General features: G+C 52.3%; 127 protein-coding genes across 127 annotated transcripts; 57 read left to right on the top strand and 70 right to left on the bottom strand.

The window, feature by feature from the left end:
* Positions 1–9,473: 9,473 nt before the first annotated feature.
* On the bottom strand, positions 9,474–12,387 carry TRIREDRAFT_81570 (homoaconitase-like protein). Its single transcript, XM_006968697.1, has 10 exons — positions 12,357–12,387; positions 11,994–12,296; positions 11,837–11,939; positions 11,645–11,782; positions 11,235–11,582; positions 10,658–11,169; positions 10,212–10,606; positions 10,119–10,156; positions 9,919–10,050; positions 9,474–9,848 (listed from the first exon to the last, which is right to left on the bottom strand). The coding sequence occupies exons 1-10, from the start codon at positions 12,366–12,368 to the stop codon at positions 9,475–9,477; spliced, it is 2,355 nt and encodes a 784-aa protein (XP_006968759.1). The 5' UTR covers positions 12,369–12,387; the 3' UTR covers position 9,474.
* A 1,068-nt stretch (positions 12,388–13,455) lies between these two features.
* TRIREDRAFT_68618 (uncharacterized protein) lies at positions 13,456–17,838 on the top strand (the record flags this gene model as incomplete). Its single annotated transcript, XM_006968749.1, has 3 exons — positions 13,456–13,827; positions 13,969–16,093; positions 17,465–17,838. Coding segments are annotated over 3 exons (2,871 nt in total), but the record flags the coding sequence as incomplete, so codon positions are not given.
* Positions 17,839–19,066: 1,228 nt separating this feature from the next.
* TRIREDRAFT_68444 (uncharacterized protein) lies at positions 19,067–19,744 on the bottom strand (the record flags this gene model as incomplete). Its single annotated transcript, XM_006968696.1, has 1 exon — positions 19,067–19,744. One exon carries the CDS (start codon positions 19,742–19,744, stop codon positions 19,067–19,069), a length of 678 nt encoding a protein of 225 aa, XP_006968758.1.
* A 1,395-nt stretch (positions 19,745–21,139) lies between these two features.
* Positions 21,140–23,513, bottom strand: TRIREDRAFT_123733 (uncharacterized protein; the record flags this gene model as incomplete). The annotated part of the gene is made up of 2 exons (XM_006968695.1): positions 21,140–23,126; positions 23,189–23,513. 2 exons carry the CDS (start codon positions 23,511–23,513, stop codon positions 21,217–21,219), a joined length of 2,235 nt encoding a protein of 744 aa, XP_006968757.1. The 3' UTR covers positions 21,140–21,216.
* A 669-nt stretch (positions 23,514–24,182) lies between these two features.
* On the top strand, positions 24,183–29,016 carry TRIREDRAFT_111307 (uncharacterized protein; the record flags this gene model as incomplete). Its single annotated transcript, XM_006968748.1, has 3 exons — positions 24,183–24,649; positions 24,833–27,296; positions 27,370–29,016. 3 exons carry the CDS (start codon positions 24,183–24,185, stop codon positions 29,014–29,016), a joined length of 4,578 nt encoding a protein of 1,525 aa, XP_006968810.1.
* A 1,361-nt stretch (positions 29,017–30,377) lies between these two features.
* TRIREDRAFT_111306 (uncharacterized protein) lies at positions 30,378–33,245 on the bottom strand (the record flags this gene model as incomplete). Its single annotated transcript, XM_006968694.1, has 3 exons — positions 30,378–30,626; positions 31,205–31,343; positions 31,723–33,245. The coding sequence occupies 3 exons, from the start codon at positions 33,243–33,245 to the stop codon at positions 30,378–30,380; spliced, it is 1,911 nt and encodes a 636-aa protein (XP_006968756.1).
* Positions 33,246–35,577: 2,332 nt separating this feature from the next.
* TRIREDRAFT_123732 (uncharacterized protein) lies at positions 35,578–43,890 on the bottom strand (the record flags this gene model as incomplete). The annotated part of the gene is made up of 1 exon (XM_006968693.1): positions 35,578–43,890. One exon carries the CDS (start codon positions 43,888–43,890, stop codon positions 35,578–35,580), a length of 8,313 nt encoding a protein of 2,770 aa, XP_006968755.1.
* A 1,945-nt stretch (positions 43,891–45,835) lies between these two features.
* On the bottom strand, positions 45,836–46,594 carry TRIREDRAFT_111304 (uncharacterized protein; the record flags this gene model as incomplete). Its single annotated transcript, XM_006968692.1, has 1 exon — positions 45,836–46,594. The coding sequence occupies one exon, from the start codon at positions 46,592–46,594 to the stop codon at positions 45,836–45,838; it is 759 nt and encodes a 252-aa protein (XP_006968754.1).
* A 1,820-nt stretch (positions 46,595–48,414) lies between these two features.
* TRIREDRAFT_68624 (uncharacterized protein) lies at positions 48,415–49,958 on the bottom strand (the record flags this gene model as incomplete). The annotated part of the gene is made up of 2 exons (XM_006968691.1): positions 48,415–49,422; positions 49,494–49,958. The coding sequence occupies 2 exons, from the start codon at positions 49,956–49,958 to the stop codon at positions 48,415–48,417; spliced, it is 1,473 nt and encodes a 490-aa protein (XP_006968753.1).
* A 2,454-nt stretch (positions 49,959–52,412) lies between these two features.
* On the bottom strand, positions 52,413–54,119 carry TRIREDRAFT_81565 (uncharacterized protein; the record flags this gene model as incomplete). Its single annotated transcript, XM_006968690.1, has 2 exons — positions 52,413–53,787; positions 53,839–54,119. 2 exons carry the CDS (start codon positions 54,117–54,119, stop codon positions 52,413–52,415), a joined length of 1,656 nt encoding a protein of 551 aa, XP_006968752.1.
* Positions 54,120–55,086: 967 nt separating this feature from the next.
* On the top strand, positions 55,087–56,718 carry TRIREDRAFT_123729 (malate dehydrogenase). Its single transcript, XM_006968747.1, has 3 exons — positions 55,087–55,186; positions 55,323–55,440; positions 55,577–56,718. Exons 1-3 carry the CDS (start codon positions 55,136–55,138, stop codon positions 56,413–56,415), a joined length of 1,008 nt encoding a protein of 335 aa, XP_006968809.1. The 5' UTR covers positions 55,087–55,135; the 3' UTR covers positions 56,416–56,718.
* Positions 56,719–57,025: 307 nt separating this feature from the next.
* On the bottom strand, positions 57,026–61,130 carry TRIREDRAFT_23221 (cation pump, Ca2+ pump; the record flags this gene model as incomplete). Its single annotated transcript, XM_006968630.1, has 3 exons — positions 57,026–57,581; positions 57,639–60,682; positions 60,774–61,130. The coding sequence occupies 3 exons, from the start codon at positions 61,128–61,130 to the stop codon at positions 57,026–57,028; spliced, it is 3,957 nt and encodes a 1,318-aa protein (XP_006968692.1).
* A 727-nt stretch (positions 61,131–61,857) lies between these two features.
* TRIREDRAFT_68455 (uncharacterized protein) lies at positions 61,858–63,694 on the bottom strand (the record flags this gene model as incomplete). Its single annotated transcript, XM_006968689.1, has 3 exons — positions 61,858–62,313; positions 62,376–62,835; positions 62,901–63,694. Coding segments are annotated over 3 exons (1,710 nt in total), but the record flags the coding sequence as incomplete, so codon positions are not given.
* A 1,036-nt stretch (positions 63,695–64,730) lies between these two features.
* Positions 64,731–66,035, top strand: TRIREDRAFT_68590 (alcohol dehydrogenase; the record flags this gene model as incomplete). Its single annotated transcript, XM_006968746.1, has 4 exons — positions 64,731–64,875; positions 64,974–65,341; positions 65,409–65,487; positions 65,542–66,035. 4 exons carry the CDS (start codon positions 64,731–64,733, stop codon positions 66,033–66,035), a joined length of 1,086 nt encoding a protein of 361 aa, XP_006968808.1.
* A 606-nt stretch (positions 66,036–66,641) lies between these two features.
* Positions 66,642–67,346, top strand: TRIREDRAFT_68427 (uncharacterized protein; the record flags this gene model as incomplete). The annotated part of the gene is made up of 1 exon (XM_006968745.1): positions 66,642–67,346. One exon carries the CDS (start codon positions 66,642–66,644, stop codon positions 67,344–67,346), a length of 705 nt encoding a protein of 234 aa, XP_006968807.1.
* A 225-nt stretch (positions 67,347–67,571) lies between these two features.
* TRIREDRAFT_68508 (uncharacterized protein) lies at positions 67,572–68,659 on the bottom strand (the record flags this gene model as incomplete). The annotated part of the gene is made up of 4 exons (XM_006968688.1): positions 67,572–67,883; positions 67,943–68,112; positions 68,223–68,235; positions 68,321–68,659. 4 exons carry the CDS (start codon positions 68,657–68,659, stop codon positions 67,572–67,574), a joined length of 834 nt encoding a protein of 277 aa, XP_006968750.1.
* Positions 68,660–69,041: 382 nt separating this feature from the next.
* TRIREDRAFT_123726 (glycoside hydrolase family 16) lies at positions 69,042–70,342 on the bottom strand. Its single transcript, XM_006968687.1, has 2 exons — positions 69,397–70,342; positions 69,042–69,320 (listed from the first exon to the last, which is right to left on the bottom strand). The coding sequence occupies exons 1-2, from the start codon at positions 70,177–70,179 to the stop codon at positions 69,240–69,242; spliced, it is 864 nt and encodes a 287-aa protein (XP_006968749.1). The 5' UTR covers positions 70,180–70,342; the 3' UTR covers positions 69,042–69,239.
* A 3,507-nt stretch (positions 70,343–73,849) lies between these two features.
* TRIREDRAFT_81553 (uncharacterized protein) lies at positions 73,850–75,183 on the top strand (the record flags this gene model as incomplete). Its single annotated transcript, XM_006968744.1, has 3 exons — positions 73,850–74,188; positions 74,299–74,556; positions 74,667–75,183. 3 exons carry the CDS (start codon positions 73,850–73,852, stop codon positions 74,919–74,921), a joined length of 852 nt encoding a protein of 283 aa, XP_006968806.1. The 3' UTR covers positions 74,922–75,183.
* A 1,155-nt stretch (positions 75,184–76,338) lies between these two features.
* TRIREDRAFT_68574 (uncharacterized protein) lies at positions 76,339–77,637 on the bottom strand (the record flags this gene model as incomplete). Its single annotated transcript, XM_006968686.1, has 1 exon — positions 76,339–77,637. A coding segment is annotated over one exon (1,299 nt), but the record flags the coding sequence as incomplete, so codon positions are not given.
* A 1,820-nt stretch (positions 77,638–79,457) lies between these two features.
* Positions 79,458–80,429, top strand: TRIREDRAFT_111289 (uncharacterized protein; the record flags this gene model as incomplete). The annotated part of the gene is made up of 1 exon (XM_006968743.1): positions 79,458–80,429. The coding sequence occupies one exon, from the start codon at positions 79,458–79,460 to the stop codon at positions 80,427–80,429; it is 972 nt and encodes a 323-aa protein (XP_006968805.1).
* Positions 80,430–81,051: 622 nt separating this feature from the next.
* Positions 81,052–83,424, bottom strand: TRIREDRAFT_68527 (uncharacterized protein; the record flags this gene model as incomplete). The annotated part of the gene is made up of 2 exons (XM_006968685.1): positions 81,052–82,305; positions 82,378–83,424. The coding sequence occupies 2 exons, from the start codon at positions 83,422–83,424 to the stop codon at positions 81,052–81,054; spliced, it is 2,301 nt and encodes a 766-aa protein (XP_006968747.1).
* A 1,364-nt stretch (positions 83,425–84,788) lies between these two features.
* On the top strand, positions 84,789–86,775 carry TRIREDRAFT_51806 (uncharacterized protein; the record flags this gene model as incomplete). Its single annotated transcript, XM_006968742.1, has 5 exons — positions 84,789–84,950; positions 85,039–85,417; positions 85,483–85,829; positions 85,912–86,370; positions 86,437–86,775. 5 exons carry the CDS (start codon positions 84,789–84,791, stop codon positions 86,467–86,469), a joined length of 1,380 nt encoding a protein of 459 aa, XP_006968804.1. The 3' UTR covers positions 86,470–86,775.
* A 414-nt stretch (positions 86,776–87,189) lies between these two features.
* Positions 87,190–88,699, bottom strand: TRIREDRAFT_68615 (amidase-like protein; the record flags this gene model as incomplete). The annotated part of the gene is made up of 3 exons (XM_006968684.1): positions 87,190–88,187; positions 88,235–88,336; positions 88,441–88,699. 3 exons carry the CDS (start codon positions 88,697–88,699, stop codon positions 87,190–87,192), a joined length of 1,359 nt encoding a protein of 452 aa, XP_006968746.1.
* A 4,679-nt stretch (positions 88,700–93,378) lies between these two features.
* TRIREDRAFT_123723 (uncharacterized protein) lies at positions 93,379–94,634 on the top strand (the record flags this gene model as incomplete). Its single annotated transcript, XM_006968741.1, has 3 exons — positions 93,379–93,549; positions 93,643–93,814; positions 93,916–94,634. 3 exons carry the CDS (start codon positions 93,382–93,384, stop codon positions 94,554–94,556), a joined length of 981 nt encoding a protein of 326 aa, XP_006968803.1. The 3' UTR covers positions 94,557–94,634.
* A 98-nt stretch (positions 94,635–94,732) lies between these two features.
* Positions 94,733–97,407, bottom strand: TRIREDRAFT_81546 (uncharacterized protein; the record flags this gene model as incomplete). The annotated part of the gene is made up of 4 exons (XM_006968683.1): positions 94,733–95,627; positions 95,683–96,193; positions 96,271–96,903; positions 96,977–97,407. 4 exons carry the CDS (start codon positions 97,405–97,407, stop codon positions 94,926–94,928), a joined length of 2,277 nt encoding a protein of 758 aa, XP_006968745.1. The 3' UTR covers positions 94,733–94,925.
* Positions 97,408–98,655: 1,248 nt separating this feature from the next.
* Positions 98,656–100,197, bottom strand: TRIREDRAFT_123720 (3-ketoacyl-CoA thiolase-like protein). The gene is made up of 3 exons (XM_006968682.1): positions 100,064–100,197; positions 99,797–99,977; positions 98,656–99,725 (listed from the first exon to the last, which is right to left on the bottom strand). The coding sequence occupies exons 1-3, from the start codon at positions 100,126–100,128 to the stop codon at positions 98,727–98,729; spliced, it is 1,245 nt and encodes a 414-aa protein (XP_006968744.1). The 5' UTR covers positions 100,129–100,197; the 3' UTR covers positions 98,656–98,726.
* Positions 100,198–108,056: 7,859 nt separating this feature from the next.
* Positions 108,057–110,127, top strand: TRIREDRAFT_123718 (transmembrane amino acid transporter; the record flags this gene model as incomplete). Its single annotated transcript, XM_006968740.1, has 3 exons — positions 108,057–109,174; positions 109,244–109,544; positions 109,622–110,127. The coding sequence occupies exons 1-3, from the start codon at positions 108,203–108,205 to the stop codon at positions 110,125–110,127; spliced, it is 1,779 nt and encodes a 592-aa protein (XP_006968802.1). The 5' UTR covers positions 108,057–108,202.
* Positions 110,128–110,828: 701 nt separating this feature from the next.
* On the bottom strand, positions 110,829–113,354 carry TRIREDRAFT_123717 (N-terminal binuclear Zn cluster-containing/DNA binding domain-containing protein; the record flags this gene model as incomplete). The annotated part of the gene is made up of 1 exon (XM_006968681.2): positions 110,829–113,354. One exon carries the CDS (start codon positions 113,352–113,354, stop codon positions 110,829–110,831), a length of 2,526 nt encoding a protein of 841 aa, XP_006968743.1.
* Positions 113,355–115,038: 1,684 nt separating this feature from the next.
* TRIREDRAFT_81541 (uncharacterized protein) lies at positions 115,039–116,167 on the top strand. The gene is made up of 2 exons (XM_006968739.1): positions 115,039–115,667; positions 115,729–116,167. The coding sequence occupies exons 1-2, from the start codon at positions 115,048–115,050 to the stop codon at positions 116,066–116,068; spliced, it is 960 nt and encodes a 319-aa protein (XP_006968801.1). The 5' UTR covers positions 115,039–115,047; the 3' UTR covers positions 116,069–116,167.
* Positions 116,168–117,728: 1,561 nt separating this feature from the next.
* TRIREDRAFT_81536 (cation transporting ATPase) lies at positions 117,729–121,837 on the top strand. Its single transcript, XM_006968738.1, has 5 exons — positions 117,729–118,105; positions 118,174–118,373; positions 118,469–119,113; positions 119,184–119,415; positions 119,533–121,837. The coding sequence occupies exons 1-5, from the start codon at positions 117,905–117,907 to the stop codon at positions 121,558–121,560; spliced, it is 3,306 nt and encodes a 1,101-aa protein (XP_006968800.1). The 5' UTR covers positions 117,729–117,904; the 3' UTR covers positions 121,561–121,837.
* Positions 121,838–122,432: 595 nt separating this feature from the next.
* TRIREDRAFT_123714 (uncharacterized protein) lies at positions 122,433–123,141 on the bottom strand (the record flags this gene model as incomplete). Its single annotated transcript, XM_006968680.1, has 1 exon — positions 122,433–123,141. The coding sequence occupies exon 1, from the start codon at positions 123,105–123,107 to the stop codon at positions 122,433–122,435; it is 675 nt and encodes a 224-aa protein (XP_006968742.1). The 5' UTR covers positions 123,108–123,141.
* A 1,208-nt stretch (positions 123,142–124,349) lies between these two features.
* Positions 124,350–125,984, bottom strand: TRIREDRAFT_111272 (uncharacterized protein; the record flags this gene model as incomplete). Its single annotated transcript, XM_006968679.1, has 5 exons — positions 124,350–124,568; positions 124,849–124,896; positions 124,941–125,082; positions 125,212–125,334; positions 125,761–125,984. The coding sequence occupies 5 exons, from the start codon at positions 125,982–125,984 to the stop codon at positions 124,350–124,352; spliced, it is 756 nt and encodes a 251-aa protein (XP_006968741.1).
* Positions 125,985–127,953: 1,969 nt separating this feature from the next.
* TRIREDRAFT_123713 (uncharacterized protein) lies at positions 127,954–130,461 on the bottom strand (the record flags this gene model as incomplete). Its single annotated transcript, XM_006968678.1, has 3 exons — positions 127,954–129,908; positions 130,015–130,201; positions 130,417–130,461. The coding sequence occupies 3 exons, from the start codon at positions 130,459–130,461 to the stop codon at positions 127,954–127,956; spliced, it is 2,187 nt and encodes a 728-aa protein (XP_006968740.1).
* A 16,524-nt stretch (positions 130,462–146,985) lies between these two features.
* Positions 146,986–148,758, bottom strand: TRIREDRAFT_68466 (glycerone kinase; the record flags this gene model as incomplete). Its single annotated transcript, XM_006968677.1, has 1 exon — positions 146,986–148,758. The coding sequence occupies one exon, from the start codon at positions 148,756–148,758 to the stop codon at positions 146,986–146,988; it is 1,773 nt and encodes a 590-aa protein (XP_006968739.1).
* Positions 148,759–149,589: 831 nt separating this feature from the next.
* TRIREDRAFT_68585 (galactose-6-phosphate isomerase) lies at positions 149,590–150,229 on the top strand (the record flags this gene model as incomplete). The annotated part of the gene is made up of 2 exons (XM_006968737.1): positions 149,590–149,634; positions 149,804–150,229. Coding segments are annotated over 2 exons (471 nt in total), but the record flags the coding sequence as incomplete, so codon positions are not given.
* Positions 150,230–151,016: 787 nt separating this feature from the next.
* Positions 151,017–151,742, top strand: TRIREDRAFT_68606 (triose-phosphate isomerase; the record flags this gene model as incomplete). The annotated part of the gene is made up of 1 exon (XM_006968736.1): positions 151,017–151,742. The coding sequence occupies one exon, from the start codon at positions 151,017–151,019 to the stop codon at positions 151,740–151,742; it is 726 nt and encodes a 241-aa protein (XP_006968798.1).
* Positions 151,743–152,838: 1,096 nt separating this feature from the next.
* Positions 152,839–153,875, top strand: thi4 (thiazole biosynthetic enzyme; the record flags this gene model as incomplete). Its single annotated transcript, XM_006968735.1, has 2 exons — positions 152,839–153,718; positions 153,781–153,875. 2 exons carry the CDS (start codon positions 152,839–152,841, stop codon positions 153,873–153,875), a joined length of 975 nt encoding a protein of 324 aa, XP_006968797.1.
* Positions 153,876–155,662: 1,787 nt separating this feature from the next.
* Positions 155,663–167,096, top strand: TRIREDRAFT_68425 (uncharacterized protein; the record flags this gene model as incomplete). Its single annotated transcript, XM_006968734.1, has 12 exons — positions 155,663–155,719; positions 155,864–155,930; positions 156,035–156,121; positions 156,195–156,266; positions 156,342–156,425; positions 156,547–157,538; positions 157,638–157,874; positions 158,667–158,827; positions 164,907–166,256; positions 166,325–166,467; positions 166,527–166,762; positions 166,893–167,096. The coding sequence occupies 12 exons, from the start codon at positions 155,663–155,665 to the stop codon at positions 167,094–167,096; spliced, it is 3,690 nt and encodes a 1,229-aa protein (XP_006968796.1).
* A 148-nt stretch (positions 167,097–167,244) lies between these two features.
* Positions 167,245–169,328, bottom strand: TRIREDRAFT_123710 (uncharacterized protein; the record flags this gene model as incomplete). Its single annotated transcript, XM_006968676.1, has 4 exons — positions 167,245–168,479; positions 168,549–168,691; positions 168,771–168,860; positions 168,927–169,328. The coding sequence occupies 4 exons, from the start codon at positions 169,326–169,328 to the stop codon at positions 167,348–167,350; spliced, it is 1,767 nt and encodes a 588-aa protein (XP_006968738.1). The 3' UTR covers positions 167,245–167,347.
* Positions 169,329–171,635: 2,307 nt separating this feature from the next.
* Positions 171,636–172,614, top strand: TRIREDRAFT_81525 (uncharacterized protein; the record flags this gene model as incomplete). Its single annotated transcript, XM_006968733.1, has 1 exon — positions 171,636–172,614. Exon 1 carries the CDS (start codon positions 171,703–171,705, stop codon positions 172,612–172,614), a length of 912 nt encoding a protein of 303 aa, XP_006968795.1. The 5' UTR covers positions 171,636–171,702.
* A 1,503-nt stretch (positions 172,615–174,117) lies between these two features.
* On the bottom strand, positions 174,118–174,399 carry TRIREDRAFT_43129 (uncharacterized protein; the record flags this gene model as incomplete). Its single annotated transcript, XM_006968632.1, has 1 exon — positions 174,118–174,399. A coding segment is annotated over one exon (282 nt), but the record flags the coding sequence as incomplete, so codon positions are not given.
* A 1,016-nt stretch (positions 174,400–175,415) lies between these two features.
* On the bottom strand, positions 175,416–175,757 carry TRIREDRAFT_68640 (uncharacterized protein; the record flags this gene model as incomplete). Its single annotated transcript, XM_006968675.1, has 1 exon — positions 175,416–175,757. A coding segment is annotated over one exon (342 nt), but the record flags the coding sequence as incomplete, so codon positions are not given.
* A 695-nt stretch (positions 175,758–176,452) lies between these two features.
* Positions 176,453–178,023, bottom strand: TRIREDRAFT_68662 (uncharacterized protein; the record flags this gene model as incomplete). Its single annotated transcript, XM_006968674.1, has 3 exons — positions 176,453–176,580; positions 176,646–177,555; positions 177,769–178,023. 3 exons carry the CDS (start codon positions 178,021–178,023, stop codon positions 176,453–176,455), a joined length of 1,293 nt encoding a protein of 430 aa, XP_006968736.1.
* Positions 178,024–180,518: 2,495 nt separating this feature from the next.
* Positions 180,519–182,246, bottom strand: TRIREDRAFT_81522 (selenocysteine lyase-like protein; the record flags this gene model as incomplete). The annotated part of the gene is made up of 3 exons (XM_006968673.1): positions 182,150–182,246; positions 181,873–182,087; positions 180,519–181,801 (listed from the first exon to the last, which is right to left on the bottom strand). The coding sequence occupies exons 2-3, from the start codon at positions 182,000–182,002 to the stop codon at positions 180,519–180,521; spliced, it is 1,413 nt and encodes a 470-aa protein (XP_006968735.1). The 5' UTR covers positions 182,003–182,087; positions 182,150–182,246.
* Positions 182,247–183,564: 1,318 nt separating this feature from the next.
* On the bottom strand, positions 183,565–189,103 carry TRIREDRAFT_81517 (uncharacterized protein; the record flags this gene model as incomplete). The annotated part of the gene is made up of 4 exons (XM_006968672.1): positions 183,565–184,039; positions 184,139–186,003; positions 186,064–186,228; positions 187,352–189,103. Coding segments are annotated over 4 exons (4,257 nt in total), but the record flags the coding sequence as incomplete, so codon positions are not given.
* A 1,908-nt stretch (positions 189,104–191,011) lies between these two features.
* TRIREDRAFT_111253 (uncharacterized protein) lies at positions 191,012–191,794 on the bottom strand (the record flags this gene model as incomplete). Its single annotated transcript, XM_006968671.1, has 1 exon — positions 191,012–191,794. One exon carries the CDS (start codon positions 191,792–191,794, stop codon positions 191,012–191,014), a length of 783 nt encoding a protein of 260 aa, XP_006968733.1.
* A 2,716-nt stretch (positions 191,795–194,510) lies between these two features.
* Positions 194,511–194,786, bottom strand: TRIREDRAFT_111252 (uncharacterized protein; the record flags this gene model as incomplete). Its single annotated transcript, XM_006968670.1, has 1 exon — positions 194,511–194,786. One exon carries the CDS (start codon positions 194,784–194,786, stop codon positions 194,511–194,513), a length of 276 nt encoding a protein of 91 aa, XP_006968732.1.
* A 1,672-nt stretch (positions 194,787–196,458) lies between these two features.
* On the top strand, positions 196,459–197,498 carry TRIREDRAFT_111251 (uncharacterized protein; the record flags this gene model as incomplete). The annotated part of the gene is made up of 3 exons (XM_006968732.1): positions 196,459–196,643; positions 196,711–197,071; positions 197,139–197,498. The coding sequence occupies 3 exons, from the start codon at positions 196,459–196,461 to the stop codon at positions 197,496–197,498; spliced, it is 906 nt and encodes a 301-aa protein (XP_006968794.1).
* Positions 197,499–198,658: 1,160 nt separating this feature from the next.
* Positions 198,659–199,739, top strand: TRIREDRAFT_111250 (uncharacterized protein; the record flags this gene model as incomplete). The annotated part of the gene is made up of 3 exons (XM_006968731.1): positions 198,659–198,749; positions 198,911–199,073; positions 199,175–199,739. 3 exons carry the CDS (start codon positions 198,659–198,661, stop codon positions 199,737–199,739), a joined length of 819 nt encoding a protein of 272 aa, XP_006968793.1.
* Positions 199,740–199,989: 250 nt separating this feature from the next.
* On the bottom strand, positions 199,990–202,432 carry TRIREDRAFT_123705 (uncharacterized protein). The gene is made up of 3 exons (XM_006968669.1): positions 202,195–202,432; positions 201,487–201,953; positions 199,990–201,392 (listed from the first exon to the last, which is right to left on the bottom strand). The coding sequence occupies exons 1-3, from the start codon at positions 202,319–202,321 to the stop codon at positions 200,121–200,123; spliced, it is 1,866 nt and encodes a 621-aa protein (XP_006968731.1). The 5' UTR covers positions 202,322–202,432; the 3' UTR covers positions 199,990–200,120.
* Positions 202,433–205,901: 3,469 nt separating this feature from the next.
* TRIREDRAFT_68470 (glycosyltransferase family 4) lies at positions 205,902–207,467 on the top strand (the record flags this gene model as incomplete). Its single annotated transcript, XM_006968730.1, has 1 exon — positions 205,902–207,467. One exon carries the CDS (start codon positions 205,902–205,904, stop codon positions 207,465–207,467), a length of 1,566 nt encoding a protein of 521 aa, XP_006968792.1.
* Positions 207,468–208,223: 756 nt separating this feature from the next.
* Positions 208,224–209,141, bottom strand: TRIREDRAFT_68587 (uncharacterized protein; the record flags this gene model as incomplete). Its single annotated transcript, XM_006968668.1, has 2 exons — positions 208,224–208,608; positions 208,735–209,141. Coding segments are annotated over 2 exons (792 nt in total), but the record flags the coding sequence as incomplete, so codon positions are not given.
* A 2,432-nt stretch (positions 209,142–211,573) lies between these two features.
* On the top strand, positions 211,574–213,039 carry TRIREDRAFT_81511 (uncharacterized protein; the record flags this gene model as incomplete). Its single annotated transcript, XM_006968729.1, has 4 exons — positions 211,574–211,667; positions 211,747–212,343; positions 212,400–212,762; positions 212,849–213,039. 4 exons carry the CDS (start codon positions 211,577–211,579, stop codon positions 213,037–213,039), a joined length of 1,242 nt encoding a protein of 413 aa, XP_006968791.1.
* Positions 213,040–213,842: 803 nt separating this feature from the next.
* Positions 213,843–216,776, top strand: TRIREDRAFT_111245 (polysaccharide lyase family 8; the record flags this gene model as incomplete). The annotated part of the gene is made up of 9 exons (XM_006968728.2): positions 213,843–214,065; positions 214,160–214,355; positions 214,423–214,465; positions 214,532–214,705; positions 214,764–214,862; positions 214,921–215,016; positions 215,069–215,218; positions 215,278–216,621; positions 216,753–216,776. 9 exons carry the CDS (start codon positions 213,843–213,845, stop codon positions 216,774–216,776), a joined length of 2,349 nt encoding a protein of 782 aa, XP_006968790.1.
* Positions 216,777–219,543: 2,767 nt separating this feature from the next.
* TRIREDRAFT_123702 (transporter) lies at positions 219,544–221,542 on the top strand. The gene is made up of 3 exons (XM_006968727.1): positions 219,544–219,879; positions 219,961–221,244; positions 221,321–221,542. The coding sequence occupies exons 1-3, from the start codon at positions 219,727–219,729 to the stop codon at positions 221,447–221,449; spliced, it is 1,566 nt and encodes a 521-aa protein (XP_006968789.1). The 5' UTR covers positions 219,544–219,726; the 3' UTR covers positions 221,450–221,542.
* A 1,238-nt stretch (positions 221,543–222,780) lies between these two features.
* On the top strand, positions 222,781–225,285 carry TRIREDRAFT_23209 (uncharacterized protein; the record flags this gene model as incomplete). The annotated part of the gene is made up of 4 exons (XM_006968629.1): positions 222,781–223,066; positions 223,157–223,212; positions 223,289–224,348; positions 224,521–225,285. 4 exons carry the CDS (start codon positions 222,781–222,783, stop codon positions 225,129–225,131), a joined length of 2,013 nt encoding a protein of 670 aa, XP_006968691.1. The 3' UTR covers positions 225,132–225,285.
* A 565-nt stretch (positions 225,286–225,850) lies between these two features.
* Positions 225,851–226,663, bottom strand: TRIREDRAFT_68588 (uncharacterized protein; the record flags this gene model as incomplete). Its single annotated transcript, XM_006968667.1, has 2 exons — positions 225,851–226,304; positions 226,443–226,663. The coding sequence occupies 2 exons, from the start codon at positions 226,661–226,663 to the stop codon at positions 225,851–225,853; spliced, it is 675 nt and encodes a 224-aa protein (XP_006968729.1).
* Positions 226,664–229,761: 3,098 nt separating this feature from the next.
* Positions 229,762–231,063, bottom strand: TRIREDRAFT_68660 (uncharacterized protein; the record flags this gene model as incomplete). Its single annotated transcript, XM_006968666.1, has 2 exons — positions 229,762–230,521; positions 230,573–231,063. 2 exons carry the CDS (start codon positions 231,061–231,063, stop codon positions 229,762–229,764), a joined length of 1,251 nt encoding a protein of 416 aa, XP_006968728.1.
* Positions 231,064–231,935: 872 nt separating this feature from the next.
* TRIREDRAFT_111239 (uncharacterized protein) lies at positions 231,936–235,430 on the top strand (the record flags this gene model as incomplete). Its single annotated transcript, XM_006968726.1, has 2 exons — positions 231,936–232,047; positions 232,162–235,430. The coding sequence occupies 2 exons, from the start codon at positions 231,936–231,938 to the stop codon at positions 235,428–235,430; spliced, it is 3,381 nt and encodes a 1,126-aa protein (XP_006968788.1).
* A 168-nt stretch (positions 235,431–235,598) lies between these two features.
* Positions 235,599–238,497, bottom strand: TRIREDRAFT_123699 (N-terminal binuclear Zn cluster-containing/DNA binding domain-containing protein). Its single transcript, XM_006968665.1, has 5 exons — positions 237,210–238,497; positions 236,619–237,042; positions 236,259–236,550; positions 235,820–236,146; positions 235,599–235,623 (listed from the first exon to the last, which is right to left on the bottom strand). Exons 1-5 carry the CDS (start codon positions 238,417–238,419, stop codon positions 235,618–235,620), a joined length of 2,259 nt encoding a protein of 752 aa, XP_006968727.1. The 5' UTR covers positions 238,420–238,497; the 3' UTR covers positions 235,599–235,617.
* Positions 238,498–239,368: 871 nt separating this feature from the next.
* On the top strand, positions 239,369–239,727 carry TRIREDRAFT_111237 (uncharacterized protein; the record flags this gene model as incomplete). The annotated part of the gene is made up of 3 exons (XM_006968725.1): positions 239,369–239,489; positions 239,562–239,638; positions 239,704–239,727. 3 exons carry the CDS (start codon positions 239,369–239,371, stop codon positions 239,725–239,727), a joined length of 222 nt encoding a protein of 73 aa, XP_006968787.1.
* A 314-nt stretch (positions 239,728–240,041) lies between these two features.
* Positions 240,042–240,575, bottom strand: TRIREDRAFT_111236 (uncharacterized protein; the record flags this gene model as incomplete). The annotated part of the gene is made up of 1 exon (XM_006968664.1): positions 240,042–240,575. The coding sequence occupies one exon, from the start codon at positions 240,573–240,575 to the stop codon at positions 240,042–240,044; it is 534 nt and encodes a 177-aa protein (XP_006968726.1).
* Positions 240,576–241,526: 951 nt separating this feature from the next.
* Positions 241,527–244,109, top strand: TRIREDRAFT_23208 (uncharacterized protein). Its single transcript, XM_006968628.1, has 3 exons — positions 241,527–241,729; positions 241,895–242,284; positions 242,412–244,109. Exons 1-3 carry the CDS (start codon positions 241,607–241,609, stop codon positions 244,059–244,061), a joined length of 2,163 nt encoding a protein of 720 aa, XP_006968690.1. The 5' UTR covers positions 241,527–241,606; the 3' UTR covers positions 244,062–244,109.
* A 493-nt stretch (positions 244,110–244,602) lies between these two features.
* TRIREDRAFT_123697 (uncharacterized protein) lies at positions 244,603–246,588 on the bottom strand (the record flags this gene model as incomplete). Its single annotated transcript, XM_006968663.1, has 3 exons — positions 246,327–246,588; positions 245,879–246,241; positions 244,603–245,813 (listed from the first exon to the last, which is right to left on the bottom strand). Exons 1-3 carry the CDS (start codon positions 246,409–246,411, stop codon positions 244,603–244,605), a joined length of 1,659 nt encoding a protein of 552 aa, XP_006968725.1. The 5' UTR covers positions 246,412–246,588.
* Positions 246,589–247,582: 994 nt separating this feature from the next.
* TRIREDRAFT_23206 (uncharacterized protein) lies at positions 247,583–249,324 on the bottom strand (the record flags this gene model as incomplete). Its single annotated transcript, XM_006968627.1, has 4 exons — positions 248,903–249,324; positions 248,377–248,792; positions 247,678–248,312; positions 247,583–247,603 (listed from the first exon to the last, which is right to left on the bottom strand). Exons 1-4 carry the CDS (start codon positions 249,199–249,201, stop codon positions 247,583–247,585), a joined length of 1,371 nt encoding a protein of 456 aa, XP_006968689.1. The 5' UTR covers positions 249,202–249,324.
* A 433-nt stretch (positions 249,325–249,757) lies between these two features.
* Positions 249,758–250,789, top strand: TRIREDRAFT_123695 (uncharacterized protein; the record flags this gene model as incomplete). The annotated part of the gene is made up of 1 exon (XM_006968724.1): positions 249,758–250,789. The coding sequence occupies one exon, from the start codon at positions 249,758–249,760 to the stop codon at positions 250,787–250,789; it is 1,032 nt and encodes a 343-aa protein (XP_006968786.1).
* Positions 250,790–251,587: 798 nt separating this feature from the next.
* On the top strand, positions 251,588–252,442 carry TRIREDRAFT_68436 (uncharacterized protein; the record flags this gene model as incomplete). The annotated part of the gene is made up of 3 exons (XM_006968723.1): positions 251,588–252,042; positions 252,145–252,306; positions 252,388–252,442. 3 exons carry the CDS (start codon positions 251,588–251,590, stop codon positions 252,440–252,442), a joined length of 672 nt encoding a protein of 223 aa, XP_006968785.1.
* Positions 252,443–252,884: 442 nt separating this feature from the next.
* On the bottom strand, positions 252,885–255,337 carry TRIREDRAFT_68582 (uncharacterized protein; the record flags this gene model as incomplete). Its single annotated transcript, XM_006968662.1, has 2 exons — positions 252,885–253,139; positions 253,196–255,337. The coding sequence occupies 2 exons, from the start codon at positions 255,335–255,337 to the stop codon at positions 252,885–252,887; spliced, it is 2,397 nt and encodes a 798-aa protein (XP_006968724.1).
* A 909-nt stretch (positions 255,338–256,246) lies between these two features.
* Positions 256,247–256,888, top strand: TRIREDRAFT_5536 (uncharacterized protein; the record flags this gene model as incomplete). The annotated part of the gene is made up of 1 exon (XM_006968624.1): positions 256,247–256,888. The coding sequence occupies one exon, from the start codon at positions 256,247–256,249 to the stop codon at positions 256,886–256,888; it is 642 nt and encodes a 213-aa protein (XP_006968686.1).
* A 13-nt stretch (positions 256,889–256,901) lies between these two features.
* TRIREDRAFT_111226 (uncharacterized protein) lies at positions 256,902–258,248 on the bottom strand (the record flags this gene model as incomplete). Its single annotated transcript, XM_006968661.1, has 5 exons — positions 256,902–257,386; positions 257,471–257,599; positions 257,657–257,758; positions 257,894–258,035; positions 258,108–258,248. 5 exons carry the CDS (start codon positions 258,246–258,248, stop codon positions 256,902–256,904), a joined length of 999 nt encoding a protein of 332 aa, XP_006968723.1.
* A 557-nt stretch (positions 258,249–258,805) lies between these two features.
* Positions 258,806–260,443, top strand: TRIREDRAFT_68605 (uncharacterized protein; the record flags this gene model as incomplete). Its single annotated transcript, XM_006968722.1, has 4 exons — positions 258,806–258,919; positions 259,017–259,867; positions 259,971–260,176; positions 260,265–260,443. 4 exons carry the CDS (start codon positions 258,806–258,808, stop codon positions 260,441–260,443), a joined length of 1,350 nt encoding a protein of 449 aa, XP_006968784.1.
* Positions 260,444–260,979: 536 nt separating this feature from the next.
* On the bottom strand, positions 260,980–261,721 carry TRIREDRAFT_68438 (vacuolar import and degradation protein; the record flags this gene model as incomplete). Its single annotated transcript, XM_006968660.1, has 3 exons — positions 260,980–261,046; positions 261,123–261,480; positions 261,565–261,721. Coding segments are annotated over 3 exons (582 nt in total), but the record flags the coding sequence as incomplete, so codon positions are not given.
* Positions 261,722–262,916: 1,195 nt separating this feature from the next.
* On the bottom strand, positions 262,917–263,436 carry TRIREDRAFT_111222 (uncharacterized protein; the record flags this gene model as incomplete). Its single annotated transcript, XM_006968659.1, has 3 exons — positions 262,917–263,080; positions 263,167–263,345; positions 263,396–263,436. The coding sequence occupies 3 exons, from the start codon at positions 263,434–263,436 to the stop codon at positions 262,917–262,919; spliced, it is 384 nt and encodes a 127-aa protein (XP_006968721.1).
* Positions 263,437–264,129: 693 nt separating this feature from the next.
* Positions 264,130–264,999, bottom strand: TRIREDRAFT_123690 (uncharacterized protein). Its single transcript, XM_006968658.1, has 5 exons — positions 264,935–264,999; positions 264,831–264,868; positions 264,651–264,746; positions 264,427–264,578; positions 264,130–264,372 (listed from the first exon to the last, which is right to left on the bottom strand). The coding sequence occupies exons 1-5, from the start codon at positions 264,970–264,972 to the stop codon at positions 264,232–264,234; spliced, it is 465 nt and encodes a 154-aa protein (XP_006968720.1). The 5' UTR covers positions 264,973–264,999; the 3' UTR covers positions 264,130–264,231.
* A 287-nt stretch (positions 265,000–265,286) lies between these two features.
* On the top strand, positions 265,287–268,966 carry TRIREDRAFT_51734 (coatamer complex, beta subunit). Its single transcript, XM_006968721.1, has 4 exons — positions 265,287–265,858; positions 265,938–266,358; positions 266,406–268,404; positions 268,464–268,966. Exons 1-4 carry the CDS (start codon positions 265,554–265,556, stop codon positions 268,610–268,612), a joined length of 2,874 nt encoding a protein of 957 aa, XP_006968783.1. The 5' UTR covers positions 265,287–265,553; the 3' UTR covers positions 268,613–268,966.
* A 711-nt stretch (positions 268,967–269,677) lies between these two features.
* TRIREDRAFT_5530 (uncharacterized protein) lies at positions 269,678–270,694 on the bottom strand (the record flags this gene model as incomplete). Its single annotated transcript, XM_006968623.1, has 3 exons — positions 269,678–269,800; positions 269,867–270,631; positions 270,692–270,694. 3 exons carry the CDS (start codon positions 270,692–270,694, stop codon positions 269,678–269,680), a joined length of 891 nt encoding a protein of 296 aa, XP_006968685.1.
* Positions 270,695–272,601: 1,907 nt separating this feature from the next.
* On the top strand, positions 272,602–273,899 carry TRIREDRAFT_111216 (histone H3 methyltransferase; the record flags this gene model as incomplete). The annotated part of the gene is made up of 4 exons (XM_006968720.1): positions 272,602–272,646; positions 272,787–272,977; positions 273,137–273,333; positions 273,424–273,899. The coding sequence occupies 4 exons, from the start codon at positions 272,602–272,604 to the stop codon at positions 273,897–273,899; spliced, it is 909 nt and encodes a 302-aa protein (XP_006968782.1).
* A 678-nt stretch (positions 273,900–274,577) lies between these two features.
* On the top strand, positions 274,578–275,819 carry TRIREDRAFT_123687 (uncharacterized protein; the record flags this gene model as incomplete). The annotated part of the gene is made up of 1 exon (XM_006968719.1): positions 274,578–275,819. One exon carries the CDS (start codon positions 274,578–274,580, stop codon positions 275,817–275,819), a length of 1,242 nt encoding a protein of 413 aa, XP_006968781.1.
* Positions 275,820–277,145: 1,326 nt separating this feature from the next.
* On the top strand, positions 277,146–278,107 carry TRIREDRAFT_123686 (uncharacterized protein). Its single transcript, XM_006968718.1, has 2 exons — positions 277,146–277,472; positions 277,622–278,107. The coding sequence occupies exons 1-2, from the start codon at positions 277,372–277,374 to the stop codon at positions 277,887–277,889; spliced, it is 369 nt and encodes a 122-aa protein (XP_006968780.1). The 5' UTR covers positions 277,146–277,371; the 3' UTR covers positions 277,890–278,107.
* A 470-nt stretch (positions 278,108–278,577) lies between these two features.
* On the bottom strand, positions 278,578–279,490 carry TRIREDRAFT_68497 (uncharacterized protein; the record flags this gene model as incomplete). Its single annotated transcript, XM_006968657.1, has 2 exons — positions 278,578–279,238; positions 279,396–279,490. The coding sequence occupies 2 exons, from the start codon at positions 279,488–279,490 to the stop codon at positions 278,578–278,580; spliced, it is 756 nt and encodes a 251-aa protein (XP_006968719.1).
* Positions 279,491–279,996: 506 nt separating this feature from the next.
* Positions 279,997–280,986, bottom strand: TRIREDRAFT_68548 (uncharacterized protein; the record flags this gene model as incomplete). The annotated part of the gene is made up of 2 exons (XM_006968656.1): positions 279,997–280,807; positions 280,880–280,986. 2 exons carry the CDS (start codon positions 280,984–280,986, stop codon positions 279,997–279,999), a joined length of 918 nt encoding a protein of 305 aa, XP_006968718.1.
* A 1,439-nt stretch (positions 280,987–282,425) lies between these two features.
* TRIREDRAFT_23200 (fructose bisphosphate aldolase) lies at positions 282,426–284,463 on the top strand (the record flags this gene model as incomplete). The annotated part of the gene is made up of 5 exons (XM_006968626.1): positions 282,426–282,499; positions 283,145–283,308; positions 283,366–283,476; positions 283,538–284,311; positions 284,374–284,463. The coding sequence occupies exons 2-5, from the start codon at positions 283,201–283,203 to the stop codon at positions 284,461–284,463; spliced, it is 1,083 nt and encodes a 360-aa protein (XP_006968688.1). The 5' UTR covers positions 282,426–282,499; positions 283,145–283,200.
* Positions 284,464–285,141: 678 nt separating this feature from the next.
* Positions 285,142–286,457, bottom strand: TRIREDRAFT_68492 (uncharacterized protein; the record flags this gene model as incomplete). Its single annotated transcript, XM_006968655.1, has 2 exons — positions 285,142–286,332; positions 286,410–286,457. The coding sequence occupies 2 exons, from the start codon at positions 286,455–286,457 to the stop codon at positions 285,142–285,144; spliced, it is 1,239 nt and encodes a 412-aa protein (XP_006968717.1).
* A 1,960-nt stretch (positions 286,458–288,417) lies between these two features.
* TRIREDRAFT_81473 (uncharacterized protein) lies at positions 288,418–289,212 on the top strand (the record flags this gene model as incomplete). The annotated part of the gene is made up of 2 exons (XM_006968717.1): positions 288,418–288,484; positions 288,543–289,212. The coding sequence occupies 2 exons, from the start codon at positions 288,418–288,420 to the stop codon at positions 289,049–289,051; spliced, it is 576 nt and encodes a 191-aa protein (XP_006968779.1). The 3' UTR covers positions 289,052–289,212.
* An 827-nt stretch (positions 289,213–290,039) lies between these two features.
* TRIREDRAFT_68479 (uncharacterized protein) lies at positions 290,040–292,619 on the top strand (the record flags this gene model as incomplete). The annotated part of the gene is made up of 3 exons (XM_006968716.1): positions 290,040–290,943; positions 291,016–292,116; positions 292,171–292,619. The coding sequence occupies 3 exons, from the start codon at positions 290,040–290,042 to the stop codon at positions 292,617–292,619; spliced, it is 2,454 nt and encodes an 817-aa protein (XP_006968778.1).
* Positions 292,620–294,299: 1,680 nt separating this feature from the next.
* Positions 294,300–295,807, top strand: TRIREDRAFT_68412 (sphingosine kinase; the record flags this gene model as incomplete). The annotated part of the gene is made up of 2 exons (XM_006968715.1): positions 294,300–295,406; positions 295,463–295,807. 2 exons carry the CDS (start codon positions 294,300–294,302, stop codon positions 295,805–295,807), a joined length of 1,452 nt encoding a protein of 483 aa, XP_006968777.1.
* An 855-nt stretch (positions 295,808–296,662) lies between these two features.
* TRIREDRAFT_111205 (uncharacterized protein) lies at positions 296,663–297,189 on the top strand (the record flags this gene model as incomplete). Its single annotated transcript, XM_006968714.1, has 2 exons — positions 296,663–297,044; positions 297,116–297,189. The coding sequence occupies 2 exons, from the start codon at positions 296,663–296,665 to the stop codon at positions 297,187–297,189; spliced, it is 456 nt and encodes a 151-aa protein (XP_006968776.1).
* Positions 297,190–298,697: 1,508 nt separating this feature from the next.
* TRIREDRAFT_111204 (uncharacterized protein) lies at positions 298,698–299,616 on the top strand (the record flags this gene model as incomplete). The annotated part of the gene is made up of 2 exons (XM_006968713.1): positions 298,698–299,209; positions 299,583–299,616. The coding sequence occupies 2 exons, from the start codon at positions 298,698–298,700 to the stop codon at positions 299,614–299,616; spliced, it is 546 nt and encodes a 181-aa protein (XP_006968775.1).
* A 466-nt stretch (positions 299,617–300,082) lies between these two features.
* TRIREDRAFT_32639 (uncharacterized protein) lies at positions 300,083–300,701 on the bottom strand (the record flags this gene model as incomplete). Its single annotated transcript, XM_006968631.1, has 2 exons — positions 300,083–300,612; positions 300,677–300,701. Coding segments are annotated over 2 exons (555 nt in total), but the record flags the coding sequence as incomplete, so codon positions are not given.
* A 1,332-nt stretch (positions 300,702–302,033) lies between these two features.
* On the top strand, positions 302,034–307,700 carry TRIREDRAFT_111202 (uncharacterized protein; the record flags this gene model as incomplete). Its single annotated transcript, XM_006968712.1, has 9 exons — positions 302,034–302,051; positions 302,199–302,254; positions 302,334–302,358; positions 302,415–302,464; positions 302,590–302,911; positions 302,987–304,597; positions 304,644–305,459; positions 305,523–307,062; positions 307,654–307,700. The coding sequence occupies 9 exons, from the start codon at positions 302,034–302,036 to the stop codon at positions 307,698–307,700; spliced, it is 4,485 nt and encodes a 1,494-aa protein (XP_006968774.1).
* Positions 307,701–307,809: 109 nt separating this feature from the next.
* On the bottom strand, positions 307,810–309,129 carry TRIREDRAFT_123681 (uncharacterized protein). The gene is made up of 4 exons (XM_006968654.1): positions 309,064–309,129; positions 308,941–308,993; positions 308,687–308,855; positions 307,810–308,544 (listed from the first exon to the last, which is right to left on the bottom strand). The coding sequence occupies exons 1-4, from the start codon at positions 309,096–309,098 to the stop codon at positions 307,911–307,913; spliced, it is 891 nt and encodes a 296-aa protein (XP_006968716.1). The 5' UTR covers positions 309,099–309,129; the 3' UTR covers positions 307,810–307,910.
* A 756-nt stretch (positions 309,130–309,885) lies between these two features.
* Positions 309,886–311,440, bottom strand: TRIREDRAFT_123680 (uncharacterized protein; the record flags this gene model as incomplete). The annotated part of the gene is made up of 1 exon (XM_006968653.1): positions 309,886–311,440. The coding sequence occupies exon 1, from the start codon at positions 310,936–310,938 to the stop codon at positions 309,886–309,888; it is 1,053 nt and encodes a 350-aa protein (XP_006968715.1). The 5' UTR covers positions 310,939–311,440.
* A 3,738-nt stretch (positions 311,441–315,178) lies between these two features.
* Positions 315,179–316,969, bottom strand: TRIREDRAFT_51722 (uncharacterized protein). The gene is made up of 2 exons (XM_006968652.1): positions 316,816–316,969; positions 315,179–316,730 (listed from the first exon to the last, which is right to left on the bottom strand). The coding sequence occupies exons 1-2, from the start codon at positions 316,941–316,943 to the stop codon at positions 315,227–315,229; spliced, it is 1,632 nt and encodes a 543-aa protein (XP_006968714.1). The 5' UTR covers positions 316,944–316,969; the 3' UTR covers positions 315,179–315,226.
* A 1,098-nt stretch (positions 316,970–318,067) lies between these two features.
* Positions 318,068–322,422, top strand: TRIREDRAFT_81465 (uncharacterized protein; the record flags this gene model as incomplete). Its single annotated transcript, XM_006968711.1, has 3 exons — positions 318,068–318,330; positions 318,441–320,668; positions 320,724–322,422. 3 exons carry the CDS (start codon positions 318,068–318,070, stop codon positions 322,199–322,201), a joined length of 3,969 nt encoding a protein of 1,322 aa, XP_006968773.1. The 3' UTR covers positions 322,202–322,422.
* A 160-nt stretch (positions 322,423–322,582) lies between these two features.
* Positions 322,583–323,810, bottom strand: TRIREDRAFT_68499 (uncharacterized protein; the record flags this gene model as incomplete). Its single annotated transcript, XM_006968651.1, has 3 exons — positions 322,583–322,821; positions 322,915–323,445; positions 323,534–323,810. The coding sequence occupies 3 exons, from the start codon at positions 323,808–323,810 to the stop codon at positions 322,583–322,585; spliced, it is 1,047 nt and encodes a 348-aa protein (XP_006968713.1).
* A 551-nt stretch (positions 323,811–324,361) lies between these two features.
* On the top strand, positions 324,362–325,636 carry TRIREDRAFT_111194 (uncharacterized protein; the record flags this gene model as incomplete). The annotated part of the gene is made up of 1 exon (XM_006968710.1): positions 324,362–325,636. One exon carries the CDS (start codon positions 324,362–324,364, stop codon positions 325,634–325,636), a length of 1,275 nt encoding a protein of 424 aa, XP_006968772.1.
* Positions 325,637–325,932: 296 nt separating this feature from the next.
* Positions 325,933–327,496, bottom strand: TRIREDRAFT_68622 (uncharacterized protein; the record flags this gene model as incomplete). Its single annotated transcript, XM_006968650.1, has 3 exons — positions 325,933–326,774; positions 326,828–326,911; positions 326,971–327,496. The coding sequence occupies 3 exons, from the start codon at positions 327,494–327,496 to the stop codon at positions 325,933–325,935; spliced, it is 1,452 nt and encodes a 483-aa protein (XP_006968712.1).
* A 1,135-nt stretch (positions 327,497–328,631) lies between these two features.
* TRIREDRAFT_111192 (uncharacterized protein) lies at positions 328,632–329,927 on the top strand (the record flags this gene model as incomplete). Its single annotated transcript, XM_006968709.1, has 2 exons — positions 328,632–328,912; positions 329,042–329,927. 2 exons carry the CDS (start codon positions 328,632–328,634, stop codon positions 329,925–329,927), a joined length of 1,167 nt encoding a protein of 388 aa, XP_006968771.1.
* Positions 329,928–330,497: 570 nt separating this feature from the next.
* Positions 330,498–332,190, bottom strand: TRIREDRAFT_81460 (uncharacterized protein; the record flags this gene model as incomplete). Its single annotated transcript, XM_006968649.1, has 2 exons — positions 331,734–332,190; positions 330,498–331,418 (listed from the first exon to the last, which is right to left on the bottom strand). Exons 1-2 carry the CDS (start codon positions 332,079–332,081, stop codon positions 330,498–330,500), a joined length of 1,269 nt encoding a protein of 422 aa, XP_006968711.1. The 5' UTR covers positions 332,082–332,190.
* A 1,483-nt stretch (positions 332,191–333,673) lies between these two features.
* TRIREDRAFT_68522 (uncharacterized protein) lies at positions 333,674–335,512 on the bottom strand (the record flags this gene model as incomplete). Its single annotated transcript, XM_006968648.1, has 4 exons — positions 333,674–333,890; positions 333,946–334,336; positions 334,390–334,769; positions 334,860–335,512. Coding segments are annotated over 4 exons (1,641 nt in total), but the record flags the coding sequence as incomplete, so codon positions are not given.
* A 3,140-nt stretch (positions 335,513–338,652) lies between these two features.
* TRIREDRAFT_81457 (uncharacterized protein) lies at positions 338,653–345,084 on the bottom strand (the record flags this gene model as incomplete). The annotated part of the gene is made up of 3 exons (XM_006968647.1): positions 338,653–339,147; positions 339,209–344,549; positions 344,621–345,084. 3 exons carry the CDS (start codon positions 345,082–345,084, stop codon positions 339,085–339,087), a joined length of 5,868 nt encoding a protein of 1,955 aa, XP_006968709.1. The 3' UTR covers positions 338,653–339,084.
* Positions 345,085–346,786: 1,702 nt separating this feature from the next.
* On the bottom strand, positions 346,787–348,418 carry TRIREDRAFT_123675 (uncharacterized protein; the record flags this gene model as incomplete). The annotated part of the gene is made up of 1 exon (XM_006968646.1): positions 346,787–348,418. The coding sequence occupies one exon, from the start codon at positions 348,416–348,418 to the stop codon at positions 346,787–346,789; it is 1,632 nt and encodes a 543-aa protein (XP_006968708.1).
* A 227-nt stretch (positions 348,419–348,645) lies between these two features.
* Positions 348,646–351,834, top strand: TRIREDRAFT_123674 (uncharacterized protein; the record flags this gene model as incomplete). The annotated part of the gene is made up of 8 exons (XM_006968708.1): positions 348,646–349,481; positions 349,819–349,946; positions 349,978–350,047; positions 350,157–350,486; positions 351,118–351,255; positions 351,374–351,457; positions 351,517–351,585; positions 351,643–351,834. The coding sequence occupies exons 1-8, from the start codon at positions 349,326–349,328 to the stop codon at positions 351,832–351,834; spliced, it is 1,167 nt and encodes a 388-aa protein (XP_006968770.1). The 5' UTR covers positions 348,646–349,325.
* A 2,772-nt stretch (positions 351,835–354,606) lies between these two features.
* TRIREDRAFT_111186 (uncharacterized protein) lies at positions 354,607–355,818 on the top strand (the record flags this gene model as incomplete). Its single annotated transcript, XM_006968707.1, has 2 exons — positions 354,607–354,822; positions 354,880–355,818. The coding sequence occupies 2 exons, from the start codon at positions 354,607–354,609 to the stop codon at positions 355,816–355,818; spliced, it is 1,155 nt and encodes a 384-aa protein (XP_006968769.1).
* A 1,670-nt stretch (positions 355,819–357,488) lies between these two features.
* On the top strand, positions 357,489–361,237 carry TRIREDRAFT_123673 (uncharacterized protein; the record flags this gene model as incomplete). The annotated part of the gene is made up of 4 exons (XM_006968706.1): positions 357,489–358,076; positions 358,128–358,725; positions 358,812–359,427; positions 359,509–361,237. The coding sequence occupies 4 exons, from the start codon at positions 357,489–357,491 to the stop codon at positions 361,235–361,237; spliced, it is 3,531 nt and encodes a 1,176-aa protein (XP_006968768.1).
* An 845-nt stretch (positions 361,238–362,082) lies between these two features.
* Positions 362,083–364,749, top strand: TRIREDRAFT_123672 (uncharacterized protein). Its single transcript, XM_006968705.1, has 2 exons — positions 362,083–362,346; positions 362,471–364,749. The coding sequence occupies exons 1-2, from the start codon at positions 362,207–362,209 to the stop codon at positions 364,593–364,595; spliced, it is 2,265 nt and encodes a 754-aa protein (XP_006968767.1). The 5' UTR covers positions 362,083–362,206; the 3' UTR covers positions 364,596–364,749.
* A 7,214-nt stretch (positions 364,750–371,963) lies between these two features.
* On the top strand, positions 371,964–373,596 carry TRIREDRAFT_81454 (uncharacterized protein; the record flags this gene model as incomplete). The annotated part of the gene is made up of 3 exons (XM_006968704.1): positions 371,964–372,130; positions 372,235–372,560; positions 372,675–373,596. Exons 1-3 carry the CDS (start codon positions 371,987–371,989, stop codon positions 373,594–373,596), a joined length of 1,392 nt encoding a protein of 463 aa, XP_006968766.1. The 5' UTR covers positions 371,964–371,986.
* Positions 373,597–374,213: 617 nt separating this feature from the next.
* TRIREDRAFT_51707 (uncharacterized protein) lies at positions 374,214–374,935 on the bottom strand. The gene is made up of 3 exons (XM_006968645.1): positions 374,850–374,935; positions 374,514–374,716; positions 374,214–374,423 (listed from the first exon to the last, which is right to left on the bottom strand). The coding sequence occupies exons 1-3, from the start codon at positions 374,916–374,918 to the stop codon at positions 374,231–374,233; spliced, it is 465 nt and encodes a 154-aa protein (XP_006968707.1). The 5' UTR covers positions 374,919–374,935; the 3' UTR covers positions 374,214–374,230.
* A 7,839-nt stretch (positions 374,936–382,774) lies between these two features.
* Positions 382,775–383,543, top strand: TRIREDRAFT_123668 (uncharacterized protein; the record flags this gene model as incomplete). The annotated part of the gene is made up of 2 exons (XM_006968703.1): positions 382,775–383,222; positions 383,293–383,543. Exons 1-2 carry the CDS (start codon positions 382,838–382,840, stop codon positions 383,541–383,543), a joined length of 636 nt encoding a protein of 211 aa, XP_006968765.1. The 5' UTR covers positions 382,775–382,837.
* Positions 383,544–384,163: 620 nt separating this feature from the next.
* Positions 384,164–384,850, top strand: TRIREDRAFT_111179 (uncharacterized protein; the record flags this gene model as incomplete). The annotated part of the gene is made up of 2 exons (XM_006968702.1): positions 384,164–384,303; positions 384,391–384,850. The coding sequence occupies 2 exons, from the start codon at positions 384,164–384,166 to the stop codon at positions 384,848–384,850; spliced, it is 600 nt and encodes a 199-aa protein (XP_006968764.1).
* A 504-nt stretch (positions 384,851–385,354) lies between these two features.
* TRIREDRAFT_81450 (uncharacterized protein) lies at positions 385,355–387,117 on the bottom strand (the record flags this gene model as incomplete). The annotated part of the gene is made up of 2 exons (XM_006968644.1): positions 386,093–387,117; positions 385,355–386,030 (listed from the first exon to the last, which is right to left on the bottom strand). The coding sequence occupies exons 1-2, from the start codon at positions 387,022–387,024 to the stop codon at positions 385,355–385,357; spliced, it is 1,608 nt and encodes a 535-aa protein (XP_006968706.1). The 5' UTR covers positions 387,025–387,117.
* A 312-nt stretch (positions 387,118–387,429) lies between these two features.
* On the top strand, positions 387,430–388,161 carry TRIREDRAFT_68636 (uncharacterized protein; the record flags this gene model as incomplete). Its single annotated transcript, XM_006968701.1, has 1 exon — positions 387,430–388,161. The coding sequence occupies one exon, from the start codon at positions 387,430–387,432 to the stop codon at positions 388,159–388,161; it is 732 nt and encodes a 243-aa protein (XP_006968763.1).
* Positions 388,162–388,514: 353 nt separating this feature from the next.
* TRIREDRAFT_111176 (uncharacterized protein) lies at positions 388,515–389,384 on the bottom strand (the record flags this gene model as incomplete). The annotated part of the gene is made up of 2 exons (XM_006968643.1): positions 388,515–389,150; positions 389,271–389,384. The coding sequence occupies 2 exons, from the start codon at positions 389,382–389,384 to the stop codon at positions 388,515–388,517; spliced, it is 750 nt and encodes a 249-aa protein (XP_006968705.1).
* A 690-nt stretch (positions 389,385–390,074) lies between these two features.
* On the top strand, positions 390,075–391,883 carry TRIREDRAFT_81447 (uncharacterized protein; the record flags this gene model as incomplete). Its single annotated transcript, XM_006968700.1, has 4 exons — positions 390,075–390,417; positions 390,507–390,578; positions 390,632–391,117; positions 391,332–391,883. The coding sequence occupies exons 1-4, from the start codon at positions 390,343–390,345 to the stop codon at positions 391,881–391,883; spliced, it is 1,185 nt and encodes a 394-aa protein (XP_006968762.1). The 5' UTR covers positions 390,075–390,342.
* Positions 391,884–392,424: 541 nt separating this feature from the next.
* Positions 392,425–394,173, bottom strand: TRIREDRAFT_68566 (uncharacterized protein; the record flags this gene model as incomplete). The annotated part of the gene is made up of 1 exon (XM_006968642.1): positions 392,425–394,173. The coding sequence occupies one exon, from the start codon at positions 394,171–394,173 to the stop codon at positions 392,425–392,427; it is 1,749 nt and encodes a 582-aa protein (XP_006968704.1).
* A 4,415-nt stretch (positions 394,174–398,588) lies between these two features.
* TRIREDRAFT_51697 (uncharacterized protein) lies at positions 398,589–402,744 on the bottom strand (the record flags this gene model as incomplete). The annotated part of the gene is made up of 3 exons (XM_006968641.1): positions 398,589–399,340; positions 399,412–402,357; positions 402,414–402,744. The coding sequence occupies 3 exons, from the start codon at positions 402,742–402,744 to the stop codon at positions 398,682–398,684; spliced, it is 3,936 nt and encodes a 1,311-aa protein (XP_006968703.1). The 3' UTR covers positions 398,589–398,681.
* A 1,006-nt stretch (positions 402,745–403,750) lies between these two features.
* TRIREDRAFT_81442 (uncharacterized protein) lies at positions 403,751–405,536 on the bottom strand (the record flags this gene model as incomplete). The annotated part of the gene is made up of 3 exons (XM_006968640.1): positions 403,751–404,421; positions 404,485–405,198; positions 405,251–405,536. 3 exons carry the CDS (start codon positions 405,534–405,536, stop codon positions 403,751–403,753), a joined length of 1,671 nt encoding a protein of 556 aa, XP_006968702.1.
* A 502-nt stretch (positions 405,537–406,038) lies between these two features.
* Positions 406,039–406,426, bottom strand: TRIREDRAFT_111171 (uncharacterized protein; the record flags this gene model as incomplete). The annotated part of the gene is made up of 2 exons (XM_006968639.1): positions 406,039–406,127; positions 406,267–406,426. Coding segments are annotated over 2 exons (249 nt in total), but the record flags the coding sequence as incomplete, so codon positions are not given.
* Positions 406,427–406,801: 375 nt separating this feature from the next.
* TRIREDRAFT_111170 (uncharacterized protein) lies at positions 406,802–407,674 on the bottom strand (the record flags this gene model as incomplete). The annotated part of the gene is made up of 1 exon (XM_006968638.1): positions 406,802–407,674. One exon carries the CDS (start codon positions 407,672–407,674, stop codon positions 406,802–406,804), a length of 873 nt encoding a protein of 290 aa, XP_006968700.1.
* A 316-nt stretch (positions 407,675–407,990) lies between these two features.
* Positions 407,991–409,415, bottom strand: TRIREDRAFT_68571 (uncharacterized protein; the record flags this gene model as incomplete). The annotated part of the gene is made up of 2 exons (XM_006968637.1): positions 407,991–408,636; positions 408,697–409,415. 2 exons carry the CDS (start codon positions 409,413–409,415, stop codon positions 407,991–407,993), a joined length of 1,365 nt encoding a protein of 454 aa, XP_006968699.1.
* A 1,672-nt stretch (positions 409,416–411,087) lies between these two features.
* On the top strand, positions 411,088–412,188 carry TRIREDRAFT_111168 (uncharacterized protein; the record flags this gene model as incomplete). Its single annotated transcript, XM_006968699.1, has 2 exons — positions 411,088–411,406; positions 411,470–412,188. The coding sequence occupies 2 exons, from the start codon at positions 411,088–411,090 to the stop codon at positions 412,186–412,188; spliced, it is 1,038 nt and encodes a 345-aa protein (XP_006968761.1).
* Positions 412,189–420,430: 8,242 nt separating this feature from the next.
* Positions 420,431–421,383, top strand: TRIREDRAFT_123663 (uncharacterized protein). The gene has a single exon (XM_006968698.1). It carries the CDS (start codon positions 420,630–420,632, stop codon positions 421,134–421,136), a length of 507 nt encoding a protein of 168 aa, XP_006968760.1. The 5' UTR covers positions 420,431–420,629; the 3' UTR covers positions 421,137–421,383.
* A 407-nt stretch (positions 421,384–421,790) lies between these two features.
* On the top strand, positions 421,791–425,888 carry TRIREDRAFT_23193 (uncharacterized protein; the record flags this gene model as incomplete). Its single annotated transcript, XM_006968625.1, has 4 exons — positions 421,791–421,848; positions 422,063–424,364; positions 424,567–425,309; positions 425,369–425,888. The coding sequence occupies 4 exons, from the start codon at positions 421,791–421,793 to the stop codon at positions 425,569–425,571; spliced, it is 3,306 nt and encodes a 1,101-aa protein (XP_006968687.1). The 3' UTR covers positions 425,572–425,888.
* Positions 425,889–426,050: 162 nt separating this feature from the next.
* On the bottom strand, positions 426,051–428,702 carry TRIREDRAFT_68430 (uncharacterized protein; the record flags this gene model as incomplete). The annotated part of the gene is made up of 2 exons (XM_006968636.1): positions 426,051–426,713; positions 426,783–428,702. Coding segments are annotated over 2 exons (2,583 nt in total), but the record flags the coding sequence as incomplete, so codon positions are not given.
* A 950-nt stretch (positions 428,703–429,652) lies between these two features.
* Positions 429,653–430,804, bottom strand: TRIREDRAFT_51686 (uncharacterized protein). The gene is made up of 3 exons (XM_006968635.1): positions 430,709–430,804; positions 430,086–430,470; positions 429,653–430,026 (listed from the first exon to the last, which is right to left on the bottom strand). The coding sequence occupies exons 1-3, from the start codon at positions 430,756–430,758 to the stop codon at positions 429,709–429,711; spliced, it is 753 nt and encodes a 250-aa protein (XP_006968697.1). The 5' UTR covers positions 430,759–430,804; the 3' UTR covers positions 429,653–429,708.
* A 757-nt stretch (positions 430,805–431,561) lies between these two features.
* On the bottom strand, positions 431,562–432,413 carry TRIREDRAFT_68647 (uncharacterized protein; the record flags this gene model as incomplete). The annotated part of the gene is made up of 1 exon (XM_006968634.1): positions 431,562–432,413. The coding sequence occupies one exon, from the start codon at positions 432,411–432,413 to the stop codon at positions 431,562–431,564; it is 852 nt and encodes a 283-aa protein (XP_006968696.1).
* A 742-nt stretch (positions 432,414–433,155) lies between these two features.
* On the bottom strand, positions 433,156–434,325 carry TRIREDRAFT_123659 (cell wall protein; the record flags this gene model as incomplete). Its single annotated transcript, XM_006968633.1, has 3 exons — positions 434,259–434,325; positions 434,045–434,193; positions 433,156–433,977 (listed from the first exon to the last, which is right to left on the bottom strand). The coding sequence occupies exons 2-3, from the start codon at positions 434,186–434,188 to the stop codon at positions 433,156–433,158; spliced, it is 966 nt and encodes a 321-aa protein (XP_006968695.1). The 5' UTR covers positions 434,189–434,193; positions 434,259–434,325.
* Between the last annotated feature and the right edge of the window lie 5,352 nt (positions 434,326–439,677).

Raw genomic sequence — 439,677 nt, 5'->3', positions numbered from 1 at the left:
GAGCGTTAGGGACGCACAAACTGACCTGGCCCGGNTCATGGTAAAATTAGGCTAAATTATATTAATAATGCTTAATATATATATAAATATATTATATTATATAAAAAAAGGAGAAACTATTTAGCTTATAATATATTTTTTAAATTTTAAAATATTATAAATTATATATTAATTAAATAACTATTTAAATTATATTATTTAAGATATATAAACGCTAGCTGCTATTTAAGGCTATATATAAAAACATGCCCTATAGATCTTATAAAAATATAAGGCTAGGTTAAGTTATTATTTTATTTAGTTAAGTAATAGCTCTTAGCCCTTTTAGTTACTTAAGGATATAGCAGTATTTAAAGTCTTTATAGTAGCTATTTAAAAATATTTACTAAATTTCCTTAATAGCTATAAGCTTTATTATAAGAAAGGCTAGCCTTAGCTTTAAAGTAATAGGAATCTTATTTAGTATATTATTATCCTTTATTAATTACTGCTAAAGGTTATTATTATTATATAAGAGATAAGATAGTATATTAAGCAGTATATTAAGTTTTCTAGGTATATATAGGATAGTAAGATTAAATTAAGATAAGTAGTTACTAGCATTAATAAAACAGGAGTTTATTTTAATTATACTTAATATTAATAATATCTTTTAGTAAATAATATTTTTTATAGCTAAGTGGTTAATAAGAATATAAGCTAGTTAGGTAATATTATAAAATATATTATAGTTTTATACTACTACTTATATTAAATAGGTAATCTTAACCTTAGTAATATAGTATTAACTTTTTAAAAAGCTTAGTATTTTACTTTAAAACTTAATATAATTAATTTTTATATAGTCTAGTATACTTATAAGGTTTACTAGGTTAAATTTACTATAGTAATAAAAAAGTATTATACTAAAACCCTATTACTTTACTATATTAATTTTAATAAAAAGACATCTTTTATTATTATAATACACTAGCTAAAGCTTAAAACACTTAACTAGGTTATTTTATAAAAGGGTAAATATATAGCAGTATATATTATTATTTAGCGCTAAGGTTTTAATAGTATAATAGTAATATTTTATCTTTTTTAATTAATTACCTTAGTTTATAGCTATTATAAATAAGGCTATTTTATATTTTAGTAAAAGGGCAACCTTTTATATATATATAAGGATAAAAAACCTAATTTAGTTTATAGCACTATAATAAATGTTTAGTTATTTTAATATATTTAAGTATAACTACTTATATAGCATAGCCACCTACTTCTTTATTAAGGAGACCCTATTTTTATTAACCTTATAGCCTAGCAGCTTAATAGCTATATAGCTAATAAATAATTTTTTAAAAAAGAGGCTAAGGCTAGTGTTTTAAAATAGGTTAAAGATTACTATAAGATACTATAAGTAGTCTTTAAAGTTATTAAAATATATTATAATATTATTAATATACACTTATATATAGTACTTAAAAAAGAATAGCTTATAATTAATTTATTACTAGGCATATATTAAAAAGTTTATAAAACCTATAAGCATTATATTTAAGTATTCTAGCCTTTAGTATATTACTAATATAAATTTATTATAATAAGCTAAATAAACTAGAAATTAATAAAAAAATAACCTAGTGTTAATATAAGTAATATACTTCTTGCCTTTAAAAGCAGTAATTATATCTTCTTATTATAATAAAGGGTATATATTTAAGACTATAATATTATTTAAACTGCAGAGGTTAATAATAACCTATCCTTTATCTACCCCTTTTATATATTACTATATTATAAAAACAGAGGCAGTAAAAAGTATTAGTTAAGTAGTAAAGGATATATAACTTATTTAATATAGCTTATTAAAAGTCTCCTTAATATATTTTTAGTTTTTTTTACTTATTAAGTATAGTTTTATTATAAGCTTAGCTAATTCCTAAAAGTCTTTTAGTAAAATTATTATTTATTATTTTAAAGGAATAGATAATAATTTATAATTATACTAAATATTAAAAGATAGCATAAGCTATTATAAGCGCTAGGCTATTTTATTACTATTAGCAGCTATATAAATACTATTAAGGGTTATAATCTTTTTTATTATATATTATATAATACTTAAAGAGGGGTATTTTAAGGGATAGTATAATAGTAAAAGGCTAAGGTTATATTTACTTAAAGATATATAGTTTATAAGCAGTATCTGCTATACTAAAGCAGCTGTATTTAGCTTTATATATTTTATAATAGTAAAGTATATATACTTTACTACTATTATAAGAAATTCTATAATAAAGATATTATCTTAAGTAAGCTTCTTAATATTAACTATATAAGTATAAGCTATATTATATTTATATTCTTTTATAGTCTTAAGCTATATATTATAACTAATATAAAAAGGGGTATTACTAAAGTTAGCTATAATAATATAAAAGGTATTAAAGTTTATTATAGTATATATAACTTTTAAGTAGTTTAAAGTTATAAAAAAAGCCTTATTATAAAAAAGGTTTATATTTACTATTAGTACCTTACTAATTTACTTAAGTAAAATTATAACTATAGCTGCTAAAATAACTTTATAATATATTTATATAGCAGCTTACTAATAAATTTAAACTAGTAATTTTATATTTTAGTATAAGGCTATTATTATTAACTTTAAGCAGAAGTTTAGTATAATACTATAAAAATATAGCTAATATATTTTTAATAGTAAAGCAGGTTTAAGGTCTTTTATAACCTAAGCCTTAATTTAAATTAAAGCCTATTTATATATACCTTTAGTTTTTTTATATATAAAGATATTAAAAGTTGCCTTATAATATAAGTTAACTATTTTATTAAGCCTTTTAACTAGTAATAGTATTATATTCTAGTATTTAATATTAAGCTAAGATTATAGCTATTAGGCATTTATAATTAAAGTAAAATAGCTAGTATTTATAATAGCTTATATAGCAGTAACCTGCAGTAATAGTTTTATAAATATATTAAAAAAAGTATATATATATATAGTAAAGTTATATAAGCTATTGCCTTTTAAAGCAGGTTATGCTATAATAATATTACTATTATACTTATTATTACACTTAAATAAACACTGCTTTATTAATCTTAAATAGTTAAATAAGGCTTAATATATAGTAAATTATATACTATAATATTAATATTTAAATTTATTAAGATTAAGAATAATACTGCTATATTTATTAAGGTAATATAAGTAATACTAAAGGGCGTTTTTACTATTAAAGACTAGGTAGTATAGCTAATACTATAGCTTATTAAAATACTTTAAGATAATATTTACTATAATATATTTAATATCTTTATTTATAAAGGGTAAATCCTTAGGTTTTACTAAAAAGCCTATATCCTGCTTTTTAAATAACTAGTCCTATTTTATAACCTTTATAGCTATATTATTATCTTTAAGAATATAAACTTCCTTAATATTTTTTATAATAAATATAGCTTTAAGCTTATATTAAAAATAGTAAAAATAAATATACTTATTAAGTGGCTTTTAGTCCTTAAATATAATATAGCCTAAGGCTTTTTATTTATTACTAGCCTAATAGCAGTTTAATTTATTAGTAAATTATATATTTTATAAAAAGGGCCTAAGTATTACTACTTACTATTATAATTACCTATCCTAGTAAGTAATAGCTTTTAATAAGGCTTAGTAGAACTTAGTATTAATATTATATAAGCGCTAAGTAAAAAGCTAATCTTTTTATACTACTGCTTTTTTATTTAATTCCTATAGCTAATAATGCATTTAGGTATAAGGGTAAGGCTAGGAGATTATATATTAAAGATTAAGATTAATATAATTATATACCTATAATATAATAGCCTTATTTAATATAAATTAGTATATCTTAGCTTATTAAATAATATATATAGTAAAGCTATATATATTATTACTTTAATAATATATAGTAATATTATATTTTTTAGCATTTAAGAGCCTTTAGGCCTAGCTTATATTTATATAAAATTAGTTAATAAAGGCATTAATTTAAAGTTTAATAAATAGTCTTTAATAATATTTTTTAAGGATATATAATAGCAGTTATATATAATACTATTTTAAAGCCTACTTTTAAAGCAGTATAACTATATAGTAATATATATTATAATAATGCCTAATAGCAGTATACTTTTTAATAATATTAATAAATAAGATTATATTTTTATAATATAATTAAAAGCCTTAATAAAAGATATTATCTTATTCCTTTATATCTAGATAAAAGTAATTAATAACCTTTAATTTAAACTTCTACTTATAAGTCTTATTTTTAAAGGAAGAAGAGTTATTAAAGTTACTAAATATTTTATAGTATTTATAATAAGACTTGCCCTTTTTTTTATTTCCTTAGCTATAATAATAATAGCATCTCCTATTATTATTTAACTTAAATAAAAATAAAAATAAGTTAAAGGGGTTTAGGTTATATTAGCTATATTTATATTTTAAGGCATTAGCTAGTATTACTTATCTTTTATTAATAACTAGCATTACTTATTTTTTATTAATAGTTAAAGGCTAACTAGGTTTAATTAGTAATATATTTAAGGTTAAAAGTAAATTAAATAGTTATTATTCTTATAAAAAATATATAAGTTTATCTTTAATTAGTTTAAAGTTATAAATTATATTTATAAAAAAGTTATTAAAGTAAGCAGCTTTATTATCTTTTATACTATTTTATTTAAGAATATACTATTTTAAAATATAGTAGTTTATAGCCTTAAGTGCTTATTAGGTATATTATTTAGTAAAAAAGGATTTTATAATACAGTTTAAGGCACTAAATAGTATAAAGCTAAAAGCTAATATTAATAACTAGGCTAAAGCTAATACTTATTACTAAATTTATTTAAATATATTATACTATACTAAAGCAGAGGTAGTTAAAGTATATAAAGTAAATAGACTTTTATTAAGCTAAGCAGTTTAATCTTATTTTAATATATTAAAATAAATATTATATTTTACTAAAGCAGTAAAGTAAGCTTTTTTAATAAAAGTTTATAACTTTATATAAGTATAATATAATATTAAAGTTAAACTACTGCTAATAAGATATATATTTAGTTCTTACTTTATTAAAGTAATAGCAGGAGCTAGTTAAGTGTTTAAGAAGGTGCTATTTAAGGGGGCAGCTACTAATACTATTATAAAGGAAGTTAGATTTAAGGCCAGTTCTATTAAAGAAAGTGCCTTAAAGGAGGGTGCTATAAAGGCTATATTAACTAAATTGCCCTTATTAATAATCTTTATAATATTAAAGGCGCTTATAAGCATATTAATAAAGCTAAGGAGGTTATTAATAAGCTTTTTTATTATAATTATAATAGTAGTAATATCCTTAGCCTAAAATAGTAAATAAAGTATAAATACAGCTCTTTTTAACTAGGTATAATATAATTAGCTAGGTAGGCTATTATTATAGTAATAGGAGATAATATATTACTTATTATTATAAAATACTAGCTTAAAAATGCTATACTTAAATAATTATTTTTTAAAGTAGGTTATAAGCTGCCTTATTATAGTAATATTATTTATATATTTTTAATTAGTTTAGTTAATATTAAATAGACTAGGTAGTTAGTAATAAGGAAACTTAGTAATATTAAGCTAGTTATATAAAATTACTACTAACTATTATAGTAAGGTAAAAAAAAAGAGATGCTTTATTTTTATAGCTAGCTAGTAACCTAAGGCTATAACTATACTTTATGCTATTATAATATTATATAGCGTTATATAGCGCTATATAGCACTTTATATAATAAATAATATAGCTAATAGTAATACTTTAAGGCCTTATAAGTATTTAAATAAGTATTATAAAAAGTAATTAAGCTTAAAAGCTGCTAATTACTTAACTCCTTCTTAAAGCTGCTTTAGCTTAATAAGTACCTTTTAATCTTTACTTTAAAAATTAATGCCTTTTTATTTTACTTACTATAATAATTAACTATATAAACTTAATTTACTTTACTTTAAAAGGTATTACTATTAATAAGTTAAGTATTTTCTATTATAAAGAAACTATTTCTTATTAATAATATACTAACTATTAATAAAACTTAGCTTTTTTTATATAAGCAGTAAGAAATAAATATAAATAATTTAAAAACCTTAAAATATAAAATAACTATATTTAATTAAAAAGATAGTTACTATTTAAATATAAACTTAAAGTAAAAAAAGCTTACTTATTTAATAAAAAAGTTTTTAACTATTTAAAGACTTAATTAATTTTAAAACTGCTTTATATTTTATTTAAAATACTTAAGTTTTTATACCTTTTTTACTTACTTTTAAAAGTGCCTTTAGCTTAATTTTTAAAGGCTTTTTTTTATAAGCCTTTTAACTAGTTATTTTTAATAGTAATATAAATACTACTTTTTAAAATCCTAGCTTTAGTATTAGCTTTTAAAATATTATTTACTAAACTTAATAATTAAATAATATAGTTAGTCCTTTATTTAAAATCTTTAGCTAATTTTTAAATAAAAAATAAAAAAGACTTTATATTTAAATTTTATAATACCTTTAAAAATCTTTAAAATTAACTAAGTACTGCCTTAAACTTAGCTACTTTAACTAAAGCTATTAAAATAATAAAAACTTAATTAAATCTATTAATACTTAATATTAAGAAAAAAGCTAAACTTATTAAATTTATAGCTATAAATATACCTGCTTAATAATTAATATATTTTAAAACCCCTTAACTTAAGCTTATAAAAATAAAAATAACTTTATATAAAGTTAAATTTAAAAAGTAAGTAAAGGCTACTTTAAAAACCCTAGCTTATTAATAAGTAAAAGCTATTAGCTATATTTACTTATTATATATACTAATAAAATTAAAAACTATTTAATTAATAAAACCTACTTTTAGTTATATAATAATAATAAAAGAGAATAAAAAAAAAAAATAAAAAAAAGAAAAATAATTAAAAAAGTTTTTAATAATTAATATTAAGTAAACTATTAAAAAAGGTTAATTAAGATATATAATTAGCTAAATAAAATCTTACTTAAGTTTATTAAGTAATAAATATATTTAATTAATTAATTAATTAAGGGAAACTAAAAGCTATAAAAAAAGCAGAATATAAAATAATAATTAAAGTAGTTTTACTATTTTAAAATACTACTTTAAAAAGTATATTATATATAAAATACTTAAATTCCTTCTGCTCTTTTATATTAAAAAGATTAATAAATTTAAAGGCCTAGAACTATATTAATATAAAAGTATAAAAATCTTTATATTTAATATAGCTAGTAGAATTTTATAATAAATATATAATATAAAGAAATATATAATAAAAATAAGGTTAAGGATAAGGATATAAATAAAAAGTATATTAATAAAGCTTTAAAAAAAAGACCTTTAAATTAAATAAATAAGTAAATAAAAAAAATATAAAATAAAGAAAAAGATAAAAAGTTTTAATTTACTTAGTTTATAATTTTTATTATAATTTAATATACTATTTTATAATTAGTTAAAGGTATTTATTTAATTATTATATATAAAAAGGAGTTATAAAAAAAGGCTAGTAAAGTATAAAATAATAAATAAAATAAAAAAAAAATATATTAATTTAAAAAAATTAAGGCTTTTTTTAATAATAAGCCTTAATAAAAAGGATTTTATAGCTTAAGAAATATAGGCTAAGAAGGTAATAATTAATAAAAAATAATAAGGCTAATTAAGCTAAGAATAGTAATAATAATATATAAAAAAAAAATACTTTTTAACTTAAATAATAAATTAAGTAAGTTAGTTTTTAAAATATAAGCCTTTAAAGTGCTTAATTAAGCTAAAATAGCTTAGTCTTTATATAATTAAATAGTATTTTAACTTATTTATATATAGCAGTTTTAATAGTTTATTAAAAAGTGGATTTTTTATAAAATAGTTTAGCTAAAGTAAGGTAGTGTTTAAAAGTATATAATCTAACTGTTAATAAACTAATATATTAATAGTTTTATAAAAACTGCTTATAAAAATATAAAGTTATATCTCCTTTTTAATATAAGTAACTTTTTTTACTTTTATATAGTAATTATTTTTATAATTAAGTAAAAGGAGATAAACTATATTTAAAATACAGCTAGATAATAAATATAATAGCAGTAGCGCTTTATTAATTAAAGCTGGCTTAGTAATATTCTTTTAATTATTAGCTATATTACTATTATTTTTTTATAAAGCAGTATTATCTTACTATAGCTATAATGCCTTTATACTTAAATTTATTATTAAAAGGCTTAAAGCCTTATATTAATAACCTTTATATATAATATAAACTTTTTTATAATTATATAATCTTTAAGAAGTTAAAAAATAGTAAGTTTTTTAAAAAAAAAGATATTTATTTATAATAATAGCTAGAAAAGCTATTAGTATAATCTTTAGCTAATTACTATAAGAATATTACTAACTTTACCTTTTTTTAAAATTTAAAAAAGCCTCTCCTTTACTTATATAATTTAAATACTATTTAAAACCTTTATAATTAATTAAGAATTTTAAAAAATAGTAAGTTATTAATATTAATAAGCCTTTAGGCTAATAATAAAAAGAAAAAGTAAAAAACACTAGCTTTATTATAAGCTAGGCCTTAAGTATTTTAATAACCTTATTAATATACTTTAGTATATTATTTAAATCTATTTATATAGTAAGTCTTATTATAATATAAAATATAAAATAATAATACTTTACTTTTAGCTTTATTTTATAATTAAGAATATAATTAAGGATATAGCTAAAAATATATTAATAATAGTAATAGTAATAGTAATAATAAGGCCTTTTTTTAATTATTTATAAATTTTAAATTATAGCTAGCTATATAAAGATTATAAATAAACTAATAATAGTTAAAAGCTTTTACTACTATTATTATTAATAATAATAATAATAATAATAATATTATTAAAAAGGTTATTATTATTTTAGCTATTTAGCTAGTATTAGTAGTTTAAGATAATTAAAATAACCTAGCCTAGCTATAATTATATATATATTTAATAAGAAATTAAAGAAAATACTATTTTTAAATAAATTAGCCTGCCTTAATTACCTAGTCTTAACCCCTTATACTCTTCTTTTAGTAATATCTCCTTAATAGTAATAACTGCTAGTATATTATACTATATTTTAGTATAGGTGTATAGATAATTATACTTAGGGGGTTAGCCTAGTTAGTGGCATAGACCACTACGGTTTAAATAGAGATATGCTATAGTGCAAATAGGAGGACTCCTTCTATAAGCGGGCTACCTATTGGCCCTGACGTGAACAAGAGCATGTGTCCGTAACCATAGCACACCTGCCAGGGGTCCTGAATGGCCGCCGTATCTGATTTCTATGCCCTTTCTTTATTTCACATTTTTATCTAGCTGACTATAAACATTTTCATCCCACATCATGATTCGGATTCCAAAGCCTGAAGCTTGGACTTGACCCAGTTCTCGAGACCCTTGACGGCGATAATCTCCTGCACGCTAGGAGGCAGCTCGCTGACCTTTTGCTCCCAGACGCTGCCGTCCTTCTCCGTAATCACGACCTTGGAGCGCCTGACATCCCACAGGATCTTCCAGCCGGTGCGGCGAGTCAGAGGCTTCTTGTCTCCGTCCTCCTTGAACGCCTCGCGGAGGCGCTCCACCAAGCGAGGGATTTCGAGGGAGACCAGTGCGTTGTTGATGCTGTTGCGGCTGAAGATGTTGCCAAGACTTCCGGCGATGACGAGGGGAATGTCTCTCGCCAGAATGGAGGTGGCGGCTTGCTCACGAGAACTTCCTGTAGGTGTGAAGGATGAATCAGCCATCTTTATCTTGGACGTAACTCACATAATGAGCAAAGAACCTACCGCAACCAAAGTTGAACCCCGTCACCAAAATATCACCCGGCTTGGTGAGTTTGCCGAATTCAGGGTCATAGTTCTCCATGCACACCTCGGCCATCTTTTCCTTGGGGAGATTGTCCTGATAAGTATACTTGCCTGGTTTTGGAATTAGTTACTGTCATGACATTGGCAAAAAGAGAGGGCCTCATCATTGCATCGCTTACCAGGGTAGATTCCGTCGGTGTTGATGTTGTCGTTATCCCTAGCCTATGTTAGCATATCTTACCGACAGCACTCTGTAACTGAGTAATACTCACAAGAAAACGATTTCTCCCTCAATCTTCTCGGGAAAGCCGGGGAGAATGTCGGCCAATGCCTCGTCTTTGGCAGCAGTTGTAGTCGACTCCGCTTGACCACCCTCGGCAGACGCAATCATGCTATCCACCTCATTGATGATCTTGTCAAAAGCAGACTCGATTGAGCGAGCCTTATCAGCCGCGTAGTCACCGCTTCCCTCACCGATAATGACCTTTTCGACGCCCTCCGGCTTTTGGTACCAGCCAGGACCAGCTATCGCGCCCTTGATAGCACTGGCGGCAACAATCTCGGGGCTGGCAAGGTATGCCTTGCTGCTCCGGGATCCCATTCGGCCGGGGTAGTTACGGTTCGACGCTGAGATGCCCGTCTCACCATCCTCGAGTAGGCCCGTCCCCTAACAAATGGTTAGCCGCTAAATACCTACTACTTCATCTCGATAACATACCAGGCCGATACAAGGACCGCATGATGCTGGCAGCTCGATTGCGCCGGCATCAAGCAGGACCTTCCAATCGCCGGCCTCTTCGGCGATGCGCTGCTCGGCGAGGGAGGCCGCAGCAAGATAGAAACGAACACCGTCGGCAACCTTCGCAGGCTTGCCGTCCTTGGAAGCCTCCCGGAAGACACGAGCCGCCGCAGCGATGTCGCTGGCTCGAGAATTGGTGCAAGATACCAGATAGGCCTTGTCGATCTTGATGTTTTGAGGCTCCAGCTTACTCAAAGGGTTGGCAACCTTGACAGTGTTGGGCCCAGTGACGAATGGTGATAATGTGGACAAGTTGAGGTAGAATTCCTTGGCATAGGTAGCGCCTGGGTCAGCGGCGAGTCGGTTCTCTGATAGTTCGTCGATTCGCTCGTGGTTGATGCGCTCCTTGGCAGGGCTGTCGGTCACAGCTGCGGCGGAGGCCTTGCCGCGATACCAGGAGATGAGCGCGTCATCGACGGGGAACAATCCACCTGCAAGGCCAATGATCAGTTTGTTGCCACTTCGTATCAACATAGGGATAAAGGTGTAGAATTACTCAAGGCGCCCCATTCTGTGGTCATGTTGCTGATGGTGAGGCGGTCATCGATGGGGATGCTGGCCAAGGTCTGTTCTGATCCGGCAAACTCCACGCAGTGGTTGAGGACCTCGTCGTTGTTGAACAAGGAGCAGAGACTCAGAATCACGTCCTTGCCGGTAACGCCAACGGGAAGGAGGCCCGTGAAGGTAATCTTGGCAACAGGTGGCTGCTGAAGCCAGGTGCTTCCAACGCTCCAGATGCCGGCTGCGTCTGATCTTACCACGGGTGTACCGAGGCATCCAATACCGCCGTAGATGGTCGAATGCGAATCACTGGCGACACAAAGCGTCCCTGGCCAAGCGTGGCCTTGAACCCTGCCGTTAGCGTGTTCCATTTAGCACTTTTTGGTTCGGGTAATGTTGCTCTACCTTCGTCGATCATGATCTGGTGGGCGATTCCGTGGCCGGCTGGGTAGAAGTATGTTCCGTGCTTGCGGGCAAACTCCTCGATCAGCCTGTATTTGCGCAGGTTGGACTCGGACTGGTTCGAGACATCGTGGTCGAGAGCTGTTGACGTCAATAGAATGGTCTCGGTGACAGTAAGAGGAGAGAGAGCCGTACCCATGACGATCTGGCCGCTATTGTAGATCTTCTTGAGGCCGAGGTTCATGGCCTTGGTGGCCACAGGATAGCTGTTGTCGTGTGTCATACAGCGGTGCGGCATCTATCAGTCGTTTAGCCATGGACTGCACGGGGTAGGAGATATCGCCAAACGTACAATTGAGATGAAGTCGCCGGCCTTGACCGTCTTCCCAGGGGGGAGGCCAATGGCATATCGCTGGAAGATCTTCTCGGTGAGGTTTTGCGGGTTGGCCGGTGCGGTGGCCTGGTAGAAGGAGGAGGCATTGGGAGAGCCGCCGAGTTGCGACTGAAAAGCTTCCACCTGTTGTCTTCGGGGAGCGGAGGCCGTGTATAGACGCAGCTGGGAGGCAGCTATCGCGGGAGTTCGCAGGCGGGCAACGGCTGCTTGTGACCGGAGAGACGCGAGGCCGAGAGCCCTCGTGCTCAGAGCAACTGCTCTCTATAGGAGGAATCGTCAAGTCAGTGGCATTCTGGCGAGGCTGAAGAGGGTGTAACGCACAAAGCGGGCCATGATGAGTTCCTGGAGCCAGTCAAATGGCCGAGATCATGCCACAAAGAAGAACTTCAAGACCTCGAAGTGGTGATGACTTCTTTCTCGGTTCCTGTACGCCGGCCTCGGAGCTGGGAAAAAAAATTGGATTGACGTAATTGGTCGATATATAATCGCTGGCAGCTGATTGGTTGATAGCTTATAGGCGGCAAACTAAAGCCGATTCGCGATAGCTTCAGGACAAACCGTCAAGGGGAAACGAGAGGCTCTGATGATTGGCCCATTCCATCTTACAGAGTACATACTATCCTCAAGCCTGATGGACAAGATGGGTAAATGCATACTGCTACGCTGTATATCAGCTCAATGTCAGGTCTCTTCTTTGGGCGCACATGTCCAGCGTGATGCCATCAGAGCATCAACTGCAGCACTATGAGGAAGAGACATGTTCATGTTTTCTTCGGCTGTTGCCCCTCCTCTCTTCCTGTCGAGGATTCTGCAACCAACGCCTTCGACTCAACGAATCATGCCCTATGATTGGCCCTGAATTACGCGCCGATGCGACTGGGACTGGGCATCATGCCGCGCGCGACTCGATCCCAGCCTGTGAGGCTGACGGCTGCAGCATGCGCCTTGTCGATTCCGCCTGATGCCCCATCAACGTGCCTCACTGCGGCAAGGCATCACTTCATCTCTTGTTAACCCCGCTCTACCCTTCTCAGCCATATTCATCTTTCTCCTCTGAAGCAGTGTATCTTCAACGGATACCTATCTTCTTGCGTCACAGTATGGTTGATCAAGAGTACAAACGCTTACTACCTAGGTCAACATCTCCGGTAAGGGTCCAGCTCCAAGAGTGATTGGATGCACGATGAAGCGAGGCTTCACTTCTGGGAACCACCTCGAGGCGGCAGAGGGCGCGGGAAAGAGGTTGAAAACGCGGTCGACTGGGCGAAACTGGTCTGAAGAAGATCTACCGCGCAAAAGAAACGACGAATACACGGTTGGGTGGATCTGCGCCGTCGTCACCGAGTACGTTGCCGCTCAAGCGGTTCTGGATGAACTACATGGCAGGCCCGAAGGAGTATCTCCGGCCAGCCAAAGCGACTTTACCCTTGGACGGATCGGAGAGCACAATGTTGTCATTGCTTCTTTGCCGTTTGGAGAGTACGGGACAGCTTCAGCAGCAACGGTCGCCAACGATATGTCACACAACTTCCCCAACATCAGGTTTCGTCTGATGGTCGGTATTGGAGGCGGCGCGCCCAACAACAAGCACGATATCCGCTTAGGAGATGTTGTGGTCAGCGCTCCTTGCAATGGACATAGCGGTGTCATGCAATATGACTTCGGCAAGACGGTTCAAGGCCAGCCGTTTCAACCGACGAGGTATCTGGACCAGCCACCGATGGTCCTCAGAACCGCCATGAGTGGCCTGGCAGCGCAATACGAACACAGAGGCCATCGCATTGAAGACGATGTGGCTGAAATTCTACAAGACTCCCCGCGATTGCAGGAAAAATACAGTCGGCCTCATGAAAGCAGCGACAGGCTCTACAGCAGCACCTGCGTTCACCCCTTCAACGGTAGTGCCGATTGTGAGATCACCTGTGGTGGAAAGTCGTTGATTGTGCGGCCACCTCGACCTCCAAGCCAGAGACTCGTTATCCACTATGGACTCGTTGCGTCTTCCAACCAGTTGATGAAAGACGCGATAGTCCGCGACCACCTGTCTTCACAGTATAACATACTGTGCTTCGAGATGGAAGCGGGCGGCCTCATGAATCAATTTCCCTGCCTGGTCATCCGAGGGATATGCGACTATTCCGACTCACACAAGAACAAAGCATGGCAGGGCTATGCTGCAATGACGGCGGCGGCATATGCAAAAGATCTCATCAAGAGGGTCTCCCCGCCCAACTCCAGCGCTGGGCAGGGCACAAACAACACGAGCTTGTCCACCCAACTCCAGGCCACCCAGGACAGATCGTACACATTCAGCAGCGAAGAAAGATGCCAATTGCTGAAGTCGCTGCGCTTTGATCAAATCGACGCTCGCCAGATGACCATCAAGAAAGCTCATGTTAAGACATGCCAATGGCTGCTGCAAAGGCCCGAATATCTTGATTGGCTGGATCCAGCAAAGTTCCAAGAGCACCACGGATTCCTATGGATCAAAGGCAAACCAGGAACTGGAAAATCGACGCTGATGAAGTTCGCTCTTCGAAATGCTCAGAGGAAAAGGGGAGGGAAGATCATCATTCACTTCTTCTTCAATGCGCGGGGAGAGGACTTGGAAAAGTCTACGGTGGGAATGTATCGATCACTTCTCTCACAGCTCCTCGAGAGAATTCCATCTCTCCTAGATACTCTCGAAGTACCAGGATCCATAGCGCGATCTGGCGAGGATCACCACTGGAACACGGAGATATTGACTGATTTGCTCGAACAAGCCGTCCAGAATCTTGAAGGGTTCAACGTTTTGTGCTTCATCGATGCCTTGGATGAATGTGAAGAAGACCATGTTCGCGACATGATCAGGTTTTTCGAAACTGTGGGCGAGTCCATTACAGCTGGGACTTTCCGCGTTTGCTTTTCAAGCCGCCATTATCCGCATATCACAATCTCGAAAGGCTTGGGTCTTGTTCTCGAAAGCCAAGAAGGGCATACCCAAGACATCACCAGTTATATTGACAGCGAGCTCATGATTGGAAGAGAAGCTCTTGCGACACAGCTTCGCACCGAACTCCGAGAAAAAGCAGGGGGGATTTTCATGTGGGTTGTCCTTGTCGTCGGTATTCTAAACAAGGAATACGACAGCGGGAGAGTCAAGGACTTACGGAAAAGGTTGCAAGAGATTCCAGGAGATCTCCATGAGCTCTTTCGCAACATTTTGACGCGCGATAGTCAAAACACCAATCAGCTCCTTCTTTGCGTTCAATGGGTACTTTTCGCGAAACAGCCTTTGGAGCCACAAGAGCTGTACTTTGCCCTGCTTTCCAACGAGATGTATCGATGGAACACCGAAGAAATCACGCTGGCTGATATGGGGAGATTCATACTGGATTCATCGAAAGGACTTGCCGAAACGACCAACTCCAAAACTCCAACGGTGCAGTTCATCCATGAATCAGTCAAGGACTACCTACTCAAAGAAGATGGTCTGAAGCAGATTTGGTCCGATCTCGGGGCAAATTATGTCGGGGAAAGTCACAACAAACTCAAACGATGTTGTCTGGACTATATCACCCTCGGCAAACGGGCTTATGGCGACGCCATGGATCTCACACTCAAGGCTTCATCCTCGGAAGCAAAAGCACAACGCAAAGCTGCGAATGGTTCCTTTCCATTTCTGCAATATGCTGTGAAGAACATTTGGCACCATGCAAATGAAGCACAAGCGGGCAATGTTGATCAAGCCGAATTTCTCAGGACCTTCCAGCTCTCTGACTGGGTGAGACTTGACAACTTCTTTGCAAAACACGACACCAGACGACACAGAGAGACTGTCAGCATTGTCTATATCTTGGCTGAAAATGACGCGGCACATCTGACCAAACTTTATCCAGCCCGCTCGTTCGTCGCCGAGGAAAGTGACCAATATGGGCTACCGATATTTGCGGCGTTCGCCACCGATAGCAGGGAAGCTGTCCGAGCAATGCTCGATGCTTACGTGGAGACGGAGCCTTCATTTCGTGGCGTTGCCCAGTATTTTCACCGTAATGAGGCCGAGCAAAGTGGTATCGGTATTGGACGCGAATTCAAATTCCGTTCAAGCCTGGCGCTCGAGCACATATCACGAAGAGGGGCCACGTTGGCTGCTGTATTCTATCTCACATTGAAGCATCGTGGCTTGGGGCTAAACACACACTCGATAGAGGCTCTGCTCTATGCTGTCAAGGGAGGTCAAACGTCCATGGTGGAGTACTTCTTCGAAAACGGCGTACAGCCTGAACCTGGATCTAAGTTTATCCAGGAACTTCTTACCTTTGCGATCGCGGAGCGTCGTGAGCAGGTGGTCGCGTTTCTGCTCAACAATGGGGCAACGTTTGATCCTCTGACCAAGGAGGGACGATCATTCTTCCGTGTGGCTGCCGAAGGAGGCCTGCAATCGATACTCGAGATCTTCCTTCGGAGAGGTGCAGAAGTTGACTTTCGATATTTCAATGACAGAACCTCGTTATCGTACGCAGTATCACGAAAGGACAACGAAGCTTGTATCGCATTACTACTCGGCCATGGCGCGGAGGTTGATGCGATAGACGCTGATGGTAGAACACCATTGACATATGCGTCGAAGGAGGCAGCAATAATACTACTCGAAAACGGTGCGAATGTCAACGCGAAAGACAACCAAGGGAGGACAGTGTTATCCCACGCAGGATCCGGAGATTCGGGCCTGGTCGAGCTGTTGCTCAATAAGGGTGCAGAGATTGACGCGAAAGACAACGATGGCAGGACGCCGCTATCACACGCTGTATCTCGATACAAGAATGAAGATTCCGTCGCATTATTACTTGACCGAGGCGCGGAAGTTGATGCGAAAGACAGCCGTGGTAAAACACCATTGATGTATGCGTCTGAGGGGGCAGCAAGAATCCTACTTGGAAAGGGAGCGAAGGTCAATGCAAAAGACAACCGAGGAAGGACAGCATTATCGTATGCGGGAGAAGGACCTTTTGAGCTGGCCAAGCTATTGCTTGGCGAGGGTGCAGAGGTTGATGCAAAAGGCAATAACGGTAGGACGCCACTATCATATGCCTCCCAGTTTTGTGAAAAGAGGATAGCTCAAATGCTCCTTGAGCAAGGGGCAGAAGTTGATGCAAAAGACAGAAACGGCAGGGCGCCACTATCATACGCATCAACCCGCTCGAACGCGGAGACAGTTCAAGTACTACTCAAGCAAGGTGCAGAAGTTGATGCAAAGGATAACAACGGCAGGTCGGCATTGTCATACGCAGCGTCCACCCCTTTCACCAGAGATGTAATTGCACTACTGCTTGATAATGGTGCAGCGATTGATGCAAAGGACCATCAAGGCAGAACGCCATTGTCATACGGGGCATCGACTGGGGGGACTGGAAGTAGAGCTGCTCTGTTGCTCCGAAGGGGTGCAGTGGCTGATGTAAAAGACAAGAATGGCAGGACACCCTTATCTCACGCAGCAGAGCAGAACATGGACTGCGAAGTCCAACTGCTGCTCGGCAAAGGCGCAAAGGTTGACACAGAAGATCAACAAGGCAGAACGCCATTATCATATGCATCGCAGAAGGGAGGCGAGAAGACAGTCAAACGTCTTCTGAAGAGCCATGCATCTGTCGATGCACGCGATCGTCACGGCAGAACGCCGCTGTCATATGCCTCGAAATATGGTCATGCGGGCGTCGTCGGCTTGTTACTTGACACATGTGCAGAAGTTGATGCGAAAAATGAGCACGGCAAGACACCCTTATCATACGCATCAATTGCTGGGCACACGGCAATAGCCAAACAATTGCTTGATAAAGGTGCAGACATTAATGCCAAAGATGATAAGGGCAACACGCCGTTGATCTATGCGACGTCGTACAGACGCCTGGAGACAATCAAACTACTGATCAAGCGAGGGGCCGATATCAGGGCGAAGAACAATCAGGGCAGCACGCCGTTGAGATATGCAAAGGCGCGGGGGTTGGACAGCAGCATTCAAAAGATGCTGAAGGGCTCACCCAAAGTTGACCATGGCGGAGGAGGCAAATCGGCACCGAGATGAAGCAGAATTGGAATATAGTACCTTAGGCAGTGAAACTGTACCCAGGCTTGTCAGGCCAGGAACTGTTTGACGTGTGAGCCAAGAGGCAATGCCAGATAATTCGGCGAGTGAACTCCATATAATATTGCCATCAAGCATTCATGTGATTCATGGCATGCCGACCTTAACTGCATCACTCTTTGTGCTGGCTCCTAGTGCTGGTTGCTGTGCCAGTACCCTATGTTTTGAAATATTTCTGAATCGGTTTGTTCAGAAGATACCTACCTGACTAGTACTACAAGCTGTATTAGGTCTCCAGAAATGGATGCGGTTTCCGATCAGGATTTCACAGTCCGTAAAGCAGCCCCTATATTGTAGAAACATGACTTGTAGAGCATAAGGCATGAGACACACTGAACATCCCATATGAAACGAGAACTAGCCTTGACTCTCTGCAGACATTAATAATGTGCTCTCTCTGAAACCCTACAAGGTCTGTTGCTGCGAGAATACGTGACGCAAGAGCAGTTGCGAAAAGCAGTGTATCATGGTGCACAGTCAGGGAAGACAGTTTGACTCTAGTCAGTGCGAGAGATTCGCGGTGAGGAAGTTGGATGAAGAGAACAGTGAAATGATAACAACAATTGTTTCTAAAGGTGTATAAACTGCAAAAAAAGAAACATACAACAGCCGGTGTTCGCCAGTGGTCACCCACCTGACTACTAATCTGCCTCTCATTGGCTTGACTCTGGGAGAGCAGACGGGATCCCGTATTCTCCAATGGATATGGTCGTATGTGCTTGGAGGTCTGGTGGAAGGGCCTATCAAGATGGCGTGACCGAAGCTCTCTCTGCGTTGAGGCAATTTCGTGATATGCGGCCAACGCCATGCTGAGAGAAGTGAGATCTTACCCAGTCCTGCACGATATGTACCTTGGGATGACAAGAACAGGTCTGGATGATCCAGAAAGCTGCAACTCATGGGCATGTTAGAGCGGCACCTCAATGCCATATTTACCGTAGTCAAAGTGCTCCAAGCTCGGGATACACTCAGCCCAACCGTCATCGATCTCTCCAAGCTGCCACTCGTCTCCAATCTCGATCAGCCCCGTCCTCCCGGCAAGCACAAGCTTTACTCTGTCTTGGTACTCAGCCGCCAGATCTGGATGGGGGACCCAGATAACCCTCATACCTGCCCTTCTTCCAGCCTCGACCCCAATGATGCTGTCCTCAAAGACCAAACACTCGCTGGGCAGAATAGGTGATTCGTCAGGACCAATGGCTGAGTTGAGAGTCTCTAGAGCAAGCAAGTAGATGTCGGGTGCTGGCTTCACTCGCCCCTTGGGAACGCGCGGATTGTCGCCCAGTATGCGTTTATGTGGCTGGAAGAAGTCGAGAAGTCGTTTCGTTTCCGGCCGTGATGTCTTCAGCTGGTAGCTGTGAGTCCTAGTACTCGACGCTAATGCCAGCTCAATCGGCTTCCCCAAAGAAGCACTTCGTGCCCGGCTGAGATTCGATAAGAGCTTCTCTGCGCCGGGCAACGGCTCACAGTTCGGAAAAAGCTTGTGCATTTGCTCCCTTGATTCGCGCGCGAATTGCTCGCGAGAGATGGGCAGCTGTGCCCAGTCATGGAAGACGTCGCTGTTGGTGGAGTCGGGTATGCCCATGAGCTGAGCTCGGATGGACCGAACAAAGGGAGGTCTGGAATACTTTTCCAGGAGCTGGTTTATGGACTGAGTGATGATGTCTTCTGAGTTGATGAGAAGGCCATCCATGTCGAAGATGCAGGCACGGATTGGTGGGAAGCTGCTGACGGGTTGATTAGCCTCGGACGACTCCTGCAGGTGACGCACGCTGACACCCTTGCTAACCTCGCCTTTGGATGCCATGTGAGAGATTACTCACGTTGTCTCAAGTGGCGCCATGATGGCTTCCTTAGCTGTTAGTCTGAACTTGTTAACGTAGACTCTGATGGCTGGATATAGTTATGCCTGGGTTATCAAGAGTCAAGTTGAACACGAGATGCTGATAGGTTCAATGATGCCTGTCAACCACGACAGCTTCATGGAAGCAACTAGCAACGAACCGAATTGTAAAGCACTCCCCACTTGCCCACCTAGATACAACACCAGTAGTAGAAGCTTCTCACACAGTGTTCACGAACAAAGCCGTCACAATCCCTTCACAAACGAACGCTTTTAGTCCCTTACGCCATTGCGCCACAGCCGACGTCAAAATCGACGCTTCAACGGCCAGGATCAAATATAGTGAGAAATAGAATGGTTGTGAGCCTGACAAGGCAGACATCATGGAGGGTCGCTAACAACAAGCCTTCGTCGGGACAGGGGCAATAGCGTCAGGCCAGTTCTGCTTCCGCCCCGCCACACAGCTTATCCGCGTCCTTTTCCGTAGACACGGGTATGGACACAAGCAAACACACACTTGCAAGGTTCGTGATCCACTCGTCGTTGAAGTCTGTAGTCAGCTATATCTGGCAGTCTTACAGGTGATTTATGCCGAACCCCTCTGGCGGTAATTCGCATCGGCAAGAGGTTGTGTTGTACCGGAGTCTGTAGAGGAATGGAGCCTTGGAGGACACAGCTACTTTGCATTTCGCTGGCTGTTTAGCTACAATGGTTCATCTGCTGTGTTGAGCTACTATCTCGAGTATGTATGTGTCGGATATTTGCCTACAAAAAGGATCTTCAGTCATATCGGTTGGAGCAGACTGCTGAACTTTCGACGTACCAGAACTAGCAGCTGGAGTCTACGCTGGTGTGTTGCAGAGACTCCATTAGTGACGAAGTATTTGACTGTGTCATCCTCGTTTTTGGTGATTTAGCAATGGCCTCCGCCTTCCGTTACGAAGACGGAGAGTGACCGGGCTAAAGGAAAAAGACTCAAAGGATGAAAGGGAAAAGTAAAGTATACAGAGGTATGTATAACAGTAAGTTCTGTGGTGGATCATGGTAGACCGTTAGGAAATTCTTCTCTTCAGCTGTAGACAATTTATATCAAGGCCGAAGGCACGCCGTACCTATAACAGAGCCCAATTCTGGTTTGCTATCAATCTTCCAGGTCCGCTCTCCATCTAAAGCTCCTCCGAGGGGCCTTCGGCATCAGTATACAAATTGTGAGTCTATACTATCTTGACCGTAGCAGTCTTGCCGTCTTCAAAGAGCTCACATCGCTCACCAGTTCCGCTCGAATGCGACCCAATGCCGATCCTCTCATACGCCCCCGGAACCGACGTGGACGGCTTCAGTACCAAGAACCACGTGTTTGGGCCCATCTTGCGCATCTTGCCGTCGGCATCATACTTCCAAGTAAAGGCAAGCCAAGAGAAGAGTGCAAGACAAAGTAGCCCCTCGTCTTGAAACTCATAACCGCTCTCATGTCGACGGTTTTCCTCCTCGCAGCTGGGCATTCGACAATTGCTGGACAGACTGGCAAGCGTCCCTGGCTGATCTAGGGTTACCTCGGCAGAGAACGAGTTTGCGGACTGCACAATTGCGTTCCCTTCTCTGTGTGATCCATGAGCCGCTTTCAACTGCACAGACGTTGTAAGGCCTGTCAGGACGACTTCGCCGCTTGTGACGGCGCTTGTTTCATCGTGCTCGAGCTCCCTCTTGCATAAAGCACTCTCTAACTTGACGAGATCTATCAGGTTGGGCGTGTACTTCCAGGTTTCCAGCGGCCGATCGAACTCGAACTTGACCGGTGATTCAACAGAAGCCCACGACCAGCTTGGAACTCGTAAGTTGTCGTCTTCCTCCGCTTTTCCTTCAACCTTGGCGTCAACCTTGCCGCTGCTGCTGTCCCCCGGCTGTGCATTTGGATGCTGAACTGTCCAGGTGAGGTCGAAATGGAACTCGCGCTTCCACAGACCCGCCAGATACTCTTCAGCATGCTCGCCATCTTCATCCTTCTGCGCCCCTGGAAGTCCTTCACGAACGAGCTTTGCCAGCCCAGACACCGCGCTCAGTCTATCCTTTCGACGGGAGAGAAAGCGCTGCGAGTACTCGGAGACAATATCCCTCCATCTTCTATAGGGCGTCTCGGGAAATCCATCACCGCTGCGGTAGTAATTGTAGCCGTGGTATTCTTCGTACCAAGGCCGTGCCGGCTGCGGATGCGATATCGCCACCTTAGCCTTGAGGCGTTTGGTCTTGAGGTGTGCTCCAAGACGTCCGAAGCCGAATGGCTGGGGCTGCCACAGGATGTGGCCACATTCGCAGACTGTTCGACAGAGACACTCCCAGATCATCTCATCTCCGGTGAAGCATAGGCGGCGACTCGGTAACAGACTTTCCTGAAGACACCAGCCTCGCTTATCCAGGGATCGCTTCGTGTCTTCTTCTTTCTCTTCGTTGAAGTCGTCGGCAACGGGTCGCACGAAGATCTCCAGAGGTGGTTCATCTGGGTCAGATGCGACATCATTTGCTGTGAACTGCTGCTGCCAACCAGGTTGTCCAAAGGTCTGCGCACCGAGGACCCGTGATTTGCAGCTTGATGGCTCGATCGCCGCAATTGTAAGACGTGAATGAAGATAAATGCGATCCATCTGCGACGCATCCTCGAGCCAAGCGATCGGATCATCTTGAATAATGCAGAGAGAGTCTACCCACAAGTAGGGAATCTTGAGTCCACGGCATACAGCAACAGCATCTTGTACAGCATTAGGCATCTTGGCGAGAGGAATAGCATCGTGGTGAGACTCCACGTTTTCTGTCGTCGTCTGTAGAATGCCTTCCGTATCAGGTCCCCAGCAATAGCTCAAACAAGCATAAGGCGCCACTGAAGTCGGCTTGAACAAGAATGGCTCCCGAGAGCTTTGCTGAGAAGTGACGTCTATGAGCATCCGAGGCATGAAATCTGCGTTGGGCACTTCACACGCGTCGTCATGCTCCAGACAGTGAGAGAGCCATTGAGCCGCCCGATCCATTGCCGCTTGAGATGATGAGTCTGGGATGACTCGGAGGCCTTGGGCACGGGGTCGCCGTAGTATGTTGCTGGACTTCTTGTCTTCTATTTCGTACAGTGGTTCATCTAGACGGTGTAAGTCATGGCTTGCTATTGACTAGAAATGGAAGCAACTTCGTGAAACCAACCTTTGGATCTGTGAACAATTTGGAATGTACCGACAGGCTCGCTGTCATATGATCCATGAAGAAGTTGGACGGTGTATGTCTTCCTCTTGGTGAGATGTATCAAGCGTTTGTCGTCCTTGTCGTCTTCTAGCCACCCAGGTTTGTAGTTTGACACGGCCTGCAACAGAAGTTTGCATTCGATGCATTCGGCAGAGGCATCGATGATGACTTGTCTGGACGCTCCAGCCCCGAACAAACTGCCGTCGCCATTGAATCGCTCGTGGGGGCATCTTTTACTAGACTCCTCATCGTCTGAACTGCTGTAGTCCGTCTCCCAGTCCGACATATTGAAACTCAGCAACACGCAACTTCTGACGCTCTCAAGCCTTTCGTACGAGTGGGGATGCAGTTAAAAAATTGTGTTGCGTGATATGGCCCCAACAAGTCACATCCCTCATCATGATCGCACGAGCTTTTCCCAGGCCAGAGTTGCAGACAATGGCAGCCTAAGGTACCTTTATACGTGCAAAACCCCTCAGCAGATATTATCCTGATGCATCCCATCCCCACCGATCAGGCTGACAGGCGGCAGTGCAGCTCTGCATGCAGCCTATGCTAGTCTGATCCATCCGTCAAAACATGCCTTGTTGAGCGAGCAAGAGGCCGGCCAATGAGTGGCCAGGGTGGAGAGACGTCTCGCTCATGATCCTTGTCCGCTGAAATCCAGCCATTCCGAGACTCAGCTCTCGCTGTTCACAAAGGATCAAATGTAGCGTCCACCAGACCTGTCTTTCCGGCAGTGCTACCAAGAAGAACTCAGTAGCTTCTATAGTCCATGGATACTTTTCCTTCTGCCATTCCATCGCGGGTTGGCCACCAATCGTCACCCCGTCCGTCGTACTTCTCTTCGAGGAACCGTTCCAATGAGTCACTTGGAACTCCGAGCACCAGTCCACCAAAACGAACACAAGGCTTTCATCAATCTCCCACCAGACACAATGAAAGTGAAGATGACATGGAAATACAGTATGGGGAGGGGCCGATTCCAGCGCCTCGAAACCAGCGCGGTCCTCCTCGAGTCAGACAAGCCTCCCGCAATTCGAATGCTTCATCACGGAAACGATCACCGTTTGAGGAGCAGTCAACATCAGAAGATCCCGCAAAAGGCGGAATTGAGCTAAATGAGGGACTTGAAACTGACGGCAAAAGGGCTGCGGAGATTGAGGAGGCTGGTCTATCTTGCACGGTGGCTCTACCAAGTGACAATGAACAAGCCCGGCCCTACACAACTCCCACAGAGGCAAATTCAGTGTGGACAGCAGAGAAGACCTACGACAAGAGGATTGGCACAACAACTCTCCATTCGATTCATTCCCTACAGTATTCCATAGGCGAGAGGGGACTGCCGAAAGTCACACTCTTTTGTCCGCAAGGTCCTGCACGGCACGAGGAAGACGTCTCTCCAGTGCAAGCTAGATGGCTGTAAGTGACTCTCACAACATCTCCAGGAGTTATTCAGTCTCACCGACACCCCATTCAGCCACGTTGAGCGCCGTTCAATAAACATCAAAATCCTTGAAGTACGGAACTCAGCCACCTAAAATTCCCACGATGCATTCTAATGTGCCGATAGAAGATTGTCATGGACTGCCCATTGATCAACAGGGATATCCAAAGAGTTGCCATCCTCCTGCTGGAAACTGTCAAGGAAACATTTCTCCGACAGGCGGAACATGGTGCATACGTCGAGCCTGGTTCAGCTCTGCGGTTCGTTGGCCAGCGTCCACAGGTGCACGACTCGCACAGCATCATTGTCACGGACCCCGTCCTTTTCGTTGCGTTTCCGTTTGTGGAACTGGAGTCGTCAAGACATCACCCTGGGCTCAGCGAAAGAGACGAATACCACCCTCGCACTCTGCTCCAGAATCTCTACGGATTTGATGTCCTTACCAGCCGTGGCAAGCAGCAAGTTATCCACAAGATGTCAGTTTGCAGTCAATCGAGCGACACCTTGTATGTGAAGCAGCTGTGGTGTCTACTGATAGGCTCCGACATTCTGATCACCATGTCAAGCCAGCCGTCGGAGAAGCTTCTTGGTGAGACGATCATGAAACGGACCGACTCCCCCAGGCAACCATTGAGGATCGAGGTCATCGACACATACGGCTCTCAGTGCAGCATGAGTGTATCGTTGAAGACAACATGGGTCGACTTTTTCCGGCATGTCATGTTGACCATCTACGGTAACCTCACCAAGATCATGGACTTTGAGCTCGTGGATGAGACAACCGAGATTGTGACGGCAGATAGATGGGTTGAGATTGCAAAGTCAACGAAGTCGGACCTGCTTAGATTCCAGCTCGTTGAACGAAAGATTCCAACATCGCGCGCATCGAGCATCTCTAGTCGAAAGAGCAGTCGTACAGGCATCAGAAAGTTGCTAATGGATCATGCATATCATGACAGAAGTCGCGATTCATCACGCCGTCATAGACGCAGAGAAAGCTATGACGAGGCCTCATCGTCCAGCGAGGGCTCGATAGTCTTGAAGAAGTCATCAAGTCCAGCTTGGCCTCGCTCACAACGACATCAAACATCTTTCTTTGATACTGCCGCGCTCAAAGAATTGGCCAAAAAGAAGGAACGAGACGGCGATAGGAAGAGCGAGGAGTATCTAAATGTAATCATTCGTGGCCGTGGCTCGCAATCTACTCCTACTGTCTTCACCTTGGACAGCAGCGATGAAAAAGCTTCAACAGAAGACGAAGCTTCACGACACAGTGCAATTACTGCAGTGCCGCAGCTATTGTCGCCGTCGACCACCAAGGATGGCGATGAACATCACAAGCAGTTACCCAGTTCGGATGTCCCATCTTCAGATCACCACAAACAGCTTCCAGAAGACAAAGCAGAAGAAGGAAAGACAACCAACGACAGAGCAGCCGCCGTGCAGCTCGAAGAGGCTCCATCCCAGTCACAAGGCGAAGATGAACAAGTAACTTCTAAAGAAACACCCAAAGAAACCATTCCTCCTTCGCCAAACAAAGAGAGAAGCAATCAGAGCCCTAGTGCTCAAGTTGTTGTCAATGCTTCAATCGAACCCATCAATCGCCCAACAAGCTATCGAAAAGTCACGATAGAGGACGAAGCCGAGACGGAACTTCACGACGCCAATAGTCGCATGAACAATGATTGGGATCATAATCCCTGGATATATGAGTTTATTGAGGCAGAACCTGAGGATGATGAAGTGCTGGAAGACAAGGAAGACACTTCAGATCAGTCATGGCCCCAAACCCGCCCGGCTCGAGCAAACACGCCGCAGAGACGCTATCCATATGATATACGCCGGAGTTATTCCTACAGAAAGTTTCATTCACAGCTACGCTCTCCCTCAAGTTCAAGTGACGATTTGTTCCCTCGACGGGGGAGAAGTCGTACACAGAGAAGACGACTTCGGAGGGACGATACACACTCATCACGGAATTCCTCTTCTTGGCGCGGGGTACGTTTTGAGTCAAATAGCCAGCACTCCAGTGGGCGTGAGACTCTCGAGATGTCACCCTACGGCAGTTCGAATGCCACCAAAGTCGAGGTCTCATCAGTGAGAGCATTTGCAGTGCCGTTCTTCTACTGGAGACAAAGCGGCATGCTGGGCGAGGAGTCGAATCCAGAACTAATAGATCAGAGTGTGATCAGACTCCTTGACCATATTGACGAACTCATCTGTGACGATCCAGTTGGCAAGTACTATTCGAATGTTGCAGAGTTTACCATGGACGACGTTTTATTGAGACAGGAGTGCCTCGACGAAGCCGCCCCCATAAGTATCGGAATGAATTCCCCTCCTTCGACTAAAACTGAAGGGATTGGAGAGCAAGCCAGTCCCAACCAAAATAATGATAATGCCGGCGATTTAACAGATGCGTCGCCATGTCGAGGCTTCCAAGAAAATACGCAGTTCATCCAGACGAAGGCAATTGGCCTCATAAGCCACGACAAGACACTCGTAAAGCAACTGGTCGGAATGAGCCAGCAAATTGTTTGGTCATTTGTACCGCACACTGGCGGAGCGGTAATACATACTCTGATGAAGCGGTTCTGGGGATGTGTGGATCGAATTTGTCTGGTAAGCAGTGCCTTCGCCTCCAGTCTATCCTGTTGGGCCTTGGTCAAAGCTGATGTCTCATGCTCGAGGACAGCAACTCCTCTGGGATGAAAACGAGAGAGGACAGGACGCTGAACACACATACATTATCCGAAATTTCTCAAGCCAGGTCAAAGAATACAACTCTAGGAGACGGAAGCCATCCGTAGGCAAGATTCACTACTTGGATTGCGAGGATTGCAAGGCTGCCAAGCCGTATTCTTCCGCTGAGAGTGCTCTGGAGCATATACACGCAAAGCATATGGAATGCCCGCACAGCGAGTCGGGGAGGCCATACGACGATCCTTGCTATGCGTGGCTGCATCGCATTTGGCATGACAGCTACCCCATGAGAAGTTCACAAGATGGACTCCTTGGCATTGTCGAGGACTTTATCGAGGAGCTTTCCGACATCAGCATGTATGTGAGAGAGCTGCTCAATATGACTGCACGGGACTCTTCAACGGCGGATACGCCTCCTCTTACGATCAACACCATCCACATCTTTCAGCAAATTGTCAAGATCTTTGTCTTTCGCTCAAAGCAGCTGTCTCTTATCAACCGGCGCCGCACCATTTCTGCAGAAGATTCCTCAGGGAACATTCGGCTCATCCAACGCATTGATCGCAAAATAGAAGAGCTATCCTCACTAGAGATCGACGCCAATGACCGCATCATAGACCTTTCCGAAAGCGCCAAAAAAGACATTTTCATGTCTGGAATTGGGTCTGCTTCTGAGACTCCTCAGGCGGAAACTGTTCGAGTACAGTTTCTTGCCCTAGCATTGATGTCATGTTACCAGAGGCCCCTACTGCAGTCGTCGTACGCAGGGTCTTCTTATGCCAAAGACACGCTTTTGCAGCTGTACAGAGATTACACATCTCGCCTTCACTTTCAGGCAAACAACCGTCCGAGGAAGCGCGTCTTCTTGGACATTCATGGCCTTGACGAAGAGCTTCAAGCACTGGATAAACTGTTAGGCAGCCAGGAGATCTGTCTCTACAACACGCTTACACTCATCGACCCTCTTACCTCTCGCTACACGACCAAAACTCGGCTGAGGGAGTTCCGAGTTGAGCTGCCATATGGAAACAATATGCTGCGTGGCATCATCAACAGAAGGCGAGAGATTGAGAATCTAGCGACAAGACTCCGAATTCTCAAGGATCAAGTCAAACAAACGATTGAGATCTTGGAAGAAGATCACGGCAAAGCCATCAGAGTCTTCACGGTGGTGACCTTATTCTTCTTGCCGCTCTCATTCGTTTCAAGCTTCCTGGGAATGAACACGGTAGACGTAAGGGATACAGAGTATAGCCAGCGCATCTTTTGGTTAACCGGAGTGCCGGTTACGGTAGCGGTCTTGTCGGTGGCATTCGCCTACGGCTACAAAGGAGAAGAGATCATTGACTGGATAAGTCACGTACTACAAGACAAAAGACGCCGGACGCCCACATGGGGCGAGAATAGAGATGCCGGCGACCGGACGTCGCTTGAGGCAGGATGGAGAGACTTGGTTCCAATGACGGAGCCGAAGCAACACACGGCCCGTCGCCGACGCTTGACGACTCTCATGAGAGGTAGATCAAGCGAATCCCGTGGCGATATTGAGAATTTGCAGATGGAAGATCCTGGTGGAAAAGTCTGGATCGAGAGACGGAACACGGATGATAGCTTGGCGCCTATACGACGGAGAGGATAGTTGATCCGGTTTCAAGGATGCATGTCGTGTTGGTGACGGTTTTTCGGGTCCGTAGGGTTACAACCGGAGAATATATCGCTGAAGCTTGGGATTGTGCGCCAATAATAGCCCCGGCATGGGGCAACTGGTGCTCCAGGTGGATTCTGTGGGTGGGCAAGTCTTCATCAACGACGTGCAAGCAAATTTGCTGTGAGGTGTAGCTTGTCTTGAGAAACTTTCCATGTCTCGGTGTTATCACGAAACCGTAAAGCATTCTATGCTTTAAGTTGCTTCAAATGAGTCCAGACCGAAGCTTTAGTTGTGGCCTTGCCTATCGCCGGTGCAGCAAATCTTGGCAGTATCCATATGAACATTGATCGCTCGCCGAGGTTATTCTTAGCAGTGAAAACTTCTATGAGATTACCTAGTGCAGAGACTCAGAACCCCTTACTTGTAGTAGGCTCACCGTTCCGCTTCCAAGAGTCGGTCAAAGCGACTCCTTGTCAGTCTTCTGAGCGCTTATTTCATGGTTTCCTCCAATCCGCAACCCTCTTCGGCCACAAGCAACTGGCACCATTCGAATGATATCATCATGAGATCCGTGATAGTTACACAAGGGCAAGGACATTCTGGAGCCGCCATATACTCATTGCCGCCTACATAGATACCAAAAGTTGGGGAAACGCGACTCCGCAAATCGAACTACTAGCCGCCGCTATATAGGGGCAATAGTCTCTAAGCCTCACTTCAGGCTCTTAATCTCCACAAACCGAGAGTTGGCTCTGTAAATCTCACTTAGCGTTCAGGCCGGGTGTCTTCATTAGCAGTCAGACGAGGCTCAGTAATGGGTCTCGTGCTCAGCGGCTCTTCGGAAAGGAGCTATTCCTTCAACGCGCATCCCTCACGGCGTCTAAAGCTATCACTTCCAGTAGGACCGCCCATATTTACGTACTGTATCACCAGCTGAACGGTTTCGGGCTGACGAACTAGTCGCTCTGCGTACTAGCTAAGCGGCTGAAGTCTCACAACACCCCTGCTCATCGAAGGATGCATGTTGGTGATGTCCACGACCTGTCCTTTGTTCCGCAGTGGACGAAGTCTTATGAACTTGCTCAACTGGACTAATACTCACCCAAACTGCTGTGAAATTGCAGAAAATGACGCAGAATGCGATTAACCCCTCTTCCTTACTCCTGAATTGTGGCTTAGAAAGTCGTCTTATGCACAAGTATATAATCCTACTGGGTAGCTTGGAACTGAAAGGGAGTCACCTTCATCCTTCCATCCTGCTCGTTCCAGCCTCGTCTCAGCATCAGGCTACAATTTCAAGTGTTTTTTGGCCATTGAACTTGTCATTCATCCTTTATTCTCTTCTACAGCAATCATGGGTTGTTCGCGTTGTCGCACCGAAAGCCTGCCTTGTGAGGGTGGCGTACCATGCATAGAGTGTGATCGCGAGGGCCTTCCGTGCTCTCCATAAAGTGCTGGATATGTGAGCTAAATATTGCATTCTCTGAATTTGATACTCCTCTGAAAATAGCCCCGAACTGACATTGATATTTCATCTGTCCAGTGCCCATCCGACCGCAGTCATCGCTCGGAGGCTTGACAGCGCACTCCTTTTCGAAAACCTACTGGAATAAGTGTAAACACATCGGTCAATGTTCTTCTTGGATGAGCCACACGAGGGTCAGTCTTGGAAGGTGTAGAAGTTGATTTCAGGATAAATGTACTGGTCAAGCTGGAAGGTTCGAGACAAGACTATAACAACCGCTTCAGGTGTTGGGAAACAGATTTCGACTATTGTATAGAGAAACCTTCATTGTAGGAGAAGAACTGGAAGCTGCAAGTATTGATGATAGCTCCCTCCAATTCAAGTGTTATGTGGGGAAGTAAGTTGATGGTGTGAGAGATGAGAGATGATACAAGTTCCCATCTGATAAGGCGATTTGTAGTCCTTCCCAGGTTAGTGTAGACCTACCACGATCAAGAGCCCCAATAACATAGCTAATTAACGTTCCATCAGGTTTGAACAGGATAATATATTCGCATGAAGTATTGACAACGTTATGCACATTGGAATTGTATCTCGGGACAGCGATATAGTAGTTTCGTTGGGCAGTCATACTGCTTCATGCGAAGAAAGAGCATGATAACAACGAAGTAAGATGAGGACAGCTCTATCGACATATTATTGCAAACTTGGTACTCGTATAGTAGTCATGACAGAAACGTCCTCTTCGTGTTCCATGAAGATTTCAGGGATCATTCTGGATGCTGCAAAGACTTCACGTTCGTTGATAGGAATTTGGGCACCCGAACTATTGGCGAACCCGTGGAATAAAGTTCTGATTGGTTTGTAGTTGAGCCGATAGTGCCGGTTGTTGATGGAGTGTCTGGAGTGTCTGGTTCAACTTAGGGATCGTCTAGAACCCGATTGCCTAATTATATAGATGAACAACACTCGGCCTTCTCTACAACCAAAGTCATTTCTAGCCAATATAATTTGTCTTGTCTCATTATTTGAACATAGTCTCTCATATATTGGGAATAGTTCCCTCCCCCAACAGCAGCATTGCTTGCTGGCCAGCGTCTTGTACCATGATGGATCGTCTTCAATTTCACCAGATCGGGATCATGTTCAACTACATTAATTATTGGCTGAAGGCCCTATAATAGTTGGAGCAATTCTATCTCCCTAACAAATGACCTTGTCTATGAACTCACTCTATGCTACCTCCTCTGCTAAAACCGCCAATGAGTGCTCTAAATCCTCTCCCCAAGATCCCTCCTCCGGCTTCCTCTGGCTTGGGCCTCCTGGGGAGTATCAAAACCTCTGCTTCGTCTGCATTTGCAGGAGCTTCCCCCCTGCGAACCCGAAAGTTCACCTCAAGATCATCCGGCACAGAGGCCCTTGCCTCAAACCGAATCTCGAAAGGCATTGGATCTGTCCCTTGGGCCTCGGCCGCTATCGCTATCGCTGTTCGCCCTTGAGAACTGGGTTCCTGTCGCGTCGCCTCTCGACTCTCATTCTGAGCTCTGCCGTATCCCGTGTTCGCCCCCATGACTTCGCGCCAGTGTCTTGCCCTGGGTCCGTAGATGTCATGAAGCAATAGTTTTGCTTCTTGAGACAGCTTCCATTTCCCCTCTTGTTGAATGTATGCCGGTAGCTGGACCACGCGTTCGATTTTCTCAATAGTTTCGCGTATCTTGTCCTCGGGAGCGTTAAACACTTCAGTATGACCGCCACCACAACCTTCGCATTGTTTGACTAGGATCTGGTGATTATGAAGCTCCTTGTGTATAATCTTCTCCGCTTTCTGTGCCCCTCGAAATTTGACTCTGGATTCGTAAATCATTTTCGAGCTGTTCTTGAAACACTGCTCGTCGACCCTGACACCCGCGCCTCTGATCGTGGTTCCAATCTTGAAGTAACCGGGGGCAAGGAGATGCTTGAGGACGTATATTGTTCCTTCCTTCATGGCTGTTTTGCTCGGATGTTCATAGAATACTCTCAACACCGGTGTATGATCAGTCAAGGATAGGGCGCGCTTAGGTTTGCCGATACCAAGACCATGGATCTTGAGTCCCTCGCACTCTTTGCTCTTTCGACGGACCGTAACGTCCATCCGGCCTGGGCTGTCGATCTTGGTGGCCGCCATTTTGGAAATGATGTCAGTCATCAGAGGGTCCTCGCCATCTTCTGATGCGCTGTATGAATCTGGCTCATCGCAGACAAGAGCATCTGAGGATGCAAAATGGAACATTTCGTTGCTGCTTTGAGAGAGAGCTGGTGAAAAAATGGCATCTGATGATGCAGCTAGAGATTCTGCCGGAGAATCTGCTGGAGATGGCGGTCGAGAATCATCTGGGTATGCCCCGGGGATCATAAATCGTGGAGTATAGGCGGCCGCCGATCTCAGATTCTTCCATCTCTCAAATGCTGTACACACATCTTTGCGATGCTTGGAGCAATGCGTGTAGGTGACAAAGAACTGCATGTCTTCGTAGAAACCGTCTGAGTCGGGGCACTCGGCCATGCGTTTGAAGTCGGAGAATAGGCTCTTAACCTTTTCCCTTTCACTTTTCTTGCAGCTCTTGTTTTCACACTGATTTGTGCTTTTATTCACCAATCCACGACATTGGGTAAAGTCAAGGTTATCGCTTGGATTGGGAAATTTGTCGAGGCCTGCTTGTATGATAGCGAGGACTTCAAAGACTGGGTTGTGCTGCATGGTTGTGGTAGCCATATTGTGAAGAGGAACTCTGAATTCGGAGGGTATTTACTAATGAAGTATGATGTTGATGAGTAAGGTTAAGATGAAGTAAACCAGCGCAACTCAGCTCACACACATATATATACCCAGAAGCAAGATGTCTTTGAGTCGGCAAGACGCTGCAAGAATGTTACACTCTGCCATGGAATCTCCACGAGCTCTGCAGAGGTCGGTCACCAATTGCCTGGCCTCAGTATGCGGCGATGTTACGCAGCTAGGCCAAACAGGAAGCTCAATAATAGGCCTCTTGATCCCGCAAACAAGATGCCCTCCCAAACACTCACTCCCACATGTTATCGTTCTTCGGCTTCGCCGCATATGCAGTATGACGATTCCCGGCTTCACGGCTGCGCCGCCGGTCCGCTACAAAGAGGTCAAAGCTCCCGCATCCAGAGTGCTAGCCGATGCCCAAGCCACATCCGCAGATTTGGGTCTCTGAAACGGGGGCCCCGTGCCGAACCTCAGGCCACATGGCAATGTTACCCTACTATACCTTCCTCGTCTTCATTGGCTGGTTGGCAAACTCATGGACCTTCGAGCAGGGTTCTAGCGTTGTACTATCTCTAATATGGGGATGCTGTCGATATACCCAGAACCAACAACATCTTCAGAGAGGTCATATGCTAAAGATTGTGGTTCGGTCCTGGGGGCTGAAAGCAGGGCTCAAGGCTCTAATGTATCATACATAATACATTTGCAAGTTGGGGACTACACATATCTGTAGGGGGCTCGGAGTTTCCGGGATACAATTGCCTCACACTTATATGAAGAGACCAATGCTCACACGAGGCAGCGAACATATTGCGGCGATTAGATAAGTAGATCTCAAAATATCATTATGTCTCGAGTGCATGGGGAACCAATGATTAGACTCAAAAGTCTCAGTTTGACACATAAAAGCACAGCCATCCCAGCCTATATGCTCAAAACTACTGTAGTGGCACACGTAGTATCTCACAAGGAAGAATCCGCCTGGGGTTCGGAGCCTTGAGAATCTCGTCATATCTTAACGCCGTGCGGCATTACCCCAGAGCAGTCCATCCTCAGGAAATGCGGACCGAAATATGATCTGTATTTTATCTAATATCTTCCTCTCCTCTTTCCCTGCAGCTTCTGCCCAGCTCTATACCGCATATGGCCAGGCGACTCCGTGAATGCAACGCACCATGTTGGGCCACTCCGGGAATATCATTGGACTGTTGGCTCAATGCTGTTGGTTCACCTCTTCTCTTTTATAACTGAATGTAACTCTGTACAAATGAAAGAATCCTGCACAGCTTCAGCCTCGGAGACATGGAGGAATTATGTTCCAGGATGATGAAATCTGCCTTGATATCTCCCCCACTTCTTCCTCCCAAGGCAGAGGTGAAGCTCGCTCATGTGATCAAAGAATGATCGTCCTTCTTATTTGCGATCCTTGAAGAAGCGGCTGAAGGGAAAGGCTGAGATACGGAGGAATTCTTCCGTCCACAATCGCATCTCCTTGCTCACCTTCGTCTCCTCCCACATTGACATAATCTGCTTTGCCCCCATGTTCCCCCTTTTCATGCTCTAGCTAGAAATCCAGACCCAAGATGACAAGAAGGGCCATGATAAAAAGTAGAAGTGTGAGGCTATCATCTTCTGTTATTTCAGGCATCTTTTGCATCCACATATCTACAGGGTGTCCTCAAGGTGTCGCTTGTTTACTTGTCAGGGTTCAGATTGGAGACGAAGTCGAGATGTCAAGATGAGATTTCTAGCATCGTGTTTAGCTATAGAGCAAATTTGCTTGTCTTCGGTCAACCTGCCCTCCTATTGTCGGCACTACAGCGTTCAAAGCTTTGTCAATATGTTTGTTCCCTAAGAACATGTTCTGTTTGACCAATTCTATGGATCAAGTACTTTACTCCCGGAATCTATCCCGCCACTCTGGGGTGTATTCCGTCTGACACAGAGGATACCCCCCGAGGTCCTTACATAAAAAAAGAGATTCACTTCACTACCCTTTAGACAGCTTCATTCATTGAGACTTGAGACTTAGTGAATCATCTAATATTGCATCTATGCAATCTTACTATATAGAAAACCACAGATAAGAGAACATCGTAAGGAAAAAACCAAACAGAACAAAGATGCCATCCCTTCTTCCAACGCTATACCATCAAACCAATGTCGAATCGTTATGCCTGTTCCATCTCCGTCTTGTTCCCTTCTGAAGATCATGCTATTTTTCTTTTCATATCCCTGTCCGTCATAAACCAGTTCTCTGTTTCGCTTTTATTTTTTATTTTTTCCCCAATATCCCCCAATTGCATCAACGAGTTCAGAACCAAGGCAGATTTACCTTGATCCTCTTGCCCAAAAGTCCTCCCAAGAGCCCTCCCGTCGTGTTAGTCGTGCCACCTGTTCCCCCCAAAAGCCCACCCAGGAGTGAGGTAGAATTGGTTGTCGTGTTGGTCACGCCAGTCGGGGTGGTAGTATTCAATCCTCCCAAAAGGCTCCCCAGGAGACCTGTACCGGTCGAATTTGTGGTGGTCGTTGTGGTATTAGTCCGACCAGTCGTGGCGGTAACATTCGCTCCTCCTAAGAGGCCACCCAGAAGACCTGAGCCAGTCGAGCCAGTTGTTCCAGTGGTCCCTGTGGTATTGTTGTTTCCAAGACCAAGCGAGGCGGTCACATTGAGGCCAAGTCCGCCTGTTGTATTTGTGGTGCCACCACCCCCTAGCAGTCCACCCAGCAGTGAGGTAGAGTTGGTTGTCGTGTTGGTCAAGCCAGTCGTGCCAGTCGTTCCAGTGATTCCTGTGGTATTGTTGTTTCCAAGTCCAAGCGAGGCCGTCACATTCAAGCCAAGTCCGCCTGTGGTATTCGTGGTGCCACCACCACCTAGCAGTCCACCCAGGAGACTACCACTGGAGTTTGTGGGGTTGGTGCTTCCTCCAAGCAAACCTCCCAGAAGACTCGTGCCGTTCTGAGTGCCATTCTGGGTGCCAGAACCTCCCAGCAATCCGCCAAGAAGACCCGTGCCGGTTTGCGTACCAGTTCCTGCAGTTCCATTTCCGAGGACAACCCTGATATCAGGGATACCATCCCCGTTGGTATCAATGCCCCCGTCTGCCCTAATAGTCACATCTGCTGTTCCATCGCCGTTCAGGTCAACACCTCCGCCAGGCTTGATAAAGATATCGGATCTTCCATCTCCGTTCAAGTCGATTCCGCCATCGAGGCCAATGATGGTATCACCTTTGCCGTCGCCGTTGAGATCAACTGGGGAGCCAATCTGAATATTGAGGCCGAGACCGAGGTTGCCTCCGGCGCCAGTAGTGTTTCCAGTGCCCCCGCCAAGCAAACCACCCAAAAGGCCACCGGTGCTGTTGCCTGTAGTTCCATTCCCACTGAGCAGGCCACCTAGACCACCAGTCGTGCTGTTGATGAGGCTGCCGAGGCCATTTGTGGTGTTGCTGAGAAGACCTCCAAGGAGATCTCCATTTCCGTTCACAGCGGTTCCGTTACCGAGAAGACCACCGAGGCCACTGGTGGTGTTGCTTAGAAGACCGCCGAGCCCAGTGGTTGTGTTGCTAAGGACGCCGCCTAAGCCGGTGGTCGCATTGCCGAGAAGACCTCCGAGATTTCCAGTGCCTGTAGTGGTGTTGCTGAGAAGATCGCCTAGGCCATTGGTCGTATTGGCGAGAACACCACCCAGGCCACCGGTGGTGTTGTTGAGAAGATTGCCCAACCCAGTGGTTATATTCGTGAGAAGATCCCCCAGGTTGCCCAGGCTTCCAGTGCCGTTGCCCACAGTTCCATTGCCGAGAAGACCTCCCAATGGATTTCCTGCAGTACCATTGCCGTTGAGAAGGCCGCCTGTGGTGTTGTTTAGAAGACCACCCAGTCCACCTGTGGTATTGTTGAGGAGACCACCAAGAGGGTTCCCACTTCCATCGCCAAGTGTTCCATTAGCATTCAAGAGGGGGTCGAGAAGCCCTCCGGTATTGTTGCCAGTCTGTCCTCCGGCGGGGTTTGTCAAGTTGCCCAATAGGCCTCCTAGGCCGCCAGTAGTGTTGTTCAATAGATTGCCGAGAAGATCACCGAGGGCGCCAGGGTCGACAGTTCCATTGGCGTTCACAAGGCCCGTGTTATTGCCTGATCCTGTCAAGTTGCCGAGAAGGCCACCCAGGTCTCCTGTACCTCCTGTTGTGCCATTGAGAAGGCCACCCAGGAGATCGCCGACAGCAGTCCCGTTGCCAAGCAGGCCACCAGGATTGGTGCTGTTGGTTCCGTTTCCAAGGAGGCCACCGAGAAGATCACCGATAGTCGTTCCATTGCCGTTGTCTCCCGTACCCCCTGTTGTGCCGTTGAGGAGGCCGCCTAAAAGATCACCAAGAGTCGTTCCGTTGCCTCCGTTGTTCCCTGTGCCTCCAGTTGTGCCATTGAGGAGGCCACCGAGGAGGTCACCGATGGTGGTTCCGTTACCGAGCACGCCACCAGGATTGGTGCTGTTGGTCCCGTTCCCGAGAAGGCCGCCGAGGAGATCGCCAATGGTAGTTCCATTGCCTCCATTATCTCCTGTGCCGCCTGTTGTCCCATTGAGAAGACCGCCGAGAAGGTCACCAATGGTAGTTCCATTGCCATTGCCTCCTACGCCTCCCGTCGTACCATTGAGAAGGCCACCGAGCAGATCACCAATGGTAGTTCCATTGCCGTTGTCTCCCACACCTCCGGTTGTACCGTTGAGAAGGCCACCTAGAAGATCACCGATCGTCGTTCCATTGCCGGTGTTGCCAACACCTCCTGTGGTGCCATTAAGGAGACCGCCGAGCAGGTCACCAATAGTCGTTCCATTACCGTTGCTTCCTGTATCACCTGTGGTGCCATTAAGGAGACCACCGAGCAGGTCACCAATAGTCGTTCCATTACCAGTCTGGCCACCAGGGATAGTGCCATTAAGAAGACCACCAAGAAGATCACCAATGGTAGTTCCATTACCAGTCTGACCACCAGGGATAGTGCCATTCGTTGTTCCGTTCCCTCCAATGACGCCGCCAGGGTTAGTGGTGTTGGTCGTCGTGCCGTTGCCAAGAAGTCCAGTCAGGTCAGGAACAGTCCCATTGCTTCCAAGCAAGCTTCCAATGGCAAGCCCATTCAGAGTCGCAGGAGCAATATTCGAAAGCCCACTGACAAGGCCGCTCAAGAGGGTAGGATCAACAGCCTTGTCCGTGGCGTTCAGGCCGCTCAATGAGGCACCGACCAGAACACCGCCCAAGAGGTTGGGATCGACCTGTGCGCCACCTCCGGCAAGTCCTCCAAGGACAAGTCCAGCCAGGACATGAGGACTGATCACCTTGCTGCCGCCGAGGAGGTTGTCCAATAGACCGCTTACAAAGGTCCCATTGCCAGTGGCGGTTGTGTTGCCGATGAGGCTACCCACGAGGATACCGCCCAGGAAATCAGGGTCAATGCTCCCGTCGCTTCCGAAGATGCTATTCAGGTAATCGGGGACAGCCGTTGCGTTGCCGCCTCCGAAAAGACCGCCCAGCCCTCCGGAGCCAAGCAAGCCTGCGCCGATAACGCTGGGCAAGATTGTAATGTCAGGATTACCGTCACCATTCAGGTCAACGCCTCCCGTGATACCAATGATGGTATCGGGCTTTCCATCTTTGTTCAAGTCGACGCCTCCACCACGCAGGAGGAAGACGTCCGGGATTCCGTCGAAATCGAGGTCGATGCCACCGTTAGCCCCGACACTGGTGTCTGCTACTCCGTCTCCATTGAGGTCGACACGAGATCCGATGCCGACTTGAAGGCCGAGACCCAGGCCAATGCCGGCGCCGCTACTCGAATTGGTAGAGCCGTTACCCGTGAGCATACCCTCTAAGAAACCCGGCAAGACAAAGATGTCGGGTATTCCATCGCGATTGATGTCAATGCCTCCGTTCGGGGCAATTGTGGTATCAGAAATGCCGTCGCCGTTAAGGTCCACCTTGCCATCAGGGCGAATGATGATGTCCGGAATATCGTCGAAGTTTAGGTCGATGCCACCTCCGAGGCCAATCGTAGTGTCTGGCTTTCCGTCTTTGTCGAGGTCAACGGGAGTACCAACAGTCAAGCCTTGGAGTAGGGAGTTCAGTCCAGCACCGAGAGAACCCAACAAACCGCCAGGCGTACCCGTAAGGTCGTTGAAAATAATCCTGAGATCAGCAATGCCGTCTCCATTAGTGTCAATGCCGCCGTTCGGGAGCACGCTGGTATCAGCAATTCCATCCCCATTGATGTCGACGCCACCGCCAGGCAAGATCCTGATATCAGGCTTTCCGTCTCCGTTGATGTCGATGGTTCCACCAGCGCTGACAGTCACGTCAGGTTGTCCATCGCCATTGAGGTCCACGCCAGCGCCATTGACAAGGCGTCCCCCGACTGTGATCAAGGGGCTGGTGCCGGTATTGGTACCATTGGTACCATTGCCTCCGGCCTGGTTACCGAGCAAGTTGCCGATAGCATTGACAATGGCATTGGTAAGGCCGAGGACAGTCAGATCTGGCGTTCCGTCGCCGTTCAAATCAATAGCACCACTAGATGTGATGGCGGCGTCAGGCCTTCCATCGCCGTTGAGGTCGATGGTTCCATTGGCTGTGATGTAGATGTCGGGCCTGCCGTCACCATTGGTGTCAATGCCGCCGTCAGCGCCGATAGCGGTGTCTGCCTTGCCGTCGCCGTTCAGGTCGACTCCGAGGCCAGGGAAGATCAAACCAGCAGGGCTTCCGCCATTGTTGGTTCCTGTGAGGGCAGATCCGACAAGTTCTCTCAGGATAGTAATATCTGGTCTACCATCCCCGTTGAGATCGATACCACCGCCGGGGAGGACATGGCTATCCACAATGCCATCAAGGTTCAGATCGACGCCGCCATCAAGACGAACAATCAGATCTGGCTGTCCGTCTCCGTTCAGGTCGATGCCTCCACCGAGACCAATGCTCGTATCGGCCTTGCCGTCGCCGTTGATGTCAACGCCGAGCCCAGGGATAGGAACAAAGGTGCCAGTGGTCCCGTTCCCTGTGCCGCCTGGGATAATAGGTCCGCCGGGGTTCAGGATGGTGATATCCGGTCTACCATCTCCGTTGAGGTCGATGCCGCCACCCGGTAGCACACGACCATCGGGGATGCCATCAAGGTTCAGGTCGACGCTGCCATCAAGACCAACTGTGAGATCTGCTCTGCCGTCTCCGTTGATGTCGATGCCGCCGTTGAGGCCGATCGTAGTATCCGGTCTTCCATCGCCATTGAGATCGACTCCAAGGCCAGGGCGGGGAATGAGACCGCCAGTGGTACCATTTCCTGTTCCACCAGGGATGATCGGCCCGCCGGGATTTGGCAGGATCCGAATGTCTGGTCTACCGTCTCCATTGGTGTCGATACCGCCATCGGCGCTGATATACACGTCAGGATTGCCGTCAAGGTCCAAGTCAACACCACCGTCAAGGCGAACCATGAGATCTGCGATGCCGTCTCTGTTGGTGTCAATGCCGCCGTTGAGGCCAATGGTGGTATCTGCTTTGCCGTCGAGGTTGAGATCGACCCCAAGGCCGGGGAGAGGCCTAAAGGCACCCGGGTGGCCGATGCCCGACCCCGGGATAATGGTTCCATTTCCTGTGCCCCCCGGGATGATGGCTCCGATCCCCCCAATAATAGTGATGTCGGGAATACCATCACCGTTCGTGTCGATGGCGCCACCTGGGCCAACCCTGGTGTCCGGAATTCCGTCGAGATTCAGATCAACGGAGCCATCAGGGTTGACAATGATGTCGGGCCTGCCATCCCCATTGGTGTCAATGCCTCCACCAGGACTAATAGTAACGTCAGGCTTGCCGTCGCCATTGAGGTCTACACCAACGCCAGGAATGACAAAAGGCCGGCCGCCGATGATCCTGATGTCTGGAATCCCATCGCCATTGATGTCAATAGCACCGCCTGGCCCAACTCTGGTATCTGGGATTCCATCAAGGTTCAGATCAACAGAGCCGTCAGGGTTGATGATAAGGTCAGGCCGCCCGTCCCCATCAATATCAACAGCTCCACCAGGGCCAATTACAACATCAGGCGTGCCGTCACCATTGAGATCAACTCCAGCGCCCGGGATGGGAAGGGGCTGGCTGACGATGAGGTAAATGTCCGGAATGCCATCGCCGTTCGTGTCGATGGCACCGCCTAGGCCAATCGTAGTATCCGGGATGCCGTCGAGGTTTGTATCAACCGTGCCGTCAGGATTGATGATCAGGTCGATTCTTCCATCACCGTTGATGTCGACACCTCCACCTCTCTGGATGGTCACGTCAGGCCTGCCGTCACCATCCAGGTCAATGCCAACGCCCGGGATGGCGAGTGGCCGGCCGTTGCCAGCGATAGGACCGGCGCCAATCGTGATAAGTGACCTCCCACCACCGAGATTGATGGTGCCGTCCAGGCCAAGCGCCAAATCAGGAATGCCGTCGTCGTTTATATCCACGTTGCCCAGGGAGTCGATGTAGATGTCTGGTATACCATCCCCGTCGATATCAATGCCGCCACTCAGACCAATGGTGCCATCTGGCTGTCCATCGCCATTGATGTCCACAGGAAGGCCAGGGTGGATGAATGACGACTGGTCAGTAGACCGCATGCGAGGCTGAACAAAGATGTCGGCTGTGCCATCGCCATTGATGTCGATGCCGCCCCTGGAGAGGATGCGCGTATCTGGCCTGCCATCTCCATTCAGGTCCACAAGGCCGTTTAGGCCGATGACAGGGCCCAACCTCCTACCGTCGTTGAGAACGATGGCTCCAGACACGCTGATTACAGCATCAGGTGTACCGTTGCCATCTGTATCAACCGGCGAGCCAGCGAGAGAGTGGAACCCAAGGACTCCAAGGCCTTGAGGATCAAGGACATACATAATCTTGAAGTTAGGCCTGCCATCGCCATCCGTGTCAACGCCACCGTCGAGGTCAACCATGGCATCTGGCGAGCCATCTCCATTGAGATCAACAGCGCCATCGAATCTGATGAAGATCTCTGGTATCCCATCTCCATTCAGGTCAACGCCGCCGAGGGGTCCGATGACGAGATCGGGTACGCCATCACCGTTTGTGTCGATCGGAGTGCCGGCGACCAACCTCACAAAGTCAAAGTTGAAACCAGGATTGACCCCGATATTATTATCGCCGGGGATGAGAATGGTGATATCAGGACGGCCATCACCGTCAACATCAACTGAACCGCTCTCGCTGACGAAGGTGTCGACTATGCCATCGCCGTCGGTGTCAACGCCTCCATCAACATTAATGATGATATCAGGCAGGCCATCGCCGTTCAGATCGACGCCGCCGTCGATGCCAATGACGGTATCAGCTCTTCCATCCCCGTTGAGATCGATCTGCGTTCCAGGCAAGAACTCGCCCGTTGCACCTGATTCGTGATGTCCGTCCCCTTGACTTCCGTGGCCCTTGTGCCCATGATCCTTGTGCCCATGACCCTTGTCGCCATGGCTATCGTGTCCATGGCCCTCGTGTCCGTAGTCATCGCTTCCATAGGCGTCATCTTTAGGCTCATCGTATCCATAGCCATCGTGACCAGAGTCCTTATTGTCATGATCCTTGCCTTCATGGCCCTTGTATCCATGATCCTTGTGTTCATGATTCTTTGCCTCATGGTCTTTGTGGTCATAGCCGTTGTGGTCATAGCCGTTGTGGTCATAGCCGTTGTGGTCATAGCCGTTGTGTTCATGGCCTTTGTGCTCAAAGTCCTTGTGCTCATAGCCATCTTTTCCATAGCCCTCATCTCCGTAACCACCGTGTTCATGGCCCGTTGATGGCTCAATGACGACGATAGGAGGCTCACCAGGCCTGATCGGTGGCAAAGTAACTCGTGGACCGTTAGGTCCCGCGCCAGGAGCAGTAAGCACCGCTGGCCAATGACCAGGATCGCCACAAACCACGATGGGCTCTGCTCCAGGCAGAGGTCTTCCATCGCGGCCAGTCGGGAGAAGCGTGTGGGTTTCGGCTCTTTCACCTTGGTGGTATCCATCAGCCGTCACCGTGACGAGATGGTTGGTAAATCCAGGAGTGCCAATAACAACTGTGGGGGGTGATTCCGGGCCGCTGCCTGGGATAGTAAATCGAGGATCGTCGGGGCCAGCCCCTTCGCAAGTATATGTGGTAGGTTGCGGCTCCCAAGGGCCCTTGGTCTGGGGTTCGCAGATAATGACAGTGCCCTCACAGCCATGGCAAGCAGGATGAATAGTCGAGACGTATGGGCGAAGGCCAGTGGCAGTCGAGGTGATGGTAACAAAAGGATCTTGAGTAGGTTCGTAATGAAAGACGGTGCCTTCACAGACTGGGCACTGAGGATGTTTGGTTGAGGTGACAGGATCCGACTGGCAGGTCGGCAGAGTGAGCGTCACATACGGTGGCTTCTCTTCAGCCGTTGTAAAGAATTGCTGGGGAGCACAGGCGTTGGCGCAAGCACCAAACGCGAGGTAGGTCGTAACAAGGACTTCAACAGTAATGATGTCGTCTTCGTTGGCGCTCACGGGAGTAGAAAAGAGAGAGCCCAGGACGGCCGCTTTGGCCGCCCAGGACAAGACACCGTTTGCACGACGGCTGGCCATCTTGAAGACCAGTCGAGGGACAATCACGGCTGAGAAAATTGCGTCCGAGCGCAGAAGAGAGGGAAAGGAGTGTAAGTTGTCACCGTCTCACTAACAGATTAGAGACGGCCATGAGAGAGTATATTATACCTTTGCCCAGATATAGAAAGGGCAAGGAGTTTGCTCTTAACATTGCAAGGCGAGACTGAGAAGATCCAAGGAATGCTTTGATCAGTAACTTTTGCAGTGGGCAGAATGACGAAGAGTGGCCATTCATTCAGGGGCACATTCGTGGCTATGAGGCCATCGCCTAACCGCCAACTGACTCAGACAAGTCGTGTTGCATTCCGAAAGCTCCAGTATGATAGGATTGGTTCTCCCCAGAGTTCGGCCCCAGCCGTAGCGACAAAGGCTGGGTACGTTCTTGTGTGCTTTACGCGTGATGGCCATTCCACTGGGAAAGCATGTCGCGTCTCCTCCCCATGAGACGGTCATTGACGCGATAGGTGTTGGCATTGGAGCTTCTGGATCAATCTTCTCCGCACAAGGAGCTTCCCAGATCTGAGTGGCAAGGAACAACGTGCCTGCAACCAACCGGTCTTCTAATGTCCCTTGTTTGTGACATGGTAGCGAATGCTGCTTAATATTGACTGATTGCACCATTTCGAGCTCAAATCACCATGAGCCAAGCTGATATGCGGTTGCCCTCGATTTAGACGGGCCGCTCGGCAGCCTCAGGTCCGGAAAGGAGCATGAAGACAGCCCCTCGCACCAATGGCTAGGCAACACGACATTGTGCTGGGAATGCCATTCAAGTCCCCGTGGCGATAAATTGAATGCAGCTCCTCTGAGACACTGTTGCCGGGTGTGTTGGATCAGCGACGTGCTCGACAGGGGCAGCAACTGAGACATGCGATGGGTCGAGGAGGTGCTCTGGAGGGGCCCGAGGGAGTGGCACAGAAGTTGGTTGTGACGTTGTTATAGGCGACATTGATTTCAGAATGAAGATTGGTGTATTGGAAATCATTTCTGGTGGCTTTCCGAGGTGATGAAAGGACGATGTTGGCCAGTTGAGGTGAGGGAAAGAGAGTGAGGTTGAGCTGCAGGTTGGCCACGTGATTCCGACTCTCACTCGTCATCCTTAGGCGGGACATCGTCAACATACCTACACAACCTCATGAAATACGCCCATGAACCTCAATATTCGCAATATCAGAAGTCCAAGCCGTTTGATACCATTCTTTGCTAACATCACGTCTTTCGATAGCTCTATCGCACACAATCATCAATGTACTCACCTCCACCATCACCAACAGAACCAACACCATCTAAGACTGTCTCCTCACGACACCGTCATGCCAAAAGAAACCGCGACCTAACTGCAGAATCTGGCCTCGATGTAAGACACCAGCCCAATACAAAGGACACCATTTGGGATTCCTGCCGGGCCGCACCGGAGCATATGCTCAAGTCTGAGACAAGGATTGCTAGTAGTACTACTACTATCTTCAACACCACTTTAATACATGACAATGTTCCGCGGAGACTTGCTGCATGTCTCAGGAACGGCTGCTAAAGTGGCTCGCGTCTCGAATGCAATGTTCGCGATTAGACGCGGTTAGACCTCGTGCTGCGCCTCTTTTAGACTTGCTGCAAGGTCCTTTGACAGCAGCTGAGCGCTCTATCTGGAGACACGGGTAAGAGAACCGGACGGCTCGTCCCGCCGCGGCCTTAGGAGGGCTCTGGTCGACTTATGGAATCGTCTTCATAGGGGTATAGTTGTAGATGTCAGATATACATCATGATATTATCGTGAAGTGAACGGACCTAGATTTACGTCTTGTTCATTGAACACGAACGATTATACCAGAGCCATCTCTGCCTTCTCAAGACAGCAACACACAACGAACAACCAGCCATTATCCTCCTATGTAACCCCCCTCCCTTCCCAAACATCACCTTCACATCACAACCCCATAATCCTCCTAAACCCAACATTCTCAACAACCCACGAGCCCCCGAGCCGAAACGCCCCCGGCCCCTCCAGCTGCCCATCAACCTTGCCCATCGCCATCCTCACCAGGAAATCCCCCAAGTGCTCCGTCGGCGAATGCATCCCCCTCATCAACCCCACCACCGGCGACAGCGCCGCAACGCCCACCTTGTACAGCATCCCCGGGTCCGGGATATACGGCAAAATCTCCTTGTGCCTCCGCGCATCCACAAACGCCGGCCGCACCGAATCCGCCCTCAGCGCGCCCGGATTCGCAGCCGTCATCTCTCCCAGCTCCGCCTCCGTCTCGCCCTTTACCCTTGCGAAAATCGCCGAGAACCGTCCCGGCTTCTGCGTCGCCCCTTCTCCCGAAACATAGATGAACCGAAACGGCTCCGAGGGCGTCGTCGTCAGCGTGGAGAATGACTTGGCCGCCGCCAGAGTGTAGTCCTTTGTGATCTTGACGTACTCCTGCGCGCTGACCTTTGTCTGGCTGATGCCCAGGGCCCAGACGCAGGCTTTCGCGCCCTGGAGCTGCTCCAGCACTTTGGCGTCGTACTTTTCAAAGTCCTGGTGCAGGATGACGTGGATCCGGGGGTCCTTGGCGTCTTCGGCCATGCGCACCGGCTTGCGGCTGAGGATGGAGATTTTGGTAATGTCTTTGGCTTTGATCATGGCGTCGAGGACGGAGCTGCCGACGAGGCCGGTGGCGCCTGTGAGGATGATGTGCATTTTGGTGAAGTTTGAGTTGCGTCGACGAGTATTGTGTATGTTCTTTGCGGCTCCCACTTATACCGAAGTAAAGGTTTGTATCAAGAGATGGAGTGAGTAGGTAAGGTAGGTATGGGTTGGCACGGTCGACGGTCGTCACAGATGTATAGGTATGTATTCACTTATAGATGGTATGACCGTAAGAATTTACTCCAGGAGGAAACAGGCCATTATATATACCTACATAAGGTATGTCCAAATCCTCTAAAAGGAAGCCTTAAATACGACAAACTTACACCATGCCCGGGCTTATTATCTCCATGTCAAGCCCACCAAGGCCCGGACATAAACCCATTGCTACGCGTATGCTGACAGGCCGATTACCGCATTAAGCAAAAGCTTAGGATCCTCGAGGGATCCGCCGGCGGGAAACTCCATCTCCGCATCTCCGCCTGACATATTGTACTGTACTACTATTATTACCTATTCACATGCGCCAGCGCTTGTATGTAAATGTCTCGACTGGGAACTACCTAGTAGATGAGAAAGGCGAGCGTCATGGGTGTAACACCAGATCTCTACTAATCTCCGTCTCGGTATTTGCGGGTGGAGTTGAATGGCAACTCTGTCGACACTACATGTACCTACCAAGCCTTAAAAGATGACGCTGATAAGCTCATACCTACCTACCTAGCCACCACATGCTTGAGAGCTGACCCGAAAATACCCTAAAGGGGCCAGCTCAAATTTCAGCTGTCAACGCGGATTCGGCTTCGAAGGAGGGCATTATGGCCATGCTGAATGTTATGTTGACACATTTTCTAATTGCATGTTGTTTCTTACCTACCAAGGCTCTCGTGAGTTACGCTTCTGACCGATGAGATGGGCCAGAGCAAGGCTTGAATGTTTCGTAGTCAGTCACCCTAGTCTCAATCTTCAACCATTCACCGCGAGAGACAGAGCAATGGCGCTCAAGGAGCATCAGGCAGAAGTGTTTGATTCTAAACACCCCTCAGAAAAAAGTGACATTCGTAGGTAGGTAGAATTAAGGCCCAGCAGCCTTGCGCAGCCCCTACATACTTCGTTCTACCTAGTCCCCAATAGACATGCAACGCCGCATATCCTTTTCAAATCACTTCCTTTGCAGATTCCATCGTATCTCGCCACATTGCTATCGATGTGGAGTAACCGTTTTGATTTTTCCATCCTATAGATGCAAGCTCATTGCACGTCGTGTTCGTTTCATCATCATCGTTGTGCGCATCGCCAAAGGATGCATGCCAGAATAGCATTTCCCGCCCATTATCCACAAGAAAAACACCAAGGAGCTGACAATCATCCCACGAGTCATATGGAAGCGGGCAGCATCTTGTTGGCAACACGTTTCCCCGAGCCGGCGGGACGGAGCACAGCGCTATAACATCCCATATTGAGTCCAGGGCACCCAGCCGACGATGCGGCAAGATATGCCGTCAAGGCAATGCATTGAGCGCTGCGAGATTCCTTATTCAGCATGTTCAAAAGAACTCTGCAGAGGCTGATCCTACTTGCATCGCTCGCCGTAAGCTATACCGCTGTAGGCCGTTACACTCGCGGAGTCACTGGGGCAGCGACGCTGAATTCGGCCAGTGGGCTCATGACGCTGCTACTGCTATGGCAGCCTTGGCCTTGGTTGTAGACCTGCGATTTACCAACTTGTGTAGGTAAGTCGCGCATGGCCTGCTCCTCACAAGCCTGTAACTCCGCTCGTAGCTGTGGTTGGTCATTGTGTGCCGCACCATGTCTGCAAGGGAGGACTAGGGAAAGGCATAGATGATCCCAAAAGGGCTTCGTCATGCAGCTCATCCCCGGACCCCCATCATGCCGGTCGAATCGTTCCTCAGACGAGGAATCTGAATCTCTTCATCGTCCGAAGAATCAGCCGCTTCGGCACCTGCCCGGTCGAGCATCCTCTCGATATCCTCATCACGCAAGACTCTTCGCGCACCGCTATGCCCAGCACCCAGCCCACTGGGAAGCGAAAGAGAACCTCTCAGGTGGCTAGCGGGTCCCTTGACGCGTCTCTTGGGCGTCGTACCGTTGGGGCTGTAGTATGAGTGCTGTGGCGAATCTACATCCATTGGCGACCCCGGGGGACGCATCATTCCAGGGGATTTGTCAAACTCAGGCCTCCTGTGGACATTCGCTGGCCGATGTCCGGGAAGGACTTTTCGAGGAGCGCTGGGCAGCGCGTGTCTTGTCGTGGGGTTTCTGAAAGCACCCGTCTGGGGGTGAGGGGAAGCTGACGGCGAGAATGTATGCTTCAGGTTGGCCGAATTGTTCGGACTGCTCATGAAGAGCAGCGCCTCCATAGCATCCTGCTCCCTGACGTTCTGATGAGAAGGGTACAAGATGGGGTCGGTCGTTCGCGCGGGCTGAGACAAGGACTGATGGGAATCGACGAGCATTGGCTGGCCAGGAGTGTGAGGAGATGCCGAGTGGGAGTGGGAGAGCATCGTCGGCGTGTATCGAGGGCTAGAATTGCGGCGCGGGTTGGAGCGCGAGACAGGGATGGACGGCTGGATGGTGGCCGGAGGGGCGAGAGAGGGCTTGTCAGAGGTCAGGTAAGGAGAATCGGACTTGCGGCGGGCGGCGGCCTGTTGGGCGAGATGTACCTGAGCAGATGCGGTGGTGACATCCAAACGCGGACTCGCCGAGGAGCTGTGCCGCCTGATGGTGGAGGAGCCCGAGGCGGGAGAGACGGCCTGGGAGGCGGCCATTGATTCGACCTCCTCGATGGAGTGGCCTTGCCAGCCAAAGTTGACCTTCATCATGGCGTAAGAGAGGCGTGTCTTGAGCTCGGCAGACAGCTGCGAGAGAGGAACAGTCAGTACAAGCTGATATCATCTTTCGAGGTCTTCCAATTCCTGGCTCAACGTACCTCTCCTATGGTGCTGCCGGTGGACGTGGCGCTGACGGTGCTGAGGTTCCTGGCATGCCCCTGGCCGTGCCCCCTGGCAGGGCTCATGCCGGCCTTGACCTCGCCGTCCGCCATGCGCTTCTTGGAGGCGCCCGCCGTCGATATCCTGTCCTGGGCCGCGGCAATGGTGGAAAGCTGCAGCAGATGGTCGTTCCTGTCTCGGGCAGCGGCAGACGAGGCATCGTGAGCCACATATCCCGCGGCGCCGTCCGTGACGCTGCTGATATCGCTGGCCGGGGGCGTCATGGCCGGTGCCGAGGAGCTTGTAATGTGGGATTCCTGGGAGTTGGTGACGGTCAGAGGGATGCTGAGGGCAGCGCCGGGGCCACTGGCATCGAGAGCATCGGATTGCTGCGATTGCTTCGGCGACGGGTCCCGGGGAGTTTCTGCAACCTCGCTCTGGGACGACGCGGCATCGCCGTCCATGGTGGACGCGGACAGGTCGGGGGCTGAGGCTGGGATGGAAGCGGGAGCGGGAGCAAGAGCAGGGGAGGAGGCAGACGAGGGCGCGGAAGCAAATTGGGATTCAGAAGCAGCGGCGGCGATGGCGACGGCGGCCGAAGGCGAGGCTGGCACAGCTGGAGCAACGGCCGGAACAGATGCTTCGACACCCGCGGCCGGAGCCAGAGCAAGAGGCGCTGAGTGCGACATGTCGCGCAGAGCGTCGAGAGCGCGACAAACGCAAACCCCCAGTGCGATGCGATGCGGTGCGTTGCGTTATTACGCCGGGAGCGATCTGGCGGGATTCAGACAGAGTCAGAGTCCGAGTCAGTCAGAGTCTGAGGCGCGTTGGCGCGTCTCGACACGGCAGAGCTGGGACGAGGCGGGCAGCCAGGCGGCAGAGCAAATGAAGCAGAGACGGGACAGCCAGAGATTGAAGCAAGCGGCTCGACAGCCCAGCACGGCATCCAAGCGAGCAAAAAGGTGCGTGTGTTGAAGCAGAAGTTCGGTCTGGTTTGTGTGTGTGGGTTACGCGCGGTCCAGTCGCGACGGATGCGGGAGGGACGGGCAAGGACGGGATCCCCCCCCCAAAGGTGCCCCCCCAAGGACCCCCAGAGCAGCCCGGAAGGCTAGGCGGGTGAGCGCTGAAGAAGCACCGCTGACAGGGCGCTGCGGTCGCTGGAGAGAGCGCTGGAGGCGCCCCGGTTCGGTCGCCGGTCAGCGCCCAGTGGCTTCCAAGGTTCGAAACCCAATCCGCCGTTGCTCGCAGTGGAGCTTGGCTGCTGAGGCTAGAAGGCCTAGGCGCGAAGCCGTCAAATCAGTCGCATCGACACAGAGCAGTTCAATGGCTGCCAGCGCTGCTTGAGAGACCTATTGATTGAGGCTTGGAGGTGCCCGAGCATCGCATCACGCATCACGCGCACGCAAACATGGAAAGTCACCAGCGCTAAGCCGGTGGGTTCTTCCTGGTGGACCCGGCGCCTCCAGTTGTCGTGGAAATAGTACTATGGTAGTATGGAGCGGCATGGAGCGACTGGAGGAGGTTGCTGTTTGTTGTGATGGCAAGTTGTCCGACTTGAGGCCTCGAGCCGTGTGTCGTACAAGAAACAGAGAGAGGGAGAGAGAAGAGGGCGTGGAAACAAGACAGCGTTGAAGCGTGTTGAGAAAAGCTCAAGTGCTATAGTATAAGGTAGCTTGCTTTATTGTGTAACCACTGCGATACCAAGACAACGTTTGGAACTCAACTCTTTCTCTTTTTGGTCGACATTCCGCCTCTTTGGATTCCCATGTCATTCTCTTCTTCTGCTCCCAGGTTTCTTTCTTGCAGAAAATCTTCAGCGGCTCAGCTCGCTAACACCAGCCAGGGCAGCCTGCACCTGTCTCGCATCATCCTCCCTGCATCGAGGGTACACGTAGAACAGGGTGCTGTCTGGTCTTTTTTTTTTTTTTTTTCTCTCTTTTTCTTCCTCTTCCTTCATCTTCTCTGCCTCGCGTGGCCGTACGATGCAACCTCATGGCCGCACCTTGTGGGCGGCTGCTGCGCTTCTGCAGCATCCTGGGAAAAGCCTCACTTTGACATGATACTATGGCATGCATATTCGCTCTCCGTTCTACAAGGGTTCACGGTTAGTCTGGGCTCGCGGTGGGACGTCCTGCACAACCTGCGTCTTGGCCTGTCCTCTTGTTTCCCCGCTCGTAGAAGAGAAGAAGAAAAAAACCCCGCGGGTTGTTATCTGATCAGACACGAAAGAGAGAATGGCTGGGTGTGTTTTTTCCGTTCATGGCTGGAGTCAATCGCCATGTTGCCATGCGGATTCTAGCTAGAGAAGCCGAAAATGGCTCTAGCGAAAAATTACTGCGTCCATGGTTGAATCTTTTATTTTTTTTTTTTTCTTTTTTGGTCTTTTGCTACCGCTGTGGCGAATCATCAGGCCCAAGGAACCGAAGCTTCGCGTGTGAGACGGCCTAAAGAGAATTCTGCAGTTGGCTGTTTGTTGTAGGCGCTGCGAGACGCTACAGGCAGACCATCGGAATCTCCCTTTTCTGCTTCTTCTGCTTCTTTTGCTTCTTTTCCTTCTCTGCCGTCTGAGACCAGGCGGATCGTGAAAACTTGCACTGACACGAAGTCACGTGCTTGACGCGACACGATTTCCCGCCTTAGTCAGCAGATGGAAGATTAAGTCCAGCCAATGGTAGCCTTGCATGATGCCTCGCATGTTAGGACGCAATTTCGATGCGAACTTGAAGATAGGTATGTATAATGAGGATAGATGGGCAGGATCAGAGTGATGTGTTGCAGAGTGAAAGATGGGACGTCATCAGCATATGGGTACTGTTGCCTCCGCTCTCAACGGCTCTGGCCTTATGTGCATCTATAGGCCCTCGTTGCTACAGACGAGCCATGACTGAGATTACCTGCATACTATACTCATCTTACCTCTACCCACGCTCGGGCTCGTCTCCGCCAACGGCTTGCAGTCCTTGCGCTCCCCCGTCTAGAATGACACCCTCGTTGTTGTCCAAGTCATCCTGAACTCTTCTCCATCCCTTGGCACGGCTGGCTCGACCCTCTGCATCAGCCCCTTTCCCCTTGGCATCATAGACAGGCCGCATCGCGGCGCCCAGTAAGGGGTTCGCGCTGAAAGCGCCGCCGGCATTCTTATTGCCAGACGTCTCTTGCAGAGCTCTCGAGTTGAGCTCTTCAGCTTCGTCCTCCTCCTCTGGTGTGACTGGACGCTGGATAGGCGCAACCGTCTTCACCACGCGGCGCCCAGCAAGGTCAATGCTGATGACCTGCTGCCGCTTCTCGTACTCTGGTCGGGCGTTCCACTCCATCTCCCGTAGAATCTTCTGCTGCCTTTTCAGCTCCTTTGCCCGCTCCTCGGGGGTTGCCCACATGTTCCCCGTCCCGCTCATGGCGATGGATACGTCAAAGTCTGACGCTTCATCTCTTACCGTCGTACGCCGTGCGTTTTGCGCCTGGAAGTTGAGCAGCTTGTCTCGATGCTCCCGTGCTTTGGCAGCCGCTTCTGCTAATGACGGAGCGTCGTTGTCCAGCCCTCGCGGCGGTGTGAATGGTGCCGGGGTCTTGACCACGTCTGCCTTGCGGTGCGCTGCCGCATTGGCCGCCATCTTTTCCTTGCCGCGCTCGTCCTTGAGCTCCCTGACCATGGCCTGGATCTCGTCCGAGCTGAGTAGTGGTGTTCCGCAAAACGTACACGGGCCCAAGCCCTCCTTCAAGCAGATTACCTTGCCACAAGAGAGACAGTTGGGTGCGGCAGCTTGGAGAGGATGTCTGGTCGCTACGCAGTTGCATTTTCTTGACTTGGCGTCCTTGTCTAGTGTTGGGTTTGTCGTAATCTCCAGAGACCGAATGGCCGCATCCAGATCGGCCAACGCCGTTGATTGGCCCGCCATTGGCACTCCTCCAGATATTGAAATCTTGGTGACATTCCCGCTGCTGGCTGGCTTTGGCGTCGATGTCCGTGAGACTGGCGTAGACTTGGCCTTTGACTTGCTTGGGCCGTCGGATATGAGGTAGCCACCTGCTGTAGTGTTTGTTTTCTTCGGCGTTGGCTCTTCGACCTTGGCGGCAGGCTGCGCTTTTGCTGTAACGGTGGGCTCCTTGATAGAGGCTGGTCTTGTCGGGGAAGCGGGTCTTGATGGGCGGTTGCTGCTCGGAGCGCTAGATCGCTGAGAGATGTATTCCAGGTCAGAGTCCTTTTTGTTGTATGCCTTTCCCGACGGGCCAGCGTAGTCGTCAACCCTCCGAGCTTCTGGGGTATGCAGCGCTGATTTCTTCTTCTTGGAACCCCTGTTCCATTTTGGCACAGGCTCTATTGTTTCGGCGGCCGTAGGTTTTGACGATGTCGGTGTCTCCTTTGATTGTGCTTTTGACGGCGCCTTTGCGGGAGGTTTGGAGCTTGAGGCTGTTGAGGAAGTTGGAGCAGCAGCGGCAGAAGAAGCCGGATCTTTTCGGCGGGCGTTGAATGTAGAGATGAACTCGATGACGGCGGGCGAGTCGCCGAGAAGGTTGTTGAAGTGCGTCACTGCTTCGGGTTTGGACAGGGTCGAGGCATAGTCGAGGACCTGCTGGAGCTCGTCCTCGGGGAGCGGCAGCAGCCGAGCGAGCTGGTAGATGGACATTGCAGTGCCGATTGCAGCGGTTCGTTGGGTGTCGGATAGCGAGGGAGAGAGGGAGAGGCGGATGTCGGAGATGGAAAATGTGAAGCTCCAAGTTGGAGCTGCCGCTTTGGCTTAGGTATTGGGTTGCAGGTACTTTATCTGGCTGCCCGGCAGATGAGTCATGCCGAAGGGGAGATGACGAATGTCTAGATAGGTAGATGAAGTTGGAACTGTCGTTCACTCCAACAGTTTCAATGCTAATTAAAGGGACTGTTATGTATTACTTGATGAATGGGAGCAATTCACAGCACCAATGTCTCAAAGTGCGCTGGTCATTGCGCCGAGTGACACTTTGCATCATGGTGGGGCTGCAATTCGAGAGACCGAGGGAGTGAGGCAGCGTCACATCTCGAGCTCCTCGGTGCACTCATGCGTTTCCCGCCCAATGGAGCACCAATTGTATGTTTTGTAATCATATCGTCCAACATTACAGCCACAAGTTCATTGCTAGTCCTAGTCTCAGCAATAAGGAAGGTATCATGACATGCCAGGCTGTGAGACCATCCAATGTCATGGAACGTCTCTTCTTCTCATCTCAGCCCTACTACCTACCTAGGTATGTAGACACTCCCAAGCCTCAGCAAGGTCTATCTTTGTCAGCTGCCCCTGCACGGCAATTATGTGCCAATTCGTCCGGCAATCTCACCTCAACGGCGGCCCCACGAGACAAATGCCACAAACCATTGACCTGCTTCCATCCGGCCGGTCCGTCTGTTTTTTGTCGCTGCTTGTGCCTGGCAATCCTCGTTACCCGATGGCTTGGACTGGACCCGGCGGCATTAAGGCGGGCTTGAGGCTTGCACCAAAAGCGGTTGAGCCGGGAAATCCCGGACTATAGCCGGGGTGGTGCCTCAGCCGTGCGCACTTTGTCCTCTCCATACAAGAACCGGCAACCCAAACCTTTTCCTTGCTCTGCACCATCGTCTCCAATCCGTCTGTCGTTGGATCAATTGCTCTGCTCCTCTCTCTAGACCATCATGTTCGCCGCTCGAATCCAGCGCAGGGCCTTCTCTGCCTCTGCCCGCAACGTAAGACCTTCCCCTTCTACTTCCCCTCCCCCGCCTGTCGTCGATTCTCTCCCTTCGTCGTCATTGCCCAGCACTTCTAGCTGTAAGCCTCATCGTGTGCTTGTGCTAACCAGCTTCGCCATTTCCTTCACTATAGCTCTCCAAGGTTGCTGTCCTCGGCGCTGCCGGTGGCATTGGCCAGCCTCTCTCTCTCCTGCTCAAGCTCAACACCCGTGTCACCGAGCTTGCTCTGTACGACATCCGTGGCGGACCCGGTAAGTTGCTCTCCATGATGTCCCCTTCATGCGCCAATTTTCCTCTGCGCACTTTTCCACACCCGCCCATTGCTCCAACATGACGGCATGACACAATGGCTAATATGCTCTCTGTCTTCTCTCTCTCCTCCTCCAGGTGTCGCCGCCGACATCTCCCACGTCAACACCAAGTCCCTCGTCAAGGGCTATGAGGCCACTCCCAGCGGCCTCGCCGCCGCCCTCAAGGGCTCCGACATCGTCCTGATCCCCGCCGGCGTCCCCCGCAAGCCCGGCATGACCCGTGACGACCTCTTCAACACCAACGCCTCCATCGTCCGCGACCTGGCCAAGGCTGTTGCCGAGTCCGCCCCCAAGGCCAAGCTGCTCATCATCTCCAACCCCGTCAACTCCACCGTCCCCATCTGCGCCGAGGTCTTCAAGGCCCGCGGCGTCTACGACCCCAAGAAGCTCTTCGGCGTCACCACCCTCGACGTCGTCCGCGCCAGCCGCTTCGTCTCCGAGATCAAGGGCACCGACCCCAAGGACGAGAACATCACCGTCGTCGGCGGCCACTCCGGCGTCACCATCGTCCCCCTCTTCAGCCAGAGCAACCACCCCGAGCTCTCCTCCAACGCCGAGCTCGTCAACCGCGTCCAGTTCGGCGGTGACGAGGTCGTCAAGGCCAAGGACGGCGCCGGCTCCGCCACCCTCTCCATGGCCTTTGCCGGTGCCCGCATGGCCGACTCCCTCCTCCGCGCCGCCGACGGCGAGAAGGGCGTCATCGAGCCCACCTTTGTCGACTCTCCCCTCTACAAGGACCAGGGCATCGACTTCTTCAGCAGCAACGTCGAGCTCGGCCCCAACGGCGTCGAGAAGATCCACCCCATTGGCAAGATCGACGCCAACGAGGAGAAGCTCATCCAGGCCTGCCTGGGCGACCTCAAGAAGAACATTGCCAAGGGCGTCGCTTTCGTCAACGAGAACCCCGGCAAATAAGCGATTGCGAATTGCGTTTGCAACGTCATGAAAGCGTTCTCTTGTCTTTCTGAGCAATTGTTCCCTTGGTATTGTTTTCTTCGCGAGACATGCGGAGGAGTAGGGATTAAAGAGGCGGCGCTTTGTGAATAAGGTGCACGGAAAATTATGGGGGGACGTTTGGATGAAAAATGAAACACTTGAAAAAAAGAGGAGACAATCATCTCGGCCTCAAACGAGGCTCCGTTCCTGTTTTTTTCTTTCTTCCCTCTGCTGTTCTGCAGCTGCCATAGACTTCCATTGGGGTCTCTGTAACATTAGCACAAAATAAATAAAACAAAAATTCTTAATCTCCAAAGACCTCTGCTTCCTTAGAAGATCACTTGCTTGTATGAGAGGCTTACTTGGATGAAAGTGTGAGCAAACTCAGCCGGATTGAGGAAAGACATCTCTCTATTAATCTTGGGCGTTACATCTTCTATGTTACCCAGCCTCTTTTCTCACGGAGAAAACAAGGGCATTGTACAGCCTCCCAACTCTATACACAGGTAGTTAAATCTTTCATGTTTTATCTTCCCTTCTCCGTTTTGCCTCTCCATACACGACGCATCACCGCTGAAAGACAGAGTCATCATGACCCAGACGCGGCCGCCGGCTGCTGACGACCCGTAGCCCACGCCTCAATCTTCCTCTTGCGCTCCTCAACCCTCCTCTCAAACTCGGCCACCTTCTCCAGCCTCTCCTTCTCCTCCTGCTCGGCCTTCTTCTTCTCAATCTCCTTCTTGCGCTCCATCTCGCGCTTGAGCTGCTCGGGGCGGCGCTCGGCAATGTCGCGCGGGCGGTAGTCGCTGAAGAATCTCTTCAGGACAACCTCAATGACCCAGCAGAGCACGTAGTCGAGGACCATGACGGTGGTCATCTTGGTCTTGAACTCGTCGGTGAAGGGCACCAGCTTCATCTGCTCGTTGATCTCGGGCATGAGCTCGAGAGCGCAGATAAAGGCGAGGCCGGAGACGCCGACGATGCCGTAGAACATGGCCCGGTTCTCGGTGATGGACTCGCGGAAGGGTCGGCCCTGGTAGTTGATGGCAAATGTGGAGATTTGTTGGATCAGCTGCAGCAGGTAAATAGCCGAGTTGAGCAACGACGGCGCAAATTCGGCCTCCAAGTCAATGTCACCGGAGCGTCTATAGCAGTGTTAGTGATGAAATCGATCAGACCGGGTGCGTCGGCAAGGTACTCACGGTTCGATTCTGTCGCACAGACGAGCAATATAGATCAGGGTGACAATATGAACGGCAAACTGTCCCAGAATGGATCCGATGATGTAAATGTTGAAAATGTTGGGCTGGGGTCGCTCCTTGCTCAGGCCTTCCACGACACGAGCTCGGGAGATGCTCAAGAAGCAGACCGACATGAGCATACCGCTAATGGTGTACTGCGTGTCGCCGAACTTGATGCCCTCGAGGTATAGGACAGACAGGGAGTAGGCGCTGATAAGGCAATTTAGGGCGAGGATCTTGTACATCTGAATGGTAGCGACGAGAGTGCATCGGCCTTGGCGGATAATGTTGGGGATAGCCATGACATCGCGGAGCTTCGAGGTAAAGGGCGCGGCGACGGACGCATCGCCCAGCTTCAGCGTGGGGGGCTCATCATCACCCATCTCAGCCTCCATCATGCTAGAAGCCAGTGTATCAGCCAGACTGGCCGCCTTCTTGTTAACGGCCTGCTGACGACTGTCAATGAGGTTCTGAGCACCGGGCGACGTAATGGTTTCCGTAGGGTGGCCATGCTGTTTGATGTATTCCTCGGGCGTAATCTTCTTCCTGGCAGCTTCGCGTTCGACAGCCTTTTGATACTGGGGGTTGCTAGGTCCAGGAGGGTAGAGGTGGGCAATCAAGACGGGAACCGGGGGCGCAGGCTGGTTGAAGCGCTTCATGAGCTCGCATTGCTTCTGGTACATTTCCTTGAGCCTGGTGTTGCGGGCATGTTCAGCGATGCGGGTCAGGTCCTCCTTGGTACCGTTGAGTAACGCAATACCAATGTGAGCCTGTTTCAGGGCTCCGACATCGTTGGTACCGTCACCAGCCATCAAAGTGTAGTAGCCCATATCCTTGAGACCCAAGAGAATGTCCTCCTTTTGCTTTGGCGACACGCGAGCATAGACCCAGGTATGGCGGAGCAGGTCTTTCCATCCAGACTGATCCTTGAACTTGGCCAGAGCGTATCCGGTCACGCAGATATCCTTGTTCTTGAGAATCTCGGCATCGATGGGCTTCGAAGGATCAACATGGATGCTGACTTTGTCGTCCACGCTCTTCCAAACGAGGCCGTCGCCGCCAGCGTTATCCTCGGGGGCATCCAGAATGAGAACATCGCGATCGACGATTTCTACTTCGCGGGCAACGTGGACAGCAGTCAGGGGGTTGTCACCAGTGATCATGACCACGCGGTGGCTACTCTCGTTGAGCATCTGGACGGCCTCCTTGGCGTCTTCCTTGAGAGGGCAGTGGAGGACCAAGAAGCCGGCGAATGTGAGATCGGCCTCAACCTTTTCTCGCTTCAGATCGTTGATCCTGCTAGCGCCCAGTTCAGAGTCGACCGTGAGTTGCTTGTATGCCAAAGCCAGAACTCGGGATCCCTTGCGGGTGAAGTATTTGTACGTCTCCTCGTAATCGGCAGGCACCTCGACGAGCATCTTCTGAATGGTCTCGGGAGCGCCCTTGACACCGGCGAATGTGCCCTTGATCTTCTGGCCGGTACCGGTGTGAATACCATTGACAAACGCGACGGAGCTCTGACGCTTGAGGGCCGAGGAGAACTGGAAGCGGCGCTTGATGTGAACGTTGCCCTGAGTAGTGCCAGCCTTGGGGGTGCTCGAGAGGATGTCGTTGCGGCCGAGGCCCCAGCCAAGGGAGCTGAGAGTAGCCTTCTCCATGGGGTCTCCCACAATGTCGCCCTCGTCCAGTCGAACCAAGGCATGAGCGGTGGCGAGGACCAGCTGCGTCTCCAGACTAGCTTCTTTGACTGCAATAATGGTAGAATGCGCACCGTCGCCTTCTCGCTTGTCCTCAACGTCGGTATGGTTCAGGCCCAGCCCAGCAATACCCTCGACGACCAGGTCCTCGCCGGTCAGCGTTCCAGTCTTGTCGAAACACGCAATGTCAACGCGTCCGGCGAACGGAATACGGAAAGGCTCCGTGCAAAAGATGGCCAACTTGGAGAGGGCTGCCAAACTAGTGTTGACCGCGAGACTCAGCTCCATAGGCAGTTCAGGGGGCACAACGCTGGTGACGATCAAAACGCAGTCCAGCAGGAGCTTGGAGCGCTTGCGATCCCTCTTAACACCTTCATCCCAGACATACCACGAGGCAGCCACCGCGAAGATGAGGAGAAAGAGGATGAACAGAAGGGCCTCGAAGTTGTTTGCGGAAACACGTTCGGTGGAGTAGATCATGGTTCGGACCAGGCTACCCTGAGAAGTCTCGAAGCCGGTCTTGATGACAATGGCCAGAGCTCCGTCATCAGGAGCAGCAGGGACACCCGAGGCCAGTTTGGGCCTCTCCTGGTCGGCGTTTCCATGGGTGATTTGCAGAACCTTGGTACCACCCCAGAGGAAGGCGTTCTTGTCAAGGCCCTCTGGCTCAAGGAGAGCATCGGCCGGGCGCAGCTGGATCGAGTCCTTGAGCAACGGGGTGCTCTCTCCGGAAAGCATGGCCTCGTTGACAATGGCAGTGCCTTCAACCAGGAGCATATCACACGCGACACCGCTGTCTTCCTTGGTTCGGCCAACGGACACGAGGTCACCAGGCAGGAGAGCATCACTCTGAATCTCGGTCCACTTGCCCAGGCGGTAGACCCAAACATCGTAGGGCTTGATGCTCATTCCGCGGAACTCGTTGAGGGTACGCTGGCGCTGCCAAACCACGGTGCTCTCGAATGCGACGAGCATGAAGAGGGTGAAGAGCGAGTAGTACCAGTATTCATCGAGCATCCACAGGCCAACACAGAAGATCTGGAAGACGAAGAAGGGCGCAACAGCGTGCTCCTTGAAGAGCTCTGTGAATGTCGGGACGGGGATGTCGAAAGTGTTTGTGCCATAGTGCTGCTCGATGCGAGTCAACTCGGATTGCTTGTCGATGCCCTTGGACATCTGGAACTGGCCAATGGTGGGCTTGGGCTCGGCATCGATGGGATACGCGAGAGTGCTGAAGGACTTGGTATCGGGGTTGTAGAGGAAACGACGCTTCTGGAAGAGGAACGAAATGTTGGTCTTGCCACCAACCTGTTGAATGGGGGAGCAAATGTCGTTAGCTGGCTGGACATACTGTTGACGCTTCACGAAGCATGTTTAAGAGAGATGCGGGTAGACATACCTTGTCGCGCACCAGCTTGCAGATCTCGCCGGAGCCGGCGTTGGCAATGGGCAGAACCTTGATGAGCTCGGCATCCTGAATGTCCTTGACCTTGCTCGCCGTGAAGCGCGCATCCAGAGTCACGCTCCAGTGGGTGCTCAGCCAGACGAGGGACTGCAGGGTGATGATGGTGCCGCACCAGACAAACGTCCACTCCGGAGCGCCAATGTGCTTCTCGTACAGGTCCGGAGTCAGGTAGTATCGCAGGAAGATGGGCCACAGAATGGCAAAGGGCCAGACGTAGGCATGCAAGTAGAACGGCAGCGGACGGAGAAGCTCCGCATGCTTGATCTGCGGATTGTCCACGAGGGCTGCCATGACAGGCAGACGGAGGCTGATGGAGGCCCCAAGCGGCAGCGGTTGTCTAGAGGCAACGGAGGAGAGTCAAGGGCTGTCAGGGGCTGTCAAGGCGCCGCTGCTGCTGACATTGAAGGGAAGCAGAGGCAGAAGCAGAGGCAACGAGCAGACAAAGCCTCGGCTGGCGGAGTTGTGGGAATCCAGAGGTCGGCCGGTTTGAAAGCCGCGATCTGTACTTTTCGTTGCCTTGCCTCTAGCGAACATTCTGGTGGCAAGTTGCGGGCTTAGTCAGCTATCGGAGGGGAACGCAATGCCGCTGATAAGAGACGGAGAGCCGCACGTCATTTCCTCCCCACAGCTCGAGCCTGATTGATGAATGAAGCTGAATACAGTATGAAACGATATTATGAGCAATTGAGAGACAGCTGCATGCCAATTGAGAGGGACTATGCGAGCAAGGCTCTGGAGGAGACGGAGGAATCGATTGGTCCATGTGCTGGGGTTGGGTCTTGGTCATGCCCCTCTATACAGCCTGATCTCGACATTATCACGAAAAATACCTAGGAAGAAACAGTATTATATGTACATACATCTACCAACAAATGTCAAATCAGAGTTCAAGTAGCATATCTAGGTATGACAATGCCATGCGTCTACTTACCTACTACTCAATGCTAATCATCTACATATGTATGTTTCCAGCTTACAGCAGGACAAGACGCGCAATTGGAGGCCCCCAAAAGAGCGCTTACAGGGTATCCGGTAACTGCTGAGCAGCGCAGACTTCGCCCACCTCAGCGTCATTCAACAAGTCCATGTCCAAGCCCAACCCATCCAGATCAGTACTCCAGGTATCTTGTACCAGCATTCCATGACTCTCATCTTCACTTACCCTTACTGCCACCTCCTGCGAAACCCCGTCGACGCCCCGTGGGATAATCCTGCTTGGTGAGCGCAGCAGTGCATCTGCTGCCTTGAGCCGTATCATGTCATACAATCTTTTGTCGTATGTGAGAAACGGGGAGATTGTTTGATACATTGCGTGTAGAAAGTCTGCCGGACCGCATTCAAGATACTCTCGTGTGGCAAAATAGGAACCACGACGAGAATTATAGGAATCGTGTATATGGGGGCTATCGTAGGCATTGGTGGTGCACAATATCACATCCGCCAGTGTGTTGGTGATTTCGAACGATTTGATCAGCTATTCGATGCCGTGTTAGATCCAATCAAAGGTCGAGTCGTCGAATGAATCATTTCGCGTACCTGGTCTCTTCCCAAAGAAACCAAGTGTTCCTTGGAGTTCATGGTAATGGAGGTGAGAAAGTCTTGTGCTATCCGAGACGGAAAGAGAAAAGTCATGGAATCGTCGTTCGCGCAGGACGAGAGCAGGCTCCGGGACATGGCTTGCTGCCATATCAAAATTCGCATCCAGTGCTTGGTGATGTTATAGTCTGCTCTCTGCACAAGATCGTAATCCGGAGCTTTCGGAGCAATGGCTTCCAGGGATCTCTGGACTGCGATGAGGCGATCTTGTTCCGCGTGGGCTTGATAGGATTCGTACATGTAACGGGCTGTGCGATAGAAGAAGGCGTCAAAAGCCGCAAAAAGCGTGGCGAGTTCAATAAGCCCTCTCCCATACTTGTCGAAGTCGCTCAAGTTGGCCGTAGGGATTTGAACTGTTTCGAGTATAGAGATTGGCAGATCATGTTGAATGGCATATCCTCTTCGCGTTATCAAACAGTGTCAGCTGTTGCACTTCCTTCACAGTGAACACGAAGCTGTCGTTACCTTTCGCTAACCCAGAGGAGAATGTATACCAGTCGCTTATGGGAAGTGACTGCACCTTGTGCATTGATCCCATCATGTGAAGATTGGCAAGTCTCGACTTCTATCCTGTCCAAATGGAGGAGTCGAGCGATCGAGATGCCCTCCTGGAGGTAGAGCATAGAAGCGTTCCTATTGTCGGCCTTGGCATGGTATACATGAAGAAAGAAGGATGTGAGAGCTCCTTCAATCGATGGATGCTCCCGGTAGTTTGTCAGGTTGCGACACCGGTTACACTCCCTTTCCAGGTATTCGCTGGTGACGCGTGGTTGAGCATCTCCGATCGCAGTGAGATTCAACTGGGCCATTGTCGCCGCACAGAGTGCCAATGCCATAGTATAAGCATCGGATACTGGTGATTCATTGGTTTCCGATTCTTCAAGTCGTTTGAGTAAACCTTGCACATCAATGACTGGCCAGACGGGATACATCCGGGATCTGTAAGCCTCAATGATCTGCCGTAGTGAAGACAGCGGCACCCTTGCTGGCTCAAACGCGGTGGAAGCATCGTGGACGTCGACCCCCGCCAAGTTTGGGTTGACCTGATCAGAAGCCAGCTTCTGGGCATCGACTCTCCATTTCCAGTTGCATCGTTGCGTAAGCTTCGAAGTCTTGGGGCCGCGCTTCAGCACGGGCTTCAAGTAGGTGCACTCGAGCGGAGGTTGTGCGTCGAGGCACTTGCGACAAGGCCGGCCATTGTCGCACCGGGTCTTGCGTTGAACACAGAAGTCGCAGGATCTCTTGGCCATGGACAGTCGATGGGCAAATGGATCGAAAGCTGCCTGACTCCGGAGTAATTAAAGGAGATTACTGACGAGACTGGGCGGACAATTGATGAGTCCTGAATCAAGTCAAGTCACAGGTGGAGAAGATGGGGGACACATGGCGATAGCTTCCAGGCAACTATCCCCGGACCCGTTGATGGAGTCACGCATGGCCCCGTGTACCGCCTTTATGTATGTGCTATGAGGGCGGATGCATGTATTTTGTGTTGTCGTCGATGCAACTGGCCCCCCACGAGGGGCTCTTGAGCGGGGGTGGAGGCTTGAAGGTGTAGTGCTTGTATGTAAGTGGGAGGAGATGCAAAAAGCTCCGACTGCGCTGCGGGTATCGGATGAGCTAAAACGTCTGGGTTAAAGTGCTCGATGAGAGATGGCCTACAGACGTGGAGTGATAGCTTTACTTTGAACATTCATGTGCGATTCCAGACTTCGTTTTCCTGTGACGGGCAGTAGAGGTTGTACCTGGGGTATATTTGCAGAGAATACCATCTGTTCTCAAGTGAATGAAGTTAGAGGCATCGTATTGATAGCAGGAGGCCATCTTGGAGGCGGACCCTGACCCAATATCTTCAAACGGCAGGACATGAAAGTTGCCCAACAACCCTACTAGTATCCTACTATCGAACTGGAAAATAGCCATATCATGCGCAGTTAGGAGACTTGGTCAATGTAACACTGTAGTTGTTCACGATCAACTCTGCCGATCTCGAGTAGCCACCCGGAAAAATGCTGGACAATTCACACAGCAATTCGCGGGGAAAGTTGGAGAACCTGCACCCCAAGCTACCTCCCGCGTGATCCATGATCTCATCCGAGCGAATCGAAGCATTTGGCGATGCCAATGTCTTGATTGATGCTTCTGTAAATTCTGTCAAGAATACAATATCCAGGTATATAAGCCCATGGGATCAATACATCCTCAGCTCTATCCATCTTCATACAGTCTTCTATAAGCAATCTATCCCGAAGCACTCCATTATTTCACCATCTCGAATCTTGATCCTCTATCACAATGGTCAATATCCCTCGAACACAGACGGCTGCTACCGTCCCGAAGCTTGGTGGCGGCGTTGTCTTTGATCACAACTACCCGGTGCCGCAACCTAAGCACAACGAGGTCTTGGCCAAGGTGCTCTATTCCGGCGTCTGTCAGAGCGGTAAGCACAAGCCCGGCTTATACCATTATACACACTCTGGCAACCAGTACAACGTAAATAAACGTTGAATCACAGTTCTTACCCATGCTTCTCTGCAGACCTCCACACACAAGCCGGCGTAGCCGCTTCAGCCAACGGAACGCCAATCACCAACGTCAAACTCCCTCACGTAGGAGGCCATGAGGGCATTGGCCGTATCATCGCCTTGGGCCCCGGGGTGGACGAAGACATCAAGGTCGGCACATATGTCGGCATCAGGTTTGCCAGTCGCATCTGCCGGCGCTGCAGCTTCTGTCTGGCTGGCAAGGAACAGCATTGCATCAAGAGCACGAATCATCTGCACCACGAAGATGGAAGCTTCCAAGAGTACATTGCTTTGGATGCTGGGTATCTCACTATCCTCCCTGATGACATCGATCCTGTCGTCACTGGACCGGTTCTTTGTGCTGGATTGACGACTTACAAGGTAAGTGGGGGAATCCTCTCCAGTCCCAGTCAGAGTCCAAGGTAGCAGCTGACAATCATATGTCTAGGCTGTCATGAACTGCAACGTCAAAGCAGGAGACTCTGTTGTAGTTGTCGGGGCCGGCGGCGGATTGGGCCATCTCGCAGGTATTCACCCTCATAAGTTCGCATCGATTTTCCCTACTAACAGCAGATGTTCAGTCCAGTATGCACAAGCACAAGGCGCCATTGTCTACGCCGTAGATGGCGGTGCCGAAAAAGGAGAGTTCCTAAAGTCACTTGGCGTAACCGGCTACGTCGACTTCACCACCACCCCCAATCTCATCGAGAAGGTCAAGGAAATCACCGACGGCGGAGCGGATGCAGTCATCGTCACAGCGGCAAACGTGAAAGCCTTCTCCCAAGCTGCCGACATGCTCGCCGTTGGCGGAACCCTCAGCTGCGTGGGCATCCCTGCCGAGAGAGGCTACCTCGAGACTCCCATCAGCACCATCGTCATCAAGGGCCTTCACATCACCGGCAACTTGGTGGGATCGCTCAAGGAATGCTTGGAGGCGGTGGATCTTGTGCGGAGAGGTATCGTGAAGCCAAAGGTTACGGTTCGTCCGTTTGAGGATCTGCCAAAGATTTACGAGGAGCTGGAGAGGGGGGATGTTTTGGGCCGGATCGTGCTGAAGATTGCAAAGGACGAGTGAGTCTGAACTGCGGCGATGTAACGCTTTGACGAATTCAAATAGTGAGTTAAGTGAAGAGGTGCCTACATGAGAAGGCTTCAACTGTAGCGAAGACTATGGATAGAATGTAAATGTGATGTAACTGAATATGTGTATTGAAGTTCTCTCGATATCAAATCCAACCCCGAAGTAACCTGACAATCTACCGAGACGCCGTATTAGTTTCACCTCCCATAGTACAAATCGGCTAACTAACCCCAAAGTAAGGCCCGATCATTCTAACCAAGTTCCCCAAATAAGAGTTTTAGGTTGTAGACCGGTAGATTGTAGCCGGAATTACGGAGTATATGTAGCGTAATACTGGACATTCTATGGGTCGTAGGGCGCGCCAAGGGAGATGTGGCTCTACACCTGGACAACCTCAGCATGTAATTACGCAACAACTGGTGGTGGACAGATATTGAATGGGAGAAATACCGTAACACTATATAAACCAACCCTATGGCCTCTTTAGACTATACTTTTTCCAACACTCGGTCAGCCATCTTAAGCTGAAAGATCAAAACTCAGCGTCACAACTGACTATAGGCCTGGTTCCCCTCTTATACATACATTATACGCTCAACCATGTGTCAAACAACAGACAACTCATCATCCCCAGAGCGGGCAACACTGAGTGCCGCCGCCAGAGCCCAGGTGCCAAATCACCCTGCCGCCCAGGAAGCCCTCCGAATCGCTCTCAACTCCCTCTCGCCGTCCCTCTTCAACCACAGCCTCCGTCTGTACATCTATGCCCAAGCAATCCTCAACTCATCATCCGCTGGCCTACCGGGCTCCTACGAGGCCTTCAAGGGAGTTTCGCTCGAACCGCACGTGCTCTTCGTAGCCTGCATCTACCACGACCTGAGCACCATCGAAAAGTACGACAACAACCCAAAGCGCTTCGAAATTGTCGCCGCCGATGAAGCAGTAGCTCTCCTCCTTCGCCACGGTGAGTCCGAAGCCGTCGCACGAGAAGCATGGCTGGCCATGTCTCTGCACACGACTCCAGGGATCCCAGAGAATCTTGGAGGAGCCGTGCAAGCCCTGCGGCTGGGCATCAAGACAGAGTTTCGCGGTTACAATCTGGAGGAGAGGGTACTCTCGGGGGAGCAGTGGAGGATTGTGAGGGAAGATTTGCCGCGTCTTGATATTGAAAAGGACTTGTCGGATGCGGTTGTTCGACAGGCGCTCGCTACGGAGGAGAAGGCGCCGAGGATGAGTTGGGCGGGAGAGCTTCTGAAGTGGAAGAAGGCGAATCCGGACTATCAGGGCGCAAATCAAGCCTTTTGACCAGGTTGGCGATTTCGATGATGCCGAGATATGGGCCCTATCTAGTCTGCGTGCTGAATATCCGCAGACCTGAGTGTCAAGTTCAAAAGAGCTCTCGCTCTCTCTTATTCAAGCAAAGTAATGAAGAAAAAATCGAGCTCTTAGGACTATGAATATTCACTTGCGCTTGGCAAACCCGGTCTAATTCTAGGACAATGCCTCATAACCTTGATCTCATAGCAACGTCTATGCAGCACCAGCACTGTCCTCCACCTCCTTCACAAATGCATGCAGTTCAGACACCTTCTTTTCAGCCTCCTGCTTTCTCTGCTCCTGCAGATCAAACGTTGCCCGCATCACATCAACCATATAAGGCTTCAAGGGCGCCTTCTTGGCAGCCCTATAGTCATACACCACAATGTCCTCAAAGCACTTCGCCGCTGGTCGTTTGTGCTGCTCCGAGTACATGACGGCTTCCAGGTAGAACCGGTCGGAGCTGTAATCCGGCTTTGTGACCAGTTTGTGCAGCACCGTGACGCGATCTGGGAATGTCATGGGCTGTTGACGTGGTCAGTTAGTTGTGATCTGACAGGAAGCAGTGACTGCTGGGCGCTTACGAATTTGTAGTCGGTTCTGATGCTTGCGAGAATGAGGCCAACGCCTTTGGGAGTCATCAGATCGTACCATTCCTGCTCGTACTTGGGGTCTGAAAACTGCGCGAGGTTTCGAGTCCAATTGACGCGGCCGGACTCGGCATATCGGTTATATATAACATTGTTGACGTGTCCTGGATAGAGTCAGTGGACTTATACCAAGTCGGGGACGAGTTTGCGTTGGAATTACCCTGTGATCAATACAAGTTAGAATGATGCGTTAATCTGATTGTAGTTTGAAGACTCACCATCATGTCCTGCATTGACCAAAAACACACAGCTATGAGTCAACATTGTCTCATCCCCTCTTGTCTCTCATCCAAACGATTATGAAGGTCTCACCATGTCTCCCCATTGCACAGCATGTCGATCAACCCCCCTCCTCTCCTCGTCAGCCAAATATCCCTCTCGTCCCGCTGAGAGCTGCAGCCAATTCTCATCCAGATAGGCGAGTCGTTGCCTCACTTCCTCAGCCTTTGAGGGTGAGATCTTGAGAGCCAGAGACTTCTTCAGCTTACTCTGCAACTCAGAGAGCCATCTTGAATTGATTGATCCATTTTGCGATGATGGTGGCGGCGTTGATGCACTTAATTTGGCTGTCGTTGATAGGGGGCGAACTGACGACGGTCGCGTTGCATGAGTAGCCGCAAGGCTGCTGAATCTGGAGAGTACGCTTTTCATTTTCTGTATATATGCGATGAAGCGTCAGTACGCATATACAAGTCAAGGCGTAGTATGGTAAAGACACATCAAGGAGAGGAATACTCGGCTTAATGGAACACAAAGTGGAATCGGCTATTCTCGGTATCTCCGTTGTTGCCGCTCTCCTCCCATTGTTTAAGCCGTCTTCAGTGGGCCACGAACGGCAACATAGATTCAGCTTGCTCTCAATTGAGCAAGCTGGAATCCTGATTATTGATACTCTTCCTGCAGACCGGATATGATTGAGAGCAGGAATATTGAACTCTGGCGGCATAAAAGCATGTCACTTATACGTAAGCTGAGATACAGGTAACGAGCACGTGTATAAGCATAAGCATCGTCAATTCGTACTTATCCACTCATCTCCGCGCGCAAGGCGCAATATATACATGGAAGAAAAAGGATATATACATCGTAAAAGGGCATATATGTGCATAGTGGCGAGCGGGAGTGGTCAACCTCCCAAACCCGTCACTGAACCCGAGGGGGGGACTCGAGCATATGTACTGCGTTGTTCTCGCATATCCGTCACCAGATGTCTACCTGAGAAACAATCTCTTTAGGTAGAGTACTGGGCAACGTAGCCAACCTCCATCATGGCGCCATAGCCATCGAGGGTAGCGCTGTTGGGGTTGCCGGGCTATACAGATGTTAGCGTCTTGTAAGTGAAGGACAGGGGGGGAGTCTATATATGAAGAAAGAAAGACAAAACTTACCCAGCTGCCACCAACAGCAACGTTGAGGATGAAGAACAGGGGGCTGTGGGCAATGTTGTTCCAGACGTTCTGGTTGCCGATGCGGGAACCAGTGATCTGGAAGAAGTTGGTGCCGTCGAGGGACCAAGTCAGGGTCTCGGTCTGCCAGTTGTTGGACGTGCGGTCAATCTCGACGCGCCAGGTGTGGAAGTCGTTGGGGTTGTTGAAGTTGACGGGGCCGCCAATGCCGTTGCCCTCGTTGCAGATGCCGCCGGGGTAGACGTCGCAGTGGAGGGTGCCGTGGCCCGTGGGCTGGCCGTTGACCTGCTCGAGGATGTCGATCTCGCCGCAGCTGGGCCAGCTGCCGCCGTGACGCAGCACGTCGCCCAGCATCCAGAAGGCGGGCCAGATGCCCTGCTTGTTGGCCTGGGCGTTGCTGCCCATGCGGATGGAGGCCTCGGCGCGGGTCACCTTGCCGGCCTGGGGGGTGAAGGTGTACTTGGACTCGAGGCGGCCAGAGGTCCAGCCGCCAAAGGTGCTGCTGTCCTTCCAGGGCACCAGCTGCAGGGTGTTGCCACCGCTCAGCTGCACGTTCTTGGTGCTGGACGAGTACGTCTCGAGCTCGTTGTTGACGTTGAGGTTGCCGGTGATGATGTTCCAGTTGCCTGTGTTGGGAGACGTGCCGCCGTTGCCCGCGAAGGCGTCGTTCCAGACCAGGTTGAAGCCGCCATAGGACGGAGGTGCCCAGGCGTTGGAGAGGCCAACAAAGGCGAGGATGGCGGCGGCAACCTTGGGAGACCACATTTTGGATATGTTTTCAAGAAGAAAAAAAGGAGGGTATGGGATGGTAGATATGTACCGGGGTGTTGTGTATATACAACTTTGGGGATATGTACAGAGGCGTGAGAAAGGAGAGACAATTCAAGGCTCCTGAGCCAGATGAAGTTGCTAGTAGTATATCGTCAAGATATTCTTGGTGATACAAAGAGCAAGATGAGATCGACGAGGAAGAGGCATGCTCCTTTATGTACATCGGCGTCAAGCATGAAGCAGAGCAAGAGGGCTTGACTCTGGTCCGAAGACTATGCCCAGTGACCCCAGGTCATTCCAATGCCGTTTTGGAAGGTGAGAACTCTCAAAGGAGACTTGATGCATACATGTCACCAATAGAAACATACACACGCAATCGCCATCAGGGATGAACCTAAGCCGGACCGATGATTGGGCCATCGTCAGGGGCTGGTTGCCGAATAGTCAAGATTTCCCTCGAGCCAGGGCCATATGAGCTCCTACCAGTGAGCGTGTGCCTGCATCCTCAGGGTTGCGAAAGAGAGACAGACGAGAAAACAAGCTTCCCCAATGACCTTGGCCCGCCAGTCCAGAAGGGGGAACCGTGAGCCGGGAGAGGACTATAATCGGTGGGGAATAGGACGACGTCCAAGAAGTTCGATTGGGGAGCGATATTGGATCAAGGGCTGTCGAGGAGGAAATGCTACCTCGAACAGGAATCTGAGCGCGTCTTCTGACGGACGGGCCGATAGGCTGGATGGTACACGTGGGATGGAGCAACAGACTCGTCAATAAGGTCGCTGGATCTTTCTCATGCGGCCAGGATAGAGGCATGACTGGCTGAGAGAAGGGGGGGGGGGGCTCTTGCGGGTTCGATCAAGAAGAGCATGATCGGGTCAATCTGCCGCTCGGCATCGAAGATGCAAAAGGAGTCTATCGCCCATCTTGAGTCTGTGTATACGAGCACCTCAACATAGTCATACATGGAATAGGCTCAGCCCCGAGGAGAGAAACGGGAGATTCTTCTGCCCATCATCCTTCTTTCGGACCCTGTCACCATTCGGTGTCAAGAGCCGCAGGTCCCTCCTATTAAGGAGACGCGGGACCGAAAGAAGATAGACGAATGGCCACAAAGATCCACGGCCGCCAAGAGAAGCTTGGCCCGGGTGGCTTCCGCCTTTCTAACTACCATTCCGGTAGGTATGTATCGGAGACGGCCTGGTGCGTTCCTGAACTGACTGACTGGCGGTCATGGATGCCCCCCCTGTTCGACCAGGAAGTTTGAAGTGCATGGAGTCGTCTGGGGTACAGAAAGCCACCATGCAGCAGAGCGTATCGGACAAGGGGGAGGGACTTGGAGGAGCCAAGGCCGGCGTTTGAGGCGGCATTAACATGATTCGATGGTGCATTGAGCTTGTGATGAAAGGACTGTTCATCACATTGCGCCCAAGTGCCGCGAATGCCATCGCCAGATGATGGCCGATCATGGCAGTCAGCCAACACTCCTTGCCCTCGCGTGAGCCGTTGGAAGGCCATCGTGGAAGCGTCACGTTCCCGGTTGGGTATCGCCCCCAAAAAGCAAATCCGGGGGGGTTCATCAAGAACGTGACAGTTGGATAGAGAGCAGGGCCGCCCGCCTCCACACCATCTCCTATACTGGCTGGCGAATTGCCGCTGGGGGCCACAGGTTGGTTGGGCGCCTCCCGCATTAAGATTAGCGGAGGAGCGTAGAAACAACATGTTTGGGCAATCAAAGGAAGAAGAGGCAGGATGAGGATAAGGTAGGATACTACATACTAGACAGTAGTATTAACAGGCGGTATAGCAGGAGGGTTACTGATGCGACGGAGATAGGGACCCAGCTCGAACCGCCTTCTAGGGCTCTTTCTCGCGCGCGAGTCATTGGCATGCCCAGTTGAAACCGCAGGGCCTGCAACATGTAGGAACAGTCACAAAATACCATACTATACAGAGGCGAGCAACGCTATGCATTAGCATTGCCTGCTAGGAAATATTGGCACTGCACGCAGCTTCCCTGAGCGGAAACGGGCCTCCCCATAGCTGCAGATGATATGGGGCACCCATGGCCGGCACTTTGGCCGTGTGTCCGACATATGGCCGTCAGGGCTAGGCAGCATTCCGACAAGTTTGGCGTTTCTGGACCTGGCGGAAGGATTGCGATGCTGGGGGGGACCGATGCGACTCGAGGATGGAGAGGCAATGATAGTAGTAGTGCTTGTAGATGTGGACGGGGACGGAGACCTCCGTGAGAATCCGTGGATGGCAGGCAAGCAGGGTACATATCCGCCAGAGAAGAAGGGGTTTTTTTTTCTGTGAGAATGCCACATGATAATAACACATCGAGATCATGTTGCCTCCTTCTGCTCCAGCTTCCTCGGTACTCGAGGGCCCTGGGTTGTCGGCTAAAATACCGACTATAAGCGCCCATGTCACCACAGAAACGCTCGCGTCCAGACCTCCTCGACTCAGACAACACCAGCCACTCACCAGCCTCTCCAACAGCTGCATGTATGTATGTAAGTGTGTCCCAGGATGCACCTACTACTGTAGGTACCTAAGATAGATGCCTGTATGCGTTCTCGGGTCATGTAAGCTGGCCAGGGACACTGCAGCTTATCCTCAACGCACCTCGACCCGAAGAAGAATCTCGATACTAGCCAGCGTCCCATCGAAGAAGCTCTTCGCAATAAGCCTCACCCGCGTGGCGACGCACTTCAGCCGGAATGCATACATACATATGCTGTGCGACGTGGGCTTGCAGAGATTCCTTCATCGTGCTGCCTCATCGGGAGCCCTTGTAGACACAATTGTCCGGGGACCCAGGACTGTGCTTACCTTCCTACCTTATGTACCCTCTCCCATGCGGGTATTCCTGAGGGCGTATGGGCTTTTAGCTCGTGGCTAACAATTGTGATGTTTTTTTCGAGATGCCTTTTTGGGACGGAACAGCACGGCCTCAGCTTCGGGAGAGCTTCGTCGAGGAAGCCGGCTTACGTCGTGTATACCTAATGTCTGATAGGCTATCATCCGAACCCGGCAACTCTTTTTTTCAAAGATGATTCTTCGCATATGGAGGATCTGAGCTTCGGATCCTAGTTCCATGAGCAGCATGGCCAGTTTGCCCCATGATAGACCGGGTCAAAGCTCCCGACCACTGCCAATCGCTTACATGGAGGGCACGATCTCCGTCTGCGCCGTCGATGCTGATTCTATCCAGGTCTGAATAGCTTCAATAGCAGGTTCGGTATATATACATAGCATCTCTTGTTGCTCAACGTGTCTTGTTTGCAACCTGCGTTTGTTGCCCGCCTTTAGGTCTTAGAAGACGCCTTATCGCCGAAAAGCACCTCGGACTTTTGCTCCCCCTCAGCGGTAATCTCATGAACCCCGCGTTCTTGTTTGTCTTGACGTCTCCATCGTTACGCGGAATGAAATCATATGTAAGATGTAGGAGAAGACTCCAATACTATTCGACACTGGCTGTCGAAATCGAATCTCGAAGAAGAGAACCCTCTTCATCTCACCCCGCTGTAATTCCTCCCTTGGTTCATACAGATATTCCAAGGCTTCACTTGTCGACACATTAAACCAGTCATTTGCATAATTTCATCATCGTACCAGCTTCTTAGTCCCCGACGCTTGCTCATCTTATTCATCTCTAAAAATGTCCTCCGCAGCCGCCGTCTTCGCCCCCGGAGCAACCGCCCTCATCACCGGCGGCGCTTCCGGAATCGGCCTCGCGATAGCGAAGCTCTGCCGCAGCAAGGGCATGAAGCTGCTGCTCGTGGACCGAAACGCCGAGACCCTGGAAAAGGCCAAGGCTGAAGTCGGGTCATCGTCATCTTCAGAGGTGGCCACTTCGGTCGTCGATGTCAGCAACCCTGACGGCTGGGCCTCGCTCAAGGACCAGGCTGCCAAGACGTTTGGCTCGATTGAGCTGCTCGTTTTGAATGCTGCCATCAGTGGCAAGGGGACCTGGGGTGATGGTGACTACTTTCGAAATGTAGGTGCCAACGCGTCAGATATGAGCCTGTGGAGAGGAATGTGACAGTGCATGTACATGACAATTTTTCACAACTGACTGTCGTCGCCAATAATGTTGCTATGGTACAGGTCCTCGAGACGAACCTTTTTGGGGTCATCAATGGCATCAACGCTTTTCTTCCGGTTGTCCAAGAGGCCGCGAAAAGCCGACCCACGTCGATTGTCATCACCGGCAGCAAGCAGGGCATCACGAACCCCCCTGGCAATCCCGCCTACAACGCCTCTAAAGCTGCCGTCAAGACTCTCGCCGAGCATCTCAGCTATGACCTCCGAGACACCAAGACCAGCGTCCACCTTCTTGTCCCGGGCTGGACATTTACAGGCATGGTGAGTATCGGCAATTATGCTTCATTCTTCTGCCTTTATCTCTGGGAAGCTCATATGAGCGGAACTACCCTTGATGTTCTGTATCTGACATGTTCAACCTGCTATTATAGGCATTGGCGCACGGCATCAAGGAGAAGCCGCCAGGCGCGTGGGCGCCAGAACAGGTAGCCGACTACTTGTACAAGAAGATGGAGCAGGACAAGTTCTATGTCATCTGCCCCGACAATGAGACCACCGAGGAGACGGACAAGAAGAGGATGCTGTGGAGCGTGGGCGACATCGTCAAGGAACGGCCTCCGCTTACGCGCTGGCGACCAGAGTGGAAGGAGGAAGCAGCAGAGACTATTGCAAAGACTCAGGTCTGAGCTATTTTGTCAACTACTATGGGGGTCCTTTGTGGTAAGAGTGAGGATGATGATTCGACTCCAAGACGGAATGGAGTGATGGCTCTATCGCCTGCTTCTTTGGGATGCCATAGTTGTGGTGCCATCTAAGCCAAACTGGTGGAATGTCGAGTCGCTTCAACTGTCTTGACGCTGAGATGCTCTTGAGAGCTGCTGCCTCAAACTCGACCCGAGTTGTCAACTATAGTACATCACCACCATTCGAGTGTAACGTGTTATTACCAACTTCGCTACCGATCAATCGGCAACAACATCTCTAGTCTTCAGTGCCATAGAGTGCCTCTCAAGTTCCGGCGCCAACTCGGCGAAAGTGCAGCTTCCCACAAACAGGCTAACCCCAGTCAGTCGACTCGAGACGAGCTTCTTGGTGTGGTTGCAATCTAACTAGATGGACATACATCATCTGTCAGATTCGAGTGCTTAATTTCCGTCTTGCATGCCCGTAGGCGCTTATCCCTCCTAGTCACGGACGGCGGGCAGTTCAGGCACGAGACCTCGTCCTCATGTTGGTTGCAACCGTAAGCTATTTATGCAAGAGGACAAGTTCGGGTATAAAAGGGTGAGATGGATCATCGCCTGGTGCTCGTACATGCCAGTCGAAATCGGCTCCAAACCCCCGGCTTCCATTGTAGAGCGTTGTGTATGTATGGAAACAACCGAGCAATTCCATTGGGGTAGAAATCGGCGAAACTGTCATCGGTTCAGCCTTTTGTTACCAACTGTGTCACTGAAGCACGCGCAAATGTTGCTCTTGTGTTTCTCTAGGGTACCACAAGCAAGCCTTCATTGGCAATTAATTTGATCATCGGAACCACACGTCTTGGCTTTTCTGAAAAACCATCACGCTGAGGATTCTCGACGATTCGTTGAAAGCTCTCGCTGAAGCTTGCTATGTACATGATGTGCTGATAAGGAGCACCTTGGAGGCGGCCATGAGCTACATTCCCTAGCGTTACCATGACAGTATAGTCTACCTGTTATCGGCTATGTAACGATGCAGTTGATGATAATAGGATATTTTCTTCTACTGCTACCACTCCTCTCATATGAGACACGTAAACAAATCACCCAAGTAACAAGCTGCGAAGCCCAGCAGCAAAAATAACTACTCTTCTCTGGAACCAATAAGACAGAATGCTGGACCAATGTTGGACGCCCGAGATGCCCTGGTCCCCATCCTCTCAATCTCATTGTCAAGCTGTTGAAGACCAGTCTCGACTTGTCTGCGCTGTTCTCTGCTTGCCTGATCAAGCTGACCAAGCATATCAGCAGTAGTCGCACGTGAAGGCCCTCCAGGACTGACCTCCCCCGAGCTGGTCTCGCTCTTTTCTCGTTGCGCAAGGATATCATGCTCTCGCTCAAGCTTGAGCACCGCCTCCACACGCAGGCGCATGGCCTCCTTTGTCGTCTCCTCCAGTATGACCGCATAATGACACCGTTTGTACACACCTATGCCTGTCAAGATGAGGCCAACCACCTCATAGGAGAACAAGACTGGCAGTGCATAAGACAAGTGCGGGTTGCAGCCATGCGACCAGTTGTCTGTGAGCAACTCATATGCTGCGTGCGCCGGCAAGGCGTATCCCCAGCGGTAAAAGGGAGAGACCACGCTGAACGGAAGTATGATGGAACTGACGTTGATGACCACCCAGGTGACGAGAGCCATCGAGACGTACTGCGGCGGCAACCAGATGGTGAAGACGTCAAAGGCGAGAAAGTTGACGTGAGCAAACAGCCATAGGATAAGCCAGGTGATGGCATACTGGCCGGCTGAAACATGCCAGTTGGCTTTGAACGCCCAGATGGCAGCGGAGTTTAGCAGGGAGCCTAGCATGGTGAACGTGATGGAGATGGCGTCGCGCACGAGAACGATGCGCAAGGGTGATATCCGCGTGTAGACCTTGAAGGAGGCGTACAGTCCGTTGATGGTGGCGAGATAGAAGAAGTCTTCAATCAGAGCCAGCACAATGGTGATTGTGTTGTAGACGGTCCGGGTGCCCTGGGTCGTGGGCATGATGTTGATGGATGTCAGCGTCCATGGATTGGTAAAGGCGGAGATGGCTGCCGCATTGTTGCTGGACGGGATCGTGGGAAACGCAGATGTGCCGTTGAGGGCTATGTACGATGCCTTGGCAGTGTCTGATAGTGTGTGGAGGTTGCTCGCGACGAGGCTGTCCATGACGGCTGAGTACTTGGCTTCATTCCAGATGAAGGAGAGGACATCCGACGGATTGTACTGCGTCGTATTGAGTCCGGCAATGGCAAGGCCTAATCTCGTGGAAGCTCCCGGAGACGTGAACAGGGCAGCCCAGTAGTGAGCATGGCACACGGCTTCTCTGAGGTCGGCCTGGGTCGGAAACTGGGAAACCGATCGCTCAATCATACTCGGAAACTCGTGTGACTGCAGCGAACTGTATGCATTCCGAACGGCATCTCCAATGACGCCGCCATCGTAGTCGACGAAGAGTATATGAAGATTATGCGTCCGCGGTCCTTGCTGGAAAAGAGACCCATACAGATAGCAGAAGAGGCAGAAGAACAGCAGGATGTACAGGCACAAGTTGAGTATCGCCGCCTTGAAGAACTTGGGCCTAATTGCTTTGAGTTCCGGATGGTTGATTGGGAGTCTACCCTCGTGCGCGCGAGGATATAATCTCCTGATCAGCGGTGGTGACATTTTGCATGGATCTTCAGCTTGACGGAATGCGGAGGAGGGTGAGGCTGATCCACACCCCGTCAATCGGCCGCGAAGTCTTGTACCCAACTTCCGGAAGCTCCGGCTGACCACCGGCGTCTCATTGTTAGCTTTCTACATGTAGGGCAAGGAAGGATACTAAGATGACATATTCTTTTAGAGTAAAACTTATCAGACTGGGCTGATACTGTACCTGACTTGACGTTGATGGCACCCGGAAGGAGGTCAAAAAACGCTTTATATAGGTATGACAATAGCTGCAGGCGAGGTATAGGTCAAACATTGGTTCTAACTTTCGAAGACATAGGCTGTGAGAAAGCGAATATGATAAAAGACATTGTCATGACTAACTGGGACATCTCTATGCAAGCGTTCTTACGCTCTCTATGGACAACCCACTACAACTATTGTCGGTGGTTCTCTCGTGAAACCAAACGCATAATTTCGATTACTCTTTTGTTCGCGGATTCACAACGAATAGAAGACGTTAACCTACCTTATGTATCCGCATAACTTTTCGATAGACGTCTCTACCATACGAATTGATAGACAAGCCTGTACGGGCATACTTCATGGTCATCGCTGTAGACCAATCAACAGTGTGAAAGAAACTACCGCCGGTCAGCTACTGTGAATCCAGAAAGTACCTTAGTTATCCGGCACCTCACGTTCAAGCATACAAGGTCTTAAAGCGGCTTAATGTTCAAGCTTCTCTATATGTCCTATCTAAAAGATGAAGATAGCAGCTTATGCTGGCACTAGAACGATATAGCAATAGTAGCGGAGAGTAGAATCTTTGGCCAGACAGCACTATAGGATGAAAGGTGCTGATGCTGCTGAAGAGCTCGAGAGCAGACAGAGCTTACACGTGCTAAACCACCACGGTGGCATACGGGTCACCTTCTGCGTGGAGCTTCTATTGCGGTACGCCTTGGCCATGGCCTTGAGGCCGTCATTGCTGGTGAAGTGCCATTTTCTGCGTGGAGCTTCTGCAATGCAAAGAACTCTTTTACTCTTCATCTCCTTTCGCCGATTCCGTCCACGCCATTATGGCGGCTCCTCCTCATATGACGCCAGCGTGGTAGGAGGAGTAGAGACTGACAGGTCAGGCGATGCCATTGTGTGCGAGAGAAAGCTTTGTTGTTGAGGACTTTATATGGCCCAGGCGCTGAAACTTGGAGTCTGTGCTGAATGCTTCCACATTTAGAAGGCTCAGCATCGATACAAGGAAATTGGTTGCAAACTCCAAAGGCATGCGAGTAGTATTTTCACTGACGATACTTGCATGAAGTCGGTGAATGATTACCTAGGTAAGTTTTGCTGTCCGCCGCGTCCTATCGCATGTCCCTTCGACGGATCGAACAAGGCAGACAAAGCCCTGCTGACAGCCGTTATTCCTTTGAGACTGTCAAGTTTGAAGATGTTCCCGAAGGGCTAAATGAACTGGATCGACAAGTATTGGGAGTTGTTACTCTCCAGCCTATCATTTATTTGAATGGCCTAGGTATTATGAAATATGGATGTTTGTACATCCCTGTCCTGTAACGCAAACACTCAAAGACGCAAACAATGGCATAGGTACCTATACTTATATCAGGATGGCTACCTGGATCTATTTGCTTTGTTACCGTATGCATCGTGTTTGCTACATTTCTATTCATGGCTCGTATTTGTTGCGTTTGCTCTCCTTCTTCTCTATAAAACCACATCATCTCTGCAGTCCCCGTCAATGTCCCCTTCCTCTCAGTTCTATCCTTCTTTCAATTCAATTACTACAACACTTCTCGTCTTGATCTCCCACAATGTCCATCTCATTCACGACGGAATCGAACGAAGTGGCAACGCCCATTGAGGCTGATTCCGGACCCAACGCAATGGACTCAACTGAACAAGAATGGGAACTTATTCAACAAAAGGTTGAAGACGGCCAAGCCATCACCTTCTCCGAACTTGTCGCCCTCAGCAATATTCCCCCCTTTGACATGAGGACCATGTTAGCACCCAAGGCGCGGATTCTCTTTGTGCAAACCTTGATGCGAAATCTCGAAGATTTAGAAGCGAGGAACTACATCACGATCAACACTCCCTTGAAGATTGGTGAAGACGGCATGTGGGACGCAGAAAGCCCTCCATCCCCGCCGGAGGAATACCAAGCAATGATGATGTACGTGCGCATGGATAGAGTCCCAACTCCGCAATGGGCTATGGAATATGAAGTCAGAGAACTGAAAGCAGAGCTTTCCAATATCCTCAAGTCCCGAGGCCCCGTGAGTCACTCAGCATGGGCCGCTTTGGAGAGGAAGCTGGCTTCACCGGATACAGGGACCTGCTTTGACGTCGATTCAGTGGTGGAAAGTGCCATGGACAGAGAAAATGACGATTGGAACTTGATCCTCAGAACAAAGCCATATACCATTCTGCCCCCCTCGGCGCTTGCCCTTGACGACCGGTACTTGAGAGGTGTGGTCGCCGCCATGTTGCGTCTGTGCGGCGTTCCAGACGAGCTCGCTACACGATATGCGTCTCCGGAGCAGGTTGATGCTACCATTCGTCGATACTTGGAGCCTCACGTGCAGAATAGCAACTATACCATCAACATCCGCCTCTTTTCATGCTACTTGCATCAGAGGATGGACGCTGAGTTCAAACAGCACCGGGACTTCCAGCGATGCCATATGCGAGCTATTCGCGCTCTTGAGACGTTCCAGGCAAGGAAGTTGTTCAATCGTCTATATAGAGTTGATTATCCGTGTTCAGATTGGAGCGATGAATGAATGCGTGCTCACGTATGAGGGTCGAAGCGCTTTCTCTCATGCTTCTCATAATTCAAAGGGTTATGCTTGGTAGCATTTGAGGGGATCAGGTTCCTGTAGAGCATCTACCTCTACAGTCGTTGTACAAGCACTCGAAGCCAGACCATGGTGCTTCTTTAGTGGCTTCATCACCTGGTAGCTTCAACACCATGCTTGGTAGGGAGGACGAAACGTTGAGGGATTGCTCCTCAATAAGGTAGCCAGACATGCCTTTTCAATAGCCTACTCATAGTACACTATCTGTGTTTGTGTATCAGCTTGCTGCGGTAGAAAAATATGCAAACCAAGACTGGAATATTGTTGCTGCATTCTTTTCATTGCATCCTTTGTTGCTCCGATGTAGCTGCATTTCTTTCGGAAGCCCATTGTTTGCTACCCTTTCTCTGACCCCCAAGTACTAAAACAAACTCTTTAAAACCTTTTATTCAACGTCATTGGCCTCATCTAATCCAATATAATGTTGCCTCTTCCGTGGTTTCGTCAACTGTGTCTATATAACTCCAGCATCCGTTGCTGGTGATACTCTTTGTAGCCAAGTTTCAATGTCGTTCGACTGACTCTCAAACAAAGGTGCCAACGGCGTTTACGCACCAAAAGCTTCACTAACAATCTCTCCCTCATCCGGCGTCACAGCCATTTCCAAGAGCTCATGCGCCGCTTCGACCACTTCGCCCTCAATCCCCGCCTCCATGACCAGGTCTTCCTCGGCAAAGCTTAACCTTCCAAGTGCAATGAGATAGCGCTGACTTCCGCCATGCGACAATGACAGTTTTCGAGTAATATCGGCCAAGTTGGCCGTTGATGGGTCGGTGGCGAGGGTGTGGATGAGAGTCACGCACTGGGAGATGATGCGGTATAACTCTGCAGAAGTCGTAGACTCGACAAACTTCAGCGACGAAGACGTCATGGCATCCGGTAAAGGAGGAAGAATGCCAGGCGGGATAGGCTGGTCATACAGCTCGTCGATGGATGTACTCAAGCATGCCACCAGGCGGGGGATGGCGTTATCGTGGGATGCCAGCTGCTGAGCGCCAAACTCGTGCCTCGCAAAGGTCACCAGCGTGCGAAGGGCGGCAAGTCGTACGCTTCTTTTCTGAGCGGGTGTAGTTGTGGCACGGGGATGCTCCATCAGCTTGGCAGATACCCGCTCAATGACGGCCCGCGCCACGGATGCCGCGTCCTTCTCGTCAGAGATTGGGCCGATGGAGTCGGGCAGCGAAGAGGTGGCCAGCAAATCGAGCATGCCAATGATATCGGCAATCTTCTGCTTGGGCATCAAAAGAAGAAGAGTAAAGTCAAGAGAGATGAGTTTCCAAAATGCAGGAGAGGTGTATCTAGCGCCGTCTTCAACCTCGGTCGGTACGGTTGCGCAGGCCAAGGACGCAGTCTGGAGTAGCGAGAGCATATGGGTGGTGTCAATGTGCTGTTCCAAGAGAGCCTGATCGTCGTTGTTGGCCGTCGTTGCATCGGAGAGCCGCGAGAGCCCTTCTGCCACGGTGAATATCGTGGTCTGGGCGACGGGCACAAGGCGGGGGATGATGAGGGGCGCAACAGACGAGGTGTTGAGCTGAAAGGTGAAAGAGATGAGCGCCACGAGGTATTTGATAGGTTCCCAAAACCGCTCCTCAAAGCATCGGGTCCAGAGGATGATGATTTGCTCTGCAAAATCAACAAGCAGCTGCATTGGCTGGTAGGGGTTGCCCATAAGGGGGAGTCTCTCGAAAATGAGGGTGGAAAAGGAGACTGCTGGGTCGGAAGGAAAAGAGATGCGCGAGAGAATGTCAAAGGTCGGGGGTTGTCCTTGGGCGAAGCCATGGTCAAGAACAAGTTGCAGGAACTACAAGGCCCACCAAGTCAGTTATCCTGAGCAGACACAAACAAACAAACAACATGGCGAGGCTATAAATACATCAAAGGGGGCGGTGGGAGCGGCTACTATGACAGGCTGCTGCAACGCCGGTTGGGATATGGGCTTGGTGTCCATCATCTCGACATCGCCCATGTGTATGTCGAGAGCCTTCATGGGCGACTCGGACACGGGGCGCTTTCGCTTCCCCTTGCTCGGGGTTCTCTCTCCGATATTGGCAGCGACAGAGCCAGCAGACTTGTTTCTGCCCTGGCCCTTGCTCGGGCTGGCAGCGATATCCATGTCATCGAAGCCATCCGCGAAGCCAAACGTTTTGGAGGCCTTCTTCGGTGTCGCCAGGCCAGCGGCGACGGTATCTTTTTTACGAGCTCGGTCATTAGCCTCCCTCATGTCACGCTGCAAGAACTGAAGCTCGACATTGGCGTGCTTCTCAGCCGCCAGAGCCGCTTCCATCGCCCGTTCCTGCTTCTGCAATTGCTCGGCATTCAGCTTGCGGAGGCGCGAGATCTGCTCGTCGTAGCTTTGTTGCGCCTTTGTCGAGTTTGAGCGCAGGATGGAGGCTTCACCGCGAGCAGCGTTGAGCTCAGCCTCCAGGGCTCGGATCCGTTTCTGCAGTGCCGTCACCATGGCTCCAGACTGCCCTTGGGAAGGCAACGGCAAAGCGGTCATTTGTGCTGTCTGAGGGCGGACGGCGCCCTGCGAAGGATCCGGGAACCGCTGTGAACTCATAAAGGGCTGGTTCAACGGTCGGACATTGGCCATGGAGGCAGCATCAACCGCGGGGTTCCATCGAGGGTTGGGCACCGGAGGGCGCTGCGGTTGTTTCTGCTGCTGCTGCTGCTGCTGCTGCTGCTGTTGTCGCAGCGTCTTGTCGACAATCGGACGGCCAACTGCGACTCCGCCATCGTTGATGACCTCGGTCGTGTCCAGGTCGTCGTCCTCCTGCTCCCAGGCATAGCCAAGCTGCTGCGTCACGGCATGTCGGGCATGCTGGGCCTGGGTGGACTGCAGCGCCCTGTTCTCGAGCTCCTGGAGCACATTGTCGGTGAGATCGTCGAAGCCGTCGTCGGAGAATTCGTCGAGATCCATCGCTATGGATCGTGCAAGAACCGCTTCATGGCTCCGGGCGGCTGTGAGCGGCGGCGTTCTGGCGCTGGCAGGGCTATCGCTTGCTGACAAGGCTGCTGTTCAAGGCGGGACAAGCAGAAACAGAGGTGGTGGTTCGCGGTCCAGTTGTTGGCGGAGAGGAAACGCGACGCGCAATCACGTGCAGCAATCTATGTATGTGTGGCTGAGCCATTGTAGATGTGGCTGTCCTTAGTCATCAGGTACATCGGGATTGCATCAAGTTGCATTTTGACGAAGAGCAGCAGAGTATCAGAATATACGTCATAGATTCTTCTCTGTGGAAGGGTAACCAATTGCAGCGAATTGTGCGTAACGTGGCTTTTCATTGGCATGGCGATTGCAAGGCTCGTCCAAGGCACGGCTTAGCAGATTCGGCAGAAGAGGCGGTGCAAATCCGCAGCTCTGGAAAGCTGCGCATCATGTCGCATGACGTCGTTGGCCAGCTTCACTGGAGCACGATCCAACAGCTTTTTGTTGAGCTGCGAAAAGTTGAGAAGCATGGCAACAACTTGACGCAGCAACAGGGCAATACCATACCAGAAACCCACGATTAGCATAGAAGAAGAAAAGAAAGAAAATTGAAGAAGGGCCCTCTCCATAATAACAGCTCAGATATACCGATGCCTCCCAATTGCGTCCTCTTGTTGATTACATTTACCTCTGGGAAACAGAAGCATGGGTATCAATCTCGTCACATGCTGCGGATTTGCATGCTGGCTTTGCGGGGAGGCCACCAGCAAGGAACCTCGCGCGAGCAAATGCGGACTATTGCAGGACCCCGAATTGCTGGGCTTGTGCTTTGATTGAGGCGACGGGAATCTCAACCTATGGAATCATTGATCTCCAGCACCTTGGAACTTGCAAATTACAGCTGGCCAAGCGCTAAGCCCCAGGCATCCTCCAGCACCCGCAGCCCTCTGTAAAGTGCCTCCAGCTCCCCAGCCGCCCAGATCCTCGGCCCAGCGCAGGGAATAACGGGGCATTTCCACTGCATCCAATCTGCCCCAAAACTTCGTCAGCTCCACGTAGCATTTGATGCTAGCTTTGATCTCCCACATCTCTCTCTGATCGCCTCCATCTTGAAATACTGAGGTACCCACGCCCGCCGTCTGAGTGCCGAGCAGTGCAAAGGTGCGCCTCGATCCCTAGAAGCTGATTCAGCATTCAGCCTTGCGCTGGCCGGACCGCAAGCTGACACTTGACGCCAATCGCAGCCTCGCCGTCGGAATCCCCTACATATACCGTCGACAAGCATCGCTCCGAACACTCCGTCGAATCGCAACCTCCTCCTCAGACTCAGACTCGACTCAGACCCAGACACCGCCATGGCACGGCCAAAGAGAGGGGGAAAGTCCCCGATGAAGAACCCAAATGGCCAGTATAGCGGCTCCGAGGGCCGGCGATCGAGCTTCAGCGATAAGAGCGAGGACGGATCCCCGTCAAGGACCAGGCCGCAGGCTCAGGCCAAGCTGGCGTCTGTCGAAGAGGTAAAGCGGTCGTTCTTCGGTGCCATCTGGACACATGATTCGGGGCATGAACGAGAATAGCTGGAAACTGACAACTCCGCGACCGCAGAAACCCGCGTCTGCCGCCGAGAAGCAGGCCGAGTACGAGAAGAAAAAGGCAAACTTCTGGACACGCACCTTCTGGACGCTCGTCATGATCTCGGGCTTCTTCGGCGCGTTGTTCATGGGCCACATCTACATAATCGCCATTGTCACCGCTGTCCAAATCATCTCCTTCAAGGAGGTCATCGCCATTGCCAACGTCCCCAGCCGCGCCAGATCGCTGCGATCCACCAAGAGCCTGAACTGGTATTTCCTGGCCACCACCATGTACTTCCTCTATGGAGAGAGCGTCATCTACTACTTCAAGCACATTGTGCTCGTCGACAAGGTGCTTCTGCCGCTCGCCACCCACCACCGATTCATCAGCTTTATTCTCTACGTCTTTGGTATGAAGCCCCCCCTCTTTTGGCTCCGACATCTCGTGTGACTAGACTAACCAACGTCACTCCAGGATTTGTCTACTTTGTCGCTTCCCTTCAGGCAGGGCACTACAAGTTCCAGTTTACCAACTTTGCATGGACTCACATGGCCTTGTACCTCATTGTTGTCCAGGCTCACTTTGTCATGAACAACATCTTTGAGGGCATGATTTGGTTCTTCCTGCCCGCGGCGCTGGTCATTACCAATGACATCTTTGCCTACATCTGCGGCATTGCCTTTGGCCGCACGCAGCTCATCAAGCTTTCGCCAAAGAAGACTGTTGAGGGATTCGTCGGCGCATGGGTCATGACCGTGCTCTTCTCCATCCTGCTCGTCAACATCATGACGCGCTCCAAGTATTTCATCTGCCCAGTCAACGTTCGTTTCACCCCTTAACCCTTCAACCCCCTTTTGCCCCGGACAAGTGGAATGTTCATACTGACCTATACCCAACCTGCAGGACCTCGGCGCAAACATCTTTACCGGACTCAAGTGCGACGTGAACCCCGTCTTCCTCCCGCACACCTACAGGATCCCCCAATTCTTCTTCCTGCCGCCAAACTTCAACTTCTCCCTCACCTTTGCACCGATGCAGCTGCACGCCCTCGTGCTCGCCACTTTTGCCTCGCTCATCGCTCCCTTTGGCGGCTTCTTTGCCTCTGGCCTCAAGCGCACCTTCAAGATCAAGGACTTTGGCGACTCCATTCCGGGCCACGGCGGCATGACGGACCGCATGGACTGCCAGTTCATCATGGGCTTCTTTGCCTACATGTACTTCCACACCTTCATCGAGGTGCACAAGGTCACGCTGGGCAGCGTCCTGGAGACGGCCATCACAAGCCTGGATCCCGAGGAGCAGGTCGAGTTGGTCAAGAGCATGTGCCGGTATTTGAGCAATCAGGGCATCATGCCCGAAGAGGTACGTAAACTAACACGACGTGCTTCATTTCGATCGGCCCAGCTAATCAAGTCTTCCGCAACACAGCTCCAAGCTTGCCTCGAGAGAGCTACTTCTTGATATACTTGTAATCAGCATATGCAATCCCAGGATCAAGTCAGCCGGGTTTCGATTCTTCTCATGTAAACCCACACCTCTTCAACTAAACACCTATTTTCATATAATGAATGACCAGGCACTGAACCTTTTTTTCACAACCTCAATGGCTATGAGAGGAAGAAAGGAAGAAGAATCTGTATGAATCGATTGATAGGGGTAGGAAGACGGAGAAGGTGAGAGAGCACAAGGGGCGGAAAGTAGGCATCGAGTGAAAACGGGGGGGAAGGACATAATGGATGTGGAACTTGAGAACAGAGCATGCGACATTGCGTGCTTTGTATGTCCGAAAAAAAGCTTTATGATAAGGGATCGCGATATAAAGGATCTTTTTACTCATGTCTGTCTTCTTTAACTATTTGTATGTATGTTTTGTCGTTATTGTAGGTAGTCTAGGTCGTCGTCGTCCACGGCACTGGAAGCGGGTACAGATATGTCCTCGTGGGAGAGGCCATTCTCAAAGGTACTGACTAGAATTGACGAATATTACCCCATACCTTATGAAGTAGTCTTACACTTCATACAATGGGGTTCATACATGATCATCCGAGTCACTCATCCACTTGCTATCGCACCTTGTGCTTGATTGATTTCTGAAAAGTTACGAGATTTGTATGTTACATATATACCTCCTCATGCCTCCTTGTAGCGTGTATTGGAGCACCGTCACAAACCAAAACATATTTACAACCTCCTCTTCCACCCACCCTCTGCCTCAAATAGCTTACCCACCTCCTTGGCTACCTTGAGAAGATGCCGGTCGCGATATCTCCCCGCCACAAGCGAAACACCAATGGGCATCCCCGTGAGCCCCTGAAAGCCCGGGATATTCACCACCGGCGTGTGCAGCGCCGACCAGCCCGAGCAGAACGCCGCATCGCCCGTCCACTCGATCCCCTCAGGGGCCTCGTCGACGGCGCTGGGGGTCAGGATGGCCGTGTATCGCCCCGCAATCTCGTCAATCTTGGGCCGGAGGGCGGCGATGCCGTCCATGGCCTTGAGCTGCTCGCGGTGGTCGTAGCCGGCCTTTCGCTCGACGTAGCCCACCAGCTGCGGCGAGAGCTGGTCCTTGGCCGTGCGGTGCTCGGGGAGGAAGCATGTCTCTCCCTCGGTCTGCAGGACGACATTGTGCCAGCGAGGCAGGTTGTCAAACTCCGCCGGCAGGTCAATCTCGTCTACCTCTGCGCCTTGGGCGCGGAGGATGTCGACGGCGCGGGCGATCGCATTGCGCGTGCCCTCTCCTGCAATTGGCCAGACAACTGTCTTGCATAGGGCGAAGCGCGCACCCTTGATGCCATTGAAATGGCTCGGCTCATCATCACGCAGCGCGAATGCGTCGGATACGAGCTCCAGATCGTCAACGCCACGTGCAAAGATGCCAATGGTATCCAGCATCAATGAGGAAACCTTCAGCCCTTCACGGGAAACAGCGTTCCAGGTGGGCTTGAAGGCATAGACGCCGTTGAAAGAACCCGGGCGGATGGTGGATCCGCCGGTCTGTGTGCCGAGTGCGACCGGAGCCTGCAGGTCTCCAACGGCCGCTCCGGAGCCGGAAGAGGAGCCGCCCGGGGTGCGGGACGGGTTGTGCGGGTTGCGAGTCGAGGCTGGCCCCGTATAGGAGGCTGCAAACTCGGCCGTCGTTGTCTTCCCTGAAGAAGGGAGAAGCAAAGGGGCGTCAGCGACTTGTGCGCCGTATTAGATGATCGCAATAATAATTGGGCGAACTTACCAAGAAACAGGACGCCGGCATGGCGGAGGAGTATAATTGATGCTGCGTCAAGCTTTGGAAAGTCATTCTTATAGATTGGCGAGTTATGAGCCGTGGGCATATCTGGAGGCGCCCAACATTAGCTTATCCCCCCCCTTGTGCCATTGCTGCAACGAGCAGTAGCGGCAGCAGCAGCAGCAGCAGCAGCAGCAGCAGAGACGTCTTACCCTTTGTGTATATGACATCCTTGACGGCAATGGGCATGCCATGCAATGGCCCCCTATCCTTCATAGGCACCTTGTCCAAGGCCTTTGCTTGCTGCAGGATGTAGTCCTTATTGAGATAGGCCCATGCCCCGACGTCGGCGTCACGCACATCGATGCGCCGCAGCAATGAGCGCGCATAGGCTTCGATTGTCAACTCACCAGACCGGATCTTGGCCAAGGCCTCGGCCGCCGTGAGCGTGTATGCGTCGTCACTGCCCATTTTGCCTCGTATAGCCCTCCGAACCCTCCTGGGAAGAAGTGCAAGTAGGCACTCCAGCTTGGCGGTTTGTAAGCGCACCGGGGGTTGTTCTTTTATAACGACGTCTGAACGTCCGGGACGTCCTGGTCGACCAGGGCGCGGTCTGCTAGTCGGCTATACAAGGATGCCTGTCAGCTGTACCTGAACCAGTGCCTGCCACACCCTGATTGCGTCTCAACCACGGTTGTTATTGGCTGGTCCGAGCTGGGGTTCGCCTGATGAGGCAATCCAAAGGACTACCAGGCGAGATCAGCGACGAGCAAAGAGTCGCCTGGGTAATTCACAGATGAGCCCTGAATTTCAGAAACTGGAGAATCAGGATGCAGAGCACGCGAGACTTTACTCCTCTTTCTGAAGCAGTCGAGGTGATGCGCCTTTAGTATGATCCACACGAACTAGAGCGTGGAGTGAGCAAAAGCCTGTGCAGGGTTAGCAGAGGGGGTTTAGACTGGGCATGGAGCAAAGTTGGAACATGTTGGATTCGCCGAGTAGAACGGATGGACCTACCGAGGTTGAGGCTAAAGTGCTTTTGCACAAGCTCTTAGTTTCCTTTGCAAGATGATCTCTTGAAAGCTGCAGGACATGAAAGCCCGTGATCATCAGGGGGGCGCATCTTGTATATATACCCAAGGGTCAAGGGTCCGGGATATCTGGCGTATACCTGGGTAGGCTCATTAGGCATAGAACGCCCTCAATGGGCGAAAGCTGGACGAGAAAACTGTGTAACCGGCATGGGCGCCTCGGATCCGACACGCCACGCAACAGCCGCAAAAAAGCAAGCAAATTCTCGATGCCCCCTTCTTCACTCTACGTGCCTAGATGCCTCGCCCAAGGTTCGGCCTTTGGGAGCTGTTCGTTTGTGTGACAGGGCCGAACCCGGCCCCTCCTCATCACGCCTGCGATATTTCAGTCCGCCCATGCCATCTCATCAGCATGTTACCCACTCTGCCAGGTCAGGTTCGCAGTTGTCGGGATCGAGACGTGGACGAAGGTGCTCGGTAGGGCCTGCAGGATATCTGCTAACCCTGCTGCTCGTGACCCCAACCATGCAGCGAATTCGCAGCGTGTAAGCGAGCAGGCCCCAGCGGCGGCAGTTGCAAGCGTGGTGGTACGCCGGAGAGCCGGTGAACAGCTGACAAGAGTCACAGTCGACAGCTGCAAGTAGCGGGCAGGCTGAGAAGCGGCGGCTGGGCGAACACGGCAGGATCCAAGGCTAATACCGGGAGCTACCTTTGGGCATACTCTGTAAAGAGTTCTGTACCTAGGTAGGTATCGTACCTAGGGAAGCTGGGTGCTCTCGCAGGCCTGCCTGTCAGCGGCGTCTCGGGCTGCATGGCGTGCTAGCGTGCAGCCGGTCAAGAAAGCAGGCAGGGGAGGCAGTTGACATTGGGCTGAAATCCCGGCTTCAGATAGAGCTGCAAATTGGTGGGGGAACGGCGTCGGACCGTGCCCAGGGGCTGCCAGGCCTCGACACGTGGACCGGTAGCTCTCTGGCCTCGTAACGATGCAGTGCAGTGATACATTTGCGTTGCTGTACGAAATCAGCATGCATGCATGTTCCTGTACGTGTGATGGCGTTGGTGTACTATCATGTATCATCGAGGGCAGCGGGTGGGCGGCATGGGTCTGATCGGCCTCGATTCCAGGTCCATGATTATGGATGGTATTTCCAGCCCAGCGCAGGTGGAGATGGAGCCGTCGCAGCGACGAGCCCCGCTAGTATCGCTGGCGAGCGCCGGTCTGTGGTTGAACTTGATCCGACAGAGATGGTTGTTGGTGCCGGGGCCATGCAGCGTCTTTGGGCGCAGCTCAGAGGATGAAGAGGATGACGACTGACTGTATGACAAGAGACCAGATGAAGTCGAGATGAAGTTGGCAAAGGTGGTGAGCTGTCCGCACGGGGCACCGACAGCTTTGGGAAGGCGGAGAGCGATAGGACGGCAGAACTGCTGGCTGGCAGAGACTCAACTCCAAACTTCTCTCCTTCACCACGCTCTCGACCTCACTTCAAAGTACAAACGTGGCCCGGAAAGGATCCATCCGGGCTTCTTGTCGCTGTGCCGGGCGTCTCCGAATTGGCCTCTGTGGCCGTTCAGTCATTTGCGATATCCCAGCTCCCAGGTCTGGGGTTCTCTATGCAAGGATCGATCTGCCCAAAATGTGGTCACGTTTCAGCCCCACGACCTCACAACAGGTTCTACAGACACGAGCTGACGGGCGATTGCGGCATTACACGCAGCTGTTGTGACTCTGCCTGAGTTTCACGCATGTCACCTTTCAAGTGCAGCAAGTGTCACTAATGGTACGTTGAGCAGACGGATGTACGAGACATTACACATGTAGCACTTGATGCGAACTCGGCAGTTTGCTGTGTAAAGAGACTGCGTACAAGACAATACGCAGGGCGAAATGCATTATACGCATGTCACGGGATGCTAGAAGGTAGGGAGAATGAACTGCAGAAACCAGAGCAAGAAGACGTTGACCGGTCGAATAGTCGGTACAGCCATGTTGCATGACACATGCGGGCCCTAGACGAGCATCAGCGAGCATCAGTCAACATGCATTGCAGACAGGATGATGCTGTGGCTTGCACAACTCAACTACCTAGTTCGACATGTTGCAGCCAGACGATGGCCAGGGCTATGTTTGAAGGATTACATGTACCGGTATGCTCCGCGACCATGACCTCAATGGCTGCCCAAGACAAGGACTACGGTTCTAGATGAGCCTCTCAGATCGACGGCCATGCACGAATGGGCCCAGAAGCACCTCATCAAAGTCCACGTGAGGCTGTTGGTGCCCTGGTTTCGGGCATGCAAACACTTCCATTTCGGCCTCATATAGTTGGGGATGCGAATCGGAACTGACATGACTGGCTTGCACTCCCGAGAGGCGCCGCCCCTCCCTGCGGACGCCAAGGGGTCAACTTGGAGCTTTTGCAAATCACATCGAAGTATTCATTAATCGTTTGCAGATTGCCGCTTGCTGGCTCTTCCCCAACAGACTTCTGCCCAGGGCTTGAGACGGGAAAAGCATGCGCAAGCTGGGTACGATGGTCTGTACCATGCCTTGTCGCTCGTTTGTCTGATGAAGTTGCCAGGATTACCGGCGACCCAAGCACCCGGATTTGCCCTTCTTTTCTTTTTTCTTGACAAATACGACATAAACGACCCCAATCCCAACTTGACTCTGGTTCCTACATGGATTTGGGTTTCCCCAAATTGGCTTGTTGTTTCTTTTTCCTCTCCTTGCTAATCTGTCTACTACCTCTAGCGATGATGTCTCGATATGAGATGAACAACCCGGACACGTCCAATGATGCCACCATGCAGCTTGCGCCCTCCCGGTCTTCAGTAGTTGCTTATTGTGATTCGCCTGCATGTACTTTAAAGAGCCCATGCCCGATAATAAAAAAAGGGGTCAGATGAGCTCTCCCTTGCCTACGCACGACGTTGCGGCTATCGGAGGACGAGCCAACTCTTGGGCCCAATCAATTTACATCAGCTGCCCATGCAAGGGAGTTTTCTGCCCAAGGACCAGTCGACGGGAAACAGACAAGGGCTGTTATTGGTTCAAAACATCGTTGGGAGGCGCGGTAGGATTTGTACATACATCACAGGGGGAGAATCATTACCACAAGTTGCGTTGCTTTTCCCGCGCGTGGCTTGCAGGATGGATTGTCTCGGTGAGCAACGTGCATAATATCGTGGGGGCTAGAAAAGACGGGACTTTCAGCTATACGCTACATAGACAAACCTCCTTCTTCCACTCTCTCGATAAGGTAACATGGGAAGATGGTCGAAACAAGTCGAATCAAGGAGTCATTACTACACACATGAAAACCAAGTTTCACAAGACGCAGAGGAAACAATGAACAAATTGATCCTCCAGGAGGGGAGACACCCTTGCAGATCTGAAATCAGCCGCAGCCCAACTTGAACAAAGCGAGTCCAGGATCATCAGTCACATGTCTGCCTCTTTTTTTTCTTTTCTTCTGCGTCGAACATGACAAGGGGTTGAGAAAAAAAGCAATGAGGTCGTCGAGTGTGTTAGTCGACAAGGAAGCGTGCCGGGCTCTTCCGTTTCTTTTTGTCTCGCCTCAGCTGCTATATGATGAGAATCTCCAGGGAGCTGGGAGATGATGGGATCAGCCGCACCTCAAGAAAAAAGGAACGTTCAGTAATCTGCAAGACCCCCTCCCCCCACGATTCAGAGCAGAATCTCCATCTGGAATTTATTCATTGCTTTTGTGCTATTGTGCTTGAATGACCACAAGTGTCGGACTTCAGCAACAACAAATTCGAGCCCTTCTTCCTTCGGACTATAGGCCCCCGATACCTTCAGGCACTCGGATCAACTTCAGAAAATGCTTACGCCCACGAGCATGTGCTTGCGCGTCTCTTCTACACGTAGAGAAGCTCACGGCTATCCAAAAAGGCGTTAACATGCATAGAAAGGGCGTGTCTGGTTGTTGGATAGTAATAGTAATCGTCTAAAACCCCGCGCGGGCGCCTATTATAGTCCATATAACGACCGTCTCTGGTAGAAATTCACGATGAATTCCGTTCTCTCACCTAGACAAATACACGTCTTGACTGAAATAATAATTTAAAGGAAAGATTTGGCTCTGAATCATCACAATGGTTATCCGCAAAATCACCCAAAGATACGCCACCCACGGCATCCCCCTAGAATGCGACATCTACACCCCAGACGACGCCCCCAAAGCCTCTCCCGTGTTCCTGTACTTTCACCCCGGAGGCCTCGTCGGTGGAAGCCGTGATCTCATTGCGCCCTGGCTCGTACAAGTGCGAAAAACCCCCTTCCAAACAACTGTTCACGAACATTCTTTCTTTATATCTGTCTGTCTGTATAATAATTAACGAGGAGGAACTCTGCAGGTCTGCTATCAGCGGAAATGGCCTCTCATCTCCCCAAGTTATCGCCTCCTCCCACAGGCCCGCGGCAAGGGCCTCCTGGAAGACGCCTCGGCAGCATACGCCTTTGCGCAGAACTGGGACACGCAGCACGGCGATGCCAAGAGAAGAGTCATTGTCGGAGGTGCCAGCGGCGGTGCGTTCTTGCAACCAAGCCAAGAAAAACTCCCATTCTCAATTTCCCACATATAAATCCAAAGCTGACCTCAATATTGCATGATACCTTTCACGAAACAGGCTTCTTCATGGCCGCTCTCATCGCCCACCACTACCACCCCAAACCCCTCGCCCTCTTCTCCATCGAAGGCATAAACACCTTCCGCCACCGCTTCTTCAACTCCTCCGTCCTCATCCCCGATGAAGAAATCTCTCACGCCGCCATGGAAAAACACATTGCCGGGCCCATGCAAGTCGGCCACATGAAGCCCGACGAATCGACCTTTGTTCTCGATAAACTCACCCCCGAGGGCGCGAAGAATCCAGACTTTGCCCCTCCAAAGGCTCCTGAGCAGACGTCTTCTGATGAGAGCCACCGGGGTATGCTCTATGACTACTACACGTTCAACAACTCCTTCGTTGATCTCGTTGGAGATGTCGACCCGGGGTATCAATGGGCAAAGCAGCCAGACGCAAAAGACAGAGTCGCAGAGTGGCCCAAGACGGTCGTCTTCCACGGCAACAATGATCCTGATGTGGAGCTCAATGTGAGCGAGGAGATGCGCGACTGCCTGGGCCAGGACAAGGTCACGCTGTTTGTCGCCAAAGGTCAGCCGCACTTGTTTGAGCTGGAAAAGTTCATCGAGGATGAAGCTCCAGGGATGGACGCCGTGAGGCAGGCAGTGGCCAAGTTGGACGAGATCGTGGTCTCATCAACATGACGCTGATTGGTAGCATACCACTCCTACAGACTGATTCATCACGCTGTGCGTGTAACTTGAAAACAATGGTATAATAAGCAAACACCTGGATATCTTGTTAAACCTGCCATAGCTGCTATCGTATCAAATACATCTTGGTCACGTCCCACACTGTAAGTCTAGGTTTATACATTCATGCTCTCGCCCCCTTGCAATGCATGACCGCTATGTAAAAGCAATAGCAAGAGGAAACGAAAGTAAAGAAGGGGAAAAAAAGATAATGGATGCAGGAGGGAAGTCGAAAAATGATATCGCTGTTGTGCATAACCTCGTTGTAGCTCATCCAAGAAAAAAAAATCGTTCGACTGACCTCGCGGTAGCCGTTCATCCTCACTGCGTCATGATGCTGTCCTCATACTCGGTTAACCGCAGAGCCTCCCCGACGTCATTGACAAAATGTCTCTCGCCGCACAGCTCGACGATACCGCTCCTGTCCATGAGCTGCCACACAAGGTGGTCTCGGTGAGCTGGCGCGCGGGAGAAGAAGACTCGGACGCCTCGTTCTCGGTAGTCGCGTACAATCTCCTCGAGCACCTGCGTGCCGGAGCCGTCCATGGATGTCACGCCATGAATGTCAAAGATGATGTTGCGATTCGAATCCTGACTGCGAATGCGCGGCAGGGCGGGATGCGCTCGCGACGTGCCGTAAAACTCGAGCCGCCGAAGCCGTTGCTTCAGCTCACCCGTGTTGGCAAACGTCAGCGGTTCCGGGATCTTGACGATAAGACATCCCTCGATGAACTCAATCCTAGAGTTGAGTGATTCCGGGTTTTCAAAACGGTTGGTGCCGGGCACACGGCCGAGAATCTGGATGCGGGGACGAGTGCTGTGCTTGATGACCATGAGCAGGGAGATGCCCACGCCCAAAGCCATCCCCAAAGTGAGGGAGTAGAAGATGGTGGAGAGGAAGATGATGGCCATGAGACCCAGCTCGGTCCATCCGCGGACACGGAGAAAGAATGAGATGTCGTGGGGTGCCTCTTCTATCAGCGACCATGCCACGACCGAAATCATTGCGCATAGAACAGGTTTCTACATGCATCTGATTAGTCCTGTCGTCGCCAGTGGAGCAGTACGGGTGACTTACCGGCAGGTAATAGAAATAGGGAAGCAGAAACAAGACGGACAGCAGCGACAGCAGACTCAGAAAGATGGAGCTCATTGGGGTCTTTGCGCCAGTCGTCTTGTTCACCTTGCTTCGCCCGTAGCCGCCAAAGGCAGGCAGGGCCATGAACATGCCACCCACGAGGTTGGCGGCGCCGAGCGCAATCATCTCTCGGTTCGCGCTGAGTTCGATGCCGGGAATCGAGCTTCCACCCAGACTCTTGGCCGCAACCGACGACTCGAAAAAGCCGAGGAGCGCAATGAGGAAGGACGTTGACATGGCCGTGCGGATGTGCTGCATGTGGGCAAGCTTAAAAGGCCAGCGGAACTCAAAGACGCCTCCAGAAGCGGCTTTGACGGTGCCCAGAACCTCGACGCCCTTATTCTCCCAGTCGAGCTGCCAGCACAGAATGGCCGAAACGACAACGACAATGAATCGATCGGGGAAGTAGGCCACTCCGGGAAACCGCTTTTCTAAACGACGCTTGAGCTCGCTAAGAGGAGGTCAACCACCGCTCCACTCAGCAACGACAGTGTTTGGGGCTCATATCCCCAGTCAGGGCCAACTTACCGAAATAGCATGATGACAACGAAGCTAACGCCTGCGACAGCAAACGTCAGCTTGTGAGTCGCACCGACATTGTTGAAGATGAAGCCAATCTTGTCGACGCTGCTTCCGTGGTTCACGCCCTGTTCCTCTGCCAGATCAGCAAGCCCCAGCTCGGGAATCAGCTGGTCGACAGCAATGACGAAGCCAATGGCTGAGATGAAGCCTCTCAAAAAGGGCCTGCTCAAGACGCTGTCCAAGAAGCCCAGCCTGGCCAGGCCAGCAATCAAAACAATGGCGCCAGCCATACCGCTGACCACGCCGCAGACCTGGGCATGCAGAATGTCGTTGTCCTCCGAGCCCTCGCCTCCGTTGTCGACGCTGGTTTTCACCACGGTGCCGACGAGAAGCGATCCAGCTGCCTCGGGGCCAATAACCATTTGCGGAGCGGATCCTAGCAAGGCGTAAACGAAAGGATTGAAGATGAAGCCGTAGAGACCGTTGATGGGCGGGACATGCGCCAGATTGGACGCCAGCGAGAGCGCCATTGGGAGGTAAAAGGAAGCCATGGTGACGGCCGCGATGAAGTCGCCCTTGAGATACGACAGCTTGTACTGCTGGATCCAGTTCAGACACGGAATGTAGTAGGCCAGATACCTGTTCACGAAGTCAGTTTTCTCGGGCCGCACTACCCGTCGATTCGACCATATACGCAAGAGGGCAGGCTCACATGAAGGGAGTATCTCGAAAGCCCGCCTGCTCGGCAAGCTCGCTGCTGTGGCCCATCTTGGTGGTGCGCATCCTCCTCGAGAGCCACCTCTTCCACTCATCGCTCCCCAAGAGCGACGCAAAGAAGCCGCCCTGCCCTGCCTGCTCCCTCTCGATGTCGTCGTCGCCGTCGTCGGTGCTTCCGCTGAAGAGGCCATTGGTGGGCGAATAGCCTCGGGGGCTGAACGTGCCGTGCTGCCCCGACTCGCTATCGCGTATCAAGGGCGTCGACTCGCCCACGGCCGTGATGGACGGGTAGACATCGCTGCTGGTGCTGTCGCCGCTGCCTGGACGGCTGGGCGGCGTATGGCTCTGTCGAAGAGTGCTCGGCTGCAGAGGGCGGTGGTCTTTGGACGAGTCCGCGCGGGTCAGCGGCGGCGGAGGGCCCGACATGTTCACGCAGCAGACGTCCTTCGGCGCATGCGGGATCGATCGACGATTGTCTGCTGCGACCGGACGCGATGATTGGAATGCGTTCGAGGCTTGCTGTCTGTAGGTATGGAGGTTGAGTCGTCCGGTTTGAAGCACCAGTGCCAAAACCCGAGCTTCCACCGCTTCCAGGAACTAAGAGACGAGCCAGCCGGCGCCAACCGATTGCATAAACGCCGAGCCTTGCAGCGCTTGGAGTCTCGTCTGCCTTTCGATTGTCTCTTACCAGCCAAAAGACGGCCAGTAGTCGCAAAGGTTCCAGAGGGTGAGCGAGGGATAAGAAGCGACAGCAGAATGATCGGAATGTGAAGAGTGGAAAGAGGACAAGAGAAAAAGTTGATTCAGGCTTTTAGTGGCCACAGCAGCGCTCAGGTACCTACAGACTAAGGTCCCCCAGTTGAGGGCACTTGACGGGTGCAGATGCCGAAGCCGCGGGTGACATCAGCGGGGATACGGCGGCCACAGCAGTGCGACACAGCGCTGAAGATGGGAAGCTTGAGCCCCAGACCCGCGCTCCACAGGGCACCGCTCCACTGGAAAGTTGGGGGGGGCGGATTCAATAGTACATGTATGGACCTAAGGTATTGGATGGATGCGGTGAGGGATTGATGAAGCGCATCAACAGGCGCCAATGGGAGGCGGACAGGATGAGCAGTTGATGCAATTAACGGTAACGTTGGAAGCTGGATTGGTCTCATTGCTCTTCAAGATTGTCTCTGCTGCAGGTCTCGGTGAGGTGCGTTCAAGGTTGCTGTGCTGGTCAAGTGCAGAGTGTCCAGGTGCATGTCTCTCGTCTATTGTGCCGAGATGGGTCAGGTACATATATATGTAAGACGGGAATTGACATCGGACCTCGGACTGAATATCAGCATCTGTATAGCCTTGATTCACAGACAGCGATCCAGGCAAGTAACAATGGAACAAAGATTGAGACTGGATGCCCACGAGCATCTGGAACTGTGGCAATGCAACTCACAGCTGACGTTGGACCTCCAGCACTTACTCGACTCTAGGGTAACACAGCACACGTATCCAGTTACACGTGCAAGCTCAACGGCCGAGGCACCGCGTTGCCGAGATCCGTGTTGGAGTCACACACAATTGAAGATAACCCCAGGGGCAATTGCAAGGAGAAACATTACTTCAGGGACAGCCTCCTACATCTCCAAGGGAAGAAACAATCATCGCTAGTATTGCATAAGGTAGGTATGTACAGCCGTAAAAACATCGAGTGACCTAGGTAGTATACATGACAACATGAAAGTACACTCTCCCATCCCCCCTTACACCTGCTCGTTGACAAACAGACCAGCCATGCCCTGGCCGGTGCCAATGCACATGCTCGTCAGCAGCATCTTCTTCTTGGTCCTCCGCAGCTCGCTCAGGCCCGTCACCACCTGCCGGGCGCCCGTCGCTCCCAGCGGGTGGCCCAGCGCAATGGCGCCTCCCTTGGGGTTCATCTTGGCCCAGTCCAGGCCCAGCTTGTCGCGGCAGTACACGGCCATGGAGGCAAAGGCCTCGTTGACCTCGACCACGTCAATGTCGTTGAGGCTGATGTTGTAGATGGACAGCAGCTTGGGGATGGCGACGCTGGGGCCAATGCCCATGATGCGCGGGGCCACGCCGGCCACCGTCGAGCCGACGTACTTGGCCATGATGGGCAGCCCCAGCTTGATGGCCGTCGACCGCTTCATCAGCACCACGGCCGCGGCGCCATCCGTCACCTGCGAGGCGTTGCCGCCCGTCGTGGTCGGTCCCCATTGCGGGAAGGCGGCCCGGATCTTGCCCAGGCCCTCGGCCGTGGTGCCGGGGCGGATGCCGTCGTCCTTGGTCAGCGTCACCTCCTGGACTTGGCCGTCCTTGTCCTTGACCTGCGTGGTGATGGGCACGATCTCGTCGTCAAAGAGGCCGGCCTTTTGCGCCCTCTCGGCTCGCTGGAAGCTCTCGGCGGCGTACTTGTCCATGGTGGCCCGGTCGATGCCAAAGTCCTTGCTGACGTTCTCGCTGGTCCAGCCCATGGGCTGCACGGCGTCGTGGGCCTCCTGGCTCTTCTTCAGAACGGCCTCGTCAAGCTCCTCGGTGGGGCGGCCGTTTGTCATGCTCTCGGCGCCCACGGCAATGCCGATCGAGATGGAGTCGTTGGAGATTGAGTGCGCAATGTCCGCAATCGCCTTGAGGCCGGACGAGCAGAAGCGGTTGACGGAGTTGGCGCCGGCGGTGTTGGGGAAGCCGGCAGCCAGGGCGGCGGTGCGGATCTTGTAGGCGGCCTGGGCATCGGTGACCTGTATTCGAAAGCCTTCTGTTAGCTGATGAAAATGCGTTTTCGAAATCGACAGCGTCTTATGGAACGTACGTTGCCGAGGCAAATGTCCTCGACGAGAGCAGGGTCAAGACCGCTCCTCTCGCGGACCTTCTCCAGCAGCGCATAGACCATGTACTCCAGGCTCGTGTCCTTGAAGCCGCCCTTGCCGGCCTTGGTCAGCGGCGTCCGAGCGGCATATGTGATGACGATGTCGTCGGGGTTCTTGGACTGGCTACACGAAAGATAGGGCCTGTCAGCATGTGAAGCATAGCATGTGAAAGGGCCTTGAGCGGCCTCGACCATTGAAGGATTCCTCACATGTTGCTCAGCGATGACCCGGGGGCCAGGTGCTTGATGATGGATCCGATTCGCTCGACCGCCATGATGGGTAGTGGGGGTATGATTATATTATCTGCGTGAGGTCAAGAGGATTGAAATGGACAAAGTCGGCGGTATCGCTTTGCAGCAATCAGAGATGGCCCCTTGCACAGAATCTGGGGATCCACGAGCTTTATGGACGGAGTGCCGGCCGGGGTTTGTGGGGTTGAGCCGAGGCAAACGGCAGCTTACATAACATGTGCCGAGCTCTGGGCAGGACATGCAGACCGAGCAATCAAGTGACGCCCGCATTGACTCGGGATGTCTCGCCTTCACAAGGGATTTATTTGCCAGCTGATTAAGTCAACTCTGCGGGGGAAGCTTATTTCTTACTTGGAATGGAAAGCCTCGGAACGGTTATGTTGGCAGCACAGAGGCGAACAGCTTATGTTGGGCTTACTGTACATGCCGTGCTGAGATCCCGATGATGCTTAGTCATCGTAGCATTGCTTGCATCGTGGTTACATGAATGAGGTTGTGCAGTTTCGAACGGTGCCACGAGAGGCTGAATCGGGGTATTATGAGAGCTCGATGCTCTCTAGAGTTTTGATGGCGTATAATTCACACCAGAAAGTTGGGGAGACTTGTACATGCATCATTGAGGCTCGACGAGGAGCTATAACAACGACTTATGGACTTCCAAGCTCCTCGAATCATCACCTCCGAATCCATCATCTTGATGATCCATCTACTGGAATTGCTCAGATGGTATACAGTCATAGAGCTGACGCACTATGCGTATCAATCCCGTTGATTTGCTCAACGACCGGCATCATCCCCTCTTAGGTGCCGTCGTTTCAGCACTTACCGTAACCTATCCTTGAATTGCGATGTCGAATGGATGCTTTACGAGAGCGAACAGACTGGTGTCCTACGTGCAAGGAGATATAGGGATGTGTTTTCGTCTGAGCTTGAGTCCGCCACCGACTCAATTCCTCGCTAACTCTTCCCAGAATTTTGTGGTGACCGTGGTGACCACGACGTGACTGGTGTATACGATGAATGACAGATAGGTAGTAAGTCCGCTTGATCGAGGCTACAGGTTTCCATACAGAGGAAACAATTTTTTGTGGAAGAGTTGGGAAGATAGATGTTCTCTGAGTCGATGGCCTAGCAGAGAAAGTAGCCGGCTGTATGCATACCCATAGATAGCAACTCCCTTTCTTCTCAATTCACGGCATCTCACAGGTTTCTCTATGACGGCCTGCCCATTTGTCGGGTCAAGCACTCATGGTTGCCATTACCAGACGCATTAAATGCTAGTATCAAAAATCTTGATAGGTATTTTGAAGAAGGCAGCCAAGTACAGCATCAACTGTTTGGCAAATCTGCATCTTCGAACATATGTGCTAACCAGCAGCTGGGAATTTCTCGGCAATGCTGTCGAGCCTCAGGAGCGAGGGGCTTTCTTTCAAGGAATTCTGTCGATAAAACACCGGCACGCCTAGCCACCAGCGAGATTCGCGGTTACTCAATATCCAAGTGCAAGAGCGAGGTTTGAGCCCACAAGGTTCCAGTCTATAGGACACGAAAGGCAGCCGCAGTCCCCAAGTTCGAACGCCAGTCCTTTGCATGAGCCTTTACAACATCAATCATCGCGCTGAAGTAACCACAAGGTACAATACAGCGTACATCACCATATTCTTACGTCGAAACCTATAACGGCTACTAGTCAGACCTTCGGTATCCGCCAGAATGGGCATCGGGATTTTTCTATTCGACTCCAACCAGCTGATCCCCCAACGCTACAACAGCCAGCGGATATATGTCTACGAAGACGACATGGAGGTCGTTCTTGAAGGGTTGGCAAAGACCATGCGGTTTTTCGCAGATCCAGCCAGAAGGCGAGACATTGCGTACGACCTGGAATTTGGGCTCTGGTTGGTCACACATCAGCCGCTGCTACGTCCGTGATGGCCCCCCTCGACCCCGAAATGCACCGCTCTCGGAGCTGTCGTTGATTTTTGACTCGTGTCTCTGTGCAGATCCTTTCTTGAACACTGGTAGGATGATCTAGCGGTTCCCCTACATAACTGCGTGCCTTCACGATGGGATGTGCGGTAAGTGCTCAGCTCCCATCCTCGCCCCTTTTAAACGGTTGATATTGATCGTGACTCTCGCTAGGCTGCGAACGAGAGCCCGAAGAATGCCCAAAAATCCGCTTGTCGCCCGATAAGATCGCGGTCGGAGGACTCGGCATCGCATATATCGACATCGCAAACCCCGATTGCGTCGTGTGCTGGGTAAGGCGAGACCCATTCGTGGCCCCCGAATCCAGTGAGCCGCCAACGGGGGACGTCCTGGAGTTTACCATCTGCGTGGAGAATACCTATAGCCCTGACGAGGGGCGGGAAGTCCATACCGTCTATCGCGGCCCTGGAGTGCAGGTTTCCGAGTACTTGAATACCCAAGCCGCTGCGAGGGCCGCTGCCAGAGCCGCTGGGAGAGGCAGGAGAAGGAGAGGCAGGGGAAGGAGAGGCAGGGGAAGGGAAGCCAGGCTTTGATTTTCGACTGCCGTCAGTTTTCTCAATGCTGCCGATGTGGCATATTTCTGTGTATGGCTAGTATACATGTTCCTGCGCAGACATGCGGAATGTGGGCTACAGCGAGATTGGCATCCTTTTTGGTTGGAGGAATTCATTGCAGGATAGGTACAAGATGAGTGAAGCGGGATCGCGAAACATTTGCTATTTGTAAAACCACTTGTAACCAATCTCTACGTGACCATATGCAAGTGAGGCATGAGTCAAACATCTGGGGAAGGGGAAGGATTAGGGCCGTGAGGAAACGCAGCGGAAGAGTTCCCAAGCAGGCATCTAACGAGAAAAAGCTGTCTGGTGACAATGGCGTACAAACCATTTCTGCAATTGTTACCACCTCGCGAGCCAGGAGATGGAAAAGATGAGACGAATTGTACCACCTGAGGCTGACGGCAATGGTCCCCCTTCATATGACTGACACAAAGTCGGATTGCCGCTGCTGTTGGGCTACGTGACCCTGCCATCGTCACTAGTCTTCAGCTCCTTGGCATCGAAGGTGTGGAAATACTTTGAAGGAAGTGAATATTATATGTCTCTTCCTGAGTGAGGATGTTTGAAAAAGCATTTCTGGCTATTCGGACGTGAACACGCTGTCGGCGAGAAGAACCTTTACAGAGCACTATCAATGTCGAAGCAGTTAATATGCATTCTCGACACTTAAAAATGTTTCAATTTTGAACGTTCCTGTAATTTGCTTTAGATAAGAAGACTCCTAAACTGACTGCGAGATGTAGTTGTCTGTCACCCAAGCCCAGTGTAAGCATGGTCCTGTTGTAGCCATCTTCTGTCTCGCAGAGTGGAAGGTCTTCGTAGTCCCACCCTGACGCCTAACAGAAGATAGTGCGAGCCTGGATGGCTGTCTGGTCCCTCTCGGAGCCTGCATGAGTGGAGAGTGCCTATCAGTCTTGGAACTCGATACATATTCTCCGGGGACATTGGTAGCCCATCATTCGTTTAGTAGGCATACGCCACGTGGTGAGGGACAAGTCTGCATGCCATGGTTCCTACATTTAGCCCTTGGGTGGACAATGAGTTTACGCGGCTGCCACTAGAATCAATAGTTACATACAGGCGTCCTCTATCAAGAGTGTCACTTTGTATATGATTTGGTTAGGGAACCTGGACTACGGATAGCAACGGCAGCCCTTGCTGCAATCTCAGGCAAGACGGCATGATAGCTCGTCGTTTACTATCAAAGGCAGCATAAAACGGGGTCGATCCTCAAATTAGGAGATAGGCGAGCAAGTGGCTTCCCAATTACTTGCCTCCGTCTTAGCACAAAACATGGCGATACTGAGTTACGAAGTAGAGACAAGCACCGTCTGCCACTTCAAGTATGTTATTGCAGAGAATCAGTGGAGAAGCTCACTGGTGTCAAGCATCAGCCGCAACACGTGGCTCCGAGGAGGATAACGGAGCAACGGCATGAAGCGGGAAAAGGAACGACCGTCCTATCAGTAGCCTGGCACGTTTGACCCGAGTAGCGGCCTACTATGTCGGTCTTGATTCCCAACCACCAATGAGCTTGACACAGTGACACCAATCTAATGTTCTCGAAGGCAGACATGTTTGCTCTCCAATTCTCGGTCGTATTATTACGCTGGCTGCCTTCGGATCCGGACGACCCGTTCCCTTTGGGGGCGAGGACTCAGGGGGGCTCTTGGGGAAGGTGGCGAATTCAGAGCGGGCGTTTTAGACAACTCGATGGAATCCTTTGGACGTTCCATATCACTTCTGGTGGCTGAAGGAGGGAGGCGGTTGCAACCGCGGTTGCGCCTCTAGCTAGAAGATTACGTGCATCCGGGTACTCGGGCTGAGTGGACAAGGTCAGAAGTCTGTCTCTGAGCTTGATCAAGCGAGCGGCTCAGGATGTCCTTTGCAACGATGATGGAATTGAAGTGGTCTTGTATTCTCTTGTTGTTCCTGTGCCAAACGACGCGATACTGCTCTCAACGTGTGCTGTGATCTGCAGGTACTGGGATGTATTTGGTGGTTGCTTCCGCTGCGGACCATCTCCCTGATAACGGTAGGTGGTACGGAGATATACGAGATGTACGGGCGGTACGATCCATACGAACCCCGTGGATTAAACAGAGCAATCCTGGCTTTACATGCAATGGCTGCGCTAGTCTAGACAAGAGGGGGGGCCAACCCCTGGCCCGAGTCTCCAGAAACAAACGTTCCCGGTCGCCGTCCTCACACAAAGATAGAAAGAGCGTCAAGGTGTGTTAGATAAGACAACCAAAGGAACAATCTCATTGGATCAGTGACATGAACCGGCGGCTTTTAGGGCGGCATTATGATATCCGGGGAAGTTCTGGAGACGGTATTGACAAGGGGGGCGTGCAACTAATCGGCTAAGACGGGAATTTTTGTGTGTTACTCCGTAGGGCCATTCTCGGAAAACCCACACAGCATCAGAAAAGTACCGCTTGTCGAAGTCATGGGAGCAGTCGTCCCTGGGTCTTGACGATGCTGCAGCTACGCAGCTACCAAACAGGGCTGCAGATGTTGCGAACAGACTGGACAATCTACTGCCGTATCTGGTTGGAAGACAACCTCAACACACAAAAAGACCCGAGATCGATGCTGTGCCACCCCCTTGAAGCAAATGGAAAGATTGTAGAAGCATTGCGTTCTTCTCTCCGTTCTTGACGTTTCATCCGATCACGGTAGATGGCGGTTGGAGGCATCGACAAGTCTCTTGGCAGCGCCATCATCGCAGATTCCCGAGAGACACGAGGACGAACAAGTCCATGGCGTCCAGACGCCGCCCCCCGCCGCCACCGGGAACGGTCACCACACGTTCCTGGATTGGGCATCAGCGCCGCCGGCTCAGCACCCAGTTTATTAGTTTGTCTGATAAGTCCCTCAAAGGTCCAGCTACTCAGAGGCAGTACATACAGTATGTAGGTAGGTAGACAAGTCTGCTGTTTAGTAGTACTTTGTAATACGTACAAACAACTCAACAGCTGTTGCCAATAGCGCAGCCGCGGAGGATTTCGCGAGCAGCGGCAGCAGGTTGCGAGCGAAACTGGAAATGCAAAGCCGGAGCCAAGGCGGGACGGGCGCCAAGACGGCTGATGGAAGATCGAGGTACGATACGGCGTGCAGGAACTTCTGTCTCCTTGAGCGTCGGATGGCGTGCTTGCGCGGCAATATCGGTAGAGGGAATCGTGACATCACTGGCTGCCTCTGAGCAGGTTGGACCTGTTTGCTTGCCTTTGTTCCTTTGTGACACGTTCTCTTGCTTGCAACACTCTCGTAGATGGCTGGTTCACCTCTTGTTGTGTGTGGTGAGGCTGTTTGGTTAATACTCGTACTGTGTTATATGAGTTGCCATAAGGTAGTTGAGCCCGAGTCCAATGTGGCCGGAGAGCAGTGCCGGTATGCTGAGCGAATGAATGTCTATTGGGTCTTCGGGGAGATGACTTGGATGGAGCAGCAGCAGCGTTCTGTCACGAGAATGGATAATGGCCATATGCTCGACAGGGTCCTTTTGCAACTGAGGTCGTTTCCGGAGAGATAGGACCCCTGGAGGGGTGTTGCCGGAGACTAGGACCGCCAGGATGGTATGGACACACGCCGGTCAGCTTGAAAGATTGTACGAAGCAATATTACATACAGTAACGAGGCATCTGTGAGAAGGGTGCATCCCGGTGAGGCACCAGGTCAGTCGAATTCCTCCTAGGCCAGCTTCCTCGCGTGCAACTGCGGCAGGCACAGGTCAGGGAGAGTGTAGAGTAGTATCGGGCTTACACTCGCTGATGACCTATGTGTCCTGTGTGCTTATCTGCATGTTTCTTTTTGAGCTGCTGTGTTCATATTGGTGTTTATCTATATGATGCGCAGTCAGCCTCTGATGATGCTACTCTTGTGCTACTTAAGACAAAGAGTATCGAACATCCACCCTGTACGAGTATTGGGAGAGTAGTAACGATGTGCTTGAGTGTCTCAACGTCTGCTGGCTGTTGTCGCGTGTTCAACTCCAACTCCAAGCTGTCAAGGCGATGCTCCTCCACAGTCTAGGCGGAGCGGCGAGTCAGGCCATCTCGCCGCCTCCTCCACTCACATACCAGAACCTGCCCAGTCTGGCAACTGCGAGCAATACTTTGCTCAGGTACTTTCTCGGTGATATTCTTGCCTCAAGTTGGCGATGGCTTCATAAGCACACACTTGCAGGGAAGCCCCGTCTTCTCCGCAAAAAGCAGCCGGGAATAACGACTACTATCAGCCTCACGTTATTGGCTTGTGCCTCTGCTGAACCTGTGTGTCCCTCCACTGCAATAACGTCCGCTAAGCCCACTGAAGCTCAACCATGCTGCTAATCTCTGCTATCAATCTTATGTGCACTCCCTCGCCTCTCCTCCACTCACAACCACACGCCATGTATGTAACTCCGTACCCATTCTGCTCTCTCCCTCTCTCGTAGTCTCTAGTCTCCCAGAACACCTCGACCTTCAGATCCCGGACCGTCGCTTCTTTCAATCCTCTCGCTTTTCCATGTCGAATCAAGGGCTCGCCCTGGCTGATTGCGATGCCGCCACCCGCCTCACCTACGCCGCGCTCGCACGCCCCCCCTTGATGCGCTTCGGCACCAATTGCAGAAGCAGGATCCAACAGTCTGTCTGAAGCTGCTGTGTTATCAGGCCCGACATGCGCAAAAGGACCCGACTTATCCGTCCTCGAGCTGCTGCTGGGCCGGGCTAAAGATGCTGCGAGTCTGCCAGCCTGGGGGGGCTCCAGGATCGGCACTCATGTCCTAAAGAGAGATACCTCGATCTCCACACTCGCCCGCCAGACCGAACGAGCATGGCGGGTTAGAGAACTTTTGGTTGTGTCTCCGCGTGTTACAGTACCTTGTCTCATCTCGTCGTGATGAGGCGGCGCTGGTACCCATTGTCCACTGCTCGTGATAGCCTCTCTTTCACCCCCCTTTTCGGCAGGGCTCTCCGTTGGTCGCGGGGGCGGAGCCTCTTCGTGGTGCTAACACTGCTAGGCGGTGATGCTACTACTGGCAACATGAGCGGAGGAGGCATCGCCGGATTGCCTCGACATGTCGTCTCATGGCCACCGTCGAGATAGCAAAGTCTTCCCCCGAGGCAGGCGATGGGACTAATCACTGCGTTCCCCGGATGGCTGAAGGATGAACAGAAGTTCGCCAACCGCCTCAACTGAGGCTAGTATATCTCTCTGGGTCCAGTAAAGGCATCGCATACCATCGTATCTGGGCTCTGGTGGTGGAGAACCCCGGCCCTTGATCCCTTGCTCCGTGAGAGACGCTTCATGTAGGAGGGTTGCATTATCATGCCCGTACCCCAGTCTCGTCGATAAAGACCTGCCTCTCCCACGTGTAACCATCGAGGCCCTCACTCGTGTGAAACCATACCACTGAGCCCTCTTTTGCCTCTTATATCCTCCCCCTCCTCCGTCCCACCACCACCGACCTGGGCTGTCGTTGTTGCGTGTGTGCTGTCTGGTCTCCCTTTTTTCCCCCTTCTCCTCTTCTCCCCAAGGCCAAGTCGGGTCCTCGTCCACCATGGCCAACATCATGCCCACTGGGGGCCTTCAGCCAGTTGCCATCCCCGATGACTTGATCAACACCGCTGTTGAAAAGGAGTCTGAGGCGCTGGAGAAGCCCCAGGCCATCACCGAGCGCGTCTGGGGCTTCGCGGCCCGTATCGATCCCACCGTCACCTTCGAGGAGTACCAGTACTGGGCCAAGATCGAACGTGAGGAGGAGTACCAGGCCAACCTCGAGTTCAAGGCTGAGCACGGCCCCCGAACCGTCAAGAGCGTCCTGCTTGGCCGCTTCTCCAAGGGCATCCACCACGAGAATAAGAAGAAGGCCGAGGCTGCTGCCGCTGCTGCTGCTGCCGCTGCCGATGCTGGCGATGCCTCTCCAACAGATGAGAAGAGCGGCATCGTTGGCGCGCCGCAGAAGAGCGTGAGCCTCCCGACTGAGGCAGAATGGAAGCAGGCTTCTCGTGCCATGCGAACTGCCAGCTGGGGCACCATGTTCTACCTCATCACGACTGACATCCTGGGTTGGTCGTCAACCCCGTTCGTCTTTGCCAGTGTCGGCTTCGGCCCTGGCGTTGCCCTGTACATTGTCTTTGGTGCCGCCGCTGCCTTCTCCGGTTACATCTTGTGGAAAGTCTTCCTTGGCCTCGACTCGTCTCGCTACCCCATGGTTTCGTTTGGTGACACGTACTTTCGCGTGTACGGACCGTTTGCCCGCCACTTCATCAACGTTGCCCAGGCCATCCAGCAGTTCATGACCGTCGCCGTGCTGATTCTCGGCAGCGGCACGACCATTGCTCAGCTGGCCAGCGAGAAGATCTGCTTCATCGCCTGTCTCATCATCTTCATGGTGGTGGGCATGGTCTTTGGCAGCATCCGATCTCTGCAGCGCATCGGCTGGCTCGCCAACCTGTCCGTCTGGATCAACATTGTCTCCTTCATCATCATCATGGTTGCGTGCGCCAACTACCCCATCGACTACTCCGCCGTGACCAGCTCGACGTTGATCAAGACCATCGAGCCCATCAAGCTGTTTGCCGGCCCTCCCCCGGACCAGTACCAGCAGCAGGCCACGGGCTTCGCCGGCCAGTTCAACGGCATCAACCAGATGGTGTACAGCTACGGCGGTGCCCTGCTGTTCATTGCCTTCCTCGCCGAGATGCGCCACCCTTGGGACTTTTGGAAGGGCATGCTCTGCGCCCAGACCTTTATCTGCATCGTCTACATCTTCTTCGGCGCCTTTGTCTATGGCCACTACGGACAGTACTCTGCCTCCAACATCAACAACGTCATCCAGCCTGTGAGCCTGCAGACTGCGAACAACGTTCTCGGTTTGATTACCGGAGCCATTGCTTGTCGTAAGTATTCTTCTAATCTACCTCGTGTGATACTTGATTGGTTGGCAGTACAGTACCTAATCTAACGCCATCTCTAGTCATGTACATGAACGTCGGCATGAAGACAGTCTACGTCGAAGTCTTCCAGGAGATCCTCGGCCTGCCCCCGATCACGACCCGCAGCGGCCGCTGGCTGTGGTACGCCCTGGGACCCCTCTACTGGGCCCTCGCCTTCGTCGTCGGCGCCGCCGTCCCCAACCTGAACGGCATCTCCGGCATCGTCGGCGCCCTCCTCATCCTCAACTTCACCTACACCTTCCCGGCGTTCCTGTACATTGGATACCGCATCAAGGCGGACGCCGCCCTGCCCGGCGAGGGCTTTGATCCCGTGACCCGCGTGACGACCCGACACGATTCTGGCTTCAAGCGCTGGAGGCGCGGCTTCATGGTCAACTGGCACGTCAACACCATGAACATCATCTACTTCCTCGGCGGCCTTGTCTGCTCGGGCATGGGTTCTTGGGCTGCCATTGAGGGCCTGATAGAGGTCTTTGGACCGGGAGGCACTGTCGCCACGTCTTTTGGCTGCGCCGCGCCTGTGTAGATAACTTTAATACGCTCGTACATATTCGAGAGCTAGATACCATTTTACATATTTCAACCAAAGGTTCACTTTATAAAGGCTGATGCCTCTGAAGCTCTTATGTCGTATCTTGTGCTACGTCGACTATACGATGGCTTCGACGTGATTACCTCATGTTTCTGGAAAAGCGTGCTGATCGTCTTTGCTTTGGCGTCAGTTGCGAGATTATTGGCTGACCTGAGTCCCCGGGACTGCATATACGAGCAATACGAAGAGTTTATTTCAACGTGATTTTCTAGATAAATATGCTGACTTATCTTTTCAGACAGAGACAGTAAAAAGCCCTTGTTTGGTTCTAGGACAAATAGGTCTGAACTCGGTGACATTGCAAATGCAATCTCGAAGTGTGTAAATGTAAGTGTTGGTTGAATTCTTTTGAATATCAAGACCGTCATTTGGCCCCCCTATGGCATATATAGCACCCAGACTATACAGCCTATTCTCGATACGTAAAACAAAGAACCTCCAACTCACGCCAGCATAATGATAAGAAAACCCAAAACTCCATCCAGGTTATACCAAGTACTGAGGGCATAATAACCCCCCCCCTTTGACTCAAACTAAAGAGACCGACCCTAACCAGGCAATCAACTCCTCGAATTCCATTCCCTGCATTTTTAAACTATTTTTTCCTCCTTTTGATCCCGTCATCCGCCCTCCCCTCAACACTCAAAGTTCATAGGACACGTGTTGACCATGTAATCCCAGTCATAGCCCCCCGGATCCACAATCGAGCACCAGTCCTGACTGAGATCCATCTGGAAATCAAAGTCGCTGAACGTGCTGTTGAGAAAGTCGTTTGAGCTGAATTCAATTGTGTTCCCTGGCCGAGACGCGTAGTAAGGATCACCGGCCATGGATTTGGGTTGAAGGGAAGATAGTGAGATGGAGGAGAAAGCGTCGTTGGAGTCGAACAGAGAAGTCTGGATGGCGTCGTTGGTGATGCTGTTTGTGTTGATGGCGGAGGTATCGAGAAGAGGGTTCGGGTTGAGAGTGGTGTCTCTTGCGTCTAGTCCTCGTCCCCTTATACGCAAGCGTCCAAAGTACGGCACCACGACAGCAAAGTCCTCGAGCGCGGAATACGTCCCCTTGCCAGCAGCCACCAGCCTCTCGAGCACCTCGGCGGCTTGCTTGGCCACGGTGCATTCCAGCAGGGCGTTTGTCTTGCGCAGCTCGCCCATCAGCCTGTCGATGATTGCCCACTCCTCAGCATGCTGTGTAAGCAATGCCGGCGAAGACGTCGTCGATGAAGCCGACGACGCCTCTATAGCTGAACTTGCGGGTGTCAGGATACCCAGAATCAGGGTAATGGCAGAGGTGAAGATGATGAAATCCATAATCTCGCACTGAATGACCTCCGTCTTGGACGACCCTCTGAGACGGAGATAGCTCTTGATGAGCCCCCGGCAGGCTTCCATCGAGGACAGCCGGCTGTGCTCGTAGCGGCGGTCGGACCGGGCCTTGAGCATATAAGGGAGATGGATATGCTTCAGCGTCGAGTAGTAGAAGACCTTGACCGCCTCTTGGTGATAGATGGAGTCGGTGGTCGCCTGAGGGCCGTAATAGCCGGACCACTCGGGCGGGAAAGTCTTCTTCAGGTCCTCCATGTCCTGGTCGAGCTGCACCGTGACGGCATACGAAGCCGGCGGCGAGCTCTGGTTGCGCTCGATGACGCGGCCCATGATGATGCAGAGGCGACGGTGGATATTCTGCGCGGGAGTGAGCACCTCCAGGAGGGAGGCCTCGTCTCTGGTGCCCCGGGCTGTGACGGCTGAAGGGAAGCCCAGCAGGATGCAGAGCTGCCGTTCCACCATCCAGGTGTGTGTCCAGAGGATCTTGCGCTGGAGGCTGGCGCCGGGATCGAGCCTGTCGAGGCCGATGAGCGTGGCGGCGCTGATGGCGTGGCGGATGGCGACCCAGGATCGCTGCGGCCGGCCCATGTTGATGAGGATCTTGTGCAGCAGCAGGTAACACTGCACGGCGAGGACGCTCTCATCCGACTCAACGGCCAGCAGGACGCATGCAAAGCGGATGTAGGCGTCGATGAGCGTCTGGCGCGGGATGTTGGGCGACACGATGACGCGCTTCCAGTGCCGCGGCAGCTGCTGGATGCACAGCGTGAGGAAGAGCATCGCGGAGCAAAACTCGATGCCGCGGCCCACGCTGAGGATGCGCGCAAAGTAGGCCTCGGCGGCGTCGGTGCTGGTGGCCTCCATGGTGGTGGGCTGGTCCGGAGCGAAGAAATAGGGGGGCCAGATGGACCAGAACTTGCGCGAGTCCTCGAGCACGAGGCGGAGGGTTTCCGGGTCGGGAATGGGAGGCCTGAAGGTGCGCAGGGACTCCTTCATGAGGTGCAGGACGGACGGGTCCTCGGGGTCGTCGTAGAGCTCGCCTTCGGAGTCGCGAATCATGAGGGCGTCGCGGAAGAGGTGGATCAGGGGGGCGTCGACGGAGGAGATGGCGGATTCGGGAGGGCTGGAGGAGGCGACATCTCGGTCGAGGGACGAGGGAGAGCGAAAGGATGAGGAGCGGATGCTGTCGGAGATGCTTGTGTTGCTGGGCTTGCTCTGGCTGTTGGAGGCGTTGGGGATGTTGGCAGCGCTGTCCAGGAAGCTGTTGAAGTTGGTGTAGTTGTTGACAGAGCCGAGGTCGAAGCCATTGAGGGAGCTGTAGTCGAGACCCTGGGCCGGGCCCGGCTGTAAGAGGCCGTGGCTGCGGAGCTTGTTGATGACCTTGATCGCCCTACTATTGATGTCGTTGGAAGCGGTGTTATGCGGCGACGAAGCCGAAGCCGTAGACGCCGCAACCCCCGACGACCCCGGAGAAGACTCGCCGTCGCCGTCGCCGCCGGCCGGCTCGATGGCGTCGCAGATGCTCCCGACCAGGCCCTCGAGCTCGGCCAGGCGCCGGCGCAGGGCCGCGTTGTCCGCCGCCAGCTGGGCGTGGCTCTGCGACTGCGCCTGCAGCTGCGCCATGCTCACGGGCTGCTGCTGCATCTGCGACTGGCGCAGCAGCAGCGAGTCGCCGTCGCGCGCCCGGGGCTGCTGCGCGCGGCACGGCGTCTGGTGCAGCTCGCAGCCGCGGCAGATGGAGCTGTTGGGCTCGAAGACGCATCGGACCTTGCGGCGGCGGCACTCGGCGCACGACCGGGTCCCCAGCCGCATCCGCCTCGCCGGCCGGTCGTCCATCGGTTTTGTGCGGGTATTTATAGTGCTTGTATAGGTTTGTATCAAGCAGGGTCTCGGGGGGGGATCAGTTGTCTCCTCCTATTCGGCGAGGTGGGCTCCTCCTATCGGCGGACGGACGACGGAGGAGGTTGCGTGCTTGGCGGACCACGTTGCGGATGGGTTCTAACAGGGCGTTTCTGCAGCTTCGTGACGCATCTTCTTGGTCCGGGGGGCTCGGCTGGCGAGTCTGGAGGCGTGTCATTGGGTCGTGGTGGGAGGCGGCTTGGAGTTTTGCCGCTTTGATTTTATGTTTAGTCGAGCTCAGAGATGGCGGTTGCTCTTAGTAAGGGGATGAGTTGGGGACGTGATTGGTTAGGGTCGGAGTTTGACGTCTGGATCCGGAGGCGGACCAGTTCGGACGAAGAGGAGGAGCTGGAGCTATAGCTGGAGCTGGAGCTGGAAGCTGGAGGCTATTGTCTATATAAGAGGCATCAGCCCTACGGCCGCAACGCGATACATGAGGTAACAAGCGTATCGCCGCCATTGAGCTCCTGCAGAGCTTGTATCATACTCCCCGTGCCATTGTCTGATCCAAGTAGCTGACCTGCAGATGAGGCTGCCGAGCTGAGTGCAACAAGTCTGACACGGGATCTTGAGACAGGCAGCCGTTCCGATCATGGCTCATCTAGACAAGCATTTTTCCTCTCATGAACTAAATTACTCCCAGATGCATTACTTGATTCAGGCACTTTGATTGAGTACCTTGAACTAGGGTGATACACGTAAGTGATGGCTGAGCGACCGCTTGTCAACGAGGCTGCATATCCCAGCCGTGTCACCGCAACGGTCGCAACGAGCATTCGTTCTCGCCGCTCCATTGGCAGACGCCAAACCATATCTCAAATCGCCATGCAGGATTATCGATTCTTGTGCCATCACCTGGCAGGGAATACGAACCTTGTGCCCCAACCCAAGACTCAGCACTAACACGAACAACACCAACCCTCTCCGTCGACACATCGTCTCTGCCCAATCTCGTCCGCCAAACGTATGCTCCGGTCCTTGTACCGCCTGTTAGCGGGCGGTAGATGCATGCCAAGCGGCTCTAGATTAACCAGCGTTGCATTATTGGACAATCGCCCTCTCTTCTGTTCTTTCGTTCTCTGGGTTGCTGACCCCCCCCTGGTCAATTTGGAAGAGATTGGTTAGCTCGCAGGATTCAAGGCCTTTTTTTATCCTTTGCCGCGTCTTTCGGATCGGGCGATCCGGCGGCAAGCAAAAGGTTGGAATCGCTACTGCATGGCTGGATGGAGTTCAGCTGCGCCCTGAAGGCTGGCTGAGAGGGGGACGTGTTCGTGTTCTTCTCAGCCTGAGCGTGTTTTCTTTCGCATCTTTCTCTTCACATTCCGAATCTTCAATCCTTCCTCCTCGTTTGCGTCTCTTCTGCCAGTCTCTCGTTTCTCTCTTACCGCCTACTTCAAGCGTTGTCGCTGCACTCCCGTTCTTGCTCTTTGATTGTGCGTTTCTTTCTTGCTTAGAGAGAATAGACGACCTGTATACTATTGGACCTTGCGAAATTTCGATGTATATACGAGAATGAAACTGCCCTGATCGCCTCATCTGCCGGATCCGATTGATGCGTTAGCGACGACTAGAATTCGCTTCATAACCCTTGCTCTTTTCAACACCACGATACGCGATATATATATATATAATGGCGACGCTCACACTTTCTTCCCTCCTTCTACTCATCGGCCTCTCCAATGCCTCACCGTCCGACAAGCGCGGCTTGGTCTTCACCCCCAACAATGACTTTCCTCAGGACAACCAGATCTGGGTCCAATCCGGCAGCGACCTGACATGGTACTACAACTACCAATCCCAGCCCTCTCCAGCCTACACCTCTCTCTCACAGGAGCAGTTCGAATTCGTGCCCATGATGTGGGGAGTCACGGACAACCTCAACGACACGACGTTCCTAGACCAAGTCACAACCCTCATCAAGCAGGGCACCAACATCACGCACGTCCTAGGCTTCAACGAGCCCGACGGCTCAACCGGCACCGGCGGAAGCGCCATCGAGCCCCGAGATGCCGCGCAAGCATGGGTTGCCAACTTCGAGCCGTTGGGGAAGCAGGGCGTGAAGCTGGGGCTGCCGGCGTGCACGGGCGGACCGGGCGGACTGCCGTGGTTGAAGCAGTTTCTGGCGAATTGCTCGGATATCGTGAGTGAGGGGAGTAAGACGAGGAGGAACTGCACGTGGGATTTCCTGCCTGTGCATTGGTATGATAACTTTGCTGGACTGGCGTCTCATATCGGAGAGAGGAGGGCGACGTGAGTCTTGCCCTGATCTCGAGAGATTTGTGTTGTGAGGTGTGCTGACTTGGGGAAACAGATGGCCTGATGCTGATATCTGGGTGACGGAGTACGCCTTTGCAAACCAGGACCTCCAGACGACGCAGCAGTTCTTTAACCAGACGCTCGACTACTTTGGAAAGCTGGATTACATTGCTCGGTACACTTACTTTGGCGCCTTTCGCTCCAAGGCGTCCAACGTGGGACCGAATGCCTCGTTTCTGAATAATGCCGGCAAGTTGACGGATATTGGATCGTGGTATCTTGGGTTTGGCGCAACAAACGTCAAGCCTACTAGCGCAGCATCAAGAGAGATGGCGTCTGCTTTGATCATTGGGGGGGTTGTATCGATGGTTGCTTTGATGAATGCAATGTTGTAGAGGGTTTGATTTTGATGCAGATGAGTTGTTGTTGGAATCATGAGGGCATATAATGAATACTGGAAATGAAGCGTCAGCACATACACGCACACGATGGAATATTGTATTGTATCTTGGTCTGGCATTAGAATAAGGTAGAACCACCTACATTTTGGAATCCCTTCGTACCAGTCTCTCCAACGTCTGTCTGTATGCAAACAAACCCCTTCGTCATCTTCACCACCACAAAAGACAAGACGCCCAACCTCCCCATCCAATCCTCTAACCACATCCTCGTCCAAACAACCCCGGAGTGGCGCAGCAGCAACTCACCGAGGCCCCGCGCCCGAAGTCATCTCCAATTCCCCCCGGATCCGCCTCCTCACGTCCCCCCCTCCGATTCGACCCAGAAAGGCGCCGCCGCTCCGCCACCGAAACGCCTCCGGCACGCCGTTTGTGTCCGCCACAAGCCAGGTAGCCTCGGCTCTATTCTTGCTAGTTACTTACTGTACGCCAAGTCAGGCCAAATTAAAAGAAAAACTCCCATGTCAATCAATGAAGGAACCAAGAGTCATCACCCGAGATATGCAAAGATTCCGTTCCGTGCGAGTATCTTATCATGACCGCTCTCCCTCTAGAGCCTTGGCGATATTATCCAGGCATCACCTCCAACCAACCAGGACAAGATCCCATCTTCTCTGCCCTTCGCTCTTCCACACGCTCTTCGAGAAGATCAAACCCCCAACGACAAAAAATCGCCACTTTTGACACACATCTCCCGAAAAAAAAGCCACCAAAAAGCGCCAAGATCCAGCCATAGAGTCTACACAGTAGAGCCAATACCTCTTGGCAGAACAGTTTCCCCTCCCTCCTCTATCTTCGAAGTGGCACCCCATTGGCTGGGTTGTCGGAACTGCATCGTAGACGAGCATAACCTTAAACGACCGCTTGGGTCATGTCATCCTTGGCGAATAAAGGCCAAGAACTGACAGGCGACTTCTCGTCCCCCTTTTGCTCTGCGATTGTGAGCTTTTGCTCAGATAATGGGGAGAATTGGCGCCAAGATGAGCTGGGGTTTGGGGGTTTCTTGGCTTTTCTTGGGGGTGGAATGATGTGATTGACTGAGTTTTGACCTGTCATGACCACGTTCCAAGGGAGTCGACAATGATTCCACGAGGGTTAGCACTCCAGTTCCATCGGGCCTGTCTCATATCGTCAGACCAGACTTGGAGCAAGCCAAAGAGACAACGCAGCGTAACAACACACAACATACTACCAAATCCAGAAGTCGTGAATACTACCCAGCCATCAATCCAAACACACACGTCTTCCCCAGACGAAAACATCCAAAGAAAAAACCGCCTCAACTCCATGGCCCCCCAGCCATCCCTCCCCCAAGCCTCGTCTTCATCACGCCCCCCCGCCAAGGCAACCTAGACCCGCTATGCCCAAGCCATCTTCACCACAACCAGCAAACCAGCGTCCTCCTCCTCGTCATGGCAACAACAGAGTACATCCAATCTTCCCACAAGTCTTCTTCCTTCATAATGGTCGTTCCTCGATCGATGCAAAGTACTTAATACCCCATGTGTCCCCGCGTTTCCGTCCGTTGCACATGCTCAACCTAAACTTTCTTTCAACGTTGCATCCCAATATACCGGGAAAGAAAGTCCTTCTTTTGTCACGAACCAAGTCTTTTTCTGGTACACAAGAAAGGGAAACTCTGTTGATAGTATACAATAGTGTTCCTTTACACACCTTTTTGCTCTTCCACAGGCACCAATCCATGTGCAGCCTTATCTTGGCCACAACAGCTCCTCTCAGCCTCGTCATTCGTAGCCTTACCGCCCTCGTGTGATGGCTGAGTTCCCCAAGCACCCCTTCTTGCTCACCGTCGAAGAGACAGCGCAGGCTCTCGGAACAAATGTCGACACAGGGCTCACTTCGGAGCAAGTCTCCGCCTTGCAGGCCAAGTACCCCAAGAATGAGCTCGACGTCGGTGGGACGATTCCTTGGTACAGCATTCTGGCCAAGCAGATGCTCAACGCCATGATTATTGTAAGTGGCTTACACCATCCACTGTTCCCCTTGCGTGTTAAGCTTGTTGCTGAACGGGTTCGTGTTAGGTCCTCGTCTTTGCCATGGCCCTCAGCTTCGGCATCAAAGACTACATCGAAGGAGGAGTCCTCGCCTTTGTCATCTTCCTCAATGTCACCATCGGCTTCTGGCAGGAATACCGCGCGGAGAAGCGCATGGATGCTCTCCGCGCCTTGTCCTCGCCCAGCGCCATGGTCCTCCGTAATGGTAAAACTGAGGTCATTCCCAAGTGAGTCTCCTCTTCCATATCTGACCCCCTTGGCCCTAGAAGAACATATAAGTTGCTTCCCTATCAGAAGGATCGTGCTTACGCTCTCTTGACAGCTCGGAAGTCGTCCCGGGAGACATCGTCCTCCTCAAAATGGGCGACACCGTCCCCGCCGACCTCCGCCTCTTCGAAGCCATGAACCTCGCCTGCGAGGAAGCCCAGCTCACAGGCGAATCCATTCCCGTCGAGAAGATCACCTCCATCCCCACCACCCACGGATCCGACAACAACATCAGCAGTGACAACAATAGCGGCAACGCAAACATAGCCACCTCAGAAGCTGACCTCGGCATCGCCGACCGCACAAACATGGCCTACGCGACAACCACCGTCCAAAAGGGCCGCGGAAGGGGCATCGTCGTCGCGACGGGCATGGCCACCGAGGTCGGCAAGATCGCCGCCTCCTCCGCCAAGAAGCACCACCGCAAGGCCGGCCGGTCCATGAATTGGCGCAAGTATGGCAAGGCTCAGCCCGTCGTCGGCCTGTCGAAGCGCATCTACGACTTCGTCGGCAAGTTCCTGGGCTTGACTGTCGGCACGCCGCTGCAGAGGAAGCTGTCCGCCCTGGCATACGTGCTGTTTTGCTGTGCTGTTGGCCTGGCAATCGTTGTGTTTGGGGTGAATCGTTTCAATATGAGAAATGAGGTCATCATCTATGCGACGTCGCTGGGCATTGCGATTATTCCAGAGTCCCTTGTTGCGTACGTCTCTCCTACTATCCTCCTCTCACTTTGCCCCTTTCTCACAATATACTGACCGATGCGTATATAGTGTCCTGACAATCACAATGGTCGTCGCTGTGACCGTCATGCGCAAAGCCAACGTCGTCGTCCGCGACTTGTCCGCCCTCGAAGCCCTCGGCGGCGTCACAAACATCTGCTCCGATAAGACCGGCACCCTGACTGAAGGCGCCATGATTGTCCGCCAGGCCTGGATCCCTTCCTCCCACATCTACACCGTGCACGACTCGCAGAACCCGAGCGATCCCACAAGGGGCCGCGTCGTGTACTCGCGGATCCAGGAAGACAAGGAGAAGCAACAGCAACCAGCAGACGAAGCAAACAAGGAGAAGCAGCCGCAGCGTGATTTCGACAAGGAACGCAGCTCCGCAGTCCTCAAGTTTGACGTTCCGGACGAAAAGCTCAACATGTCGCCTCCTCATCAGCCACCCAGTCCCGAGCCAGCGACAAAGATGACAGACCAGCTCCGTGCTTTCCTCGTCTCCTCTGCACTCTGCAACCTCGCCACCGTGCGCTTCGATCAAGATGAAGAGAAGTGGCAGACGACGGGTGAACCCACAGAAATTGCGCTCCAAGTCTTTGCCCATCGCTTTGGCCATGGCAAGAAGAGCCTCGAGGGACAAGGTTGGGAACAAGTCGCCGAGTTCCCCTTTGATAGCTCCATCAAGCGCATGTCGGTCATCTATAACGCCCCTGAAGATGATAGCAGCATTGGCTTTGCTGCTGGCGATCCTCAAAACAGCCTTGTATTCACAAAGGGCGCCGTCGAGCGTATCCTCGACCTATGCGCCTTTGCAGGCGTCGGCAAGGATCAGCAGCCCATGACAGACGAGCTCAAGGAGACTGTCCTCAGCCAAATGAATGCCCTCGCTTCACAGGGCCAGCGCGTACTTGCCGTCGCATACCGTCCGTGGGAAGGAAAGTTCACTTCCAAGCAGACAAGCTCCAGCTCCGCCGAGGAAGATAACAAGCTGCGCTCAACCGTCGAACAGAACCTCATCCTTGTCGGTCTCGCCGGCATTTACGACCCTCCCCGCAGGGAGACCAAGGCTTCCATCGGCGAGTGCTCGCAGGCCGGCATCAAGGTCCACATGCTTACGGGCGACCACCCGGAGACGGCCAAGGCCATCGCCAAGGAAGTCGGCATCATCCCTCGAAACCTCAACATCCTGCCCGAAAACGTGGCCGCGTCCATCGTCGTCAAGGCGACAGAGTTCGACAAGATGACAGACGCCGAGATTGACGCCCTGGAGGAACTGCCACTGGTCATCGCCCGCTGCGCCCCAGACACCAAGACGCGCATGATCGAGGCGCTCCGTCGCCGTGGCGCCTTCATGGCCATGACGGGCGACGGCGTCAACGACGCGCCCTCGCTGTCGCGCGCAGACGTCGGCATCGCCATGGGCTCGGGCTCCGACGTTGCCAAGTCGGCCGCCAAGATCGTCCTCACCGACGACAAGTTCAACTCCATCGTCGCCGCCATCCGCGAGGGCCGCCGCATGTTCGACAACATTCAAAAGTTCGTCCTGCACCTGCTCGCCTCCAACGTCGGCGAGGTGATCCTGCTCGTCGCCGGCCTCGCCTTTGTCGACAGCTCCGGCTTCTCCGTCTTCCCCGTCTCCCCGCTGCAAATCATCTGGATCAACATGGCCACGTCGTCGTTTCCCGCATTTGGCCTCGGCCGCGAGGCTGCCGCGCGCGAGGTGATGCGCAAGCCGCCCCAGGACAAGAAGCGAGGCGTCTTCACCAACCAGATCATCGTTGACATGATTGTGTACGGCCTCCTCATGGGCGTATGTACCCTGTGCACGTTCTGCATCGTCATCTACGGTGCCAACGACGGGAATCTCGGGACGGACTGCAACACGCACTTCTCCGAATCGTGCCGTCCCGTGTTCCGCGCTCGAGCAGCAACCTTTGCGCTCCTGACGTGGCTCATCCTCATTTCCGCGTGGGAGTTCAAGAGCCTCCGCAGGTCCATGTTCCGGCTCAACCCCGACGACGACAGCTTTTTCCCCTTCTTCAAGGACGTGTACAGCAATCGCTTCCTCTTCTGGTCCGTCGTCATCGGCAGCCTGTCCGTCTTTCCTGTCGTCTACATCCCGTTCCTCAACACGCGCTTTTTCAAGCATACAGGCATCTCCTGGGAATGGTCGCTCTCCATTGGATTCACGCTGGTCTATGTCACAGGCGTCGAGCTGTGGAAGCTGACCAAGCGGCACTTCCGGCTATTGGAAGACGCCCCCGTGCAGAGGGGCGCTTGGGGTCAGGGAGGGCCGGAGGACGACGGGCCCAGATTCAAGAAGACGTTTTCCATGTCGAGCTTCAAGACATGGGTGTCCTTTTCGAGGAGGGAGACGGGGGACAGTGCGATGCGGGCAAACACACAAGCTCGCTCACCTGTGTGAGACAGAGTCATTGCCAAAGTGTTTCGATCTGTCTGTTATTATGTCTGCATATGACCTGTCCATTTTCCTGCTTTTCGTTCATCTACCAGCATCTATAAATGCGTCATTTAGAGGTTTTGTCGTAGCATAGAAGACAGGGGAGCATTCTTCCACCTACCTTTGAAGAGGCATTATTCTTCATCATGTATGTAGTTCTGAAGTGCTGAAGGCGAGATACCCAACAAGAGGCTCAGATTGGAGGTACCTGTATTGTTTGTATGAAGCAACGATCGTTACCATTCAGAATGATAACATATGGAGGAACATGTAGTATTGCTATAACACCTGCAAATTGAATGCTTGTCAGCACATAAAGACGCAAGGCCCACGAAGCTTTTTCAGCCCAAAAGTGTCATGTTTCTGCCCTTTACCAGTCATCCTGACCGAAAGGCACGTGTGGCTCAAACCCGGCAATCCGTGAAGAGTCCCAAAAAGCGGCAATTAATTCTGTGGGACATAGGCATGCCCTGGTCGCTGTGGGAGGAGACACGGGGGCATGTCCAACAAATGGCACAGTCACACTCAGCCATTGGCTGGCGGGAGCTGGAAGAGACAAGGTTCAATCGACTGGGACAAGGGCAGGGACAAGACAGGGTAACGACTCCATTTGCATCACCACCCCGTGGTTGTCACGACTGACACCCGCAGGCGAATGCTATGCCAGAATAAAATAACAAAAACAATGTGTCCAACAACCACCTGCTTTCACTCGCTCACACACGCCATGATCCCAAAACACCCCATGCTGCTTCCATATCCATAACCACAATGACTCGTAATGAAAAAGAAAAGTAAAAATGAAAAAGGATATTCAGAAGGCCCAATGAGTCGTATTACTCATCAGTGAGGTTGTAAATCTTCTGGATATCTGCAAGAATCTTCCTCATGTCAATGTTGAGGTCCTTGATGAGGCCGTCCTCGAAGCCAAAGACCCAGCCGTGGACAATGGGATAACGGTTGTGCTCAAACGAGTACTGCACATCGGCCGTCTTGATGACGTTGCGGCACTGCTCAAAGACGTTGAGCTCGACCAGGCGGTCGTAGCGCTTCTTCTCGTCGGGGATGGCATCCAGCTCCTTCTCGTGGAGGCGGTAGACGTCGCGAATGTTGCGCAGCCACGGGTTGAGCAGGCCCATGTCCTTGGGGGTCATGGCGGCCTTGACACCGCCGCAGCCGTAGTGGCCGCAGACGACAATGTGCTTGACCTTGAGGTGGCGCACGGCGTAGTTGATGACGCTCATGACGTTGAGGTCGGTGCTGATGACCATGTTGGCGATGTTGCGGTGCACAAAGGCCTCGCCGGCCCCGAGCCCCGTGATGGCCTCGGCGGGGATGCGCGAATCACTGCAGCCGATCCAGAGGTACTCGGGCGACTGGCCGGCGGACAGGCGAGTGAAGAACTCGGGGTCCTGCTTGAGCCTCTCGGCAGCCCATTTCCTGTTGTTCTCGAAGAGGCGCTGGTGGTTTTCGCGCAGGTAGCGCTCAACGTCGTGGTCGTGTTCAGGCATGCCGGGCAGACGAGCGGGTGTCTTTGCGTTTGTTCCAGAGACGGTACCAGGGACTGAGCCAGAAGTGGTGGTGGTGGTGTTGTTGTTGTTGCTGGAGGAGGAGGAGGAGGAGGATGAAGCGCAGTATCGGTTCCCAGCAGCAGCAGGGCGGTGGGCGGGAGAAAAGGTCAGCGACGAGGACCGGGCAGAACTGGAACGGAAAGCGGCCAGACGCAAGGATTGACCTCCAATTCGCGACGGGAGCATATCGAGTCGTTCGGAAGGAGTCTGGTCTGGCTTCCGAGGAGGAAGAGAGACAAACGGCGAGCAGGGGTGGGTTGGCTTGGGGATGGCTGATTGGTGAGGAGCGCTATCGACCGGGACTTTGTTTGGGGGCCTTGGGGGCCTTGGTCGGAACCGCGGGCTTGGGAGATAAAGAGGGTCAGCCGGAAAAAGCCTCCAGCTTGCTTGGGAGTCCCGTCGAGTCGAGTCGTGTCGGCTTTGCTGAACTCGTACTGGGTGGCTGGCTGGTGCTTGTATGTACCTACCGTGAAGAACTGTTGAACGGGCTGCAGCTGTACCCGTACTACCTAGTAGGTAGTATCCGTCAAATCTGTAGCCTGTCTCAGCGCCAGCAGCAGCTGGAGTTCTGCGCTCGTTTCCGTACCTACCAATGTACCTCTACTGGGGTGCGGCCGTAATGACGGTAACGGCGCCTGTGATCTGATCTGCAGGTAATCTGTAAGCTGTCAGATGCGATGCAAGTGCCATCTCTGAAAAAGCGCAAGTCTATCGCCGGGCCGGAACTGGAGTCCAGCAGGATCCCATCCGTCCGTCTTGTTGGGGGCTGGTGACCACACACTTGACACTCACACACACACACACACAATTGAGGTGGGAGGGGTAACTGACTGACTGACTGACTGGCTGCAACCAGCTTTCGCAACAAAAAGCTCGTGTCGGTGCTTTATCTGATAGCCGATTCGATCGCGGCCGCTGGAGATTGCGAGATTTCGAGATTTTGGGGGGAGCCCCTCCCCGCGGGTCTGATTTTAGGCTTCTTATTTTATGTTGAGCAAAGAGGGTCAGCCAGTGAGCAAGTTGACAGGCCTTGTGCCTTGTTCCTTGTTCCTTGTTCCCGGTTTTTTAGAGGTAGATTTCGCCTTGGTTGCCGTCCTCTCGGCTATCCAGCAGACGCCAGATTTGCCAGATCCGCGAATAAGCGGCATTGAGATCTGGGCCGGTTTCGGTCAGCGGCGCCGATCAGATGGAGACACTCCATCTTGACGTCGATTTTGTTGGATTCCGGCGGGGGGAGCAAGTCGAACTAGTAGCAGCAGAGACTGCGTGGATGGAGAGAAAGCGAATGTCATGGATATTGCTAATAGCAAAGAGATTGTCCAGGTCAACAGCTTCAATCTTGAAGCAAGCACGAAGCAAGGCGGTGGTTGACGGCATTATCCCGTGGGCGGTCAGCCTTCTCTGCCTCGGGTGTAGGTACCTCATGACACAATCAATTTACTCGGTGATACTATGTACCTAGTAGGAAAGTACCTAGTAATCAACTGCTGGTGAAGAAGCAGCTTCAGCCATCGACACACACACACAATCAAAACAACGGCATCTCCAGCATAATCAACGCCGCTCAGCTCCGGCTCCAGCATCACGCCAACTCGCTGCACACGGCACTCCTCAAACCGAAACTCGACGTGTACAGCCGGCCCAAAGCCCCCCCGTCACGTACTGCTTATGGGCAACGTACGTCGTCTGCCCGGCGACGTGATGCAGCAACAATATGAAGCCCTTGAACCTGTTTGAGCAGTCAATGACCAGCTGGCCCTTCTCTACACCCACAGTCACGTTGATGCCTCGCCATCCCGAATTCCAAAACTCGCCCAAGTAATTACGTAGCGGTATCTTTTGGGCAAGGCTGCCCTGGGCGGGACTTTGCTCGCTCGCCTCTGCCCCGGGGGACGCTGCTCCAGCTTCACTTTGTCTGTTGAATTCGAAGTTAAAGCCATCATTATAAAGACAGAGGCCACTCCAGGGCACCTGCTGTATTGTCTGGTCCCGCGTGAGCCGTTGCTGCTGCGGTACGTCGAGCAGTTCGTCAAGAAAGTCCTACATCAGTAGCTCGCCCGCAGCGTCTGCGCTCTCCATGTGGCCAAAGATGAACGGCCCCAAATCTGATGTAGTCGTCAACGTTGGTGACGATGGAGCTCGCAACCTGGACTGCCGGACTCTCAGCCTTGTTACAGCCATAGTATTTTGTCACGGGATCCCATGAGTATTCAGGGCATATGGAGCCCCCGATCCCCTTTCTCCACGCGCGATCCAGCCACATGTTGGTCCTCGTCATGCCCAGTGACTAGAAGATGCGTTGGTCAAGGAACTCCAGCAAAGGCCATGCCCGACTTGCGTTCAACGAGGTACGACGCCGCAGTGTACATGAGGTTGCAGGGCAAGTGCCGGGACCGCAGGGGAGCCGCCGTCGACAGGTTGCGCACATTCAATGTGATATTTTACGCATTTTCACGATAAGTATCATCGAAGCCGATCTGCGCATCATCGTTACTAGTGAAATACAAGGCATGGGCAGCCTCATCAAGCAACAGGCACGAAGCCCCAGCCATCGAGCCAGGCAATCCATGGTAACAGGGAGGCATCAACTCACGGCGCCATCCCGGTCTTGTAGCTCAAGATATCCTTCACGGTCACCCCATCGTGCTTATTGCCAGGCATCACAAACTGCTTCGGCAACAACTCGGCCATCTCCGCATCATACCTGACCTCCGGGCACCGGCTGTCGGTAATGAGCAGCGCTACAGCCGCGGCCGTCAGTGATATGGACGCTGAGCCAATCTTAAAGAGCTTTTGCGGCGTTATCGGTCTGGCCATTGTCGTCAGGATCTGGGACGAGAAGGCAAACGCGCTAAAAAGCCGCGGAGGTGGTCGCCTTGTTGTGGACAATGGCGACGGTCAGGCCGGGGATATTGGTTTTTTTGAGCATTTTCATTATGCTAATAGTAAAGCTATCAGAGTTGAAGTAGTCCATCATTTTCGACATTGGCTCTCTGCTGTGAGCCATGATGGTTCTGTACAAGATGGGTTGATGGTGAAAATGCTTGGTATGACTCTGCGTGGATGTTTACCATAATGGAAGCAGTAGATGAAAACCCTCTCCTTGTCCCTTGAGGAACTAAACCACCACATCCAAGTAAGCTGCAAAAAAGCTTCGCAAGGTGTGAAGGTCTAGACAAAGTGAAGAGCTGCTTCCAGCATTCCTTGTCTTTCGGCTCTTCCTGTCAGATTGACACCTTCCAACAACAGCCACTCAAGTCAAAGGAGAACATGAGCGGGCAATAGGCTGTTCATGCTCTTACGACCTCTGTCCTATATACGCAAAATTCCAGCTGTGATGTTTGCTCAAAGCAAAAGTTGATTTCACGATATTGCCTTCGTGGCGTGGTGAGACTCCGTAGCATATGCATGCTGCATCTAACGACACACGTTGTAAAAATGCGCGTCTCTAGCCTGGAGAGGTGCGATGGATGGGGTAGGACGGTATATATCCAGGCTATAAGCTTTGTATATGACCAGGCTATAGAAGGCAAATCTGGATTTTAGCTGAAGTACTTGTTTGTCCTCCAGGTATAGTCAATCAAGAAGTGCACGACTCACCCCAAAATCTTATGCTCCAATTGTATAAGAAATGATTCATTATCCACGCTATGAAACAACGCATAATGCCATGAAGCTTCCATAAATCACATCGCTAAAGCAAATACCTAAAACAGGGTACATATATATCTCTATATACGCTCATGCCATACGTACTCCGAACAAATGAAGACTACCTATAGAGAGGACGAAATAAACAAAGGAGAGAAGCACGGCAGTAGTAAGTAGTGTAAAGCATCCAGATTCCGTCCCATATCCACGCCCGATATTCCTTCGGATATCCAAGTCCTCCCATATCATCGAAGCCGTTGACGTTCGTTCGTTGCAAAGCCCAGATCCCGCATTTCCATCCGTCTAACCCATCCATTACCATATAATACCATGTCGCTATTCCCCCAACTTTGTTGATTCCCAATACATCTATCACCGGCTCATGGGAAGCCTTATCCATCTCTTCCTCGACCCCGGGTATAAACATGCCTACCTAGTGAAACAAAAGAAATAAGTAAAGGCGCGTGGCCATCGTAAGGAGAGTGCTTTGGTTTCCAAGAGACGTCCGATCGTGACTATGATAAAACATAGGGAATTTGACATGGTGAAGCTGCCCTGCCATGGCATGCGTGCTCCTCAAAGTAAGGGACAAGCCAGACAGCCCGGTCATCCATTCGATACAAAGGACAAGCCCCGGAGGACTTGCTGCTGTGCGGCTCCTCATACAATAGCGCGGGTTGCTTATTGGATCAGCGCATCCAACACATGCCATCAGAGAAATCAAAAGACGATGACGGCAATGAGTGAAACACGACTCGGCACTTGGATAATCTGACCAGTCGCTGACCTCGACGACGATACGCAGCATCAGACGCCACGACTCCATATTTGCGCTCGCTGGTGGCCATTACCCGATTGGGTAGGCGAAGATGGTGGTAGGGGGGTGGGAGGGATGGATGCTGATTGGGTCTGATGCGGCCACCTGACTTACACCCAAGACCTCCACAATCTGTTCATGGGATTCCGTGACTCCCTGCACAACAGAAGAATAAAAGGCCATGTGGTGACGATAGCTTCTGACAGGAATAAATGGGGAACCGGTGCTGCCTGCATCATGCCTGAATGACAACATGAAGTGCTGGGCTGCGAGGATCATCAAGATGATACCTAAGCACAGGGGTCCCAGTGTAAGCCCTTACGCTCGCGACGGCCCGTCGCCATATGCAGAAGTGCCATAGACAGACGGCCCTCCCGTGGGCTGCTGAGAAGTGAGGCCCGGGTAGCCACTGTCGGCGTAAGTCGAGGGCGCGGTGTCCCAACGAGGAGGCGTTGCCGTTGCAGGGTGGTGGCCCATGCCCGTATGCAGACCAGCGGTGCCGTAGGGGCTGGCGGCCACTCCCCTCGTGTCATATGCCGAGACGGCTGGCAGCTGCGACGTGCTGGTGTTGATGCGCATGGACGACGGCTGCTGGGGGCTGTGATGGGTGCGAAGCGTGGGACTGAGACCCCGAGCCGCGCTCGTCGTGTATGCCGAAGCAGGCCCCCAGGCCGCCTGTGACCGGGGCGAAGGGATGGCTTCGTGATGCGCCGAGGTGTAGGCAGAGTGCATCGGGTACTGGCCGTGGGCATCTGCATGCTGGGAGGACAGGCCGTGCTGTGATGCCCCAAGGCCATGGTGGCTGGGGGGCGCGAATGACGACGTGCTCACGGGGGTCAGGATGCTGCTGGGGCTGGCGCTGTATTTGCCAATAATCTTCTTGAGCGCGGGCTCGAGGGCTGTCCAGGGAAATACCTTGACATCCTTCTCAATGTTGCGGGGCTTGGGGTGAGGAAAGGCCATGATGATCTTGAAGAACTCCTCGCTCTCCGGCTTGGCCTTGGAGACGGTGGACGGGTGGAATCCCTCCAGGTTGCGGCGAATGCGGTTCTTCTCCTCGACGCTGAACCGGTTCGGCGCGGCCACGAGCTGCTCGAGGAGGTGGATGGTGTCGACCGAGGTAACGTAGCACTCGGACTTTTCCGCCCACCAGATGCACGAGATGCAGATGCTGTTGGTGGGCCTCTCGTTGACGGCCACGGGCTTGAAGCTGACGCTCAGCACGGCACCGTTCTGGGCCTTCTTGAACATGACGATGCGGCGGCGGTTGTCCCACTCTTCCTGGGTCCAGTCTCTGGCCATCTCGCTGAGCTTGCCGTGAATCTTCAGCACCGCCTTGCTGGTGTACAGAGACATGGGATGGTAGGAGCCATTGCCGCTGGCGTTGGTGATGGTGCTGGTGCGCACAAGCTGAGGCGTCCCGCTGTTCCCCGAAGACGGGATGGGCAGCTGGTGTCCGGCCGACCGGCCCGGGATGCCGATGGGATCAAAGGCCGTTGACGTCCGCGTCAGTGTGCTGCCATAGCCGCTGCCGCCCCATCCCCCGTGGGAGCGCCGGTGATGCTGGTGGTAGTGCGGGTCGGTAAAGCTGCTGCTTGCTCGATACGTGGTGGTGATCATGTCGCTATTGTTGGCTTGAGGGAATGCGTTGCCGTACTGACTCTGCTGTTGCGGATACTCATACGTATTTGTAGCCGCTGAAGACGCCGCCTCTGTCTTCGGTGAGGGACTCACCTGATCCAGCTCGGCAGCAGGTGTCGTAGTGTCATCTTTGGGCAGCTTGTCTGTCCGCGTGATGTCGTCCTCGGGCCCTTCCAGGTACTGGAAGGTCCCTACGAACGTCGTCCGCGACATGTCGCCTCCAGCAAGGGACTCGATAACAAATGACAGCGGCACGCTGTGGTTGCTGCCTGTGACCACTGGCTGCGGCGCGTCGACACTGCACGAGTATACAAACCCACTGCTGTCCAGCGGATCGCGGACAAGGCTAGCAGGGCACTTCATCGTTCCGAACAGCATGAACGGCTGCGTGGAGGACAGGCTGAAGAGATCCTCAGACGATGAGATCTTCAAGTGGACCTTGGTCCCGGGGATGCCTGCCAAGGGCTCGCAGGAGATGACGCTGAGCCCGGATGGCATGTACTGAGCTACTCCGTTGTTGCCGGCATACGCCTGCTGGTTCATCTGGGCAAACTTTTCGGTCTGCTGGGCTGAGAAGGACTGGGTAGAGTACGGTCCATAGCTGGCGTCTTGATACCGCGTAGTATCGTAGCCTATCCAGAAGCCATCGCGACGGCCTTGTCAGCTCATGCTCACCAAACGTTTCTAGCATCCCTTTCGCATTGACCTTGGGAAAGAGGGTTATCAATACACACTCACCATTCATGGAAGGTAGCTGAGCTTTGCTATAGGCAGCCATGCTGAACTCGTTTGGTGGGGAGTCTCGGTCTAGGTCCCCCCTTTGTGCTGCCTGGACAGCTTCCTCGTATCTAAGAGTCAGGGTTTCTGGCGACCCAAACTCGTCGTCAACGTCGACAATGATGGGTTTGTTGGTTACGAAGCCCGGCTTTGGATTTGTTTGCTGTTAGCGTTGTTGTTCTTCTCCTCTTGTGTCAAGAATAGTCTCATCAAGTTCGACTTTGCCTGTTTCTTGGTGCGTACAATCCAACACAGACAAGAATAGCGGGATCGAGTTGAGTCGAGAGACAATCAATTGTTTGTCTTCTTTGTTCTCTGGCGAGAATGGGTTGATATTGGAACAAAGTCTAGGACGCGACTCACCTCGAAGAGTCTGTAGGATGGAGACTGGAACTTGGCAGTAGACATGAAGTTGAAAGAGGGAGCAAAAAGGCGGCTGAGGAGGGATTGATTAAAGAAAGAAGTAGAAACCGCAGGCCCTCTTGTCTTAGCTAAGGGACGCGTGGGCGTGTAGTGATGTTTTAAACCAGGCCTTGACGAGGAGATAGCCGACGACGACCACGGAGCCAGGATGCGGCCCCTTCCTTCGCGTAGCTTGGGCTCGGAGATTTGATATGCGACAACCCCCAGAGGTAAGGATGAAGACACAGCCTTGACTGAACGTGACTTGTACGTTAGAGCTGCCTCGTGAGTGACTTGTTATTTTTTCTTTCTGGCGGTCGAAGGGGGGGGTGTGGTGTAAGTGAGACAATCGCTGGGTCTGAAGGAATCTTGCTGGAATATCAGGCGGTGCTAGCAACGGCGGAGAGGTCTTCCGATCCTACACAGCACCAGTTGCATTCCAAAAAAGAAAAGAAGAAGACGGATCAGGTATGCTGCGAGGGAGAAGGTTGCCTTCCCTTTTCCGCGGTATGCCTGCAAGGCCCAAGGGCTAGTGGTCGAGAGGCAGGGCAGCGGTGACCAGGGTGGTGCCAATTGCCGAGAAGGACGATGGCCAGACCTGAAAAGGCGACAAGAGAGATTCCTCCTCGATACGAAGAGCGAATGGTAGCTTCCGTACGTTCCTGCTGGAGGCTGTTGACGTACAGGCTGTCGAACAAATGGCAGATGACGAACGGGATCTCGTCATGAGTTTCACTATAGTCCGGTTAAACGAGGTCAGCATTCTTCGCACCCAGTGGTCAGGCAGTTTCTGGTATCCGTGATCAACCAGAGCTGGGACATGCATAGCGATGCGCCAACGCAAGGGAGAGTGACGCCGAGATTGGCCATCGGAGCGATCAAACATACAGGCGGCAGCGTGTGCTCTGAAAAGAGTATGAATGGCAGGCACCGAAGCGTGTTTCCAGCAACGGTGGAACCACTGTAGCCAAGCTATCGGAGCTGTATTGCGGCCAAGGGGATGAAGACTGTCAGTAGGTTTCAATAGCGAGACTCAGATTTGCCGAGCAAGTCGCAGCGATGACTGACAGCCAGTCTGGAACAGAGGGAGGTGTGGGCATAAACGTAATGGAGCCGGCAGAGATCAAGGCGGGTGAGAGTGGCATGCAAAGAAGGGCGAGCCGCACATGCAGGTAAGATTCGAGAGAGTCAAGGTCTCAGGCTTCCACATAAATACTGCCTTCAAGTGGGAGAGAGGGGGATGGCCGACGCGAGAGGAGTGTCTTTTGAAGACCAGATGGTGTCTGCAGGTCGTCTTTCCCACGGCACTCGATCGGCGCACCAGACAGGGCATGATGACTAGGGCAACATGAAGGTGAACAGGGGACAAGGGAAGGGCAGATGGGTGATTTGCGAGGTAGATGGGCCAATCAAGGACGAGTTGCAGGGTTTGATTTGATCCCACAGAGGACAGTATCCCTTGGGCGGGAACGTCAGAGCGAGGTACCGCTCCAGGGAGAGGGGAGAAGACTGACGGGGCTGCAATCTCTTCTTCCTGATCCCTTTAGGACGCCCGTTATCGCCAAGCCCATCATCAGAGCGGCCTGACAGCAGCAGCGGCAAGGGCAGGCCACATTGAGCGGAGATGGCACTGACGCCAGCAAGACAGGCCTGTCCAAAGAGGGACAGAGCAGCTCGGATCGGATCTAACAAACATCTCATCTGGGCAGGGCGTCATGAACGGCGGCCGACCGCGGCCTCTGTGGGCCCAAACGAGAGAAAGAAGAAGCACGCGCATCCGGGGATGACGGGGATGGAGGAGACCCATGGCCGAAAAGGAGCATAGCCGCGCCTCTCAGTCCTGGTCCCTTGGTATGCCAGATTCGCACGTCCAAAAGGGTGGAGTCGGCAAGGATGAACGAGCAATATGCAGAAGCGGGCGGGAGAGAGAGGGGGGTGTAGTGCAAAGATGCCAGATGGGAGAAGCGGAGCTCGGCGATGATGTGAAGGAGACCGCCAAGTGCCTCTGGCTTCTAAAGGTGCAATTGTAGGCTTCGGACACTGCAGCATTCAATTGGCTTGCTTCATTATCCCCGACAAGGCATTGCAGTATCCGGACATATGCCAAGGCTATGATGTAGGATGTCGGAAGAGTTATACCAAGCAGAGACTCAGAGAGCCCGGGTCAAGGCCGCGGCATTGCCATCCCTTGCCAAATGGCAGCAGCAAAATCCAAAAAGAAAAAGGATAGCAGCAGGAGAGAAAGTAGCCGGCTCACCTCGGGATGTGCGGGTGCCACAAGTACGCTCCAGCACTCTCTCGCTCTCGCTCTCTCTCACTTCCCCTTTAGCTCTGTCCGGGAGAGTGACCCGTCGACTGAGTTGAGCTGCGTGTAAGTGCCCGTCAGCCAATGCCAATCCCAGTGCGGTGAAGTTCAGTTTAGCTACCACCGGTACGGGTATACACTGCGGGCTCGCCCTCTGGCGTCGTCTGGTCTGGTCTGGTCTCGTCTCGTCTCGTCTTGTTCCTTCCGGGGGTGGCTGTATCCGTAAATCCTAGCCTCGACACAATCAACATGAGCCAGTGATTGGATGATCCTCGTGCAACTCCATGAGAGCAACACGACCGCTTGGTCGGGCTTTGGCGGCGGCGGGCCACCATGGTGTGGTAACCCTCTGCTGCACCGCAGGGGGCCTTGCATCGCAGCATTGCAGCACCGGCTGGCATTGAAGGGGATCAGCAGTCGGGAGATCCACTGAGATCAGAGCCAGGGGTGTGTGAGGCCAGGCCAAGCTTAGCGCCCAAATGCCACCTGAAGACCGGCGCAGCGGGTGACAAGAACAGGGGTCTTGAGAGGTTCAAGCACCCCAGCTGGCCAGGGAAGACCCCTGACGGCTCATGCTGGGCGACGGGACCCGTAGGCACCGTACCTGTACCTTCTTGCACACGGCAGCCACCGGGAGGCTGAATTGGACTCTACCCGTCGAGAGCGTGCTGCTTGTGCGCTCGACAAGGGAGGTATGGGGGGGGCAAAAGGGGAGAGCGGACGCGGTTCCGGGTCTCTTGGAAGATACTAAACGGGAAAGGAAAAGAAATCAAAGCAGCACCAACACAACCACTTACTGTTCGTAAGATGCTATTGCACCAGACTCCCTTGCAGGCTCGAGTCACCGTTCGTAAGAACGAAGTAAACAACACCCTGGCCGAACCTCACCGGAATCGAGGCAATCTAGACGTCGGCCTGAGCGGTCGGCAGCGTGCAAGGAGCTTGCAATATTTCGACAAGGAATCGAGCAAATGTTGACGTGGCGTGTAATTGCTGCGATGGGAGACTGTCTAGGGCAGATCAAAGCCAGCTCAGGGCTTGAGGATATTTCGTATGCCAAGGTCGGCGATTCCTTGCGGCAACAGGATTCAGCCGTCTGCTTTCTGGTATCGCCGTCGTCGGCTGCCGGTATTGTTTCTTTCCCTGGTCGTATCCATTCCTGTCAGCGGCTCATCACGACGTGCGGACGTGCGGACGTGCGGGTGAGATCTGTCATCGTGAAATCTCCATCGCCTCAACGGCAACAGCAGGGGTAAGTGGACAGTGACAGGCATGGGTGCATGCCACCCCCACCGCCAGCATGACATCTGTCCAGAAAACTGCTGCCTGCTTCCACTGCATTTTCTACAACTTGTTTCAAACAGCACAGACCAAATCAGACGACAGAGGCGGGGGAGGGCGGCCGGTCAGCAGCAGGTAGATGTTGCCCCATCAGACACCCCGGACAGAGAGAAGGGCAATAGATTACTAGTAGATAGAGAATGTGAGGGGCAGCCAAGAAGGCAAGGCTAATTGATCGTCCCTGTCATGAGGCTTTGGTCATCTCCTCATGATACCTCAGACGCATGGGTTGAGCCAATTCGTCGTCCAAGGGCAGCTCGCCCGCTCTCATGGTTGGTCTCTCCCGCGCTTATCACCGACGCAGCGGCGGAAGGTTCATCAGCGGGCCAACGCATCATCGCGGTAGTGAAGGTGGTAGAAAGGCTTGAGAGGAAGTGCTGAGAAGAAGCCGTTCTTGTGATTCGCTTGAGGCAATGCAGGAGGAAAGAAGCACATACACTGCCTCTATAGGATAATAGCCAAGGGAGAAAGAGAAAAGAGATTACCTTTCTGACTTGACGAATAGCTGAGAACACTATCTCCTCTGTGGCTTCGACGACAGTGCGTTCACGAGGTGGCATTTACTCCAGCGGCGTCGACCAATGCTAGGCGTATGCGATTCGTCTGCACTATCCAGTGAGTTATTATTGTTCTTCTATCATTATATCAAGGTTATTAGTATATTGCGTCGTATGGTCAGTCATGTAAACCAATACCCTGTCTCACCTCTCTCTCTCATTGAAGCCGTCCCTTTGCTGTAGCCCTTGGATGTTTGGTCGCCTGATCGAACAACTTATGAGGACATCAAAATTCGATACAATTGGAGATTTGTAAAGTCGTGATCAACATCAGAGCGAGAAGCACTTCCAGAGGCAACATGGAGAATGGCCGGCAACGAACCTCTTATACTTGCAACTCTCTTGACCTTGCGGCACCATCTCCAACCGCGAACACAGCAAAACGGGCGTGTGGTATAAGCTAGACGGTTCCCCACAGGTTGATTCAGGTACGCCTGAGCCATCAATACTAGCATCGACCACTGACGATGCTGAGTATAAGATACACCGCACATACTCATTCTATACATGATTTGCAGCGCCGGGGCCCGTCAGATCCGGCAGGAGACACGATGGGTGCAACACGGTGGCAGAATTGGCCCATCGTGTACCGGCCGCGTGCGATGTACAAAGCAAAAGGACGACCTTTTCGCAAAAGGCCAGGCATTCTTGAGCTGCGAACCCGAGATCGCAGTCCAACGAGAGCAATGGTAGCGGACTCTAAACCACCGTTGTGAGAGTGTGTGTGCAGAGCGTAGTCGGCTTTGACTACTGGTGCTGCAACCCATGGTGGAGGGGTGGCAAGCGGATTGGCATCCGAGCAGGTGAGGCCGTGGCAGGGATCAGATAAGGTTCGGTCCCGCGCAACATGACGGTCTCGCGCTTCCGCGGAGAGCAGTCGGTGAGGCATCTCTCGACGATGGCATCGTACAATATGGTAACGGTGAATGAGAGGCGCCCAGGCACAGCGCATGTATTGCTGAGCACAAGTATGCGCCACCTCGGCTCTTGCGGACGGGCTGGCAGGCGGCATCTTGGGGTCATTCCGGACGAATGGCCGACGAATCTGGGGGAGAGCAGAGCTGGGCATTCTCGGTGCTGCATTGCCCGGGGAGCTGGCATCAGGCTTCAACGTCGTCGAATTTCGGTCAGCCACTAGAGCGTGATCCCAGGCCAGAATCCGAGGACACTCGCCCTATCTGTCCGTCAGCTTGGTCCGGTCATCCTAGAAGTCAAGCCATCAGCCAGTGGTTCAGGGCGGCAGTTGGAGCTCGAGCCGTCGTCTCTCCACCCAGTGACCTTAGGGGGAGTGCGTTAGAAGCAGCAGTGCATCAAGGGGGGGCGTCTGCGCAGCACAGGGATCGACACAGGGGGGCGCGGGGGACTCGGGCACCTCCAGTTACAGGGGTTTCCTCTGCCTGTACCAGTGCTGTAAGTGGTCGTCGTTCCCTAGCCGAATGGCCGGCGCAAGGCTTGCATGGCTTGTCCATGGTCGCGACTCTGTGGTTGAACAGCCCTGGCGGAGAGAAGAAAGTGGTTGAACCAGACTGGTGGTGAATGGAAGAAGAGAGGAGAGACCAGAGATGGGGGAAGGAGTCGCAGAGTTTTTCCGTTTCGGAAGATGATAGGCGAGGGTAGCTTGTAGCAGGCACGCGACGCTTACAGCGAGGAGACTCTAGGTTAGCAGTGTGGCATTGCCGCATGGCGGGTACCGTGCTGGTACCGCACTACTTGCAGCTTCGGAATTTCTGTGAGGATGATGCCATGAGAAAGCAGCTCTTTCTACCTACCTCCCTACCGGTAGTATATTTTCTACATGGGAACTGAGATGACAGACAGGAATATATATCATCATCAGTATCATCATCATGTATTGAAGATTCTCTGCAGTCATGGCATCGTGTGTACATACGAGTCCTGTCCCAGTGCAGAGGCATGCCACACGTCTATGTAAGTCGATGCTCCATCCTTCCCGCAACACGCAGCTTCACAAGGATCCTCATCATGCCACCGCTTCCCCCCCTTATGCCATGCCAGTTCCCATTATAAGCGACCTGTACAGGCATGAGCGTGCTGGGAATGTGAGCCCAAAGTGGCGGCTTTGCATCCGCGTCAACAACTCGACCCAGACATGGCCACAATTCCGAGTACGACACCCCCCCCCCCCCCCCCCTTTCTTCTTCCCCTCCCAAGCAGACGGCCGCGACGATGAAGCAGATACCCGAAAGAGGCGGGGGCTACAGGCCTCTCGGAGTCTGGCGTCTGGCTTCCACCCCATCGTCTGGCCTCTCAACCATGCCTCAATCTGGTAAAACCGTCGCTGTCTGACACTCTCTGCTTCTGGTTGCGCCTTGTGTATCCCCAGAGGGTGCGCCAAACCCCCTCCCAGGGCCGCTCCCTGATGCTACAATGACGGTTCTTTCACTATCTTGCTGGTATGCTCCGACTAGTACCCTGGTTCCAGTTCCAAGACGTCTTGCTTGGAGCAGATGTAATTACTAGTATGTGGCACCTGGATGCTCCCGAGGCCCATCCACACGGCTTCTCCACTCCTCCCGAAAACCTCCCGCGACAGAAGAAAAGACACACATTTGCTGCCAATCAAGGCCGCCCCGTTGCCATCTCACAACGTTTTATTTGTCTCACCCTCCACGAGGCAGTGCGAGCAGTTACAGCGGCTTCCACCCTGCGCTCTCGCTCTCGCCATGGCACAGAAGGCGGCGTCTGGGTGGGCGGCCTCAGCTGGGAACTGCTCGCTCGCCATGAGGAAATGGGGGCGCCACGCTCGAGGCTGCAACACGCTGTTGCACGGCCATGTTTGGTTTCTCCTGCAAACTCTGAAACTTTGGCATCAGGCATATACAGAGACTTTGGTACCTCAACATTCACCCATATCCGCTGCATCGTGGATGCGACTATTCCAGTATTTGATGGTGAGCAATCGAGCGCTCATAAGCCACGTAGAAGAATGCAACAGATCAGCAAGCCTAAGGAGCCCATGCCCACATGATCAACGCATGACTCTTTGGTTGGTCGGTTCTAAAAGGGTGCCGAAGACGGGGTTGCTCAGCTGGGAGCGTGCCTTAGCATCAGCTCTATTGCTTGGTCACCTCATGCCTGTTGCCACCGCGCATGAGGCATTGAGCCTGAATTACAGATGTTCTGGCCAATTCATCGTGAGCAACGGCATAATACCGTATATGTGCTGCCTCAAACTTGCAGCTATGCTATTTAAGAAGCTCTTAAGGCTGTGTTAAGTGGCCCATCTCACTGCTGAACCTCTTCGTCTGCTAGGACATGCTGAAGAGCACTATCATCCAGTCGTGAAGGTGCGTAATAACTCATTTACGAGACGAAGTCCAATCATATTGACGTTGTAGTCACATGTCGTAGGCACTTCATATCACACAGTTGCTTGTTGTGGCTTACATGGATGCAGAGGTCGCCTATGCGGCATTGAGAGTAGAATCTGCCCATACGATGTTAATTGACTTTGCATTTTTCAGGCTTCATGTCTATATTATTCGTGTTTCCTCCCTTTACTTTGATTCCATTTCTTCCCGTGACAAAGCAAGCCACTCAGGAAGAAGGGGTTACTGTAGGACCGTTCCTACGCCCTGGTGCTGTGACGGGACGACTCCCAGCTCCATCGTATGACCACCCTCCCCCTTCAGCGACCACAACATGGGCCCCCAGAACAGGCTTCTACTCATCCACGACAGCAGAACCCAAACTCCTCGAGGCGAAGGCATGGATGAGGAAATCTCAACATGGATGGGGCTCTTCCGCCTTCTACCGATCATGCACATTGAAGTCGTACGCACATCTTTGTACGCAGATCTCGCGCGTTCCCTAGCGCTTCACTGTCTTATTGGCACGCTGGCCGTCCTGCTGTGGCACCTTGGCCATGGGCTCCATCGTCCTCCAGCCTTCGCTCCCAATGGGATGGGCGAGCTGATGTCGTACCGGCGCGCTGGGTCGGACAGTGCCTGTTGTTGTTTGGCGCTTGAGGGGGGAGGCGGATCGCTAGGGAGCTGAAAGAGGTGTTGCTGGTATTTTCAAAGAGGGACGATGGGTGGTAGCACTGGATCGCGAGAGGCGGGCCAGACTGAATCAGCGCGAGTGAACCGTCACACCCGAGAGAACGATTTACAATGTCGCCTCCACGCCATGCTGGAGGGTGTCGTCATGACCCTAGAGGCGATTTAACTAGCTGGCTGGGGGCATAATGTTCTCGTCGGCATTAGGTGTCTCTTCTCGCTGTGCGTAACTTACCGTACTCTTCCTGAGAATAGCATGTGCTTTGTTTCTAAGCTTCAGCTGCGATTGAGAAGCAAAACATGGGGATTGCTTGCGCTACTAGCCACGTCTAAGACGAATCGAGATTTCCGGTAGGATTCGCCAGATCCCTGCTGCTGCAATTCCAATTTTCAGAACCCTTGCATCGATAATATGATGGGGATTTTTTGCTGTGGGTGGTCTTCCAGGGTACATTAGTCGATGGTTTAGGGGGTGGGTACCTTACCTGTCCATATCCCGAACAAGCTGAATTCAAGGGAGCTGAACAGAAAGACTTGGGGAGAGCAAGCATGGACAAGTGAGCATTCGTTATCAACGAGGCAGCGGTTGATGGCAAGATGCAGCCCCTGTCGGTCATACCTGACTCGATGACCCCCAAGGCTCTAGCTGAAGAGGAAGAAGAGTTCCGAAACGCGGAATGATGGGGGCAATGAATGTGTCCCACCGTTTGAAAGCACACGACTTGATGGGGATGACGCTCCAGGATCGCATGTGCTCATGCAGTCATGGACACCTTACTCAAGCTTAATGACAAATTCTGGCATTCGTCATTTTATATTAGTATTGTAGTCAAATCACATCTTTTTACTGGATACTAGGAGCTTACCTAGTTTTGTTCTGTCAAGGGTATGGACTGGCCTCTCTTCACTTCCTCTCCGCAACTCTTAATTATTTGGGTATCTCCGTACTAGGAAGCTCTTCACGGGCGTGCTTGTATCATTGAAATCCTCCGTGTTTGAAATCACAGACGAGAACGACCTAACTAGTTGATTCAAACTGTCGCAGCCCCAACCGAATAGCCGGGAGGGTATGCTTCTCGAGGAGGGGACGCGCAGCCTCCACACATGCAACTCAAGGCTATTCTCCAAATAAAGTGACCATATAGAGTGTGTGCGCGGCATAGGATGAAGAGGAGGAGAAGAAGCAGACAAGCAAGGAGAGTCACAGTAACAACAACAGCCACCGTGATACGGCATCAAGTCTTGCCTTTGGAGATGAGCAAGCCGGTGGTGGGGACCTCGATGCTTTGACTCGCTCTTTTAACCGGAAGACCCGTTCGGCGACCAAAGGATGCAGATAGACGGAGCATCCATGAGCCATGCCCTGGCTGTCAGCTCTCCCGGTCGCAGCGACTTGTCGCGATTCGGTCTTCCCACGTGCCGGCTGAAAGAAAGATTGCGCTTAGATCCAAGGTGCTAGTCAGGATCCTGGTACCCTTAACCGGGGAGAAGAGGGAGTGTGTCGTCTACTGGACACGAGGTTACTTGTAACATGACTTACCTTGTACACAGCAACTCGTTCGTTTCTACTACTAGCTCTGTATCGCACTCTCTCTCTCTCTTCTTTCGTCCGGGTGTTCAGTCGCATGCAGGCCCAAGTTCCTGCGGCCTCACGAAGTCTTGCCCAACCCACATTTCGCTTTCATACATCATCTCCTGCATCCGTGGCTTTTTGTCTCGATCCTGCAGCATCGCTCCCGTAGCCAAAACAAGTTGATGACCTCTGCCATCTCACAACCTTACATTGCATCCCGCTTCCCACCCCCCGCTCCCTTTCACTCTTTCTGGCGAAATTCCATTGATACAAGGATGAAATACTCGTGGGCCCTCGCTTGCGATACTTGGTCAGGGTTCGAGTGTGCGTTGTGGCTGGAGGCTGTGTGACGGCAACCCTGGCTGTAGTTGAGAGGATTATTGGTTGAGCAGCAGATCACACAGCTCCCGTCAAATTGCATCAACCGCATCTCACAGGAATTTGCTGCTTGGAGCTCATGAGAGTTTCGACGCTTGAATAGGAAACAGGAAGTGTGTTCAATCGTATATGTCTGCGGAGTTTGGGCTTTTCCTATCTACAACTATGTTGCCGCTCTATGTTGCCGACTCCGTCACTTAGAAGGTAGATAGCGCCTTGGTACCTATCTCGACATTACAAATAAGAGGAAGAAAAGTTCTTCTTTCCATTTTACGCACGCTCTACAGTATTCAACTACCGTAATGCTGTCCAACATCCTGCTCGCTTCATATGTCGCATCGTGACAAGAGGCTTGCAGGCTTAACCGATGGCGCATAGGGTGAGAGGAGGGCGCAAACCACACCAGACCAAGGCACACACACCAGCCCTTCGGCTACGCGTCCACTACTCACGAACCCGGCTATGTGTACCTACATGAAAGATGGGTGATATGGAAACGATCCTGCTGCGTCCCGCCTGGAGGTCCAGACGGCCGCCACGATTGCTTCCCTCGCTCCATGGATCGTTCCTATTGGTGACGCCCGGCTGGCTAACGCAGCCTAGGCCGGGCCTCCTGCGGCCGTAGACGAAGGATGTGTGCGCAGCCGGACGCTTGGTAAGGCTCATAGCCGGTAGAGGTTGATGGTGTCAACGTACGAAGCACAAAGGGAATCAACGCATTGGGCGGAGTGCTGGTGGTTGCAAGCCATGGGGGCGAGATATACGAAGGAGCAGACGGAAGAGTTCTACCCACAGTACCTACCTTATGTGGAGAATGGTAAGACTTCTACCAGGTAATCGGGCAAACTTCAAGACCCATGATGTCTCTGAATACCAGCATTTCAGGTAGGTTTTGCTGATGGCCAACTATTGACTATACGTATGCATATACTATGTGGGTGAAAAACATATACTGATGCAATTGTGATCAGAAGCTGGGGGTGGCGGGAACTACATGTAGGTACGAGCAGGCCACGAGAGCCACGCAGCCTGTTCTATGGCTTGTATTTGTACTTTATTTGACTCAACAGTTACTAGGTACTCCTTGAAGGTGTCTCCAGAAAACTTCCTTCTCCTAGAGACAGAACCCCTTGAATCACGAAATTGTCAATCGCGGCTCCAACAGGCGTTTGAACATGCAATTAGTTCAACCCCCATCTTTGCATATCCACGAGGCCTCGTCATAAAGTCGCATTCTTCACTTCTTCATAAATCAGCATGGCCTTTTGATGAAACCAGAATTCCCAGTTTCGATAATCTGCTGCTACTTCAGGGTAGTCTGGGGGGCACCTTGTAGCCCGATTCCCTATCACCTTGGTCATAATGAGCTTCTTACCGGTCAATACTTGTCCAAGCGAGAGAGAGGCAGTTGCTCTGATACTGAGTAGTTTCATTCATTTTGTTGACATCAAAATCAAGTTTCCCACGACGTCAAATGAGGGGGAGAATTGATATAAGCCAGTACATGGAAGGACATAAGCTAATGCCAACACAAAGGTCGTATGGTCATGACAGGACTCATATGAGCAATAGAATGCCATTTCTTTACGTCTATTCTGTCGAATGGTATATTCTATCTGGCAACAGATTGCTGCAAGATGGCAAGTAACGCCACACGCTCTGCTCTGGCGAGTCACTCACTTTGAACAGGGTAGGCATTCTGAATGTCGCCCACGATTGCTTGCCACACGCGAAGACACTACGCTTGTCGGCATATTTAGAATGGTTCTTCTCCTGGCTATTCTATTCATCACCCTGTTGGAGTAGCGGTCATCCAATACCCCGGAGCTCTACACAACACCCGCCGTAACCGGTCAACACTGCGACGAAGGATTCCTTAGCACCAAGCACTGTCAAGGCATCGCTTTGATCGTCCATGAATAACCTACCTGTGTCATCTAACATTGAACCCCACGAACTATATTGGAGTCCAGCAGGCATGTGGAAGGCCGCAGCAAATGGCTACAAATGAAGTGCTCTGCAGCTGACATTCGTCATATATCATATTGAAGAAGAAGAGAAGTGATAGATTGCCTTCGTGCAAGAACAGGGTACCTTACGGAAGATCCTGATTCGTGCCGTTGTTTGCGCCCTCCCGCTCCAGTGTCGGCCGCAGCCGCACTGCCTGCTCGCTCGGGCATCTCAAGGCAATCTCGCCCGCCGACCAAGATCGACATTGCAACAGTGACGGTCGGCACCTGCAATATGCCAGCTCTTGGAGGTATTCCCGGATCAGATGAGGGGATCGGATCGTGATTGACGGGACATGGGTTGTCAAGCCTGACTATGTACAATCTGCAGGGCATGGTACTCTACGTACGCGTACGGATACATGGGGGGCACAGTCATTCTAACCCATGATGTTCTGCACTCCATCTTGTCAATTATTATGGGAACCCCAATATTACTACATATTACGAAATAGGTCACGATTGGCGTTGCTGTGATAAGTATTCATTGCCGTTGAGAACAGCAGAGGTTGGCCCAACACCTATGCAGGGAGAGAGAAGAGGGAGCGGCTGTGCCCATTCGACCATGCAGGGGGGGAACAGATAGTCCAGAGTACCATTGGAGCAGCTGGGGCACGGATCTGCTGTAGGGTTTCGGTCACACACACATGCAGACAACAAGATGTCCGCGGAGGCCAATCCGCGAGAGCCGAGATGCCACTTGCTGTAGTATTAACTCTTGAGTAGGACAGAGTGGGCATTTTCATGCACATGTAGGGAGCAAACAATGAGATGCGGGTATGGAGACTATGAAGATAGATGCGAAGATGTTCGGAAGGTTCAACTAGGTTTACTTGCGGCAAGAATAGGAAGGGGATATACATAGCAACCCAAGGTGTCATCCGGATATCGGCGAGAACCCAGGCTGTCCCCCATGCAGTCCTAATGACGGGACGGATGTCATCTCCTTGCCAGTCACTCCCCTCCGGATGTACAGTTCAGACGCCCTCGTGATAGTTTGAGCTCCATCATGCAATCGCTCCCCGTTTTCGCCAACCAAGCATCTCGGGGTCTATTCCGGAGGAGACTGATTGGACACCGTACAGGGGGGGCGGCGGCGGAGGAGAAGGAAAGGAACCGGGTAGAATTTGTCATGCCTGTTCTCCCATACTCGTATGCCTTGGTCCTATACATCTACAGCAGGACCAACACCGCCAGATGCACTTGGACGAGAAGGGTGCTCTGCAGGGACGAGGGTATGTACATGGGATTCTACGTCATTGACACGGACTGAGCCGGTACATGAAAGCACTCGACGGGCCAGTTGAGGAGCAAAGATGAGCACCAAGCAGTGCTCGGACACGTCCGGTATAGGTATGCCCTGGAGCGCCTATCGCCCCCAAATATCGGCGATAGGCAAGGGAAGGGGGGCTTGGGGGTGCAGAGCTGTCGGCCGCCGCTCATCGGCCGTGAGAGGAAGCAGAGGTAAAGCATGTCCAGCAGCACCATGAACTGCGCGTTTTGCGGGCTTGTGGTGTGTTAACGCCGATGCAGGAGGATAGGGCTTTCGCTGTCCCGGGCCTCAATTTCTTTTTCCACGATCGGACCATTGGATCGCTGGCTCTGGAGAGGGAATCGCGGAGAAAGACGTACGATTGCCAAGGGTCCGCGTACGAAAGGGAACCTTTGCAGGAGGCGGCACAGAGCATGATCGCCTGTACTGGTACATCCTACCGTGTCGGGTCTGCCTCCGTCAAGATTGTATCGCTACACACGGATCCCGTTCGAGTGCACTGAGCAGGGGCCTCTCCGGTGAGGCGCGGGCACGCGCACGATCTTTGTCGTCGTGATCTGTGGGAAAGCTGGGCCGGGTGACGCTCGTGGCGGCAGAGAGGCCTGCGCGATCCCTGCCGAGCTGCGGATGACGACCGGGGGGGAGACAGCCGGCTATAGCGCGAGTTGCTCTTCGATGTTGGGACCAGGCCATTGGTATCCGGGCTGGATACGATGACTTTTCCGCATGTCTGCCCGGGTCTGTTGACATTGGACTAGCAGGGGGTGGCCAAGGCTCGATGGATGAATTGGCAAGGGGGGAGAGGGGTGTGTCATTTGGTCCACTTCAGCGGCTGGGGACCAAAGGAGGGTGTGTGTGACAACTGGCATCCTCAATTTCTCTGCTGTTCATCTCAAGTCCCCTTCAGTTGAAGGGAGGAATAGTGACAGAACATTAGACTACTAGTACCTACTAGTAGTATGAAGAGATGAAGATGGGTCTCGAGGCATCCAGGGCAGAGCCTCAAGGGGAAAAGCGATAGTAGCTCGTGCTAGTTCGAGTAGCAATGTCTTGCCCTACGGCGGCAGAGGCCGCGCCTGAGTGAGACACGGAACTGTCAAACAAGGCAGCCAGACGAAGCGAAGGGACTTTGTCTCAGAGCTACCGGCGTATACGGCTCTTACAGACGGCGCCTAAGGGGGGAGATGACGAGATTGGAAGTGCTGAGACTGACTCGAGTAGAGGGGCATCCCAAATTGAGCTCTGCAGTATCCATCTCTGCAACTCCAGATGGACACTATGCCCGAGGTAGGCTGTTGAGAGCCCTTCTTTTGGCCTTTTGGATGGCCTTTCTATGCCTGTTTCGTCTGCAGCGGTTTGAACAGAGACAGGAGAACAGAGACAGAGGACAATAGAGACAGAAACAGAAAGAAGACGGAATCCCACATACCGTGAAGAATAATCTGGCGGTGAATGGATGCATGAACAGCGTGTGGAAACCCTGGACAAGGTACCAATAAAGTCCAACTTGCGTGCCACTTGATCGGAAGAAGCGGTGCGGCCCGGGGGATCTTGGAATCAACTGGCTAGGACGCGGTCGAGGTGATATCTCGCATAATGATCAAACCATGACCATGTGACTCCATTACCTTACTCGATGATAACAGAGCAGGTCTGATGCTGTCATCATAACATACAAGACACCCCTCATGGCTTGGCTGCAGCCAACCACATGGGATTGAAGGCGTCAATTTCTTGCCTCGGGAGCGCAGAGCGATGACGGGATAAGCGAACAGAAGCGGCTTCAGCCCTGTCAGCTGTTCATCTTAAGGACCTTAAGCATCGATAAAACCAAGGCGGTCTGTAGGAACTACATGATGCACTCTATTGCTTGAGAAATAGAATATGAACCCCTTCATATTGGTTGGTGCCAGATGTATCTATCTTTTCCATTGCTGGCAAAAACAACTGAACGATCGTAGAAGCACAACCTCCATTTGTAGGAAATACGGGAACATAAAGCATCTTCTTCCAATGGGACATCTGGAGTTGTAAACATCACTGCTCATTATTCGAACTTACAAGCCCTCGAGTAAGCAAAGGGTCTGCTCTGCCAAGGGAGACACTCCCGGTAACTTCCGACTCAGCAAGGCCGAGCATGACGAGGGAGTGCTCCGACAGACTGCATGCCATGTAAACAAAGAACCTCCAAGACGACGAACAAGCACCGCTCTCAGCTATGCCACGTCAGGCAAGGCAGGGCGAGGCATGTAGGGCGCTTGGCTAGCGGGCATGCTTTCATCGGCCGTAAAGCGCAGGATTGGGATTCGTACATGTTACATGATGACAAAACTTCTGAATTGTGGCCTCGGCTACAGCGAGCGCGGAGTGTTCTGTATCACCGGCTTCGGGTGATGAGGAATTCAAGTTGAGTCGAGATTCGGCTGGGGATCGGTGGCACTGTCTATGCTGCTCGCTGTGCTACGAGGCTTGGTTTGGCCATTCAATAGCCAGCGGAGCCAAGGGTTCGGGCATGCGCAGTTGCATGTAAGCCACCACTCTTTGTAAGACTTGAGCAAGCAAACTTGAAGGGGCCAATGGCAAGACTTAGATACGAGTTACAGACAATCGTGAAGTGAGCCATCGTACCTCGAGCTTTGCGCATGATGAAACCGATTCGCAAGTTGTAAACAAAACGATGGATTTACTTCTTAACTCTCACATAATTACAAGGGGCGAGTAGATTCATCATAGTTGGCTCAGGACTCGTTTGGCTGCGATCGAGTGAGTGATGGTAAATGGAGAGAAAAGGCTACTTCTAGTGTGTCTCGTTGCATGCCATTGAGTTGGCGAACTTGCAGGCGGTGCTACAAGGTGACAAAGGGCTCCTATGAAATGATATACTCAGTTCATCTATTCTTATATGACAAGAAACTGGGTAGTCTTCTTGTCCGTGATGTAGAGCACGAGCACCAGAACAATCACCCTCATCAAACCCAATGCAACACTTGGGATCAGTGAGAATTTCCATATCATTTAGTACCAAGTTTCCATTGCAGAGCACAAATACATCCTGAGTATATTTCGAGTCCCCAACTAGATCGCTTCAACCAGACCTTGTCGCAAACCGCGAATGGCCACCATGGCCCCCCAAGCACCGGGATCAGGAGGCAACTCCTTGTTCTCACTCGACACGCCAACATACGTTGCTCTTCCCAGTCTCGGCTTCATCGTCTTGGTCGCATCCGCTCCATCCTGTGCCGCCTTGACGCCGTTATCAAAGCCCGACTCACACATGACGGTAGCAAACGGGATGAGTGTGTCCATGACAGTACGATCTCCGACCTTGGCAGGCGTATACCTCCTGAGACTCTCCAGAGCTGTTGCAAGAGCTGTTCCCCAGAGCAAGACCGGGCTTTGGGCCAGTCCAATATTCTTCTCGACAGCTGCACGCAAGGAGACAAAAAAGATGCCCAATATGCCGCCCAGAGTACCGCCCATCTTGCTCTCCACGATGTCTTCGAGTTCCAATAGTACTCTCACAACTGACCCAGATTTCGCCAATCCCGAATCAAGGGCCGTGAGCAAAGATGTGGCTCCAGTCCTGAGCGTCTCTCCGCAATCTCCATCACCCATGACGGTATCCCACTTGGTGAGATCTGGCTCAGCCTTGACGAGCGCTTCACAAGCGTTCCTCAACATCTTCTCTAAGAGCGTGGGATCAATAGTCAGATCTTTTGACTCATCAACTGCCTTGACCTCTTCCTCCGGGGGCTGAACAATCTGCTGCTGTCTCGTCCTCCGCCGTGTCTGCGACCCAGTCATGGACTCCCAAAACGTCGTCGTCCTGGCATCAAAGAAGGACTTGATCTCTTCGACAGAGTAACTGCAATTCTTTGCGGCAGCAGTCACATTGATGACGGAGACAGAAAAGGCTGGAGCATTGAGTGACGTCTCGATGAAGCCGGCGCATACCCTCACCGGCTCAATCTTCCAGTCTCTTGCAAGCTGCTCGAGAATTTCGTCAACCAGAGCGCCCATCTCCAGGTGCGATATGCCGCCGTAGTTGCTGAGAAGTAGTATGACTTCATCACTAGGGGCGAAGTGAACGTAGCCTCTTTCCGGATCCTTTTCATTCAGACAGTATTGTAGAATCTGGGAGACGAGATCAGACGCAGATGGCGCAGGGGATAGTTTCTTGTATCCGGGTTCGTTATGAGGGCCGGTGCCGAGTTCAACAACGCCTTCTTGAAGCATGCCATGTTCAGCACGTCCTGGAACATGGCAATGATCCAAGGTTGCCGCAATAGACACAATCTGCTGCGAGAATGCGACACCAAGATTGTAAACTTCGTCCAGCGAGCCTCCAGCACCAGCAGCTCCGCCCATGACTTTGAGGACACCCATCTGTCCAGCCAAACCTCTGCGACCAACCATGCTCCCGTTCTTGCCGACAGAGACATCGTCGCCGCAGATGATGGTCCGGCAGTTGTGGCCTTTGGCATTGGCTTTCTCGTTGGCCAGCCCAAAGTGCAGACAGTCACCAGTGTAGTTTGTGATGACCAGAATGGTGCCCTTGTCACTCGGAACAGCGTCCACTGCTGCAAGGATTTGCTTTGTGCTGGGGCTGGCAAAGATGTCTCCTTGAACCGAAGCTGCGAGCATGTTTTGACCGACATAGCCTGTCCACGCAGGCTCATGTCCGGAGCCGCCTCCGCTTATGATGACGACTTTGGACTTGTCGTATGTGGTGTCATAGACGACCCGGTTGCTTTCGTCTAGGCTGAGAGAAGGGTTGTAGGTAATGATGCCTCGGATGGCCTTGTTGACGAGGCCGTCACATGACGTAAAAATGTGTCTGGTTGACATTGTTCTATTCTGTAGAATGTGTTGAGGGATAGAATAAAAGTGCCGTCTGAATTCTACTGTAATAACCAAGGGCAAAAAGCAGGGCATATAAGCAGCATTCAGGCCTACACAATCAACATCTTCCCACATCGGGGCTCTCCGACCACGGAAAGACAAAACAAGGCTTCCATATCATCGTGATCTCATCCAAGAGCCTGTGCCACCATCCAAGTTCATCATTTCGTGGTCGAGAACAATGGATTTGATGATACCCCCTTAGCTGCCTCCGCCTCGGCCTCCGCAACTCGTGAGCTGAGCTCCGGATTTACTGTAAATCGATAAATGCAAGTGATTGTATGATGAAGCAGTTACTCCGCATTTTTGCCTTGTCTCTTTTCTTGGACAGATCCCGAGATTCCAGAGCATTCGCTTTGGGCTGGCGTGTTCAAAGTCTCGTCAACCGTTGTCTGATGCTGGCCGGATTTCCTAATCGGGAAATGCCGAACGTATAAGCCATTGGCGATGTTTGCTTCCTGTCCAACTTGAACGGTCACTCACCCCGCAAACAAATTAATTTCTATGATGCCGGATGTGATTTCGTGGAACAGGAGAATTCCGATTCGTGATTCCATATGGAAGTGCGGGGGATGTGGTGATGGGCTGTAATGAAGTCGGGGAGAAGATGGTGCCTTGAAACAAGCCCGGATCTGGCTTGAAGACATAAGATTCGACCAAAGGTTCTCGTACTATAATAAGTTGCTCCTCAGTAGTAGGCCGTCAATACGAAGTCTAATATTGGAATCAAAAGTTCAATTCTATCTCTTTGTGACTTAAGAGCTGCATCACTGATAGACATATACGATGGCACCGAAATGGAGAATCGCCATGGGCTGCGATGTAAGTGCTTCTGTTTCGGCTGCCAGAACCAGCACATCTCATATCACAACGAGATCAAGTGTCAACTTCATAAGTCTTCATGACTATCGGTCTCTTCATCGTCAAGATTGCATAATCTAGGTCATCAGAACGGGCAGTCACTGACACGAGCTCACTCACGCTTCCGCAGGACGCCGGCGTCAGCTACAAAAACACCATCAAAAAAGACTTTGAAAGCGACGCCCGCGTAGACCAAGTCATCGACGTAGGATCCGACGAGCCCTCCGACAAGACACCCTATCCCCAGCGCGCCGCCGCCGCCGCCCGCCTCGTCGCCGAGGGCAAAGCGGACCGCGCTCTGCTCATCTGCGGCACAGGTCTAGGCGTCGCCATTTCTGCCAACAAGGTCAAGGGCATACGAGCGGTTACGGCACATGATAGCTTTAGCGTTGAGCGCAGTGTAAAGAGCAATAATGCGCAGGTGTTGTGTATGGGGGAGAGGGTTGTTGGGCTGGAAGTTGCGAGGAGGTTGGCTACTGAGTGGCTGGGGTATGAGTTTGATCCATCGAGTGCGAGTGCGAAGAAGGTGGAAGAGATTGGGCATCTTGAGGCATGATGGATGACACGGTAGACAAGCGAATCGAAACTTTATTGTTTTGTTCTTGCGTTCTCCCTAAGTGATGACGAAGGAGGTGTAGCACTGAAAGTGGCAGAGCCACGTACAGGAGAGAACAGCTCGTACCTGATGAACTGCTGTCTCAGATTGAATATCATACAGCTCGTGGCATTGAAGCTCCATAGATATGCTAGCGATAAGCAGGTACAGTGAGGACACGGCTTGATCGTGGCTTGAGAATCACCAAGGACAGTGGAACGGAGTGGCTGCTTTGGTGATTCCGACCAACTGTTCACGAGACCAGCTCGGATGCCCGGGCCAACGAATCAACCCTCCGTAAGATGGAGCCACGATCGTATAACCCTCGCTCTCAAACAGATGTTAATATTTAGGCGGAATTGTAAACTCGGGGGCCCTGGAGAGGCCGCAACTGGGCTTCATGGGCAGAACAGCGGCGCCATGCCGGCATCCCAGAAGTGGAATGGGCGGATCGGAGCTGGTGCGCGGGGGGAAGTAAGCTGGGTGGCAGGCCCTTCGGATAGCTGGGAGCTGTCTCAACTACTAGAGGAGCTTAGCTTTGGCAGCTCTTGATAACTGTGACAGCTATTCGCCGTTTCTCGTAGTGTTCCTGGACTGTGTCTGAGAGCTGTCATCCCCTCATCACCACTTACATGGACGAACAGTTGTGTGAATGAGCGCAATCATCCACCTCCGTTCTCCATCTTCATCATCAGCCAACATGTCCAGCTCAACGCCCACGCGGCGCCTCATCGGCCTCTCGACCAAAATGTACTTTTCTCTCCAGCAAACAAGAGACTTCACAAACAGCTTCTTATCCAAGCTGGCAGACGTCCCGATAGAGCTCCTCTCCCACATTGACATCTTCATCATCCCCGACTTCGTCTCCCTGACCACCACAATCGCCCAGCTTAAGTCCAGCTCCGTTGCCATTTGGACCGGCGCTCAAGACTGCCACTGGGAAGACCAAGGCGCATTCACCGGCGAAGTCAGCCCCTCCGTGTTGCGCAGCGCAGGCGTCAAGCTCGTGGAAGTCGGACATGCAGAGCGCAGGAGCATCTTTGGCGAGGACGACACCATGGTTGCGAATAAGGCTGCCGCTGTAAGTCGCAATGGCATGATACCGCTTGTGTGCATTGGAGAAAAGACTCAAGGCGACGTGCATATCGCGGTTGAGGAGTGTCGGGTGCAGGTTGATGCTGTCATGAATGCTGTGCCCGCCGAGGCAGAGGTCATTTTGGCGTATGAGCCTGTATGGGCGATTGGTGCCAGTCAACCTGCTGGAGAGAAGCACATCCTCGATGTTGTTGCTGGGATCAGAGGGTTGGAGTCCGTTGGGAGGAGGGCGGGGACGACGAGGGTTTTGTATGGGGGGAGTGCCGGGCCGGGGCTCTACGAGAAGTTGAAGAGCGGACTGGACGGATTGTTCCTGGGGCGGTTCGGACACGATCCGGAGCAGTTTGTCAAGACGATACAGGAAGTAGCTGAAGCGTGAGGGAGAGCAATGAACTATCTCTTGGGATGGCTGTGATGACAGGCTGCTCCGTATGATAGGTACAGTATGTACGAAGAAGTACTACTATTACAATTCTTCATCAAGGCTGATTGTTGCTAGGTACACAAAGGCCATTACTCAGAGCGAAGCCCAATTGCCCATCCCCCATAGATCCTCTCTTGAGAAGAATGAAATGGATCAGCATTGACCTCAACTCCCATGATCCAGTCAACGGCTCCAAACAAGTGGCACAATGGCCCAATCCGTCCAAGTTTTTAGGGTCCTCTTCAACTATCCCCGAGTCCACCACAACTTTCTTAGCAAATAATATCTTCACGATAACACACACACACAGCCCTAAATTCTCTCATGGCTAAAATCACACGCCCGGATACCACCGGATCATTTCCCGCCCGGCTTTTGGCCGTTGAATGTTTGCTTCCAACTGCCGACATCGCCGTCACTATGATTGTATCGAGAGCCGATCAATTGGCCCTTACCCCTCCTTTTTTAAATGTGACGGTTGGTGAGAATCCGGTCGACTATAAATTGGGATGAAAATCACGCAGAAGTCAATGCTCGTTTCTCTTCCTTTTCACATCTCGTTCATCGTTCTTCCACCAAGAAAGAATCAAAAGTCAACTCAATCGTAACCTATCCAAATAAAAGTATTCAGTGATATACTTCACACCCCCCCTCCAACCCCCTCTCTCCAATGCATCTGACACACAGCAGGCCAAATACCACACTCTCCTGTCGGTACAACCTCGTCCGTCGCCATGGCGTCCTTCGGTGGTAGTCCGTCCAGACGGGGTTCTGTCTCCTCATCTTCAGGTAATGTGTATCGCATGAGCCGGTGCCCGGGCTCCCCCCCTTCCTTTGTCCCACTTCACTCCTCTCCCCTCGTCTCTGCTTGTCTTTACAAACAAGGAAACACACCCAATGAGATGGAGAAGGTGATTGTGTGGAAATAAGGAAGAGGGGGCTCGGGCTGAGAATATACGGCCCTGAACTTGATCTGGATAATACCAGCGAAAGGATCATGCTCCTCCCCCTTTTCAATCCCGTCCAAATCCCTAACCCTTGTAGGCCCATCATGAGCCCTCCCGCCGCCGTCTCGCCCCCCCAGCGAACCGCTGAACTCGTCACCCCGTCCAAGATGGCCGTTGCCCAGCCGCAGCAGCACCTCGAGGCCCAGGCCAAGTCCGTCTCGGACATGTTCGGCCAGTGGGACTCGTTCACCTTCTCGCCCATCCGCGAGTCCCAGGTGTCGCGCGCCATGACCCGCCGCTACTTCGAGGACCTCGACCGCTACGCCGAGTCCGACATTGTCATCATCGGCGCCGGCTCCTGCGGCCTCAGCACCGCCTACGTCCTCGGCACCCAGCGCCCGGACCTCAAGATTGCCATCATCGAGGCCTCCGTCTCCCCCGGCGGCGGTGCCTGGCTGGGCGGCCAGCTCTTCTCCGCCATGGTCATGCGCAAGCCTGCCGATGCCTTCCTCCGCGAGATTGGCGTCCCGTACGAGGACGAGGGCAACTACGTCGTCGTCAAGCACGCCGCCCTCTTCACCTCCACCATCATGGCCAAGGTGCTGCAGCTACCCAACGTCAAGCTCTTCAACGCCACCTGCGTCGAAGACCTCATCACCCGCCCCTCTGCCGAGGGCGTGCGCATCGCCGGTGTCGTCACCAACTGGACCCTCGTCTCCATGCACCACGACGACCAGTCCTGCATGGACCCCAACACCATCAACGCGCCCCTCGTCATCTCCACCACCGGCCACGACGGCCCCATGGGTGCCTTCTGCGTCAAGCGCCTTGTCAGCATGGGCCGCATCGAGAAGCTTGGCGGCATGCGCGGCCTCGACATGAGCAGGGCTGAGGATGCCATTGTCAAGAACACCCGTGAGGTTGTTCCCGGCCTGATTGTCGGAGGAATGGAGCTGTCTGAGATTGACGGAGCCAACCGCATGGGTATGTTCCCTCTTTGAATCTCCCTCTCGCAAGAACATGTATTAACCTGTGTGTGTGTACAGGTCCTACCTTTGGTGCCATGGCCCTCAGCGGTGTCAAGGCTGCCGAGGAGGCTCTCAAGGTCTTTGAGGCCCGCCGCAAGGAGAATGCTCAGTAAATGAGCTCTGTGACCTTGTTCCGTCATTCATTTGATAGTGTACTTGCATGACTGGTCACTCATTTGATGTAAAGCAGTAAAAGTACAAAAGACCAAAAAAAAGCATGATCACGCTGCGAACCAGATTGAATAAACTGCAGCATATTACTCAAGATAATCGTTCTCATTCCATCCGTGATCTTCTGATTTGGTTCCTGTACCCTGGTCAGGTAGGTATAGGAAACGTATTCCACAGTAAAACAAGCACAGCACTTGCCTCTGTTGGATCGGCACCTCAGAAGAGATTGCCATGAAGACGCACTAGAAGAAACAAGTCGACGTCGTGGCAAGCTCATGCTTGAGCACGAAGTGCGTATTTCGAGCGTGGCGAACTTAATCTGCGCCCTCTCTCTCACAGGGTACGGCAAATTCTATGCGCTGTGTGGGATAACGTCTATACAAAGTAAGTCGCCCACGGACATGGCATCAGTTGCAGATGAATACGCGGCCGGAAAAGCCAACCATCCATGCCACACCACCTGGAAGCAGAGGGTGCAGTTCTATACATGTAGCATTGGAAACTTTCCATATAAGCCAACCATGCTGCAAAAGGGGGCCACTATGCAGTGTGCCGATCACTTAGTCGCCAGAACAACTCGAGATGCGGCGTTAGAACGGCGAGAACCAGGGCGGTATTAGAAATCGAAGATCCAGAGCAAGAGTCGGCTCCAATTGATGCGGTCTGACCAGGGAAGCATTGGCCATAAGTTCAGGCCCCAAGGCAGCTCGAGAGCGACGGGGCGTGTGCCGACATAGGACGAAATAAGCATACAGCTGGAGCCAACATTGAACTCCCTCAAACACCCGGAGCCCAACATCTTGAAGCCCTCTAGCGTACCAAGTCATCGGGTCAGCGGGCTGTCAGCAAGACGATGGACACGCATGAAGCTCACGGGCCAGGGCTATATCAACTCAAAAAAGCACGGAAAGTTGCCGCTTGTTGATTTTGCTCAGTTCCTCGTCCAAAATGTCCGCTGACCAAGCCCTGTTGCGGCGAGCCGCGCTGACTAAAAGCGGGAGCGAGAGATGCTCCCTGTCGATGGTTTGAAAGCCGAGACTTGACTGGTAGTACATGTACATATTGTCCTCGTCCTTCGTTATAGGTACGTTACACCAGCCAAAGGTGCGGTTACCTTTGCACATGCTTTCTGTAAAATCTCTCCTTATCTCAGCTGGGCTTATCTCGTGGACTAGCAAGACTACCTAGTACTACCTACGTACTGTAACTGAGTTGTTTGACGCGGGGTCGGGAAGCCAAAGGTCTGCTGGGCGACTCTTAGTCCCCCCCTTTTCTCCATCTCAACCTCCACGAGAACCGCGCCGCCGAGCTGTCTTACGGACCCATTCACCTAGCCAAACTGGGTTCAACGGCGACATCATTTCAACGGCCGACGGCTCCTCCCGATCGTGCCGCTTCTGCTGCCTGTCAGACCGAGCTATTGGAGTCGCACCGTGTTGGTCGATATTCTCTGTTGTTCGGATCTCACCCCACTGTTGGATCCTTGAAGCCTGTGATGGTCCAGGCGCCGGTTCTCATCGCTGGCACAAGGGTCTTCGGTGAGCATTGCGTATGTGTATGCTGATCCACTGGGGTCAGATTTGAGCAGCAGCGCCGGCTGTACCATCGCGTCTCAAGCTGCGAACCGAGCATACAATAGTCTGAGTCTGCCTGGGGCTTCGAATCTTGAGGGTGGAAGTCTTCGCCAGGTCTGTGCGAGCAAACGCGCGCGCTCTGATGATCTGCGACAATGGGATTAGGCAAACTCATTGAGCGCGCAAGGCTGCCTTGTGTCTCGCAATGGATCGTAAGTTGTGTGTGCGAATGCTGCTTGGCTGAAAATGCCACCGCCTACCATCATGTTGCGTTGCCCACTCATGTTGTCGACAAGTCCACCCGCGTGAGGCTCTCTGCAGCTGGCTAACCAACACCACCCTCCCGCGTGTCATAGAATGAGGACATCCGACCCATAGAGTCGGCCAGGCGAACATGGACGTTCTGGACTTTTCACAATTTCTGTGAGTGGCCCGTGGATGGAGCTTGACGTCGAGGCTGGATCATAGGCGAAGTAGCGAGCCAGGTTGCTGACGAGGGGCGAATCCTCCCTTTGCCCGGCTTCCAGGGTTGCTGATCAACTGCAACATCGCGACCTTCCTAACTGGAAGTGCGCTGATACCGCTGGGCCTTAACTGGTGGCAAGCCATCATTGGTATGGACGCCCATTATCCCTATTTGATAGAAGCTCTTGAGTCGATTGGCTGACGGTCTGCTGCTCATGATAGCAATCGTGGTGGGAAACATCATAGCCGCCACGGCGATTGTGATTAGCTCGTTTGCGGGTGCCTACTATCACAGTGAGTCCCCTCCTCTCTTACACGTCGACCAAGAGCAATAGATGGGCATACATACTAAAGACGATCCTTCTCCAGTTGGCTTTCCCGTCTATAGTCGTGCTGTATGGGGCATGTGGGGATCCCAGTTTGCCGTCTGGAACCGCATATTTTTGTCTCTTGGTATGATGCCTTTCCGATTGCATACCGTTGTAGTATGGTGTTCTGGCTAATTCTTGAATGCGCAGTTTGGTTCGTTGGAGGTTCACATTCCGCTTTACAGCCGGCTTCTTTGTGCTGATAGTCGTCGTTCATAGGTACGGTTTCCAGACATGGGTTGGCGGCCAGTGTTTCGAGCTCATCCTGCTGTCGTGGGATCCCAAGTATGCATCCCGGATTCCCAACCACATGCCCGAAAGCACGGGCATGACAACAGCAGAGTTCGTATCGTACATCATCTTCTTCGTCATCAGTCTGCCGTTCCTGTGGATCCAGCCTCATCGTCTGCAGAAGCTGTTCCTATTCTCCAGCGTCGTGACCATCGTCTTCTTCGTGGTCGTCCTCATCTGGGCACTGGCAACCATGGGCGAGGGAGGCTTTGGTAGCACCATGGACTCGTCTACCTCCATCCCGAAGACGGGCGGGCCAGCAAGTGTTGCCTGGCTGATGGTGTATGGGGTCGTTTGCACCATTGGGGCGATTGCGGCCGGCATCTTGAACCAGAACGACTTTGCGCGTCTGGCACGGAAGCCAATGGACGCCGTTTGGGGCCAGCTTATCCCGTATGGCGTATACAGCATCCTCACGTCCGTCATCGGGATCCTGGTCGTCTCCGCGACCCAGAAGCGGTTTGGTGGCGAGGCCGTCTGGAACCCGCCAACCATCTTTGTTCGCCTGCTGGAACAGGACGACAGCCCCGGGACGCGGGCGGCCGTCTTCTTTGCCGGCGTCGCCCTGTGCATCTCTCAGATTGGCAGTAATGTGCCCGGCAATGCGCTGGCGGGCGGCATAGACCTGTCGTCCGTGTTCCCGCGGTACATCAACATCCGCAGAGGAGCCTACATCACGGCCCTGCTCAGCCCGATTGTCAACCCCTGGCAGCTGGTGGGCACGGCGACGACGTTTCTGTCCGTCTTGTCGAGCTACAGCGTCTTTCTCGCGCCGATGACGGGCATGATGTTTGCCAGCTATGTCGTGGTGAACAGACGCAAGATTAAGGTCGACGACTTGTACCAGGGCCACGGCGGCAGCATATACTGGTACACACATGGCGTCAACTTCCGCGCGCCGGTTGCGGTGAGTCATTGAGAAGCCTCCAGACGGTGTATTTTCGATCAAGATGGGAGTGAGAGAAAGTTGAAACTGACTACTAACATGTACATTCTCTTTTGCCAGTGGGCGGTGGGAGTTGCGCCGTGTTTGCCCGGCTTTATCGGGGCGGTGAATGGATCCGTGATGCTTCCCGAGGGCATGACGAAGCTCTTTTACCTCAATTACCTGTACGGATTTCTGTCGAGCGCCGGCGTCTACATTCTTCTTCACTGGATCTTTCCGGCCAGAAACGTCGACAGGTTCGTCAGGACGTCGCCGAGCGCAGCGGAAGTGCAGCAGTTCTACTCGGACCGCTGGGAGGTGGCCTTGGATCAGGCGGTCCAGGTGCTGTCAGACGACGATGGCTTGGACGTCATTCAAATAACAGACATGAGCACCAAGCCTGAACCTGCCGTGATGCTGTGATGACGCAGGGCAAAATGTGTCGATTATTTCTTCTTTTTATGGTGTTTCCAGTCTTTTCTAGGTCCTGTGTTGGCCCAGGCGATCAGATGCCGACGTGGGTTGGAGGATTTCACAACGGACTGTTTGTTCGGCATACCAGGTATAGGTAGGGTTGACTTGGAAGCGCCATGCGAGCGAGCAGTTGCATGGGTACAAAATCAATTCCAACCTTGATATCCATCATATATACAAAGGGTACTGGGTGTAGAATAGGTAGACGAGCCCTGATATCACGAGGTTGCGAAGTCTTCCTCGCCGAACTCCCTTCCCTTGCTCCAACAAACATGACTATATATCCACCTGCTCGCCGTCAACCGCCCGGGCTCAGTCACTTACCATCTCAGTCCGGATCTCGTAGTCTGTAGGGAAGGCTTCCAGGTTGCTGACCGTGCTCATTGCGATAGTGAAGTCGAGTTGATTCCTACATGTACATAAGGTATGCATCAACTTCCATCCAATTGGTCCATCTCCAGTGCTACAGCACTTGTACATACATCAGAATTGCATAGGGCTCGCTCTCCACTATAACAGCCTCTAAACGCTAGCCGACGGCCCCTGAAAGCCTCCCGGTTGTCGGCCCCTGAGCCTAATACTCGCGCTCCAGGGCTATGTTAGGTACTGGATTTGATATCTGGTACCAGACCTTAGCTGCCGGACCCTATCGGCGAACCGGGCAGCCCCAAGCCCCGTGCCGGTCACGTTACTGGCGCGCAGGGCTGCTATTGGCGGCATCTGGCGATGGCCTCCCACACGCACCGTCGCTCGTTCCCCGCCGTCGGCCAACTTGGATCAATGACGAGCTGCCCTTCGTTGGCCAGTGCTGGGGCTGCTTCGCCGCAGCGTTGGCCGACAGACGAGGGTTTACCTTAACTGAGGGTGTAACGCGTTTCTCACCTGTGGGTGGACCCCTTTTTATAAGGCCGGCCCCCTGCTTATCTAAGGGACCCCTATAAGGCGCTGATTAGTTGTATATGCTATAAAAGCGGGGCTACCCTTAGGTTAACTATAGGACTAATAATAGTCTTATATAACTTAAATCTTTTCTTTTATAATATATTTCTCTCTTACTAATATATTAGCAATTTATTAATAATTTATTATATTATTTATTATCTCCCCCCCCCCTTAAGCTTATAGCCCTTTAGTATATATAAAGGAGTTTATTAATTAGGATATAAATAACTTTATTATTAGTTATTTACTTAAAATAGTGTATATAGTAGAAGAGATAGATAAGGTATTTATTATTTACTATTTTACTAATATATTATTAATGCATAACTAATGCATTACTTTTATAAATTAATTATGCTTTAGTTTAGTAACCTATTCTCTTCTTATTAGCCCTAACTATATTATAATTACTTAGTGTATAAGAATCTGCTATTTTTATTATAAAGATTTATTATACTAATGCTATTTTAAATTAGCTAAAAATATTACTTAATAGTATAGGCTATATAATGCATATAGACTAGCTATATATTAAGCAGTAAAAGAAGCTATAAGACTTAGTAAGATGCTAATTAATTACTAATATATTATAAATATATTATTAATAAATTGCAGATTTAGTATTATAAAGCCTATATATAGCTATATAGCTATACTACCTTTACATTCTTAAACTTAATGCCTGTATTATTTATAAAATATAACTATATAAGTATTTAAGCTTATAAATACTTTTATTTATAGCTAAAAGCTATTATATATATAGAGGTTATAAAGGATTACTGGATTTAATAAAGCTAACTTAGTAAGGAGCTCTTCTAAGTGTTTAAAAGGTGTAAAGCATATAGGTATGTAAAATCTATTACTAATGCATTAATAATATATTATACTAACCTTTTAATAATTAAGGCATTATACTTTTAGACTAGTTTAAGAAGGGGCTTGCTTATAAGCTAGTAAGGACTAGCTAGCTACTAACTTATTACTTAAAGCTTATGCAGGCTAATAATATATATACTCTTTTTATTACTAACCCTTAATATATTAATAATATATTACTAATATATTATAGCCTTATTTCTAGTAATATTATATTTACTGTATTAATAAGGTAAAGGCCTTAGAATATTATATAAGTGTAATTTTATAAGAATTACACTCTTATACTAGTGTTTTAAAGTCTTTTTTTAAAAATAAAGAAGCTGTAGTAGTAATATTTTATAACAGCTGTATTATAATTAATTAAATATTAAGGAGGTGTAAATTTTACAGTATATATTAATATATAGTGAATATATTAGTAATATATTACTAATAAATTATAGACTTTACTTATATCTTTACTAGCTATAGTAAAATATAAATAATAAATAAATGCCTAGTTATTTTCTACTTCTTTCTACTAAAGGAAAACCATATACTATTTCTTTTAATTATATTATATAGTATTTATAACTATCTACTAGCGCTACTTATATATCTTCCTAATTATATTTAGTTAAAGTTATATATAATAATTATTAAAAGTAGTAATATTTTATAAAATATATATAAGTTATTTATAATTTATTACTAATGTATTACTAATAAGTTATAGATATATAGCTTAAATTATTAAAGATTAAAAGTCTAGTTTATAAGTATAAGAAATCTAGCTATTTTAAAATCTATTTAAGCCTTACTAATAATAGCATTTTATAAAGGATCTTATAGGCTTATAAAGCTATATATTATCCTATAAGCTCTGCATAACTTAGTGCTTATTTTAAGTGGTATTTAAAGCACTGCATATATATTATATATATAAGTTATTATTAATTTATTATTAATCTATTACTAATGCATTTACTAATATATCTAGAATTACTATAATAATAGTATTAACTTTATAATTATCTTATTTTACTATAAGCAGGTTAAAGTCTTTTAGGACCCTAACTTTTATAGCTTTTAAATTAATATAAATTTTAAGCATATTTAAAGGTTTAGCAAGTATAAGGTTATTTAGGGGTATTTTAACTAGCAGTGTAATATAGGTAAGTTATTATTAATTTATTAATAACCTATTGCTAATGCATTTAGCTATACTTATTTTATATATTATTATAAGCGGTTAGTTTATAAAGGCATATAAGGCTATATTTATAATAGTCTTTAACTGCCTTACTTAAGTATATAATATTTATATTTAGTAGTATTACTTATATAAAAAGGGAATTTAAGGCATAATAGTTAATTAAGACTAGAGCTAATTTAAAGGTAATATATTACTAATAGATTATTAATGCATTATAGTTACTAACTATATTTCTTTAGCTTTTAGTAAATATTTATAAAAAAGGGATAAGTCTATTATTTATACTTAGAGATAGCATGCTATATACTATATATATTTATATTATATTTACTTTATATAAGGAATTAGTATATAATCTAACCTTAATATATTAGTAATATATTAATAACTTTTTAAACTACCTTATTAAATACTATTATATTTAGTCTTTTTATAGCTAAGACCTTATTAATAGAATATAAGGTCTTTTACTTACTAAAACCCCCTAGGCCTATCTTGCCTTAAGCGCCTTAATTAAATAAGGTATATCTTTCCTATTAATTAATTACTAATCTATTACTAATATATTTATAAAGGCCCCCTTTTTAATTAATTAGGTTAACTATAAGCTATGCCTTATTATAGCAGCTAGCCTTTATTATATAATAAGTAATATAGATTAAAAGCAGTAAGATAGTTACTTTAATTTAACTAATTATATTAAAGTACTGTATAAGGCTTTATACCTTACTAGTAGCTGTTATATATTATTTATAAAGGCAATTTAGTAATAAGTTATTATTAATTTATTAATAATCTATTATTAATAAATTATGCTAGTAATAAGGTGTTTAATAAGTAATAGATTTAATACTTCTTTTAGGCTACCTTAACTAGTGTTAGGCTAATATATATAAATACTACTTTATAAGGGCGTTTTTTATAAGGCTATGCATATTAAGGTAAGGAGGTCCTTAAACTTAATATATTATAAATGTATTACTAATATATTATAGCTAATACCTAGGTAAAAAAGAGAAAGCAGTAGTCTTTTATTAGCTGTATTTTAAAGCTTGCACCTATCTTAAAAAGCATTTTATTATTACCTACTGCCTCTAGCATTATAAAAGGGTTGCCTACTATAGCCTAGCACGCTATATTAGTAATATTATCTAGTATACTAAGGTATATACTTAATATATTACTAATGCATTATTAATGCATTAATGCTTTTTAAAGGAAGTTCTATTACTTTTTAAGCTACTGGTTCTGGCCTTAAGATTATAAGGTTATAAGTTAAGTTAGCTTATATTAAGGCTAATACTGCTTAGGCTAAAGCAGAAGCTCTTAAATTTAAGGAGCAGATAAAGGTAATAAAGTTATAGCAGCTTAAATTATAATATAGCATTAAGTAGGATAAGGACTAATATATTAGTAATTTATTAATAATTAATTCTAATACTTAATAAAAAACTTAACTAGTAAAGGAAAAAAATATAAAACACTATTAATAATCTATTTATAACTTATTAATAATCTATTACTTTTACTTAATGCCTTAGTTAACCTAATACTTTTAAATAGTATAGTTAGTTCTTATTATATTAGGTAGGTATTTATTTATAATATATTAGTAATATATTATTATTAAATATATTATAAGTTCTTACCTTAGTTACCTTCTTTATATTTTAAGTATAGCTAGCTAGTAGTAAGATTTAAAGGCTTTATTACTTAATTCTAATTAACTTATAATGCATTAGTAATAAATTATAAATAACTTAGTATAATACTTATATTACCTTTTTTATATAAGCCCTTTTTTATAGACTTATACTTAGGCAGGTTTAGGCTTTTAAAAGTAAGATCCTCTTTATTAACCTTATTAACTAGAGAGCCTGGCTTAAGTTTATCTTCCTCCTTATTATTATCTTTATTTTAAGTAGTAGCCTGCTAACTATATAATATACACTTATATAAAAATTAGCCTTTAGCTATCTTAGCATAATTATTAAGCCACTTAGTTAATATGCCTTTTAAGTAAGTAACTTATTTCTGCTAAATATTTATTAATAATTTATTAGTAAGTTATTTATAATAGATTTTTACTTAAAAGCTAATATACTAATTGCAGCTTATTACTTATTTTAAGAGGAAGAGCCCTTATATATAGTTATAAGAGGAGTGCTATGCGTTTTAATATAAGCCTTAAGATTGCTAATGCTTAAGAACTTAGTGTTTTATAATAATATATTAGTAATATATTATAAATTAATTATAAATAGGTAGCTCCTTATATTATTATAAAGTTTACTATTTACCTTTTAGAATTAATAAAAAATCTTACTAATTATAATTATAATCTCTTTAATTTATAATGCATTAGTAATAGATTATTAATAAATTAGCTAAAATACTTTACTTTATTTTTACTAAATTTTAGCATATTTAGCTAGCGCTTTTATAAAGGCTTACTATTTACTAAAGGCCTATTTTAATACTTAATAAGAGCAGGGTGATTTATAAGGTTAACTAAGACTATAGGTATAGTTATAATAGATTAGTAATTAATTAGTAATAGATTAGTGGTTTTTAGTTAAAACTGGCGTTTTTTAGCAGAAAAAAAAAGCATAGGTAATAGAGAATATATTAGTAATTAATTAATAATAATTTTAAAGGCAGAGAGGATAGTAAGATAATAAATAATAATAATAAAAGGAAGTTAGAAAAAAAGATAAAGGAGGGAGAATGTATTATTAATAAATAGGCAGAAAAAACTTATCTAATATACTATTTAAAAGCGGTATGTTGCAGAATTAAATAGACTAATAAATGCGTTAGGTTACACACTTAGCTAAATAGGGATTTACGCGCGTTTAAAGTGGGGCACCTACAGGTGAGTTTATTTATCTACCCTTAGTTGAGGTATAGCCACCCGACAGACTCGACCTACGCCGAACCGACTGGACGAGACACCGTTTCACTGCACTGCCTCTCGACTGCGCAACCACATACTTACGAGTACATGTACCCACCAGCCACGGTGAGGCGGCGGCGAACAACTGACCGACCAACCCAGCCAACCAGCCAGCCAGCCAGCCAGCCCCTTGTCTGGCAAAGGCCCGTCACGGCGACCCGACGCAAAAAGGCACCTCGCCAGACCGAGCTGCTCCGTGCCCCCGAGACACCGACGCTGCCCGAGACCATGCTCAGCGGCGCTGACTCGGCCCAGGGCCGCCCCCGCAAGTTCACCATCCAGAGCCAGTTTGGCCGGCCTCGACAGCCCCGGAGCCGCAAGAATCGGCCCTGCGACGCCTGCCGGAAGCGGAAGACGGCCTGTGTCATCACCTCGGAGCCTCCTTGTAAGTCCCATCGCCCTCCGACTGCTCGGGCTTCCCCTCTTCTCCTTGCTGTGTGTGCCCCTTTGTCTATCGACCTGTTGCCAGTGGACGTCGAGTCAAGCCGAGCCGCTGAGCCTCACGCGTAGAACCACCGGCATGTACCTTATGCTGCGCGTGTCTGCTGCGCGTCAGGGTGGGTTGATGTCGGGAACCAGCCTCGGCACTTCCCGTACTCCTCAGCAGCTGGGTCGCACGTGTCCAGCCGTCGCTGACCTCGGATGATTGGCACCGTTGTTGCTGGCTGGCACCATCAAGGACTCCATCGTCTGGCTTTGGGCAGCTATGGAGCTCGAGCAGCGTCACTGGCACCACGGAGGCGTGCGCTGCTTTTCCAAGTGGGAGCTCGCGGAGCGTTCCATCCCGCCTGATGGTCGATAATCCGCCCACATGCTGTCGTCTCTGGCCCCCTACGGCTCCTGCTCCGTCCCACCGCGCTGCACATACTATAGTCAGCTCCCGTCTTGCAGCGCCGCCGAGTGCTAAAACTGTGGTTGCAGGTCTCTTCTGTAAGAACAGGGGTCTGGTCTGCAAATCTACATCGACTCCTGATGAGGTACCCCCTCAGCACGAGAGTGCCGGCGAAAGTGTCGCTGGCAATGCCGCCTCCGACGCCGAGCTTGTCAATTCCCCGGCCATGGGCTCTTCGCCGAGCGTTACACGCCGCAGTGTCTCGCATTCCAGCCCTGCAGACACGATTCAGTCGTCTGCGGGCCTCAGTGCTGCTGGAGATGCAAGTGTAAGCCAGCAGCCATCTGTGCCCTCGGCCATGGTACACCAGGGGTTGGTTCGCCAGTCAGGGCCGCCTGCGGATGGCCTGGTCCAATCCCCATATGACGCCTCTCCCCCGGTCCCTGTGGCAGCAAACCTCCCTCTACATACGCTCGAGGACAACTTCAACAGGACTGCGCACTCTATGGGCCCGTCGGCCGAGCAGGACACGTATCTCTTAGATGCCTTTAGGTGTCTCATAATCAGCGAAAAGGACGAGATCGATGCCAACATCATCCAGGTGTATCATGGTGGCCAGTCGGCGGACGATCGTCCAGTTCACTTCTTGCTCCTGGAAAATGAGAATCCCGAGTTTACCAATGAGGCAAAGCAAGCTGCCTCAGACGGAACAGAGAGGCTTGTATGGCCTTATGGTGAACGCTTGATACGGTTATACTTCAAGCACGTCCATCCCATATACCCCGTCGTCACCAAGGCGCGATTCCTTCGCCAATACAAGGCCAACAGGATGAGGATCCCCGCCTCGTTACGCGGCGCCATCTACGGCCTGGCATGCGTTTTCTGGGACCGTGACTCAACCGTTACAGAGCCATGCCCCTTCCAGCAGCATCAATGCATCGACCACGCCCACGAGGCTTTGAGGCGCGAGCATGAGAATCCCAATCTCTTCAGCCTTCAGGCGGGTCTTCTGCTCCATCACATCACGCCTCCTGAAATCGACAGCGTTGAGACACCAAGCATGTGGACCATGACGGCGCAAACCACTGCCTGTGCCCAGACGATGGGCCTCCATCAAGATCCCACCCGCTGGAGTATTGAGCCATGGGAAAAGAGGGTTAGGAAGAAGCTGTGGTGGGCAGTATACGCTTCGGATTGCTGGTCTGCAATCTGCCACGGGAACCCTACCCATATCAGCCCAGATTCGTTCAGCACCATCCCACCAGACATGGACGACATTCGGGATGATGAGACTGTGCCTGAAGACTTGCGATACCTGGTCGAGCCCGAGGATGCCATCTTTCAGGCTTCGGTGGGAGCTCGATTCCTGCACTACATCAATCTGACCATTGTCTTGAGAGAGGTGTTAGATTGCACCTTGTAAGTCCGAGCAATCCCTGCATAAGATGTTGTTGCTGGCAGTTGCTCACACGACTTTCTTGATACAGTCAGGTTCGACCTAACCCGTCAACCCTCATCAATAGGGCAACCCAGCTAGTGATTCTGAGAGAGAAGTTCATAGACTGGCATGGCCTTCTTCCGCAATGCCTTACCGTCGATTCCGAAAGAGGCCAAGACGGGATCAGCAACTGTGAGATTATCGGCAACCTGATACCGAAGTTCGGACACAAGCACTAACTTGTCGCCAAGGCCCCCTGCATCTCACCTATTACGCGAGCCAGGCACTCCTGTACAGAGGATTGATGTATCCTGCTACCAGAGAGGCCAAAGCCGATCCCGAGTCAAGCCTTCGCAAGTGGTTTGTTCCAGCTCTTGGCGAGTTTCAAAGCTTTGTGTGCTTCTTTGATTCCATTACTGAGGAAGATCTGCGTGGCTTTTGGTGTCGTCGTAGGTCTTGCTCCTCTTCTTCTTCCTTTTGTCTCGATGTGGTCTTCTGGCCCTGGGATTTGACTGTACATGACAACTTTGACTAACGGGGAACCAGATGCTCGATCCCAACTGATCTTGTGTGGCAACTTTCTCATCTACCTCTTCCTTCTGGCCGCTCACCAGCAGCACATTGAGGCTGCATATCAACTCTTGCAAGAGTTCCACCACTCTCTGAAGCGACTTGGGGAAACCACTTATACCCCTGGACGGCTTCTTCTCCGGCCTGTCAGGCTCAGGTTGGATTCCTTCTTTCGACAGGCGGCCACGATTTTGCGAGGGAGCGAGGCGCCCGTTCTATCGCATATAAACGGAACAGGCCAGACGCTGTGAACCCAGAGCGAGTTCATGGACATCTTTTCTGGCTTGGATCTGTCATACACCAGTCGAGTTTGTTCTATGGATAAGTTGTACAGTAAGCATATTTATGTTCAGCTCCCTCTCAGCATTTACACGGCGCATTGGAGAGCTTGGTAGATTTACAAAGAAACATAATAGACGCATAGATTTGGCAAGGGGGGGTTATCTCACGCCTCCCGAGTTACGCTTCCTGAACGCCCAAAAAGAAACACTGACACCAAGGATCAAACCGACCTCTGTAGCCCCAGCTGTGACCACAGCTTCTCCGCAAACACGTTCCCAGCCTCCCACATCTTGGCCCCGTGGGAGAGAATCGCCGCAAAAGGCGACAGCCACACGTCCACGTTGCACTTGCACAGATGCACCCCGTGCAGCCAGACGTTGCCGCCCGTCAAGATCCAATGGTCCACCTCGGGGCTCTGTCCCGCCCCCAGCGGCACGAACCCGAAGTCGAGCTCGCCCGGGAGCGGCATGGTGCTCATGCACGTGCACGCGGACGTTGAATTCTGAATCCACGTCCAGAGGATGGCGGCGCCGGCAGCGATAGTCATGTGCGCTATGGGGTCGATGACTTCGGCTTTGAGGTCCGATGGGGAGGAAGTGGTCGAGCCGTAGACGCGGTAGGCGAAGAGCGCGTGGGAGATGGCGACGCGGGCGTCTGGCGAGGAGGCCCATTCTTGGACCTGGGCGTTGTTGACGGCTGCTGTCAATGAGGAGAGGTTGGCGGTGGAGGTGCCCGCAGGGGAGAGGACGGGAAGGTTCTGCATGTAGCTGTGGACGTCGGCGTATATGTGCATGTTGAGCAGGTGGTACAACATGGTGGTGCTGAAGACGAAGGAGGAGAAGCGGTTTCGGGCGGCCACTTCCCAGCCTTGGTGGAAGGGCTCCTCCTTGGCTGAGTATGCCCTCAGGAGGAACTCAATGTGCATCTTGTGCTGCTCCGGTTCCTTCCATAGGGACGTCATGCTGTCGAGCTGCAGCTTGCAGCGCTTCAAACGAGCCGATATCAGCTCATTTTGGTCCGCAGAGATGCAGAGCACCGGATTGTGGCTGCCTCGCATCTTGTTGAGGATCCAGACGTAGTTTGTCACGCCCATCATGCGCATCTGGAGGTCCTCGATGAGGATGACTGGCGGGATTGGCTGTTGCGAGCCCAGCGCCAGATCGCATATCCGATACTGTGTGCGCTCGAGGGGTTCGGAGGGCCATCTCCGGAAGAAGACGTCCAGGCCGTGGGCGTTCCATTGGCCAAATGTGGATGTCAAGCTGAGGCTCAATTCCTCGCGCTGTAAAAGGGGGGGTTGTTTGGTGAGGAGGGAAATGTATGAATCGAGCTTGAACATGCTTGTGCAGAGTCTGAGAGGTGAGTAACTGACTAACTCTATAAACTGGCTTAGAGAAGAGTAAAGGGGTTGAATGAGTTACCTTTTCCATTTCTCTTTCATGGAGAATTTCCAAGGGGGGAAATCGCCGCTGAAATGGATCCCTATTTGATGGTCGATGGCTTCGGTGGTGAAGATCCCGAGGTGTCGGAAGACGGTGACGAGGAGGCTGAATAGAAGACGGGCCTTTTTCATGTGTTTATCACGCTGCAGATGCATTAGCCGGCGAGGTCGAATACACTTCGCTACGGGAAGTGGAACGTACTCCGCTTTCAAAGGCGAAAATGATGTTCAGAAGGGAGCTTTGCAGCGTCCGGGTTGGCCAGACGCCGGCTGGATCGTAAACATTATCCGTCTACGAGCAAATGTAAGCAAAGCACATGTATGTAAAATTCTCCCATCCATGAGCACAAGCACTAACCAACTCGTCGAGGAGGCGTTTGACCAGGATACTATGAATGTCGAAGATGAGATGATTGTTGCCCTCATTCTCGTGCCGCAGCCAGGATCCTATCAAGAGGACGGTACTCCGCAGTCTGGCGGATACAACCTCCTTCTCAAAGGTGGGAGCATGCAGCACCGGCCAGCGTTCGTGGAAGCGGCCAAAGTACGCATCGATGCATGCCGCAGACCACTTCTTCACTTCAGGGGATGGCTGCCGCTGGGGTCGTGATGATGATGTTGATGATGATGGTCTCGAGACGGCTTCGAGAACGAGTTGCAGGCCCTCGTGGGAGGCAGAGGACGGATCTAATTGCTGAAGCAGTTCCTGGCTCACGGATGCACTATTCAGATCATCAGGCACCGGTACGGCTTGGTTCATATCGGGCTGTGAAACTCCGGAAGAGAGCGAAGTCCCCGTGGAGGACCGTGGACCCTCTGGTGAGCGCGATCCATGGCTCGAGCGCAGGGAAGATGCTGCTGGTCCTTGCCGGATATCGGATGCGAGACTAGGTCTGGGCCCTCTGGTGAAGGCGCAGTTGATGCCTCTCTTTTTGCAGAGGCTGCATCGAGCACCACCGTCGCAACGGATTTTGCTTGCGTGACAGGCATCACAGGCGCGGATTCGTTTCGAGTCTGAAGGGGCAGGGCCATCGTGAAGTGTCAGATGGCGACGGAGGAGATCACTGTGACGACGGAGATTTCGAGCATTTAGCGTGTGTCTTTTTGAGTGTCCCATGAGGAGCTTGTGGTTACTTCTTCTGACTTTTTCTTCTTCTTCTTCTTCTTCTTCATTTCCTCGCTTTTCCATTTTGTCTACTCATATGGATGGGGAAAGGGGGGGAAAGAGTCTCAGGGATAGGGAAGGGTTATAGGAAAAAGGATCCTCATTCCACTTACCTGCGGCTAAAGGATCGAGAGCACACATGGCACGTGAAGGATGGGCTGCCATGGACTGCCTGATGCCGCCGGAGATGCTCCTTTCTGAGAAAGCCTCTCCCGCAATGGCACAGATGGCGCTCGCCCGAGGGGGGCCCCATCTTCTACCTGAGTCCGGCTCGATAGAGAGAAGTAGAGAGATCTGATTCTCCCACTTCCCGTCCGAGGGTGGACTCGTTTGGATTCCGCGTTACCTAAGAGCGAGAGAGAAATTGGCCAGGGATTTGTGCAGATGGTGATGCGGTTCGGGAGATGCGGTGATGATTGGAGAGAAGCCGTAATAGGCAAAAGCGGGTATCTTTGCGTGTTGTGTGTGTGTGTGTGTGTGATATGTTGGCGATGTGCCGATGCGGTCGTTGGTGTACTTCTCCCACCGGCGCCGAGATCAATGATTTAAACCCGGAAAGCGGAATTGACCGTGGGATGCCCAAGGTATCTCGGGTTGAGAAATAGATTGACGGGATACGATGGGTGGCTTGATATGGCTTGGGGAGCAATGCAACCTACAGCCACAAGTCTACTGTTGGCGATGCAGACGTGCAGTTGGCTGATGCGAGATGCACTACAATCGGGATCGTGGTGGTGGTGGTGAGGCGGGATCGGAGCCGCGGTGGGATGCGGACGATGGGATTGGAGGCGACTGACTGGTTCGGTCCAAGCCGGTGATACACATGCCAACGGAGTTAAGAGACGAGGGCTATACAACTGGAGAACCGAACAAGAGCACAGACTTAGATGTCGATCAGGACACGAAAGGTCTCGAATTGCGAGTAATACGAAGTACAAACAACAAGGAAATGAAGAGAAAGGGAGAAAAGACAGAGAGAGAGAGAGAGACACCGGACTGCCAAGTGGGATGCCGGCCCAGGATCCTCGGGAGGCAGATGGGGGATGATAAATCTGCCACCCCGGCACTCGCTGACGGCTTACACACTGTTTCAGCGACTTTCCACGCAGTAGTATGTATGTATCAAAGAGAGAACGGAAGCCTCGGCCATCCCACTTGGGGATCTGGCTGCAAAGCTGTCTTCGGTGAGGGCTGGCATTCTCGGCGTCTCCCACTCCCGATCGAGGCTAGTCAGGGCCAGTTCTCTCAGCTTGCTACTTTTCCTAGTACTACATCATGTCTATCTGATACTATTGTCAGCTTCCAGGTTGGCTAAGCAGCTCAACCGACGGACACTATAGAGAGGCTTGAGGTTGGTTCAGGTGCTCGAATAGATCCTCTACAAACAACAGATGGACGCTCTCGGGAAGGGATCCGAAGCGTCCACATTCGAACGACTAGGGGGCAGGGTTACGACGGAAGACGGTGGAGATGGCAGATGAGGTGGGTTGATACGAGTGGGAGGAAGACAATGGAACTGGAGCTGCATATGGATATGGATGCTCCATTGAAAGCGCATAACTGTGGTGTAATAAGAGGCCTCGATCAGATAATCGAGGTAGAGTGGCGAGATCATTGGGAGGATCTTGATCAGGCGATTGTGTCGATTGCGTTGGTTATTGCATAATGGCGGGGAACGTCAAGCAGATCGGAGCATCGATGCAGCGCAATGCAAGGCTGCTTGGAAATCAGTGTGGGAGAGATCATGGCTATTTTGTCGTGAGGTTGGCAGACGAATGTGTAATATAATATGATTCGAGAATGGGGGCAGATGAAGATATAAAGACGGCTGCCATGCCTTGATCCAGCTGCTTCGAGTCCAGTCAACAACATACCCTCAAGCATCTGTACCAACCATCCACAGCATACACTTACACAGCATCTACTTGAACAGCTTCAGCACGCCTCTATCTTTCAACTGCAACAAACAATGGCCACCGTCTTGAAAAACGTTGCCCTCGTCGGCGCCAGCGGCAACGTCGGCAAGGTCGTCCTCCCCGCCCTCCTCGCCGCCAACAAATTCACCGTCACCGTCCTCCGCCGCGCCTCCTCCTCCCCATCCACGTTCCCGGACGGCGTCCGCGTCGTCGACGTCGACTTCAGCTCCGTCGAGTCCCTGACGGCCGCCCTTGCCGGCCAAGACGCCGTCGTGTCCACCGTCGGCAGCGCCGCCCTCAAGGACGAGCAAAAGAGGCTCATTGACGCCGCCGTCGCCGCCGGCGTCAAGCGCTTCCTGCCCTCCGAGTTCGGCTGCGACCTGACCAAGGAGCTTCCCGCCAAGCTGCCCGTCTTCGCAGCCAAGGTCGAGATCACGCGGTACCTCGAGGACAAGGCCAAGACGACGCCTCTCACGTACACGCTCGTCTACAGCGGGCCCTTCTTCGACTGGGGACTACAGTACAACTTCATCTTCAAGAGTGCTGGATCTAAGCCCGTGCTGTACGACGGCGGCAACACCGTCTTCAGCAGCTCGACGCTCGACGCCGTTGCCCAGGCCGTCGTCGGCGTCCTTCTCAAGCCGGAGGAGACCAAGAACCGGGCGGTGCGGTTCCAGAGCGTGGCCATTTCGCAGAGGCAGCTGCTGGACATTGCCAAGGAGGTTGCGCCCGAGAGGGACTGGCAGCCGGAGGTCGTCAAGCTGGATGATCTCACCAAGGCGGCTGATGAGAGGCTGGCAAAGGGGCTCTTTGACCAGGAGACGTTTACGCCGTATATCCTGCGTGCTATCAATGACGAGCGGTACGAACCCAAGTTTGAGAAGCTGGACAATGAGTTGTTGGGCATCAAGCAGTTGACCCAGGAGGAGGTCAAGGCAATTGTCAAGAAGACACTCAGCGACTAGATGACCGCGGGTGGTTCTCTTTCAATGTATTGAAGCGTAACGCGATAGCTTAAGATTTGAGTACAATTTATTTGATTCATTCTGGGTGTAAGTCATTGGTGACGTGCCTATCTCCTACGAAGCCCTAGTCACTGCCCTACATGAGCACATATAACACGATGGGCCAGAGACAGATATTCCGCCCAATGAAAGAGGTGACTGCAATCGCCCGCGAAATCATGGACAGCATAGAAGCATGATCATCAATGCATTGAATGACAGGCGTCAAGCAACTAGACGTCCCAGACATTGATAACTGACCTCTCCAACCTCCATCTCAGCTTTAGCATATCCAAGCAACGCTCAAGCCTCAAGCGTGGACACAGTTCATCACACCCATAGTCCTCCCAACATCAGACACCTCAGACATGGAAGACTCCTTGTACGGCTTCAGGTTCAAATCCCAGACTTCGCTTCTCGTCTCCGGCCCACACGAGGTCGACGAGGTCCTAATAGAGTCCATGCAATGGCAAGATTGTCTGCAGCATGAGGTATGGCTTTGCAAGCACATCACCAACAGCCAACTGTCCCGCTAATAGCTCAAGGCACGCAATCTGCAGCCGCATCACCACTATTGCGACGAAGCTACCCAGACGCCAAACTGGGAGCATCACGATCAGCGTATCGATTATCCGTCTACTCTGGCACCTCAAACAACAGACGAAGCATTCGGACGTCAAAGCGAACACACAGCTTGGAACAGCGGAGATGTGGTAGATTTCCAAGTCGGCGATGACTTGGACAAATGGAGACGCCAGTCCATATGGTATGAGGCCGGACTTCAAGGTGATTGTCAGAGCTCTCCCGCACTACAGCCCATGGTAATGAAACAAGAAGGCTCTGATGAGGGCATGCAAATGTTCCCAGAGACCGCACTCTTTGACGCAGAAGATGCCTCTTATTACGAAATCAAGAACTCGATTGCGTGTCAGAATGTTCAAGGCGAGTGTGGCTCTGACGTCTCATCGATCACAATGGAGGACGCGTGCGAAGCTGATGAGGACACGGCATGGGAGATGGCTATCGATGCTGAGGATGAGGACCTGTCTGACACCGGAGACGGAGGTGTCATCGAATTTGGAGACGAATTTCTCTCTGAAAAGCCTGCTGTGGATGAATTCATTGAAGGAATTCCTCAGCGACTGTACTGGGCAATCACCGAAGCCCAACACCTGTGGGAATAGATTGATTTGACCGGTGACGAGGAAGTCGGACTTTGACTCGGGACAGGGTTGACGGGGGAGGAAAGGAGATAGTTTGTCAATCAGATGTGTCATTATCAGAGCTGTGAATGATTCAAGGACATGCTTGCTCGCTGCTCCCCCTTCCGCAACCTACCACAATCTCAATCACAGCTAACCAAATCCTCAAAGAGCGTAGAGACCCCAGACACACAAGACATTAAGCATCAACATCATCTCATCATTCCCTACCCTATTCATCATCCGACCCATCGACGCTCTTCACAGCCGCCTGCTCTGGCGGAAACTTCATCTTCCTCGTCCCCTCCGCCCCCCATCCGCCCAGCCCCTGGGCCGCGCCCGCGCCCGCGAAGCCCGACGCCGGGCCGACGCTGATCTTGCCCGCGGCCTGGTTCTTGCCCACGCCGGGCTGCGTCTCGGCCCAGGCGTTGAGCTGGTCGCGCGTCTTGCCGGTGTACTTGAGGATGTCTTCGTCCGTGGGGCCCGGGCCGCGCTTCTTGTCTTCGTAGCGGCGGTAGAGGCTCTTTTTCTTGTCTGTGTTGTTGTCGTTGTTGTCGTTGTTGCTGTTGTTGTTGTTATCTGTGTTGGCGGACGAGTCTGGGGAGGAGTTTGAGTTGCCCATTGCTGTTGCTGTCTACTCTTGTGATGTAAGTATTGGGTAGTTGGTGCGAGTTGTATGACGATTATAGTCGTTGATGCTAAACCGGCATCGTTGGGTAAGGTATGTATAATGACGACCAAAAGCACCCGCGAAAAAAAGGGTAGATCCATGGCCGACTTATGTAGGTGTCTGCATGTCCCACAGCCTCACGCTAGATGCTGTCAACCATCCAGCTCAGCCCCAGATCGTCCCTCCAATCCTCTTTATTATAGCATGTTCCGGAATTTGCTTCCCAAAGCAGTTGGATCAGCTGCCATCCAACACGGTTTCGCCTCGCCCAGCTCCTTCAAGGCTGATCATGTAAATGCGGGGTCAAGGGCCAGACGGGCCGAAGAACAAGGCAAAAGGTGCCTGTGACACCAAGTCGTTCAGCCTCACGTATTATTATCGAGAAGGATCCGCCAAGGGTTGGCGCGTCTTCTCGAGGACTATTCGTTGACGCGAGCATCAGATAGTACTGCCATTGGCCAGCATGAGGCGGAACATTGAACTGCTCAACGCGTCAGCACCTCGGATCACGAGTCGCCTCATGCTTGTTCAGCTTCAGCCTCATCTCCGGGCCCGGATCCAGGTGCCGGCCCAGGCACCGGAGCAGCTGGTGGTGAAGGAGCCAATGAAGCGGCTGGCGAAGGAGTCGGCGACGCAGCCGAAGCCGCCGAGGCAGAAGCAGCAACAGCAACAGCAGCCAATGCAGATGCAGACGGCGACACGGGCACAGACTCTGAAGCCGCCGACGCAGAAGCAGATGCAGGCGGCGATGCAGAAGCAGACACAGCCGCAGCCTGAGCCTCAGCAGCCTCACCCGCCGCCGCCGCCGTCGTCGTCGTCGTCTTCTTCCTCTTCTTCGTCGTCACGCTCTGCACGCCCGACCTCCGCCTCCCTGCCCCGGCCGTCCGCTTATGCCCCAGCTTGCGCAGCGCATGCCGGATGCAGTACTCGCCCACGTCCCAGCCCAGCGCCTGCGGGATCTTGGCAAAGGGCATGCGCTCGTTGGCCGGGGACGCGGCCATGAAGGCCTTGAGCTCCTCGACCTGGGCCTCGCTCAGCTTGCTCGGCCGGCCGGGGCGCGTGATGGGCGTCTCGGCGTGCGAGAGGGCGTACTGCACCTGGCCCAGCGACAGGCCCAGCTCGCGGCTGATGGCCGACTGCGTGTAGCCCAGGCGGCGCATGAGCTGGCAGTCGCGTCGCTGGTCGCGCGTTGTGTCGGGGCGTCTGGATGCCTCTGCCTCTGCCTCTGACATGCTGGTGATGATGATGATGATGATGAGCTTGAGAAGAGAGTGTGACAGATGTCAATGTACATCAACGGTAACAGCGCGAGACTGTGATGCAGTGTCAATGTCCGTTGTCAATTTCAAGAGGACAAGTAATAGCAGAGGTAAGTGGTTGATTATAACCCTGCCGGTTTGTGTGTGGGGAAACCATTTACTTATACCGTGGCAATACTAAGCCTCCTCCTCCTCCTCCTCCTCTAATAAGTCCCTGTAAGTGGAATTCCGATGGCTTATCACATCAACCAATTCCGCTCGTCTCAACCACTCGATTAGGCGTACTACCTATCGCTCTAACCCACTGAGTTTCATCCGCAACGCAATACCCATGTCTTGCCCATTACGGCATAACGTAAGGTAGAGTCAGGGGGGGAATTACGAAGGAAGACGGCGAATGTTTCCATCGGTTACGCAGTCAAAGAGTTCCACAACAAGCAAGCAAAGCCTCACTCTTAGCAAACTCATTTTTTTCCCAACAATATACAGAATCAATGCAATCACGGAAGCCTTTTCACTTGGCTAACCGCCAAATCACGAGAGTGTTGAAAATAGTCCGGTTCTGCTGATTTTTTGGACAAAGTCTTTTTTCATCATTCCTTTTCTATGCTTGTTTCTATCCTTCTCTTCTACTCTCAGCCTTCTCTTGCTGATCCCGCCCTTCTCGTCTAAGCATGAGGAGCCAGGCCCAGCGTGTTGTTGCCAATGTTGAACGCCACAAACTGCGACTTGAAGAAGATGTCGCCATAGACACCCAGGCCGCCCTGCGTCGTTGCCTGAAGACCACCAAAGCAAGCTGTCGAAAAATGTCAGTCCTGTGAAGTCGTCTCTCAGTAAAAAGATGATACGGTAGCAACTTACTGTTTCCCTGAACCGGCGCAAAGTTGAGGTCCGAACCGCTGATGCGGGCCACATACTTTCCGCCAACATCCAGGTCCAAGTCGGGCAGCTGGGCATCGCACGGCACGGTAAAGCCACCGGCCTGGGCATCGTTCTGGGCGCCCTGGACCTTTGCGTAGTAGCCCTGGACGATGATGGGGTCGGCCAGCAGCAGGGTGGTGCCGGTGTCGGCAATGGCCTGGCCGCCGGCCGTGGCCTGCTGGGTCGCGCCGCCGTCGACGGCAAAGGACTCGCTGCTGAACTGCCAGAAGCCCTGCGAGTTGTCGACGTCGACCCAGGTCAGGTCGCCCTGGAAGGCGGAGGCGTCGACGGCGCCAAAGGTGTACGTGCCGGGCTGGCCCTTCTTGAGGTCGGCGGTGAAGACGGGCTCGGCGAGGGAGCTCTGGACGTTGTCGAGGAACGTCTTTTGCTGCTGCGGCTGGACCGTGTTGAGCTTGGAAAAGGCGAGGCCCATGAGCCCGTCGTTCTGCTGGTCGTCGACAAACTGCTGCGTGACGGCGGTGGCAATCTCGACGGCCTGGGCGTCGAAGACGGCGCCGCCAACGTCGACAACGTCCGTGCCGACGACGCCCTCGGCGCCTGAGCCGTCGCCGTACTGGACGAGGAACTGCGCGCCCTGGATCTGCTTGAAGGTCTTGCTCTTGGTGGGATCGTACAGGGTGTGGCCGGCCGTCAGCGAGGGATCCATGGCCGTGTTGAAGACCCAGAGGTCAGAGGAGCCGGTGTCGAAGTCGAGGTTGAGCGTCTGGCCGCCGATCTTGACGGGGGACAGGAACTCGACGTCGTTGCCCTCGGGCGTGTTTGTGACGCTTCCGACCTGGCCAGAGGCGGGCTGGGCTGCCGGGGCAGGCTGAGTCTGGTTTCCTCCAGCCTGGCCTTGGCCTTGTCCTTGACCATTTCCGTTGCCGTTGCCGTTGCCATTTCCATTGCCGTGGTGATGTCTTCCGCTGCCACCGTTAGGATTGGCATTGGCATCATCGTTTGATCCATTGCCTCCGTTTCCCCCGAGCAGGCCAAGCTCACCCAGGAGATCCAACAGCGATCGTCTGCTCTTCTTCTTGGCAGCAGCCTCCTGCGCAGCCACAGCCGCCGCAGCCCGGCGGGCCTTGACGGCCGCCTCCCGCACCGCCAGCGCGTCCTTGAGGTCCTGGGGCATGGTCCAGCCGAACTTGCGGTACGCCTTGGCCATGGCCTTGAGGCCGTCATTGCCGGTGAAGTTGGGGTTGGCCCTCCGCTCGACCTTGAAGGAGCCGCGCTTCTGGTGGATGGGGATGGCCGAGGCCGAGACCAGGGCGATGAGGCCCAGGAAGAGGGCCGTGATGAGGAGTCGTGAGTGCATCGTGAGTGGCCTTTTTTTTTTTTTTTTTTGACTTGAGAGTAGGATATACAATCAATGGGTTTCGTGGCAATAAGGTAAGAAAATGGAGAGACTTGATTTGACGTGTTTATACAAGAAAAGGGGGGATAAAAGAAACCACACCAGGTGGTTGTTGAAGAGAACTGAAGAAGAAGGGAAGAATGGGGAAGAAAGAAACGAAGAAAAAAGACTTTGTTGTTTTGGTCCCTCACAGAGGTCTGGCCAAGAAAAAAGAAGAAAGAAGAGATAGAAAAGAACAGAGGAGTTGACATATATATATATATATATCTACATGTTTACTTGGCGATACTTGGCGATGGGCGATCGGAACCAGGGGATGCACCACAGCAGGAGGAGACGCGGACAGTCTCAGCATCTACCAGCATCCTCTCTCCCCTGTCCACCACTAACAAGCCTCGATCTGCCCATTCTTGCCAGCTTACGCCCCGTAGCCTCTCGTCGCCTCATTTCCTCGCATGAACAAAGCCATACATACAAATGGCCGTATCGCCGTGTAAGTCGTCCCTTGTCGTCGTCAACGGCCACAGTGGAGAAAGAAGCCCTGAGAGAGCCAAGCTTCAGACAAAGGACGCCTCACAATGGGTGGGGCCGCGAGGGCCTTGGGCTGGCAACTGGCTGGCCTTGGAGAATCCTGGTTCCATTAGCCTGGGACGGAGTCATGGGCCCGGTTGCTGTCTGTGCCGTGGATCCGGACGAGGTGGTTGATTGAGGCTGGAGATGGGTTGTGTGGTGAGTGTGGCTACGAGCATGGCCTGTTGACGATGCAGTTCAACCGCGAGATGACGAGGCAGTATGTGATTGTCGTCGATGATGATGATGATGATGATGATGATGATGATGATGATGATGATGCTACTGCTGCTACTGAAGTCTGCGTGTAAGCCCAGTATAAGCACACAGTAGCAGAGTTGCGAATACTATCGGAAAAGCAGCCGGCTCATCATACCAATTTCCGGCTGTTCATGCTCAAATTTCGGGCCAATCTGGCATACAGTGTAAACCAGAGCAGCAAGCATAACCACATTTGAACTCCTCGCATCTCATAACCCTACATCCAGCAACTAATACGAGAACCAAACTTCAATCTTCATACGCATTCACGAGACGCCTCATCACCCTCAGCCAAATTCCCTTCTCTCTCCAAAGGGACGTTTCAAAGCCAAGCGATGGAAAACCCCCCCAGCTACGGAATATCCCCGAAATGCCTCCCCAGCCAACCAACCCGCTTCCACGGAGCCCAACGTTCCTATTAAATGCTGTCCCGGATTGTTTCAGAGAGGCTGAAACAGCGCCTAAAATCTGCGAATCCCGGCGCTTCGCGGTTCGACAAAAACCTTGTCCTTCTGAAACGGGCAACGTAGCGCCCACTTGGGATATTACACACGAGGACATGGTAATAAACCACCATCACCAAGAGCCTCTCTCGCCTCACCTTTGTGTAGTACTCCCGGCACGACTCCGTAGAATTGCCTAGTAATGTGATCATCTTGTCTTAGCTAGTAAACGGTTCTATCGAAATAGGCAGCTTAGGAGACATGGTCGTTTTGAGTTGGATACAACCTTCTTAGAAGGGGCCCTGAAGCCGGTGATCATTGTCATGCATCGTGGGTTACAAGGTATTGAGTTGTCCAGTCTGTCACTTCGGAAGAGGGAGACAAGTAAGCTTGTTCATGCAGCGGCTCGATTGATTGCTGCTTAATTATATTGTTTCTTTCATTTCGGACGAATTGATGATGCCGAGGGGACAAAGAAATATGAACCCCCCTAGAACGGTGGTGATGCTATGTATACCTAGATCAGCCTCGGCTGGTTACACTATACCGCTGGAGCAAGACGTCGGAACACCAGTTCGATGCAGTATATTGCAGATATCAATCATGATCCCGCATATCTTGATTGTAGTCTCACATGACCCTGCATTTCACCTCGCTATTGTTTCCTTCTATCGTGTCCACGGGGGGTTGACAAAGAATGCAGGGTATGTCTGGCGAGCCTCAACAGGACCGTGTGCATGTATGAGCTGAGCCAGTAATGGGTTATATACTCGTACGTGATATGTATACTTTGCGCATCATTCTTTTGCCAAGACAAGTCGTCTAACGTGGGTCAAAGTCCATAAACCGTGCTAGAATATTCCGGTTTGCCTCATAGTTCCCTTCCAAGCTCAAGCGTGCTTCATCCCAGCCTGGCCAGCCTGAGAGAAGCATGCACAACTATGAGCACGACACTGTTGAGCTATCTCATTACAAGTACTTCATATGTGGTTTCTCTTATACGAACCAGGTAAAGACTTGTTTCTCAGTCAGGAAACTTTGCCGCCATATCCCAGCTTGCCTCATATTTCTTCTCACGAGTCCAGCATGCTTCCTCACGACTCCCAGCATCAGACTAACACGAGCAACGAAACTCAACCCTATTAACACTCCCTATATACCTCTTTCTATGGATTTCTTCTCTCAAATCTTCTGGCCACCCTTATACTCCCCCTTGCCAACCCTCTCAATCAACTTCTTCAACGTCTCCGCGCCATACTCATAATCTCCCAAATCCAAATACACCTGCGCACTGATCCTCACCCAGAACCTCTTCCCGAGCCAAAACATGGGCACAATCGTATTGTAATCCTTCGCCATCGTGCTCATCATCCACACAACCACCCGATCCCCATCCTCCTCAGGCACAACAACATCCCCCTCCTTGCCTGCCTCGCCCTTCCACAGAGGCATGGCAATGTTCGCCATCGCGCAGTTCGTCAACGTCCCCTCTTTATTCTCCAACACCTCCGTGCCCAGCCTCTCCGCAACAAGCCTACTCCCCTTCTTATTCAAATCCCACAGATACTCCAAAATCCTCTCCTCCCCACCCAGCACATCCCTCCGATACGCAACCGCATCCTTGACACAGAAATTCGGCGTATAGTCCCTCGTCCCCGTAAACTCAAAGTTGCTCACAAACGCGCTCTTCTTCAAAGAACCGTCATCATTATCATCATCTTCATGCTTCCCCGCCGGCGCCCTCCTCTTCCCCGTCAACGAAGCATACCCATGACTCGTCGCCAGCGTCGACGGCAACAACGGCTGATTCCGCACAGGCACGTAAAACACCGCGCAACCCCTCGGCGTAAACAACCACTTGTGACAATTCGACACGAAGAAATCCGGATCCGCGGCCCCGAGATCCAGCCTCACCATGCCGATCCCCTGCGCGCCGTCCACGAGGCTCAGCACGCCCAGCTCGCGACACGCAGCCACCATGCGCTCCCAGGGAAACACCACGCCCGGCCGCGACGACACCACGTCAAAGATGCAAATCTTGGCGCGCTTCCCCTCGCTCCGGACCTGCTCCACCGCGCTCCGGAAGCGCCGCAGGATCTCGTCGTCCTCGATCGGATACGCAATCTCAATCTCCCGGCTCGACAGCCGTCCGTCCCCGTGGTAGTCGTACAGGAAATCAATCGCCTTGCCGCACGCCTCGTACACGGTCGAGAACCAGAGCGCCACGTCCTTGCCGTCGGCGTCCCACTTGATGTTGCGGAAGACGGTGTTGACGCCCTCGGTCGCGTTGTTGACGAAGACGACTGTCTCGACGGGGACGTTGAGCACGCCCGCGACGGCGGCGCGGGATTCGTCCGTCAGGCGGGCGTGCTCGAAGCGGATAAAGGGGTCGGGACGAGCCTCAATGTCGTCTTGGTAGCTGCGCAGTTTTGCTTGGATGGCCCTGGGGATGGTGCCGTACGAGCCTGGAAAGGGGCGTCAGCATGGGTGATTCAACAGCTAGGCCATGTGTATGCGAGAGAGGAATGGTACGGACCGTGGTTGAGGTTCGTCCACCCGGGAGCAAACAAAAAGTCCTTCTTCATCTCGCCGCCAAACACCTTGAAGCCATCCTCGCCAACCCTCGCCTCTCCTTCCTCTCGCTGACGAACCGGCAGAGACGCCATATCTTGATCAAAAAGATAAGTCTTTTCTAAACGCAGTTTCTCAAAGAATGCCTGCTGTGTCGTCTGACCCCAGACTGGTAAATGCCTGCGGCAGCAGTCAGTATTTATCCACAATCCACAGTCTCAACTCCTCCATGCGTCACTCACCCTCTTCAAACTTGCTCGGCGAATAGACTCACTCCCCTTCCGGCACCGGTGTCTCAATCAATAGTAGATGAATCCTTCTCTGAACAAGCGAACCAGGTCTCACGCCAGAAAACAATGACAAGTCAGCCTTTCACACCTCACTCAATTGCTTGCTTGCATTGACAAATCTGACTCTTGTTGCATCTCACGCATCTTCAATCCTCTCTGCCCCGCCTCCTCGGGAGCGGCTTCGGCCTTACATCCCACCTCCCCACCAGAGCTTAAAGGCACAGCGAACGGGAACGGGTCGGTAGTACATGTAGATTACGCAGATTCACGCCCGCTCGTGTCTTCTGGCACTTTGTCATTGAATGACAGACACGGGTAAACCAGTTCATCCCGCATATGACCGTCCTCGCTAACATCAAGGCTAAGGCCCAAAGAGACAAGCATCTGCGCCCTTTGGTGAGGGGAAACGACTTTTTGTCTCTTGGCCAGAGTCATAGCCCGTCACTAACCGATTGTATGCTACCAGCACGCGTAAAAGGCACATCAGACATGTGAAAACGTGAGACCAGATGGGGTCCAGTCGGGATTCTGTCGAGTCTATGCCATCTGTAAACACCTATGAGAAGGTGAAAGGACAATTGGAGAAAAAAAAAAGGGTGCAAATATATGCACCACGCTCAGAACCTTGTCTAATACCTCTGCTATACCTCATGACTTCCTGCCTGTGTGCCCCATGAACACGAGAAAGACGAAGAAAAAGGTACGACCTCCTGTATCCCTAGCCCTGGTCCTGTCAAACATCGTGATAACCGCCAACACCGGTGTAAATGCTCATCATATGTCGGCTGCCTATGGTACCGCTCTCCGCTGTCGGTGTCTATCGAAACAACAACAATCCCTATCGAAAGAAACAAGGCCAATAAGTGAAGAAAGAAAGAAGTTGGGCGTAAAGTGAGGAAGAGAAATGAAGGAAAAAGAGGCCAAAGTCATCCGCAGTAGAAACACCAACACGACCTGCAATCCTATTTCTTGCAGCTCCAAGTGGCCGCCCAGCTGGCCAGCTCCGGAAGGCCGCCGCCAGACACTGAATGAGCAACCTCGGCCATCATGGGGCTGTTGGTCTTCAGGCCCGCCAGTGCCAGTGCCGCGTTTGCCTCAGCCTGCGCCTTGGTCTCCATCTGCATCGGGAGGAATCTCTTAGATACGCGCCGCTTGCCGCGCTTCGACTCGCCCTGCTTCGCTTCCAGCGTCTTCCACTGCGGTGCCTTTTCCAGTAGTGTCACGAGCGGATCCTGGATGTAAAAGGCCTCCGGCCGCGCAAACGTCGTTGCTGCTCGTACATTGACCGAAATTGATGCCAGGGGCTCGTCCACGGAGCCCTCTGCTTCCGTAGGCAGGGCTGCCACCGGGGATGCTGATATAGGTTCCGGCATAGGGCGCAGAGGTGGTAGCTCCTTTGTGTCGTCCCCCGGCCCCTTGTATAGGCTATCCACCGCGCCGCGCTTCTTCCCAACCGCGGGAAATACAAATTCTTCTCCGTCAATCATCTTCCGCTTCCGTATGCGTGGGTTAGACTTGACAGAGTGGAGGATCGAGCTGAATTCCTCCACCGTGCTAGCTGGCGGCTGGCTAGGCGTCTCAGGCACTTCCTCCTCCTCCTGCTGTTTCTTCTTGGCCTCTGCCGTGGGTTTCTTGGACCGGCCATGGTTCGGATTCAGTGTCGATGGCGTCCGCTTAGGCCTGTCTATGGCTCCTGTCGCAGACCTACGCGATCGTTTGGACTTGCCCCTGGGCGTGCTTGTGCGCGAAGAATCCATGGCCACAGCTCGAGAAATCGCCTCGGTGGTAGTCGGGGGCTCGGGCGCGGTGATGATGGGGTTCCCGATGGCGGCCGAGTCACGACTCAACGGCGGCTGAGTGACTGGTCGGGATGAAGAGGGAGGCGCACCTGCAAGGGCGACAGCAAGGGAAAGGGAAGAAGGAGGCGGCGGCGGAGGGCACGTGTATGTGATTCTGCGCAGCTCTTTGAGAATTTTCAGCGTGCAGTACGCGCCATTCACCTTTGTGTCGCGCAAGGCAACCGGGTTCTGTGCAGGCGGTCTCTTCTTCTCCTCGCGATTGTCGTCGGCGGCTCCTCCCGAGTCGCGCTTCTTCTTGGGCTTTGGCGGCTCCGGATCTTGCCAGAGCTTGGGGATGCGCACCTGGAGATCGCTCACCCACGCGTCACAGTCCCACTGGATCCAGTAGTCAATGATGTCGCCCCAGGAGCTCTCTGGCGGCTTGGTGAAGTTGACAAAGACTACCTTGCCGCCACGGCTGTGCACCGTCTTTGCAAACTCCCTGACGAGGACCTTGAGCCCGTGGACTCGCAGGCTGGTCCCCAGGATCAGGAGCATGTCCGGATACAGGGCAAGATCGTGCGTCACGATGGGGCTGATGAGGTGGGCGCTGGGGTGCTCCTCGCCATAGAGCACAATGTCGGGACGCAGCTTGCCCACGCCCAGCGCTCGCTTGCCCCTTTCCTGACGCGCTTCCGTGGCGCCAACGCAGTGAGGACATTCAGGCTGCAGGCCGGACAGCGTCTCCACCTCGCGGTCGTCGTCGTCCCAAGAGCACACCTGCCCGCAGAGGAAGCATCGTAGAAGCTGCAGCGAGCCATGCAGGAAGACGCACTCCACACCCGATTGCGGCGGCTCCTTTCTCGGGGCCGGCTTGGGTCGATCTGGCGGTGTGGTGGTGGTGGTGGTGGTGGCGGCGGTGGTGCTGCTGCTGCCAGCACTGTCTTCCTCTTCCGTCCTATCATTGGCCTGTGATGACTCTGCTGATGATTGCTCACTCGACCCATTCGATGATTGGCTGGACGCATTGACATGGCTGGATGCGCCGCCCTCACCGCTGGATACTTCTTGCACCATTTTGTTGAGCTGCGAAGCGTTTGCCGTCGCTTTGCGCGAGAAGCGTCCTCGACTGCCCGGCCCATCCTCCAAAGACGTCGACAGGCCGACCTTCTCCTCAATTTGGTCAATGTTTTGCGTATAGCATCGTACCAGCTTGCCGCGGTCCCTCAGGTGGCTGATGAACTTGTGGGAGCTTGTAGGCTCGGCGTCGCGGACCTTTTGCCGTAGAGACGTTGCAAACTGGTAGAAGACGGAGGTCCTCGTAGGATCCGACCATATCGAAGCGTCGAAGAGGTCCTTGCCCTTCATGTTGGGCAGGTTTGCCTTTCCGAAGCTGGATGTCTGGGAAGCGGGCATCGCGTTGGGCGGGTTCTCTCCCGCTTCCGACGGCGTGGTGCTACTACGGCGACTCCTGTCTTCGTCGGAAGGAGAGGAAGGGTGAAAGGGATCGAAGAGGACCGGCGGCGGCGAGGAGAGAGGAGACGAAACGACATTGTGAGAGGCGTCGGTGATGCGCTTACGATCTTCGGTTCGCAGGATCGATGACGAAGACCATGACGGCAAAGGAATCAGAAAGTCTTCTCGGGGAGGAGAAGAGAGGGGAGACGTCGTCGGCAGGGGGGTGGAGGGAAGCGCGGGCTTGCGACGCGGAGTGCTCAAACAAACGCCCTCTGCCGACGCGTTTGCATCCGAGGCGGCCACGGCTGGCTGCGTGCCGGCGGCTCGACTGGACGCAGCGGGCCTCTGGGACTCGGCGCGGGCTTCAATGTCGTCTCTCAGCTGTCGGGTAACCTCGTCCAGGTCTGGGGAAGCCTCCCGCGACGTCATTCCGCGTTTCGTCGGGCGAGGCTCCTCTCCGCTGTCGGCGGTGCCGTCAGCCTTGCTTCGTTCGGCCGGTCGCGTAGGCTGGTTCGCAGCGTCGAACTGAGCCTGGATGAGCGAGTAGAGGCCATTTTCGGAGCGGAAGTCCTGATGAGCAGTCAGCATGCGCCAGATCCCAAGCACCTCTTGCCTGGTTCAAGGACGAACCGGTATGCCCGAGTTGGTGCTGATGCCCGCGCCGGTAACCACGACCACCTTTCGCGCCTTGAGCAGAGAGTTTGCGACATCTTGGAGCAGAGCGTGAGACTCGGGCTCGACGTGCTGCGTGGGCATCTTGAAGCGGGCGAAGCCAGTCGCCAGGCGTGGAAGATGCTTATCAGGAGAAGAGAAGGAGGGAGAAACGAGATGGGAGGCAGAAGCGGGAGCTTCAGCCAAGGTAGTAGTACTATCAAAGCGCCACAGATTTTCAAGGCTGTCCGAGCACTAGAGCCCGGAGCCGCGCCCTGTGGCTGTATCTCTCGAGGCTTTAGACTTGAACCGAGTTGATCGAGCGCACAGCAGGAATCGGCATCGTGGTGACGGGTGATGGCGGTTGCGAAAGTGCGGAGAGGAGGCGGCTGGCGGTTGTGCGAGACCCTTGCAGCTGCGCCCGGCCAGAGTGTTCGGGTAAGGCGTTAATCCGAGGGAGACTTGGGATTCTGGAAAAGGATCCCCAGCTTCGGCTGTGGAACTTGTTGAGGACGAATCGAGGATCTGATATGCAGACAGGGAAAATTGGCCAAAGGTGATAGTAATATTTGTGTTTGAGGCGCGCGAACCGAGAGGCGTGGATGTCGTAGGCGAGAGCTAGCCCGTATCTTTAGTGCAGAGTCGTTTGTAACGGAAAAAAGAGAAGAATAGGAAGCGATGCAGAAACGATGCAGAAGCTATGCAGAAACGATGCCGAAGCTATGCAGAAACGAGATTGGAGTCACTGTCGACACGGAATGCCAGAGAAACGCGCGAATCTGCACGAGGTCGAGCTGAGCCCCCGGTCGATGTCGGTGAGAACACTGGAGGCCATCAGACGCGCCAGCGATTTCGAGGTTCACAGGTCGCGGGTGTTGTCCATTGCCGAGGCGGGCTTAGCGGCGCCGGCGGTTAGTGGCCCGCAGGCGCCGTCAGTGGCCGTCCGGCGCCCTGCAGCGCGTGGTTAGCGGCCCTCAGCGGGCCTGGACTGCTAAGGCGCGGCGGGTTTGGTCGGGGAAGGCCCTGTGGGCACCGCTGGAGCTGGGCTCAGTAGCGGTTGACAGCGCTAGAGCAGTTGGGGCATGGCTGATGTGGAACTGCCCGTTGATCTGATAACCTGACCTGGAACCTGAACTCGATGCCTCACATCAATCACTTGTGACACACATGGACATCATGTAATACGAGCCATTGATCTTTATGATGGAGCCCATTGTACAGAGGCATATCTTGCCACTTCAATTCACTAGAAACTATTAACTCATACATTCACCAGCACCTCCATCAGCTTGTCGAACCGCTTGGGCACGCCCAGCCCCGTAATGGCATCCCAGCCCTCGGCCGCCGGCCAGCCTCCCGGTATGTCTGCGTCGTTCCAGATGCAAGAGGCGCTCTGTCCCGCCGTGATGTCCTGCAGCACGGCTCTGACCTCGCTCGAGTACAGGTGCTGGTTCAGGAAGCCCAGCGACTTCTTGCCGGCGCGCAGGCGGGCGTCGTTGATCAGGGCAATCATGGCGGCGAAGACGGGGGCGCTGGCGCTGGTGCCCTGAACAGAGCGCGGGTAGCCGCCCGAGATGATGCTGAAGGCGGTGCCGACTGCTGAAACGTCGGGGATGGCTCGCATGGACTCGTTGTAGTAGCCGTCCAGGTGCCCCCCGAGCGCCTTGACGTAGCCCTCGACTGCCTCGTTCTGCCATCGAGGTTGGGCAAAGTACTGGGAGAAGCCGCCGGTGCTGAATCTGGCGCCGTTGGGAGGCTCTGCGATGTTGGTGACGGCGCCAATCGACGTCACCCAGGGACAGGTGGGCGGGAAGGTCGCCATGGTGACTTGACGCTTCGTGCCGTCGTTGGTCAGGCAGCTCGATGCTCGGCCGCCGCGAGCGCCGCCATCGCCGGACGAGAAGATGATGGACGTTCCGCGGGCCGTCAGCAGGCCAAACAGGCTGCAGACGCGCTTCGCATAGTCGCGGGGCACGGACAACTCGTCGTCCGAGTACGACAGCGACAGGACGTGCGGCACCTGGCCGTCGGGCTTGGCCAGCAGGTACTGGAAGAACTCGAGGTACGGCTCGTTGTCGTCGTCCTCGCCCTCGATGGGCTGTCCGTCGTCGTTGAGCTTGACGCCGCGGCCTCCGGTAGAGTAAAAGGTGACGTTTGTGGGGAAGCCCAGCGACACGGCATAGTCAACGTCCAGGGCCGCTTCGATGCCAGACTCGCTCAGCTCCTGCGAGTTGACGCCGCCGTTGACCAGCTCGACATTGATGGTGCGTCCCGTCTTGGCCACCTCGGGCGCCGACTGGTTGAGGAACTGTCGGAGATCCTGGAGGTTGGCGTTTTCCTCGAGGAAGCCAGCCACGCCAAAGATGACGGGCGAGCTGGTGTTGGCGGGCGAGTAGTTGATGTTGTAGAGCTTGGAAAGACACGACGGGGTCACGCTGCCGGCGCAATAGGCCGTCGTGTTCCCTGGCAGGACGGCGCCCTTTGACGGAGGAAGTAGGAAAGTCAGGCCCCGTTCACGATGGCGCGCCGACATGAAGTTGTTGATGGGGTTGATGAAGCTGATGGAGTCGGCCACGGAGTCGGGGATGGTGTACTTGGTCGTTCGCAGCACCGCCGGCTTGCCTTCGTACGAGAAGCGGCTGAGCTTCATCTTGAGCAGCGGCTCGGCTTTGGCGACGGTCGTCCAGACTCGAATAAAGTCCTTTTCGACGACGCCGTAGAGGTTGTTCTGCGAGAGCCAGTGCAGCACATTGTCAATGTCCTTTTTGGCTGGAGTCTGCAGCTCCCGGACCTCTTGCATCGACAGACGGTTGCCTTTCTCTGCCATCCTGGCCTCCAGGCTGTCGATATATGGCTGCTTCACGGCAATCGACAGCCGTATGTGCTGCGAGGGATTGACGGCATCGTTGAGCTGCGTCCATCCTTCCGGGACCTCGAGAAGCTCGTCAAAGTTCTTCCCGCAGGCACCGAGGCCCGCCAGCAGCGAGAGGGGAGCCGCCCAGAGCAATGCCGACTTCATGTTTGCTTTGCTTCACGAAGCAGTGCTGAGGGAGCAGGACAAAGATGCGGTAGGAGGGACAGGTAATATATTAACGACGACGTCCAGAGACCAGACCACATGGTGTCATTGCTCAGTTCGAAACTGGCTCCCCTCCCCCTTCCCCCTTCCTGCCTCTGCTAGGGAATGCGAGCTTGGCAGCCCGTGTTCCGCGCAATGACTAGCAGGTCGGCCTAGCAGCATGTACCTACATCATGACCTGTGTGCCCGCGTTATGTGAGACATCCACAAGGGCAGGTCGTGATGAGGGCCATGTTTGCCAAGGAAGACGGGCAGCGCGGTAGCAAATGTTGGCATTGCCGGGCTTGGCCAGTCACAGGCATGGCAGTCTTGGGGGGGCACGAAGGAGCAGATGTCGAGATGCAAGCCGATGCCACCCTACCCTGCATCACCCTTGCCCTTGGTGAGATGCGGCTGGACGGCGCGGACAAGCCAATGGAGGAGGAGCAACCTTGTGTGCGTCCGATGGTGCATCTCACGGGACGATGCAAACATGCTCGGCTGCGACCCTGGAAGGGCGCCATGTCACCCTGATTTGTGCAATAGACGGCCTGCAAGTCTTAAGGAACGGAACGGAGTACGGATAATACTAGTATTGCTTCTTGGGGACGTTTGAAGGCATGCTAATACTAGTAATAGTCGTAGGACCAAAAGTGCATTTGATATCTTTCAAGGTCGTCTCGCGATTGGTTCGTTCCCAGGCGAGAAAGGCCATTTTCGAGCTGCCCAGCTGGGTTACGCCGGATCTTTTTCTCATTTTACCCCAGGAAGCACGTCTCCGCGATAGTACTAGATGATGGACTATATCATACCTACCTAGGTAGGTTGGATAGGTAGCTACATACTACTGTATTTACCTAGACAAATAGACAACCATCATCAGACGGAGAGAGATCGGCAGGGCCCGATACTAGTATCACATGTAGGAAGCTGCCTATCTTGGGAGATTTTTATTGCTTCCTTAAATGGCGTCTATGCGAAATGAAATGTGGGCTCGCCGCGTTTGAACGATTTCTGTCAACAGGCAGGAGGAGAAGAATAAGAAACGATGCATTTGTTATTGAGAAATATTCAAAGTCATAGTGTCTATACTCTAGCATCACGTCCATATCCCAAACCCATTGTTCTGCTCGTCATTCCAAGCATTCCATCAATGACACCTCAGCCAGACGGAGTCGCCCGGCCATGGAACAAGTTGACAAGGTAGGTGAGTAAGGAGAGACAAAGATTGTTGGTAGCCGCTGCTCCACGCCATCCCGGGCAAATTGTCTCTCGTATGTGTGTACAAGATCCACGACTTTTCTGAGACAGGCAGGCCGCGCGGGTTCAAGGGGTTGAGCTACTAGTTAGTAGTAGTAGTAGTAGTCGGAGATGCAGGCCAGGAAAAGGAGGTCGAAAGAAGGGGAGGGGGAGGGACTTTTTAAGCCCTCGTTTCTTGGCTTTTAAGCTTCAATTTGACACTGCCGCCGCTACTACAGCATATCTCTTGGCTTTTGATTGCGGATCGGCAGGGGTTGTGGCGCGTGCGTGTGATTGATTGATGGGCAGAAATGACGGAGATGAACAAGGGCTCCATGGATGTACAGTAAGTGGCTGGTTTGCAGAAAGTCTTTGTATGTAGAGTCTTTGACAGGAATTATCAAATCAAGAAAAGTGTCATTAATATGTCAAATAAATCAATATGCAAATCCATCCATCCATCCAAACGCCTAATGCTGTGTACAGTATCTGACGCTGTATTACCCATGTGTCCCGAGGCAAGACATCTCGGCGTCTTCCATCGCCAAGTACCACATGCCCTCTCAATGATATTACTGAACCTTTAACATTACATCCGCATACTACTATCCCCGTCTCCCCCCCCCCCCATCACCGCCGCATCGCCGCCACAGCTTCATCCCTCGGCGGCTTGATATACTCTGCAATGCGCTGCCCAAACGACCTCCCCGACTGCTGCTGCCCCTTGGCCCTCGCCACCCCGGCCGACGACGGCAAAGAGGGCGAATAAGGCCTGCGCTCGAGATCCGAATCGTGGCGTCCTCCTCCCCCGCCGTTGGACGACGAATAGTACCCGCTGTCGCGATATTGGCTGCTGCGCGCAGCTCCTCCCTGCGTCTGGGACGCCGCACGGCGCACGCGCTCCTCGCTCTGCGCGGCGGCGATAAAGGCGGCAAAGTCGGTGGTAGTAGTACTACTAGTAGTATCCCGTCCAGTCTGGGAGGACGACGACGCAGCCTCGTGCTCGTGCTCGGGCTCGGGCTCGTCGGATCCGGTCTCAGTGTGGACGTAGAGATGGCCTGGCGCGAGGTGGTCCCGGAACGGCGATGGAGCGTAGGGGTTGAAGCTGGTGTCATGCTTGCTGGACGGCGATGGCTTGTCCGGCCGAAGAGTTCGCCTGCTCTGCTCGCGTAGCGATGATGATGTTCTCGAGAAGCCAGAGGCCGCGTTTTGCGGGACGTAGGGGCTCTTCTTGACGGGGTTGGGCTGGCTCTCGTGGATGACATCGTCTTCGCCGTCGTAGTTTGCGCTGGTCCTTGTCCAGAAGCGATCCCGGAAGGACAGTCGATGGCGGAGCTGTGATGGCTGTGTTGCAGATGTAGTAGGAGCTTGTGGTACGGCGAGTTGCCGGTTGTTTGATCGACTGTGTTCCATGATGTGCCGACAATGACGTGCGACAACGTTTGGGGTCTAGGTAAGGTAGGTAGGTATGTATGTAGTATGAGGATCTTGGTCTTGGTGCAGATGGGAACAAGTCTATGTGGTGAGATTGGCTATAGGGGGATGGAGATGATGGAAGAGAGCAACGGCAACTAAAGGTAACAATTATATATGTCGAACGGAACGAGACGACAAAGATGATAGTACTATGGCAAAAGAAGGGAGAAGAGCAGAGATTGATGCCTCTGCAAGCTGCCGTCACTTCCCGCCAAGGAAGAGATATGTGCCGTCCGACTCAGTCACCAACAACAGAGACACTCGTTTGATTGCGGACAGGCGTCGGCCGATCAGTCGCAGCCTCTCATAGAATTAGGCAGCCTCGTCGGCCGCCGAGCTGCGGACAGCGGTCTTCATCCGCCTTCGTCAGGTGATGACCAGCGAGTTGCGGTGCAGCCTCCTCAAGGCTGGCTAATGAGGAGCTGCAGAGCAAGAATCAAGCTGGAGGCCTTGGAATAGCTCCGCGTGGTCGTGATAGGTGGCGAGATGGCCCGCGATGGTTGGCTTGGTTGGGTATCTAAAAGGCAATAATCGGAGGGGGCCTAATACGTTGAGCCACGCTAGGACAGACGCTCGATAGTCGAGGGAGAGGCTATCGCAGAGAATGAAATGTCTCTGATTGTTGGTCCGATTATGCAGTTCCGTCCACTCTCGCCTGTTTGGGCGCAATTTCAGCGTCTCAGACCGAGTCAAGCCACTGCATGTCCAAGCCCAGCTTTCAAGACAAGGTCAACGGTCTGGAACTGGGCATCAACGGGGTTAATAGCTGCGGATGGAGGTGCGGACAGGCAGAGTCACGGGCACAACCATCATGTTCTGACGAGTAGTAGCCGCATTGCTTTAATACGAACGAAAAGATGGTGTGCAAACCCCCATACATGTACTATATCTCGTAGCGCTCAGCAACTGCGATTACATGTACCATTTGATGTCAGCTTCATATGACAGGTCAACCTCTGGAAAGATGGCCACCTGCGCGTCAGCCGGAGACGCTCATACTAGGCCTTTGATACGCGCATGAGGCGAAAATGATCATAAGGATGCCAGGTGACAGACTTGAGCCCTTCACGGTTGTGGTGTCAATTTACATGTATTACATGTACACGCACAAGCAGTTTCCTCTTTCTTTGCTACTCGACCAGAACTGCGCCGCGGGATCATGAACCATGAGTACATGTAAGGAGTGAGCCGATGCTTGCGAGAGCTTCTCCACGGTAATACTGTATGCGTTGGACTCTGATGACCTGGAGCAGATTCTTCACCAACTTTTCAGTAGTGCGGCCCCTTAGGTCGAAGAAGCGCTGTAAGATGCGAGACTATCGCCACGATCCGCCAATAACCTCACCTGGATTCCCATTGAGCAATCACTAGCCCGTTCTTCGCGGCCTCGTCGACTTCAGCCGGCTAAGCCGTTGCCGGACGCCAGCAGTTTGTTCCCTGCAAGGGGGGGTTCAAGCGATGCATGGGCTGTTTGGGTTGCTGATACTATCGCAACTTAGTTGGGCCATGAGCTATTACTCGATGATATTTGAATCCATGGGGGCTTCGCGTGGTGTTGTGCAGAAGACAATTGTATTACATTGCTGATCAACCCGATTCTGTCGTTTGGATGAATCTTTAGCTGGCGCTTTCACCTACTTGGCTGTGAATGATATTACCTATGTCTACCTTTGCAAGCATGGCTTTTCGGAGCATGAGGCCCGAAAGTCTTACCCACATGAACTCAATTCATGGTCATCGTCAAGTGTGTCTGTAGGCTAAGATCTAGTAAACTTGGTCTCGGCTATGCGTGCGAACACGCAATGTGCAGTAGCTCGTCCCAGCAATCACTGAGCAGTCTGCGTATAACCTACATGGACCAGATATGGTACCTCATCCGTTGCTATCTTACCGCCGTCTTTGTAGGCCATGTCCATCCGAATATTATCGGATTGAGTCATCAGATACTGCAGCAGGACTTTGGTCCGGCATGAATGCAGAAGTGTCCAGCCCAAAGACATCGGCAGTCAAGCCACGGGCGCTTTCGTGATGTAGACGACCTGAAGTTGAGGTGCTGACATCCGGTTATTCCACCGTCCAACGACTTCCAGGCGTGCCCAGATAATCATTCTCTCTCTGTATATACCTACTCTGATAAGAGACACCCTATATACTCGCCTCGATCTGTATATGAGCTATATATGTACAAAGTTCAAAAAAAATGGAAAGAAGAAGAGAAGCTCATCAGAAGTAAAAGTCACATCATAGCATCATCAAGGCCCCAGTTGTGAAGCCCACTCCTACTATTACCCCTATGCTTGCAAGCCGAGTCGACCGAGAAGCCCCGTTTGTCTTGACCCCAGCCGTCGGCCTCGTTGCCTTGACCCAGATGTTGCTCGCCAGCTTGTCCTTGTCCGGGCTATATTGCTGCGACGGGAAGCCACATACAGACATGATGACTTGCATATCTGCATTACTTGGTCAGCTTCGGCCGGGCATAACAACCGTAAACTTCGTCTTGTACTTACTGTTCTGCGTATCTGCAACCATCCCGATGCAGCTGGCACATAGCCCGGCAATCTCTGCCACGTTGAAGCTCGTGTTCAAGCATACACATCTCTCCTCTGCGTTTTCTATCTCCTCCTGTCCATCGGTCATTCCACCTCCACTTCCATCAGAAACTGTCTCGGCTGGCATGCCTGATGTGCGATGCCTGGAGGTAGTAGCGGGTAAAGCAGCCGATTCCTTCTTTGTCACCATGGATGCGGTCGGTTGCTGTACGCTCCGTGACGTGGTAGATGATGATGCTACGGAAGCTGGTGACGGGGACCAGTTGCTGGGTGTCGTTGTTGGAGTCGGGGCCGGAGCCGGAGCCGGAGTAGATTGAGGCTGAGTCGGGGGAGCGTAGTTCTGTGCCGGCGGTTGGGCCGGCGCTGGTGTTGTTTCCCATGATGCTGGAGACGATGCCGGGACATACGATTCTCCTACTAGATTGGGGGGAAACGTCGTCGGAGCTGGGACAATGACTGAGAAGCGCTTCTCCCTCCTCTCATCCTCAATATGTCTCCCATTGTGTCTCTTCGCATGACCGGCGTGTGCTCTCACTTCCAGTTTGTGGCTGTCCAAGTCCCATAACGATCTCTTTGGGCTGCACATCGAACTCAGCTCAACAATTGGCCCGCAGATGGCGGCACACATGACGGGAACTGCATCAGGAGGAAGCGCCTCGCCGGCGGCTACAGCAAGGAGGACGAATAAGATTGGCCTCATGGCAACCCTCTGCTTCTCATCAGTCTCCAAATCGCCAACCGCGAGATGTCAAATATCGTGGGGTTAGTATTGATCGTAGCAAGATACGTTTCATGCATGTAATGTAAAGCCAGAGAGGAGGGACAAGCCGTCGCTCTGGTGAAAGTTCACGAACATCCTGAGGGAAGACGAGACTTTCTCTTCTCTAGCTTGCTATCCAGGTGACGCTGTCTTTAGATAGCAAGGGACGTGATGACAGCTCCATTACTCGTTAGGTTCACAGGGAGAGTGTTTTACTGAAACGTGGCCAGCATCGCTCGATATGGATAATTAATTTGATACAGCCATCTTTTCCGGCATGTACCGGGACTGAATACCCCAGTGATTTGAGATACTACTCTGTAGAAGCTTGCCTCATTGACAACCCAAATATGACTTTGTTATCAGATGCAATAGCCTACTACACGAGTCATTTCCCACCACGTGGAATTGATCGAGCTGAGCGAGACTGATGGCTCGTCTGACGGCTGCGGCATCGACAGTTGAGCAGCATGCAATGATGCAGGTATTCAGAGGTGGCAACACGATGGCTAAGGCCCCCTTGACCGGGCTTTGAAACAATCTAGCTGCCAGTGGTGAGAGCGGGACAGAGCCGTGACAGGGCGAAACGCCATGCGAAACAAGATCGCGCCGGCCGTTTGCCCCTTTGGGGAGGAGTCGTACAAGGTTCATTGCATCTTGTAAAAAGGGAAAAGAAGAAGAAGAATAGGATGGCCTTGGAGTAATACCGTATCTACTGATAAGTAATTACTAGGTACCTTAGTATGCATTTGTACCATTGGAGCTTGATCTGGTGTTGTCGAGTGAACCGTACGAAGCTGAACTAATACAACAAAAACCGGCCTACACAGACACAGCCCACAACACCACGAACACCACGAACGCCGGCAAACTGATATGAAACCTGAGGCCTCGATGTGAAAGAGCATAATTTACAGCATAACGCTTATTCGTATGCTTACTTCACGCCATGACGCTTGAATAACTGTGGCAGTCGAATCAGCGGTCGCTGGGGATCAACTTGACTCTCAACTGCATGTGGTGAGGCTGAGAAGTGGCTTCATGCAAGAACAACAAGGCAGACGCTCAATGGCTGTGCAATGGCAAATCGCCAGCTGGCTGCTTACCCCGCACTTTAAAAGAACTCAGCTGCTCATCATCTCGTCTACGTCCCCCTTCTTCGCCTGTCTTGCTACGTTTGGTTGCCTGCAAGTCGTGTTGCTATAGAGCGACTCTTCTTCGTCTATCCCGAGCAGAGCACGAGTTGGGTCCAGGCATCAAGACAAATCATCCACCTGCGTGGAAATCGCGTCATGGCGCTGCCCTTTATTGCACCGATAGTCATCGGCGCCGGCGTCAAGCTGGTCGACGACTTACTCGGCCGAGAGAGAGAGAAGAGGAAGAGACGTGAAGCCGAGCAACGAGAGGAAGAGGCGCGGCGGGAACTGGCCAAGTCGCAGGAGCGCGAAAACAATCTCCGAGCACTTCTGGAAGAACTGTGAGACCTATATCCCCTCTTCACATCTGTGCAGTCTGAGCGGACTTGCTGACTTTCCAATCGCTAGAGGTTGTAATGCGGACGAGCCAGAGATCACGGATGAGGTCACCCTCAGAGCGCAAGAGTCGGTGGGCTACGTCCACAAGCGCAAGAACATTGTCTTTGCTGGCAACGTAAACGTCGGCAAGTCGTCGCTCGTCAACGCCCTCTGCGGCATGCGCCCCGCGGATTCTGGTGCTGCTCCCGTGGGCTCGAGCCAAGTGACGATGAACCTGGGGCGTTACGAGACCCCCGACCATCCGCGTGTGGTGCTGTTCGACACTCCTGGTGCAGGCACTCAAGATGTGCCAGCCTTTCGATACTATTATGACCAGAAGCTGTATGCTTTTGACCTGGTCGTACTCGTTCACGATACAACTTTGACCATGGTGCGTGATGCTACTAATGGGTTCCGTCTGTATAAGTAGCCTGCTGAGGCGGCTGACAATTCTTTAGTCCGACATTCGATTGTTGCAGTTGTGTAGCTACCGCAAACAACCATTCTTGGCCGTCCGTACCAAAGCCGATGGTCACATATTGAACTGTGCCAGAGACTTGGAATGCGGCTTGGAAGTCGCACGGCAGGTCTACCTTGAGCAGGTCCGCAAAGATGTCCAGGACAGCCAGGGCAAGATCACCCAGAAATGGCCAGAACTGGCAATCAAGATCCAGGACCACGTCGTATCTGCCACGGGGATCCGGAACTTCCTCAGTGATAAACCGTTATCCACGGGCCCGGCTATTGCCTGCATCGACGAGCAGGAGTTCGTAACCAAGCTGTTTCATGTCGAGGCCCCAGTGGCTGCTGTAGACTAAGCACATGAGAATACTCTCGCAAGCACGCAGAATGGGATTGGTCTTAAGTCTTTGGGAAGGATATCTACTTGCTATCACTTCAATACAATTTGTGCAAGTTCAAGTCCTTAGCTATCTTTGAACTCTGACTGGTGCATATATATACCCTCAGCTATTATGCTATACCTCATGGCGACAATAGAGGCTGCCAGAGGCCGGCGTTTGGTCTAGCAGTCAACGAGCTTTTGGTCCATTTCCTCCCCGCACTATATATCGCTTACAGAAATCAAGCACTCCTGCAAGACTTGACGTCTTGAGGAAGAGCATCATCTCGCACACCATTAGCCCCCCTTGAGGCTCAGGTGTCACCAAACTAGACCACCTCCCAATCCGCCAATATAACTCTGATATTTTCGCACTAGAAGAAAAGCCTCCAGGCACTAGAAGAAACAAAGTGCCCAAGGTTAAGCCCAAACCGGCTTTATGCCACGAAATCGCCCGCCAGGAACACCAATCAACATCAACCTCAAGAGGAAGTGTGAATCATGTTGGATCTCCCCTATTCTGTTCCAGATGAACTAGTAACGGCTTGAGAGTTCTAACAGGGGAATCTATTCCCTTTAGAGCATTATACCACGAGCTGATCGCCGCCGTCACGCATCTCAACTACATCTCCCGTCCAGCCCTCCCGAAATCCCAACTCTAAGGCACTCAGCTCAACTTCAACAACATTATTCAACGTATGTGATTCGTCCGCCCGGGAGCCCGGCAGTGCAGAATTCTCCTATGAAGATCCAAAGGAAGAATGTTCCGTAGTCTTGGGGGGGCTGTTGGCCCCTCCTCTCGGACGCAGCCACGAGGCGTTCCCTAGATGGAAGTAGATGATCTGCCTTGAATGATGCTGTTCGATGACTATGTCGGCGGTGGGCTCATCGTCAGTGTTATGGCTTGAGCTTTGGGTTTTCAACTATAATGGATAGTTAGTACGTAGTTGGCTGTCTACTTTAAGAAGGGGGTTGATGCCCTTTCTCTCTGGTCCATGCGTTCAAGTTCTTGCAGATGCTATCCGAGCGTTTCCATACTTGCGAGCTTTTCATCCGAAGCAGCAGCACTTCTACAACTACCATCCTGTCTTCACCAAGGACCCCTTACAGAATCCTCATCAAAGCAATAAGGCAAAGATGCTCAGCCCCCACGAATCCCTGGGCATAGCCCTCATCGCCTTCTACGTCCCCATCGTCCCGGCCGCCATACGGCTCATGTACCGCAACGGTCAAATCCGTCCTCGACTCGCCTGGTGGCCTCTCATCCCCTTCAGCCTCAGTTACGACCTCCTCTTTCCCCTCTGTTCAAGTCTCCCCCAGCAACAAAACACCAAAGAAAGAGAAAGGCATACGTTGATCAAAACACTGACCCGTGATGAATGAAAACAGTTCGCATCGCAGGCGGCCCGGTAACAATCGCCCTCGAACAATATTCCTCCCCCGACCACGATTACCTCCTCTCCGGCATGGGCCTTTACTCTGCCGCCATCCTCCTCCTCAACGTGGGCGCCGTGCCTCTCATCATCGCAACACTAGGCTTCGTCCGCATCATGTAAGTCCCCTACCCTCCTCCTCCCTTCTATCCCTTATCCTCCTCCTTCCCCAAAGAACATAGAGTCGAGTATTAATCCCTGTGATAAAAAAAAAAAAAAGCCTGCTAGACAACTACACCTCTCCCTCCCGCGCCAGAATTCTCACAGGCCTCATGCGCGGCGCCCTCGCAATAGCAATCTGCCTCCTCGTCGCCGGCGGCGCAATCTCTTCCTTCGACACCCCCTTTGAGATATATCTCAGCCGCACGCTCACCTTCGTCGGATACGTTGTCTTCGCGGCCATGCACGTCGTGCTCATTGCCTTTATGGGCTTCTACTGGCGGAGGAAGAAGGACACTCTTCTTCCCAGCAGTCGAATCGTACTCCGCGGCGGCCTCCTCGCAGCCCCCTTCCTCATCATCCGCACCGTCTTCGGCCTCCTTGAAGTCGCCCTCCAAGACTCCGCCTCATCGCCCTTCAACCCCGTCACTGGCAACGCCGTGGCATTCGCCCTCATGGCGTTGCTGCCAGAGTACGTCGTTGTGCTCGCTCACTTGTACACCGGCTTCTCGATCGCGCCTGATAGGGGAGTTGTTGCCCGGGAGGGTGTGGAAGAAGAGGAATTGGAGACGGTTACGCAGGAGGCTGCTAAAAATGTTCTTCATTTCATCACCCTGTCCACATAGGTAGCTTGATGACTGCTCGCTAGTCTACATCCATACAGAAATCAAAACTCGTATAACAGGTATTCTTGTCTAGATTGTTGAATCTATCTCTAAAGGTTATGACCAAGTCACAACCGTGTCTGGTGGCCGTATCAATAATTCCTTTTCTCTTCCCAAATTGGCCACCAAAGCCAGCAACGCATATCCCTTCCCATGTCATGCAGTGTGTCTCACATCTGCCGCCGTACAATGTCATCCCAATGTTTATTAAAAAACAAATACAAGGTAGTTTTGTTCTAGGCCCGCTGCACAGCCTCAGTAAAGAAAAAAGGAGTAGCCAAAGAGTCGCAGCGCCACCCTTTAACAAAAAGAAAAACCCGTCACCGTGCTATCACAACACCCTTAGAATCGGTGCTGGCGGCCGACGCTCTCGACGCGAACTCCCAGCTTCACCATTTCGCGGGAGTCAATGACACCACGGCCGTCAAACACCCATCGGGGCTTGGCCATGGTATCGGCAATGCGCACCCAGTCCAGGCGCTCCTTGGGCTTGTACTCCTCGGCGCTGCCCATGCCGGTGGCAAAGCCGTTGTCCTTGCTCTCGCGAGCCTGGATGCAGTCGGGGCAGTCCTCGGGGCAGTCGGGCTCGACGTTGAATCGATCCAGAGGATCGTCAGAGGTCTGGCCGTCGCGCTGCACCAGGTGCTTGTGCAGCGCCAACAGGTCGTTCTCGGTGGGGGTCGCCTCCTTGAACGGTCTGGGGTCGGACTTGGGGTTGGGCTTGCGGCCCAGCATCTTGGGCACGACCTGGTCCACAGGGGCGGGAACGGGAACGGCGACAGGCTGGTTGCGGAACTCGTCAAACTCGGTGGCGATGACGACCGCCGTGCTGTCCTTGCAGGCGTCGTAGGCATTGCCGTACACGTGGACGCTGGCTGCGACTTCGGGGCCGAGGAGGGCCTTGATCTCGTTCTTGACGACGAATGGGTTGCAGCAGGGGTCGAAGACGGCAATCTCGCGGGGACGCTCCTCCAGCAGCGTCTTTATCATCTCCAGAGCAGGAGCCTCGCGGGTATCGGAGGTGTTCTTCTTGAAGGCATAGCCCAGGATGGTGACCTTCTTGCCGACAAGGGTGTTGTTGAGGCACTTGATGACACGGTTGGTGAAGCGATCACGAGCGTACTCGTTCATCTTGACGACCTGTCTCCAGTACTCGCCGACTTCTGGCAGGCCCATGGTATCGGCCAGGTAGACGAGGTTGAGGACATCCTTCTTGAAGCAGCTTCCGCCGAAGCCAATGCCGGCCATGAGGAACTTGTTGCCGATACGGGGGTCGACACCGATGGCGCGGGCGACCTCGTCGACATCAGCGCCAGTCTGCTCGCAGACGGCGGAGATGGAGTTGATGCTGGAGATTCGCTGGGCCAGCATGGAGTTGGCGACCAGCTTGGCGAGCTCAGAGGACCACACGTTGGTGGTCAGGATACGGTCACGAGGAACCCAAGCGGCATAGACCTCGAGCAGGGCCTCGGCGGCTCGCTTGCCAGAGGGGGTGGGGGCAGAGCCGATGAGGATTCGGTCGGGGTAGAGGAGGTCGTTGACGGCGGTACCTGCGGCCAAGAACTCGGGGTTGGACAGGATTTCGAAATGGACGCCAGGACGGTGCATGGCGAGCTATAAACGAACAACGGACATCAGCATCATATCATGACAAAGCCTCTAGGCCACTGAGCCGTGAGAGACGGATTTTGCTGCTGCTGCTGCTTACCGTGTCGGCTACCAGCTGTGCGGTTCGGCAAGGAACAGTGCTCTTCTCGACGATGATAGCACCCTCGCGCGCATACTGGGCCACAAAGCCAGTGACGGCCTCAAAGGCAGTCATGTCAGTTGCGCTGCCGGCACCAACACCGCGCTCCTTGGTAGGGGTGTTGACAGCCACGAGGACCATGTCGGCCTCGGCGATGTGGCCAGCGACGTCGGTGCTGAAGAAGAGGTTGCCCTCGCGGCGAGCCACCTTGACGTCGCCCTTCTCGGAGGCGGTTCCCTCGCTGGGCTCACCCGAGATGCTCGTCTCGCGGCCGCCATCACGGGCAATGCGGACGATGTCGTGCAGGCCGGGCTCGTAGATGGGGGGATGGCGCGAGTTCCATCGGCGGATACGGGTCACGTCTCGGTCGACAACGGTGACCTTGATGTGCGGGTTCTGGAAGGCAATGACCGCGGCAGTCGGGCCACCTGTTGAGCGCGGCCTGTTAGTACAGAGGGCAGTTCAGGGGACATGACCGTGCAATAAATGAACAGATGAATGAACTGGCATCTCGGCAGAGTTGTGCAGAGCCGGCCGGCCACGACGTGTCCTCTGCTCGCCCGGCGGAGTGACCAAGGCGGTCGACATACAAGACTCGCAAGGCTCCGTCCACCTAGACAGCCGAAGGCACATGGACAAGAGGCGAGGCAAGGCGCAGGGGTGACTCACCGACATAGCCAGCGCCGACGCAGCAGATGTTGCGAATGGCAATCTTGTCGCCGTTGACTTCCTTTGCGGAGCCATTGAGGCTCAGGGACTTGACCGAGTCGACGACCGCATCGGTAAGGGAGGCCATGGTGTATGCTTGGTGGATCAAAGGGCCAAAGGAAGGGAAGAGACGAAAGAAACGCAGGCAATGGCTTCAACGAGGGGAATGGGGATCCTTGAATGAGGGTATATGGATCGAGCCCGGGAACCGTCTGGCTTTGGTTGTGCGAGATATAAACGAAGACACAATGCTGGCACTAATAAAAAGCAGAAGAAAAGGAGTTGGGGATCGCAAAGTCGCGGCTTGGCGGGAAAGGCAATAGTCGGGCCATGTTGGGTGCGAATTAATCAGCAGAGCAGGACTCGCACGCACCGCTAGGTCCGATCTGGTAGCAGGCCGTTATCGATGGGCGTGGACCCCCTGAGGAGGGTCCCGTAAGTGCCCTATAAGTGCCCTGTATGAGCCCTGTACGAGCCCCTGTAGAGTCTTAGTACATACTGTAGAAGGACTGGTTACCTAGCGTCGTTAGACTTTTTATCTCTTTGGAGGGGTCGATGTGATGATCAGATGGTGGTGATGAACTCGAGCCCAAGACCCCTGATGCTAACGCAATCGGACCATCCGTGACATGTGAATGCAATTGGAACCGTACTCCGTATCAACTCAAGTCACTTAGATATAGTAGTCGCCAAAGCATCAAATGCCAGCACAGAGCGATGCCAAGATCATCCACCACTCAGCGCATCGTCACTGCGGGTTTTGCAAATCAGGCGCTCACACGTAACCACTTCCGGGTGCGTCAAGCATGTGCAAATTCGTCCCCGCCGTGTCCGGATCCTTCAGGGACGCCGTCGCGCTAGGCAATACGGAGGGGCAAGCCACTCAACCCCGAACTGGGCGACGCAATAGGCTGAAGGCGTCGAGCTGGATTACGAGAACAAGGTGGCCAAGCTGGTACCCGGTTCCGCGGTATGTAGTACTAAGGTAGTAGTAGAGCATTACGAGTACGAACTGCTGGTGGCTGTTGGCTGCTGCGTTGCGTGGTGGCTGTCTGTCATTCCAGGTACAAGTACGAGGTACGAGGTGCGCATCAGGAACCGGCGTCCAAAAATATCCGTGATGCCACACAAAAGCGGTGAGTATACTGCCAAGCCCCGGATCAAGCAGCCTCAACCAACGATTCTGCTTTCAACGTGTTATCCGTACATGTACGTGTATGCATCTCTCCATCACGCCAAACCACCTCTTCCTCCTCCAGCTTCATCCTTCTTGACTTTGCCAGCGATTTCATCACCAGTCAACATCCTGTCGCCTCGCGACCGATGACCAGCTGCCAAAGCCTCATCCGAACCAATCTGCCTGCCCGCCAATAAACCCGGCCCACGCACCGCGGATACACACGTGGTTCCTGCGTTGCCGCTTTCAGGCTTGCGCGCTTTCGGATGATTGTGGCTCAGGGAGCTCATTATGGAGGGTCGCTCGGCATGACAAGGCTGCACAGGTGCGACGACGACAAGGGCACATGCTTCTTTTAAGCAAGACTGCCACTCCATCTCGCGACGAGGCCTGGCAGCCTACCAGCGCCAGACAGAGGAGAGCATCAAGATGGTTTCTGTGAGAACTCGCACGAGTAATCACCTGTACGAAGCACACGCACCGGGAGTAATAGCTGCGTACCCGCATCCCGTCCGATATTACATACCCACACCATCGTGTAGGACCCCTGTTGCCTCCCCGTACCGGTTACGCCTATCAAGCGCAACGACCGTGCGCGCCTTGAAGATTGCATGTCCATACCCATGCCATGATATGGAGGAGCGCGAACGCGCCCATTACCGCTACCTTAGTAGCACCGCAGCTACAGGGCTCACGCGACACGACTCTGTCAAGCTGAGATGCGAGAAATTCCGGCCTTTTCTCGTTTCCAGCAGCCTGTTGGGCTGTCGCAAGTCAGTGTCTCACACAAGCTACAAGGCGTGAAGCTTGTAAAACACGTTGTCTTACCAAAAGCTGCTCCGCCATACACTATCTCCCAAGACAATTGAATCATACGGAGTTGTCAAATGAAGCAGAACTCTCGCCATCTCCAAGACGAATATCGAGCATCAAGAGCCTTTTCTTTTGTTATTCTATGATTGCCGTCTACACCTTGATGCCAGGTACATAGAGGTGCTTGCCTACCTAATAATCCATCAAACGCTACACCCTCCTCGTTCTAGGTTAGCAGGTAGCAATCTGCCTCGACGAAGCCGTTATCAGCAAAGGTCAGAGCTCATCAGCAATCACATGCTAGGCCAGAAATGAAGACCAGAACCCCCAGAGAATCTCAGGCTCTACTAGTCCATCAATCAATGCACCCCATGCGCGGCACGAGAATCGTACTGTACATGCTGCACTCCATCCCGCGTCCAAACCCTCTCGTGGCTCGCCTCACCAGTTTTCGCTGATTCAGAGACGCCAGTCACTTGTACATACAAGGCATCACACGTGATACATCTTTGAACGCCTCTATCTCCAAGACTCTCAAAAGCCCTCGATTTCCCACAACCTGTTCTGTTGCATCAGACTCGCCCATGGCCAACCAGACAAGACACGAGGGCCGTCCCCAAGGCTGTCATTCGTAGTTCCATCATGTTTAAGCCCGCCACAGCAGTTGGAAATCGCACCGTCCTTCAGCCGCCCTTCCATTGGTCAGCGCTAGCAATGTGGCTGCTCTGCCGTCGCTGATTCGTCCATCTGGACGCTGCGGGAGATCTCGCGAATATCCCGCTTGTTGATGCTTGTCTCTGACTTGCAGAAGTGGGAAGAGTGCTATTACACATGTACGATGATCCTTCACAGGAGATGCCGGTTATGGTATGGGCCACAAGAACGGAACATGGGGCAGACTGCCTGTGTTCGAGTACACCTGAGAGTTGCAAAAAGATGCAACCTACTATACACAGCTGACGATGAGGATGAGGATGTAGTTCGCCTCTGCACAACTACTGGGCCGCTGCCTCACCAATAGGCATCTACTGCGGCATCAGGATCAGCCTTACCCAGTAGACAACGAATAGGTAGGTAGGTATATACTAAGATTGTATATAGAAAAGGGGAGACCAAAGGCTGCCAAAGCGCCCCAAGGCATGAGGAACTGGCAGCGCGCTTACCTCGCCACATGATGGCTGGCCCATGCCATATCAAGATCTAAGGTAGGTAGGGCAAGAATCACACAAGGATCTGCCTCTCTGACTCTGACTCTGGCTCTGGCTCTCTCTCTCCTCTCCTCTCCCCACGCTTTCACTAGTCGTCCCTCCGTCTCGACAAACTGCGTCCACAGCCCGTTCCTCGTGCCCACTCCCGCGCCGTCCTATTGCAGCTTCCCTTGACCCCGAAGCCACTCCCGTCATGCGCAACATATCAGGCCGATCCACGTGGGACTGGAACTTGCCCTGTCCAGACCTCGCCGGCCGTCCTACTTGAGGCCTCTGGGGGGGCAAGACAAAAAGCAAGCTCACTCGCCCTGTGACCGTTGTGTGTATATTTCATTCGTGGTATCCCTCGTAGGCATCCATCTGCTTCCACCTCATCACCTATAATCCTCTCCCTAGAAGCAGAGCCGTCACTACCTATTCACCTCCCTATTGCTCTCCCTACGTCTCCTCTTCTCTTACACAGAGCCATCATGGCGTCAACGTCGCTCGCTGCGTCCGAACAGGCACAGTATCCAGAGCATGATCTATCAGAGTTCCCAGTCGCCCTCAAGGGGAAGCGCATCCTCCTCTGCACCGAGTCCTTTGGCCCCGTCAACGGAGTGAGCCGGACAACCCTCATGCTGGTCAACCACCTGCGCGACCACGGCGTCCAGGTTGCAGTGGTCGCTCCTCACAACCACACCAACCACAACACCTTTTCGCCTCCTCCGTCTCCCAGCCTCTCTCCTGTGGATAAGCAGCCCGAGGTCCGCCTCACGGGCTACCCCTTACCGTTCAACCCGGAGCTGTCGATTGTCTATCCCGTCCGCAACTCGACGCTCTACGCTCGCACCTTTGGCAGCGATGCGCCGCCGGACCTCATCTACCTCGCTTCCCCGGCTAGTCTGGGCTTCCAAGTCATGCTGCAGCTGAGACAGCAGCCCAAAGAGAAGCAGATTCCCATCATATGCAATTTTCAGACTGATCTGGCGGGCTACTGCTCGATTCTATTCCCTGCGCCTCTCAGCTACGCGGCCGTCTTTGCCTTTGACGCCGTGCAGAGCTACCTGTTCAGACACTCATCCATCAAGACCATCTTCTACCCGTCCCGATTCGTCAGGCGGTATTTGGAAGGCCAAAGAGTTCAGCCTAGCAAGCTCGAGATCCTAACGAGAGGCGTCAACACAACCATGTTCAACCCGAGCCGCCGGAGCGAGGCCCTCCGAAAGGAGATTGCGCCCAATGGAGAAATCATCTTTGTCACAGTCTCGCGAATTGCAGGGGAAAAGGGCTTCGACTTCCTGGCCAAGGTGGCGAAAGAGCTAGACGCCAGGGGCCTTGCCTTCAAGATGGTAATTGTCGGAGGGAATCGAAACCCGGATGTCGAAAAGGAGGTCCAAGAGCTTTTCGACCCTCTCAGGGAAAAAGCCACCGTCAGCTTTGCCGGCTTCAAGGTCGGCGAGGACCTCGCGACGTACTACGCCAGCGGCGATGTCTTCTTGCACTGCTCCGTCACGGAAACATTCGGCCTGGTTGTGCTCGAGTCCATGGCCAGCGGTGTCCCCGTGGTTGCTCGCGACGAAGGCGGTCCTTCGGATATCGTGGCCGATGGCAAGACGGGCTACTTGATCCCCCCTGATGACCTGGACGGATTCGTCGCCAAGGCCGTCCGGCTTGCCGAGGATCACCAGCTGCGCTTCAAGATGGCCAAGGATGCCCGTCTCGCTGCTTGCGAAGCCACCTGGGACAAGATCAACAACAAGGTTGCCTGGCGCATGGCCGACACCATTGCCCAGCGCGAGAGGGAGCAAGGCTTCAAGCCGCAACCTGCCAAGGCCGTGACAACGACCGCCCAGCAGCTGGTGCCTGTGTACGGCTGGCTCATGATGAACAATGCTCTCCGGGAGACTGTCACGCGCGGCGTCGTTGATGCCAGGCTGATGGGCGGCCTGGGCGTCATTCTGAGCTTCTGGGTCGTTACTGGTGCGTATGTTGTTTTCTCTGAAGGCTTGCTATGGGCCAAAGGCCGGATTCGCAAGTCTGCGCCTGCGAATTGAGTTGTCAGTCATGGTAGGATGTGTGATAATTTCGCTTTGGGATTTGGTAGGTTTTGAGGTTTATGGACTTGGGTGGACTGGCGCCGGTGTTTAGGGCGCGTTGCATGCGAGACTACTGCGATATCTCATCTTTCATATGTCTTTTCTTCTTCTTCATTCTCCCCTGCTTGTCCCTCCCTTTTCCTTTATCGTAACACACGATTTGTGTTAGATATAGACTTTCATTTGTTATGGAGTGATTTTCCAGATATGCGACGGATACATGACTTGTGGCGAGGATGGATCCATGGCTTTCCTCTTACTACCTTTTCTCGCCCTCTTTGCATCTCTTGTTTCTTTTTGTTCGAGTATTGGGCGAGCGATGAACGCCTGCTGGATATACCCTATGAGGTTGACTTTCACTTTCCTTAGACTATATAGCTAGATCTTCATTAGATATCATGTATACATATACAGTTCTCACTGAGTACTAATGAGTTGTGCCCTTGCTTAACGCCGTTATTCGACTCCTGAATCTTTTGATTGTGAAGCTTTTTTCTTTTGAAAAAAATGCCATGTTATATGGAGCGCATATGTGAGGTAATAGTAAAAAGATATATAGTGTAAAATTGCCAAGTACGCCTGGGGAATCATTACCATTCTCACCCGTAAATCCCAATCTTTTTATCCCAAAGAAATAACGCTCAGACTAACCAAAAAACCTCACCAGGAATCTCATCCTTCATCGCCATCCTTCCAAGCGGGTGCGCAAACTTTTTAAAAAGTCCGGTAAGCAGCCGGATCCCTCGAAGCATGCATAGCTCTACGCTTATAAGCCGCAACATGCTGGATGCGCTCATACGTCCCGAAGCCGTACGCCGCGAGCCCAATGGCCAGCCAGACGGAGGTGATGATGAGGCCGACGGGGAAGATGAGGATGTTGACGCCGGGCAGGATGAAGGCGACGGTGCCGTTCTTGAGGGCGTCGTGCTGCTGCGTGACGGCGAGCTGGGCGGCGGCAAAGTCGGAGAGGACGACGTCCGTGGAGAAGACGCCGACGAGGAAGACGGCTTCGTTGAGGGAGACGTTGGAGCTGATGCGGCCGTTGGGGGTTTCGGCGGAGAGGGTGAGGGTTGGGAGGACGAGGGCCTCGAGGTCGGCGCTACTGAGTGTTAGTACCATGATTTACTTGATGAGTTTGATGATGTGTGGATTGCATGTCGAGTTGTGCAGACACGTATGACACAATGTGTAGGCATATATATTGAGAGGGGAGTTCAAGACTTACATTGACAAGTTGGTTTTCATGCGGTCCTTGTCAATTTGGCCAACCAGCATGTACGACTGCAGCAGAGTCGGGGAGCTGGATTGGACATCGGCTCTCTTGGTGACGTTGACAGACGGGCTTGACCCAGAATTTGCGTCCGCCGGCTTCATGGGCGTCACGCTGGCGCCCTTATATACCACGCCGACCTGGATCTCACTCGGCGGCACCCCGACAAAGTCGTCTCTGGGGGCCGAGATGCGATACAGCCGCAGATCGGCCTCGAACATGCCGGTGGTGACGTCCAGCATGGGTAGGTTGTAGCAAATGCAGTCTCCCGAGGGGTTCGATGTGCGGGTGATGGTTGACAGGCGTTGCTTACACGCCACATCTGTGAGGTTGTTCCAAGCGGAGAAATCCAGCGATCCGTTGGGCAGCAGTTTGACGTCGGATGGTATGCTGGAGTTTGCTGCAGCTCTTGCGTCCAAGTCACGGGCTACAGCTGCGCTTTCTTCTGAGAAGCTGAGGAGTGAAGCGTAGGGCTTTGAAAGGACATCGTCGGTGCGGAGAACAGAGCCGGCGTGGAGTGCGTTCTGAGCGAGCGCGGTGGTGGCGAGAAGAGTTGCCGCCAGCGTGAGTCTCGAGAACATCTTGAAAGGGGGGGTTCTGGAGGTTTATGATGGATTTTGAAGACGAGATCGATGGCCTGTGAGTGGTTGCTTCCAGAGCAAGCTGTGCGAGGCAAACAAGCGAAACTGAAACGACAGAAAGAACAGCAAAAAGAAAAAATGCTGTATTATTAGAAGGTGGTCCCGTCCAGCGGCGAATAGAAGAGAAAGTGACTCGTTTGTCGCTTCGTTTGAGCTCGTCCAAGCAAGTTGACAAACAGCAAAAGAAACTAAACAAACGGAACAGGATATATGAGCAAAGGAAGAAGAAAGAGAGAGGAGACGGCCGAGATGCACGGTTGAGGCGTGAAACGAAAGGCCTCGCTTAAGATACTTCTCAGATCCGACTCGACACAGATCCATCAGAGGATTAGCTTCACAGCTCCCTTCTTTCCCCTTGTCGACGGCCTTGATCAGGCCATCGCAACAGGCGCAACAGCTTTTCACAGCTCTTGACGGTAAGTCACGAAGCCAAGGCGACGTCCACTCGCCCCGGTCGTCGCAGGTGGGTTTCTAGGCGGCGTTAGAGAACGTTCAGGGGCCTGACCACCAGGGATGTTGCCTCTGTTAAGAGCAGCACTACTGCTCCAGCTTCGTACAGACAGGAGACGCGCGGGACTCGCGGGAGGCGTCGAGCGGTGTCTTGTGTGGTGTTCCATCTCGAGCTCCATATCCCGGTGCCCTGTCGGCCGAGCCAATACGACGGTTCATGCATTCCTTTCGGTTGCCCAGCTTGAGCAGTCGCCTGGTTTCGCTAGCGCTGCTAATGTTACGCTGGCTGTTTGGGAGGAGTGGCACCGCCTCGGGCTGGTGGGGGTTTCGGGCTGCGCAGCCAGTCGGACGGCTTCATCTTGCCTGTTAGGCGCTCGAGTCCCTGGGCAAGGGAACAATTGGCTTTCGATTGCTGGGTCGGAGAAGGACCCAAGAGATTTCCCTCCCTCGTCAGCGTGAGATTCGTAGCCATTCGCTGTACGGTATCATGCGCGACACTGATGATCTGCTGCTCGATGTGCTCGACTGCTGCGGTAGGACGAGATGCAGGCGATGCGATCGATGATGGTGATATCTCTTGCGGACATTTTGTGTCTGTGGCAGCCTCGCCGACCTGGAGTGACCTCGACTTCGTAGTTTCGCAACTGTCGTGTTTTTCTCTTCATCTTCAGTTTCACATCAGATTTCTGCTGCTCACATCGCATCATGTCTGGCGTTGCCATGTAACGTCTCAGGCCAGGAGCTCAAACCAAATCTCCGACGCGATGCCCTGTAAATTCGCGGCTTGGCGCCTCCGCCCCCCCCCGCGACGGCCTCGGATTGGTGGTGTCAGGCAGTCGGACTTTTCGCAGCTGCTGCAGTATCTCGTGTGAAGCCGAAAGAGTTGCCAGTTGCTGGTGATGTTTCCGCGAGATTCAGGTCATAGAACGAACTAAGCAGCTGCTCGTCAGCTTGTCCTTATCTGCTATCAGCGACTCGTACAGTTGCGGCAGCTGCGGCCATGGCGGCTTCCCTTTCACCCGCGATAGCATCACTTCCCAATCTAGCAGCTGTTATCTGCATACTGTAAACACACTGTGTCTATCTCATGCTCTCACCAATTCCAACCTAGCGATAATCCCTCCCCACAGTATCGATCCTCTTTGCCATACTCACATTAACCACCACCAACAGCCTTCTCACCATCTGTCATTCATCCTTCCCCGCGATTGTGATGCGGAGAAGCGACTCTTGATTGGCATACAATCAGCGCCAAGTTTGTCGACGGAGACGGGAGATCCGAAAACAGGCTGCTATGACACCCTCCATCCCACGTCTATCTCACGAGCCCGATACGAGCGGATGAGCAGCAACGGAATCCCTCGGCACGACAATCATTCCGATGGACGTCCGAGGAGGATTGAATCCGAAGGTGAAGACGATGTGATAACGGCTGGAAACGCGGGGACGATCGCTTATCATGGCGGGGGATGCGCATCTGGATGATGCCTGTTGATACGGATATACCTGGTGACGGCGATAGTCACCATGCAAATACATACAGCCAAACAGCACCCGGCTACCAGCGACCAGTCATCAGCCTCTGCACGAGCGTTGCATTGCAGAATCCCACAAGTTCTACACATATATCTGCCACAAGTAGCATCCAGATCGACTCAAACCATTGAGACCATTTCAAGTCGTATCACCAACCAGATCAGGACATCATGCCGGGCAAGATTCGAATCGCGCAGACCGTCTCTCTAGAGACTCCAGCTGCAGAGCAACCAGCTTTGCATAACCGATGGCACCCAGACAGTCAGTTCCCAACCACGTCCATTGGCTGGTATGGAGCCAGAGGATGGCTTACCATTAAGGCATGCTAACTCGTCGATAGTCCCTACAATTGGGACGATCAAGCCTGGAGAGACTGTCAAGATTGAATGCGTCGACTGGACCGGCGGTCAAATTGGCAACAACGATAGCGCCGAGGATGTACGCACGGTAGACTTGAGCAAGATTCATTACTTGACCGGTCCATTCGAGATTCAGGGCGCCGAACCAGGGGATCTGTTGGTGGTCAACATCACGGATGTCCAACCGTTTGAAGACGCACCATGGGGTTTCACGGGAATCTTTGATCGCCACAACGGTGGAGGGTTCCTTGAGGATCACTATCCCAAGGCTGCCAAGGCCATCTGGGATTTTGACGGCATCTATTGCACAAGCCGACACATCCCTGGAGTGCGATTTGCCGGCCTGATTCACCCCGGAATCCTTGGCTGCGCACCATCTCATGAAGTTTTGTCTGAGTGGAATCGTCGCGAGGCTGACCTCATCTCCTCGTGTGTCCACAGCCATCCTAATAAGGTGGTCGCACAACCGCCGTTTGTGACGAATGCACATGCTGGACAGGCTACCGGGGATCTCAGAGCAAAGATTGCCCGTGAGGGGGCCAGGACTATTCCTGGGCGGCCGGAGCACGGAGGAAACGGTATGTAGCTGAGAGAAACAGCAGAATATGTGTGATGCTCTCTAACAGCCATCAAGTGGACATCAACAACATCTCGAGAGGATCGACGACATATCTTCCAGTGCACGTCGAGGGGGCCAAATTCTCAGTCGGTGACCTCCACTTCAGCCAAGGCGACGGAGAGATTAGCTTTTGCGGTGCGATTGAGATAGCAGGGACCATCACGATCAGATTTGATCTCATCAAGAACGGCGTCAAGTCGCGAGCCATCAAGAGCCCCGTCTTTCGACCGGGCGATGTAGCCCCCAATTTTGGCCCCGGACGGTATCTGACATTTGAAGGATTCTCGGTAGATGAGCATGGCAAGCAGCACTTTATGGATGCAACGGTGGCTTACCGGCAGGCATGTCTTCGCGCCATTGAGTATCTCAAACAGTTCGGTACGTCATTGGGAACCTTGCCTTTACACAACATCGGTCTCCATATATGATATAGCTACTGACAACATCATCATAATATGGCACAGGATATTCTGGAGAGCAACTGTACCTCCTCTTATCGTGCGCCCCCATCAAGGGGTCAATTGCGGGGATCGTGGACATTCCGAACGTCTGCACAACACTGGGGATTCCCATGGACATTTTCGACTTTGACATTTCTCTCGAGGCCGAACCAAAGAAGCGAGACCTCGGATCGTGTCCGGTTTCCAGCGTGTAACGGCACCAAGATGAAGCGGTGCTAAGCTCGATATGCTGCTTTGACAGCGATTGACAATGCCAATGACATGTTGGAGCAAGTCGAATGCCAAGCTCTATCCTTCAGCTCAGCTGCAATTATTTCCGGTGACGTGACAGAGCCTGGTCTTTACCGTGATGACGGCAACAAGGCTGTCGTGTAACCTGGTTCATGAGATGTTGCTTCCACAGCGAACCGGCATTTTCATTGGTGTAGAATTTTCCTTGCGGGCTGATGGTCAGAAGCCAAATGCTCCCGATCCCCTCAACTTGGCGATGCTCTGTGACCCTCCTCCATCCTGCTCGGCAAGCTGTTCCATTCGATTTCGAAGCATCTTAGACCGCAGATAGTGTCTCTACAGTCTGCTAGCTGGAATACTGTATATTGCATTCAAACATGCGGGGGAAATGTCGCTTTCAGCCGCCAGGCACAAGCCTTTCAGGGCGTCCCCATATTTACCCCGGACTCTGAGGAGATTCGGTATGGACGAAATATCCGCCAATCAGGCCGACGAAGCATTTGTCCGCCAATGGGACGAGTCATGCTCCTGTCAGCATGGACGAGTTGGGAAGGAGATCTCCTTTTTGGCAATGGATATAATGAGGAAATCTCCTTTTGTGAGCATAGATCTATTATTCGTGATCTAGCAACAGCTCCAAAACCGGCCTTGCTTGCGTCTCAATCGTCAAGAGGCTGCTGCTGCTGCTAGTCTGGCCCCCCCTGACAAGCGACAAGTGCCTTCGACTTGGACATTTGGGACAATTCGACTGACAAGGGCACAAACCATGAAGGTCAATTCCTTGGTGAGCCTTGCGGCTGCAGCTGCGGGAGTTGCGCGAGCGGCGTCGTCGTCGGATGATGATCTCGCGCTCTTTGCGAAGCGGAGGACTGCGGATCTCGCGCAGTTTCCCGATCCTACGTGGTTCGCCAAGATTGATACGTGGTTGTCTTCGCAAAAGGATGATGGCACCTGGTCTGATGTAAACTATCTGTCTGGATGTCCTGCCCGTAAGTTGGCCCTGGGAAAGCCACACCTTGTTGAGCCTATGGAGGGGAGATGATGGGTGTTTTGTGAAGGAGTGCTGACGGATGCGGGTGAAAGAACGTGCCAATTGGCCGATCCAGGAGCATTGGAACAGGTTGATTACCTTTGGGGCTGCGTGGAGCGGTGTCAATCCTGTGGTTTCGAGCAGCTGGGCCAAAGACCCGAAGCTTTTGGCTGCTGTGCAGAAGGGTCTGGATTACTGGTTCAGCAATGATTATACTCCAGCTGACTGCATGGGTGACGGAGGAGACGCGTAAGTTTGCGAGGTGCATGCAGCATTGTGCTTTGGTAAAGGGGAGTCAATGCTAATGTGGGCTTAGATCCAAGGGGTGTCCCTGTGGCACGCCTGGTTTGTGGAATACGGTATGTTTCAATCTACTATTATCAAGATTGGCAGCTTCATGGAATATCCGCTGACACATGCAATAGAACTGGTACGATCAGGCTATTCTGATCCCTCAGCTGTGTTCAACTGCATGCCTCCTCGTCAAGGACGCAAATCTTACCGAGACCCAGCGAGCCGGCTGTGAGCGTATCCCGTATCGAGCGTATGCTCTTAGGGACGGCACCTATGGTACTGGTGGCCGCATGACAGGAGCCAATGTGAGTCTAGACGGCCCTTTTGTTGGTTGAACGTGATACTTATGTACGTGTTGTGTAGATGGTCCTGGTTATGCAAAACTCAGTCACCTTGGCCCTGTTTACGGATAACAGCACGATCTTGGCGGATTCCATGACTCGAGCCATGTCTGTGATGACTGTGAGTGCAGTTTCGTGAATTATATCTGGCTGGACGCGGTCAACTGACCGTGCGCTAGTTTGAGGATACTGCTGGTGCAGATGGCATCCATCGAGACGGCACGTTTCTGCAGCATGACGGCCTCTTGTACAACGGCAACTACGGCAAGGACTTGGTAAGATGAACCTCGGCCTTGAGTTCTAGACTCATACTGACTTTATATCCAGTTGAATGCCTTCATTCAGCTGGAAGGAGAGGCGATTGGCACCTCGTTTGCTGCGGACGACGACACCCGAGAGGCCATGTCTACTTACATCAAGGGCGACGAGTGGATGATCTACACAGACTCTGAGACCAAAACCGAGCACTGGGACTTTGTAAGCACCCTTACTCCTCTGAACAAGAGTCAGAAATAGTCTGGTACTGACCGTGGTAGAACGCCATTGGCCGCTTCGTGTCCTTCCCTACCGTCGACTTGCAGGCCAGCGCAGACATCAACTTCAACGTCTCCAAGCTCGCCGCCGCCGTGGCCGACTTCACGGGCTCGTACGCCGTCAACGACACCATCCGGCGCCTCCTCTCCAACGGCACCGAGAAGCTCACGGGCAACAAGGGCTTCTGGGCAAGCGACTACATGGTCCATCGCAGGCCCAACTTTGTCCTCACGAACAAGATGCTGTCCACCCGGTCTGCCAACTCGGAGAGCGTCAACGGGGCCAACCCGTACGCCTATCACATGGGCCAGGGCACTCTCTATTCGTACGTCACGGGCACCGAGTACAAGGACATCATGGGGGCGTGGGACTGGAACCTCGTTCCGGGAACGACGACCTTGCTTGACCAGCCTAAACTTCAGGCGTCTCAAGTAAAGTATGACGGGTTGAAGGACTTTGTGGGCGTTGTCAGCGACGGCAAATTCGGCGCCGCTGTAGAAGACTACGTCGATCCGTTGACGCAGAATCTGGCGTATCGCAAGTCGTGGTTCTTTGTCGACGAGGGCGTCATTGTCATCACCACCGACATCAAGAAGAACGCGACCGCCGGAAACGCCCCCGTCATCACGGTGCTCGACAATCGCGCTGCGGAGTCTTCCAAGACCAAGGCGTTCGTGAAGAACGGCCCCCTTGCAAAGTCGGGGGCCGTACAGCACGTTGCCACGGACACGCTCTATTACGCAAACAACGGCTACCTTGCCTACGACACACCTTTCGAGCTGACGCTGTCCGTGGGCAAGCGCAGCGGCAACTGGTCCGAGATTTCCACGTCGACTCAGGGCGTCGAGACCGTCGACATCTTTTCCGCTTACACGACGATCAAGGGCGACAAGTTCACCTACGGCTTCTTCCCGTCCATTTCCTCCCAGAAGCTGAACAAGGAGCTCTTGGAGCCGACCTGGACGCCTATCACCAAGAAGGGCATCTCCGGCATCTACGGCAAGGACAGGGCCAGTCTCGCCTTTTGGCCCGGCGGCGCCAAGTCCGTCGAGCTGGATCTGAAGGACCTGGGCTGGGCGAGCGCCGGCACGCTGACGTTTACCTCTGATCAGCCGGCGGTGTATCTGCTCAGCGCGAAGTGCAAGGACAAGGGCAGCCTGCGGCTGTCTGTGACGCTGGCGGATCCTACGCAGAAGCTCGGCGCGGCTTCGTACTCGATCAAGATTTCGGGACAGAAGCACAAGGTGAGGGAGATGGGCAAGTTGAGTGAGGGGATTGAGAGGAGGGGCGATGGGGCGATTGGATTTGGGGTGAGGTTGCCGACGGGGGGGTTGGCTGGGTCGTCGGTGAGTCGGGAGGTGGTTTTGGAGCTGAATTAGGGGGATGGGGTGATTTTTAAAGAGTGGTCTCTTGGTTATTCGGTAACAGCTAATATGTTTAATGTGAGAAGATGGTAATGTACCTAGTCAACCTTCAGAGAGCGGAATATTCAGGTACCTGAAAGAGTAAAGATGATGTGACATGGGCTGGGCACCCGCCTTCAGGACGAAGTCAGGGCAAGGCAGGCTATAAAGACGCCCACACATGGGCATGTACATATGCATCGCAGGGCTAGAATTCTAGAAGCATTCTTGTCTCGCACGCAGAAAAGTTCCTCGTGTGCTCACGTCTCGGTCTGTTGGCCGATTGGCTTGTTGCATGCAAGCCCATGCAGTCACGCCATCCTTTTTTTTTCTCCTTTTGAATCCATGTTTTGCTTTCCACCACATATTATTACTAGTTAGGTATGTATTGATAGTGCATATGCCGTATGGGAACCTACCTTGGCGTGGCCCTTGAAGGATAGGTAATACAAGTAGTGGCCCAACGTTCATCGAGACGCCAAACGACTGTCCTGTTATGGCATGAAAGTCGCAATTGCGTGATGCGCTAGGCTGTCGAGGCGACGGTGGACATGGATCGACAATACATGCGTAGTGGAGTTGTGTTGATGCAGCGGCTCAGACGGGCCGTGAGAGCACTGCATTGATACTCGTATGGATGGAGTAGTAATAATAATATCAGAGGCATCAGTCATTCTCTCCGGATCTACTTACTATCTTGAAGCGTAGTTGATATTATCCCGAGACGCTGTTAGGCAATGTCAAGGTAGCCAGACTGAACTAATAGCCTACCTACATTCGATGGCTCTTGGGATAGGTAGTACAGATGTATAAGCACTCAAATGGTACCTCCAAACGCATTCTGTATCCATGTCATCATCGTAAGTATTCACAACTAACGCGAAGCAAGCCCGTGTCCTCGTCGTCACAACGAATAGGTCGTTATCCCCCCCGCCACTCCATACCACACACAACACATCACTTCGATTATAGAGCAAGACACGCCCTAGAAGGCCTAGAAGGGATGCAACAACAATTTCTCGGTCAGATCGGAGTCCTTCTTCCAATCAGAAAAGTCAATTGAAAACTCGGCTTCCAAATCGCGGCCGAATCCGGTCACCAGGAGGCGGCCGAGAGCACACCGGCTCAAGAGCCACAACGCCACAACTTTCCGCTTTCTACCTACCTACCTACCTACACTATTTGGTTGGCCTTTTTTCTCTTGGCCACTTTCGGTGACATTTTAAATGGGTTTTCACGTCGCCTACTGTTCATTTCATGCTACGTCAATTGCGGGCGTAAAAGGGAAGCTTTGAGAATTTTTGGAAGAGCTGCTTCGTGCAGAATACATGTATGTAGGTAGTTGTGCCCCCCATTCTTCTCATTCCTTGGCGCGGCAACTCCGGTGATGATGGTCAAGGCCTCGTCTGGTCGCCTTGTGTATCATCACAAGAGTACATCAAAAATTGACCTGAGAGGCGGATACCTTGGTCCGTAGAGGAAGGTGAATGATGTCCAGACGTAACGACATGAGAAATCAGAAAAGCAGGGTCCGCGTTTGATATTGGGTAGTGCTTTTTGAGTGCAGGCATCTAGGGTATGGGGCTCACTTCTGCACGCACGCACGTACTACTATGGTCCATGTTGTACCTGTAAGATTCTCGACTTCCGGGGCCCTGGCGATCTGCGACGGGGCGGCATCAGCGCTCACGGCAAGGTCCCGCGCCTGCTGGAGGAGCACAGAAGGTACAAGTACTGCCGGCGACTTGTGATGATGATGATGATGATGATGATGATGATGATGATGATGAATTGTTACGTTGGGCGAGTAGCAGCCATGGAGAGTGTAGGTACATACGTGCAAAGAGGTACCTATAGGTAGGTGTCCTGTCCAGTGGTAATCTAAGAGTACAACAATCAAAGTCCTTATTCGTACGCTGCTCTCCTCGTACCTTTCGGGACAATCACATGCATCCCGTCCTCCTCCCCAGCTTCCAACAGCTTTGCTAGACTTGTGTTGTCTCCTCTGCTTGCACAAACCCCACGAGCTGAGCCTTCTCCCCCTCCTCATCAAGCATACCTTACCTTGCCTTGCCTTGCCTTACTCTGACTTGTTGAACTATTACTTGCAAATACATACGAGTCCGTCCCCTGCTGAAAGCACGGCCTGGCCGACGCCTCGCCTGCTTCCTCCCCCCCCAACTCTCCCGCAAGCCACCGAAGCTGCCCCCCCAAGAAGCTGCCGATCCCATCCACCAACAGACAGACAGCCCTGGGACGCCTTTCCCTCCTCGGTGGTCCCTGCACGGGCATCTGTATCGTGATTCGTGCCCGGGGCAATCACCAAGAGCTGCACGATATTGCGCCATCGTCATCAGCCAGTGACAATCCCAGCTCAGCTGCCTTTTTCGAAGTTGGGAGGACTGACATTCTGTAATAAAATCCAGACCATCACTTTGTCTTTGGTATTGTCAACAGCAGCCGGTGAGACCCTTGACCTTGACCTTGGAGACACGAGAAAAGAGAACAAACAGGTGCATGTGCAGAGACTTTTCCGGCTGGAGGAGCCCGCCGTATTGTCACCGGGATCCATTCTCGGCCGCGTCTTTTATTTAGCGTCTGCGAGATCAAGGCATCCAAGGGAGGGTGATAGAAGCCTAGCGTCATGTACGACAGACAGGATAGTAGGTAGCATCAGCTGTGTCCGGGCTGCTGAAGTTGCTGAAGCAGCACCACCATCTTGCTTTGATCGTGTGCTGAGGTTACATTGCGCGGATCCTCTGCCCGCGTACATAATCTTCGCTCCGTCGCGTTTTTATTTTTGCTTCTTGATCGATATTAGCAGAGCGACACTCCGTGCTGCGACTCTTGTTGTTGTTATTGTTGTTGCTGTTGGTGTTATCCTTCTTTATCACCAGCTTCCTGTCTCCCCCGTTCTTTAGAGTTGAGGCTTGTCTTTGTGCGGACTGCACTGCAGGCCCGTCCTTATTTATACGGCAGGTATTCCCTGCTTGAGTTGATCTACACTCTCATCTTTACCAAGTATATTCTGGTGCCACGACCGCTGCCATGGCTGCTTCGACGGACGACAGCAAAAAGGCGTCGGCCCCGGATCCCGTCGAGACGAATAGTATCTCGGCCAGCAGCAGCGACGACGATGTCATTCCCAAGGGCGCCCTCGATCCCGTGTACGAGGCAAAGGCCAGGGTGCTGAATCGTGCTGTAAGTCCCATCTCTCCTTAGGCATGCCGCACTACTACTTGTTTGTCAACCAAACTGACACGGCGATGGCAATGGATCCAGATCCAAGACATCGGCATGGGATGGTACCAATGGCAGCTCTTTGCCGTCGTCGGCTTTGGCTGGGCCTCGGATAACCTGTGGCCCATTGTGACGTCGCTCATCTTCACGCCCGTCAACAACGAGTTCTCCCCCAACCGCCCGCCGCTCTTGACGCTCGCCCAGAACATTGGCCTCCTGGCCGGTGCCGTCTTCTGGGGCTTCGGATGCGACATCTTTGGCCGCAAGATTGCCTTCAACTTCACGCTGGGCCTGACTGCTCTCTGGGGCTTGGTGGCTGCCGGGGCGCCCAACTTTGCGGCCATTGGCATCTTCGACTGCTTCTGGTCCTTTGGCGTGGGCGGCAACCTGCCCGTCGACTCGGCCATCTTCCTCGAGTTCCTGCCCCAGACGCACCAGTATCTGCTGACGATCCTGTCCGTTGACTGGGCCGTCGCCCAGGTCGTCGCCAACCTGGTGGCTTGGCCTCTGCTGGGCAACCTGACGTGTGCGCAAGACGAGAAGCCCTGCCTCAAGCACAACAACATGGGCTGGCGCTACTTCCTGATCGCCATGGGCGGACTGACGCTGCTCATGTTCCTGGCTCGATTCCTGCTCTTCTCTCTGTACGAATCGCCAAAGTACCTGATGGGCAAAGGCCTGGATGAGGACGCCGTGCGCGTTGTGCACGAGGTTGCCAGGCGCAACGGCAAGACGAGCTCCCTGACCATTGAAGACCTCAAGGCTTGCGAACCCGAGGGCTACGTCGCCCAGACGGACCTTTCCACTGCTGTCAAGAGACACTTGGTCGAGCAGATTGACACGACGCACGTCAAGGCTCTGTTTTCCACCTTCAAGCTCGGACTGTCCACCGGCCTCATCGCCGCCATTTGGGCTCTCATCGGCCTCGGGTTCCCGCTGTACAATGCCTTTTTGCCCTTTATCCAGGCCAACAAGGGTGTCGATTTCGGCGATGGAAGCACGTACCTCACATACCGCAACAGCCTGATCATTGCCGTGCTTGGTGTTCCCGGAGCTCTTATTGGAGGCCTGCTCGTCGAGCTGCCCAGGATTGGGCGCAAGGGAACGCTCGCTCTGTCTGCGGCTTTGACGGGTGTCTTTTTGTACTGCTCCACGACTGCGAAGAGCAGCGAATCGCTCCTCGGATGGAACTGCGCGTACAACTTTTGCAGCAACGTCATGTACGCTGTGCTCTATGGATATACCCCTGAGATCTTCCCGACGCCTCAGCGAGGTACCGGCAATGCCATTGCTGCTACTGCCAACCGCATCTTTGGTATCATGGCTGTAAGTGTTCCCCGATCTTGACTTTTGACTCCTCTTTGAACAGGATGAAGCATGAGTTTCTAACTGGTTGTGACAGCCGATTATCGCCATGTTTGCCAACCTCGAGACGTCTGCGCCAGTGTACACGAGCGGTGCGCTGTTCATCGCAGCCGGCATTCTCACCCTTTTCCTGCCGTTTGAATCAAGAGGCAAGGCGGCTCTGTAGAAGCTTACATGAAAAGTCAAGGGGGGCAAAATGTTGGATAGAGTGCTTGTATATAGATACCAAAACAAGTGTGGGTGTTAGTTGTAAGCCTTGTGTGTGAAGGAGGAGCGAGGAGAGAAGTGATACCCTGGGCGAGGCAGTTTCTATGATGCATGGTTATGTTGCGTTTGGCACAACTGAAAGCCCACTTGGAGTATTACCTTGGTGTTGAAAGGATCCCAGAAGGTCTCGTGAAAAGCGCCATCATTCTCTCTACAAGAGTTCAGAGTTGAGATATCTCGTCGATGGCAATGCATGATGCCCTCATGTACCATTTGCCAGGGTCTCATCGTCAACAAGATCCAATATCCGATATGGTGTAGTGGCTAACATCGCTCGCTCTCATTACTGAACCGAGCAGCCCTGGGTTCGATTCCCAGTATCGGAGTTTTATTTTTCTGACTCTCTCTTTTTTGCTCCTTCTCTCGAAGTGTGTTTTTTTGGGGCCTCTTCGCCCCTGAGAGGCTCTATGATAGAGCTTGACACCTTAGTCAGCATCTCAACATCCGATATGGTGTAGTGGCTAACATCGCTCGCTCTCATCCAACGAGTGCCGAGCAGCCCTGGGTTCGATTCCCAGTATCGGAGTGATTGTTCTTTTTGCCGTTTCTCACAGATGTTGGTTACAGAGACATTTGCCGTTGTTCCGTGAAAGTACTGCTATGTATGTGCAGTCAAATCTTGATCGTTTGGTTTGCTGTCATTCATACATTGTAGTATGTACTGAGTGATGAGGCTTGTCAATATGAGGCTGCCGATTGGCTACTCTAAACGGTGGCCCTGGTTGGAGATCTTTGATTCATCAGGGGACCAAAAAAAAGACAATTGGAGCCGAGTTGAGGCGGCTAGGAAAGGGGAAACGCGGATACTACATACGAGTACCTGGAACGGAATCATGCCATGCTGTGAAATACCCATAGGAAGCCCCCTTTGAAACACGAGCATGATGTAACCATCCAGTCATCTAGTATCGTATTCTGCTCATGGCAAATGCTGCGTCTTCATAAGTCACGACTGAAGTGAAAAAGGTTCATCCAGCTTTGCATGAAGCATCATCACGTGAGCCTCGGAACACCAAGCACAGGCATTGGGTTGAAACTCGGACCTGCAGGCCTCGAGCTGACCGAGGCGGTGACACGACCAGATTCCTTCCCCCAATTGACCTCATAATAAATGCGAGAAGACATAGACAATTGAAATCATCTCACTTACATAGAACCCAGCATCTATACATACTCTCATCCCCGCCTCACCAGCCTTCATCTCTCATCTCATCTCATCTCATCCCAGCCATGGCCGAACAGACGGCCCCCTCGGCCGAGCCTCAAGTGACCTTTTCCTCCGGCCGAGTCGCCAGCAGCGGCGCCGCCTCCGAGGCCCCGGACCTGCGGATCCTGCACTACAACGACGTCTATCACGTCGATCAGGCGAGTGCCGAGCCGGTGGGCGGGCTGGCGAGGTTCATGACGCTGTGCAAGCAGTACAAGGACGGCGAGCAGTACCGCGGCCAGCCGGAGCTGGTGACGCTCTTCTCGGGCGATGCGTTCAATCCCAGCTTGGAGAGCAGTGTGACCAAGGGTTAGTAGATTTTACCTACTCAGTTGTTGAGGCTTGAGTTGATGGGAGAGTCTTGCTTACTGTTGGCTATGATTTGTTGTCATCTTCTAGGGTCTCATATGGTGCCTGTCTTGAACGCTATAGGGACGCAGGCCACTTGCGTCGGAGTAAGTTTTGATAATCGAGTCCAGATCACCCCTGGCACATCAGACTGACCGAGTGCCCAACTCAAAAAACTACAAGAACCACGATCTCGACTTTGGCGTCAAGCAGTTTGAGCACCTGGCCGAAAAGTGCGAGTTCCCCTGGCTGCTGGCCAACATCCTGGATCCCGCCCTGGGCCAGGACGTGCCCCTGGGCAACGCAAAGAGGACGCACATCATCACCGCCTCCAACGGCGTCAAGATCGGGCTCATCGGCCTCGGCGAGCGCGAGTGGCTCGCGACCATCAACAGCCTGCCGCCCAACATCATCTACAAGTCCGCCAGCGCCGTGGCCAAGGAGCTCGTGCCGCAGCTGCGCGAGCAGGGCGCCGACATCATCATCTGCCTGAGCCACATGCGCGAGCCAAACGACAACAAGCTGGCCGACCAGACCGACGGCATCATTGACATCATCCTCGGCGGCCACGACCACTACTATGCGCACAGCTTCCGCAACGGGACCCATGTGCTGCGCTCGGGCACCGACTTCAAGCAGCTCACGTACATTGAGGCGCGGCGGAAAAGGGACGATCCTACGCGCTGGGACTTTGATCTCTGGCGGAGAGACGTCACCTCTGAGGTTCCCGAGGACAAGCCCACTGCTGAGTTGGTGCACGGCTTGACGTCCAAGCTGCAAAAGTCGCTTTCCAAGCCCGTTGGATGGACCGCCATGCCGCTCGACGCCCGCTTCGTCACGGCCCGCCTGAAGGAGTCCAACATGGGCAACTTTGTGTGCGATATCATGCGGTCGTACCACAATGCCGACTGTTCGATAATGGCTGGAGGCACCATTCGGGGAGACCAGATTTATCCCCCGGGAGCGATCCGCATCAAGGACATTACGACCTGTTTCCCCTTTGAAGACCCCGTTGTGTTCCTCAGGGTAAAGGGACAGGCTATCTGGGACGCGCTGGAGAATGGCGTCTCGCTGTATCCCGCTCTGGAGGGCAGATTCCCGCAGGTTTCGGGCATCGAGTACGAGTTCAATCCGTCAAGGCCGTCGGGCGAGAGGATCCTGTCGGTCAAGATCAACGGCAAGACGTATGAGCCTGAAAAGGACTATACTCTTGCGACGAGAGGCTACATGGGTCGTGGAAAGGGTACGTTTTCCTTTTTCTTCCTCTTTTTCCTTTAGCAAACCCACCCCTTGAATATTCCATCATCATCATCATCATCATCATCATCATCATCATCATCATCATCATCATCATCATCATCATCATTCATCATCAGGCTGGGCTATGAGCTGACAAGCGGCACAAATCCAAACAGACGGCTTCACAAGCCTCCTCGTCAAGTCCGAAGGCGGCCAAGCCGAGGAAATCGTCGACGAAGAGGCCGGCATCCTCATCTCCACCATGCTGCGCCAATACTTCATGGCCCTCCGCACCGTCGGCCAGTGGAAGAAGCTGTCCGCCAACTGGACCAGCATCGTCAACGACTGCAACCACACACACCTGCCCTCCGAGGTGCGCAGCAGCAACAACAACAGCAACAGCAATGGCGATGCCGTCCGGCGCGATCTCCAGCAGGACAAGGGCGCCGTTGTGGAATCGGAGCCGTGGCGCAAGTTTTTGCGGAGGCGGCTTGGGTACAGCAAGAAGCCGCACAATGACGACGACGACGACCATCATTTTGATCCGACGGCGGCGGAGAGCAGTAACAGCAGCAGCAGTAGTAGTGATCAGTCGGGGAGCGATTCGGATAGCCAGATTGACCTCGACATATTGCTCATGAGAAAGTTTTGGGGTCGCTGGGCGCGCAGGGCGGGCATCAAGGCTGGGGTTTGCGGCGATCCCTTGAAGGAGGCCGAGTGTGCGGTGGACTGGACGAGGGTGATTGCGCCGGTGCTCGAGGGACGCATCAAGATTGTGGAGGCATAGAAGAAGCTTCTCATCAGTTTGCATGTCCTGCACATGGACAGGAAAAGAGTAAAAGGAGTCGGACGGGATCACTGCCTGCAACGCGTGGGTTTCTGCTTGGGTAAACCGGTCGATACGCGCAGGTATATATATATATATATATATGTCTGGGACTATATACACTTGACGTCTTTTGTTTCTTGTATAGGTAGACTCATCCGCAGTCATTGCATTTTTGTAAAGCTTCGATATGAAAGAACATGACATTGTTCCGTGGGACCCTCGAACCCACCCCCCTTTCTCCCGTTCCCATACCCATCAGGTACAGCATCGGATTCACTACTGCGGCACTCCAAGTTCATCAGCACAATCATCTCACCCCTTTTCTCCGGGGCTTCCTCAACAGGGCCATCTCATATTCTAGGTGGTAATCGACTGTCACTAGACAAATACTTCGAGGTAAAAGGACAAACGTGTAACGCGTCAGAGGGATATGCCGGCTGATGATTGCCACCACATGCCCGGCATTTATCCCACCTCCTACTTTTATCCGTCAAACGCCCGTCGCTACTCATCTCAAAATGTCATCCAAAAAGACGTTAAACAAAACAAAATATGTAAGAATAACTCGGTCTGAAATCCTCCTCCTCATGGCAAATGGGTATCTCAAAGCATATGCTGCTTCTGCGCGGCTGCACAAAATTTGGTCTAAAAGAACAACAAAAGGCAGCACCACCGAATTACATCTTGAGAAGCACATCATTCTCAATGATCCTGTCCTTCCACCCCTCACAAGCCACCTTGACCATTGCTTTGCCGACTTGAGTGGTCGTGATGGCGCCGTAGAGGCTGCCGACGAGCCTCTTGGACAAGGGGGCGTTGGGTTCGATGAAGCCGGATGGCCGTAAGATCCACGTCTCGAACTTGTCGGCGTTTTCGTCGGCGATTTCGCACAATCCCTTCTCGACCTCCCCCTTGATACGGCGCGAGTCGGCCAAGAAGAGAAGAGGCCTCTTCTGATTCCACTCCGAGTACTTGCCGCTGCAGAAGACGAAGCGGAACTTCTTGCCCTGGGGAACCTTGTCGGCAAGGTATTTCAACATTGCATTCGCAGCCGCCAGCGTAAACTCAACGCCCACTTTGCGGCACAGCTCCTTGTCGTTGTTGAACTGGTTCACCCTTCCGCCAATCGCCCTGTGATGTCTACGTCAGCGAGAAGCTGCCAAGTAGTCAGACAGGCAACACCCATATCAAGCGTAAGCCCGTTGTTCGTGTGTTGCCATTCCTCTGTCGCCACCCCCCCTATATGCCAGGACCAGGAGTCGTCCTTACCATAAGCATGCTTCGGCCCCTTCAAACCGGCGCATCATGTCCTCGGGATATTGGGAAAAATCCTGATGCATGACGACCTCGGCCTTGGGGTGACTTTCAATGTCGATTGATACCGCTTTCCTCGTTACGATGGCGACCTTGGTGATGCGCTCGTCTGCAAAGCAGTGGTTGACAATCTCTTTGCCGGCATTGCCAGTCACGCCAAATACAAGGACCTTCATGGTGACGATGTTTGTAATGCCGCCGGGCCTCGCTCTGTTGATTGTCTGTAATTTGCGATCGGGTTGTGGCGTGCACTTGGTATAGGTAGCTTCTTCGTCTCAGTGGCGATGCTCGACCCGTCGGTATGGGCGGCGAATAGAGAGGCCACGATGATTATGATGGCCCAGGGCCTGCAAAGTTCTGTCCCAACGTCCAGCTCTCGCTATGGCAGCGGGCCCAGCTTTATTTATATCGAACAAGCAGCATGATTCTCGAGCCACGGCGAGGAAGGGTGGGAGTGAATGGCGGGCTGACCGGGGCTCGCTTGGTTTATATTAGCATGGCAGTTGACAGCAGATCGCCTGGTAGTTCGAGCAACTAGCACCGAGTAAATTAAATATTTCTTGCCTTGGAAGCTTTCAGAGCAAGGGTCCTAGTGTTGGACCGAGCCGTGTAGCCGACTGCAGCAGTGCCGGGGTGGGTCGAGACGACACAATTCGACTCTGTTGGTGCACACTTTGTCCATGGGTTGAGAGCCGCGGTGGTGGTAGTAGCATGGAATTACGGACCGCTGGCCTGTCGACAATGGCGCGAGCTCGAAGAGAGCAGAGAGCCCGGTGGCAGATCTGACAGCTTCGTGGCGCGTCTTTGCGCCGGAGCCGATTGGGGCTTGTCCAAAACTCCGGTCTCGAGAAACGATATGCTAATGGCACTCCGCACTCCCAAGTCTGGCCACGGCACTTCCCTCCCATGAGGAGGAATCTTTTCGAGGCACGAGACTGGCTGCCACTGTCATCAACGAGACCAGCCATTGGCTCGGTCGTCTAGTGTCACGTTAGTCGTTGGTCCTGAATCAGTCGGCAAAGGAGCAGGAGCTCGAGCTCGATGGGCGTCTTCGGTTCCAGCATCCGGCCTGAGGTGAGATGAGACGAGGCAGCGATGTGCGGAGAGGGCCTGGCGTCGGCCGCCACCCATGCCAGCAGCTCTGTGCTAGTAGCCCGCAAGCTGCAGCCGCTCTGCACCATCAGAGTGTGCCCACGCGAGCGACCCTGGTCGGCCGTCTGGGTGGCTCTCCTTTCTTGGGCATCACTCCCTGTGCTCCATCTTGTCCGACACACGGTTCAAGCGTATCTCGATTGGCTCCGTGCAAGGATGCGATATGTCTGTGTACGGAAACTGTCGCTTCAGTCGGATCGCGTCTTGCGGTGACAAGAGAAGAGAAGAGCACTTGACAGAAAGACGTTGATTAGATACCGGCGCACGTAGGACGAGATGGAAATAGTGCAGGCAACAGGCAATACGAAGCAATAGAAATTAGGCTTGGCCCATCGGTCTCCGTATTTCGTATCGTGAAATTCTTCAGCACCAAGATTCTCGTTGATTCTCTGCATCTTTGCTCCTCTTGCCGGACGTTGGGACTGTGCGGCTTCTCGCGCGGCTCTGCGACCGGACTGGGGGTGATCTGACCGGGCTGGGCCTATCAGAGGAAGCTGTGATGCCGTATTTCCGTCCAGCTCTGTCTGCCTTCATGCCGCCATTTCACCCTCTGGCCCGTCGATGCGTTGCGGTAAAGTCGATAAGGACGTTCTACAGATAAAGACGGGTCGTGCGGCAGCTCCGAGTGGCGACGCGGTGGCATTCGGAGCGAGCAGGGACTTGACGGACATGCTCGTGCTGAATGAATGAAGCCATCTTCAGTAGCTGACGTGCGAGAGGAACGAGAAATCCTTGGAGTATCTGCCTTACCTAGGTACCTTACATACTACCTAGTACATCCAAAGATGGTGAAGCTACCAAAGGTCCGAGACCCTGGATCTGGCAGGTGCGATCGCTGGGTCGTTCCTCAGCAGTGAATCTGGGGTCTTGGCGGGCAAGGACGAGGACCAACGGGATCCGCGGGATTCACCAGTAGAGGCTTGGCCTCCCGCCTTGGCGTCTTGGCCGCTGGCCTGGAACATCTTGGCATTGCATGCAGGAAGGCGAGACGAGACGCTGGCTCTTTCCGCAACTACAGATGATGGATATCGTGAGAATTTGTTGCGTAGATTCCATGGTGTTTCTCCCCCCATGCTTTCATCACCAACGCGACCACGAGTGCACAAGCGTTTAGCCGTTGATTCAATCCTACCTATTCCTTCTTCATCGAACTACGAAACTATATGCGCTTACTCGACACGCATCTTCTGACCAGCTTGGAAAGGGACAAAGGGAGTTGAGACCTCACATCCAGCAGCAGTGACAACCTCATCGTCTCCTCTCAATCTACCCTCTCGAATTCGGTGCAACAGGGTAATCAATCTGGCCCGGTTTCAGTCATAAGCGGCATGCAGCCGAGGAGCATCGATGTAACACACCATCAGCTGAAGGCGGGCCATCCTGGAGCACTTTGGACAACGGCGAGGCTGAGCTACGGGATTCGGCCGAACTCGAGCACACAATCACGGGTACCTTTCGGCCAATTGTCGAGAGAATAGTCCGCAATGCAGCTCGGGATGCAGCTCGAATTCAGTCATACTCGCAGCAGCATCGAGTCACCTCTTCGTACTGCTTCTGGTAGTACTAGAACGAGATTTGGCTCACGAGTTGGAGGCCCGGAATTCGCCGTGCAATCTTCAACGTCGTGCACCCAAAAGCCGTGATCCAACACTACATAGACCAATCCCCCTCCCTTGATTTCCAAGCCGGCATCCACCCTGCCAACCCCCCCAGCAACATCGTGATGAACTCATAAAACCACCATGATATTTGGCCGAATCAGACGCAACACCTTCGACGCTGAGCTCTCGTTGAGGTGGTTGTACCAAGGCACGACCCACCGAGATGTAGCATCACCGGCATCTACTTGAGCGGCTCGCCTTACTCGCCGCTTCGAACCCTATTCGAAGAGTTCGATGTCCCTTGAGCCCAGGTCTTCGAAAGTACTAGGCGTCCTTGAATAGGCAGCAACGTCTGGCTTGGGTAGTGTGGTTAAGTAGGTAGCTTTGTGGTTGACCCGACGGATACTTTGGCGTGTTCTGTGGCAATGATAGTTTGAATCTCAAAGCTTGATACGTGCCGACGGATAGTCAGGGTGTTACTGACAAAGATTGGCTTCAGACTGTAGTGATCAACCTGCGAATCACGTCACCAATGACAATCCATCACTCTGGAGTCTCTCTCCCAGGAGCGTAACGAACATCCAGGCCGCCTTGGATAGATCCTCGGTTACGTCCCCCGGTTTGACAATCTTGATCCGAGACTGCGAGAGGACGAAGCCGCCGCATGAGACCTGGGTGACTCGCACGCCCGGATGGAACAGATTCAAGGCCATGTGGTGGTCTAGATGATGTGCCACAGCTTCCATCAGGGGATACGCGGGTCCGTCGTTGTTCTTCAGCCATCCCCACCCATCGTCAATGTGTGGGCCAGCTAGCCTGCGTCGTTCTCTGTCATCATGCTCCCATGATGCTTTGTTCGAAGACACACTCGAAGCCGTATTCGAAGCTGCCCGCTTGGACTTGTGCAAAGTCTTTCCGGCTCGTAGGAAGCGCCTCAGATCCGATGCCGAAATGCTGATTTCCATGCTCCTCAATCCGGGCTCGGTCACCTCGATCTCGTCTCCGTCATCGCCACAAGCATCTCCGCTTGAAGGGAGTACAGCTTCTCGGCCTTTGTCTGTCACTGGAGCGTTGAATGCCAGAGTCAAAACGAGATCCGAGTCCGTTCGGGAAAGCCCAGTTTCTTGAATCCAGCTCTCGAGAACATTGACCAGTGTTCGAGTACCAAGGCTGAGCTTGGTGACGCGACAGTCGAATGTCGTCGACAGCCATTCGCCAATGACTGCCTTGAGAGGCTGGGGCATTCGAAGGAGCAGCAGAGGCAAGTGAAGAAACTGGCTGCTGTCTGCCTCGCCAATGTCAGGCTGATCAAGGCTCATGCTCCACGAAGACGCGGTTCCCTTGTTGGATCCTTCTTGTGACTGTGACAGTCCGGGCAACAAAAGCGCGACGTAGGCTGCGTTCTCATGCCGCATCTCGATCCACAGCCCCTTGTTCTGCTCATCCGACAGCCCGTCGCCGCGCTCTGAAGTCCTATCACCGAGGACATCTGTTGCCCGAAACCAGCGAAAAGTCACTGCCCTGAGCGGCCCGACCTGTCCCATTGGCGTGTCTGTGGCCTCGAGCCCGATCTGAACGCCGCGGACGACATCGCCAACCAGCGTGTCGCGCAGCCGGTGAGCAAGTCGGTCAAGGCGAGCCTGGTCCAGCTTCTGTGTGCCGATGTAGAGCGGAGACACGCGGTGAGTCGAAAAGGTGGTGTTGAAGAACTGCGGGACGGCCATCTCTTCGGGTTCGGCGCTTTGATGCCGCTGGTTTGCTGGCTCTCGCTGAGATGCCTTGTGTTGTCGTTGAGCCGAAGTCTGAGCCTTTTGGCGCGCCATGTTTCAGAGCGCGTTTCAGTGGGAAAAAATGCTAAAGACACTGAACAAAGACTGATTTCTGAGGATGTTTGGCTTAAAGAATCAACGCGCTGACCAGCCACTGAGGGAACAAGGCGGAGTGTTTTGTGAGATGAACAAGGTTTGAAGTCGTTCACTCATGCTCAAAGAAGACCCAAGTGTTGACACTCTCTTTGATGTGATGACTAATCAATCACCTGTAGCTATACTTGGCAATGCGTTCTACTCCGACATGATGGACAGCGAGTTTAGAAAGAGATGGGAAAGAAAATAAACAAAAGAAGGAAAAAGAATTGTTTTACTTTACTCGAGAGCATCTTGCTAACATTCTCTGCTAGTCATTGACCTCGATGTTGAGCCTCATGGCGATGTTTGTCTGCCAACGTCAGCTCGGGCAATGCCCCTTGCTCTTCTTACAAGTTGAAGAAGCTGCTTCGCCGAATCAAAGAAGAAGGAAAAGAAGAAAAATAAAAAGAAGTAAAAAGAAAAGAAAAATAGAGAATATGAAAGAAGAATATGAGACGAAGATGAAGGTATCAAGCTGTTCAACATCTAGCTCTACTTGCATCGCCCCGTCTTCTTTGTGCGGCAAAAGCCATGTCCACGCCGAGGCACTCACTGGCTCACCATCCTATCCCGAGTACAAGGCATTGTATGAACAATACTGAGATGGCATGACGGCCAAACCGTTGCATTCTCCGTGGCTGTCACGGAGCTTTTCGCCTCTCAAATACCCGCTATATCTGCTTCTTATCGTCAGAGATCCCATCATGTCCTTCATGATTCCCATGGTGACGCTTGAACGACATTCTCGTTGCCAGAACTACCGATCTTCCTACTGAATCTAGCCCACCATGCCAGATATTCCTGCCGGAGGGCATTTCGCGCACTATGCCAGCGAGGCCCATGCAATCTACCTTGGGAAGAATCGTCGGCTGGCCGATCCCGTCTTCTTCCCGGCTCCTGGTCCGTTCGAACAAACTCTGGGGATGGCTCAGAGGATGGTGGCTCGTGAAGTAGACGAGCATCCGGATGGAGGGCTGCAATACATACAAGAACTCGCGTGGATATGGGGTATAGGCCGTCACTCGAGGCTTCCGCCAGGCGGCCCAGCCCCGTCACTGAACGACTACGAGAAGGCCATGAAGGCAATGTCCACTGAGGTATACCAGACTTGGAAAAGAATCCAAACGCTGGTCAGGAATCACGAAGATGAAATCCAGACTTGGGTGGTAGGGGCCTATCCGCGCTCAGGCACTGACAGAGCAAAGAACCCCCTGGTCAACCTCCTAAAGGCCAGCTGGCTACCAACGGTCCAGGAGTTTAACAACTGCCACCCAGACATCCGCAAGTTCATGGAAAACAGGAACGTCGAGTCTGACTTCCAAGTCGATGCCCCTGACGGCAGGTTACCGCCAAAGTTTCCCTTTTCGTACATCAACCTGTTCTTCAAAAAGTCTGGCGAAGCCGATAGTCAGATGCAGATACCAACTCGAGAACATTACGCTGCCGTATATCGCCTTCCGTTCAACTTTTTTGACCATCGAGCATCAAAAGACTGGCCTCATCCCACAGAGCATCAAATGTTCATAAAGAATGGAGACATGTACAACCATCCTGACTCGCGCGCATGGTTCAGGCGCTTCCGTCTCTCGTTCTTGGTCCCCAACTTGACCCTCAGTGAGCTGGAGAACCCTATCCGGTTGCTGTCCTTCATTCATGCCCGCGGCCGGCAGCACCCTTCCGTGTTTGCCAAAGCAGACAACGACATGACGTACATTGGCAGGAGAACGTCGTTTCTGACAGGCCCTTTCATTGGGAACCGCATGGTGAGCTTTGAACACTCCGGCTCGGATTCCTCAGGAGATTTCCAACCAAGGCTGTGGAGAGGATGGGGCGGCAAGTCGGACCGTGGGTGCGATCGAGCTGTTGCAGAAGAATACGCCGATCTTTGGCATAGAGGACAGCTCTTTGGGACGGCGGAGGCCTGGGTCATGCTTCAGGGCCAGCGAGCCACGTACCTCTATCTGTGGAACCTCCTCACTGCCATAGCAGCCACCGAACTGAAACTGAACCCTCGCACGAGCCTTACCCCAAGACCCCCTCAGGAGCAGCAGCAAGTTTTCACCGCGGCCAGGGAGCTCGTAGCCTCCCAGCAGAGCAGATACCTGAACCGCTGGATGGACTACACCAGACAGCAGCTGTATATCTCCCCGCCGACAGCAATCGACCACCGATTCCTCAGCGAGCTGCAGAACAAAGTTGAGATTGCCGAGACGCATCTCCAGGACCTGTTCAGCGACCCTGGATACTTCTTCGACCGCATCCACGAGCTGTGGGACCATCATTGGGGACACATCGGGATGAAGAATGACGCGACAAACCCAGATGAGAGTGATGAGAAGGCATCGTACCTGGAGCAATATGCAGACGAAAAGACTCGCCATGTGCTCTACTTTGACTTGATCCGAGGGGTGGTGAGGCGGTCCATTTTCGAGTTCTACATGTGGCATTCGATCCACAGCCGCCTCCTGGAGTTTGACAACGCGATGAAGGACGAGTTTGAAGACTACGGCAAGGGGGACGACTCCGACTCGGACGGTACCAACTTGCTCCAGCAGCCACCAGTCTTCCTCTCCCCGCAGAAGCAGCTCCAGCACGGCTCCATATCAGACAAGTACCTGGCCTTGATTGTCATGGTCCGCTATCACGCCGTCTTCTTCGTCAACGAGTTCCGCAAGAAGGGAATCCACGCCGGCTCCCCTCACATGAGGGACTTTGTCTACAGCATTGGTCAAGCCCAGAAACCCACCCCGGACCGCATCTGCAACATTGTCAAGGAGCATTACGGAGCTCCCGACCTGAAGCATCGGTCGAAGCTCCGAGAGCTGTGGCGTGATCTCAGCAAAGTGGGAGGCAATTCCATGCGAGGCACCATGTTTGCGGCCATTGACAACTTCATCGTCAATGCGCTCGATGGCACAAATACCGGCATCAAGGACGCAGCGGCCCTTCTCCAAGAAGTATCGCAGATCCAAAACGAAGACCTGAAGGACATCTTCACAGAGCTCCTGGACGATACCATCGATGGCCTCGACCTCCTCTCCACGCTCGCCGACCATTTAGAGTATCTTTGGCCAGCCATGGATGTGGTCGGCGGTGCGGACGCAACCGAGGCCGACCGCCGAAAATGGTTCGACGCGGGCAGCAAGGGCGTGTCCATCAACTTTCTCAACTTTGACGCCTTTGACTTTGACGGCAAGGTGCCGATGAAGCGCCTCAAGCGGCTCTTTCTCTTCTTTGACGAGCTGCAGGGCTTCAAGCAGGAATCGGTCTCGGTGGGACACGCCAAGGGCGATCTCAGAAGATTCGGGGCCTCGCTGCTGCGCAAGCTGATATACCCCGTCAACGAGGCGGCAAAGGACAACAAGGCCAACCAGGAGGCCATTGCCCGGCTGGAAAGGGCCATGAATGTGACCGGAGATGAGTACATCTACCATGACCGAGAGAAGCCGTTCAACTTGGACGAGGAGGAAGCAGGCTCTGGAGTGACGGTGCCTCTTGTGGACCAACCGAAGAGCTATCGCAATATTGCGGCTCGGGAGCGGCAGCTGGCTAAAGAGCGCCGGGCGAAGAAGGACGCCTTCATTGAGCAGCTCATAGAGCCGTCCAAGGAGGAGGCAGCAAAAGCAAAGAAGAGGGAGAAGAAGAAGGCCCGCAGAAAGGACAAGGCGAGGAGGCGAAAGCTGGCATCCGGCGACCCTGTGTCGGAAGACGAGGAGGGAGATGAAGACGAGGAGATGACAGGCGAGCAACAGCAGCCACCGAGCACAGCAGCACCCAACGATCCGCGATGGGAAGAATCGCTCCATGCCATGCTCCATCAGTTCCAGCTCCCCTCGCTCCCGGAAACCCGCATCCTCTCCCTTTCGGGAGCACAACCCGCACCGACCCCATCATCCAGCACCTCCTCCTCCAAGCCCCTCCCCAAAGCCCCCGACGGGCGCCCGAAGCGCGTCATGAAGAAGCGCGAATGGGCCACCATGGAAGCCATCTACGGAATCCACGGCAGCGCCAACGCGGCGGTTTCCTACGCCCAGCTGCGAGCCATGATGAGCGCTCTGGGATACGAGGAGGTCGGGCGAGGGGGGAGCCACATGAGCTACAGCAGGGTAGACGTGAGATGGCCGCATAGCGCGCTGCCAAAGGGGGAGACGATTCAGCTGGCGAGGACGCACGGGAAGGATCGTGCGGTGGCGGCGAAGGGCAAGTCGAGGGATTGGGGGAGGAGGCTATGCGAGAGGGGGTTGACGTTTGAGTTTGTGAAGCAGTGGTTTGTCAAGGGGTGAATTGTTTGCGTCTTGATAGGAGGATTGGTTTGTTGATTGTGCGTCTGATGCATGTTTTGGGTTCTGGTTTGGATTTATATAAGTTCTCTTTTTGCCGAGTGTTTTGTTGCTTTCACCTGGAGTTGGGAGAAAGGGGGTTGGATATGTTGCGTCTATTGGCTTCTTCTTACGCGTTCATGGTATTTGTCTAAATCCGGATCAATAGAATCATGATGGAGCAAGAAAAGGCAGGTGCGTATGTGCAACAGATATACCCAAAGTGAAAGCCGAGCAAGCAGATACTCACCTCAATGTACCTAGGTAGATAGTGAACACCCCTTCCAACGCCCAACCCCCTAAAAGCCCAACCCCTCTCCTCACCCATCCAGCCCCTGAGTCGCAACCGCATCATACCTCATCCAATCAAACGTATCAAACAGCTCCAAGCTGAAATCAAGCTGCACATCATCCCGCTCCTCGGCCCGCCAACTCAGCCCCTGGTTGGCCGTGTTGAGCACATGGTCGAGCACGCGCCTCATGACCGCGCTCGCCGTCACGCACATGTCGCCGTTTGGCCGCGACGGATCGATCCACTCGAGGAAGGCGATGAGCAGGCTCAGCTGCTGGATGATGTTGGAGCGGGTGATGGACGGGTCCTTGGGGTGGCTTCCTTTGAGGGTCGGGTTGAGGAGTTCCATGCAGAGGATGCCGCCGCTGGGGGTTGCAAAGGCCATGACCTAGAAGGAAGAAACGACAGCGTTGTAAGCATTGTCCTTTTTTTACTTGCTCGTCGAAAGGAAAGAAGATGTATAGAGAGGGGGGGGGGGCTTCTATGTGTGTATATCTCACCAGCCACTCAAAGTCGTTCCGAAAAGGCGCAAACCGATCCTTGTGCGTCCAAAACAGCAGCGTCAGCGAGACGAGCTGAAAGGAAATCAACAGCATAGCGCCCTCGTCCAGCTCCCCGTGCTTCAGAAGCAGCCTCTCGACGAAGAACAGGTTCTGGAGCTGCTCGAGCTGCAGGAGGAGCCGCGCAAAGATCAGATTGACGTTGGAATCAGGGTCGAGGATCTCAGAGGAGTTGTAGGCGAGAGAAGGGGGGAACTCCTTGACGGCCTCAAGCTGCCGCTCCTTGAGGTCTCTGTATCAATATAGGAGATATCAGTGTGAGCTTTCTATAACATTGGAACCATTCAAATTGGAGCTCACCGGAGCAGAGCGCTGGCAACCTTTTGCCTCGGCTTGCCAATGCCAATCTCAACCAGCTCATCCCGTATCATGGCAACGATGCATCTCGCCCGCGTGACCGTCGCAGAGTAAATCTTCCCGCCCGTGTTCCATCCGTTCTCATCCAGCCCTGCCACAGCCCTCTCAAGAGCCTCTCCGCCCGCCAGCAGATCCTCGTCTCTCAGGTCCAGGGGAAGCGGCGTAAAGGCATATCGGTGCGACAGTCGAGGCGGCCGCCCCGTGAACAAGACGCCGTCTTTTTCTCCTACGAACAGCTGTGCGAAGAGGCGCCGTCTCGACTCGGACGCCAGCGTTGGTTCGTACGAGGGCGAGTTCGATTCGGCATGCATCCCGAGGAACGTCACCAGGGCGACGGCCTCTGCTGTGCACCTCCATGTGGAATAGCCTGCGCCTTTTGGTCAGCAAGAATCTGTTTTCTAATAATAACAACGGCACCGCAGATCGGAGCTGGGAGTCATGAGGGAGCCAGCCCCAGATTGCGGGTGCGAGTCATGGAGGAGGAGGAGGAGGAGGAGGAGGAGGGGGGGGGGGGGGGAGGGCGTTTCCACTTACTGGCATCTCCAGCGTGCATCGACTCGAGCGTCGCTCGCCGGTGAGAGAGCTGAGCCAAAAGGCCATTTGCTGAAGCAAATCTTCTGCTCAGATCCATGCAGAGGCCAAGACAGACGCGCGAAATCTCGACCCATTCCTTCAGGGCAGACTTGCTGTCCAGCCCGCCGTGATCTGGAAAGACCAGGTCGTTGAAGCTGAAGACGAATCCGAGAGACTCCCATCGCAGATTCGATCCCGTAAACTGGCCAATCCACTTCTCAGGATTAGGCTCTAGCTCATGAAAAGGCCTAGTCGTGTTGTCGCTCAAAAAGAGCGCAATCTCTTCGAGCTGCGAGTCCAACCGGCACGGCCCCAGATATGACCCAAACCTTTCATGTAAGTCGGCCAGCACACGCTGAGCCATGACCCTCTGCCAGCCATCCCGATAGAAGGGAGACTCCTGGACAAGCTCAATGTAGCACGTGTTGGGCGCGGGAATGGCCCGAAGCACCACGAGGCACATCTCCTTTGTCGGCGAGCAGAGACATCTCGAGAGCTCGTCGGCAACCCCCTGGCGTAGCCCATCGTTGATCGGCTGCGGCAACCAGGCGTGGAACCCCTGAAGCATCGACAGGCTGTTTTTCGTCTCCTCAAAGACGGACGAGTAGCTCGTGAAGCCTAGGTATCCCGGCGCCTGGTGCAGGGGACTCGACGCCCTCTCCGAGGCAAGATGGGCCCCCGGGGTCGTCGTAGTCGAAGCGCCAGCCTCGCGACGCCGTGGGGGAGGGTTCAACGGTGACGACGACGATGATGACTCAAAAGAGTATCCTTTCCTGGCTCTGCGGTCGTGAATCTCAACGCTGGCCTGCCGCCGAGCCTCTGCACGGCGCAGTGACGACCTGTGCTCCTCGGCAGCCATCGGCCCCGTCCCGGCCGCCCTCGGAGCTGTCGCAGCCCTGGCACCATCCTCACGCAGGCTCGTCGACGACGACGCCAACCCAGCCGAGGGCCCGGCCTCACGGGGGGTTGCCCGCTTGTTATTGGTGAATGGCCCCTTGCGAGGCAGAGACGACGTGTAAACGCACTCGGCCTCCTGGCCTCTGTCCTCGCAGCGCCTGCACACGGGCTGTCGGTGGTCGCAGGCAACCTTGCGAGCCCTGCAGTTGTCGCAGGCCACTGGGCGGCCGTTCGGTCTCCGGAGCAACACTGGCGATGCTGACGATGCAGCCATCGTGGGTTTAAGCTCGGAGATACGACGTATGCGATCATATGTCAGTTCAGTCTGCTCTCAAGGACTGCGTCTTGAGAGAGAAGAACATGGTCAATGATGCCGAGCAATCGCAACAGACGCGCAAGCTGAAGGATTCAATCGCTTTTGCCGTCCAGCAACTGCAAAGCGAAGCCGGGAATCGATATACTGTAGTTCACACGGCTTCGGGCTCGGGCTCGGCTTGAGTCCAGCTCGGAAACACTAGACTAGGGAGTCCAGCATTAAACGCCCCAAGCATATCTATGTACTGTAGTAACGACAAGACAAGGGCGCGATAGTGGACCGAGACAAGCGATGCCGAGCCAATCGGTATGACGACTATCGCCCAAATACTAGTAGCCTGACGACTCATCACTTAGTGATGACTTTTGACTTACACGGGGCCACGCCATCTGATTTGATTATCCAGGTAGGATCTCAAATACGCTTTTGCTGGCCGGTCGGGTCGATGACTCAGGCAGCAGCCGACTTTGTGGTGATTCCGAGCTTGTGTGGCACTCAGGAACCCACACAGGGGGGGTGAGCATCCCGATCAGCAGGCTGGATAGAGTTCTGTACGGGATGACTGGAATTGGGCGTGTCTGATGTCGTCGTGTATGCTAGTAGCAGATGGATATATATATAGAGCCTCTGCCCTCCACTTGATCCGGCTGCTCTTGGTTGAAACAGCAAACAGAATAAGCTTACATTCAGTTGAAATCTCCTCTGAGACACCAGCCTTACAGGATTGCCCCCTGCTTCCTTGCCGACATTGAGCTCTAATACCACCTCGACACTACATACTGGTCCAGGATTTTCCATCGATCAAGTCCAACGACTCCCTCATCACCGGCCGCTCGACGAGAATAGTCGGTTTCTCAACAACATCAAGATACCTTTCACCCATAAACAACCACACACACATATCATCATGCCTCTCCGACTCTCATCGAAAAAGAGCTCAGCTGTGGCCACCAAGCCCGAAGCAATGTCGTCTGAATTGACCCTGGTCGACTCTTCAAATACACCAGTCAACAAGAAAACTTCAGCTGGTTAGTAACCGATTTCATTGCTGCCGCATACCTTATACCTCCAGGCCAGTCAACTTACACCGTCACCCGCAGCGCCATCCAAGCACGCGAAGATGTCATGGAAAGAGGCACAAGAACTCTGCAAAAAGGAACGAAACTGGGAAGCTCGAGTAAGTATGTCAAGCTGGCAACTATTGCATTTATGCGTCTTGCAACATGCTGATCATCTCTACAGGCGCGTCTCTATAGCGTGCTCTGAGTCGAGCACGCCATACCGCAGATTCAACCTCGGTGTTTTATTTGATTTCGTTCCTCCTTTGGCTTCTGTTCGCTTGATTCAATGTCTAATTATGATTTACGATGGATGCGTGCTCGGTTAGAGGCTGCTCAGTTTGGTCGGCGCAAGTCCTGCTATATAATGGGAAGACTAGCTACATCATTGTAGCTCAAATCTTCATCGAGATAGCTAGGATAGATACCCTTTTGGAGTTTGAAAAGAGTTCTTTTGCCCTTCATCCTCAGTGATCACTTCGTCATGTTTGCCTTGATACAAGTGCAAAGCTGTGTCCCTACCTAGTCTAGCATATAGTACCAAAAGAAAGCCGTCTCGTGGCTGTTTTCAGGAATCCCTCTGTACAGATACTCATCGTAGCCACCAAACCTGAAGCCATATCGCTTGTACAACATGCACGCCGCAACATTGTTGGACTGAGACTCCAGCCGAATGCCAGCAACTCCCAGCTTCCGCGCCCATGCCACCACTTGATCCAACAGCATCCTCCCGTAGCCGCGTCCCCGAATGCTCACATCCAGCGCGATCCAACGAAGCTCTACCATGTTGTTCCAAGCCTTTGCTGCATGGGCATATCCATATACCTGCTCGTCTTCCACCACAGCAAAGACAACACCGTCCGGTTCTTTGATATTTTCAAACTCGGCTTCATCGAAGCCAAAGTCCTTCTTGACTAGTTCGACAGGCGTAGTCGCAAATTCCGCGCCAAGGGCGAGGGCCTCGTACGGCTTGGCCACTTGTGACGATATCTCAAAGGAAAAGTCGCGGCCGGAAATGTCCTCCTTGGTGAGCCTGGTGACTTGTCGTATCTCCATGATGAACAATACGGAATGATTCCACATCCACGTCCAGATCAGATGTATGTAGGTACCATGGTGCTTTCTTCTCTGGTTTAGGTACAAACAGGCTACGTGTCCATGCATGGGAATCATTACTTGCAGCAGTTGTCCAGCCTCTCTCTCTCCCCTCGTGCATGGGTAGCTTGATAGGCTAGCGGCATTAAGCATACAATTAACCATTTTCTGCTCATCGGAGTGACTCAGACCGAAGCTGTACTCGTACATGCACTACAAACTCCACAGGTCTGTCTACCAATCGAGGAAGTATTCTTCATGACAAATTCAGCACTGTAAAAGACAATCTCCATAAAGGGACCCAAAATTGGCACAGATTCCACATCGCGGCTGGTCCGCTAAAGTTCAGCTCTCAGCTCTCGGAAACGATTAGAGCCCAAGCCGAGCAAGGCTCTTGGCCAGCATAGACCGATTACGGACATCAATTGGAAATCACAAGACTGGTCAACTCGGACTCCATCCCGTCTTCTTTCTATAGTGACTTTTCCGAACCCAAGTCTCCTCAATCATGGGGGGTTTTTTTTTTTTTTTTTTCGCGGCTCAAGTCCCATGAAAGTGAGTGCGGAGTTGGAATAGTAAGTATCGACGCAGCTACCTATGCAGCAAACAGGAGATATCTGTAGAATCGATTAGTCAACATATTGGCAGAGCATCAGTCATTGGCAATCATTCTCCTTGCCTCTTTCTTTGCAATTTTCTATCATCACCGTAATGCAACGCTTTTGTCTCTTGTATTCCCTCACACGACCCAAGCGATTGTACGGAGTACCTACAAAAGATGGCATCTGTAGCGGGGCTGTTCCGCGAGGTGGGGCGCACCAACCACCACTATTCCGCGCTTTGATGGAGCTGCTTATCGCGATCAAGGAAAAAAAAAAAACTTACACTATCTGGAACTTGTGTTGCTGCGAGTCTGTCCGTAAGATCGCTTCCAGCGCCATCTGATCCGCTCCCACCGCAAACCACAAATATCAGGCATTCTAACCGCTTCAATGGCTCCGTCACTCCGTTCGCGGAAGCGGAAAGAAGTTTCCGAAGTCGTCGAGTCCGACGACGACCTCAGCGGCGCGGAACTCGAGGGCATCCTGTCCCAGAGCGAAGACGATGAGAGCGACGTGGAGGACACAGGCTCAGAAGGCGAGGAGCCCGGACTCGACGAAGACGAGGACGATGAGGATGAAGACGACGATGAGGAGGCCGATCTGAGGAGCGACGGCGAGCCGGCCGAGAAGCCCAATGGCGAGACCAAGACAAACGGCGCCAACAACAACGACGCACAGGCTGAAGACGACGACGACGACAAGCCCAACTACAGAGTCGTCAAGGACGCCAACGGAGGCGTGCGCTACGAGTACGAGGAGATTGACCCCGTCTACGACAGCGACGACACGGACGCCCAGGGCCCCGTCAACACCATTGGCAACATCCCGCTCTCCTTCTACGACTCGTACCCGCACATTGGCTACGACATCAACGGCAAGAAGATCATGCGGCCGGCCACGGGCGAGGCCCTCGACGCCCTGCTCGACAGCATCGAGCTGCCCGAGGGCTGGACCGGCCTGACGGACCCCGAGACGGGCAAGCCGCTCAACCTCAGCCGGGAGGAGCTGGAGCTGCTCAAGAAGCTGCAGATGGACGAGGTCCCCAGCGACGACTACGATCCCTATCCGGTATGCCCCGGCTGCTGCCATCCCATCTCATCCCCTATCTTGACCTTTCTGCTCCACGTTTTTGTTTTTTCCTTGTCGAGATACACAGCCCGCTAACATGAAGAAATCATCACACACACACAAACAGGACATGATCCCCTACTTCACCAGCATCGAGGAAAAGATGCCCCTCAGCGCCGCCCCCGAGCCCAAGCGGCGCTTCGTCCCGTCCAAGCACGAGGCCAAGCGGGTAGCCAAGCTCGTGCGCGCCATCAAGGAGGGCCGGATCCTGCCGTACCGGCCGCCCGAGCCCGAGGAGGCAGAGCAGGAGGACAAGTACTACGACATCTGGGCCAACGAGGAGCCCCAGGAGCGGCACGTCATGCACATCCCCGCGCCCAAGCTGGCGCCGCCGGGCTACGACCTGAGCTACAACCCGCCGCCCGAGTACCTGCCCACGGCCGAGGAGCGCGAGGCGTGGGAGAAGCTCGACCCGGAGGAGCGCGAGAAGGAGTACCTGCCCGCCAAGTTCGACGCCCTGCGCAAGGTGCCCGCGTACGGCGACTTCGTCAAGGAGCGCTTCGAGCGCTGCCTGGACCTGTACCTCGCGCCGCGCGTGCGCAAGAACAGGCTCAACATCGACCCCAGCTCGCTGCTGCCCAAGCTGCCGCGCCCCGAGGAGCTGCGGCCCTTCCCGACCGTCTGCCAGACAATCTTCCGCGGGCACGCCAGCCGCGTGCGCAGCGTCGCCTTCAGCCCGGACGGCGAGTGGATCGCCTCGGGCAGCGACGACGGCACCGTCCGCGTCTGGGCCCTCAACGGCCACCAGGAGTGGTCCGCCCAGCTGAGCTCCTGGGACGAGCCCGAGCCCGTCAACGTCGTCCGCTGGCGGCCCGCAAAGGACACCTTCATCCTGGCCGCCGCCGCCGGCGAGGACCTCTTCCTCATCGCGCCGCCCCTCGTCAGCGACGCCATGGAGCAGGCCAGCCGCGACGTCCTCGACGCCGGCTTCGGCTACGCCGCCAACAACAACAACTCCTCATCCTCATCCACAACAACAGCAGACGGCGGCGCCAAAAAGGAACCCCCCGCAAAGTGGTCCCGCCCAGCCTCCTCCTCCCTCGTCTCCTCCGGCGTCCTCCTCAAGCTCACCGTCCGCTCCGCCATCAAGGCCCTCACCTGGCACCGCCGCGGCGACTTCTTCAGCACCGTCTCCCCCTCCGGCCAGCGCTCCTCCGTCGTCATCCACACCCTCTCCAAGCACCTCAGCCAGGTCCCCTTCCGGAAGCTCCCCGGCCTCGCCCAGACGGCCCAGTTCCACCCTTCGCGCCCTTACTTCTTCGTCGCCACCCAGCGCATGATCCGCTGCTACGACCTCCAGCGCCAGGAGCTCGTAAAGGTCGTCCAGCCGGGCGCCCGATGGATCTCCTCCATGGACATCCACCCCGGCGGCGACAACCTCATCGTCGGCTCCTACGACCGCCGCCTCCTCTGGCACGACCTCGACCTCTCCAACAGGCCCTACAAGACCATGCGCTTCCACCCAGAGGCCATCCGCGCCGTGCGCTTCCACCGCGCCCTGCCCCTCTTCGCCGACGCCAGCGACGACGGCACCCTGCAAATCTTCCACGGAAAGGTCGTCGGCGACCTCATGGAGAACGCCACCATCGTGCCCGTCAAGCAGCTCAAGGGCCACAAGGTCGACAAGAAGCTCGGCGTCATGGACATCGACTGGCATCCCAAGCACCCCTGGATCGTCAGTGCCGGTGCCGACATGACGTGCAGGCTGTGGGCGTAATAGTGGAAAAGGCCAAAGGAAAAGTTAGGGGGAGTGTTTGGGTTCTGTTTGATGCATCTCTTATAGTTTGGGTCGATATTGTAGTAATAAAGCATAGAAGTGTAAAGACATTCATCCAACGGTACCCCTTCGTGAACGCATCCCCTTCTAGTTCGAATCAAATACAATATGAGCAATCAAATACTGGTAGAGAAGAACTCCTGCAAGCGTCGTTACTCTACTGTAGTAAGCTCTACTTCGGGGCCAGGTTAACTGAATCACATAGTCACGTTGTGTGGATATCATGAAATGCAAACGTTGGTATTGCCGTTAATAACTAACTAATCATTCATCAATCGTGGCCATCCCCTACCGCCTTTTGTTGCCAATCCATTCCATCGCCCGTAGCTCATAAAATAGGAAAAGAAACATCGCATAATACCTCTCTCATCGTACACTTGGCGGCCGTCTCTTCCCCTCTCGGTCGCCCTCCTCCTCACCTCGCCTTTGCATTACTTGGAGATTATGCCAGCAAAGATTAGGATATGCGTTGCTGGCTAGTTTACAGCTCGTTTCGCAGCTTCTCACTCTGCTTCTTGGCTTCAGCCGAGGCCTCGGCAGCCTCCTTGCGAGCGACCTCGCTGCCAAGGTGCAGCTGCTCGGCGACCCATCTCCAGCCCTCGCGAGCCGTCTCTCCGAGCTTAGCGAGGACGGTGCCTCCGGGCGATGAGGAACCATATCGGAAGTAGGTGGACTGCTTGCGAGCCTCGGCGCGGAGCTCGTCAATCTTGGAGTTCTGGGGAACGGGGACCCCGTAGCTGTCGAGGTAGGCCTTGAGCTCGCTCTCGGACCAGGTGTCAAAGGCGTTGTGCTTGGCGGCGGCCGTCACGGAAGCAAGGTAGCTGGTGGCAGAGGCGTACTGGGAGCCGCCGGCGGATGAGGCAGACGAGTAGGCAGACTGGGCGGCAGTGACAAGCTCCTCGCGAGTGGCATCCTTCTTCTTGGCAGCGGCCTTTGCGGCGGCATTGCCGTTCTCCAGCAGGTAGTTCTTCAGGTTGTCGTAGCTGAAGTCGTCAAACGTCCACGCCTGCCAGCCGGAAGAGGCCTTGTGAGCGTGCTTCCGAACAAGAGCTCGGAGCTCGTCAGTCTTGCTGGCATGGGGGACGGGAACACCACGGGCATCCAGATAGGCCTTGAGGCGGCTGTCGGACCACTTGTTGATGGCCTGGTCGAAAGCATCCTGAGCGGCAAGGGAAGCACTGTCAGTCGCCTTGGCATACTGGTTGGCAGCGTTGGAAGTGGCGGCGCCAAAGGCAGACTTGGCAGTGGCACCGACGGTGTCGCCCAGAAGCTCAGCGCGGTGCTTTCGGACAAGAGCCCTCAGTTCGTTGACCTTGGTGCCCTGGGGAACCGGGATGCCGTTCTTGTCGCAAAACTCCTTGAGCTGGGACTCGCTCCAAGCGTCAATGATGGTGTCAGTCAGGTAGGCATAGGCAGCCTGGATCTTCTCAGCAGCAGTATCAGACTCGCTCTTGGCCTTGAGGTAGGCGAGGCGAGAGTTGCGGCGGACCGAGGCAATCAGCTTGTCGCGGGTGGTGGGCTGAGGGGCAGGGAAGCCGTGGGTGTCAAGCCACTCCTTGAGATCAGACTCGGACCAGGTCGAGTACAGCCAGTCTCCAGGATAGGCAGCGGTTTCTCCGGCCTTTTCAGCGGCAGTTTGGTAAGCCTCGCGAGCCTTCTGGAGAAGAGTGTCACGGGTACGCGGCTGGGGAACTGCAGAGTTACAATTGTTAGCAATCTAGGCTGCTATTCTCAGGGTAGACAGGAATCAACCATACCAGGAATGCCATGCTTGTCGCAGAAAGCCTTGAGGTGGGAATCGGTCCAGGTATCAAGAATCCAGTCCCGGGCATTGGCCCACGCCGAGTTGGCGGCATCCTCAGTCTCATACCAGTTGGCCTTGACCTGGGACAGCAGGCTGTCCTTGTTCTTCTGGGCGCCCTTTACCACATCGTTGCCTTTTGACTGCAGATAGGCGCTCAGCTGCTGAGTGTCCCAGCTGTTGTAGGGCTCGACAACATAGTTGTTCCAGTGCTTGGAGACGAGGTCCTCCAGGTCCTTGCGGTCGGCCGGGGTCGGATAGGGAATGTTCTGGTCCGAGAGCCAGCGCTCAAGCTCCGTCTCGTGCCACTTGTTGTAGACTGCGTCACCTGTTGTCAGCTTCGAGGTCAGACTCGCTCATCCTCACCAGTCGCGACAGAATGAGGCCGGCAGGTCGATACTCACCAGTCTTGTGACCGGGGAACCAGTTGCTGGCTGCCGCCCCCGACACGGCGAGTCCCACGACGAGGATATCGCGAAGGCGCCACATGATGAAGCGTGACTGTATTACCACTAGACGTTATGGTTTAACTCGCAGCTGGAACGCACAGTCGGTGTTCTCTTTCTGCTGGTGTGTTGATATTCAAGGGTGAAGGTGAGGTCAGCTACAGGAAAGGCAAGGTCAGGCGTGAAAGGAGGAAATAGGATAAGGATCAGAGTTGAAATAGCAGTGGCGTGCAGACGAGAAACCACGGTGACTTTTTGTTTGCCAGCTGTCAGAAAGAGAAGACAAAACAAGATGAGGTAATGCCCTGCTGCACCAAACACGTCCATCACGTCACTGCCATGACACCAGAAGCCGGCCATCTTGCCCAGCTCGAAGGCGCAATTCACACAAGCTTCTGCAGCTTGCCCAAGTACCGCCAAGTACCGCCTCCACGTGCGCAACCTGCCAATTGCACTCGGGGTAGCTGCCTGCACCCCGTACCCGATCGACAGCAGTTACTTGTTTCGTGAGTTGCAACTAGGCAGGTTGTTCCCTGCTTTGTAGATCGAGGTTGAGATCGAGCGCATCGCAGCCACTTGGCGTCACTGAAGCTCTGCCGTGGTTGCGCTCACAATGACGTAGCTGCCGGTTTGCGCTGGGTGGGGAAGCCGCCGCCGACCAACCAGGAGGATCTGGTCCGGCATCAGCTCGCCACTAATTGCCTTGTTTGCCTACCCTGGAGCCCGATACTGGCGTTTGCGGCTCTTTGGAGGTTCAGAATGTTCTGGACGGTCTTGAACCACGGCAATTGTCTTGCTTCCTAGTCATCGAGACTGATTGCCAGGGTGTTTATGCTTAAATCTTGATTGATCTGGATCTAAAGTAACAATGGGAATCCCAATCCGGATCAAGGTGTATTAGATGTCCGTATACTGGGACACTTCAACAACTTGACTTGACATGATGATCCATCCGGCTACACAACACAAGCACCTCTTTATGTTATTCACAGTACTCTATTCGCTTTTGCAAACGAGCGCATCCGTCTCTCATCTACCGAGAAACGGCACGCCCCCCCGCCAGGAATATCGTCACACGCATCCTCCCGGCCTTGACCTTTCCTTCTATGCCAGTACCACGTAACACGCCTTGTTCAGACGCCCTCCGCCCTGAGCACCCTTCCTCATGCAGTCCCTTACCAATCCACCTTTGACTCCCCGCGTACGGAAGCAGATTATGCGTAAAAGTTGACAGTCTGCGTGAGAAACCATTAGCAACCCATAAACACAACAGAGAGACGGACAACGTAGGACATCTGTGACCACTTACATCCTTCTTCTTGGCCTGCACCTCGGCAATGGCGTCGACATAGTGCTCGTGGCCAATCTGGTTCTTCCCTGACCGCAGAGCAATCATGCCGGCCTCAACGCACACAGCCTTCAGCATGGCACCGCCAAACTCATCCGTGCTTCGAGCGAGTTCACCCCAGTTGACGCCGGGGTCGACCTTCATTTTGCGAGAGTGAATCTTAAGAATCTGCGCTCGGGCCTCCTCGTTCGGCAGGGGGAACTCAATCTTCCGGTCCAGACGGCCGGATCGCAGCAGCGCAGGGTCGAGCACGTCGACTCGGTTGGTGGCGGCCAAGACCTTGATGCGGTCGTCCGATGCGAAACCATCCAGCTGGTTGAGCAGCTCCAGCATGGTTCTCTGCACTTCTCGATCGCCGCTCTTCTCGCTGTCGAATCGCTTGGTACCGACGGCATCGAGCTCATCGATGAAGATGATGGCGGGTGCCTTTTCCTTCGCCAGAGCGAAGCAGTCTCGCACCAGCTTGGCACCGTCTCCGATGAACATCTGCACAAGCTGAGGTCCTGCAAGCTTGAGGAAGGTTGCTTCTGTCTGGGCCGCACAGGCTCGGGCCATGAGCGTCTTTCCAGTACCGGGAGGGCCGTACATCAGAGCGCCTGAATTAGTTGATATTAGCTTCGTCTTCCCTCAAAGACATTTGCTTCTGTAATGACTCCTTACCCTTTGGTGCCTTGATGCCAATCTTCTTGAACCGCTCTGCCTCCTTCATGGGCCACACAATGGCCTCCACCAACTCTTCAATCTGCTTGTCCAGACCACCGACATCGGTGTACTGCTCCGTTGGCTTCTCGTCAACCTCCATGGCCTTGACTCGGCTGTCGTACTCGGCTGGCAGAGTGTCCAGAACGAGGTACGAGTCCTTGTTCACACCAATCAAGTCGCCCGGCTTCAGCTGGTCCGAATCAACGAGACCAATCAGCGGCAGGAAGATGGTCTGTCTCGTGGAGGTCTTGATGACTGCTGATTTGCCCACCCGCGTGGCATCGAGATCGATGTTGGCGCCCTCTTCGGAAGACTCCGCGGTGGGATCTAAGTCTAGCAGCTCGACGACGTTTCCGACCAGGTACGGGAGCTGTCTGTAGATTATCCGTCCAGTATTAGCAACCTGACAGATGGAATTCGGGGGGCCCAACGCAACCCAAGAAGATGCTTCCGGTTTCTGTCATGCATCGTGCTCAGGACTCACCTGTTGTTTGCAATCTTGTCCTGGTTCTCCTTAATCTTTTCGCCCATGGCGGCCTTCTCGTGTGTTAACCTCGAAAGCTCGCTCTTCATGATCCGAGAGTCGTTTTCCAGTAGTCGCTTCCGGGTCTGGATGTCTTGTGTGCTCAGGCTCAGGATCTCGTCGTCAAGAATGTCGTCCTTTTCCTCTGCGTCCTTCATCTCGTCATCTCCGTCGGTGACGGTGGCCTTCTTGCCATTGTTTCTTCTCTTCTCCTCCTTCTCCTGGCGGTCGAGGTCATCGAGCTCTTCGAGGGTCGACATGGTGGCAGCAGGCCCTCGGCTGGGACTGGTCTAAGGTGGAGAGGTCGGTTGCTGTAAGGCTGTGGCTGAGAATGTCGAAAGGAGCAGAAATGCAGATAGAAACTGCAATGAATGTCGCAAGGCTGAGAGGCTGGTGTTCTTTGGGTGGAATGCGGTGGAAGAAGCAGGTGTGCTGCGGCTCTGGTGGTTTGCTGGCCAGCTTCAACAGGTTGAAGCTGCAGGGCAGCAGCAGGTCGAGTCGCGCGCAATCAGTCTGGGTGCCTGGGGAGCCAGTGCGGCAAGGTACTGCGAGGTACCTACCTGTGATGATGCGGCATGGCCGTGCTCGAAAAGCTGCCCCTCTGTACTTATGAGTACTTTGATGACAATTCCAGCTCGGAGCGGCGGGCAGTAATTGATCCGATGATATCCCAGCTGGTGGGGCCTGAAAGTTCGCGAGAGCCTCGTTCGAGGTTCTGGTTCGAAATAATCGTCAGTCGATCAAAAGCCCATAACATGTAGGTTTTCTCACAGCTTGTCCGATACGATGTGAATGCGATGAATAACTTCGGACAGAATGACAAGAATACTAAGTCGGGCAGCTCGCCCCTGCCTGCGACGGCTCAGCCTCGAGGCGACACCCGTACGAGGGGCTTTCGCTCTCGGCTCACACAACTTCTCGACATCAGAGGCCCAACATGCCTCGCCCGGCCTGCGATCCGTCCCCGAGGGCGTCCCGCTGCCCATTGACGTCGTCCCCGCGACGAAACCGCCCAGCGCTCGCCCAATTGATACCCGAAAGAGCCAGCTGATTCGAACCTACACCTCCCTCCTCCGCACCACGCCCCTCATCTTGTTCTTCCAGCACAGCAACCTCACGGCGGTGGAGTGGGCCGCCGTAAGGAGAGAGCTGAAGAAGGCCCTCGAGGGCGTCGCGCCGATTGTGCCTGCGCCGGGCGCCGAGCCTGTGGACCTGTCTCCGCTGGTGCAGCTGCAGGTGCTGAGGACGAACATGCTGAACGTGGCGCTGAAGCTGGTGGAATTCTACAACCCCGAGGTCGCAGCCGCGTCAAAAGCCACGAAGCGCACGACCAAGGGCCCCATCGTCCACGATCTGTCCGAGGCCGCCTACGAGCAAGTCAAGAACGTCGAGATCCCTCCCAATTCCGCCTATGCCCAGATCGAGCCTCTCATGGTCGGACCCCTGGCCGGCCTCATCATCCCCGCCGTGTCTCCGGCACACGTCGCAGCGGCACTGAGCGTTCTCGCGCCGGTGCCCGGAAAGTTCCCTGCGCCGTCACGGAAGAAGAACCCCGGATACTACGACCCCACGTTCCAGAACGGCCTGGCGAAGCTGGTGCTGATAGGAGGGCGGATCGAAGGAAAGGTCTTTGACCAGGCGGGTGTTCAGTGGGTTGGTGGCATTGAGGGCGGCCTTGACGGTCTCCGCGCACAGCTGGTGGCCATTCTGCAGGGCGCAGGTCTGGGCATTACGTCTACGCTTGAAGGCGGCAGCCGCAGCTTGTGGCTGGCATTGGAGGGCCGCAAGGGGCAGCTGGAGGAAGAGGCGAAGGGAGAGTCCAAGGGAGAGGAGCCCGCGTCTGCATAGATGTCTGTATGATGGAATGAACGAGGTGAAGAAAAGAGCCAGCGGTTTGGACATACCTAGGGCTGTAAAAGTATTAGTAGTATACATGTACATTATTGAGGATGCTGATAGAGGTTGCAAGGATGAAAAGAGAAAAAAGGGCCAATGCTCTGAATTCGAGATGCCATTCTCCAGATTCACACAGACATCCATCAATAATCCAATCCTCCATACCTACCTTATTCCACCCAGGCAAAAGTACCCGCCCCCGTACGCAACCCCCCCAGGCCTGATCCCACCAATCCCCAGCACCACCCAAGGCCCTGTACTAAGCTCCAGCAAGCTGTAGCTCATCCCAGCGCCCATTGAAACCCCAGCTTTAAGCCTAAAGCGACCCTGACCTGACCAGCCAGCACATGCACATGCACCCAATCGCGCCAGGCTCATGTGATGCCCTTGCTATTAATCGCAACCTCCACCTTAAACAGCATGCATATGCAACCATCCCTCTCGTCTACCTCGGATTTCTCCCTCACTTCTTCCCTCCTCCAGGACACCTGCACGCCTCTTTCAAAACTCTTCGCAAAAGCCCAACAGCATTCCTTATCCGACACCTCTCTTCACAGACACAACCGCATGCTTCCATAACCGCCGTCCAACCCCCCAGTCCTATAAACTCGCCCGCCCTCGAACAACAACCTCGTCGAACCGATCCCCTCCGGCCTCCAAAACCTCGAAACCACCACCACCACCACCAGCAACACCACCATCGCCAAATCTCTCTCCCACAGCACAACAGACACACCCAAATCAGAAGCAATGGACTTTGCCCCCTACCAATCCTCCCCCCCAGAACACGCCCGCTCCCCGCTCTCCTCCCCCCGCGCCTCCGCCGACCTCGCCCGCCGCCCATTCTCCCCCGTCACGGCCGCCGCAAAGGCCATCGCCCGCAGCCCGCCTCCTCTGCAGCACCCCCAGCCCCAGCGCGCCTGGAGCGGCGACCTCGACGGCGCTGCTGCCGCCGCCAACAGCGGAAACTTCTTCAGCAACAACAACAACAACGGCCGGGCAAGCAGCAGTCTATGGGGCGGTTTCGGCAGCGGCAGCGCGGGCGCGAATTCCCCCATGCCGGGGACGTATCCCGCCGAGGTCAGCGAGTTTGACACGAGTCTGGGGCTGAGGCTGGATTACGAGGCGTGTTTGGCGTATCTTGCGTTTCCGCCTGTAGGGGCGGTGATTCTCTTGATCTTGGAGCGGAATAGCGACTATGTCAGGTAATTTTACGCCCTACCATACCATGCCCTGTTCGTTATGCTAGCGATTGGAGAGTTTTTGGCGCATTGAGGGAAACTGACGGGATTAATGTCTGGTTATAGGTTCCACGCCTGGCAGTCTGCTCTCCTCTTCACAGCCATCATGGTCTTCCACGTCTTAATCTCCTGGTCGTCCTTCCTGAGCTGGATCTTCTTCCTCGGGGACATTGTTCTGATTGGATTTCTCACGCTGAAGGCATATCAAGACGCAGAGATACTAGACAGGTAACGAAAAAAAAAACCCCCAGAGCACACTCTATCACACCAGGATCACAGAACCTCAAATCTTACAATTTTCACAAACAGATACGAAGTTCCCTTCTTCGGAAGGATAGCGAGCAGATTCCTAGACGACGAGTAGACGTTAGAGCGGCGCGCGCACGCTTTTCATTTCATTTTTTTTTCTCTCTATGTGGCTCTGGGCTGGGCTGGGTTGGATGTAAAAGGATGGGCTTCGGTCTGGTTCGGCTTTGTTCTCGTGTCGCTGGACATCTGGTTGGATGCGCATGCATGTTCTGTCCCTACTACTACACTTATATACCCCTGTTCTCTGGCGAGCATATACAACTGTTTGCAGCCATTCGAGGCTCCGAATAAACCATGTGGTATGCTTGTTCATTTAACGTGATTTACATACATACAACCATACCATACCTCATATAGGCGGTCTCTTAACATCGATTTACGATATAAAGCCCAGCGTCTCATACCAACCTCCGGCTCGTCTTGCTCTTCTCAAATCTTCTTTTGCTCATAACTTTTACAACGCCATGCTTCGAATCAAACATCCACTCATCCTCACCCTACCTGGACAACACGCCCTGTACATACCCCTTGATGACAGGCTTTTCCGCAAACACCACCTCCTGGATCGTGTTTCCTTCACCGCCCGCTCCCTCCTCCAGCCACCTAGCCAGCAGATCGTTGCTCTCCTTTGGCTTCACCGAGTTGTCCCGCGTTCCCACCGTAATGTGCGCGACCCGGTTCACGCACTCCCACTTGTTCTCCTCGTCGACGATGCGGACCACAATCGCCATGATGCGGTCATCAAACACAACCTGTTTTTCAAACGTTAGATTGATGAAACTTAAACTTCCACACATGATCAGCTTACCCGCTCAAGAACCAAATCACACTCTCCAAGCTTGGCATCGTCACCCCCCGCAGCCTCATGAAGCTCGGTATACCGCTTCCACAGCTCCGGGTGCATCGGCGTCGTGGCCCTGTGCATCAGCGTAACGTGGAACTTGCGCTGCACCCTCCTCGTGTTCTTGAGCTGGAAGAAGAATCGCGAGGTTTCCGGGCCGACTCCCTTGAATGCCTTGTCCAGAACCTTGTCGATAGCATCCGTCGCCGTGTTGATCGCCATGTATTCGAGCGTCTTCTTCTTCGGCTGGGCCTTCTGCTGCTGCTGCTGCCCCTGTTTGGCGTGATCCTTCTTTCCGCTTCGGTCAGGGATAGTGTGCTTGAAGTCGGGGACGTAGCTCAGCGCATATTCAATGGCCTCGTCGAGCTTCTCGGGGCTTGGCATCTCCTTGACCACGTTGGGCAGAGACAGGTGCAGCTCCTTGACCACCGTCTCGAGATTCACTCTGCTGCCAACCGTGGGATCCAGGTCAATAAACAGATCGAAGCCGGCATCTGGAACGGAGTTGGGATTGCATTCTTCGAATCGCTTGATGAACCCTTCCATGACCTCCAAGAACTTGTACTGATCTGTCGCGGCATGAATCGTCTGGTGGTTGTCGCCTCGCTCAATGACACGCTCTTGGGTGACCCGCCGTATCTCATCAATCGACTCTTCGTCGTGTCGGAAATTCAGGCAGACGATCCGAGCTTCAGGGTTCTGTGTCTTGACGTCGCCAATGAGCTGCTTCCTCTCGTGCCTCTGTGCGTTATTCCGGTCCGCAAACACCACGGGACGGTCTTTCAACTGGTCCATGATGGCCTTGACAAACCTCGGCGGACGTCCTTTGCCCGAGATGTTGTCGTTCTGAATGTGGCCCCAGCCAAAGAGATGCGTCAGTGCCAGAGCCAGCGTAGTCTTTCCGCAGCCAAGAGTGGCAATGGGCGCCAAGATGACATCCTTGGTGACTTCCGTCATGACAACACGATCCAGGACGTCGAGGTTGGCGGCATCTGCTCCCTTGAGGTTCTTGTACGCGAGAAAGTCGTCTCGTAGCTTGATGATGCCGTGGTTCTGGTTGTAGAGCTTGGACAGTTTCGGATCTGCCGCCAGCTGTTTCCGAGCATAGCCCAGGTATTCCTCGGTGATCTTGACGTGCTTCTTGAACTTGGGCTGTTTTCCAGAGATCATGGCCTTGGTGCATTCTCGCCACTGCCGGTACATCAAGTAAGGCTCCTCAAACTTGTACTTGAAGAACCAGTCCTGGTAGGGAATTTGGGAAGGGTTACGGGACATTTTGCACCGAATGACAAACCCCTCGACGTCGCGGCCGGAATATGATCCCGTCTTGGCGACGTCGTCCAGGAACGTCTTGACCTCTTGCACGTCGTCCATCAACAGTAAGTCCACCTGGAGGAATCCCCACTGCTTCGCAAACTCCTGCACCTGGTTGCTCGGATAAGTTGCAAACTCTGGGAGGTTGAGGTTGATGCCGTGAAGGTAAAGGCCGGCTTTTTCATTCTCGTAGGCAAGAATGTGCTCTTCAAACGAGTCATCGCAAAGCTCTGCCACGGCAGTGACGTTCCGGGACCGCAGCTCTCGCGCAAGATCCTCCTTTGTCCTGCCCAGCGCAGCCAGCTGCTTCTCGAGTCGAATCTCTCCAGCTCGCGCATGGCTGATCTCCACGTCGCCGCGATCACCGGTAGAGTGCTTGCTGCAGACAAGCAGCGTGTCGTCCTCGAGGCCAGCCACAAAGATGATGCAGCCGTTCTCCTTGAGCGTCAGCTCGTACGGCCCCTTTGTGTTCTTGAAGATGGCGTCCCACTTGGTGTCATCGGTTTCGCCGACGTTGAAGAACTTGTCGTAGCCTCTGACGGCAATTTCCGGTGTGTTCTTGCTGGTCTTGGTGGTGAAGAGACCGCGGGCGTAAGTGGGCAGGTTCTTTTTCTTGTAGTCCCAATCCTGCATGCGCCACGAGTCCACGGTGATGCCGTCTCGAGACGGCTTGACCTTGAAGGTCGTCTTTTTGCAGGAGAATCCGCCGTGTCGCTTGTCTTTCTTGGCCGCCTCCAGAGCTGAGATCATCTGGGAGACGGCAGCCACATCCTGCGGCGCGTAAGGGGCCTCCATTTTCTCTACTCCGTATGCTTTGAGAGCTGGAACAAGCTGGTTAAGTGGTGAGATGGAGGTTGTAAGGGGAAAGAAGCTGTGAAAGATGAGGTCGCAAAATCGATGCCCAGGCAGTAGCGCAGAGGTCATACACCAGCTTTCCCCGGCTGCTGCTTCGATGGTTTGTCCACGACAACGAGAGACGACTATCCAGTGATTCAGCTGTGAGCCACAGCTGGGTCGTCTTATTTAATCCCTTTCAGCTCGCCCCCCAGCGTTGATGCAAGGCACACACGGCTTTCCCTGCAGCAGCACGTCTCGAGCCGGTTAGTCGTACCAAAACACTGCCCTCTTTTACTCAGCCCTGTAAGTTTGGTGAGTCAGACGGAGACTAAGCGCGGCCTGTGAGCTCAGGATTACTCCTCACCGAAAGACTTGGGGCAAGTACAGACTTGACAAGGGACGATCGACCAGGATTTGACTGGAGTCCTTGAAGGCGTTCAATAGGTGAGAAAGGCGAGGTTCTGATGTCTTCCAATGACGACGAGAGAGATTCGATATTTTAGCTCTGAGTGTGTGGGTCAGCAGTCGAAAGATCCGGGCCTGTGCAGATCGCCTGTTGCCGCCTGAGGGCGCCTGAAGGTCCCTGGGCTCGGGCAGCAGCAATGCCCACTATAGCGGTTCGAGGCCCTGAATTACAGGGGGGGCCCAAGGCATCCATCAGCCAAACCTAGGGAGGTACCTACCTTATCGATGCATGGATCAAATGATGGATGTCACCTGCAATTATTGTCATGGTGGGGGAGGGGCAACTTCAAGATATTTTTTTCCCAAGAACAAATTCTACCCCTCCATACCAGCCAACTCCCGGTTTCGCATAACCAGAGAGCTTCACCGAATAAGCTATCACACACATAATACGAGCTCGCCATGGCATCGTCAAACCCATTCCTGCTGGCAGCCGACAACAGCCCCGCGCTGCTGCCTCTACTCCGGGAAAAGCCTGCGCTGGCCTCGGCCCAGGACGAACATGGATACTCGCTCGTCCACGCCGCCGCCAGCTACAACCACCTGGATCTGCTCCGGACGCTGATCGAGGAATTCAAGGTCGATGTCAACCTCAAGGACGAAGATAACGAGACCGCGCTATTCGTCGTCGAAACTGCCGCCGCTGCCAAAGCTCTGGTTGAGCTGGGCGTGGACGTGTTGCACAGAAGCTTGGAGGGGCTCACGGCGAGGGAAAAGATTGAGGGCGAGGCCGACTTTCCCGAAGTCGCCGCCTATCTGTCTACCGTGGAGTCGGCAAAGGCCGGAGAGGAGCTCGAGGCCACCGCCGCTGAGTTCAACAAGAATGCTCCTGAAGGCATGAAGGTCACTGTCGGCACCATGGACGAGACGCAGGACATTCCCGCCGAGGTCGATCCCGAGTTCCGGCGCCGAATCGAGGAGTTGGCTCAGCGGGAGGACTTTGACACGGCAGAGGGCCAGGCAGATCTGCGCAAGCTAGTGGAGGAAGCCCTCTCTGACCAAGGACTGGCCGAGGAGCGAAATGTGCGGTCCAAGCAAGCCTAGGCTCTGTCCCTGTTCAGTCTTGACTCTTGATCTCCCACAGGAGAAACTCTCCTGAGCGCTCGGGCGGCCGTAGGAAAGTGAGCTCGTTGCACCCGCCAAGGATATTGCGAGAGAACGTGGTGCTGCTAAGCGCGAACCACGACTGCGACGGGCAGCTGGTGATGATGTCGATGAACAGGCTTCGTAGCCAGCTCGAGGAGAAGAAACCTTGCCAACTCAGCTTACAGACTGGGGACTGGGCCACCTCGCCGTCGGCTTCGGGCGGTGCATATCGTGAGAGATAGGGGTCGATGTTGTCTCCCGCCACGACGCGAGGGCTTTCCAGTCGGACAAGGGACAGCCACTCGTAGATTTCCGTCGCGGAGTATTCGAGGGCCTCGCGGTCTCCCTGTGCGAGGATGGTGGGTTGTATGTTGAGGGGAATCTGGTTGATTCCGGTATCTGTGGAGAGCCTTGGCGACGACGTTCTTTCCGTCGCGTTGAGGCTCTGCAGCAGATCTGCATTCATAATTAGCGCAGTTAGCATGTATATACTCTTGGACAATGGAGACGACGCCAATGATCAATCAAGCATAGACCTACCAGAGCTGGAGGCGTTGCAGACAAGCCATGTCATGGGCTTGTTCAGCACCTGCTTGCATGCATAGGCCAATCTGTCAAACTTTTTCCTGCCGTGCAGCATCGACTCTTCCCTAAGGTTGTATGATACTTCTGTAAGGTGGATTAGCAACCCGTTCTGCAGACGGTTGAAGACAACTCAAGACGTACTCCACCTAGGCTTGGAGCCTCTATTGCCCTTGTTTCCGTAGGGTTTCCCCTCAAGGCCAGCGCGTTCATACGTCTCCCTATCGAGGTAGAGGTCCAGCATGCCTTCCCGAAGGGTGAAGAGATTTCCAATAGTCGTCTTGCCTTCGGAGAGCATCATGATGTTCCCTGATGCACATCAGCATTGGACCACGAAAGCGGATGGCTGCCCTCAAGCTCATGGCAGCTGTATAGGCGCACCTAGTTTGATGTACTGAGTGAGGAACTTTGTCTCCAGCACCTGGCCCAGTGTCATGATGACTCTGTAATAGACCGGCGCCTCACGCTCAGCCATCTTCTGGACAATGGTATCGCATATGTCCTGAGGGATAACCAAGTCAACCTAAGTTATATCAGCAATCTTGCTCCACAAGGCATCAGACACAGATATCATCTGCCCAACAACCGGACTCACCTTGTGGACAAAGTCGAGCTCTGAAATGGCCGTCCACGGCTTGCCTTTGCTCGGGGGCTGCTTGGGGTCGACGTGCCCCATGGTGCCGTACGTGACGAAGCATTTTGGCGATTGGTATATTGAAGGAGCTTGGTGCCGCATTCTGAATCACTTCACAAGGGGCTGTATTACTTGGCAAGAAAATGAGGCTTCAGAAGCGTTGTAATCGAAGCTTCAATCATTGACAGATGATGTCGGGTTCAAGAGGGAGAAGCCAAGATGCACGTCAAAAAGACGAAGCGCAGGGTACAAGGGCGATGTACCTTTTGAGAAGCAATCCGCCGAATCAGAGTCGGCGCTTCAACCTTTTTTTCTTGAATAGCGGGGCCACCACTTTTCATGTACATACCTACACTCGACTCATGAGACACAACTCTCATAGACTTTTCGCTCTCACGACATGAGATATAACTACTTGGTAAGTATAATGTTGTTTACAAGAAAATGGCTCGGTGGTTGCTAATTTCAAGATGAAATTATAGAAACACTACTTTCATTGATCAAATCAGCAACAGCACGGCTCATATAACTCTTCTTCTTTCTCCTTTCTCATATAGACGGAAATCGCGTCCTGGCTTCATGATACCCTGAGATTGCACCACATCCATCTCAACCCAACTCAAGACAAGGCCATGACAACATCAGAGTGCATACCCAAGATGGACTTTCTCATAAAGTTTGCTTCCGAGCATGAATCCTTCAGAGTGCCCGAAATCGAAGCCCTAGCCATCATCGAAAACCTCGACCTCAAGATCAAAGAATACGACCCCCAAGTAAGTTTCCCTCCCCAACCTCACCCCATCCCCTTCTCTCTCTCTCTCTCATATATCACCACCATATACTCATTACTTACTTTTCCGCTCCTCCCAGTCTCCCTTCTGCGTCGTCCAGCTCCCCTCCGTCGACGCCGCAAAGAAGCTCCTCCGGCGCTCCGTCCTCGCCCACTCCATCCACGAGCTCTGGGGCACCGCGCCCTCCCTCTCCGCCCTGCACCCCATCATCCAGTCGCAAACCGCCCACCTGTGGCCCCGGTACAAGGACTGCTCCTTCAAGTTCGTCGTCGACGCCTACCAGGGCGCCCACTCCAACAAGGAGCGCCTCGCCATCATCGACACCTTCAGCTACCTCCCCTTCGACGGCCCCATCCGCATGTCCAACCCGGACGAGACCTTCACCGTCTTCGAGTTCTGGCCCTTCAACAGCGTGCCCCTCAAGATCCAGCACCCGGACATGGTCCGCCTCGGCCGCTTCGTCGCCAGCTCCGCCCGCGACGTCATCCACAGGTACGACCTCAAGAAGCGCGGCTACATCTCCACCACCAGCATGGACGCCGAGCTCTCCCTCGTCACCGCAAACATCGCCCTCGCCGCGCCGGGGAAGCTCTTCTACGACCCCTTTGTCGGCACGGGCTCCTTCCCCATCGCCTGCGCCCATTTCGGCGCCATCGGCTGGGGCAGCGACATTGACGGCCGGAGCATGCGCGGCGAGGGCGACAACAAGGCCAAGAGCCTGCCGGGCAACTTTGCGCAGTACGGGCTCAAGGCCCAGCTGGGCGGCTTCTTCTCCGCGGATCTCACCAACACGCCCATCAGGCGGAGACGCACCTGGGACGGCATCGTCTGCGACCCCCCTTACGGCGTGAGAGAAGGCCTCAAAGTCCTCGGCCTCAAGAACCCTGAAAACGCCACATGGCTGATAGAACTCGGCATAAACGAATGGCAGTAAGTCCATCTACACCAACCTCCAACTCGAAACTTGAATGCAGTATCAAAGCAAAAAGGAAAGAAAATCGGTTTGCGACCTAACGGGACAAACTTCGCATAGATCACCAGACTACGTGCCCCCAAAGAAACCATACAGCTTCCTCGCCATGCTCGACGACATCCTCGCCTTCGCCGCAGACACCCTCGTCGATCACGGCCGCCTCTCCTTCTGGATGCCCACCGCCAACGACGAGGAGCAGGAGATTCCCGTCCCGACGCATCCCTGCCTGGAAGTTGTCGTGGTCTGCGTTCAGACGTTCAACAAGTGTATGTGATGACCTCCCCCTGACCTATTCTCCCCCTTAAGTCTTGGCATAGAACTTTTGGGATGCTGACTTGGTATTCCTTCGCTTAGGGTCAAGGAGATTGATCACATATCAGCGGCTTCCTGATTCTCAAGTCTCCAGCTCCGACCTGGAGGCACACGAGAAGCGGAGGCGGGAGGCTGCTGCTGCACACACAGGCACAACAGCAGATGACCTCAATCCCTTCCGCCGAGGGTACTTTCGAAAATTCGAGGCTGAAGCATCATGAGTAGACTCCAAGATACCATAGAAAGACACAAATAATCTGCCAGACCACATGCTGAGCCTCAAAGAGCAACATGGCGACAATTGCTTAGCATATCATGCTCACACCTCCTTTCACCACCGTTCAATGGTCATGAAGCCCCTTGTATTCCATACTTCGTCACGCGTCATTCATACCTAGCTAGAACCGTACTCGAAAACCCTTCTGACAACCCCAAAATACGAATTCTCGATTCCGAAACAAAAAAGGCCCTGTGCAGTGCCATCCCGACGTACCTATAATACTCAAAAAGCCGAGCACCTTGCACGCATGCTATGTATCCCATAGAACACCACATCCATAATCAATCCTCCCAAAATACAAAACAGGACTGGGAAAGTATGTCAAAGAGTAGAAAACGAAAATGTAAAAGAAAAGGAGGAGGAAAAAAATAAGAGAAAAGAAAGCCACCCCTTGTGGACATTGGTCTCCCTAAGGAAGATATCCACCACTAATTAAGTTGACCAGCGTGCGACACTCCTCACTTGACATGGACATCATCACCGAAACTCCATGGCACTGAAGCATCCCCGATCAGGAACATGCTTCAACTCTAGCTGTTGAAACCTACACACAGAGCAATCAGTCTCATGGTCCTCATCAAGGTATAAAGGGAGGCCTAGGGCACGTGGGTATGGCTTACTTTTCGCTCTTGGAGTGGAAATAGATGCCGCTAATCTCTCCCTTGACCTGGTTGAAACAGATGTAGTAAAAGCCCTCAAATGAGGCCCCAGTGATTGTTCGAACCCGGTGGTCGGGGACCAGGAAATGCTCTTTCCACCGCATAAAGATGTGGTCTCGTTGTGCGAGGTCAGTGATGGTGACGGGCCCCTTGCGAGCCATCTTCTGGTACGGCCGGAAAGCGCCGAATTTGGACCAGTGACTCAGGTCGACCTTGGAGTTGGCCCCCCAGTCATCGTGCTTGGTGAAGAAGTTGTACTTGGTGCCGATGATTTCTCCCTCAAAGTAGGTAGTGAGGGTTGGGTGGTCCTCAGTCAATCCTGTCGGCGAGGGTCGAGTTGGTTAGCCAGGTGCTGCCTATGACGCAATGGAGATCAAGATGTGCAGAGCCTGGGGTGACAAACCTTGGATACGCAAGTAGCCACAGAGAAAAGACTCGCGCAGGTCGACGTGCTTGATCTCGACCTGGACTTCGTAGACTTGTCTCTCGGATTGCTGTGTGCCGCGGAATCTGCTTCCGGGGCGGAGGAACGATGACGGTGAGATGGGAATTTTCTGTATCCAGCGTTAGCATTGCCAAACGACACCCTAGACAGCAACAACGGCATCACCGCAGCGGTATCCCTTACTCGTAGATTTGTGCAATCGGATGGCATGGCGGGCGAGCTGTATGCATCCTCTTCATACCACTCCAATGCGTCGGGCTCGCGTCGGACGGGGATCGAACGCTCGACCTGTGAATGTCCAGACACGGCGGATGACTCCCGACTGAGGCGATCGCTCGTGCCAGATCCCTGGTGCTTGAGGCTGTCGTCTCGCCCACTCAGGGCGGGAGATATGGCAGTCGTCCCGCTGGACGGCGGCCGGGGAGACGTAGTGTCGATGGGCGAGCCCCCCGCAGACGGCCGGCCGTCGATGAAGACTGTCTCTTCCGCTGCAGGGCCGTCGCGAGCTGCTGCGGATGAATAAGCTGTAGAGGCAATGCTTGTGGACGAGCTCTGGCTGGTGTCCATGTCTGACGTCGGTCGCGTGGTGTCTTGTGCCGGCCGGGAGGATCGAGACACGTGTGGCTGGTCCTCAGGACATGACGAGAAACTGTAGGGAGGCGGCGAGGACTGGTCGGGAGGCGGATTGGAGGAGGGAGTCGGCATTGTTGAAGCTGTGGACGAGGATGGGACAGAAGCGCCGGTTCGGTTCGTGGCAGGCAAGGCTGGTGCAGGAAGCCGAGAGGAAAGAGCAGGAAATGCGCGACAGCGGAAGAGGGGAAACGAAGAGCAAAGGGAATGTAGAATGTCAATTCCCTTTTCTGGTTATCAAGAAGACTTCGCTAGTAATTGAAGATGGCAGATGCTTCAGCCCTCGTTGACGTGATGAGGGCCGTTTCAGTCCGAGAGCGGATCGAGTTGCGATTCGAGCGGGAGGATGGCGGTGATTGAGTCCCCCGGAGCAGCACACAACAGGTACAAGTACAAGCACAAGCACAAGCACAAGCACAAAGCAGCAGGGCGACCCACGAGGCCGGGACGAGGGTCTTCAGGGATGGCAGGCAGCGTGCATTTCGCTGTCGAGTCCCAAATCCACAGACACGGGAGACGGCGGCGATGGCGACAGAAGAGGCGGACCAGCGGAGAGACGGAGACAGAGAGAGAGAGATTGGGATGGGTTTGGATGGCTTTTCTTCGGGAGGCAAAACCTGAAGTTGGGCGCTGGACTCTTACCTTAGAGGTGCAAGGCTCGCTGAGGACGGGAACCTACCTTATGTAGGCGGCGTATCCGATACAGCGACCAGCCCGCGCCCACTTGGGGCAGCGCCAAGTATGGGGTACTTTGTAGGGTTCTGTGCTGTTATCTGGATCGCTGCGGTTTTGCCTTGCTGGGCATCCATGGGCTGTCTGCCATTCAGTGCTGACCCTGGATAACCTGTAAGGCGGGTACAGTTCTTGTGACGAGAGGTAGTACTGGTGCAAGGCGGTTGACGTGACAGTTTGACGGACGTATGTACCTACTGATTAGAGGAGCAAGAGTCTCTGTTTGACGTTGATTGAGCGTCGAGATATTGGGGAAGCTGGGGCAAACATGTGTGAGTACCGGGTACTTGGCAGACCCAGAAGTGAAGATGGGATGGAGATGGGCTTTTGCGGAGGTGCTAGTGGCAGCTTGTGACAGCCTGCTGTACATGTACTTGCTGCACAGTTGGGCAGCAGACAGTTGCGATACTACAATTAGGTACCTTACCTTATGTCTACCAGATGGATGAGTGGGTATATTACGTTCATCTTGGAGATTGACATGGATCAAGGGGAATTGATATGAATCAAGGCAAGGAACAATGAGTTGATGACAAGGTGTCGGACATGGTCGTAGAACAGCCGAAACAGAGTCGCAACTGGATCGACCCTCGTCTACCGCAGTGTCACGGCACATCAAGATAGTCCTGACAGCGACAGGCAAGCAAAGCAAGCAAGCCACCATACTTGCATGTGGATCAGTCCACGAAGAAGGATGCAGCCCACGTCCCACCCAAGTGTCAAACACGCTTGCTGTTAAGCCACGGCTTGCTCAAGGTTCGGTTCGGTGTCTTACCGTCAGGCAAAGCAAGGGGTTCTGTCGTACTCAATGGGTTTGCACCGCTAGTAATGCTGCCAATCTGTGGCTTCCGTTCGGATCATGCCATAATACTAACGTACGTATCTTACTGTATCGCTAAATTACAAGTCTGATAGTGCTTACTTTGTCCAATTCGTGGAATCCGACGCAAAGAATCTAGGGCAAAAGATTATCCTTATTAAACGCCTCGAGAAAGCCATTCTAGGTAGGTACCCTTTCAGCTGTATTCCATGGATGCTATTCCTCAGCTTGTTCGCGATGTCCGCATGTAGTAGCTGCTCCCATTGAATCAAAAAGCCGCTTTTTTTTTCTTCTTGTAATTCCCATGCGCCAACCGAGACCTGGAATCTCTTCTCGCGCACGATGCGGCCGTCAACCCACCATCATGCGAACCGCCGATGCCTCAGTAAGGTCAAGGGTATCATAACTCTGCTCTGCCCGCGTCTTCAGCATGCCATGTCGACTCAGATGGGCTTGATCTTGAAGTGGAGGGCAATCAGGCTGAACACGAGCGCCTTCAGGTCCTGCACAAGGTAGTAAAACACTCGGAGGCCCTCGGGGTCGGCGGATTCGGTGACATCAGCAAGTGATCCAATCTTGGCTGTCTATCCAGGGGTTAGCATTGCATGTCATTGCCAAGGCTTTCAGGACAAACAAACCTCGAAAGAGATGTGGTCTCCTCCTAACCTAATCTCCAGCTCCTGGCGACCGTCCTTGTTCTTCTGCGGCCACTTGGAGTCGTCTTCCTTGATGATCTCGCTCTGCTTGACAATGCGCTTGATCTCGTCGATGACTGCGGAGCTAACGCACACTATAACACCGAGGATCAGTCTCCGTTTCTTCCTTTGGCAATATCTTTCATAGAAGATGCAGTGTCCCTTACTCTCTTTCCGGATCAGGCTGTCGTTTCTGTAGTTGGAGTTGTTTGCATATCGGGCGACTGCGCTGCGGCCGTCTCCAACGACGCGGAAATCGAATTCTGCCAAACACGTCAGCACCCAAACTGCGAATCAAGAAGCAGCGCTGAGCTTCTTCGGTGAACGCCTGGTGATTGTGGTCGTACCCAAGAATTCGTGGCCGAATCGGCCCATGTGGCCCGAACTGAGCACCTAATTAGTAGCTGAACTCGGCGATCGTGGCAGAGTACATTCGAGGGGCATCTCTTACTAGTATCGGATGTAAAACTGGTCGTTTGGTGCTGCCATCTCTGCTGTCGAGGCCGTGTCGAGTTGCACCCAGATCTGTCGCGAGGCTGGAGCAAGTTCGAACTCCAGGTCGTTCATAGGCCAGCTTCGTCACTGGATGGTGGGGCGCGGCAGAAAGCAGCGGGCGGTGAGCGAGTCCCTTGGCCTGAACCAGGTCCAACTTGCTGCAATTGAGGCACCAGCTCCGTCACGTGAGCCCCCACGCCTCGCTCCAACTGCTGCTTAGTGCCACCTTTACCAGCGAGCCATCGCCAGTTAAAGAGCCAGATTGTCTTGAAGCAGAAGCAGCCCAACAGCAGCAACACTCCCCTCCCCCAGTCGCCCGCCTCTCTCGACGCTCTTCCCGGCGACTCTGGCTGCTCGAGCCCTGCAATTGGTGCGGTAGCGACTCTCCGGCACATGGCTCTGGTGAGCTCTCCGCTACTCGACGCTCCTCCCGCGCTCTCTTGAGGCCCCTTATCCCTCCTCATCTACCCCCCCACCGCCGCGGCTTCGACGAGCCAGAACTCTCGCAGCTGTTCCGAGTCCTTATACGCCCCGAACGCCATCGAACGCCCCGAATCACCACACAGCCGGCCGCCATGTCTGGGTTCCTGGAGCACGCGTACAGCCTGGTGCACCAGGACAATGCCTCGGACGTGCCCTCGCTCTCCGACCTGCGCATGCAGCTGGAGAAGGGCACTGACGAGAGCAAGGTCGACACCATGAAGCGTATCTTGACCATCATGCTCAACGGCGACCCGATGCCGTCGCTGCTCATGCACATTATCCGATTCGTCATGCCTTCCAAGTACAAGCCGCTGAAGAAGCTCCTCTACTTCTACTACGAGATATGCCCCAAGCATGACTCTGCCGGCAAGCTGAAGCAGGAGATGATTCTGGTCTGGTTAGTCAAGCCATGATTGCCATTGGCACTTGTTTGTGAGCCAATTCGTACGCCAGAGGGCCGACTGACCACCCCGCAGCAACGGCATCAGAAACGACCTTCAGCACCCCAACGAATACATCCGAGGCAACACCCTGCGATTCCTCTGCAAGCTCAGGGAGGCAGAGCTTATCGAGCCTCTCCTTTCCTCAGCGCGATCCTGCCTCGAGCACCGGCATGCCTACGTCAGGAAAAACGCCGTCTTTGCGGTGGCATCCATCTACACACACTCGCCGTCTCTCATCCCCGACGCCGCGGAGCTGATTGCGACTTTCCTGGAGAGCGAGACCGACGCCACATGCAAGAGGAACGCCTTTGCAGCGCTCGCCAGCATCAACCACGATGCTGCCCTTCTATATCTCAGCTCCGTCTTTGATGGAATCCCCAATGCTGAGGAGTTGCTGCAGTTGGTCGAGCTCGAATTTATCCGCAAAGACGCTGTCCAGAATTCGCAGAACAAGGTAGGACTCTTGCAAGACTAGCCTTGGCCAGTAGCTGACATGGATAGGCTCGGTACCTGCGATTAATATTCGACCTCTTGGAAGCCGGCGCGTCCACTGTCGTCTACGAGGCGGCGTCATCGCTGACGGCCCTGACAAATAACCCTGTTGCCGTCAAGGCTGCTGCGTCCAAGTTTATCGAGCTGAGCATCAAGGAGGCCGACAACAACGTCAAGCTCATTGTCCTGGACCGGGTCGATCAGCTGCGCCAGAAGAACGAGGGCGTCCTCGATGACCTCGTCATGGAGATTCTCCGAGTCCTCAGCAGCACAGATATTGACGTCCGCAAAAAGGCCCTCGAGCTGGCCCTGGCCATGGTCTCCAGCAAGAATGTCGAAGAGGTGGTGCTGCTGCTTAAGAAGGAATTGTCCAAGACGGTCGACCAGGAGTACGAGAAGAACACCGAGTACCGATCCCTCCTCATCCACTCGATCCACCAGTGCGCCATCAAATTCTCCGAGGTTGCGGCCAGCGTGGTGGAGCTTCTCATGGACTTTATCGCCGATTTCACAAACACCTCTGCCGTTGATGTCATCAACTTCGTCAAGGAGGTGGTCGAGAAGTTCCCCGAGCTCCGAACCAAGATTGTCCACCGTCTGGTCTCCACCCTCAGCGAAGTGCGGGCGGGCAAGGTCTACCGCGGTATCCTGTGGATCATTGGAGAGTACTCGCTGGAGGAGAAGGACATTCGAGATGCTTGGAAGGGTATCAGAGCCAGCCTGGGAGAGATTCCCATTGTGGCATCGGAGCAGAGGTTGTTGGAAGAGCAGGATGGCGATGACAACAAGGACGACCAGACCAACGGCCACTCCAAGCCTTCGGCGCCCACTGGCTCCCGCAAGGTGCTCGCCGACGGCACTTATGCGACCGAGACTGCGCTGACGAGCCAGTCTTCCGCTGCCGCCAAGCTGGAGGCCGTCAAGGCCGCGCAGAAGCCGCCCCTGAGACAGCTCATCCTCGATGGCGACTACTACCTGTCAACGGTTCTGTCCTCAACGCTGGTGAAACTGGTTATGCGCCACTCAGAAATCTCGGCCGAGCACGCTCGAACCAACGCCCTCAAGGCCGAGGCCATGCTCATCATGATCTCCATTATCAGAGTTGGTCAGTCTCAGTTCGTCAAGGCGCCGATTGACGAGGATTCCGTCGACAGAATCATGGCTTGCGTGCGTTCCCTTGCAGAGTTCACCCAGAGGAAGGAGCTGGAGGAAGTCTGGCTCGACGATACGCGCAAGGCATTCCGTGCGATGGTGCAGGTCGAGGAGAGCAAGCGCGCCGCCAAGGAGGCCCGCGAGAAGGCCAAGACGGCCATTCAGGTCGACGACGTGATTCCCATTCGCCAGCTGTCCAAGAAGAACGCCACCGAGGGCCTGGACGAAATCGAGATGGACCTGGAGAGGGCAACTGGCGGCGAGGGCGGTGCAGAGGACCTCACGTCCAAGCTCAGCCGCGTTGTCCAGTTGACTGGTTTCTCCGACCCCGTGTATGCCGAGGCGTACGTCAAAGTGCACCAGTTTGATATTATCCTGGATGTGCTGCTGGTCAACCAGACGACGGACACCCTCCAGAACCTGTCGGTTGAGTTTGCAACGCTGGGCGACCTCAAGGTTGTTGAGCGACCGACGACGCAGAACCTGGGACCCCACGACTTTCACAACGTGCAGTGCACCATCAAGGTGTCGTCAACAGACACGGGCGTCATCTTTGGCAACGTGGTGTACGATGGCGCGCACTCGACCGACACCAACGTGGTGATCCTGAACGACCTGCACGTGGACATTATGGACTACATCCAGCCGGCGACGTGTACCGAGACCCAGTTCCGGACGATGTGGACCGAGTTTGAGTGGGAGAACAAGGTCAACATCAACTCCAAGGCCAAGTCATTGCGCGAGTTCCTGGACCAGCTCATGGCCTGCACCAACATGAACTGCCTGACGCCCGAGGCCAGTCTCAAGGGAGACTGCCAGTTCTTGAGCGCCAACCTGTACGCTCGCAGTGTATTTGGTGAGTACAAGATCCCGATGGAAGCATACTCTGAACCGTTACTGACTCTCTTGATGCAGGCGAGGACGCGCTGGCCAACCTGAGCATCGAAAAGGAGGGCGAGGACGGCCCCATTACAGGCTTCGTGCGGATAAGGAGTAGATCGCAAGGCCTTGCGCTGAGTCTGGGCTCACTAAAGGGCCTTAATAAGATTGGCTCGACCGCTTAGATGTCGGAACGCAAGCCAAGAGACGTGAGCGCGCATTATCAAAAACAAAACTAGATAATTTTTACGAATTCCTCTTTATATATCTTTCTTTTTTCTTCTTTCTTCGCGTGGTTTTTTCCCTTCTTCTTCTTGAGGAAAGTGTGTTTGTAGACAAACGGCTAGATGGCGGTGGTATAAGGACGCTCAGATTTTTTATCTTCACGTTGAATGAGACAAATGGGAAAAAGGGGGAGAGTGGATGTGCAAAAAGTCATGACGAAGAGGCTACTAGTGGGAGGTTCAGTCGTTTATTATATAGGTAGCCAGAATCTCTCTAAAGCATTGTAACAGAGTCGATTATTTCGTCCTTGTTAAGAGTCATCTCTTGTTTTCATTTTCTGTGTTCAATAGTTGCCCCATCTCATCTGCAGATGACAAGATGTATGTATCCCTCAACATATCATAAACGCAACATGACGTTCAGAGATAAAAAAAAAAGTAGCCGATTCATCCTGCAAGCCTCCAACAACCACGATAGACAAGACTCAAACTTCAATATCCCAGCGATGTGGAATTAACAGTCCTGTCCCTATCTCCCCTCCGTCCTCGTTGCCCTCAGCTGTCAAGCATTCGATTGGACTTCTCAATCAGCCAGCCCCTTGTTTCCCGACTTCTCCCCCTTTTGGGCAGCTCGCCCTTTCAGCGGTGATATGTACAGCGTATGTACAGGCAGAATGTGCAATTTATTGTGTGTGTGTGTGTGATATGATGTGGGTATATATAAACGCTCTTGCGTAAAGAGATAACAGACATTAAAAGATAAGTAAAAAAGGGGGAGTGGAAACGTTGAGAAGGATTAAATTACCTCTCAAGATCGAAAGAAGAAATTGCGCCGTTGAAACTCCATTCTCTCGCGCCTTGAGCAAGGACACGGAAAGACAGAAGATGTGGGAGGGGGGGTATTATCCAGAGGTGAACAAGAATAGAGGAATATACGAGGTGACGACAAGCATCGAGAAGTAAGGGTTCAAAAGATTAAAATGGGTAGGAATGGGAAAGTGAAGGTGAAAGGAGTGTAGGCAGAGGTCATCGGTTAAACACCAGAGCATTGATGACGTGGCCGGCGTGCCAACCTTGGGCCTCGAGAGAATGGCTCTCCTTGAGCATCTTGCCCATGTAGGCCAGACGAATCTTCTTGTCGGCCGGAAGCTGTGGACTGCGTTAGCTGATCAGCGTGGAAAGATGGCCAAACAAGAAAAAACCAAGATGACTGACTGATGATGACTCTGTAATCTTCCTGATGACACTCCGTACATTGTCCTTCTTGGCCACGGAGACCTTGACGTCCACGCCTGTCTCGCTCAGGCGCGCGCACAGGGGCACCATCTCCACCTCGCCGAGCACGCCCTTTCCCTTCTCCTCGCGCCTCCTCTCCGAGTCTTCGTCGTCGTCGTCATCCTCGCCAGCAGTCTCTTCGCCGGCGGTGGTGTCGCCCTTGGCATCCGGGTCAATGTCTCCGTCGACGAGGTTCTCCGGGTCGGAGACGACCCATTCGGGCAGCGCATACAAGTTGCCCAGGGCATCGTAAGCACCTTGGGCAAGGTCGCCGGTCGGCAGCGAGATCTCGGCGGCCGTGAGGATGGACTGCGCCGTGGCCAGGGCGTCGTCGTGCGCGCCGTCTTCAGCGCCCGGGCCCGACTCCCACAGGACCTGCAGCGCGGCGTGCAGCGTCTGCCAGATCTCAGGCCGGCAGACGACCCTCGTGTCGAAGAACTCGGCGCGCTCCTTGTCGATGTCGCGGCGGGTCCACGTCTGCGCCGACGTCCACTGGTGGCGGCGCAGCGGCCGGTTGATGTGCTGGTCCAGAGGGCGCGGGTCGCGGCGGCGATGGCGATGGCCCAGCGTAGAAGCCGGCGGGCCGCTGGAGAGGATGCCCTCGGGCAGGCTCAGCGGCGGCGGGTTGCCGGCGCGCGAGGAGGCATCGGGGGCGCCTCCGGGATACGGCGAGTTGGGGCCCGCGGAACGGGAGAAGCAGCAGCCCTGCCGAGCGCATCGTCAGCATGTGCATTGCATAGGAGAGGTGAAGAAGAAGTAGCGCACCATGATGTCGCCGCCTTTGTCTAGGTATGCAAGCAATGGAGGGATCCGGTTCTTCGACTGTCAGATGTCGGGCCTCAGCTGGTGGGCAGAACGGCAGCGCTTCGCAACGAGACGGCGACCAAACGCCATGCCAGGTCTGGCTGCAGATGCCAGAACAGAACACGCGCGAGAGAACAAAGGAAGTTGTTGCGCTGGGAGAGAGAAGGCCTGGAAGAAGCTGGGGCGTTGAGAGGACGGTCAAGGTGGCGCTGCGGATCCGCGGTGCGTGCAGTCTCTCTCGAGCTCGCCGCCGTCTGTTGGCCGGTTTTCCTTTGCTTGCCGAGCTGCCGTCGAGAACAAGAGGCTCCAGGCTGAGTTGGGTGAAGGCAAATGAATGGCAAGGCGATTTGGGGTTGGTTTCGCAGGTCCGACAGACAGGCAGACAGACAGACAGACAGACAGACAGACAGACAGCTGGCTGGCCGGAAGCTGGCCGGGAAGCTGGTCGGGAAGCGGCGCCGCTGACTGGCGCGCGCCCCAGCGCAAACAGTGTGTGGCTGTGGAGGGAAGAGAGAGAAAACGAGGCTTATCTTGGTGCGGTTCTGGCTTGGATGTCGCGCCGAAGTGTGTTGAAAGGCGTATTATCTACTATGTCGAGGATGGGGAGGGCCGGGGTTCGGGGGAACTGAGGAGGAGGCCCAAGTCCGGTTGGTTGGTTGGCTGCGTATTGAGTGAGCTGAAGGAGATGGGGATCAAGCTCGGCAGATGGCGATGGTAGTATTGGATACTGACTGAGATGATGGATGAGCAGTGTCTTGTCTGCTGGAGTCAACTGTAGTCTGAAGACAACGACGAGACTGGATGCAAGAGAAAGAGGGGAGACTCTTGCACACGCATTGCAAGAGGAGGAGAGAGTGTCCGTCATTTGGCCATTTACACGTGCTCGTCAGCTGCAGCAAACGAGGGCCGACAGATGCATGCATGGAAGCAATGGAAGCGAACCGTTTGTCAGTCAGCCCGGTTATGTTGGAAAGCTTAAGGTGAGACCTCGCTAAGGTAGAGTTACAGCGGGGGCTGCAGGCAGAGCCCACTGAAGAGAGCCCGCTAAAAGCACTGAAGCTCCAGGGAACCCGTGGGGAGATGGCGCGTTTAATGGCGCTGCAGATTCAGTGGATTGGATCAATGGATTCCATGGTTGGTGGATGGATGATGCTTCTAGCCCGAGTGGCGGCGACGAGAAGCCTCTGGTGCTGTGTAAACTGCGTCCGTTTGTAATCATGCTTCGGGCTGTGCAGGAATGGAATTGTGTGCGGAATCTCTCCTGTCTGGATGCCCACGTTGAGCTGGTTGTAGTAGTATTATCTCGTGTTTAGAGAGTGCTGTTTGAGTGCTGCATCTACCTACATAAGACGGGGTACTCGTATTGCCTAAATCATGAAGTCTAGTAGTAGGTAGTTTACACATCCTCACCTCACAAAGCTTCCTGTTGATTTGATTAAGGCGTCTGCATGTGCACAGCTGGCTAGATCGATATTCAGCAATAGATTACACATTCATGTACAGATCAACTACAGACAAGCAAGAGAAGTGCACCACTTTAGTCTGGTTACAAGTTGCCACCGATGGTTACCTGGTATACTCACAGCTCCAGGGTAGGTGCCTGTATCAAGTTGCCCGAAAACACCGGCCATCTGCCAGGTTTTGCGCGTTGTGGCCATCTCATTCATATCTGCTTCATTCTCATAACGCGTCCTGGCTCAGTGCTGTTACTACCGTTCTGCCTCGTACTTTAATTTGATACAATTTCACCATTGAACAGCCATTTATCTTTACGACTGATTCAGGAGGTTATGGTTGATGACCGGATACTCCATCTCATAAGAACCCTCAACAGCACAGGCGCATCCGTCAAGTGAGCAACTCAGCCAGCCATGGAGGCCGTCACGAGACAGCACTTTTTCTTCCACGACCAGCCGGTACGTACGCCCATACAATTTACAACAACAGGGCCCCCTTTGAACACCTACACAAGAATCCCCCCTCCAAAAAAAAAAAAAAGACTGACATTCAAGGCCAGGAATACGCGGCCCAAAGGGAATCCTGCCACTTCTGCCAGCTCCGCGCCTTTCCCGCGCACAAGACCATCCCCGTCACCATCGTCAACGAGGTCGACCAGGCCGTCATCCCGCCCAACTTCCGCTTCGTCGACCGCATGGTCCTGCGCCGCGGCGTCGAGCCCGCTGAGGATAGCTTCCGCAGCGGCTGCTCGTGCGAGTCCGACGACGCGTGCCAGTACACGGGCTGCCTGTGCCTCGCCGACCTGGACGACCAGGACAGCGGCAGCGACGAGGACGACGACGAGGACGACGACGAGGGGAACGACGCCTTTCACATCGCCAACCAGCTCAATGGGGATGATTTCGAGGCCGCGGCCGCAAAGAAGAAGAAGATGAAGAAGAAGGACAGGACGAAGAGAAAGGCGTACGCGTATCACTCGCACGGGGCCAAGGCGGGCCTGCTGCGCTCCAAGATGCTCAACTCCAAGGAGCCGCTGTACGAATGCCATGCCGGCTGCTCGTGCTCCATGAGCTGCCCCAACCGGGTTGTCGAGCGAGGGCGAACCGTGCCGCTGCAGATATTCCGCACCCCCGATAGGGGCTGGGGTGAGTTCTCTTCTCTCTCTCTCTCTCTCTCTCTCTCAGGGGGAGCATTTGTGAAGCTGGGAGACATCAAGCCTAACGCCCTTGGGCCAGGAGTACACGCCCAGGCGGCCATCAAAAAGGGCCAGTTCGTCGACCGCTACTACGGCGAAATCATCACCTCGGCCGAGGCCGACCGCCGGCGCACCGCCGCCGCCTTCTCCCAGCGCAAGGACGTCTACCTCTTCGCCCTCGACAAGTTCACCGACCCGGACTCGCTGGACGCGCGCCTCCGGGGCCCGCCGCTCGAGGTCGACGGCGAGTTCCAGTCGGGCCCGACGCGCTTCATCAACCACTCGTGCGAGCCCAACCTGCGCATCTTTGCGCGCGTCGGCGACCACGCCGACAAGCACATTCACGACCTGGCGCTCTTTGCCATCAGGGACATTCCCAGGGGGGAGGAGCTGACGTTTGATTACGTCGACGGGGTGATGACGGGGGACTTGGCCGGGATGGAGGAGCAGGAGGCGCATGGCGAGATGGCCAAGTGTTTGTGCGGGAGCCGCAAGTGCAGGGGATATCTGTGGTGATGATTCTATTCTGACTTCTTTCTCGTTGTTTGGTTTTAGCTAATGGCCTAGTACAATGCGTTTTCCCCTTGTATTCCGCTTGTGGCGGGTTTCCGAGGTAGTGAATCATTCTCATCAATGCCGGTCAAGCTCTCTTATACAAACTGACAAAGAGAGCAACATATCCATACCCGTCTGAATGCCCACTCGACAATCTTTATCCCAAGTTCTGGATTTCGGGCCCCTACAGAAACTCTCCTTGTCACTGTGTTAATAAGGTTCGACGGGAGCTGGATTGTGGTCGTCTTTAGTCTGCGCCATCCGGCCTCACCTCAAACCGCATCATCCAACCCCCCCCTCTCTCCTCTCTTTTCTTACCCTGACGTGCAATTCACCTCGCTTGGGAAACTACAAACAGGCGGCATTACATCCCGTTACATCACATCGTCTTTGTTTGCAGCCAGTCCACAGCTTTCAGAGAAGCTTTACTGTCGCCACGAACTTGCACAAAAAGCGCACAGCTTCCGGATCCGGTCCCCGTCATGTCCACGCCCGCCCCCCCTCGACGTGGCGGCTCCTACAGATGTTATAAAGCAAGCTAGGTAGATGAAGCATCACGAACTCCCGGACAGGATATACACTTTTACGCCACGCTCCTACTGGTCTTGAAACCTACCTCGTCTCAAGCGCTCCTCCATCATGGTCAACTATCACAGCGACTGCACCTCCTCTTCCCCCCCGAGCCCCGTGCGCCTCACCCTCCGCCGCCGCGACCGCGACGAGCGCCGTCGCCAAGCAGAGCACTTCGCCCAGGGCCGGCCCCGGCCCTCGCACACCCTCTGCGGCAACGACAGCTGTCTGCTGCGCTGCTGCAACGTCTACGCCACGAGTCCGCGCTTCCTGCCCGTGTTCCTGCTGGGCGACAGCGAGCGCAGCGCAGACGGGGTTCCGGTAAGGGACATCTGGACGGACTTTGCCTATTTGGCGAGCACGCGGATGTGGCCCTTCCCGGAGAAGGGGAGGAAGAATGGTGATAAGAACAAGAAGAGGAAGCAGAGCGAGGCGCTGCTCAGGGCGCAGTCCATCGAGGCGTTTGCCGCGTCGCCGCCGGTGAGGGCGGCGTATCTCGACTTCAGGGGCCTCTGCGAAAAGAACAACCTGAGCTTCACGGCGGAGTCACGGCTCCGGGACATGCTCTCTGCCGCAATGCCATCCTTTTGCGACGTCCTCGCGTCACTAGACGCAGCAACAGCAGCAGCAGCAGCAGCAGCAAAATCCGACGACATGCCAGCGTACACTGAGCAGCTCGTCCACTGCACGCTGCAAGGCTGCCCGCCGCAACAGCAGCAGCAGCAGCAGCCCAACCATCAGATGCTGCTGCTGCAGCACCCGGGGGACAAGCAGCCATTCCCGTGGACGCACGAGGCCTGCATCATGCGCTTCCTGCTGACGACCGAGCTGTGGCGACGACACGACGGGCGACACATGCGCCGGCGCGGATGGGCGTGGGGAGGGCGCTGGAGAGTGGCGGAGATGCTGTCGGGGGTGCTGCTGCAGTATTGGCTGATGGATCGGGAGAGGTGCTTTGAGCGGGTGTCGTGTCGCGGAGGGGAGCAGTGTGATGAAGTTTGGCAGGATTGGGTGGACAAGTATCCGCTGCTGGGGGAGGACGATGATGATGGTGATGATGATGATGATGGTGGTGAGGAGGATGAGCAGGAGGAACAAGAGGAGGAGGAGGAGAAGGAAGAAGAGGAAGAGGAGAGTAATAGTAGGGCAGTCAAGAGCCCTGAGCTGGTGCCCAAGCCGCTCGGGCTCATCAAGGGGCTGGATCTGGACAAGGACGTGGGATACGTTGGCGGCGTTGGGACGGCGCATAGGGGGCCGTTATGGATCGAGGGGCGGCAGAGGCATGGCGTCGAGGGGCTGCCGCAGCATTGACCCCTGAAAGAGAGAGAGAGAAGTACTATGAGAGTCATTCACATTGTGAGTTCCTTTTCCTTTTCCTGGTGAGTGATGCTGTCATGAACGAAGCTGTCTTCGGCTATGAGGAAGTTTTGTTGATGGGACGCCCGGTTGCGGCAAAGTTCGGGAGTCGGCAATTGACGGCCCTGGCTCGAAATTAACATTATCAAGGTAATAATCCACATCACAAGCAAACAAGATGGAAAAAAAGCAAAAGAAAACAATAGAAACTATTACAAAAGGAAAAAAAAAAAAAAGAAAGAGAAGTTTGCAAATCCGATTACACAGCTTAGACACTGCTAGAATTCATCACACACACACAAGAGGAGGGGAGAAAAGGGGGTATGTCAAGTGTGTGTGTGTGTGAGTGAGTGTGTGTAATAGTCACACGATTGTTGTCGCATCGCCAGCCGAAATCAGGCCAGCCATGAAACCACATCACATCAGAGTGAGAACCAAAAAGGATCAGAGCCCTCTTCCGACAACGAGGCAAACAAGCAAAACAAGGGACAACTGCCGATAATCTGTATGCAAGTATGATGCAGAAAAGACAAGAAAATTGTGACAAGTCGTGCATGCTGCATGATGCACGCACATGCGGGCATCGACTCAGACAGACCATAACTTCTTGCTTGCGAGTGTGCCTCCTATCGACTAAGACGCAAACACAGCTTCCCTCCTCCCTCTCCCTTTCCCCCGTATTTAACACTTTGTATGTACTCTCCAAATGAAACCACCAACCAACCACCAGACACAAGCCAAGTTCCACCAAGGCACAGAACACATGAATAACCTCGGAAGAGACACCAAGAAGCTAGTAGTACTAATACTAACAAAACAAAGGGCCCCAGGCATCCCCACGCAAGTCCCAACCCTCCCCGCGTTGTCCCGTCGAATCGGACGCCGCGGCTAATCCACACGATCCCTGTCCCCTTGTGGATGTGTGACGCCGTTGTGGACTAAGACACCTCTCGACTCATATTAACGGCATATGAAGAGAGAGGGCGAGTGGTTCGACAGGTGGCTCTACTATGTATTAGGCCTGAAGGTCTGTGTGTTATACCTACAGTAGTAGGAGGGCGGATGGCACATCCGGGGGGTCCTCACTCACATGATTCCCCCCATTGTCTCTCTCTTCTGCTTCTCTTTCTGTGGATATTATTGCATGGGCAAATGACTTTGAGCTGAGCCACCATTACCACCACCTTTGCCCTTCCCTTCCCTGTCCTCCTTTCGAGACAAGTTTATATAGCCGGTGGCGCACCCAGCCCCAGCTCGCAGCTCTCAAACCATATATACTAGAGCCCTTTCATTACCTGAAGCTTTCCAATCTACTTCACACTATCCAACACCCTCGCCTCATCGTGAGCAAAAAGCTACCTGCCGACAACAACCGCCACCACCACCACCACCAGCTACAGAAATCCAGCACTCAATCTTTCTCTTCACGCGGTCGCTTCGCCATACTATCTCAATACACGGAACCGCATTCACCCTCCAGCAACCACATTACTATCAGTTCACAAAAATGAATCCCGTAACCAGAAGCTTCTCAACCGCCGCAAGAGTGCACCCCTCCATTTTGCCACACCTCCACGCCTCGCCGCGCCGAGCGCCCATCCGACGCTGGTAAGTAACCTCTATACAATCCTCTTCCCCCCCTTCGTAAACAAATCCAAACCCCCTCACTCGGACCAACTTTACAACATATAAACACATACACATATATAAGGGAAAAAAAAATCAACCTTACTAACACGTCTCTTCGTGAAACAAAGGTTCAAAACAGCAGTCGTCATCTCCGCCGTCGTCTACGCATCAAAAACCTACCTCGACTTCACCCGCTACTCCTCCTCCTCCTCCTCCTCTTCACATCCCTCCTCCTCCCAGCAGCAGCACAGCCACACAGCAAAGGACATCCGCGCCGCTCTGCAGGAACAAGACAACGAGTCCCTGCGCAGACAGCGCATGATGGAGGACCTCTACGGCGGCAGAGAAAGCCTGGAGGATCTCGAAAGGGGCGTTGCCGAGTATGCGAGGCGGTAAATGCCCTCGACATCGAAACATGGAAAAACAAAAGATGAGAGCGAATCAAAATGGTCGAGATGAAGAGAGAAGGGAGGGGACTGCTTGCTTGCATTGGGAGTTTTGATGATAGGACGATGCCTCTTGAGCGAAGCATATCGGGCATGGGAGTTATTATACCTGGCGACTGGGCATGGCTAGGTGATTCATCCACCTAGATGGTTTTCTATGTTGGACGGGGATGAGAGGGATCATGGGACGGAGTTGTTCTGAATGTCTTTTTAATCCATTTCTACCTGTACATACCTACTGAAAGCAGCAATGCGATGGCTGCTCATGATTCAATCTCCTCGATTCTCAAATCCACTGCCTTTTCCGTCTACTCAACTCGCGGTTCTAGCACTCTGTAAACACCTTGACGCAAGGGAAACAGTAGCCGAGCAAGGGCGACCGTTGCTAATACTAGCGATATGTTGCATCGTTACCTTGCTTGATAGCTACGGATTGCTCGTCTTGCTGTTCCTCTCATGCAAGCCTCAGGCCAAAATTGGTGTAGCAACTCTCATCCCTTGGACCTCGCTCCGGTTTCCACCCACCAGTCCAAAATCTCGGAAACCCGCAGTACACACGCTCTCTTCCATTTCAGCGCAGGCTCTGACTCTCCCGGCTCATCTTCATCACCATCTTTTCATCCACCACTTCCCCACCGCTAAGGACCGCCCAGCTCCTTGCGCTTCACCTTGTGCCTCGCTGCCAGCGCCTCCGCCAGCTTCCTCGCAAACCCCTTGGACACCTGCGCCACAAACATGGGCCGGTTCATCACCTCCTCCATGTACTCGTCCCACGCATCATAAGAGACGCCCTCGACAAAGTACTCTATTATGCGCTCCGACAGCTCCCTCTGCACCGCGTGCCCCTGCTCCAGCGCCTCGTACCCGTCGGCGAAATCCCTCATCAGCGCCTTCTGCTGGTCCTTATCCGCAGCCGAGCGGAACAGCGCGCGGTGGCCGTCCCCGATGCTCGTCCGGATGCACTTGAGCATGAAGTCGCCCATCTGTGCGCTCATGAACCGGTCGCAGAGCTTGTACACCTCGATGAAGTCGCGGAGAGGCGTGCGCACCGCCTTGGCCTCTGGATTCTCGGACGGAGCCGGCGGCGTGTGCGGCAAGATGGACGAGTAGCTGTACGCCACGCCTAGGTAAAAGGCCATGTATCGTGGCTCAATGTCGTCGAATTGCACCACGCCATCCGCCTCGGCAAAAGGTTTGTTTATGCACGTGTCAAAATACTCGGAATGCTGCTTGATGACACTCATGTGGACTTTGAAGGTTTCATTCTTGCAGATGATTTTGGCCGATGGCTCGTCGGATCTGCCTCGTCCGTTAGTTTACAGCTGCTCAAGCGGTTGGCAAGGCATCAAGAGCTTAGCAGCAGCCCGTAGCGAAACTCGGAGTCGTTGCGAAATTCAGGCAGAGGATGGGAAAACAACACGCCAACTCGATGCAAACAGGACCTGAAGATACATACGCAAGGAGCCAAGCGGTGCGATAGTCTGCCAGAAGCACCGAAGCGCCTCTATCATCCGAGTGCGCAGTTTTTGTCCTCTTTCTCGTCGGCGCCATGGCAAGCAGCAACGGCAGAGATGCTGGGTACGGACGGTACAAAACTACCGGCGAGACGTTGAAATCTGTTATGGGGCTGGAGAGAACAGAGCCCTTTGGTAGTAGAGAGGTGCGCTGCCTCTTGAGAGCGAGGTTGAGCCTCGGTGGAATCGAGGGCTGAGGTGCGTGCGTGCCTGAGATGGATTCTTATCTGCCTGCAGATCGCTAATCCGGGGTCGGACTGCCTCGGCCTCGATGCAGCTGCCGCTACCTGCTCCGTTACGAGGGTAAGGTGAATGGTTGATTATGGGTCCTCGAGGGCGAGTCGTGGGTGAATATCGCCTGGCCGGAGCGTTCAAGCGAGCGCTGTCGGGGGGGCCAGCTGGCAGACAGACGCCAGGTGTCAGAGGAGCCTACCAGCTACTCGCATCTCCAGCACGGCACCATGGGAGCGTAGCAGCCAGATAAGATTGCAGAGCATCATAAGCACCCCCATCTCCCATGTGTCTTGAAGCTGTGCACTGCCTTCATCGCGCCCTGACCTTGCGTATCACCACCCTGCTCCCCTCCAGGTCCCAGCCAACACCATCACTCTTCGTCAGGTCCGACCACTTGGAACCCGTCGTCTTTTCCAAAAAGTCGAGATCCACCGACAGATATGTTCTCCCAAAACACTTGAGCGCGTGCATCCTCACATCGCCTTCGGCCCACTCCATGAGCTTTGCCCGATGCCCGTCGACACTCCTCTTCACTTTCTGGAACAAGACGTAGTTATCGTGTGCCAGTGCTGATAGTGCGGCGTTGACTTTTGTATCTGTGAGGGCATATCGCCGCCGCAGTGCATATGCTTCAGCCAGCTGTCCTCGCCGGCACGCCGTATCCAGCACGAGGTAGGCCACCACCTCTTGGAGCTCGACGGACGTGAGCGGCTGCTGCGGGTGAATTGAGCGCAGCAGATGAAGTATGGCTGGGTGGTATGACTCAGGATGCTTGACAAGTATGGACAGCCGGATACAGAAAAGATAGGCCTGGACGGCAAAGTCGTCGGCCCGCTTAGAGGCGACGATGCCCTCCCTGAGCTTTCTGAGAGCAGCCATGACATCGGACAGAGCCTTGGTATTGGCAGAACTCTGCAATGCTTCATCAGTGACTGCGGGCAGAAGAGCGCGAGGGCTGGAGAGGGCCGGGGCCGGGGCCGGGGCTGGATCAGAAGGTGAGATTACCAACGACGAGAACCTCCGAAGCAGTTCATCCCGCTGGCCGGCATCAGAGCAAAACGTCATGTACCGCTCCACTATCTTGGTATAGTAGTTCTCTTGCGTCTTCAAGTCCAGCAATCTAACGGGCAGCGGTCAATGGAGGTCCTGGGTAGCACAGACGGGCAACGTGTGAGGGCGTCTGCCGGCTTACCTGGTGTCGCCTTTGGACGGAAGGCCGATACTTTCGAGGGGGTCTTGCTCAACCGGCTTGAGGCGACCCCACGGGCCTGAAGGATGTCGTCCGCCCTTGGCTGGCATTATGGCCTGATCATGCTTTGCTGAACGAGGGCGGAGAGACGGAAGAGGTATGGAGGAGAAAAGTCAAGTAAACAACATCAAGCATCAGACAGGTGAAGTTCCCCGCCAGAGAGCCCCAGACAAAGGCTTATCTAAGCGGCAGGTTGTTGGCCAAGTACGGTAGGTACGACCTCGAAACCTCGACGCAGCAGCCACATTCACCAGGAACAGAAAGACATGTGACGGGAAAAGGGACGGATATAAAGAGAGAGGTAATTTGATGTTGGAGCAGACTGAACCTCTGGCTGAAAATCTCTCAGAATCAAGGTCTGCTCTCTTAAAAGTAGACATTAATATTCCAGTAGACCGACGGCTAACTACCTACCTAGGTAGGTAGGTAGGTACTGATGGTGCCTCCCTCTTACCATCATGATCTGCCTCACATAACCTGCCATGGGATTTTGGTTCCAGTACCTATACTACCACTTATCCAGATGTTCTCACTATCATTCAGTTTCAGGTGAAGGAGCGATTGTTGCCCGTACTGAAGCCACAGGTCGAAAGGACATTGTCGTATTGTTGGGATGACCCGAACTGCCAAGACGGTGCGGGAAGCATCGGCAAAGACTTCCAGCCGGCTGTGCTTGTTCTCTTCTTCTTCTCTCTACCAGTCAGTACCTGTACCTACTGACGGTTGAAGCAGATTTTGGCACAAGTCAAAGCCAATTCCTCGGCTACCTACTCTGCATCAACATGGCGGTGTGTCTAACCCGAACTGCATCATAGCCGTGTCCATGCAGTCGTTTCCATGGCACAATTGGCTCCAGGTTCCGAATGGCTTCGCTCGGCGCCGGCTCCAAGGTCCCTGCATTGGGAGAACTCGGGACGAGCCCCATGTTCTAGATCATTGCCTCCACTGCTTCTGGATGCTCATGGCTATATCCACTATGATGTTAGCATTTGTGGAAGCATCCATCACATCGCCATGGCATAATACATTGATTAGTAGGTAAGAAGAGAAGGTGAGCGAGCAGTTGGCGGTGGTTGACCTGTCATAGCCTGTCAAACCTGCTTGCTCGCCAGGCAACACAAGGCAAAAACAGTCATATGTATGGGCCCCGGCTTGTGAGTAGGTTGTCAGTTCTGTCTTTTTCCACAATTGACATCATGGCCATGTCAAGGTACGAGTCGCCGGCAGCAAATCACCGCACATCATTAGCAATTCCGGCATCCCGCATGTTTCCGAGGCCCCAAGCTCCAGCGGCCGGCCAGCAGGAGCAGCGCTGAGGTCACACGGCCTGGGACGCTGGAGCTGCTTCTGACGGGGGGTGCCCCGCTCTTCTCTTGGCTTCCACATCGTGCTGCATCTAGATTAATACAAGGACAGGACCTCTGCCGGCCCCGTTGATTCTTTCTTTCTTTCTTTCTTCCTTCATCTTCATTCCTCAACTCTCGTCTGCGTCTCTCCCAACGACTTGTCAATTGCCTAAGGTACCTTATACCAGCCATCCAGCAATTCAGCCAATCTACTACTGTAAGTCTCAGCCATGCTCCCTCTAGCTTTTCATCCTTCTGCCCCTCCGCCATCCCACGTTGCCCCTCCATCCACGCAGCTCTGCCCCACCATGATGTCTTCCAGCAGCAGCGACAGAACGGCCAGCATTCGAGCGACGAGCAGTCAGTCAAGGCTGGGAGAGTCAAGAGCACCAGAGGGGAGAGGCATTACCAATCGATCGAATCGACCGAGTTGATACGATGCGAAACATGACGATGCCGGAGGAGAGTTGGTGTGGAATTGGGTCGAGAGGCCATGACGACAGAGGCGGGACGAGGCAAATGGCAGCTCGCTCGACTCAGGTCTGCCTCAGCCAGCGGCATGCCATCTCCACTCCCACCGCGCTGAGGGACGCGGCACTCGATGCAAATCTCTCAAGGCCTGCCCTGTTCCGTTGAACGGAGCTGCCCCTCCTTGGTCCCTGCCATTTCCCATCTCCCTTTATCGATAACTCGAAGCTCAGCCTCGAGATTGAAAAAACCCCGCGCTCTTACGAGTAGCCATTACCATCCAGCAACTAGCTTTTTTTCTTCCCTTCCATCACCGCTTCCTACGCTTCTCAGACACACTATTTAGGGACCCCTCAGCTTGCTGACCTGGACTCTTCCATCCACCTGCCTGCAGAACCGAAACCTACGAATTCACTTCAGACAATCAATTCCACACACAACCTCGCAAAAATGGGTGTCACTGATGTTTTGAGCCGCAAGACTGGTGTCATCGTCGGCGATGACGTCCTGAGACTCTTCCAGTACGCTCGCGAGCACCAGTTTGCCATTCCCGCCATCGTACGTATCGACCATGAGCTCCCCAGATTGCTTCGCAGCTAACAGGAGCTCCTCTAGAACGTCACCTCTTCTTCCACCGTCGTTGCCTCTCTCGAGGCTGCTCGCGATGCCAAGTCCCCCATCATCCTGCAGATGTCCCAGGGCGGTGCTGCTTACTTCGCCGGAAAGGTAAAAGAAAACGCCTCATCTTGAGAGTCGACTTCGAGCCCATGTGCTAACTCGAAAACAGGGCGTCGACAACACTGACCAGGCTGCTTCCATCGCCGGTGCCATTGCCGGTGCCAACTACATCCGATCCATCGCCCCCGCCTACGGCATCCCCGTTGTCCTGCACACTGACCACTGCGCCAAGAAGCTGCTGCCCTGGCTCGATGGCATGCTCACTGCCGACGAGGCCTACTTCAAGGCCACCGGCGAGCCCCTCTTCTCCTCCCACATGATCGACCTGTCTGAGGAGCCCGTCGACTGGAACATTGAGACCACCGCCAAGTACCTGAAGCGCGCTGCCCCCATGAAGCAGTGGCTCGAGATGGAGATTGGCATTACCGGAGGCGAGGAGGACGGTGTCAACAACGAGGATGTCGACAACAACTCCCTCTACACTCAGCCCGAGGACATCCTCAACATCTACAACACCCTCTCCCCCATCTCCCCCTACTTCTCCATCGCCGCTGGCTTCGGCAACGTCCACGGCGTCTACAAGCCCGGCAACGTCAAGCTGCACCCCGAGCTGCTCGGCAAGCACCAGGCCCACGTCAAGGCCGCCATCAACGCCAAGGAGGACAAGCCCGTCTTCTTCGTCTTCCACGGCGGCTCCGGCTCCTCCAAGCAGGAGTACCTCGACGCCATCAGCCACGGTGTCGTCAAGGTCAACATGGACACCGACATGCAGTTCGCCTACCTGTGCGGTATCCGTGACTACGTCCTCAACAAGAAGGACTACCTCATGACCACCGTTGGCAACCCCGACGGCGAGGACAAGCCCAACAAGAAGTACTTTGACGTAAGTTTGGCAATGCACCACCAGGTAATTTTTGTAAACGCTAGTGACTAACTGCCATATAGCCCCGTGTCTGGGTCCGCGAGGGTGAGAAGACCATGTCCAAGCGTGTCGCCGAGGCTCTCAAGGACTTCAACACCGCCAACCAGCTGTAAGCGCCATTTACTCTGCTGTGCCGTGGGAGGTTCGCTTTCGAGGTTCATCTGAGGATGCTGCATCTTTTTTTGCGCTGAACATCTTTTTCAACTACTCATCTTGTAGTATCCTATGAGAAAGAAAAAAATCCCCTCTGGAATACTTGACGTACATAGGTATTGGTATATCAGAAAGGGGACGATCGCGGATTGGCTTTTGCCGACTGGAACGAATGAAGAAAAAAAAAAAAAAAACCCCAAATAGTGGTTACAATTGAAACATAGTAGTAGTGGCACTATTCATAGGATCAAAATGAAAAAGAGTAAATAAGAGCACTCTTCCGTCTCTACATTAAGGATAATTACACTCTTGTAAACCGTCAGCGTACTCGAATACCCGTAGGCAGAGTTGATCCATCATTCTCTTCGCCTGATACCATCTTTCCAAGTTCCAATATCCATACCTACCGACCTTCCTCCATCGTGTGTTAGGTACGGAAGCACATCCGATGCTGGCCCCTGTATTCGCCGAGACTGCTCAGTTACTGAACAGAACAGTTCAATTGCACTATCCTTATAAACCATCTGTTGTCCGTTTCCTTCTTTTCCTTTCTTTCTTCCTGCGTGTATATCAATCGAAAACATTTGCGCCGTCTATCGTCGCCCAGATCGTAGGTTATAAAGCACACACGTGTCATCTTACTGGCCCAGCATCTCCTTTTCGATCCGCGCAATCTGCTCCTCGGTGAGCTTCTCGGCGTCGGCCTTGGCGGCCTTCTCGGCGTCGAAGCGCCACAGGCCGCCCGTCTTGTCCCTGTCGCCGTCGAGCGGGACGCCTGCGGCCTTGCCGAGCAGGGCGAGCGTCTCGTCCTCGGCGACGGCGTTGAAGTAGCGGCGCTCCCAGGGCTGGCCCTCGGCGGACTCCTTGGTGCGCAGGTTGCGCTGGGCCTGCTCGATCTTTGTCTTTTCGGCGGAGACGGAGTCCATGTCGCCGCGCTGGATGGCGTCGGCGACCTTGCTCCAGGCGCGGCGGGACTCGAGCGGGTGCTGCTTGTCGAGGGGCGCGACGGCGAGCTCCGTCTGCTTGGTGGCCGCGGCGTCGTACGTGGCGACGAGGGTGGCCTTTGAGTTCTTCTTGGCGGGGCCCTGGTAGATTTCAAACTCCTTGGTCCACTGGCCGGTGACGTTGTACAGGACTTCCTTTTCGTTGTCGGTCGGGTAGAGGGTGGCGACGACGGTGTTCTTCTTGCCCGAGAGCCAGCCCTTGCCGCTGTAGTCGATCTTGGCGGTGTAGCCGCTGGAGCTGGTGATGAGGCTGGAGCCGTCGAGCTCGACAAAGGGCGCGCCGAAGATGAGGCCTTCGATGTGCAGCGAGGGCAGGGTGATGAGGTAGCGCTCCAGCTGCTTGTCGTCGTCGCCGTTGCCCTTGACGGGGACGGTGAGGACGGCGTGGCCAATCTGCTTGACAATAATTGTGCTCTTGAACGTGGCCTTTTGGGCGTTGTAGCCCTCGAGCTGGATGCCCGTCTTGTCGTTGCGCACGCAGTAGGCCGTCGCGGGCGGGTGGTGGCTGACCTGCTCCGAGACGAGCGTCGTGGTGCCGGCCTCGTCCGTCCAGGTGCCGAGGAAGAGCTCGCCGAGGAAAGGGTTGAGGGGCTTCTTCTCGTTGCCAAACTGCTCGCTGCGCGAGGCGTACTGGTGCTTGAGCGTGGAGAGGAACCACTTGAGGACGAGCATGGCGCGTCGCGCAGGGTCGGGCTCAGCGGCGGCCGCCGTGAGCAGCGGTGGGTGCGTGGCCCAGTAGGACGAGAACTCGGTCAGGGACTGGGACGAGAGGATGAAGGGGGGCGCCGTCAGGGAGGAGAGGTCGCCGTTGAAGGAGGCGATTGACTTTGACACAGGGGTTTTGTTAGTACGGGGGAGAGGAAGAAGAACAAGACTTGCGAGGACTTGGGGGGACGACAAACCTTGAGGAAGGCAGACCAAGTGCCGCTGCTTGCCTGTGCGTCCGCCATCTTTGCTGTCGGTGTTTTGTTGAGGTTTCGTTAGGTCGCGCGTTGCGGGAGGGAGATTGTGTCGGAGAGGAGAGAGGTTTGCGAAGAGGACACGCGCTCGCTTGTATCGGTTATAGGAGGCCCGAGAGCGGGAGAGCTAGTTAGAGCGCCGAGCGGAGTCGATGATGCGACTGAAAAGGATAAAAAGCAGTTGGTGATGATGGTAGCAGTATGTCGATATGATGAAACCGAATGAGGGTTGATTATAAGGTTACAAGGGAAGATTCCGAGGGGGGGCAACCCGACAGAAGAAGAAAGATGCAGAAGAGAAAGAAGACGATAGTCCAAAAGATAAAGGGAGGGAAGAGGATTGCGGATTCTTGTGTCTTGGAAAAAAATAGAGAGGTTCTTAGATGAGATGAGACTTGGTGGTTCTGTTATTAAAGGAGGCAAGCCCACTATCCGGGTGCTGGATGTGTGTGTGCGTGCAGATCCTGGTTCGGGACTAGTTTCTTCCTTGCCAGGCAGCGCGCCAGGAATCCCTTCCAGATTGCCTTGGTTTGATGCTTGCTTTGTGCTTCAAAGGCGTTAGTATTACGTTGCAAGCCACGATTTTGAGATGAACTAAAGGACAGAATGAGTCTATATGCATAAGGTATTAAGAATAGAGTGTCTAGTCTATTGAGACCGCCCATTTACAGGCGTTTAATCAATGCAGGACACAGTACTTCGGTAGGAACCAACAGGTCTGGTTCGTAGGTAGAAAACAGATACCAGTAATACCAAGGCAGCCTCAGCTTCCAGCACGTCACTCACTTTTGGCCACGCGACAAGCCTCCATCGTCATCAGGGGAGATCGATGTTACCCGGTCTGGGTTGCGCGCCGTCCGTGTGGGGTGCGTTAACCTGGGCTTTTAGTGCCTTGCTGCCGCTGCGATTGGGCGGCGCTCAGGGCATCATCTTGTTAGGGGGGGGGGGATCGGGCGGGATGAATACGAGTACGAGCCGGAATTGCAAGCTGCAGCGGGAGGCAGGCGGATTTCCATGTGGGTGAGATTGGTGTGGTCATTGTTTTCTTTGTCTTTGTCTTGGGATAGTATGCATATCTTTTTGAAGAGACCCTGAGACGCATAAGATGATGCTTATCATTAATAGGGTCTATCTCTTGGCTCAACAGCTGCTGCTGCTGCTGGTGCCTGGCAGTTCATGGCTGTCAAGAACAGATGGCCAACATGTGCGGAACAAGGCATCAGTGTGTGTCCACGTCGTCTTTTCACATGGAAGACGAGGCTACTACTAGTAGCAAGCATGAGCTCGTCATGATTTCCACAAGAGGCCATGTTCCATCGATTACCGTATGCAGTGTCCCAATCTCGGCTCGGATTTACGCGTACCTCAGCACCGCTTTGCAGGGCTGCATGCCTTCTTCAGCTGTAGCCGTACCCTTACAGCTCTTTCACTTGAGCACAAACTCGTAGGTGCCCTGCAGCTTGTCAAGGATGCATTTCGAAAACCTCTAGAAAAACAATGCCAATATTACCTCGCCTTCTAGAGCGATTACATGAAAGCGCAGCATTTCTCTCTTATATCTTTTTAAAGCCCAGGTATTCCCGCTGTTGATAACATTGGAACAACTCGTACGCCCCCCATGTCAGAAGCACCAGGCCAGCGAGGCGGGTCTATGTTGGCCCGAGATTCGCCCCAGTTCTCCCGGCACGGCGGCTGCACCTCTTGAGGCGCATCAGATGTCATCCGTCTTCAAAGGTGCTCGCGTCACTCTTTCAACCCAGGCAACCATTTCGTTTCGATATCCCCGGCGACAATCGTGACGAGCACAGCCCAACAGGCCGTGTCACACTGCTAGAATACTTGTATCATCCAGACTTCTTCCGTTTCCCACTTCACTGTGGCGGGCATTCTGTGGAAAGGCGCCACTCCGCCGGCGGAAGCTGTGGGTGGTCCGGAGAAGCGGGAGCCGACAATGTCGCAGCCTTCCGAGCAGCCTCGCCTGTCGCCTCAATTTTGCTTCTCCTTTGGTACGGTTCGTGGTATGTGATACGTCAGGTCTTTCTTCTCTTTGGCATCTATGCTGATTGACTTGGTCAGATTTCTTGCGACTGTCACGAGCTTCAATAGACGACTCCATCACCCAGAACCTCAATGCCCTGGTAACGCCGGCGCGGACGGGCTTCGATCCTAACTCGACATCAAGACGCACCCCGCGGTCGTTCACCGAGCAAATCGATCCCGAGGCATGTCAAAAGTTCAAAGATGAAGTCCTTTTTCCCTCGTGGAAGGCCAGAGCCGACGTGCTCAGCTATTGTGGCATTGTCGCAACCAGCCCGGATCCCTCGGACCCAGAGGCCGCCGTGATAGCGCTGGAGACTCAGAAGAATCGAGAGCGCATTGTCGACGAACGCCTAGATCCATATTCGGGACGATTCTTCCCTCGGGAACCTCGAACACAGTCCCTCGCCCTTCTCATGCGCCAGGAACGAGCCGTCGAGAATATCGTGCGCAACAGAACGTGGGACGTCATCCAAGGCAGATGCGGTGCTTCCGGGCAGAGCTGGCAGGATGCTATGGGCGATTGGGAAGCGCAGAAGTACAAGTGAGGACAGGGTGAGATCGACCTATGACAACAGGCGACATCATGGCCATCAGCAATATCCTGTCTGCTGCAGAGTCGTGGTGCCGCGTGTATGATGTTGGGCGTGGACTGAACATACCTTGTGAATTGGACATAGATATCAAACTTGTATATAACGACATATGTAGCATTAGGATTACAAGCACTCATTGAGTGTAAATGACATACCCCCCCATTCTTCATCTGATCCAGTTCTGAACCTGAAGCTGTGTAGGTAAGCTTCACGTCATGCCACTTATCTCCGACACTCATGAGACACCAATCTTATGGCACAAGGCGAACATTTTCTTCCCTTATATATGGACCATTCAATGTCATCTCTTCTGGCCGCCTACCTACAGTCGCACATAGTTCCGTCCAGGCCGAGTGAGTCTTACAGGAGAGCTGGTCTCCAACTCGCTGAACACAAACTCGTAGAGGCAGCTGGAGCTCTTTTGGCGGGGTTGCGAATGGTGGGGTGTTCCCTTCAACCCTCGTGGCTCTGATTTGGCGGAGGCATGGAGGCCAACGCCGAAGTGCAGCCGGCTGCCATGCCCACTGTCCTGCCGTGCTTCTTGCGCCGATTTCTGGCCTCCAACTCAGGCACTGCAGGCACCCGCTCAGCCCTGACGAGAAACCGCACCGACGCTCGAGACGGCCGTAGACGAGGGCAAACCCGACATCTCCTCGATTGTGCACAAGAGACGCCATTCTGCTGCATTACCAGATTGCGATTGGCTGCTTCCGTCTGCCTGCCTGACCCTCGAGCCACGCGACAGTAAATACAGCCTTAGTAACGTCTTGGGCTGATTCGGCTGAAGCTCGCCTCGTCTCGACTCGAGGACAACACATCTTGTGCTGCTTGGTTGACTGCCTGCCTGTCCGGTTACAACCAGCACTATCCACCGCGCACTCATCGAGCCCGTTCCATCAACCGTCTCTTAGTCTGAGCCGTCGCCAGCACTCTCGTCACGATGCCTCAACCACTGGCGCCGAAGGAAGCGGCGCAGTTCCGGACCATCATCCGCAGCTTCGAGGACAAGCAGTACAAGCGAGGCCTCAAGACGGCCGATCTGATCCTCAAGAAGCACCCCAAGCATGGCGACACCATGGCCATGAAGGCCCTGATCCTCAACAGCCAGGGCAAGTCCGATGAGGCCTTCCCGCTCGCAAAGGAGGCCCTGACGGTGGACATGAAGTCCCACATCTGCTGGCACGTCTACGGCCTGCTCTACCGATCGGTCAAGAACTTTGAGGAGGCGATCAAGGCATACAAGTTTGCGCTCAAGCTCGATCCCAGCTCTGCCCAGATCCAGCGGGATCTGGCCATTCTCCAGGTGCACGTTCGTGACTACCAGGGTTACATCCAGAGCCGGACGGCTATGCTCCAGGCGAGGCCGCAGCTGCGGTCCAGCTGGACGGCATTGGCGATTGCGCACCATCTGGCTGGAAACCTTGCCGAGGCAGAAAACGTCCTCACCACATACGAGGGCACCCTCAAATCGCCGCCCTCCCGATACGACATTGAGCATTCCGAGGCGGTCATGTACAAGAACTCCATCATTGCCGAGCAGGGCGACTACCAGCGGGCCCTGGACCATCTGGAGACGGCCGCGAAGCACAACCTGGATCGCCTGGCGGTGCTGGAGTGCCGCGCCGATTACCTGCTCAAGCTGGGACGAAAGGAAGAGGCTGCCAAGGTCTACCGACTCCTCCTCGACCGCAACTCGGAGCACACCCTGTATTACGAGAAGCTGGAAGAGGCCCTGGAGATTCCTGCCGATGATGCGGCTGCACGAAAGGCCATTTACGATGAGTATGCTGCCAAGTTTCCTCGCTGCGACATTGCTCGACGAGCCCCTCTCGATTTCCTCAGCGGTAAGTAACCAATCTCGGCCGAGAGTGAGTTGTCTGTTTCGAACGAAGAGCTGTCTAACAAGTTGTTTGTAGGCGACGAGTTCCGGCAGGTCGCGGAATCGTACCTAACGCTCATGCTCAACAAGGGAGTTCCGTCTCTGTTTGCCAACCTAAAGCACCTGTACTCCGACTCGTTCAAGAAGGATACTCTGAGGGAGATTGCCGAGAAGTACATCACGTCACAGGACATCGACTCGGAGAGCAAGGACAAGGGAGAGGCCGCTGCGCTCTACTACCTGGCCCAGCACTACAACTACCACATGAGCCGCGATCTGGCAAAGGCCCACGAGTATGTCGACCGGGCCATCGAGAAGGACCCCAAGAGCGTCGATTTCCACATGACCAAGGCCAGGATACTGAAGCACGAGGGCAACATCAAGGCGGCCGCAGAGATGATGAACACGGCGCGAAAGCTCGACCTGAAGGACCGATACATCAACAGCAAGTGTGCCAAGTACCAGCTGCGGAATAACGAGAACGAGAAGGCGCTCAAGACGGTTGGCCTCTTTACGCGAGCGGAAACCGTCGGCGGCCCCCTTGCGGACCTGCTCGAAATGCAGTGCATCTGGTTCTTGACGGAGGATGGAGAGGCCTATGCCAGGCAGGGCAACACCGGCCTTGCACTGAAGCGATTCCATGCCCTGAACAACATCTTTGACGTCTGGCAGGATGACCAGTTTGACTTCCACAGCTTCTCGCTGAGAAAGGGTCAGATCCGAGCCTACATCGACATGGTCCGTTGGGAGGATCACTTCCGGGACCACCCAGTCTACACCAGGGTGGCTCTCGACGCGGTCAATCTCTACCTGAAGATGGCGGAGAAGCCTTCCGCCAACGGAACCAATGGAGTGAGCGAAGAAGACGCCCTGGAGAAGAAGAAGGCGGCCAAGAAGGCGAGAAAGGAGCAGCAGCGTCTTGAGCGCGAGGAGGCAGAGAGGCAGGCCAAGCAGGATCCAAACAAGGGTGGCCAGGCAGGCGACGCGAAGAAGAAGGACGAGGACCCTCTGGGCTTGACACTGGCGGCAACGACAGATCCCTTGGGTGAGGCTATGAAGTTCTTGGGACCGATGCTGCAGTCGAGCCCGAAGAGCATCGAGGCGCAGATTGCCGGCTTCGAGGTCTACATGCGCCGAGGTAAGCCATAATTTGCCAAACGCTCTGAAGAGACCGCGGCTAACGAATGAGCAGAAAAATATGTCCTCGCACTCCAGTGCCTGAACCGAGCCCTGGGCATCGACGCCGAGAATCCGAGAGTGCACGAGCAGGTCGTAGCCTTCCGAAAGCTGCTCGACAACCCCCCGTCAGACCTCCCGCCCAAAGTTGTCGAGACCTTGAAGGCGGAATTCAAGCCTTCCGAGGAGACGGCGGACCTGAGCAAGTTCAACGAGGCCTTCCAGGCAAAGCACCAGGACAGTCCCCTCCATGTGCTTTCCGCCATCAAGGCCAAGCTCCAGCTGGGTGTTGACTTGGCAAAGTGCGAGAAGGAGGTTGCTGGCCTTGTCGATCATGCCAATGCGACGTTTTCCCATGCCGTAGCCGCTCTGGAGACCCTCAAGTCGTGGAGAAGCGCAGAAGTCAATGCGTTTAGGCAGGCAGCATTGGCCAAGTGGCCCAATGTTACAAGGCTTTCCGAGTAGGACACTCTGGTTCGTGAAGGAAGCGGCCAATCAGGGTGGACAACAGAAAAAGCGTGAGAGTGATGTTTGCAGTCTGGTATTCCGCTGGAATGGTTACCGGAGGAGACTGGACTTGGGAGATGGATGATGAGACCTTTGTACGAGGCACGCCCACATTGACGCGGCATACATATCTGGTCAACGGTGGATTATCGATAGAGGGCACCTTGAACGGACGACTCTATGGGCAGAGATGGGTTACTGGGGAGGCTATTTCTTGTCTTTGGGGTGGCTTGGACGGATGCAATACATAAAAGTTGAGCTTGGGCATTTACTGGGGTTCAGGCTGGATATGAAGATGAGGACAAAGATGAAGATGAAGATGGAGAGATTCGAGTGTATCGTGCGTTTGTCTGTTTGCACAACATTATTGGACATGGACTAAGAGGACCTGAGCAGAGGCACCTGGCTGATCCGAGCGTCTTTTGCTGCAGAAAGATGACATCGTGAGCGACCGTTGATGCTCGATCGTTGTTGGCTCTGCGTCATTGTTCATGTTGTCTGATGACAGCGGCTACCTTAGGTGATACTGTTGGATGACCTCTTGAGTCAAAGCCTATACATATGCGAGTAGATAGAAGACACAAACAGTGCATTGATAGGTCCTTGAGGTATCTGTCCAAGATTGATCACTTGACACGACGTTTTGCAAGCCTTCCAATAGAATAGCCGTACCGCGGCTTCAACAGGGAAAACATCCCCTCGGAACAGCGGCTCCCCTGTCCTGTGGAGAAGCCCTGAGATCCGGCACTCCATGCAGCTGCAGGGCTCTCGTTAGTGCTCTCTCTAGCTGGCTGCTAGCGGATCCTCTCGGGCGCCTTATCCCGGGCCCCTTATCGGAGCTGCTTGGAGCTGGAGCTGGAGCTGGAGGGCTACCTAACGGTTGAATGAATGAATTGTGTATGAGTTGAGCACCTCACCGACAGCTTCCGGCTTGTCACCTGCATCACCAGCTCGTTGTTGCGTTGCGTTGCGCGTCCGTCCCGTCCATCTTTACGCGTAATAACTAACATAGGAGTGTTCCAACGTCTTTTATTATTTTTTTTACTCATTTTCTTTTCCGTTCTTCTCCCCTTGCCTCCCGCTTGTTTCTCCGTCTTCTCGCACTTGTTCCTCTTGACGGACCCTATCCCAACCTTAAACTGTCACTCTTTTTCAACACCAAAATCTCACGCTCGCTGACGCTTCTTCAACATCTTACTCGTCATCCTATTTAGACTCCCTCTTTTCTGGCGCTCTTGGCTCTTTTCCTCCCGTTCTTTCTCCCTCCTCCATTTCTCTTCCACTTCCACTCGTTCACAAGGGCCGTCCTCTGATTAGCCGCGTTCGCTTTTCTGCAATTTCCCACCATCCCGCGAATCGCCTTTTCGGATCCCTCGGCCGCCGAACGTGACGCGAACCGAACCATCTCCTCCTCCCTCCTCCCTGCCAAACATCACCGGATGCAGGACGCCGTACGCCTGGCGGACATGAACGGCGCCACGAAAATGGGAGCGTCCGAGGCAATTGGCATGCGTCTGGGCTTGGGCGGCAACAAGACGCTGACGATTGGCGACAAGGACCTGGTCCTCTTTGGTACGCATGACGAGCAAGATCACCGCCATCACAGCGACCAGTATAGAATGGGACAACTGACGGACAATGATTCTCTTAACAGACCCAGACGGCAAGAGCCGTAAAAAGGCAGCCAAGGGCAAGGCCGGCAAGCAGCCCTCTGAGGACATATCCTGCTTCGGTTGCTTACCTTGGCAGGCTGCAGATGGCAAGGGAAAGCACACGATCCCTCTGTACAACGTCTTGTGGGCCGAGGTCCGCGACAATGCTCTGGTGGTCGATTATGCGGCCCCGCGCAAGTCGTCGCTGAAGCTGCAGCAGTGGACGTTTGCGCTTCCTACGCCCGAGCTCGAGACCGGAGACCCGTCGCCCGAGGCCTTTGTGGCCGCACTCATCGCCGCCGCGTATGGCGAAGCGAAGCCCCGGAAGCGAGCGTATGTTCTGATCAATCCCCACTCGGGGCCTGGAGGGGCGCTGGGCAAGTGGAAGAAGCATGTCAAGCCATTCTTCGAGGCGGCGAGGATGGAGCTGGATGTGGTGACTCTGAGCAGGGGCGGTGAAGCTACGGAACTTTCGGAAAAGGTGGACATTGAGAGGTTTGACACCATCATGGCGCTGTCGGGAGACGGTACGCCATACGAAATCTTCAACGGGCTCGGAAAGCGGCCGGATGCTGCCAAGGCGCTGGCAAAGATTGCGGTGAGCCACATTCCCTGCGGATCTGGCAATGCCTTCTCGTTGAACTGCAATGGAAGCAATGACGCCGGGGTGTCTGCCTTGGCCGTTGTCAAAGGCGTGGTGATGCCGCTAGATCTAGTCTCCATCACACAGGGTGATCGCCGTGTCCTGTCATTCCTCTCCCAATCCCTGGGCATCATTGCCGAGAGTGACTTGGGGACTGAGAACATGCGGTGGATGGGCAACAAGCGCTTCGAAATTGGCCTGGCAACACGCGTTTTGAAGAAGAAGTGCTATCCATTTGACTTATCTGTCAAGGTGGAGGTGGACGGCAAAGAGATGATCAAGCAGCACTACAAAAAACACGTCGAGGACCATAGCCTTTTGAGCGTGGATGCGGTGACGGACGGCGCCGAGGGCTTGCCGCAGCTGAAATACGGAACGGTTCAAGATGAGGTGCCGGCGGATTGGGAGACGCAGTCATACGACAACATTGGCACATTCTACGTTGGAAACGTGAGTTCAAGAATCTTATCAAAACCATTTATTTCAATGACTAACCGACGGTACAGATGGCTTACATGTCGCCGGATGCCAATTTCTTCTCCGCCGCCCTGCCTACAGACGGCCTTATGGATCTGGTCATGATGCCGGCCAACATTTCCCCAATGGCCGTCACGAAAGCCTTGCTCAGCGTCGAGACTGGCAAATTCTTTGACAACCCCATCGTCTCGTACAAGAAGATTTCGGCGTATCGCATCACCCCGAGGAATCAGCAAGATGGCTACATCAGCATCGATGGGGAGCGCATCCCGTTTGAGCCGTTCCAGGCCGAGATCCACCGAGGTCTTGGCCGTGTTATTTCGAAGAGGGGCTTGTATGAGGCAGAGGGCCCGACTGGATGGAAGGAAGCCTAGGGAGCGTTCTGCCGGATGGTTGGATAGTATGCCTGGCCGTTGGGAGTCGAAGGATGAAACGACGAGGGTGAGGGTGGATGCGGTTCATCAGGGAAGGGGGGGACCAGCGAAACTAATAATATGCGTGTATGGTTTACGCAGCAGAAGAGGCTGCTGTGAGGTGGGGAGAGCGCGGGTATCTCAACGCCTCGTTTCTTCCTTGAGCTTGTGTTGTTCCTTTTCTTTTCTCTCATGCGAGCCATGATAGTATACCCAGTTGAGGAGGGCGTTTGCCCCTTAGGCTAGACATAGTCGTGCAGACTTGTTGGAATATTGAGCGCGTTCATTCAGGACGGGACCATTGGGCCAGTTCTTTGTAGCATAGGTATGTGATGATGAGGTTTTCACTTTTGTGCTGATGAAACAAGAAGAGAGTTTATCTGAAGATTTGCCCTGATAGATACCATAGAGATGAGCCGAGTTCACTTCAAGAGCCTTAGGTATCCAAACCAGAGAACTCGCACTTGACACCTTCTCTTGCGATGGCTCTACTGTGTTCGTCATTGGCTCTTTGCTCCATCAGCCCTCCCTGATGAACCTAGGCAAGAGGAGAGGAGAGGAGAGGATTTTTCACCTGGGCTTTCCTTCTGAGCTGTCCACCCATCTCTTGTTCCTCCCCTGAATGGCTCAGCTCTCCTTCTCCGTCTCATTTTTTTACCGGCAACTATATAAAGCATTTTCTCCGCGAAACAAACAACAACAAACTTGTCTCTTCTTCTTCACCTCCTCCTCTCTCGCCGCTCCAGCTCTACCCTACCGTCCACTCCAGCATTTCTTATAACACAGTTCTTATTACTACAATATCTCTTATCCAAAATGCACTCTTCATTCGTCTTCGTCCTCGGCCTCGCCATCCTGGGCTCTGCCTCCCCCCTCGCCGGCGTCGTGCCCTCCAACTCTACTACCCCATCTCCCCTTTACAACGTCGTCACCATCAACGACTTTGCCAACAAGACGCTCGCCGCCACCAACAGCACGATTCGCCTCTCCACTGCCGCCCCCCAGGACGATCCGCCAGCCAACCCGCCGAGCATCAATGACCTGCCGCCGTGCTGCGTGCCGTGCGTAAAGGACGGGATCCAGAAGGAGACGCAGTGCGCGCTGGAGGACGTGGCGTGTATCTGTGAGAACAAGACCAAGATTGGCAAGGCGGCCAAGGATTGCGTTGTTGAGGCCTGCGGGTTGAATACTGCCATCAGTGAGTTTTTTTCCTTTTCTTTCTTTGAGATGATACTTGAAGGGTTTTTCTGATGAGGATGGGTGGTGTAGAACTCGTCGGGCCTGCGGTGAAGAAGTTGTGCGATATGGAGGATGATGATGTCGAGGCGTGGGAGGAGGACTGATGAGGGTGCTGGGGCCAGGAGTTGCAGGGTGGAGAGGGCATTGGAGGCATCACCTAGAGAAGACGCATGGGGAAAATGTACAACGAGTCCTGTGATGATGTAGCTGCATTGCTCCAATCATGCATGATTCCGAACCTTTTTGCTCGACATGTCCTCTGTGCCTGTTGTTTTCACCCCGTTTACCGGTGTGTGATGCAGTCTGTCGGCTGCCACATTCTTTACTTGAGGAAACCAGTCTTTGTGATGATGGGATAGACTTGGCCTTTTCATTGCATTCGTCTGAGTGCTCCATGTCGCCAGAACATTACCGTGACCAGGTGCTTCCTGGTAATTTGCCTCGTCTGCTCAGGCCCTTGTTCCCATCTTCTGCAGGTAAGAGGTGCTGAATACATGCGTAACTATGGGAGTAGTCAGACATGAGCCTATCGGAACCTTTCAAGAGACACCAGGAACACGGTAGTCATGGTAGAGGCTCCAACCTCGTTCCCTTCCTTTTGTCAGGCCTTGCATTAGGGTAGGCGGACTATTAGAACGTATGGATAGAAGAAGGGGTTGCCTACCAAACATCAATGGCAGGGAAATGTCAGATGCAATAGCGCTGTCCTGAAAGATAATAGAAGCTCCTTGCTGAAAGCGAAACTGTTGACAGCTTCGCAAGGTAGGGGGGAGGTAGGTTTACATTTGACACGATTGTTGGCACACAGCTTGTTAACACAGGGTCAAAATAACGATTACAGGTGGTTTGTTTCATCTTGAAGAGGATGGAATAGTGTTTGGCTACAGTAGTTGATTCATGTGAGTTGAGGGGGGTTGGGCTGGGTTGATGATGGATTTGTTGTATGGGGATGGTGTTTCTGAAATCGCCCCTTTTGAACTCTCTTCATCACTGAGGGTTTCCCTTTCTCTTTCTCTTGCGGTAAAATACAAGCCAGAATAAACTCCCAATGTCGTGATGTAAGCATACCTATTTTGACATAAAAACGCTGCGAAATAGGTAGGGGGAATTGATGTAGACATCAAGCGCAAGCAGCTGTTTCCTATTTCCCATTTGCTCGCCATGAGCTGAGTGCTCTCTGGGAAAGCTTCAACCAGATATGGCAAGAGTCTTGCCAGAGCATTACGCCCTGGGACCGAGATGACAACAGTCTGCAGTAGCACCTTGTTTGAATAAGGGGTAGAAAATGACGAAGGTTTGGGGCTGAAAGGTGGAAACATGCTTAGCATTACCCCCTTACGGAGATATATCGAAGCCACGTCGAAAACCTTAGATACAGCCCTATCTGTCTATTCCGACTCATTGTGCCCCTACAAGGTAACTGCGCAAGATTCGCCTTGAAGTTTGACACTCTTAGGCTGTTCGACATTGCAACATGAAATAGCAATACATAAATTGAAGTATGCCCCTGAATTTGTGATGCTTGGCCTCCCGTGGGATACACTTCAGGATCATCCTCCAACCCATCGACAACGACTCAGCGTCGTCGTATATTGAGCTTCCAGCATCCAGAATGAGCTCCACTACCCACGTCGGCTTCCAGAGGCGCCCCGTCTCAAGCCTCATCTACGGGACAGCCAAGCCCCGACCTGCGTCGCGGATATATCGTCCCCTCCCGCCTGGCAGCATCCGCCTCCTAAAGGTGCTGCCCGCCGCTGCCGACGCGGACACAGTCGCCCTCCAGCTAGGATCCATTCAGTTGGAGGATGCCGGTCCGTATGAGGTCCTGTCGTACGTATGGGGAGACGCTGCCGCGGACGAAACGAACGTGGTTCTGCTTAACGGCACGAGTCTGCGTGTGACGACGAGCCTGTTCAGCGCCCTGCGCCGGTTTCGAGATCCTTTGGAAACGCAAACGTTTTGGATCGATGCTCTTTGTGTGGACTGGACGGACTTGGCGGACCGCAGCCAGCATATCGGCGGCCTGTTGATGCAGGTTTACGCCAAGGCGCAGGCGGTCGTCATGTGGTCTGGCGAAGAGGGCGATGTGAACACGGGGATGCTGTTCAAGACGGCCAAGGCGAGGTATGAAGTTGCGAGGCATAAGAGGCTTCTTGAGAGGCCGTTGGAGAAGTCTCCGGTTCTTTTGTGTGGCGAGGGGTTGGAGTTTGTGAGAGCTTTGGTTGGGGTGAGGGATCGGGTTTTGGGGTTGGGGTGTCGGGCGAGGGGGGACTTGGAGAAGATATTGGAGGTTGATGGTGTTGAGGGTATATCTTCTGAGGCCTAGATTGGGAATGGAGGATGAGATAGTATCGTGTTTCCTTTGGTGTGTTCTTATGGATGGATTTAGAGGATCAGGGTCGAAGGTCTATAGGAGTTAGGGGATGGGTGGTGAAGATTTTGGTTTGTTGATGAGCGTGGAGCCTAGGCTCTGTTGCTATATTTGCTGGTTCTGCAGTCTGGAGTCAAGGCTATCCAAAGCACGGCTGTGATATGATTTCTAGGAGAGCAAAGATACGTTTATTCATCATTCATGACTACCATGACGCGGGATGAGGAATTTGTTAAGGTAGTTGATATTCAACAAAACATATAACATGTGCCTACATGTGCACCGGTCAACTGAAGGACTGCATCCAGCCGTACTTGAATTCATCTACTTCCCAAAGAGCAGAGACAAATCAAGTGGTGGAAATCCCGCCAGGCCAATAATCTCGAGGAGATACGTCAGATCGTAGTTCTTGACGGGAAACACCTCAGCAAGAAGATCCTACACAAGGGTTAGTCAAAACCCCCAACAACAACACAAAGCAACTTGGACAGAAGAACTCGACGTACCTTTGGAGTCTTGATGACAGTATTGCCCAGCAACGCCACCAAATCAGGCTGCGACACAAGCGACACCAGCCCAACAGCAAGCCCCGTCTCGAGATTCATCTCCAAGACCGAACCGGGCACAAAGCCAAGATGCGTCGGGATCCTCTGCTCCTCAAACAAGCTCCTCACCCACTCCAGCTTGGGATTCCCCCCGAGAGCCTGCAGCAGGAAACCATTTTCCAGGGCCCCGAAAGCAATCGATCGCGCGCCGCACTGCTGGTCGGGGTTATGCGCGATGTCGTACAGATCTCGGGCCGCGCGGGCTGCGCCAATGGCCTGCGGCGTGATGGTGGAGTAGTTTTTCAGGACTTCCAGGGGGACGGACCAGATGGTCGCGTTGAAGTCGTTGTTGTTGGGCGTGGAGGCGTCGCCGCGGGAGAGGCTGCAGTCGTGCGTGACGAAGCCGTGGTCCGAGAGCTCGTGCAGGTCAAACGCGGCGAGGCGGTATGACTTGGCGAGCTCGGCCGTGCCCGCGGCGAGGGCAATGTCCGGGAGCGCGTGGTAGCCTGCGTATGTCCCGCGGAGGAGGTCGATGACGGTGATGTTCTTGCCGCTGCGGGGGAGGAAGCCGTGGTTTGCGAGGGAGTTGAGGCCGGGGCAAGGGCCGCGGGCTGTTTTTCAATGTTTGGTTAGAGTTGGATGGGGCTTGTTGATGAAGTCTGGGGCTTTGCTTACAGTCGTTTGGGCCGGGGGCTTGCCAGGCGTTGAATCGGGGGTCGAGGGGGTCGAACTTGGGAGGGTTGAGGATCTGAGCGGCTGTGATGCTGCTTAGAGAGGAGAGGGCGGTGAAAGAGATGAGGAGGAGGAGCTTCATCATGGAGTTGGGTTCAGATAGACGAGGACAGTTGGAAGGCTGGTTCTCTTGAACTCTACAGCATATCAAGTCCAGAGAGGCCGTGCCTTCTTATATCACAACTCAGTCTACGTGAGAGCGTCACGATACTTCCTTGAGTAAGCATCACCTCCAGGGATGTTTAGCTGGAGCAGAACCTCATGTAGGATTATTGCGTCTTTTGCTTCTGTTGCTCCAATCACAAGCCAAGGCATGCACATATGCTTGAATAGGGGGTTACGGAAGCAGCCTTTAGATTCGAAGCCAAGTCGAGTGATGGCCATGTATAACAGCCACAGCGTTACAGCTGACAGGCTCCTTTCGACTTTGCTGCAAGATATATGCCCGGATGTAGATAGTTTCCCTGTTGCAGCTGTACCCCAATGGAGTAGAGCTTACATGCTATAGGCATACAGCTCCACCCGAAGGAATCGTCAAAGAGTGACGCTGGTGATATAAAGCAACACTGCACCTTGAGTGATGGGTGCGTAAAGTCATATACAACTCTCCTAATTGGCGGCATTGGATAGCCAAGGCCCTTGTCCTTGCAGTACCTTTCGGGACACATGCATAAGCAAAGTGGTGGAGAGGCTGGGGAGCATATCGTGACGGGGCTGCATGAGTGTATAGCCGACGTCGTATTGTATCTACCAAGGCTGCAAGGTCACGTCTCTGCTAGTAAGATCTTTGCCAGGAAGCGATCAAGCGTGGGTATGTGATGCACGTTCGGGCTGCAATGTGATGTGATTGATTTCGTTATCCTCCCAGTGTCGCTCATCTCTGTGACAACGCCATTTAAGTAAGAAACTAGGGTGACACTCAGGTGATAGAGTCTGGACTTGAAGCTGTGTGCCTTGTGTTGAATGTCTCCATGTTCAGACTAGGTAGACAAGGTAAGGTAGGATTCGCTTAGATATCAAGTCATTTGCGAAGATTGTATAGACACTATGGCTTATGTAACTTCTACCAACATGCTGTTCTTGCAGTCTCCTTTAGGTGCCTTTATATAAAGAGCACAGGATTGCATCTTGTAGAGTCTCTCAGCACCACTATGAGACATGTAACCACAGTTGTTATCTGTCTTGTGTTCATCAAACATTTGTCTCTGAAAATAGAGTGGAAGCGTCTCTTTTAGCTCTTGAGTAGCAAGGACTAGCGGCGAGTAAAAGGGTCGCCGGCCCGACCCGATGCGATCTCAACATGGCTTGTCCTGCTGGGGTAGGCGATAGACATGTACTTAAGCATATATACCTATTTTATGTGAATGCAAACATGGGAGTGAGCCAGACGGAACCACATTAGATGCTCTTCAGTCTCCAAGCATAGAGGCTGGCCATTAAATTACCTACTTCTAAGTGCATTTAGTTACTACCTTGCCAAGGGGCCAAAAATTCACACTGCTGCCTGTCAGATTTGAAAAGGTAAACTAGGAGTGACTATCTAGCAAAAGATTCGACTCTCTCTATTCTCTGCTAAAATCGTATTGCTACATCAGTGTAGTCATAGTTACTCTCTCCGTCTTATTGTAGGTAGATCAGATATCCATGTAGCTGGATAACCACTTCCTTAAACCTACAGTAGCCAACTGGCAGTGTTGTTCCTTACCCTATTGCCTATATGCTTACAATAGGGTAAGTCGCGATCTGCGGGGTAGCAGAGGCAGTGCTTGTTGATCCGTCGAGCCATGCGTCAAGGCTGGATTCTGCTCACTCTCCATCTCAAAGGAAACAATCACTAGGTAGGAAGAAATCATCAGCCTGGGCAGCAGCATGAGAGGCCAGCAGCTGGCGGGCGACGCATCGTCTAACCAGCCGCCCAAGGGGCTTCTATCCATGCAGCAGATGTGGGATGCCGCAGCCAAAGACTTTGAGAGCATCTGCGGAGAGTCCCTGCAAAAGGGCCACAAAGTCAAGAGCTTCGACGACGTGCAAGACAAGATCAGAAACGCCAACCAGGGGTCGCCCCAAGATGGCGACGAAGAGCAGAATGCCAAGTGGGAAAAGGCAAAGAGCGTGGGCCTCGAGTCCCTGAAATACCTCAAGATGCTTGTTGGGGCTGCATCCCAGGCGTCGTCGTTTGTACCTCTCTATATCAGCATCTCGTCCCGGCAAGAAGTCGCACCCACTGATGGATAGATGTATATATATATCTAGATACCGATTCCAGAGGCGGCAGCCAACATCACCGGCTCTGCCCTCTGCTTCGTCTTCGACATCCCCGACAAGATCAAGGGCTACAACGACGCCATCGACCAAGTCTTTGGCGAAGTGTCCTCGTCTCTTTCCCAGTTTTACATCTACAAGACGATTAGCCATGCCGACCCTCGGCTCATCCAGCAGATTCATCTGGTCCTGGTCAACTTCGTCAAGGTATGCGCCCATGTCGTCAAGTATCGCCAAGGCCGCAGACGGGACCGCATCTTCCAGCAGATCAAGTCCGTCTTCGACGACGACTCGGGCTTGGCCGCCCAGATGACGGACTTTCGACGAGCTCTGCAGCAACAGCGCGATGTTGAAGGGACTGTTACACTGGCAGCGGTCGTGGAGACGCGACAAGACATTTCGCTGCTGCTTGAGCAGTCCATCGTCTTTGGCAAGACGGCCCAGGAGACACACCAGGCAGTGCAGGAGACGCAGAAAGGAATGCAAACCCTCAAGGACGATCTCGATCGCATGAAGGCGCTCATCAAGATCCGCGACACTCTGGGTGTGCCGTCGACGGTCCGTCTCGACACAAACACCACGCAGACGTGCAACGACCTCATAGACAAGTGCCGCAGCAAGACGGGGGCCTGGATCTGGACGCACGAGGCATACGCTGCCTGGACATCATCCAAAGACAGAAGCAAAGATAAAGACAGGGACGCACAACGGCTGCTGCTCGTGACCGGCCCTCCATCTTCGGGCAAGACCTGCGCCACTGCCCTCATCACCAGGAGCCTAGAGGAGCAAAAGGGTCGCACATACTCTGCGCATTACTTCTTCCCGACCAGCACCAAGAAAGCAGACGACGATAAGAACTCGATTCAGTCGGCGCTCAAGTACATGGCCTTTCAGATCGCGCGCGTTGACGTCGCCGTGCAGAAGGCGCTGAACAAGGCGTGCGACGAAGAGCCTGCTGCTTTCCGCCGGTCAGCGAGCGTCGACAGCCTTGACAGCCTTTGGGAGAGCTTGAAGATCGGGGCGTCCGGTTCAAACGCCACATACTATCTTGTCTTTGACGGCCTTGAGAACCTGCCCGATCGGCAAGTCAAGATGCTACTGGACTTCGTCTTGAGTGCTCGGATGGCGAAGGACTCGGGAGACCGTGTGCGAATCTTACTGAGCGGAACAGACGACCAGTTCGCAGGCTGGCAGGGAGCCAGGAGCGCTCTACGGATTCAGATGGAGAAGCACAACAAGCCAGACATGTGCATCATCATACAAGAGGCGCTCAACCAACGAGGCATGCTGCAGAATCCGAGGCCCAACTCGGACCAGGAGAGAGCTCGAGACAAGATCCTTGATAAGCTGCCTCAGAATGTCGAAGGCAGCTACTCGCGGCTGCAGTTTGGCCTGGAAGACGTCATTCGCCTCTTGAGCACCCGTACGGCCATCCGGGAACTGGACCGGATGCTGGACCAGTCGATGAGCAGCCACGAGGCAGCCATCAAGAGTCTGCAGCGATCATTGACGGCAGACGAAATCAGTGAGCTGAATGAGTTGCTGAAGTGGGTGTTGTTCAGCAACGAGCCCATGACGCTGGAAAAGCTCGAAGGTGCCATGGTACGTAATCCCCTATGAAACGGTGACGAAGGCTGACAGTTTCAAGTATCTGTGCTCTGAGACAGAGTCGCTTGCGTCCATGGGGTACATCATCAGAAACAAGTACTCGGCCGTCCTGAAGCTCGATGATGGATATGTGTTTGGTCAAGACGGCATAAAAGAGTACTTGCGCAAAGACGTGAGTGTTTCTGGCCGGTCAGCGCAGTCCAAAGATCGTGCCACCATCAGCATGACGATTACCATCAACAACGTGGACCAGGAGCTCTGCGGACATTTCCTCTGGGACCTGGCACACAAGGCGATCCGGGACAAGTTCAACTTCAACCTCGATGACGAAGCCGCAAACGCCTTCCACGGCGGTAGCCGGGCCTCCATTGCTGTAGACGAGTTTGAGGCGCATCATACTATCGTGACGAGAGCATTCGAGTACTTGAGCAAGCCACATAGAGAGCAGACGGAGAGAATCGGGCCGTACCTTGTCGGCTGGCTGCCGTATCATCTGAGCCGCCTCCGCCAGCTCGAAGACGACGATCAAGGGGCGCTCATGCCGAGCGAGCAGTTCGAGATTGGTCAGAATCTCTACAAGCTGTTCAGGGGCGGCGAGGCCTTTGAGCGTCACACAAAGAGTTTCCAGCGCATGCTATGGACGGTGGATGAGATGATGGACGTGCAAAAGTGGTTGATGGACTCGGCAGTCATGCGGCGGCTCGATAAGAGGTGGCGCGACGAGGTACAGCTGGCCTCAAGCCCGACAAGGGGCTACCTGAAGGAATGGGTAAGAATCGTTGTATGCGGCCTCTTGAGGGAGAGGAGCTGGGAGGTCGAAGCCGCCTACGACTGGCTTGAGCAATTCATGAAGGCTGTAAGTTGACGTCTCGTCCGAGTTGCCTCTTAGAACTGAGCACTGAAGCATGTGAGAAAACAGGACGACAGAAGGCTCGAGAGCCACAATGAGCCTTCTGATGCCGGCTCGTCAGATGGCAGCGAGGTGGACTGGAGCCGAGTAAGTGTCTGGTGCCAAGACTTCCTGGGCCTTGTCAACACAGACATGGACTCGTTGTGGTATGAGCGACTTGCCGAGGCATCGGCCTCGCAAGACAGCGAGCCAGAGGTTACCATAGCCCTTTACCAGCGCGCCATCCAAGAGAAGGATCCCAGCTGGCTGTGCCATAAGGGGTTGGCTATGGCATATCGTGACGACCATGAGTACGAGGCGGCCATTGCTCAGGTGGAACTTGCGCTGGAAGCCGCCATTCGAGAAGATGCTGCGCCAAAGCCGGAAGCAGCAGATATTGTTCGTCTGCATCTGCTCCTGGGTCGGTACGCGCGTGACCATCGTGACTATAGGAAAGCGGACCAGCATTACTCGATCGCCTGCGAGAGCGACGATGTGGCTCAAGCAAGAGAAGGGGAGCTGGGTCGGCTAAAGGCGAGGCTATGCTTCTCGGACGCAGAAGAAGTGAGGCAATGGCTCAAAGGCGTGCTAGCTTCAGAGAAGGGAAAGGACAACATGGCCGCGAATCTCGAGACGATTGCTCGAGACCTGTCGCATCGCAACCTTGTTCCAGTGCTGTTCACTTTGACTAAAGAGGATCCAAATCTGCTCAAAGCCATCGTGGCCGCCATGAGGCAAGCTACCGACAACCTCATGTCGAGCACTGCAAGGGCATCACAAGAGGGCGAGCGTTATGCTCAAGATGAGGCCCGCGGCGTGCTCCTCTTCCATCGAGGCTTTGCGGCATACATGTATGGAGTCACGTCCGGAGGTGCCGAGCCTGTCAACGAGGCTCTGCGGCTGTGGACGGAGGCACGCGACGTGCTTGCCCTCGTCGGCGGGAGCAATGCGCTGATGACACGCCAACTTGCTACCGAGGCGCTGGCGAACCACTACTTTCAGATCATCATGGACGGCTTGCAGCAGCTGGACCATGGCGATGCCCTCACCAAGCTGACCGAGCTTGCCGACTCCGACCCCGACAGCAACTTCTACCAGAGCGACGCTATCGGCTTTTTGGGAGTCGTTTCCGTGCTGCGCGGCAACAGAGAAGCTGCCAGATCTCGGCTGCGACCGAGGATGAAGCAAGGACTGCAGATTCTCTCCGATGACATACTCGACAATGACACGTCCGGGCTCGCCCTTGTGCAGAAGACGCTGGAGCATGATCTAGACTACAAGAATGCGGCTGTAGCCCTGTCTCTGCGAGGACAGCCAGATCTTGTGATGGAAGCGCTGTGCTTTGAAGCTGGCGATATCACGGAAGTCGACGGCGAGAGCAAACAGCGAGTGTTGGGCCTGGTCTCTGCGCTGGCTGAACAGGTCGTCCGTCACGCCAAAGCTCAGGCCCCGGACTCTGAGCAGCTGATAGAGCGCATCGACACTGCCAAGGAGTATATCGAGGCTCTTGTGAATGCTGCGGAAGCAGAAACGAAGACGATCGAAGTTGGAGCCGATGCCAATGGCGAAGGTGAGAAACGGAGCCTTCATGACATTGAAGTGGCATATGCGTACCGCCTCGTCCACTCTCGCATCTCGTCCCTTTGGAAAAGCCTTTCCACTGGGCTTATAACTCGACCGTGGAGCTGTGACGGTCGCGCGCCAGACGGTAACAGTTGCCGGAATTGGGGGGCAGGACTGCATGACATCGCGTATCACTGCATCTATTGCGCGGATCGAAACTTTTGCGGCGATTGTCTCGCGCAGCTTCGCAACCCCCAAGAGACATCTGGCGCCAAGATCACGGTATGCAACGCAAAGCACAAGTGGCTGCAACTCCCGTGCCCTGGGGACGATCTTTTCAGGGGCACCAAAGCCAAGACCGTGCGGCTTCCGATAGATGTGAAGGAGGACGATAGGATATTAAAGGCGATTTATGCTGAAGATGGAGAGGAGGTTACGGTGGAGGCGTGGAAGGAGGGATTGGCCGCTGAATGGGGCATATCGCTTGAGGAGATTATGAACGATTTGTCGTCAAGCGAAGCGAATGAGGAGGGAGAGGATTGAACTTTATCAAGTTCCAGTATAAGTTCTCTAGCTACTATATCTACATCAATAGCAGTAATAGCACCAGCTTGGGTCAATCTGCTAGCCGAGACAGAGTGCTAAGTGGCCACTCCCCGAAATATAGAGCTTATAGCAGGAAGCCCTATCTATTATAAGGTACTAGAAGTCAAGATGAATTTCGTATGAGAGTTGATTGGGAACCTGATATTCCTCTGGCCAATTCTATTGCTCCTCTTATGTATGCCTACTGTAGTCGAAACCACAAGTAAACGCGTGCCTTGAACTCATTCTTCTACCATAGCAATCAATCCATTAAGACTGCTTCTCTCTCGCCTCAGTAAGCCTCTTCTTCAGCCCAGCAACCCCGAAAAACATGGAAATGATGCCCTCCGACATCCAAGCCGGCAAAAACGACAACAGCCAGACCTTTGTCGAAAGCCCTCCGGCCCAGAACCAGTCCGGCGTGCCCCCAACCAAACCCCCCAAGTATCCCTCTCCCCTGAGCGCCGCCGACACGAGCTTCCTGGCAAAGACGTCTGTCGGGACCGTGGCGTTGTTCTGGCTAAAGACCAGCCTGCGCTGGAAGTAGTCGTTGACGGGCAGGTAGAGCGAGGTGGCGGGCAGGGCGCGGTGCGGGTGGCTGGCGATGTGGGAGCGGACGGTGCCGGCCATGGCGACCATGACGCGGACGCCAAAGGGCTTGAGCTCGAGGCGCAGGACGCGCGAGTAGCTGTTGATGGCGCCCTTTGTGGAGGCGTAGACGGAGCCGAAGATGTAGGCGCTGATGGAGCTGATGGAGGAGACGTTGACGACGAGGCCGCGGGCGGCGATGAGCAAGGGGGCAAAGGCCTTGATGGTGAACATGGGGCCGAAGACGTTGGTCTCGTAGGTTTGGCGGACGTCGTCTATCTCGATGTCGAGGGCGGGGATGGTGTGAGTCCGGCCGCTGGAGGTGGGTGATGACGATGATGTTGATGTGATGGTTAGTGAATGATTTACCATAAGGTACCCATGATGACGATGATGACGATGATGATGATGATGAAGATGATGGTAATGTATCGATCGTCCTGTTTGTTTTGACTTACGCGTTGTTGACGAGAATGTCGAGCTTGCCACCGGTGATGTGGGAAACCTCGTCCCTGGCGGCGTTGATGCTGTCCTGGTTGGTGACATCGAGCTGGACGGCGCTCATGCCCATGGCAGCGAGGCCCTTGAGGACATCCGGGTTGCGTGCGGTAGCAATGACATGGCAGCCTATGAATGACGCCCCAAAAGTCTCATCGTCAGCGAACATCTAGAGGAGTATTGTATTGCAGCATTCAATGTTCAAGAAACGCACCTCTGCTGTGAAACTCGAGGGCGAGGGCATGCCCAATGCCTCCAGGCGTGCAGCTATATTCGCATCAGAGAGGCTTGATCCACAGAAGAAACGGACACATTGACAATTATCGTTGATGCTCACCCGGTGATGAGAACAGTCTTCTTCTCCGAAGCCATCTTTTTGTCAGATTCTCCAATCTCGTCGTACAAGATTCATGTAAAGTCGGGTCGAGATGCGGGGAGGACAGAGAGCATGGCTTGGGCGTGAAGCTCTCCTCTTGCTGCACATGCAATTCGATGCGTGTTTAATCAAGCCGGTTACTCGGCACATCTTGATAATCCGCACTCAGCCTGTTCCGATAGAGGGGTATCCGATTTCTAGCGCATATATTACGTATATATATGGCATTGACTTGCTTCGCTTTTGCATAGGTAGGCCGTTGTTTGACATTCCGCTGCGTGTTGCAGCTTGCTTTGATGATGAGGCTACAATTTAGAAGTTTACGAGTGTAAGTCAGATGGTGGTCGGCGAGTCAGATCCAGTGTTAGACAGATTCCTTGGCAGTGCGAATCTCACAAGCGGCATCGACCGAATACCAATCTTGCTTACGACCACACCGTTTCAATCAAGGTATCAACATGACCATAACACACTCTTGATACACTCACGCCAGGAACGGACATGAAGAAAGCAGCAGATTCTTTGTCATTGTACCAACTCATATCTCGTTACAGATTGCAGGAGAAACGTCACTGATCGAGCCACTCAGACTTGCTTGCACAATGGAATTGCAGTATATCCAGGACAGGACTACCCTAATGTATATATATTGCAGAAATGAACAACGCCTCCCATGCTAAACGCAATATCCTCTTCATGGATTGACTCCCGGCTACCATTAGGAAGAACAAGAAAAAAATCATCTCGTCAGAATCAAATCAGCCACCGCAGTTCCTCCGACTATCACCTCCCTGCTGGCCGCCCAGACGGCACACTGCCCGGCACCTCGACAGCCCCCGACGACACCTGCGAGACCTGCGATGCCGTGGCATCCATCTCAAACACCATCCCCGTACCACCGCTGCCACCGCTACTCCCCTCAACACCACCCAGACCCTGCGCCTGCAGCGGCAGCATCGCCATCTCCGAGCCCACCTCCGTCGGCGCAAGCGGCCCCTGATACGCCCCCTGCGCGCCGTCCCACGTCGCCGCAGAGTACCTGTAGTCCGGGCTCTGCAGCGGCGACACCCATAATGACGACGACGACGACTGCTTCACCTCGGACGAGTAGTTGCTCAGCAGGCCCGGCGACGGCGTGGGCTCTGGCGCTGGCGGCCGGCCGCTGAACAGCTGCTGCTGGGCGTCGTCGCCGTAATACTGCGGCGGCGGCAGCATCGGATGCCGCTCCTCGTCCTGCTTCTTGGCCCGCCGCAGCAGGAAATACACCAGGCCCGCGATGGAACCGACGCCGCCAAAGGATGCGCCCAACGCGATGCCGATGGTCGCGCCCGTCGACAGGCTCCCCTGCGTGGGAGCGGCGGTGCTGGAGCTCGTCGGCTGTGTTGTCGCCGAGTCTGTCGTCGTCGTCGTGGCCGTTGCCAGTGTCGTCGCCGCTGTTGTTGTTGTTGTTGTTACTGACGTCGTCGTCGTCGTTGTTGTGGTCTCCCCGTTGACCGCGCCGTAAAACTCGCTCGGCGACACGTCGAGCGGCGTATCCGAGTCGGCACACGCAGACACCATCGTCTTATACACGGGCACCGAGTCCTCCTTGTCGTTCTTGCCGATGCACGTGGCCGCCAGGATGACAAAGTCGTTCCAGTTGCCGCACAGGCAGTTGTTGAGGTCCGTGACGGTCGAGCCGATGCATTTGGAGGCCGCGGCCGCCTGGTTCAGGCACGGCTGGGCGTTGGCAGGGTAGAAGGAGAAGTCGGCTTCGACGACGGCGAGGGCTGCTGGGGCGAAGAGCAGGAGGAGGAGGAGGAGGGGCGAGGATGCCCATAGTCGTCTGCGTGGCATGTTTCGTGTGTGTGCGTATGTGATTCTTGTTGATTCCGTCTTTTTGTTTCTTTGCGTTCGTATTGTCGTGTAAAGGGACTCAATTGAGTCGTCCTCTTGGTTTCCCCCCCCTTCTGCGCTGTTGTTGGTTCCGTCCGTCTGTGTTGCTCTACCCAAGGTACCTATAGACACCCTTGTTGCTGTGACTATTTCGGCGCATGTGGGAGAGCTTGTAACCGTATTCAGCCGTCGTTGCAACCGCAGAGTCGATTCAGCGTCGCAATCTGCCCAGCTGAGACACGTAAAAAGAGATTGAGCAGGAGGAGAAACAGGCGAGTAAGAAAGAGGTCGGTCTGACTTTCTGGGCGAAGATTGTATTGGTATCGTAGCTCCGTATTGGGCGGCTTGGGCGCACGTCGAGCTGTTCCCAAGCACACACGCACGGCAAGGAGCGGTCGCACAGACGGTCCGTGGGACGTCAGATCCAGATTTAGAGTCGTATTATCTATATTTATTACCGGGGAAAAAAAAAAGAAGACTGGCGAGGGTGGATCGCGGATGGAGTTGGGCGGAAAGGTGAGACTGAGAGGAGGAGGAGAGAAGAAGAAGCGGCGCGAAGAGGAGAGGCAGTTGTGAGGAAGAGGAAGAAATGGAGAAGAGAGTAGCGAAGATAGGTAGAGAGCCGGGAGAGCTGTTGGTAGTAGTCCTCAACCCGTAGAATGCGTTCCAGAGGCCACACAGCACAGCACAAGACGCAGGCGGACACACCATGCAGCTTGTCACGAAGGCCAGCCGTGTTACGGTGTGTAGAGAGAGGTCTGCACGGATACCTGCTTTCAACACTTGTTTCTCTCCTCTCCTCTCGCTCAGAGCCGCATGAGCATACTTGTACACATCACCGTCATCACATCATAGATACATCAGGTAGGTCGGTACGTGCAGAGTCAACCGGAACCTGTTCCTTTTCAGATGACGCCTCCGTCCCTCGTCCCAGCCCCAATCATGCATGCTCGGGCTGTCTGTCCAGTTGCTGCCAAAAGCGTGCTCCGCGAATGCCCTCGCCTCGCCAAATCACGAGCCGCCCTTGTCCAGCCCACTTACCAGCATCCAAGGTAGAACAACAAGGTATGAGCACTAATAAGGCGGGACGGAACAGCAGCCAGTAGCATCAGCAGAAGAGCGAGTGAAGAGAGAGGGCATGGCATGGGCAAGGCAAAAAACAAGCTGCAGGGATCGTCAGCCGCAGCCCGACGGGGCGCAGGCTCACCAACGAGGGTTCAGTCAGAGGCCACCCGGACAGATGAAAGAATGAGTCAAACAGGGAATCCAGCAACGAAAAGGCGATGATAGTAGTGCTAGACGATGCGATGGCTGCCAATTTTAGCTCTTTGGCGATGACGATCTCGAAGCACGGCAAGACGCTTTTCCGCTGTTGGGACTTGATCGAGCGACCGATATTAGTATATACGAGATGCAAGAAAGGAAGTGTGTGTGTAGTGAGGAGAAGGAAGACGTGGGTTTGTTTTGATGCTCCACGGCATGATGCCCCTCCTGATGCGAGAATACCACCTTGTTTATGCGGTTTCCTCTATTGTCCGTTTCCATCTTTGATGAGTTTCTTTGCTCTACTTTAATTGAGGATTGACAGCCATTCTGCTGTATAAGGTAAACACTTCTGCAGCTACAATCACTTGTATCACAACTTTACATGTATATGGGTAGGTACTTACCGAGCTATGCAAACGGATCATCAGCCTAGCCCTCCCAGAAGCCCCCAGAATAGCATCTATAAATAACATACTCTCGGAACGGAGCAGTTCCTCGGAAAACTAGCAGTACGTACAAGCCCCCCCTGACCAACTACTACTAGTACAGTAAACCTTAGTTATAATAAACCCCAGCCTTTATAATAATCTGCCTATACTAATCAGAAGGCCTAGATAAGCTATTTTCTGCACTAAAAAGTAGGAAATCTTAATAATAATAATATTAGCTAGAAATTACTAACTAACTTATATAAATATTATTATTAGTCCTTAGCCTAGGCTTAGCTAGGCACTTAATTTTAACCTAGGCAGCCTAACCTTCTTCCTTTAATATATAATAATATTACTAATTTAATATCTTTTAATATATTTTTTTATATTTTTTATTATGCCTTTAATACTTAAGGCTACTAGATTTATAATTTTATAAAAACAGTATTAGTTATTATAAAAAAAATAAAATAAAAATCTAACTTAAACCTAAGCCTAGCTTAAGCATTAGGCTATAATTAAATTTAAGTATAAACTATTATAGTTAATAATTTCTAAGTTATTAAGTAGCTAATATAAGCACCTTAATAATAATTTAAAGCTATAAGATATTAAAAAGGCCTAGCAGGGTAACTTCCTTATATTAAAAGAAGCTCTTAATAAGGCCCTGCTTTAATTAAATAAAAAAGGTGCCTTTATAACTAGGGATATTATTAAATTAATTATAGTTAAGCTTTAAATCTATTTTAATAACTATATTAGCTAGCTAGTACTGCCTTTTTTAACTAGCTGGCTAAATAGCTTTAAGTTATAGTATTTCTTTTAATACTATTATTAATATAGTAAGGCTTATACTGCCTTATAAGTTAACTATTTAAAAGACCTTTAAGCCCTTTAAGTTATTATTAATAAATATAAATTTAATAATATTTATAATATTAATAAGACTGGCCTTTTTTAGTATTCTTTACTTAGTATTATATTAGTAATAAAGGCCTAATTTAGCAGTAAGAGTAGTAAGTTATAAATTATAATCCTGCCTTATAGTAATACTAGCAGCTTTTACTAACTTAATTTTTAAATTATAAGGTCTATAGCTAATTTATATATATTTAGTAAGAATAATATATAAATTTTTATATACCTTTTATATTATTAAAGTAATAAAATAGTATAAATAACTAGTAAGATATTTATTAAATGGCTGTAATAGTTTAATAACTAGATAGCTAGCTAAAAGGTGCTTCTGCTATTAAATAACTTTAGTGCCTATATTAAGGCTGCTAAAGAAGCTGCTATAAAAGACCTTTTTTACTATATATATATTATATTTTTATTAATAAATATAACCTCTTTATATTAGCTAATAAACTAAGGCATTATTAATAATTTAAAGGTTTATTATAAAAAGCATTAGCTAGAGTTTATTACTAATGCCTTCTTTTATAATTATAATTTAATAAAGGAAGTAACCTTATTATAGGCTATAGGCTAGCTAGTTAATATATAGTCTAGTAGTATTAAGTAAGATATAATTAATAGCTGCTAGGTTAAATTATAGCTATTTAGTAGCTTTAGTAAACTTATTAAAAAGCCTACTAATTAAAATAAATCTTATAAGGCTATTTATAAACTTCTAGCCTAAATATATATTTAAGAGCTAATGCAGATTAACTATATTATAGACTTTAATAAGGCTACCTTAAATAACCTTATTAACCTAGTTAAAAAGTGCATATTTAATACTAATAATAATAATTTAGATTAAATAGTAGTAAAATTTTTATTAGCTTTAATAAATAATAATAAGGATAACTTAAATTAACTCCTTTTACTTATTATTTTTATAGTAAAAGTATTTAATATATTTATTAAGCTTATTAACTTTTAGGAATAGTAGGAAATACTAGATTTCCTACTTCTTTAATTACTTTACTAGTAGTATTATGCATTTCTTTACTAAATGCATATTAACTAGGTTAATGTGAAATAATAACAGACTATTAACCAGTACCTTCTTACTGCACTAGGCGTATATTAATATAAGATTTTAACCTATTTTTAGTTATGCAGTACCTGATCTCTGTAAAACCTGGTTCTTATAATACTCTGACTATAACGATGGGGTAGGGGCTGCTGTTATGCATCGTTATAGCCAAGGTTTACTGTAGTAGTAACTTAGAATGTCAGCATTCTGTTGTGTTCTAAAATGTCTACTCTGAAAATCGGGGATCGCCAACCCCGCCCATACCGTCCTGCTCTGCTAGAAGCACCAGCACATGGCGGCGCTTTAAACAAGACTGAGCCACTGAAAGAAGAGGGCATTTGTGCTAAGGTACAATAAGCCTGTGTACTGTTGATCGATTATGATACCGTTCAAGATAAAACGGTAGAGGAGAATCAAGGGCCGTCTCACATCAGCATCTTTGTCCATGAGCCCATATTTCACTTGCATGTGTGTTTCAAAAGCCAGGACTGCGTCATTGAACCAGACGCACGTGGAGTCAAAGACAAAACAAACATCAATTCGCAGCTACACAAGGTCATGTCATCTAACCACCGCCGGTATCGCGGTAGTAGTAGTGTCTCTGGTTGTTGCGCTTCTTGGCATACGACCACTCCGTCTTCCTGGCCCGGTAATGCTCCACGTCCCGGTTGCGCTCCACGTCCCTGCGCACCGAGCGCTTCACCGCATCGTGCACGCCAGCCATGCCAATGGCGCCGCGGGGAGCCATCTCGCGTCTGCGGTTCTTGATGACGGCGACCTGGCTCTCGCTGTTGGGCTCGACGCCGTCCTCGTGCCGCGCAGCCTCCAGCAGCAGCTGCTCCTCGCGCTCCTCTGCCGACGGGTGGTTGTACAGGTTCTGCCGGTAGTATCGGTTCAACGAACGGTGGCCCACGGATCGCCCAGACGGAAGATGCAGCTCGTACTCGTCGTAAAAGGCCGCGTGGGTGTGCTTGTGAGCCTTGGAATGCCATCCATCCGCCTGATGGTGACTCCGAGGATCGTTTGTGCTGTGGTGGGCGTGCTTGCTAAGCCGCTCAAACTGATGGATGTGGCCCTCCGCAGGAACTGCAGTCAGGTCCTCTGAGTCGAGAGACGAAGCCGAGCTGTCAGTCTCCCAACCATCGGCGTCTTCTCCCTCCTCCAACTCTTCTCCGTCAGCCCCGGTGGCCTTGGCCTCTCGTCGCCCGCCCAGCTTGGCTCCTCCGTTGCCGTCTTCCGTCGAGCCGCTGTCCGACTCGTCATCATCCTCCCCATCGGAATAGGTGCTTCTGAAATCGTAGTAATCGCCAATAGCCAACTGATCCTCGTCCGTCGTGTACGGAATCATGCAGTGGCCCTTGTCTCTCATATGGGTCTGCACGGCAAAGAGGCTGTTCTTGTACTTGCCGCAGCTAAGACACTGGTGATCCTCGCCAACTCTTTCTTGCAGATATCGGATAAGACCCTCCAGATCGACGAGATACGTCTTCTCGGGGATGAACATGCCGTGGGTTCTCTCCATGTGCTGAGCATTTGTCTCAGGAGAAGAAGACTCGTGGTTGCAGATGACGCAGGTGTTGACGGTCCAGACCCGGTCAGATCCAGATTGAGTGGGAGTCGGGGTAGATTCGGTGCCGGCGTTTTCGCTCTCTGGAGCGGGGTGGGGGTTTGACGGCCGCTTCACAGGCGAGGGTCGCTGCTCAGTAACCTTTGTCCTTTGGAGACCCTCAATCACTTGGTTGAACTCGTCCTCGGCGGCAGAGTCGACATCCTCGCCCGCGGCAGATGCCGGATCGCCGAGCGAAAACGTCGAGCTCATCACGGAAGTCGTCTCGTCATCATGCTTCTTGGGCGGGTTGGCCAGGTTTTGCTTGTGCTTCTGGCTCAGCAAGTGGTTTCGGTAGGCATTTTCGCTATAGTACGTCTTTCCGCACGGCTCACAGGCACGCTCAAACAGCGCCTTGTCGGCTTCGGCGGTGGTATCAGCACGCGCCTTGAGAACCTTTTCGGTGAAAACTTCGGCGGTGATGGGAGGCAGAGAGGCAACTCGTCGCTTCAGGTTATACCGGCTAGGGAGATATTGAGTCAGCAACGGAGCAAAACAGCCGGAGATGCACAAGCAGCCGGCCTCTCCAGCACCAAGGTCGCACTCACTGCCAGTCGCTCTTCATGTGAGTCTTTTGGAGATCGATATTGCGATAGGCGACCTGACAAGAGTTGCACGTATATGGGTGCGAGCCCGAGGTCGCCTGCCCGGCGGTGGCGGGCTGGACGCTCGCCATGGTGAGAAGCGAGACGAGCAGAACCAGTCGCGGTAGATTTGGTGACTGAACGACTCTCTCCTAGCAAAGTAAATGGGAGGCACAGCCTTATCAAGCAGGGACGGACCGTCCAGAAGTGTGACTCGAACCTGCGATGGTTCTGCCAGAATTATTAATTCTGGTGGAAATTTTGAGTGGCCGGGGGTTTCTGACGTATTTGTGCCATCGCCGCCAAGGGTGGGTCGTACCCTGCATTTTTTTCTGCAGCTGATGACTTGAGCCTGGAAGTCTAGTTGGAAAGCATGTGTAAGCCACGAGGTATCTGTACATGCTGCGGCTCCTGCGCTGCGTGCAAAAGCCCGCGGCCATGGCGGCGCCACCCACGAGCAGCTTGTACCGGGACTCCGCAATCCGCCCCCCCCCGTTGACGCGAGGCCCTAACAGTCCCCTAGCAGCGCATCTGCCGGGGGATCCAACAGCGCAGATAGCGCTCGCTGTACTGGCCGGGGGGGCGCTGGAACCAGCCTGGGCTCGGATCCGGCCTGGGGTTGGTTCAGTGGCTTTGGGCGGCTGGAGTGGCTCGCGAGGGAACCCGACGGAACACGGGGGCGCCTCACTGGACGCCTGTGGCAATGTCTGGAGCTCGGACGAAGGTACTGCTAGGTAAGTAGGTAGATAGGTAGTAATGGTAGCAGCCAAGGTAGGAGATACATGCCGTGATATCCTGGCCGGCAGCCAAACTGCCCAAGCATCAAACACCCGCAGCAGGTACCCTGTACCGCGACCGCTGCCGCAGAGCACCAGACCCCACCGCCCACGGCCTGCTCGTCACGCTTCAGCCTTGCTAATCTCCAGCCGGTTTACTAACGAGCCGCCACCAGCACTGGCCTTGCATCCTTGATCTTACCTGATACTCGATCCGTCCGTCATCCCTCTCGCGCATCCCCTCGTTCCGGCGGCCATCCGTCGTTCTCTGCTCCGTTAACACGCCTTGACAGCATCATCACCACCACCTCGCGCAGCACTCGACGCTCTCCTCCGCACTCTGACTGCCGTTACCACCACCACCACCACCACCACCGCCGCCACCGCCGAAGCATGGGCTGTTGAGAAGCCCCAAACTCCCAGCGGCTTCCACGTCAGCCATGAGCGCGCCGCCAAAGCCCTCGGGCTCCTCAGCAAGGGGCCTCGAGCCTGGCCATGCCGCCGACGCCCGCCCGCGAGGCCCTGAAGCAAGCGGCGAGCTGGATCTGCTGGCCGGGCTCTGGCAGGTCGCGCCGTTTGCTCGTCTCCCGGCCGATGCGCCGCCCGAGCTGAGCGCCTACGTCCAGGATGTCGACAACCCCCGTCGCGTCTATGCCATCCATCGAGCCAGCCGCCGTCACGACTTCCAGCAGCTCGTCGACAAGTACGTGCTCTCGTCCCTTATATCCCCGCTCTCGGTTCCAGGACTGCTTCATTGCTTGGGCTCTCCGTAAGCAGCTGTGCTAACGTTCCGTCTCTTCCTCTCGTCTACAGGTACATCTATCAGTTGAGAACCGGCTGTGGTGCGCCGAATTGCTCCACGGCTACCTGCTTCTCCTGCCGCAAGCGCCTCGCTGGCAAGGCGCCTATCCGCCGATACAATCCGACAAGCGCGAGAACGCTGGCCGTCTATCTTGCCAGCCAAGACAATCCATACTCCGGCCTCTGTCCCTACCTCGGCTCCCCTCGAGAAGTTCCTCCCGCGACCAACAGCCTGATCTTTTCCACTCGGCCTTCGCCATCTCAGCACGGCAACCGTAAATCCTCAGATCCACAGACATCCTCCCGGCGGAAACCAAGCTTGGAGTGTCTTGCCAAGGCTCCTCCTTGTTCTACAGCAGCAACAAGATGCCGCTCGCCGTCTCTGGAGAAGCAACGCCTAGGCAGCCAGCCCGGCGAGTCCAAGAATGATGGCACCCCCTCGCGGCTTGGTCAGATCCCGGCATCCCAGATTAGCGTCACCGAAAAGGCAGTGCAGAAGGATTACAGGTCGTTTGCCGTGGCCACTTTTGGCACCGTCGCATTCAAGATGTTGGAGTGGCTTACACCACAGTCGATTGAAGCTATGACGGACAAGATCTCTGAGCTGGGGGGTTATCGGCAGAGTAACAATACTGCTGCTGCTGCTGCGGCGGACTCCCAACAGGCCACTGATTCTCAGAAAGACCATATTGACGCACATCAACCTGTTTCCCTACCAGCCTCACAGCCTAAACGAAACAGGGCCCCGAAACCAACAAGGACCTCGAGCCAAGATGTGGCCGAACCGCCTACGCCCATGAAAGACGTATCTTCCAAACCAAAGAGGAACTCAAAGACGACTCTCCGCTCTTCTCCATCCAAGTCGAACAGGAGGACAATGGATCCTATGGCCATCTCAGCAGGAAACGAAGAGGCCAAGCCGACGTCACGCCCCCCCAGCCTAAACGGCTTCTACCCCGACAAGTTGGCTCGGGCCGGCAAGACTTCACCCGCCATCATCACTCGCGGCGTGCCGGAAATACCATCCAAGCCCGCCTTTTTCGAAAACCTATCTCCTCCAACCCCTACCAGCACTACCACCACCACCACCACCACCACCGCGGAGGTGGAAGAGGTCGAGTCAGGGTCATCGGATACAGAAACTGTCGATGAGAAGGACACGCCGAGCAGCACCCCCCCGACCACGAGAAAGGAGCACGTCGACCCTCATGCGAAGCCGAGGCCCGTGTCACCATTACCCGAGGCCGACTTCTCATCGGCCAAGTTACTGCTGCCCCAGTCCTTGTCCACCCTGAATGTCGACCTCGTCGAGTTCATATGCGATGTCTTTCAAGAAGACCAGACCTACGAGAGCCATTTCTTCGGACCTTTGGAATCTCACGCCTCTTATCCTAAACCCCAGAATCTGTCAAAGAAACTGGTGAGGCGGCGGTCGACGTCCCGTGCCACGTCTGCCAGCCAGTGGAAAGCTTTCAACGAACAGGCCCTCTTCACCGTGCTGAGCGACCCTCACTCGCTTGTCCGGTCCTTTTCCCGGGATGGCAAACTGTACGACTCTCAGACGCTCTTCTACTGCATGCTCCGGATGACGCGAGCGGCGCCGACCCTGGTCCTCCACAGCCTCTGGCTGGCGGCAGAGTCCCTGTTCACAACGCCAAAGTCATTCCAAGCCTCGCAGTCTCGTCCCGCGAGGGCACTGCCCAAGAGTCGGAAGCCATTGTCCGATTTCGAAGCCGGCTGCGTCGTGTCAGTCTGTCTGCACGCCCTCGTTGCGGTGGCTCCCTATGTCTCAGACTCCAAAACATTGTACGACATGTCGCGCATACGATCCACTGGATTGGCTCTGGGTGGTAACAGTCTCTCCACGAGACAGCCGCAGGCGATATGTCTCGAGTACGAGGACGTCTTCTCCAACGACGTCGCCATCCGGCTGGCCCGCCGTGTGTTCTCCGCCGTGTCCGCCCGTCGGTCCCTGGCAACGCTGATGCGCATGGATGGCAAGAACAAGGCCGGCCAGATGGACATTCTCCAGCCACTGCTCAGCCAGCTCGACCTTGTGCACTCCGGGCCGATCCGCGTGCTGGAGTTCCCGACAGCTGAACGCCTGCTGCACGAGACCCGCGTTCCTACCCTCCTGCTCGACTGGGCAAGGACGGTTCTCTACCACGAATGGGATGGCCATGCCGAGATATTGTGCGCCGGTGCTTTCCACGGGGCACTGTCTCTCATCTCCACCATGTGTAAGTCGCAAAAGCTCCATGTTCCTTTCCACCTGTTCATGCTGACAGATTGCAGATCAAAACAGATCCAGGCTCCTCCTGGGGGACATTCAGTTTCGCGCAGACTACTTCTCAGAGCGCCTGGATACGATGGAAATGCCCGTGTCATGGGCGGAATCACCCTCCTCGCGGAACAAGGGGCACATGCTCGACTACCCGTACCTCTTCAGCCCGGAATGCCTCGTCACATTTTTCCGATCCATCAACTTTGCAAAAATGAGCCGCATGTTTGAGGAGAGCAGCTCGCTAAAGACTAGGATGAGCGCCATCGTCGACCCAGGCAGCCTGGTAGCGAATCCCCACCACAAGATTGTGCTGCAGGACATGCTCAAAGTGGCCTCGTCCAAGTATCTGATCCTGGACATTGGCCGAGACAATGTGCTGCGAGATGCCTTTGACCAGCTGTGGAGGCGAGAGCGACGCGAGCTGCTGCGCCCTCTCAAGGTTCATCTAGGCGAACAGAGCGGAGAGGAGGGCTTTGACTCGGGTGGTGTGCAGCAGGAGTTCTTCCGCGTGGCCATCGCCGAGGCGCTTGATCCCAAATACGGCGCGTTTACGATAGACGAGCGCACGCGCATGGCCTGGTTCGTGCCCGGCTCCGTCGTCGAGGAGTGGAAGTTTGAGCTGATTGGCGTCATCGTGTCGCTGGCAGTGTACAACGGCCTCACACTCCCCGTCACGTTCCCCAAGGCGCTGTACCGGAAACTGCTGGGCGAGCCGGTGGAAGAGCTCTACCACATTGCAGACGGCTGGCCTGACCTTGCCAGCGGGCTGATGAGCCTGTTGGAGTGGAACGAAAAGGACGGCGCAGTCGAGGACGTGTTTGCGCGTACGTACGAGTTTTCGGTGCCCAACATTGGGGGCAACGTAACGCGGGAAATGACCAAGGACATGGCGCAGTGGCCGCAGAACCTCGACTGGAAGATGCGCATCACGGTGCCCGAGGAGACCGAGGGCGACCACGAGGCGCCGCTCGTGACCAACGAGAACCGCGACCAGTATGTCAGCGACTACATCCGCTACCTGACGGACGTGTCGATCCGCCCGCAGTACGAGGCGTTTGAGCGCGGCTTCCATAGCTGCCTGGACCACAAGTCACTGTCGCTGCTGAGCCCGCAGATACTGCAGTCGCTGGTGGAAGGCGTCCAGGAGATTGACATTGCCGAGCTGCGGCGGTACACCCGCTACGTGGGCTGGGATGCGTCTCACCACACGGTCAGAGACTTTTGGTCCATTGTCAAGCGCTACGACGACCGGATGAAGCGCAAGCTGCTGGAGTTTGTGACGGCCTCTGACCGCGTCCCTGTTGGCGGCATGCGGAACCTGCAGTTTGTCGTGCAGCGCAACGGCGACGGCGAGGACGGCGGGAACCGGCTGCCCACTGCGTATACGTGCTATGGGACGTTGCTGCTACCGGACTACAGGGACAAGGAGATGCTGAGGCAGCGGCTGACTATGGCTTTGGAGAATGCCTCTGGATTCGGCTTTGCGTAAGGGGATGAGGTTCGCAAGGAACATCCTTTTCTTTTTCTCTTGTTGTTTTAAGCGTCCTTTGCATTCATTTTCTGTAGTTGTTTTGTGAGCCCTGTGGAATCTGGACTACAGTTGGACGGGTATGGAGCGATTGTTGAGCGTTAGAATTTGCCGTCTTGGCTCTGGGTAGGATATGTCACCTGAGGGCTTATCCACTATCTATATATCATATTTATATATATTATACAGCCGGTCTGAAATATTCTTATTCATATACTCTGTATCGGTTCCGTTCCTCTATTATTGTGCGATGATTATTAGATAGGGAGTGCCAGGCTGTACGCAAGATTGTCATGATTGTATCCAAACACACACTCTATTACTCTAGTATCTCTTTCCAACTCATCTCATTTGTCGCACGTTGAGATTGATCCTCTTGTTCTGCATCCACCCCTTCCACTCCTCAAACTCGCCGTCCTCCCGCCCGGCAGGCCAATCCGCGAGATAGTCGGGACACGTGCCCTTCATGACCTTGGGCACACCGTGCCATGCGTAGCGGGATTCCTGCGTCATGTAGATTGCGTCTCCGGAGCGGAGTCTCAGCAGGAGGTATTTCTTGTCCTCCCCCTTCTTGTTGTCTCCTCCATCTGCACCCTCGGCCTTGTCCGTGGATGGTTGTCCTTGTGCATCTGTGTATTGTTGTTGTTGTTGTTGTTGTTCGTTGGGCCCCGGACTAGGCGCAATCATGAACAAGCAATCACATCCAAAGCTCAAGCTAACCAAGCCCTTGTCCACCTCCTCACTGACATCCCTATGCATCATCATGGTGTCGCCGGGGGTATAAAAGTTGACAATGGCCGCCTGGGCGAGCGTCTCGGGAAAGAGCGCCTTGAGGAAGCCGGCCAGGTCGGACGGGAACTGGGGAGGGGCGGCGTCCGGGTAGACGCGGTTGGTCCAGTCGTACTGGCCGCCGAGGGTGACCCAGTGGAGGCGGCGGGAGAGGACTTGGTTGATGGAGAGGGGGTTGTGGACGGAGGGGTCTTTGGGGGTGAATTTCGTGGGGGAGGAGGGCGGGAGGGAGAAGAAGGATGTTGTTGAAGCTGATGGTGCTGGGGATGAGGATGAGGATGAGGAAGGGTAGGGGAGGTTGTAGTGGAGGTGGAGGTTTGTCTGGTGGGTTGGGTTGGAGAGGTCGCGGTGGATCATGGTGTTGAGGAGGTGCGTTTGGACAGCTGGTGGGATGAGCGAGGGGATGATGAGGAGGCCTACGGGATGATGCGAGTTAGCCCAACTTCAATGCCTTTGTATGTAATGAGATAAGTATGGCAGCAGTAGATTCTTGTGATAACTCACCCGGAAGCAAGGGATGATGCAAGATAGGGGCATCGCCATCCTCCTTGCCCTCGTCGACATACTCGGCTCCCAGATGCGAAAAGGCCTCTGCGATTTGCGATCGCGGGACATGTCCCGACAGACGAAACTCTGTCTCTTCGAGGGGAAGACGGGGGTCGTCGAGGGGGATGTCGCGGAGGAGAGTGGCTTGGTCGAGGCGGGCAAAGTGTTTCCATTCGGCCTTCATTTGGTCGGATGGCTGTTCGTGGGCGTCGAGGTCGAGCGCGCCGGGGGCCATTTTGTTCTGAAACGGTCCTCTATGGATGACTTGTATGTATGGCTCTGAGAGATGGGATGTATATATATGTCTATGAGTATGTGTGTGTGCGTGTGTTTGTGAAGATGAATAAAGTGTGGGATGAGTGAGTAAAGGAGTGAGGTTGTGTATGAGTTCTCATGAAGAGACTGAATGACCAGTTTTGGTGGTTTGCGTTTAGTGGATTTCTTTACAGTGTGAACCCTATACACACTGTAACTCCAGCTACTATAAATCATGCACTATGATGATGCCACATCGTGCGTTGTGTCTATATGTAGAAAGAAGTAAAAAGGAGGATTGTCTAAAGAGAAACATGAGATGATCAAGCCTAGAGAACAAATTCTCTCATGATTTTCGACATCAGTCTCTCATCATCACTGATCAAAGATACATCCATTGTCTTAGGACGACGTCTTAACATCCAACAGTAAATAGTGGGGCTACCTACTTACACCACCAAAAGAACTTGAACCTCATCTCATCCAACTCAAAAAGTTCATCACCATCATCACCAAGCCTCACATCAAAACATGCCTCCATCAACACCCCCTCCGCTACGCCACATCTCGCAATTCACCCTGTCTCACTTCAAACTTCTCCATCGCTCAGCATGCTTCAGCACGTCCCTCCCCCGCTGGCCTCGCCTCCGACCAAGCGCAAGGCCATCCCTCCTCAGCCGCTCAACCAACCCCGAGCCTCACAGCAACCACCCGGACTCACAACAACCCTCAACACCAACAAACCCATCACCAACTCCTCATAAACAGCCCCAATCCCAACCAGAACCACAGCCACAACTCCAACCAAAGAAACACGCCGCCACACCACCAATATCCCCCCCTAAACGGCCCCCGCCCATTACAAAATCCCACAAACAAACCCTCTTCACAACCCCCGTCATCATCCAATCCCCATCCTCCTCCCCCCATCTCACAACAATAACAACAACAATCACAAGCACAACCTCCCAAAAATCCCATCAAGACGCCCAAATCTCCTCCGCAGCATCCTTCTTCACCCAAGGCTTCCAATTCCTCTACTCAGCCGAATCCCTCAAGCACCACCCCAAAAACCTGCACATCCCCGAGATCATCATCCTCGGCGCCTCCAACGTCGGCAAATCCTCCTTCCTCAACGCCCTCGTCAACAAGCCCGACGCCGCCCGCGTCAGCGCCCGCCCCGGCAAAACCACCCTTATGAACGCCTTTGGCGTCGGCCCCCTACCAACCATCCCCAAGGGCACTCTCCAAGCGGGGGGAAAACTTCCCCGGTACAGCCTCGTCCTTGTCGACACGCCGGGGTACGGCTTCAAGAGTCAGGCCAGCTGGGGGGATTCCGTGTGGAAGTACATCAAGGCGCGCAAGATGCTGCGCGGCGCCGTGGTGCTGCTTTCGTCGGAGAAGAAGCTCATGGAGCAGGACAGATGGATCCTCAGGACCCTCGCCGAGGCCAACACCCGCACGCTGGTTGTCCTGACAAAGGCCGACAAGGGCGGCGGCTCGTGGACGCAGCGGTGCGGCGACATGGCGACCCTGGTGCGGGACGAGCTCAACAAGATTTCGAAGTCCGTGGGGAACGGATGGAGTGAGGGCTCGGGCTGGATGCCGGATATACACGTCACGGCGGCGGGCATGGATCACGTACCCCGGCTGGGCAGCGGAGGCGGCGTGGGAGGCGTCAGGATGAGCATCTTGGAGATGGCCGGCTTTGACCTGCGGGACAAGGAGGTGAAGAGGAAGGACGAGACGGTCACGTATGGCGGGCCGGTGGTTTCATTTGATGATATCAAGTGGAAGACGGGGTGAAAATGTGCGACTATAGCTTGCTAGACATACAAGGTAAAGGAGGCTGATTCGTTGACACAAAAGGTAAAGGACGCTGCTCGATGGACATGAGCGTATTACAATCTTGTATATCTAAGAGATGGGATGATAATCGGGGTATGAGATGTGATAAATTGAAAAGGCAAACAGAGAACCTTCCCCGGAAAGAAAACTGAATCCCTCAGCTAGTGATGATTGTAGCCAAACTAAAAGATTTGAGAAACACAACGCAATGGGAATAAAGAGGCAGCACAGGATTTGTGTCATCACGAGACACATCAATCCCCCTTAATCGACCGTGTTGACTTGTGCGACTTGATCGAGTGCGGAGTTTCTGGGCGATTGCTCACCGATTTCCGCAGCTTCTTTGTATCAAACAAGCTCTTGACCTTGCGCAGCCGCGCCCACCGTTCCTTGTCCTTTGCGTCTCTCGTCGCCTCATCGTCCTCTTCGTTGATGGCGAGCGAATCCACAGAGGCGTTCGGCGTGTGATGGGGAGCCTGTCGAGCCGGCGTCTTAACAGGCGTCGACGGGTTGGCAGCAGCAGCAGCCGGCTTGGATGATGGTTTGAGCCTGCCCTCGTATACACGTCGGAGATCGTATTCGTTCTTGATGGACTGCAGCAGAATCTTCCACGCGGGCATGTCGGGCGCATCGTCCTTTGCGATGCTGTGCCCTCTGCTCTGAGCGGCCGGGTTCTTCCACGGGCAGAAGAAGCGGTGCTCACGCTCGGGGTCGAGGTAGTCCATCGGCGCTGGTACGACGACATTGCCGTTTGCATCCACCTCCTTGCTCTTGAACATCCACAGGCCGAGCCGTCGCTGGCAGGTATGACAAGACGCCGTGTTGGGAACAGCGCCGATGCGGGTGTTGTTGAGGCCTTGCCAGCCCACGAGGGCCAGGGCAAGCGCTGGCCGGACTGGTTCGGGGGTGGGATTGCGCCCAGTGAAGAAGTCGGGTGGCAGCTGAGAAATGACCTCGTCCAGGTCCATGCCTTCCGGCAGACGGAGATTGAACTCGTAGGGAAGAAAGGCTGCTCGGGAACAAAGCTCCTCGTATCGCCCCTTGAGAGCTTCGATGGCACCCTTTGCGCTCACAAATGAGATTCGAAGAAGTGAGTCTTGATGAACAATTAGTAAAACGTTGCATGGCCGGATTGCCTGAAAGTCTTACCGTCGCATCCGCGTCTCTTCCACAGACAGTCTGATTGATGCGCGCTCACAATCAGCTCTGCGTATTTGTCAACCAACGCAGCTTCTGCCGTCACATGTTAGACCAAGATCCGAATGAGAAGCTCCAACTCAATAACAACTCACCAACTTCGGCAGCCGTCAACAACCCGTCCTCCCCCTCCGCAGCCTCCTTCTTCAGCTTCACCACCAGCTCCTTGTGACACAGCAAGCACCGCACCCTCTCCTTGCCCTGGCAGATCCACCCCCTCTTGGCCCATTCCACCTCGCTGATCCTGTCCGGCTTGGGCGTCCAGTCGGTAATCTCCTGGAACGTGGCCAGCCTCTTGAGAAGCTCATCCCGATCGCCGGGTGAGTACCGCGCCGGCCCGTCCCTCCGCACCTTGGGCGTCGTGGCATCGGACACGGTGCGCCTAATGGAGCTGGCCAGGCTGGTGAGCCCCGACGAGACGGGGGGTTCCATGCGCGGCGCGGTCTCGTCGGGGAAGCCCAGGCGGCGGCGCTTCTGCAGCATGGCCTCGTGTTCGACGACCTTGCTGCCGCTGGGGACGCGGTGGCCAAACATGGCGGCTGGAGACTCGTCGTCTGTGCTGGGGCGCGGGCTGCTGAGTCCTTGGAGCAGGGCGTTGAACTTGCGTTTGGTCGAGTTCATGATAGGAGAGAGTGTGACGAGTGGTGAAGAGCTGGCGAGGCTGACGAGGCTGACAGGGTCTGGTGAGTGGTGGTTGATGGAGGGTGGCGAGTGGCTCTCGTGCGTCCGTTTGCGCTTAGAGTGCGCGCAGTGCCGGTGACGCTATTGATCCAGATATATCGATAGTATGAAGCAAGGACGAAACGGCAAAAGGAGACTGTCTCAGTTAAAAGCAGAGCTGCTGGCGGTCGATTACTCCGTGCTGCTGTCGAAGCCCCATCAAGGGGTTGTCCGTGTCCCCTGAGGCGTGGAAAAGGGACAAAGGGTTGGTATGAGAGAGAGCCGAGCGCCTGGATAGGTACGCGCAGGTGAAAACAAAGGAAAGCCGGGGGACGATCCAAAGGCGACGTAAGGCAAAAAAAGAAACAGAACGAGAAGAGTAGAAGGCGAAGAAAAAGAATATGATGATGACGTTAGAGACAAAGGAAAGCAAAGAACAGTCAGCGTGTCTCAGCAAGTGTCGTCAAGAGCAGCCCTTGTCTGGGACTTGCCATGTATCGTCGGACTATCGAAATCCCAGTTATGCTTGTCATAATATCTTTTGAATCCTGGAAGCTTTGACATCACCTGCAGCAGCAGCAGCAGCAGCAGCAGCTCCAGCCCCGTTGCCCGCGCCAACAGGCTCCCGGAACACGGCGCATCGTTGATCCCTGCCCAATTTCCACTGATAGCCGATAAGCCTACATTCACCGCCCGCGCCTCTTTCGGCACCCTGTTCCTGGGCACGCGGCAGAAAATCTGGCTAAACTTTTTTTTTTTTTTTTTTAACCTCTCCCTCTGGTTGGGACACTGGAAAACTTTCGCTAGAGACAGACAGACCAGCAGGTCATGAGTTTGCAGTGATTGCAATAGACACACAGTAGCCCATCAATTTCCTTTTATTTGCGTCAATTCATTCTTCTCTTGCAGTTCAGGAATTCTCACATTGAGATTCCATCTTCATCCTGACTGACAAAAAAGTCTCTTCCCTCACATGTCCAAACCGCCCGCCTGGCTCTTCTCCAACAACTCCAACAACCCATCCACCAAACCCAGCGCGAGCAGCATCACTTCTCCCGCACACCCAACAACAACAACAACCAACAAAACCGACGAAATGGCCCCCCTGAAGCCCCTCAAGCCCGGCGCCAGCAGCAGCGACGCCGAGGGCGGCCAGGCCCCCTCCGACCAGCAGCAGCAGCAGCCCCTCGCCCAGCCCCCCGCCCAGCTGCTCGACCTCATCGAGCAGTTCCTCGCCGACAACGTCTTCCGCGCCGCGCACAGCGCCTTCAAGAAGCAGCGCGCCAAGAAGGGCTGGGGCGAGCTCTCCTCTGAGTCCAGCAACGGAGGCGTCACCCTCGTGAGCGTCTTCGAGGCCTGGCAGAAGAAGAAGAAGGCGTCATCCAAGACCCCCGCCGATCGGGACGTCGACATGGACGATGATTCTAGCAGCTCGAGTTCCAGCTCGGACAGCTCCAGCTCGAGCGAGAGCTCCAGCAGCAGCAGCGAGGACAACGACAGCAGCAGTGACAGCGAGAGCGAGAGCGACGAGGCCGACAAGAAGCCCTCGTTCCGCAAGGCCTCTCCTCCCAAGGGCAACAAGAACTTGAAGCGCAAAAAGCCCGCCAGCTCCAGCTCCGACTCCTCCTCCAGCAGCAGCAGCAGCAGCTCCGATTCCAGCTCGTCCGACGACTCTAGCTCCGACTCGGACTCGTCCGATGAACAGCCCCGTCTTAAGAAGCAGAAAGTCGCCGCCCCCGAGTCCAGCAGCAGCAGCAGCGAGTCCGACTCCGACTCCGAGTCGTCTTCTTCTTCGTCATCGTCAAGCAGCTCCGACGAGTCCAGCTCCTCAGACGAGAGCTCCAGCTCCGACGAGAGTTCCGACAGCGAGTCCGAGGTCGATGCCGCGGAAGCAGCAAAGGTCCCCCTCCCCGAGTCAGACTCTTCGTCCTCTGACTCGTCATCAGACTCCTCCTCCGACTCGGACTCGGACGCAGACAAAAACAAGAAGACGAAGAAGAACAGCAACAAGAAGGCCGCCAAGAAGGAAGTCAATGGCGTCTCCAAGCTATCCCAATCCTCTTCGTCGTCCTCCTCCGACTCCTCCGCCACAATCGACTCCCTCCCCAACCCCCCTTTGCCCCCCAACCCCAACGACGTCCAAAAGGACGCCAAGGGCAAGGGCAAGGCCAAGACGGAGCCCTTCTCCCGCGTGCCCCGAGGCATCAAGGTCGATCCCAAGTTCGCCTCCAACGAATACGTCCCCATCAGCTACTCCCAGCGCGCCCACGAGGACCTCATCGTGACCAAGGGCAAGGGCTTCACCAAGGAGAAGAACAAGAAGAAGAAGGGCAGCTTCCGCGGCGGCCCAATTGACATTACTGAGAAGAAGAGCATCTACTTTGATGACTAGAGAGATAGAGAGAGAGAAGGAAATATCTGAGTGGTGGTAATGGATGGACGAATGAATTGTTCAGACGAAAGGGGCAACGGGGGAAGTGTTTAGGGGATGCATTCTACAGCCGGTGTTAGGGCGGCCATTGTCTGGTTTTGAAAAGTCGAATCTTTGCTTTTTCTAGACTTTTTCCTTCATGTTGTTGTATCTTTGTTCAAGTACCTCTTCTATACTGCTTATTGCGTTTAGAAAAACCTGTTCCAAGTTAAACCGATCTTTGCAACGTATATGCGATGTATAGGTACCTAGGTATGTTGTATGCTCAAGCATGTGCTCTGTATAGGTATGCCCTCTTCAAACGCCCAATTCAAATTCCAACGCTCAATGCCTGCCACATGGTACTCAAAATCACGACGCCGTATGATCATCCAACATGCTTGCCCAGTTACGTCGACCAAAGAGAAGAAGGAAAGCGAGCCAAAGAGAAAGGAAAAGAACAAGTGAAAAGAAGAAGAGGATAAAAAGAAGAAGAAAAAAAAAAGGAAAAGTAAGGAAAGAAAGAAAATAAAAAAGATAGATAGAAAACACCTAGAAAGTCGACCTCATGTTGCCCGGCGCTGACCCGTTGGTCTGCACCTCCGTCGCCGGCGCTCTCTGCGTCGCAGGGTCGCCTCCGTCCTTGCTCGCCTGGGTCATGATTTCATTCTTCCTCTTGACGGCCTCCCAGTCGCGATTGCCCAGCTTCGCATTCTCCAACGCCTCGTTGAGCCACTGCTGCCACTGCGGTGTGCCTGGCGCGGCGCCGCTCCGCTCGACCCAGCCTATGGCCTTTGTCTCGCGAATGGCATACCACAAGGTGCGCGTGAAGCTTGGGTGGCCTTCGCGCTCGTCGTCCTTGTCCGTGATGGTATCGGCCTTCTGTCCGTCCTCTTCGGTGGCGTCGCGCCATGTATAGCGCGAGAGGTCCCAGAAGTACGTCTTTGGCAGCATGCCGAGACCCCAGTATAGCCCATTGAGAACAATGTACGATCCTCCAATGAAGATTTGCGAGTTCCAGGTGCAGTTGCCGAGGAGCACGACGCTGACCATGAGAAGAATCGTGCCGAGCGCCATGCACACCCTGTAGGCCTTCTCGCCAACGTAGTACTCGCACTCCTCGGTCCCGGAGTAAAGCTCTCGAGCAACGTCCTCGGAGCAGCGAACCAAAACAAAGGCTCCTTCGCGCGTCCGTATCATGACGTCGCCGCTGGGCACGTCGTTGGTGTGCCTGCGCTGCATGAGAATTGGCCGCCAGGAGGAGGCGTAGCCGACAACGGTGGACGCCAAGGAGATGAGCGTGATGGCGATGATGGCAACGCCGTCCTTCCATATGACGGCAGCAACAAGAATGCCGGCGCTGAGGAGGAAGGAAAAGGCAGAGAGGAGGTGGAGAGGCGACAGCAGCTTGGGAGGCACAATGGGCCGACCACCGGTCACGGCCATGGTTCCGGTTGACAGCAGATCCTGAACCTTTTCCGTGGTGCGCCGCCGGATCGGTCCGGGATGGCCTTCGATCTCAACATCAGGACTGAAGTGAACAGTCGGGGTCCTCGACTGGGACTCGATGTCGACGTCGTGAGGCGGCTCGCTCAGCGTCGACGGCGTGATGCGATGCTGCGAGGCCTTTTCCGCGGCTCCAGCTCTGGAGAGGCTGCCCGTAGAATCGTCCGGCACGCCCCGTCTCCGGCGCCAAGGGACAGATCCGGCAAAGAAGCCAGCAAGACCGCGTTTGCCCTGCTGATGGTGATGGTGGTGCTGGTTCGCACTGGTCAAGGGCGGCGGCACGCTAGGCGCATGCTGAATGTCCAGCACGAGGAAGCTGTACGGTGGCAGGGCGTCGAGGGGCGTGATGATGTTGGCGAAGAAGCCGACCGAGTCGAGGATGGTGCCGCTGTAGACGCCGGCCATTTTGGCGTGCGTCTCGGGCAGGCGAGTCGGGCGCGAGGGCTTGAGCAGGGCCTGGGGCGCGGGCAGCAGGCGAGGCAGCATGCACAGCAGCGACGCGGTGATGGCCTGGGCGTGCTCGGCAATGGCAGACTCGCCGATGACGGCCAGCAGCGTGACGACGTCGAGGCGCCACGAGGGCTTGTCGTTGGGGAACCATTTCCACCCGGGGTCGCCTGGGCTGGACATTTGCTGGTGGTGGTGGTGGTGATGATACTTCGATGGTGAGGAGATGAGTATCGAGATGGGAACAGGAGAGACAAGACGAAAACACACTCGCAAGATGGGGTATTAGCAGCAACGGACTAATATCAAGAACGGGCTGAAAGACAAGATTGATGAAGACGACAATCGCTGATGCTGGGCAATGATCACGATGCAAAAAGGATAGAGAGTAAGATGACGAGGAGAAAAATCTTCTTGTGCTGTCGAAGCCATTGTGGTCCCCTTGTACATGCATGTAGATCGAAAGATTTGGGAAGGCACAGCCAGGGCAACGTCGTTGCCGTTGAACCAGGCCAGGGTATTTGGTGGGAGATGCTGCAGCACCTCCAATTGTATTCTATGGTATCTCAAAGGCCATTGGGCCTTTTGGCTCTTTCAGCTCGCCTCGTCTTGTCCGTAACGGCTGCTGAACACGCAACGCGCAGGAGGCTATGCAGTCGTGAGAGACGCTGTATCTGGACAGGTAGAGTTGGATGTTATTACGTAGAGAACTACGGAAGGATTAGTGATCCACGAGAAAAGGCTATGAGGCTGGACGTTTAACAATATAGATAGTAATCAGAATGATAGTTCCACCACGGGGCATAGTAGTTGCTTTTAATTGCTTAAAGTCCGCTATAGGTAAAGTCTCGAGAGTCTTGGTTGTTTATTTTCTAGATCTAGTGCAGTTCTAGCAGGCTGAATTGCCCAATTGTTACAAAGTGTTGTGAGAACGATGCTTGCTTTAGACTCATTACAACAAAACTGTCATGGCCAAGTACATCTCGGCCATAATACATCAAGGGATACTATTACCATACCTATCTATGTAAGATTAAGATATAGAAAGTCGGAGACCCTGCCGCAACTTTGCTCTTCAAACTCAGACTTTAAAGACTCAATGGTAGAATAGTAGAATACGATAGTATCATCAAGCCGCCGTCCGAACCCCTCTCATCCTCTGCCTAGCGCCAAGCCTCCACTGACGAATGTCATGCAGCTGCGTGCAGTGCATTCAAGGTTCCGAATCTGCAGCAACCCATGGACCTCAATAATCCATGTATGTACGTAAGTGCGCGAGGGCGGCTCTCAAGGCCTCCAACGGGGGTATCGACAACCAAATGCCTCCAGTGCTCTCCATAAACCTCATTGTACCTCCCCTTAAATCACACAACCCAAAAGACTATATAATGTTGTGTGCAAACAAGGTATAATAATGACTGCAGTGCGAAAGTTTAGCCAAATAAAACAGTCGTCATATATGAGCAACCCTCAAAGGGTCTAAATGCATTCATAACCTCATATTGACCAATCCATCAAACTCTTGACAAGAACCCAGGATATCACAAAGTAGGTAAAACTATCTAGGTATATACAAGAATCGCGCTCAGTCCTCATCTTCACAAGGTACTCCGCCGACCCGGCTGTGCAAGCAAACAACGCCCCAGCATAGCCCCCCTCTAGTCTTCAAGTCGCAACACACCCAAGACACCTCAACCCAAAAGAAAGAACCAAACGCCATCACGCGGGCCTCCATAACCAAAGAAAGATAACGGCATTATTTGGTAGATCAAATTTCAAATCTTGGCTTCGTCGTCCACATCACCAAAAGTCTTCTCTACCCACTCGAGAAACTCAATCCACAGCTGCTCCCACTCACGAAACATTGTCTCCCTCTCCTTGTCGCTGAGACACGCGTGTTCGAGGCTCCACATGACGAGCTGCTTCCATCCGTACAGCCCCATGTCTGCCTTGCCCACCATGACCTGATAAAAGTCGTGAGACAGAGTAGATCTTTTGCTCCGGTTAGCCACGAGGTCCGGGGAAGAAAGCAGAGAAGGCGGCATACCTAAAGAGCGCACCGTTGTCGGAGCTCACGGTACAATGCACGTTGTTCGCCAGCAGCTGGTACATGGTGTGTCCATTCGCTCGTGGAGTAAGCCCTAGAATCTCGTTGGAAATCGGACACAACTCCAGGCAGATGCCCTTGGCTTTCATCTGTTGCATAATGTAAGGGTGTTTTGCCAGGGCGAAGCCGTGCCCAATGCGCTTCGAGCCGAGCAGCAGAGCGTCGACCAGATTACCATCCGTGTCGGTGCCCATGTCCAGCGTCTCACCGCAATGAAATAAAAAGGGGATGTCCAGGTTTTGCTCGGCGCACTTCTTCTTGAACTCCAGGAATTCAGGAATATACGTCTTTAGAGGATTAGGCTTTGCCTCTTCCCCAACCAGGTCGAAACCTAAACACAGTAAGCCTTGGCTCCAAAGAGGGAGACACGAGTGCCTTGCTTACCTGCTATCCACTGAGGCCACTTCTTCTTGAACTCCATGCATTCGGCGAGGGCGGCTTGGATATCTGGCCGAGGCATCGATCGTGGCGTGCAGTATATCACTTTGAGCCCTCCGAAATATTTGCCCTGTTCGGCCCTGTCTCGTTGGAATTTCTCCACCTCGTTGATGATTATGGACATGATGCCCTCGTTGTTGATGGGACCGGTGCCGTCATCGTGGTAGAGCTGGTTGCTCATCATAAAGTTGGGTCGTATTTCAGCGTACTGAATATTATCACGGGCGAAGTCCTCGAGGCAGCGATATGTATAAGCGCGGTATGCCGTTTCATAGTTGAACAAGCCCTTCATCATGCGTGTCCTCCCGTTAAACTTTTCCCAAGCGCTGCATCGGAGAAAAGGGTGTCAGTCTTGAAACGTCTATAATAACGAGATGGATCGATGCCACAAGATGACATGGCAAGACCAAACTCACCCAGAGGCTGTCTGATAAGGATGGTGAGCCTCCATCTCCTCAAACATGAGCTTATGCAGCAACCACTCGTCAGGCGTGGCCGCCGTATAAACATCCGGGAACCGACGCAAAAACTCAGAGAATTTCATCGACTGTCTAGATCTGTAGTCGGCCGAAAACAGGTCGCCAGGATCCTCCTTCTCTTTCTCAACGCTCATGATGGAAAATTGTATCTCGCACTTGTGGAAATTTTCATACTCATCCTCTCCATGAGTCTCAGACTTGCGGACAAGGGGGAGAGAGCTCGTAATGAACATGCGATCCATGCCCTTTGCAATATCGAGAAGCACCTTTGGTGGGAGACAGGCGTTAAAGTGAATGTGCAGGTGGGCACCCTTGGGCATTTTGGAAGCAATCTGGAACAGCGCCGTCTTGTTGATGAGGTCGACGTTGCCCAAAAAGTGGTCGCCAGCAAAGCGTGTATGCAGCTGACCTCTATATCCCTTTCGCGGCGGTTGGCGCGCAAAGAAAGCGTCGTCTCGCCGTCGCATCTTTCGGATAATGCCATCAACTCGGAGTTCCTGGGGCGTGGCGCGGGAGCGGCACCGGGCATCAAACGAAAGCTCCTCTTCCCTCGAGACAACCTCGTTTCGCCATTTCTCGTAGTCATCTAGACTTGGTACCGATACTGGGCCTCCGGCACCGGCGTCATCAGGGTCCAGTGGCAGGCCCAGAGTGCCGTCCCCGGCCCGGAGACCGCGCGGCGGCCCCTGCACATGTCCCGCGGCATCTCCGCTCCGCCGCTCGTCAACCTCGGCGTCGAGTGCCTTGACAAGCCGGAGCGCAGCGGCCCTGTCGTTGTCGCCATCGCCGTTTCCGTCACCGTCGCCGTCCTTGTCAGAAGCACCGTGCTGGCGAGAGCGCCTAATCAGCAGCCCGTCAACGAGGTGCCTACGGCCCTTTGCGCGCTTACTGTTTGTCTGCGGCATGGTAGATCGTCTGCTGTTCCGAAGTCTGCGCCGCGGGAGTCTGGAGAACTTGGAGCCCATGAGCGAAAGGAGCGACGTCGGCGAATATGAAGAGATGCCGAAGCACGAGCAATGTGACGAAGGATGGGGTGTCGTCAGCCTTGCTTCCAGCCTAGCCTCTCTCATGGGGGGACCTTTGTTCATGAAGACGAGCGGATTGCGGGTGAAAGGTAGGGCTGGTCCTGGTGGGACGAACACGAGGTAGCGAGCGAGCAGGCAGACGACCGAGCGAGTGGATTAGTGTTTGCCGCGATGGTGCTTTGATAACTTGTTTGCGTCTCTTTGTGGTGCGTCACTGCCACTCTTCATTGTCGCTCAGCCAGGCGTGTGTGCTCGATGCTGCTCAAAGGGCTCTACCTGTATATATAAGGTACGTCTGTTTGCCTCGGATAGTCGACTTGAACTTTGCGTCAGCCCGGCCAGTCGTGCACTAAAGTGGTAAAAGCAAATTAGAAAATGACAAAGAGAGCCTGAAAGCTTGACCACGACGGCAATGAATCGCCTAACCGCCAGCAAACAAACTCTGGCAGCCTAAAGAGAGCAATAGCCTCGAGGCTGAGGTGAGAAGGAAACACGAGCAGACCCTGGAGCTACTGCTCGTAGGCAAATGCTATCAATGCCAGTTGGTCACAGCACCGGCGCTTGCAGTCACGGGCCAGTCGCCCGGGTCACCCACGACCTCCCAACGTTGCCCTGCCTTGCCCGAAAGAGGACCTGGTCAGGAATGCGAGTGGATTGGATTGGATTGATGGATTTGCAGATGCGAGTCTTTCGGCCAGCGAGCCACAAGCTACCGCACTGGCCCCGCCAGACCTGGCCTCGACAGGGGGGTTTTGAAGCGCCGCTGTAACAGCCTCAGCGGCGCATGAAAGAAGCTTGACTCGATGCTGGACTGGTAGGGCGATGCGTATCCCGTCTGTGCAGTGCCTTGAAGCAGCCAAAGCACCGGTCAATGGCGTCCCTAGTCTGCGCTGAACAAAGAGGAAAGAAGCCAAGCGTGGGCCACTGTCGCGCGCCCTGGGGGAAGCTGAATCTTCCTACCGATCGCTCTATATCGATTGATTGGTGGGCGAATGCAAGAGCCAGCTGGCGGATACTCGCAGACTGCAGACTGGACGTCGCCCCAGACCGAACTGCCGGGAACCTTGCAAGTAGCGGAGACACGCCGAAGAGGGTGAAGATGACAGAAGAGTATCTACCAGATCAGATGCGCTCCCTCTCTCGTGTGACGTCTTGCATGCCACCTCGAAGTCGCCCGTACCTGCCGTATCTACCCTGCCCATACCCGAAGCAGACCCCACATCACCGCTAAACGCCCCCCCGGAATGCGCAGCGGGCAGGCACGTTAGGTCAAGTTCCACTGTAAGTACCTTAATGTTTGAAGGGGACCTGGACCTTTCAGGGGGACACTTTTTAGGCCTCCAGGCGCTAGAGCTGCCCGGTCTGGTCCCTTGCAGCCCCGACAGGGTGCCCGTGTTGTGGTTGTATTGAGCATTTGCAGTATTACACCCGGAGTGACTTCATCCGGGCTGTCAAACATTGAGCCTTGCAAGATGCCTCAAATCCTTCAACGCCCTGTTCCCGCCAAGTCAACTCGAGACTTCAAACCAGACTCATCGGCAGTGAACATGTGCACCGTCTCCAGAGTGGGTAAATAAAAGGCGCCCCGACTGCGCATTCTAGTACTCCGAGCTCGGCAATTACCCTTTATGGCGATTCGAAGCCTTTGAGATTGGCCCATCGAAACATCAAACCCACACGCCATATGCATTCGACGATTCTCCCAGAAATGTCAGATCAGACCGATGACCGTTAGCACAAGACAGACTCTCTCCTTCACAGCCACACCAGTCATACCAAGTACGAACACACCAATACATCAGCTTCCCTCCCCAGCTTCACCGCTCACTCACCGTCACTCTTCCTCATCAACGCCATCCTCATCACTGGCCATCAACCTCCTCGAAACGATGCAACTCCTAGCGAGGCGCAGAACAAGGGGGCCTCCAAGACAGCTCACCCCAACAGCTCATAGCCTGGTGATAACAAAGATACGTGGCCATCAAGCCGCCAAAAAAGAGCACCTACATCCTGTATCGTCAAAGCTTCGCCTGACCGAGGTGAACTAAATGACCGCTAGCCACATCTTGCATCCAAGCTTGCCAACACATAACCTTCCCCTCCCCTTTAAACGAAGTGTTTCTCGTCCATTCACCAGTCGCCAACCCCATATTCTAACTCCTAATCTCTTCCTTGATAAGTTACCAGCTGCTTTGTTAGTCTGACTCGGCAGCCACCCAGATCCATCACATTCCACGAGCAATGCCTCATCACATGCCCACCCATCATCCTCCCTCCAGCATAAACCCCAAGATCTACCACCTCCCCCCCTTTCCTTTAACCCAAGCAAAGGACAACAACAACCAAAACAATAGTCACAGTACAGGTCTGCAAATCACATTTCCAAGTTACTTACATCAGAGAGCAAAAATTGAACAAAAATAAAGCAATATGGCGCCCGAGGGGGGGCTCGAACCCCCAGCCTTGCGGTTAAAAGCCGCACGCTCTGGCCAATTGAGCTACCCGGGCCTTGCTTACGTAAGCGTCTTGCACAAGGCCACACAAGATTCAGCTTGCGAGCTAAATCTCAGCAAAAGGGTCTTATAAAGGGGTCGCCATGATAGGCAGCCCAAGCCCCTTTCCCCCCCCTACTTGACACTCCTGCTCGACTCAGCCTCACAAGGTCGCCCAACGACACCACAGCCGCCCACTATCGAAAAGAAAGGGGGAATCCATCATCAGGCTTCTACAGTACTTCTTCATGTTTCAATGCTACAATCAACGTTCGACAGCAAAGCCCCCCCCTCATTCATGCCCCCTTCATCAGTCCACATCCCCTGAACCTCGCTACTCACTTCCCGCACCATGCCGTCAACCCCGTCGATCAGAGTAGGAGATGATCAGTTTGAACAGAGGCAGACCCTTTCCGCCCCCCTCTACCCAAGCGCAAGACCTGCGTGCTGTCCACCCGCATCGCCCGTGCGACACTCCGTAACCTGTTCCCAATCCTGCTGTCACCAAAATTCTGCCCTTCATCCAAAGACCGATGCCAATACAGATGCAAATGTTGCAGTAAGATATCCGTCTACAAAATACCAACCATCCCTCTACATGCTTTTGTTCTGGAGGGATAAATGGACAAGGAAAAGAAGATGCAATCAGGCAAAGTAGCTCTTCCACAAGACTCCTTCTAGGTCTTCGAGTTGCTCCTGGGTAAAGTACTGTCGAACATGGTTAGCATCTCTCTGTTCGAACGATTTTCAGTAATTGAGTACGACTCACCTTTTGATCCACAGTCCAGCTATCCTGTCTCGTCTTCTTGAACTCACTGAGGATTCCCTTGGCCGCCTTGCCTACAACGCCTGGGTCACCCGCAGCCCGTCGAGCCACAGTCGCCAGCACCTCAGGCATCCACTTGGGAGGCGGTGTTGCGTACGGGAACGCTTCAACGAGTGCGCCAAGGCCCAAGACCGCAGCGTGTCTCCTGTTAATTTGCTTGTGCACATCCACGGGGGTTTCTGTTCCCGGGAGCTTGGGTCCGCGCTTGGGCATGGGGTTTTGGTCCAGCTCCTTCTCGAAGCGACTCTTGAGACGCGCAATCATGGGATTGCGAATGCGACTCGGGGAGCAGCGAATCATTCCTGCAAGCGTCGTGGCCGCGCATGCTCGAACCTCGAGCTGATTGTCCCCGAGCATGTCCGACACAGTAGTGAACAGCCGGTCTCGCTGCGGCTCCTTCGTCAGGAAGATGCGTCGGAAGTAAATGACTTGCATGTTGACCAACGCGCGCAGGCGCTGATGCCAACTGGCCGCCGTCCTTCCGATTCTGACGAGCCCCTCGATGAACTCAGCATCCTCGCCGTCGCGGAAAGGAATGTTGGGGAGGTGGCGATAGACATGATACGCCAGCTTCATCAGCTCGGGGTCTTCCTTGACGTCCATCATGTGCAGAAGCTGATCCATGAATGGGGTTGCAAAGAAGGGCACCAGCTGCGTGCACTCGTGGGACGAGAGCGTGCAATCCAGCCACACTAGAACCGTCTTAGATCCGCATGTGTACGCAGACTGCTCCTGCTGGCCGGGTGCACGTTCAAGACGCCACTTCTCGAGACGGTCAAAAACGTCCTTCATGGTAGCCTTGAGCTCATCAGAGGCTTGGTAGGGACGCAGACCAATAGACGACGCCTCCTTGTTAGTATCCAGCAGAACCTGGACATTCTCAAACGCTTCGTAGTACCTTGTTTTGTAAATTATAGACAAGACACGAGCCATGGCCTCCCGCACAGCCTTATAAGGGTGGTCGATGTGGGCTAAGAAGTCGTTGAGAATGGGCTGCACCCCGCGGAAATGCCAGCCAGCGTCAGCCACGGCAAACTCTAGGAGCTGGATCTTGGAGGACTCCTTAAAGGCCGCATTAGAGGTCATGTCAAGGCGGAACGTCTTGAGATCGTCGATGATCTCGCAGGACCGACGCGGGTCTTTGGAGTCAAGGATGAGGTGGAGACACGTCAACCAGTATTGCAAGTTCTCAGGTGTCAAGTCTTCGTCAAGTATCTTCAGCATGAGGGGCGCGGCGTACTGCCAGACCTTGTATCGTATCTCTGGCGGATCATCGCTGGACCCGGCCAGCAAGGCTCCCAGGATCTCCGCAGTGGCACGGTGTTGGTGCTTGTCGTTGCCGTCATCATATACTTCCTTGACGAGGTCGACGACGTCTTCCAGAACGATTGCCGTGCGCCCATAGTGCATCAGGTCGAAAACGTGCATCAGGAGATAGACATTGTGCATGCGGAACCTGTCCGTGTTGGCATCCCGCGGCTCCTGCTTGAGGTACGCGAAGCATTGGCGGAGCCAGTCCTTGGTGAGGATCTTACCGATTTGATCACGAACCGCTCGTTCCGTCTCGTCGTAGTTATCAAAGGGCTTCGGCTTGGCACTGAACGCGGTGAAGCTCTTGCCCCAAACCAGCCATCCGGGGTGGTCAGAGTCCACCATGTACTCGGCCTCGGAATGATGCTGCTCGAACGCATCCAGGAACTTCTGGGTAAACTCAGCGTCGCCCTTTTCCACTGGAACCTGAATCTTGTTTCTGTAATCGACCTCCTTTTCCAACAAATAATTGTTAAAGTCATGGTCATAGACTGCTCGCATGTCGATGGTCGAGAAGAGCGTCGTGAATGCGGAGAGATAGTAGTTCCTCAGCCCAGGGTGAGGGTCATTGGTTCCCCTCGCAACCAGATCCACGAATTCTGGAGGGGCGATTGTGTCGAAGCGGAGGCACAGGTTGGTGGCGAAGATGGCGCATCGGGACGCTATCTTCCAGTGAGCCCCCTTGGCCAGCCTGGTCAGCCACAGTCCGAGATCCGCCTTGGAGGCTTCGACCTTCTCTCGCCTCTGCAGAATGAATCGGCGGCGATTGCCGATTGGCTGAGACACGTCTTCGGCGGGCTTAATCGAGTCGACCAGGGAAGAGTCAACCAAAACAGTTCGCTCAAGCTGCTTGCCAAATTCGATCAACGAGTAGATGACGGAGGAGCCAATGGTTTGTATAGACGGCTTGTCGATACCAGCCGTCTGTATGTAGAGCTTCATTGCGTCAGGCGCAAATCTCCAGTCTCGCATCAGCGTCCTCAACAGTGACGTAAGGAAGAGCGAGTACATGGCACCCTTGATTCGGTCGTGGTCGTTGTTCTCGATGCTCTTTCTGAAGCCCTCTAGGATCACCGGAATCACCAGGGGCTTGCCGCCGATGAGCACCTTGAGCGACGAGTCCTGCGCGCTCTGTGCAACGCGACGGACGTCTGCGTACGAGGAGAGGCACGACTGTGCCAAATCCAGCAGCAACCGCTTGTCCAGTTCGCTCTTCTGCCGAGCCGAAGCGTTGTGCTTCATGCGGGACATCTGGTACGCCTCAGCTCGCTTGATGAGCAGAGGGCGGGGATAGACCTTTCTCAAACCCTTGATCTTGAAGGCCGCGATATCACTCTTGTACAGCCGCAGATGCCTCTCCAAGGGGTGAGCCGACCGCTCGATGCCAACGTCCGTGATCCAGGTCCGGTAAGCGATATACAAGGTGGTGAAGCAGTCCACGTCATCTTCCTCGTTTTGAAGAAGGAACGAGTGCGTCCTGGTCAATAACTGTCCCAGCTGCTCGCGCAAGTCGTGAATGCGCTCATAGACGGGGTCGCTTGGACTCAGAAGATAGCCAGCCTTGTATCTGTACTGTGGCCGCAGCTCCTCGTCTTCGGCAACCTCGGCAAGGGGGTCCTCGTCTTCTACATCAACGTCCATGTCGTCATGGCCTGCTCCGCTGTTCTTCCCGACAGTCTCTCCAGACGCCCGTTTCGGATCAAACATGGTAGCCATACCGCTAATGACGAGACGGATCTGCTGCATGAGACGAGATACTTCGTCGGACCACTCCTTGTTCTTGCCCTTTCGGGCCACAGGCGGAGCGTCGCTCAGCAGAAGCTCCAGCTGCTCGGCAGCCGACTTGGTCTGTGATGCAAAGAGCTCGACGGCAAACTCGATTTCTGGCGGTGACGGCTGGTGCCACTTGATGGTAAGGTCAGCGGGCGCCGTCGTCTTGCCCCAGTCGGTGACATCGAGGCCTCTCTCGAGAACTTCGGGTTCGTACAGGGCATGGTCGATGGGATACGTGTGCGTCAGGTTGAGCAGCAGGTGATGAATGTAGTTTGACACGAGAATCGTAGGCAGGCCGCGGCATTTCTCTTGCATGTACCGCGCAATTCCGAGCAGCTCGTCCTTGTAGTTCAGGACCTCACGGCCGACGTGCACAACAGACATGGCAAGCATGGTGACATGCCAAACCAGAGCTCGGTCTCTGGGCAGATAATCTGTACCGCTGGTGCGATCGGACGCCGCGTGGTTCAAGTCAATCTCGTTGCGGATACTCACCACAAACATGGGGATGAAGACCTTGAGAGTCTTTTCCGGGTTGACCTTGCACAGTGCATTGAGGATCCAAGCCATGGCATCGCGCGCTTGATGGACGACGTGCGATGAGACAAATGTGGCAATCTTTTCCAAGGCAATGTCGAAGAGTTCCGGGGACATGGACGCGAACAGGGGCGAAAGAGCGGCGGGCAGGGCGTTAACAACACTGTCCTCCGGTGTCCCTCCCCGCACCTGGTTAGCATCGGGGAGGTTCTCCAGCAGAGTGAAGACCTTGCCCAAGAGCGTGATCAAGAACTCGCCAAATCCGGCAGTCGAGGACCTCAGAATCATGGCTTCATCCTCGTCGGTGAGTTCGGAGTTGTAGTCAATCTTGACATTCTGCCCCTCGAGCTCCATGCGAGCCATCTCGCCCTGCACCCATTCCATGGCCAGGGTCGTATCGTGGATGTGGCTCTCCCCACTCGTCAGGGGTACAATGGGAATACTGTAAGCCACAGCCTGGATGAAGTGCAAAGTATATTGCGTCTTGTTGAGATCGTTTGCATCAATGCCAGGGAGCGCCAGGGCAAGCAGCGCAGTGATGTGGCAGCGGTAGCCCTTTAGCTTGGACATGATGTTGGCAATCATCTGCAGGCCGTTCAGACTGGAAGTTGTCCTGTGAACTTCTACCAGGCCCTGGAGACTTGGGTAGAAGCGCTGCAGGGCCCCCGGAAGGACCAGATCGGGCTCCAGATAGGCCAAGCCTTGCAGAGCATTGGTATAAATCTGCGCCACACGGGTGCTTTTGGAGAAAATGCCCATAAAGGTAACCTCTTTGAGAGCGTTGACGAAGCGCTGCTTGAGTCCGTCATTGATCTTGCGCTCCTTGGGGACCTCAAGCTCCGAGCTCTGCTCGCGGTTCCAGCGGGACACAAAGGCGTCCGTCAGGTACAGGATCAGTTGTGCGAGCATACCGGACCAGGCACCCTGATTGGAAGGATGGAAGAAGGTGTCGATGGACTCAATCAGGCCTTCCAAGCTGGACATGATGGACTCTTCCTTCTCGCAGCAAATAGGAGATAGAGAGCTCACAATGAGTCGGGCAATCATATAGGCAATGGGATATTTCTTCTTATCTTTCTCGAAATACACGCCTGTGCCAGCCAAATAGTCGAGGGGCGTGTAGGGAGAGTTGGCCTGTCCAACGGGAATAAGGGTAAGCCTCAGGATGGCCGTGAAGATGACGTCGGACTGGGCCTTTGTGAAGATGCCATGCTCTCCAAATGGGACGTAGGAGCAGTTGCTGTGGTCTCTCGCTATCCGGGAGAACAGATCTATAAAGGCCACATCAATAGTCTTGGAGCGGTTGACCAGAGACCATAGGTGGAAGAGAGTCGGGAAGAAGTCGGCCGGATGCGACCCCACCTCCGACTCCGGGGCGGGATGGCTAGGTAGGAGGCTGTTGAGGGCGCCAATGACGACGAAGGCATTCTGGAGGTCATTGAGGCTGAAGTAGGGCAGAAACTCCTCCAGCATGGCCCGCCTCTCTCTGGGGTCAAAGTATGTGTGTGCATTGATGGTCAGCCTGAGGAGCTGCTTGGCCGCTCGTCTTCGGTGCGACTGATGGGCTGGGACTTCGGAGGGGAGCACGTAGGCCTTGACCTCTGCCCACAGCGGTTTCCAGTCGAGAGTAAGATCTTCGCCCGGTTTGAGATAATGATTTTTCCTAAAGTCCAAATTAGCAGAGGCACAGCCAGAGGGGGGTTTAGAGGGGAAGCTTGTCCCATGCCAACGTACCGCGTCAGATTTACAGCCATTCGGACAAATCTGTCGGCAGCATTGCCGTCAACGCCGGGGGCCAGCGCCAGCGAGTAGTACAGCTTGGCCAGCTTGGCTCTCAACTCCCTCGTCATCTCGAACTTGAGGTTAAGCCATCCCTGGAGCTCCCTAGTCCAGTGAAGCGCGCCGGGCGAAAAGTCCTCGGCCTGGATGGCGATGTAGAGCTGCTTGAGGATGCCCTGCAGGGCCGCGTCGCGCTGAGCCTCCTCCTCGACCTCGAAGGGCAGCTGGCGGAAGTAGGCAAAGGTGCGCTGGCGGTACCGCCGCTTGTCGTCGTCGTCGGACTTGGGAAAGGGCAGCCCCGGCGAGGTCGAACGCGAGATGGGCTCGTAGGCGGCGAAGCTGGCCAAGAGGTGCGATGCCGCACTCGCAGACAGCGCGGCCGGGGGGCCCTGATGGCTGGCGCCGATGTTATCGTCCATCGTCACCAGAGGATCCTGACGGTGGCGCTGTGTGTTGGTGCGTGTCTATGTGTTTCGCTTCTCGTGTTCTTATTCCGGCCGGCGAGGCTGAGGCTTGTCGGATGCCGCGAGAGAGGGGTTCCGCAGGGCTTTGAGGGAAGGGTTCCGACTTGCTGGACAAAAGCTGGCTGGCACGCAGCCGAAGCTCCTGGGCAACGAGCGGCGGGATTCAACGACGGCAATGGGCGCTGAGGCTTCCCATGGAGGACCCCGCAGGAGAAGGCGGACGTGGAATCGAAACACAGGGGAACAAAGAAGAAACAAGAAGATGAAGAGGGGGGAAAGAGGGAAAGATGCTGGGGAGTATATCAGAGCAGAGTGGCCGGATGATACAAGATGCAAGGCAGATGCAAACGAGGCCACACACACCCGATGATGCTGATGCGAAGGTGGGCTGGAAGCAGGGGCACGAACTCACGGCCAATGGATTTCCAATTCGCAATTGCTGGCATTACGACACAGGGTCGTGGGCCTAATCCTACCCGCGCCGCCAGTACCTGGTACTTGCATATCTGGCGGCTACGCCCAGCTGCGGGGAGGTCCCTTTGACAGCACGAATTGAATCAGATCCATCAATGCTGTCGGGTTTCAATGCCATAAAAGCGCGGCGGGGGGGGCGGATTATAGGGGCCTTAGCGCACTCACAGCGGCAATTTACTGGAGGCAGCAGCAAGCACCTGTAGCTCGGCTAGCTGCCGCGTTGGCGGCTGGCAGCCTGCCTGAAAGGAGCTGGAGCACGCGCTGGAGCGCCCAGCTGGGAGCTTGGAGCACGAGGTGTGCCTCCGCATCTCCGCACCTCCGTCCGGCACCCGACTTCATAAGGTACGTCAGTACAGCGGGAGCCTGCCTCGCCGAACTGAAATCGAACCGCAACCCTTGCTCTGATGCTGAAGCTGGGAACTCGGAAATATTAACTCCGGCCGGAGGAAGCAGTGAATTGGTGATTGAGATGGTCACAGGGAGCCTCACATCATCTTCAGTGAGCATGATAGGTTGTGTTTGTTCGAGGTAAGGTAGTACTACATTCAATGCGGGCAGGGTGAGGTGAGCAAGCTCCAAGTCAGTAAACGCATAGACCTGCTGCTGCTGTCCAACTGCACTGAGCCAGCAGGAACAGTAAGGGAACATGTTTCTACCTTGACGGGCAAAACATCTGATGCCGCAGTCGATATTACCTTCGCACACAGCAAAAGCCCTTGGATTGTTTCTTCAGTGGGGACTCGTGCTAAGGACAGCGAAGCCCTCGTCTCTTACTCAGCGTTCAAATGACGTAGAGCCTCATGGGTCCATGAACCTGGGGCACAGCATCAGACGAGAGAGATTCTGCTCAGCCTGCAACGGACTACAAGTGATACGGAAGATCAAATGCAACGACACCTGCGATACATGTCCTTGTCAGGCGACACACGCAACAACATCATACTATAATGGAACCAAGAGCCACGATGTGAGTTGAACCATCCTTTATACAGCATCTAAGGTACCCAGGGTATATCTCCAGCAACTGTAGCCCAAAAAACGCCCTTGTATTCCATCACCCAGCTCCAAATGAAAAATCACCAAACATCGCTTGACAAAAGTATATACTTGCAATCGCTGTGCCTTTCAAGGCCAAAACCCCAAACAAAACAAACTTTCCTCCAAATTTGAGCTTCAGACTGTATCATGACACCCGCTGAGTGCTTGAGTGATGAAAGACCTTGTGTGCAAGACGCTTGACTCGGGTTCGGCATGTAGCTGCCTCTTCCCGGACCTTGAGGTTGTCTGCATGTTTGTCGTCTGTCTTCCCCTCCGCGATAAGAGCCAATGCCGCTGCTGCAGCTGCCGCCTCGCGTCTTCTCTTCATGAAGTCGCTCCCTGAGGAGAATGCCCGTCGAAGTCGACTAGTGGCTGGAGCTTGAGTGGAAGTTGAGGTGTCTTCAGGAGAGTTGAGCCCATCAGTGAGGGAGACTTGAGAGCCTGATGATCCCAAATTTGCGCCCTCAGGGCTCTCTGCTTGCGAGCGGCCCGAGTTGATGCACTGAGACACGGCTCGAGAGGCCTTTGGCGTCACTGATGCAGGCCAGCCCGACTGGCGGAGTCTGATCCAAGTCGCTGTGGCAAGCATGAGCGTCTTGTTGTACTCGGAGACTTCCATCGACGACCGCTCCTCTGCGAGGCTGGTGCCGTCTTCTGAGATGCCAGTGACCTCTGCTTCAATAGCTTGTGCGATCGAGGGCAGCTGACCGCTCGATGCAGGGAGGGTGGCATATGTATTGTATATCTCCAATGATGTGGAGTCAAGAACTCCCTGGATGGGGTGCTTCTTAGTCGACGGATCCAAGATGCAAAACGTCCACTTGCCGTCTGGCGTGGGAGTGGTAGGTGACGAGGGAGGCGAGTTGCTGGCGTCAAAGGCGCTGCTGGCTGATCCCCAGCTTGTTCGTGGAGAAAGAGATGGCTTCTTGATCCACTTGGCCTTGACCGTCTCGCCTTGCTCGTTGATGTGGTTGAACTCGTATGATCCAGCATTGCGGCTTGTGACCCAAGTTGATCCGTCTTTAAAGACAATCTTGGCGCAGTCGTCATCCTCAGTTGTGGTGATGACTGCAAGCACCTCTGTGTAGTCTGAGGCGTTGCTGCTGTCGCCGTTGCTGTTGGCGTCATGCTGCTGGTTGCCATGTGCAGGGACATAGTCGTCTCGCCGAACCAAGAGAAAGTCGTTCTGGCCGAGATGAGGTTTGGCACTGAACATGCGAGGGAATGCCTTGAGCAATGCTGGGATGATGAGGGTTCCCGCAACCAAGCTTGACGGGATCACGTCAAATGCCGGAATTGCACGCTTGTTGCCGGCAAGCTCTCTGAGCTGCAACAACACACGCGGACGGACCTGAAAGAAGTTCCGCTGCTTGGTGCGCAGGCCGGGGGCCGGGAATGCCAGAGCATACCGCACTGATGAGCGTGTCTTGCGCTTTCGCCTTGCGAGCCGGACTGAGCCATCGGTTCGCTCACTTCCAGAGATGGAGGCAGCGTCGGAGAGAGGCTCCTGCAGCTTGACGGCGTTGGCAAGGTCAGAAGTGGTGTGGCGTCTGGCGGTGAAAGAGGCACGACGGCCATGGCCAGTCTCCTTGACTGAAGCTGAGCGAGATGGAGGAGTCACATCCTCGTCAGAAGCCGGAAAAGCAGCGTGCAGCTGGCGGATGAGGTCGGAGCTGAGCAAGTTTGGCAGAAACGACAGAGGATTCATCCAGAACTTGTCGGTCTGTTCATTGGCAAACTCATGGCCGTGAATGGCCGCTCCAGAGTGGACAAGCATTGTGTCTGAGGTTTGTGTGTGTGTTTGTAAGATGAGACGAGTAAGTTTGTATAAGGCTTTCCTGTGAAGGAAGGCACGTTGTCAAACCAAGTTGATGGTTGACTGTAGAATTCGTCGTGTCCTGTTGTGGACTGCGAATCTGAAATAGAGTATGTGTAGAGTTGTGACGGATATCAACCGTATATATGAGAGTAGAATGAGACGAGTTGTCTTTTTATGTGATGAGTCGTATTCGTCGTCAAAGATGATGAGAGCTGAGATTGAAAGGAAATTGCACGCCGCGCAGTAGAAGCAAGGAGATTCGTGAGTAGTAGAATAGAAGAGCTTGATGCTCTATGTGTGTTGTTACAAGTCAAGTTGACTGTTGATTGAAGCGCCCAGCGTGTGTAAGTGAAAAGTAGTGATATAAAATCGTCAGGAGTCGTCAGAAGCGAGAGCAAGAGCTGTAGAGCAACAGAGCTGTAGAGCTGTGAAAAATGAGCTGGTACTCCAGGTACTGCTGACTCGATCAAGACGAAGAAGAAGCAGAGCTGACGATGTGTAGAAGAGAAGTAGAGTCAGAAGAGTCGAGGTCGGAAGACAAAACAATGTAGGCCAGTCTGTTGTCTGTGGCTTGTCGGCCGGTCAACAGAGAAAGCCTCCCACGAAAGAGAGTTTTGCAGAAGACTCTGCAATTGGGGAGGAGGTTTTGCTCGAGGAGGAGTGTGGCGGTAGGTTACCGGTACTTGAGGAAACCATGCGACCAGAGCCTTACGAGCGGGCCGCCGATGGGCGATGCATGTACCATGTACAGGGGTGCCTTGCTGGGCTTGAGATCGTGCAGCTGTACTTGGAACGGCACATTCAAGAGCCCGGACCCCGAGAGTGAAGATGCACGGCGGAGTCGGTGGTGAGCGCGGCAGCCCGGATGAAGATCAAGATGTTTTGGCCCAATCGATTTTTGTTCCTTCTTTTCCTCCTTCTCTCCTTTTTCTTCCTTTTCCAGCCTTCGAGTTCGAGAACACAGACGGGAGTGATCGAGGCCGTAGTATCCGAAGGGCAGCAGCAGCGAGCGTGGCTGTCTGTGCGAGGGCGATGACGGAGGGAGGATTCCAGGATCCGGAAGCCTGAGACAAGAGAACAGAGTCGACTCGAGGGAATAAAGAGAACTTGTGTGACAAGCTCTCGATCGCTCCGCAACGGACAGGACACCGGTATTTAGTAGCCAAACATGCTGTCAAAGTTGTCTTTTTTTTTTTTCTTTCGTCTCGAGGGGACCGGGCTGCTTAAGGTCTTAGTCGTGCAAAGCGAAGTTAGTTGAGATAGTGCCGTGCTTGTAAGATGGGGCGGCGCCGCAAGTGGCAACTGGAGGAGCTCAACTTTTTTTGATTTGGCCGCTCCATCACTTGCTTTTCTGCAAGTGTCCACGGAGGCAGGCTGTGGCGTGGGACATGTGGACTTATAGCTCGCAAGAGGCTTTTGCCAGGCACTTTTCCGGGCGTGTGGCCGATGTCAACAAGGGCAAATGGAGCAGGAATGTTGCCACTAGGTAAGGTAAGGTACCTTGGCTTCGGCACAAGGAACTTGGCCCAAGCATCGTGTTCTTGTCCGTGGAGCCGGATGAGCCGTTACGAGAAGGGCCAGCTAAGGGTAAGGTAGGTAGGTAGATGGCAGGTCTAGACCATGTACTGGCGTGGCCTGGTGCGTCATTGGAGGAGGACTGGTGAGGTAGGGGGCAGTGAGACAACGCATTCACCAGTTGACGAGACATGCCTGGGGACAGGTTCGATGGGGTTCAGGTGGTGATACGATCCTTGGAGAGACATGCCATGCTACGCCATGCTACTCCGAAGGTACTTACAATCGACAAGCCCGAGACCTTAGGTACCTACCTGCCTACCGTGAGACCTCACCTGTCCCTGTTCGGGAGCTGCCTTTACAGCGAGTACGACGACGGAATACACGTATGGAGTCGGACATGAAATGGGCCAGGCGAGTGGAAACCGAAAGGAGTGCGCAGACAGACGATGCCCAGTCGGAGCAATTGACATGTGCGACATGCGCGCTTACGCTACCAGGTGCCTGTACTGTATGTACATACATGGCCATGATGGAGTCTGATCCTCTTAAGGTAATACTACAGTAGAAGTAATACCCGTTCAGACGACTGCTGCTCAGTACTCCGTACAAGCAGAACGCCTATCCGGTCAGAGAAGACGCGGATTTCCGCCTCGGACATGGAGTTCAGAGTACACTCCGCGGTCTGATCCTGCATGTACATACCTGCAAGAGAGGTGACAACGCCTGCAGCAACTGCCAGACCGACTTCAACTCCAAGGTGACTTTATCCTTACCATCTACCTAAGATCATCATACTGTATCATGACACTGCATCGGATTCGCATTCGTCCCCTTTCTGAGTCCTGCTCATACGCTTGTTCCTCCTTTCCTCTCCATCTTCATATTACAACCAGGCGATGCCTCCACCACCACAGGTATCAATATCGGCGTATTCGGACTCGCCAGACACCGGTAGCAAAGTCATAGCGGCCCGCCAAGCAGAAAGAACAAAGTAGTGCGTGCGTCTTCTGCCGATGAATGGAGACGATTTGGAGATCAGACCCTACTTTTTTTTCTTCTTCTTTTCCCCCTTTGTCTGGATAATGTCTTCGTTCTCTCTCTCTCTCTCTCTCTCTCTCTCTTTTACTTTTTTCTGACAGGGATCAGCCCGCATTTCCGAGGCCAAGAGCCTTGTCGCCCAATGGCTCGTCACCCACTTTTTGCTCTCTATCCACCTGCCGAAGGATGGGCAGAATTCGTGGGAGCACATGCGCAGGCTGGCAGATCCAAGGGCAAGTGTGGGAGGTGGTAGTTAATCACTGCGAGACGAGTTACTGGTTGCTTTTGGGGACCGGTCGTGCATGAATCTTGGACCATACATGCTGGTTAACTAAGGTAGTACTACCTTATATGCAGGCTCGCAACTCCCGATGCCCGCGCTCCGACTCCGTTTTTGGTCCAGCCCGAAGCGAAGGATGTGTCTCTTCCGCAGTTCTCATAGTGAGTCTTCCATGTGAGCCTCTCTCTCTCTAATCCCAGTTCCACTTTATATTCTGCAGTTTACAAGTCACGCATACCGAGGTGAAAACAGCCAGGCACCACTTCGTGCCTGGAAGGAAAAGACAATAGTATGTACTTGGCGCCCTCGCGGCTATTGACAATCTCCGTTTTCCCACACGGACCAGGCACATCCTCCGACCTTTCCGTTCAGCGAGAACGAGTACATAGCCGGCGATGGGCTTGACAAGAAGTCAGAATCGGGCTTTGTCGGGCTACACACCGACTATTTTGCGGCTGAGAAGGCCATCCGTCGGGTGGCTGGACTAAACAATATCGAACCTGGTCGTCCTTGCATGATGGCCAGTAGCAACAGCTGATGGCCAAGGGAATATGCGACGATGGATGGAGATGCATGTGTGGGCTATAATATGCAGTGGGTATCTATCCGGCACCAGCAGCAGACTCTCTACCACTACCTATCCATATTCACACATACAGGACTGCATGCTCAATGCATGGACACCGCTGTCCTGCGGCTAATGGAGCCATGTGATGCATCGCGGGCAACGAAACCAGCCCGGTGAAAGATGCATCTTCTGATAAACATCAAGAAAACCTTAACCCGCTTACCATCACATACGATATGGTTCCACTTGTTGCTCTGAGAAATTTCTCACTCCATACCTTATGATTAGTAGAAGCAAAGTCACTCACTTCACTCACTCACTAGCCCGGTAAAAGGAAAACGGGGAATCGACACCACGAGCCTCGGCCGGGACCGAGTCCGCGGGCCCGATCTGCTGGGTCCTGTCGTCGTCCCTTTTGTTTCTTTGCTTGGAGTAGAAGCATTGGACAAGGTTAAAAACTGGCGAAGCCATCTCGCTCCACACGCGGTCGAGAAAATCCCCATTCTGCCTAGCCTCGGGCTTTGAATCCCTTCCGAGATCCAGCTTTGAAAATTTGACAGGAGGAAGAGAAAAGGTTGGGGAATGTTCTGGCGTCGGTCATCCAGTGGAGATGCCGCTTGGTAATGCTCACCGAAAGACTCGCTGTATCGTAGTAATCCTTTCTTCTCAATGGGCACGAAGTGTTTAATAACACAGCTCTGGTGGCATCAGACGGCACATAGCGCGCTTACCAAGCCGCGGATAACAGCTAGTAGTAGGTACTCGTACGCTTGAGCGCCTCTTGGTGTCGTTCAAGGCACCGGTGCTTTACGACTAGGCCAATGATATAGCATGACGACACCCTTTGACACCCGTTGCATCAGCCCTAGACAGCGGCAGCGGCAGCTGTCTTGCCTCTTGTCATGGAATCCAATCCTTCAAGTTTCCAGGAGCCGTCCTGCTAGCTAGCTAGACCTGCCGCGGCTCTTAGTCCCAGCGCCACGAACCAAGCTGACAAGCGTGCCTACCGGAGAAGATGGAGCCTGAACGAGAGCGAGGATGGACGTGTAAGCTGCACGCGTAGACAAAAGACACCCATGACGAGGCCTTGCCAGCTCGGGATTTGGGGTAACTGGCTGCCTGCTTCCCCTCTTCGTGGGACAAGTCAGCTTTGTTGGGTACTGACGTTGACTGGTTGATCAATTGGGGTTATCGATGCGATGCCCGGGGGGGGCTTACTCTCTGGTTAGCCTCACTCCTTCATGTCGTTGCCCAATTGCGGCGCGAAGAGCATCTGGATCTCGTTAACGACCGTCGCAAATCCCGGCAGTCTGGGCCAGCCGCGTGTTCCCTGCTCGGCAATAGCCATGCCCCAGTACCATAATAACGGGTCGTAAGATGCGAAAGGTTTCATCAAGAGAAACCTTGACAACTCAAAGCTGGTTGAAGTCGGGAGGAGAGCCTCATGATGGCTGTACCCCATGATGTGATGAGATACGATGTGTCCGCTGGGTGAAAGGGTTGTTTTGGGGGGTTGTCCCTTGCATGTTTGTGTCACAAGCTTTGAAGGGGTCGAACTGATAGTAGAAGAGGGGGCTTTGCTTTAGGATCCGGTGTGTCTTCCTTCTCTTGTGAAAAGATACAGATCATATCTATAGATAAGCACTGTTAAAAGAGCCCAACAGGACGATGCGATCCATTGCCATTGCCCTCAGTAGATGGTGACGGATAGTCGACAAAGGCCAACCTACTCATGACCTGTCTCAAGATGTATTAAACCGGATATCACGGTGACTTTTGATCTCTTGAGCACATACTTTCGAGTCAACCTCAGGGACGTCCGAGCCCCTTTTGGATGTATCCTTGCGCCAGTTGTGTCCAGTGGATGTTCGTCATGGGAGGTAAAGAGAGTTTACCGTCAAAGCAACATGGCGTTGGGTAAGGCCGCACTAGGCACAAGGCGTGAGTGCCACGCTCTCTCCAGAAGGAATATGAAGGTAATAATAGCACCCGCAAAGTTTCGGGAAAGGCACGAGTGACATGCCGAATCCGTGCAGACCACTTACAAGGTGGAAAGCTTACGGTTAGTTAGTAGGTACAGCACATGCAGTAACGAGGAGCCCCTAATGCTGCATCATGCCACATGATGAATCTTGCTTGCTCAAGATGAATGTGTCGTGGCCTCGCATTCCTGCAGGATTCTTCGCTGAAAGTTGGGCACATGGGCGATCGTGGTGGTGCTGTGAGACACCTTGAATGTGTGTGTGTTCTCGGATCCAGTTGTGTGTTGTCTTATTAGTGCCCTGCGTTGCGAATCCGAATACGAACAAGGGGTGAGACACGTTTATCGCGCCAACAGGAGATGCGTCTCGTGTCTTGCTTTAAGCTTTAACACATGGCGAGTTCGAGCCTATCGATGGATAAAGTTAGATTCCTGAACTCACTTGTTTTTGTCTCGAGTGTCGAAACGAAACGGTTGTGTGCCCGTTTTGTATTGTACCTTATGCACCAGGACGGTCTCACGAAACGGATGCTGACGCAGCAGCTCCAGCTCCAACATTGCCCGATTCGGAATATCTACGGACCCCTCCAACCGCGATAAGATAAGGTAGCATGAGCATGGGTTGCATCACCAGAAAACACCAAATCCAGATCACGAACAAGCATATCGAACCTCAAGCTCACACCACACAAACACACCCAATGGCTAGAAACTTGACGCCATTGCCTTTATAGCCCCGTGCATATTACTCCTCACCAACCATGTCGCGATCAACCTTCATCGCCGCCCGCAACTCGCGGCACCGCACCGCAGCCCTGGCCCTCTATCGTGCTCTCCTCCGGACTGCGAGTCGCATCCCGCTAGCGGAAAATGCGCCGAAACACCCACTTGCGCAGATTGTTAGGAAGAGGTTCTCCAAGAATACGGGGTATACGAGTTATAGGCTTATATACGCGGCAATGGGGGCGGGATACAAGGTGAGCTGCACCCAAGCTTCTCGACTTCAACCGGCGCAAACTAACTTTGACTTTCAGTTTCTGGATCTGCTCACAAAAGCGCAAACTCCCAATTCTCCAGAACACAGCCAAGTTCTCAACCACCTCCAATCCGTGCGCAACACCGCCGCTGTATCCCGCACGAAGCCTCATCCCAAACAACACAAACGCGCTCCTCCACCCGAGCCGCTCCTCATCAACGTCGCCAAGGAAAACGAGCCTCCGAAATACACATCAAATATCCTTCCCAGGCCAAGGGAGTCGCTAAAGGGCCCCAGGAAAGTTCCCTCTGTGAGCGCAACTACAGAGGGACAGCCGTTTGTGCGGTTGAAGAAGCCGCAGCCGCATACCTTGTCACGGATGATTGGTCGCAAGGATCGGATCTTTTCGAATCGGATCGAGAATATCATGGATCTCGATGAGCGGGTGACTTCTGAGGCGGCGCTTGAGGATGAGTGGGATCGCATGATGGATGATTTGCTGGCAAAAGAGGGTGTTGAGAGGGCCAAGAGAAAGAAGCAAGCCTCTTACAGTTGGGATGCAGAGAACAACGCCAAGATGGAGACATTTGGTTGGAGCGTGCAGCTTTCACGGCTGTGGTGGGAGTGGAAGGTTGAAAAGACGTGGGAGGACTGGATCGCTAGGGGGAACGCCCTCCAAGAACTCGTTGAGCAAGAGAGATCCCTAGCCGAGCGGGAAGAAGGGCAGAGCAAAGCTGCTACTGGGAGGGATCATCGTACACCACGGCGGAATCCGCTTGATTCGGACGACTCTCCGCCGAATGTTGGAATCAGCACTATTCAAACATTACCCCTAATGGATATCTCTAGGGATATAGAGCTGCTATCCGATTCGGAGAAGGTGCAGGATGGGGAAGCGCATGACCCGTTCTTGTCGCCGTCTTGGAGTGCGTTGGTTAAGGCGCAGGAGAGCAGGATGTTGAAGTGGACGGGCGGACGAGCTGAGAGGAGAGAGTGAAGTGGACAGCGGCTGTTGTCCCTATCTTTATGAGACGGCATGGATTGGAATGGAGGGGGACTGATGCTGAATAGGACGGACTGCGATTTGTAACATCTGCTTTACAATATATAGAAGCTATATACCACTAGGAGCCGGACTGGCGTTTCGGAAGTTGAAAAGAGGAAACTTATAGATCCCTTTTGAGCATGTGGTTCTTGATCCTGAATCACACTTACAAGTAGGGGCCCTGAGATGGTGATACCCCACCCTTTCATGATTCCGGACTACCAGTACCTTACACGCCTCACGCAACCTAGACACCTCAGACCATCAAGGAACACGACAAAAGACGAAAACACTTGCAACAAGGGAGAACTAGCAAGATAGCAAAAAGAGAAAAACATACAACAGCCGGTGTTCGCCAGTGGTCACCCACCTGACTACTAATCTGCCGGTTAGTGGCTTGTCTATGGGGGAGCAGACGGGACCCCGAATTCTCCACTACCTATGGTCGTATGTGATGGTTTGGCGATGCTATTCCGCTCATATCGTAGCCTTGCATGAGCAGATCACGGGTTGAAGTAGCGACCTGGTTGAGCGATTGCGTTTACTCAGTATGGGCTCCAGCTAATTGTATTTGCATTCAATAAATATTCCAGCCCTCTTTTCAACCGTCTAGTTAGGTATTGACTGTGTAGATGGTGTGGATCTTTGAGTTGTAGTTGGATGATTTCTCGTGATGCGTCCGGAGCCTTGTCCAGAGCCTTGCAGCACAGCCGCACGCTTATTGGTCGTATGGTTCCAGGCGTCATCACTGACTTCGATGCTACCCTATGCATATTACGATATTGACATTGAACCTTTGGACGTTGATAATAGAAAAGAAAATAGACAGGCAGATAGACAAGTCTATAGATAGACAGACATTGAATTTTTCGCTCGAAAACTTACCTGCTCTATGGCACCACGACTGCATATCGAAATACAGTTGAGCTGCTTGCTCAGTGTCCCTTACTTGGCTCCAATTTATAAACCAGCAGGCTGTGGAAGAAAATCATCCGAGTAGGTAGCTTGCACACTCTACCTAGGCATATATATACAGTGCCTATCACCCCTACCTACTATTACCATTAATATCATGAAAGAAAAGGGTCTTTAGTATCTGCTATCATTGCTATGTATCTCTATTTTTCTAGAGTACATTCTATAAATCCCAGTTGATATATCCATACCAGGTAGACTGAGTTGCAAGGAATCTAGCGTTAAACGAGATCATTCCGGGTTTTCTTTGCACCGCATGAACTAGGTGTTCATATAGAAAGGGGGAGTGACTAGCTACCACCATAGTTTGGCCATATATAGCTGGCAGTTCCAGCAAACAGATTTAGAGATATAAACATGAGGTAGTACTGTGCTACGAGGATGCTGGATTGTCAAGTTGGGTGCTGCATAGCCACTCCAAGATATGATAGGGTGTCGAGTTCTGGATTGTGATAGGTTCTCGCTTCCAGCCGTATGCGTCCCCCTCAGCTGTCTGAGGGGCTGTGCGCATTCATGCCCAATCTGAGCCTCAGCCTGTTGCTCTCTCGCTTGTCTCTATTAAATTTCCAGCAGCACCGTGAATTTCCAACTCGCGACCGGACAACCGCATCTGCTACTCATTTGATAGAAGCAAATCCCTATCACGCATGGCTGGATCTCCTCAAGGCGAACCAGCCGAAGGTGGCTGCTTCGCTGTACTATCCTCCTACCTCAAGAAACGAAAGGGAAAGAAGCAGAATGCACCACAGAACGCCCCAAGCCCGATCTCTAAGACGAAAGCATTGACAGCCAGAAGTACCGACTTGTCAATCCCGCTTTCTACCTATCACGAAGCCAATGCTGCTTCAAGAGATGAGCCTGTTGGGGGTCAAACCAACCTGGCTCCGGACAATGTTGACGAACATGGAAAGGAGAATCAAGGCAACCCAGACTTATGGTCACAGGCCTACCAAAAGTTAGATGACAAGACCAAGAATTGGATTGGAGACGCCTGCAAAAACGCCAATGACAGTGGTGAGCAGAGGACTCAAGACCTAGTCACACTCGTCAGGCAGAGAGAGGAGGAATACAAGAGGGAAACTCCAAAGCTCAAGGTCGGTGGCTACGAGATCATATGGAGAGATTACGCCGACAGGGTGGTGATGTGGGTGATGATGCTTGGGGACATTCTCTCCGTGGGTTCGGCCCCAGCACCATCCCCAGTGCTATGGTCGGCTCTTAAAGTACTTCTAAAGGTAAGGTTGTATGCTATGTTGGGCCCTTCTATTTACTAATTCATAAAGCAGGCAAATGCGTCCCAGTGCGAGGATCTCGCAGCCATTTTCGGATGTGCTGAAGAAGTCCTACGGCTCACTCGCCACGGTAAGGTATACGAGGATGTATACCTTCATGGCGGCTCTTGCAATACGGCAACACAAAACCTCCAAGGTGCGCTTGTCGAGTTGTACAAGTCATTGATGGAGCTTCTGGCCCACGCATTCACCCGCTTAAACGAAGGGCAAGGGAAGCAATTTCTGCGTGCCCTCGTCTCTGGTGGACAAGGTGCAAAGCTGGTATCGCAATTGACAGAACAAGAACGCAAAGTGTCAATAGCAGCCGACGCCTGTGGTGCAGTTGCGTCTCATGAGCATCAAAGGTTGCTCAAGAGTCTTGATGAGCCACTGAGAAATGTTGGAGATACCGTCAAGAGGCTGGGCGAGAAGATTGACGAAAGCGCAATGATTCAAGCGCTGGACTATATCAGCAACATTCCGATCGGTGAGCACCAGCAGGAGAAGCGTGACTCAAGGACTCCTACAACATGCGAATGGCTATTGAAACATCACAAGTTTTTGGAATGGGAAGGGTCGGATTGTTCTTCGACTCTGTGGCTTCAAGGCAACGGTAAGCACAGCCAACTCACACCACAAGGATAGCAGCGGTTGACCATGAGCGCAATAACTGATCAGTCCAATTTGTTCTTGTTCTAGTCGGCGCCGGAAAGTCCTTTCTGACCTCCAAAGTCATTGACCACCTCTCTGCCGCCTGCCAGCAGCAGACCGAATACGATGAAGGCTTTGCCTACTTCTATTGCAGTCGTTCTGATCCTGTGCGTCAAGAGACAAAGTATATCCTCAGAAGCTATATCTCTCAGCTTGCGAGGGTACCGAACCATTCGACTATGATGGAGAAGAACATCTATAACTTATACCTCAAGGCGAAACAGGAGCAAAGAGGCTTTTCTACTGCCGAATGCGAGACGGCCTTGACTGGATTGGTCAACTTATATCGCAGGACCACGTTTGTCCTGGACGCTCTAGATGAATGTGAGAGGGAATCTAGAGAAGCACTCGCTCGTATTCTACGCAATCTTGTCGACATGGGCGAAGGCACTGTCAAGGTCTTCATTGCTAGTCGGAAAGAGGATGATATCGAAGAATATCTCGGTTCACAGAAGCTGGTTGCGATCAGTACTGCCGACAATAAGAGTGACATCGAGAAGTATATCGACTCGGAGGTATCAAAGGTTGGCGGTGCATGGAGGTCAGTCTCTGCAGAAGTCAAGAAGCAGGTGAAAAGAACGATTGGAGAGAAAAGTGACGGAATGTAAGTTAACCGTGGCACCAATCCATTGTTTTAATCACTTAGTATCTTGGAAGCCTCTGAACCATGCTAATCGATTGACAGGTTCCGATGGGCATACCTGCAATGGCAGCAGCTCAAAAAGTTGAGAACCAACGAGACCATCCGTGAGCGGCTCGGGAAGCTTCCTAAGGGCCTCACTGAAGCGTACGATGAAATCTATTCACAAGCCGAAGAAAAGATTGTTTTACAACAGGCAGTCAAATGGGTATTATGCGCTGTAAGGCCATTGAAAAGCGAAATCCTACTGGCCGCTGTTCGCCTGGGGAGCAACCTTGAGTCCCTTGCTCTATCAGATTCCATTGACGAGTCAACCTCGGAGGGCAACCTTCCGTCCCTTACTCTGACAGACCCCATCGACGAACCAACCTTGGAGAGCATCTGTTCACACTTGGTTGTCCTAGACTCTCGGCTGAAGGTGTGGAGGTTTCCGCACGCATCAGTTGCAGAGTATTTCGAAGATCAACATAAGAGCTGGATAGGTAGAGCTCCTGAGGATGTGGCGATTCTGCTGGTTTCGTGTCTGATTGATTGCTACTCCGAATGGGCACCACACAAATCGGCAGACGAGACCAGAGAATTCCTCAAGAAGACACCAGATCTTGATAATCATCTGGATCCGCGGCATCCTCTTCAAGAATATGCGAGCTCATATTGGACACGGCACGCGCAAATCACTGTAAATCAGTGCCAGGAGGTGCCAGGTCTAGCAGAGATTGTTAAACGCTTCCTGGGAACTAGAGGACCTCAACAAATCTCCAGTCGGCAGTATCAAGCCTGGTGTCAGCTTCTGCGTATCAGGTCAGAACAACTGCTCGCTCCCTATTCTCCCCCTCAGGACGTACAACCATCAGAAAAATCCATATTTGGCATCTGTGCTTATGGACTCCACAGGTTGCTTGAGGGTTGGTGGGACAAAGACATCGACCTCTTACAAGTTAACAGCAGAGGGCTGGATTTACTGGCAATCGCTGCGAGGTACGGTCATGAGGAGCTTTGCTCCGAGCTCATTACCCATGGAGGCGATATACACAAGGAGCTGGACACTGAGCTTGGAAGCGCATTCATGGAAGCTGTAGATGAATCACAGACCCAGGTGGTGAAGCTGTTCCTGAAGGGGGGTGTAGATCCGAACCTTCTCAGACAGGACAGCAGTCCGCTCTGTGTAGCTGCACGTACTCAGAATGATGACCTAGGTGCGGTTACGGCTCTTCTGGAGGCAGGAGCGGATCCCAACATCAAATGTCCCTGTTGTGGCGGAGCGTTGACTACAGCCGCCTCCTTGGAAAAACATGAGATGGTGAAACTGCTTCTGGAACACGAGGCGGATGTAAATGGCTTGGCGGATCGATATGACCAGTTCGACAGCCCTCTCGTAGCAGCAGCATGGAGAGGTTCGCTACAGTGTGCAGAAATTTTGCTGAATAATGGAGCCAAGGTGAATGAGTATTTCTGCGGGGGATATGGCAGTGCTTTGGCTGCTGCAATATTTGGGTGGAGACCAGTCGAGATGGTCACGTACCTCATCGAGGAGGCCGGGGCTGACCCAACTGTCTTATTTTCAAGTCCGCCATGCATTTCCGAAATTGACGACGAAGACTGGGCCAAAGAAGAGTTGACATCCGAGAGGGTGCAAGCAGCATGGTATCTCATAGATGAGTGTAACATTGAAGAGAGCGCACTACGGAGCATTGGTTTTGAGACAGAAGAGCCTAATGACTTTGATAGCGAGGACGATAATGAGGACGATAGTGAGTACAACCATGGAGGGTAGTATATATATAGAAACAGCACTCAAGATTTAATGAGGCCACTTTCCCCATCGTCTACAGATGCTCTAGATTCTGTTATACAACTGGAATTTGACAGAACCTCATAATCATTCGTCAAAAGAGGCAAGTATAGTTTCCATGGCGTTGCTGCCCTTGTGTCTTCGGCTCACGAAACACTGGGCAACATCAGAAACTTGTCGCTATGTAATCATATAAAAGAGTCAAGGGGCACCTAATTGACGAAGCAATGTGCGATTGATATCGTCAGCAGCAAGTAATCTTCATGTCTGGACCGTGTATATGTAGCTAGGTAGAATATGGTCACCTGTGATGCTAAGTAAGAGGGAGCGTCTGAGTTGTATATCTAAGAAGGGTATAATTTCCGTCAAACATCCAAAACTGTTTGATGCATTATCTTCGAGATTAAAGCTTGCAAGCATACCATTGTTTAGCTGCAAAATTTGTCACTAGTTATCACCTACTTATAGCTGCTCATGCAGAGAAATAGTTTGATCCATAAGGTAGCCGTTTTTGCATCAATGTGTAGATCTGGTCGCCGATAAACAGTTAATCTCCTTGTCCGAGTTGTCTCTTATGAGTGAGTAGTTACTTTCTTCCACAAGGATATCAATATATCCATCCATAACGCTGCACTCGTAGAGCACTGAAGTCATCTCCAGTCCATTTAAGGTAGCCCCTCCCGTCTTGCCGTCTCACCCCACACAAGCTCGATCTGGTAGTGGCGGCAGTGGCGCAGTGGCTTCACAGCCTCAGCCGGCCTTTAGTCTCGACTTGCACGTTTCAGCCATTCTTCATAGTACACAGTTTTATACCTTTCTCGACGTGATCAAGAGCAGGCAAAAAAATCGAAGGGAAGCAAAGGGGGAATAAGGGAGTCAAAACACCGAAAAGACGACCCCTGAACAGTTTCTCCCGCCTCATTGCCATCGCTACAGGCTCTTGCGCCCAGCATGGGCACCCGGGGCGACGGATGGATCACCGTGGGCCGCCGCTTGGCCTTGGAGGAGGACGCAGAATCATGGGCTGAACAAGAGGTGAGGGAGCGAGTGGCCATGGCGGCCTGGGACAGTGACGAGCAGTGGCCCAGCGTGTGAGTCATTTCACGGCCATACCGTGGCCGCAGTTGGAGGCAGAGTCGAGGTTGCTTTTGGGCTGGAGTGGCAAGCTTGGACCGTACCTTTCCTTACCTTAGTAGCTAACTCGAATTTATCAAGACACAAACCGCTCTTCAACGGCCCTGACGCAAAGCGATTCGACGCCCGCCTGACGCCTCTCGACTACCTCGGCGGCGGCGCCTTTGGCCGCGTCGACAAGGTCCAGCATGGCTCCGTCTGCCTCGCCCGCAAGCGCATCATGCGCCGCCGCGGCCTGACAATCGAAGACTTGCGACAGGAAGGCCTGACGATGCGCAAGCTGGATCATCGCCATGTCGTCAAGCTCGTCGCCGCGTACATGCCCAGGCCGCACGAACTGTGCCTGCTCATCTGGCCCGCCGCCGTCTGCGATCTCGACACTCTGCTCGATAATTTGGACTCGATACGGACGGGAAAGGGGGACCGCGAAGACGTCTTGGCCAGGCTGGATGCGCTAGAACTCACCGATCTGAGCGCCATTGAGCCCGCCACGGAGACGCAGAACATGGATTCACTGGCGAAATGCCCGTTCGAGTTTCTCCGCGGCGTGGTCGGTTGCGCGGCTCGCGCAATGGCCTATTGCCATCTCAACGGCGTCCGCCATCTCGACATCAAGCCCTCAAATATCCTGCTTAAGCCCGGTCGTGTCTACCTCGCCGACTTTGGCATCTCCAAGGATGTTAGCGACCAGGAACAAACCACCATTGACGGCAACCCCGGGACGGAGAAGTGGCGCGCCCCGGAGCTGTATAGCGAGAACGGCTCTAGCATGCAGCTCTCCGACATCTACTCCCTAGGATTGGTGTATCTCAACATTGCAACTGTGCTTTACAACGTGAGGCTCTCCGAGTTTGAGGATGCCCTGACCTACCAAGCCGACCTCGCACGCAGCGAGAAGCTAGCAATACGCGAAGACAATCTAAGATGTCTTCTCGAGAAGCTCACCGCTCACGCCTTGGTGACGCCGCAATTCATGTTTACCTACGAGGGCCAAGAAACTGTAAGACCGCGGCCACTCGTAAACCTCATTGCCAAGATGATATCGTCCAACCCCCGTGCTCGGCTGTCGGCCGACAAAATCGACGAGAAGCTTTCCATGATCGGGGGCATCCACCAGATATATCACGGCGAGTGTTGTAAACGGCCGGTCTCATGGGTCGAGGACAAGTGGGACAAGAAGTTCGTCGCTCTCATGAGCCTCAAGGCGGAGAACGACGACCTGAAGAGAAAGATTGCCGAGCTACACGGCAGAGACGAAACATATGAGAAACGGCTGGAGAATGAGCGGAGAGCGCATGAACATGACGTTGCCAAACTCCAAGCTCTGCTGAAGAGTGCGGAAGAAAAGTGCCATATTCTTGAGCAAGCTCAGGCTCAAGCACAGGCGCAGGGTGGACGCAGAAGAGGTCATGACCGCGAGCATCGTCAGGCCGGTCAGGGATCGAAACCGCATGCTCCCCCTTCGCCAGCTTCGAAAAGGATCGGTCTCGGCTTGACAAAGGCTCGCTCGACACCGTCAGCAGTCCCACAACGGCCGCCGCTTCGGCCTTCATATCAGTCATCCCCTCGGGCCTCTGCAAACAACTTCAGTTCACCTACCCCACCATCTCGATCAACCGAATCGCTATCCAGATACAGCAACAGCTCAACCGTTAAGGCGGCCCAGCCAGTGTCGCCCGGCTTACCGAATCGGACCCCGAGCAACACAAGCTTATCGGGTTACATGCTACGATCTAGGGGATCAGGGTCCAAACTGCCCCTTCCTGTGACCCCTGGCAGTCGTTCAGGCACTCCAAACACTCCAAACCTCAACCAGGAGCAAAGCCTGACAGACAGCAGCATGTCGTCGTCCATCTTTTCCAGACAGAGCATAGACACCGTGCCAACACCAACTCACAACAGCCCGTCTGCGAGCAAGGTGCTCACAGCTGACGACAAGCCGGACATCCTCTGGGGGGATCTACCCCGTAGAGAACGAAGACCCTCTACGCCGCCACCGCCCCCAAGTCCAGGCCTGTCGCTGTCTCCTTCGATCATGTCATCACCTACGCCATCAAGGTCTGGCTTTGCTGAAGGCGAGGACGGGGATCCCAATGTGACTGTGAGGCCGCGAAGGATACCTTCCTTGAAACCGATGAAGAGCTGGGCTGAGGTGGCAAGAAAGGAGCTGAGCAGGATGGAGATTAGGCAGCTGAACCGGAAATGACGAAGGAAAACAAAAGAACTACTACGGGGACAGATACTAGATGCTATTCGGCAGAAAAGAAGAGACGGCGGGACTTTGATTGAAGTGTGACCGAAGAGCTGAATACTACTCTGCCTCATCATTCCAATGCCTCAGCATGGAATCACTATGCCTCGAACGTAACATCCTTGACAATGTTATAACTTGAGTTTGGATGTCTTCTCGGGTGTTGCAATAGTCGTCATGTGCCGGCACCAGTAGCATAACATTCCTTCGACATCTCTTGGGGCAACCTATTCAATGGTGCCACAAAACTCAAAAGATGTCTCAGTTGAAGCTACGGGAAGCTGAGTAGTTAGTTTATAAAGCTCTATATAACTCTAAAGTTAGTTAAGTTTTAGAGTTTTCAATGGAATGAATATAAAGTGATAAGATGGAATAAGACTGTGCTCTCAGTTGAAGGAGCATACTAGATTCCTTTGATTCCTTTGTAGTCATCACCCACACTTGCTCAAATGTAGAATATCTAGGTGATGTAAGTGGTTTATTTACTTTCACAGCTTTGAAGTAGGATCTAGATTCAGCTCTCCTATAGCTAGATTAGAGGAATCATCTATCTCATAACTTCAACTATTTAAAGGCGTGCATTGTCTCCTTTCATGCAAGATTATACTTGAGCTTTCTCTAAGCTTATTGACTTGTCTTGCATCACCACCATGTCTAACATACAATATGAAACTCCTTACACACAGAACTTCTATCACAAAGGCAAGTGACAAGCATAACTACCTACTTGATAATTGGTATGTATATTCACACATGCACCTGCAGGCGTCGACCTAAGCCCCCAAGAGCATGCTCAAGGAAGGATGGATGCCTTGCGAGCTGCTTCAGTGGAAGCAGCAAGGCTGGATCCTAACGTGGGTTCTGTCCAATACGGGACCCTGGTAGGCAACGGAGTTGGCAGCGACTGGGCTGTGGCTTTCTTTGATAAAGACTACAACGTTGCCGTTCAATTTGACGACAAAGACAAGAGGCTTGGTAAGAGGACGAGAAAGATTGGTTACACTCTGAGTGTGACTGTCATTCAAGAGTGCCGACCTATGACCGGGAACCCAGCGGACAAGCCCCGTCATATCATGGCGCCACTGTCGTGAATTGACGGATATATGCTGGTGGGAAAGGGGGACTTCTCTGGGAATGTTGCTTAATTTCCTTTGTTCTTCATTATGGTTTGGAGGGTTTCAACAACCCAGCCAGATAAGCAGGAGGGCCAACATTACTCTGGCAATTTTTCTAGTTTGGCTTCATATTCTTAATTGTCAATGTCCATCTTATATATGCTGAAATCAGGGTTTTCTATCCTGGGTGATAATCCTAGCAGTCTTGCGCCTGAAGTCTTAAGGTGCTGTCCGAGTATCAGAATTACAGGGTAGAGTTTCGTCGTCAGCCTTTCAACTCTGCCGCTGACCCGTTGTGAACAACACCAGCAGAACACACAAGCAGAGATTAATATAAGTCCAGGTCTAAAGACATAGCCGAATCAGCTTAGAAAGGGGAGATCTCGACTATTCATTCACTGGTACAACACCCTCGAAGCGCCATCAATTGATACTATCCTAGGATTGTTTATTGGAGCAAAGACTAGCCTCTAGATTTCACCACCCTGGCAATAATGCACACCTAGTAGATCTCCGCATATATATATATTTGAAGTGATATGGGGCAGCTTCGTGAGTTAGACTATAAGGGTGGAATACCGCACCTGCAAGTCCTCGGAGATAGAGTGCAGCGCCTTAGGCGATAGGGCTTTAGCCAGGGTCATGGCACTGCGGCACCTCTCCTTATTGCTTGTTCATGTGAGCGTTCCCTAGACTATCACTACGAGTCTCTGTTTATTCTTTATCCATATTAATGCCGCAGCGGGTGTATAGGATTGTCATAATAGTTACGGGGGGGTTTTGTTACCGGTATCGACAGCCGGCGGCTGATACGCAGCACTGCGTCATACTTTCCGACCCTAGCAGCAACTGTGTAGTCTCCCATATATGGAAAGCAACTCCTCGTGATACCTTCAAAATGATAGGATAATATAGATTAAAGCAGGTTCGCAATCACTTTCCCCAAAGTTTAGGTTGCCGTTGGACGAGCGTCAAGGGGATCAACGCCTAGCCTTCTGAAAGACAGACTGAAGTATAGATCAAGTCAGCTCAGCCTGACATTGTGTGATCTGACGACGCAAAGCTATGGCAGAGTAAAGAGAGTAGTAACCAAGTAATAGAGTGAAATACAGTCACATCCGGATAAGCTCGTCCCAAAGTTTGGAGTAAGACGTTAGTTTGCAGCCATAATAGCACTCATCCATGCTGCAAGAAATAGTGACCCGTCATCCAGCATATCGACGCATGGGATAGTATATCGGACATGGCATGTTATGATTCGGCCATAATATAACAGAGCCTCTCGTGGGGGATTGGGCCGGTCAATCCTTATTGAGCGTACTAACATTGTTAATCTGCTTGTGAGGCTGTGTGACTGGCGCATATCGTCAAGTCAAGATAAGAGGCTCCATTTCATTCTAGGTTCTCTCAGATCGTCTGCATTCTTGTCGAACGTAGACAATTGGAGTTTGCAGCCACAGGTGTACGCGTATACCGTTGCTCTCGACCTCCGTCCCAACAGTCTGGAGAGAGATCAGTTATGTATCTAGTGATCAGAGATTTGGAGCTTGGCATGAGGCTCATCATCACCTCAGCTGAGGGATGACGAGGCTTGGAGGATCGCCGCGGCTCAAAAACTCAGTCGCCTCGCCATATTTCGCGGTTGAGGGTTGGTTGGCTGTTTGTTTGTCTCCGGACGTGTTCGGTCGACCTGAGGAGGCTTCTTGATAGAGGGTGGTGGCAGAATTGGAGGAGCTGGATGCGGTAGGCGGTGGAGCGGCAGAAGTGGAAAGACGGGACCTTGCCGCGTGGGCCGCAAGCCGCAACGGATGGAAAGCAGTGGCATTTAGCGCCTAGTCTGTTTGTGATCTAGCGGCTGAGTGCAAGTAACATGAGTCCCGTCTCCATGAATCGCCCTGTTGGGGAGAAAACATACGCGGCAAGCAACTGCGCGAAGCAGCGATGGCCTCGAAAACCTTGAACTCATAATGTAAGGTATGTATCGAGTACACGCCCTAAGGCAGTCCACTTGAGGCCATCTCGTGTGTAGGTAGGTACCTAGGTAGGTACCTCTATACCTAACTGTTCTGGGCCGTAATTGCTCAATCAGGAAATGCACATCTCCGCCAATCAGCGGCTGTGTCTCGCTGACAAAGACAGCTGAGGCTGGCCGAAAGGCGCCCGGCACGGAAGTCGCCCTCCAGGCCCACAAGCAGTCCAGCGAGCCAGGGTACCGACTTCCTGATGCGGCTAGACGCCATCCTCGACCGCAAGCCTGGAGCAAGCGAGATGCTTAATAATGCAGCTTAGGTCACTCTTGAAGCGGCCTAGCAGCGTTGCATTAGATAATCGTACCGGCAGGTCCGTTTGGTCTGTCCAGAGGTACCAGCCTGTTATTGCTGTGAAGTACCCTGACTTGTCGAACATGGTTGAGGATATTGTTTGTGTGTGCAGCGCATTGAATATAGGCACAAGTAGATAGATAGCCATAGTTGAGAACAAGATCAAGATTATCTTCAACTTGTGGGTGCGTGAGAAAGTCGACTCAACTCTGTTGCGGGTAGTGCAACTACTATCTACTCTACTTTAGTTGCGCAACCCTTTCGACAAAAGTCAAGCCAAAAAGACTCAAGTTGCCGACGTCAGAAACGGGCTGCAGCTGCTTCGTAATCGGCAGCCATCCATAGAACATGAACCAGGCGCTAGCAATAAGGCGCAATCTAGCGGTTGACGGGCTGCATGTGCTCAAGGCAACCCTCCCCAAAAGCCGCTGGACTCGCTGAGCTTCCATTCCTTGGCTTCCGGGACAGCTGTCGAGCTTCGACTTCTTCAGGCACATGTTCCCACACCACATACCAGCTCTACCCGTCTTCCACAACTCGTGCTACTAATAGCACAATAACTCATCCCGGCTCTGCCTCAGCAACCGTCTACATACTATATACCTCTTCTTCCGCCTCTTCTGACCAGGACCTCCCTGCCACCAAAGTCTCCGTCCCTGTAGGGCTGGGTCTGTATTATCAGCATCAACCGCCCCCCCTCCTCTCACAACACCACTCCCCAGTCCTGCGGCCCCTGACCCCCAAAGGAGATCCCTGCATCGGATCCGTCCACCCAGAGTCCCAGCTGCGTCAACCCTTGCAAGGCCGCCCAACAAAGCCTGGGCTGCGCTCCTGTGCGGTCTTGTGCGGTGCGGAGCGGTACAAAGACGTGCGGCTGGTCAGCGAGAGCCGCTGCACCTGGTCTGGTCTGGCCGTCTGAGACGGGTGGTGCCTTTACCCTCTTCACACCTGTGCTCTCAGTCCTACGAGTTGCGGCTCACCGAAGCTCTGCTCACACGGACGAACACGGATGAAAATACATGACCGGGAGAGTAAGCCTGCATCGACTCTCCGTGCTTATAACGAAAGAGTACTACCATTGGCACACTCTTGCATACTCCCCACGCCGTTTGCCAACTGACCCCCAAACGTCACGGCTCTCTATACTTGTCGCGGTGCTTTTCTCTTATTTCAACTTGATTATTATACCTTGACCCATCCTGGCTGTCCGTTGGATTATTATTCTATAATCCCACTATTATCCTATCTTTACGCAGAACATAGTCGCTTGGTTTCTTGGGCCTTTTCCGGCTCGACTAATCAACCAACCACTCAACAACCCATTCATCCGGCAGCTGAACACACACAGCGCAAGACAATGAGTCGCGTAACGCGATCCGCCCTGCCGTCGCTTCAGAGCGAAATCTCGATCCTCAACGCCGAAAAGTATGGCGAGCTGCCGAGAAGCCCGCCAGAGTCCCGGGCCGACGATATTGTCGTCAATGGCAAGCGCTCGTCGCCGTCGGATCACGACGAGGAGGATGGCGTGCAGAAGAAGAGGTCCAGGGGCCGGCCGAGGCTGGACACCAAGGACGAGACGGCAGCCGATGTAAGTACGGACGCTGTGATGGCCGAGTATGATGCTATTCATTATTACCCTGACCACCACCATTTCAACTCTTGCTGTGTCTCTTCCTTACCCTTGTCAACTCCTTTACCATGTTATGCCCAACTTGTATACGCATACATGCCAACGGCATTCTAACCCACCACGTCTCTGCAGCGCCGCCGCACCCAGATTCGTCTCGCTCAGCGAGCGTACAGACACCGCAAAGATACCGCCATCACCACCCTTGAGCAGAGAGTCAAGGACCTGGAAGCCTCCAACGAGGCCATGAGCAAAGAGTTCACCAACTTCTACGACATTATCCTATCCGAAGGCATCTTTGACCTCGCCCCCCATGCCGCCCCTCGCCTCCGACTCATCGCCGACAGGCTTCTACGCATCTCCAGCATGGTGGAAACCGGCAACATCACGCCCCCAGAAAGCGACGACCCCATCACGGCCAAGCCTGCGGTAACAGGGAAGGGAGCCAACGACATCACCGCAGACCTCGCGGCTCAAGCCGTCGTTCTGGAGCCTGAATTTGCGACTTCTTTCTCTAATACCCAGCAGCACCACCCGACTGCCTTCAACTACGAGGTCATTGCCCAAGCTACGCCAAACAACGCCAGCTTCCCCTTCTTCGCCGCCTTTGAGACGACGACAACCTCACAGCCCCAGAGCAGCAGCTACTTGAGCAATCCCTCGCCTTATCCCCGACTCTCGCCTCCGGTATTCGGCTTCACCGAGCGCACCTTTAGCAAGAGGTTACAAAAGACAACCCTCGAACGCGGGCTCAGGCTGGCCACGATGAAGAATCCGCCGCCCGAGCAATATGCAACCGTCTTTGGCTTCTGCCTGCTCTTCGAGTCCCGCGATGCCATCATCCGCAGATTAGCTGCTGGGCTGAAGAGGGTACAGAACGAAAGCTTGGACTGGAAGATGACATCTTCGGATCAGTTTGGGTTCTTGGACAATGCCTTTGCAACGGCCGGCGCCGACGATCTGGGCCATGCGCTGCTGTCCTTGGGCAAACCGACCGCCAACTTTTCCGGCCTGACAGCGTCCTTTGGTCAACAACCACCGGCCAGCTCAGATGAAAGGACCGAGCAGCGGATACGGATGATATGCCAGAATTTTGAAGGCGAATTCTTCACGGCCGATGAAGTAGAGCTGTTTCTGCGCAAAATCGGCCTCGTCATCCCGCCTAATGTCGATTATTTCGAAACAGAGCTAGATCTCAACGACCTGCAAGCCGCCGATGAGGCCAGCACAAAGAACCTCTTTTCCGGCATTGGCCTGTCCCCGGGAAGCTCCGGCCTAGGCAGCGGCAACAGCAGCAGCAACAACAACAGTAACAGCATGTGGCACATGAACGCCTCTTCGATGGGTGATCTCTCGAGTGCCCTCAGGGGAGACTCGTCTGAAGGTCAGAACACACGCAAGACTGTGTTTGGAGAAGAGTCTGACTTGGCTGGGGAAGTAGCTGCATTCTTGAACAGCCACGATCTTGGCCAGATGTGGTCTACGGGGTCGAGTTGGCCAAAGACAAAGGTTTCTGTTGATGTTCGAAGGCTGATAGATGGTATGTATCTTTAGTCTCTTTTTGATTTGGTTTTAACTGCTGACATTTAGTAGAGCTTGGGAGTCGATCGGTCTGTCTTGGAAGGGTGCCTGGTGTTCGGCCAAAGGACGTGATCAGGGCTGTCAAGATTGCCGCAGGCTTGCCAGTGACCACGCCGTGATACGCGACACTACGGGGAAACGTCTCGACATGTGCGCCACTATATTGTTCGATGGAGGGGGAAAAGCATTTGTGTGAAGGGATACTTGATAATTAATAAGGGGAAAGCATACTCGGGCAAAACATTACGGCCATGGATTGATTCTGGGAGCAATGGGAGTTTATAAGGGATATACCATGGAAGTCCAGGATCACCTGGCCATTATCTACACATATACGATGTTTTTTGGCCTCATAGTATGTCCAACATGTACGTGAAAAGAAAGTCTGAACATTCTTTTCAAAATTAAATGACTTGAAGTGACATCTTCGGGGGACCTGCCTCAATATGCTTGGTTCGTGCACCTGTAGACGGATGTCTCAAACTTAAGGTAGGTAGACAGAATGGAAGATGTCCCGAACTGGACACGGATGAGTAAGAAAGTCCCAAACAGGCAGGTCTCCCACTCCACGCGGGTTTATCAGTTGCGCAACTCCGCCTTATCACGACCTCGCCATCGATCGATCGACGACTCATAACCCTGACACTCTCTTCATCTTGAACTAATACCCAGAGCTCAAGAAGTGTTTGATTCCATATCATCATGGAATATAGAAAACAACCTGTTGTAGAGGCTGGAGTGCATATCCAGCCCCGACTGATCATCCACGGCGGCGCGGGCAACATCCAACGGAGCAATTTCCCTGCTGAAAAGTATGCTGCCTACCGAGATGCTCTTTTATCAATTGTAAGTCCATTCATCTCTCTATAGATCTTCGAAGACATCATCTCTCATCACAACTCAGATCAAAGAACCTTTCTTGCAACCCCATGTACTGACACAAACCACAGGTCACCAAAACCCAAGCCTTCATGAACTCCTCAACCTCATCCTCATCTTCAAGCCCATACCCAGAGGAAAAGAAGAAAAGGCACCCCTCCGCCCTCGACATCGCAACCCACGCCGTCGTCCTCCTCGAAGACAACCCCCTCTTCAACAGCGGCCACGGCGCAGTCTTCACCCGCGACGGCATCAACGAGCTCGAGGCCTCCGTCATGGTCTCCCGCGGCCTCAAGAAGCGCGGCGTCGGCGTCATGGGCCTGCGGAGAGTGCGCAACCCCATCTTGCTGGCCAAGAAGATGCTTGAGCACGGCGAGGACGATCTTGCGCCGGCGGGGTCTGTGCCTTCTTCTTCTTCTTCTTCTTGTGTTTCTTCATTTGGTACCTCTGCCTCACTGGTGGACGATGTTGACGATGGCGATGGCGGTGTTATCAAGGGGGTTGTAGAAAGGAACGATGATTTGGACGTCCCCTCTGCTCAAGGGCATACCCAGCTCCACGGCCCAACAGCCGAAAAGCTCGCGGCAAAGTACAACCTCCCCCTCGTCGACCCGAGCTACTTCTTCACCCAACAGCGCTGGGACGAACACATCCGCGCCCTCGAGCGAGAGAAATCAGGCATCGCATCATCATCGTCATCATCAGCGACGTGGCACGCGGATGAGTATCTCCCCCAGGGCACTTGCGGCGCCGTCGCCCTGGATGCAGAGGGCGTCATATGCGCGGCCACGAGCACGGGCGGCATGACCAACAAGCTGACGGGCCGCATCGGCGACACGCCCGTCGTAGGTGCTGGGTTCTGGGCCGAAGAGTGGGATGAAGAGGAGGGCGCAGCAGACGGTTTCAGGGCAGAGCCAGGCAGCATCATCAGCTTTGCTGGTCCGTTGAAGGGCTTGTTGGCAGACTGCTTCCCCACGCCGTGGATGTACTCGCCCTCTCCCTCCTTTTCACCCCTTCTCGAAACGACGTCGACAACAACAACAACAACTCGCTCCGTGGGCTTCTCGGGCACCGGCAACGGCGACTCGTTCCTGCGCGTCAACGCCGTCCGCACCGTTGCCGCCATTGCGCGCTACAGACCTTGTCCGGGGAGCCTCGCGCTGGCGAAAGTTGCCGCTCCGGGGGGCCAGCTGCAGCAGAGCGCGGGGGATCGCTGGGGACGCACGGGAGAGGGCGAGGGGGGCATCATTGGGCTCGAGTGCGTGCTTGATCGAGATGAGCGTGGGCGGGTCGTGGGAGTGCGGTCGGAGGTGTTGATGGAGTATAACTGCGGTGGAATGTATCGTGCTTGGATCGATGACGAGGAGAAGCCGGTTATGAGCATCTGGTCGAATGGGTCTGCGGATGAGCTGTGTGAGCCTTGTTTGAATTGATGTGCACCACTTTGAAAGGGATATCTAGACGTAAGAAAGTCCAACGTTGAGATTTCGGGGACAGAAAATGTCCAATTCTTTCATTCTCGTCCATGGGATTCACCGTCCCATTGGCCTCGTTTCCCAATAATATAGCTATACACAGGCGGCGTGCCTCATCCATTGCCGCACCTTGTTCTCATATAATAATCGTACATGTGAATGGCTCACAAATACCATTGCCTTGGGGCCCAAGAGCTTTGCGAGTCTGCATCTCGCGCATCTTGGGCGACCTGCCGGTTCCCCTCAGTTTCCCCCTCCATATCTATAAGCCACGGAGAAAAACGCCATTGCGATGCGGTTTGCAGATATCCATAATATTGATCGTTTTGACTTCAAGTTTCTTCCTTCGTCTCCCGTCTTTTTTGTTGTGTTCGGGTGGTTCTTATATCCTCGCACAGCCTCTGACGCCGCAGAGCCCGCAAGAAATAAATCAGTCGTGCGTCAAGAGTCGAAAACGCCGAGACCAGGAAAGCGATAAAAGGTTACAAATCAAAAGAAAAGGGCAGAGTTGAGAGATGTATGGTGTCGATTCGGGTTTTTTCTCGTTCGTTTCGGTTCATCCTTCTTTTTTTTTTCCTCGGTCTCGGTCCGCTCACATGGCCTGGACTTCGGAGTTGGGCGGCGGCTGGGGCATCTCCAGCTTCGTTGATCCAGCCATCATCTTGCCAAAGGCGATGCCGACGCCCTCGATGACGGCCAGCAGGACGGCGCAGCCAATGGCGTTGTTTCGAGCGGCCTTGACACCGCCACGGAAGGCGAGGGAGCCGCCGGTGAAGAAGCCGGCACTGCGCAAAAGGTTAGATCTGACGTGTTCTACCAAAGCCGGATACTCAAGCCCCCTCCAATTCTCGGGCGGCGACGGGATCAATGCTCACATGATGGCGTTGTAAGGGTCCTCCTTCTTCCGGATGCCCTTGACGGCGCAGTCAAAGGTCGAGAAGAGACCGCCCCAGACACCAAAGTTGCCGCCCAGGACGGGCGCCCGCATCTTGACGGCGGTGATGGCGCCGATGCGGCGCTCGCCGTAGGGAGAGTTTCGGAAGCCCTTGATGCCGTGCCAGATGGTTCCGCCAATAGCCTGTATGCAGTCCAACAGTCAGCCGGTCAGTTTCGCTGTGGTGTTTCGCGGTCTTGCGTCGATGACAGCATGTGGTGATGCCAAGGTGGGGGGAAGGGAGGAGGAGAGAGCGGAAAGAGGCTTTAACACGTACGCCCATGGCAAAGGCACCACCAAAGTCATTGAGAATGACGTAGGGGCAGGGGTCGCGTCCGTGATCCATGGCTGTAGGAGAGGAAAGAAAGGCTGGACTTGGGAGATCGGGTTGAGGCGAGGCGGAGGGAGATGATGCGGGTGCGATATCGTCAGCCTTGGTGGTGAGGAAAGGGAAAAAAAAAAGTCGGTTTGCGCTGGCTTTGGCTGAGTCCGGCTTGGCTGGCGACTGGAATTGGCTAGAAGGGAAAATTCGGGCCGCGGTGCTTGTTCCGTTTTTTTCGCGGGCGTGGCGGAATGCGTTCCGTTTGGGGAACGGTGGCACTCTCCGTTTAAGACGGGAGTGAACGTTTGGAACGGAGCGACAGCTCCTCAATGAAACCCCGTAGTAATACTAATTACTGCATTATGGGAATGTGACGTTCAGGAGCGCCTGAAGGCAACTAGCGCCTTTAGATCATATGCTTAGGAACATAAATACAGAGCCCTAGAATATAGGTAAATATATTTAGCTAGCTATAATAGTATTTTTCCTTTTTCTTCCTCTTTCTAATATAAGGCTATTTAAATAATCCTATTTTTAGCCTTAAATTATTACAGTTATAAGCCTAAATAGTATAAGAGTACCTTATTAATAACTTCCTATATGCCTTTTATACTATTTTATTATATTTATACACTTATTTTCCTTAAATCTTATAATAGAATTAATTAAAGATTTCTTAGCTATACTACTAGTATTAGTTAAGCTTATAGCATAACTAGATTAATTAAATTAAATTAAAACACTTAAGTCTTTTACTTAAGTATATAGGATTTAAGAGAAGATTAATCTTAAGCTCTTATTAGCTGCTAGTAATAACTTTATAACTAATAAAGTTCTTTTATAAGAAGATATAAAGTAAAAGCTAGCAGCTGCTTTAGGTAAAGATAATCTGCTTTTAAAGCTTTAGGAGATAATAGCTATATATTATGCCTAGCTCCTTAAATTCTAATTTAAATAATTAAATACTTTTAATTTAAAAAAGAAGAATAATGCTATATGCTTTTAAATTATTAAGACTATTAGCAGAGGAATTTATTAAGCCTTTAAGGATACTTTTAAAAAAAATAATAAAGGAGAGATTAATAAATATAAAGTTATTATAACCTATAAGCTTCTAAGAGGTTTTAAAAAGATAATTACTTTTAGTAACTTAAGCATTTTTAAGGCTATGCAGAAGAGCTATTAAGCAGTGCTAAATAAGGCCTATGCCTTAAAAATAAACCCTTAAGCTTAGTTTAACTATTAGTTTAAGGCAGCAGTAAGGGTATTTTAACTATAGATTTTAAAGATCTAAGGTAATATAGCTATTATTAATTTCCTAAGCGTAGTATTAGTTAGGTTTACCTTAACCTAGGCAATATAAGCCCTAAATAAGCTTATAATTTTAAAAATAACTAAAATATCTCCTATCTCTTTCTTATACTAGTATAAAGCTATATTTTATATAATTATAAAATATTAACTAGTAGGGAAAAGAAATAAAATATATCCTATATTAGCTAAAAGATTAAATACTCTTAAAGGTGCAGTTAAAAGCAGACTAAGTAGTAAAAGGCAAGGTTTATTTTTTAAGGAATATCCTTATAAGAATAAAAAAGAGGAAGGTTATGCATAGCTACTTAAGTAATACTAAAAGCTAAAATATGCCTTAACTAAAAAGAAGAATCCTAAGATATATAGCATACCTTTTAAGGCCTATATTAAGATTATTTATAATTACTACTAATTAAACACCTAAAAGGAGTTATATTTAAAGAATCTTTTCTAAGCGCAGGATTATAGCAGTAATAGCCTTAAGCTAACTAAATCTATACCTAATAAACTAATTACAGCGCTTATTAACCTTATTAGCTTTCTTAATTTAAAAAGCAGACTAAGGATATATACTATATTTAAAAATAGCATTTATCTACTTTTATAAAGCACCCTGCTAAATTCCTATAGCACTCTCTATTTAGTTAATAATATTAACTTACTTAAAAAAGGAATATTTATTTCTAATATAAGTAAAGACTTTATAAAAGCAGGCACTATATAATTCCTTATATTTAGTAAAGGCATAAGGGTTATTAAGAGAGCACTAGAAGGAGAGGATAGAAATTTAAAAATAAATCTTATACTTAAAGATATTATTATTATTAAAGGCTTTTATATTAATATAGTCTTAAAAGCTCGCTTATATTAATTAAAAGCTTAGTACTTAGGTTATAATTACTTACTATACTTTAAAAAGCCTGCTAACTAAATAGTATTAGCTAAGCTTATGTATAAGTATAATTTACTATTCCTTTAATATAACCCTATTTCCCCTTCTTATATAAGCATATAGCTTACTAAAGCTATATATAATAAAGCATTAAATTAAGGCATTTATAATATAATAAGAAGAAAAAGACTATTAAAAGATCTACCTTTTTTAAGATCTAACTCTAAATATCTATAGTATTTATAATTAGGCTATCTAAGACCAGCCGCCCTTAAGGTAATAGTATATTATATAAGGAATATATAAATTAATAGAATTAAGCAGCTAGACTGTAAATTCTATACTCTAGCTAAGGCTAAGTAAGTAATTTTAAGGAGACTGTTAAAAAGACGCTTACTAAAACCCTTTTAGTAACTTTATTAGGATTTTTAGAATTATAATCTAGGTTTTAATAAAAGTAATTAGCTCCTTTTAATTAAAAATAAATATAGCAGATAGATATATATATAGCTACTACCTAATAAAAAGTAACTTATAATTTTTTATACTCTTTTTAACTTTATTAGCTGCATAAAGAGATAATATAAACTTAATATTATTATTTTATAGTAGGATAATAAGAAAGCTGTAATTATAATTTAAGGCAAGTCTTTATTTTAAAAAGAAGTAGAGTATTATAGCCTTATTCTTAAATTAGCACCTTCTTATACTTATAAGCTAAATAAGGGTAAAAAGCATGCTAATAAAGAGATAACAGTTAAATCTATTAAAATAATCTCTACAGCTAATTTACTAATAAACCTTTAGCTTAAAAGTATAGTAGCAGCTGTATATTTATATAATATAAGCCTATCTTAGGCTAATAAAATGCTTAGTCTAATAAATTGCCTTAAATATTAGTTTAAGGATTTTACTTCTTTAAAAATTTATTATTATAAAGTAGACTTAAGGCCAGACTAAAGCAGGATTTATATATATAGCTGCTATGCCTATATATTAAATAAAAAATGCAAGGTAAATAAGAATAGGAAATTATTTAAAATAAGCCTTAAAGGTCTAATTAAATATTTTATTAGCTATTCTGCTTTTAATATATATTATATCTAGATTCCTTAACTTAGCAGAGTCTTAAAGACTAGGAATATTATATTTAATAAGACTATATTTTTTAAACTATAGGAGCTGCTAGCTCTTAAGCTTTTTAATAAGCAGCTAAATAAGCTATTTAATAATATCTTAAAAGAGGAAGATATTAATATCTTAATACTACTATTAAGCCTCTATCTTTATAACTTAAAAAAACCTACTAAGCAGCCTATAGTATATATAAGCTAGGGGGTAGAGAAGGAAGTATAGAAAATCCCTTAAATTATAATAAAAGGACCTGCTGCTGTAGATAAAGAAGCCCCTACACTTATAAGGCTAAACACACCTTATAATATTTTAAAAAGAGAGCTAGATTACGCCCTAGCGCTAAAATAAAAGTATACTCTTAAGCACTTAGCTAGTATGCAAAATATAAGTAGCTAAGTAAAGGATTAACTATAAATACTAATAAGAAGTCAGCCCCTTAAAGGAGTTATAGCTAAAGAACCTTAAACACTAGAATTTAATAAAAATAAGCAGATCTAGTAGTAATTATAAGCTTTAAAAAAAGCTAAGGAAGCTGCTAAATTTATAAAGGGATTTATAATAGTAAAAAGTGGTATTAATAATAGTAAAGATAAAGTTTTACCTTAGAAAGAAGTTTAACCTCTTACTTTATTATATAAAAGTGTATAGCTTTATAAAGAATAACCTTTAAGGGCAGTTAATAACTATTCCCTTAATTAAAAAAGAAGGACTAAATATAATAAAGTTAAGGATAGGATTTATATTATTATTATAAGCTTTTTTAAATTACTATTAGATAGGATATAGCTTAATAAGATTAGCCTATTTAGTGTAGATATAAAGATTACTAAAACTGTTTTTATAATACTTAATAAAGCAGCTAAGTAAAAAAGCGCTTATAAAATAAAAGCAGTATTAAGCAGGCTATGCATTTACTTTAATAACCTAGCTAAGCTACTAAATAGCTAGAGAGAGATATAAAAGCATTTATTAAAAAAGAAGTTTAAGGAAGCTGTAAAAGTTAAGATTTAAGTATTATAATTTAAGGGAATATAAAAAAAGATCTTAATTAATAAAGTAAAGATAATGCTATTGCTAATAAAATAGGTATTTACCTATAAGTTTAACTAAGATAGCTATCTTAACTACTATAAGGCAAGACTTATAGTAAGGGGGGATTTATAAGACTAATTTATAATTAAGAGTATATATACTACTACACTTACAGTATATTTATTTTATATACTAATTGCTCTAGCTATAAGATTTAAGCTTAAAATTAAGCAGTATAATATTAAAAATGCGTTTATTAATACATCTTAGGATAAAGATAGCCTCCTTATTATAATATAAATGCTAAAGGGATTTTATAAAGCTAACACCTATCTAAAGCTTAAAAAAGCTTTATATAGTTTTAGGGATTTACTAAAGTTATAGTTTAATAAGTTCTCTTTAACTTTAATAAATTTAAGGATAGAAGTATGCCTTAAAAAGCTATGCCTTTTTTATATACTAAATAGGAAGGTATTTATAAAATTCTATATAAATAATATCCTTATTGCCTATTATAAAGAAGATAAAGCTTATTTCCTTAAAATTAAGCGCTAAATTAAGGCTAAGTATAAGTTATATAAAGGGGGAGATGCTAAATAGTTTTTAAGAATTAAAATTATTAAGAATTATATAAAGCGTTTAATCTATCTGTCTTATAATATATATCTTAAAAAAGTTATATAGTAATTTAATCTTATAAAAAGAGACTAGAATTTAGAGATTCCTATTCCTATAAAGGAATATAGGAAAAACCTAAAAACAGCTATACCTTAAAAAATTAAGCTATATTAAAAAAAGATCAGCTCTGCGCTTTATAATATAATTATAATCTAACTAGATATTATATTTACAGTATTAATACTATCTCATTTCTTTATAAATCTATTAAAGGAATATGCAGATGCTGCTAACTAGCTTATTTACTATCTCTATATTAAGAGATACCTTGCTATTTAATATAAAGGTAGTAAAAGAATAAAGGTCTTAAATACCTTAAGTAATACTTTATTTAGTAATAATTTAAAGACTAGGAAGTTATTATAAGGATATCTTATTTTCTTATTTAGCAGCGCTATTCTTTAAAATATAACTTAGTAAGCCACTATTAGTATAAGTATAATAAAAGCTAAGCTAATTATATTAAGTTAAATAGTAAGAGAGACTATTACCTTACAGCGCCTTTTTAAGTAAATTAAATTTAACCCTAGGGTTAACTAGAATATTAATTATAATAATTAGCAGACTATTTACCTTATAATTAATCTAAGTATAAGAATTAATATATACCTCTGCTATATAAATATCTAGAATATATAATTAAAGCAGGAATATAAATATAGCTTTATAAATATTATTTATATGCTTACTAATAAAATACTAGCTAATAGACTTATAAAGGCTTTGCTTTATTAGTGTTTTAAGCATTTTATAAAGCTCTTAAAGCTATATAACCTTAGTAAGAAAAAAGCAGGTAATTTATAAAAAATATAAGAAATAAAGCAGTAGAGTAGGCTAGTAAAAATAATATATAAAGTTAATTTAAATAAAATAAAAATATTAATAAACTAGGCTTTTAATAACTAGCGCCTACTTATAGAAAATATACTTAGCTATAGTCTTCTAGGCCTTCTTAGCCTTTATTTTCTTATCCTCTACCTTAGTTAGATCTAGCGCTATATCCTTATTATTTAATATCTTAAAAAAGAGGCGCAGGGCTGCATAATAAGTATTAAGAGTCTGCTAGTTTATTAGTATTTAAGTATATAATTTAAGATAAAAAAAGATATACCTTTTTATCTAACTTTTTAGCAGTATGCTTTATTTATTAAATAAATAGTACTAATATAAAATAACTATATATATACAGTTAGTAAATTATATAATTAAATAAAAGGAATTAAGCTTATTATAAGGGATAATAGTATAACCTGGCTATATATAGCATATAGCACTAAAAGCAGCTGCTAGCATTAATATAATAAGAATAGTTAGGCCTTTAGCCTGCTAATAAGGCCTGGATATAATTCTTATAAGCAGGATCTTATTAAGCCAGGGGCATAGGATTAGTAAAAGGACCTGCAGCTATATAAGGTCTTAAAGTTATTATTATCTTCTTCTTTATCTAAAAATAATAGATTAGTATAATAAGATTAAATAAAAGAGATAAAATAAGATAAATAATATTAGCAGGCTGCTTACCCCTAGACTTAGCAAAGGGCTTAAGGGCAGCAGTCTTTTTAAAAGGTATAGCAGCAGTAATAATAATAATAATAATAATAATAATAATTAAAAAAGAAGGGAGTAAAAGCAGAGGATTAAAAGCTTATTTATCTATTCTAAAGCTTCTTTTAAACAGCTTTACTTTATAAATGTAAGGGCTAATTATTCCTTTATTATTTACTGCACTATGCTTTATAAATAAAGCTTTTATTTACTTTTCTTTAATAATATAACTTTATATATTCTGCTATTATTTCTAATATAAAGGAGCTTATAAATAGTAGCCTAAGCATAGGCTTTAATAATAAGGTTATTAAAGGAATAAAAACACTAAGGATTTTATTATTTAGTTAAAGGGAATGCATTTATAATGCTTCCTTTAACTAGGGGGTGTGTAACATTTAGGAGCGCCTAAAGGCAACTAGCGCCTTTAGATTATATGCTTAGGAATATAAATATAAAGCCCTAGAATATAGGTAAATATATTTAGCTAGTCATAATAGTATTTTTCCTTTTTCTTCCTCTTTCTAATATAAGGCTATTTAAATGATTCTATTTTTGGCCCTAAATTGTCACAGGGAATAATAACTGAGGGAAATGGCCAAATGAATTATACGATGAGTTGCAAGATTTGTCCAACTCTCAAGCATGGCCTTTAATTCAAGGAACTCATAACGCCAGCAGTGGCATTTGAAGCTATCAGCGTTATGCGCATATCAAGTCACGAATTCTCGAAGGTACCTATGGCAGGGTAGAGAGATATTTTCTCTTTCTCGTTCTGCTGCCTGGCGGCACCTCAAAGCAAACAACAGAACAGAAGCCATTCGGCTTCGGCTCTCAACCACGGCTCGCAGCTTCACCAACGACCAGAAACTCCACGATTCACATCACCAACGCTTTCTACAGTCGCTTCTCTTGCCCTAGCAGACAAACGCATTAACCACGTTTGGCACGCCTCCGTCCTAGCAGACCTTGAGAATCGGCCAACTTCTAGCACGGGATCCTGTTATTATAGTCTCGTCAAATCAAGGCGACTTACATGACCCCTCTTCTACCCGCCGATTTTGCCGTGTTGTTCCTTTGAGGCTCTTTATGTGGTTAACACAGGCAGTCCGCGGGGCCCCGATGTCTTTTCCAGCATGGCTCGCCGAACCCGAGAACCAAGGCCCCGGAAATCCTTGTTTCTCCAAAGCTTTCTTTTTTCGTTGGTCGATTTCCATTTACGATGTGACATCCTGACATTGTTCCAAGCCTGCCTTGCATAAAAGAATTGCCCACCCATCCTTGTCACTGTTCGTTGTAGCCTCCATCCTGGGTCACAGTCATTCCTTGATCCTACATAAACGCCATCATGCCTCTCGTTGTCGTCCCAGCAACAGAAGCAGACCTCCCTCGCTCCTTTGCCATAGAAAGACGAGCCTATGGCCCCAACAAGACCAGCCCGATCCTGTTCCCGGGAGAGGGCCTCAGCCTCGAGGACCGCGTCGCCCAGATGTCGGCGCGCAAGAGAGATGATCCAGCCTGTCAGTGGATCAAGGTTGTCGATGTAGACTTGGAAGCCAAGGGCGAGGAGAGCATGATTGCCTTTTCGCAGTGGTTCGTCTACTCGGACGGCGTCAAGCCCAGCCTGCCCAAGAGGTCGTGGGGTGCAGGTACCAACCCCGAGGCTTGTGACGCCTTTTTCGGGGAGATGGATCGCAGGTGGTGGGATCGCTTTGAGGGAAAGTCTCACCTCTGTAAGTCACCACTTGATATGATCCATTGTCACCAACTTCAAAAGCTAGCGGACTCATCGTTTCCACGCAGACCTCAAGCTCCTCCACACTGACCCGGACCATCAAAGACGCGGCGCCGGCAGCTTGTGTCTCCAATGGGGCACCGCCGAGGCCGACAGGCTGGGCCTCGTCTCGTATCTCGAGGCTTCTGAGGAGGGCCGGCCGCTGTATGAAAAGTTTGGCTTCAAGGAGGTAGGCCGGGTTGTTGTTGACTTGTCGAAATGGGGCGGCACGGAGCCTGCAACGGCATATCTGATGGTTCGCGAGCCGCTGCTCAATTAAGCCTCCTTGAGAGAGTCGAGACAGTCTTGCCAGTGGTTCATATTTTGTTTTTGTCGATAGCCAGCGGCTGTATGAGCTTATATTTATGTACCGTATCTAGTAGGCGTCAATGAAAATGAGAGGTTTCCCTTTTCAATAATTCACTGGTTCACTGCGTCAAGTCTAGTCATCTCGATCCTTCACCGATGCATTCACCGCCAGTGTAACAGCTCAATAACACCCACCGTTCATCTTTCCGCGTCAAAGACAGCCTCGCCTTAACGACATCATGGAATGCGCCACAACTTACACACGAGCGCCAAAAAGCCAGACTTGCAAGACAGCCAAAAGCCATTTTCTCGCCGATGACTCAGTGCGGCTGATTCTGCAAGGACGCAGTCACAGCACCAAAGCCACAAACAACACGCCAACGTCTCCAATGAGAGCGATAGTCCAAGCCTTGGAAAAGAAAGAACAATGACATCTTATCGGATGAGGAGAATTGACCATAAATACCAAGCGGACGAGAACCCCAACCACTCATCTCTCGCGTCGGACGATATCAGAACCTTCACTGTTGACCAGCTAAACGTTTCCTCGAAACAACTTCCACAACTATACGCTCTTCCATCGACTTGAAAATGGCAGAATCATCGGATCAGTCTGAACCCATCTACTTCTGGAGGGAAACAGATCCCCAGACAGGCTATCTCTCCCAATGGTACCACTGTCCCTTTCGAGACGACAAAGACCCAAACATCATCTACGAAACAGCAGAACAGTGAGTCAGAAGCCATACTTCTGCCCAATTCTCAACCCCAATCATCATCCTTCTGATCTCATATATGTGCTGAGAAGAAAAAAACAGCTACATGATGTACCAAAAAGCACTCCTCTTCAACGACCAAGCCTCCGCACACAAAATCCTCTCCAGAGGCCAAACCCCCCGCAAAGTAAAGTCCCTCGGCCGCAAAGTCGCAAACTTCTCCGAAGCGACGTGGAACGCCAAGCGCGAGGTCATTGTCCGGCAGGGCAACTACCTGAAGTTCACAAACGCCGTCAAGGAAGTCGGCTTCTGCCGTGGCTCGGCTGCTTCGGCGGGCGAGCCGCTTGTGGGAGGGTCGTTGAGGGAGACGCTGCTGAGCACGGGGCAGAGGGAGCTTGTTGAGGCGAGTCCGTTTGATGCCGTTTGGGGGATTGGGCTGAAGGCTGCGGATGCGGATGCGGGTGGGAATAGGGAGGCTTGGGGACTGAATCTCCTGGGAAAGGCGTTGATGGATGTGCGCGAGAGGTTGCGGGAGGGGAAGGCGGCGGCTGCTCGTGTTTGACTGGAATGAAAGGCGATCAGGTAGAGACCATATACACCATTGCGACGGGCGGCACTCTGTGATTAGCACAAGACTGGAAGAATCAAGCAGGGCTTCGAATACCTCAGTAGCCGTATGTCCATTGGATGATTATGTCTATGCGTCTATATCCATGTCCCAGCCCTCTTCCCCTCCTCATATCGTCGTACATATAACAAAAGGCGCCTCGCCTAGACGCAAAGTAGAGCGGTGTGTTCATCCCGGCATGTTCCCTTGACATGCCCCCCAGTGTCCCTTTCCGTTGTTGTTTTGTTTTCTTCTCCTTGTGTCCTTGGATATACAGCCTCCACATGATTTTTGACATATAATACAGATTGAATACAGATCGACAAGGCTTCCTGCCAAGGTCCACTCCCATGCTCCCAGACGCCGTGAATCATACAGAAAACGAGCACAAGGCATGCTTCTTCTTTTTTCGCTGTGTTTCTTTCCTTCTTTCTTTTTCTTATTTTCTTCTTTGCTTCTTTAAACCCAGTCTCGCCCGCTCTTCTGCATCTCAATCAGGCGCCAGCCCCTCGTCTCCGGGTTGTTGACGTCCTCGGGAACACGGGTGATGCCAATGGCATACGTCACCTGCTGCACCCGGTCCTCCATGCCAGCGGCCAGCTCATTCGTCTTGGCGTTGCGGTAGACGTGCACCTCCTGGGTTCGGCATGTGATGATGAAGACGGGGATCTCACCAGGGTCCAGCATGCGGGCCTTGAGAATGTCCACGTTCCGAATGTCCAGGATGCGGCCGTCCGACTTCATGCCGGCCTGGAGGTACTGCTTCGTAAGGGCCTCGTAGACAGAGAACTGCGCGGCCGAGAGCCACTGCTTCAGCACCTCGGTGTCTCCCTTGACGTAGGCGTCCAGCACCTCGGGCAGGATGTACTCCCGCAGCTCCTGCAGGAAGGGCTCGGTCCGGAAGCTGGGGTCCATGGAGCGGAACTTCTTGATGACCATGGCCGTCTCGTTCTCGGCGAAGAAGCCGCCAATCGTGTCGGTGATGCTGCGGGCCGTCGTGATGAGGGGATTCTCTGATTCTTCGTACTTGCCCTTCAAGCTGAAGACGTTCTGGACAAACTTGTTGCTGTCTCGGAAGTCTCTCCAAGCTTCTTTCCAGGCCGCGTCCTTGTGCAAAGTGATGTTGGTTCCGGCGCTATCAAGAACGGTTAGATTTACAACTTCGACGAGGTCGTCGAGACAGCAGAGCAGACTTACTTGGGATCTTCCTGGAGAACTTCGTCTTCACCACGTTCCTTTGCCAGCTGCTCCCTCCTCTTCCTACGCTCCTCCTTCTCAACCCAGCCACCATAGCGGGATGAGCTGCCATCATCAATGACATTCTTGACGTTCTTGAAAGCCTCGGTTTCTCGAATGGGCTTGGTGGCCTTGTCGACGACATCGCCGGTGACATTGGCAGCCTTTCGCACGCCCTTCATGACCGGCGTTTCCCAGGTCCAGGCCGCGCCCTTGCCAATGGCCGTGGCGGTGGTCTTGGCTACCTTGGAGGTGGTCTGGGAGATGGCGCCGGTGGACTTTTCGTAAGCCTCGCGAGCTCGTCGGACGGATTCGCTCTCGGCCAACTGGCTGGCGGACGCGGCAATCTGCTTGGTCGACTCGTTCCATTCCTGGGACTTTTGGAGCTCAGTGTTCATCGTCTCCATGAACACCTGCCAGGGGGTCTTGTCGCCGTGCGGCGGGGGCGGGGGGAGATCTTCCTTCTTTTCCTTGCCCTCATCTTGGTTTTCTTGCTTGGACTCCTCCTTTCCATCAGCCTTTTCCTCGGACTCCTTGGTCGGCTCTTCCTCGACCTTAGTCTTGGTCTCAGCTTTGTCCTCGACAGGCTTTGCCTCGGTCTTGACCTTGTCCTCCTGTAGTCTCCGGCCGCTCACATGCAGGAGGCGGGACTGTGACGCAGCGGAAGCGACTCGCAAATCGGCAGGCATGAAACTCGATCTCAACGGCGTCGACAGCGCAGACGGAAGCGTCGCACGCTCAGCGCTCGCAGCATTCCGGACGGGCCTCTGCGCAAGCTGAGAGGCTAACCGAGTGTATGCGGCAGGACACGGGCTGCAGGCGGGGGCAAGGCGCAGAGAGGCCCTCGAGAGGCCATTCTGCGAATTGGCGGCGCTGCGGGCAAGGGAGTTCATCTTTGGCAGAGAACAATCACAGGCCAGAAAAAAGAAGATATATTAAAAAGAAGTCTTCAAGCAGCTGCAGCACTTGGGCAGCGCGGCGTGGGGGGGAGGAAAGAGGGAGAGATGAGGCGGAGACGAGGATTTGGCTCATGTGCGGAATGGAAATTTTTGGACTTTTGGCGATGTCGGCTGGCGGCGGAAAGGCAGGCGGACAGCCGGGAGAATGCCGGCTCAATCGCAACTTTGCCGCCACCTTCGGCCGCGGCCGCTCCGATAGCGATAGGTTTGTTTGGTGCAGCAAAATTTCCAGGTCGACGACGAGGGTCCAGGATTCGCACGCTTTGAGAGACATACAGAGGCGGCCACATACACATACGCATACACACAGACACAAATACACACACACAGCCACGCAGGATGAGCGGATCATTGAGGAGCTGCTTTGCGGCTCGGCCACTGGCCCGCATCTCGCAGTCCATTGCCTCCCGGAGCGGCGTCCAGGGCATCCGGCCGCTGTCGCAGACGAGCGCACGACGAGACGACGCAAAGGATGGAAAACCACAGCCGGCCAAGACGGTGCCGCCGAAGCCCCGGACGGAATCGCTGCTCGACAGCATCTTCGCGACCCAGCCGGCGTCCAACAGCCGGTCCGCGCAGCCAAACTCCATGGCCAGCCTGTCCCAGAGCATGGTCTTCCAGGCCCTCAGCAAGTCCAACATCGACACCAGCGTGCTGTCCGGCGGCCCCTCGCAGGCGGCGCAGAAGAAGGACGACGAGCTGGAGCCGTACCACTTCCACGTCTTCTCGCACAAGCACAACACCCACATCACCTGCACAAAGCCCAACCGGGAGCCCATCATCTCCATGTCGTGCGGCAACATTGGCTTCAGGAAGTCACGGCGCGGCACCTTCGACTCGGCCTATTCTCTGACAAAATACGTTTTGGAGCGATTGATTCACACGGGGTGGCCAATGAAGATCAGCCGCCTCGAGCTGGTTCTCCGAGGCTTTGGCCAGGGCAGAGAGGCGGCCGTCAAGGTGCTCATGAGCCCCGAGGGCAAGGTGCTGCGCGACAAGATTGTGCGGGTTGCGGATTCAACCAGAATCAAGTTTGCAGGAACAAGGAGCGAGAAGCCGAGGCGGTTGTAGAATGCTCGGCTGCATCAGAATCAGCCATGTGTGATGATTATAGAGCCGAATGTACCATATCTTGTACACCTATACCAAAAGAACAAGGAGAGCGGATGAAAGGGAAAGCAAGAAACAAACCACCCAAACAAGGCTACAAGCGCAAACTGTGACGTTATCAAGCTCATGACATGAAACTCCCTAACCCTCGTGATGATATAATGGTATCATACCGACCCGTAGCCTGCAAACATAAAAGAACGAAGGAATAATCGAGCCATAAACGCCAGTCAAGTTGTCCACCAACATAAAGGCGAAAGAGAAGAGAAAGGAAAGAAAAAAGACAAAAGCTACGCAGTCGAGCTTGGGCGCCATCATGGCCGGATAGCCCTCTCCGCGGCTGGAAGCTGTCTGCCCGACGTGTCCCTAAGAATCTGCTTTCCTTTACCGCTTCCTCCTCTTCGCCGCTCGTCGTCGCTACTCCATTCGTTGTCACGCTCCGAAAGCAGATGCGGCCTCTGCTGCCCGAGCATGCGTGATTGCTCGTCCACATGCTCGTCGTCGTCGTCATCGTCGACCAGCTCGCCGTCGGCGCTGACGTATTCGGGGGGCTCGATCCAGTCCCTCGGCACGACGCACGGCAGCGCAACTCCAATGCTCGCGGCTCGATTCAGCCATCCGGGGCCCGCATCGCCCGTCAGCTTCTTGCAGAGATACGACGTGAAGTGGTTGCAGTTCTTTGTGAGCAGATTGTACGAGGTTCCGAGGAACTCTTCCGATGCGTCTCGCAGGGCTGCATCAATCTCCTCCGACGTGGCCAGCGTAAAGCCATGCAGGATCTCGCACTTGAAGGTGCCGCCTGGGGGCTCCGTCTTGGGCTTGGTCCAGTACACTCCGGTGACTCCGCGCTTATCATGCCCGCCGTACGCGTATTCTCGACCGTTGATGACAACTCCTGAGTGTAGCAGCGATGCTCCCAGGGTCCACAGCATCGAGGCGACTCTTCCGGGCTGTTCGAGGACGAGCTTGTGTTAGCAATCAATCGAGCACTCGGTGGCGCATAGAGCGGCGGAATAGCTGTGGTACGACAAGCGCTATTGCGATAAGCTCAAGCCAGAAAGAAGCCTTACCGGGAGAAGGTCATAGACGTTGATCTTGATCTCCGTCTTTTGTAGCGACAGCGTCGATCTGTGTCTGCTCTGGCGCTGGCCGGACTGTTGCTGCTGTTGTTGTTGCGAAGGCATTGCGACTGCGATTGCGACTGCGATTGCGATTGCGGAGATGGAAATGCAGGTGGCGTTCCTTGTCTTTGTCTGGCATCAGTTATAAGACAATGCGGGGGTCCGAATCAGACGAAGCTGAACAAAGAAAGAAAAAAATACCCCTACAAGTAGAATGAGGGTGAAAATAAAGCAAGATCAGTAGCAGGAGGAGGAGGAGCCGAGCAGGACAAGTCGAAGAAGGCGGGCGTCAGAGTTGCTTATGTAGAAGCTGGAGTGCAGTAGCCCAACCTTGTGACGATTGCCTCGAGGCGAGTGAGATTGACGACCGGGGTTGCTTACGTGCGCCGCCTAACAGCGCTGTAAGATGCCTGTAACTACGCCCCAAACAGGCATCAATACACCTGGAGGCTTCCGTGGCGGCAAACAGCGCCGCCCGTCTCAGCAGCTGAGCTCAAGCGCTCTTCCAGTTCAGCCCAGTTCCGGCCAATGCCGAGCTTGAGACCAGACCAGGGATTCTGCTGCTCGTCTGCGCTGCCCTAGCTTGCCTATGACGCACGCCACTGACTAAGCGCGGGAAAATCTAGCGCCGACTCCGACCACAGCTCCAGCTAAATCCCATCCAGTGTGGGGTCGAGGCTCAAATTTCATTCTCACCATCTCCCCTCCTCTCTCACCAGAGAAGAAAAAAAGAAAAAAGAAAAAGGAAGGCAAAAAAAGGGCCAGCTTCCATCTGCGTCCCTTTGCTCTTCAGAGAAGCTCTTTTCGCTTCCATCTTTCCCCTTCGTCTTCGTCACCTCGGGCTACAAGTAGCCTGACGGCCGCATTGGCGCTCTCCATTGCGTCGCCTGCTTCTTGCTTGGCTTCTCTTCTCTTCGTTTCTCCATCGCGCGCAGCAAGGTCTGCAGCCCTTGGACTCGTTGCGCCCTCACGACTGCTTCTTCCCTTTATTCCCTCCCGCCACTACGCAAAATCAAGAAAGATGCCTCCCAAGAAGGCGGTTGTCGAGGAGAAGATCCCTCTGGGACGACCTGGCAACAACTTGAAGAGCGGCATTGTGAGCAACTACCCTCCTGCCCAGCCCTAGTGGCTGTTCCCCCTTTGCTCCGCAAGTGCTTCAGTTCCTGACAATTGTCTCCTCTTCAGGTCGGCCTCGCCAACGTCGGCAAATCCACCCTCTTCCAGGCCATCACAAAGTGCAATCTTGGCAACCCAGCTGTATGAAGCCCCCCGCCTCGTCCTTCTTCGTTCGGGGTGCTGACAGCCTGAAGAACTTCCCCTATGCCACCATCGAGCCCGAGGAAGCTCGCGTCATTGTCCCCGATGAGCGATTCGACTGGCTCGTTGAGAAATACAAGCCCAAGTCACAAGTCCCCGCCAACTTGACCGTCTACGATATTGCTGGTCTTACCCGCGGATCTTCCACAGGAGCTGGTCTCGGAAACTCTTTCCTGTCCCACATCCGAGCCGTCGACGCCATCTTCCAGGTTGTCCGATGCTTCGACGATGCCGAGATTATTCACGTCGAGGGCGATGTCAACCCCACCCGTGATCTGGACATCATCAGCGAGGAGCTGCGACTCAAGGATATTGAGTTTGTGGAGAAGGCTCTGGAGGCTCAGAAGAAGAAGACCCGCATGGGTGGCCAGAGTCTGGAGCTGAAGAAGGCCAAGATCGAGCAGGAGATTATCGAGAAGATCCTGGCCTGGCTCCAGGACGGCAAGGAAATCCGCAAGGGCAACTGGAGCCCCAAGGAGGTAAGCCATACTCTCTTGTTCTGCACATCCTCCCTCCCCTTTCTGCAATTACGTGATGACAAAGGGCCTTGACGGCCTGAACAATTTAAACCCAGCTCGTCGAATGTCTTTGACATATTGAGAAGAAACCTATTCTGAACTTTTGCCTCGCAACTCCTTCAATTATACATCTACTGCAGCTTTCAAGGTGGCAACTTTGCTGACAGCTTTCCAGATCGAGGTCATCAACCCTCTGTTCCTCCTGACGGCCAAGCCGGTTGTCTACCTCGTCAACCTGTCTGAGAAGGACTACATCCGCAAGAAGAACAAGTACCTGCCCAAGGTTGCCGAGTGGATCAAGGAGCACGCCGAGGGCGACCCCATCATCCCCATCTCCGTCTCCTTTGAGGAGCGCCTGACCCGGTTCGAGACCGAGGAGGAGGCCAAGGAGGAGCAGAAGAGGGTGGGCGCCGAGTCCGCTCTGCCCAAGCTCATTATCCAGATGCGCAAGGCGCTCCAGCTGGGCAGCTTCTTCACAACGGGAACCGACGAGGTCCGCCAGTGGACCATCCGCATCGGTACCAAGGCCCCCCAGGCCGCCGGTGTCATCCACACCGACTTTGAGAAGACGTTTATCCAGGCCATTGTCTACAACTTCTCGACGCTCAAGGAGCTCGGTGACGAAGCCGAGGTCAAGGCCAAGGGCAAGGTCATGACCAAGGGCAAGGATTACGTCGTGGAGGATGGTGACATTTTGCTCATCAAGGCCGGTGCTGCCAAGGGTTAGACTGCTTTGACAGCGGTGTGTAGTTAGGTAGCCAGGAATTGAAAATGTAAAATGCCATCTCAATCTTGCGTTCTTTCTCAGTGACTGCTCGTCAAGCTGGCCACCTTAACCCACAACGGTATCCATTGATGATGCCTAGGTGTATCATATACCGCTTTTACCTATGTATTCCATGTCCGCACATATGTTTACTGGGGCAGTAGTGCACTAGACACTACAGCGCCGGAAATCATATAATTGCAGACAAGACCCAAGACATGCAAAGAGTGACAGAATCAAGACAGTATTGGAAAAATGAAATATATTCAAGGAGTGAAGTATTAGTTGGCTATATATAGCAGGTATATCAAAAGGTCATTTCAATCATCAAATCCGGAAAAAAGCAAATCAAAGACAAAGGGAAAGAAAAAAGCAAGGAATTAGGAACAAATTACGACTGTGAGAAAAGAAGGCCGGAAACCAGCCGAACTCTTCCTTCTCTCTCTTTTAAAGAACCCCCCCCCCCCAATACAACCCCGTGACTCTCTCCTCACAGCTTCTTTCACAGCCCGCCGTACTTGACGCCGCGCTTGCCCATCTCCTTCCTGCCGATGGGATCCTCGGGCCAAACCCAGCCGCGGCTGCGCTTGGCCTCGCGCTTCTCGGCCAGCTGGGGCTTGGGGATCCAAGTGTCGCGGGCCTTGGCCTTGCGCCGGGTGCCGTCGGCGGGGGCGCCAATCTCGGCCTTCCAGTGGGCGTGGCCGGCGGGCGTGTGGTCGCCGGCAATCTGGCAGAGGCCCCAGAGGGCGAGGCAGGCGGTCAGGGGGATGCCACCATCGGACGACGATGACGACGACGACGAGTCGAGGCCAAAGTCGGCATCAGAGGCATTGAGCTGCACCGAGGTAATCTCCAGGTCGCCAAAGAAAGGGGTCGTCTCGGTGCCGGCGCGGACGAGGACGAGCTCAATCTCGGTGAGGATGAAGCCGTAGCGGCAGCCGTGCTCGCGCATGGCGTAGTGCAGGGCGGCGAGGCCGCGCAGGTAGTCGACGCGCTTGATGTTGCCCTCGACGCGCATGCCCGTGTTGAAACGGTCGAAGCTGCGGACGAGGCCGACGACCCTGGCGGTGGGCTTGCCGCCGAAGATGGCGGCCGCGGTGGACGACTCGCCGGCGGCGTTGGCGACGAAGATGAGGTCGTTGACGCCCGAGGCCGTCTTGGCCGGGACGGAGAGCTGCAGGGGCCGGTTGGAGGACATGGCCAGGGCGGAGTTGAGCTTGGGGAGGTAGTACGACGCGTAGATGCTGTGCAGGGCCGCCTCCGTCTCGGGGTGGCGAGAAGGGAAGGCGGGGGTCTGGAGCAGGGACGCGGGCACCGGGGCGTTGAGCAGGGCGGATGCGCCTGGGAGGGAGAAAATGGCGGAGGCATTGAAGCTCGACCATGAGGAGACGCTGCGGACGTCCCACCAGAAGTGCTTGATGGAAGGATCTCTCAGGGGAAAGGAGATGGTGCGGACCAGAGACGCAGCAGGGTTGGGACATGTCAGGTGCTCCATGAGAGTTGTAGAGGGCGTCGCGTCAGTCGCGGCGGCGGCGGCGGCTGCCAGACTCAGGGGTGACGGAGCACGGGGTAGGTAAGAGGGGAACATGTAGTCTGACTGCTGCGAAGCGGTGGGAGCTGCCGGCATGAAGGGCATCTGACGATAGGTGGGATAGCCATACTTGTCAATGGTGGCCGGGTCAATGGTGCAGCTGGTGCGGCGAGAGGGCGGCATGGTGTCCTGAGCAAAGGTCGCCGGCGACCCGAGGAGCGTTGAGGGAAAGGCCGGCGTCTCATCAAGAGGCTGCGGCGGAGGTGTCGCAAAGGGAGAGATGTGAGCGAAAGCCATGTTGGCCAGAGTCTCCGGGTTGGTGAAGCTGCGCGAGTGGCTGGTGCGGATGGGCTTGGAGGCAGGCGGCGGCGGCGTGGACTGCTGCTGGGCCAGCCTTGCCCTACCAGAGCGAATGGAGTTTGAGCGGGAGTGCGCGGCGGGCATCATGCGAGACTGGCTGATTTCCTGATCCTGAGAGCGAATCTTGGGCAGCAACAGGGGACCATGCTGGCGGACCGGCGGGCTGGCGCGCGGAGGAGTGGTGAAGCGGGAGCACACCGAGTCTGATATTGAGTCGACCGCGGAGATGGCAGCCGAGGCTGAGGAGACTGTCGAGAAGATGGACGAGGCCTTGGATGCAGACCGGGCATGGCGATTGTGTTGGTTGAAGGGCAGCTCCAGGAGACTTGACGGGTAGTGGTCGAGGCTGTAGGCCTCCATGAGAGGCATGCTGTCCATGGGGGGCGTTGTAGGATCCTCGAGGGAGGGAGAGGGCGAGGGGAAGGTGAAGTCGAAGGCGACGTCGGCTGCCAGACTGGTTGTGTGTCAGTAGGTATGGAGCGTAAAGGAGCTTACGGATATGCAAGGATACTCACGCTGACATGATGGCGGTTGATATGGCGTAGGTAAAGGTGAACGAAGCGAGGAATTAACCGTATTAGGCGATGAAGGAGGCCAGCTCCGACTGTAGACAGTTGAGATGTGTTTTTCGCAGCTTTTTTGGTTGTACGCGAATGGTGTATATCAAAGCGATTCTCCAAGCGTTTGGAGCGTGTTCGACCAGCGAGCAAGAAGGCGTTCTAAGTGACTAGATGCAAAAGAGCAAGAGAAGACGTTGGTTCGATGGCAGATGAAACTCTCAGACAAGACGAGATGCAAAGCAAGAAAAAGAAGAAAGCAAGAGGGAACCAAAAGAGACTATGGAGAGGGTTGAACAAGGAAGTGAGGCAAGAATGATTGGAAACCGAGGGACGAGGCCAGCTTCTTATCCTTGGAGCTGGCCTTGGGGGTTTGAGGGTCCTGAAGATGGCGGCCAGGTTCACGGCCGTCTTGGGGGGTGTGGCGTGCGAGATGCGGGTAGAGGCGTGTAAGAGGGCGTGGGATGGGATGGGGGTGGAGCAGCCGGATTTGCGTGGTAGTAGAAGTCGACCCCCTCCATGTCCACGTCCCATGAGCAGAGCAGACAGACAGACCGAGAGAGGGGGACCAGACACGGCTGCTGCAACTGTCCCGGTCGGTCTGGTCTGCCGTGCCATGCCGCGAAAACTCGCTCGCCAGCGGCTCATGGATCAGCGAGGCCAGAGGCTGAGCCCTCCCTGGTCATGCCATTGCTCGCACCCACACCCGCGTCTGCCTCTGCCCGCCTCGTCTGCTTGGGCACAAGCTCGAGCATCGTCGAAGCCAGAACAAGGAAGTTTGAAACGCGACCCGACGAGTCCGGGGTCGAAAAGAGTCATCGAGGACAACGCATTCGGAGAAAGAGTACTTACTAGCATCGACTCGTTGTTCAAGATGTTGCTGGTCAAGACCAAGTACATACTCGTACATGCTGTAAGGCGTCGACATGGCTCCTCTCCCGTGGTTCTGACGGCTCCATCATCCGCACCATGCCATGCAATGCGGCCCAGGGCCACAGCCTGGCATCCGGCCCCGGCTGCCCGCCCCCCCCCCCCCCCCCCCCGCCAAGGCTCCGCGTCTGCATCGTCGAATTGAGCATCGAGGACTGAAGACGCAACGAGAAACGAGGAAAATGCTACCAGGATCGAGTCCCAGCCTGCTTGTCGGCAGACGTCGCTGCTGCAGCCTGTCAGTGGATGGAAGCCCAGAGTGTAGGTACGGATAGGTAAAGATTGAGTCCAAAACTCCCCCTGCAGCCATACACCCCCCCTCTCTGAATGTCTAGCGAGAAGAATTAGGGCTTGGAGAGCGCGCTAGATCACAGATTGACTAGCGCCAGCAATCAGGGTCGATTTCCCGGGGCTTAGCGGGACCTGCTGCAGGCGCCGCCTCTGCGATTGGCCCAACTGTGCAGCGGCACCCATGACTCATTTGCTGGGTGCGGTACGGTACGTCTCCTTTGCTCGTGTCTTTCAACGTGTTTCCCATGCTCAAACATTGTTGGTTGTTGGACGCGCGCGCAGAACTCCAGATCTCGCCAGATCTGGTTTGATCTTGGCACCGCGATGCGGAAAAGTCGCGAATTGCGAGCTTTTTTTTTTTCCTTTGCGACGCTGGATGTTTGTCTTGATCAGACGAGTATTGTCATGTATCGCGTGTCCATCCGTCGTGACTGTTCAAGGCATCTCGTGCTCGCAACGGCCGCCGCGCCAAGCAACCAGGCTCCTCCACTCGCACGGCCACAATTGCTTCCTCTTGCCGCCCATCCAGAGTTTGGACCCCAGGTTTTTCATTTCATCTCACTCACTGCATTGCCTGGTCTGATAAAGTACCTAGTAGTAAAAAGTACCTACCGCCAATGAAACTGCCAGCAAGCCTCCGTAAAGAATTCTCATAGCAAGACAGGGCCGTAGCAGTAATACAAAGTTTATTACTAGTATGGAGCTCATCTCCCGTCTATTTTTGCTCCGATATCTGAAATTGCACGTTCCGCTTCTTTTAGCTGAGACCGTGGATGAGACATGGTCAACAGCCGCAAATAGACGCAGCTTCTCCTCTGGCTGGCATTCTTGCCGGGCGCTTAGAGCGGGACGGACGCCTCCGCAAGCCGCCGAGCGCTTAACCGCCCGCTCCCCCGGTGTTCTGTAAGTACCTTGCCGTTGTTTCTACTATAGGTATGTACATGCTGTCTTACATACACGCAGAGCAAGAGGCGGCACATAAAAGGGAACAAGCGTCTCCCGTCCCAGCCCGTGATCCGAGCGTCCTGCTCGTCGCACCACCGATCGGGATCAGTCGAACTTGTAATTACTCTAGTATTACCAGTATTGTGAACATCTCACCGTCTCCCGATCAACGTCCCACACCGGCGGCTGCGCAGATTTGCATCATTATACCGTTTTCCCGTCTTTGCCATGCTGGACACACCGTGCTTCACATGCGCACATTCTCTTCTGCTCTGTAGGTACATCAGGTACGTCACGCTTCAGGATAAAGTATGCCAACCATGTTTTGCTTGATTGACCGAGCCATCAGTTGCTTCGCCTCATTCTTGTCGCTCACAGGCAAATCCAGGCGCGTAGCAACCTCTTATGACCAAGCCCAATCATTTTTGCGAGAACCGCATTTCCGCGTTCGCGCCTGTTGCACACAAAATTTGTCCTCTCTCATCGTACATCCCGTGCCTTTACAGTGCCTTTGTGTTTCCCCATATCCCCTCTCTATTTCGCATCCTCGTACACTGCATGCACCACCAGTAACACCATACATTTACTGTACAAGTAGCTATTGGACAACCCCAGAGTTGCTATCCCGCACACGGCATCTCCCCTATCAAACACGTGCAAGCCTCCACGCATCATTCATTCATTCATCCCATATTTCTCCAGCAAAACGCGCCTCAACCCGCTTCTCATTCATTCTCCCGGGTCTTTCTCTCAGTACTGTGGGGTTACTTGTACATACCTACGAGTAGTAGACCTTTCTCTATTTTAGGCCCAGCCAATCGGCTTCCCGCATGCCCCTTCCGCACTCTGATTGGCTCACCGAATCTTCCTCTTCTCGAATCGCTTTTTTGTTGCCCCACGTTCAAAAAAGCTCGGGTCCACTCTTTGATTCAGCCCCACTTACGGCAGAATCGACACGCCTCGAGGACCCACTCAGACGACTTCACAGCAACTCTGCGTTGTCATAAAGTACCTACGAGTCATCGTAGGGCATTTCTATCACAAGAACAACTCATCAATCATAGGGAACAAATGTGTTTCATCTTTACGAACTAAAACTGCAAGAAGTGACCCCCCCCCCCCCCCCCCCATCTTTGTTTCGAAACAAGCCCAGGATTATAGAAAAACGGTGATTTGTAGCCATTTTGCATCATGCACCTGCATCTGCAAGCTGCAAAAGGTCAGGTATCAATCAACCAGACTGACTCCCTAAGGTATGACTCTTCGCTTTTGTCGTCCCAACACCCAATAAGGCAGTCTTCAGGCTGCATGTATGCACGCTACTAGTAGTATATGCAACATCTTCGCTTAGCAGCAAGTTTGGGTCGAAAAAAAAACGTGCGTTTGCCGTCTTGGAGATGCAGAAATTGTGTTTCAGGTCACTGCTCGACGATTCGTCGGGTATCAACCCAGCTTTCACCTCTCACCGTCAACTCTTCAATCTATCTGTCGTACATGATAACGCACGTTACAGGTGGGCATCGCTGAAGACATGTCAGTCGCTAATGCCAACTCAAGAATTTTGGGCATTCACCACGTTTTGGTCCACCGGGTTTGTCATTCCCAAGGCCGTCTTGGTGGTTTTTCCCCTCGAGATACCTAGAGTAGCCCTCCCATCCATCTTCATGTTCAGTCACCACCATCATCACCTACTTCGCGCTTCAAAAGGAGCATCATGCGGAATCCAAAGCATCGCTGTCTTTTCTATCATGATGAGTATAACAAGAAAAAAAAAGAATACTGTCCTTGTAGCACATCTTTTATCCTTCGTCTCCCCCCTACCAACGCCGGGTTGCCCAAGCCAAACCGCAAATTTTAGTCATGTAGTATCCATCAAGATGCATCATGCAGGAAAAGAAGAAAAATTCAAGCCATCCCATTCGCCTTCTTTTTCGCTCTTCTCACCTTTCCTCTACCCCCCCGCTTCGTCAGTCACGCCCAGCTAGTAGTATGCAGGTCCCTGGCCAACGATTTGTGCGCTGTCGCGTCCTTTTGCAAACGCCTGGTCTGTGACGCGTCGTTCACCTCGTCGCTCGTCGCCTCCGTGACACGCTGGCATGTGAGCAAAAGTTCGTCTCCTCTCTCGTCACTCTACCACCACTCCACTCAGTTCGTTTCGTTTCGTCTTGGCACCTCATCCCCGTCCTCGGTTTCTTGTTTCCGGTCTGTTGGGGGCGACGGAGGTCGTCGCTGAGATACGGCCATTCCCCCCTGCTGGTAGTTGCCCATCCGGACTATCCTCAGCGCTCGCATCATGCCCTCCAGCCGTACTCTTTCTTGCACCACCATGCCTCGCGCATACTCGCGAATGGCCCGGAGTCCCATCTGGTCGTGCAGCTCCTGCCATCCAGCCAGTTCACTCGCCACAGTCTGCTGCGTGTAGCGGAGTTCCCTGGACAGGTACGATGCCTGCTCCCGTGATTGGCGCGCTCGCTTTTCCTTTTCTTCCTGGTGTCGCTGTCTGGAGTCGTCGAGCAAGCCCAGGGGCCATCTTGATGGCCGCATCGCGATGCTGTCGTTTCTGTCCGCCTCCCTCTTGGCTGCCGTAATCTGCCCAATCAGGTTGGTCGGCCGCGCCAGCGCTGACAGAAGTGCCTGCACCGTCGACTGAATCGCCAGCAGCGTCGTGTGAAACACCACTTGGGGATTGTGCTGAACGGGTGCCATGGCTCGAACAAACACCTCCATGCCCACAATGTGCTGCGGGGGGAGATATTGTATGGTGAACAATGCCCGGTAGAGCAGCGCCGCCGCATCGTAGAAATCTGTTACCGACAAAGTGTTTCATTGTCAGCTGTGTTTCCTTCATGTTATGGGACAAAAATAGGACACTCACCGGTAGCAACTTGACCCACGGCATTCGCACGCCTCGTCACGCTCTTGGTCGAGTAGCTGACGCTCCGGACCATCTCCCGCGCGTGGTTGACAAACTGCTCCACTTCCCGCACGTCGTCCATGGGCTCGTACTCTTCACGGATCTTCTCGACCCTCGTTTCAGCCTTGAGTTTTGTCCTCTGCTCCATGGCTTCGAGCTGCAGCTCTGGCACCAGGAAAAACTCCCATAGCATTTCGTGGGTGGAAAGCGTCGGATGGCTCAGCATAATCTTTAGGAACCAGTCCGTCCGTATCTGGATGTCTCGCAGCGCGGCTCGAGACGGCCGCGAGGGCAGCTGGAACGGCCATCTGGTATCTGCTATCGAGGGAATCCATGACGCAGGATTCTCCTCGGCTAGCAGGCGCGCAAGCTGCTCAAAGTCGGTCAGCGACCGTCGGCTGGTTGTTACCGTATAACTGTCGTGGTCCGTCGGAGCTGCCGACTTGAGAACCAGTCGCACCGTGCTGTCTTCCACGAAAAAGGCCCTGACGACGCCGGTGATCCGGCCGTCCTTTGCGGGAGGCATGCTGAAAAGACCAAGGTCGTCAATCCTATTTCGAACATCATCGTCCTTTGCCAGCTCCACCGCGGTGAGGCCTCGTAGTTCCTTAGCCCCAATGTCCACTCGAGGATCGGCAAAGAGCGCCCTGACCATATCGTAGCGGCCGTATTTGCTGGCCACCATGAGTGCTGTAAACTTCTTCTCGTTGGTCGCGTTGACGTCGACGTCGCAGTATTGCAGGATCCTCAGCGCCAGTCTTGGGTCATTCATAATGTGCAGGAGAGTGTTGCCCTTGCCGTCAATGTGCTCGTCGACATGCAGCGGCTGCCCGTCAAGCTGCGCTTGCTGAGCAGCTCTAATGCCGTCCTCCACCATGGCGTAGTAATCCACATGGTCGTAGCAGCGACACAGCGCGAAGAGCGGCGTCTGCCCATTCTTGTCTCTCTGGCGCCATGATATCAGGGGCCCAACCATGCTAATCATCCACGGCGCGTTGAACAAGTAGTGCCCGACGCTTCGACCCCAAATATCTTGAACTGCAAAGTAGTGGCCCAACTGCCCTGGAGTGGCTCTTTCGAGGAGATACTCGAGGAAGAAGCTGATGAGCTCGCGGTTGCCGAGCTGAGTGGCAGCGCTCAACAGCGTCGTGTTTTCGTTGTTAACGTCACTCAGGACAATGTCAAACGGATAATATCCGGACAAGGACAGGAGATAGCCCAGCGTTTCGACGCTTCCGCTCTGCACGGCCATCATCAGGACGGATTCGCCCAGGGCAGTGCTGGTTTGGGCAAGCCTTTCCACAGAGACGTCGCCTTCCAGGGCGCTGCCGAGGGAGCCGATGCTTGCCGTCAGGGAATGGTATGAAAACTCGGAAGCACTTGATAAGCTCCTGGTGTCCATGGCGACTCTCTTGGTCTTCTTGAGCGGCAGATCGAGTGTCGGCTCGTTTGCGCCATCGCCATTGGCCTGGAAGGGGAAAACGTGGCCGAGGCCGGTACCATGAGAAAACCGGTCCGAAGAGTCGCGAGCAAGCGATGATCGCCTCGATCCGTTGGCCAGTTTGAACTGAGCATCGACGTCATTGTCACTATCTTCAATGTCGTCGTCATCGCCAACCGCGCAAGGGTTGGGCTCCATGATGTTTCGCAGCTCTTTCAGGTCCGCCCCCTTGGCAGCATCCCAAAGAGCTTTGTTCTTCCTGCTGGCGCGGCGCAAGCCCGCCGAATCCGTGAAGAGGTACGCCAGCACAGCCTCAAAAGTGCTCAGGGCATACCCCATTTCACCGCTGTCGACGTCCTCGACAAAGATGAAATTTCGTACATAGGCAAGTCGGGCCTGTAGATTCTTCACCTGCGCCCGAATCACGACGTATAGCAATAGTGAGACCAGGGTGTCGGCGTTGACGGTCATGATGGCCTTTTCAGACGACGGTGCCTCTGTTGCAGCAGTGCCGTTCAGAGGCCTTGAGGTGTCGGTAAGCTGGGAGGCAATCTTCATCGTCGACAGTAACAGATCCAGCATCTCCTGCGGGCTTCTAGCGGTGGAAATCTTCCTGAACTCGTCTACGGCCGGGTTGAGCTGTGTCACAAGGTCGTGTTTGGCTTTCATACCACCGTCAATCGCAATCCCTAGTTGAGAGATGTCAATGTACTCCATTCTTCGAATCTTGGCTTCCAGCTCCAGGTCCTCCCGTCGCTTGATGGCGCTGAGCTTGCCAAAGAGCAGGCCGTGAACATTTTCGGCAATGTAGCGCTCAATGAGCTTTTCCACCAGCGGGCCTGTCAGGTCCGTTGTAGCGCCCAGTAGCGACAGCTGTTGCTTATCTACCCCCTGGAAGATATCAATCGCAGCCGTAACGGCGCTCTCAAGGGATGCGCGCATGATGTCCTCGTCGTCCTCCTCGAAAAAGTCTTCGACAACCGGAAGGCTGTTGTTGAAGGGTGCCTTGCCGCTCTTGGCCGTCAAGCTATCCGCCCTTGCCCTTCTGGCGGCGGCCGTGACTGGCCCATCTGGCTTCGGATCTGGAATGTATTCGGCCGACGGCGGTGGCGGCAGCGGCTTCTGAAAGACTGTCGAGAATTCGATAAAGAGCTTCTCCAAGCCGGGCTGCATCTGGCGAGCAATCATGGGAAAGTTGTTGAGAAGATCGTGGAAGCTCCTGATGTCCTTTTTCCGCGGCAAGGAGGCGTCGGCCGAGTCGCCGTTGGTCTGTCGCTTCTGCTGTTGCTCCGCGGCCGCGCGACTCCTGGTGCCGGAGACGAGGACGGCGGGCTCCAGCCTGACCTCCTCCCACACTCCGACGAGGGGCTTGGAGATGAAGTATACCAGCCATTGCCGAGGCTCGAAGACGTCCGGGTACCAGGTGGTGTCGTTGAGGATCTGGGCCTGCGCAAGCGTCTTGAACCCTGCAGTCGCACCGCGGTTAGCCGTGCCTGGACCTGCGAAGCGATGGCAAACGCACCTTTGTTGCTGTAGATGAAGGAGTCCTTGACAATGACGCTCCTCCCGTTGAGCGTGTTGAACTGGCGAGCCTTGCCGCGTGCCTCGCGCAAGTTCTGGGAGCTGTCCTTGGCGCCGACCAGCCCGTCGGGCCCGGCGATGCGCAGCACATGGCTGGCTAGGAACTCGTCCGAGGCGACGACCTCGTGGACCGGAGCGCCGCTCTCCGTCTCGCGGTGGGTGAGGAGCACATCGGTCAAGGGCACCAGCAGGATGTGGTGGTGGACGGGGGTGCACTGCGCAGCGACCTGGCTCTTGAAGAAGGCGGACAGGAAGGGGTTTAGCGGTTGCATTCACTCGGCTGGACGCTGTGTCGTATCGTGTCGTGTCGTGTCGTGACGTGTCGAGCTGAATCGGAACGGATCGGACCGAATCGGGTCTGGTATGCTGGAGAGAAGCAGCTGTGTATCTGTCTGTTGGGGTCGAGCGCGGAGGAGAGGCTGAGTCGAGATACAGTGATGGAGGGGGGTTAATCGAGGGGGAGGGAGTCGAGGGATGGACTGCAGAGTCGTCGGCCAGCGAGAGACATGAAAGAGAGCGACAGGGTGCGCGGCAGGCTGTGTATCAATGCAGCAGAAGGCTATTGGAGTCGAACAGGAAGAGAGAAGCCCGGCTTGAGTCTCGGGGTCGCGGCGATGGCGATGGTCGGATTGCGCTGATATGCAGAGCTGGTGGAGGTTTGATGTTGCAGGAGGGCAAGTCGGAGCAGCTCCAGGATGCGGATCAGACTGATAAGGTACATGTACCTTGGTAGTACGGAGTAGTGCTGACCTCATTGGCAGCCCGCGCGTCGCCGTGCCGGTACGTGTACCTGTACCTGTGCCTGTCCCCTGGAAGTGCCCTGTAGCAGCTGCAACCGATGTACCTGGAACCCTGGCCTGGAGCGCTAGGGATGCGGGAAGAGCACGGGCCCCGGCAGGTTATTGTCCGATTTGCAGCGCAAGTTTGGTGATGGTGACCTGGAGAGGCTACCCGGGAGAGGGAGTCTCGATTCCGGGTCAATTGGCTGGATAGGTAGCCATCGAGCATCCAAGGGAGCAGCTGTATATTCTTATATGAAGGAGCCATCGTATGCCTACCTAAGGAACTGTTGGGGGTTTGCTGTTGCGTCATGGGTAAGAGCCGGGGCTGCAGTTGGGCGTTTAGCTGATAGCCGGTATAAGCCAGTAAGCAGCCCATCACATGCATTTGATGGAACCATGCTGCACTCAATATGCATACAATTCAACCTCCGCAACCAATAATACTCTACTGTATTACCTATGTCTTAAGAAACAGTGTCCTCATCATCATTATCATCTACACAGACGACAAAATTTTGTTCCACAGCGACACCTTTTGTGTCTGCTCGACAGACGCATCCCCCACAAAGTCGCTCTTGTCGAGATCGCTCCTCCGCCCGCTGTCCAGATCAATGTCCCAACTCCTCTTGAATCTGTCCTCGCCTCTCCAGTACAGCTTGCACAGCACATAGATGACTCCAAACAGCGGCAGCAATATGTACGCATCGACAAACTTACCCGCGTCAAACGGCGACAGCGTCGTCCACCCCTGGACCAGCGCGAGGAACACGTTGGCAAAGACGCCAAAGTACGGGCTATAGGGATACAGCACGCTCTTGAACGGCAGATCGCTCACCCGGCGCTGCTGCGTCGTCCACGCGCGGCGGAAGCGGATGTGGATGAAGCTGATGCTGCCCCAGACCAGGAACGTGCTGACGCCGGCAAGGTTGATGATGTAGCTGTACGCCTTGGACGCGCCCGTCGACACGTTCATCATGGAGATGGCGCCGACGGCGTTGGTGAGGACAATGGCCCAGACGGGCACGCCGTGCTTGTTGACCCAGCCGAGGATCTTGGGCGCCTTTCCAGACTGCGCCATGTACAGGACGGTGCGGGAGCCGATGTAGATGGACGAGTTGACGGCAGACAGACAGGTAATGAGGATGAAGGCGTTGATGAGGTGGACGCCTGGAAGGATCCCCCGTTAGCACATGGCTCGTCAAAGGATAAGGGATCACTAGTATCACGAACCTCCATTCCAACCAGCATTCTGGATGGCAATCGTCATGGGGCTCTGCAGCGCCTTGGCACCTCCGTTGATCAGTTCGTCGGAATCAGCCGGGCACGTGAGGCCAAAGAAGAAGGCCGACCCCATGTACACAAAGATGATGCGGAAGAAGACCTGACGGATAGCCCGCGGGACGGCAACGCCGGGGTTTCTCGTCTCCGTGGCAGCCACGGCCACAGACTCGACACCGGCATAAAAGGTCGAGCAAAAGACAAACACAGTGGCCACTCCTCGGAAGCCATGGCCGTTGAAAGCTCCCGGATCATGCCAGTAGCGAAAGCCAATGGCCCCGTCCTGGCCCACGAGCCCACCGGACGCATATACAATGGAAAAGACAAAGTACGCCGTGAGCCCGAGGATCTTGATCAGCGCCAGGATATACTCTGCCTCGCCAAAGGCCGTGATGCCTCCGATGATCTGAAACGCCAGAAACACGGTCCAGAGGATGAGAAACCACCCCCAGAGCGGGACCTTGGGCGCCCAGAAGTTGAGGATGCTGCAGATGACGTTGTACTCGCTGGCCAGGACGGTGGCCCAGATGATGAAGTAGTTCCAGCCCACGGCCACGGAAAAGGACTTGTCGACCATGCGCTCAGCCAGCGAGACGAATGCGCCTCCGCCGGGATACAGAGTCGTGATTTCGCCCAGGGACTGCATGACGGAATAGGCAATGATGCCTGAAACAATGTTAGCCATATAAGCTGAAATCTAGGTGGCATGATATCGTACCAATGACACCGAACCCGATGATGAGCGACGCCGGCCCACCGCTGTTGAGAGCACCCCCCGAGCCAACCAGCAGGCCGGGCCCGATGATGCCTGCGAGCGCCATCATGGACAGGTGCCGGTTCTTGAGGCCGCGCTTGACGCCCGAGTCCGGGTCGATGAGCTCGTGGTCGCCGGCATCGAGGCTGCGCGCGCCGTACTGCGTGTGGTATGCCGGGGCGTCTTCGGCGGAGACGTCGTCCAGGCGAGGCTCGTCGTCGAGCTTGCCGGATTTGCTGTGGCCAAACATGATGATGCCCCTAGATTACTCGATTCTGCTTCTCTTGGGAAAGAAGTCGAAGGGTGAAAAAGAGGAGGAGGAGGATGATGGGGAGACGAAGAGGATGCGGGACGAGTTGATATCAAGACAGCACGGCTCTCATAGCAACCCAGGTACCCAACGCTGGCAGACTCTATTCGAGAAAAATAAAGAAGAATGAAATATTAGTGCCCAAAAAAGCGGAAGAAGCAACCAGCCACCGCGATGATGCAAGACTCAAGATCCCATGTAAGACAGGTCCAGATCCGGAGAGGGTCTTGGCTTCGAATTGAGAAAACAAGAGGGCAAACTCCTACTAACGCACCTGGGCACAGCGCGAACCGTGATGATGTTGATGGTGTTTCTTCTCCTGTTTTTTTTCTTCCTTTTCTAATACTGACTCGTCCCAACTGCTTAGTGTTATTTGAAAGAGGACGGCAAGACTGGGTTACGTGTATTCGAGGACCCTTGCTAAGTCTGCGATCACGTCACTTCACGTTTTTCGGGCCTCCACATGGTCTGGTGGGAATGGGGACGGGTTGGTGAAGATGCTGGGACTTGGCTGTGTTACCACGAGAGTCTCTGCAATCTTGAGGAGTTTTATTTTCAAAAGCATATAGTTATTCAATGAGGAAACAGTATTAACAACATCTAGCAATTCCCTTGATTTCTCCTGTTCCGGGTGTAAAATCCTTCTGTATTGCAGCTCAAACAGGCGTACCTGTCTCATCAAATACTATCGGCTCCTTGATCTTTGAGCTAAAAATGGCGCCGATCACGACATCGCCACGAGGGTCCCAAGTGGAGAGCCTCTGAATTCCTACGCCGTCGAATGGGTCAGAAAACTGGCCCAGTGACATTTGATTGATGGCTTTTGATGTCTGTAGAAGGGAGAGGCAAGCAGAAAATAATCATGTTGGCCCAGCTGCATTGTGGTGTAGCATGCAGATGAGCTGAGATGGCCTATACGGGAAGTGATACAACAAAGGGTCTCTTATTGAGACAATGTAAGGAAAAGGTAAAAGAATGGGGTTCTGGAATATTTCTCCGAAAGACTTGATGGCGTCAACGTTATAACTGGAAATTGTCAATTTCTATCATCTTTGGGTTCTGTGTAATCAATCCTGCTTCCCCAATAGACACCCTCTCGATATACAACTCAACCAGACTACATAGATACCAAATTCCCAAACAAGACAGTCACTCTCGGCGCAAAATCGAGAAACAATCCTTTCGACTTAATCACATATCCAACTTCAAATCCTCACCCCATCAAGAACATCCCGAAACACCCCAAAGTTGCCATCCCCCCTCGGATCCAGCACCGCAAACCAAACCTCATCCCACCATCCTCCCGCAAACTCCTCCTCCCGCAGCACCTCCAGCCAGCATTCGGCAACATCGTCCCGAGGATTACCAAACGAGCCGCATCCAAACGCGCCCAGGACGAGCAGCCCATGGCCCTTGGACGCTGCGATGCGTAGACTGAACCGCATCTTCTTCTTCATGTTGTCTCTGTCTTGGGTGTTCTTGTAGACGGCTCTCTTCGCCGTGATGCTTTGCACGCCGTTGTTGAGAGTGATTTGCTCCGTGGTGCGTTTGAAACGTGTGAGGGCAGCGATGCTGATGACGCTCACGACGGGGAGGTTTGCAGCTTCAGTCGCTGGATAGAGCAAGCCATGTCCGGACTTGACATCGTCGCGAATGATAACCACATCAGGCGTGTAGAGGCCCTGCGTGCCTGTCCAAGGATAGAGGTCCTCATGGAGCGACAAGGATAGCGAGCTGCGGTAACACATCTCTTCTTCTTGTGCCATGACGCCTTGAAGCCACGGCCCGCCCGGGGTCCTGGCATTGGCGTTGCTCAGGACGACGACGCGGCCTGATTCCGGACCGCGGGTGCTTGCGAGTTGAATGGCTGCATTGAGCGAATCTTCTTGAAGGACACGAACGGTCACGTTGCCCTTGGCTGTTCGCTTGGGACATGAAGATGCCTCGAGAGCTGGAAGGGTCTTGTAGTCGAGGCGTTCAGATGAGCTTGGGTTGAGGTCGGGAAGTTGCTGCACGATGGAAGGTAATACGGTCTGCGTTTCTTTGGCTACCTTGATCAAGGCATTTCGTGCCGCCATGTCGACGTGCAGTGAAGCTTCTTCTTCGGGACGTTGTCTTGGAGAGTTGACTTAGTAGCAGTAGAAACATGAGCCTTTATGAGGCGCCTGGAATAGCTCTAGAGTTGGTGGAGATTAACAATGAGCAAAGCTGCTTTGTTTCAGGTTCCTCGGTGGTCAAAGGGGTAAATCGGTTCAATTGCTCGTGTTATTCTTGAAGGCATGCACGGCCAAGGGTCTGCATCATCAGCACAATGCTTCTTTGTATGGGTATCCTTTGTTGTTACAAACATAGTGTACATGACTGGTATCTTCAGATGGCTCAAACTGCCACATTTCAGACGGGCGTCTTGATGGCCCCATCGGGAGTCGACTCTTCGGCCTCGAATTTCCTCGGAATCAAGCCCTCGGCCATGTCAATGGCACCTTGCATATCGTTCTTGTTGAACAAGAACAGCCCCTGGATCGCAGCAGCGCTCGTGTGCCGATGAGAAGGCTGCCCATCCTTGTACTGCCCAAACAAACCAAGCTCTTCCAGGCGCTCCAGGAACCGTGCCCGACCAGAGTGATCCTCATCCACATCGCCATAGAAACGATCCCACATCTGCGCAGCCTGGTACCGTGTGGCCTCACCAATCTTAATCATCATGTCCACCCGACCAGGTCGAATCAGCGCGGGATCCAGGCGTTCAATGTGATTGGTTGTGAGGAACGCAATGCGCTCTTCTCCAGCTGCGACACCATCCAAGGCGTTCAACAGACCAGAAAAGGTGACGTTTGCGCCGCTGTATCCATCCGAGTCTCGCTGTCGCCGGTTGACAAAGGCCGCATCCGCATCTTCCAGAAGAAGCAGGCTCCTCTTGGGCAGCTTCGTCAGGAGGTATGCCAGCTTGTCGTCCGTCATGCCCATCTCGCTGAGGTTGATCATGGCAACGCCAAAGTCGAGCTCTCCTGCCAGCGCTTGGATGAAAGAGCTCTTGCCACTTCCAGGAGGCCCAAACAAGAGGTATCCTCTCCGGTAGGGAATGCCTCGATCCACGTACCACTGTTGCCTTGATAGAAAGTCTTTGACGTCTGCAACGATGCTCTCTTTGACACCCTCGTCCAGGATGACCGACCCGAGCGGTCGCTTCTTCCGAGGGTCTCCGAGGGGACTCCATTCAAGCCCACGCGCAGAGTACACCACCGTCTTGCCTTCGTTTGCCTTTGCGGCCAGTTGGTGTGCCTCTCTAAAGAGGTCCTCGAAGACGTGGCGATGCGCCCACAGCGTGGTCAGCTGGACAATCTCATGCGGCTCTCCGGTGTTCATGTTGGCCGTGTTGTGCTTCTCCCTGTTTACCGAGATAAAAGCCCGTCCAAACTTGACAATGTGGCGTCCATATCCAGGCTGGAGAAAGAAGTGAGCATTGACTGGCCCGCCGGCTCCCGGTCCCTTTGACCCCGTCGCCGTCGCCACCGACAGATTGTGAATGCGCGTCAGCCGCGAGGCGATGAAGCCCGGCGTCTCGCGAGGCTGCGAGAGCCATGCCAGGATCCAGGGATACGCCGGATCCTGCTTGCTGATCTCGACGTTGACGAGCAGCCGCCGACGAGCAGCGCCGAGGACGGCAATCGAGCCCTTGCGCGCAAACGCTGCGGCGGCGCCTAACGAGGCGAGGCCGATGCCGCCCGCGAACAGCGGGTTGTCGAACAGCGCATTGAGGTTGAGCACCGACGCGGCCGATGGTGAAGCTGGAGCTGAAGCTGACGCAGACGCAGACATGCCGGAACCCTGGCAGACGTGCAGCTTTTGCTGAGTCTTGAGATGGCGAAAAAAAGTCGTTGTTGAGCATCGTGCTGACTAAGCGTCACTGTACAAACTCACTCCAACACTGGTGATGAGACGGACAACATAAGAGATGTCAACAGCTACCTATGAAATTAGAAAGTAAATATTATCTTGGTAATCATTTCGAGTTAATCCAAAATATATGATAACGGACCATCTGGAATGACCCGTGAAAGGCATTCAATGGTCTGTAAACACCTGTGCCTCTGGATCTGGTTCAGATGCTAGAATCCTCACCAAGCTGATCAACCATATAAGGATATTCGTTGCATGGCCCTCGTAGAACGAGTCGCTTTCAGTCTTAAGGAAGATCCCCATTACTGGCTCCCATCACTTGGACTTAAGCATCTGTAGCCACTGACTTGTCAACGATAAGACACAGCTTTCGAGTTCAGAGAAACAGGGCCTGCGGAAGAGGACTCATTAGCTTGAATACAGGTACGGAAATGCCAAAAGAAATGGCAGAAAGGAGATATTTGCTTTGAGAGAAGTCAATAAATATGAGAATATTAATACATTAAATGATTTATCTAGCAACCTGAACGGCTGGACTCGATCAGAGCGGAGGGTGCTCCCTGCAACGGTAGGTATTGTCTAGGGAAACACACCACACGAAGGATATCTGAGCTGCGTTTAAACGATGTGGCAGGTGCCTGCGCATTCATGTTGCTTTTATGCCTCTTATTGGGTGGCATTATACGCAGAGTAGCTGAATCAGTGCAGTTGAAGCAATGACTGCAACCATTCAAGGACCGCAATGTAATCGGCTGAGTTACATCGAGGGAGTCTTGAGAGAGGTCAGATGCTGTGAGATACGCGTGATCTGTTTTCACGCTGCTAAAGTCTTGAAACAACTGTAAAGTGCGGTCAACGCTTGATCTAGAACATGCGAACAATGGGAACAGTGTGTCGTACTTGGAGAAAATTTGGCGATTATGTATGCAAATCATTTCTGCTCGGCCAGCTTTTACATAGGCGAACCAAGTTATTCCACATTCAGTTGGAACTCACGATGATCCTAAGTCCCGAAAGTTGATAGCCAAACTCTCAGATTGCCCATTTCCCAACAAAGTTGGGAGACAAGGCAGCCAACGCCTGAGTAAGTACACACAACAACCTACTCTCACTCACCACAGCAACCTGGTTCCTTGTGAAAGCATCGAAATTTGATAAATGAGAGTCTGCAAGCAAAACTTGATTTTGAAAGAGCCATTGATCCCCTGGAAGCAATGAACGACATGGGCAGAGGTGCACCCGAGTGTCATACGCCAGAGTCGTAGATCAAACAAGCCGTCCTCGAGATCTTGGACCGTTTAAGCAAAGCGTATAAGCTTATTTGTGTTATACACAACTTTATTTCGATCACGACTTCAAGTGTGTAGCCTACAGCCTCAAAGCAAGTTGCGTGGCGCTGAACTTGGCTCTTCTCAGTCTTAGAAGTTTAACTTGTACAGCTTATAAAAGTCCTACGCTGCCACTTGCTTCGAACCTATTTTCTTCCAAATTCTTCACATCGAATCTGTCTCTCACCTGCTTCAGTTCACATACTCTTACACTTACAATTCATCAATTTTCTCCCATAAGCACCAAACAAAGACTATCCAAAATGCCTTTCCTCCGTACTGAGAAGCCCAAGGAGCAATACCCCCGAACCATCACACTCAGGGGTAGTCATGCACCAGGGTCGGAGTGGCAAGACCGCATGAGGCTCTTCGAGTCCTTCCAGCGCCTCTACCAAGCCCACAGCAAGACATCCAACGGGCTCAACGCAACAATGTTTGCCGTCATCATGATTGCGCCTCTCTCGCAGATGCGGCGGATGCTGGAAGACATTCGTTACTATAACCCTAACCGGGATGGTCCCAACAACCCCGCGAAGCTGCTGCTCTACGCCATGTATACAGCACCAGAAGCTGTTCGATCCTGTATGTCTCATCAACCCATTCGCTCTCATATTAACAAGTTTGCTAATGGTATCTTCCCACAAGGCATTCCAAACCGCAGACAAGCCATGTCCACAACAAGCACCCGCAACCAGCCGTCCCAGCCATCGATGACACCAGTCTCACCCTCTACCTACCTTCGCGGCAACACTCCCTCCACCCTGGAAAAGAGGCGTGAACAAGTGGTGTGCCTTTTCACCGTCTCTCGCGATGCAGAAAAGGCAGACATCTTCCCGCTCTGCACCACCATCGGCGATGCTTTCCAGCCTCTCGACGCGCTGCTTCAATGCTTCTGGGGCGAAAGAATTAGAGATCGCTGGGTCTCTCGAGTTACCGATCCGGGCGTTATCAACTCTCCCCGAAACTTCCTCTCAATGAACCGCCAGCTGCACTTCTGGTGGGATAACGCGGCATTTGCCTTGAAGCCACTCAGCGAGTCGGAAACGTCGATTGTTGTGCAGTGGCATTGGCTCCAGGAGAGCTGCCTCAGCCCAAGAATGATGATCCCCCCAAACGCCGAGTACACAAAGTACGTCAGTCGCCAAGTCGGTGACAGCTGGGGGAGCTTGAAGCACGCGTTCGGCAAGACCCTACAGACGGGTCAGGTCTTTACAATCCGCGTCGATGACCCCGGTCAGCTGCCCTGCTTTGAGCTGTTGGAGCTTCAGTGGGATCTTTTGCGTGTGGCTGCTATATCCGGGGCTGGCAATTTTCAAGCCTATGACCCATTCTATGATGCTGAGGAGCTGGACAACTTTGTATAGAGCGCTGGAAGGGAATGCTATGATTTAGATTGGATAGACTAGAGGACTAAGTTGAAATACCCATAAATAGAACGTCTATTTAATTGTCGTTTAGGACATGGTGAACCCGCTGTATGAATACCTTAAGCATGATAGACGCCTATCTTCATGGACATGCTATACCTAGGAGTGCCTTACCAGCACCACTTCTTACAAGAAACAGAAGCACAGAGCAATACTAGTGGAACATAGCGATGGTACGAGAAAGCACAAATCTTCTTATCACACATTGAACGATAGTTGTATCAAGCTAGGTATGAATAGGAGAAATACTAGAATGCTAATGTGCGGCACTGGTTGGCCATTCCCTCACTCCATTTCCTTCTGTGATGATCTGTAGCTGCATACCATTTCCCTAAATCCAACCTCCTTCGACACAAAAGAAGTCTCCTTCAACAGCCATAGCCACCACAAGGAATGAGTCGGGCCATACTGCAGAGAACCATATTCGCATCGTGGACTGCATGGAAGGTCTATGTGTGCCTGGCGGGAAACAGAATGCGTAAAGCGAGTTGTCATCGGAACGGCGTCTGGCACACGCACCAGCTCGTTTCATCGCAGCATCTTCAACGGCCACGGCTCTGCCATCAGAGAACGACTTGCAAGCATTTCTCGCAGCATTTAGGCATCCAAGGAAGCCTCAATGACCAGTGATTCTTCGGGTTGGTTGTCGCTGCTCGGCTTTGCTCCCTTTTCTGTCAACTTCTTGATAAAAGCGGGATACTCATCCATCTGAGAGCGTGCCAAATCCAATGGTGTGCGGCCTTCGTCATTCATGGCGTTGATCATGTCAATGTCTGGGGCAACACTCAAGAGCTCCTCAAGTATCTCGCAAATTTGACTTTCATTCCTCCCCAACCAGATCCATCGACACAGAGTATGCAGTGGGGTATCACCATCCTCACCCCTTTGCAGAGCGGCCTTGGGAGCATCAGGCGCGGAGGACTTGTCATGCGTAACAAATTCCTTAACAATCTCAAGATCTCCGCGATACACAGCGTATTGTAGCGGTGTGAAGCCGAAATTGTTCAGTGGCTTGGTATCGGCTCCCCTTCTGAGCAAGATTTGTATCATTCCCGCCCTTCCGTGGCGAACAGCAATGTGTAATGGTGTTTGGCTGTCAACAACTGCACCGATGCTCGCGCCAGAATCCAATAGTCGCCGAAGGATGTTGGAATGGCCTCGAGAAATCGCAAGGTGAATGGACGAAAATCCGTCTTCGTCAGCAGCGTTGACATCAACATCCTTTCTCAGCAATTCCCCCACAATTTGCTCCTGGCCCCCCATCACTGCACCAAGCAACGGCGTGTATCCGACTCGACTATCGGCATTTACATCAGCCCCAGCTTGGAGTAGCAACTCTGCAATGCCCCATTTTGTGTTGTATATCGCGATGAGCAATGCGGTTTGTCCAAAGTCATCCGTTTGGTTAATGTCCGCTTTCAGATCCAACAATATCTGAACAGCTTCAAGTGGGCCGTGTTCTGCTGCGATGTGAAGAGGAGTGGCGCCGTCGACGGCGCTGGCGTTGACATACAGATCTCTTTGAAACACAACAGAAAAAGAACCCAAAAGTTTCTTTGCAATCTCAAGCCCATCTTGACCCCGACTGAGGGCCATGTGTAGAGGCGTTCTCCCATCCTCTGCTCTGGTTGCGACACGTGCACCCTTGTCTATCAACAAAGCAACGACATCGAGTGTGCCATCCATTGCCGCCAGATACAGTGGCGTGCGGCCTTCATTATCAACTTCATTGATATCGGCGCCACGCACTAACAACATGTCTGCGATATCCTTCTGGTCAACCGCCATGTGAAGCGGAGTTAACCCACTCTTGTCTTTGACATCGGCTTTGGCACCGGCCTCAATCAGTACCTTGACTGCTTTCAAAGACTTCTTTCCGACCGCGAGATGTAGAGGAGTGCGAGAAGCACCGTCGCGCAAGGTTATATGTGACGAGAAGTGGTATATAATTTTCTCGAGCAGATGAGTATGCCCATATATCACCGCGAGATGGATACAAGCCCACCCATAACGGTCTGTCCGATCGATGTCGTCTCTGAGCATCAAGACTAATTCAATTCGTCCTTGAATTGCAGCCCAGTGAATGGGATGCCTCTCGTTACGATCCACATGGAGTATGCTTTTCCTGGTATACTTGTCAACCAGTTTCTTGAGGATGTCAATGCTGCCACTCAGTACAGCGCAGTGGATCGGGGTAATGCCATCGTTTCCAGCAACCTCAATTGGAGCATCCCAATCAAGTAGCAGGTCCACTGCTTTTTTGTTACCGTTAAGACAAGCATGATGTAAAGGCGTCCGTCCCATGAGGTCCCGGAGGCTGAGTACATCGCCGCTCTCCAAAATGTAAATGCGTACATTATCTAGCTGCCAATTGGCAGCATAATGTAGCGGCGACCAACCGAAACTGTCGATTTTCCCAAGTTCTTCGACGTCCCAGTATAGCGTCCCCCCTGAGTCGTTGGTCTCCATAAGTTCCTGATGTTCATCGAGGATATTGAAGCTCTCCGGGAACTTCTCAATAGCTTTAGGTGCACTGCCAATCAGCACATCAAAAGTCGTGGCATAGCCCCCATTGCTCTTTACTAGGGAGTCTCTGATCCTCGAGAAGACAGAGGAACCTTTCCAACTCTCCTCCATAGATGCAAACTCTTCTTCCAGAATCTTCAGTTGTGTTGTAAGCTCCTCTTCGGTTCTCCCTTCCCGTCCTTGCAGATCAGCCTCGTGGCGTAGTCTGTACAGAAACTCTACACAAACAGCCACAGCCAGCGGACCGGATGATTCATTCTCCAAGTCGAACTGCTGTGACAAATTCAGAAGACAACAACAAGTCTCAACCAACTTCGTCCATTGGCGTGTTCGTTCGTATCGTTGTGCTTGCTCAATTGCCTCGTCCAAGACGTCTTTGATGTTGGTGAGTTTCCGTTCCAGGCTCAGAGGCATGACAAGATCAAAGTAGATATCCGACAGTGTTCCGAACCCAATTCTCTCGAGCTTTCTGGCCAAGCTAGAAAGAGAGTCGCTTTTCAGCTTCAATTGCTTCCAGTCGTCTTTCATCTTTCTGTATTTCACCTGACTTCTGCTCCGCGCGCTTTCGAGAATGACTTCAGGCATCTTCGCAACTGCGCGTAGAAATGCAAATAACAAGTCTCTGGAGAAAAGTCTTTCTCGTTTGTCCTCACATTCGACAACCAGACATTTCTTGCTGGGATTCTGTACCGTGTCCGTCTTAACAGTTTCGTCTGTGCCATCTTGAACCCCGGAGGTGAAGCCCACAACCGCTTTTTTGGAGTTTTTCACAGAGGTGTCTCCTTTAGATGTCCCCCCTTCAGAGTTTTTTCCTTCGGAATCTTCCCTTTCAGAGCCTTCCCTTTCAGAGCCTTCCCTTTCAGAGCCTTCCCTTTCAGAGCCTTCCCCTTCAAGGTGTTGCGCTTTTTGTTTGGTGCGTTTCGCGCATTCGCCTTCCCGGCCAAAGATCTCGGCGCTCTCACGATCCAGAAGTTCCGGGCGTACTTCTGACATCCACCAGTTCAGGTCCCTGGATAGTCGGGTTTTCAAGTGCACCGGACCATATAAGCGGAGGTTGCGGTGGTCAGTGTCTGTATCCCCCGCCGAAGAAGTTGAGTATAGCCACAAAGATAGGATTGCCTCAATGTTCTGTTCCTCGACGCGCCACTTGCCCCCTTTCTTCTCGAGCTCTATAAAGATATCCTCGGCCTCTCCTTTGTATTTTGCTGGAATAGTCCACACTAGCTTGGTATCAGACAGTCCCCCCAGCAATGTTTCCGCGACTGCTTCGATTGCACGCGACAGAAGGGCAGCCTCTCCGCGGACCGAACTTTTCCACTTTGAAAGTTTGCAAAGCATTTGGCGCATAAGCATCATCTTGTGGGCTGCTGACTTTTCCCTCGCCTCTGTGATGTCCGAATGGAGCCTCTGTAGAGAACGATATGGCTGGTTTCCTCCAGTGCGTACTTTCCATTCGTGAGACGCCTTTTCTTGCGCTGCAACGTGCTCATCCGCACTGGTGTGCTTTGCTTTGGCCCATGGAGCTGTAGCAAGATTTCCAAAAGTCAGAGAGAACCAGTCAAGCTCAGTGTTCGACAGCAAGGGAGTGCGAACTGGGGGTTTGTTGAGTCCCCGTCGAACTATGGCCCTAAACCCAGTTACTATGAGTGTGGCCACAAGTTGCACGACTGATGCTGTCCAGTTCAGCCCTCTCATTCCAATAAATTGTGAAACGAACCCAATGAGGGCAATAAGAGAGCCGAAGAGAGTGGTTGGCGCCAGACTCCTGTTCCTGAGCGGGTCTTGCGCCTCGTTGTTGTCTTGGTGATTGGCCAACCGCTGTCCCGATTCTTCGTCTCGACCGGGCCGATTGATGTTGCGACGAGACATCGTGATGTATTTCCGTTCGCCAGCTGGATAGATTGCATAGGGCTTGAACACCTGATCATTGACAGTGTGGTCCTTTTGTAACCAGACGACGAACAACTGGTGATTTGGCGCCTCGTAACAGGTTTCCGTGGTGCTGTCTTCGACCACCCACGCACATATGAACAACCCAATGAACAAAAGAATAGTTCCTGCGGCTGCACAGGGAAAAGCGTAGCCGACTATTCTTTTGCCATCTTTCAGGAAGAACTCGCCCTTGACTGGTGGGTTATAGGTAATGATGCCAAAATAGATTAGGGCACCGACTTGCAAAATGACCCCAAAGGCAGCGTAGAAGTAAATTTCGCCGCGACTGACTCTGTCGTGGCAGTTGAGGAGAAGATTTGGAGAACTGTTGTCGGAATTATCCACAACTACGAATATATCTGTCTCTTTGCCTTCGTTCGAATCCTTTAGTCTGCCAGACTCGGTTTCGGAAGATTCCATCTTCTCAGACTCAATGCTGGAAATGGGAGGACGACTCGCCCTATATGTGAGCTTTGAGATTCCGGATTTATCCACCTCCATCTGAGTGCTGAAGCCCGACTCATCTTGGTCTCTACCAGCTTCGAGATCGGGGTTAATGTGAGACGGTGTGGTTGGTTTCTTACTTCTCCAGAATTGAGGAAGCGAAAACGCAACATGGAAGTTGAACAGTTGCCGGTCATAGACTTTCATCTTGCCCGGAATATACCTGAGCACATCTTTGAAGGACTCCCAAGCATGATTCAGACCAGTGATTTCTTACAACATGGCTTAGTAGATGGAAATGAATTGGAATAGAAGGATTTGCACTTACTAATCTCTCGAAGTACCTTACCCCTTTTTATGACTGTTGACAATTCCTCACACCGAATAGTAGTCTGCATTGCAGAGAAAGATTCCAGCTTGGAGCCCCTAGGAAGCAAGCAGATGAACTGATAGATATCGGCAGATCCAGGGCACCTGACCACGCTGTGACCATTCCAAAGCTCGCAAACTTCGTCCGATGTGGATGACATAACCTCAACCTCTGCCGCTGAGAGATTCTCCCTTGCTCGTCCGATGAAGGATTTCAGCGACGTTGGCCCGGCCACCCTGATAGCGCTTACAACCGTGGTGATGGCGCCAATCGGAAGAACGGCCAAGAGTATGCAGTCGGCTATGCCCATCGCCTGGCTCATGAACTGCATGACGACCCGTTCGCCAAAGAGGGCGATGATGCTAGGCACATTGCGTGTTAGACTTGAAGTAGGGACAGAAACGGCTCGCTGCTTTGTATGGTAGCCACTCACGGTCCCAGGTCCGAGGCGAGATTGTTTGCAAAGTCATCGCCACCATCGGCAGCTGCACGACCGGCAAGCCATAGCACCAGAAGCACCGAAGAAATCGAAATCTGTGCCATCTTTGATGCCGGCCCACTAAGTGAGGGACAAGTTGAAGCTGTTGAGAGGAGTTGGTTGAAAAGAATCGATGCTCGGTGCTCAGAGGAGATATCCAGAAGATGTGGACAGCCATCAGACATCTTGGGGTGAAGCAATGGCCTGCCCCCTTCGGGCTATATACATATAGGCACGCTGCCCTGATCTCGACTTGAGTTTTTCATTGGAGCAGATTCAGCCGCAAAATCCTGCAGCAGAGCCTGATGCAGCATGCAGACGCCCCCGGGAGCCATCCATTACGAATGCAGGCCCGCCCACCCATTCGTTTGGGAGCAGCTTTTGCCGGGTTCGCCGGTCGCCTTATGGCGTTTATACATCGTGAACTGCTCAGCTCAGCTTCGTCGGAGTCTGGCATTCTGAGAGTGAACGACGGATAGAGAGAGGATGATGAAGAAGGTGGTGGAGAAGGTGACGAAGAGCGAGGACGAGGAAGCTGGTGGTCTGTGTGTATAAACAGGGAAAGACCGTCCAGGAGCTGTACCTGCCAATGAAGTCCCTCAACAATAGGCGACCAATATTTGCTCGGGTCGGCCCACGGGGGACTAACAGGGTTGAATCTAGATAACAGTCAACCAGTGCCCAGCAGGGACGCCTCAATGTCGAATGGCAGGTCGGTATCTCCCTGAGGAGTTATTGGATGATACTGGGGTCAATCTGGTTGCCCTTCCAGTATCTCAAGCGCGCCACTCGTCACTGGTCCAACACTGTCTCTTCAGCCGCATCGTCCCGACGGCATATTCTTAGCATACATACCTTACATACGCTGGCTTGATGTTGTCTCAATCATCGGGCACGAATACGCCACCTGGACTCAAGTGGGAGCCTGAAGATGAGGTACACGTACATGGTGAATGCTGGTAAATGTAACTCCGTCTACACGAGGCTCCAGGCAACATGAGGCTGTTGGCCACCGACCTTCAGCTGTACAGGGGCAGCTGCAAGGTGTGTCTATCGTGGGGCCACCACGAGTCCCATTGGCCATTCTCGCAGCTCTTTGATTGTGTCAGACAGCCACCGGAGACCGTCTAGGCCTGTATTGGGCTCCCCATTAATCTCATCAAATCCTTTGTTCACATATCCGGGCTAGGCTCGTCCCGCATGTGTGGCCGCGACCCAGATGGATGTCGTGGTCCAGTGAGAAACCGGCATCGGATATGCTTGACTTGAGCCGCAAATCTGAGTACTACTACATAGCCAGTGCCCCCACGCACTTTGCATGATTGCTGTTTGACTTTTTCAGTCTTGTCATTACTCCGTGTAGGTCTCAAATTGAGCTTCCATGTAGGTAGTAGGTATTTGTAAGGTAAATTCGTAGAGACATTGCTGCACCGTCTCCTTGCACAATCACATCCGTTTCCAAAACAGCTCAAGATGGTGTTACGAGCTGCTTTCCTCGGTATCGTATGTTGCCGAAGAGTAGCCGGAAATGGGTCAACGTAGAGCGATGCTCAAGCAGAATGCTCTAGTAAACGCCTGTGACGGGACATTCAATTGAAGAGATGCCACGAGAGTTGTGCATATCGCTGGTCCGTCATTACAATGTACAACTTCTGGTCGAGATATTGCTGCTTTAATACTCGGTACAGGATATTGGTAATTTTATTGTGTATTGGAGAGCGCCCATACAACCCGTTATTCCTTTGCGAGACACGTTTCAGACAGGGTTGGGAGTCTGCAGGGTAGTCGATAGTTCATATAGCAAGGTAGTTGCCTACTAGGTGTGTGTGGCTTGACGCTCGCGATATGGACTCGAGTAACAACGAGGTCTTTTAATTCCATAACATTTGTAACCTTAGCAGCATCGATTGGCTCTACATGAGAGGGGAAGTGCCAAGTGCATGGTATTGTGGTGCAAGTGAGATGCCTATCCAATGAAGAAGCCGTTATAGGCACCATTGTGTAAAAACGTATAGAAAGTCGAATGACACGAAGCTCATGCCGGAAGAAGATGCGCTTTACATCGTATCTGAGACTCAGTACTCTCATATCTGACCACCTCTCAGTGATTCCATAGGTATCTGGCAATGTCGTAGATGGGAGTAATCATCTCCATGGATCCCCTACCCGATCGAAGCAGCAAATGTCACATCATTGTCTCCGGACCGTCCTGGGCGACGGATGCATGGCAAGCATGGATCCCTGCAGCAAAGCGGCATGATGCAATGGCGGGTCACGGCCGATAAGCGGGACAGCCCTGCGTGACCCATTGGCAGCGGCCTTCGCTAACAGACGGTACCTGCAAAGAACTCAATGCGTAACCTCCCTGTCCGCTGACGTTGGCTGTGCTGTGCTGTGCTGCTCTTCCCCTTGGTCGTGTGCTTCGCCTCTCGCGTGTTTGCTTCATAATTGCTGCTGGATCGGGCCGGGATCCGTGTTTCCTGATCTTCCATCATCATGAGCACATTGCTAGAAGCTTCTCAACTTCCGCAATCGCGACTATTCTTTCACACTTAAAGTCAACCAGAGATCACAGCTTGCTCCCTCAATACTGCCTCAACCCATCCGACCCTTCGAACCGAAACAATCATGTCTCGATTCTCTCGCTACGACACTGACGAAGAGCGCCTCCCCGAGGGCATGACCCGCGTCGGCTACGATGCAGACACCCAAGTCTATACTTTCCGAGACGCAGACGGCAGCCTCTGGGAGTCCGCGCCGGGTTGCCAGTACGGCCGTCTGACGCGCGTCTCCGGGCCTGCCGCCGACGACGATGCGAGCGATTCCGAGCCATTCCTCCATGACTCGATGCCCAAGACTTCATGGCGACACGACATGATGCCGCTGCTCAACTTTGGTGTCCTGGTCGGGCTGTCGCTGCTCGTGCTCTTTTGGTTCATTGGCCGAAAGACGCCGGAGGAGAAGCTCGAGGTGGTTGTCAAGTGCCCTGGACGTAGCGTGACGGTTGCGGAGAATGACAGCTGTTGGGACCTGGCTCAAGCTCACGGCCTCACGGTGGACGAGCTCGTTCAGATGAATGATGGCTTGGACTGCAGCAAGCTGATGGTTGGGTACGAGGTGTGTCTTTCGGTGTAGCTGCAGCAGCTGCAGCCGCAGACGATGATATCATTGGCAGGGCAGAGTGGTTCTGCTGCCTGCTGCCGATTTTCTTCGTTGCGTCTTCCAGTTGGTCGATTTCCTGCAGTTGGGCGAACTCATGGCTCGAAGAGGGCCAGTCTGGGCGTTTTGTTATTCTTCCTTTGGTCTGTCACTTCCTGGTTTCTTTTCTCACTAGGTCCGGAGTCTCTGCTTCAATCTTCATCCCGTCCTTTTCGTCAGTCGTCATATAGACAGGCCGCACACCTGTAGACAGACAGCTTCTAGCGCTTATCTACTACTACCTTAGCTTCAACTCCTTGCAAGCAACAGCAGCTATCGCATCAGCTTAACTCGAACAGCTCTCCGATAAAAAGTGCGGTTATAATTCGGCGCAAAATCTCCAGCTTCTCAGGCGCTGTTTGAGCTTCTGGCTGCCTGGCAATCTTGGAAACTGGGGACCGACCCCTCGGCGAAGCGGGGCAAAAAAAGTCCCTGCTGGATGGAGTCTGGCATCTTATTTTTTTTTTTCTTCCCCTCTAGGCGAAGTAAATAAAATCTTTTTTCCTCGCACCTCGTCCACCGGACTTTTTCTCTCTTTCCTCCATCTTTTGCATTTCTCTTGGTCGCGCTGCTTCCAAGCGAATCGTCAAGATGGACAAGGAAAAGCTCGCTCAGCTGCTGCAGGCCAGCCAAGTTCGTAAGTCGCTCTGTCCCTCGTTGCTTCTTTCTTATCTCTTCCTCCTCTCCTCTGCCTTGTTCTCTCTCGCGTTATCGCGAGAACTTTTCCTCTTCTTCTTCTTCTCGTGGACGCGCGCGCACACGGTTGAAGAGATGAAGCTCGAGCAAGATGAAGGAAGGATAGAAGTAGTGTTCTATCAAATCACCTTCACGAAAGACCGTCTGCTAACATCTGCCCTCGACAGCCAACACGGAACAGGTCAAGGCCGTCACGGCCGATCTCCAGAAGAACTACTACTCCAAGCCCGAGTCCCTTCTGGCGCTCATCGAGATCGCCCTTACACATGGAGACAGTGCCATTCGCCAGCTGGCCTCCGTCCAGGCCCTGCGCCTCGTCTCCAAGTTCTGGAGCGCCACCTCTCAGGACCAGAAGCCTCTTGTGCGCTCGCACCTGCTCGAGGGCACCCTGAAGGAGACGTCCGCTCCCAACCGCCACTCTCTGGCGCGCCTGGTTGCTGGCATCGTCGGCGAGGACATGGAGTCTGGCGATGGCGAGGACTTCCTGAAGCAGCTGCTGCCCCTCAACACCAGCGACAACGTTGTGCACCGTGAGGTTGGCTCTTTCGTCCTCTATGCCATGCTCGAGGATGACCCTTCGCACTTCAGCGACCACACCGATCAGCTCCTCCAGCTGTTCCAGTCGCGCATCAACGACGACAGCAAGGAGGTCCGCATGAACATTGTCCGCGCCATTGGTGCCATCCTCATGCTCGTTGACCCCGAGGAGGACCCCCAGGCCCTCAAGACCATGCAGGGCTTCGTCCCCAGCCTGGTCAACATCCTCAAGGCTACCGTTGAGGCTGGCGACGAGGAGAGCTATGGCACTGTTTTCGACGTGTTCCACTCCTTCATTGCCTACGACTCTGCCCTTCTGGCCCTTCACCTGCGCGACTTGCTCATGTTCATGATTGAGCTGGCCGGCAACACCAACGCTGAGGACGACCCTCGTTCGCAGGCTCTTGGCTTCCTCATCCAGACCGTTTCTTTCCGCCGCATGAAGATTCAGGCCATGAAGGATGTTGGCGCCGAGCTCATGGTCAAGGCCATGCACATCGTCATCGACCTCGACTCTGATGACGAGGAGGACATGTCGCCCGCCAGAGTCGCCATCAGCCTGATTGACCAGCTGGCCAACGAGCTGCCTCCTCGCCAGGTCATTGTGCCTCTGCTTGAGCAGTTCCCCATCTTCGCCACCCACCAGGACCCCCGCTACCGCATGGCCGCCATGCTGGCTCTCGGCAACGCTGCCGAGGGTGCTCCTGACTTCATCTCTACCCAGCTCCAGCCTCTCCTCCCCACCATCATCAACCTGCTGTGTGACCCCGAGCTCAAGGTCCGACACGCCGCCCTTGTTGGCCTCATTCACCTCGCCGAGGAGATGGCCGATGAGATGGCTTCCCACCACCAGCAGATCATCGAGGCTGTCTTGAAGAACCTCGAGTCTGCCTCGCAGGGTCCTTCTGACAAGACCAACATCAGCATCATCCGCTGCGCCTGCGGTGCTCTCGACACCTTTGGCGACGGCATTGACACAAAGATCATGGCTCAGTACGGCCCTACGCTTATCGGCCCTATGGTCAAGCTGCTTGACCACGATGACTATGGCGTCAAGGCCGCCGCTGCCTCTGCCCTCGGTGCCATTGCCGCCTCCATGGAGAAGGACTTCCAGCCCTACTTCGAGAACGTCATGAAGTCCCTCGGCAAGTTTGTCATGATCAAGGACAGCGAGGACGCCATGAACCTGAGAAGCTCCACCTGCGACAGTCTGGGTCGCATTGCCCTGGCTGTTGGCCCTGAGGCCTTCCAGCCCTACGTCATGGACCTCATGAAGGCCAGCGAGGAAGCCCTCAGCCTGGACAACCCCAGACTCAAGGAGACGAGCTTCATCCTCTGGTCTAACCTGTCCAAGGTCTACCACGAGCAGTTCGAGCACTTCCTCGACGGTGTCTTCAAGGGCATCTTCTCTTCCCTTGAGCTGGAAGACGAGGAGCTGGACATTCCCGGCATTGACCCCAGCCAGCTCGAGGACGGCCACCTCATTGTCGGCGGCAAGCGTATCAAGGTCAAGACCCCCAACGCCGAGGACGTTGATATCGGCGAGGGTGAGGATGACTGGGATGACATTGAGGATCTTGCCGACCTCGCTGGCGGCACCACCGCCGTTGCCATGGAGCAGGAGATTGCCCTTGACGTCCTCGGCGACGTCATTTCCAACTCTTGCAACATGAACAACCTCGAGACTTATGTCGAGAAGACCATCGAGAAGGTCGTGCCCTTCACTGACCACGACTACGAGGGCTGCCGCAAGACTGCCATCTCCACCCTCTGGCGCATGTATGCTCGCGTCTTCCAGGTCTGGGAGGAGAGTGCTGGCGTTAAGTGGCAGGCAGGTCTCCCTCCCACTCCTGCTCCCCCGGCCTCCATTGTCAAGATTGGCCAGACTCTTCACGAGTCTACCATGACTATCTGGGCCAACGATAGCGACCGGTATGTTGATCTCTTTTGTCTTGTCTCTCTGTTGACTATTCCCCACCTTTGCATGATGACAACATTGCGTTATACCCAGCTCACTCAGATGCAAATGCAATTGCTGAGAACGCGTGTAATCTACTTCTGATCTGCAATCATCCTCTCTACACTGTTATCATCGTCTCAAGTTTCGATGGGCTTTGCTAACCAAGCAAACCAGGTCTGTTGTCACTGACATTAACCGCAACGTTGCCGCTACCCTCAAGGCTTGCGGTCCTGCCGTTCTGGCCTCCAAGGATGGCATGCTGCAGGAGATTGTCTCCGTGGTCACCCTTCTCATCACCCGCTCTCACCCTTGCCAGCTGGATCTCGGCGACGAGGACGAGGAGCAGGAGGTTGAGGACGCCGGTTCCTCTGAGTACGACTGGCTGGCGATTGACACCGCTCTGGATGTCGTTGTCGGCCTTGCTGCTGCTCTGGGCCGCGACTTTGGCGAGCTGTGGAAGATCTTCGAGAAGGCCATCTACAAGATGGCGAGCTCCACCGAGGATCTGCAGCGCTCAACCGCCATTGGCACCATTGCCGAGGTCATCAAGTACACCGGCGAGGCTATCACCCCCTACACCGAGTCTATTGGCCAGGCCTTGATGCGACGTCTCTCGGACCCCGACGCCCTGACCAAGTCCAACGCCGCCTACGCTGTCGGTCTGCTGGTCTATCACTCCTCCGACACCGGCAAGACGGTGCCTATCTACCCCCAGCTGTGGGAGAAGCTCGAGCCCATGCTGGCCATCCAGGAGATGCGTATTACGGATAACGTTGCTGGAGCCCTGTCGCGCATGATGATCAAGCATGCCGACGCCGGCTTCGTTGCTCAGGCTCTCCCTGCCATTGTCAGCAACCTGCCTCTGCAGGAGGAGTACGAGGAGAACGAGCCCATCTACCAGTGCATTCACGCCCTCTGTAAGTAATCCTTGTCTGAAGCGTTCAGTTGGGCTTCACAAGTACTAATCATCCTGCAGACGATCAAAACAACGAGACCGTCCAGCAGCTGACCCCTCAGCTGCTGGGCATCTTCGAGAAGGTCCTGTCACCCCCTCAGGAGCAGCTCGAGCCCGAGACGCGCCAGCTCCTGAGCCGCACCGTGCAGGCCCTCTACGGAGCCAAGCCGGAGCTGTTTGCCAACCACCCCAACCTGCTGCAGCTGGCCAGTGCTTCTCAGTAAAGCGGGAAGTTGTTTCGATTAAAAGATGCCGAGAACAGATGTCGACCGTAAAAGTCGGTTGGCATCTAGACGATGAAGACATGAGGACATGACGTACACTATACCCCTTTTGATGAGTTGCACATATCACTAAAGAACGAAAATGGATGGGAATGAGGGTAAACCAAGGGAGGCTTATTTGATAAAAATTGAGAATTGGGAGCGTTTTCACATAGAACGGACTGGCTTCGAAGCAACATAGATTATCTATCAGTCCACATATTTTATCTATATATATATACATTTCTGTTGGGGCTTGCGAATCCCCTGATGGGTCGAAACAGGATAGTATTTCGAAACGCTTCTGTGCAATTGTGATGTGCTTAACTCTTTGACAGACTAACTGACTGTTTGATGCTTGTGATCCATTAATTTTCAATGCTATTTAACTTTCTGTAACGGCAGTATTCCCGTACAGACAGGATACACTCCCATATCCCCTACCAAATCCTCTTCTCAACCATATCATACCGAAACACCCCTTGATAATCCCCCTCGTCAGTCGCTTTCTCCTCCCCCTTCTTCCTCTTCTTCAGCCCCTCGCTCGGATCGGCATTGATCCACCGCCTCTTGTCCTCTGTGACTTCCACCTCACCAAAGCCTCCGACCCGCACGCCGTTGGCCTTGTAGCTGTCTACCTCGGCCTTGCCTGCCGCAACGAGGGCTTCCTTCTGCTTCATCTTTGCGTAGCGGTTCCGTGCGTACTTGAGCAGGATCATGCCTAGGAGGAGTTTTATGATGAGGAGGACGAGGAAGATGATGAAGAATACGACGACCATGGTCACGGCTGCAATGACGTCGTCTGAAGTCCATTTATACCATGGACGGGAATTAAGAGGGTGATCGTAAGGGTAGCCGTAGGTGGCGCGGCCAAGGGAGTCGCGGATGAGGGAGTCGAAGCGGTTGAGGGCGGCAATCATGGCGGGCGACGAGGGCGTCGCCGAGGCTTCCGTGAGGGAGGTCTGCGTGGATATGGGGAGCGGCATGGGGACGTGGGCGGAGAGGAGCATGTGGTATGTCTGGATGGAGGCGCGGATGAAGAGGCAGGATAAGGGGATGACGGCGAGCCCGAGTCTTCTGGTGAGGGCGGGAGTTGTAAAGGCCTTGCCAAGTTTTGTTAGCTGATATAAAGATCGTTATCAAGAGGGCTTGAAAGACAAGTGAAAACTCACATTGGTGTAGTAGTCCTTGCACAAAATGTCGAGGATCCTGCTGTAGAACTTGGGCTTCATGTTGTTGAACTTGGTCACGTACGCATGCTTGATCGTGTCCACGAGCATCTCACTCCCAACGACAATGAGGAATGGCGACAGCACCTCTCCCGACATGACCCAGGACGGCAGAACGGTGAAGCTGTGCGGGAGGATGCTGGGCGAGTGCATAGGCGCGGCCTTTGTGGGATCGTCGTTCATACCGGCGCCCGGCACAGATAGGCCGCCAACCTCGACGATGTTGCGCATGCCGATGATGAGCAGCATGATCCAGAGGTGGAAGCGCTCGACAATGTCCGCGCAGGTCAGCTGGAACAGGCTGTCCTTTTCAAAGCGCTTGAAGACTGTGCTTTTGATCTCGACAAACTGGTTAGACAGGAGGAGGGTAAGGAGGGCGTTGGAGTATGAATTGACGGCCACGTTGAGGGTGATGACCTGGTAGTACAGAGCGACGGAATGAAGGACGCAGTATATCAAGGCGAGCACAAACATGCCCAGGGGCAGCAGGACCTTGGATCGGCCGGATGAATTGCGTGATAGCGTTTCAGAGCTGAACAGACACTCGAGGATGTCCTGGCCCAGTGCAGAGAGCAGCTTGTCTCCGACTTCAAGGATGTTGTACACGACGTACAGTTTGATGGCCGACTGTGCGCGAATCAGGTGGTACATCCTGCTGGCGTCCAGCTTCATCAGCACCAGCGAACTGCATATGATGACGGCACCCTGTAGTAGGTCGGCCTTGTGGAACGTCGAGAGGTTGGACGGCATCGACTTGGTGCGTCGATGGCGGAACGAGCCGGACTTGGGTCCAGGGCGTCGGGCCGGAAGTGACGGCGTCTTAGGCGTAGTGGCATCGCCGCCGGCCCGAACCCGAGAGTCTGCCCGGACGCCGTTTGGCCGGTGACGGACGCCAGGCGATGTGCCGTCGACAGAGGCTTCGCTGGCCCTGCTGCAGCTGCGTGATCGGCCGCTGTCGGAGACGTCGCTCATTCTGCGGCCACGAACTGCCCGCGCTCGTTTCCATAATCTGCCGAGGCCGTACCAGACAAAGCCAACCAGCCACTTGACTTCCTTAAAGATGACGTAGATCCACCACCGCACCAGCACAGTCAGGGCCATGGTGAAGCGGATGGGGAGGATGGTGAATGTGTACAGCCAGGCGTCCAGGCATGCGAGAGCGCCGAAGTAGAGCGTGCGCTCCAGGAAGGGGGGTATCAAGAGGACATTCTTGAGACGCTCGAACTTGACGGCGTGTGACTCGTATGGAATGTCGTTAGTATAGGACTGGTGGATATAGAGCGGGCTGGGACGCTGCTGTGCCAGTTCCAGCTGGAGATGGGTGGGAATCGACATGGGCGGAAGCGGGATGATGGGCGGAATCGGAGAGGGAGGGCGAGCGCCGGAGCTGGGAGGCTGGACGGGCTGCTGCGTCGCAAAGGCCGGAGAGCCGGTCACGATGGACGGCGATGGTGTGGCAGTCCCGTTTGCGCCGTCGAGGTTCAGCCCCTGCGGCCGTGTTGGTGCAAAGGACAGCCGCCGGGGAGACGGGGGAGGCAGCATTTGGCCGCCACGGCTCGTCGGCGGTGTCGAGACCGTTCGAGACGCGGACACGGAGCGGCGCATGGGCGTGCGGGCTTCTCTGGGCAACGTCGCGATGCCATTGGCATAGGGGAATGCCTCGTCTGTGCGCTGCAAGTCGGAGGGCTTCATCAGCGCCTGTCGGATCGCCTCTCGCTCGTCAATGGCGTTGTTGCTCAGAGAATCTGGTACTGAAGCGATGGGCAGCGACTTGGGCTCGTTGGTCAGCTGCTGGATCTCGGCGGCCGTCAGCTTGGGAACGTTGTCGTTGCTTGGGGCTCGTCCGATGGTGCTGCTGTTGCTGCGCTGCCGGTGCGTGTCGTCCTTCTGCCGGCGGCTGCTCGAACTTGATCTCTGGCTAACGGAGGGAGGGTTCTTATTGCTACTGCCGTTGCCATTGCTGGACGCATTGCCGCTGGTATTTGCGCTTCCGTTTGACAGGCCATGTCGGTGGCCAGTTCCATGTTCATGCTCGCTGCCGCTCCCGTTTGTGTGTCCATTGATGTTCCCATGCCCGCTGCCCCCATTGACCCCTTTGCTCCCATCTTCGTCAACAAAGGGAGGCGTGTTCTCATCTCCCCATGCCTCGTGATGCCCGGCCAGGCTGGTGGACGAGGCCATCGGGCTCATTGGGTCCGTGGTCACTGCCATCCCGGCGGAGGACTTAGTTGATCATGCTGCTGCTGATGATGATGTTCGAGACGTGTCGCATCCATATAAGCATAGCAGCCAGAGTTGCAGGGCGAAAGGCTGGAGAGAGATAGACAGGCGTGCACTCTCTCTGGCCATGCGAGGTTGTTGAGAATCGAGAGGTGGATGACGGACGTTGGACGTTGGAAAGTTGAGGTGCATGTGGCCAAAAGTGGCTGGCGGGCAGGGGCGTTGAGGCGCTGTGGGGGCTGCTGCCACAGGAGGTCCAGGCGCTGAATTGCGGGCTTGGGCGTGACGTGAGCCGCTGAATGCGTAAATGCAGGAGACGAGCATGTTGTAGATGGCTTCAATGTTGAAGTTTCCAAGATGATGTAATGATGCCTCTCATAAGAAAAATGCTCGATTAAGGTTATATATAGGAGAACAGCTCTAAGAGGTATATCTTGATGTGGAAAACAAGGGCTGCAAACAATATCAGATTCCGTCTGGTGACACCTTGATGGCCTACTGTACATGTATGCAGCACTCAACGCACACAGCCCATGATGACACCAAGAAAGCAGACGTAAACTTCAGTGGTATTGTTGCAATATATGTGAAATTACAGTAACCGACCGCTCGCAAAGAACTTTTCTGCTCTTCCCCATCATTCGCCCCTTTACAGGTGCTCCTCGAACCAAGTCACAGCCTGCAAAAAGGCCTGCTCCTTGGCAAACTTCTCCGCCTTGACCTTGACGTCGCAGCGCACCGCAAAGCCGTGCACAACGTGTGAGTACAGGTTGATCTGGAAGGGCTGGCCCGTCTTGATCAGAATCTCCTCCGACTTGTGGCGCTTCTCCGCAGGGAAGATGGTGTCCGTCTGGGCGGCGGCGATGGACAGAGGGCCGGTGATGGCAGCCAGCTCGTCCTCGTCCACCATGGTCGGGTGCGCCACGTAGCCGACTTCGATTCCGTCCTTGTAGTGGCGGACGACGTACTGCAGACATACATGCTTCAGTAATGATATTCCTCTAATTCATGAGCGGACGCGCTTACCTTTGCGCCAAAGCAGTAGCCAACGGCACCAATCTTCTTGATGCCCAAATCACGCAGCGCCTTGATGCCCTTGATGATGATGGGGTCAACGGCCTCGGGGGTGTGCGGGTTGTCGCCAGTCGATCCCTTGGTCATCCAGGCCCCAAAGTCAAAGTCGCCCGGCCGGTTCAGGCTGAGGGCGTCGCCGTTGAAGATGTCGGGCATCAGGACGGTGTAGCCCTGGGCGGCAAAATTGTCGGCCAGCAGCTTGCTGTTCTGCCAGATGCCAATGACATCGGGGACGAAGAGGATGCCCTTGCCCTCGCGAGCCTTGTCGGCGGGGGGAGTGGCCAGGTAGGCGTCAATGTTGCCGTCGATCTTGATGTCCTTGCCCTTGGGCTCACCCCTAGAGAAAGGGTTAGCAGAGGTTTGAAAGAATTGACATCGCGTTCATCTTTGCATTAATCTGCGAGTTGTGGTGTATCCCAATCTGTTCACTGCCTCTCTCTCTCTCTCTCTCTACGCGGGGCGAGTTGATATGCAAGTAATGAGAGAGGCGCTCTGACGGACCGGGGTTGAGCTATCCGTACAGATGAGATCTGATAGAGAGCCAAGAGAAAAGAAAATCAAAAGCCAAGACTTACTCATGAAGGGTGCCGACAACGCAACATTTGGCAGGAGGGTTAGAAGCCATCTTTGCTCAATTCAACGATACTTTCAATGGAATTGAAGATTGCTAGTATGAAGAAGAGGAAACTGTTTTGAGTGCGATAGAGAGGTGGACAAAATTGCGGGACTTGTCAAGGTATTTGAAGCTGTCGCAAAGGTTCCTGAGCTGCTTGGTGGGGTAGCAGCAGCGGAGAAATGGCAATCAATTTAATCTATACACGAGATGTCGTGACGCAATTCTCGAGCTCCGTGATGGCGGGGTCTAAGAGTCAAGAGTAGGGAATTAAGCTGGCAAATGAGTGAGCGATTCGGGGCTCCTGTCCCTTGTCCTCAGCCTAAAAACCCGACGCCCGGCTGCTTTGCGCAACAGGTTTTTATCGCGACTTCTAGAAGACTCGCTGCTTACTCAAGCATCAAGATGGGGACTCTCGTCGGTTTTGCGACTGAGCAACTCTTCCTCCGTCGGCGTGGGTTAGGTAAAACTGCCAGCGGATAAGGAACCACCGAGATGGTATCCTGAGATCCTACCCACTGCCCAATCCCGGCCCTGGGAGGGCCATCAAGCGGCTATCTCGGCATGTAAACCTGCAAAGCGCTGTGATCCTGGTTGAAACCCATCGGGATTCAAGGCCGTGCGATTAATCAGCTAGCAATCGACCTGCACTAGGTAGCTATTCCCCTTGCTGCCTCAAACGGAAGTAATTGAGAAAAAGGGCATTCGCAGCCTTTTCGCAGGGTGGTTGGGTTCGGTAAAAAGACGCCGAATTGATTTTGGTTGCTTGATGACTTCAGACTCTGGAATGGGATACAGACAAGTGTCGACGCTGCTCACTTGCTGCGGATGCCCTTTGGTTTGCGCTTCTTGAAAACCACTGGCGTGATGCCGCTCGACTCTCCTGTCTCTTCCGCCTTGACAACTGGTTCTCGATCAACAGCCGGCTCCTTGCCATGCAACTCAGCGTCGGGGTCTGATTTGATAGAAACGTCCTCTTCCTTCAAAATCTTCACTTTTGTAGAGTCGCCATCGTCAGCATCTTCCTCCTTCTTCACTGCGTCTTCTTCCCTCTTGGTTTCCGTCTTCAACGGCACCGCGTTGCTCAGCAGCGCGTCTAGATCCTGGTCTTCGTCGTCCGGCATCGTCTTGGAGTCGCGGCCCCATCGCCTTGGCTTCTTGAAGAGTCCTCGCATGGCTTCCTCCTCCTCCTTCTGCTCGTCCGTCTCTTCGCGCTTCCTGACGCCTGTTGCCCGGGCCTCGATCGAAGTTTCGCCGTCCGCTTCTGGTCTGTCTTCGATTATAGTCGTCTTTGTAACCGTCCACTCGCCCGGCATGGCCATTTCGGGTCGGATATCAGTCGGAATCGCAACCCCCAGCGCAGCCAGCTGCTCCCGCTGAGACTTGAGCTGAGCTTCTGTCGGTGCTGCCGTCCTGGCCGTCGCGGCTGACGAGCTGGACGACGATCCGCCAACGACGCCATTGAGCCTGTTGATCTCTCTTCGCGCCCTCTCCTTCTCCCGCTCTTCCCTCTCGTGGTTGCGGTGCAGGTCTCGCAGCGAGCGCTTCAGGGCGCCCTGATGCTTTGCTGTCGCCTCGTGGTTTGCGCGCTCGAGCTTCGTGTCGCGGACGTAGACTGAGCAGTGCTTGCACCAGTATTTGGGCGTAGATTTCCAGTATTCCGACATTGTGATCTGGTGGATTTGCTGTGGAAAAGAGTGATGAAGATTGTCGCGTGTCAAAATCGTGAACGAGGCAGAAATGCGTGGCAGCACGGCGCAAGTGCGGAAGGTGCAACGACAGGTGCGATTACGTAAGCTTCAATGACGACTTCTCTTCAAACTCGACTTGCGTCACGATCCAGACATTCTTCTCGCTTCAACTAACTAGCCTTCGAAAGGTCGTCGATATGGTTTCATCGCCATCTCAGTCACGATCCGAGGTCTCTAAAATAGAGAAAAGAAAAAGCTCTGGTTCAATTGAATTACCACCCATTATCTCAACTTGAAGCAAAGCAAACACCAGCAGCAATGAGCTGCTCCATCTCACCCTTCGTTGCCAAGGTCTCTCTACTCACCAAGTCCGGACGACACTGATTGACCATGTTCATACACCTCATAATCCATCCCGAAGCACGTCCGTGTTCTCGTGATCAAAACGAACATCGTAGAAGGCGTCTTTCCCTCCTAGCGAAACCTCGCCCTCCGTTTTCCACAGCATTACAAGACTGCCAGATTGCAACACCACCAAATATCAAGGTCAACAATGCATCGAAGACAGTGGAGATGGGCACAAAACGATAATGCCAATCATGTTTCGACAGTCTTTCATTTGTGTCTAAAGTCTTTAGCCAGGGATGGCCTCCCCAGCAAACAAAATCAGGAAGCAACGCGTCGAGCCAACTAACGCCTCAGCCGCTTGATCTCCTCTTTACAAGGCAACCATACCAAGCAGCGCAACGGCAACGGCAACTGAAAGGCCGGGAAGAACCTTGGAGCTACCGCTGATAGGAGGCTGAGTGGGCGAGAAGGGAGGGCTCGTGGGAACACCGGTACCAGTACCGACAGGGGGGACCACTGGCGATCCTGTGCCTGTGGGAGCCTGGGGCTGTCCATCACTAATCTGAGTGACGGGGGGAGCGACAGGCGGCTGAGGAGACCCGGTTGGGACCTGAGGTTGACCGTCGCTGATCTGGGTAACGGGAGGAGCAGGTGATCCCGTTGGAACCTGAGGCTGACCATCACTGATCTGGGTGACAGGAGGAGCAGGTGATCCCGTTGGGACTTGAGGTTGACCATCACTGATCTGAGTGACAGGAGGAACCTGAGGCTGACCATCACCTCCCTGAGAGACGGGGGCTTGCGGCTGGCCATCGGGGATGGCAGTCACAGCCTGGTTGACGCCCTTATCGTCACTGCCCGCCTCGCTGCCCTTGTTGCTGTGTCCAGCGCTGCCACCACCGCAAGGCAGGATAACAAGCTCTACCGGCTGGCACTGGGGTGCCCAGTTGCGGTCATACAGGTTATAGAAGTTGCCTGAGAGGCATTGCCAGAAGGTGGTTGAGCCCTTGAGCCCCAGCGCGCCGTTGTCGCAAGCGGAGAAGCCACTTGTCACGAGAGCATTTGCCTGAGGGGGGTTGTCGAACTGCCACTGGTCGTTGGATGCGATATAACCGGTGCGGCCCTGGGCATCCTTCAGGATGCCGTTGTTGAGCGTCAGCAGCAAGGCGTTCGGGTTGCTGCAGTCTCGCTTCTATAGGACATGTTAGCATGATACGACCATTTGGGAGGAAGGCATCATCGGCTGGCATGGAACTGACTTCAATGTCTCGCTTGTTGATCTTGGAGGCAGTGACCTGGAACTGTCCATTATACGATGAGGCACAGTTTCCTGCGTCAGCACGAGGGGCAAGGGCATCGACCATTGTCGACCCCAGAAGGGCGAGAAGAATGGAAGGCTGCATGATGGCTGTTGGGGGACTGTCAGCTGTGAGTCTTGATGATTATGAGTTATTCTAAGGGGGGGATGCTAACCGTTTGAGAGAAGGTTATCTTTGTGTTAGAACGAGAGACTTGCTATATCTGCAAGAAACGATTGTCCGGCTGCCCTTTGAAGTGTTGAGACAACAGTAACGAGCAGTGCTCGGAGAGCCGGGTGGTCGTCGGGGTTCATATAATCGCTGACCAGGCCAAGATGCCATTACGGCCAATGGCTTGAGGAACTTCGGCCTGTCGATCGACTTGCTGCCTGTGGCCGATGTAGGCAAGTTGGCAAGCCACGGAGCCGTGCCATCACATAGCGTCAACAGCTGGCGAAACCCAAAATGTGGGCGTCGATCCACCTGTGTACGCGAATCTTGGAGGAGGCCGAGCGGTGAAACCAACGTTGTGATGTCAGACGGCCAGTGTATGACATCGCGGCCGATCAACCCTGCCGTTGGGACAGCGAATTGCTGCGCTCATAGCTTTGCCGTGGATCAGCTGAGGTTCGATCGTTGCAGCTGAGTGGTTGCTGATTGGGTGTTACAATCGACACTGTCAAGACGGCCTCAGGAACGCGCCATTACGGGAGACTCCGGTAATACATATAAGCCAACTACATACTCAATTCGAGGGCATTGGGCCAAATCCACATGTTGAGACGTCGCTCCATCAGAAGCCAGACTGTGGACGGGACGTGCATGCGAATACCTCCATACAGGCAACACCAGCCAGTCAGCCATCTGCGCAATACCTGCATATACGACGGGCAGCAACACAGCTAGCGAAAGAAGGTTTCCGGTTAAATCGAACACGAGGCGGAATTTCCATAGCTCTCAGCCGAGGATGGGTTGAGGCGTCATGTCTCAATCGATCATTCATCTAGCGCTTGGACGCCTCAACAGGACCGGGGAACCTCAATGGACGAGGGCCTCGCAACCAGTCACCCTTGCGCCCGTTTCGTCGGGGGGTGGCTCTCATCGATCATATTGCGCTGTCAACGACGCAGCAGCCTTGTCACCCGTTGCAGCATCTTCGATTGGGGTGGATCACTGATGATGCAGCTGAGGTGCAACTGGATCGTTGGACTGAGAGAGCGTCAACAGCGTCACTTTTGGCGGATCGGAATCCCCATCGACCGGCAAACGATTGATGGAGATTTGTCCAGGCGGCGCCGATCTTACACGATCTGCTCGACACTAGCGCAGGTCCTCACCCTTCCGGCCTGCCGATGAGGCATGATTCAATCTACGGGCGGCTCAGTATGGTGTCTACCTACTGTAGCGGTTAAAGAGGGAAGACTGGGAGTGTGGAACAACTCCGTCGGGCCAATACTGTGCTACTCGAGCTGCTCGTGTTTCGCTCTTGTTGCTCCCCTCTTTGTGTTTTCCTCAGAGCTTCTTCGGCTTCTCTTCTACGGCTCGTCCGTAGCCAATGAGCTGACGTGGCGTGGACGTGGCTGGACTTGGGTATTCAAGGTGCCGCCGAAGCCAAACTCAAAGCTTGCGCATGTTCAACGTTCGGGCAGCTTCCATGCCATGCTGTCATGAGCACTATGGCCGTTTCCGGACGAAGCATTCTCGGTCAGCAAGGCTGTGGATGTACGAGTATGTAATACATACATCGTCTCACGGTTTCTTTGAGTTGAGCTGAGAAGATCATCATGCCGACAGCGGACGCTAGCCTGCTCTGCGTGGAAGTGATGTTCGGTTATTCCTACACTACTGTACAGGTGAGTGAGCCGTTGAAATCCGAAATGTATAAATAGAAGCGCCTGGATTGTGAATGTGATGAAGGCTGTTTTGCGGCCCTGTCAAATCTCATCGATGACTGATGAGATCATGCAAGCCTTGCCTTTTGCTTGCTTGTTTCCGATCCGTCCGAAGATGTCTCCCGCAGCTATGTTGCTCTGTGAGTGAAGGGGACGGCAGGAACAGTAGGCTGAGAGCCCCTTCCAGAGGGGTCGGTCATGTAACTATAAGGAAGGTTAATAAAAAGCTATATAGAGGCCCTAGGGATCCAGTCTCTTACTTCTATATATATACACTTACTAGCTAGTTAATTAATTAATTTTATTTTATTAAGACCTCTTTTTTATTAAAGACCCCTGCATCTCCTTTATAATAATTAAGACAGGGGGTTATTAGTATTTTATTATATTTAAAATAATTTATTTATAATATATTTATATTTTATAAGTAGTAAAGAATATAGCTATATAGCTAGTTAAAGCTAAGTATTACTTATATTCTCTTAATATATTAACTTATATAACTTATTAAGCTTATATATTATTTTATTTACTTCTTTTTAAAACCTATTTATTTTATTAAAACTTATAAAGGTAATACTTTTAATATAAAAGCTATATTATATATATTATTATAAAAAAACCTTTTTAAATTATTATTAAAATTATAAAATCCTAAAAGTTTAATTAAGCTAGGCTAATTATAGTAATTACCTTTATCTCTTAAACTAGGCTTAAAAAGCCAGGCCTTTACTTATTAAAAAATAAAATTATAAATTACTATAGCTTTAAACTTAATAGCTAAATTTATAACTGCTTTTATTATAAATATAAACTTATTAAAAGGAATTATATAATTATTATAAAATAAATTAAAAATTAAAAACTTTAGTTTTTTTATTTACTTTTTTTTAAATTAAAATTTAAAACCTAATTTTAATATATAGTTTAATATATAAAACCTTTTAAACTTATTAAAGCCTAAAATAAAATACTACTTAAAACTAAAAAAGGATAATAATTAAAATAATATAAGTAATATAAGAAATACTATAAAGTATATATATATTATAATAATAACCTTATTTAATAAATCCTATTTTATTTTTTACTAGCTAAATTACTTAAAAGTATTCTTAAATAATAAAAATCCTATCCCTTTTAATTATATAATTAAATATATTAATATAAACCTTATTAGCTTAGCAGCTAAGTTTATAAATTTTACTAATTTTTTATAAAAAATTAATAATAAAGCCTTAAATAAAACTACTATTATAAAAAACCTAAATATATTTTATAATATATTAAAAAACTAATTTCTTACTTTTATATATATACTTAACTTTAATATAAAACTTAATAATTTATTAAAATAAAAGCTAAATAAGTTTTTAAAAGTATATTTAACTAAGGCTTATATAGCTTTTTATAAAGCTAAAGGTAAAAATTATCCTTTAATAGGCCTTTTACTAACTTAAGTAAAAGACTATTACTTAAAAGACTTTATTAAATAAATAGTTATAAGCTTAAAAAATAAAACCTTATAAAAAAAAGCAGTTAATTAATTAGCTATATTTATTAAAAGTATAAAAGCCTTTATAATAATAATTAATATTACTAAAGCTATAATTTATATATATAAAAATTTAAAAAAAGCTTAATTTAAAAAGGCTTATATAAAAGCTTATAAATATATTATTTAAAAAAGGTTTAAGAAAAACCTTAATTATATTTTAGTAAAGGAATTTAGCTTTAACTTAATAATATTATTTACTATTTTTTAAAAAGTAGTAAGCTATTTTATAAGCCTTACTTTAGGCTTTTTAATTTTACCTTATTATAGCTTTTAGTAAACTTTATAAGTATAACCCTTAACTTTAATATTAAAATTACTACTGCCTTTATTACTAATACTTATTAAATATTATAGCTAAAGTAATAGTTAGTATTATAGCAGTTAGTTATATAAGTAACCTAGCCCTGCTTTAATAAACTAGCCTAAGGCCTTATATATAAAGCCTTTTATATACTTTAAGAAGATGCTTTAAGCTAAGGGAAGTTTTAAATATATATACTTTAAGTTATTTTTTAAATAAAATATATTATAAAACCTTTTACCTTATATAAATTTTAAAAATATATATATTAATAAATAGCTTTTTATATTATTAAGTAAGCTAGTTTATTTTATATATAAATAAGTAAAATACTATTTTAGCTACTGCTTTACTTTTTTAAATTAATAATTATAAGTATAAAAAAAGGCATATTTTAAATTTATAACTTATTATAACCTTAAAAAGTTAGCGCCTAGCTTAAAAGAAATTATAATTAATATATATACTACTTTTATATATTTTAAAAAATATAATAAAATAAATACCTTAGTTATTAAAAGCTAAAGTTAAACTTAGTAAAAGCTTATTATAAGCCTAACTATAGCCTTCTGCTTAATTATATTATACTACTTATAAAAATTTAAAAAGGTATTAGTAAATATATATTTAGCTTAAATAAGTATAAAGGAGAAGGCTATTTTATTATTAAAAGCTATAGCCTAGTATTTATAAAAGATTTTAAAAAAGGATATTATAATAAACCTTTTAAAAATATTAAAAATAGCTATATTAGCTATTAAAATAAAGCTAGCCTTTAAAAAAAAAAAGATATAAAAAAAACTAGTTATTATAAAAGATAATATAAATAAATATAATACTAAGTTTTAAACCTTTAGCTACTAGCCTTTATTAAGTAAACTTAAAAAAAGTATTAAACTAGCTTAAATTATAAAAAAAAATAAAAAAAGTAACTTTAACTTTAAAAAACTAGTATTTAAATTTAAAGTAAAGTTAACTTTACTAAAGCTATAGCAGCTTAATTTTAAAAGCACCTGCTAATTTAATAAGTTATTTAAGTATAAGTCCTTAAAAAAAACTTAAAAAAGAAAAGAAAAAATAATAATAAAACCCAAGTTAATAATACTTAATTTTAATATATATAATACTATATTATTAAGAAAAAAGGATTTTATATAAAAATTATTTTAAGTAAATATTATATTTTAATTAATTTTTTAAAAAGGTAAGTACTAGTTATTAAAAGACCTAGTATAAGTAAACTAAGGTTTAAAATTAGCTTTTATTTTAAAAACTTTTTAACTAAAATAAAATATTTATAATTAACTTATTTTTAATAGGTATTTTAAAACTTATTTTATTTAATATTAATAAAATATTTATGGTTTAAATAAATTTTTAAAACTAAACCTTTAAAATAAAAGGATTTTAAAAAAGGGTATAGGGTATAATTAACCCTTTATTAAAAAATAAATAAAGGAATTTTTTTTAATATTTAAAAATTTTTTTTTTTAATAAATAAAAAGCTTATTTAATTTTAAAAAAAGGATTTTATAATTTAAGATTAATTGTAAAAAAAAAAATAAAAGAATATTATAAACCTTATTTTTTTTTTTTTAAAAAAAAAAAAAAATTTATCTTTATACCAAGATTTTTTAAGGGGGCTTGATTTTTAATAAAAAAAAAATAAAAATTTTAAAAAAAATTTTTTTTTTTTTTTTTTTTATAAAATTTAAGGAAGTTAAAAAAAAAAAAAATAAAAAAATAAAAAAAAAAATAAATTTCTTTTTTTTTTAGCTCTTATTTTTTTTTTTTAAAAAAAGGGCCCTAATTATAAAACTCAAAAAGGGAGGAAAAAGAATAA

The sequence above is a fragment of the Trichoderma reesei genome (assembly GCF_000167675.1).
Source record: "Trichoderma reesei QM6a unplaced genomic scaffold TRIREscaffold_25, whole genome shotgun sequence".
NCBI classification, from domain to species: domain Eukaryota; kingdom Fungi; phylum Ascomycota; class Sordariomycetes; order Hypocreales; family Hypocreaceae; genus Trichoderma; species Trichoderma reesei.
This window is presented reverse-complemented; position numbering and strand designations above follow the sequence as displayed.

Excerpts from the sequence above, each read along its gene's own strand:
- TRIREDRAFT_51734 (XM_006968721.1), top strand. The coding sequence starts at position 265,554 with ATGTCTGGGTTCCTGGAGCACGCGTACAGCCTGGTGCACCAGGACAAT. Across the intron at positions 265,859-265,937 it reads CAGGAGATGATTCTGGTCTG|CAACGGCATCAGAAACGACC; the intron begins GTTAGTCAAGCC and ends ACCACCCCGCAG. Across the intron at positions 266,359-266,405 it reads TCCAGAATTCGCAGAACAAG|GCTCGGTACCTGCGATTAAT; the intron begins GTAGGACTCTTG and ends TGACATGGATAG.
- TRIREDRAFT_23208 (XM_006968628.1), top strand. The coding sequence starts at position 241,607 with ATGGCTCCGTCACTCCGTTCGCGGAAGCGGAAAGAAGTTTCCGAAGTC. Across the intron at positions 241,730-241,894 it reads GCGAAGACGATGAGAGCGAC|GCTGAAGACGACGACGACGA; the intron begins GTGGAGGACACA and ends AACGACGCACAG. Across the intron at positions 242,285-242,411 it reads ACGACTACGATCCCTATCCG|GACATGATCCCCTACTTCAC; the intron begins GTATGCCCCGGC and ends ACACACAAACAG.
- TRIREDRAFT_51686 (XM_006968635.1), bottom strand. The coding sequence starts at position 430,758 with ATGGCTTCTAACCCTCCTGCCAAATGTTGCGTTGTCGGCACCCTTCAT. Across the intron at positions 430,471-430,708 it reads GTTGTCGGCACCCTTCATGA|GGGTGAGCCCAAGGGCAAGG; the intron begins GTAAGTCTTGGC and ends CCCTTTCTCTAG. Across the intron at positions 430,027-430,085 it reads GCTACTGCTTTGGCGCAAAG|TACGTCGTCCGCCACTACAA; the intron begins GTAAGCGCGTCC and ends GTATGTCTGCAG.
- TRIREDRAFT_81541 (XM_006968739.1), top strand. The coding sequence starts at position 115,048 with ATGGCGACGCTCACACTTTCTTCCCTCCTTCTACTCATCGGCCTCTCC. Across the intron at positions 115,668-115,728 it reads ATCGGAGAGAGGAGGGCGAC|ATGGCCTGATGCTGATATCT; the intron begins GTGAGTCTTGCC and ends TTGGGGAAACAG.
- TRIREDRAFT_51707 (XM_006968645.1), bottom strand. The coding sequence starts at position 374,918 with ATGGATCACGGACGCGACCCCTGCCCCTACGTCATTCTCAATGACTTT. Across the intron at positions 374,717-374,849 it reads GTGGTGCCTTTGCCATGGGC|GCTATTGGCGGAACCATCTG; the intron begins GTACGTGTTAAA and ends GACTGCATACAG. Across the intron at positions 374,424-374,513 it reads GACCCTTACAACGCCATCAT|TGCCGGCTTCTTCACCGGCG; the intron begins GTGAGCATTGAT and ends CCTTTTGCGCAG.
- TRIREDRAFT_123699 (XM_006968665.1), bottom strand. The coding sequence starts at position 238,419 with ATGGCTGCATCGTCAGCATCGCCAGTGTTGCTCCGGAGACCGAACGGC. Across the intron at positions 237,043-237,209 it reads GATGCACGCTGGAGATGCCA|GCTATTCCACATGGAGGTGC; the intron begins GTAAGTGGAAAC and ends CAAAAGGCGCAG. Across the intron at positions 236,147-236,258 it reads GGAACGACTTTGAGTGGCTG|GTCATGGCCTTTGCAACCCC; the intron begins GTGAGATATACA and ends TCTTCCTTCTAG.
- TRIREDRAFT_123686 (XM_006968718.1), top strand. The coding sequence starts at position 277,372 with ATGAATCCCGTAACCAGAAGCTTCTCAACCGCCGCAAGAGTGCACCCC. Across the intron at positions 277,473-277,621 it reads CGAGCGCCCATCCGACGCTG|GTTCAAAACAGCAGTCGTCA; the intron begins GTAAGTAACCTC and ends CGTGAAACAAAG.
- TRIREDRAFT_123705 (XM_006968669.1), bottom strand. The coding sequence starts at position 202,321 with ATGGCCTCCCTTACCGATGCGGTCGTCGACTCGGTCAAGTCCCTGAGC. Across the intron at positions 201,954-202,194 it reads CGTCGGCGCTGGCTATGTCG|GTGGCCCGACTGCCGCGGTC; the intron begins GTGAGTCACCCC and ends CGCGCTCAACAG. Across the intron at positions 201,393-201,486 it reads CACAGCTGGTAGCCGACACG|CTCGCCATGCACCGTCCTGG; the intron begins GTAAGCAGCAGC and ends GTTCGTTTATAG.
- TRIREDRAFT_123720 (XM_006968682.1), bottom strand. The coding sequence starts at position 100,128 with ATGGCGGTCGAGCGAATCGGATCCATCATCAAGCACCTGGCCCCCGGG. Across the intron at positions 99,978-100,063 it reads GGGTCATCGCTGAGCAACAT|CCAGTCCAAGAACCCCGACG; the intron begins GTGAGGAATCCT and ends TCTTTCGTGTAG. Across the intron at positions 99,726-99,796 it reads AGGACATTTGCCTCGGCAAC|GTCACCGATGCCCAGGCCGC; the intron begins GTACGTTCCATA and ends TTTCGAATACAG.
- TRIREDRAFT_123663 (XM_006968698.1), top strand. The coding sequence starts at position 420,630 with ATGTCTCGATTCTCTCGCTACGACACTGACGAAGAGCGCCTCCCCGAG.
- TRIREDRAFT_123672 (XM_006968705.1), top strand. The coding sequence starts at position 362,207 with ATGGGCACCCGGGGCGACGGATGGATCACCGTGGGCCGCCGCTTGGCC. Across the intron at positions 362,347-362,470 it reads GACGAGCAGTGGCCCAGCGT|ACACAAACCGCTCTTCAACG; the intron begins GTGAGTCATTTC and ends GAATTTATCAAG.
- TRIREDRAFT_123690 (XM_006968658.1), bottom strand. The coding sequence starts at position 264,972 with ATGGCAGCACCAAACGACCAGTTTTACATCCGATACTA. Across the intron at positions 264,579-264,650 it reads CAGCCTGATCCGGAAAGAGA|TGTGCGTTAGCTCCGCAGTC; the intron begins GTAAGGGACACT and ends TCGGTGTTATAG. Across the intron at positions 264,373-264,426 it reads GAGACCACATCTCTTTCGAG|ACAGCCAAGATTGGATCACT; the intron begins GTTTGTTTGTCC and ends ACCCCTGGATAG.
- TRIREDRAFT_123702 (XM_006968727.1), top strand. The coding sequence starts at position 219,727 with ATGGCTGCTTCGACGGACGACAGCAAAAAGGCGTCGGCCCCGGATCCC. Across the intron at positions 219,880-219,960 it reads CCAGGGTGCTGAATCGTGCT|ATCCAAGACATCGGCATGGG; the intron begins GTAAGTCCCATC and ends CAATGGATCCAG. Across the intron at positions 221,245-221,320 it reads GCATCTTTGGTATCATGGCT|CCGATTATCGCCATGTTTGC; the intron begins GTAAGTGTTCCC and ends TGGTTGTGACAG.
- TRIREDRAFT_123729 (XM_006968747.1), top strand. The coding sequence starts at position 55,136 with ATGTTCGCCGCTCGAATCCAGCGCAGGGCCTTCTCTGCCTCTGCCCGC. Across the intron at positions 55,187-55,322 it reads TCTCTGCCTCTGCCCGCAAC|CTCTCCAAGGTTGCTGTCCT; the intron begins GTAAGACCTTCC and ends CCTTCACTATAG. Across the intron at positions 55,441-55,576 it reads CGACATCCGTGGCGGACCCG|GTGTCGCCGCCGACATCTCC; the intron begins GTAAGTTGCTCT and ends CTCCTCCTCCAG.
- TRIREDRAFT_123726 (XM_006968687.1), bottom strand. The coding sequence starts at position 70,179 with ATGTGGTCTCCCAAGGTTGCCGCCGCCATCCTCGCCTTTGTTGGCCTC. Across the intron at positions 69,321-69,396 it reads TTGCTGTTGGTGGCAGCTGG|CCCGGCAACCCCAACAGCGC; the intron begins GTAAGTTTTGTC and ends ACATCTGTATAG.
- TRIREDRAFT_81536 (XM_006968738.1), top strand. The coding sequence starts at position 117,905 with ATGGCTGAGTTCCCCAAGCACCCCTTCTTGCTCACCGTCGAAGAGACA. Across the intron at positions 118,374-118,468 it reads AAAACTGAGGTCATTCCCAA|CTCGGAAGTCGTCCCGGGAG; the intron begins GTGAGTCTCCTC and ends CTCTCTTGACAG. Across the intron at positions 119,416-119,532 it reads ATCCCACAAGGGGCCGCGTC|TTTGACGTTCCGGACGAAAA; the intron begins GTGTACTCGCGG and ends GCAGTCCTCAAG.
- TRIREDRAFT_123681 (XM_006968654.1), bottom strand. The coding sequence starts at position 309,098 with ATGGCTTCGGAGAAGAAGACTGTTCTCATCACCGG. Across the intron at positions 308,856-308,940 it reads CCTCGAGTTTCACAGCAGAG|GCTGCCATGTCATTGCTACC; the intron begins GTGCGTTTCTTG and ends CGTCATTCATAG. Across the intron at positions 308,545-308,686 it reads GACATTCTCGTCAACAACGC|CGGCCGGACTCACACCATCC; the intron begins GTAAGTCAAAAC and ends ACCCACCTCCAG.
- TRIREDRAFT_81570 (XM_006968697.1), bottom strand. Across the intron at positions 11,783-11,836 it reads TAGCGGCCAGATCGTCATGG|CTCTCGACCACGATGTCTCG; the intron begins GTACGGCTCTCT and ends TGACGTCAACAG. Across the intron at positions 10,607-10,657 it reads GCGGTCCTTGTATCGGCCTG|GGGACGGGCCTACTCGAGGA; the intron begins GTATGTTATCGA and ends ACCATTTGTTAG.
- TRIREDRAFT_51722 (XM_006968652.1), bottom strand. The coding sequence starts at position 316,943 with ATGGCGAGCGTCCAGCCCGCCACCGCCGGGCAGGCGACCTCGGGCTCG. Across the intron at positions 316,731-316,815 it reads CACATGAAGAGCGACTGGCA|CCGGTATAACCTGAAGCGAC; the intron begins GTGAGTGCGACC and ends ATATCTCCCTAG.